The following is a 407,365-nucleotide window of genomic DNA, read 5'->3' as shown; positions in this document are numbered from 1 at the left end:
TGGCTACTTTCCTCGGTTCTGAGATCTTCCCTCAGGTCTACATGTACTAATGGTCCTCTACTATTGCTGCCCCGGGATGCTTCACTAGACTCTGCTGATTCCCCTGAACCCTGCCCATACCTTTGTAAGGGTCCCTCCATTAACAGGCTCCAGGTTCCATCTGCATGTACCATTAGCTTCTTGCTGGAAACCTTGACTGATACAATTGTCTTCTATGCAAATGAACTAAACTCTGACAAGATGATCCTGGAAAATCCCAAGGAGATAGGGTAACAATTTTCACTGACATTTTTCTTTGGCCTTGGTAGTGAAAAACTGAATGGATGTTTAAAATGTAATCTGTAGTTAATTATTGACGGGATAATGCTCCCTTGGGGCTCACTCTCCTCTGGTAGGCCCAGCTCCCCAATAACTGTAAACAAAACTATGAAACTACTTTATGAATTAAGTTGTGAACATCTTAAGTTTGAGATGCCTGAGGGGATAGCCTAGTGGCAATACTTACTGGAAACAGTGAGTTCCACATAGTAGGAGGTATTCAAGCAGAAGCTGGAAAACCAATGGATTGGTGGTTGAACTTTATGATTTTAAGGTCTTTTCCAATGTGTACTTTTATGATTCTTGGATTTATGCTATAATGGTCTGTCACCACAAATTTATTATGAAAATGTTGACTACTAAGATGGGTACTTTAATATAATGATACATGAACAGTATATACAAAGATAGATTTTTAAGCACAAAAAGCTTAAAGAGAATTCATCTTCAGCATGACATGGTGAAAATCCTAGTATCTGGAGACCGATAAACCTCTATTTCAATCCTTGTCTCAGTGAAAAGCCATGTGTCCTATGGAAGCTACCTAACATCTTTGTATTTCAGTTTTCTCACATCTTTCTCAATAGAGCAATGATAGGAATTCACTGAGATAACGCCTAGGACAAATTTAGGTACTCAATAAGTGTTAGTTCTCTTTGCTTCACTATCACCATTAAACTGTTCTCCCTATTACATCTATTTATGGTGCTAAGGTAAATAAGAATGCATTTAAGATTTCTTTTTTTAAGGAATGAAATAATGCCATTTGCAGCAACATGAGGGACCAAGAGATTATCATACTAAGTAAGTCAGATAGAGAAAGACAAATATCACTTATATGTGGAATCTAAAAAAAATGATACAAATGAATTTATTTACAAAACAGAAGCAGACTCACAGACGTAAACAAACTTATGGTTACTAAAGGGGAAAGGGTGGGGGAGGGATAAATTAGGAGTTTGGGATTAGCAGGTACAAACTATGATACATAAAATAAACATCAAGGTCCTACTGCATAGCACAGGGAACTATATTCAATATCTTATAATAACTTATGATGGAAAAGAATCTGAAAAAAGTGTATATACATATATATATATATATATATATATATATAAAACACTGAATCACTTTGCTTTATACCTGAAACAACACAACATTGTAAATCAACTATACTTCCATTAAAAAATGTTTTAAAAGTAAGCATGCAACCTAACAAAAAATAAAGTTGAAAATAAAAGAAAAAATTTTTAATTAAAAAAAAAGAATTTGGTTTTTAGTTGAAAACCACAATCAAAGTAATGATCAAGACCTCCACTTTAGCATCTCCCAACTTTGAGGGCACAGTGTTCCATGCTACAGAGAACACATCGTATAAGAAAGTCTTCCCCAAAAGAGCTGGTATTTAAATATACTAGTAAACAAATTCTATTCATACACTGCTTTCCACCTCTAGCCATTTTGCTTGGAGCCTCACAACAACCTTATAAGCGAGGCATTATTATTTTCACTTATAAAGAGACTAATTTACAAAGGGCAGAAAATCACTCATCATCCTAGAGGAAGTGGTCTTTTCACTGACTCATTCAGACATTTCACTAGGTTGGGGATTTTGATTAAAAAATCAAAAAATGTTTAAACTGTAAAAAGTAAACAACACACAGGAGCATAGATGAGCGATATGAGTGGAGCCAAGTCATCTCTAAATACAGTCAGGAATTTCTAGAGCAAGAACACCTCCCTGGCCTGGGGTAGTGAGGCCACGAGAGAAGCAGGTAGCTGAGAGGTTAAGAGCACAGGCTCAGGAAACTCAATCAAATCCTGCTACTTTCACATTTAACTTGTGTCACTTTGGACAAGCTATTCAGCCTTTCCATGCTTCAGTTTCCTTACCTGCAAAATGGAGGTAACACTAGAACCTACACATGGGGGTTTTGTGAAGTTTAAACAAGATCATCCAGTAAAAGTACGTGGCATAACCCCTACTTCAGAGAAAGTGTTTCATAGATATAGCCATTACTATTGCAAGACAAAGCAAGGGTGTCCCACTGGAGAGCTGATTTGCCTAGAGCCACAGAGCTGCTTAGTGACAAAGCAGGAACTTGAGCCCAGATCCTGTCCAGGGTCCTTTTGTTATAACTGCACCACAGCTTAATTAGCTTTTGAAACATGGGTGATAAGAATTTCAGCTAAAAGAGAGAATGAGAGCTAGACAGGCTGCTATCTGCAATCGATGTTGATTTTCCAGGAAGCAGACACATCGCAAGCATCTATGCAGAAAAACATAAATAAATCAAATTCCTTCAGAATGTTCTTGTCTTCTTGCTGTGCATGGGACTGCCTCACAGTTGAACCCCTTATAACATGGTTCTTTGGTGATTTGAGTGACCAAATCTCCTTAGGTATCCAAAGGCACAGGCTTACAACACACTTGGCTCTTCCTGTGACTAATGCTGTAGTGAGGCCCCAGCGTAGACAGTTCTGGCAGGCCAGAAATGGATGCGGAGATTAAAGAACTAAAGTAAAGCCTGCAATCATCTCTGAGACTACCTATGCCTGGTTTTATACACATGCCTTAGCTATTTTGAGTCACTAGGGACGTATCACACCCAGCCTCAATTCAGAAAGCCTTCTGTTGGTCACATGTCGTAACCAGGAGAGCAGCAGCCCTACTACCAGCTACTATAATGTCCTTGGCTAATAAGCGCAGGCTCCATCACAATGCAGTAAGGCTGAATGAATTTGGGCAATCAAGACTTAAATCATAATGAAACTTTAAACAAAATTGAGCTTAACATGATTCTTCAGGCTTTTCCCCGCTCAGATCGCTTCTTCTAGAAGCATTTGTTGTTCTTTGCTTCTTAAAGTCATTTCATGTAAACCCAGTCAATTCCAGCAAGCACAAGTTGACCCCAAATCTTTATTGGGCTCTTGCAGCACCATTTTCCTGACTTTTCTTGGAATAAAAGTAGGGCTTCCCTAGGTTTAGAAAGTGCTTTTCTGGTTAATGAGGACTGCACAGTTTTATTCCTAATTACGGTAGTCCCTTTTGTAATGTCATGGTTCTAGGAGAGATTGGAAAGTTTGCATCCTTAAATGCCAAGCCAGCTAAACAGCTGTAGTGTATATTAAAATCCGAGGAGTTACAATAATATCCTAATGAATTCTTTAAGACCAGTAGAGAGATCCCCACACAGATTGTCTGCAGATTCTCAGAGAGTAATAGATGAGGATATTTCAATCCAACGTGTCTGAGCTGGGACAGAGTGGAGAGGGCTGCAGTTGGGGAAATGTGTGTATTAGAGAACCAGGGAGATGCCTTTCTCAGGCCTACCGGTTTGAGAAATCTATTCATTCTTCTCTTAAAGAGTATGGTGACATTTCCCTGCTTCTCTGTTAAGCATGAAGAATTTAAAACTAACTCATTTAGAGGGCCTTGCTTAGATCATATGTCTGGATTTTAACCAATTTGTATGGTGTTGATAAGGATGTTTTCAAGTATATAACCCAGCAACACTACTGTGCTGATTTTTGAGTCCTTTTGGGGAAGTTCTGCGTATTTAGCTTGTATCCCTCTAGTTGGTTCCTCTCTGATTTCACCCCAGTTACTTAACTTCACCCTTAAAACCAGGAGGAATTTGGAAACGACTTTTCTCTTTTAGGAAATGTGTACCTGCCATATCATCAACAGTGACAAAAGATTGAAGGTAATGAGAGTCCCTTCCCCTACCTTAGGTCGCCTTCCATGCTAATTCAGGCAAGACTTATTTCTAGGAAGAGGTCAGCAGGTAGGACAGATTCTAGCTTGATTCCCAGGATTGCCACATGTGTCACCTTTGAGTCTCAACTTCCACATCTGTAAAATAGGGCAATATAGTCAATCCTTGGGTCTCTCTGAGAATCTTGAGATAACACATACAGGGCACTGAGCTGGGTACATCAGGAAGTGTTTGCTATGTAATAGCGGCCTTTCCCTTTTCCTCCAAGATGATCAGATGAAACGCAAGCCAGCTGAGGAAAGGAAATTTGCAATAGAAACCTCAAAAATTGTTATCCAGCGAACATGTTCTTCTTTGGTAAGGAACTGGAGAAAATTGGAGAAATTTCTAAATATGAAACTTCTTTCATGTCATTAGCCTTAGACCTCTCAGACGAGAGGCACCAAGACCGTTCTACATAAGGAATATATAATCAAGCAGGAGATTAGCATTCGCCTACTTACCACCAGGGGACAATATCAGGCTGTAATTATTGTGCAATGCTGCTATGAAATGCTGGGCTGGGTGATGGCAGACCCAAAAAGAGGTATGCGACAGTTCCTTCCAAGAGGGGGTGTAATGTAATGGAAAGAACACTGGTCCTTGACTCCACATTTGGTTACCTTCTAACTAATCAAACATCTCTAATTCCTAGTTTTCTTTGATTTATTTTGTTATCTGTAAAAATAGGCAATGATATTTTCTATTTCCTCACAGGACTATTTAGAGTAGAGCTCCTCAAACTTCCAAGTGTGTAAAAAACACCCCGGGGTCTTGTTAAAATGCATAGTCTGATTCAGTAGGCTGGGGGCAGAGCATGGGATTCTACATTTCTAGCAACTTCTGGGAGATGCTGGTGCTCCTGGGCTGTGGACCACACTTTGGGAAGCAAGGGTTTTAGAGGACTGTATGACATGTTATACCCGTAAAAGGAAATCTAAACTCTTGGGTACAGCAGGTGGAAGGCGGTGCCATTAGCAGCAGCATTATTCATATACTCTACTGAGAAATCTGACTTTCACATCTTTCCATTCTATGTTGTTCTTTTCAGTGTTTCTAGCAGCACCTATATTCAGACTTAATTTTTTTAGTGTGATTAAGATGGGACACATGGGTATGAGCCATGCCTGGTACAACATAGGTCCTAAAGGAAGAAAAGGAGAGATGAAGGGAGAAAATCTAGAAGTACATTGTGTTTTAGGGGTAGAGGTGGTTGTCTCCTTTTGTGATAGAAAGAAGGGAAGCAGCCGGCTGGCATTTTGCATCAAGTATTTAGGGAGAGCAGTAAGTGAAGACAGATTAGTCAAAGGTGTTTACATTGATGATAGAGACATTTAGGGATGCTACTGTGGATAGATGTGACTTGATAAATTTCTAGAAACTACTTCTGATGCTTCATCTGTCTATATGGCTGTATCTACTCATAGGCCTCTGGAGGAGAGACAAAAACAGAGAATTTTTTTTTGAATTTTTGAATTTTATTTTTTTATACAGCAGGTTCTTATTAGTTATCTATTTTATACATATTAATGTATATATGTCAATCCCAATCTCCCAGTTCATCCCACCACCACCCCCCACTTCCACTTTCCCCTTTGGTGTCCTTACGTTTGTTCTCTACATCTGTGCCTCTATTTCTGCCCTGCAAACTGATTCATCTGTACCATTTTTCTAGATTCCACATATATGCATTAATATACAATATTTGTTTTTATCTTTCTGACTTACTTCACTCTGTATCACAGTCTATAGATCCATCCACGTCTCTACAAATCTCCCAATTTTGTTCCTTTTTATGGCTGAGCAATATTCCATTGTATGTATGTACCACATCTTTTTTATCCATTTGTCTCCTGATGGGCATTTAGGTTACTTCCATGACCTGGCTGTTGTAAATAGTGCTGCAATGAACATTGGGGTGCATGTGTCTTTTTGAATGATGGTTTTCTCAGGTTATATGCCTAGGAGTGGGATTGCTGGGTCATATGGTAATTCTATTTTTAGTTTTTTAAGGAACCTCCATACTGTTCTCCATAGTGGCTGTATCAATTTACATTCCCACCAACAGTGCAAGAGGGTTCCCTTTTCTGCACACCCTCTCCAGCATTCGTTGTTTGTAGATTTTCTGATGATGCCCACTCTAACTGGTGTGAGGTGATACCTCATTGCAGTTTTGATTTGCATTTCTCTAATAATTAGTGATGTTGAGCAGCTTTTCATGTGCTTCTTGGCCATCTGTATGTCTTCTTTGGAGAAATGTCTATTTAGGTCCTCTGCCCATTTTTTGATTGGGCTGTCTGTTTTTTTAATATTTAGCTGCATGAGCTGTTTATATATTTTGGAGATTAATCCTTTGTCCATTGATCTGTTTGCAAATATTTTCTCCCATTCTGAGGGTTGTCTTTTCGTCTTGTTTGTAGTCTCCTTTGCTTTGCAAAAGCTTTTAAGTTTCATTAGGTCCCATTTGTTTATTTTTGTTTTTATTTCTATTACTCTAGGAGGTGGATCAAAAATATCTTGCTGTGATTTATTTCAAAGAGTGTTCTTCCTATATTTTCCTCTAAGAGGTTTATAGTGTCCGGTCTTACATTTAGGTCTCTAATCCATTTTGAGTTTATTTTTGTGTATGGTGTTAGGGAGTGTTCTAATTTCATTCTTTTACATGTAGCTGTCCAGTTTTCCCAGCACCACTTATTGAAGAGACTGTCTTTTCTCCATTGTATATCCTTGCCTCCTTTGTCATAGATTAGTTGACCATAGGTGTGTGGGTTTATCTCTGGGCTTTCTATCCTGTTCCATTGATCTATATTTCTGTTTTTGTGCCAGTACCATATTGTCTTGATTATTGTGGCTTTGTAGTATAGTCTGAAGTCAGGGAGTCTGATTCCTCCAGCTCCATTTTTTCCCTGCAAGACTGCTTTGGCTATTCAGGGCCTTTTGTGTTTCCATATAAATTTTAAGATTTTTTGTTCTAGTTCTGTAAAAAATGCCACTGGTAATTTGATAGGGATTGCATTGAATCTGTAGATTGCTTTGTGTAGTATAGTCATTTTCACAATATTGATTCTTCCAATCCAAGAACATGGTTTATCTCTCTATCAGTTTGTGTCATCTTTGATTTCTTTCATCAGTGTCTTATAGTTTTCTGAGTACAGGTCTTTTACCTCCTTAGGTAGGTTTATTCCTAGGTATTTTATTCTTTTTGTTACAATGGTGAATGGGATTGTTTCCTTAATTTTTCTTTCTGATTTCTGTTGTTAGTGTATAGGAATGCAAGAGATTTCTGTGCATTAATTTTGTATCCTGCAACTTTACCATATTCATTGATTAGCTCTAGTAGTTTTCTGGTAGCATCTTTAGGATTCGCTATGTATAGTATCATGTCATCTGCAAACAGTGACAGTTTTACTTCTTCTTTTCCAATTTGTATTCCTTTTATTTCTTTTTCTTCTCTGATTGCCATGGCTAGGACTTCCAAAGCTATGTTGAATAATAGTGGCGAGAGTGGGCATCCTTGTCTTGTTCCTGATCTTAGAGGAAATGCTTTCAGTTTTTCACCATTGGGAATGATGTTTGCTGTGGCTTTGTCGTATATGGCCCTTATTATGTTGAGGTAAGTTCCCTCTATGCCCACTTTCTGGAGAGTTTTTATCATAAATGGGTGTTGAATTTTTTCAAAAGCTTTTTCTGCATCTATTGAAATGATCATATGGTTTTTCTTCTTCAATTTGTTAATATGGTGTATCACATTGATTGATTTTGCATATATTGAAGAATCCTTGCATCCCTGGGATAAATCCCACTTGATCGTGGTGTATGATCCTTTTTATGTGTTGTTGGATTCTGTTTGCTAGTATTTTGTTGAGGATTTTTGCACCTATATTCATCAGTGATATTGGTCTGTAATTTTTTTTTGTAGTATCTTTGTCTGGTTTTGGTATCAGGGTGATGGTGGCCACATAGAATGAGTTTGGGAGTGTTCCTTCCTCTGTAATTTTTTGGAAGAGTTTGAGAAGGATGGGTGTTAGCTCTTCTCTAAATGTTTCATAGAATTCACCTGTGAAGCCATCTGGTCCTGGACTTTTTTTTGTTGGAAGATTTTTAATCACAGTTTCAATTTCATTACTTGTGATTGGTCTGTTCATACTTTCTATTTCTTCCTGGTTCAGTCTGGGAACATTATACCTTTCTAAGAATTTGTCCATTTCTTCCAGGTTATCCATTTTATTGGCATAGAGTTGCTTGTGGTAGTCTCTTATGATGCTTTATATTTCTGTGTTGTCCATTGTAACTTCTCCTTTTTCATTTCTAATTTTATTGATATGAGTCCTCTCCCTCTTTTTCTTGATGAGTCTGGCTAAAGGTTTATCAATTTTGTTTATCTTCTCAAAGAACCAGCTTTTAGTTATATTGATCTTTGCTATTGTTTTCTTTGTTTCTATTTCATTTATTTCTGCTCTGATCTTTATGGTTTCTTTCCTTCTACTAATTTTGGGTTTTGTTTATTCTTCTTTCTCTAGTTCCTTTAGGTGTAAGGTTAGATTGTTTATTTGAGATTTTTCTTGTTTCTTGAGGTAGGCTTGTATTGCTATAAACTTCCCTCTTAGAACTGCTTCTGCTGCATCCCACAGGTTTTGGATAGTCGTGTTTTTGTTGTCATTTGTCTCTAGGTATTTTTTTATTTCCTCTTTGATTTCTTCAGTGATCTCTTGGTTATTTAGTAATGTATTGTTTAGCCTCCATGTGTTTGTGTTTTTTACGTTTTTTTCCCCTGTAATTGATTTCTAATCTCATAGCGTTGTGGTCGGAAAAGATGCTTGATATGATTTCAATTTTCTTAAATTTATCGAGGGTTGATTTGTGACCCAAGATGTGATCTATCCCGGAGAATGTTCCATGTGCACTTGAGAAGAAAGTGTAATCTTCTGGTTTTGGATGGAATGTCCTATAAATATCAATTACATCTATCTGGTCTATTGTGTCATTTAAAGCTTCTGTTTCCTTGTTAATTTTCTGCCTGGATGATCTGTCCATTGGTGTAAGTGAGATGTTAAAGTCCCTCACTATTACTGTGTTACTGTCGATTTCCTCTGTTATAGCTGTTAGCAGTTACCTTATGTATTGAGGTGCTCCTATGTTGGGTGCATATATATTTATAATTGTTATATCTTCTTCTTGGACTGATCCCTTGATCATTATGTAGTGTCCTTCCTTGTCTCTTGTAACATTCTTTATTTTAAAGTCTATTTTATCTGATATGAGTATTGCTACTCCAGCCTTCTGTTGATTTCCATTTGCATGGAATATCTTTTTCCATCCCCTCACTTTCAGTCTGTATGTGTCCCTAGGTCTGAAGTGGGTCTCTTGTAGACAGCATATATATGGGTCTTGCTTTTGTATCCATTCAGCGGGCCTGTGTCTTTTGGTTGGAGCATTTAATCCATTCACGTTTAAGGTAATTATCGATATGTATGTTCCTATGACCATTTTATTAATTGTTTTGTGTTTGTTTTTGTAGGTCGTTTTCTTCTCTTGTGTTTCCCACTTAGAGAAGTTCCTTTAGCATTTATTGTAGAGCTGGTTTGGTGGTGCTGAATTCTCTTAGCTTTTGCTTGTCTGTAAAACTTTTGATTTCTCTGTCGAATGTGAATGAGATCCTTGCCAGGTAGAGTAATCTTGGTTGTAGGTTCTTCCCTTTCATCACTTTAAATATATCATGCCACCCCATTCTGGCTTGTAGAGTTTCTGCTAAGAAATCAGCTGTTAACCTTATGGGAGTTCCCTTGTATGTTATTTGTTGTTTTCCCCTTGTTGCTTTCCATAATTTTTCTTTGTCTTTAATTTTTGTCAATTTGATTATTATGTGTCTTGGCATATTTCTCCTTGGGTTTATCCTGCCTGGGACTTTCTGTGTTTCCTGGACTTGGGTGGCTATTTCCTTTCCCATGTTAGGGAAGTTTTCGACTATAATCTCTTCAAATATTTTCTCGGGTCCTTTCTCTCTCTGTCCTCCTTCTGGGACCTCTATAATGCGAGTATTGGTGCATTTAATGTTGTCCCAGAGGTCTCTTAGGCTGTCTTCATTTCTTTTCATTGTTTTTTCTTTATTCTGTTCCACGGCAGTGAATTCCACCATTCTATTTTCCAGGTCACTTATCTATTCTTCTGCCTCAGTTATTCTGCTATTGATTCCTTCTAGTGTAGTTTTCATTTCAGTTATTGTATTGTTCATCTCTGTTTGTTTTTTCTTTAATTCTTCTAGGTCTTTGTTAAACATTTCTTGCATCTTCTCAATCTTTGCCTCCATTCTTTTTCTGAGGTCCTGGATCATCTTCACTATCGTTATTCTGAATTCTTTTTCTGGAAGGTTGCCTATCTCCACTTCATTTAGTTGTTTTTCTGGGGTTTTATCTTGTTCCTTCATCTGGTACAAAGTCCTCTGCCTTTTCATTTTGTCTATCTTTCTGTGAATGTGGTTTTCGTTCCACAGGCTGCAGAATTGTAGTTCTTCTTGCTTCTGCTGTCTACCCTCGAGAAATTTTTTTTTTGTCAAACAACATTACTTTTACATCTCATCTAAAACCATAGATCTTATGTGTAAGTGAACAGCATGCAGTGTGTACAGAACATGAGCTTGAAGGTTTTCTTACTTATTTTGTTATCCTATGTGTTCACCACTCAGACACAAGCTAACTGAGGGGACTTTTGTCTGCTTTGTTCACTACTGAATTCCAGCAAATGGAATTACGTCTGCATGGAGCAGGTGTGCAGCAAGTATTGGTAGAAAGAATGACAAAATAGTGAGAATGTGAGTAGATAAATTCTTAGTAATATTTTCCTGATGAACTTTAGAGAAGAGACTGCCATTTTAAACTTATAGAGGGCATCTCTAGATTTCTAAAAACCACATCTAATGTCTCATTATTTAACTCCTTTTCTTCCAAATAAATAACTTTCTCTTCTTACTAAAGATGGCGCCCAAAGTAATACACTGTCCAAGATTTAAGGAATATTTATTGAACAGTGAACATAAAAGGACACCTTTTTTCTGTATCCTTCCAAAAACAGGGTCCTCATGGAGCCGTCCAGAAGTTCCCTGGAGAATTACCTGTATCAGAGCTTCCTGGAGTATAGAAAGTAATTTCTGAGTCACTCAGGGACCTCTTTCTCCTAGTCTTGGTGACTAGGGAGCCACAGAAACAGAATTGGGGAAGGCAGCTAGTGGTTCTGCAGGTAATCAGGAGAAAAACTTTGATGGATCCTAACCTGTCTTTCACAAACCTTCTGGACCAAGGGGGGACTTACAGCATCTCCTGAGGCAGAGAGGTGTGGCAGGAAATGCCAGTCCCTAACCTGAGGTTCCCTAGGGCTGTGCTCGTTGGGTCCCAATAAAGGCCCAATTGAAAGAATGCTTCTCTCCTATCCTATGGACCAGCTATTCTGGGATGCCTTAGAGTTGGGGCCTTTAGATTGGGAGCTACTGAGATGACCACATTTTACTGCCTTAACCCTTCAAAGGTGGCACTGACAGTATCTAACGGAGCACGGTGTCATGGTGATCTGAGCTTGGAAGTGGGCTAGTGAGAGCTGAGCTCCAGCTAGTGAATCCTATTTTCAATCTTCATACGGTTTTAAGATTTAGCCCAATTTCCAGACTATCCCCTACCCAGGCTTGAAAATGGCTTTATTTCACACTTTGCAGCAGGAGGTAAGTGGGTTTCTGTGTGAAAGGGATGGTGCCAAAGACATTTACGAACATTAAAAAATGTCTGAACATGGCTTCAAGCCACTCAGCCTGTTTCTCATCCCGCACTGTGCCTTGCAGAGCGTATGCAAGTTCAGAGCTCCCTTTGAAATCAGTGGCGGTTATGAGCTTGGAGCAACTCTGTGGGGCTCTGAGCAATATAATAAATGAGGCCCTTTGAAGACTAACCATTGTACTTGGGCTCTTTTTGTGCTTCTGACACTGCTTTCTCAGGGATGGTCTGTAATGGTGGGAGTAGCCCACCAACACATGCCCTCTGGTTTTCAGCTTTGGGCCTGAAAGAGGGAAGGGGGACAAGGAAATAGGTCCTCGTATTTCCTTAAAGAACCAGCCTAAACACTTTCGCTATCCTTTTGATATCAACACCTGGGATAAGGCATCCCACACCCACATCCCCTGAGTGAAAACAAAACAAAAGCTACTTTTCATCTGCAAGTACTTACTGGTCCATGCAACAACAAAAACAGCAACAAGAACACTAAGAAAAATAAAACAAAAACAAAACCAAAGCTATTAGCAGGCAGGAGATAAGCAGACTTATTTGTACATCGGGGGTTTCACAGATTACTTATTTAGCTGAAAGCAAAGAATTAAATCTGGGATATTTTCTACGTTTCCCTGATGACATTATAGGCTAAGTTGATATTCTGACACCAAGACGAAATTTCTTAAATATTCTTAAAAGATAAGTAAAGCTTTCTGTTTTGACTTATGACTAAATATTCCTAAAAGGCTAGTATATGTATTTCAAATGCTTAAGTTCAGTAAGAAAAATACATTCAGGTTGCCTTTAAACATATTTAAGAAGAATTATTGAATTCTTTGGTCCAATTTTTCAGGTACAAGTTTGAATGGCTATTTGAATGTCACTTCTTGTGCTAGATACAGAATCAACTAATTTTTGTTGAGCACCTTTTTGATTTCTCACAACCACACTGTGAGATCAATACTGTAAACTCTACTTAGCAGATGAAAGAACCAAGGCCAGAGTTCCAATGGCAAAAAGAGCTAGTAAGTAGCAGAGCTGTATCCAAAGTCAGTTCCTTTGACTCCCAAGTCCAGCCCTCATCCTCTCCAAAACTGTAACCGCTTCTCAAAGTATAGTAATCCACCCCCTCTGCAAATAAAATAATATGTTGTTTATTTATAATGAGAAGTATTTGAGCTAATATTGAATTAGGGTGAAGTCCCTGTAGGGGCCGATCAAGAATGGTTCTAAAAAAGTAAATATCAGGTGAAATGGACTTCAAGAAAACTTGCATTTCTGAATGCAAATGTGGGATAAGAAAGTTCCAAGTCCCTTTTCTCATCTTTGAAACTTTTCCTAAAACATGGACAAAAATAGAATTATAGTTATTGACTGGTGTAAGACCTCCTTGAATTCACTTTCTTATGTTCTGTCTCATTCTAAAACTGTGATAGGTGGATATCAGGTAAGAAATAAGTGAAGTATGGGTAAAGAAAGAAAGGGAAAAAATAATATTAAGTGGAGACCAGAGGTAAATTAATACATGCAAATGCATGCCACACTGAGAATGAAGATAAAACACAAAACCAAAACCAAAAAAGAACAGTTGGAAGATAATAATAATAACAACAACAAAGCTGGCTAATACGTAGTGAGTACTTTTATGATTTGCCAGACACAGTGTTAAACACTTTTACATTGACTGTTTCACTTAATTCTCACTGCAGCCTTATGAAGTAGGTATGAATATTTCGTTATTTTACAGACGAGGAAATTGAGGCACAGAGAAGTTAAAAGGCTCAAGGTCAACCAGCTAATAGATGATGGATTCTAGATGTGAACCCAAGCATTCTGATGTCAAGACCAGGCTCTTGACCATTCCTAGCTTTATACCAAGTGAACACACTGTTGTTACTCGTGAAAACCCAATTGCTCCTGGCATCTGGGTTTAGAGGAAATGACTCTTTGTGCCCTCCTGAGTGGAACATGAATGGGTTTGAGACTGCTCTTTCTCAACATCCCCTGTGGTGCTAACAACGCAGGTAGGCCTATGGCTGTTTGTCATTGAGTCCCTCCCAGGAAGCTGAGGCCTGAAGTCAAAATGCAATTCAGTAAAAGCAAATAAGAGGGGCCAGAGCAATACAGTTCAACTATTTAATTTGGATGGTTTACCTTTATCTTGAGGTATAATTCCAAACCACCTGGAGAGATGGATGGACTTCATGTCCTTCAGGCAAACCCCTCGGAGCCTCCTCAGCTGTAAACATTTCTTGAGCACTGCTCTGCTGGAGGAAGAAGAAAAATCACAACCATATAGAACGGAGGCCATAAATCTGGAGTAAAACTAATCTCAGTTGTTCCCGCAATGTTCGTCAGCAGTCCTATTACATGTGCTTCTCCCGTTTCCCTGGGCTGCGATTCCAAACCTTCACCACTCTTCAAAGCTTTCAATCTTCTCTCTTTGGGATGACCTTGTTTCTAAGCTAGGGACTAGCACCTACCAAGAGTGGCTTTTTTTCATTTTTCCACCCATTTTCCCATAAGCCAACCTGCATCTGCATCCATCCCCTCCTTGTCCTCATCTCTAGCAAAAAACAGTTTTCTTATCAAAGGCAACTCCATCCACTGGTGCAGTGGATATTATTCCACCCTGCCTTCCTAGGAAATTTGCTTTATCGATAATGTCTTTTTCTTACCTTCAATGCTCTATTGGTTGTTCCCTTAAGCATAAAAATACAGTCATCCCTCTCATTTAGAAAACAAACAAATTTAAAAAAAACCCATTTAATGGCCATTTTTTAAAGCATCCTCATGCTTCTCTCTTTGATGGCTATTCTTTTACGAAGTGCAACCTAGATTTTTTTTCTCTGAATTCACAGCACTCTGTATCTTTGGTCCACTCTAACCTGGCTCTCCCCCATAACCCTGCGCTGAGACTGTCCTGTGCACTTACTCGCCCAATGGAATAAGCATGGTTACTTCTCATCTTACATGGCTTGTCCTGCTGACTATTCTCATGTTCTTGGAAGTTCTGGCTTTGCCTCCCATGACATTTCTCTCTCTCTCTCTCTCTTTCTCCTCGTTTACCTCTGCACTGTTGGCTCCTTTTTTTGGGTGCCTTGATTGGTTTCTACTTCTCCACCCCTTCTTAAAAATAAGTATTTTCTTTTCTCACTTTAGTCATTTTTGGGGGGATCTTGTCCCTACCACTGTTGATTCTGAGCCCTAGTCCCATGTCTCCAAACTGTTTTCAAAATCATTCCACCTGGACATTCCACAGGCACTGCAAACTCAGTACGTCCAGAACTGAACATGCTTCTCTCTGCTTTCATGCTCATCCCCAGTCACTCCACAAAACCTGTGCTCTGCCCTATATGTTGTATATTAATGAATTATAGACCCTTTCTCCAGTTTCCCAAGCCAATAGTCTGGAAGCCTTTGACTTCTTTCTCACATTCCAAACAATGTATTTTATTTATTCTTCTCTTTGCATATCCCTCATCTCTAATGGGACCACCAGTCTATTTGAGTAGGTCCATCAACTCCCTTAACCACTGCAATACAACTCTTGACATTTGCTCAGTTTCCAGAAATTCCCATTTCCAATCCTCCTTCTGTAGTAGCCCCAGAGTTCAAATACAAAAATTTGATTATGTTACTCCCTTGCTTACAATTGATCATCGCTCTCTCATGACTCACAACACACGCTTTAAAATCGTCTGTCTACCTGGAAAATACCTATTCATGTTTCTTCTTCCTCTGGGAGGTTTTCCAGGACAGATTTAAATGCATTATCTTAATCTGCCATTCAACTTTGTGGATCACCCAGTTTAGCAAATCTCATTGTATTTGCTTGTTTGCAAGTCTGATTCTTCATTTGTTTAAATGCCTTGAGAGCAGGACCTTGCTTTCTCAACTTTGTATGCATAGCATGTAGTATACTAGTAGGCACTCAATAAACATTTAGTGAATGAAGGAAATGTATGTATTTTTGAAAGGTATATCATTCAAAGAGCGGGAAAAAATTTGCCTACGGAATCTCAAAGCATGCCCTGCCAAAATTAAAATTAGGAATACTCACTTGGTTGCACATACAACTTGAGACAGACTGGAATGTATTCTGACCACAATTTATGCTATAATAAGAATGTGTTTGCCAAACACTACTAGAACATGTATACATTTTTCAGAACTCTAGATCATGGTTGTGAATATCCTTGACCAGGAGGGTCTAACTACTTCAATGAATTAGCTGAAGTAGGTGTTGGGAAAGGGATTGGATGAGGTCTGTGCATACGCTCTGCTGAGACACTCTCCTTCAAGAAGATGGGTTTCAATGGATACAACCTAAATGTCCATGGACAGAGGAATGGATAAAGAAGATGTGGTACATATATACAATGGAATACTACTCAGCCATAAAAAAAGAACAAAATAATGCCATTTGCAGCAACATGGATACAACTAGAGATTATCATACTAAGTGAAGTCAGTCAGAAAGAGAAAGACAAATACCATATGATATCACTTATATGTGGAATCTAAAATATGGCACAAATGAACCTATCTACAAAACAGAAACAGACTCACAGACATAGAGATCAGACTTGTGGTTGCCAAGGGGGAGGGGGGGAGGGAGAGGGATGGACTGGGAATTTGGGGTTGGTAGATGCAAACTATTACATTTAGAATGAATAAACAACAGGTCCTACTGTATAGCACAGGGAACTATATCTAATCTCTGGGGATAAACCGTAATGGAAAAGAATATTTAAAAGAGAATGTCTATATGTATAAAACTGAGTCACTTTGCTGTACAACAGAGATTGGCATAACACTGTAAATCAACTATACCTCAATAAAAAAAAAAAAAGAAGAAGAAGATAGGTTTCAGTATTTCTGATAATAGACCCCTCAGCTCTCATGTACTCTTCAGACACTCATCTGAGATTCATCATATGACAAGGCCAAGGATACATGGGCCCCTTTAAACTATTACAGTCTTCTCCCCCTGCCCTCAGCGTATATGAACAAGGAATATTTTGTGGAGTATTGTTTTTCAAGGTGATTTGTCACACTTCTTCTATGAACTTTCTTTTTCATTTCTCTCACCCCAATAAGAGACCAATAGTCAGTCACTTCCATATAATAATTGTCTCTTCTTCTCATGGGGAATATATATACAGAAAATATTATATATTGAGCAATCAAAAATTGTTAAGATTTTGTTATATTTATTTGTTTTCTTTTTTAGATTACACATATAAGTGAAAACAAACAGTATTTGTCTTTCTCTGTATGGCTTATTTCACTAAGAATAAGTGAAATAAGCATAAGCATAGCCTCCAGGTCCATCCATGTTGTTGCAATTGGCAAATTTTATTCTTTTTTTTCGCTGACTGAGTAATGTTCCATTGCATATATTTACCATGTCTTCTTTATCCATTCATCTGTTAATGGACAGTCAGGTTGCTTCCATACCCTGACTGTAACAAAACGGAAACAGACTCATGGCTACAGAGAGCCAACGAGTAACCAGTAGGGAGAGGGGTGAGGGGAAGGACAAGATAGCGGTGGGGGATTAAAAGGTACAGACTACTAGGTATAAAATAAATAAGATGCAAGGATGTAATGTACAGCACAGGGAATATAGCCAATATTTTATAATAACCTTAAATGGAGTATAATCTATAAAAATATCAAATCATCATGTTGTATACCTGAAACTAACATAACATTGTAAGTCAACTATACTTAAACAAGCAAACAAACAAACTGTGGTTTTGAACCCGCACACTGAATGCAGACGTCTGGGCACTGACACCCATTTACAAACTGGGAAACCGGAGGCCAATCTCCTCCCTGTCTCTCATCCTTTGTATCCTATTTGACTCTGAGGTTTCTATTCCAGGAGAAAAGAACCTCTGACCTAATCTGGCTATGCAGGGTCTTTTAGCCTAATCCCATGGAAACACAGCTCTCACATAGTTTGTCACTTCAGTCAATATACAATTAACACACTATTAGAGGATTATTGGCTGATCTCTTCATCTTTGCCACATTCTTTTAAATTGATTTAATGGTGGATTAAGCTAGGCCTAGAGCATGATTTATTTATTTGACCTTTGTTCTGGCCTACATTAAAATTTATATTTTCATGGCCAGCCTGTATTTTAATCATTAAACTAATTTCCTCTCTTTTTAACCCTTGAAAGAAAATACAATTATTCATTTTGAATCAAAAGAGAATCATAAAAAAAAGAGAGAGAGAGAGAGAGAGTCATGGGATAAAAGGATGTAAGCAGCAGGAAAAGAGGAAAGAAAGCAGATTGTCAATGGCTCTAAGTGAGACTTGCGCATTATGGCAACTAGTGCTCATGCGTTGAGACTAAAATTTCTTTTTTTAAGTTTTATAAAGATGCTCACCTTTCTGGCTAATTAGTGCTATGAAGAATCAGTACTACAACTGGCAAGACCAAATAAGGTATGCCTTTTTACCTGCTTTACAAGGTTGTTGTAAAAATTAAATGTGGTAACATATATGAAAGCAATTTGCCAATTATAAAGTTCTCCATGAACATGTAGCATTACCTGAGCAGCCATTTCTTAGGGACCATCAATCTTTGGGTCACTAATTTCCATTGTGGCTACATGGGCTTTCAGCCAATGACTTTCGGGGAGCACTGGCCTTGATGGCACGGCAGAGTTTGCTCCCCTAAGAATACCAAATATACCACCTGCAGAGTATTTTATTTGCTTTAAAGGCCAAGGATCTTTTTCTTATTTAAAAAAATGCAAAAGACGTTCTGTTTTTGAAACAATAAGTGGCACTGACATCTCTCAAGATTGAAAGCTCTATTGTCTCATTTTAAGCACCCCCTTATTATTAGGAAAGGATGTTGTTGGCAAGAATGAATAATTAGGTAACTCTTTGTGGGCACATTTTATTCAGGTCCCAAGGGGAACGTGCAATTGTAACATCTCCTTGGATTATTTCACAAACATATGGCAAATGCAGCACCTGAGCCAGATGTACGAGCATATTATACTAGGTCTGTTTTAACTTAAAACTGTGAAATACATCAGATGGTGAAGTTATTTTGGTCATGAACATCCATCATGGAAATAGTATAGAGGCATCTTTTTTTTATTGTCCATTTTACTTGGACTGGAAATAATCAAGAACAAAATAGCTTGGAAATCATCTCCTGCAGTGGAAGATTCCAGGTAAAGTTCAAGACCTAATGAAGTATATGGTCTGGATTTAAATGGGTCTCAGACATCTCCATATAGTTTAGTAATGCCTATTACAAATAGTCACTGCTGGCCGATCTGGAATCTCAACTCAACAATGATTTTCAATTCTCTTTTTCTCATCTTGTGTTTTCACTCCTCTGGAGATGCATATGGGAAGATTAATATGGAATTTTTAAAAATAACGAGAATACATTCTCTACCGATTCAGTAGGGAGTTTTTGTGTTTTTCTTTTAGCCTATTTTATTATAACAACACTGGTTGTTTATTTTACTAAAGAGTCATCATCTGGTATTGGCTTCTTGGAATCATAGTTATCTAAGCAGAAATGCCCATCCCATTTGCTGGTGGGAACACCATATTTCAGAATGAATAATTTTTAATCTGAGTTACTTATGTTTCAGAATTAAAAGATATAGATGCCATTGGACTCCCAATGTACAGTGTTTGCTTGGTCTGATGGGAAAATAAAGACTATATAGGCGTGGGCAACTATATTTTCCCTTCAGTACATACATGCAAATTCCATTAACATTAATGAGGGCTCTGCATGTGTACTGAAGAGGATGTGAACCAAGTCACAATGGAATCTATTACTTTGTTTTTTTTTTTTAAGACTTGCATCATATTCCTGAGCTTTTCCTGAGAAAGAGAAATACACAGTGCTGAGACAATGTAAACAGTATGGTGACAGTGGCACCAGGGAAAAAGTACTTACTTTTTATAGCCAGTACGGAATAGAGCAGAGATTCTGAGGTTGAATTACCACAGCTGGCAAATGTTGAAGCTGACAATAGAGGTCCACAGAGTCTTGGATATTCTGCCTTTGTGTTGCATCAAAATAAGGAAACAAAATATTTATGAACTTAATTCTGCCTCTCAATTCTTTCCCCCTTTGAAATGGCAATTCTCTGCGTGATAATATGTAGAGAGATGCAGTTCAGATGTGTTCCTAGCCAATGTGATGTTCCATAAATGTGGTGCACCTGTGTTTTCTTGGTCACCCTGCTGCCACTGGGGTACCTTAAAGCATTCTCTCTCAAATAAGTAAGAGGTGGGGGGTGGAAGTGTGGGGAGAGGGGTTATGGTCTCCCCTCTCCTCTTTTTTTCTAATTTCTTCTCATTTCGAAAGCCTTGGAACATATGTTTAATTTCAGGTTAAGATGTCAGGTTTATCCCAGTCCAGAGATGTTGACAAATCCCCATACGGGCCTGCGGTGGCTCTGTATGCCCTCATATTCTACCTATCTCACAGGGATGCAGCTATATTTATAATACACACTTCTAATATTGCAGAACTGCTAGGGTCAAGGCATTCTAAGCCTCACGTATCAGCCAAACAACCCCACAAAACTGAGCTTCACGCAGAGGCCCCCTTCGTAAAGTTGCTAACCCAACATCCTCTCTCCAGGACCAAGAGGGACACTAGTGTATGAATGACCCTCCGCCTAGCAAGCCCAACACTCTGATTAGTCTGAGAAATGGACTTTTAGTGCTGGGAGAAACCACAACAAGCAAAACAAGATGACTGGCCATGAAGACAGACAACCAACCAGAAATACCGATTCTGTGCCCTTACCTTCCTTTCCCCCCTGAAGATTTAGACTTGTGACAGTAAAAGCAATAATGTTCTGACCTTAAAGGGCTGAGGTTGTGTTGCCACGGGCTGTTGAAAGAATCATTCCTCAGCAGCAGCAGGACCACTGGCCCCAGCGGCAGCCGCAGTGGCGGCAACCAGAAAAACTGGAGTTCAGTCATACTGGCATCGGATTCTGGAAAGGGGAGGGCAGGGGAGGAGGGAGTCTATTGGCCTAAAAAGCTGAAACATCTGCTGGAGTTATTAACAGCTTTTTGGCTGAGTTCAGCAGCAGGGCACCTTGTGGTTGATAGATTCTTCTCTCAGCAATTCAAAACAATGCAGTTAAAGCAAATTTCTCATTTTCAGAGCGCAGCTTAATGAGGCATACAGTATTTTAAAAATAGTCACACTTAAAATGGTCAGTAGTGGTGACTGCAATCAGTGGTTACCATCGGTCCTCCGTGGCATTGTTAACTTTGCCAGGGTGATGGCATAACACGGATTTTTCCAAAGACCATGTAGCTCATGGTTAACTCACTTTGGAGGAATTTACATTATTTATGAAGTTTATGCAGATTATCCTACAGTGTAAACATTGGCAAACTGGATCAAAATCACTTAGAGGGCTTGTGGCTCTCCCTTCCCAAAAGTGTGCATTAAACCTTTTTAGGCTCAGAAGTCCAATTCCAGGAAAGGTTCTGAGGGGCCAGACTTTGAAGCTGAAGTAAAACTGAAGATGTGGAAACAGCTTGGGCTGGAAGAGCCCTGGGTTGGAAGGCAGGGGCCGAGGGTTCTAGCCCTAGTCCTTGTTCTAAGTGGCCGTGTGAGTCATTGGGGGTCATTTCATCTTTCTGCCCCCATTTCTTCCTGAACAAAATGATGGAGTCTATTAAGCCTATTTGTATGTCTCCAAATGTTTCCATCCAGTTCTGCCATCCCGGGAACGGTGGCATTCAAATCCCATTTGAAAGTGTTCCTCTTATGAAATTCCTGAATTGTGACGAAGTTGAGACTGTTTGCCAATGCCTTTTTGCATTAGCACATGACACTCTGTGCAGTATTTGGGTGAGGGCATCAGACAAACAAACTGTAACATTAAATAGCTCTGTCAGTCACTTCAAGTGAATGCACCATACGTTGTAACAGATGCGGGCAAAGTACAACCAGGCCCAGCTGGATTTCCTAGCCTGTTAGCTTATCTGGCCAGATGACAGTGTCCAGCCCAAGAAAGGGTCACGCACAACTTTGGGTCCCACTCACCCAGCCTGCTAACTTTGGCAGAAGGAAGGGGGCGATGAGGGAGAGACAAGGCTGACCACGGGTGGGCCAACATCTGTGATGATGCTGAAGTCTGCCCTAGCCCTCTTTCATCATTTGCCCCTGTGCCCAGCACAGGATAGGAGAGAGGCCAAGTCACTGTTTCCTTCAGCTTACTGATGATCTGACCCTTCATTGCAGAGGGGAGTGAAGAAAGGACTGCACCCGCCCCACCCCCACCCCCTTCCTGCATTCTGATCCAGGAATCTCTAGGGACAGAGACAGTATTTTTATCCATTCAAGAATTATCCTGGTTGGTTCTAAGATACATATATACCCTGACAGGCAAGGGTCTCATGAATGTACGGGTGCTTCTAGCCACTGTAACCAGCTTCTGTCATTGAGGCTGAGGGCACATGGTCCAACTCTAATAGGTTTGTCTGGTCCACAACCTCAGGTTTCATCCAAGCCTCCTGAGAGCATGGTCCAAGTAAAGTGAGTGAAAACAAACAGAAGCCTTTCCACACTGCCCAGCAGGGTTCACACGGCGAGGTCCTTGGTTCCTGACTAAACTTAAAGGAAAACCTTCCCAGTGTCCAGGGCCCTGTGTCCTGCAGATGAAGGAGAAGAGTACCCTCAAATTCTCTGCTGCAGAACCCACTTGGGCAGTACCAGCCTTGACTTTTAGGTGGAACAGTGTACCTATAAAAGGAAACCTCATACCTCTGCAGAGAGAAAGGATAGCTGGGAGATGTTTCTGATGGCAACTTGGGGCCTTTGTTGCCATTGAAAACCCAGCTGATGTCATGCCTCATTCCCGGGAGGACCAGCCGACGTGCTTTTCTGAGGCTGGCTGTTACCGGAGGAGGCTTGCCCATTGATAACCAACAGCACCTAGAACCTTGTGTGGCCAGCTCCAAGCACCTTGCTGAGAGCCTCTGTTTTGGGGGATAGCAATCCCAGGTCAGACCCCTAGACTCTCACAGGGGCATCTTACGTGCCCCGTGGCTCTGTGGCACAGGTGCCCCGCAGTGTTCCTGTGTCACATGGACCCTGTCACCTTGTGCAATACTAAGGGGGCTGCCTGTGGGTCTGATGCAGGGGATGCTGGCCCAGGCAGTTCTGTGTGAGCAGAGCATATGTCCCCCAAGCTCCTGTGTGAAGCTTGGAGAGTTCATACCTGAACTCTTCTATCGAGAGACAGATGAGATGGGGAAGGAAGATCCAGCCGCTGCTGAAAAGACAGTGACCAAGGTTTCGGGGTAAATGGGATGCCCAGCTCCTGAATCCAGTGCTAGTGAACTTGGGGGTTACAGACTCTCTGAAGGCCCACACATCCCATGCGGCTTGTTCAGTAGTTCCCTACTGAAGCCTGGGGACTTGGGTTGGGACAGGAGACTGTCTGCAGCTCCCACCCAACGGGCTGTCAAATGGTTTCCCACAGCTACAGGGTGGCCTTACGCTGGCCTTCCACAGACTCTTAAAGAGAACAATGAAATAAGGTTGATGGGAAATAAATATCAATGGATTACTCCCCTCCCACACATACCAACAGATCTATGCAAAGGCAAGTGTAGACATGCCCTCATATCTCGTATCACCTAGAGCATGGTTGTTGATTGGCTGGAAAATATGTGTGTGTGTGAGTTTTAAGCACAGTATCACCTGTCATGTCAGGGCATGCGTAAGACCCAATAGCAAATATTTTTTGTATTGCTGAATAAAAAGTGGTAGTATCCTACTTGAACCCTGCCATACTTGACAACTGTCATATTAAAACAATTCTAATTCAGACTCAAAGGGCATGTGTATTGTTTAGTAAAATTAAGAAATAGAAATTAGGAAATCCATGGGCTGTCTTTATTTTGGCCTCTAAGCTAATAGTTAATTTTGAGTAAGTTGCACAACCTGTACATAATAATTTGCCTTTTCCCAAAATAAAGTCAGACTAAGTATTGTTATCACTTATTGGTAAAATATAAGGCATCATACTTTTACAGAATGACTGTGGAAATTTAGGGGTTTAATAATAATTGAATTACAACCTAATATCTTACAATTGGTAGAATTGTTCTTCTATAATCTGAAATAAATCTTGTAATGATTTGTTACTTAAATGAAGGGTGTTTCTTTTAGTGGTGCGACACAGATGAAAGAGAAAGGAGATAATGCAATCTCAGTATTCCACAGCAAAGCAACTATATCCTCATAGCATCCAAAGGACAATAGGGGTCATCAGGTCTAATCTCAGTGTTAAGTGAAGAGAGAGGCTTAGAGAGGTTGAGCACTTGTCCATGGCTACACAGGGAAGTTTCTTTACAGCATACTCCATTTCTCAGTATAGCTGTAATGACAAAACCAAGCTCCCTTACAAGATACATTATCAAAGATAGAGTAAGTAATCTAAGATAGGACTCTAATCACATTCTCTTTCTCTTTCACATATTCCCAATACCTTTCTTTTACAGAAGAGTATCTACTCTATGGTCCAAAAGGAGTGAAAAATTTTGCTCCTAAAATCCTCCAGTGGAAAGTCTGTATTGATATCTAAGACTGACCTTTATCAATTCACCAGTGAATAAATAAGTATTTTGATTTACTGAAATACATAAGAATATAAGTTAGCACCAACTGTGAGGAAGGGATTCTGGGGAAGAGATACCAATATTGTTGAGTACTCTTTATGTTCCAGACACCTTGCTATGAGGATTCTAAAGTATTTGATTTATTTTAATATCTTCACCCTGTAAAGTAGGTACTCTTACAGATAAAGACACTGGGGCCCAGAGAGGGGAAGAACATTCCCTAATGTTACATACGTGGTAAAGGCAGGCTTTAATTTCAGGCTACCCTAACTTGACCTCTTTATTTACCCATATGTGCAACATATATGCAGACAGATATACGTTCAAAGGAACACACACAGTAAGGGATGGGCATTACAGATAATACCCATCATGACACTTCAGAGGAGAGATCATTGATACCTCCCAGAATGAATCAATGATGAATCCCATCAATTAGAGTGGTCAGGAAACAGGCTACACTGAGAGTGGGATGAAATATGTCTTGAGGAATGGGCAGGTTTTGATAGGTAGATATGATAGGGAAAGACATTTTATTTTGGGAAAATAGACCCCAGCAGGGGATGCATAGTAAAGAGGCATGAGTAGATCATCTTGGCTAAAAAGGAAGGTTCCTTTTGGGAAGTCATGAAACAAGATCAGAAGAAGCTTGGGTTTGGACTCTTAAAAAATTCAATGCCAGGGTAAAGGGTTTGCATTTAATACTTTTGGTAAGGGTAGACTGAAAAAAAAAAAAAAGTTACTTGAAGATAGATTAGAGAACCAGAGGAAGGAGACAAGGAGAGTTTTTCGGATTTCACTATGATCGTCCAGGCGGTGGTAATGCTGATGGTAGTGATATAATGAAAATAGACGAAAAGGAACTTACAAGATAAAGTAAGCACTGTTCCAAGGAGATGTGGTGACATTGTAAATCATTTCAGATATTATTCCAGGTGGAAGGACCTGGAATAATAAAGGTTGTCCAATTTGTTTTGCTTAGATTCACTTGTTGACTGCTCAGTTGTCAAACGCTTGCTGTACACTTGCTTCTGTTCTGTTCTCTGGAGATATAACAAGTGAACCAGATAGCTATACACTGTGCTGCTAGGGGACTTACCTTCTAGTGGATGATCCGGGGGCTGTGGCTTAGGTTGATAGGAGTCAGAGGCGGGGGGAACCTCACGAGGGAGAATAGGTTTTGTTAAGAAGATAATTAGTTGGAGGTGAGATTAAGGTAGCCCAGGTTAAAATGTAGATGAGGCAGGTGATAATAAAGAAATATCTTAGTAGGGAGATCAGAGTTAGAAAGAGAAATGAGAAAGCCCTATAGGAGAAGTAATCAGGTATCAAATCATTTCCAAATTATGAACTGCTCTTCACAATGACCATATACATGCCCTCTGAGTCTGCTGTTATCATTAGTTTTATCCCATTTTCTGAACCCACATTTCTTTCGTGTGCTTTTTGGTGTCACTAAATTTTTGCCTATCAAGGAAATTTAAGATTTGAATAATTCTATTCGTTTGTAGCACAGGAAGATATCCAACTATGTTTGACTGCTTTAGGAGAGTTATGAAATACTTTTATTCCATGAAATTCTTTAGGGCAGTGATTCTCAAAATTTAATGTGCACATAAATGACCTTTGGATCATGTTAAAATGCAGCTTCAGATTCTGTATATCTGGGATGGGGCCTGCAGTTCTGCAGTTCTAAATTCCTAGGTGCGGCTGCTACTGGTGGTGCTCAGATCTAACCTTGAAGGCCTGGCATCATTGTTTTATTAAATCTCACATTGCCCTCTGCCATTGATGATATTGAAGACTACAGTTTGCATCTTGTAGGTATAAACATATTAGGACAAAGATGATAAAAACATAGGAACTTAAACTTTGTGGGAGAAAAGGCATGTACAAATTTTGCTATATAGCCAAGAATAAGAGATCAATGACCAAAAAGAAGGGCAGACATGTTATAGGAAGTGACTTCCAAATTGGGTGGTCCAAGAAAGTTTCACAGAAGAGAATGCTTTTGAGCAGTTCAGGATTATGGAGGAATAGAAGGAGAGGAAAAAAATAATCAGAGTTAGAAGATAACATCAGTGCCATATTATTTTGATTATTATAGATTTGTAACACATTTCGATACCTTAATGCAAAGCCACCCCTCATTATTCTGATCTCTCAAAATATTTTGTTTGTTGTTTTGTTTTGATTTTATGTGAGCCTTAGATGGTCATTAAGTTTCAAGAAAAAATGTATTGAGAACGATCGAATTTCATTAAGTTTAAGGATTATTTGAGGAGGTATTGCCATTTCTCTAATGTTAAGTCTTTCTGTTGTTACGTTTCTCCATTTATTATAGTCATTATGCTCTTCAGTAGAAGTTTACAGTTTTCTGGAAATAGTTTCTTTTTTGAGCAGATTTTTTCTTAGCTATTATATGTATTTTTTGCTTACTGTTATTAATGATTTGGAGACTCTTACTTTTGCATGCCTAATATTACCTTTGCTTTTGGGAAAAATACCCTCTAGTTAGGAACTATCTTTTCTTCAACTTGTATCTCCAAGCATTATAACTACTACAGTTTATTTCCCTATTACAGGGAATCAGTGATTTCTGATACATAGGAAAAACTCCTGGAGTTTGTATACTTAACATGTACATTTATTTCATATATAATAAGCTTACTAAGCTTTATTACTTTCAAAAGATTCTTTTTGAGTTTTTCACATAAATAATGACATCTTAAGATTGCCATAATAAATTTCTCATTCATACTTCATTTATTTCTCTTACCTAACTGCATTGGCTAGAACTACATATAATGCTTAATCAAAATATTAATGTGAATACATTTGTCTTCTGTTTTGTTTTGTCTTCTGTGGTTTTATATCTAGATCAATGTTAATAAGTCATTATTTTATCTTCTCTATCAAGTTAGTTTGATATTTGTGTTCAATTTTGATTAAAAAAACAATAATTCTGGATCACAATTGGTCCTTGATGACTCAACTTTTTGAGTCCTGAGTTCTAGTTTCACTTCTTCTCTTGAATTTTTCAGGACGAACATATGGGTGGCATTTTAATTTTAGCCCTCAGATTTCCGAGATTTTTATACACACATTAAAAAATGTGTTAAGGTATAAAATTATTGGGTCACAACTTTTTCTTATAAAAAATCTTTAAATAGTTGCTCCACTGATGCTGCCCTTTACAGCAGTATGAGGTTGGGATGAGTTTGTTTTTTTGTAGAATAATGATTTTCCCCCTACCTGAATGGCAGAGAGATTTAGTGCAATCTCTCTCTGGTCTCAAATCAAAAGATGTCCAGAAAAGGACACATTAGCTAAGCTGCAGTTAGGTCCTCGGGCCTGGGCACTTCCATGGAACTTGGTGTGATGATACATTGCATTATCCAGGTAGCTCCTGCTTTCCCCAAGCATGCTTGGGTGTTGGTATGTTTATAGAAACAGATAGGGACCTAAAAGTCTGCCTGGTGGTGGGTAAGATAAAGGGAAGAGGCACAATCTGAGCTATACCTTGAGATATGATAAGTTTGCCAGGCCAAGGAATGGTAGATGGAAACAATTCACTCAAAGAAACAGCATGAGTGCATAGCACAGAGATGGAAAAGCAGGCCGTTTCACATAAATAATCCAGAGGGTACATGGAGGGAATAGCTGGAGCTGAGGCTGGCAAGTAGGATGGGCCAGTTGCAGCAATACCTTAAGAAAAATGGGTGTTATTCTGACGAAACCAAACCAAATGAGGAATCATTCAAACTGAAAAAGTATCATCAGACCTGTGCTTCAGATTTATTACACTGGTGGTCCACACAGAATTTGAGGGCAGGCCATTTGGAAGCCTAGATGAGAAATGAAGATCTGGAGTTGGGCAATGGAAATGGATCAGGGACAAATGAAGAACATGTTTTGGTGTTTGAATTGACAAGAGATGTAAGAAATGTGGAGGCCGAGTGAGACAGAGGAACCAAGATGACTCCTGTTTTTCAGGAGTATACAGAAGCTGTCCAGGAGACAGTTGTAAATAGGAAGTCTCCAGGTTACGAGAAAACTCTGCGCTGGTGAAATAGAACTGGGCACGTGTAAATGGGAGACAGTGAGGTTATTCAGAGAGATTATGAAAGGTGGAGCAAGAAGTGAAAGTTGAGGCCAAACGCCACAAAGAAATTGGATGAGTCAATGGCTGAGAACATGCTTAGGATGTGCAAGATAAGAAATTATTAGCGACCACTGTTTGCGGACTTCCAGTTCAGTTGGAGTAGAAGCCAAGTAACAAGGATTTTGGGAGAAATTAGGAAAGAGACCTTGTGTTCTTCTAGAAGCCAGAGGCAAAGGGAAAAGAGAGTGTGTAGGTAGCTGATGTAGAGTTAGGAATTTTGTTTGCTTGATTTTTAAGGATGGAACTGAGGAAGCAAGTCCTCAAATTAAGTTGGGCTTATCCTGAATCTCCAAGTTATTTTTTATTGTATTTCCTTAACTGAACCATAGGATCTGCCTACATTACTACTAATTTATCTTTTATCTTCTAAATCTTTACATTTTTTCCAGAAAGTTGTTCAATTGTAAGCAACACTTTCCATCTTACTGATCCTACTTGATAGGGAAAACCAGAATTTCACTGAAATCAGTAACCTAGACTTGGAAGACATCTTGGATCAATTTGTCTAAACTACTCTCCCAAAGTTGTAATTCCCTTTCAGCATCCTTAACATATTTCTAGTGATAGTAAACTGCTACTTCAAAGGGAAGCCAATCACTTTGGTTGGACATACCATATCGAACAGCATGTCTGTGTAAATTCAGCTGGGATATGTTTAGCTGCAAGCAATAGATGATTCCAGTTCAAAACTGTTTCAACAAAGATGAAAATATATTATTTCATCTAATAAGAAGTTCTCAAGTAGGCAAGTTTCAGAGTTTGTAACATCAGTGTTTCAACACAATATCAAAACCCCAGATTCTTCCATCTTTTTATTCTTGTATCCTTAGTGTATCAGCTTAGCCCCCCTCATCGTCACAAGATAGCTGCCAGTACTCTGGGCATCACATGCAATCATTAGACGTCTAGCAGAATGAAACAGCACATACCCTGTTTAATATTTTTTTGTTGTTATTGAGGATACCTTTTTCAAAAGCCCTCAGGAGACTTCCACCTCAGCATCACATAATAGCAAAGAATGTGGACAAGGAGCTACATGGCCTGGGTTTGTATTCTAGTTCTCATCTCATACTTCCTTAGGCAAGTACTTTTAGCCTCTCTAGCTCTCAGTTTTCTGAGCTGCAAAAGTTACTCACAAAACCTACCTCGTAGGGTTGTTGTTGGAATTAGCATTAATATATATAAAGTACTTGGAAAAGTGCCTGGCGTGCAATAAGTGCTCAGTAAGTGTTCATTATTATGCATTCAACAATCCTAATTGAGCTGCATGCCCATCCCTTAATTAGTCACTGGAAAAGGAATGGGGTTACTATGATTTGAAAGCTTAATATTTATCCTTGAAATGTGGGCTAAACATGTGCATCTATATACAGATATATGAATAAAACTTGGGCTCTACTGACAGGGAAAGGAGAAGATGGCTCTTGGGGAGGCAACCAGTAGTGTTGACCACACAATGCACAACTTGCTATTTGCTTTCATTCCATTCATTATCAGTTTGCAGACTTTGGTAATGTTGGGAAAAGGAATTGGAGGGAAAGACAATATCATGCTGAATATATATTAGTGATATACTGAAATACACACATTCTAAGTAGATTCATGCTTGAATCCTACTAAGTGAAACCTGAAAATATATATTTAAAATACATAACGATTAGTTACAGCATCATCCCAAACAGCAGTTTAAAAGAACTTACATTTTTACATCAATTTGCAAAGCTGTATTTACCTACCTTTTCTCATTTAATTCTCACAGCAACCAGGTGATGTATGAAGGATCGGTACTATTACCATATTGTGGACGATGAACTTGAGGCTCTTTGAAATCTACTGGGGGACTTCCCTGGTGGCACAGTGGTTAAGACTCCCTGCTCCCAATGCAGGGGGCCTGGGTTCTGTCCCTGGTCAGGGAGGTAGATCCCACATGTATGCTGCAACTAAAAGTTCGCATGCCACAACTAAGGAGCCCGCGTGCTGCAGCTAAGGAGCTTGTGAGCCACAATTAAGGAGCCAGCAAGCTGCAACTAAAGAACCCATGAGCCATAACTAAGAGCCCGCCTGCCGCAACTAAGACCTGGTGCAACCAAATAAATAAATAAATAAATATTAAAAGAAATAAAAACTTTTTAAAAAAGTAAGAATTTAGAAATCTAGTGGGAGGTTTTTTTTTTAATAAATTTATTTATTTATTTAATTTTGGCTGCATTGGGTCTTCATTGCTGCGCGCGGGCTTTCTCTAGTGTGGCGAGTGGGGGCTACTCTTCGTTGCGGTGCGCGGGCTTCTCATTGTGGTGGCTTCTCTTGTTGTGGAGCACGGGCCTCTAGGCGTGCGGGCTTCAGTAGTTGTGGCTCGCGGGCTCTAGAGCACAGGCTCAGTAGTTGTGGAGCACGGGCGTAGTCGTGCGGCATGTGGGATCTTCCCGGACAAGGGCTTGAACCCGGGTCCCCTGCATTGGCAGGCGGATTCTTAACCACTGTGCCATCAGTGAAGTCCTAGTGGGAACTTTGGATACAGAGGTAAGAAGTAGCAGAATTCACACTTAAATTCCGATCACCCATGTCCTAGTAAGAAGTCTTTCTCCTCTATCAGTGCCTTTCTTATACAATAAAGACATTGTGAAATGCTTTCTTCAGTCACAGTTAGCAGTGGCTCACTCCAATCTTACAGCCAAAAATTAAATATAATGTGCCAAGTATATGCCAGAATATGTGAGCATGGAGCTGGCCATGACACATTTAGCACCATTTATTCTCAGAGACGTGAACACACACATTTACGTGTCACTATTCTATGGAGGGTTATCTGGAATCTTTTATTATTATGAACATTCTTTCTTCAAGTGCTCAGTGTTCATTGCTAACTTCAAATTTTTTAAAAATCCAAAATTGGCACTGGGCTGTTTGGAAATCTGACTGCAGAGAATATGATCTATGAGAAAGCTTTTCACAAAAAGAACTGATCACCTAAGAAAACAGTTTCATCCCAGAAAGGTAAAATTTGGATAAACCTTCATTTAAAGCCATGTAAAATTGCCAGTCAATTACATCTCTTCTTTAAAAAAAAAATCTTCATAATCAATGGAATGGGGTGGTTACTGACCTTTCAAAAACTTTAATTACGATTTTATTAGAAAGTGTTTGGTATGTTTTATAAGACTGCCGTAATCATTGTTACTTACATCACGATATGCTCAATGTTTCTGCCAGAGACTCCAGCTGGGGTCCCTGCCCTCCAGACACCTGGTTAAATGCTTCTGCACCCCATTTCCATGGTTTGTGACAGTCCAGAGGGCTCCTTGTGATTTCTAGATATTTCTAGAACTCACCCTTTTATGATTTTCTTTGCCTCTATGCTCCAAGATCCAACATTATTGAGGGTCTGCTCCAAATGAATCAGGTATGAGGGCCCAGTCTCTTCACTGGTTTCTAAAACAACAAAAAGAAAAATAAAACCCAAATCATTCACTCTTAACATTTCATGAGTTAAATAACCCTATTGAGGATTTGGGGATTCACAGGGTCAGGCTACACTGAGAATCATGCAGACTCCCACTGTCAATTCCTGTCTGGAATAAATGGAATATTATTCCTCCCTTCCCAGACACACCAGATCTCCTCACCCCCAAGGTCCCACATTCTCACTTTTTATTTCTGGGCACTGGTCAGGGTATTTTCTCTTACTCCTCTCTTTCTAGGAGGAAATCAGGTATCAACGGCTAGTATCAAACAGTATTTTCCCTTTCTTTACATTTGTAATTCACCTTGTCTAGTATCTGAACCATAGGTTAAAGTATAAACATATTATTAAAAGTTTACTTGGCCCAAATTTTCTCCCATTCTTTTCCCAGGTGAAACCGTACGTTAGACCAGAGGTCGGCAAACTTTGGCCTGAGGGTCAAATCTGGCCACACCCATTTGTTACCTTTTTTTTTTGGCTTCCTTTTTTAAAAAATTCTATTTTATATTGGAGTATAGTTGATTAACAGTGTTGTGTTAGCTTCAAGTGTACAGCAAAGTGATTCAGTTATACATGTATCTATTCCTTTTCAAATTCTTTCCCCATATAGATTATTACAAAATATTGAGTAGAGTTCCCTGTGCTATATAGGAGGTCCTTGCTGATTATTTTATATACAGTAGTGTGTACATGTTAATCCCAACCTCCTAATTTATCCCTCCCCCCCACCTTTCCCCTTTGGTAACCATAAGTTTGTTTTCTATGTCTGTGCATCTGTTTCTGTTTTGTAAATAAGTTCATTTATATCATTTTTCTAAATTCCACACATATGAGATATCATATGATATTTGCCTTTGTCTGTCTGACTTACTTCACTTAGTATGATAATCTCTAGGTCCATCTAAGGCTGGTTTCACACTCATTAAAACTGTCGAGTTGGATAGTTGCGACAGAGACCATGAAGTCCACTAAGCTGAAAATATTTATGATCTGGCCCTTTACAGAAGAAGTTTGCCTTAGTTGATTTAGGCAAGTCTGTTAGCGGTACTTTACCTGTACCTAAGGCTTTACTGTTCACAAAATTTTCATACACGATTTATCTTGATCCTCTAGCACCTCTGGAGGCGATGCTATTCTCCTCATTTTACAATGAGAAGACTGGAAAGTGCCTAGCCCATGATCACACGGGTAGTATGTGAAAGAGTTGGGATTAGTACAAATTGATCTGTTCATACCCTCCAGAGGTTGCCCTGTGGCGAGCAGGGGAACCAATCCACCATCGAAAGAGGAGAGACCCACTTATCTTTCAGCTCCCGTGGTTGAAGAGGGGTCATTTTTTTTGGCCCTACTCCATTTGCTCCTGAATTCTTCAGGTAAACTTGCTGGCTCAGTTCCCCTCCCCTAATCTATTAGTGGGTAGGAGAATCTAAAATGGAGATGAAACAACTGCAGATTGTTTCTTTTTAACTCTGCACTCATCTGGAGCAGGATTAGAAGGCATGGAAATGCCCCAGAGTCCAAGAGCTAGATGTGGATGCAGAGGTACCTCAGAGCCCAGCTGCTGCTTTGGCTCGGTTCTGCCCCTGGTTGAGACTGTTGGCTTGGCCTTCTCACTCCGAATTCAGTGCTCTTTCCACTATATTAAGTACACTGCTGAGTAATGATGGCACAAATGAATGATTATAATTTCATCAGGAAAACACAAAAGAAGAGTTGAAATTTTGGTTTCCAAAAGTGGCCATTACCAATTCCTTCCCTCTTTGTGGTTGCGTGATGCTCCTCACATCAAGTGCGTGGCACAGTCTGATACTTTTCTGCTTGAATATGGGGCCAGGTTTGAAGTGGAAGTGCCACGCTGGGACTTCTGACACTAGGGTATAAGAAGTTGGCAGCCTCTGCTTGGGTCTCTTGGAAGGCTCACCCTGAGATACTCTCTCTCAGAAACTAGCGGTCATGCTGTGAGAAATGAAAGCCACATAAGAGAGGCTGTGGACAGGTGTTCCAGTCCAAGTCCGCAGCTCATCTCTCAACCAACAGCCAGCATCAATGTCCAGCCGTGTGAGAGCTCCATCGTGGATAGTCAATCCAGTAGAGGCTTCGGATGACTGCATGAGACATCTCGAGCAGGAGGTACCCAGACAACCCATAAAACTGTGGAAGTTAACACATTATTGTTTCAAGCCACCACATTTTTCATAGTCCTTTGCAGCTATAGATAACCAAAAAATGTTTAGGAATAAAAAGATAATTTAGTTATATATAAGAAAAATGAACATATTTTATGAAACCAGTCAAATCAACCAAGGAATCCATTGTCCAACTACAATCAGAAAAAAGAATCCCCTAAAGTTAATGTGACAAAACAAGGTTTCAGATTCCTTTTGCCTCTTTTACTCCTTTGGGGGAAGAGGTGGGGATGTGAGTACAGGTGAGGAGTGAGAGGTGTGCAGGCGAGAAGAGGTTCTTTTAGAATAATAATGCTTCAAGGTTATGTTCATTGTTAGCAAGAGAAAGTTTCCTCTTGTAGAGACTTCAGGCATAAGAATCTTATCTTACTCCTCAGGAAAATTAAAGAGGTATAGAACAAAAATTTCAAAACACCTCCCCAGGACAGAACCAAGAATGACATCTCTAAAACTTGGACTTAGAGAAGTAGGTCCTTGCTTGGGGGAAGGACTAAGGGGTAGAGGAGAGAGGAGGAATGTTGGAGAGACTCCAGGAACTCGAACTCATGGGTTTCCATCTGAGGCTGGCTGTGTATGTCCTGAAAGGCAGTCTTACAGGAAGAGAGAAGAAATATTTTGTTCTATCTGCTGTTCTTCATGTATACTCCCAACTGGCTAATAAAAATAAGACTGTCTATGCACCTCACAGTGAATTGCGTCCACACTATGATCTCATTAGTGTCTGGATTTGAATGAACTTGTTTTCCTCACAGAAAGAAGGGTGTCCATCTTGTGGAATGAGGGGCGACTGAAAAATGTCTTCCTTCGACTTTAGAAGAAACAAGGAAGTCCCAACACTGTTTATTGAGTTTTGAAAAGGATGTGTGTGTTTGTTTGTGTGTGTGTGTGTGTGTGCGTGCACGCGTGCAAGAACAAGGTCAATTCTCTGGAACAATAAGTTTCAGCCTTTCCTTCTTCAACATTTCCACCCTCACCGCAAGCTTGTTGCTTTTACTTTCTCTTTCTCCCTCCCTCTTCATGCTCGGTATGCCATTCACCCATCCAAATGTATTCTGCACTTTCTACCCAACTCTGCACAGGAAAGCTGACTTATAAGAACTTTATCAATGGACTCCCCTGCCCTCCAGCTCTGGTTGAGATCAGCCAATGGGGAGCCCTGGAAACAGATTGAAGGGAGGGGGAAAAGTGAGGGGTATTTATTCCCTTGACTTTCTCTCTGCAGAGTCACCTTGGGCCAGTGATGTCCCTTGTCTAAAGCTCTGAGCTTCGCTCATGACAGCCCTCTCTGTATGACTCTCTCATTTTGGGTCCCAGGAAGCGCTCCCTACCCTCCTTTCTTGGGTCTAAGTCTGATAACAGCTGTGCTTTCATCATCCCAGAGTGCTGCACTAACCCTTGTGGCTTCCCCACAACTCTGTAAATAGTCTCTTCATTAAATTTCATGAAATGATCCTAATTTGAGCACGCCATCTATTCCCTACTTAGAACCTGACAGATTTCTACACTATTGGTTATTTACATTTTAATATAAATTTGCTCAAGGTTTTTCTCTACATTGTTTTTGATTTTAAGTCCAACCATAGCACACCAGAAGAGCTTTGGTCCCTAGGAATTTCAAGGATAAACAGTCAGATGGAGTTTGCTTTGGTTGGAGAGGAAAGCACAAGAAAATTTAAATCTGACCCTCATGAATCACACCCAAAAGGAGTCTTCCACTTATTCGAACATTAATTTTATATAGTACCCTGCCCCTTACTTCCGTTAAAGCATTAGGTTAGGTGAGGGTGGAGAGCTAGTTCCCTTCTTCCTGTTGCACTTGAGATGGAAGATGAATACATGGAGATGCAGGGGCTGGAGGAGGGATGGAGGTGGATTGGGTAGGGGAGACACCAAGACAAACCTTTTCTCTTCTGTGATTGTGCTAAGATCAGCCATTACTCTAACACACAGCATCTAGAGGTGGAAAATACAGGTTTCCAATGTGATTTTTGCCTTCTCTGTCATAATTCTTTTAAACAATTTTTAAAATTTAAGTATAGTTAATTTACAATGTTGTGTTAGTGTCAGGTGTACAGCATAGTGATTCAATATACATGTATAGATATATACAGATATATCTATTCTTCTGTTGTAACTCTGTTAGTTTTAAAACCACTGTGTTCTCACAAAATTTGGGTGATGTTGGTGATGCTGTTAAAGCTTATCCTGAATAATTTCTTAGTTTTTCAGTTGAAGACCTCCTCAGCAATTAACAGGAAAGACAGAGATTTGATAACATTGGTCACTGTTCTTCCAAAGTCTCCAGTGGCCCTCTATTGCTTCAGGTGCAACGCCGAACCTTAGCCTGGCATTCAAATTCCCATCATCTGGATCTAGGCTTTCTTGTCAGCCTTATTCCTATTCCTAGCCCCTCTTCCATCTCTTGTCCTATTATTCTTTCATGGAGATTAATCTTCAGCCAAATCAAGCAACTCCATCGTTTCCAAGCGTGCTGCAAAGTTCCCACCTTGGACGTGGTCCACCTCAGGGCTTTTGCTGAGCTTTTCTGCCAGCTCAGAGTCCGTTCCTTTACACACCCAGCCCTCCCACTGGCTAGTGAGCTCTTGGAGGAAAGGGCGCTTGATTTTTTCATTTTATGCCTCTCTCCTGCACAGCACGTGTACCTTGAACATTCTAAGTATCCTGAAAAGAGCTTGTGGAGTACATTAAAGTAGCTGATCCAAATGGCAACTTTTCAGGAACTGTTTCTGATTTTCTTTGTTTGAGAAGAACAGGCAAAGTGAAGGCTCAGAAATGAGAGACATAAGCAGCAAGGGTTCTGTATTGTAGGACAATCCTTAACTCTTCTCTCTCAAAGCAACATCTATTTGTCTATCAAGAGATTCATCTCCATCTCTCTGGGAGACCACATTCATGCACACCTCTAAGGATAGGGATTCAGTCTAGATGAAAAAGAAATCTTCAGTATTGCCATTTGCCGGTGGTAAGTGCTCATTAAATGCAGACTCCACTGAAGATTGATAATGTGTAAGCTTTCAAGGTGTTGTCAGGGAGGGGACACTTTCTTTCATAGTTTCTCCACATTTACTTAGGTAAAGAAGTAAGACAGTTGGATCCAGGAGAAAGCCAGAAAATGGAGAGACAGAATTGAAAGTTTAAACCATTTTCTTTTTCTGATTGGGAAAATGTACTCTTCTGGTGTTTGATGTTCCAAAGAGATTCCTTGAGCAAGGAGTTAAGGTTAGATGTGGCCCAGTGCCTAGCGAGGTCCAGTGGGAGGCCAAAGGAAGGCAGTGGATGAAGCAGTGTGGAAAATGTTAGTTCCAAACTTTAGTTGTTCCCCCAGGATGGGCCCCAGCTCTAACATTTACCCTGTGCCTTATAATAGCATTTGGGGAATCATTAAAAGCTTTTGGTATCACTGTTTTAATTAAGAGTGAAAGTCCTACGTGGGCCAGACACACTGAGACTCTGTTACGAGTGGTCACTGGGGAGAAATGGAATGCCAAGTAAATGCAGGCTCTTGGCTACAGAGTCCTAGAACCCCTTATTTAAAGCATGTTTGGAAAGATTACTTCATCTAGCCAGGACAGTGAACTTGGTACACTAAAATGAGAGGTGGGATGTTCTCTGGAAATCTGTATCTGTAGCCATATCTGTAACATTTCTGTCCATTGAAATACTGGAAAACATAGTCAAATGATAAAAGAGTTTACATTTCTTGATAAAGATTACAAAAGTGTGCTGACATTGGATATGTGAAAAGCTAGACTTAAATCTTAGAATATGACTTATGACAGCCTCTGCCACATTTGGAGTCTTAATTTTTAAGCTTCATCCTCAGATCCCTTGCTTATGTAATATACGTGAAATGCCGATATCTTCTTTCAAGATTGTGCAACTGATTGCTTTATTGACAAACAGTACTTTGAAAGTATACTTTCTTCAGGTTATTCTACCTCTCCTCACCTTTTATGATAAACAAAACAACGCTTTTTTCAAATCCCTCCCGTCATTCATTATAATACACAATTGCTGAATGAGCAGGTTCTGTAGCCCAACTCCACTCTTTCAGCTTTGGAGGGGATCCAGGGATGTTTACTTTAAGTACAGTACAATCTTACTATAATAAAATACTGTATGTGAAACATTTCCCAATAACTGCTTACATTAGGATGCTACGTACTTAGCCATTACCAATCTACCCAGGGTACACTATATCAGAGAAAACACTAAACTTTAACTGTTTCCTCCTTTGGGAATCTGAGAGATCACTTTGCACAGATTAATGTGTTATATATTCTATGCTCTGTAAAAATGGCACTTGAATACAGATTTTAGTATGCTTGCCCGTTGTCGATAGCTATGCCACAAAGACAGGGATACAAACACAAACATGTGATTGTTCTACATATAGTAAGAGAACACATCAGCATGCTAAAAAAAAAAAAAAGTAATTTACGTACAACTTTGCACGGCCCAGCAGTACCACGTTCAGGAAATACCTCCAGAGCTGCAGACACTAGTGTGTTAATGCCTTTGATTACTTTCATATGGTACACTTGGAACTGTTAAAACACAGCTGCCACACATCAGAAGGTACTAGAAACAATCTGTTGGACAATACAACAAAATGGCAGTAAATGAATTTCAGAAATACCCCATGCTAGTTACTAGGGGGTGATTTACATAAAAAAGGAAAAAAAGCAAAAATTTTATAAGTGCCAAACACATCAGGAAATGTCCCCAAAAGCCAGTGGTCTTTTTGGTCTTAAATATCCCTTCAAAATATCCCTCTGCTATATGCTTAGTGGAAAAAAAATATGTATAGACAACCCCCAATATTGGTTAATATAGTCTTTTTCCCCCTCAAGATTATTTTGTTTGTTAATAGCAAAACTTGACAGTTTTGGAGGACCAATTATTATCCAAAGGTAGAAAAATCACCTTGCTGGGACAAATCTCAGGGGCTGCATTGGTTTCTATCCCCAACTTCTAAGTGCTGTGACAGCTAATCTAATGTAGGCAGTTACCTATTCTATTCTTAAAATTTTCCAATGAAGATGATTCAGCAGCGTGTCTTAGAAGCTCATCTGGTGTCAAACTAGCCACCTAAAAGGACTTGGAAAATAATAGATGCAACCCCAGTGGGTATGCAAAATTGCTAAAACACAAGACAGGAACTTGAATTCTGCCTGAAACGGAGTCTCCTGTTACAAATATCTTTAAAGCAGGCACAGTTTTGATGATCAGAGTTTCCTCAAAGTATACAGATGGCTTTAGTGTTCCTATAGAGTAGAAGGTTATCCTACGCACTGCTGATAGATCACAAATTGTCATTAGTGATGTGTCGTTTTAACAGCACTGGGTTAGCAGAGGCAAATTCCAAACAGTAGAGATATCTGATGCTCTAGCAAAATGAATGTTAAAGTATTGATGTGTGGAAAGTGTTAGTGTACAAAGATGTTAGAGACATGAATTTGAAAATGATCTGTCAATGTATATAAGCAAATTATATGCTAAGTTTGAAGCAGAAGTTTTCCTGGTTCTCATTTACCTAGAAAATGAGTAAGATAAAGAGTCTAGAGATACTGTTTTTCATGTTGACGTGTAGTGAGTAATTCCGCCCCCCACCCCACTGCAGAGAAATTGCCAATGAATGTTTAAAATTAATTGATTCAACAATTCTTAAGGAGTACTTACTATATGCTAGGGAATGCACCTGGGAATAAGACAGACAAATGTCTTGAATTTTTGGGTACCTACACTTTGTTGGAGAGAGACAGGCAATAGACAAGTAACTAAAAAAAAAAAAAATCAAACAAGATAATTTCAGCTAATGATAAGTGTCATTAAAAACATAAAACTACGTAATGTGAGAGAGTGTCTGTGGGTGGAGAGAAAGCCTCTCTGAGGAAGAGGAATTTAAGCTGAGATCTGAATGACAAGAAGAAGCCAACTTTGCAAAGCCTTGAGGGAGAACATTCCAGAGAGAGGAAACAGCAAATGCAAAAACCCTCAGGTAGAGCAAGCTTGGCATGTTCAGGGGACAAATAAGGCCAGAGAGGAGTGAGGCCTGTTCATGACGGGAATGATGCATCTTTATTTAAGCGGTCTGCATATTTTTGGATTTTAGAGTTTGAGCTCAAAAAGGTAATAAGCCCTTTTTAGATACTGGAAACCATTTCTGATGATGGATATAATAGTTTTTGCCTGATCTCCCAATTGTCAGAGAATAAATGTGTTTTCTCAGAAGTAAGATCTATGATCCCCTGGGTTTTGCTGGCTCTTGCTGTGGCTTGTGAATGCTGGATGCCAGGCTTCTACGAAGTCTCCACCTTCCTGTGCAGTCATCTCTGGAGGTCCAAGGTCACATATGCTCACAAATAAACCCATCCCTTACCATGAGACTCTGTGATCACCTTCTCCTACAGTCGTGGCTGCTTCTATGGGTACTGCCCCATCTGCTGGCCCTACTGAGCCCCTAGGCCTGAGGTCACCTCTGCTGGGTATGGCTCCTTCACTGCCTTGGGACAGCACCAGCACCTTCAAAAGGCACCAAAGACCTGCACCTCCACAACCCCCTGGAATGCCTTAAATGCCAGGGATTTCTACAAAGTAGGGAGGAATGCCCCTTTTTGTGACACTGCCCTGGTTAGGGGCTCACAAACACGGCTGCTTGTGACCACTGTCTTACAGTTCAGTGACAGTCCTTTCAAGTCCTACTGACAATGCCGCCAGTTTCCTGTCCCCCTACTACCAGCTTCAGACTCCTACACCTGTGCGTGGGGTTCCAGCCAGGAGAGCAAATGCAACGGCGATCAGCCCTCTGCTCTCAGAACTGTTCCTCCCCCCTAACTGTAGATGCGTGGTGTCCAGCTCTCTGTTCCCCTATATTCAGCTCTATCTTTGGAGTCATTCAAATATGAGTTTGATAAGCCCATTCTTTCCAATTTCCCCATATGCCAGACATGCCAGATCCCCAGCAGTGGACATGACTTTGTCTCAGTTTGCTACCCTCCGCCCCTCCCTGTGTATCCATGTTATCTCCGTCCAAGTCTCCATCTCCTCTGGGTTCAACTGCCAGGGTCACTCTCACAGTGGAGCCCAGCAGTGCATGAGCTTGCCCTTTGCTTAGGTCCCTGGAGCAGCTTATGGCAGCCAGGATACCTGAGGACCTTTTAGCCTCTCCTGTGAGGAGATGACCTCCATCAATTTCAGGATCTTTTCCGGGCCTGCAATAATTTTTTTCAGTCATGCATATGACATTTTCTGGTTCTAAAAGTTATTTTCTGGGCCTTTTGTGTCCTTTACGGCTGGCAGCTGTTTGGGGCTGCTAAACAGTGCTATGCATATACTGTCGGGCCAGATGGAAGGGCTAATTCCCCAGGCTATTGCTCCAGCCACACATTCTTTATGCTTCAGTTCAAGCGAAGCCTCTGGCTCAGACCTCCAAAAGCACATCCTTCCAGATTTACTCCTGGTTCTTAACACGAGGTACATTCCATGGACTCCTCCTCACAGCGTGTCAGGTCCTGGTGGGCTGGGCCATAGGGTGGTGCATTTTGTGCAATGTACAAATGCATGGAGGGATGGGCAGCTGTTCCCTGCCTGGCAAGCTGTGCCCCAGTGAGGGGCTGTCAGCCCGAAAAGGGTGTGTCTCCTTGCAAATCAGCTACTCAGAGAGGCTGCCGTTTTTTGTAATTTGCACAAAGACACTGGGTTGCCCTGACAGGTGTTGGTAGGAGTGGTTTATTTCTGCATCCTAATTGTATCATCTGGGAGCTGGCCTAGAGTTTCCATTGTCTTTGTTCTCCCAACAGTTCTCGCTAATTCCCAGAGATAACACAGACCATCCCCATGTCTCTTAAAAGAGCTTATCATTCAAGAAGCCGGGGTGGCTCCTACTTCAAGTACCCAAGGTGGTATCCGAATTCTCCAGTGGAAGAGATCTTCATGCTGGCACCTCAGCCCAAGAAGTGGGCACTCTTGTGGTCCCACGACTAGAATGGGGAGCATTTTCACATGCCCTTCAGAAACCCTATTGAAATGATCACAGTGACTTTTCTTTGAGGAAGTAACCCAATGACCAGCACAATCCATGAACATTGATATGCACCTCCACGGCATCAACCGCCTAGCGGCTTGCTGAGACAGTGCTCTTGGCTTGGTGCGAGTTATATCTGCATCAGGAATATTCTAACAAGACAGGAAAAGATGCAACTCTTTTTGATAAGCTCATCACCACCCACTAAGGCAAAATTCTAGCAAGTTCTTTCCCTTCCCCCCAAAGTTTTCAGAATCTTAGGTAGTATATCCAATGAATTCAGAAGTAAGTCAAGTTAGTTACCATGCTTCACCTTTGTTTTTGTTCTTCTGATACAACTCTCTAGGTCCTGCGCTTGTTGTGTGGACCACGTCTGATCTCTACCTCTACCTCTTCCACTAGATATGGATACATTTCTGCCCATCCCAATTGCCTTACCCAGGGGACCGTGGCCTCTGATGGGCCCAGCTGCTGCTGCTTTGGCAGGCTACCACCTCCATGGCTCCTCCTCCACCAATGCTCAAGTACCCATGAGATGCCACAGCTGTTCAGAATCCCCTTGTGAAATGTGGGGGAATTGGTGTTTTTCTTTTTCTTAGACTTCTGTTACACTAGAGGGTTCCCAAAGCAATAATGCATGTGCTCTAACATCTTAGAATGGATATCCTGAGCAGCCCTATCATTTTCACTTATATTATCCCAACTCGCCTCAGGACTCAGATATAGGGTAGGGGACTAGGCCAGGAGCTAATCCAAGTGACAGACGCTCTGATGTATTCATCATCACCCCTCCCTGGCTCTGTTCCTGACTGAGCTTGTGTTTGGTTCTCTGTTCCATTCGGATGAGGTCTGCCTAGGCAGCTCCTTAGCTCGTCATACAAATCGACTTATGGCAGCCCCACTTTGCCTGTTTGCCAGACTCACAAACCTCCCCCCCCAACCTCAGACCCAAGTACATATATTTTCCAATAGTGATTAGGTCACATATGTGTATATATATATATATATATTTTTTTTTTTTCTTTTGCTATCACTCTGTCCAGTTGTTTTGTAAGAGAATTTGAAACATTAAACCACTTTGGCAATTTCTTAAGTGGCAAAATATATTAACGAAATATTCCATCAGTAAGCCTCTTCCACATCCTATTAATGCAGTAATGTCTCAAAAGGTTACAATTAGGATTAATTTACTTGACGGTTAATGAGGTCATCATGAATCAAAAATGTGGAGTAAAACGTTAGTATACTTCTTCATTTGTATTCAAGAATATGTATAGTGGATGAGAGTAAAACATCTGAATTTAAACGTAAGTTGTAATTGTTTCAAGAAACTTAAACTCTATTATAGTTTATTCATAGTGGTGAATGTACCACCGTTCTCACTTGGGCATTTTGTACAGGTGCACATGTGTGGGTTTCTGTGTCTAAGCTTCAGAGAACTTTAACGACACCCTTCAAAAAAATAAAGCATGCTGAGATTTTCTAGGTTATAGAAGGGCTGTTAAATGAGAGAGGTGATCTAGAAAGGCTTCAGTGCTTGTGTTATTGGAGAACAAGTTTGATGGATTGATAGATAGGCGACTCAGGGTTAGAGCAATGGTTCCCAACATTTTTTAAAAGTATTCTTCATCCGACTCCAAGATTGCTGCCAATCTGAGCACATATAAAAGTTTTCCTTTCAATGTGTAAAACAGATACCCAGTGATGTTGTGGAAAATGTTTAACAACTGGCTCTCCAGGAAGGAGGCACGGTGGAGAAGGGCAGATTTGTAGCGTGTGTGTGTGTGTCTGTCTATTTCCATGGTGTAAATATTCCTATCATCTGGGATTTCAAGCTGCCAGCATGATGTCTTTGCACATGGAGCTGAAAGAGATTTGCAGGAGGACACAATTATACAGTCTTTTAACCGCACAGGTACAAGAGGCGTCACAAACCTCAAAAGCAGAGGTAAGAGATAATGTAATAAACTAATAAGAAAGTGATAAGTTTTGAATATTAACTACCTATGCTTTTAATATAAGTGATTTAATTATGAGTTGATTTAACAGGATTTGAACAATGGCTGTGTTTAACAAGCAGCTCACAAAATGCTTGAACGTTTAACAACCAACTCTTAAGAACTGGTCCTAGATGACTTCGGCACACCACCACGTATACCCAATCACTCAGGACTTGTAAGACCCGACTTTAGAAATAGGAAGGGCACAGACAATGCACCGTGCCACTTTGTACCACTAACACTGGCAAATAGAGGTACTCCATCATTTGTGGAATGTGCCAGAGTGGCCTTTTGTTAATAAAATCTCAATTAATTAGAGTCCTTTAAGAAACCTCTCAGTTAACTAGGTTTTCCTTTTATTTTTTAGAAAGAGAAATGAGTTGTAATGTTGATTTAGTGCCTGCTCAAAAAGGTTTCTAAGTCAATATATCAATTAATTTTTAAAAAATATTTATCTCAAAGAAGGCTTAGACGTTGACGTTCCTATGTACCAGGAAAAAATAAACAAACAAACAAAATAAAACAAAAGATAAAAGCGCAAACCTCAGTCAGGGAAGTTGTCTGGACAGCATGTTCTGGATCAGCAGTTCTGCCCTGTCCGGGCTGGACTGAGAATGGTCCCCTGTTCCAGGTGGCCTGTCTCCAGTTTGCCAGGACGAGTTGGGCCTGCCACGAAGGGCTCTTCCCAAACAGATGTGCAAGCGCTCGGCTGAGGCAATCACATCCCTTCCCTCAGGGATTTGAACTGCAGGAAAGAAAGAATTTGTCCAGTTAGTGATGAGAGGTGAAGTTAAAAAGAGGTCATGAGGCAACACCTGGGCCAGGTAAGTTATAAGTAGAAATCATGAGTAAGCAGAGGACAAGGGTGCTGTGCTAAGTAACGAAGGAGATATTCTGTAAAAGGGAAAAATGATCAGCTTGTCCCCAATTGACTGAAATCCTCGTCAGCTGGCCAGTTCCAGACCATGTGCAATCCCTTCAATAAACCAAGATAAAAATTAGGATACACAGTGCTCACTGTATCATAGGTAGAATCATAAATGTACGTAAAAAGGCACTGAATTCAGTCCTAGTATTAAGTTTTTGCTGGTATTTATTGTGTAGATCCTTATAAACGCTGAGCAGAAGAATGGACAAATGTTTTCAATGGGAACTTCATAAATGAGGCAGAACATGCTTCACACGGCCATTTCTTAGATTAATTCTTAACTGTAATAGCCTTGTATTATTAAATAATTCAGAGAAGACATTTTACTGGGAACTACGTATTCATGGTTCAGGTATGCAGCTTTTCGAGAATTCAACCTCAAATAAAAGTCAGAGAATCTTTGAGTCTCCTTCACGTATGTTATCAAAGGCAGCCGTGTGACAAAATTATAAATCAGATTTCCTATTTCTCACATCTTCTATAGCCTGAGCTAGGATTCAACACAATTATTGTCGTTTTTCTGGTGATAACACCTAAGCAAGGTACTACCTTAAAAGAAAATGTCAAAAACGTAATATTTCCGTAGATTCCTGTAACATGCAAGGTAATTTTGTTTACGGTCTCCCACCGGAGCCTCTTAACTTTAGGAGATAGGCAGGCATTATAATCCCCATTTGTCAAATGAGAACACTGAGGCTCAGAGAGAAGGTACCTTACTTTATATTACACAGAATATGGGAGTTGGGACTTCAACCCTAGTAATGATAAGAATGACAGCTAAGATTTACTGAGCCATAACCATGTGTCAGGTACAGTGGTAAGCGTATATTATTCCCATTTTATGGATGAGAAAACTGAGAGCTCTCTTAGCCCAAGTTGCTATCGAATGAAGAGGTAAAGTTTTAAAAATGCTGATCTTAAAATTTATACGTGTCTTGGGGAGCTTCGAGTGAGTTAGTAGTTGAAAGTTAGAGAGTTAGAGAGTAAAGAAAGCTAGTTGCATAGGGCCTGGAGGCAGAACACCAAGGTGAGTTAGTTCAGGTGGGGACAGGGAGTCCCAGAGACACATTATCTACCGGAGTCAGGCCACTTAGGAGTGACTGGAGAATGGGAACCTGCCATTTCTCCAGACTGAGAAAATACTTCCGAAAAAGGAGAATTGCTAATGAGGTACTGGATGGAACCTGGGGAAGAGAGATGCACCAACCTGGACTTTAGGAAGCTATGTGTATGGTGCCTTTACCCCCAGATGGAGAGAATATCTCCTGGTTTTCTGGAATGCATAGGCTCTCCCCTAGGGCTGTTGAAAAGACTGAGTGAACCAGATATTCAGCCAAATAGAGGACAAGTAGGAAGAGCCAGTTACTGAATTAGACTGAGATACTGGGGTGTCAATGAATATTCTGTCTTTGCTATAAAACTATCCATCTGATTACAGCTGGGACCTTCAAGACTTGCTTACACTTCAAGAATTTAACCTCAGGCCCTACGTGACTACATGTTGCAGAAAAGTCCCTTGACTAGTGGCAGTTAGCGTCACTAGCAGTGAATTCTGCTAGTAACTAGCAGTGTCTTCTGTTTTGGGATACCTGAACTGGCTTCATCATTCCCTAAAAAGAAAACACAACAAGATGACTTTCTAAGGCATCTGGGTCAACCAAGCATTTGTTGTAATCAAAGACATCCTGGGGCTTCACAACCGTTAAGTTTGGAATCACCTCTATATCATTTCCAGAAACCTACCTATATCCTTTTGCTCCCACGGCTACGATCTTTTAGACTGCGAGACCAGCATAATCTTATACCTGAATTACAGCAATCGTTTTGTGACACGTGGAGTTCCTCAGGCTTCCTGCCACCCCCTCTTCTCATTGTCTCTCGTGGATTTCCCCCTGTCTCAAGGCTTCAGTTACACGAAGGAACTACATCCCCATCTGCAGGCCCAGGTCTCTCATGGGATCTGACTTCACATCTGCCAACTGACCACGCTCCCTTGCATAGCCCACTAGCATCTCAAACTCAATATGCTCAAGACGGGACTATTATCTTCCTATCCCCTTTGCCTAAACCGACTGCTCAAACGTGCAAGATTTGGGTCACTGCCTTTCTCTTGCACAAGCCAGAAGTCTTGGGTGTTATCTTCCAGTCTTCTCTCTCCCTCACTGGTATAATGACTTAGTATGACCGGACTTGATATGTCCATGCCCACCTCTTCAGGCTAATGTACTCTCTAAATGGCAACAAGAAGGAGCTTTCTAAAAATGCAGATCTGATCCCATCCTTCCTCCAGTATAAAAACGTCTTCACTGCTTCCTATGCTTTCAGGATAAAACGACAACTCCTTAGAGTGATAAGAGGTCCTTGCACATGTAGTGCCTGCTATTGCTTTCCTCCCAGCCTAACTTTCCATCACCTCCATACCTTTAACGCCTTCGTGTGTGCTGCTCCTTTGTGTGCCTGAGCCTTTGCTCTTGCTGTTTCCTTTGCTAGCACCTATCGGTATCACCTGCCACTTCTTTGACTCATATTATCTCTCAAGTCCCAGCTTAGAAGTTGCCTCATCCAGAAACCCTTCCTTGATTCTAGAGACGGGGGCAGGCGTTCCTTCTGTGAGCGTACACTGTCAGTACTTACTACAGTCCGCTGAGATTGAATCTTTTTCCTCCTTCACTGGGCTGTAAATACCTTAAGGCAGGTACTTGTTTATTCCCAATTGCAAAGCAGTGCTTAGCACAGTGTCTGACACAGGGTTGATATTCTCGTTGTTTATACTATGCACACTGTATCCAAAATACCTACCTATTGATTGAATAATAACGACATCAATATAAATTCAGTGAGTAAATGAAGACTTATTTTAGGTTTCCCAAATGCATTCTACTAATATGAAGGGAGTTGAGAACTGTTGCATATCTTCTTGTAATCTTTTGTCCCAGAGGCATTTTAATGGAAATTTGAGTCATTCTTTTCAAATTCACTTCCATTTACTTTACAAAATGACTTCAGCACCTGTCTCATTCTCTCTTTCTATATCATTTTTAGAGGCTTTAACATTTCTGTTAATAACTTGGTTCAGACTCGGCCTCAGGCCTCAACCACACCAGCTGCCCATACCAGAGACAACACAATTATGCAAAACTGTTGCACATTTGAGATCTGAAATTCTGACCTTTTCCCTCGGAAACACCACCTCCATTTCTTCCATTCTCTCACCACCAGAGTCAGCATGTCAAATGCCTTCTGGCTCCTTGAAGCTTTCCAGGTTGCGGAATCCAGATCACCTGTTGAGTCACCTTGCTTCTCTGGGATGGACCTTGCAGCCAGCCATTTCAATGATATGTTTGCTATCAAATCCAAATCCCTCATTCTCCTTATACTGTATCATTCATCCATTATGAATGACTTCCAAGAGGACTTTCTCTTCTCACATCCTTAGACTGCTGCAAGCTGCTGCAGAAAATAATGAAAACATGCTGATTAGGTCAGTAAACGTTTTGTGTAATCTCATCAGCTGGACCTTAACAGAACAAAGCACAATAAAAAAGAATCTCTTTGATTCATCTTGTTGTTTGCACCCTATCGAACCCATCACAGCGGCTCCAAACCCTCTCCCCTCTTTAAGTCCCCAGCAGAGGACTTTCCTTACTTTGTTAGAGAACTTTGTCCATAAAGCCATTAGAATCATTGGGCTAGATTTCTACTTATCACCCTTCCTGTTCTAAAATCCTACCAATGGAAGAAGCCAAGCCGTTGGGAAGAGAGGTTCCAGGAAAGAGATGGAAGCTGAACCTGACTGAGAGTAAGAGGACTCCTTTCCTGAAAATGAGAGAAAAGGACAGAGATAAAAAGGGAAAACATGGGGAAATATGGAGACAATTTGATGTAGAAAAAAGTTGAGTTTAGATAGTAGACATCCAATGTCCTCACTTTCTCCAAAGAGATTTATTTGATAGAAAGATTCTTGGAGTGGCCATTGGAAGACTTGCTACTTCATTTCATTTTGCCTCAATATCTCCCTCACCCAAACAAAAGAGTTGAACCTGGCCTCTAAGATGTCCTCTAGCACTAACGTCCTAGGATTCAAGCGGACCTTCTGAGCATCACAAAGGTTCTCCATAGAGGTGTGTAGGTAGGTGGTACAAAAGATGTTGGGAATGTGTAAGGGCATTTTGTGGTTATGCAATGACAGAGATGCCTCCTTGGCAATTAGTGAAAGGGAATTGACAATGTGCAGGATCTACTTCCACAAGAAAGCATAGTCCCCTCCCCTCAGAAATGCTGATGGAACCTCTTCACACTACTGCAATCACATTGTAGAAATTCTGAAGACAGGGATCATTCATTCCACTTTTTGAGATCTCTTGGCAGTGACTCTTTGGGACCAGCTGAGTTTGTACTAGGTGATCAATAAAGGCTTGTGAAAAAAATTCCGTGTCCTTGCAAAGTTGTACATAATGTGAATTTTTGTAACTCTACTGATGATTTCCCGTTGACATACATTTTAATTTCAGAGGCGCTTTATCTTTGCTTCTGATTGACTTTTAATTGGCAGTGAGTCCTAACGCAGAGAGAGCTCAGTTATTAAAATGGAACCCTGCAGGGAATCCATTTGTAAAGCAATAAATCCTTTTATAGTGTGAATAATCACCTATTAATTGATCTGGCTTGTAAATTTGAATTTTCAGATGCTACTTTTTTTTTTTTCCTTAAATGTGGGCACAACTATGGGCTCCTCATTATAACCTTAGAGTTCAAGAAGGGTCCAACATGTATGACAGTTTTTCTATTTTACAACTCAGTCCTTTTTAGTGACTTCCAGGTTTTCCCTTCAGTTAATTCCTTTTATAGGAAATCTTGAACAATTCTATCTAAATAATGATTTGTTGCTTGTGAAACTATTGGTCTGCTCACTTTTTTTTTTTTAAATACATTAGAGAAACTATTTGTCTCCAGGGATCTCTAGGCAACTTGCAGATTTTAAAATCCTCTTCATTCCTAGAGGGTTTCCCTTAATATAGAAAGGTTCTATTCCACCTTTTACCATTTATGAAATGGAGTCACAGAATGGCCAGCAGAACACAACTACACAAGTGTCTGTGGCTGAGATGACAACAGAATTCAGATCACCTCACCTCTTGTTAAAGAATGCATCGTGACTACAGAATATTTTCTGAGTTCTGAGGAACTGTATTGAGGATGGCTTTCTGGGACTGACAGGATACTGTTCTGAGAAATGGTCACATCAGTGAGTCACCTCGGAGAATGGTCCAGGTGTCTGTCTGTATGGCTGATTCTAACAAATTCCATCCCTAGCCTATTTTCCAGAAATGAACTCCATTACATTATGTTTTCCATCGGTAAACCCAAGCTTGATAATATTCCGTCCTGCTGCTTTGGGTATTATAACAGTTCATGCAGAAAGTGCTGGATTAGCCTCATCACAGATGATGATGGGGGATATAAATGTGCACAGAATATTATTACCAATAATTATAGAGGGAATATTTATCCTAGTGTTCAATCCATGATGCTCACAGTGTAGGTTATAACGAAAAGAATCTCAGATGGTTTGAAGATACCTGTTTCTGAAGTAATTGTACCATAGGGGTCTTGGGTAACATTAATTAACATTTAGCATAACTACAGGAGGGTTTTTTATTTAAGGTTGCTATGGTACACTTTTTTTCCCCGTTTCTATTTCAGCTTTTTTTCCGCCCCTTTCAGATTGACACGGGCATCATTCTCTATATTTTCCTTCTATTATTCTGTCCTTGACTTATTAATCCATCATTTTACTTGGATGGATTAAAGTTTCTCTAATGTATTTTAAAAAATGTTTTCAAATGTTAGATATGAGCTGTGATATTTGTCTTGGCTAGCAAAATAAATGGGATGTGAATATTCACTCAGAATGCATCTTTCTTATGTTCTTTTATGTCTCCAAGAGAAACCTGGGAGACACGCCTGCTTCTGACTTCATTCTCCTCTGACTAACCCCCTCCCTATAGATAACATAGCATGATCCTGAAAGCTGGTTAATTATTTCCCCATCCAGATGGGAGGGGGAAGCAAGGAGGGAACATAGAGGTTTATCAGAAAAACAGAAGTGATGCTACATCAGCACAGAAGCTTCTCCACCCAAAGAGAGTGGATTACAAGCTAGAAAGAGACAATAACATTAAAAGCAATATTTCTGTCATGAGGCCTTCTCAGAGCTGTGAAACTAACCTGCTTGTATTTTTTTTTTCCCTACAGCCCATAAAAGGGATCGCAGCCAGAAAATACAAATCCCATAGGCTGCTATTATGCTGATGACAGTGAAGAAAGGGGGAAAATTGTTTCATTGCTGAATCGCAGATAATAATTATGATATTTTATATATTTTGCAGCCTGTACCAAAGAGTTGTATTAATATCTACTATGCCCTATAGCGGGAGAGAAGTTAGCACCTTAATTCATGGCATTCAGGCTCTGATTTTGCTAAGATTGAATCCCCCTGGCTATTTACTAGTATGAATTTTGTAGTTAAAGGAAAATTCAGAAGCAGGTGATAATGGTTGCATCTCTTGCAGGACCAGCTGATTCATACAAATCATTTGTACTAGCACAGGGAATGAAGCTAATTGCACTTGGACAATGTGTCTTTCACTGCCAAGATCTGCAGCCTAAGTCTAACTGCTTACTTCAGCCAAAGATGGATACAATGGGGCGTTGAGAAAAATTTAAATACGTAGCCGTAGTTCACAGGAGATATGTGTGCGAGTCCATTTGTGGGGCTTGCAAATCAATGCAATTATGATGAAGCAGTTGAAACTCCTGTTAGTGAGGTCATCTGACAGTCAAGTATTTGTGTGTTGGAAAAAGATGTAAAAAGGAAAACAAAAACAAAAACCATCTATCATTACTTTCAAATGTAGCTCAGACCACATGGCTGGGGTTGGTGATCCAGTCCATACCTTATATTAAGAATTAAGTATTCCTGGTGAGCAGTGAGCCAATAAATAAACAAACACCATTTTGGGAGATGCAGAATAGACAGGGAAATAAAATGTATAGTAATGAAATATTCATAACCTTGCATTTTATGGACCTCAAACACTAGTTCCATGATTTACACTATTTCTGTATGCATTAGTATGGTATCTGCTGAACAATAGTAAAGATGGCATTAGAATGTTACTGCCTCAGTGTCATGGAGAAGGGAGGATTAATCAGTATTGTACAGAAGCTGTAAACTTGAGTAAATAGAAGCACATACAGGCAGTTGTGCTACACTACACACTTTATGGCTGGCCCATGGAAATGGAGGAGATGAGAAACACAGTCATTATGAAAATGATGAGTGTCAGCACTCAGCTTCATGGAAATACTCACATTACTCTCCCAGTCTGTGGTTGCTCAGGGGCGCTGGTACAGACCAGCTGCTCCCAAGAAAATGTCATGGTTATGATTGCACATTAAGAGTCACCTGTCCAAAAGATCTCGGCCCACCTGACTCCTAAACTCAAAACGCTGCAGTATTCTGAACTTGGTAGTCTCCTTACGTAGGAGACAGGAGGGTCTGTCTGCTTTTGGCCTTTGGCCCTTTTTGCCCTTTGCCTACTTGTCCTCCAGCTCCAGGCAGGAGGGACATGGAACTGCAGATTAAAACCTGGGGGCAACAGACAAACAGCCAGACCATCTTGCTTCAAAGACTATTTTGAATATTCCTGCTACATACCTGTCTCTCCATTTGAGAGCTGACCTCAAACCCCCGGTATTTATCTTGTCCCAGATTTCAGAGGCACAATTGTGCAGTCAACCCGGTCAGATCTTCTGCTCCTGAGTCCTCCTCAGCAGAGCCATTTGCTTCCATTTTTACTGAGGGATTAAATAACACACCTCACTGGATGCTGAGTATGCCCTTTGCTGAGATGAAATTATAGTAACAGAACATGGCAATGCTCCCTGAAAACTACCAGGTTATCTTTGCATTTTTCTCATGTCTTTCACACTTGGAAGAACCCTATCGGTCACTGGGACCCTGTTCTCTAGCCTCTTCCTTCTTGAAATGAACAAAATTAATTAGCCTCAACATGCCTCTAAAGCATGAGCCTGATACTCAGAATATATCCACTAAATTTCCTACGGTGCAAACTCTTAACAATTTTCATTAAAATTTTAGCATCTATCTTTTGATATTTACCTTGTTATGGTAAGTCACCGTTTCTTTCATTTGCCTTTATGAGACAACACCGGAAGCCAAATTTCCTTCAGTTATATATTGGGATTTTGATGAAAATGACTTAGCATGCCTGTATTTCTTTTTAGACTTATGGGATATACTTACTGTTTCGGGCCTGAAGGCGCACTTACAAAATTTTTTGAGTGAAGAAGTGATCTATTCCAGAGAGAGGCAGAAGCTATATTCATATTGGTGATAAATATGCATAATTAACAAATTAACTAGGAACGTTGGGGACTAAATTGTTTTTACCCTTTGCTCAATCCTCTATTTTCATCGCTTAGAACTGGGGAGATAGTGATGAGCAAAGAGTAACGACAGTAGGTTCTCAGGAAAAGTTGAAGAAATGAATCAATGAATTCCACAGTCCTGGTGAATTTTTCTTGCCCTTACATGTGATGAAGTTGGCTGTCATCTTGTCACAGAGAAATTAGTTCAAGATGGGATATACTGTTGTCATGAGTGACTTAGTAGGAATATTGAACTTAATTTAAATGCAGTGTTTTATTGGATCTCCTGGAAGAATACTTTCTTCCAGGACATCCCTCTTTTTCATCATCCTTGTGTCTGCCTCTTCTGTGTGCTGGAAGATTCTTTTTTTTTTTTTATTTTATTTTATTTTTAAACATCTTTATTGAAGTATAATTGCTTTACAATGGTGTGTTAGCTTCTGCTTTATAACAAAGTGAATCAGTTATACATATACATATGTTGCCATATCTCTTCCCTCTTGCATCTCCCTCCCTCCCACCCTCCCTATCCCACCCCTCTAGGTGGTCACAAAGCACCGAGCTGATCTCCCTGTGCTATGCGGCTGCTTCCCACTAGCTATCTATTGTACATTTGGTAGTGTATATATGTCCATGACACTCTCTCACCCTGTCACATCTCACCCCTCCCCCTCCCCATATCCTCAAGTCCATTCTCTAGTAGGTCTGTGTCTTTATTCCCATCTTGCCACTAGGTTCTTCATGACCTTTTTTTTCCCCCTTAGATTCCATATATATGTGTTAGCATACTGTATTTCTTTTTCTCTTTCTGACGTACTTCACTCTGTATGACAGACTCTAACTCCATCCACCTCATTACAAACACCTCCATTTCATTTCTTTTTATGGCTGAGTAATATTCCATTGTATATATGTGCCACATCTTCTTTATCCATTCATCTGATGATGGACACCTAGGTTGCTTCCATGTCCTGGCTATTGTAAACAGAGCTGCAATGAATATTTTGGTACATGACTCTTTCTGAATTATGGTTTTCTCAGGGTATATGCCCAGTAGTGGGATTGCTGGGTCATATGGTAGTTCTATTTTTAGTTTTTTAAGGAACCTCCATACTGTTCTCCATAGTGGCTGTATCAATTTACATTCCCACCAACAGTGCAAGAGTGTTCCCTTTTCTCCACACCCTCTCCAGCATTTATTGTTTGTAGATTTTTTGATGATGGCCATTCTGACCGGTGTGAGGTGATACCTCATTGTAGTTTTGATTTGCATTTCTCTAATGATTAATGATGTTGAGCATTCTTTCATGTGTCTGTTGGCAATCTGTATATCTTCTTTGGAGAAATGTCTATTTAGGTCTTCTGCCCACTTTTGGATTGGGTTGTTTGTTTTTTTGTTATTGAGCTGCATGAGCTGCTTGTAAATCTTGGAGATTAATCCTTTGTCCGTTGCTTCATTTGCAAATATTTTCTCCCATTCTGAGGGTTGTCTTTTGGTCTTGTTTATGGTTTCCTTTGCTGTGCAAAAGCTTTTAAGTTTCATTAGGTCCCATTTGTTTATTTGTGTTTTTATTTCCATTTCTCTAGGACCTGGGTCAAAAAGGATCTTGCTGTGATTTATGTCATAGAGTGTTCTGCCTATGTTTTCCTCTAAGAGTTTGATAGTGTCTGGCCTTACACTTAGGTCTTTAATCCATTTTGAGTTTATTTTTGTGTATGGTGTCGGGGAGTGTTCTAATTTCATACTTTTACATGTACCTGTCCAATTTTCCCAGCACCACTTATTGAAGAGGCTGTCTTTTCTCCACTGTATATGCTTGCCTCCTTTATCAAAGATAAGGTGACCATATGTGCGTGGGCTTATCTCTGGGCTTTCTATCCTGTTCCATTGATCTATATTTCTGTTTTTGTGCCAGTACCAAACTGTCTTGATTACTGTAGCTTTGTAATATAGTCTGAAGTCAGGGAGCCTGATTCCTCCAGCTCCATTTTTCATTCTCAAGATTGCTTTGGCTATTCGGGGTCTTTTGTGTTTCCATACAAATTGTGAAATTTTTTGTTCTAGTTCTGTGAAAAATGCCAGTGGTAGTTTGATAGGGATTGCATTGAATCTGTAGATTGCTTTGGGTAGCAGAGTCATTTTCACAATGTTGATTCTTCCAATCCAAGAACATGGTATATCTCTCCATCTATTTGTATCATCTTTAATTTCTTTCATCAGTGTCCTATAATTTTCTGCATACAGGTCTTTTGTCTCCTTAGGTAGGTTTATTCCTAGATATTTTATTCTTTTTGTTGCAATGGTAAACGGGAGTGTTTTCTTAATTTCACTTTCAGATTTTTCATCATTAGTATACAGGAATGCAAGAGATTTCTGTGCATTAATTTTGTATCCTGCTACTTTACCAAATTCATTGATTAGCTCTAGTAGTTTTCTGGTAGCATCTTTTGGATTCTCTATGTATAGTATCATGTCATCTGCAAACAGTGACAGCTTTACTTCTTCTTTTCCGATTTGGATTCCTTTTATTTCTTTTTCTTCTCTGATTGCTGTGGCTAACACTTCCAAAACTATGTTGAATAATAGTGGTGAGAGTGGGCAACCTTGTCTTGTTCCTGATCTTAGTGGAAATGGTTTCAGTTTTTCACCATTGAGGACAATGTTGGCTGTGGGTTTGTCATATACGGCCTTTATTATGTTGAGGAAAGTTCCCTCTACGCCTACTTTCTGCAGGACTTTTATCATAAATGGGTGTTGAATTTTGTCGAAAGCTTTCTCTGCATCTATTGAGATGATCATATGGTTTTTCTCCTTCAATTTGTTAATATGATGTATCACGTTGATTGATTTGCGTATATTGAAGAATCCTTGCATTCCTGGAATAAACCCCACTTGATCATGGTGTATAATCCTTTTAATGTGCTGTTGGATTCTGTTTGCTAGTATTTTGTTGAGGACTTTTGCATCTATGTTCATCAGTGATATTGACCTGTAGTTTTCTTTCTTTGTGACATCTTTGTCTGGTTTTGGTATCAGGGTGATGGTGGCCTCGTAGAATGAGTTGGGGAGTGTTCCTCCCTCTGCAATATTTTGGAAGAGTTTGAGAAGGATAGGTGTTAGCTCTTCTCTAAAGGTTTGATAGAATTCGCCTGTGAAGCTGTCTGGTCCTGGGCTTTTGTGTGTTGGAAGATTTTTAATCACAGTTTCAATTTCAGTGCTTGTGATTGGTCTGTTCATATTTTCTATTTCTTCCTGGTTCAGTCTTGGCAGGTTGTGCATTTCTAAGAATCTGTCCATTTCTTCCAGGTTGTCCATTTTATTGGCATAGAGTTGCTTGTAGTAATCTCTCATGATTGTTTGTATTTCTGCAGTGTCAGTGGTTACTTCTCCTTTTTCATTTCTAATTCTATTAATTTGAGTCTTCTCCCTTTTTCTCTTGATGAGTCTGGCTAATGGTTTATCAATTTTGTTTATCTTCTCAAAGAACCAGCTTTTAGTTTCATTGATTTTTGCTATTGTTTCCTTCATTTCTTTTTCATTTATTTCTGATCTGATCTTTATGATTTCTTTCCTTCTGCTAGCTTTGGGGTTTTTTTGTTCTTCTTTCTCTAATTGCTTTAGGTGCAAGGTTAGGTTGTTTATTTGAGATGTTTCCTGTTTCTTGATGTAGGCTTGTATTGCTATAAACTTCCCTCTTAGAACTGCTTTTGCTGCATCCCATAGGTTTTGGGTCGTCGTGTCTCCATTGTCATTTGTTTCTAGGTATTTTTTGATTTCCCCTTTGATTTCTTCAGTGATCACTTCGTTATTAAGTAGTGTATTGTGTAGCCTCCATGTGTTTGTATTTTTTACAGATCTTTTCCTGTAATTGATATCTAGTCTCATAGCGTTGTGGTCGGAAAAGATACTTGACACGATTTCAATTTTTTAAAATTTACCAAGGCTTGATTTGTGACCCAAGATATGATCTATCCTGGAGAATGTTCCATGAGCACTTGAGAAAAATGTGTATTCTGTTGTTTTTGGGTGGAATGTCCTATAAATATCAATTAAGTCCATCTTGTTTAATGTATCATTTAAAGCTTGTGTTTCCTTATTTATTTTCATTTTGGATGACCTGTCCATTGGTGAAAGTGGGGTGTTAAAGTCCCCTACTATGATTGTGTTGCTGTCGATTTCCCCTTTTATGTCTGTTAGTATTTGCCTTATGTATTGAGGTGCTCCTATGTTGGGTGCATAAATATTTACAATTGTTATACCTTCCTCTTGGATCGATCCCTTGATCATTATATAGTGTCCTTCTTTGTCTCTTGTAATAGTCTTTATTTTAAAGTCTATTTTGTCTGATATGAGAATTGCTACTCCAGCTTTCTTTTGATTTCCATTTGCATGGAATATCTTTTTCCATCCCCTCACTTTCAGTCTGTATGTGTCTCTAGGTCTGAAGTGGGTCTCTTGTAGACAGCATATATATGGGTCTTGTTTTTGTATCCATTCAGCCAGTCTGTGTCTTTTGGTGGGAGCATTTAATCCATTTACATTTAAGGTAATTATCGATATGTATGTTCCTATTCCCATTTTCTTAAATGTTTTGGGTTTGTTATTGTAGGTGTTTTCCTTCTCTTGTGTTTCTTGCCTAGAGAAGTTCCTTTAGCATTTGTTGTAAAGCTGGTTTGGTGGTGCTGAACTCTCTCAGCTTTTGCTTGTCTGTAAAGGTTTTAATTTCTCCATCAAATCTGAATGAGATCCTTGCTGGGTAGAGTAATCTTGGTTGTAGGTTTTTCTCCTTCATCACTTTAAGTATATCCTGCCACTCCCTTCTGGCTTGCAGAGTTTCTGCTGAAAGATCAGCTGTTAACCTTATGGGGATGCCCTTGTGTGTTATTTGTTGTTTTTCCCTTGCTGCTTTTAATATGTTTTCTTTATATTTAATTTTTGATAGTTTGATTAATATGTGTCTTGGTGTGTTTCTCTTTGGATTTATCCTGTATGGGACTCTCTGTGCTTCCAGGACTTGCTAACTATTTCCTTTCCCATATTAGGGAAGTTTTCAACTATAATCTCTTCCAATATTTTCTCAGTCCCTTTCTTTTTCTCTTCTTCTTCTGGGACCCCTATAATTCGAATGTTGGTGCGTTTAATGTTGTCCCAGAGGTCTCTGAGACTGTCCTCAGTTCTTTTCATTCTTTTTTCTTTATTCTGCTCTGCAGTAGTTATTTCCACCATTTTATCTTCCAGGTCACTTATCCGTTCTTCTGCCTCAGTTATTCTGCTATTGATCCCATCTAGAGTATTTTTAATTTCATTTATTGTGCTTTTCATCGTTGCTTGGTTCCTCTTTAGTTCTTCTACGTCCTTGTTAAATGTTTCTTGCATTTTGTCTATTCTATTTCCAAGATTTTGGATCATCCTTACTATCATTATTCTGAATTGTTTTTCAGGTAGACTACCTATTTCCTCTTCATTTGTTAGGTCTGGTGTGTTTTGACCCTGCTCCTTCATCTGCTGTGTGTTTTTCTGTCTTCTCATTTTGCTTATCTTACTGTGTTTGGGGTCTCCTTTTCACAGGCTGCAGGTTCATAGTTCCCGTTGTTTTTGGTATCTGTCCCCAGTGGCTAAGGTTGGTTCAGTGGGTTGTGTAGGTTTCCTGGTGGAGGGAACTAGTGCCTGTGTTCTGGTGGATGAGGCTGGATGTTGTCTTTCTGGTGGGCTCGTCCACGTCTGGTGGTGTGTTTTGGGGTGTCTGTGGCCTTATGATTTTAGGCAGCCTCTCTGTTAATGGATGGGGCTGTGTTCCTGTCTTGCTAGTTGTTTGGCATAGGGTGTCCAGCACTGTAGCTTGCTGGTCGTTGAGTGAAGCTGGGTCTTGATGGTGAGATGGAGATCCCTGAGAGATTTTCGCCGTTTGGTATTACGTGGAGCTGGGAGGTCTCTTGTGGACCAGTGTCCTGAAGTTGGCTCTCCTACCTCAGAGGCACAGCCCTGATGCCTGGCTGGAGCACCAAGAGCCCGGCCCACCGTCCCCACGACTGTCGCGGCTTCGGCCGCTGGGGCCCCTCTGGAGCCGGCAGCCTCAGTGAGACCGCCCTCCCCTCGGGCTCCGGGGCAGTTCCGTGATGGCGGAGGGAAGAGACCCCGAGCCGGGAGTTCCAGCTCTGCGGAAACGCGGGCTCCGTTCTGGGCGAGGAGGTGGGACCTGAAAGATTCTTTCACTTGGAATCTTCAAGCATATTCTCCTCTGTCACCTACTGAGGAGCACAGATGGAACTGAGGAAGCCTTTGCTCAATTCCAGTGGTATTTTTTTAGAATTTTCGTATCTTGTGTGTGTTTATCACATATATTTTATACACACGCGTCTCATACAAAAGATTAAAAAGGGAATACAAAAGAATAACAAGGTAATAAACTAAAGTTCTGTGATGCTGTTGCCTGATTCAGAGCCTTTTAAAAGAAGAAAAGCTTAGGATATTCTGCACTTTTAGAATCACCTGGGTCAGATGATTCTAAAGTGCTTTGTAGATATTCACAATGCTCAAAGATTAAAAATGATGGAGGGTAAATACATCATTGAAAGTAATGACAGAATCCATCGCCTACCTTGGGAAACGAATTAGATGAGTTATCTCATTACTTATGAAAAGCAACCATTGGTGAATCATGAGTATCGCCTGAAACATGGACTCTTCCTTTGGGCTGTAGACTTGGTTCTGAACCCATCAAGCTGGACAGATGGTCCTAGCCACACAATCCTGCTAACCTGTTCATTCAGGCCTTTATACTCCCTGCAAATATTCCCTAAAACAGTCCTCAAAAGGGGCGTACTGTATTCTAAAACCTAATAACAGTAGCTTCCCAAGTGAAATTTTAAAGATAGTAAGTTGCAAACTCTACCTATCCCTTTTCTTTCCCCTCCTGCAGGCATCCTTGTAAATGTCTCACTCTATAAAATTTTGGTCTAAGTTGGATAAAACGTTCCTTCCCAGGGTTCTCTATTTGTTAATAGAAAAAGAGCTGAATTGTTGCCACTGAACTTGCTGTGAAGTGCTTTGACTTCAGGTGAGCTCACATTCAGCTTAGCACGGCAGTGCCGTGATTTGGGTCATAATTAAAAGATTTTACTACAGAAAATGACTGTGCTGTTTGTACATTCATTTCATGTCCTTGAGGAAGAACAACATCAATCATTTATTTGCCTTTTATATGATTTTTTTAAAGGCAGCATAGTGAAATAGAAAAAAAACCAAAGCCAGAAAAGATAGACCTAGTTTCGAATCCTGGCTCTGGCAACTGGGAACCCTGTGACTTGGGCAGATGACTTAACATTGTTGAGCCTTAGTTTCTTCAATGGTGCAATGGGCCAAGCAGGGTTCCTATTGATTAAATTCAATAATATATGTGAAGCATCTGATATCTTGTAGGCATTTATTTAATGCTGTATATCGTTATTATGCCCTCTATTCCTCCCTTCTACATTTCTATTTCCTTCAATATTGCATTCCTCTGTGAAATGGTGTGATTCTGCCAGGCTCTAAACTACCTGATAAGAAGTTATGAGAATTAATGACACCAAGTGAGCTCATTTCCTTTTCAGTCATGGAATACTGAAAGGATTCCCCAACCATGAAGCATTTTCCATTTGTCCACGAAAATGTCTCCTCTCTATGACTGATTCCAACACTTTACTCCTATTCCTATTTGAGCCACAGTTTAAGTAAATACTGTATTGCAGTCTGTGGATGAGATGACCCTGTCCAGCAGATTTGAAGCTCCTTGAGGGAGGCTCAGCTTTGTTTTTTTCCACAGATAATACCAGATATATTTATTGACTTTGATAGAGAATGCAATAAGGTGCTCTTATGGACTTGGAAGAGGAAAGAAAATGCATCCTAATTCACCCTCCAATTCTGCTTGGCAGGGGTACATTGTTCCATCCAAAGATATAATGTTCATTGTGCCACGTTAAGAAAGAGAAAATGGTCCCCATCCTTCTGTTCACATTAGGAGGCACCTCGAGGAAATTCCCTGGGGTTCCCTACTTACCCACCTCCCTAAGGATGCTGGAGGGGATGTGTTTTCCAATTCCTTTCTTCCCACCTGAAATACTACCTTCAGTAAAACCAGGAAAAAAAGAAAGGCAACTAGGGCTTCTATGTCTAATTATAGGTTTTATAAGATTTATACATGGCCTTTGAAGGGATGGTAAAGAAAAACAATTGCCATCACAAACTGTGGTGAAGATATGATACAAGCAGACTGTGTTCTTTCAAAGACCTTTGTAAAGAGATCGTGGGGATGTGATCGTGCAGCCATGCTCTTTCTGTAGAGGAAGAGAATGATTGCAGTTTTTGCTTTTGGTGAAACTGGGAAATCAGGCTCTTGCTAGTGAGCTTCCCCAATCTCCCTCCTTTTAGGTATAGTTTTACAGTTTCCTCATTTGTAGGGTAAGGAAAATGATAGAACCCACCTCATGGGTTGTTGTGAGGACTGAATGTGTTATTATAGGCAAAGCATTTTGATAAATGTCCTGGCACAGAGCAGAAACTCAAATACAGTTAGCTAAAAAGCAATAACAAAACCCTCTAAACCCATGTGTAGGTACCTCTGTGTGCTGGGTACATTTAGTTGGGTGGTGGGCATTAAAATGAATGGGAGGTTACTGGTCTTGAAACTCTCATTCTAGTAGGAAGAAAGATGTGTAAGCAAATAATTATGGTGGAGCATTTGCAAAGTGGTGCACAATCATTTTTGGTGGGATAGGAATTTGGGAGCAGTTTTCTAGAGAGGGTAATAACTGTGTGGGGCTTTGAAAGAGTAGTTGGTGTGTTCTAGGCAGAGAATGGACAGGGGACAAGAGTGGTTCCTTGAAGAAGGAAGAGCAGAGCAAACCTGGATAGATGAAGGGGCGCTGTATTCTGCAACAGCAGCTCTCTGACATCACTTGAGTAGAGGCAGTGTCCTAACTGAGTAGGACCCTACGGGGCCTTCTCAGAACAGGACGCCTCCCACCTCTGCTGAATGTCCTCTGCCTGCTTCTTGCCTGTAGAAAAACTTTAGCTTCCTAGGCCTTCCCCAAGTTCCAAAGGGTAAATTTAATCAGAGAAGTGAGAAAATGCAGAAAGAAAGGAAAACAGTCAAGCAAGACAAAATAATAATAGTTTAGCCATTAACAAAGTCAAGGACTTTTAGTTCCTCCTCAAGGGCTATAGATAATACTCCGAGCCATGTCCTTTGAGCTGTTTTGCAGATACTGAAACCCCCACCAAGTGGAAGAAGTTAACTGTATGCTGATCACAAGCATGTGGACCCCAGACTGGTTGGAACCAGAAGGTTGATGATGTTGGCTCCTGATTTCCTCATCACCAACCAATCAGAAGAATGTCCGTGACCTGATCACACACCCCATAACCCCCCTCCCTCATCCTGTCTTTAAAAACCTTTCCCTGAAGGCCTTTGGGCCCTTTAAGCACTAGCTACCTGGACTCCTTGCATGGTGCCCTGCAATAAACACTGCATTTTCCTTTACCACTACTGAGTGTCAGTAGATTGGCTTTACTGCACTCGGGCAAGTGGACCCAAGTTTGGTTCAGTAACAGTGTGGCTAGGGCAGGGGTGAAGGATGCAGAAAGTTTAGACTGGGGATAGATAGGTGGCAATACCTGCATCTGTCATGCTAGACCTCATCAGTGATGGGCTTCCCTAAGAGGCTTCCAAGCCAGGAGGTGTCATGGTCACATAATTAAGCACTCACTTCTTATTGTATTCATGTTTCATTTAAACACTCAGGGAGAAACCATCATAGCTAAGAATTGTAACTAACATAGACGTGAGGGGTTTGTGGTCAAATTCCCCTCGTGCTACTAATAATTACCCTGTTGACTTGAGCCTACTGCTTAGAATCTCTGAACCTCATTTTCGTCAGGGTTTTTGGGAGATTTGAATGAGATAATATACGCTAGCACTTTGTGAAAGATAAAGGAACAGGGAAACATGCCATATTAATTGATAAGTCTACTTTAAATCCTTTAGGGACAAGGAAGGCATGAATTAAATTGAGCATCATGGTCCCTCTTACCATCCCAACGACAGAGGGCTGCATCCTTCACAGAACTGATGGGGCCAATGTTTCTTGCCCTCCTGCAAGAAAGGAAGTACGGCCAGGACAGGGAAAAGGCTGAAGGACTATAGAGCTGAATGGTCTTGCCTTCTGAGGATGTGGGATTTTCTCTAACCTCTATTTCTTCATCTTCCTTTAGAGATGACACCTACTGTGCAGGTGCTATTGATATTACTAGGCCTGGAGCTGATCTACATGCCAGGCAGTGTGGGACCATGGCTAAGAGGGTTGTCTTAGAGTCAGACACATAGGTTTGACTTCTAGCTTATTTGGTGAATATCCTTAATTTAGCTAATCCAAGTCTCACCTTGCTCATCTGTAAAATGGAGAAAATAGTAATACCTATTTCATCGGACTGTTGTCCAGATTAACTGTGGTCACATAGCACAGTGCCTGGTTCACAGTGAGCACCCAGTAAATTTGTCATTGAATATACAAATTACAACAACTGAAATCTGAATTGCTCTTTAATGATATAACCCCAGTCCCCAACTAGTAAAAGGCACACTAGACTTGTAAACTTAAATATATGCAGCGCCAAAGCTCCCATTGTTTTCTCCTATACGATGCTGCCTCTCCTGATATGTCATAGACCTCAACACAAAAGTACAGCACTGGGATAAAAATGAGGAATTGAAAGTGAGCAGAGATGATATTTCTAGATTGTCTGTCAAGTTTAGCAAAATGTGTAAAAGTAAACAAGCAGTACTAAGACCTGAAGCTGAGTTGCATGTTTAAAATTCTTCCTTTTTTAATAATCTAAGCTGTTATTAGCAGCGGATAAGAAAACACTCATTTAAAAAACTGTATAAGATTTTTTTTACCCTGATGCATTTTTTTTACCTCTGCTGCAATGTACATAGTATAAATAAGTAATGTAATCAAGTTTATCTTTGGAAGAAAAAGTTAATAATCTTACTGGAGAGTTGGAAATAAATGGTGCTCTTATTGCATTTATTTCAAATCACACAAATCAAACCACCTCAAACTGAAACTACGTATCAGCTGAATATTTTGAATTCCTCTGTGACCCTTCTTACCTTCCCAGTTGCCCTGGACATGCAGAAGCACCCGGGAAGAGAAGCTGCATGGGATGGGTTCAAGAGCGAGTAGGAACCCTCACATCTGCTTTGGGACTTCAGAAGGCACCAGCATCCATGGACTTGCAGTTGTGGGGGAGGCGCTGGGGACCCCAGGTGGTTGGCTTCAGCATCCAGGGGCCCAGAATGGATTATACCACTCAGGGCAGTGGTGACAAATGGTTGACAAACCACAACAACTGGATGATAAAAGGAAACTCACTGGGTTTGTGAGTCTGCAAAAAAGTGAGTGAATTGTGTATAAGAGAGGAGAGAGGAGACAGTCAGAAACCAAGCAGAGAGGGGAAAGGGAGACATAATGGGCAAGAATAGAGAGGAAACAGAGGCAATGTGGGTCCCCGTGGGCCTCTGCTGGGTCCTACCACTGGGAGAGTTTCCAGAGGTCATGATCAGGTGCCTGCGACTCTGATGACACATCCACAGTCTTTATCCCCTAGATGAGTTTTTTTTTTCCCCCCATATCCCAGATTCTGTGCCTCCTTTTCCACACTGGGAATCTAGGATTGCTAAACCAGAGGAAGCTGGAGGGGCCCCTTCAGCTCTGAGCTCTGTGTGCCTCATCATTTCTCATTCTGAATGAGGGCTCAGCTCTTCCCACGAGCTCTGAATCTCTTCTCCTCCTGCCTTCTCTTTCACCCACTGTCCCTCCCTCTAATACTTTCAGTGTCTCTCTCTCTATCAGAACTTTCTTCCCAGTCTTTAAAAACATGCAAGTCTCTCCAACAAAACAAACAAACTCGAAAACACGTTCCTTCAAGTCTACCTTACGTACCCCACATGCCTCCACCCTTCCTTTGGGAAGTCTTCTGAGACACACGTTCCCTGTTCCCTAAAGACCCCCCTCCCCTTCAGCTGAGTTAAGGGTCCCTCCCTGTGTTCCCACAGCACTCTGTGCATCCCTGCATCATAGCACTTTCACATGGTATCATCATGGGCTGTCTTCTCTCCTCTCTCCCACGAGTGGTCCATAAGTTAATTCAGGAACAGGGATGTATCTTTCAGCTCTGTATTCCTGTGCTTATCACTATGCCTAAGGCTTAGAAGATGCTCAGTGTACTAAAAGTTTTGTTGCATACTTGTTGTAATAGTCAGGATTCTTTGAGGAATGCAATTATGAAGACTGAGAATTTTCAAGATCTACAGTCAGCAAGCTGGAGACTCAGAAGAGCTGATGGGATAGTTCCAATCCAAGTCCAGGGGTTCTGAGAACCAGGAGAGCCAACAGTGTAAGTTCCAGTCTGAGTCTGAGTCCGAAGGGTAGGAGAGGCCTGATGTTCCAGCTTGAAGACAGGCAGAGAGAGAGAATTCTCTCTTACTTGGCCTTTTTGTTCTATCCAGGCCTTCTAAGGATTGGATGAGGCCTGCCCACACTGGGGAGGACAATCTCCTTTACTCGGTCTACTGATTCAAATGCTGAATCAGTAGAACCCGTCCCATAGACAAACCCAGAATAGTGTTTAACCTTGGCGTCCAGCCAAGTTGACATCACGTGTGTCCACCATATTTTTCAATTCCCATTGCAGGTTCTATCTTCTTCAGGAAAACATTAGCATCACAGAATTCAGAAGTTCCTCCCTTCTCCAATTTCCTCCAGTGCATATTATCTACACTATATACTATAAGACCTGATGACAGCTCTCTGCTACTGTTCTGCGTTTCATGAGCAAGCAGAGTGCTTTATAAAATGGTAAGCTCCTTGAAGGGAATTAATTACCATGTGACATACTTTTACCACACTCTTCATAGTACTTGATTTGGAGCTGGAACAGAGGAGGCAATCCAAAAATAGTTATTCAACTGTATAAAATTGAAATGTAATATATATGATGAATGAGGTATCATGTATTGATGATATTGTATCAGACTGCTGGTTACCAATCCAAAATCCATCTCCTCCTTTAATGAGAAATAGAACGTGTACAATTTTGGGGTGTAGCAATATGTCGGAGCCTCATACCAGGAACTGTAAAGGATGCAGTAAAAGAGATGTGGCAATTACCGCAAGGAGCTTACAATTCTAGTAAAGAACTCTGCTTGCTCCTGGAACCAGAACAATAGAAGAAGGCTATAGTTGGGTATTAGATCGTGTAGAGTAGACAAAAGCATTAGAGGAGCTTGGAGAAGGGAGAGACCGCTGCATGCTGGGGTGCTAATGTTTTCCCAGCTTCCTTTGAAGCTACAGGTGATCATGTGATTACATTCTGGCCATTGAGATGCAAGCAGACTACTGTATGAAATTGCCAGGGATGCCTCTTAAAGGGAGGTGACTCAGCTGGGTGTTGTATGGGTTTTCCTTTCCCTTTACCTCCTTTGATTTCCGGGATCCCAGACAAGATGCTGGTGCACCTGCAGCTTGAGGATGGAAACTATGTGCTAAGAATGATAACGCAGAAAGAGAAGAAGTCTTGAGTCCTGATATCTTTGTAGTGCTGTTCTACCAGCCCTGGACTGCTCAGTTCTGGCTGCCTTTTACATGAAAGGACAGGATTGTGGTTTCAAACCTCTTTTATTTTGGTTCTCTATTTTATGCAGTAGAACATAATCCTAGCTGAAGCAGATACAAATTAACACTTACAAAAGAAGTGAAGTACTGTCTGAAATAAAGGCGAATATTCTTTCAGCTTAAAAAAAAAGGCATTTTTACTAATATCCAAGGTATAAGTGAACTATTACCATCAAATATATTTGGTGTTACTAATATAAAATATTATTCTATTTATTCCTTCCCCCTCCCCATCATGATGAATCCCTCTGTGATGTGGGCTGTAGCCTGTCATCCATGCAAGGACAATTTTCCTATAAATTAGAGCAAAAGGAAAAAAGCCTTGTAAATCATCTCTCTCACTTAACTTGCCCATTGTCCTCTCTCTGCAGGAAACCCATAGGTTGCCAAAGAAAATAGCTGGTAGAAATGCAGCAGGAAGAATAACGTGGTTTTGAAATGAGGTGAGAATAAGTGAAATTAGTGTAACAGCAGACCTTACTTTTTTTTTTTGTCCTATTTCACAAACTTAAAATTGGGGAAATTGATGAGAGGAGTCTCTGTTTTAAATAAGAGCAAGACAGCGACATAGCTTTCTGAGGATCACATTAAATGTGGTGGAAAGAGAAGGGGATGTGGATGATAAATAAAAAATCCCCCCTTCTGGAAAACCACAGTGGGGTGGGGATGGTGGTGTGCTGAATTGGGCGATTGGGATTGACATGTATACACTGATGTGTATAAAATTGATGACTGATTAAAAAAAAACAAAAAAAACCACACACACAAAAAAAACAAACTCAAGATAATCTAACTTTCTAAGAATGAACCTCTTATATCTTGTTTAAAACTTTGTCTGATCTATGCAAGGGGGAGGAGATATGGGGATATATGTATATGTATAGCTGATTCACTTTGTTATAAAGCAGAAACTAACACACCATTGTAAAGCAATTATACTCCAATAAAGATGTTAAAAAAAAAAATCCCCCCCTTCTGTCTATCTCCCCCAATATAACACATCAGGTCAACTTAAGGGGTCATTTTCTAGTCCTAGGGTGTGGTACTTTTAGAGAAAAGCCCAACTCTTTAGGTCTCTGATAATTCTAAAAAGGTGTTCAGAATACGGGCATTGAAGTAATGTCTTGTAATTCTCAAGTTCTGCAATTTTCCCTCAAGAAGGGCTGGGCTTAATTAACCAAACTGAATCTTTGGTGATGAGACAAATTCTAAAGCAAAAACCAGTAGGATTCAGAAAGCAAATAAACCTATTTTATAATTAAACAAAATAGCTCAGACCAAAGGTGGAGCTTATCATGAGCAGCCCGGATGGAGCTAACAATAGTACGTTCGCAACGTGAAGAAAGGATGACAACAAAATCTGAAGGATCCACTTTCCGGGTTCCTCACTCACATGGCTGGCTAATCAGTGCTGGCCATTGTCTGGAGGCTGAGCTCGACTGCGGGCTGGGAGGCTTGGTTCTCTCCACAGGAGTCTCTCCACAGCCTGCTTGGGATTCTTCAGAACAGAGGGGCTGGGTTCCAGGAGTGGTGTTCCAAGAGAGCTGGGCGGAAGTGCATGGCGGTTTGATGCTCTAACCTCAGAAGTCACATAGCTCCACTTCTACCGTACTCTCTACTTAAGACAGTGACAAAGGTTCACCCAGACTCAAGGGGAGGGGACAGAGACCCTGCCACTCCATGGGAGAAATGTCAAGTCACCCTGTAAGAAGAGCATGTGGATGGGAGATGTTGTTGTAGCCATCTTGGGAAAACACAGACTACCACGGTAGGAAAAGCAAGTTCACGGTAGGAAAAGGGGAACTGTTCCAATCACCTAATCAGCCTGAGACCAATCTACCAACTATTAGCTCTTATAATACCTGGGAAGGCCCCAGGAGGTGAACTTCCACCCTCCTGCCCATTAACATTATGAGCTGTCCAGAAGTCACTGGGTTCATAAAACTTTATGAAACCAAGAGTCAAGTACTAATTTCCAGGCACCACCACTTTCAATAAACAACTCATAGTCATTTCACTTTTACTAAGAATGAGGTGGTCTTGGGAAAATTGCTTTCTCCTCTACCCCGCTCACCGAGAGGAAGAGCAATCCCAAACCCAGGTTGTCATGGCAGCGGGCTTCCATCTCAATACCTTCCTCTCACAGTACCTGGGGCCTGGGGAGGCAGGCAGTGCATGCCGGGAGCTGGCCTTTGGACAGACATCACCTCTTCTATTGTCAGGGAGACATACGTTATTACTGTGGTAAATAACCGTAAGCCAAGTTGTCCTAGCCTTTGGGTACAAATGAGGTCACGTGAACAACAATAAATCAGATTTCATTGATTAACGCCCTCATTTGGTGTCGGATCTGGTGGGTTTGTGGGGGTTATCGCATCTGTGTTTACCAGTCATCAATTGCCTGGTTATCTTTTGCTCCAGGCCCTCCTGGTTGATGTTTCCTGCCTGTGAAAGCATCTAAAAGTAGGCATCTCCTCACTGTTACTGGTGCCAGCAAGGGTCCTGGCATCTGTACTCAGGGCCAAGGCAGAACTGGGGACTCAGCAGCCCTCATGGAGCAAGGACGTGCTGGGTGTGGGGCAGAGATGGAGAGAGGGTTTCCTGCCCCACCTCCACCCCACCAGCTCCCAGCTCCAGGCCTCACTTTGTTATCTGGGTACCTGAGTAGCATCACTTGAGCCCTGGTGTCTCACAGAGCCCCTTGTGACAACAGTCTCTCCAAGCTCTGCAAACAACCTGTCTCTCCACAGGGCTCAGACGAAAATTCAGGGAAACCAACTCCTTAAAAAATAAATGCCAGTAGGCTGCCTGCCCCACCAAGTCATTTGACGTTTCCAGACATGCCTGATTCCCAGCTGAGAAGACAAATAAGGTTCAAATTCGAATCCCTGCTATATTCCTAATGTGCACAGAGCACCACAGTGCGTTCTCCTGAATCGACTCTGAGAGGTAGGTAGGACAGACCTTATTATGGTTTCCATCTTTCATAGGAAGAAATTAATTCTTTGTGGAAATAAACAAGGAGCCTGAAGTGAAACAATAATTAAGATTCAGATGGAGCCTAGGAATGGGGGTCCTTGAACAGCAAATCTGGAACTCTCCTTGGAGTCACTTCATGGTGACAGGTCACTAAGCTTGGCCTGGGTGCTTGAGGCAGTTAGATGCATTTTCCTCTCTGTGCTCACAGCACACTGGTCTGTTGTCGCATTTGTCATGTTTTATGGCAGCACTTTAAATGTCATTCTTCCCGGGCTTCCCTGGTGGTGCAGTGGCTGAGAATCTGCCTGCCAATGCAGGGGACACGGGTTCGAGCCCTGGTCCGGGAAGATCCCACATGCCGCGGAGCAACTAAGCCCGTGTGCCACAACTACTGAGCCTGAGCTCTAGAGCCCGTACTCCGCAATGAGAGAAGCCGCTGCTCGCGGCAACCAGAGAAAAGCCCACACGCAGAGAGGAAGACCCAATGCAGCCAAAAATAAAATAAATAAATTTATAAATGTCATTCTTCCCCACCAAATGCCTCTCTGCCAGCAGAGTGCCTGGCACGGAAAAGGCGCTTGATAAACATATAAGGTGGAATGCATACCAATTGCTTAATATTTCTGAAGTGGAGGTGGCCCCCTCCCACCCCAGAGAGGGTTTGGAAGTGTGGGACAGTTTTGGTTGTCACAATATTGGGGAGTGATGCTTCTAGCCTTGATCGACCAGGGCCAGGGCATATGGCACATTCTACCTTCTGTCAGAGAGTCCTACACCCGCAATGCTCTGCCCTGCATGCCATTAGCTCCTCCTTTGAAAATAAGAACAAGGAAGTTCAAATGCAGGGATGTCCTGAGGCCTCTCATGGCTTCGGGCTTCGCCGAGGAACACCTTGCGACCTTCTCTTTGAGTTTCAGAGTTGAATAGGGGCTGTGCTATATACCCATCTCATGTTATGATTTAATGAGATAACATATGTCAAGAGCCTAATAGAGTGCTTGGCCTGTGGCAGGCAGACAAGTGATTTGAGCTCCTTTCCAGTGTGCTTTTGGGTAATGAGAACACTTACTTACATGTACTTCAATGTATTGGTCTGGCCTATGGTTTGACTCAACAGAAAGGGGTTTTGTAGGCAGGTCTTGTGTCCCAGAATCTGGTCTTGTGACATACAGAAAACACGGTGGGAAGCACATCGCTGAATTGGAATGGGGATTCATTGAAATAAATACGTAAAGTTTTGAAAGATCAGTGCCTGGCACTTAGCAGTGTCTTGAGAAATGGTTGACTTGATGAGCAGACAGCAGAGGTCCAAGAATCAGTGCTCTTGCTTAGATATTAAGGCAGCATTGATCAAACCATATTCTCTCTCCTTAGCAAAATCGAGTGAGATTTCTTCCCCTCATCCTCTATTTCCTGCAAACTGAACAGATTTCCTACAGAGGACACACTTCTTGACTTCCCTTTCCATTCCCACCACAGCAGGTAAGGGATGCTTGGGGCAAAAACACATATGATTCACTTGCTTCATTGAGTCCCTTTGTATTCTTCCAATTCCCACTGGTGAGTGTACTTACTTTCCACCTGCTTCTTATTAGAAAAAAATATATCATAGCAACATTAAAAAATGTTGATAAAAATAGAAAAACCATAATCCTACCCTATCACAACTCTTGTAAAAATTGCCTTCCAATGCTTTTCTGTAAGAATATTTTATAAAATTGCTATTCTAATGCACATACTATTTTGATTTCTACTATGTCAATTTGTATTATATATTTTCCATGTGTATATGTAAGCTGCATAACTATAATGTTTAATGACAGCAAAATTTTCCATAGCTTAATACACCATCCCATCCTATTGGATACTGAGGTTGTTCTCACCAGGCAGTGTCGCACTAAGTACTTACAGCTTTTCAGTGTTGCTAAAATATTTCATAGAATAAATTCCTGGTATTTTAGATAGAGTCAAAACAGTGTCAACATTATGACTCTTGTTCTGTATTTCCGTATTACATTCCAAAAAGGTTGTACCAATTTACGATGCCTTTAGAAGTATATAAGAATCTAATTTCATTGCGGCCTTGGACTGTATCATTTAAAAAAAAATTTAGTAGGTGTAAAATGATACTAATGATACTTGATTTGCTTTATTTGATTATTATCAAGTATGATTAATTTTCCATACATTTTATTTTCTCTTTATATTTCCTCTTTTGTGACTATTCACATGACCAACCTTCCCCCAAACACAGTCAAGTATAGCAGAATAAAAAGTATACTGGGTTAGCTGTGGAACTGCTAACTCCATGGTTTTTTAACTTAACTTCTTTCTGCCCAATACATCTCATCTTTCTCTGAAGGGGACTGGCTTATCTCTGATTCTTTCCAGCTCCAAATTTAAATGACTCTAAGCATTCTAAATGAAACAGACCAAACCCAACTCTGTGTAACATCATAAAGTGCTGTATCTGTAATTAGAATAGGTAAATACCTGGAATTTAACACTGGGTGTCTGGAATTCTTAAAAGATTCCAGGGAGGGACTTCCCTGGTGGCACAGTGGTTAAGAATCCACCTGCCAATGCAGGGGACACGGGTTTGAGCCCTGGTCCGGGAAGATCCCACATGCCAGAGCAACTAAGCCTGTGCGCCACAACTACTGAGCCCTGTGCTCTAGAGCCCACGAGCCACAACTATTGAGCCCGTGTGCCGCAACTACTGAAGCCCATGCACCTAGAGCCCGTGCTCTACAACAAGAGAAGCCACCGCAATGAGAAGCCCGTGCACCGCAATGAAGAGTAGCCCCCGCTCGCCGCAACTAGAGAAAGCCCACGCGCAGCAACGAAGACCCAATGCAGCCATAAATAAATAAATAAAAGATTCCATGGAATTTCATAATTTCTGAGCAGCATGTGAAGATAAATAGGGGATTCTTCATTTATTCATTTACTCATTTATTCAACAGATGTTTAGAGAGGACCTAGAATACGCTAGGCTCGTTAATAGATGCTTGGCATATAAAGATGAAGAAGATGTAGTCCCAGGGGACCTATGATCAAGCGGAGGAGGGAATTACAATGATAAGGGCTGAAGAGGGCAGCATGGGGAGTGTCCATTTAAGAAGGCTTCACAGAAGACAGGACATTTGAGCCTGGACTTGAAAGGTGAACAGGATTTTACCAAAAGAGGGATGGAGAAATTGGGGTGGAGAGGAAACCCTAGGCATAGAGGGAATAGGATGTAAAAGGCTTGAAGTTGAGCAATGATAACTTGATACTGAGAAGCTAAGCTTCTGGAATATATGGTGTGTTAGGCAGAAACAGAGCTGGGCAGATAAATTGGGGTTAGATTTTATGCCAAGCCAAGGAGTCTGGTTTTTATCTTCTGGGAAGCTTGCGTACAGAAGGGAGACAGGGGAAGTTTATAAGCAAGGGAGTGACATGACCAGAGCTGTTCTTCTTAATTTTTAAGATCACTTCTAGGAAATTCCCAAGAACCGTTAATGTTTACTCATCTCAAAGTCAGGGTTAATTGTATGAACTTGGGGAGTCTATGTTTTGAGGTTTTGCAGTTAACACACAGTTGACCGCTCTCCCTCTATTTGCCTATGACTATCTGATGTCTGAAACGTTGGGAAGCATAGAATAAACTTATTTTTAAACAGTATGTTAGCTGTATTTTTAAGGAATATGCACAATGTTTTCCTTCAAACTCCAGACATCTTTTCAGGTGGAGCACCTCTACATTTAAAGCAATAGGGTTCAACTGTGGATTTGAAAAAACTATAATAAATACAGTGTCCCAACTTGGATAATAAATGATATGGTCCCCTTACCTAGTCTGCAGCATCACAGGTCTGTGGCAGAGGGAAAGAAAACATGGTGGAGCTGGAGGATGGCTCTTACAGCTTCTGCCCAGATGCAGCACGTGTTACTTCTGTTCATATTTCATCAGTCAAAGCCAGCCACAAGCTTGCTGAGTCCTGACTTCAATATGCTTCCTCCTGAGAAAGACACTGAAAGTCACTCGGACAGCCACCTAAATACGGATAGACTGTACGCTGATGCAATGCATACATCGGTATCAACATCTAGATGTAGATCTCAATTATTAAGAAAGGTCGTAATTAGTTTTCGAACAATGAAATCAGGACCAGTCATTTTCCATTTGCTCTTGGCTACATCGCATCAATTTGCTGGCCCTGCTCTGTATTTCAGAGTGCTGATCCTTGTAAAATATGTCCCTCGGGCTTCCTTGGTTTTGCTTAGGTTTGTTCAGTAGTAGGGTCTGGCTGGAGACTGGAGGATGTGAGGAGGGGAGAAGCGAGGGTATTTCTCCCGTCTCTTTCTCTGCTTCTGGCAGCATCCCTGGCCACTGCTGTGTCCCCTCCAGAGCTCCAGCAACCACCAGGCCACTCTTCCTGTTGGTCCCAGATGCCTATGGGCAGCCGCCACTTGTGGGCTCCCGTCTTTGTCCATCCAACCCCCGGGATGAGAGTGGCTTCTTACCGTTCCCAATTTCCAGTTGCCTCACTCTTTGCTCCTTTGTCTTTTTAAACACCTTCTGTTATATTAAATCCCCTCTATTGAATGAACCCTCCACTGGCGTGGGTTCTATTTGCCCGATTGTACGCTGTATAGTACAGGCTCCCTTTGGTTCTGCATATTATTTACCCTTCTCAAGCTTGTCTAGTAGGTAGAAACTTAAGTAATGTTTACTTTAAAAGTAAATTTAACAGGGCTAGCTGTAGATGTAGTTAATATGGTTAAACTCCTTTAAACCTCATATCCCAAGGCTAGACCCACAGTGGTTTTCTTTGGTTGTTGTTCTAGGCTCAACATATTTGCAACGATATAGGTGTGTGGCACCAATGAATATCTTAATATTTAAAAAATAAATAAATAGTTTAAAATACTTACAGGTTATTATCCCCTTTAAAAATATAGTAGGGCATAACAAGGGCAGGGAATTCATCTGAGAGCAAACAAGCAAATGATTGGCCCAGGTTCCATCCCTCAAAAAACAAGATAAACGTGTGTGTGTGTGTGTGTGTGTGTGTGTGTGATATTAAGCTATATATTTGCATGTAGATATTGGCGCTTACCTTACCATGCAGATATATATACATGCATACACATGGCATTTATAAATTCATATACATAGATATACATACAAGTGCAGACGATTTAACTATTTTTAAAGGACTATGGTCCTTTAGTAGTCTTTAAAGTGTTTATTTAAATGTAATGATCAAAGCCAAAGGATGATTCATTTAAAAGATCCTATGTTGTGTATCGAATTTCTATTGATAGTTTTGATACAATAATGGAAGCAAATTTTAAATTTGGAATGGAGTAGATAGAGACACTGAAGGAAAAAGACTCGATGGCATCCAGACAGAAGAATTTTTTGCCAATAAGAAGGGAGTGAATGGGCAAGTGACAGCCTTGGAGACAGTGGAGTCACATGACGTTTCCCCTGAATTAACTAAGGGATTTGGCTTCAAGGTCTATGGGGGAGAGGAGCGGGAAGGGTTGGTTTCTAGGGAACAGTTTGCTCCTGCTGCCTCAGTCTGCTCCTGGTCTAAGTCACCAGCAGGCACGGCTGCTGCTGGGGAGGTGTGGGTGATGGTCCAAAGGGACACCTGAGGGGCTTCTCTCCAGGGATTGCCAGCACTGGGCAGGCCAGGATCACATGAAGGAGAGCGGCAGCCGTTAGGGTTTTCTGAGTCAAAATGATGGCAGGTTCCTTTGAGGGACATGTGCTAAGGCAGAATCTAGTGGCATCGGGTCCCTGATGTGTCTTCCTGTGGACTTCAGAGATAGACTGGCCTGAATTCAAATCCCAGCTCAGCAACTTACCAGCTACATGAGCTTGAGCACATTATGCAATTTCTTGAGCCACAATCTCTGCCTTCATAAAAATGGACAGGAATATGTATATAAAATGTCTGGTTCATAAAAAGCACTCAGTGATGCATTATTTTTTATTATTGATAATAATAACTGTTATTCATATTGCCGTGTTTGTAAAATGCTTGCAACCACTTGGGAATATAATTATACACCCCTGCTTTTCTGCAGTGGTAGAGGAATACTTTAATCCCATTTTCTCACGATACCGACTAAGAAATGGAAGCCCAAAGAAGGTCAATAACTTGCCCCAATTTACTCCTTACTTGCTCAGCTAGAGAAAAGTAAACACAGAACTGTAGCCCATTCCATGGCCCTTTCTTCTAAACCAAGACCAACAAACATTCCAACTGGGTGTACCTCTCCCTGCTCACCCCCTTTACAGTGACTTTCCCAACAATGGTGGCAAAATCCATGAAGAATGGCGTCACATCAGCACCAAATCTTTTTCCTTTCCCTCATTAGAGTCTAACTCCCTGCCTCTTTTCATCTCTTGTTTTCATACCAGTGCTTAATTCTTTTTCTCCCCTGAATCTTATTCTCCACTCACTGTTCATTAAATTCTCTGATATACTGTGCCTATTAGTTTATTTTTTAAGTCACTCAACAAACATGTACTGAGCACTTCTGACACTGGAGAATAATTGCTTAAGGAAATACCAGGGGCTCAAAATGTACGAAGGAAATGAATTTGTAAACAGAAATTGCAGTACCCGTGCTCAAGAAGGGGACAGAAGACCATGGGGGCCCCACGAACCTCCCATCAGCAGGAGGCAGTATAGCAAGGTGGTCGATGGCAGAGGCTCTGGAGTCCGAGGCACTGGATTTGAATCTCAGCTCCCTCCATCCATGTGTGCCCTTAGGGTAACTGTCTAGACTCAGAGGAGGAAGTGTATTTTCCTCCTTTGTAAAGTAGGCATAATCATAGTATCTGCCTCAGAGGGAGTGCGGGGAGGAACAAAAACTTTTAAGAATTAAATACTTAAAAATATTTACAAGCTGTCATCTCCCTTTAAATATAGAGCTGATCAGAATAAGGACAGGGAGAGTACATAGTAAGCATTCCATCAAAGTGCTTTCTTGTTTCCGTAAGAAGGAGAGTAAACAGAGATTTGAATCGTCATTGAATAGCCAGGGTTTAGGTTATTTACGAAAAAGGATCAGGATCTCTCCTCTTTCTGCAGCCAGAGCAAAAATTTCATAGTTCTGCTCCAAACCCAAATGATTATTGCGATCAAGAGAGGCTGAAGAACTGACCCTGAGGGTGGTTGATGATCGACTCTGTATGGAGGGTGGCCTGCCAGAGCTGATGGGCGAAGCTTGTGCAAATCCTGCATCTTACAACCTGTGTGGTCCAGCTGTGGGCTGAACAAAGAGCGGCATGTGTGATGTGAGAGCTTTGAATAGAGCCCGAGACTGCATGTTTCTCTGTGTGGGAAAATGGTTTACTCAGTGAATACTTGATTTCTTTCTAGCATCCTTTCCTACTAAGGAGCATACGGCTGAAACCATGAGGATATTTCCCTGCCTTCCTGGCTCTATTTCTTGGGCAAGATGAGCTTATCATTTTCTATTCAGCTCCCAGCTAATAGAGAAGTTCCACAGGCAAAAGCAAAAACACACTGACAAAAAAAATCATGATAGCCGGAAAAAAACACGAATGTCCTCTGCCCTGCTCCAGTGTTTGAAAAAACGAACTTTCTGGAAAAGGGACATTGGATTAATTCTTCAACAGGCTGGCACACTTGCGGGTTTCAGCTAAGGGGAATCTGTAAACTCTGTTAATCTGTATGTATTCTATGGTCGTGTGTGTGTGTGTGTGTGTGTGTGTGTGTGTGTGTGTGTGTGTCGGTGGGGGACTGGTTTAAAGGCAATTGCTGTAGCTTAGACAGGGTGGGAACTCATTTTTGTTTGGAATCAAATGTATTCAGAGCTGGATCAAATGAAAAACTTTATTCAGCATTTTCTGAAAGAAGCCATGCAAGGTCTCCTGTCTCAGCATCTAGGACCACAAATGCCACTGAAGTCACATAGGCTGTGTACACGCACACATATATGTAATTTTTCATATTCCCCCCATGACCAGAATGGATTTGTTCCATTCAGTGGGAAGCCACATTTATTACATCTCTTTCTCAAATAAACCTCAAAGCTAGCATTTCATCTTTCCTCATGTAATCATCATAAGGTAGAAAATGAAATTTTCCAAACCTAAAAGCATGTTGCTAAGAGCTCCAGGGCACTGCATGTCACTTCTTACTTTGATGTGTTCGTGGAAGGGGGTGGAGGATGGCAAAAAAACATGAGAAAGGAAAGAAAAGAGAAAGATGCCCTGCATCTTCCTTGGGATTTCCAGAAAGCTTTTTTTTTTTTTTTTTTAACTCTTTATGTAGTGACAAGATGGAGCTGATTAAAAGAAGACAAGGAAAGTCTTGGTGCCAGACCACTTCATTCCAGAAAGGCATGTAAGAACTCCTGTCAGAATCAGGGATGATTTCACAGCCCCTCTTGCATATTAATGAACTACAAGTAACCTCAGTTTAGTGGTGCAGATGCAACATTTCAGGAACCGTGCCAGGATTCAGTGATAAATGCCAGCTCCAGGGGAAATACATTTCATGATAGAATTAGGAGATCAGCCATCTGAGACGTCCACAGAAATCACCCCCCACCCTTCGAAATGCAAGGCGGTTTCTGGGGAGCAGGGCGCTGGTGGCGTGCTGGATGTGGGGTAGACGGGGTTATTTATCTGCATCTGGTTCCTGTACATTCGTTCCATCTTCAACTCTTCTGATGCTGCCTATGTCCTCAAACAACAAATCAATCCACCAGCCTCAAGGTCAAGTTCAGGTGAACTGATTAATTTTGCTGCCTATTTTTCTGGTGTGATTTTTAAAAAACTGCTTAAACCTCGAATCCTCTTGCTTTAGAAGCAAAGCATCTCTTTTCACCAAGCTCATCCTCCTGCCACTGCCTGTCAGGCGCTTTTCTTTCCCGACTTCCTACAACCTGTGGTTTGCAGACAGAAGACACGCTCCCAGCAATTCTCTTCTCTCCCAGCGTTCCTCCAGAATTTGCTGGATTCTCAACCCCTTGCTCACTCATTCCCCTTTGCCCCGTACTCAGAGTACAACCGTCACTTCGTCTGTGCTCACCATCTGTTTCTAAAATTCCTCTGATACAGAAATCACATGACAGTTTGAGGTGCAGCCATCTCAATATTGCAAGGTTTCACTTGGCAGGGTTCGGAAGCGATGGCTGCTGCATGGCTCTGCCTTATGAAACTGACCAGCTAACATGGTGTGATAGCTAGCTAGCCCTCTAGAAGGACCTTCAAAAGCAGCCGCCGACTCTCTCAGATGTTTTTGTGAGACTGAAAATAGAGAATAAAGCTGCAGCCTTCATTTTCAGCTGAGACCCAGGCTCGACTGCAGCCAAGAAGAGAAAACACGGATGGAGCTGTGCTCTGTGCTGTTGCGTAAGGAAAGAGCATCGCCAGGTTTGACTCAGTTGCTCTCTCGGTCAATCCTTGCCACCACAATGCCGCATATGAAAACACTGAGACTCAGCAGCTTAACACAATTATTCTTTCTTGCCCAGAGGCCCAGATCAGCTGGGGGTCGGCTGACCTTGCCTGGGCCTCCTCCCTGGGTTGGCCTCCAAGCTGCGGATTATGTCCAGGTCTGCTCCACGTGTCTGTCTTCCTCTTGGACCAGGGGACTACCTCTACCAGGTTTATGTTCGTATGGTGATGGCAGAGTGCAAGAGGATAGATCCAACTGTGCTTGGGTCATATCTGCTAACATTCCACTGGGCAAAGCAAGTCATGTGACCAAACTCGAAATCAAGGGCAAGGAAGGATAGTCACATGCTTAAGCCCAGGTTCAATGGGGTTCAGAAAGTAGGCTTCTCCCATGGAGATAGGGAAGGGGTAAAAATAATTAAGTAATAACATATGATCTACCACACTTACTGTGGTGGACAGATGGGTGCCCTTCCAAGTACCCATTTCTTCTTCTGGTAATGACTTTGATTTTCATACTGATATCTAATTTCTTAGTGGTTATACCTTTTGGAGAAACTGAGGCTCAGTCAGGTTCTACAGATTAGGTCTGTAGATCAGGCTTATGTTACCAGCATAATCTTGCCCCTGTCCACAATTATAGGTTTAACAATAAACTCATGATCCAATATGGACCAATTAGAATGGAGGATATATTTGCTAGGAGCTCCTGGAAAACAGGCTTTCTTCTTATGCTGTGGGAACTACTAGAAGATATGCTGTCGGCAGCGTGGTTACAGGTGGGCTTCTTGCAACTGCTGGGCTGTGATGATGAAGCTGGCACACAGAGGAGGATGTACGTGAGATAATTGCAGGAAAATCAATCCATCCCCTAATCAATCCTAACCTGAAGCTCACACAATTTCAGGGTTTTTTAGTTAAGTCAGCTAATACATTACCTGATTATTTATTGAGTTTTCAAATCACTTGCAATTACACTACTTCAGTGAATTCACTCTCTGGGTGACTTTGGGATACTGGGTGTGTGTGTGTGTGTGTGTGTGCATGTGGGTGCACATGCATGTGCGTCTGGTCTGTATGGTGTGATGTTAATTCCTCTGGGCCTCGGATTCCTGATCCACAATATGGAAATAATTGTTGTATACAATAATGTGATAGTGTATGTCAAAGCCCTCGTACACAGCAGGTAGAGCCATCCTGCACATTTCTGCAGGTTGTTCCCCAGATAAGAGAACGAGGAGGCACTGAAGACAGAATCAACTCACCAAGCCCTGTGCCTATGGAGCTACCTCCAGCAAGAGAGGATGTCTTTTTTCTAACTTTCCCCAAATCCATGGGTTAGCAGAGGCCCTGACAGAAGACATTTAACAAACATCAGTTCCTTATTTCCCCGTCTGTAGTCATTACTTCTTTTGATAGTTAGAAAATAACAACTGAATTTTCTGTTGTTCAGCAATAGGATTCTTAAGGAATGTTGTAAAATTTTTATTGTTACTGTCTTGAAAAGCAGTTGATTTCACCCCTATTCTGTGGTCACTTTTCCCTGTTCCTTTCCTGAAGCTCATTTCTTTCCCCCCTCTGTTCTTTATTTCCTATCTTCTCCTGCTTTTCCACTAGCCTCCCCCTTCTGGCCCCTTCCTTTCTTTCTTCTCCCCAGCCTCTGCCTGTTTTTGCCTCCCTCTCTTACTCTAGGAAATGACTTCTGAGGACATGGCCTCTGCAACCTCAGGGTCTCTTCATGTCAGAGCTGATAGGCATTCTCTAAGAGCAATGCCTGGAGTGAGACATATCTGAACACTAATCCTGTTTCTATGACTTTGGACATACTAAGCTCTCTGGGCCTTGCTTTTCCCCTCGGTAGAATTGGTCTAATTCAGGGCCGGTGTGGAGGACTCAATGAAATAATGTGTGTCAAACTTCTGAGCCTACATAATCAATCAATAAGCTGTAGCTTCTTCTCCTTCTAGCTTCGCCAATTAAGGTCATAGCTGTACATGCCAAGCCTGGAGTAGCCACCAAACATTCAGCATACAGCAGTCGCTTCTGACTTAAATAGAACAGCTGCTGATGCCACTATTTTCCTGCCTTAGCTTTCTTCCCTATAAACAAGTCTTCACCTAATTGTTTGAAGAGCTGAAACATCTCTTGTCCAAACATGGACAGAGAACATAGGGGTGAACACTCCAGTTCATGGCTACTGAGAGAATTCTGGGAACGCTTCCCGCATGCCCTCAGGCAGATGGTTGGCCCACATATATTTCAACAACACAAATTAATGTAAAACATATTCATGTATGTATTAATTAATGCTAATGTATTCACAAGAGATTTGGATAACGGGCAGTCCATTTTGACACCTCCCTCCTAATCCATTCGCCCTAAAGAGACTAAATCTTGCTTAATTTTTGGCTCAAACAAGTAGATCTCCTGTGATTTGGGGCGCTTGTTCTCTTCACACTCCCTATGGCCACCTGCTGGCTATCTAAGAATTACTCTAATTGGTAAAAAAAAGCCTTCCATACTGTAATTAGATGAGAGGAGAGATGGGGTCTGTGCAAATACTAGACTAAATTAGCACCTGAGTATGAATGAATATGTGTCTCAGAGAAATATGATAAAAATAGGTGTAAGAGTATATTGTAGTATTTGACGAAGAAGCTGAAAATGAAGGAGTAGTCACTTGGGATGGGAGGGGGGCCCAGAAAGGGAAGGGGAATCCAGGGGTGAAAAAGGCAAGCACGAAGACGTTAGAAAATTGCCCGGAGTCAGATCTTTGTATCTTGAAACAGAAGCTGTGTTCGGAGGAATTTTTTTTTCATGGAGTAGCATGACACAATTTAGGCAAGGTTGAATTTTAAGGGTGATTTTGTCACCGCCGTTTTTTAAAACTGAGTTGCCTTCAGTAGAGGAGGATTTTCCTTAGGGAATTATTTAATGGTAAAGCTTGAATATAGAGTTTAGAGACTAATAAAGTCTCTGCCTTCCAAAAGTTTACAGTCAAATTTGGATAACTATGGAACGAGATAAGACAAATATCAAAGGCATATGTATCTAACATCCTGCTTTCTTTTGGCCCTCCCCTTCTGCTGGCCTCATCTCTGAGGGATACGCAGGTCTTTGGGAACTGGGTTGTCACAGCTTCTGTTACTGGGAGGTATACAGTTAAATAGGAAGCCCATCCTGAACCTGGAGGAGTTAACACTCTGCTTTCTTCCTCCCTACTGTCATTTTGTCATTTCTCTGTTCAAACTGGAAGATTTTCACCCTAGAAACAAAATGCATAACCCACGATGAAAGACAAATCATTAATACAGGGGATGAAGAAGAATATAGGCCAAATCTGGAATGGATAGCAATGAGAAAAGCAAAATAATCCCTTCCATTTTCCTGTGCTGGGCAGTTTTCAAAGCCCTTTCAGAAGCATCATCACAACCACCCCGTGGAGGCTTCAAGGTGAGTGGTGGAGTCCAGGTTGACATTCAGATGGGTTTCTGCTTCTGTAAAGTAAGGAGCTTTGAGAAAGTGGTTATTGTGACAGCACCTCCACGATGGTCTCCGTATCACCCACCTCCCAGTATTCATGCCCTTGGGTAATTCCTCCCCTTGAGTATGGGCAGGATCTAGTGACTCTTAAAGACTAGACCATGGCAGAAGTGATGGGATATAACTTATGAGATTAGGTCATAAAAAGACTATGGCTTCTGTCTTAGGAACTCTCTCTCTCATCCTCTCTCCCTCTTGGATATTTTCACTCTGGGGAAAGAAAGCAGCCCTTTTAGTGAAGAACTGATGTCTCTGGTCAAGAGCCAGAGAGGAAGGGAAGCTGGGCAATATCCATGTGAGAGAGCTTGGAGGCAGATCTCCTCCCAGGTAAGCCTGAGGTGACTGCATCCCTGGCCATCCACGTGATTGCATCCTGTGATACCCTGAGCCAGAGGCGTGAGCCAGAGGCATTCACCTGAGCTACTCCAGGATTCTTGACCCACAGAAACTGTGAGATAATAAACATTTGTGGTTCTCAGTTGCTGAGCCTTGTGGTAATTTGTTATGCAGCTATGTATAACTAATATAATTGCCTTTTGTCTTTATAAACTATGCTTTATTTTTTTTTGCTTGTAAAACTGAGATATGCTTATTATTAAAACAGAAAAATAAAGAAAACCAAAAATACCCAGGAGTGGTAACCAAGAGTTTATCAATACTCTCCACAGAGTAGCCAGAGTGAACCATTTAAAATGTGAATCATATCAATCAATCCCCTGTCCAAAACCATCCAATGGCATCCCATTCCACTGGAATATAATCTAAGGTTCCTACAGTGGCCTCCAAGGCCAATATGACGCCCCTGCCGTCCCTCTGATCACATCGTGTTGCTCTTTCCCTCATTCACTGAGCTCTAGCAAGCCTGGCCTCTTGATACTTATCAAGTCTGGCCTGCATACTCTTGCTTTGTTTTCTTGGGGTTTTTTTTTGACAACTAGAAATTGTATATATTTAAGGTATACAATGTGATTTTTTGATATACATAAACATTGTGAAATGCTTACCAAATCAAACTAATTAACATATACATCACCTCCCATAGTTACCGTGTGTGTGTGTGTGTGTGTGTGTGTGTGTGTGTGTGTGTGTGTGGTGAGAACACCTGAGATCTACTGTCTTAGCAAATTTCAAGTATACAATATATTATTATTAACCGTAGTTACCATGCTCTATATTAGATCTCCAGAACTGATTCACCTTGTAACTAAAACTTTATGCCCTCTGGTCAATATCTCTCCTTTTCCCCCATTCCCCCCAGCCCCTGACAACTACCATTCTACTCTCTGTTACTATGAGTTTGTTTTAGATTTCACATATAAGTAAGATCATATGATATTTGTCTTTCTGTGGCTTATTTCACTTAGCATAATGTCCTCCAGGTTCAAATATTCATGTTGTTGCAAATATCTGATAAGGGGTTAATATCACAAATATATAAGAAATTCATACAACTCAATAGCAAAAAAAAAAAAAACGCAAAAAACAAATAACTCAAATAACTAGATTAAAAAAATGGGCAAAGGACTTGTATAGACATTTTTTCAAAGAGGACATACAAATGGCTAACAGTATATGAAAAGATGCTCAACATCACTAATTATCAGGGAAACACAAATCAAGATCATAATGAGATAATAATTGTTGGTGAGGATGTAGAGAAAAGGGAACCCTTGTGCACTATTGGTGGAAATGTAAATTGGTGCAGCCACTATGAAAAACAGTATGGAGGTTCCTCAAAAAATTAAAAGTAGAACTACAATATGATCCAGCGATTCCAGTTCTAGGTATATATCCAAGGGAAATAAAATCACTGTCTCAAAGAGATATCTGCGCTCTCATTGTTTATTGTAGCATTATTCACAGTAGCCGAGATGTGGAAGCAACCATATATGTAATGAATAGACAAAATGTGATATATACTGTATTGTGTATTGTATTTGTGTTTTTTAGAAAAGTGAAGAATCAATCAGTGGCTTAAGTTTTGCAATAATAGCATTTGATACTCTTATTTTCTATTCATGTGCTTACTGTTTTCTTTGCTGAACTGTTCTTCTCCCAGATGGTCGCATGGCCTACCTCCTCATCACATTCATCTCTCACATGTGGCCTCCTTAGGTCCCTGTTTAAATCTTACTTCACAGAGACACTTTCCCTGGATACCCCGTCTAAAATAGCTCCCTTCACCTACTCTCTCCATGCTTTACCCCTCCTCATAGCATTCTGTCATGTTATTTCCTGTTACTTTTTGTGTTATTGTCTCTCTCCCACTAGAGTGTTGGTTCTCTAGATGCAGGGATTTTGTTTCGTTCACTGCTGTTTCCTCAGTCCAATAAATATTTGTTGAATGAAAATTATGAATGCTATGATTATTGATTGTATTTCCTTTCATTCTTTACTCTCTCTTTTTCTCCCCCTACAAAGGTTTTCAGATTTCTAGATAGTTTAGTTCTACAAGCAGAAAATAAAACATACTTTAGAAAGATAAAACTACAGTTTTCAGATTTTTAGAATTCTTAGAACACAATTTCTATATAGTATTTTATCACAGGGACAGAAATTCCTGAACACATAGGGATGGCATAAAAAACCCAGCTAAGCTTTCTGAGCTTCAGTTTCCTCATCTTGAATACGGAGATGCCTCACACACATGAAATAAGACAGGGAACTCACTTTGCACAGGGGCACACAGTGAGAAATCAATAAATGGGAAAGAAACAGGGATCTCATATCAGGAGTTTCAGGGAGTATTGTAAATAACAAAGATATTTATTGTAGGTTTCTTTGGAAGAGTGTTTACAAAAAGAAACACACATGGCAAAGTTCTTCTTTGCCCATTCATCTCCTCATATCTTCTGTCCCCCCTTTTGGTCCCATATAGTCCCCTCACTGGTATAATATTTTTTCTCCTTCCTTTCTTTCAATGTAAATCAAGCTATTTCCTCCACAACTTTAGATGTAGGGCTCCCACCCTCAACTCACTAATTCATTCTGGTGAAAAATATTTGAGGACTGGGGAGGGAGAACAGGAAGGAAAGATTTTAGCAGAATTTTCCTGGGATTCAGGCAGGGTTTTGAAGTAGGAGACAGAAAAAGACACTGAAAACTCACGTTAGTATATATATATTTTTTTCTATCATACATTCATTATAATGTATGTAACTATTCCTAATTATTAGACACTCAGTTTCAGAGCTTTTGCTATTCTAAATATTGCTGTGCTGAACATCTTTGTATGTTCCTTACTTGCAATTCTGATTATTTTTCTAGGATGGTGTATTAGTTGGGGTTCAGAAAGGAAAAAGAAGGCACACTTAAATGGGGCAACTGTGGACGATTTAAAAATGTGTGAGCAGCATTAAAGCATCAAGAGCTGGTGAACAGCTGGGAGCTGTCACCACCCCAGGTCCAAAGGGGCAAAAAGAGGGAGCAGTAACTGGAACTGAGAGACAGAAGTGGAGCTGAAGCTGTGGAGGTGGCTGGAGTTGTAGGAGACGGCCTCCCAAGAGGAGCTGTGGCCTGCACTAGAGGAATTCAGCCACTCCTAACATGTGCCCTTGCCATGGAACTATATGCTCCCACTTTTCTCTCCTCCCATTCTCTGATATCCTACTGGAGATTTCCATTGGCTGAATCCACGTAGAAGTCAGAACACTAGGGAGCCCATGATGCAGAAAGGAAGAAGGGTGGAGAATAGATCTGGAGGACCTAGTGGAGAATATCCATGAGAGAAGGACCTCTAGAAGTGCAATTTCTAGGTCAAAGGGTAAATTAGGTTTAACATATATTGCCTTAGATTTTTAAAAAAATACAATCTTACTTTCTATTACAGAGGCTTCTGTATGTTTACCAAAATCTATTTCCTAGCCCCTCTGGAACAAAAAATAGCCTGTGTTTCCCAGCCTGCCTTGCAGGTAGGTGTAGCCATGTGACTGACTTCTGGTCGAGAGGTTATAGATGGACGTGATAGATGCCCCTTCCAGATCTAAATCATAAAAACTTCCTATGGGCAATCCTTCAGCCTCCTTTTCCTTCTTGTCCATTTAAATAAAAAGATAACCATGGTGACCTTGGCTATCATCTGTTGAAGATGGTAGAGCTACAATATGGCAGATGCCTGGGTCTTGCTGTTTAGAGGAGGGCTACTGGTGACACATGCACTGAGACGTTAGTGAGCCTAAACTTTTATGTTGCTATGTCACTGTAGCAGACACTTCTGCTACCATATGCCACAGTCTTGCATCTCCTCGGCCCACCTGTGATTTCTACTGCTGCTGCGGTAGGGAGTTCTATAAAAACTCGGACAGGCTTTCTGTTGATTGTATCCCACCTCAAATATACACTGAGCATCTTTCTACATTTTGTCCAGGGGACTTCTCTGCCCCTGCAGGAATCTACTTGGCCTGCATGCAAGAAAATGCATCATGGATAAGCAAGAGTATTAACATCCCCAGGAGCAACCCTCAAACAATGCAGACAGGAGTGGGTCAATAAATGCTCCAGTTTCCACCCTTCAGAAAGACAGTTCTAGGAGGCATTCAGTACACAATTCCTGCAGAACTGAGCCCACAGCAATGGCCTTGATAACACATTTCATAGTGTGCTTTCCTTCTTCCCTGTCTCTCCTTATTCCTTCATTTTTGTCTCCTGGGATCACTTTCCAAATAAACTACCAGGACTCAGGTCCTTGATGCCTTCTGCTTTTGAAAGAACCCAAATTAAGACAGACATTGATAGTTCTGTGTTTATCTATTATAACTCCTAGAATTATTGTAAGAAATAACGTTAAGTAGTATCATTAAGCAGGATGCTGTCATAATAACATTTAAAACATGGGCATTGATATAGAGGTCAGGGAAGACCAGTGAGGAAACTGATATTGGAGGCTGGGAAAAAAAGACATATTATGCAGTGACAAAACACTTGGTAAAACTGTTGTCTGTGATGACTTGGAAGAACACACTATGTGTTACTGAGACTGTAGCTTGAAGGGAAGTGGTTGTCAGAAATCAGTGTAATGGAATACGTTGGCTTTTATTTTCTACTTTTAGCAAATTATTACAAAAAAACATAACCATGGGTGAATGGATAAACAAAATATGGTATATATATACACAATGGAATATTATTCAGCCTTAAAAAGGAAGGAAATTCTGGTACATGCTACAACATGGATGGACCTTGAAGACATTATGCTAAGTGAAATAAGCCAGTTACAAAAAGACCAAATATGTAAGAAAGGATTCTACATAGATGAGATACCTAAAGTTGTCAAATTCATAGAGACAGAAAGTAAATGGTGGTTGTCAAGGGCTGGGCCAAGGGAGAATGGGGAGTTAGTGTTTAATAGGTACAGAGCTTTAGCTGGGGAGGATTAAAAGAGTTCTGTGGATGGATGACGATGATGTTTGTACAACAATGTAAATGAAGTTCATGCCACTGAATGGTACATTTACAAATGGATAAGACGGTAACTTTTGTTGTGAATATCTTTACTACAATAAAAAAGGAGATAACCTCAGGATGGAATTGACCAGTTTTCACACAGGATAAAAGGGATTAGAGAGTCCAGACATTTGGGACACCAAAGGTTGGAAAAGCTGTTGCTTCTAGACCCCATATAGTAAGAGATAAGCATGGAAAAGGATTTATGCAACAAAGGTCCAATAAAACTCAGCCCTGTGGCAAAGATCAGTTTGAGGGCTTGGTCTTCTCACCTGTACCATAATTCTAGACAGCTTTAAGAAAGTCATCACTGAAATCAGAGAGGAAGAGGGGGGTGGTGATAAAGCAAAGAAATAAATCAGGTCTGAAAATCATGATTAGGAGAGAATTTTGGGTGTGGTTACTGGTACATGAAACTGAATGGAAGCAAATAGATCAGAAGCTGACTATGTGTCTTAGGGTACGGTGATTGCCAACGAAACCACAAACCTGGACTGAAAATCCCTTTAACTATGTGAGGCTTAAAACAACCTTCAGGCATCCACATTTATACCAGCTTGAAGTGTGCAGTGAAAACTGTACAGCCCTGAAGGAGCGTTTTTTCCTCAATAGCGACTCTGAAAATGGACAATAAAGAATTCTCAGAAGGCAGAACCAGAAGCCAGGAGCAACGTGTAAGAGAGCTGCTCCCAGAGAGCAGAATCAGTGGTATTTGTTCCCATTCCTCCATTGTCTCCATGGGGGTACTGATTGTTTTCATCCTCTCCCTGTCCCACCATTGAGTGGGTGTGTTGGGATGAGATGAAGGAGAAAATGATTTGTCTTTTTAATTCAAAGCCTGCTGGACCACAAGGAGTCACATCTAGACGGATGGCATGGACTGTGTGTATTCTGGAGACGCAGAGCTTTGAAATGGGTACAGCGGCTGGTTGGGACTTTTGAGTTGTTTCTCAAAGTTGTTGCTGGGGAGGAACAATTGTGTTCTTTGTGTGAGAATGAGAGTCAAATGGAAGAGCTGACTGTGGCCAAGACTTTGATGTGTTCACCATCACTTGTTTTCCTTCATACTGGGTACACAACTAGACTACATTTCTCAGCTTCCCTTGAATCTAGATGTGGCTAAGTGACAGAGATCTGACCAATGAGGATGTAGGAAAAGCTGATGTATGTGACTTCCAGGCATGGCCTATACTATCCTCCCAGGGGGTCATCTTTTCTCTTTCTGGAATGCAGGAATGGGTACATCTCCTAGGAAAAACTTGGGATTCACTTGTTGAAGATGGCAGAGCCACAAAATGGAGAGGGTCTGGGTCTCTGAACCACACTTGAAAAAAATGTACCCCATCAGGAACAACCTTACTAGACTGTGATAAGAGCAAGAAATAACTTTTTTTGTGACAGCCACTGATTTTACTTTTTCCTGTACCAGGGACTAGATTTACCTCTACTGACATACTACTATAAAGATAATATATGCTTGAATATAGATGATCTGGTGAAGTCAGAAAGTAAAAGAAAATAAAAACTCTGTTTTTCCACTCCCCAGAGTTAACCACTTTTAATATTTTAGTGTGTTTTCTTACTGACATTTTTTTCTATGCATTTATTTTTGCATAAAAACATTCATACGTCTTAGGTGGAAATATTATGAAGAGTTTTGGTGATAGAAAGTATTTCCCAATCTGGATCTCTAATTGCTCAGGTTATTCAACATATGTTTTAAAAATGTAAACTCCATAGTTGATTAAAATCATTACCAATAAAAATGAACTTGAAGAGATTTTTCTTATCTTACTGATATTCATACATGCTATGAAGCAAAGAATTGTCTATTATTTTCACCATTTCATGCTCAGCGAGTAACACAGTGACAGGCAAACAGAGGCACTAAATAACTATCTGTTGAGTAAACTGACATATGAATGAATGGATGAATGAATGAATGAGCACAATTCTGCTTTAGTACAACAGGAAAAAAGTTGTTCATTAATCATCCTGGCAGTGTCTAAAGTATGTAAATAACTTAACCATTTTAGATGGGTTGTACCAGTTGTTTTAAACATACATCAAAGATGCTAAGATATGCCCTTTGAAGGGTGGAAGGAAGAATATGGCTAATGAAAATATTTCTTCTCCCTTACCACACCATCCTCGGGCTGACCGTGGTGGACGTCTTGAGCGCAGTCGATCCGCAGCCTGTGCGCCCCGCACAGCCTCCTGTGGAAGCTTGAGCCGGCTGTGTAGCTTTCTCCCTTTGTCTCATAACCATGTCCACCAATGAGAATGCTAATTCACCAGCTGCCCGCCTTAACAGATTCAAGAACAAGGGGAAAGACAGGACAGAAATGAGGCGGCGCCGAACAGAAGTTAATGTGGAGCTCAGGAAAGCTAAGAAGGGTGACCAGATGCTGAAAAGGAGAAATGTCAGCTCTTTTCCAGATGATGCTGCTTTTCCACTGCAGGAAAACCCCAACAACCAGGGCACTGTAAATTGGTCTGTTGATGACATTGTCAAAGGCACAAATAGCAACAATTTGGAAATCCAGCTCCAAGCTACTCAAGCTGCTAGGAAACTGCTTTCCAGGGAAAAATAGCCCCCTATAGACAGCATAATCCGGGCTGGTTTGATTCCAAAATTTGTGTCCTTCTTGGGCAGAACTGATTGTAGTCCCATTCAGTTTGAATCTGCTTGGGCCCTCACTTACATTGCTTCCGGGACATCAGAACAGACCAAGGCTGTGGTAGATGGAGGTGCTATCCCAGCATTCATTTCTCTGTTGGCATCTCCCCACACTCACATCAGTGAACAAGCTGTATGGGCTCTAGGAAACATTGCAGATGATGGCTCAGTTTTCCGAGACTTGGTTATCAAGTATGGTGCAGTTGACCCGCTGTTGGCACTTTTGGTGGTTCCTGATTTGTCATCTTTAGCATGTGGTTACTTACATAATCTTACCTGGACACTTTCAAATCTTTGTCGCAACAAGAATCCTGCACCCCACTTAGATGCTGTTGAGCAAATTCTTCCTACTTTAGTTCGCCTCCTGCATCACGATGATCCAGAAGTTTTAGCTGATACCTGCTGGGCTATTTCCTACCTTACCGATGGTCCAAATGAATGGATTGAAATGGTTGTGAAAACTGGGGTTGTACCCCAACTTGTGAAGCTTTTAGGAGCTACTGAATTGCCAATTGTGACTCCCGCGCTAAGAGCCATAGGGAATATTGTCACTGGGACAGATGAACAGACTCAGGTTGTAATAGATGCAGGAGCACTTGCCATCTTTCCCAGCCTGCTAGCAAACTCCAAAACTAACATTCGGAAGGAAGCTATGTGGACAATGTCAAACATCACGGCTGGCCGCCAGGACCAGGTACAGCAAGTTGTAAATCATGGATTAATCCCATTCCTTGTTGATGTTCTCTCTAAGGCCGACTTTAAGACACAAAAGGAAGCTGTATGGGCTGTGACCAACTACACAAGTGGCGGAACAGTTGAGCAGATAGTATACCTTGTTCATTGTGGCATAATAGAACCGTTGATGAACCTCCTAACTGCGAAAGACACTAAAATTATTCTGGTTATTCTGGATGCCATCTCAAATATCTTTCAGGCTGCTGAGAAACTAGGTGAAACTGAGAAACTTAGTATAATGATTGAAGAATGTGGAGGTTTGGACAAAATTGAAGCTCTACAAAACCATGAAAATGAGTCTGTGTACAAAGCTTCATTAAGCTTGATTAAGAAGTATTTCTCTGTGGAGGAAGAGGAAGATCAAAATGTTGTGCCAGAAACTACCTCTGAAGGGTTTACATTCCAAGTTCAGGATGGAACTGCTGGGACCTTCAACTTTTAGATTGTACATCTGAGGCATAAAGTTGTTTGTTGTGTACTATGTTTGGTAGAAGTTTGTCTTACTGTTTCTCTACTAAGAACTCTTTACACGTGGTTTGTTATTGTAGCACTTTTTACAAAGAAACTATACTTGAACAGTTCCAAACTGTACATACTGTATGAAGCGTCTCCTCTCAATGGGTTTCTTATTTCTATGTGGAATTTCATATCTTGCAGTGTCCTGTAAATAAAGATTAAATTCCAAAAAAAAAAAAAATTTCTTCTTCCTTAAGAAAAGAGCGGAAGTAGAAATAAAGAACAGCAGAATACAGGCCACATCCTTGCCCCAGACTGTAGTATCCACCTGACAATATATCAATATAACTTAAATGGATCTTGAGTTTATAGGCTAAACAGAAAGGTATGACCTTCAAGTATTTTTATAACTTGAATTCTCCATTCTAGAATTCCTAATATGACTTCATTTCTCCATTAAGTAGCATGCATACTAAAGTAATTTTTTTTTAAAGGAAGGCCCATTTAAATCTGAGAACTTTTTCTCTTTAAAGACAGACTATTTGGGAAAAATTCTTAGGTCACAACTTTCCAAAACCGTAGATACTGCTCCCATGAATTATTGCATATAACATTTCAGAGAAATTTTAGGTCAACCGGATATCTTTCTCCTTTGATGATTCTTTTTGTTAATTTTCCTTATACTTAAAGGGTTTTTCTTCCCTATATGGTTAAAATTCAAAATTTTTGCCAGAGTTTGTCTAAGTGTGTTTGCCAGTTTTCATCAAATGTGACATGGTGACTCTTTCAGTTTGTTCATTTGTCTTTTTCAATTCAGGCAGGTTCTTTAATTATCTTAATCACAGACTGCTTGTGTGTGGCTGCCTCACTCCAGGGGCCTCCTAAAACCAGAGACTATGTCTTAGCTATATGTATATCTTCAGCCTTTGGCACAGCAGTGATGGGTGATTGAAGTAATGAAGATTAGAGTTACCTGGGAAAATCTCTAGTAAAGGAAGTATCCATGCATTGATAGAATGACATTTTACTGCGTTTGACTTCCACATGATTTCTTGGATCTACATGGACCAACAATGATTGTGAAACTTTGGCCAGGTGATTTGCTTTAGGTGATGGGATATTAGTAACTGTGATGCCAGCAAAAACCTGAAGAGCATTTGTACATTGATGCTTGCTCTCTTCAGATGCCTAGGGAACCCTGAGACTGCCCTGTGAAGATGGTAAGCTAGAAGCCCATTAGAAGATGCAGTGCCACATGGTGCCACCCCTCCCCCTCTAGACCACCTAGTTTACCCACAGCCAGACATCTGAGTGAGATCACTTTTGACCATCCAGCTTCAAACAAACTCAACCAGGCCAGAAATACTTCTCACTGACCCACAAAACTGCAAGAGAAATACAAATATTTGTTGTTTCAGGCCACTGACTTCCAGGGTAATTTGTTATGCAGCAAAAGCTAATTGATACAGGAAACCACTGAATTATTCTAATTAGAAGGATGACATTAACTGATTTATATTTTAAAAGGATAACTCTGGATAATATATTCTTGGGAAGTGGGTCCAAGAATGGAAACAGCAGTTAGGAGGCTATTGCAATAATCCAGTTGAGTGATTTAGTGGGTCTGTTCCAGGGTGACAGCAGATCTCTCTCAGGGGAGAGAACTGAATACACTTAAAACATAGTTTGAGGAAGAATTGGTTTTGAGGAATTGTTTTGTTCAGAGAGAAAAATGGTAAAAAAACACCCTGAAATAAGAACTAGACTCATACTTCTCAAGAGGTGTACATGATTCTAGAAGACAATAGAGCAATGCCTACCAATTTTAAATGAAAACAATTTTGAACCTAGAATTTTGTACTTAACCAAACTGTCAATCAAATGTGAAGACAAAATCCAAGCATTTTCTGACACGCAGAGACTCAGAATGTTTGCATTTCACGCATACTTTCTGAGGAATTCATTGAGAAATTAGAAGTTTTTACACCAAAGCATGGAAGATGTAAGCCATAAACTAATCCAAAGTCTGCTCCAGATATTGTTTGTTGGCTCTCAGCTACACACTGATTTTCTGTACTCTCCTGTGTATTTCTGGGCCTGAGAGCCTGAAAACTACCTTTTTGAGACTCCATTGTTAGCTGGGTTCTAATTTATTTTATCCTGTGGGAGAATTTTGAATGCAATTAGAAGATAGGAGGAAGGTAGAAGACCTTGTGATTCTGGCAGTGGCTTCAGTAGCTTTAACACAACTGCACCAGCCATATTGGTAGAACTTCCAACAGCATCTGCAGAGCATATGTTCCTAGAGCATCAAGGTATTGGAGGCTATGGGCTTCTTCTCAGTGGTAGAGGAAAGTGTGGGCTCGGGTGTTTCTGCAAGGGTGGTGGTGTTTACTGCAGTTACTGTCTCTGGGTAATACCACCTTCTTCCTCTTACTCCTTCTGTCCTTCCAACACTTTAGTAATGAATTACCTCAAGAGGAAATTCATTCCTCCTTGATTTAATTATCTAGAGTGGTTTCTGGTTTTCTTGGCCTGGGAACTGAATGATAGAGTCCAGTGAAATGAAATCATAGTCTGAAAGACATTTTAATAGGCCCTGAAAGCAATCGATCTGTTTTATATAGGAAGTCAACAAGCTCTGAGTACCTTCAAGAAAAAGAATGGAGTCATTTCTAAGCATTAGAAATGAAAGTTTAAGGAATATGATAAAGAAACCATGTATTACTTCTCTGAAAAAGAAAATATGATTACTAACTTCAGAAAAAACAAAAGTCTAATAGGAAAGTCATGATGAAAATATAAAGCAAACTAAAATGTAACATGATTTTGAGATTTTGAGGCAGTATAAGAGATTTCATTTGACCTAGATTCTAGGATCATTCTTCTTTGTGTGGTACAGTGGGCATTTCCTTAGACTCACACAGAAAGGAAATGTAATCGTAGAATATACCTGGCTCTACGTGAGCAAATAATAAACAACATTGTTTGTTCATTTCCTCTCTAAAACTCCACTAAAAACATGAAAGACATATATAATTATGGTTATAGAACATAATATAAATGTAAGGATCTGAGGACAGAAATTAGTGTTTGGAAGGATAGAGATTTGGGCAGGGACATTCTCATTTTATATGTAGAGGGTCAAGAAAAACTGTAGAACATTGATGAAATAAGATATGAGATATCCTAATATATCATTTAATGCTACAAAATACTAGTAGAATAATAGTAAAAATACTATAAAATTTTGAAATATAAAAAGGGTAGTTGAAGTGAGCTAAATCCTTATCTTTCTTACTAAGAAGTCAATGAATAATTCCTAAAGTCAAGGAATCAAGGAATCCAGTTACTAGTATGATATTTAGAGTTAAGTATTTTGGAAAATGATCTTCTATGTATCAGAATTGGGATTGGGCTGGGTCAAAATGGGGGTTATATTGTCGTTTATTAGAAACTCTTCTATACTATTTTAATGATCAGGTATCACTTTGAAACAAGACATTATTTTAAAGAACACTGTATCAGGGAATGAGGGTAGCCTCATGACATTACTGTTTATATGTCTCATAATTGAGATATCTTCATCTATAGAATGAAGGAGTTAGATTAGGTAATTTACAGTCTCAAGCTATAAAATACTAGGTATCTTTGAAGAATGGAATGCATCCCTCCTAGAAAGAGACTTCTGAAAGTGTCTTTACATTCCTATCTTTTTTCTAGTTGAGGATCACACTTAGAGACAGCCATCCAAAATACTGAGTTTTAATCATGACAAAAAGAGTATAGTCAATGCAGGAGATATTTATGATAGACCTCTGAGAGTACTAAGTTCCAGAGCTGTCATTTGTTAAATTAGAAAAAAATCTAAATAAGGATCACTAATAATTCATACTATGTAATTAGAGATAGGCAAAGCCCACGTATGTACTTTAAAAAGAGCAAGTCTATACATTGACACAGCATATTAAAATGGGGGGAGGGATAAATTAGGAGGTTGGGGTTAACAGATACACACTGCTATATATAAGACAGATAACCACAGGACCTACTGTATAGCACAGGGAACTATACTCAGTATTTTGTAATAACCTATAAGGGAAAAGAATCTGAAAAGGAATACATATCTATCTATCTATCTATCTATCTATCTATCTATATTTATATATATTTTTTTTTATATACATATATATATATAAATATTCCTGTGTGGTACACCTGAATCACTGTGCTATACACCTGAAACTAACATGATATTGTAAATAACTATACTCCAATTCCAAAGTAAAATAAAATAAAAAATAAACTAACAAAAAAACTAAAGTTTCCTGAGTGGAGCTTTCTTTCCTGAAGTTCAGGGTGACAGAAGCAAATATTTTCTCCCCTAAAATGCCGCATAGGAAGCACTGATAATGTTTAATTGTATATTTTATTAAAAAGTGATGCATATATAAAATACTAAAAAGGGCTGATAGCCACAGCTTAATCACTTATTATTTTTTCAGATTCATTAGATATAAAATTTCCCCCCAAAATTAAAATCTTCACTCTACTATTTTTTTCTTGCCCTCTTAGTGATTATTCTGGCAGAGGCCTGCCAAGTTATCTGGAGCCATTCAGCTCATTGGCAAGGCAGCTCTGTCCATTCATTGAACCCCACAGGCAAGGAACCTATTCCCTTTTCTTCCATCTGCCACATCCACTTTGAATCTGGTGGGTAGTAACCATCCCTTCCAAAATGAAAGCCACCCCCCTTCAATCTGTAGGTTGTCATTATATCCCATTCCATAATACTATGCTCTTGTCATCAGGGGCCCTTATTTGATATAACATGAAACAGTAACAAAATCTATAAAAGGACTTGCCATTAACTTAGGTACAGTCAGCTTGGACCAGAAAGCATCCACTGACCAGATGGCTCCTTGAATGTGTGCTTGCATCATCCCAGAAAACTCCAATCTCCAATCATCTTAATCATTTTTTACTTAAAATATAGTAGGTAATTGTACTTATTGTCCAATCCTTACAAGAATAAGTATAGCAGCTTTGTCTCTGCAAGGGACTCTTGCCATCGTGGTGTCTGCTTTTTCTGTTGAGAAATTATTTCTTTCCGTGCTGGGGAATGGCTTTTTCTTTAAGCATGTGTTATCCTTTTTATGTACATACACATATGTTTGTGCATCTATACATGTGATGTTGTTCTGCAAATTCAGGGCAACATTTGCCTCAGTCAAGTTCATTGTATCTCAGGGTCATGCATGTCTCATGCAAGGCCTCCTTTTCAATACCGTCTTTTATTTTCTAAGTGCTGAGAGGAAAATGAATGCCTAATGTATGGCTTTGCTGAAAGATTATCTGATCCCTGGACTTGGCTTAATTTTTCATTTGCTCAGAGCAAGACAAATTAGTAAATGGTAGGTATTTCTCTGCTGACAAACCTTCTCAGATGTCATATCTGCTGTTTGGTGCTGGCGTGTTTCTTATAACATGATTGCTATAGAAAATGTTGCTATTAACTTTGCTGGTAAACCCTGTAGCAGCGACTTGGGGAGTAGGTACTTTACTCCCTAGGTTCTGTCAGTGAGGCATCTCTGCTCAAGATCCCTGTTGAAGCTTCTTGGTCCATCCTAACCTCCCACATTCACTATATGTCTCAATTTGCTGTCCCTTTCATAGCATCTCTGCCATTGCTTCAGGTCCTTACGCAGCTGCCATCAGCATCAATAGATCTGTGCTGTTTAGTGATCGCGCAGTCAGTTGAAGTCTCTGCATCCTTAGTGGGTGACCAGCAGAAATAGCAACATCTGAGAATGACAACCCTGCAGACATCTTTAGCTAGAGGTGAGACTCCCTCAGCTTAAGGCAAGTATCAAGTGACAACATTTGCAGTCTCCAAATGATACAAATTAGTCATCACCTTCCCTCCCACAAATGTGAGTGGGTTTTACTTTGGCATGAAGGAATGGCTGGGGTATGAATTAGGGAGGCCTGGTTCAATCAGATGCTCGACCATCTCCCGACTCACTTGCAAACGTCCTGAGAAGTTTGAGGAATTATGTTGCAGTAGGGTCCAAAGTCAAATGCTCCCTCTAGGCAGCATCTTCCTCTCTTGTTAGCCCTGGAGGGGACTTCCAATCTCATATAGTTCTGTGCTATGCTTCAACAAAGGGGGGAGTAAGGTGAAAAGACAGGATGGAAGTCGTGCCCTGCTGGAGCCATTGAGCCAAAACTCAAGCTCAGGCATTCGAACTCGTAGACCATAGTCCTATCTCTGCGCCATCTTGCCTCCTTCATTGCTCTTTCCCATCCCTCAGTGCACAGAGCGATAAAGAACCCATTTTCAAATGTCTACCAGTCCTTATCTGCATTTGACAATTAAGGGTGGAGTAGGTGGTTTCAGCGAAAGACCCTCAAACTGCTGTCTTTTGTACTTTCATAGAACTCTTCTGATCTGGCCACTTGGAATTGAAATGAAAAAATGGCATTTGCCTTCAGGGAATTCTTGATGGACATCTTCATTTTCGGTGCCTACTGGGTGAAAACCTGTTGATTGCTTAACTGAAGGCAAGAGGATGAAATAGATGCTCATTCAAGCTCTAGCCTAATCATAACATTTGCAAATGTATCATTCTGATAGAGGAATGTTAGTCCTGCAAGACTTGAACAGGAAATATAAGAGCCCCAGGATTCACCTCCATGAATTTGGTTCACCCTCGACTTAAAAGCCAGCCGACGAGGGGTAGGCATAGCCACGTGGAGATGCCTTATAGGGTGATGTTACCATGTTGAGTCTGCCACAGTCTTCAGCCTCACAGGTCTATAAAACTGGGTTTTCTTCCACTGAAAGTAGGTGCATTTTCAGGGGGAAGACTAACCGTAACTACACTAGCAGATATCAATATACAAACCCAGAAAATTAGAATCCTTATTTATTAACTTATATTTGGAAATATCCTGTCTTGTGGACTATAGTATTTATGTTGGCATATTTTCCCCCTGTTTGAAGATCTCTATGGGCAGCCATATTATCAAGAAGTTGGCCGTTGAGGACTCACAGATATAGAGAACACACTTGTGGTTGCCAAAGGGGGGGTGGGGGTGGGGGAGGGATGGAGTGTGAGTTTGGGATTAGCAGGTGCAAACTATTATATATAGAATGGATAAAAAACAAGGTCCTACTGTATAGCACAGGGAACTATATTCAACATCCTGTGATAAACCATAATGGAAAAGAATATAAAAAAAGAATGTATATATTTATATAACTGAATCATTTTGCTGTATAGCAGAAATTAACACAGTATTGTAAATCAACAATAGTTCAATTTAAAAAATTAGAAATTGGCTGTTGAGGATCAAATCAGAAAAAGGGAAGGTAGTTAACATAAATGGCATAGGGTAAATTAGCTTGATGTTTTCATCTCTATTCAGGCATTTGCAGTGAAATCCTAATATTGAAGGCCCACTGGTTAAGACTCCTCGCCCTTTGTCAAATTAGGTTAGGCAATTTGACACTTATTGTTATTCTTTGGGTCTATGCTTCCATTTCAGACCATCCCCTCTCTTGATTGACATCATTTCTAAGGATTTGTTAATATATTTATCCTCCTAATAGTTCAGTCTTACTGGCTTGGAACCATTCCCTTTTTAAGGTATATTTGCATATATTGACTCTAATCCATTAGTGTAGACTTTTGAGGCATAACATATTGCCAACTCCACTCCCAGTGCAGGTACCAACAAGTGTCCACGTGTAGAAATTTGTTCTTTGTGTTATACTGAATAGTTGCGCTTAGCAAACCATTGTTTCATTAGAAACAATATCTCAAAGCAGTAATCCAAACCTTAATGCTTGCATTATCAGAACTATTAATGATTTCCATCACTTTTGCTGTGGCAATTTAGTAGCATAAAGTCTTCTCCAGCACTTTGAAGACTGAGTTAAGAGACAACAGAATGCAGCTTTGTTGAGGCCACTGAATGGGAACTTAATTAGAAAAACAGGCAGGTATGGTCTAGGCAGAGAGCGATGATACTTTTTGCCTCCCATTAACAAAGCTGAGCATTCCAGATTTATCCCTTTAGTGATTAGATCATTTTTTTATCCAGTGCCATTTCTTGGTCATCTTTCTCAGCAGATTATTTTCCAAGAACACACGCACCAGAATAGTGTAAGCTTGCTTGTGGGGTGAAGGACATTTGTAATATAAAAGGAAAAGAAAAGGATAGAACAGGGAGTCAGATCTCATACATAGCATCTAGCCATCATCAGCAGTTATAATTTTCTTCAAATACCTGAGAAGCACTTAATTGAAACAGCTGTTTCACAGAGTTCTCGTCCAAGAATGTCACTATTGCTTCATGACAGGAAAGAGTAATGAAGGTGATCTATAACTTTTGGTTGTAATTTGTTATGCAGCAGTGGAAAACTAATACAAATCCTAAAACTGAAAAAAAGAGCTGTGCAGAGTAAAACACACAAATTAGAGTTACATTCTAGACTAGACATTGGTAAAGTTAGCTTAGTCTTTGCTCTGGTTCACCTGGAGAATAACTGTCTAACTTCAGCAAAGGTTGTCTTCTTTGTGATTGTGATACTCTGTAGTAAAGTATTTGTGCTTTATTTATCTCTCTATTGCTTGCTCCATCACAGTACCTGACCTGACGAAGGGACTTGATGAATTCTGGTTGAATGACTAACTGAAGAAATAATGAATGCTTCTGTTTCCTCAATTAGATAAAGGTGAGGGCTCATTGCTGCTTCATACCCTTCTTCAAGATTCGATCAAATTAAGTTAATTGGATATAAGAAAAGAAGGGCTGGAGCATTTTGACCTAGAAGACAAGAATTCTCAGAGATGCCATCATGTTCAGGAAGACATGGAGTGGTAGATTATCAGCATCATTATGCTTCAATAATGGGAAACTTGTTAAATAAACTTTGGTAAAATGAAATAATGGAATATCATGCAGTATCATATCATGCAGCTGTTTGAAGCAATATTGCAGAACTGCCTTTTGTCACTTGGAGAGATGCTTATGATATTTACAACAGAGCCTGACACATTAAGTAAGGTCTTAATATTTGTTGAATAAGTGGGTGAACAAAGATTTAAAAGAGTATATTCTAGTTTTAATATAAAATATTAATATATCTGTATATGTAATGAGATAGAGAAAACCATATTTGGCATAATATTTCTGATTTGAATACTCTGTGTTTTGGGAATCTGTTGGGGTAGTGGGTAGTGTAAGGGTTGGAGATGAGGTCCCTAATGGTATGCCTGAGTAAAAATTTGTGATCAGTAAGTTGTTATCTACAGAGACTGGTTAAATGGATTTTGTTTGTTTGTTTGCCTGAGCAATGAAATAATGGGCATAAGCAAACTTCAGAAAGAGCTGAACTGCTCCATGAAACTGAGTTGGCTTTGTATGGAAATAGATAAAATATGTTTAAGTTATTTTAATGTTCCCTCCTGTAAGAAATTGTATATAAGGAAGATCCCTGGACCAGGAGTTGAACCCTTGCATTATAGACTATCCACAGTCTAATTAATGGAGCGACTTCATCTTCATCTTCTTATGGAACTAAGGAACTAAGAAGAACTCTCTGGCCCTCATTTCCTCATTTGTAGAATGAGAGCATATCATTTTAAATATCCTCAAATTTACTGTTCAAAGTGCATATTGATATTGTGGAAAAGACCAAGAGAATGACTGGTGAGCATAAAATACCCTGCATATAATTTTTAAAGCTGTTATTATATTCCACTTCAAATTTTAGAGTATTTTGGGGGTTTCTGGTAGATTATCTCTGTTAAAATTTGTTTTGGCAAAGGTAATAACCTGTCATCTGGAGTCTCCAATTCAAGCTATTCTCCATTTTAGAAGAAGAGTATAAAGTTGCTTATACACTTTTTGAGAAAGGAGAAGAAATCTCTTTTATTTCTATCATCATTCTTAAGTGAGAAAAATGTCAGCATTCTTAGGATTGTCATAGCTTCCTGATACGTCCTAGAATAAGAGGGAAGATTACAAAGAAAGAAACTTAGCACTTACCTTGCCCTCTCTTCCAAAGTAGTGCTTCTCACATTAAAAAGAGGTTAAGTCTCAGAAACTATAAGCAAACACTACTTTTTAAAATGCACATACTCCGTTTAATAATTTTTGCATTTTCTAGATGAGTCTACTTCCAAATCCTACAAAGAACCCATCACATTTTTTTATACTGGCGTCTCTGTTTTGACTAATATCTTTACAACTCAAGTTGACTTCCCACCATTTCTTGATCTGAATATTTTTGCTCCTGGTAATTCACAAGAAGTCAAATAGATACACAAAAAGCAAGATTTTAAATGATTAAAGATATTAAAAGAATTCAATGTTGACCTTTAAGGTAATTTTAGAAGTTTCACAAATATTTTTTCTAACAGTATCGTCCTTGAACAAGAGCTTTACTTGTTTTGTTCACTGCTAGAGTGGAAACCCAACAAATAGAAATGAATGAATGATGGACCTAAAGATTATCATACTAAATGAAGTAAGGCAGACAGAGAAAGACAAATATCATGTGATATCTCTTATATGTGGAATGTAAAAAAATGATACAAATGAACTTATTTACAAAACAGAAACAGACTAACAGACATAGGAAACAAACTTATGGTTTCCAAAGGGGAAAGGGGGTGGGGGAGGGATAAATTAGGAGTTTGGGATTAGCAAATACAAACTACTATATATAAAGCAGATAATCAACAAGGACCTACTGTACAGCACAGGGAACTATATTCAATATCTTGTAATAAACTATAATGGAAAAGAATTTGAAAAAGAATATATACACACATACACATTTATATGTGTATATATATATATATCCATACATATGCGACTGAATCACTTTGCTCTACACCTGAAACTAACACAACATTGTAAATCAACTATACTTCAATTAAAAAAACAACAAAAACAAATCCAAATGAATGAATGAATAAATTTAAAAATGGCAACTTTGATAGAGACAATGCTAATTTAGATTTAGAAAGTAATATATAATAAATATATTGTTTATATATTGCATATCATTATATACTATATTTATTATATTTTTGGATTTATTCTAAATATATAATTTTATATATTTATACATTATATTATTTATATATTATTTATGCATACTATATATTGTGTTTATAATATATTAAAAAAGTATGTATTTTATAAAGCTATCCTCTTATGTTTGTTAAAACTCACAGTTTCGATAGCGCACCATCATACATTACTATATCTCACACTTTCAGCACTCCCTCAGATGGTCTTAGCCTCATCTGTTTCAGGTTCCAGATATCTCTGAGGTGACCAGAGTTTGTGGGTTCCAACAAACTCCACACAGGTGTCACCTGAGAGTCTCTTGACTCCAGCCCCAGGGCTTCTCCACTGATGTCCAGGCATGGAGCCTGCAGTCCCGTGCTTGTCACCCAGGCATGCACAGCTGGCACTGTGGAGGACTTACACCTCATGGGGTGAGTTTTGGTCAGTGGGGAGTGGTGGATACCCTTCTCCTTTTCTCCCCTCCAAGATGGATGGTGCCAAAATGAAGTTTATCCGGTCTCTTTGGGGATGATCCAGCGAGACTGACAGTCAGTCACACTCGGGTGGGCAGCTCAATAGTGGCTCCTACTGGCCCTCCCTCTGCCCCGCGCCACTCCCCTTGCCTGGCACTCTAGCTTCCTGGGAGTGCCCTTTTTAGTAGCTGTCTTCACAAGCCTTTGCTTGGGCTCTGCTTTCTGGAAAACCCAGGCTAATGCAATTTCTAACATTACATTTAGGAGGCAGGTTCTATATCCAGTTTTTCTTTTCTACTTCCATATGTCCACAGCTCAGACACCCACTCTAGTCTTTCCTTTAAGGAATCAAATGTTCTAGATAAAATAATCAACCTATGGCAGGATAATATTCTGAGAAGTTGATTTGTGTTCTTCTTCCCCTACTCTCAATCCAACCTGCACATAGAATTTTCTACCAAGAGTAGAAGATTCTTGCAGGACTTTTCCTTTCCTGTCATTTATTTTTTAAAAGTAAAACATGTTGGAGAGATGTTAAATGCTCTTAGAGCAGCTGGAGGAGAGAGGCAGTCTTTGAGGATAATTGGAAGGAGAGAGGTCAAACTTTGCTGAGGTCAGAGGTCAGACTGAGTCAGAGGCAACAGTGGGAGTGACATGGGAGGAGCCCAGGACTCATGCCCTCTTTGTGGCCAACCCTAGAGCCAGCTCTACAAGGCCTCTGAGGAGGTAGCCAGGTGATGTGTTTTGAAAGGCTAGGACCGGGGCACTGGGGTTCCAGCCCTCGGCAAAAAACTCTGAGACATCATGTACATGTAGCAGCTGAGACCAAGAGCTTCAGCGGAATGCACGCTGGCACAAGAGGCATCTGGGTGGTACCTAGTGTGGACCCATCTTGATATCTTGGCCTTTGGTGAGTCCTTAAGACCTCAGCCTAATCCTGGGGTGAATTCCAATAATGACTGGACTAAATTTCTTGCCATGCTATGTGGGTTTAAGAAAAAAAAGAAATGGATAATCATCACACGTCCTGTTTCTGTGTACGGGAATTCATACCTGCAAGAAGCTTTTTTTTTTTTCTATAGTTGATTAATTTTTCCATAGACTGGCTGCCCCAGATCTATACAAAGGCCTTAGTCAAACTTTCTCTTCTAGCTTTACCTGAAAAGGTGGGGGTGTTTTGGAAGGTGTTATCCAGCTCATCACTACAGCCTAAAAGAAAGCTCCTTGAGCTGTTGAACTGTTTGCGTTCTGATTACAAGGATTAAAGGTCAGCTTCAGAAAGTAATGGTGTAAAAAGGATTAGCCAAAGAGAGTGACAGCCTGGCGATGCAATAAGCATTGTTGGAGTTAATGTTGTGTTACCTCCACTGAATGCTGCAGGTGAGTCTTCGGGGTCTATCCTGTTGAAGGTCGTTCTGGGCAGAAGAACTGGCGTTTGGATGATTTGTTTGTAATGAATTATTTCTCAGAGAATGGCTTTATGGCACTACTTCCTATTATTTTGATGAACAAAAGCCTGAGCTGATGAAGGGCAGCATGCACGGCGTAGTGTGCGCACGTGTGCATGCGTTCTGGCTCATCATAAACAAAAACCAGTTATTTCTCAAGGGACATAGGGTAACCTAAGTGCACTGCTGAAATAGGCTTATATTTCTAAAGGTAGTGGGTCCCATGAAGAAACAATGGAACTAGATTTGTTGGCTCTTTTGGGTCTAGTTGTTTATCAGGGAACCTAAGAAATTACATTGCTATAGCTTGTGTTAAAATTCTAAATGATGAAGACAATTGACAAATCAACTTGGATATCCACCCCTTCCCTTTGGCTGGGGTGACTCTTTTTTGACAAAAATCTTACTACTCTTGGAACTGATGCTAGTATGCAAAAGTCATTGTTGACCATCAACTTTGGAGCTCATGGAGAGTACAGGACAAAGTCATTACAATGACCTGTAATATGCCTTCTCCCCCCATTTCTCTTTGACCTCATTTCCCACTAGGGTCTACTTCTCCACTCTTTTCAGGTATATTTGCTTTCCGGTTATTTTCTAACATCTAGGCTTGCTCTCACCGCAGGGTCTTTGCACCTGTTACTCTACCTGCAGAGCCTTTTCTCCAATATCTAAATGGCTTTGCTCAAATGTCACCTTCTTAGTGAGGCCTTCCCTGATTACTCTGTTCACTATTAAAATACTCACCCTCCCCCAAATGTTGGCATTCCCTATTTTCCATCTCTGTTTTACTTTTTTCATAGCATTTATCAACCTCTGCTCCATTTTTTACTTTTCTAATTGTCTCTCTCTAGAATGAAAGCTCAGTGAAGGCAGGGTCTTTCTGTCTGGTTTACGTACTGCTGAATTCTCTATACTTAGAATAATGCCTAGCATGCAGTAGCTGCTCTACAAATACTCACTGAATGGATAGATGAATGTGATGGTGGCAGTACTGTTGCTCACTTCACCTGTAGTTGAGCAGTGGAGGTTGTTATTAGATGGATTTCAGGGCAGAGGGACACTTCCAGAGTTCAGCGAATTGAGGCATGCATGCCTTGTGCTGCGGGTTAAAGGGAAATGTAGCAGACACTGCAGTGCATTGTTTTCATTCCTCTCTAAGACCACAGCTCTCATTCTTTCTGCTGCTGGGAGGGTTAATGCTGAGGACTCACAACTGAGTCCTTTTTCAGGAATTGCCCTTGTCCAAAGTGAGATGAATCACCCGAGGTGACACTTCCTCCTTGAAGGCAGCTTAGCTTTTGATAACTAGTAGATCCAGGGGTACAAAGATCTGGTCCTTGTGCCTTTAGTAGGGAAAACTCTGAAGGACTGTTTCCGCTTCAGAGCTCCTTATTGGATCCACACTATAGTTCAACATCTCCTGTAAAGCCCTACTTCAGCTACTCCTCAATAAACCTCTTGCATGAAAATCTTCATCTCAGAATACGTTTCCAAGGAACCCAACTCAAGACAAGCAATGATGCCCTTATGTTTTTAGTTATTCATTCAAGCAATGTTCATGAAATATTTACTACTTTCTTGGCACTTAGATAGGCTCTGAGGGATACAATGATGAATACGGTAGAACTAGCCCATGTCTGCATGGCGCTTATTATCTGGTAGGTGAATATCTTGGGAAAAGGCAATTACAGTGCAATGCGATAAAGACATGAATGGGGTGAGCTCAGGATATAGAAGTTACCCATTTCTCCAAATGATTAAGTAGGATTGAAGCAGAGAATATGCTGGCAATGATGAGTGATACGATATGTGGCTAGAGAGATAGGAGGGAGTCTACTAAAAAATGAACTTCTGAGTCATGTTAAAGCATTTGGACATAATCAAAGGACAAGGAGAAATCTCAAAAGCAGTGAGATATTTTAAATGAGACATGATCATATTATTTTTTAGAAATTATCTTGGTGATAGTCATTGTAGAGACAAGATCAGAGAGATCTACTGATAACATAAAATTCCTAAGGGTCCTTGGTTATTCTCACAAGGCTATCAGTCAGATGGTTCTTTCTTTTGCAAACGTTCTTAGTTTTCCCTTTTAGTGCATTCTTTTCCTTCAAGTCTGGACTTAAGTCCATTTTGATCTAACTTCATTTTCCTTTAAGATGATATCACTGGAAAAATATGTTTAGAATGTATGAAGAGAAAAGGAACAAGACGATTGCATGTGTATCTTGGGGACAGAAGTAGGAATAAGCAGTAACTATACTGTGTGGTTGGTTTTAGTTAATCTTCCAGAATATCTTGGATCTTAATCCACATTTTATGGACCAATCACTTAATACATTTTACTGTAGTAATTTGGGGGGGTGTTCTACCATTCCTATTTAATTCTAGGTTCTTTGATAGCAGGGCTTATGTCTTATAAATCTCTCACTTCACTGGGAACTGTGCAAAATCAAGACTTTACTAGATGTTCAGTTGATTGAATGAATGAGTGTGTTTATTTGGTGGCAGTGGAGGGAGACACTTTGAAAGCAAAATGGAACAGAGTAAAGCCAGGTGATTAAACAATAGCCAGCAGTTCTCCTAGTGCTGGTTGGCTTTCTGTTCACAATTCACCCAGGACTTCTGTGATGGGGACAAAATATTAAATGGTGCCTATTGTTTACAGCTTTCCCTTTTCTGCCATCCACTGTGGGTGGGGATTTTTTGGGGAGGAAGGGAGAAGAAATATTTGGAAGGAGGTAAGCTGCAACAGTAATGAGTAGGACTTTGAGGAGAAAGAGAGTTGAAGATCTTCAGGATCTTTGTGCCATAAAGTTTAATATAAAGTTTAATATACTTTAAAGTTTAATATACTTCTTTGGTGCTTTCGAGAGATTTCAGTAAATATTTAAATTACTTTTCAGTGCTTATTTGAATGTCAGTTTTTGTAGGATACTATGTTAAGATGGGCATTAAGAAGGTTCAGTTTAACTTATGTGTTATACCAAGAAGCAGAGCGTTCTCGGAAGCTCTTTGGAAAGCCCGCTTTAATGCATAGAATGAAACATAGCTCTCATTTCTTGGGATTATTAAGGCACAATGAATGGCATCAAAGCTCATCTCTCAAATCCTCTGAAGACACACCAGGTCTGATCACCAAAACTTCTAGTGACCCAGAACTGGATTCTTTTGGAATATTTCTCTCTTCTTAGTAGGGAACCTTTTACCTCCTCTTACTTCTCTCATCCTTTTGTTGATTCAGCTCCATGCTAGGTTCTAGGAGATATCACTGCCAGAATATGAGGAGCTTCTGCCCAATACATTGGATCATTGACTCATTCAGGCTGCTTATTTGCCTCAGACTTTTTATCTTAAGTCTTACAATAAAGTCCTTTCTTGTCCCTAGATTCTTTCTTTGCCCTGTTGTGGAGTTGGGAATGCTACCTTGTTCTTGGGGGTCTGAGATCCTGCCTTAGTAATCTGTCAGGGGACACTACTTGTTTTTCGCCTGGTCCTCATCCAACTCTAGAATTTGGTCTTGACGCTAGATTAGTGCCTTGATCACCCAGTACCACATGAGCAATATCCCTAATGCAAGTCTTCAGTTCTAAAGACTGCTTGCTCCTGGATTGTCCAGCACTGAAGTAGAGCATACAAGGACTTTGGAGAAAAGGAGTCTAACATTCAAATCCAGGATCTACTGTTCACTAACTCTATGACCTTGAACAAGATACTTAACCTCTTATAGCAAGCAACAAGTCCTTTCTCAGAAAAGTGGGAATATCAATACCACTTTGAAGAGTTGTGATGATAAAATGAATAACTTATAAATACTCAAGGACTTAATAATGATTATGTTGCTGCTGATCATACCTTGCTACCTGCCCCTTTGAACACAGTTGGACTTCCAATATTACTGATAATCACCTGGACTGTCTTTTCTAGGTCTTAGCCTTTCCCAGGCCATCCTGCATCACTGTGGTTCACCAGGTCCTACCAAAAATATATTCAAACATGAGAGCTGGAGTTTAAGTTCATGGCAGTCCTGAGTACGTGTGCTTAGGCAAACATATACATATATATCTTGTGTTGTAGTGGAGAGGGAAGACAGCTTCATTGCTACCTTATTGGCACATCTTAGTCCCCTTGGTCTGCATTTGCATTAGGTTATTACCAGAGTGGCGCCTCCAGGCTACTTTCACAACCTGTCAAATATTTACTGCACATCAACCAAGCCAGGCACCAAGGGGATTACCAGGGTTAATAAGAAAAGAACTAACACTTACTCAGCCTCTGCTGTGCAGCAGCCATTGTCTCATTTACATCCTTTATTTAATTTCATCCTCAGAAAACCTAGCGAGACAAATATTATCCCCATTTCATAGATGAGTAATCACGAGTTTCATCAGAATATGAGACTTTAGTACATATAAGTTAACAGACATCTAACCATAAATGTGCAACAGTAACTAAGCTTCGCCCTGTTAATTATTTGGATCAGTTCTTGTTTTGTCAACATACATTTGCTGAAGAAAATATCCTAGCGGGATCTCAGAGAACGTGCTTTCCAACCCCTTTAAGCTAAGGATCAGAAACCACGCTCACAGAGGTTACATGACCAGTTCATTGACATGGCAATAGAGCAGGAAGATTGAAACCCAGGTCTCCTGTTTTTAGATCAGGGATCCAAAGAAAAGAAGAAGAGAAAAAAAAGCCTGTAATATTAAAACACCAAATTAAAGTAAAATCCTTTTCCAGCATTACATATTCATACTTTTCCAATTCTGTCCCTGGATCTGCTTTGCTTTATATTTCTATTTTTGTTCATGACAAAGTACTCTCACGCCTATCATGTTGTACGAAGGGCCAGGCTGAGTAAAGAAGAGGCATGTGGCCTGTTAAGAGTGTAGGTTGCTGCTCTTGGCCCTTTGAAATTTAGCTTGGGAGGTCTGGGGGCTTTCTTCCATTGCTGCCTTGTTTTAAAGGCTTTGCCAGCAAGCTTGTCTCATCCTAGAGTTTCTGTTTTCAGATCTCACACTTAGAACCACACTGCCTCTGGGAAGGCAGGGGTTCTGATGCAAAGGCAGAGAGTGCAGGAGAAGCATGAGTCCCTGGGTCCTCTGAGGCCACCATCCTATCCACCTAGCCACTAGCTGGTCAGCACAGAAGATCGATGGGGCGGTGCAGCCAACTGCAGAGTCAGTTACATTCACCCTCAACCTCCTGCCCTCTCTTTATGAAAACAGGGAAGGACATTCACAAGCTGCCAGGGATTCTTTCTCACCCAGAGGGCTCACTTTCCCAACTATTTACATCTGTTTTTAAATTGTGATATTTATTTTATTTGTAATTTTTTAATTTTTAAAATTGAAGTATAGTTGATTTATAATATTATGTTAGTTTCAGGCATATAGCAAAGTGATTCAGTTTTATATATATTTATGTATATTGTATATATATATATACACACACACACACATATATTTTTAAGATTATTTTCCATTATAGGTTATTATAAGATATTGAATATATTCCCTGTGCTATACAGTAAAGCCTGTTGCTTATCTATTTTATGTATAGTAGCTTGTATCTGTTAATTCTATACCCCTAATTTATTCCTCCTCCTCCTCCTCTTTCCCCTTTGGTAACCGTTAAGTTTGTTTTCTATGTCTGTGAGTCTGTTTTGTATATAAACTCATTTGTATTATTTTTTCGATCCTTTAAGACTTTCATTCTTGCTTGTGGAAACGGAGATTTTGTGCAAGGTGAATTAGGCTCTAGTCATCAGCTGGTGACATGGCCTTTGCAGTTGAGGAGTCTTAGAAAGGAAGTTCTGTAAATTACCAGACCTGGTGGAAAGACTGCATCCCTGGTTTTTGTATATTTGAAGAGTTAGTTCTTCCTCACAGTTTCCCTTCTGTTATTGCTGAATTGTGTCCCCCCCCCAACTCCCGATTCATAAACTGATGTCCTAACCCCGGGTACCTCAGAATGTCACAGTATTTGGAAAAAAACGTATTTAAAAAGTTAAGTTAAAACGAGGTCTCTAGAGTAGGCCCTCAATCAAGCTGACTGGTGTCCTTATAAGAAGAGGAATTTGTACAAAGAGAGAAACACCAGAAACACGCACGTATGGAGGAAAGACCACATGAGGACACAGAGAAAAGGTGGTGCCACGTGCAAGCTGAGAGGGGCCTCAGAAGAAATCAAACCTGCCGACACCTTGATCTTGGACCTCCAGCCTCCAGAACTGTGAGAAAATACATTTCTGTTGTTTAAACCACCTAGTCTGTGATATTTTGTTGTGGCAGCCCAAGCAAACTCATACACTTTCCCTGATACTCCCAGAATCTCAGAAGATAAAGATTTGGGTCCATCTTCATGTACTGTCTCCCCTGTTGGTTTTCCTATCCCTTCCAAAAAATTCCGATGGTCTAAATTTTTTGTGGTTTCTTCTGGTCCCTAGTCCTTCTAGCACCCAAGACAGCAGATGAAAGAGCCAAGAGCAGGCATTATCTGAAAAGCTCCTTGATGATGGAAAGGAAAGCAGTAATACAGCACTCTCAGAATTGAAATATTATCTCAAGAGAGAATAAACTACACTCTGATATTTTAAAGTGTCAATATCACTATGTGGGTATGTGAGAGAAAAGGACATGGATTCTTATGGAATGATACATAGTATGGAAGAACAGAGGACCCTGATACTAATTACAGAAGAACAAAGTGAGAAGAGAGAAAAACCAAAAACTTGTCACTTATGTGAACTGCTTACTATTGATAGCTAATTATCATTTTAGTCACTTATGTGAACTGCTTACTATTGATAGCTAATTATCATGCAGCACAATAACAGTTATGTATATCATTAAATACGTATCAGATTAGCTTTATTTGATTACAAGAATAAACTCCAGAAACATAGACTGTCAGGCCTAGAAGCATCCTTAGAGAGCAACATCTAGATCTACCCCCTCATTTTACAGATGAGGATACTGAGGCTAGTCTGTGGCAGCTGCTTATGACAAGGCTGAGACTGGAACATATGTCTGTGGCTTTCCAACTATGCTCCCCACAAGAAAACTGCCTGAGGTTAGAGCCAGACATCAACGAAGACCGCATCCTTCCTGACTGTTCTATGTAGGTAGCACATGGTCCAGGCACTGTCATGTCACGCTGTTGTATTTCCTTCACATCATCCATCAGTGGTTGAATGTATCTTGTTTATTTGTTTGTCTTGTTTTCACTGCTGTAGCCCTAGCACAGAGTAGGTGCTCAATGAATATTTCTCAAATGGAATTGAGGAGCAAGTGATTCATTAACAGAAACACTCTGGTAGGAGGATCACATGGGATCCAGGGAACAGGATGTGACCAGACCTGAAGGCTGGTACTGAGGTTGCACAACGCCAGGTTTTCTGTCTTTCTGCTTTCCATGCTTAGTCATAAGAATTATCTGAGACACTTGTGAAATATACAGATTTCCAGGCCATTTTCCTAGAATTTCAGATTTGGTGGGTCTGGATAGGGTTCTAGGAACTTATATATATTTTTAACAAGCACTCCAGGAATTTGTTATGCTTAGTGTATTTAGAAAGCACTGCTTAATAGATCTGTCTCATATCGAGAGCCTGGCTATTAATTCACAACCCAAAGGAAATAGAGAAAACTTTAACTCTGAGTATTTCTATGGAGAAAATGCCATGTTTAGAGACTACTGGATTGTTTAAAGAATCTATTCGTGGTCATATGACAGGTAGCATCTGAGAAGAAAGAACAGGACACATTCTTTTATCAAATTATACCACAGCAGACCCAATGCTGGGTGCTGGGGGCTGGGAGCAATGGCATGGGAGACACAAAGCACCTGTGTGTAGAGAGCTCACTGTCTAGTGGAGGGACAGGGGAGAGCCTAGGAGATTCTTTCCAGCCTTTGATTAAGGTATAATTTACGTAGAGTAAAATTTACCTGTAAGTGCATAGTTCTGGAAGTTTTAAAAACTGTAGTTCCACCTCCCCCAATTTCCCTCATGCCTCTTCGTCAAGATCCGGGGTGACCAACTGTTCTGATTTGCCTGGGACTGAGTGGTTACCAGGGATGAAGACTTTCTGGGCTAAAACTGGGACAGTCCCAAGCAAACTGGGATGGCTAGTCAAGCTGTTAGGTCAACCTCTCCCTCTACACCTAGTGCTGGAAACTCGACTCGGTTTTGGTGCCTAGAGTTTTCCTGTATGGGATCATACAGCACGTACCTTATGTGTTTGACTTTCTTCGCTTAGAATAATGAATTAGAGATTCTTTAATGTTGCTGTGTATATCAGTAGTTTATTCCCTTATGCTGCTGAGTCGTGTTCCATCATATAGATGTACCATGGATGCGAAGGCATTCCCCAGGCAATCGTAATTTATTGTGAAACTGTTATTAGGAGTTGAGTGACTCCACCCCGCCGCAGGGCTGTGCTGCCTCTGTCATTCGCCTCTGTCTTCTAAGACTACACTCTCTGGTCCTTGTCCATATGAACTTTCACTGCCATCTTTCAATCTGCATCTCAACATGCAAGTTCATCATAAAGGAGGAAGAAGGTGGGTGAGGGGAGGCTGGAGGTGACATAGGTGTTGGCAGTGGTTTGCTCGGAAGGATCCCAAAGTACTGCGTGCACTAGCGCAGGGTTCCCTTCAGCCTGGAAGCACAGCTCTGAAAGAGCACATGGGCCTCAGAAGGAGGAAGTTAGTTAGCACCTTGCAGGAGCACAGCAAGTGAAAGACGAGGAGAAGAAAATTTAGATCCAAGGCATCCGAGAAATGCCTCCTCTCATTAAAAAGTGCCTAGGTTAAGCAGATCAGATCTCGGTTTTATAAAACATCCAGGGAAAGCACCATTCACTGTGGACTATATAAAACTCATTTCATCTCCTTGAGAAGGTAAGAGCCAGAGTCACTTCCAGTTAATGAAAAACTTAAGGTGGGCAAAGTAAAATGGTCTCACTTTGACTCAGGAGGATATCTTTAAACAGCGACAGCAAATCCAAACTCTTTCCCCCTTTTCTTTGCCTTTTCCAAGAATAGACTGCAAAACCCGGCCATGTTTCAAAAGAATATGCATCTACAGCTCTCTCTGTAGTCTCTCAAGCTCCTGACATTTTCTCCAGGTCAGAGACACTGCATGTAAATACCTGTCTATCTATTCATGGCCTGCCACTCAGGCAGCGAGGCAAAAAATCTGGACTCAATCCCTGCCTTTGGATAATTGCTTAGCAAACAGGATGCACATAATCCATTTTCATTATTAATACTCCAGTTAGAAGCCAGGCTCTGTGTTTGGTTTCTCATAATGAGAAGTGCCTTACAAGGAAGGTGATGAAATCTGCCATTCAGCACACAGCATTGTGAGGAGAAAAGAAACCCCTCCTGCGGCAGATTCAGATTCCAGACATTTCTGCCCCCCATAAAGCAGTGGGCTAGATGGGCTCTCTCTCGAAGAGCAGGACATGCTGATTCTCCCGCCTGCGTGATTTTGGAAAAACGTCTTGCCTGTTCATTTGCTTATTATATGTTACACGTTCTTAATCTGGGTTCGATAGCTCCTTCGAAGGCATCCGCCCCATACAACTGCACACCCAGGGAGCAGATCCGCTGGCATGAGGTAGAACAGAGTTTGAAAGTGACTGTCAAGCAGGGCTAATTCAGATGTAACCAGCACAGCCCTGGTGGTTGGCTCAGCCACACAGCAGAAACCTGGTTAGTTTTTAAAGGTTATTTTTTTTAAATGCTTGAACTAGAAGTGTTTCCTAAAGAGTGTTAAAGGACTTCTTGGTGAAATCTGTTCTCATTCTCCTGTAACTTTCATTCCATTTCAGCAGAAGGTGGCTTGCTATTAAAAGAAAAGATAATCCATTATCACTATGAGTCTTGAACTGCCAGGGGGGAGCCTGCAGCTGACTGGAAGGAAAGGCTGATAACTTGCATTTAAAGAAAAAAAAGAATCAATTGCCAGTTGGTGTCTTGCCATCAGTCAGAAATACACCATAAATTTGTCCATAGGCAGAGGGACTGGGGCCCTTGGAGGATTTGCAATGGGATTTGAAGGCTTCCTATTTACCTCTAGGTGATTAGTTTGAGCCCAGTTTGGATCCACAGTGACTAAGTTGGTTATTTTTGTCAAGCTTTTTGGTGACAGGTGTCCGTGTTATAGGAAACAAATTGGCACTAATTGGGCACTCTTGTTGGCATCTAGGCAGGAAAGAGCAACAACGGCTTGATTTTGGAAACTGCACATTAACAGGAAGGGGACACCTGTGCTGGACATACCCAGTCTGTCTTGTTGTTGATTTGGTTTTTGTTTGTTTCAGGAATTTGAGACATGGTAATTTTGAATGTGGCAATTTTCACCAGCATTCCCTCTCCCACCTACTCCAACTCACACAGGCACACACACAACCATGGGGGAATTCTTCAAAAAATAGTATGCTGATGATGGACCCATCACTCTGTTTACCCAAGATCATCAGTAAGAGATGTTGGCCAGTGAACACACTAAGATCAAAACATAAATTATCAGTGGGCAGGGGGGTTGTAGTTTTTGTTTCCCTGCATACCCGGCATCTGGTCAGGTACATAGTAGATGCTGAATATCTGTTAAATGAATGTATATATACGTGGAATGAATGGATGAATCTCTCTCTCTCTCTCTCTCTGAACTGTTGATGCATGAGAATCCTTTCAAGTAGAATCCTAGACATTTAGAGTTGGACAGGGACCTAAGCCATCATCTGAAGAAACTGCCATCCTTGTTCAGGGGTCTTGAGGAGGTAGTGACTAAGCTGCGAGCAGAATCTCTTGTCTTCTGAGCCCTGGTGTACCACTCTCTCAATGCTTCTTCTGAGAAAGAACTATTTCAGAACACAAAACAGTGCTGCTAATGAACAGCACGGTGGACCATGAACAGAGAAGCCTGATTTCTATATTGGGGTTCTTTCCTAATTATGGGGCCTCAAGAAAATCACTTAGCACTATTGGGTTTCTGCTGTTTATAGTCTGTTTGGGGAGAGAGACAAGTAACCAAGCAATAACAAGAAAGAATTCCACGTTTGAATAACAGGAAAATAAGTTGGAACACAAGGGCAAAAAATACTAGCACCATTTGGGGGTAAATTATTTTTCAGCTCTAGATAATCAGTACATTGAATGAGAATGTGGAAGGCTTGTGAGAGGTGACCCTTGATTCTGTAAGTCTTTAGGGCCCACATGGCGATTTCAGAAGTGACTCACCCGGCATACTCCATGATCCACCAGGGGGCGGTAGAGGTCAAGTTGTTCTGTACCAAAGGAGGTAGAGTGATTTGTGTTTTGTAATTAGGAGGTAGGACAGAGGAGGGTAGACTTAGGTCAATGCAAATTTATCCTCCCTTTGGTGGTGCCTACATAGAATGACCCAAAGTTTGGGATCTCACCGTCAACCTGAAGCAACTCCTTGTAACCTTAGGCCTTTGTGGTAATTTCCTAGAAATAGAAGTCTAGAGAGAAAGGAAGATAAGGGATGGCTTCTGTACCGAAGATAAATTATTCAGTTATCTATAGTAAGGGACACAGAAAAAGATGAAGCTCTTTAGCCATCCAGAAACTGTTCCATTCAGACTTTTGCTATAGCAAGTAGCCAAACCACTGAAGTTGATTGCATTTCCCTTTTTTCTAAGGCAGGTGCTCACAAATGTCCATAAAATGGACAGGATGGAAAAGGAAGATGTAGTCTAACCAGAAAAGTGTGTAATAATGACCTCATAGCACTCTCCTTGAGAAGCTTCAAAGAAAGGTTCTAGTTTGGGCTACCTGGAGCCAAGGAGGATACAGCTATGTTCAAGGATGAGTATTTCTGTCTATGGCAAGTATAGTCCTGTGTCTGGCAAGTGTCTACTTTCCAATTTAAGGGTGTTAGAAAAGGCCAGAAAAGATTCTGCTAGACTTGGCCAAATTCACACATGTTAAAGAAGGAGATGGAACCCTAGCAACTCACCCCAGCTTAGGTAATGATCTTGCCATTAGAAAGATCTTCTTATTACTATGTATGTAGTACTAATTTTTGTTGCAGATGTGGCTAGTGAATAGTTGTTGCTTTATAGAGTGGCTCTGAAATGGAAGGTCACTACATTATGCTAATTCCCTGTATCTAATCTCTAGTCTAATAATAATCATCATCATCAATATTTATACAGTGCTTTTATGTGCTAGTCATTGTCTCATATTAACTCATTAAATCCTCACAAGCTTATGGATTGGGCCCTTATTATCTCTGTTTTATAGATGAAGAAACTGAGGTTTGCAATTAAGCAACTCACCCAAGGTCACACAACATGTCAAGAGCCAGGATTCAAACTCAAGGGGTCCAGTGCTGGAGATCATGGTGCTAATGACTTACACTCTTACAAACTCTTGTAGGAAAACTATGCACAACTTATTCTCCGACAAGAAAACCAACCAAGGAAGGAAGCTGCTATGGTCCTTTTGACCTAGACAATACAGCTGCCAAGAACCTGAGAGAACATTCCCAGGTGGCAGGAGGCAGGGTGTGTTTACTGCAGGGACAGACTCTGGTGCTTGGAGGGCAGTGGGCCGTTTGTCAAGGCTCTGTAGAAATGTGCCATCTGTGGAGCTAGTGCACAGTTACCAGGGCTCAGCAGCCTGTCTTTCAAGACCTCATCTGGTATGTTTCTTTGTATTATCTGTTTTTATATTTCCTTTCTTTCTTATTAACTCTTAGTATTTGGAAGGGTTAGGTTTTTAAATAGTAGCCCCTTTCATCTGGGCTAATGAAAAGCCCTACACTTGGGCTCCTGGGGTGTTACAGCAGACAGCATGAATGCTCCACCTGTATCCTCTAGACCTGCTACTGGAGCAGGCGGTGTCTAGCATGCTGACAGCCTCCTGCATCTTCCTTTCTCTCTCCTGAGGCCTTTCTCTAACATCAAGGGAGCTCGTTCCACCCAACTAGGTACAACCTGGAAGGTCAGGAAATGTACCTCCTCAAGGGGGTAGCCCTGCGTTGATGGGGGATGGGAGTCAGTGAATAAATGTCCCAGCCTCCTGAGACTGGTGGGTGAATTCAGAGGTGTGTTGCCCAGTTCTCTAGAGGGTATTCTGTATGGTTGAGCCTAAGGTGTCCTTAGAGGTAACTCACTCGTTAACACACTCTCTGTTGGCTCTTCTCACCTCCCCCATCCCTCACATACTCTCCCCCGGATCACTTCCCAAATGAACCAACTGCACCCAAGTCCTTGGCCTGGGCTCTGCTTTGGTAGGACATCAAACTAGGACAATGTTGTAAAGGGGGCACGCTCTGGAGCTGACTGCAGTGGCAGCAGGGAGGCCCGATGTGAAAGACTTCCCAGGAGCAGGGGCAACGTAGGAAGGAACCTCTAAGTCAGGTGAGAGACCCCTCTGCCCATGAGGGCTCTCCACCTACAGCTTGGGGATTTTAGGAGTTTTCCCTTTTTTTTTTTTTTTAATAAATAAATACATAATTGTATTTATTTATTTATTTTTGGCTGCGTTGGGTCTTCATTGCTGTGCACAGGCTTTCTCTAGTTGCGACGAGCGGGGGGCTACTCTTCGTCGCGGTGCATGGGCTTCTCATTGCAGTGGCTTCTCTCGTTGAGGAGCACAGGCTCTAGGTGTGTGGGCTTCAGTAGTGTGGTTCACGGGCTCTAGAGCGCAGGCTCAGTAGTTGTGGCACGTGGGCTCAGTAGTTGTGGCACGTGGGCTTCAGTAGTTGTGGCTCGCAGGCTGTAGAGTGCAGGTTCAGTAGTTGTGGTGGACGGGCTTATTTGCTCCACGGCATGTGGGAGCTTCCTGGACCAGGGCTCGAACACGTGTCCCGTGCATTGGCAGGCGGATTCTTAACCACTGAGTCACGAGGGGAAGTCCCTAGGAGTTTTCCTTGATCAAAGGGAGCCATTTCTTCCCTTTGACCTCACACACACTTTTTTTTTTTTGTCTCATTAAAGGAATCCATTCTCTGGCTGAGGGATTCCACAACATATGTTTTAATCAAGCAAGTAACTGAAAGGACCAGCTTCCTGAAAACAGATGACTGCCTTTGGTACAGTGAGCCCAAAAACCGTCCTTGAAGCACCAGTTCCCTGCAGTTTGAAAACTAAATGAAACTCCTTTCCTCCAATCATCTGGAACTGGGAGGAACTCTAGGCCCAGCCTCTGAGAAATGGAGGTAAGAGAACGTCAGGGTCTGCTCCTTCCCTTGCATAGTTTTTTATGAGCAGATGATCTTATTCATGGCCCTCCTGTGTGCAGGTCTCTACGTGGGGAACCAAAACCCCTGCTGATGCCTGGCTTTTGTGATTGAAAGGGGGCCCATTTGAAAGTGATGGGGTAGAGGGGAGGCTGGGGGTAACTCATTGGGTTTCCAGAGAAGCAATTTTCTCAGTTTTCTGGGGGAGACTCTAGTCAAGTAAAATATGATATCTCTATAAAATATTCAGGCTCTGTGTAGTTAAGGTGTCTATGGCTCAATTATTTACCAAGCTTCAGTGTCTAAGTCACAGAGATCTTTCTATGCTGTGAGTCCACACTTGATTATATTCTGTTCAGTTCTACAAATCATACTATGATAAGACTTTGACAAACTGGAGAATGTTCAAAAGACTAAAAACCATGATATATGCAGTATAAAGTAATATGTTGGAGTTTTTTCCTCTGTAAGTGAATTGCATCCTTTCTCCTTTCAAGTTTGGAAGCAATTGAAAAATACACACAGAGGAGCTCGAACCATTGTTTTTATTGTTGGCAAAACTGCATTCATGGAGATGGGTTGGACCTGCAGTGTCAGATGTTGGGAGCTATGTTTGCAAGGATTGAACTGATGGAACAGACACTGAACCAGCCCACGTCAAGGAGCATCTGTGGACCTCCCTGTACCTGCTGAACACAGGGAGAAAGGACAGAGAAAGTCCTCCAGCCATGCCTCTATAAGGCAGCATTGGGTTCTGACCCACGTCTTCTTATCACATGGAAGCAGGAATGGGGTGAACACCATCTCTCTAGCAGGTCTGCAAAAAAGATGGTCAACCAGGGGCTCAGCCTCCCAAGTTCAGGACTTGTATCAGTCTCCCCTATTAGATAAGGTTCTCTTCAACCCTTTGGGAAGAAGATGGTGAGGACAGGGAACAAGTGAAACAATTCTTCTTAATACTTCTAGAAGAGCAAGAATTCCTATTTTAGGGGCCAGGACAGAATCATGGCAGAGGGAGAAATCAGTTTCCCCAAAAGGATACTGGGAAATGGATATGTTTATCTAGGGAAAAAGAAGATTTATAAGAAGACATGACATTTATCTAAAAGTCCATCACTTTTAGATAAAGTGGCAGAGTGGGCCCAATTACTAAAGTACAAAAGCAAACAATACTAAAAAAATTTTGTTAGTTCTCATTACTAAGGTAATTCTGTCCTTCCCCCCAAAAGGCTACCTTAGTCACTGAAAGTTTTCAAGCAAAGATTGGAGGTATTTGGAGAAGATACCTAGGTATTTATTTGGAATCTGGGAGATTTCCTATGATCCTTCTAAGCTCTGAGATTCTTTGATTCTGTGAAGGGCAGTGCAGGTCAATACAGATCTGTCTTTTAAGTAGAAGACAGATCTGTCTTTTTTTTTTTTTTTTACCAATTCATAGCATTTATTGACATATCCATTTAAAATGCTAGGAAAGCTGTATAAATTGTAAACATGGAAACCAAACACTTGCATAAATTATCTCAAAAACTCTATAGCACATTAGAAAACAGTGCAGCTAATTGAAGGGTAGAAACATAACCAGCAAAGAGAAGGGAGGGTTCGATTACTAAATCATATACCCATATTGAAATTTAAGGGCCCGTTTGAGACCAGCAAACCATGATTGTCAAGTTCAAATTGCAGTATTGAGGCCACGAGTTGTCTGTCTAAGTACAGACAACTCTTGAACATATATATGATGGAAACACAGAAAAAGAATAAGAGAAGAGCTTAGATAATAGAAATGGCTTCTTCTATCTTCCTACCAAATCTTTATTTCTAAACATATGACAGTCGATTCAAATCCCAACCATGTTTTTCTCTTAGTACAAATGCTCTCAGGCAAGAAAAGGAGGACAGCTAAGAATCCTGGGTGATTCACATTCTGAAATCAGCCTAAAAGTAGATATAAAATAAATGTAAACAGTTATACCACTTGCATTTCACGCATCCACTCTCTCTAGAAAAATACCAGAACGGTTCACTATATTATTTAATACATTTGCTCTCCTAGGATAAAGGAATAGATGGCATACACTTAGGAATAAATTGGGAGACACCAGGAAAGACACTTGCCTGAGTAGTTCATCTTCTCTACGGCTTACAAATTTTTTCATAAGAATTTGTTCCAATCAAAATAAAAACAACATTGGAGGAAAAAGAATTAGAACCCCAAGGGAGGTTTCTGCTTGCAGGGCTTATTGTAAATGGCCCTTTGAAAAGGGATCCATAAGAGAATCAATGACATTTATATATTATTTGCTAAAATTAAGCTCTAATAATGAATTAGGCCATAAGAGCTGAAATGCAGAAGCATCTGCCCAGGGACAAAACATATGTTTTTCTATTATCACCTATGCTTACCTTCTCCTTGTGGTATCTAGTTTCTTTAACTTCTAGCAGGGCTAAGCAATACCTATCACTTGTTCATTTCTCTTTCTTTTCCCCATTTTTTTTCCAGATTGCATAGGTTTTTGGCTATGAGCTCGCAGAAGGAGAGACCGAGTCAGATATTTCTATGTTTCTTAGAAGCTGAGTAGCCAAGTGGAAAGATCATGAACTTTCAAGTTGGACCAAACTTGCTTTGAATCCCACTTAGCAATTTTGAAGCTCAATTTCCTCTTCTGCAGGAGCTTCTGGAAAACCATTTTATCTAGATATCTGACCCAGTGTTTAGCGCAGTTAGAGGAGTCTACTAGTTTCTCCATAGGAGTTTGTTCAATGATCGTCAACTTACTTGACAGTAAACAGAATTGGTGAGGTATTGGGAGAGGGACAAGGAGAATGAAGTAAAAAGCAGTTGTGTGGTGACAGACAAGATGTGCCGTGCATTTGCCTTGTTTGCTGAATTACTTAATGTGGCCTCAAGTCCACATTAAGTAATTCCCACAGTTGGAAATTGTGTTTTATTTTCTACACTGAGACATCCAGGTAAAACAACTACAATGCGCTTATAAATGGGAAGAAACTTTTCTTGCCCTTCTCCAACGATCTTCTATTTTGCAGGGTTAACAGCTCTAAATGTGTCTCCTGTCCATACAATTGCCTGGTATCAGTACTTAAGTGTGACATTCACCCCAGAAAACACTTCCGTCTGTCCATACCTCACTTAATTAAATTCTAAACTTCTTGATGGAAAATACCTTACTTTGTCCCATGGCTAGCTCAGCGTCTTTTATTTCAAGTAACAAGAAAAACACTCCAAATGGCTTAAACAATGAGGGAAACTTATTGTCTCATATAACAAGAGCCCTATAAGGAAGGTGGGGTATCAAGGAGGGGGATGTGGTGACCATGATCCGCCCCGTAGCATTGTTGAGAATTGGTGATGCTTGGTGATAACGGAAAGCAGACTAACTTTTAGTCAGTGTTATTATTGTTCTAAAATTCTCCAAAGACAATGCATCCCCTAGCTGCCTGTTCCTGTTGGCTGTTCCCACTGCCCCTCTTTTGGTTCACTACTGGGAAAGAGGTGTGCTTACCATCCTCCCTACTTGCTAATCAGGGGAATAGGTTACAAAGGAGTAGTAGAGGCTCAGAAAAGGTCTTACATCTATTTATCTGTTTAATTATGTATCTATAATTTGTATTTATTTCTTAGGGTTATTTAAATCTAACTTGCCTGTAATACTTCTGTGGGCTCATAGGACATTCCCATCAATGGGGCAATCCTCCTGCTGTTTCCTTGGGTGGTTGCCTCTCTTTTATGGATAATCAGTCACGAATCCTTCCTCAACCCCCAGTAGACTAAGGTTCACCTCTGGGTTGTTGTTATTGGGGTCCCTCTGCCCCTAAATGTGGTCCTTTTTTCGTTTTTTAGATGTGATAATGGCATCATGTTCATTTTTTTTTTAAACAGAAACTTTATTTTATTTTTTAAATTCATTATTTATCTATTTATTTATTTTTGGCTGCATTGGGTCTTTGTTGCTGCATGCGGGCTTTCTCTAGTTGCGGCGAGCAGGGACTACTCTTCGTTGTGGTGCGTGGGCTTCTCATTGCGGTGGCTTCCTTTGTTGTGGAGCATGGGCTCTAGGATCATGGGCTTCAGTAGTTGTGGCACGTGGGCTCAGTAGTTGTGGCATGCAGGCTTAGTTGCTCTGTGGCATGTGGGATCTTCCTGGAGCAGGGCTCGAACCCGTGTCCCCTGCATTGGCAGGCGGATTCTTAACCACTGTGCCACCAGGGAAGCGCCAGTGTGGCCCTATGTTGATGTGCTGTTGCCTCTCCTCTGCACGGCCCATGGCCAGGTCTTAAGAATCACGTATCTCTCACCCTGACAAACTGTGCAAGTACAGGCCAATCTCAAAGTACCAGTCTGCTCCTGGCTGTTAGTCCTTTTCATGTCCTCTCGAGGCAAGAGGCAAAGCTGACTCCATGGCTACTCCCAAATGCAGGGGTGGTGGAGGAAGCCCAGCCTCTCCAGGTATAAGTCAAGCCGTTGATAACTTTCCCTGTTTCCTCTGGAGGGCAGGGGAATGCAGCACGGAAACAACTCTCTTTAAAAATATTGTTTCCAAAATACTCCTTTTCCTTCACACTCTTAGCCCAATCGTTGTAGAGCTGGTTTTTCATAGGTCTTTTGGAAGTGCTGCATGAAGGGTCTTCAGATCACCTTCAGTGCATATGTGGTCTTTATTCTACAGGTGTCTTGGTCACAAATGAGGCAGGGTCATCTTATCTTAACATCCATGTTACATACACATGACAACATCCAACAGAAGAATGAGAGACACTCCTCATTCATGTGTGTCTGTCTGGGAACCCCTTTCTAGTTAGTCATTCCCAGAAGACTTCCTCTCACATCCTCCTGCTCGGGACTGGGGCCCACATCCTCCCCCAAACAAAGAGCTGGCCAGGAGAACAGTAATAACAAGAGTGGCTCGGACTAGTCAGTGTTTACTCTTGAGCTAGGGCTATGGCTACCTCCCAGAGCACATGGTCATGGTGGAGAATGATGATGTATGACCAAATTGAAGGGACAGGTACCCAAAGGCATCTGCTAATTGGGCATGCAGTATCTGTCAAATGGTAATGACTTTGGAAAGCTCAGAGTCAAGGATGCCTGCCAATAAATTCAATCTACCCTAAAAATCACTAGGCTTTTGGAGGAGAATGACAGGGTTAGGGGAAGTATGGATGGGGCTGCACGGATGGCCCAAATCAGAATGAAGATGGGCTGGTGGTGAAAGACTCTTTGGGGCATCAGAAAGCTCATGGTTTCCTGCATGTGAAGAGACAGCAGGTGAAGGTCCATCTGTCTGTGGGCCTTTCCTCCCTGGGGGATTCTCCCTCTGCTTGAGTTTGGTCAGCCTGAAAGACCTCACTTTGACCTGCTGGAGTGTACGCTTTACCTTATTTCTATGGACAACTCAAGGCCTCTCAGATTAGCTTATTGGACTCTTGCTGTTTTATATGAAGGAAGAACTCGGTGGAGTGCAGGCTGCTACCCAGCATGCTCTGGGGCCCTTGTGCCAAGCCCCTTTTCTGTTCTGACCTGTGAGATCCTGCAGGCTGTTTCTCGCTGTCAACCAGGCCCCAACCCTGTCAAATTATGCAGCACTAAACTCAGTCACAAGAGCCAGGTTGAGACCTACAAATTCATTTTCACACGCAACTTAAGCCAAGATCTTTTTCTCAGGTCTGCAGTGGTGCTGAAAAGAAATGTGATGCAAAGGGCCAAACACATGGGATAGGAGGTTAAAACTATGCCCTTTTCCTCAAACCAGCCCATTGTGCTGCCCTGTCGAGCTCTGATTTCCTTTGCTCCTAAGAAAATAGTTTCTAAAGTACTCCCACCCCATTCTCAGGATTTGAAAAATAAAGTTTTATTTTTCATGGGCTTCTATTTGCATGTTTTGAACATGGTGTACATTATCTCAACATCTTTTTTCCAGAGCTTGATTTAAGATCTAGGTGAACAGTAATTCTAGACTTTGTTAAGCTCTCTGCAGAATTAATTATAGTTTGTTGTTGTTCCTTTTTTAAGCACCGTTTAGGAGGGTAAGAGATGCAGTCTGGACGAATAATAGTGGTGTTAAGGAACACACCCAACATAGTATACACATGTCTGCACATGTGGTAGTATACTTTTATATGTGTAAATAGAATATATGCAGAGATATTTGCATATATTTTATATCTATAGCAAATATTTTATATCTATAGATCTGTGCTGTATGTAAGGGTGAAGGTAATGCTCAGGTGTTGAAAGTGAAACAGCTGCATTCCTTGAGCCTATTTGCTATGAGCCCTTATGAGTTTACTTGTTTTCCTTTTTTTAGAAGAGGTCCGGGTGGTCTCAGAGGCAGAAGGAAGGAAGAAAGAGACTTGATGACTGGAGAAGCTGACTGCTCACTGATTTACCCCGGAAGCTTAAAGTTAGGGTCCTTATCTTGGTTGTCCCCCTGACAAGTCCTAGATTCTGTTCTTTAATGGAGAGCAGGGCAGATACCATTCCATCTTTATGGCCTCCCAAAGTGGATTCCTTTGAGAAAGTTAAGTGAGAAGCTGATTACCACACATTCTTAGTCCTGGTTTCCTGCATGGTCAGAGGCTCCTCTCCCTACAAGGTTCTCAGATTCTTGAGATTTTCAGACTTGCACTAAGTGGTATGTAGTTTGCACATTCCTGCAGCCAATGTTAATGAGAGCTACTATTTACATAGTGCTTCTTACGTGCTTCCACGCTGTTAGAGATTTCCATCTGTTAATTCACCAGGTACATATAATCGTTGTCTCCATTGTACAGATGTGGAAACAGAGGCATAGAGGGTCCCACCATTGGCAAGAAGTGAAGTGGACCCAGAATTTGACAGTCTGGTTTGGGGTCTGAGCTCATAACCACTCTGCCATGCTATTCTCATTTTACGTTCAGAGACAATAGCAGGGAAGGTGTTCCCTAGAGACTGACAGTCGATGCTTCCATGAATGACAAGCCATGGCACTAGAGAAAAAGCAGCATTCAGCTCACTTTCATTCTGCTCTATATCAGACTGGTGTGTCAGTTGCAAAAGAGATGGGGAAGTCTAATTTTGGCGTTCTGTTACCTAGACATCACAACATCTAAAAGAAGAACAGGGGATGCTCTTCCTATGTTTCTGGAAGCCCCTTCCCAATCACCCAGAGGTACGTGGTGAGTCACGTGCAGAGTAGTTATTCTCAAATGGCCTCATCACTTGGCTTGAGCCTCAGTGATGGCTCTTGTTACTAAGATCGATCATACACAAAGTATGTCTCCCTAGCTGCTGTTGTGGGGTGTATGTGGGGAGCGGGTGGAGTGGGTGGGACACTGAGGCAGAGAATGAGTGTAGAGACATCAAAGGAGGGTAAGATCAGATTTCACCCTCTAGGAGTCAGGCAGACCCTTCCAAACTTACCCCTCACTCTGCTCCCAAACAAAGCCTTCCCGTCAGTCAGCTAAATACATTTTCCCATGTCTCCTGCATATGGACCACCCCCTCCAACTGGGGCCCTCTTTCCCATCCTCTGTTTCCGAGGGAATCTTCTACAATCTTTAGTATTCACTTCGAATTGCATCTCATCTGCACAGTCTTGCCTGAGCACTCCTGTTTCTAGACTGTTCACAAATGGCTGGGAACAGGGTCGAGGTCCACATCGAGGAGATGTGTGATTAGGTGTAGAGACTTAATTGTCCGGGAGGCAGTGTCTGGGTCAGACTGTGGGCCCAGTAACTGCAGTTTGTAAGAAGGCTCTGAGAGTTGTCCCAGGGCTGAGCCTGAGTTCAGGGGAAGTCAAGCGAGGCCCATGGTAGAGCCCGAGGGGCAAACAGCCAGGTGTGGTCGAGAAGAGCAGGCACCAGAAGCATTCTGCTTGAGCCTACTTGTACCCGTGTGATAGATCTCAGCCAGGGCATCAGATACAGGCTCCCTCTCTCCTCCAGATTTCACCAGCATTCCCACTGTATCATTCACATGGCATTTGATTATTTATACCTTCCTAATACTGGTAAATGTCTTCTAGGTGCTGTCTCTCCAAACTCCGTGAGAACAAAAGATAATCTTTTATTATATACATTTTAGCATCTCTTTAGTGCAGTAGGATTGTGCTGTGTATGTCTGATAGCCATACTAGAAACATCAATTGCATGAATGAACCACAGCAACCCTGTCTACTATAGGTTGAATTGTGTCCCTCAAAAAAAGATATGTTGGAGTCCTAACTCCCAGTACCTCAGAATGTGACCTTATTTGGTGACAGGATCTTTCCAGAGGTAATCAAGTTGAAATGAAGTAATTAGGGTGGGCCCTAATCCAATATGACTAATGTCTTAATGAAAATGGGAAATTTGGACACAGGGACAGACACACATAGAGGAGGGATGGTGTGGAGAGACAAAAGGAAGAAACAGACATCGATAAGCCAAAGGGAGAGGCTTGGAACAGAACCTTCCCTCACAGCCCTCAGAAGAAACCAACCTGGCTGACACCTTGATCTTGGACTTCTAGCCTCCAGAACTGTGAGACGATACATATCTCTTGTTTGAGCCACCTAGTTTGTTGTACTTTGTTATGGCAGCCCTAGCAAATTTGCAAATACACTATTACTTACTGAGCACTTATCCTGTGTGAGGCTCTGTTCTAATCACTTTACAAATATTAACTCCTTTAGTCTAACAAAATCTCCCTGAGATAGGTACAGTACTACTGTTACCAGAGACAAAGAAACTAAGATGCTGAGAAGTTAACTGAACTTCCCAAGATGGCTCAGATAGTAAGTGACAGGGCTAGGATTTTAATCCAGGCAGTCTGGCTGCAGAATACTCACTCTTAGTCATGATCACATAGTGCCCCAGTAAGTTCTCTTTATCTGAAAGACTACAGACTGGTGGGCTTCAGGCCACATTCACTTCACATGTGTCTTGATCTTGAGGCAGAATGTGTTTTCAAAAGAGGCATGAAACCACTTCTCTTATCCCACATGCTCTCATGCGGTATGACTTTGCCACCTCCTTTCAAGAGATGGAGTCCAGGGGACTTCTCTGGTGGCACAGTGGATAAGACTCTGTGCTCCCAATGCAGAGGGCCCGGGTTCGATCCCTGGTCAGGGGACTAGATCCCACATGCATGCTGCAACTAAGAGTTCACATGCCACAACTAAGGAGTCAGTGAGCCACAACTAAGGAGCCCGCCTGCCACAACTAAGATCCAGCGCAACCAGATAAATAAATAAATAAAATTAAAAAAAAAAAAAGAGATGGAGTCCATTTCTCTGCCTCTGTTTCCATGAGACTAAGTAGATACTGTGACTACTTTGACAAACAGCAAAGGATGACAGTGATGCTGTGAAAGGCCCAAGCATGGTTCTTAACTGGTCTGGCAGTTTCTATTTTCTGCCTCTTGGAAGCCAGTTGCCATATAAATGCATAACTTCTTGAGGCCACCATGCTGTGAGAAGGCCAAGCACATGGAGAAGCCCTGAAGGATGAGACACCATTCAAAGAGAGAGAGAGACAGAGAAAACCAAGGAGCACAGATAGAGAGGCACTAGATATGGGGGGTAAGAATCCATCATTTGGGACATGGACCCATAGCCCCAGCTGCCTCAGCTACCACCACATGGATCAGAAGTGAATCACTCAGTGGAGTTCTCCTCAAGTTCCTGAACCACACGTCATGAGCAGCACAACTCATTTGGGGGTTGTTTGTTACTCAGCGTAGATAGCTAATACAAATCTAGACAATATTTTAAATAATTTAAGTTGATTGCCAACAGTTACAAATTGAGACAGGTCTCTGTCACACACACCCACCTCTCCCCACACAAGGATTTTCAGTATTTCCTGAAGAATTAGAAGAGTCAGCTCTTCCTGCTTGGCAACAATTGCTTGAGATTCAGTAGAGCTACCCTTTGGAGGGGGCACATGCATTCTGTAGAGACCACCAGAGTCCCCATCAGACTTACTCTTCTCCTTCATGCTACTTGCCTGTCCCATCCAGGCATTTGAAATTTGCAGTGTAGCTTCAGCTGTTTCATTAAAGCCTCCCACTCAGTTCCCAACAAGTTAGCAACATTCCCCGGCTCCTCCAGATATTCACACAGCTGCACCAGGCTCTGGAGCTCCAGAGCCACTGGCCCTATTCTCCATTCCTCCAGTCTCCTCCAAGTACCATCTCCACACTCAGGAGGGTTGGGGCGTGCAGTGCTGCCAGGCCATCGTGCCTTCTGAGACTTTCCTTGTTTGCTTGTTTGCTACTGCAGGAGGGGTGCTTCTCCAAAATTGAAATTTCATACTGTGCCATTCCTTCATCTCATTTCCAAGCCCCCTGCTGCGTGACCGTGTGACACATAGTCATTCTGTGAGAACTGAGAAGGATATTGGCAGTTTGGGAGCTGTTGTTCCTGCTTATGTATGCAAAGAACATAATTGCTAAGTGCATCATCTGCTGTAATTTACACATCCACATATAGCACTGAGCAGGGCATTCTCTTCTTCCACGGACACCCAGGGTTGAAGTCTCATGCACACTCTAGCCTAGAGAGAAGCTGGCTGTTTTCCAAGGCCCGAGGCGGCCCCGTGGAAGACTCGAACAGCATGGTTTCTAAGACCTCCAAAATGGAACCGGCAGAATTTCTTGTTAGATTACTTAGAATTTTTGCAGGGAGGATGCAAAGGATATATCTGCAGCATCTCACCTCTTTTGGCACTCTTTTCAAATGAGTTTCAGGCTCCTCATAAGAGTTAGTTGTAATGATAGATCTAGGATTCACAGCTATACACAAGCGGTGGTATTCAATAAGGGCTGATTCCTGCCCTCCAGACACAGCCCTTGGAGCAGAGCAGCTAGGTGTCCCTTGAGGATTTCCCTGAAGAGAAAGCACTTCCTGGTGGCAGATTGGTTCCAACCGTCAAGTTTGACCAGATCATAAGGGGGCACTGCTCTTTGACTTTATTCCACTCTTGAGTTTGCATGCATTTCTAAGGCCTGTAGAAAGTTTCACTGATGGTTTGCAAAGTGGGAAGGGCACTCAGCTGAGGCCCCAGGATTCAGCTTAATTCATTTTAACGGCACTGCTGAGATGGCCCCAGGTTGTATCCCAGAGCTCAGGGTCTTTGAGAAGCTACAGATATGACCAGGAACGTGTCCAAAGTTGTGAAGGGCACACAATAGTGTAAGGTATCTGCTCTCCCCTAGGTTATATTTTAAGCTTACATTTTAAAAGAGGAGACAAAAGGAATAATGTGGAACAATGATTTTAGAGGACTGGAAAAAGAGAATGTTGGGACACTCCAATCCAGGCAGACTCTGCTATCAGACTTCCTGGGTTGGAATCCTGGCTCTGCAGCTCAGCGATATGACTTGGGGCAGTTTACATAACCACTCTGCCTCGGTTTCCTCATTTATAAAATGGGTACAAGAGTGCCTCTGTCAGTGGCACTGTGGAAGCTAAAGGACTTAGTACATGTAAAGGGCTGAGAATGGTGCCTGGCGCTTGGTAAGGACTCAAGGAATGTTACCACTTAGCATTTCACCTGTAACTCTGCATCATGTGAATGTTTTTATAGCCCTTGTGATTTCCTTTATCGGTTGCTCATTAAATGTCAGAATAGCACCCCTAAGCACCAGGCCCCTGAGAGCTGTCAGTATCCTTCTGTTCTCAGCTGCAAAGGGCAAAGGAATAGAGCTGGTCTTTGGATCCAACAGCACCACCACTTGTTGGCTGTTTGACCTTGGGTCACAGGGTTAACTTTTCCATACCTTGATTTCTCCATCTGAAGTGGGGACAACAGTCCCTACCTCAAAGGATTGTTATGAGTTGAATTGTATCCCCCAAGATATGTTAAAGTCCCAACTACCAGTACCTGTGAATGTGAAACAGGGTCTGTGTAGATGTAATCAAGTTAAGACGAGGTCATTAGGGTGGGCCTTAATCCAATAGGACTGGTATTCTTGTAGAAAAAGGACATTTGGACACGGACACACGAAGAGAGAAGACCATGTGAAGACACAGACACAGACACAGAGGGAGGACAGCTATGGGAAGATAGAGGCAGAGATTGGCATTATGCTGCCACCAAAAACTGGAAGAGGCAAGGAAGGATCTTCCCCTGGGCCTTCGGAGAGAGCATGGCCCTGCCAACACCTTGACTGTGGACTTCTAGCCTCTGCAGCTGCTAGAGATGAAATTTCTGCTGTTCTTAAGCTACTGAGTTTGTGGTACTTTGTTATGCAATCCTAGGAAACTAATTCAGAGATTATGTAGACAATGGACTTGTAACAGTATGTGGTATAGCGTGGGTGCTCAAAAGTAGTTCTTCTGAAGGCTACAGAGCAGTGAATACATGCCCGGTATTTGCTGTTGAGAAGATAGCTTAATTGCCCAGAGGAACAAAAGGGATGGTTAAGTTCTTTAGGATGCACCTGGGATCCTTCAGATGCACGTTTTCAAAGAATAGGTCTTCTATTTATTCAGAGCCTTTGGTGTTTCACAGGAGGGAGAGTGGAGCCCATGTGGGCCTTCAACCACTAGAGGGCATTTGCAGGACATCAGATCAATAGGAACCAACCTCCTGTGGTCAACCAAAGGCCAAACATTCTGTATGACCCACTGTGCGAAAGTAGGAAATAAATGACTCAACAATGAATTTATTTCTTGGTTTCTTTTGGTCAGTAGCTAGTCAAGTGTTTCAGTTAGGAATTCTGAGCAGGTAAGAGTGTAAACATCTCAGCATGTGTCCTGTCTGACTTTGTAGTGGTAGCTACTTCCCCATCTGTGTAGGAAGAGGCAGGACAAAGAACTCCAGGAGTATGAAAATAAATTTAAAACCAAAGTGAACAATAAGTGACAGATTTAAGCCCAGTTATACACTCAGGTAATAAAAACCAAGCAACACTATTAAAACAGGAAGCCCCAAGATTGGACGCTTACCCACATGCCCTTCGGAAAGGTTCAAAGTAGAGTCTTGGACTAGAATCCCACTTCATGGCGATCTCTGTAATTCAAAATCTGGCAAGTGGCTAGGGGCTGAACGGGAAAGGCAAAGCCACAGAGGGGAGGTGGGGAATGGAGATTTAATTCTGTCTCTTTCTCAGTGATTGACATTCCAGCCGACCCTAGACAATTCACTGAACCTGTCTGGGTCATTGTTCCTCAATGTATGAAACAAGGATAATACCAGCCATCAGATCAATTTTCTAGAGTTCATTCAGGTCCCCTAATGAAAGGCACATTATAAACACAAATTGTAATTATACCTGAGAGTGCTTTTTCCTCTGAGGGAAACAGAGGGCTTTTCTGTCTTTGAAACTTCAATTATGAAAGTTAGAATATTACGCATTTGGCAGTGGTGGATAAAAATTGATTCATGGTATGAATCACATAAGAGCAGGTTAATGATGCTCAGAATCTAAAAGTGGGGCATTATTGACGTGAACAAATTACCTGGAACCTGGAGGCTTAGGGTCTAGTCCTCATTTTTCTACTAATTAACCCTGGGGCCTTAGGCAACTCATTTCACCTCCCTGTACCTTGGCCATAAAATGATGCGGTTGGATTTACAAGGTATTTTCCAAATTTCAGTCATTCTCTTCATGATTTTTGCCAGATCTAAGAACCATCTGTATTATTATTAACTTGATATCATTTCTTTATTTTTTTCATTATTTCTTTAAATCCGTTAATGTTTTAAACTTATCTTGAAGGAGTCTTCCAAAGCTATGAGCCTAGGAAAGAAATTAAAGTAAGTATAAAACAAATAGAAGAGCAGCTGATGGTGTTGATAAAATCTGGATCTATGGCGTAGCAGAGAAGCTATAAATTTTTTAGACTAACAGTGTTTTCTCTACCAGATAGACGTGTTAACGCCTGATACTGTTAAGTCAGAAAAAGATTGGCGAAAGCAGTATCAAATGGATATTGATGGGAGAATGTTGGGAGAAAACATCCTTTAAAAAATATTAACTGAAAAGATAGATCCTCAAGGCAGCAGAGAAACGCATCACACAAAGCCAGGATTTGTGTTGACTGTTGCCCAGAATGTTGTATAAAATAAGGGTGAATTTAGAAAGAAAGTTCACATCAAAATATTCCATTAATTTCGTAGGTGGATGGGTACCAGCAACTCTACAGTTGTTGGTTTATTCAAGTAGTTGTGTTCTTTGAGTGCTGATAATGTTCTAGTAACTGGTGATACATTCATGAACTAAGTTCATATTCTCCAAGAGCTTGCTCTGCCCTAGGCTGTGACATCAAAGGGGACTTGGGATGACACCATGCTGTAGCTGTAGGGCCTCCAGACCTGGAGATAAAGGAAGGGTCTGTGTTCAAGAATCGCCTCTGTGCATACATAGCTCTGAGCTCTATACCAAGTCCTTTTACATTTCTGAGCCTTCATTGCCTCACCTTTAAGCAGGGCTAATGATATTTCCCGGAAAAGGTGAAATTGACAGAGGATATGTGAAATGACCTGGCATGGCACAAATAGCAAATGCTACATAAATGTTCCTTGAATCAGAGAATCGTAACATTAGAAAGGAATTTAGAGATAACCTAGCCTGTTCTTTCCCAGAAATAGAGCTGGAAGCCGCAAGACATTTAAGCTGAAGGGCACAATATGGAGGCTTGGCCTATCGCCCTGTTGCTTCAGCGTGAGATTTTTGTTGTTTGGCTACGCGATTTAATTTCAAATAAGGTGATTCTACACTCAGAGCTACAATCAAATGTAACACCATATAGTCATCTACACATATCCCCAAACCAACCGACAATGGTTTGATGATAACTATTTACTCTGGCTAATCCAGCCCACCATTCTTTTGCTTTAGGGTAAAAAATTCTATATTATCTGCCATTAGGCTTTTTTAGTTTGTGTTTTAGCACATGTTTGCCATCGTTGCTGTATTTCTTAATGCATGGCATAGCCAGGATAATATTTGAACAACTATATTTCTACTTTCCTGTTACAAGTGGGAGTATAGATGACTCAGCCTAAGACCTGGGCAAGAAGGCTGGCTGCCCTGGGCCCTGTGTTATGGAGGTCCCTCCTCCAGCCCTCCACCAGTGGTACTGCTCACTAGGAGAACAGGGGCAAAGAAGAAACACCTCTCCCTAGCCTCTCCTTTCAGATTCCACTCCTGGTAATTGGGACTTTGCAATTCCTTGTCTAGATGATTCTAGTACTTTTGCTAGGCCTTCTCCACCAGGTCCCTCTTCCTTAGGATAGACAATGCTTTCAGCACACACAATCCTAGGCATGAGGGGTAACCCAGGAGAGGGACAGGTAGAGGAAATGATGGTAGAGCTTGGAAGTGCAGCTTAAGGTGTCCACACACACATGCAAAAGGCTGTTCACAGCAGAGCAGAAGTGGATGGGGGAGAAGTAGGAAGAAAAGTGGGGTTGGGCTTTGCCGTTTTATTCTACTCTTTCCCCAGACCCTGCAAATATTTTGTTGGAGCTAATTTCTCTCTTGATAGAAATCTGCTGTGTCCCTTCTCCCTTCCACCTGATGGCTTCCCTTTGTCCATTCATGACTCTCTGGCAAGTCTACAGAGGGCTGATCTGGGCAGAGAGTAGAGGTTAAACTCAGATCAGATCATGCTCCCGTTTGGTGAGTAAAAAATGATCTTTGTAACTTGTGAGCAGCCTTGATAAAATGTTTCCTAGAATCACGACATCTTAAAATGTGAAGGGACCTCAGGGGTCATTTCTCAAGTCCATGATGGCAAGAAAAATGAAAGCTGGGAGACACAAAGACAGATAGCTAAGGAAACACACGATTAATCTAAAATCTCAAATTCGTCTATTGATACGATCTTGTTTGCCATCAAGGTATGTGATCATTAGCCAATGGTACCAAAATGTGACTTGTTCTTAGACCAATGGTACTTGCAGTTGTATGTCTTTGGAGTTGGATTTGCAGTCACTATAAAGCAAAGAAGCCTTGTGACTATTTTATACCCGGCAGACTATTCTGAAGGAGACATTATAATTCTTGGTCCATTGCAGGTGACTCTAAAGCACTTCCTACACTCTATTTATTTTGTTCATTTAACTAATAATATTTTTAGATGTATTTTTATTTTAATATTTTTAAGTGCTGACAACTATCCCTTTTCCCTTAAAAATCTTACCTGTCCTATGTCTTATTTCCTCTGTTTCCTGCTCTTTGCCCAGGCTAGTACGATACGCTCATCTAGGGTATAATGTCAGCGGCCAACGAAAACTTAAAGGTTCCTGCCTTAGACAGCACTATAAAACCAACTTTCAATACCTGAACTAAAAATGTTAGTATTTTTGAAATTTTAGACAGAAAAGCAGATCTGGAAAGGGAGGTAATAATGTACCCCTAAAGCTTTTGGAATTGCTTCATCCATAGAAGCAGCAGGAAGGAAAAACTTTTGGGTGGTAAAGAAAATCAACCCTTCAACATCCAGCATAAAACAAACAAAGCCAAGAGAGACAGAGACCTAACCATGCTGCACTGGGTCAGTTAACCACACAGGATTAAGCAGCATTGAACAGAGGGTGGTGTCCGCGAAGACCAGGAGATGCAGAAAATGCGATGAGACAAGGGGACCCTGAAAGAAGAACTTCTGCAAGGGAACAGCTGCAGTCAGGGTAGAGGCATCACAGAAATCATATCTGGTGACAAAGACAGTGCGGAGCCCACAGGCTGTCTGTGGGTGGAGAAGAAAAAAGCCGGTGATGCAGAAACATGAAAGAGTTGCGTGGTGCAGAGGGATGAGTGAGGGATCTCCATCGCAGTATGGGAGGGAGCTCTTCAATACACAGGTTGGTTCTGCTTGGTGTAGAAGGAAGAACATTTGTGTCTCAGTATGGGGACCTGGAACGCAAACTCCTAAATTTTTCTCTGTGCGATATACACAGTGACGTTCCCAGACAAGACCTGCTCTGATGGTCATGCCAGGCGTGAAGCAAGATTGCTGCGGTCCTGTCACTTCCCTCTCACCTTCTCAAAAAGCATGTTAGAATGCAGGGAAGAGGAGTGTTCATGTCCACGTGGCAGGAAGGTTCCCTGCTTCCTGCGGGACAGCAGTCACTATAGCCAGGAACAACAAAAGGCAGTGTTTGGTAAAGCAGCTCCAGGCTAGGAAGTCTCAGAGACTCTCTAAGCCTAACACAGAGGAGGCCCAGCTTGGGCGTGGAAAATGTCTGCTCTACACAAAGAGCCAATGTGCCATCCACCCAGCCTCCACCTCTCTCTCTCCCTCTGCCCCCTGCATACCCTCTCACGCACACACCTGTTGAATGTAAAAATGTAAATGTGTACAAGGACAGGACAGATGATCCACACTGATTAAAGAGGAGAGAGGAGGAATACACAAGTCTGACTGCCTTGTGGGCATCTGATCCGCAGAGAAGAGGGAGATATCCAAGGCGAGGGTTTCTTTCTACAGTGATGGTAAAAGGGACAGCTGTGGGGACGCCCCAAATGCCCAGAGTGCAGCATCTATGTCTACTGAGTAGGTGGGTGAGGACAAACCCCACTGCATTACGGACTTTCCATAAATCAGAAGATATGACTCAAACTTGAAGGCAAGAATTTTTATAAAATTCCTCTGAATTATCAAAGTGTCTTGACTTGCTAATAGTAAAGCCGCTTGCGAATACACTTTTGTCTCCCCTCCACTATGACGGGCATAGTACTGGATTACATCAGGGTGAACTTGAATCTATACTACTTTTCTATTTGATAAGTAAATCATAAACAAGCTTTTTTTTTTTGGTAATCGTGTTATCTGCGATCCAGTTCACAACTTGTGAGGACCCTTCTGTGTGTCATGCTACTGAGTTGGACGGGATCAAGATAGATCAATTTTCCCTGAGTGGCGTTAAAACTGAGAAAAGACAATAATCATAAGCTGTCAGTTTTGTGTATGTGTGTGGATTCTGTGTCATGGGAAACTGAGGGCCAGTACCTCTTAATGTGGAATTAGAACTCTGTCCATTACATGAGTGGTTCTCAGAGAGAAAAAGAGAAGTCACACGGACACTCATTTCCATGACCCAAGGCCTTTCGAAAGGGCCTAGTATTCTGATCTGATTTTGTTTTAAAGGTTGGTCCTGGCATTTCAGACTGAAACAGGACAATAGACAGCTAGATAGAATTTTAGTAAACAGTTTGAGCTGAATCTTGTTTGAGTGGAAGTGACGATGCTGCAATATCAGAGCCACCAATAAGAACCTGTGGGGAGGCATTGGTGAGAAATAGGACTTATAAGGTATTCCTTTAACCTAAGTATCTAATCACATCATTAAAATTGAAGGCATTATAACTAGAAAAACACAGAGTATGCACCAAGTGTCCAAGGAACTTTGAGGTGGGGGAACATACAGATACCCCAGACCTCTGGGAGGAGGGCAAAGGAGAGGAGGGGAAATAGGCTGGTTACATCTGAACCCAAGGAGCTGCTGTCTAGAGCATGGGTGATCATGTGACTACATCTCTGGGCAGCTTCGCCTGGGCAACAGATGTCCTGAAAAGTGGCTTAAAAAAAAATAAACAACTTTGGAATAATTCTAGATTTACAGAACTATTATGAAGATAGCACAAGAATTCCCATATACCTCACATCTAGTCTTCTCTATTATTAACATCTTATATTAGGAAGTACCTTTGTCATTGAACCAATATCAATACATTATTATTACCTAAAGTCCATACTTGATTCAGATTCCCTTAGTTTTTATATAACGTCCTTTTTCTGTTTCAGAATCCCATCCCCAGTACCACATTACACTTAATCATCATGTCGCCTTAGTTTCTCAGAGTTTCCTTTTATGGATGACCTTGACAGTCCTGAGGAGTACTAGTTAGGTACTTTGTAGAATATCCCTCAACTGGGATGTGTCTGATATTTTTCTCCTGATTAGAATGGGGTAATGAGGTAATGTGTTTTTGGCTGGAGGACCACAGAGGCCAGTTTCATCACATTATATCTATGGTACATTATATCAATATGACTTATCACCATCGATGTTGACCTTGATCATCTGGCAGAGGTTGTGTTTGTCTAGTTTCTCCATTGTGAAGTTATTCTTTCAATACAGTACTCTTTAGGAAGTAACTAAGTGCAATCCACACTTACCGCTTGCGAATACACTTTGTCTCCCCTCCACTATGACGGGCATAGTACTGGATTACATCAGGGTGAACTTGAATCTATACTACTTTTCTATTTGATAAGTAAATCATAAACAAGCTTTTTTTTTTTGGTAATCGTGTTATCTGCGATCCAGTTCACAACTTGTGAGGACCCTTCTGTGTGTCATGCTACTGAGTTGGACGGGATCAAGATAGATCAATTTTCCCTGAGTGGCGGAGTGGGGAGTTACGCCCCCTCTCCTTTAAGATGAACTAGCTTCATAATTTAATTGGAATTCTTCTGTATAGGAAATTTGTATCTTCTCTCCCATTTATTCAGTCATTTATTTACATGAGTATGGACTCATAGATATTTATTTTATACTTTGGATTATAATCTAATACTACTTTATTTATTTTGTTGCTCAGATGATTCCAGCTTTGGCCACTGGGAGCTCCTTTAGTTGGCTCCTGTGTCTCTGTGATATCCCGCCCTCACTGTGGGTTTGTTTGTTTATTTGTTTTGAACACTTTCTTACTTTCTGGCACTACAAGAGGCTTCAGGCTCATCCTGTATATTTACTTCCCCAGTCTCAGACTCAGTCATTTCTCTGAAGAACACTGGTTCCTTTTACAGAAGAATGACATTAGAAACCAAGTTCTGAGTGCTAAGCAGTATGACTTTTTTTAAAGTTCTGAGCTGTCCGCTCTGTAGCACACCTACAAATGTGACCTGGCATATTCAGGATGCTGCAATGACAGCTAATGATCTGAATTGTCCTGACACGTGGAAGGATCCACATAAAAATTGAGAAGACAATGATAGTCCCGGTACCGTGAACTCCAGCGGGGACAGCGGTGCTCCAACTTTTGAGTCACTCGTGTCTTATGCAGAACCCAGCTCCACTACACTGCCCAGAAGCTGCTGCACCTGCATAAGCTTTGTGTGACATTTATGAAAAGGAGTCAACTATCTAAACATTAGCCGACATCAAAGAATTTGTCAAGAAAGTAGACTTTAGGGTTATGGCTGGTGTTTCTCCCCTGCTGGGTTTCGCATCTTGGTCTTCCGGAGAGGCAGTAAAAGCAATCATGGCTGAGTGCATGGGCTCCGGAGCCATCTCGGCCTCATTTAAAAGCTCAGCTTCCACCTCATTACAAACACCTCCATTTCATTTCTTTTTATGGCTGAGTAATATTCCATTGTATATATGTGCCACATCTTCTTTATCCATTCATCCGATGATGGACACCTAGGTTGCTTCCATGTCCTGGCTATTGTAAACAGAGCTGCAATGAATATTTTGGTACATGACTCTTTCTGAATTATGGTTTTCTCAGGGTATATGCCCAGTAGTGGGATTGCTGGGTCATATGGTAGTTCTATTTTTAGTTTTTTAAGGAACCTCCATACTGTTCTCCATAGTGGCTGTATCAATTTACATTCCCACCAACAGTGCAAGAGTGTTCCCTTTTCTCCACACCCTCTCCAGCATTTATTGTTTCTAGATTTTTTGATGATGGCCATTCTGACTGGTGTGAGATGATACCTCATTGTAGTTTTGATTTGCATTTCTCTAATGATTAGTGATGTTGAGCATTCTTTCATGTGTCTGTTGGCAATCTGTATATCTTCTTTGGAGAAATGTCTATTTAGACAGGGTGAGAGAGTGTCATGGACATATATACACTACCAAATGTAAAATAGATAACTAGTGGGAAGCAGCCGCATAGCACAGGGAGATCAGCTCGGTGCTTTGTGACCACCTAGAGGGGTGGGATAGGGAGGGTGGGAGGGAGGGAGATGCAAGAGGGAAGAGATATGGCAACATATGTATATGTGTAACTGATTCACTTTGTTGTAAAGCAGAAGCTAGCACACCATTGTAAAGCAATTATACTTCAATAAAGATGTTTAAAAAAAAAAAAAGAGAAAAAAAAAAAAGAAAAAAAAAATAAATAAATAAACACCAAAAAAAAAAAAAAAAAAAAAAAAAAAGCTCAGCTTCTCCCTCTTACTACCCCTTAGGACCCTTCTGGGATTTCGTTTCCTGGTCTGTACAATGAGGACCATAGTAGTACCTACTTCAGACCTGTGGTTTTGAGGATTAAATGGGTGAATATATGTAAGCGGATTAAAGCAGTCACTGACATATAAGTGAGTGTTTGCTATTAAAACCTCAACATCCACCTCTGTATGTATCTATAGCTTCATTAGCAGCATTTCACAGAAATGATCCTGAGTAAACGGGAGACGGAAACACATTTCGCCTAATGTTAAGATGGCATGGAAGGATATAGCATATTTAGAAAGGTTGTGAAATTCAAAAATCCCTCAAAGGACTGGCTTAACAATGAGTCATCTGGAAAAATACAGCAATTCAGAAGAACTTTCCCCAGAGTTATGGATGGCCATGTCCTCAGTGTACTCTAGGTTTAATAGGAAAACCGTATGTATAGGATTGTTAAAGTTTACTGTAGCTGATAAAGTTTTAGGGTCATAGGCAGAGAGTCAAGGAGGCTGGGACCGGCCAATAGTAGTGGTTGACTAGAAGGTTGGGGGAGGTGAAAGCCGGCATCTTCCTCCCAGAAAATAAAGTTTTGAAAATTTTGCTTTTGTTATGTGCATGTATCAATGTGAGTGTGAGTGTACATATTTGTCTGTTAGGGGTGCCATCCCAAACTTCCACAGATTGGGTGATTTTAAAACAGAAATTAATTTCTCACATTTCTAGATGCTAGAAGTTCAAGATCAAAGTGCTGTCAGGTTGGTTTCTACTGAGTTCTCTCTTCATGGTTTCTAGGCAGCTACTTCCTTGCTGTGTTCTCACATGCCTTTTCTCTGTGTGTGAGAGAGATCCCTGGGGTCTCATCCTCTTCTTATAAGGATACCAGTCCTACTGAAGTAGGGCCCCACCCTTATTTAACCTTAGTCACCTCCTTAAAAACCCTATTTCCAAATATAGTTACACTGGGGTTGGCCTTTTAACATATGAATTTAGCGGGTGCACAATTCAGTCCATTACAGGGTGTGTGTGTGTGTGTGTGGTTTTAGGTTTGATTGCTCTTGGCATTTGGCAAAAATTTCCTGTCAGTTGATATAATGTTCATTGTATTAAAAGGCAAATTGATTCTGGATTAGCCTTTCAGAATTAGCTCTTCTGATATGGATTAGGAGAAAGCAGCATAAGAAAAGGAGAGAAAATCCTAAAAGAATAAGCTGGAAGAGAGAAATATCTTAAACTAGACTCTGACCTAAAGCCTCGTGAAGTAAGTAGCTGGTATGCTGATTTCTGGAGTGACCGAAGCCAAACCCTGAGCATTCTTTATATAATCTGGTTGGAAATATGTTTGCACAGAGTTTAACCACAGATGTATTCAAATAAGAAATGCCCCACTTGCCAATGCTTTCCTGGAAAAGAATAAATAAACACCAGGAAATTGGCCTCAAAAGAATTAATTCCACTTCATGTGGCTGGTCCATCTTTGGTAGGATTAGATGCCCATTCATTTTGGGGAAGATGGACCACATATATTTGGCAGAATCTCAGGGTATTTAGGGACCTGGAAAGAGTGATATTAGAACTACATCCAGGGAATTGTAAACCTTTTAAAGTGCTGAAAAAGGTGTTTTTATATCGCTTTATAAAGCTGTGCTATAAAAGATAAGCTAAAAATCAGAATTTTATATACAGTCCATCTGCCACCAAAGAGCACTACAGCCAGGCTAGAGGTCATGGTTACTTAAATTGCATTTGATATATTTAGAATTATTTATAAATTCTTATTAAACAATCATGTTGAACACTTACTATGTTCAAGGAACAACATTAGACACTATGAGTATAAGAGGTTTTGTAAGATTCTGTCTTTTATTCCAATGTCTTATCATCTATTTGGGGTGATGGCACATGTACACAAACAAGGATAATAATAGTAAAAATAATAAATAGCTAACATTTATCTGGCACTTCTATGTGCGAGACATTTTCCATATATTATTTCATTTAACCTAATCCTCGACAACTCTGAGAGATGGGTAATCTCATTTAACAGATGTAGAAACAAAACTCATGGAGATTCCATGACACCCCAAAGTCACATTGTAGGAAGCAGGGAAACTGGGATTTGAAGCTATTCTATCCACTGCAAAGGCCTAATCTTTCAACCACTAGGCTATAGTGAAAAGTGCCCAAGACTGGTGTAAATAAGAAATGATTTGGATTTTAGGGGAAAATGTGATCAGGTGGCAAAATAGAGAAAGACTTTGGGTTGGAAATACAGAAATGTTAAACATATTCTCAGTAGGCAGAAATGAATGCAAGGAAAGAGTATCAACAATGTACAAAGGCAGAAAATGACAAGGCAGGGTCAGGAGATGAAGTATTAGTTGACTATGGATTCATGCTAATTGGGTGGATTATGTGGGGTCAGATTATGTGGCAGCAGAAGTTAAACTAAACAGTTCAAAAATTATCACATAGGTGTTAGTGTATTTAAAGTTTTAGAGTGGGTATATATAAAGAAAGAACCCTTTAGAATCATAATCTAGTATACAAAATGGATTAAATATGGGGAGAAATGGAAGGTTAACTGATGGTTCTCAATCCTAGCTGCATATTAGAATTGCCTGGGGAGTTAAAAAAAAAAAATCATGTAGGAGTCCCACCCCAGCCCAATTTAATCAGAATCTTTGAAGTTAGAACCAGACCTAAGAACTTTTTTTTTTTAAAGCTCCCCCCAGGTGATTCTAATGTGCAACCAGGGTTGAGAATCACTGAGTTAGATTATTGCAATCATGCAGCATATAATAAGTTTTTGAGCCAGGATGACAGCAGGGGAAATGATCAAATGCAGCAGATACGATGGAGGTAGGGGAGAAGGTAATAGTTGTAATATTTGGGGAGAAATTATTATAGATAGGGAGGAGAGTGGGGAAACAAAGATGTTACGTGGGTAGCTCTGACAAAATTATAAGAGACTGAATTCATGAGAACAAACTGTCTAGGGCTGCTGAAGATTTCCATCTTAGGTATGCTAAGATTCAGTCAATACTGGAAAGTTTTAGGGAGTCAGATGTTTAGGCCCAGATCAAAGGAGAAATCACGAGAAGAGATGAGATCCCAGAGAGGGACAGGATAAAAAGAAAAGAGGGCCGACCTTGGGAGATGCCCAAAGGGAGGGGCAGCAGGGGAAAGAAGAAAACAAAAAAGAGAAACACAAAATGCAGATTCCCAGAGGAAGACTCTTAACCAGACTTGTGATGGAAATGAAGGAATTTGAAAGGAGTGGCTGCAGTGGAAAACGAAATGGGGTTGATGCAACCTACCTAGCCCTTTGTCCTCAATACGTAGGAACAATAATGCTGCTGCGACTGCTGCAGCTGTTTGCATCTTCCTATCCGGGGCTCTTGAGCACACGATTTTGCTCGCTGTGAATGCAGTCTGGTCTCTTTGCTTGATGAGAAAAGAAATGCACTTTAAGTATGTGTCTCCATGGAGGCGCTCATTAAACAGGCTGAAGGTTTCTGGGATAGGTTGGAAAGAAATAATACAGGAAGGAAGCCAAGAAAGGGAAGTTTTTGAAGAGGCAGAATGGAATCAAATTGGTATCAACAATTGGGCAAGTGAAAAACAGTGACACAGAGAAGAAGCAGAAGGAGGGACAGACAGCCTCTCTAGAGATAGACAATAGATTAGAACCTTGATGATTTTCAGCCTCCTGAAAGGGTTACTGTTTCAGTCTCCGTTCCTTCAAAAATGGAAGGAAGCTTCAGCTTCCAGCAGGTTTGAGGAATTCTGAAGAGAATATCCAAATGCATAAAAGGTGTATTGCAGAGTCTTCAGGCCAGTAAGATGGTCATCAACCTGTAATACCATCTGAGACTGGACTTTAAGTTGTCTTCATGGTCTTCAAAAAAAAAAAAAAAAAATCAATAAATAAAAGGAAAAGAGAAGCAGCTGTCCTTAGGAGGTATGATGAGTCCTTTATGATGAAAAATTAAACTTTATTTCCTTTTCTGATAAGTTACTTGTCCTGTTGATTAGAGCAGTGACATAGAGAAATATGTATCTGACAATGTCTTTCATGATGTTCTTGTGACAAATATGGGGAAATATTAGGTGATAAGACATTAGGTGGATTCATAGCTGGTTAAATGATTATAAAAATCACTGGGAACGGAATAAAATACCTGGACTCTGGTCCCAACCCCACCACTTAGTGACTTTTACCTTAAGGGAGCTTTCATATTCTTAGAGCTTTGTATTCTTCATCTCTAACATGGGTCTAATAACGGCTGCCTTTCACAGCACACAGGGAAGAGTGAGCATGAAATAAGTCAATACAGTAGATGGAAATAGGCTTTGCAATCTGAAAAATCTAATACCTTCAGGGAATTCTTATTATTGATGCCTGTGGTGGGCACAATACCAAAGACGTCCTCAACCTAATCCCCAGAACCCGTGGATATGTTATGTTACAGAGCAAGGGAGAATTAAGGTAGCTAATCAGTTGACTTTAAGAATTACGCAGGATTATCCAGCACTAGACATAATCACAAGGTTCTTTACCTGGGGAAGAAGGGAGCAGAAGAGTCAGAACCTGAGTGATTACTTGACCAGTATTATTGGCTTTGAAGCAAAAAGCCAAGGAATGCATGGGCCAGAAGCCAAGGACTGCAGGCAGCCTCTAGAAGCTGGAAAGGCGAGAAAACTGATTCTCTCAGATCCTCCAGAAAGAACGTAGCCCTGCCAATACCTTGATTTTAGCCTCAGTGAGACCTATTCTAGACTTCTGACCTCCAGAATTATAAGATAATAAATTTGTTTTGCATTAAGTCACTAAGTTTCCGGTAATTTGTTACAGCACCAATAGGAGACAGATACAATGCCTTCGTGCAAGCCTTTCTCGAATTCTGTGCTCTTGGTCCTAACCTATACAAAACTCCTATTAGAAATTTATATGAAGCCATAGAAAGCATGCTTCTATAGTTCGCATATAATACAAAACTGGGAAGGAGAGCATGTATATTACTTAAACTCCTGACAATGCTAAAAGACCTTTGTGAATCAAATCAAGATAAAATTTGAAAGGGAAATGGAAACTTTTCCTTTTAGGTTCAAAATATAAACTGTACAAGTACAGAATGAATAGACCAAAAGTTGTTTATGCAAAAACAACATATGAATTTTAATTTATTACATAGTAATGATGATTACAAAGTCATAATGAATCATCAGAGACTGATAAAAAGCTAACGCAATTCAAGTCTGCATTGATAGAATCTGGGTAAGGAAATGATATACAATTGTGTTGGACTCTAACAAGTGAGTCCATATATGAAATACAGTTACCTTTGTGGAATACCACATCATTCACTAGTTTCGTATTTTCAAAGTAGAGAGACCAATAAGGTAAAACTGTCAACAACAATGCCAGGCTTTGATCAGTGACATAAGAATCATCTGTTTAGAAATAGAGATTTATGGCTCACATCCTAGACCTACTAAATCAGAATCTCTAGAGAAGGGACCCAGAATATGTATTTTGTATTTATAACAAGTATCCCAGGTGATTCTGATGCACAGGACATGTCTGAGGTATGGGACCCATGGCAGACAAGAAAATGGTGAAGTTACTGAGATGAAGTGTAGGTATAGATTGTGGAATCTCATATTTAGGAAAGGTCTCCTAATTGTCTACAAATATTTGAAGGGTTTTCATATGACTACCCTCTGGAGTTATACAGAATAAACAATGGTGTAAGTTGGAGGCTGGCAGGTACTTCCCAGCAATTGAGCCTATGTGTATATACCCTAGGTTACCCCAGCCTGAGGGTTAAAAATGGATCCAAAGAGCTGTAACAAAATAGTATGTCTATGGATACATCCCAACCTGATGTGTGGGGACTCCAAGTCACCCTTGCCCAAATGTTTCTAGGAGTCTCCAGGGGGTATTACATGTGTCTTTGAGAACTAGCTCTAGTTCTTTAGGCTTCCATAACATAGCTATCATTTTCTGTCTCTGGTGATTACTGCTAATGTCACCAAAGTTACCACTGTACCCTCAGTAACGAAAGCACAACCCACTATAAAATCACTCAACAGATTGGGTATAGAAGGGACATACTTCAGCATAAAAAAGGCCATATATGACAAATCCACAGCTAACATTATATTCAATGGTGAAAAATTGAGTTTTCCCTCTAAGATCAGGGACAAGACAAGGATGCCCACTCCCACCACTCTTATTCAATATAGTACTGAAAGTCCTAGCTAAAGAAATTAAACAACACAAAGAAATAAAAGGCATCTAAATCAGAAAGGAAGAGGTAAAACTGTTGTTATTTGCAAATGATATGATTTTGTATATAGTAAATTTCAAAGATTCAACCAAAAAAACTGTTGGAACTAATCAATGAGTTCAGTAAAGTTGCAGGATATGAAATCAACATACAGAAATCAGTTGCATTTCTATACACTAATAGTCTGAAACATCTGAAAAAGAAATAAAGAAAACTATCCCATTCACAAGAGCATCAAAAACAATACAATACCTAGGAATAAATTTAATCAAGGAAGTGAAAGTTCTGTACAACAAAAACTATAAGACTTTGTTGAAAGAAATTGAAGAAGACACAAATGGAAAGACATCTCATATTCATGAATCAGAAGAATTAATATTGTTAAACTGTCCATATTACCCCAAGCCATCTACAGATTCAACACAATCCCTATCTAAATTCCAATGGCATTCTTCACAGGAAAAGAAAAAACAATCCTAAAATTTGTATGGAACCACAAAAGACCCTGAATAGCCAAAGCAATCGTGAGAAAGAAGAACAAAGCTAGAAATCACACTTCCTGATTTAATGCTATACTTTGAAGCTATAGTAATTAAAACAGTATGGTACTTGCATAAAGATAGACACATAGACTAATGGAACAGAATGGAGAACCCAGATAAAAACCCCTAAATGTACTGTCAACTAACATTTGATAAGGAAGCCTAGAACATCCAATGGGGAAAGGATAGCTTCTTCAACAAATGGTGCTGGGAAAACCAGATAAACACATACAGAACAACAAAATCGAACTCCTATCTTATACCACTCACAAAAATTAACGTAACATTGATCAAACACTTAAACAGAAGACCTGATATTATAAAACTCCTAGAAGAAAACATAGACAAGAAGCTCCTTGACATTGGTCTTGACAAAGTTTTTTCTGGATATGACATCAAAAGCGCAAAAATCAATGCGTAGGATTAAATCAAACTTTAAAAGCACAGCAAAAGAGCAATCAACAAAATGAAAAGGCAACATATAGAATGGGAGAACATTTTTGAAATCCCTATATTGGATAAGGGGTTAATATCCAAAATATATAAAGAACTCATACAACTCAATAACAAAAAGACAATTGATTAAAATATGGGCAGAAGAACTAAATAGACATTTTTCCAAAGAAGACATCCTAATGGCCAACAGGTACATGAACAAATGCTCAACATCACTAATCATCAGGGAAATCAAAATGAGAATGAGATATCACCTCACAATTGTTAGAATGGCTATCATCAAGAAGAAAAAAGATAACTGTTAGCAAGGATGTGGACTACTGATCCTTGTACACCACTGGTTGGAATGTAAACTGGTTTAGCCACTATGGAAAACAATATGGACTTTCCTTAAAATATTAAAAATAATACTCCCATAAGATCCAACGATTCCACTCCTGGGCAGATACCCAAAGGAAATGAAAATAGGATACTGAAGAGATGTATGCACACCTATGTTTGTGTTTATTGCAGCATTACTCTCAATAGCCAAGATACGGAAACAACCTAAGTGCCCACCAATGGAAGAACGGATAAAGAAGATGTGAGATACAAACACACGCACACACACACACACACACACACACACACTGGAATATTATTTGGCTATAAGAAACGAAGGACATCCTGCCATTTGCAACAACATGGGTAGACCTTGAGGACAGTATGCTAAGTGAGATAAGTCAGACACAGAGGGACAAATAATGTATGATATTACTTATATGTGGATCTAAAAAAACCAAACTCATAAAAACAGAAAGTAAAATGGTGGTTACCAGGAAACTGGGGCAGTGAGGGGAGAGGGAGAAGGGCAGTGAGGGGAGAGGGAGAAGGACAGATGTTGTTCAAGAACACAGACTTGCAATGAATAATATGTAAGTCCTAGAGATCTAATGCACAGTATAGTGAATATAGACAACAATATTGTATTATAATCATCAGACTTCCCAAGAGACTAGTTCTTAATTATTCCAACCACTAAAAAGAAATGATAATTATGTGACATGGTAGCGGTGCTAATTATTGCTACAATGGCAATCATATTACAATATATAAATGTATCAAATCAACAAGTTGTACACCTTAAATTTACTCAATGTTATATGTCCAATATATTCCAATTAAAAAAAGCAAGAGGAATCATCTCTAAGAAATTGTAGAAAAGATGCATTCTTGGCCTGACAAGCTAGACAAGATCATTTTTAAACTCATCAGTAACTTAAGTTTACAGGTACTGTGAGGTTGATTTACCAGCCAACTGACAGGTTAATTTCCATATTCTCATCCAAATTGACAAAAAGCTTGTGTACCTATGAAATAAACCTAATATGAGAACCTGATATATATATATATATATATATATTTTTTTTTTTTTTAATATTCCTGCCATGACTACGAATTCATTTAGTTTGCCAAGAGAAGGAAGAACCCATAGGGTTAATAGCTGTAAATTAGGAACTTAATCAAATGAAAAGGTTTTTCTTGTGTATTTTTTTAACCAAATATTATAGGGATTTTAAGAGTGATTTTCTTACTTTTTAACTACTTTCAATATTTCTTAAAGAACAAGAGTGGTAAGAAAAACTAGCTAAGATAGTGCAGTTGAGGGACTATCTATCTTGAATACAAAGCAGATGCCCAGCAATGGATTTGGGGCAGCTGCTGCTGTGTTTGTTAAGGGAGCACCATTGAGATTTCAGGCCCATTTGGCAACTTCATTTCTGTTTTTGGCAACTCAATTTTAATTGTGTTCAGTGCTGAAGATAGCAGTCTTGAGTCTAGGTTTTTTTTAAAAAATGAAAAGTGTCTTCAGTGTGTCACAGCTTTTTCCCTTTCTTGTTTCTTTCTCTAGTTTTACAGAGTGTGAACATTTATGTTATTATACACAGAAAGCAAGCAGTGCTAGTAGCCCATGAACCACTGGTCTGCCTGTCTCTCAGGCGCCTGTTCATGCTGGAGATTTCTTTTCTTTTCTTCTTCTTCTTTTTTTTAACATCTTTATTGGAGTATAATTGCTTTACAATGGTGTGTTAGTTTCTGCTTTATAACAAAGTGAATCAGGTATACATATACATATGTTCCCATATCTCTTTCCTCTTGCATCTCCCTCCCTCCCACCCTCCCTATCCCACCCCTCTAGGTGGTCACAAAGCACCGAGCTGATCTCCCTGTGCTATGCGGTTGCTTCCCACTAACTATCTATTTTACGTTTGGTAGTGTATATATGTCCATGCCACTCTCTCACTTTGTCACAGCTTACCCTTCCCCCTCCCCATATCCTCAAGTCCATTCTCTAGTAGGTCTGTGTCTTTATTCCCGTCTTGCCACTATGTTCTTCATGACCTTTTTTTTTTTCCCTTAGATTCCATATATATGTGTTAGCATACTGTATTTGTTTTTCTCTTTCTGACTTACTTCACTCTGTGTGACAGACTCTAACTCCATCCACCTCACTACAAATAACTCCATTTCATTTCTTTTTATGGCTGAGTAATATTCCATTGTATATATGTGCCACATCTTCTTTATCCATTCATCCGATGATGGACACTTTTTTATTTAAATAAATTTATTTATTTATTTTTGGCTGCGTTGGGTATTTGCTGCTTCCCGCGGGCTTCCTCTAGTTGCGGAGAGCGGGTGCTACTCTTTGTTGCGGTGCGCAGGCTTCTCATTGTGGTGGCTTCCCTTTGTTGTGGAGCACAGGCTCTAGACATGCGGGCGTCAGTAGTTGTGGCGCATGGGCTTAGTTGATCCACATCATGTGGATTTTCCTGGACCCGGTCTCGAACCCATGTCCCCTGCACTGGCAGGCGGATTCTTAACCACTGTGCCACCAGGGAAGCCCTGGAGATTTCTTTTTTGTTTGTTTGTTTCTTTTAAATTTTTATTGGAATATAGTTGATTTACAATGTTGTGTTAGTTTCAGGTGTACAGCAAAGTGAATCAATTATACATATATATATATATCCACTCTTTTTTTTTAGATTCTTTTCCCAGAAAGGCCATTATAGAGTATTGAGTAGAGTTCCTGTGCTATATAGCAGGTTCTTATTAGTTATCTATTTTATATATAGTAGTGTGCATATGTCAACATGCTGGAGATTTCTGAGTGCCCACATCAGAGCACTTTAAACCCAGGGAGCACTGGAACAATATAATGGTCACCTTTCTTGCTATACAGATCATTATGGCAAAACATAGTACTTCCCCACAAAACTTACTTCATTTTCTCCCCAAGTGGAAAAAATTAATTATCTAATAACTAAATAAACAGATAAGGATATACATACCAGAAAAAGCATGGGTCTCCCAAATAGACATAAGTTTGAGTACTAACTTGATCCCCTGCTCTTTTGACCTTGTTAAAATTGGAATAATAACATTGAACTCATGGGAGTATTGGAAAAATTAAATGATAAACATATAAACATAATACAAGCTCAAACGTTATTTGTCTTCTTCCATTACCTTGAAGGTTATGGAAAGGATTAAATGAGGGCATGCCTGTCAATAGTGCTTGTACATTTTCTAGTCAAGGAATCCTTTGAGATTTTCATAAAACTCTAGACTTTCTCCTGGGGAAGGGGAGAACCCACATAGATGTATAAAACAAATGAATTAATTAGGGTTCAATTTGAGGAAATTCATGGACCTCCTAAGCGTAACAATGGATCAGCAGAACAAGAAACTCTGTCACCAAACAGGTGATTCAGTAACGTTAACTGCCATCTCCCTGCTTGTTTCTCTGTTCTGAACTAAATATGTCATCGGGGCTGCCCTTAACATACAGGACCCAGGTGATGTTAAAGATGTCAGCAAAGAGAACTCGCTCTTTCCACACCTAAGAACTTGAATTTAAGGCTTAGATCACTTTGCAAAGACTAAAGTTTGTTAACTAAACTCTGAACCTTGTCTTGAGATCAGACTGCAGACGGGGAGACCCTGGGGGCCTGAATGGAGAAGGAAGGAATGAAAAAAGGGACCACCAAAAGTTTGGGGAATAGGTTGGAGAACAAGGGGTTAGGGGTTATTGAGTTTTTCTTTTCCCACTTTACAATTTTAATCAACTGTTTGTCTTAGCAGATGTATTTAAATTTTATTTAAATATTTTATTTAAATATTTGTTACAGCTTTAAAAATCAGAGTGAAAGATCTGCTTGATTTTAAAAAATGAAATAACATAGATAGCTTATAACAGAAAAAACAAAAACAAAACCCAAAACACTTGCCTACCATCCATCCTCTATCTAGTCAACATCTCTTTCCCAAGAGAAAAATTTCACTGGTTTCAATTCTAGTATTTTTCCGCTTTAGATATTTTATGAACTTCCTCTTATGATAAGTGAGGATTTAACTTACATCACCTATTTAGTGGAGGGAGAAAGAGAGAGTGGGGGAACAGGGAAAAAGAGAAGAGGAGAGAAGAGGAAATATAAATGTAGGGTAGGTATTTCAGTTGGAAGGTTCATGTGTCTCTCTTTAGGTCTGAACATTTTTATCCTACTGTTTCTTTGTAGGTATACTTCACTTTCTTGGCTCTCTTTCTTTCTGAAAATTCTTTTAATCAGATTCTGTATCTCCTCTTTAATTCTTCTCTTTCTCTCTTTATAATATGTTCTGGGAGAGTATTTTTCCTTTATTTTCCACTCTCTTCCTTGAATCTGTTTTTTGATAATTATATATATAATTACAATATTATATATATATATAATATATATATATTATATATATATTATATATATGTACAATATTATATGCAGGTGTACAATATAGTGATTCAAAACTTTTAAAGGTTATATTCCATTTATAGTTATTATAAAATACTGGCTATAGTCCCTGTATTGTGCAATATATCCTTGTAGCTTTATTTTATATATAGTAGTTTGTACCTCTTAACCCCCTCCCCCTATCTTGTCCCTCCCCCCCTTCCCCCCCCCCCATTGGTAACCACAGGTTTCTTCTCTATATATCTGTGAGTCTGTTTCTTTTTTGTTATATTCACTAGTTTGTTTTATTTTTTAGATTCCACGTATAAGTTGATACCACATAGTATTTGTTGTTCTCTGTCTGACTTATTTGACTTAGCATAATACCCTCCAAGTCCATCCATGTTGCTGCAAATGGCAAAATTTCATTCTTTTTTGTGGCTGAGTAGTATTCCATTGTATATGTATACTACATTTTCTCCATTCATCTGTTGGTGGATGCTTAGGTTGCTTCCATATCTTGGCAATTGTAAATAATGCTGCTATGAACACTGGAGTGTATGTATCTTTTTGAATTATTATTTTAGTTTTTTTGGATATACACCCAGGAGTGGAATTGCTAATTATATATATATGTTCTTTAATTTTTGAGAATTATTTCTTATTTTCTGGTGTTCCTTTTTCTTTTTTCAATGCCCCCTGTTCTTGGTTTACGGATGTAATATTTTCTCAAATCTCTCTTAGTAAAATAGAGGTAAAGTTCTCTTTTCTTTCCTACCTTACCTCTGTTTCCTCTCAGTCAATTTTTATTTTTGTTTAATTTGGTCTTTTCATTCATGCTGCAAGTTTTGATGAAATGCCTGGGAGTTCTTCGTTGTCAGTTTATATTATGAATGAAAGAATGCTGACAGCAAGCTCTATTCACATAGGAGTGGGGCTTGTAGACTGACAGCACTGCTAGAGTGTGAAGAGCAGGGAGCCAGCTATTAATCTTGGGAGGGGTGGGGCTGGGGTCCACCAGAAGCCTAAAAGAAGTCTCTATTTGGAATTCTAGCATCTACACTACCACTCCTAATTCTTCTCGAGATGGTTTACAATCTGTTCAATTTCTTCAGAAGGGAGACTTCTAGGGTTTTGTTGATTTTTTGTAAGGTCAAATACTTAGTTGGCTGCTGGCTCTGCCTATGGGGAGGGGGAGGGCATGTCTTGTATTCAGATCCTGACATAAGCACATAGTTTTCAGTCCCACTTAAATCCTACTTTGCCATATTTGCTATTGCCAGGTCTGCAGTTTCACGGAAGTTCTTCTGAGAAGAAAAATTTCCTCCTATGTTGTGTCCCTCAAGACTCTAACTTGAGTCTAAAGTTGAACTTTCTCTACTTTTTTCAGTCATGGCCATTTTTCCATTTGCTTTTTTTTTTTAAATAAATTTATTTATTTATTTATTTTTGGCTGCGTTGGGTCTTTGTTGCTGCACGCAGGCTTTCTCTAACTGCGGCGAGCGGGGGCTTCTCTTCGCTGTGGTGCGTGGATTTCTCATTGCGGTGGCTTCTCTTGTTGTGGAGCACAGGCTCTAGGTGCACGGGCGTCAGTAGTTGTGGCACGTGGGCTCAGTAGTTGTGGCTTGCAGGCTCTAGAGCGCAGGCTCAGTAGTTGTGGTGCACGGGCTTAATTGCTCTGCGGCACGTGGGATCTTCCCGGACCGGGGCTTGAACCCGTGTCCCCTGCATTGGCAGGTGGATTCTTAACCACTGTGCCACCAGGGAAGTCCTCCATTTGCTTTTTGGAGTTGAGAAATTTGTTGAAATATGTGGTCTGATCATGGTCCCTTATTCATTCTATTCTATGGGTTTGTCTGAAAAGGAAAGCCATCATTATAATTTACATGGAGTACCAGGAGAAAGGGGAGGCAAATGAGTCAGCAGTGTAAGCCATCATGATATGGAAGTCACAGCAATTCTTATTAAAATCCCTGCTCTCTCCTATCGTCTAGCACCCTGATATTTTTAAGGTATCTTTAAGCAGCTAATCTGAAAGAACTGTCTCTCTCTCATCCATGCTGCCCTGGTTCAACATCTTAACCATCCAGCTCCTCTTTCCTCCACACTATTACATACCTGTGCCATGTGTGTCCCATGACATGTCACATCCCTCTACCCAAAATGGCACACCGCTTGGGGAATAGTGATTTTCATCTGAGTCTACATTTTTCTCAAGAATATTTTTTTCTTCTAAAAACAGGGGAAGGAGGCAGAGTATAAGCATTTATAGCATTGCCCAAATTCCATGTTCTGGTGGATGGGGAGTGTGGAAGGCTGTTAATGATTGCTTTTAATGGTTGTTCACCCATCAAAAATGAAAAAATGAAAAAATGAATTTTCCTGGAGCAATAAAACAGTAAGGTCACATCTTTTCCTTTACAGAGAAATAAAGCCAGGTAGTTGGGCAATGAAAGACAAAGGAAGAAGACAGAGCACCTGCTTGAGGAATTGTTTTTCATATTGGAATAGGTATTCCCCGTATCCACAAAATTAAGTAACAGATAAAACTTTTAATAGAGAAGACGACTGAATAAAGTCCTTATTTACATTTCTTGAATAGCATTGCATTCTGTTAACTCAAACTGCTGAAATGACTTTTGAATTGTACTCAGAGTCACGGAGATATATGTCTACTTCGGTTGTCTCCCCCATCACAGTCATAAATACAAAGAGTGAAGGCTGCTAAATCTGTCATTTCATAGCAAAAAACAACACCATGACAATTTAACTAATGATTCCCTCACACCACTTTTATCATACAAAGAAAGGTTCCTCTTTTTGACAGAGAATGACATCCTGTGTGGATTCTTTTTTGGAAGGGCAGAAATGTGTGTCTTGGTGAGAGAGAACATTGAACAGAAATACAGAAATGAGGCAAAGAAATAAGCCTGCTCCCTCTTAATGCCTTTTACGATTACTTTCTCTCTCCCACTCTCTTACTTCTTCATATCCTTTCTAAATATAGTTTATAAGTGGATGTCTTAAACATTTGAGTTGGACTGAGTTGGTGCCAAGCATTTGATGGACCTCATACTGTGAAATTAAGATCTCTTTTATCCCTTACTCCTTTGTTCTAGTCCAACTATTCTAGTGACTGTCTCTTTAACATGTCTGAAGGCTTCTTACTGTCATGCTACCATTTGTATTGTTTTTCTTACCTGAAAAGTTGCCTCTCACTTATATATCTAAAAGTTTCATCCCTCCTTTAAGGTCCTAACCAGATCCTACCTCCTCTGTAAATCTCTTAGTGACTGACTTCCTCTCCTTGAAATATTCTCTCCTTCCTCCAAATTTCTATCACTTGTATTATCTGTTTTGTCTTATGACTCTTGTGGGTACACTGTCTCTAGTATCTCTCTGGCTGCAGCAAGATTACTCAGTCTTGGCTTTTGTGACCAATGCCCATTAGGGTGTTTCATGAACAAAGCAAGCACCAATTTTAGAATTTAAAAAACAGATTTATCCCTATTTAATATAAAAGCCTAATATTTTTAATATTAAAAATAGTTGTTATTTCATGCTTGAGAGAGGAAAAATACTGTTGAAATATTTCATCAAAATATCTACAGCCATCTAAAGGACAAACAGCTGAATTTACAGGTCAGTTTCCTTACCAGTCATCTTTTCCCTTATTCTCTGTTACTGCTAAAGTTGAAAACTCTAGTTCATAGTTTATGGTTTTCATACAGAGTTATGAACATCAGACTTGAACATAGACCAGAAATTAGGCATAGATTCCTCACTAAAGACTAATTACAGCACTGTTTTCTACTTTAAGTTATGAGCACACCCTACTGCAAAACTGGAAAGCTGAGTGATTTATATTGGGAGAGAGGAATGAAGGATTCCTAATCCACTGTATGGCTGCATTTGGCTCAGCTAAGTAATTCTTCATATTCCATGGAAGCTTGTATATATGGGTTTAAAATATATTCAATAATAGGTTATAGATTTTTTCACAGATGATTAAAGGAAATCATTAAGTGTTGGTAAAGGGTCAAAATCATGGTGACTGAGCTATTTTCACCACAATTATGACTTCCTCAGAAATTTTATATGTAGATTGAAATTCATGCTATTTCATTCCTGAAGAAATATGTTCAGGGTATCACAGCAATTATTAAAAAATCTAATATTTATTGCATGATAACTATGTATCAAGCAGCATAAGCATTTTATATGGATGATTCCTTGTAAACCTTAGTATAATTATTTGAAGTAGGTACTATTACAAACCTTATTTACTGATAATTAAATTATGTCATAGAGAGATCGAGTGACTTGTCTAAAATCAAGTAGCTTGCGAGTGGTCCAGCTGGGTTTTGAACCCAGAAAATCCGACTCCAGAACCTTAAGTCTTAACCACTGTGCTTTCATTCTGGATTGCTATTTGAGAAAGGCACTTAGAGAAACGACTGTGGACAGAAATGGCAACTTAATTAAAATGTTTTAATCTCATTCATCATTTAATAAAAATTTATGTAAGCACCACTTCCTCTAACATCAAGTGTTCTTGTGTATTGGAAAAGCAACATTTTACATGGCTGCCGTTTTCTTTGCCATAAAAGCTGAAAAGACCTACAATCAATAGCTGCAATTTATTTGTATTTAAAATGTCACTATTTTCCTCAAAACTGAAAGAATATTACAAATAATGTAGTTGACCATCACCTGTATTCTGTGAATAAAGTGCTCCGTGAATAGGTGCAAACTTTTTTCCTTGTGTAGTGATGCCCTTCCTTTCTATATACATAACTGGTGTAACATTCAGTACTTATTCCAAGACAATCTATACCACAGTGTATAAAGTGATCATTCACTAAACAAACAAAAATCTTCCGTGGCACAAATTTTCACTGATGAGAAAACAAGTCATCCACCACTTATTTCTCACATATTATTATTTGTATGCCAAATGTGGTTTGGTCAAACTTTAAAGCAAAATGTCAGTTAACAGCACACATGATATTAGTTGCTTTTAAAACAGTATGATACTGAAATCCCAAAAAGTTATATTCTAGATGAATTTTATCAATAGCTTGTTTTGTATCATGGTTTTAAAATATGTCCACCAATTTTTTGACATTCCTCCCTTCAGAAGGTCAATTTTAATTCCCCTCCCCTTGATGTGAACTGGACTTAGTAGCTCACGTCTAATAAAGAGAATATGGCAGAAATTTTGTCAGGCTTCTGAGACTACGTCATAAAGAGCAGTGAGGCTTCCTCTTTGCTCTCTCTTGGATCACTTGCTCTAGGGAAATCTAGTTGTTGTTTTGTGAGAACACTCAAATAGCTGCATGGAGAGGCCACGTGTCAAGGACCTGAGTTCATCCAACAATCATAAAAGAAGTGAGGCTCCCTGCCAAAAGTCATGTGAGTGAGCTGTCTTGGAAGCAGATTTCCCAGCCCCAGTCAAGCCTTCTAAGGACTACAGTCCTGGTTAACATGGTTGACACCTTGACTACAACTTCTTTAGAGACCCTGGGCTAGAACTACCCAGGTAAGCCACTCCTAAACTTCTGACCTACAGGAATTATGAGATAATAAATTTAAGTTGTTTTAAGCTTCTGGGTTTTCTGTTAATTTATGATGTAGCAATAGATAATTAGTATACTTTGTTTCCCTTCTGTACACACTATCATCATTAATTTTACAACTTGTTTTATATTTTCTCTGCAGTAACTTGAATTATAGCTATTTTTAACTTGGTGCAATTTAGAATATGTTTTATCTCATCTCTCTTTAGTAGCAAAATTCATCATTTCTAACTGGAAAGGTATAAATTTGCATGTGTACTAGAAAAACTCAATTATTTTATGATCACTGTGCTCTGCTGAAATTCTGATGATTTTATGCCACTATTGGAAAACATTGTATCAATGAATTAAAAGACTATGAGAAAATGGATCTCTAGTCTACTGAAAACCCATTTTCAAATAAAAATCATTATATTTACTATTTGCTCTTCATTTTTAACTGCCTTAACAAAATCATGATACATACGGATTCACTGTAGCATATTCAAATTCATCCTCCATATTTGCACAGACACTCTTTTAACTACTTAACTTTATAATTTTTCCTCAATGATAATATTTGCATTAAAATTTCCAGCAATACTTTTAAGACTATCTGAACTGTTTTTAAGTCACTATGCCATTTTGCAAAAAAATATGTAATGCAATGTAATAGTAACACAAATTTGTAATTTTACATATACAAATAAAAAGATAAATAATACATATCTGCCTGCCAAGTGTTGTTGAAAACATTAATAAAATAAAAAATCTGTAATCAGATTGATAAAAAACATACAAATAATCCATATCATGAACAGAAGAGGAAACATAACTACAAAACCAACTGATATAAAAAAGATGACAACAGAAAATTACGGACAATTTTAGGCAATAAGTTCAACAACATAGATGAAAAGATCTTCAAAAGACCCAAACTACCACGGTATACTTGAGAAGACATAAGAACCCAATTAGCCCTTTAAATCAGTAAAGAAATTGAATTTGTAGGTAAAAATTATCCCACAAAAACTCTAGGTGCAGATACTTTCAGTGATGAATTATACCAAATGTTTCATAAAGAAATACCAATTCTACACAAATTTTTCCAAACCAGAGACAAGGAGCAAAAACTTCCTAACATTTTGTGATGCCATAATTACTCTGATACCAAAATTAGACAAAGACATGACAAGAAAATAAAACTAAAGACCAATATCCCTCATGAGCATAGATATAAAATCCTTAACAGAATTTTAATAAATCCTTAATAAAATTTTAGCAAATCAAATTGAGCAACATATAAACAGATAAAACATCATAAGCAAGTGGACTTTACACCAGAAATGCGATTTTGATATAACAGTTAAATGACAATCAATGTAATCCATTATATTAATAAAGTGAAACAGAAGAAACATATGATCATCTTAATAGATCCAGGAAATACACTTACTAAAATTCAACACCCAGCATGATAAAAACTAGGAATACAAGGTAATTATATCAACTGATAAAAGGAAGGCACAAAAACTTATATGCTAAAATTATACTTAATGAAGAAGGACTAAAATGCCATCCCCAAAGATGGAAACAACCCAAGGCTATATGCTCTCATCACTTCTATTCATTAGAATAGAGGTTTCAGCTAGTTCAATAAGGCAAGAAAAAGAAACAAAAGACATACAATTTGGAAAAGAAGAAGTAAAACTGTTAACTCGGGGCTTCCCTAGTGGCGCAGTGGTTGAGAATCTGCCTGCCAATGCAGGGGACACGGGTTCGTGCCCTGGTCTGGGAAGATCCCACATGCCGCAGAGCAACTAGGCCCGTGAGCCACAATTACCGAGCCTGCACGTCTGGAACCTGTGCTCCGCAACAAGAGAGGCCGTGATAGTGAGAGGCCCGCGCACCGCGATGAAGAGTGGCCCCCACTTGCCGCAACTAGAGAAAGCCCTCGCACAGAAACGAAGACCCAACACAGCCATAAATAAATAAATAAATAAATAAATAAATAAATAAATAAATAAAATTTTTTAAAAAACTGTTAACTCAAAGACAGCATGAATGTCTGCCTAGAAAACTTTAAGGATTCTGTAATAAGCTACTAGAACTAATAAGTAAATTTTGCAACAGATATATTTCACACAGAATATAAGGTCAATACAGAAAATTCAACTGTATTTCTATATATTAAAAATGAAAAATTGGAAATGAAGACTAGTAAAATACATTTACAATAATATTTTAAAAATAAAATAGGAATCAATATAACAAAATACGTGCAAAACTTGTACATTGAAAACTACAAAACATTGCTTAGAGAATTTAAGGGAGACCTAAATAAGTGGAGAGATATACTATGTTTATCAAGTGGGAGACTAGGGACTTCCCTGGTGGCGCACTGGTTAAGAATCTGCCTGCCAATGCAGGGGACATGGGTTCGAGTCCTGGTCTGGGAAGGTCCCGCATGCTGCGGAGCAACTAAGCCCATGCACCACAACTACTGAGCCTGTGCTCTACAGCCCGCAAGCCACAACTACTGAGCCCACATGCCACAACTACTGAAGCCCGCGCGCCTAGAGCCTGTGCTCTACAACAAGAAAAGCTACCACAGTAAGAAGCCCGCACACTGCAACCAAGAATATCCCCCGCGCACCGCAACTAGAGAAAGCTGGCAGGCAGCAATGAAGACCCAACACAGCCAAAAATAAATAAATAAATAAATAAATTTATATATAGAAAAGTGGGAGACTAATATTGTTAAGATTTTAATTCTCCCTAAGATGATCTATCCATTCAATGCAATTCCAATCAAAATCTCAGTAGGATTTTTTTGTAGTAATTGACAAACTTATCCTAACATTTATATAAATGCAAAGGATCTGGAGTAGACAAAACAAAGGAGGCAAAGAACCAAGTTGGAAAACTTAAAGTACTTGATTCCACGACTTATTACAAAGCTACAGTAATCAAGGAAGCACAGTATTGGCATAAGGATCAATGTACAGAACACTGTAACAGAATAGAGTCCAGAAAGGTACTCACCCATATAAGGTCAACTTTTCTGATAAAGATACCAAGGAAAAAGGGCAGTATTTTCAATGGCACTGCAATTGGATGCCCATGTTTTTAAAAAAATGAATCTCAAACCTTACCTCACAACATATACAAACATTAACTTGAAAAAGATAATAGATTTATATGTAAGAGATAAAACTATAAAATTTCTAGATAAAACATATAAGAAAATCTTTGAGACCTTTAATTAAACAAAGAATCCTTTAAAATTTATAAAGTTGACATAAAATTTATAAAAAATAAAAATAAAAAATAGACAAATTAGATTTTATCAAAAATGAAAACCTTTTATTATCTGAGAGATACTGTTAAGAAAATTAAAAGGCAAGTCACAGACCAGGGGAAAATATATGCAAAACATATATCTGATTAAAAACTTGTATCCAAACTCTATAAAGAACATTTATTCCTCAATAGAAAGAAGAGAAACAACCAATTTAAAAATGGGCAATATATTTGAACAGAAACTTCATCAAAGAAGATACTTCAAATAGAAAATAAACACATAAAATGATGTTGAACTTCATTAATTATTAGGGAAAAGCAAATAAAAATCATAACTAGTGAGCTCTACATACCTGCTATTATGGCTAAAATTTAAATGACAGTCAAAACCATGTCTTAGTAAGTGTATGGAACAACTGGAACTCTCATGGCTGATAGGAATGCAAAATAATAGAGCCAATGTGGAAAACGGTGGGCATTTTCTAACAAAGTAAGCATATACCCACGCAGCCCAGCAAAAACACTCGCAGATATTTACCAAAGAGAAATAAAAATATCTGTCCACATGAAGATGTGTACCTGAATGTTCACAGAAACTCCATTGAGGAGACATCACCATAAAGGTTAAGAGCATGGACTTCAGAGCTAGGTCACATAGAAGCTGTATTAGTAATAGCCTCAAAATGAAAACAATCCTAATGTCCATAAACTGGTAAATAAATAAACACATTACAGTACATCCATATAATGGAATGCTACTCAGCAATGAAAAGGAACAAATTACTGATGCATGTGACTATGGATGAATCACAAAATAATTATGCTATTATTATTGATCAAGGCCCAAAAAACCTACATGACTCCATTTATATAAAGTTCTAGAAAATGTAAAGCCATAGTGATAGAGAGTCAATCAGTTGTTGTCAGATCCTGGGAGAGCAGAAAGGGAACTGACTGCAAAGGAGTACAAGGGAACTATTTGGGGTGATGCAAATGTTCAATATCTTGATAATGCTAGTGGCTACATAACTATACACAATTGTCAAAACTACTCAAACTTCACATTTAAAATTAGTGAATTTTTTAAATGTAAATTATATTTTAATAAAGCTTATTAAAAAAAATAAAGAAAATGGACAGGAAAAAATTTCTCTAGCCAAGATGAATGCCACCTGTTAAGAAAATAATGACATTTAAAAGCACAATAGGATTTTATGGAAAAATCATGACTTACCTTATGTTTCAAATTTGTAAAAAATGTGTGAATAAAATTGTTTTCTTCATTTTTTTCACTAACATACCACTTGTAGATCCCTTGATAGATGTCCAAACTTTGTGACACAATAATCTAGAACATAGCTCTTGGTGTGAATTTGCCCTGACTTAACACTAGTAAACTTTTAGTTTTCTTCACTGAATTATTTTAGTCTACTGCTCCGTAAATGTAGACATTTCTCAATATCCTGTTCTTGGTCCTTCACCTTCTTTTTCTTTTTTCCAGTTCTTCACCTTTCCCCATATCTATGTCCAGTATATTGTGACTTTGTAGTCACTCTCAGTAGAAGTGGAGTATACTTCTATACCCCCTGACTTTGAGCTTAGCCATTCTTTGGTCAATGTTATATTTAGTGTACTTGACCCAAAGAGAAGTTTAAATGTGTTTGCAGAATTAGCTTGCCTTCTAGTACAGGCAGACCTTGGACATACTGAGTGTTCAGTTCCAGACGACCACAATAAAGTGAATATCTCGATAAAGGGGGTCACACTAATTTTTTGATTTCCCAGTGCATATAAAAGTGAGCTTTACACTATACTGTAGTCTATTATGTGTGCAATAGTATTATGTTTAAAACACCAGTGTGGTACCTTAATTTAAAAATGCTAACCATCATCTGAGTTTTTAGTGAGTCAACTTTTTGCAATAGTAATATTAAAGATCACTGATCATAGATCACCATAACAAATATAAAAACAATGAAAAAATTTTAAATGCTGCGAGAATTACCAAAATGTGCAAAGAGACATAAAGTGAGCAAATGCTGTTGAAAAAATGGCAGTGATAGACTTGCTTGATGTTGGGTTGATACAAACCTTCAATTAGTAAAAAACGAAGTATTTGCAAAGGGCAATAAAACGAAGTATGCCTGTACTTCTGTAATTGCCTTGAAAAGATGTTCTCCTGGGTAGCTTCTGTCCCTTCAGCCTGAGCCTTAGAGCAAAGCCTACATGTGTTAACCTTCAGTCAAACTGAAGACCCATGAGCATGAGAAGAAATACGATATGCCATTGAGTTTTGTGATAATTTGCTACGAAACATTATTGTTGGCACCTTCTTGTTCTTTATCATTCCTTCCCTTCTCTTTTCTAGGGGCATTTAGTGGAAGAGGTTATCTCCTCCCACTGCTATAATCATCACTTGTAGGGAGAAGACCACTAAATCCTCTTCTAGCCTGGTCTTCTTCTGAGCTCCAGGCTCTCACATGATATTTAAACAATAAGTACCCACTTGATATATGATGGAAGGAAAAAAATGAAACACATCAATTAGTTGCCTAGTAGATATTTATACACTTTTATACATAATTTGCTCTCAGTAAATATTTTTGGAGTTAATAGAACTACTATTGCTATAATTTTAATTGGGAGAGGATTACTTATGATTCCTTGCTCCCAGCAAGATACAATCTGATCTTGTTTTTCTATTTTATCTTCTTGTTTAGAAAAGACCCCTTAAAGAAAAAAATGAATCTTAAGATTCTAATTAATAACCTTTAAATTATTTTTGGTATAACTCTTAAGAACTTTTAAAAAAAGTAGGTACTTATATTGCTATAATGTGGAGCCTATATTTACATAAAATATTTAGCTTCTCCCTTCACTACAGTATAGAGTTTTCATTTTTAATAGGAAGAAGCATAGATGCCTTGGTGTTGGTTTATTGAGATAACTTTTTTAAAAAATTTTTTCTCCATTGAAGTTCCTTGCTTCTTTCTTTCTTTCTTTGGCCACACCGCATGGCATGTGGGATCTTAGTTCCCCAACCAGGGATCAAACCCACATCCCCTGCATTGGAAGTGCAGTGTCTTAACCACTGGACTGCCAGAGAAGTCCCTATTGAGATAACTTTTTAAAGATTTTTGTGATTGGCTTTGAGAGTGTATTAAGGTACCAAAATTGCTATATAATCTATCATTGTAATGGATTAAATGAATAAGGAAGCAAATGACTGTAATGTCAGGTGTTTGAAAATTAAGGTGTATGAACAATTTATTTTGGAGATGTAAAAGACAAACTACTAAATATTTGATGGGGAGTTATTGAGATAAGATACTTTTCTCCATGTTTAAATTTTATTAAAATATACTATTTTTTTAAGAACTGTTATAGATTTGCAGAAAGTTTGGAGAGAGTTCCTATATATTTCTTCAGGTAGTTTCCCCTGTTATTAACATATTAGTGTGGTATATTTGTTACAGCTAATGAACCAAAACTGAAACATTACTGTTAACAAAAGTCCATAGTTTATTCAGATTTCCTTACTTTCCACCTAATTTCTTTTTCTATTCTGGGATTTCTTCCAGACAACCACATCACATTTACTTGTCATGTCTCCTTAGGCTCCTTTTGGCTGAGACAGTTTCTCAGACTTCCCTTATTTTTGATGAACTTGACAGTTTTGACCAGTACTGGTCAAGTGTTTTGTAGGATGCCCCTCTACTGGAATTTTTCTGTTGTTTGTCTCATTTCTAGACTGGAGTAATGGGTTTAGGGGAAGACAATAACAGAAGTAAAGTGACTTTTTCATCACATCATAACAAGGGTATGTGCTTTCAATGTGATTTAACACTCTAGATATTGACCCTAATCACCTGGTTGAGTAATTGTATAACAGATTTCTCCTCTGTAAAGTACTATTCTCCCCATTTCTATACTCTACTCTTTGGAAGGAAGTCACCATGTGCAGCCCACACTTAAGGAGTGCAGTGGTATGGTCTCCCTTTCTGAGGATGGAATACTTAATTATAAATTACTTTAAAATGCTTCTGCATGGGAGGTTTGTCTCTTCTTCCTCACTTATTTATTCAATCATTTATTTATATGTGGTATGGACTAAGAGATATTTATTTTATACTTTGGGGTATGGTACAATGCTAGTTTATTTATTTTTGCTGCTCAAATTGTTCCAGCTTTGGCCATTAGGAGCTCTTTAAGTTGGATTGAGTTGTCTTTTGTCCTTTTGGCAAAATTCCATCAATGTAGGTTTTTTGTTTTGTTTTGTTTTTTTAGTTCTTCCTTACTTTCTGCCACTCTAATGTGTTCCAGGCTCATCTTGTTTGTATTTCCTACTCTAGGTCCAAAATCAACGATTTCTCCAAGGATCCCTTGTTCCATTTATTGGAGAATGATATTAGAAACCAAGATATAGGTGCTAGGTTTAACTGTTTTTAGTGGGTACTCTTGTTTGTAGGGTCTCTCAACTGACAGAGTAAGGACTATATGTATAGATATTAACCCAAGTAATAAACTTATATCCATAAATATTTTCATATGTTATCTGTATCTATATTACATTAAACATGAGTACATAATAATGTCTCAAACTCTAATTCATTACCACATGGACCATTCTAGCCTCCTTCCCTTGCTTAACTGTAGATTCCTACTCTAACAGTAAAGATCCTGGGTCACACCATCTGCCATACAATGACTTAATTTTTCAATTCCAGTATACACGTATAGCATGTATACATATATATCAGATTTGTTAAGCCCTATCCCCATAGGAAACAACTTTATTAACTAGAGTGCAGTGCTTATATACATTTCCTTTTGCTTTAGTCCTACAGACTCTACTCATTCCAAAGCTACTTAGGTCACCAGCTTCACTCCGTTCCTTTCAGTGAGGTTGTTTCTTACATTTGTAATACAGTTAGATTTGCTTGTCGCAGTCTGCTTTCCTTCTTGAGATCTCTGACCTCTTAATTGATTTTTTAAAAGGTATGTAGATTAAAGTTTACTTTTTGCTGTAAAGTTCTGTGGGTTTTGACAAATGCATGGTGTCAGGTATCTGGCATTATAGTAGCATACAGAATAGGTTCACCGCCTAAAAATCCCTTGTGCTTCACCCACTCACCCCTCCTCTCTTGTCCCCAAACTCCTGACAACCACTGATCATTTTGCTGTCCATTTCCATAATGTCATATAATTGGAATCATAAAATACATAGACTTTTCAGACTGGTTTCTTCCAAATAGTAATCTGTATTTTAGGTTCAGTATGTTTTTTTCATGGCTTGATAGCTCATTTGTTTTTATTGTTAAATAATATTCCATTGAATGGATGTACCACAATTTGTTTATCAATTCACCTATTGAAGGATATCTTAGGTGCTTCCAAGTTTTGGCAATTACATCCCATAAGAATGTATGAAGGCTTGCTTCTCCACATTCTCAACAGTTGTTTCATGATGAAAATAGGAAATTAAGTGAACATATACTTACAAGATGCTGAGACTCCCAGCTATCTTCCCTACTAGGGTTCCAGAATTCTTGCACCAGGCTTTTTATCCTCCAGGTAGGATGTGGAAAGTGTTTTCTCTGGAAGATCTAAAGAAGGATACAAGAGGAATGATGCAACATTAAGAATTCCTGCATACAATGGCCCAAGCAGGTCACAGTCCAAAAACCCTACCTAAGTTTCTCCAATCCCACTGAGTTTGTACTCTTTCATTCTCATGTAAGGAGACAATCAAAAAATTACAAAAATTCAGAGGAAAGCTTCTAACAAGAAAGGTTGACACCAACAAAATAGAAAAAGGCAACTTGGAGTAAAGAGACACTGAAATGAGAAAAAAATTTAAATATTATTTTTCTTAGTAACCTCAGAGATAGAAAATATTACAACCACAAAAAGAGAACAGAATGCTATATAAAAAAGAAATATTCCGAGAATAACACTAGTTTTTAGCAAGCAATAAAAAATTATAGCAGAAATGAAAAACTCAATTGAAAGCCCGAAAAGATGATACAATTAAAAAAAAAAAACCTTGGTAGATAAAGTAAAAAAAAAAAAAAAAATAGAGGACAGAACAGGAGGTTTAATAAGTTACAGTTCCAGAAGAGAAAATAGAAAACACAGAGGAAAGAGTAACGATACTATTTGAGCAAAATTTTCAGGATTAGAACATGGCTTTCCAGATTAAAGGGGCTCACTGACTACCTAGAATAGTGAATAAAAACAGACTCATAGCAAAGTAATGGTGAAATTCAAAAACACTGGCCCTAAAATCTTCCAGACAAAGAACAGGCCCTAAAATCTTCCAGCTAAGAAAACAAGTTAGGGCTCACATAAAAGATTAGTAATCAATATGGTTTTAAATTTGTTAAGACTAGCATAGGAAAATAGAAGAAAATGAGAAACACCTTCAAAATTCTAAAGGAAAATGACTTCCAACCTAAAATTCTATACCCAGCTAAACATTAATCAAGTATTGGGATAGAATAAAAATATTTTCAGACATGCACAATCTTAAATAATTTATCTCCCATGAATGACTTCTCAGGAAGCTCTTAGAAGATGACCTCCAGCAACATGAGAGCAAATCAAGCAGTGAAAAGCATGGAGTACAGGAAACAGAAGAGTTGACACAGATGAAAGGTAAAGTTGTCTGATGATGGTGAAAGGAGATTTCCATAAAAGGGCTGTCAAGTAGTTGATTGGCAACTAGTCCAGCTGGAGCATGTCAGAAGGCTCCAGGAGAGAATTCTCCAAGAAGATGAAACTGTTGGAATGCTTCGTGTGCAAATTGGTTGACAGCATATTTAAATAGTTGGCAGAAAGTTTGGGGCTGAAATAGTGATAAATATACTCAACACTACACAAATTAAAAAGCAAAAACTTATTAACTCCAGGCAAAGGAAAAGGTATTGCAGGGGAAAAAATCCTATCATAGTTTCTTAGCTCTGAATAGCATTTGCACAGTCATAGTAAAGTAAACACTGAGTACTGACACAAATAAATTGTGATATAACTTTATTGGGAGGATAGGGGAAGGAAAAAGTGTAAGTGTTTTAGTGCTAGAGTTGAAGTGAAAACTCTTCATATTCCTAAATCAGATAGAAAGACATAATAATATCTTTTAAAAATTAACAATTATTGTTTTTTGGTTTTTTTTTAAACATCTTTATTGGAGTATAATTGCTTTACAATGATGTGTTGGTTTCTGCTTTATAACAAAATGAATCAGTTATACATATACATATGTTCCCATATCTCTTCCCTCTTGCATCTCCCTCCCTCCCACCCTCCCTATCCCACCCCTCTAGGTGGTCACAAAGCACCGAGCTGATCTCCCTGTGCTATGCGGTTGCTTCCCACTAGCTATCTATTTTATGTTTAGTAGTGTATATATGTCCATGTCACTCTCTCACTTTGTCACAGCTTACCCTTCCCCCTCCCTATATCCTCAAGTCCATTCTCTAGTAGGTCTGTGTCTTTATTCCCGTCTTGCCACTAGGTTCTTCATGACCCTTTTTTTTTTTTTCCTTAGATTCCATATATATGTTAGCATACTGTATTGATACATTTTTTAGACATATGGACATAAGCTGTGAAAGGGTTAAATGAGTAGAAATTTTAAAGATTACCTTTAAAAAAGACAAATGGTGGGGGAGGGAAGAAACTGTTACTTTTGGTAACTAACTTGAAGAATTGGCTTTTATATGTATACAAGTAAAATTTTGATAAAAATAGAAAGTAAAAATTCACACACAAAACAGACACATAGATCAACGGACCAGGATAGAAAGCCCAGAAATAAACTCATGCACTTATGATCAATTAATCCCGACAAAGGAGGCAAGAATATACAATGGAGAAAAGACAGTCTCTTCAATAAGTGGTGCTGGAAAAACTGGACAGCTACATGTAAAAAAATGAAATTAGAATATTCTCTAACACCATATACAAAAATAAACTCAAAATGGATTAAAGACCTAAATGTAAGACCAGATACCATAAACCTCCTTGAGGAAAACATAGGAACAATACTCCTTGACATAAATCACAGCAGTATTTTTTTGGGTCCATCTCCTAAAGTAAAGGAAATAAAAGCAAAAATAAACAAAAGGGGCCTAGTTAAACTTAAAAGCATTGCACAGCAAAGGAAACCATTGATAAAACAAAAAGACAACCTACTGAATGGGAGAAAATATTTGCAAATGATGTGACTGATAAAGGATTAATATTCAACATATATAAATCACTCACACAACTCAACATCAAAAAAATGAACAACTTGGGCTTCCCTGGTGGCACAGTGGTTGAGAATCTGCCTGCCAATGCAGGGGACACGGGTTCGAGCCCTGGTCTGGGAAGATCCCACATGCCGCGGAGCGACTAGGCCCGTGAGCCACAATTGCTGAGCCTGCACGTCTGGAGCCTGTGCTCCGCAACAAGAGAGGCCGCGATAGTGAGAGGCCTGCGCACCGTGATGAAGAGTGGCCCCCACTTGCCACAACTAGAGAAAGCCCTCGCACAGAAACGAAGACCCAACACAGCCATAAATAAATAAATAAATAAATAAATAAATAAATAAATAAATAAATAAATAAAATTAAAAAAAAAAACAACTCAATTAAAAAATGGGTGGAAGAACTGAATAGACATTTTTCCAAAGAGGAAATGCAGATGGTCAACAAGCACATGAAAACATGCTCAACATCTCAAATCATCAGGGAAATGTAAATCAAAACCACAGTGAGGTAGCACCTCACGCCCATCAGAATGGCTATCATCAAAAAGAACACAATTAACAAATGTTGCCGAGAATGTAGAGATAAGAAAACCCTCATACATTGTTGGTGGGAATGTAAGTTAGTGCAGCCACTATGGAAAACAGTATGGAGGTTTCTCAAAAAACTAAAAAGAGAACTAACATACGACCCAGCAATTCCACTCCTGGGTATATATCCGGAAAAACAAACAAACAAAACAAAACCACTAATTTGAAAAGATAACATGCACCCCAATGTTCATAGCAGAATTATTTACAATTGCCAAGATATGAAAGCAACCTTAGTGTCCATTAACAGATGAATGGATAAAGAAGATGTGGTATATATATATAAAATGGAATACTACTCAGCTGTAAAAAAGAGTGAAAATTTTGCCATTTGCAGCAACATGGATGAACTTGGAGGGTATTATGCTAAGTGAAGTAAGTCAGACAGAGAAAGATAAACCATGTATGATATCACTTATATATGGAATCTGAAAAATACAATAAACCAGTGAATATAACAAAAAAGAAGCAGACTCACAGACAGAGAATAAACTAGTGGTTATCAATGGGGAGGGGCGATATAGGGTTGAGGGAGTGGAAGGTCTAAAGTATTGTGTGTAAGACAGGCTCAAGGATGTATTGTACAACATGGGGAATATAGCTAATATTTTGTAATAACTGTAAATGGAAAGTAACCTTTCAAAATTGTATAAAAATTTAAAAAAATAAATAAAAATTTAAAAATTCACTAATATAGCACACGAGAGTCAGAATTTGGCTGATTCAGGGCAGAATCACAAACGACCCTCTTCCCCACCACCCTCTTAGTCCAACATACAGTTGTTTGTATGTATCGGTAACATGCAAATTTTTGCTTTGACTAAAAGAGAAGTGAAGAATTTGGTATGTTTGTTTTTGTAAGAGGGGGGCGGTGAGAGGTAGGATAATGATCGAGAGACTAGAGGAAATATTTGACATGTAGCTTTTCTGTGTATGTCCTCTTGGTCTGGGCTGCTTTCTGTGTTTAGAAAGAAATGACACCAAAAGATGGAGAAGCTATTTTCACCAGAGGCTTTTTAACATTCTTGACCAAGTTGTCTTGTTATAGGATGCAGTGACAAAGTGCAGCTCAGAGTTAGGGAGGAGATGGTTCTCCTCAGTTCTCCTGGTTTAGAACATTTCGAGGAAGTAGCTTAACACATCAACAACCTTATGTGGGATACTATTAGCAGAGGCAACAGGGAGATTCCTTCAGGAAGGTTCGTGAGTAGCATGCGTATTTTGACTAGCTGAAGTTGAGCTAAAGAGAAAGAATATGGTTGATATTACTCTGTATTTGTTGCAAAGAAGCAATGTCTTTAGCATATGTGTTTCCCCCAGAAAGTAGAGCTCAAGTCAAGGGCTTGTGTATGGTAATCCCAGGGAACAGGAGTTGGGGGCTGGAAAGATTGGATAGGGAGGGTGGAAACACCAGTACAAAAATATATTACTGAATTGATCACCACTTGGGTAATTGACATTCCATCCTACTGGAAGTCTCTGAAATGCCATGTAGAATTCTCCTCAGAATTATCCATTTGAGGGATCACGGAAGATGGAAACAGTTTTGCATGACTCTCATCCCCCACTGGCCCAGGTTTTATACACGTGGGAGTACCTTTCTCTTAGACAATACTCAGAATGGGAGAAGTCCCTGACAGAAAACAAGAGATTCCTAGTGCAGCTGAGGCTACATGCTCTCAGGTTACACTTGTAAAGGTGGTTCTTACATTAATGACTGGAGTAAAATGCTGTCTACAGGATATGAGGTGAGGCAGATGAGGTGTTTGCTGCAGTGTCTGATATAATCTTATGTGGATTCCGTGAAATACTTGGGGGAGAGGGGGTCTTTGAAGAGTGATCCTATATGAGCAAGCAGATGAGAATAACACTGGAACTTGGAGTATAACTGTTAGAGTGACGTTAATTATTTATATTTTCTGGCTGCTGAGGACTGAGTTATTCTGTTTGTATTTAGATATACATTTGTCTTTTTTTTACTTTTTATTTTATATTGGAGTGTAGGTGATTAACAATATTGTGCTAGTTTCAGGTGTACAGCAAAGTGATTCAGTTATACATATACATGCATCTATTCTTTTTCAAATTCTTTTCCCATTTAGGTTGCTATATAATATTGAGCAGAGTTCCCTGTGCTATACAGTAGGTCCTTATTGGGTCTCTATTTTAAATATAGCAGTGGGGGGAGGGATAGTTAAGGAGTTTGGGACTGACATGTATATTTGTCTTTTATAAGGGCTCAACCCCAAAAGGATGCTAGGAGAAGGAGAGTTTGGAGATGGGAGAGGTTCTCAGTCATCTTCACTGATGAACCTGCACCAGAGAGGTGAGTTTATCTTTCATAATTTTTTTTTTTTTTGCCAGCCACAGCTTATGGGATTTCAGTTCCCCCACCAGGGACTGAACCTGGGCCATGTTAGTGAAAACACCGAGTCCTAACCACTAGACCACCAGGGAACTCCCAGAGGTGAGTTTATCTTGAGCGTATGACTCTCAACCCCATAAAACATCCAGATGACTCCAAAAATCATACTGAACTTTAGTTTTGACTGGAGAACACAAACCTTGAGTTGTGAATAGAAAATGGAAATGAATTGGACAGGCTGAGTGGAGCCTCCCCAAAAGTGTTAGTTGGCAGCCAAGTACTTGGCACCTCTTGAGGAATGCTGATCTTTTCACCTAACATTCCTGGTTAGTAAAACCAACTCTGCTACCATAGCCACAGCAGATTGAATGGGGGACTACAGGAGAGGCTAGAAGCAACCAGATATGGCCACAGGAAGGCTGACCGTGCAGCTGATGAGGTAACTTTTCATACTACTCCCACATTGCCCTGGAACCTTGACATATGCCTCTAGCATCAAAGGGAGTGTCGTATGACTCCTTTGCATCCTAAGGGATCTAGCTGTGGCAGGAGTCATTTCTGAGCATGTCAAAATAAGTGTTATACTGTGCAATGCTTTCTAATAGTAGACACTTCTTACCAATGAATCAGAAACATATTTTGAGAAATTATCATCTATCATTTCTCTTTATTTTATATTCTTCCTACTCTATGTTCAAGCATGTATCACAGCTGGCTCTGTGAATATTATCTCAAGGGCAGGGTGTGTTTTCTGTGTGTGTGCGTGTGTGTACATGTATAAGAGATAGTTCTCATAGGGAATAGAAATAGTCTACAAGATTCTTTGCAGACGTATTTAGTTAAGATGAGGTCATACTGGATTCAGGTGGTCCCTACTCCAAAGACTGATGTCTTTGGACATCTTATAAAAAGAGAAATTAGAGACACATAGAGAGGGAAGACAGCCATGTAAAGACAAAGGCAGAAATTCCTAATGTAGCTGCAAGCCAAGGAACACCAAATGTTGCCAGCATCCACCAGAATCTGCAAGAGGCAATTAACTATCTTTCCCTAGAGCCTTCAGAGAGAGCCTGGCCCTGCTGACATCTGATTTCAGACCTCTAGCTTCCATAACTGTGAGGAAGTAAATTTCTGTTGTTCTAAGACACTCAGTTTGTTACTTTATTACAGTAGCCCTAGGACACTAATACAAGGAAACACTTGTACATACTCAGTTATCTTGGCCAGAAGTTTGACAGAAGTAGGAGTGCAAGCCCTGGCAAGAGAAGAGGAGAATGAGGAGAGAGATCTGTGAATGGCAGCAGCAGAGAAGAGCTATGCCTTTGTATTAGGATTTTCAGAGAAACAGAACCAATAGGAGAGATTGATTTATTATAAGGAATTGGCTCATGCAATTATGGAAGCTGACAAGTCTCCAGATCTGCAAGCTGAAGACCCAGAAGAGCTGATGTTTCAGTTTACGTCTAAAGGCATGAAAAAAACCTATGTGCCCTATCATAAGAATATGGAGAAAAAGGGGAAAATCTTCATGTACTGTTGGTGGGAATGTAAACTGGTGCAGCCACTGTTGAAAACAGTATGGAGGCTCCTCAAAAAATTAAAAACAGAACTACTATATGATCCAGCAATTCCACTCCTGGGTGTATATCCGAAAAAAAGAAAAACACTAATTCAGAAAGACATATGCACCCCAATGTTCACTGCAGAATTATTTACAATAGCCAAAATATGTAGGCCACTTAAGTGTCTATCAACAGATGAATGGGTAAAGTGTGGTATATATACACAATAGACTGTTATTCAGCCATAAAAGAAGAATGAAATTTTACCATTTGTGACAACATGGATGAACCTGGAGGGTATTATACTTAGTGAAAAGCCAGACAGAAAGACAAATACTGTATTCTTTCACTTACATGTGGAATCTAAAAAATAAAACAAATGAACAAATATAACAAAACAGAGACAGGTTCACAGATACAGAGAAAAAACTAGTGGTTACCAGAGGGGAGGGGGTGGGAGGAGGGGCAAAATTAGTGGAGGGGATTAAGAGGTACAAACTACTAAGTATAAAACAAATAAGTTACAAGGATGTAATGTACAGCATGGGGAATATAGTCAATATTTTATAATAACTTTGTATAAAGTGTTATCTAAAAATACTGAATTACTATGTCATATGCCTGAAACTAATATAATATAATAACTAATATAACTTATAATAATATAAGTCAACTATAATTCAATTTTTAAAAAAGAAAAACAAAACAAAACAAAAATGCTGTGTCCCAACTTGAAAGGCAGTCAGGCAGGAGGAGTTCCCCTCACCCCCAAGAGGGTCAGGCTTTTTGTTTTATTCAGGCCTTCAATAGACTGGATGAGGCCCACCTACATGAGGAGGGACAATCTGCTTTACTCAGTCTACTGATTCAAATGTTAATCCCATCCAGAAACACCCTCACTTACATACCGAGAATAATGTCTGACCAAGTGTCTGGGTAGCCCCTATCCCAGTGAAGTTGACACATAAGAGTAACCATCACAGACCTGCTTCCTGGCAGGACTAGCATGGAGACAGCAAGTCCTTGGCAAGCAAAGTTCAGAGGTGAATGAAGCAGAGGAGATACTTTCGAAACTTAGGGGCAAGCACTGCCAGGAAGCTACAGAGAGCTGTCATCCTGAACGGGCCACATGGATCTGGTTTGAGTGGTTTGACCATAACTAGGACCAACCAAGGACATGATACATAATGACATCCCACTTCTCTTCTGCAAAGGTTCAGCAACACATGAGCCTCCAAAACCTGACACAACACTAACTGAAGTTATTTCTCACAAGCCCAGCACATGAGAGCTGAAACTAATCCGTTAGTTTCCAGAATAGAAAGAGATGAGACAGTTCTCACACACTTGTGTCAGTTACTTAGGATTTATACTCCCTCTATAAAGCAACCTCTGGCAAAATAAAATGGAAAAGGGCAGCCCCCAAAACACCAGAGATCAATTGAAAAGCCCTGTCATATAGAACCTATTTTAGTGAATGCCAGACTACAACTAGATACTTGGCCATTTAATTCTCAAGAAATAGAAGTTTCTCTGCATGACCCACAACTCTGATTACACACTGGGCTACTGGCAGGTATCTCCAGCTCTGCTACTTGATATTAATGGAAGGATTTCCTCTGCTCTGCTGTGAAGGTTTCTGCTACCACTGCCAAGACCACCCAAGAAGTAAGGCCTTCAGACAACAGAGAGGGAAGCTCTGAGGACATGCACATCCGATGCTACAAACCCCAAGTACTAAGTGCATCAAACTCAGTATATTGTGATGAAGCCTCTCTATCATGATTTCCCAGGAAATCAACTTATCCTGAATATAAAATGTAGAAAAATGTTAAATCAGGGCCATGTAGTGCAATGACTGTAGAATGCAGGCTTATAAATGTGCTGAGGCCAGCAGGTTAGGACCTAAGACTCAGTTACTGCTGCAATGATTCAGTCATGAAGAGCGTCCCCAGGATTAAAAAGCACAAGGATGTGGTGCCTTTTGGAAACTCTGCAGGCAAGAAGGAAGCTTTTAGTGAGTGGCTGCTTTTCTGGATAATTTTCATCCCTATTGATGGTGTGGGGTTCCTGGAAAAATATAGGATTTGGCATCAGGAAGACTGGGGTTTGAATTCCAACCCTGCCACTTAGGGACCCTGGGCAAATTACTTAACCTCTTGGTTCTTCAAAGTAATAGTTTTCTTACCCACATCTTCCTCTTCAGCTCAATTCAGAACTTACATTTCTAATTATGACTTTATATTCTAGCAAGAGAAAGCCACTTTGGGAGGCCATTTTCCAAAAATGACCCAGGTCTCCAGTCTATCAGCAATTACTAAACTGACCAAGGTTTCAACAGCAAACGGCTCTTTAGAAAGAACACTAATGAAGGAATTACTTAATAAGTTAATGAGTGGATGAGTAAAGGAAAGAATATGGACAGATGAGAGAAGCACAGGAAAAAGAAAAAAGGATATAGAAGCATTTTCTGGCTCTTCTCAAGCGAGATTCTTAAATGGAGAAGGTCAATTGCCTGTGGCTTCTGAGGCCATAAATTGCGGTCCACTTCTAATCTGAAACACCCTTTAAAGGCCATTGCAAATATGATTTTCTGCCACTACAGTGGCTGGGGTAACCTGGGGAAATCACACTTTCGTAGTGCATGTGAAGGAAACTAGTGACACTGATAAGGGACTAATGAATGGCAGGCTCTTAGCCAATGAGCTGGGCCTGCAAAAGACCTGGCTTTTCAGAACAAGCTTCTCTAACCCTTAGTGGCCACCTGAGAAGGCCACCCTTAGGCCCTAAAGCACAGCTCCCAACTGCCTTGTGTTAGGAGAATCTTCTGATGCTCACCCCTCATGATTATGAAGAGAAGGTCCCCATGATATCACTGATGTCATCACTCACCTCCACACAAATATGCGAGCACTCATTTATTCTCTGACTTAGGGACTATCAGAGTTAGAAGAGCTCTCAGAGAGCATCTGACCCAGCATCTTTATGTTACAGAGGAAGAACTGGAGGTCTGAATTAACAACTTACTTTTGCTTTCTCATTCTGTCACTGATGGGCAGGATCCAGCTTTATTCTTGCCATTATACATCACCCTCACTACTCAGATGGCCATGAGGAGACAACATCGTGGATAATTAGGATGTAAATGTCAAAGTTAGGTGGAACCCAAGGTGTCTCTTGGCTTACTCATTTATTCCTATTCCTTTGAGGAAGGATATCTATTAATGCTCTTTAACGCCTGGTTTCTCATCTCCTAAACTCAGATTAAGAGGAAAATAATGAAGACCTGGCTGGTCGGTATTTACAAAGAGCTTTCACATACAGTATGGGTTTGGATCTTCATAAGGACACTGTGTGATAGGTAGGACATGTAGATTTCCATTTTACAGGCAGATACAGTTCCAGAGAGGCTACACTTAGACATGTCATTTTCAATACCATGTGAATCATCTGTTGGTGTTCCTTGCTTTCTTGTCTATCTGAGGAAACCCACTGAGTCACCAAGAAGCAATCTGAAAGTCTTCTTTTTTTACCTTTCCTTAAACTTATGTAGAGCTAGCCAGCCCCCTGCTTTCTTTCTGTTATAACAAAACCGGTAGCATCTCCCAAATAAAAAACGTACCCCGAGGTCATATTGCTTATACATCACACACACTTTTGACTGGCATTGGCTATCATAAATCCTTTCTCAGATAATATAAGATGGATAAAAGTAAAAAATAATAGGTAACTTGAATGTAAAAGCAACTGCCTTCTATGTTTGTTCCCATCACATTCACAAAGTCCACCAAAAAATATCTGTAATTAAGTGATGTTGACAAAACAAAACAAAAAGTATTGGATTGCAATTTATTACCTCTTACTTGTTATTTATATAGCACTTCAAAGGAATACTTCTTTTTTCCCCCCTCTTACTCCCATTTTATAGGTGAGGAAATAGAGCTTCAGTGAGTTTAGGTGAAATGGATTTCCTGTGTCTACCTATCAGCACTTTGCACAGGTGTTCCACAAGTATTTGCTGAATTGAAGAGCATTCACTTCTATATCCCTTTTTGTACTTAATATTCGAATTAATGGTTGAGCCAATTTTTTTTTTTCTGGGAGAAGTGCACACCATGGAAACGTGCCTCTGGGAATGCAAATAGCCCACACGCTGTATTAGGCAATGATAAACAAATGGAGATTTGCACAGATGTAATTAAGAATAGAAAATACAAACCTATGTGCAGAACCATGATTTACGGTCAAATTCACCTGCCTTGAAAGCTCATATTAGATTGCTCCTCGTTTGATTACCAAGCTGGTGTTTCAATGCAAAGCATATGCTTGCGGGCTCCCAGGTTTGCTGGGCTTATGAAGTAGCTAATAACTTTGAAACGAACCGTCTAAGGGAGGACTGGTTTATGCCTCAGCAATGCAAACATGTGCAAGTGAAAATATATGCATCTCAACTGGTTATTTTTGTAGGTAGGACAAATGTGTAAAAATATGTTTCCTAGAAAAAAATTCTGGTTTTGACTGTTTGCCAAACGTTACACAAGTAATTAGTGATGTTGTTAAGTGCTCAGCAGCTCTTCCGAGACTTCTTTTTTGGCATCAAATATATGCTCATTCTCCAATGAATAGGCACATTGGATATTTTAAAATATTCATAGAACAAAGCTGCTGGTTTGACTTATAAATGGGCAGCTGCTGTTTAGTCCCTCTCATTTATCCTTTTCAGGTTCTTGAGAACCTGAAAAGGGACAGATGAGTTTTTTTCAAAACGTTAGCTTAACTTTTCCAAATTGGAGGTGAAATATCCTAAAGCAGTTGTGTTGTCCACACTCCCATCTTTACCTTGCACTCAATTCTCTCTAGTGTATTTAGAGGGTAAAATTTCCAATGCAAAACCAGAAAGCATAAATCAAAGTTTCTGCAACTCCACTTTCCAGATTCAATGGATGTTGTTAATATGAATAAACTAGTGTCCCAACAGTAAACCTTGGGTCTTACCACCATGTAAATTTGGAATGTTTGTCAATATTATTTGCTGCCTTGACCAAAATGCAGCAGCTGTAGGATATCGGTAAAGAAAAATCCCCTCCTATGCGTAGACCTGCTGTGGTCAGTGTCATCCTAGGGCGATACATGAGCTGGTCTGTCCAGCTGGAGCTCCTCACCAAGGTCTTTCCCCCTAGAGGGGACCCTGGCCAGTAGAGGGCCTCGGAGGGGTCACCTTGAGGACCGTGTTGTGTTGGAGCCAAACAGCAGAACTGTGACTGATATCTTTCATACCAGGAAAGAAAAATTATGTCGGGGGAGGAAGAATCCTGCTCAAGGCAAAATGCCAACTTTGAGACAGTGTTGTAAGTCAAAACTGAGCACAGTTTTGATGCTGTGATGGAGGCAAAAATCCAAAATGAGGGGAAGAGTATGTCAGAGGAGCAAGAGGCGAGAATAAGGAGCCACCCAAATGGGAGGCAGCCTGGATACACCCCAGGGCACAGCACCGTGGCAGAGCAAAAATGGGAAGAGTAGATCAGACACCTTCTGAAGAGAAGTGAGATCCCCCCATTTTATACATCTAGAATCTGAGTTAGCACAACGTCCACCCAGCTGACCAAAGGTTCTAGAAAGAGCGAGTCAGGCTTCACACTTTCATTGTGCAGACTCCCATCTCCTGATTCTGGATGGAAAGACATTTCATGGACCCTGCTCAACACTGCCGACCTCTAAGAAGGCTGGGAAAATAAGAAGACACAGAGTTACCAACGGGAAGGGGTAAAAGATGTTAGCAGATGAGACCGGATAACATATAAGATGAGACATCTACCATTAGAAAATAATGCTTATATCGATGAGAATCAAAAAACGTGTGTGATCCCAAAGAAAACTCTTCACATCAGAATCTAAAAAAAAATATAGCCATGCAAATAAGAGCCCATTATTTCCCCCTCTGCACAGAATGACTGGCTTTGAGTTTTAACATGGGAGGAAAAGCCAGATGGCGGCAGACGGGCTTATTATAGAAAGTCCACTTGCATTGAAGTTTTCTCAGCACTTGCCGTCGTTGCTGAGTGAGGTTTTGTTTTGTTTCCTTCTTAAGTGAAGGGCAGGCAAGTACCAAAATTTGTATAAAGTCTGCAACCTTTTCATGAAAATGTTCTATTCAATACCTCCTATACATGATATATGATGCCACCACAGGAAAACTAGTGCTGCTACAGACGTTAATCATAATTATGAAAAATTTTAATTTAAATGTAGGTCTGAACACACAAAATACAGTGCATGGCCATCTGTTAGTTTTCCATCTGGGCTCATTTGCAAAATACATTCTGTTTCACTCCCCCCTTCCCCCTCTATTTATAATCTTCCCTGGAAAACAAATATGGCTAATCTATGGCATGCCAGAGCTGAAGTTAGCTATTTACAAGTGGCTTTTAATAGACATGGCTACACAGTTGAAAGCAGTAACAGAAACTTCTTCAAGTTCTTTTTTTTTTTTTTTTTTTGGTGGTGGGGTGAGAGACCTTCTCAGACGTTTGTCAATAGAGTTTTCCTTTGAGAGTCCCCCTTCCTTGTGTAAAAATAGTTTTTTACAGTTTATCTGTAAAGAGTAATGAAAAATGGAATATTGCTCCACTTCTCTCTTGGTATGATGATAAGAATAATGTCTAAAATTTTAGAGCTGTCATAGCAGCATTACTCCTAATTGCCAAAAAGTGGAAATACAAATGTCCATCAATGGATGCATGGATAAATAAAATGTGGTATGTCCATAAATTTAATATGATTCAGCCACAAAAATGAAGTACTGATACATGCTACAGCAGGGATAAACCTTGCAAACATTATGTTAAGTGAAAGGAGACTGACAAAAAAGTCCACATGTTGTTTGATCACGTTTATATAAAATGTCCAAAGCAGGCAAATCTATAGAGACCGAAAATATATTAGCAGTTGCCTAGGGCTGGAGAGTGGGGTTGAGGAAGATGAGGAGCGACTGCTAATAGTTCGCTTTTAGGGTCGATAAAAATATTCTAGAATTAGATGATAAAAGTTGCACAATTCTGTGAATACATTAAAAAATATTGAATTATATGCTTTAAACAAATAAACTTTATGAAGTATGTAAATTCTATCTCAATAAAGGTATTGAGAAAAACTGTAGGGCAAGACAGAGATGTAGAAATCATTTAGTCCATTTTTCACATTTTAAAGATGGTGCAGTGAGGTTCTGGAGGGTAAAGATTAGTATCCAGTTGGTCAATGTTGAGGTTTCTAGACTTCCACTCAAGGGTTCTCGCTGATGTGTAATGCTGAATGATGACACTAATAAATTCACCTAGTGGCATAAAGAGAGTAGACTGATGAAGGAGAGATTCAAATGGAAAGATGAATCAGAAAGCTACTGCGGTGATCCAAATAAGGTTCAGGAAAGCCTTTAAAGATGGCAGCGGTAGTAAGAATAGAGCAGTTTATTTGGATGCGGTAGATCTTTTGGAGGTAAGTTCTTTGTGACTTTGTATCTGACTGACTATGAGGGGAAACAGAGGGGAAAGAATCATAGATGAATACGATGGTTGTGATCAAGAAGCCTGGAAAAAGTCGAAGCTGGAAAAGAAAGAAGATGGGTTTAATTCTTAATATGAGCTGGAGTCATTCACAGAACACAGAGTGCAGACACTAAAGAGGAAGGTGGATGGCAGAACTCAAATTTTCTTGAAAAGCTTAGGGCTAGAGACAAAAAACAGGGACTTAACTGGTGGGCAGGGGCAATGAAAGCACTGAAAGGGTATAGGTGCTGCTGGGATAGTAAGGAGCAAAGCAGAGACTGAGGATGGAACACTGGGTCTCCTACATGTAAGGGTAGAGAGAAAAAAAAGAGAAAGGGGGAAGGAAAGCAAAAGAATGATTCCAAAATAAAGGTGGGACACCAGGACAGGTCAGCAAAAACAAGAGAGTGGATCTAATGTAAGCCAGCCAAAGGCTGGTGGATGGATTTTGGACTTTAACATTTGAGGCTTCATCCTTTGGTGGAGCTTTTAGTCTATGTAGGCAGCAAGTGGGAAATAAATTCAAGAACTTGAATCAAATAAAAGCTCTGACTCTGGAGATAGGCAGGATGAGGAAAAATCTACAAGAATCAAACTGATGAGATGAGAAAAAGAAGTGAATGGCATTAAAATATGAACAAAAAAAGCTGGAAATTTTGAGAACAAGGCTATCATGGAAAAATATGTTGTAAAAAGGAAAATATAGTTCCCAGAAGATCTACTATCACAATGAGAGTGAAAATATACAAGTAGGCTTTTTCTGAATTTCTGCCATAGTGGAGTGTGGGCACAGCAGTATTGCTCTGGCTTCAGTACATTAGTAGATTTCTCTCATGTTCAGGAGGTTAACCAAATTCTGTAGTTCCCAGTCCTAAGAAGTTTAGGTTGAGAATAAGGGCAAACAAAGACCTCTGAAAATAAAATCCAGCTGCACAGATTCTCACTAGGAAATCGTAAAACCAGGAGTCACTGGGGGCTGCCACCTCTAGGACACTGTTATTTTAAAAACAACATGTGTTGAGCATTTGTTTATTTACCAGACCCATGGTTAGGCCCTAGGAATTCAGAGAAAAGAAGGAAGTCCCAGCCTGCCCTTAAGGAGTTCACAGTTAAGTAGCAGACAGACAGACCAGCTGTCTCCAAATCATATGCTAAATGCTATGATGGGGCATGGGTATGAAGAGACAGGCGTGCCCAGCCCTGCGAGGAACTGGCAAAGTGGGGTGGAGGAGGGTTTGCACGGAGAAGTCTATGCCTGGACTGAATCTGGAGGGATAAATAGCAACTTCTTTAGGCAGACTAGAGGTGGAATGGGCACGCGGACTATTTCTCCTGGTGGGCAGAGAACCAGTAAAGGACCTATGGTGTGAGCAAGCATGCACATTTGGCGAATGACAAGCAGGTGGTTACGGCTGAAGCGCTGATGATACTGAAAAGCAGCAGAAACTTTCCTGGTGTCGTTTGCAGGAACCACATCATGGAACATCACCCTTCATCCCATCTGACTCTGCCTCAATATACCCCCAAACAGACACTGGGACAAGGACTTGGGTGAAGCTAGTTTATGAGGCACAAAGGAGAGAAGGGAGAAAAGTCAATAAACACTGAGTTACCAACAGGCTTATGGCTGTGGGCACCTGAGGCTCAATCCCTCTGGAATCTCCTGGGAAAGTGAAGAGGAATACGGTTCAGAATCACCACGTCAGAGGACAGGGGTGGGGCATTTACTCACCATTTCCATCTCCCCTGGGCTGAGGTTTATTCTGGGGGTTTTAGGCCCCCCACCAGACACATACACACTTTTACATTTTTAGGTTGAACCTGCTGCCTGTTTGCCCACACTCCTCTCAGGCAGAGAAGCAGAGAGAACAGGAAGCTGAAGTGGGGATTTGTCTGTGTATAAAGAAACTGTCTCCCACAGGTGTGGGTGAACGCAGAAGGGCCAAGGGCATATGGGGCAGAATATGGATGGTGTCTGCTAAACAACCCAAAGCAGGCTACTTGTCCACTCCTTCCATCTGTATCTAGGTCATATCCATCTCCACAGCATGGCTCAGGACACTCTTCCTCAAGCCTAAACGTTTAACACCCTGAAGCCAAACGTTTGAAGCCTGCCTCATGGCTCAGTCAGAGTACTTCCCTGTGTCCACAGCACACGTATAGCTCTTACCACGCACTGCCTGTTGTCTTTGCGGTCTCTGAACACTCCATCCTACTTAAATTGTTGGTTCCCAAAGGGCAAGGATTGTTCTTACTGCTTTTGTATTACCCACGGTGCCCAGAACATATCAGTACTGATTGTCGTTCAGGCAAAGAAAACTCTTCTTTGGAAAACCAAGCCCTTCTAGTAATTCAGCCAAACCAACAAGACCTCAAAAAGAATATTCCTTGTAAATTGGTGCAGCCACTATGGAAAACAGTATGCAAGTTCCTAAAAATAGAGTTGCCATATGATCCAGCAATCCCACTCCTGGGCATATATCCAGACAAAACTCTAATTCAAAAAGATACATGCACCCCTATGTTCACAGCAACACTATTCACAATAGCCAAGACATGGAAACAACCTAAATGTCCATCAACAGATGAATGGATAAAGAAGATGTGGTATGTATGTATGTGTATATATGTATATATGTATACACACACACACACACACACACACACACACACACACACATTGGAATACTACTCAGCCATAAAAAAGAATGAAATACTGCCATTTGCAGCAGCATGTATGGACCTAGAGATTATCATACTCAGTGAAGTAAGTCAGAAGGAGAAAGACAAATACCATATGATATCACTTACAAATACCATATGGAATCTAAAAATATGACACAAATGAACTTATCTATGAAACAGAAACATACAGACATAGAAAACAGACTTAGGGTTACCAAAGGGGCAAGGGGATTGCAGAGGGATAAATTAGGTGTTTGGGATTAGCAGATGCAAACTATTATATAGAATGGATAAAGAACAAGGTCCTACTGTATAGCACAGGGAACTACATTCAATATCCTGTAATAAACCATAATGGAAAATAATATGAAGAAGAATATATATATATGTGTATGAATAACTGAATCACTTTGTTGTACAGCAGAAATTAATACAACATTGTAAAACAACATACTTCAATAAAATAAATTTTAAAAATAAGAATAAAAAGCATATTCTTAATACTGAGGCAATAAACCAAGCCCTCTTTGAGGGGAAGAAATGTGTTGTACTCTAATGTAAACCACATTAGCCTAATACAGAGTTTTGACTTCTTGATAGCCTTCTGTCAAAAATTAATGAACTGGTAGGAATCAGAAAGTAGTTATATATTTGAAACCAAACTGAAGAATCAGAGCAGATGCAACACAGAAAAGGGAGACAGCACACTGGCTTTAAATGCATATAACAGAAAACACTGATGCCTGCTTCCTCACATTTATTTAAAAATTTTTTGCCCTTGCACCACCTTAATTTTGGATACTGCCCATCCCTATGGGTGTTGTGAAGACTTGCACATTTGTGAAAAAATCTTTATTTTGATACATATTTTCTGACAGTTCAACTAGCACGGAAATCCTGAGCCTTGGGAAGTCTGGGTCTCATTTTTATATTTATCCAGTGAACATGCTGTTTCTCACTAAAGTAAGTTGAACTATATAGGCCAGTTTCTTTTGTCAGCTTCTTGTAAGCTTTGAACTGGAAAAAGAAATACACAGCAGGGTAATCTAGCCCTTTGAAATTTGGGACAACAAGGAAAGATGCACTGTGGTATTGATTTATAATAGGCTTTGTTCACACGACATCTGTCTGTAATATGATGAGGATTCTTCTTGGATTAAGATGTCCAGTGGTTATAAATGAAAAGCTGTTCTCTCTTTTGGAAGGGAGGGGTGCTGAGGTGATGTATGTAATTTCCAGTTATTTCTTTTGTGGGACTTCTGGCATTTGAAAAAAGGCATGTCCTTTCATTAGTGGCACAAAAGGCAGTGTACAAGGACGTGTCAATTTAGAAGTTACACATCACAGGGTTTTTCTCTCTTAGAGTTGAAGAAACTGAAGGAGCCACTCTCGTAGGCTTTTAAAACTGATACTCACTGTCTATCGAGTTCTCACAATATGCTGGGCAAGGTCCTAGTGCTTTACGACTGTACATGCATCACCTCATTTCATCCTCACTGGGCCTCTAGAAGCTGTGCACTCACTGGTCTGTTTTAGAGACGAGCAAACTGAGGCTCAGAGAGGCAAGGCGACCTGGCCAAGGCTCAGAGCGAGTAGAGAGTGGGACTGAGATAAGGGGTGAGATCTGTTATCTCCAAAGGCCAGGTACAAAACAAAGATGCTTCATCCACAGCATCTTCAATGGCCAGACTGGGTGAGTCACCTGCTGCATATTTATAGATTTCTTATTGGTGTAAAAGAGGTGATCCAGATCATTCCTTTCAGAAGAAATTATTTAAACTATTTTGACTTTTAAACTTAACCTCTTTTCAAAGGGCTTAATTCTAAACACTCACTTATTCTGGCTCCATATAGGTGTCCCTAGAAATCACTGAGATGGCCTTTTTTTTGGTTGCCCCCAATTAGGCATGTAATCACAGTTAGGATTGCTAGAGTCTCAGTGTTATGGAATTCCAAATTATTTTTATGTATTGATAATTTTGTGGGTGTAATTAATTCTTTTCTACTATAAATCGTAAATCTAACCTATTTAAGTCTTGGTATCTGTCTATAACGAAATATATTAAATTCCACTCCTGGGTATATATCTGAAAAAAACAAAAACACGAATTCAAAAAGATACATGCACCCCAATGTTCACAGCAGCATTATTTACAACTGCCAATATATGGAAGCAACCTAAGTGTCCATCAACAGATGAATGAAGAAGATGTGGTATATATACACACACACACACATACACACAATGGAATACTACTCAGCCATTAAAAATGAAATATTGCCATTTGCAACAACATGGATGGACTTGGAGGATGCTATGCTGAGTGAAATAAGTCAGACAGAGAAAGACATAATACTGTATGATATCACATGTGGAATCTAAAAAATACAACAAACTAGTGAATATAACAAAAAGAAGCAGACTCGCAGATATAGAGAACAAACTAGTGGTTACCAGTGTGCACGGAGAGGAAAAAGGGGAGGGACAACATAGTGGTATGTGATTAAGAGGTACAAACTATTAATATTATGTATAAAATAAGTTACAAGGATATGTTGTGCAATATGGGGAATATAGCCAATATTTTATAATAACTATAAATGGCATATAACCTTTAAAAACTGTGAACACAATATTGTACCTGTAACTTATATATTATTGTACTTTGACTATACTTCAATAAAAAAAAAATTAAAACCAAACAAACAAAAAAAGAAAGCAGTCAGGCTATGTTGCTCCCCTGTTTATATTCCTTTCAGTATATCTTACTGCTTCAATTTCCATTTCCTAGGTTTCCTGTGTGGTTGAGTACATTATGTTTAGTAGTCATTTACATTTCTTCCAGAGTCAGTTAGGAGCTCAGCCGAACTACAGAGCCTGAAGGAGTTTTAGAATGGAGTGTGGGCCCTACCCCTTCCTCCCATAATTTTATAGATACCTGGATGAGGATGTCATAAAGGGATTAAGGAAGAGGGGAACAGAACAAGGATGTCTCTCAGGTCCAATTCCCTCTCTCTCCCACAGAGCGTTATGCCCTCCTTCGTTACGGCTTGAATCAGGTTCCTCCAAAACATGTGTGAGTTACCAAGTATCTATGAATGTGACCTTATTTGCAAGATGGTCAAGTAAGATGAGGTCATAAGGTTGGGTCATAGTTCAATATGATGGTTTCATTATAAAAACAGGAAATTTGGACGCAGAGACAGAGATACAGGGAGAACACCATGTGAAGATTGGAGTCTTGTTGCCACAAGCCAATGAATCACAAAGATTTCCAGCAAAACCAGAAGATAGGAGAGAAGCATGGAACAGGTTTTCCTTCGCATCCTTAGAAGCAATCAACCCTGCTAATACCTTGATTTTGGCTGTCTAGCCTCCAAAACTGTGAGACAATAAATCTCTGTGGTTTAAGCCATTTGTGGTCCTTCATTATGGCAGACCTAGCAAACTAATACATATTTTATCCCAGGGCTAGACTTGCTCCTTAGTCCCTACCCTCCTCTTTTCCTCACAGACAGATCAATTTTCTTAGTGCCTGCTTCAGTTTATTTTAACCAGAACCTTTTCCCATAGTCATTCTACCTGGACAGACTCAAGCCTGAAGCATAGAGGGACATCAGACAGGAACCAAGGCCTCTGTCTGGAATGACACCATGTGCCGAGAGTAGAAAATACGGCATCATCTCAGCCTTTTTAATGAAACACTAGTATTGGGGCTCTACAAACCAAATATCAGAAGAATGGCAATGTCATGCTTTTGCCCTGGTATTTCAATTGGTCATTCCAATTTTCTCCAGTATGCCATTTCTTCTTTTATTTAGGTATGTCATTTTAGGGAATCTAATACTTGTAGGAAGAAAGGAGCCAATTTATAGGGAATGCTGTATGTGGGAATACTCATTCAATATTTAAATACAGAAAGATATGAAAGCACGATGAAGTTTCCCCCACAGGCTCTGCGAATGTGCTTCTTACTGTATCTATTTGGATGAGAGCGCACAGATGAGCTTGCAGCTGGAGCTCTCAGAATCCCTGTGGGTGGGTGATCCTTGCTTTGTGGACCTGTGCTCCCTTTGTCCTCCCTTTGACTTTCAAAGATAACTTATTAATGTTAATTATTCAGAAGGAAAGTTTTGTTACAGTTTGTTTTAGCATTCCTCCAACTTTGAACTGTACTTTTAAAATTATCTGTAAATTAAAATAACTATAACTTTACTCTCTCCTATTAGGTTTTCTTTAACATTTGGAAATGTCTAAATGAAAAGATTCTGGGAAGAGTCATGGCTAGTGGAATGGGGAATCTTTAATGAGAAAAAGTTTCACTCTGCTGTCTCATCCCAGTCTCTAATAATTGATTTCAGAATCTTGGAGGTTTTAAGAAAGAGAGTGGGATAGATGTCAAACCTGGAAGCAGTTCATTCTTGGTGTCCAGGACACCTTGTCCATATAAGTACTGATTGCCCTTTCTTTGTTTCATACAGTGGTGAGATCTCTAGTCACCAGAAGAACTGCATATATGGTAACACTGAAATGTTCCTGCCCCAAACTGCAAAGGGCCAAGGGGAACTATTCACCAACCTGCAGTGTGAGCTAGAAATTAACAGTGGTGCAGACACTGTGTGTTTCTTTTTAATAACTTAGGTGGAAAAAAGATGCTTCCTAATATTTTAGGTAGAGGACTTGACATAAGCAAAGTAGCTAAATCTGCCTTCCTATCCTAAGGGAGAGGGTCCACGTTGTCCCAAAGATTAATCTTCCCCATGATGCTTTGTGATGTCGTCACTTTTCCTCATTTGTTACTTATTGAGGGCTTGCTATACGCCAGGCACTGTGCTAGGCTCTTAGGTATTAAAGTGAATAAAACAGAGCCCCTGCCTGCAGTGTGGGAGGCCAACATGATCTGTTTTTTTATATCAAGAGATACTAAGTGCTAAGAAAAATATAAAATAAGTTAAAGGGCATAAAGACAGCCATAGTGGGGAACAGAGTTGTTCTTTTAGTCAGGGTGGCCAGGAGAGGCCTCAGTGACAGGTTACATTGGAGCAGAGACTAGGGGACAATAAGGGAGCAGATCATGGTGATATCTGGGTATAAACATCTCACCAGAGGGAAAATGAATAGAGAAGGAGCTTGGTTTACTTGAGGAGCCACAGGAAGAGTGGCCTAAAACAAATAAGTGACCAGTAGGGGAGTATGAAGGTCCAGTTTCCTAGCTTTGTAGGGACAACTCTCAGGTAAATTTATACTCCAGGTCTCCCCTGACGGGTCAGGCTGAGGTTGGGCCACAGCCTGAAACCACATTCTCTGTTTGTCTTCCTCCTCTCCCATGTCCTGCTCTCCCTTCTCCCTTGATGTTCCCCTCTCATAGCACTTCTTTAATAAATCATCTGATCAAGAACCCTCATCTTAAAGTCTGCTTCTAAGATAGTAGCCATTGAAGAGTTCCATGCAAATGAGTCCTATGACCTGACTCACTGTTTGTAAGGATCACACTGGCTGCTGTGTGGAGAACCAAGGAGAAGAAATAACAGGGGATGGGGGGAGCAGGGAGACCCACTAGGAGGTGTCTGCAATAGTCCAGGAAATGATGGTAACTTTGACCAGACAGTAGTCATGAGCAGGTGAGAAGTGATTGGAGTCTGAAATATTTTGAAGGTAGAGTTGACAGAATTTGATGATGGTTTGGAGATGGGGGTATGAGAGAAAGAAAGAAATCAAGGATAATTCCAAAACTTTTGTCTTAAGATACTAGAAGGATGGAGTTGAGCTCATGGAGAAGGGGAAGGCAGCAGAAGGCCTTCAGTAGAAAAGTCAGGAGTTTGGCTTTGGACAGGTGGAGTTTGGCTTTGGACAAGTTGAGTTTGAGATGACAAGTGGACATGCAAGCGGAGAGGTTAAGGAGGCAGTGAATATGTCAGTCTGGGGGTCGGAGGAGAGGCCTGGGGCAGAGTGTTAAATCTGGGAGTACTCGGCAGTCATGACAATGAAATTGTATCACCAGAGGAGCGAGTCTAAATACAGAAGGAGCCTCAGGGGTAAGCCGCAGGGTATTCCAAAGTTGGAGGATGGGGAGATGAGGAGGAACCAGCTAGAAAGTCTGAGAAGGAATGGTCCATCAGACAAGAGAAGAACCAGAGAGAACGGTGCCTTGACGGTCAACTAAAGAAAGGCCGTCCTGTAGAAGGGAGTAGCCAGGTGTGCCGTGATGAGGAGACGCAGTACCAGGAGGTCTAAGAACATCCTGTTGGGTTTGGCAGCAAAGAGGCCTGGGGTTGTCTTGACAAGAGTTGTTTGTCTGAAAGTGATGGGGACAAAGACTTGATGGAAGGGGGTTCAAGAGAAAATGGGAGATGAAGAAGTAAAGATGCCGAATAGAGGTAACTCTGAGAAGCGTTGTTATAAAGGGGAGCAGAGAAATGGGTAGAATCTTGGGGGAACGTCGGGTCAAGAGGGGTTTCAGAAAGATGCAGCTATTACAGGATGTTTTAGAGTCAAGCAAATGATCTCACAGAGAGGGTGAAATAAAGATACAAAAGAGACGGGCAGTTCTGGAGCAATGTATTTGAAGGGACCATTCTCAGTGGAGGGGTGGGTCTCAGTAAGTATGTACAGAGTTCATCCTTATAGGAGGCATGTAATATAGACACAGACACAAGCAGATGGGAGGTGAGGTGGTTAGAGATGTGAACTGTCTTTTCTGATTGCTAGTATTTTCTTAGATAGCAAGGACTCATGGTCATAAGCTGTGTTCCAGATACCTGATCAGCTATCACACATGCATTTTCACACTCTTGACGATTTAGGCATTGATTTCTCTAGCCTTTGATCAATCATTGAGACATGATTGATGTCTACAAACAGTTAAATCTGCATGCAGGCTAATGCCCTTCCCCAAATCTCTGGATCCCAGGTTGAAGTGTATGCATAGGGGTTACTGATATATCAAGCAGTCAATTAATCAACTCAGTATATATGATTTTAAGAAAGACTAAACTCATCCAGAAGGGCTGACTATTTTTTATGAGCAACTTTTCACTAGCAAAATATAGTTTTTAGTTTTAAATTTCCTGATCTGAGCTTACACAAATTAAGGACGGCACACCAACCTTCCCTTTCTAGTCTACTGGTTTTTGTCACTCTGACCAACCCTTAGTATCATTTAAACATTTTTCTCTTTTTATTATAAAAATGTCAGCCTGCAGATTAATGAAAACTTACCCTTTTTGTGTAATTTATCCTTCGAGGCTGAAGGAAAACCTTCAGGGGGAATATAAAAGCAATCAGACATCCATTTAGAAGAAAAAAGCTGTGATTATTTTTTGTATGTGGTTTTATATCATTTCACCTTTCAATATGTCTGTTTCACATAATTTATTACTTGACACTTTTTATTTTCAATCATTTTTGGTTGCTTATAAATAAACATGCATTAATGTCAAGAGAATTAGCATCATATTATAAACTTTATACAAGCGGAAAAACTGGCTTCAGTGAAGTTGCCTCTTTATTTGGGACATGCATATACATTCAATGAGGCCTGTCTAGAGAATTAAACACTGGCACATTTTTATCTTTGCTAAATAGAAGCAGTTCTTAAATGGAGACAGTGATTTCCAGAGCAACATTATGCAGGTGAGAATTATGCATTTTAATGTTGTTCTGTTTGGAAGTTAATCTTAAAATAATTTAAATGGTAGTTTAAATGATAATGTTTTGTACCTCCCCAGAAAGAATCCTCATCCATAGTATGACCACATGTGTTCATATATATTCAAATATAATTTACTATTCTTAACATATTAAGAACAGTATATTTACTATTTAAGAATAGTATATTTATAAGAATAGTATATTTACTAATATTTACTATTCTTTACTATTTCTTAACATAATAGTTAAAATGCATTGTTGGAATATTCCAAAATAAAATAAAGCATTCATTCACTAATCATCAAAGCATATCAAGTTTGAGCCCCTCTATGTAAATCTAGTAGGAGACCAGGTTTTTCACTAGCTTTCAGTTGAAGGCCATTGAATTGGGGGCTGGACTGTTAGCGGGGTGGGAAAGAAGATATTATACAATTTTTAGAGTTATTTCTCAGAAAGTATAATATACAACATTTTAATACAAATTGCATAAATAATAGAAGGAAACTATAAACAAAATAAATCTATGAGCAAAATAAATCTATCTAAACAATTAGGACTGTTTTCTCTTCTCTTTGCTTTAGGTTATACAATTATTAGATAATTGACATGTTAATAAAGAATACAATGGCATAAGTGATGACACTTAGTACTAAATGGAAGTTTAGCAACTAAATATTTAACTCTTTTCAAAGTTTATAAATTTTAGTTATAGCACAGGTAAACCTTTAATATCAGTTTTGTACAAAACTAAGGCATGTTTGCCTGAGGGCACAGGATAAACAGTGCTGATTGAATGGACCTCTCTTTCCATGAATGCATTTGTGATTGTTGATCTCATTAATAGGTCACTAGGAAGAATGCTAGACTTCCCTTGCCTAAAGCCATGTGAAGGACCTCATCTGAAAAAACTGCCTTGCAAGGGGATATCAATTCTTCTTAAAACTAACCTCTACCACCTTTTTTGCTTCCAGATTCATAATCTGAGACAAATCTCTACAGATTCCAGAAGACGGTTATAACACCTGACTCTGGAAGAGGTAGCATTTCACTGAAAGAAGATTTTTGCCTATTTATATCAGCAGAACCTAGAGAATGTGTAGGGAAATAAGTTTTAACACAAGGGAGAGAGAAATGTAAACTGTATCAATATGGGTGCACTTAGCACAGACTTTGCATTCCATGTGTTATCTCAGTAAGCTAGTATTTAATAATTTACTTGGTTATCTGAATGACAATAAGACTCACTGTCCTACTTTCTGTGATGTTTGAATTGTTAGAACTTCCTTGGTAGGATGCAGAGGAAGGAATTCAGAAGTTTATGAAGGTAAGAATGATAAATTTGATTTATCATATCAATTCCTGCACACAGCCCCATGTACACTAGGTTCCTAGGAGGGCTAAGAGGGCACACTTTTCTCTAAAGTATTGAGAAATGACTTGATAAGGGTAGCACCAGCAGTCCTGAAAGGATTTGTTGTGGCTTTTCTCTGTAATCTGGGAATGAGGGTGAAAGATACAGCCACTGAAAAAGGTTCCTTGATTTCATTAGATGATGATGGCCTCCAGAAGTGGGAGATGATTAAGTGGCAAGGCTTAAGTGCCTATGATAAGATCGATGTTATTATTGTATTAGGTGTCAGGTCTATAACCCCATTCAGGATGGTTTGATTTAGCCAGTAGAAATCTTTGGCAGTGGTCATGATGTCCCTATGACTGAAGTTGGTGAACAGCCTTATCAAGATGCACTTAATCCATAGAAGTGGGGAAAAAAAGGAAACACCCTCTAGTCCTAGTGAATGGAGATCTGACTTCAGACATCAAAGGAGAAAGGCACAGCTCTTCATTCAATTCCCAAACCAGTACAGACAAAGAGTTTCTTGAATGAAGGCTAGGCACAGGCTCCTAGAAGAAGGACCCTGCAAGACTGCCACAAGTATGATCTACATTTCTCCCTCCAAGCATTTCCCCAAAGTGGTTATTTATCAGAGTGACTGTGTATTGGGAAAAGAGATCTACCGAGACTTTTCAGAGATTACAGTGTACCTCTTAAAAACGAATACAAACACTAATCTTTGTGGACCTGATATATCAGTCAGAGTAGGGGCTTAAGAAGTTCAGTTGATAAATGAAATTTAAGTCTGAGTCCATTTACAGTAAGACCAATGAGTCTACAGCCCCACTCTGTAGTTATTTCTCTAGTTCTTAGATGCAAGCAAGGGACACATATACTTGGCAACTGGCCCAATACACACATTTGATACTCTGGTTACTCCTTCATCAATGCATTGGGGGCTATTATGGTAGAAAGGGCCAATTGAAACCACCTGGAATACATTTTCTATCAAAATAGCAAATCATAAATATTACTGCTTTCCTAGGGAAAATGTAGAGATTAGTTCCACCATCAGAGATTCGGAAGATGAAATATACTGATTTCCGTTAATTCTCTTTTGTCTCCTAATTTAACTTGTGCAGAAGATAGACTGCTCTTGGAGAATGAAAGTGTAGTTTCACAGACTTAATCAAGTGGTGGCTCCATTTGCATTTACTGTTACAACTGCAGTCTCTTTGTTGGGGCATGTCCAACATAAAACTTGCAAACTGCTATGCAGATATTGACTTGGCATCTTCTTTTTTCTATCAGTCAATAGGATCACCAGAAGTAGTTTGCTTTCATTTGGAAGAGAGAGCATTATACCATGAGTGACTTTACTCAGGGGTATGTCAACTTTCTGACTCTCTTATTGAAACTAGTTTCTTTTTACTCAAAGTGTGATTACCATCACCTGGCAGACTGTTAGGAATGCAGAATCTCAGGTCCTACTCCAGACCTACCGAATCAAAATATGCATTTTAACAAGAGCCCCAGATGATTTGGAGCACATTAGGAGTTAGAAAAGAACTCATCTTGTCTAAAAGGAACTTGATCATACCACCATCTCATAGGGTACCATACTGGTCCACTATGTTGATGGCAATGCTGAGTGGACATGGAAGTAGAAAGTACTCAAGGTGAATTTATTAAATATATGCATGTTAGAGGGTGGGAATAAACCCTAAGGGAATTCAGGGACCTGCTACTCCAGTGTGATTTTTAGGAGTCCAGTGATCTAGGAAGCAATGGGATCCTATTTAAAGAGGAAGACAAGTTGATGTATCTTGTACCGTCTGCTACTAATAAAGAGTCACAATAACTGGTGAAGATGGCTGCATTTTGGAATCCAGATAGACAACATAGGAACACGTTATTCCACCCAGGTTACCAGTGGTGCCAGTATGACTAGAACCCAGAGCAAGAAGAGATTTCACAGCAGGTCCAGGCTGCAGGGCAAGCTGATTTCCCATGTTAACCATATGACTCACTAAATACAATTGTAACCTAATTATCTGTAATTCTTATGGTTTTGATATGGTACCTGTGGCAACCCCAATGAGAGAATCACAGAGTATAACTCTAAAATTTGGAGAGAAAGACATGCCCTGTTTTGCAGAGAAATATTCTCATTTTGAAAACACAATGCCTACTTGTTACTGGGCCATAGTGGAGACTGAACAACTGACCCTAGAACACCAAGTGACCATGCTACTTGTGTTATAGCTCATGGATAAGGTGTTGTGTGTGCCATGTAGACATAAATTCGGTCATGTTTGACAACACTTCATCATCAAATGGAAGGGCGACATATGAGACTGGATTCTAGCAGGTTGTTAAGGACCAAGTAAATTCATGTGCAGCTGACTGTCATGGTAACTATGATTGATACGTAGCCACTTCTCCCTCAACCCCACGGAAAGTTCATGCTACTAATTATAAGAAAAAATGACTTTAGGCCTATTTTAAAGGCTAAAAATCCCACAAAGAATGCCACCACAATGCCAACTTAGACCACTGCAGGATACTCTGAAATGACTCTGAAAGACATTTGGGAAGGGAATACTCCCAGCAGAACTATTAGTGATGCATCTAGTTGTTACCTTTACCTGGAAAGATACATATGCAGAGGTAAAGTTTATGTCAATTTGTGGGCAACGGTTAATGGTTTGGCCAGATGGTCAAAGGAAGTAAATTTGAGGAGCAAATGATAAGGAAGACAGAGGAAGAAGTACATGGCTGGAGCTATCTCAGAATAGGTGCAGGATATGAGAATATTTGTATCCATGTGAATTGTTAAAAAAAAGGTTTCCCTGAAAAGGAGTCTCTTATTGATCAGGTGGACAAGAATATCTGTTTGGTGGATCTCAGTCAGCCTCTTTCTCTAGTCATGGGTTTATGAACAAAATGGACTCCACAGGAAGGATGTGTTAAAATTACCTATAGATTTAACAACACAGATGACAGTTACTGTTGAGTGCCCAACACACCAAGAGTAGAGACAACACTGAGTGCTCAGTATGGCGTCATTCCTTGGGAATACTGGTCAACCCCTTGGTGGCAAGTAATCACATTGGAAGACTCCATCATGAAGTCTGAAATTTTTAGTCACTGTAATTGATACTTACTCTATATATTATTTGCTTATCCTCCCTGTAATCTGCAGTGATTCTACCCACAACATCATATGTAGATATTCTGACTATCTTTTTCACCATCAAGGCATCACACTCAACATTGCTTCTATCAAAGAAGCTCACTTTACAACAAAAGAATAGATGCACGACCACAATATTCATTGATCTTATCTCTCTTATAACCCCAAAGGGATTTGCCTAATAGAATAGTGGAACAGCCTACTGAAGACCCAGTTATGGTGCTAGCTGTTACGGATCTGGGAAAAACCAATATGGCGCCATATATTTTCTGAGCCAGAAATCAGTAATGGGGCTGTTTTCCTATAGCTAGAACTTACAATTTGGGGAATGAAGGGGTAAAATTGGCTTCTTTCTCTATTATCCCTTAATAGCCTACTCCAAGACTTTTTGCTTCTTGCTTTTGCAACTTTGAAGTCTCTGGTTTAAAGATATTAGTTCCCAAGGGAGGAGTGCTTCCATGGGGGCACAACAATGAATGCAGTTAACTGGAAGTTGAGGCTATTACCTGGCACTTTGGAGCTTCTTTTGCTGCTAGCTATAATGCCATAATGCCTAATGCTTCGGGCAAAGAGGCATTATGGTACTGAATGGAGATATCGGTTTTGCTATAGAAATGGGGGTAGTTTCATAATGTTATATAGTGGGACATGAAGGAGTACATCTGAAAGTAGGATATGCTCTTGTGAAACACTTAGAACTTATGTAGAGTAAAAGTTATTGGGAGACTATGGCAATGCAATACTGGGAGGACCACTGATAGCCCTGGAAATGAAGGTTTGGATCAGAGTAGCTGTAATTTTAGCTGAAATAAATGGAATATAGAATAAATCATGGAAGAAAAAAATAACCAACATGGCCTCATGACCAGTTTCAGAAATGATGACCATAGTAGATATACACAGTTTGTTCCTAGCTTTCTTATATATGTATTTTACATGTTATTTAGTAATGTCTTCTTCTTTTTAAGTTACAGAATATTAAAAGAGTACTTGCTGAGGAAAGGAATAAGAATTACTCAAAAAATAGTAAAAAACTTATAAACTAATAAAATTTCTGTTTTCCATCTTGGGGGACAAAGTGAGCACATCTTTGATTATTCAAGGTATAGTTATATATATTAGCCATAAGCATGATGTTGTTATTTGAAATTTCAAATATGGGTAGAGAGATGTGCATAACTGTTAAGTTAATAAAGGGGTGGACTGTGTCAAACTCCCTATTGCCAACTAGGCATCACCCCTGATCCCTTCTACATTTGTAGAGTAGAAGTCTGGATCTGCACTTTATAGAATCCCTTTCATTGCATGGTTTTAGGATACTGTCTTGGATAGAAGATTTGAAAGTGGGAGAGAAGAAGTCATTATTCTGGCAGCAGGTATATGTAGACAACCAAGATGATCTACAGCAGCTTCCCTTGGCTTCTGGGGATTCTCCTGAAATCAAGAATTCATGGGGTTTTCCATGAATTCCAGTGAGTCTTCTGAGAATCACCCTTGAAGTGCTGTAGACAGCTAAAAGCACTAGAACTGGCTTCTGTTGGCTTCCTGAGTCATAAGAACTACACATTAGTGTTGCAAGCAGTTGGGATCATTGTTGGCAGCTTCCCTGTGATTCTTACACTTCCTGATTTTCCCCAAAGAAATATTCCTGATTTGTACTCCCCCAGCCATTCCTACCACAATTCCTATTATTGTGTAAGCCTCTCTTTCAGTTTGAAATCCTCAGAGTGATATAGTCATTTAGAGGCAAGAAAGACTCCTGATCAATCTAAATAGATATAATAAAGACCAAATATATTTTATTCATAGGAAGACTTCTCACGTTCTTACTTAGAATCTACTTTATTTTTGGCAGATAATCCTAATAATCTCAGTCATTGATTCCCGGGGAACAAAGAGAAGCAGCAATTGGAAAGAAGGGAGAGTCTATCTGAATTTGGGATTCTGATAGCACTAATAAGTAAAAGCCATTAGCAGTGTAGTTTTACTGACTCTGTTACATAATAGTAAATATAAGAACTTTAAAAGTTTGAGATAATTTAGTATGGGATACAACACTTCATATAATAAAAAAAACCCAAACCTATTGTGATATTACACCCTAGTAATAACAATTATAACCTGTAAAATCAAGAAAAACATATACCATACTGAGAATACTTTAGTTAAAAAACTAAAGAGATGTGTAATCCATTTAAGGGAGTTTCTTTTCCCATCAAACACATTTAAAATTAAATAAATATGCATTTTCTGATTCTGTCTCTTAGTTGTTGGTATTGGGTTGGCCAAAAAGTTCCTTCAGTATTTAAGTAAAAATAAGACACATTTTTCATTTTCACCAAGAACTTTATTGAACAACGTATTCACCCTTTTGTTCCACTACCTTCTGCCATATTTCAGGCAACTTCATAATTCCATCTTCCTAAAACTTTTTATCTTTTTGAGCAAAGAACTGTTCCAAGTGCTTTTTACAGCCTTCCAGGGAATTAAAATTTTTTCCATTAAGAGAATTTTGTACAGACCGAAATACATGGAAATCCGAAGGTGCAATGTCTGGTGAATGTGGCACATGAATAAGAACTCCCTAGCCAAGTTGTAACAGTTTTTGCCAGGCCATCAAAGAAACATGCGGTCTTGTGTTATCCTGATGGAAGATTATGCATTTTCTGTTGACTAATTCTGGATGCTTTTCATCAAGTGCTGCTTTCAGTTGGTCTAATTGGGAGCAGTACTTGTTGGAATTAATCGTTTGGTTTTCTGGAAGGAGCTCATAATAGAGGACTCCCTTCCAATCCCACCATATACACAACTTCATCTTCTTTGGATAAAGAATGGCATTTGACGTGGTTGGTGGTGGTTCATTTAGCTTGCCCCATGATCTCTTCCATTCCACATTACTGTACAGTGTCCACTTTTCATCACCCACCACAATTTGTTTTAAAAACGGAACATTTTCGTTACGTTTAAGTAGAGAATCGCATGCGGAAATACGGTCAAGAAGGTATTTATTCGCTTAACTTATGTGGAACCCAAACATCAAAGCGATTAACCTAACCAAGCTGGTACAAATGATTTTCAGCTCTTGATTTGGATATTTTGAGTATGTCGGCTATCTCCCGCGTGGTATAACATTGATTGTTCTCAGTTAATGTCTCAATTTGATCACTATCAACTTCAACTGGTCTACCCGATTGTGGAGCATCATCCAGGGAGAAATTTCCAGCATGAAACTTCGCAAACCACTTCTGACATGTTTGATTAGTCACAGCACCTTCTCCATACACTGCACAAATCTTTTTTTTCGTTTCAGTTGCATTTTTACCTTTCTTGAAACAATAAAGCATAATATACCAAAAATGTTGATTTTTTTCTTCCATCTTCAATATTAAAATAGCTACCCAAAAATTCACCAATTTTGATAGGTTTTTAAAAATGCACACTGATATGACAACTGTTACAATACAATCTAACAAAATTATTCTGAATAAAGTTAACGACAACTAAGGGCTACTAGAGCCATCTTATGGAAAAAAACAAACAAATTTTTTGTCCAACCCAGTATTATCCAGTATTTTGCCTGACTTCATCTTTCTTTCCTCTCAGTACACTGTCCCAATGTTTTCGTATCAATTATGTTGAGTAGACACTTGATCTAAGCTACCTAGGTTTGTAAATATTCTCCCCCTAGATTTAGGAAATGAGGCTCTGATTATCGAAGGATGGTAGCTATCACTTATATGGTGCTTATTATGTACCAGGGACTGCTCTAAGTGCCTTGCATATACTAAATGAATTAAACTAATTTTCAAAATATACCTGTGAGACTTTATATTTCTCTATATATTTATTTATTTATATATTTGTATTTATTTGATTTTATATTAGATAGTAGTATTTTATGTTACTATTATTTCTATTTTACAGATGAGGGAACCAAGTCAAAATCACCACCTGTTGTCAACCATCATCTAAACTCAACTGTAGGCAGTCACAGTGGCCTTTCCCTCAGGCAGCTGCTATCTTATCCCTCTTCTCACTTGGATTCAGGGACTCTTCCAACTTGACACCAACTCCTGGAAAAAGCAACTGTTGGGCAATCGGGACATATTCTTTAGTAATTGTACTATGCCTCAACTCTCCAATTTCTGCATTCTTGTCTCTTTGCCACTTTGTACACACATTCCCAGGCATCTCTAAGACTCTTCTGATGGTTCCCTATCCATTACTACACTTCCTGGCTGGTTCCCCAACCCTCTATTTAACCACCTAGACCTCTGATTCCTGATTTCTCCAATGTATCAGATTTATCTCTAAATCCCCCAATACCAGCACAGACTCTGGCACATACTCTGTTCTCTATAAATGTTTGCTGAATAGAGTGTTGGAATCTGAGTCACAGTTACCTGCAGACTCCCAATTCTAATTTCTATTCTCTGCCTCCCAGACCCCTGGCATATGGTACTACAAATTGCCAGCTGGTGAAGCCAATAGTTAAATACAAAGGAAGTTCAATTCATCAACACTAGAGGGCCAGGAGTGCAGGAATTAGCTGATAAATCTCAGCCTGAAGACAATTTTGGACAGAAAAGCAGGGTTTTCCTGTGAGTCGAGTTGGTGATGAGGGAGGATGGAAAAGAGGAATAAACGCTGAAGGTAAGGAGCTAGAAGAAAGGGCACCAGATTTATGGTATAAACCTGAGTAAAAGTGAACAGCCAATATCTGGCCCATTTTGATGTTTCTAAAGCTATAATAGCCAGTCTCCAAGATGGCTCCCAATGACTCCCAACTCATGCTATTACACCTTTGTGAAGTCCAATTCCACATCATACCAAGGCTGATCTGTGTGACTGACAGAATTAGGCGGAGCTGATGATAGATGACCTGAGACTAAGTCATGAGGGGCATTGTGGCTTCTGCCTTGCTCTCTGTTTTAGCTCACTCTCTCTAAGGGAAGCCAACTGCTATGTGGTGAGGATGCTCAGATGGCCAAAGGCGAGGCCCACATGGAGAATAATGGAGGCCTCCAGCCAACAGTCATGTAAGTGAGTAAACTCCAGTCAAGCTCTGAGGTGACTGCAGTCCCAACAGACAGCTTGACTGCATGTAACCTGTAAGAAACCTTGATACAGAACCATCCAGCTAAGCCAACTCTGGATTTGTGGACTCTAGAAACTGTGGGAGATAAATGTTTGCTGTTTTAAGCTGCTAAATTCTGGGGTAATTTGTTTCATAGCAATAGCAAACTAATACAAAAGCCTAAATTACAGGTTGCAAACCGAGGGCTGTGGGATCATTTCTGGCCTGCTGACATGGTTTTGTTTTGTGGAGGAGGGACAGACAATGGTTTTTAAAATTCAATTGTCAACATTTACATTTGGGAGATTTTTTTTTTAAGTCTCAGGTTTTTACTTTCTTTAAAAAATGAAAAGATCTTGTAACACAGCCCTGTCCTCATGACTCTGTTGCCTTAGACTTGATCTCTCCATTCATTTAAATATAAGTAGGCACGCGATTTTGCTACCATTGGCTCAGGCTTCGCTCTATCAGGAAATGATTTCATTCATTTTATACTGTCCCTGTCTTAGCAGGAATTGTCTTTTTATTAATTAGGTGCTTTTTGTTTTTGTCATTATTGTTGTTTTTAAAGATTTCACTAGATGAAAGAGTTTTGCTGCTAAAACAAAGCAAACAAACTGCCACGATTCCCAAATCTGTTTATCAGAAACATCTGAGAAACTCTAAAATGTAAAGATTTCCAATCATGGATTATTGTACACATGGTTATTTTAAGATCATGTATTTATATATCAAAATAGGGGCAAAATTCTCTTTCCACCTTCTGGAGGTGGGGCAGGACTATCGAGGCAACAGTGTGGAATGGGGGTTTAGTCCAAAGACATGAGGTTGTATGTCCCTAAAAGGTGATTCACAGTGGGATGACCCAGCAGAGCAGATTTGAACCAGGTCCTTTGTTTGCAGGGAGCACATGAAGAACATTAAACTGGGAAGACCAAATAGCAATAGCAAGTCAAGAGAGGCAGTAGTGGGATAAAGAATAAGAAATGGAGCCAAGAGGGCAAAGGATCGAAAGCAAGAGTTCAGGACAAAGCGGGAAGGTCTAGGATGATTACCATAAAAAACATTGGTGTTTCCTCAGTTCTCCTTTCTTAATCCAGGGATACATGAGATATGATAATGAAGTGGCAATAAATCTTCAGGAACTCTGCCAAATAAAGGACTGCTCTGAAAATTTATCACAAAGACTATCCACATGATATGGTTGGTTTCAGGCAATCTAGTCGTTCTAGGTACAGAAAATCCCATTGATTACTTCCAATTATTTTGTTCCCTCTTTTGAAATGGCCTAGTACTTAAATGCATTAGGGAAGTGGTGAGCAGGCTTAGTTGGGAGAAATGGAAAATTATTGAGGCCAGGTGATATGATGATTTCTTCTTTCATCAACCTGATAGATTTAAGTGAAAGATGATACTTTAACATTCATGCACATCTAGTTGAAGTGAATTATGTTCACATGCAGATCATATATTTGGCTCATTTCATAAACACACGTTTTGTGCCATACATTCGAGAAATGTGAAATCAAGCCAAGTTTTATATAGCCCACATCATTTTACACATTTGGGAAGGTTAATAGTAAAGATTCTAGGCAACTGATTTAGGTGCTTTTTAAAATTTGGATATTGTACAGCTGATTATAGATTTAGAGGAAGTTGGAAAGCCTCAACAAATTTCTTCTTTTCTTTAGTTGCCAGAGAAGGGTAGAGAAAAGATTTGCTAAGCAGGAAAGAATGGTTTCGCTAGTTCCCACAATTCCTTTTCACCACCATCTTCCTTCAGGCAAAAGTTAGCCTGTATTTTTAAGTGTCTTTGTAACACATGCCTGTATTAAAACATTCTCCTTGTTTATAATTTTATGATTTATCTATATATCTTTATTTCTGGCTACCATGACTTTTTACAGCTTTCTAATTTATATAGCCATTTGTTTAGGCTGTCAAAACATTTTTAATTTTAATTATTGTGTATCATGCCTGAGGGTGTAAAACTGTCAGATAAATCTGAGACTCTGCATAAACATGTGGAGAACTGCATGTGTTATCACTCAACAATTGCTAGTGGGCAGTTAGCAAATGCCTTTCTAGGGGGTTGGTTGGTTGGTTTCTTTTTTCCCCTCCATGGAGGCACAAGATGATGTTGTCAGGCTGGGTACTGGATGCCTTGTTACATACCACATGTTGATGACCTTGGCATAGAAAGGGCAAGACTGTGTGATGGACCAGTCACAGACTAGGCAACCTGCAGATGGCTAATGGGAGAGCACTTAATGTTTAAGTTTGTCAGATTGGGCAACTGGACAGTTAATCTGGCACTCATTTTTAAAAAGAAAAATAATTGGGGCAGAGGAGTCAGATGTCTTAAAAAGTAGGATTGTATATTTGGTAAAATGTGATCAGGGATTTGGCTCTTTTTCTTTTTTATAAAGCCTCAGTAGTATAGATGTATATGTATGAATATAATATGTATCCATCCATCCCATCCATCCACCCATCCAACCACCTACCTATTATAAATCTAAACTTCTTGCATTTGGGATCAGGAGACATGAACTTGAACTTGAGTGATGTCACTTACCAGCTACGGTAATCTTGGACAAATTCTTTAATTGTAGATTTACATTACAGTGAGATGGAGATAATCTAGCCATTTATTCAACACAACATCTAGATATATGATGAGAAATACATCTGGAATATGTCTGTATTTATCCTATGGCAATGTACTATAATTACAGTTCAGTTATGATTTTTTTATGTCAATGTCCAGGGAAGGTTGCCTCCACCCTCTGCCCACTTTCTACAGCCTCAGCCCTTGAGTTCAAGAGGCAGAGAGTGGACAGGGCAGGGGGAACGATGATAGAGATTCTCCTGCAATCTCCTTTCCTGGTCTCTTCTACCTTTTACCCTTGACATGCCCAAGGTACATTAATAAGGCAATATGCCTCAGAATGCATGCCAACTAATCTAGCTGTTGCTATTTGTGGTATTGAATTTTCCAAAGGAGTTTGTGTTTCTAGTCTATGATCTCAACCAGGTAGAGGCATTTGTAATATGGAGATAAATTGATTATTAGTGTGGAATCTTTCAGACAAGAAGCCATAGTTGAAAAATAATCTTGTACTTCTAAGTATTAAAGGTTGGTATCTTATAAAGTATGTATGGATTGCATAAGTCACAAGAATTCAAAAACTATCCCTCATGTACATTTAGTTCTTTGATGGAAAAGTGCTTAACTGAAGAAAGATTTTTAAAAACAAGCTTATCACCTTTGATATAGGAAAGCACTGCTGAACTAGCCCTTCAGGACTCTGATCTTTTTCCTTGAAAAAGTAATGCTTTCCCCTCCTAATTTTCCAAAATAAAACATTTCTCTTTTCCACCCTGAGATTTAATAGTTCCCTGTTGGAATGATTTACTTCCTTATGAAAACTTCATTCATTCCAGGTTTATTAAGAGTATTTGGTAAGTGCCTATGATGTGCTAGGCACTGTACAAGGGGCAGGAGTTTTAAGGGGGAGTAAAAACAGATACTAAACAAGAAGTCAGAATTGGGCTGTATTTCTGATAGGATGGTTGTTGACAGTTATTCATCTCTAGTAACTATGTAAACTGAAGTGTAGATTATATTTCATTTACAGAAAGTCTGTTTTTCTTCTTTTCTCAGTAACAAGCACATAGTAAGTTAAGTGAGCTCATAGTAAGACTCTGAGTTAATAGATAAATGCAGAATGAGTATTCTTTATCTTTTTCTTTCTATCTTTTGATTCTGTTAAGTTTGAAGTCTATATTAAGAAATTAACTTAAGAAAAGTATAGCACTCATAACGCTATTGTTATTCAATTATAATTTGCCTTAACTATGAAGAGGCAAAAATGAAAACAAAGTATATATGCTTGTTATTTGATTATCTGCATCAGCACAAGAGATAAAAGGGACTATACACCCACATTTATAGCAGTACTATTCACAGTAGCCAAGAGGTGGAAGCAACCTAAATGTCCACTGATGGATGAATGGATAAACAAAATGTAGTATATACACACAATGGAATATTATTTAACCTTAAAAATGAAGGGAATCCTGTCACATGCTACAATATGGATAGACTTTGAGGACATTATGCTAAGTGAAATAAGTCAGTCACAAAAAGACAAATATTGTGTGATTCCACTTACATGTTGTAGTATCTGCAGTAGTCAAATTCATGGGAAAAGAAAATAGAATGGAGGTACCAGGGACTTGGAGAATGGGGGAAAGGGGAGTTGTTTCATGAGTTTCAGATATGCCACATGAAAAAGTTCTGGAAATCTGTTTCAAAACAATGAGAATATACTTAATACTACTACTGAACTGTACACATAAAATAGTTAAGACAGTAAATTTTATGTTATGTATTTTTTTACCACAGTAAAAAAAAAAAAAAGGGAGTGGGGAAAGTAACTAATATTGAATAAGTTCTGACTGTCTTCCAGGTACTTTACCTAGTTTATCTCACTCAGTCCTGTCCACACCATCACTGGGCAGGTAAAGAAACACAGGTAAGTTACATAGTTTTCTAGGCTATAGGATTCAGAAGCTAAGGACCTGAAATATGAATTCAAATATTTTTCTATTTTACTCTCAGTAATCTCTGCAACAAAGCATAAATAGAAATGCCACAGATACAAGTAGAGATTAATAGTACTTAAAATAACAACAAAATAATAATGCATTAACATTAATTTTGTGCTAATATTCCATGTGCTTTTTCTGATGGCTTTACACACAACCTATTTAATCCTCAAAACTTACAGGAATTTTTATTAACCCTGTTTTACAGATGAGGAAAGTTAAGTAAATTGCTCAAGGTCAAGCAGTTATTAAGAGGCAGAGACCTGAATTCAGGTTGTCTGATTCTAGTGCCCATGGTCTCATATTACTTGACAAGAATGAGTGTCTAAGGGAGTGGCTAAGACGGTAGAGTAGGAAGACCCAGAGCTTACCTCCTCCCACAGATACACCAAAATTACAACTATTTACAGAGCAACTGCTGATGAGAAAAGCCAGAAGACTAGCAGAAAAGATATTCTACAACTAAAGCTATCAAGAAGGAACCACAAAAAGATGGGTAAGAGGGATGGAGATGTTGTACAGTCAAGTCCCATACCCCCAGGTAGGTAATCCACAAATGGGAGGATAATTACAACTGCAGAGGAATGGTCAGAGCTCCATATCAGGCTCCCCAGCCCAGGAGTCTTGCACCAGGAAGATGAGCCCCCAGAACATTTGGCTTTGAAGGCCAGTGAGGCTTACTTTTAGGAGAGCCAGAGGGCTGTGGGAAATAGAGATTCTACTCTCACATGCTATGAGACCCAGGGCAGAAGCTGTAATTTGAAAGGAACCTAGGTCGGACCCACCTGCTGATCTTGGAGAGCATCCTAGAGAGGCGGGAGACAACTGGAGCTCACGCTGGGGACGCAGACACAGGCAGCAGCTATTTTTGGTAGCTTGTTCTACCATGAGGACACTGGTATTGGCAAGCGTCAATTTGGAATCCTCCCTCTAGCTTATTAGCCCCAGTATCTAGCACCATCCACCAGCCTCTCTGCACCAGTACTGGGATGCCTCGGGCCAAGCAACTAGCTAGGCAGAGACACAGCCCCACCCACCAGTGGGCCAACACCAGCTTCAGGACACCCCAGATTCCACAGCCAGAGTGTCATGAGCAGCAGGCCTTGCTCACCAGTGGGCTGACATCAGTCCTGGGACCCCCAGGGCCCTGTAACCAGAGACCCCAGGACCTGGCTCTGCCTACCAGTGAGTCACCAATAGCCCTGGGAAACCCAACAGCAGACTTGCACCAGCTCTGAGACACTTTGGATCCCTTAGTCAGCCACCCTGGAATCCAGCCCCACTAACCAGTGGGCCAGTACCGGTTTTGGGACATCCTTGACCCTGCATCCAGCCATGTCAAGAACTGACCTCGCCTACCATGAGGCCGACACTAGATCCAAGATCCTAGCCAGTCAAACACCCAGTCCAGAACTTGGCTCTGCCCACCAGTGGGCCAGAACTAACCCTGAGACCCCCCTGGGGCTCCACAGCCAGCCACCTCATGACCTGGCCCCACCTACCAGTGGCTGGCAGCCTCCCCATAACATAAGGCCTAGCAACCAACCAAACCAGGAGCCAGCCACACCTACCAGATCACTCAAAGTAGTGAGCCCACCAAAACAGAAGGACCCACACAGCTCATAGAGGGAGCTTCTCTAGAGTGTACAGCTTGGGTGACCAGAGGGCGTGCAATGCTGGGACACATAGGGCATCTCCTACAAAAGGCCACTTCTCAAAGGTCAGGAAACACAACCAACCTACCAAATACATAGGAATAAAAGCAGCAAATTAGGCAAAATAAGGCAACAGAGGAATATGTTCCAAAGGAAAAGAAAATATAAATTCTAGAAGAAGAACTAAGTGAAGTGCAGACAGGCAATCTACCCAATAAAGAATTCAAGGTAATGATCAAAAAGATGTTCAAAGAACTCAGGAGAAGAATGAATGAACAGAGTGAGAAGTTAGAAGTTTTTAGCAAAGAAAATATATAAAGAAGAACCAAGCAGAGATCAAGAACACAATAAATGAGATAAAAATACATTAGAAAGAATCAACAGTATATGATATGAGAGGAACAGTTAGGCAAGCTGGAAGACAGAGTAGTGGAAATCACTGATACTGAGCAGAAAAAAGAAAAAAGAGTGAAAAGAAATGAGGACAGTTTAAGAGACCTCTGGGACAACATCAAGCATACTAACATTCGCATTACAGGGGGCCCAGAAGAAGAAGAAGAGAGAGAAACGGGCTGAGAACATATTTGAAGACATAATAGTTGACAACTTCCCTAAGCTGGGAAGGGGAAAAGACATCTAGGTCCAGAAATCACAGAGAATCTCAAACAGGATCAACCCAAAGAGGACCATAACAGGACATGTTATAATTAAAATAACAAAAATTAAAGCTAAAGACAGATTAAAAGCAGAAAGGGAAAAGTAACAAGTTACATACAAGGGAACTCCCATAAGGTTATCAGCTGACTTTTCAACAGAAACCCTGCAGACCAGAAGGGAGTGGCATAATATATTTAAAGTGATGAAAGGGAAAAACCTAAAACCAAGAATACTCTATCTGGCAAGGCCTTCATTCAGATTTGACAGAGAGATCAAAAGTGTTACAAACAAAAGCTAAGAGTTCAGCACCACAAAAACATTTTTAAAAGAAATGTTAAAGGAACTTCTCTAAGCAAGAAACAAAGGGCTACAACTAGAAACATGAAAATTATGAAAGGGAAAACTCATTGGTAAAGGCAAATATACAATAAAGGTGGCAAATCAACTATGTGTAAAGTTAGTAGGAAGGTTAAAAGATAGAAATAGTAAAATCATCTATATCTGCAATAAATAGTTAAGGGATACAGAAAACAAAAAGATGTAAAATATGATGTCAAAAATAGTAAACAAGGGGGATGAGTAAAAATGCAGAGGTGTTAATGCTTCTGAACTTAAGAGATCAGCAACTTAAAATAATCACTGTATATATATACACATATATATATAATTCTATGTATAAACCTCAGAGTAACCACATACCAAAAATCTATAACAGATACACACAGAGAAAAGAGAGAGGAATTCAAACATAACACTAAAGATAGTTATCAAACCACAAGGGAAGAGAACAAAAGAAGGAACAAAAATAATTACAAAACCATTAACAGAAGGGCAATAGGTACATACCTATCAATAATTATTTTCAATGTAAATAGCCTAAATACTCTAATCAAAAGACATGGAGTGGCTGAATGGATACAAAAACAGACCCATAAACACGGTGTCTTCAAGAGATTCACTTCACATCTAAAGACACACAAACAGACTGAAAGTGAGAGGATGGAAAAAGGTATTCCACGCAAATGGACATCAGAAGAAAGCCAGTGTAGCAACACTAATATGAGACAAAATAGACTTTAAAACAAAGACTGTAACAAGAGACCAAAAAGGACACTACATAAGGATCAAGGGATCAATCCAACATGAAGATATAACAAATGTAAATATATATGCACCCAAAACAGGAGCTCCTAAATACATAAAACAACTATTAAGACATAAATGGAGAAATACAATATGATAATACAATAATAGCAGGGGACTTTAACACCATACTTACATCAATGGACACATCATACAGACAGAAAATCAGTAAGAAAACACTGGCCTTAAACAACACATTAGACCAAATGGACTTGGTAGATATTTACAGAACATTCCATCCAAGAGTACTCAGTCTTTTCAAGTGCACATGGAAGATTCTCCAGGATAGATCACATGCTAGGCCATAAAACAAGCCTTGTTAAGTTTAAGAAAACTGAAATCCCATCAAACATCTTTTCCAACCACAACACTACAAAACTAGAAATCAACTACAAGAAATAGCTGCAAAAAACACAAACACTTGGAGGCTAAACGATATGCTAATAAACAAACAATGTACCAGTGAAGAAATCAAAGAAGAAATTTAAAAATACACGGAGACAAATGAAAATGGAAACCCAAATTTCCAACACCTATGGGATGCAGCAAAAGCAGTTCAAAAGAGGGAAGTTTATAGAGATACAAGACTACCTAAGGAAACAAGAAAAATCTCAATTAAACAAAAAAACTTACACCTAAGGAAATAGAAAAAGATGGACTAACAAAATGCAAAGTTAGTAGAAGGAAAGAAATCATAAAGATCAGAGTAGAAATAAAAGAAATAGAGACTAGGCAGAGGAGTAAGACATGGAGATCACCTTCCTCCCCACAAATACATCAGAAATACATCTACATGTGGAACAATTCCTACAGAACACCAACTGAATGCTGGCAGAAGACCTCAGACCTCCCAGAAGGCAAGAAACTCCCCACGTACCTGGGTAGGGCAAAAGATAAAAGAAAAAACAGAGACAAAAGAATAGGGACGGGACCTGCACCACTGGGAGGGAGCTGTGAAAGAGGAAAAGTTCCACACACTAGGAAGCCCCTTCACTGGTGAAGACAGTGGGTGGCTGGGGGAAAGCTTTGGAGCCATGGAGGAGAGTGCAGCAACAGGGGTGCGGAGGGCAAAGCGGAGAGATTCCCGCACAGAGGATCTGTGCCAACCAGCACTCAACAGCTTGAGAGGCTTGTCTGCTCACCCACTGGGATGGGTGGGGGCTGGGAGATGAGGCTTGGGCTTCGCGGGTCAGATCCCAGGAAGAGGACTGGGGTTGGCTGTGTGAAGACAGCCTGAAGGGGGCTAGTGCGCCTTAGCTAGCCGGGAGGGAGTCCGGAAAAAAGTCTGGAACTGCCTAAGAGGCAAGAGACCATTGTTTCAGGGTGTGCGAGGAGAGGGGATTCAGAGCACCGCCTAAATAAGCTCCAGAGATGGGCGTGAGCCATGGCTATGAGCGCAGACACCAGAGGCAGGCATGAGACGCTAACGCTGCTGCTGCAGCCACCAAGAAGCCTGTGTGCAAGCACAGGTCACTACCCACACCTCCCTGCCCAAGAGCCTGTGCAGCCCACCACTGCTGGGGTCCCATGATCCAGGGACAACTTCCCCAGGAGAACAAACGGTGTGCCTCAGGCTGCTGCAACGTCATGCTGGCCTCTGCCGCCGCAGGCTCGCCCCACATTCCATACCCCTCCCTCCCCCTGGCCTGAGTGAGCCAGAGCCCCTGAAGCAGCTACTACTTTAACACGTCCTGTCTGAGCAAAGAACAGATACCCTCAGGTGACCTACACGCAGAGGCGGGGCCAAATCCAAAGCTGAACCCCAGGAGCTGTGCGAACAAACAAGAGAAAGGGAAATTTCTCCCAGCAGCCTCAGGAGCAGCAGATTAAATCTCCACAATCAACCTGATGTACCAGGAATCTGTGGAATACCTGAATAGACAACGAATCATCCCAAAATTGAGACAGTGGACTTTGGGAACAATGGTATATATATATTTTTCCTTTTTCTGTTTTTGTGAGTGTGTATGTTTATGCTTCTTTGTGTGATTTTGTCTGTACAGCTTTGCTTTTACCATTTGTCCTAGGGTTCTGCCTGTCCGTTTTTTTGTTTTTTTCTTTTTTAGTATAGCTTTTAGCGCTTGTGATCATTGGTGGATTTGTTTTTTGGTTTCGTTGCTCTCTTCTTTCTTTCTTTTTTTTTTCCTTTTAAATTATTTTTTATTTTTAATAATTATTTTTTATTTTAATAAATTTTTGTTTTATTTTATATTTTTCTTTTTTTCCTTTTTTCTCCCTTTTCTTCTTAGCCATGTGGCTGACATGGTCTTGGTGCTCCAGCCAGGGGTCAGCCCTGTACCTCTGAGGTGGGAGAGCCGACTTCAGGACACTGGTCCACCAGAGACCGCCCAGCTCCATGTGATATCAAACAGCAAAAGCTCTCCCAGAGATCTCCATCTCAACGCTAAGACCTAGCTCCACTCAACGACCTGCAAGCTACAGGGCTGGACACCCTATACCAAACAACTAGCAAGACAGGAACACAACCCCACCCATTAGCAGGAGGCTGCCTAAAATCATAACAAGGTCACAGACACCCCAAAACACACCACTGGGTGCGGTCCTGCCCACTAGAAAGACAAGATCCAGCCTCATCCACCAAAACACAGGCACTAGTCCCCTCTACCAGGAAGCCTACACAACCCACTGAACCAACCTTAGCCACTGGGGGCAGACACCAAAAACAACAGGAACTACGAATCTGGAGCCTGTGAAAAGGAGACCCCACACAGTAAGTTAAGCAAAATGAGAAGACAAAGAAACACACAGCAGGTGAAGGAGCAAGGTAAACACCCACCAGACCAAACAAATGAAGAGGAAATAGGCAGTCTACCCAAAAAAGAATTCAGAGTAATGATTGGAAAGATGATCCAAAATCTTGGAAATAGAATGGAGAAAATACAAGAAATGTTTAACAAGGGCGTATAAGAGCTATATAGCAAACAAACAATGATGAACAACAAAATAAATGAAATTAAAAATTCTCTAAAGGAATCAATAGCAGAATAACTGAGGCAGAAGAACAATAAGTGACCTGGAAGATAAAATAGTGGAAATAACTACCGTAAAGCAGAATAAAGTAAAAAGAATGAAAAGAATTGAGGACAGTCTCAGAGACCTCTGGGATAACATTAAACGCACCAACATTCGAATTATAGATGTCCCAGAAGAAGAAGAGAAAAAGAGAGGGACTGAGAAAATATTTGAAGAGATTATACTTGAAAACTTCGCTAATATGGGAATGGAAATAGTTAATCAAGTCCAGGAAGCACAGAGTGTCCCATACAGGATAAATCCAAGGAGAAACACTCCAAGACGCATATTAATCAAACTTTCAGAAATCAAATACAAAGAAAAAATATTAAAAGCAGCAATGGAAAAACAACAGATAACATACAAGGGAATCCCCATAAGGTTAACAGCTGATCTTTCAGCAGAAACTCTGCAAGCCAGTAGGGAGTGGCAGGATATATTTAAAGTGATGAAAGGGAAAAACTTATCAAGATTTCTCTACCCAGCAAGGATCTCATTCAGATTTGATGGAGAAATTAAAACCTTTACAGACAAGCAAAAGCTAAGAGAATTCAGCACCACCAAATCAGCTTTACAACAAACAATAAAGGAACTTCTCTAGGCAGGAAACACAAGAGAAGGAAAAGACCTACAATAACAAACCCAAAACAATTAAGAAAATGGTAATAGGAACATACATATTTATAATTATCTAAAATGAAAATGGATTAAATGCTCCAACCAAAAGACATAGGCTGAATTGATACAAAAACAAGACCAATATATATGTTGTCTACAAGAGACCCACTTCAGACCTAGGGACACATACAGACTGAAAGCGAGGGGATGGAAAAAGATATTCCATGCAAATGGAAATCAAAAGAAAGCTGGAGTAGCAATTCTCATATTAGACAAAATAGACTTTAACATAAGACTATTACAAGGGACAAAGAAGGAGACTACATAATGATCATGGGATCAATCAATGAAGAAGATATTACAATTGTAAATATTTAGGCACCCAACATAGGAGTACCTCACTACATAAGGCAAATGCTAACAGCCATATAAGGGGATATCGCAGTAACACAGTAATAGTAGGGGACTTTATCACCCCACTCTCATCAATGGACAGGTCATCCAAAATGAAAATAAACCAGAAAACACAAGCTTTAAATGATACATTAAACATGATGGACTTAATTGATATTTATAGGACATTCCATCCAAAAACAACAGAATACATTTTATTCTCAAGTGCTCATGGAACATTCTCCAGAATAGATCATATCGTGGGTCACAAATCAAGCCTTGGTAAATTTAAGAAACCTGAAATCGTATCAAGTATCTTTTCCAACCACAATGCTATGAGACTAGATATCAATTACAAGAAAAAATCTGTAAAAAATACAAACACATGGAGGCTAAACAATACACTACTTAATAACCAAGAGATCACTGAAGAAATCAAAGAGGAAATAAAAAAATACCTAGAAACAAATGACAATGAAAACACAACGACCCAAAACCTATGGGATGCAGAAAAAGCAGTTCTAAGCAGGAAGTTTATTGCCATACAATCCTACCTCAGGAAACAAGAAACATCTCAAATAAACAACCTAATCTTACACCTAAAGCAATCAGAGAAAGAAGAACAAGAAAAACTCCAAAGTTAGCAGAAGGAAAGAAATCATAAAGATCAGATCAGAAATAAATGAAAAAGAAATGAAGGAAACAATAGCAAAAATCAATGAAACTAAAAGCTGGTTCTTTGAGCAGATAAACAAAATTGATAAACCATTAGCCAGACTCATCAAGAAAAAAGGGAGAAGACTCAAATCAATAGAATCAGAAATGAAAAAGGAGAAGTAACAACTGACACTGCAGAAATACAAAGGATCATGAGAGATTACTACAAGCAACTATATGCCAATAAAATGGTAAACCTGTAAGAAATGGACAAATTCTTAGAAAGGTATAACCTTCCAAGACTGAACCAGGAAGAAGCAGAAAATATGAACAGACCAATCACAAGTAATGAAATTGAAACTGTGATTAAAAATCTTCCAACACACAAAAGCCCAGGACCAGATGGCTTCACAGGCGAATTCTATCAAACATTTAGAGAAGAGCTAACACCTATCCTTCTCAAACTCTTCCAAAATATTGCAGAGGGAGGAACACTCCCCAACTCATTCTACGAGGCCACCATCACCCTGATACCAAAACCAGGCAAAGATGTCACAAAGAAAGAAAACTACAGGCCAATATCACTGATGAACATAGATGCAAAAATCCTCAACAAAATACTAGCAAACAGAATCCAACAGCACATTAAAAGGATCATACACCATGATCAAGTGGGGTTTATTCCAGGAATGCAAGGATTCTTCAATATACGCAAATCAATCAACGTGATACATCATATTAACAAATTGAAGGAGAAAAACCATATGATCATCTCAATAGATGCAGAGAAAGCTTTCGACAAAATTCAACACCCATTTATGATAAAAGTCCTGTAGAAAGTAGGCATAGAGGGAACTTTCCTCAACATAATAAAGGCCGTATATGACAAACCCACAGCCAACATTGTCCTCAATGGTGAAAAACTGAAACCATTTCCACTAAGATCAGGAACAAGACAAGGTTGCCCACTCTCACCACTATTATTCAACATAGTTTTGGAAGTGTTAGCCACAGCAATCAGAGAAGAAAAAGAAATAAAAGGAATCCAAATCGGAAAAGAAGAAGTAAAGCTGTCACTGTTTGCAGATGACATGATACTATACATAGAGAATCCAAAAGATGCTACCAGAAAACTACTAGAGCTAATCAATGAATTTGGTAAAGTAGCAGGATACAAAATTAATGCACAGAAATCTCTTGCATTCCTGTATACTAATGATGAAAAATCTGAAAGTGAAATTAAGAAAACACTCCCGTTTACCATTGCAACAAAAAGAATAAAATATCTAGGAATAAACCTACCTAAGGAGACAAAAGACCTGTATGCAGAAAATTATAGGACACTGATGAAAGAAATTAAAGATGATACAAATAGATGGAGAGATATACCATGTTCTTGGATTGGAAGAATCAACATTGTGAAAATGACTCTGCTACCCAAAGCAATCTACAGATTCAATGCAATCCCTATCAAACTACCACTGGCATTTTTCACAGAACTAGAACAAAAAATTTCACAATTTGTATGGAAACACAAAAGACCCCGAATAGCCAAAGCAATCTTGAGAATGAAAAATGGAGCTGGAGGAATCAGGCTCCCTGACTTCAGACTATATTACAAAGCTACAGTAACCAAGACAGTTTGGTACTGGCACAAAAACAGAAATATAGATCAATGGAACAGGATAGAAAGCCCAGAGATAAGCCCACGCACATATGGTCACCTTATCTTTGATAAAGGAGGCAAGCATATACAGTGGAGAAAAGACAGCCTCTTCAATAAGTGGTGCTGGGAAAATTGGACAGGTACATGTAAAAGTATGAAATTAGAACACTCCCTAACACCATACACAAAAATAAACTCAAAATGGATTAAAGACCTAAGTGTAAGGCCAGACACTATCAAACTCTTAGAGGAAAACATAGGCAGAACACTGTATGACATAAGTCACAGCAAGATCCTTTTTGACCCAGGTCCTAGAGAAATGGAAATAAAAACACAAATAAACAAATGGGACCTAATGAAACTTAAAAGCTTTTGCACAGCAAAGGAAACCATAAACAAGACCAAAAGACAACCCTCAGAATGGGAGAAAATATTTGCAAATGAAGCAACGGACAAAGGATTAATCTCCAAGATTTACAAGCAGCTCATGCAGCTCAATAACAAAAAAACAAACAACCCAATCCAAAAATGGGCAGAAGACCTAAATAGACATTTCTCCAAAGAAGAGATACAGATTGCCAACAGACACATGAAAGAATGCTCAACATCATTAATCATTAGAGAAATGCAAATCAAAACTACAATGAGGTATCATCTCACACCGGTCAGAATGGCCATCATCAAAAAATCTAGAAACAATAAATGCTGGAGAAGGTGTGGAGAAAAGGGAACACTCTTGCACTGTTGGTGGGAATGTAAATTGATACAGCCACTATGGAGAACAGTATGGAGGTTCCTTAAAAAACTACAAATAGAACTACCATACGACCCAGCAATCCCACTACTGGGCATATACCCTGAGAAAACCATAATTCAGAAAGAGTCATGTACCAAAATATTCATTGCAGCTCTGTTTACAATAGCCAGGACATGGAAGCAACCTAGGTGTCCATCATCGGATGAATGGATAAAGAAGATGTGGCACATATATACAATGGAATATTACTCAGCCATAAAAAGAAATGAAATGGAGGTGTTTGTAATGAGGTGGATGGAGTTAGAGTCTGTCATACAGAGTGAAGTAAGTCAGAAAGAGAAAAACAAATACAGTATGCTAACACATATATATGGAATCTAAGGGAAAAAAAAAAAAAAAAAAAAAAAGAGGTCATGAAGAACCTAGTGGCAAGATGGGAATAAAGACACAGACCTACTAGAGAATGGACTTGAGGATATGGGGAGGGGGAGGGGTGAGATGTGACAGGGTGAGAGAGTGTCATGGACATATATACACTACCAAATGTAAAATAGATAACTAGTGGGAAGCAGCCGCATAGCACAGGGAGATCAGCTCGGTGCTTTGTGACCACCTAGAGGGGTGGGATAGGGAGGGTGGGAGGGAGGGAGATGCAAGAGGGAAGAGATATGGCAACATATGTATATGTGTAACTGATTCACTTTGTTGTAAAGCAGAAGCTAGCACACCATTGTAAAGCAATTATACTTCAATAAAGATGTTTAAAAAAAAAAAAAAAATCTTCCAACAAACAAAAGTCCAGGACCAGATGGCTTCACAGGTGAATTCTATCAAACATTTAGAGAAGAGCTAACACCTATCCTTCTCAAACTCTTCCAAAAAATTGCAGAGGAAGGAACACTCCCAAACTCATTCTATGAGGCCACCATCACCCTGATACCAAAACCAGACAAAGACACTACAAAAAAAGAAAATTACAGACCAATATCACTGATGAATATAGATGCAAAAATCCTCAACAAAATACTAGCAAACAGAATCCAACAACACATTAAAAGGATCATACACCACGATCAAGTGGGATTTATCCCAGGGATGCAAGGATTCTTCAATATACGCAAATCAATCAATGTGATACACCATATTAACAAATTGAAGAATAAAAACCATATGATCATCTCAATAGATGCAGAAAAAGCTTTTGACAAAATTCAACACCCATTTATGATAAAAACTCTCCAGAAAGTGGGCATAGAGGGAACCTACCTCAACATAATAAAGGCCATATATGACAAACCCACAGCAAACATCATTCTCAACGGTGAAAAACTGAAAGCATTTCCTCTAAGATCAGGAACGAGACAAGGATGTCCACTCTCACCACTATTATTCAACATAGTTCTGGAAGTCCTAGCCACGGCCATCAGAGAAGAAAAAGAAATAAAAGGAATACAAATTGGAAAAGAAGAAGTAAAACTGTCACTGTTTGCAGATGACATGATACTATACATAGAGAATCCTAAAACTGCCACCAGAAAACTGCTAGAGCTAATTAATGAATATGGTAAAGTTGCAGGATACAAAATTAATGCCCAGAAATCTCTTGCATTCCAATACACAAATGATGAAAACTCTGAAAGAGAAATTATGGAAACACTCCCATTTACCATTGCAACAAAAAGAATAAAATACCTAGGAATAAACCTACCTAGGGAGACAAAAGACCTGTATGCAGAAAACTATAAGACACTGATGAAAGAAATTAAAGATGATACCAACAGATGGAGAGATATACCATGTTCTTGGATTGGAAGAATCAACATTGTGAAAATGACTCTGCTACCCAAAGCAATCTACAGATTCAATGCAATCCCTATCAAATTACCAATGGCATTTTTTACGGAGCTAGAAAAAATCATCTTAAAATTTGTATGGAGACACAAAAGACCCCGAATAGCCAAAGCAGTCTTGAGGGAAAAAAACGGAGCTGGAGGAATCAGACTCCCTGACTTCAGACTATATTACAAAGCTACAGTAATCAAGACAATATGGTACTGGCACAAAAACAGAAACATAGATCAATGGAACAAGATAGAAAGCCCAGAGATAAACCCACGCACCTATGGTCAACTAATCTATGACAAAGGAGGCAAAGATATACGATGGAGAAAAGACAGTCTCTTCAATAAGTGGTGCTGGGAAAACTGGACAGCTACATGTAAAAGAATGAAATTAGAATACTCCCTAACACCATACACAAAAATAAACTCAAAATGGATTACAGACCTAAATGTAAGACTGGACACTATAAAACTCTTAGAGGAAAACATAGGAAGAACACTCTTTGACATAAATCACAGCAAGATCTTTTTTGATCCACCTCCTAGAGTAATGGAAATAAAAACAAAAATAAACAAATGGGACCTAATGAAACTTCAAAGCTTTTGCACAGCAAAGGAAACCATAAACAAGACCAAAAGACAACCCTCAGAATGGGAGAAAATATTTGCAAACGAATCAACGGACAAAGGATTAATCTCCAAAATATATAAACAGCTCATTCAGCTCAATATTAAAGAAACAAACACCCCAATCCAAAAATGGGCAGAAGACCTAAATAGACATTTCTCCAAAGAAGACATACAGACGGCCACGAAGCACATGAAAAGATGCTCAACATCACTAATTATTAGAGAAATGCAAATCAAAACTACAATGAGGTATCACCTCACACCAGTTAGAATGGGCATCATCAGAAAATCTACAAACAACAAATGCTGGAGAGGGTGTGGAGAAAAGGGAACCCTCTTGCACTGTTGGTGGGAATGTAAATTGATACAGCCACTATGGAGAACAATATGGAGGTTCCTTAAAAAACTAAAAATAGAATTACCATATGACCCAGCAATCCCACTACTGGGCATATACCCAGAGAAAACCGTAATTCAAAAAGACACATGCACCCCAATGTTCATTGCAGCACTATTTACAATAGCCAGGTCATGGAAGCAACCTAAATGCCCATCGACAGACGAATGGATAAAGAAGATGTGGTACATATATACAATGGAATATTACTCAGCCATAAAAAGGAACGAAATTGAGTCATTTGTTGAGACGTGGATGGATCTGGAGACTGTCATACAGAGTGAAGTAAGTCAGAAAGAGAAAAACAAATATCGTATATTAACGCATGTATGTGGAACCTAGAAAAATGGTACAGATGAGCCGGTTTGCAGGGCAGAAGTTGAGACACAGATGTAGAGAACAGACATATGGACACCAAGGGGGGAAAACAGCGGTGGGGTGGGGATAGTGGTGTGCTGAATTGGGTGATTGGGATTGACATGTATACACTGATGTGTATAAAATTGATGACTAATAAGAACCTGCAGTATAAACAAACAAACAAAACAACTAATACTAAACTTTCATTGGGTTATTTGTAAGAAAATATGTTAATATAAATGTTTCAGACATTACATGAAATTTCTAAAAATCTTATATGTTCTGGTATAATGTTATAAGTCATAATCCTAGTTATTACTTTAAAATGTATATCTCAGAAATAACTAATTTTCTTGTCAATGGCATTATTATGAACTTTCATCAAATCTTTAACCGTGGTCATTTTTAAGTCTTTTGTCATTTACAGACAGTTCTGGGTGTACTCTGATGCTTTTGTAAATATGTTCCTATAAAAGGGTTTCATCTTCAGGAAATTCATGGAAAAGACTCTGACAAGTACAGGTTTCTGGTACCTGACTGTACTGCTGAACTGAATGAATAAGCATTTTCAGAACTCTAATGAAAAACTGATGAGCTCATAAAAGTGCTAACAAAAGATCAAGATGAAAAAAAAAAATTAATTACATGGGACTGAGTGAACTGATGAGGATGAGTATAATTTTTGTGACTTTCTGGTTGAATTTAAAAAAAGAAAAAATCCCACAAGGACTCAGAGGCAAAGAATATACAAATCAATTTTCACTGCAAAGTAAAGGAGCTGTTACAGTGGAGGATTACTGGACTGAATGTCAATATTATGACATAGTATGAGTGTGTTTCATGTTTGGTAATTGCAATCATTGTTGCTTTTGTTGTGGTCATCCATGTACAGTGCTTGGTGTCAGTCTATTTATCTCTTGTAAAAATAAAATACAGTGTGTGTGAAAAAAAAAAAAAAAAAAAGAATAGGGACGGGACCTGCACCAGTGGGAGGGAGCTGTGAAGGAGGAAAGGTTTCCACACACTAGGAAGCCCCTTCGTGGGCAGAGACTGCGGGTAGCAGAGGGGGGAAGCTTCAGAGCCACGGAGGAGAGCGCAGCCACATTGGTGCGGAGGGCAAAGCGGAGAGATTCCCGCGCAGAGGAGCGGTGCCGACCAGCACTCACCAGCCCGAGAGGCTTGTCTGCTCAGCCGCCGGGGCGGGCGGGGGCTGGGAGCTGGGGCTCCGGCTTCGGTGCTAGCCGGGAGGGAGTCCGGGAAAAAGACTGCAGCTGCCGAAGAGGCAAGAGACTTTTTCTTGCCTCTTTGTTTCACGGCGCGCAAGGAGAGGGGATTCAGAGCGCAGCCTAAACGAGCTCCAGAGACGGGCGCGAGCCGCGGCTATCAGCGCGGATCCCACAGCAACAGGGACGCAGAGGGGAAAATGGAGAGATTCCCGCACAGAGGCTCGGCGCCGAGCAGCACTCACCAGCTCGAGAGGCTTGTCTGCTCACCCGCCGGGGCGGGCGGGGGCTGGGAGCTGAGGCGCGGGCTTCGGTCGGATCCCAGGGAGAGGACTGGGGTTGGCTGCGTGAACACAGCCTGAAGGGGCTAGCGCACCACAGCTAGCTGGGAGGGAGCCCGAGAAAAAGTCTGCAGCTGCCGAAGAGGCAAGAGACTTTTTCTTGCCTCTTTGTTTCGCGGCGTGCAAGGAGAGGGGATTCAGAGCGCCACTTAAACGAACTCCAGAGACGGGCGCGAGCCGCGGCTATCAGCGCGGACCCCAGAGACGGGCATGAGACGCTAAGGCTGCTGCTGCCGCCACCAAAAAGCCTGTGGGCGAGCACAGGTCATTCTCCACACCGCCCCTCCCGGGAGCCTGTGCAGCCCGCCACGGCCAGGCTCCCGTAATCTGGGGACAACTTCCCCGGGAGAGCGCACGGCGTGCCTCAGGCTGCTGCAACGTCACGCCGGCTTCTGCCGCCGCAGGCTCGCCCCGCCTCCTCCGTACCGCCCCCTCCCCCCGGCCTGACTGAGCCAGAGCCCCCGCATCAGCTGGTCCTTTAACCCCGTTCTGTCTGGGCGGGGAACAGACGCCCTCAGGCGACCTACATGCAGAGGCGGGTCCAAATCCAAAGCTGAACCCCGGGAGCTGTACGAACAAAGAAGAGAAAGGGAAATCTCTCCCAGCAGCCTCAGAAGCAGCGGATTAAAGCTCCACAAACAACTTGATGTGCCTGCATCTGTTGAATACCTGAATAGACAACGAATCATCCCAAATTTAGGAGGTGGACTTTGGGAGCAGGATATATTAACTTTTCCCCTTTTCCTTTTTTTGTGAGTGTATATGTGTATGCTTCTGGGTGAGATTTTGTCTGTATAGCTTTGCTCTCACCGTTAGTCCTAGGGTTAGGTCCGTCCGTTTTTTTTTTTTTTTTACTTAAAAAAATTTTTTTTTCCCTAATAAATGTTTTCTTAATAATTTTTTCCTTATTTTCTATTTTTAAAAAAATTAAAAAAAATTTTTTAAATAAGTTTTTGCATATTTTTTACTTTAAAAAATTAAAAAAAATTTTTTTTTCTTAATAAATTTTTTCTTAATAATTTTTTTCTTATTTTTAGTATAAAAAATTAATAAATCTATTTTTAAAAATTAAAAAAAATTTTTTTCTTAATAAATTTATTCTTAATAATTTTTTTCTTATTTTTTATTATAATTGCTTTATTTTATTTTATTTTATCCTCTTTCTTTCTTTCTTTCCATTTTTTCTCCCTTTTATTCTGAGCCGTGTGGATGAAAGGCTCTTGGTGCTCCAGCCAGGCATCAGGGCTGTGCCTCTGAGGTGGGAGAGCCAACTTCAGGACACTGGTCCACAAGGGACCTCCCAGCTCCACGTAATACCAAATGGCGAAAATCTCTCAGAGATCTCCATCTCAACATCAAGACCCAGCTTCACTCAACGACCAGCAAGCTACAGTGCTGGACACCCTATGCCAAACAACTAGCAAGACAGGAACACAGCCCCATCCATTAACAGAGAGGCTGCCTAAAATCATAATAAGGCCACAGACACCCCAAAACACACCACCAGACGTGGACGAGCCCACCAGAAAGACAACATCCAGCCTCATCCACCAGAACACAGGCACTAGTTCCCTCCACCAGGAAACCTACACAACCCACTGAACCAACCTTAGCCACTGGGGACAGATACCAAAAACAACGGGAACTACGAACCTGCAGCCTGTGAAAAGGAGACCCCAAACACAGTAAGATAAGCAAAATGAGAAGACAGAAAAACACACAGCAGATGAAGGAGCAGGGTCAAAACACACCAGACCTAACAAATGAAGAGGAAATAGGTAGTCTACCTGAAAAACAATTCAGAATAATGATAGTAAGGATGATCCAAAATCTTGGAAATAGAATAGACAAAATGCAAGAAACATTTAACAAGGATGTAGAAGAACTAAAGAGGAACCAAGCAACGATGAAAAGCACAATAAATGAAATTAAAAATACTCTAGATGGGATCAATAGCAGAATAACTGAGGCAGAAGAACGGATAAGTGACCTGGAAGATAAAATGGTGGAAATAACTACTGCAGAGCAGAATAAAGAAAAAAGAATGAAAAGAACTGAGGACAGTCTCAGAGACCTCTGGGACAACATTAAACGCACCAACATTCGAATTATAGGGGTCCCAGAAGAAGAAGAGAAAAAGAAAGGGACTGAGAAAATATTGGAAGAGATTATAGTTGAAAACTTCCCTAATATGGGAAAGGAAATAGTTAATCAAGTCCTGGAAGCACAGAGAGTCCCATACAGGATAAATCCAAGGAGAAACACACCAAGACACATATTAATCAAACTATCAAAAATTAAATATAAAGAAAACATATTAAAAGCAGCAAGGGAAAAACAACAAATAACACACAAGGGCATCCCCATAAGGTTAACAGCTGATCTTTCAGCAGAAACTCTGCAAGCCAGAAGGGAGTGGCAGGATATACTTAAAGTGATGAAGGAGAAAAACCTACAACCAAGATTACTCTACCCAGCAAGGATCTCATTCAGATTTGATGGAGAAATTAAAACCTTTACAGACAAGCAAAAGCTGAGAGAGTTCAGCACCACCAAACCAGCTTTACAACAAATGCTAAAGGAACTTCTCTAGGCAAGAAACACAAGAGAAGGAAAACACCTACAATAACAAACCCAAAACATTTAAGAAAATGGGAATAGGAACATACATATCGATAATTACCTTAAATGTGAATGGATTAAATGCTCCCACCAAAAGACACAGACTGGCTGAATGGATACAAAAACAAGACCCATCTATATGCTGTCTACAAGAGACCCACTTCAGACCTAGAGACACATACAAACTGAAAGTGAGGGGATGGAAAAAGATATTCCATGCAAATGGAAATCAAAAGAAAGCTGGAGTAGCAATTCTCATATCAGACAAAATAGACTTTAAAATAAAGACTATTACAAGAGACAAAGAAGGACACTATATAATGATCAAGGGATCGATCCAAGAGGAAGGTATAACAATTGTAAATATTTATGCACCCAACATAGGAGCACCTCAATACATAAGGCAAATACTAACAGACATAAAAGGGGAAATCGACAGTAACACAATCATAGTAGGGGACTTTAACACCACACTTTCACCAATGGACAGATCATCCAAAATGAAAATAAATAAGGAAACACAAGCTTTAAATGATACATTAAACAAGATGGACTTAATTGATATTTATAGGACGTTCCACCCAAAAACAACAGAATACACATTTTTCTCAAGTGCTCATGGAACATTCTCCAGGATAGATCATATCTTGGGTCACAAATCAAGCCTTGGTAAATTTAAGAATATTAAAATCATATCAAGTATCTTTTCCGACCACAACGCTATGAGACTAGATATCAATTACAGGAAAAGATCTGTAAAAAATACAAACACATGGAGGCTACACAATACACTACTTAATAACGAAGTGATCACTGAAGAAATCAAAGGGGAAATCAAAAAAATACCTAGAAACAAATGACAATGGAGACACGACGATCCAAAACCTATGGGATGCAGCAAAAGCAGTTCTAAGAGGGAAGTTTATAGCAATACAAGCCTACATCAAGAAACAGGAAACATCTCGAATAAACAACCTAACCTTGCACCTAAAGCAATTAGAGAAAGAAGAACAAAAAAACCCCAAAGTTAGCAGAAGGAAAGAAATCATAAAGATCAGGTCAGAAATAAATGAAAAAGAAATGAAGGAAACAATAGCAAAAATCAATGAAACTAAAAGCTGGTTCTTTGAGAAGATAAACAAAATTGATAAACCATTAGCCAGACTCATCAAGAGAAAAAGGGAGAAGACTCAAATTAACAGAATTAGAAATGAAAAAGGAGAAGTAACCACTGACACTGCAGAAATACAAACGATCATGAGAGATTACTACAAGCAACTCTATGCCAATAAAATGGACAACCTGGAAGAAATGGACAGATTCTTAGAAATGCACAACCTGCCAAGACTGAACCAGGAAGAAATAGAAAATATGAACAGACCAATCACAAGCACTGAAATTGAAACTGTGATTAAAAATCTTCCAACAAACAAAAGCCCAGGACCAGATGGCTTCACAGGCGAATTCTATCAAACATTTAGAGAAGAGCTAACACCTATCCTTCTCAAACTCTTCTAAAATATTGCAGAGGGAGGAACACTCCCCAACTCATTCTACGAGGCCACCATCACCCTGATACCAAAACCAGACAAAGATGTCACAAAGAAAGAAAACTACAGGACAATATCACTGATGAACATAGATGCAAAAATCCTCAACAAAATACTAGCAAACAGAATCCAACAGCACATTAAAAGGATCATACACCATGATCAAGTGGGGTTTATTCCAGGAATGCAAGGATTCTTCAATATACGCAAATCAATCAACGTGATACATCATATTAACAAATTGAAGGAGAAAAACCATATGATCATCTCAATAGATGCAGAGAAAGCTTTCGACAAAATTCAACACCCATTTATGATAAAAGTCCTGCAGAAAGTAGGCATAGAGGGAACTTTCCTCAACATAATAAAGGCCATATATGACAAACCCACGGCTAACATCATCCTCAATGGTGAAAAACTGAAATCATTTCCACTAAGATCAGGAACAAGACAAGGTTGCCCACTCTCACCACTATTATTCAACATAGTTTTGGAAGTGTTAGCCACAGCAATCAGAGAAGAAAAAGAAATAAAAGGAATCCAAATCGGAAAAGAAGAAGTAAAGCTGTCACTGTTTGCAGATGACATGATACTACACATAGAGAATCCAAAAGATGCTACCAGAAAACTACTAGAGCTAATCAATGAATTTGGTAAAGTAGCAGGATATAAAATTAATGCACAGAAATCTCTTGCATTCCTGTATACTAATGATGAAAAATCTGAAAGTGAAATTAAGAAAACACTCCCGTTTACCATTGCAACAAAAAGAATAAAATATCTAGGAATAAACCTACCTAAGGAGACAAAAGACCTGTATGCAGAAAATTATAGGACACTGATGAAAGAAATTAAAGATGATACAAACAGATGGAGAGATATACCATGTTCTTGGATTGGAAGAATCAACATTGTGAAAATGACTCTGCTACCCAAAGCAATCTACAGATTCAATGCAATCCCTATCAAACTACCACTGGCATTTTTCACAGAACTAGAACAAAAAATTTCACAATTTGTATGGAAACACAAAAGACCCCGAATAGCCAAAGCAATCTTGAGAACAAAAAATGGAGCTGGAAGAATCAGGCTCCCTGACTTCAGATTATATTACAAAGCTACAGTAATCAAGACAGTTTGGTACGGGCACAAAAACAGAAATATAGATCAATGGAACAGGATAGAAAGCCCAGAGATAAGCCCACGCACATATGGTCACCTTATCTTTGATAAAGGAGGCAAGCATATACAGTGGAGAAAAGACAGCCTCTTCAATAAGTGGTGCTGGGAAAATTGGACAGGTACATGTAAAAGTATGAAATTAGAACACTCCCCGACACCATACACAAAAATAAACTCAAAATGGATTAAAGACCTAAGTGTAAGGCCAGACACTATCAAACTCTTAGAGGAAAACATAGGCAGAACACTCTATGACATAAATCACAGCAAGATCCTTTTTGACCCAGGTCCTAGAGAAATGGAAATAAAAACACAAATAAACAAATGGGACCTAATGAAACTTAAAAGCTTTTGCACAGCAAAGGAAACCATAAACAAGACCAAAAGACAACCCTCAGAATGGGAGAAAATATTTGCAAATGAAGCAACTGACAAAGGATTAATCTCCAAGATTTACAAGCAGCTCATGCAGCTCAATAACAAAAAAACAAACAACCCAATCCAAAAATGGGCAGAAGACCTAAATAGACATTTCTCCAAAGAAGAGATACAGATTGCCAACAGACACATGAAAGAATGCTCAACATCATTAATCATTAGAGAAATGCAAATCAAAACTACAATGAGGTATCATCTCACACTGGTCAGAATGGCCATCATCAAAAAATCTACAAACAATAAATGCTGGAGAGGGTGAGGAGAAAAGGGAACACTCTTGCACTGTTGGTGGGAATGTAAATTGATACAGCCACTATGGAGAACAGTATGGAGGTTCCTTAAAAAACTACAAATAGAACTACCATACGACCCAGCAATCCCACTACTGGGCATATACCCCGAGAAAACCATAATTCAGAAAGAGTCATGTACCAAAATATTCATTGCAGCTCTGTTTACAATAGCCAGGACATGGAAGCAACCTAGGTGTCCATCATCGGATGAATGGATAAAGAAGATGTGGCACATATATACAATGGAATATTACTCAGCCATAAAAAGAAATGAAATGGAGGTGTTTGTAATGAGGTGGATGGAGTTAGAGTCTGTCATACAGAGTGAAGTAAGTCAGAAAGAGAAAAAGAAATACAGTATGCTAACACATATATATGGAATCTAAGAAAGAAAAAAAAAAGGTCATGAAGAACCTAGTGGCAAGATGGGAATAAAGACACAGACCTACTAGAGAATGGACTTGAGGATATGGGGAGGGGGAGGGGTGAGATGTGACAGGGTGAGAGAGTGTCATGGACATATATACACTACCAAATGTAAAATAGCTAGTGGGAAGCAGCCGCATAGCACAGGGAGATCAGCTCGGTGCTTTGTGACCACCTAGAGGGGTGGGATAGGGAGGGTGGGAGGGAGGGAGATGCAAGAAGGAAGAGATATGGGAACATATGTATATGTATAACTGATTCACTTTGTTATAAAGCAGAAGCTAACACACCATTGTAAAGCAATTATACTTCAATAAAGATGCTTAAAAAATAAATAAATAAAATTAAATTAAAAATAAAAAAGAAACCCAATAACCCAATTAAAAGATAGGCATAGGATTTGAATAGACATTTTTCCAAAGAAGACATACAGATGGCCAACAGGCGCATGAAAAGATGCTCAACATCACTAATCAACAGGGAAGTACAATTCAAAACCATAACAAGTTATCACCCCACACCTGTCAGAATGGCTATTATCAAAATGACAGCAAATAACAAGTGTTGGCAAGGATGTGGAGAAAAGGGAACCCACGTCCACTACTGAAGGGAATGTAAATGGGTGCAGCCACTATGGAAAATAGTATTAAGTTTCCTCAAAAACTTAAAAATAGAAATAGCATATCATCCATAAATTCCACTCCTGGGTGTTTACCTGAATAAAAGAAAAACACTAATTGGAAAAGATTTATGCACACTATGTTCATTGTAACATTATTTACAATAGCCAAGATATGGGAGCAACCTAAGTGTCCCTTAGTAGATGAATGGATAAAGAAAATGTGTACACACACACACACACACACACACACACACACACAATGGAATACTACTCAGCCATAAAAAAGAATGAAATCTTGCCATTTATGACTATATGGATAGACCTAGAGGGTATCATGCTAAGTGAAATAAGTCAGACAGAGAAATACAAATACTGTATGATTTCATTTATATGGGGAATCTAAAAAACCAAACAAATGAACAAACATAACAAAACAGAAACAGAGTTATAGATACAGAGAACAAACATGTGGTTGCCAGAGCAGAGGTAGATGGAGGGAGGAAAGAAATAGGTGAGGGAGATTATGAGATACAAACTTCCAGTTGCAAAAAAAATGAGTCCCAGGTATGAAATATACAGTGTGGGGAATATAGTCAACAACCATATAACATCTTTGTATGGTGACATATTGTAACTAGACTTACTGTGGTGATCATTTTTAAATGTATAGAAATACCAAATCACTATGCTGTGTAACAGGAACTAACATAGTGTTGTAGGTCAATTATGCTTCAAAAAGAACAAACCAAAAAACTCAGAAAAAGAGATCAGATTTGTGGTTACCAGAGTGGGGTGGGCGGCTGGAGAGGGAATTGGATGAAGGCAGTTAAAAGGTACAAACTTCCAGGCATAAGATAAATAAGTACTAGGTATGTAATGTACATGATAAACATAATTAACACAGCTGTATGTTATACATGAAAGTTATTAAGAGTAAATATTAGGAGTTTTAATCATAAGACAATTTTTTTCTATTTAATTTTTTTTATCTATACGAGATGACAGATGTTCACTGAATTTATTGTGATAACCATTTCATGATGTATATAAGTCAAATCATTATACTGTACACCTTATTCAGTGCTATACATCACTTACATCTCATTAAAACTGGAACAATAACAAAAAAAAGAATGAGTGTCTAGTTGCAGTGTTTCTTATCATTTCAAGCCCCTTTTCTTAGGCATTATCCAACGTAAAAAAGTAAGTTGAATTATGAGGTTGACCAACAGCCATCAAGATCCTTATTTTATGGAAGATAATACAAAAGATATGTCCAGGAAGTTAGGAATTTTGTTCAAGGACACACAATTAAATGACAAAAGGAAGATTTAATTCTGCGTTTCCTGACTTCTAACCCCCTGTTGGTCCTCCCCCACTACTCAGGTGAGGTCTACCCCAGAAATTCCCTAGACCACCTTGGAGATGGAGGGACTTGAATGTGTCACAGACACTCCCTTACTTTTACACTGGTTTCCCTGAGCTCTGTATGATTGCCAGTGGCCACAGATCGTTGAGGAACTCTGATGGCTCAGCCTTGGGGTCAGGCCATAGGGACAGCCTTGTCTGGGGCTCTCCTGGACTGGTGAGGGAGGGTTGGGCAAGTCTGTGCCCTGCTCTTTCCTGACATGCCCTCAGAGAACAGAATTTTTATTGGACACTTGGTGACAGGCACAGAATGTGAGCAAAAGCGACCTTGGTTTAATATCTCACGAGATGGACAGCACATACGATACAGCTAATAACTTACCACTGATTTACTGCCCTATAAGACTGGTGTTTTTTGAAAGAGGGGGAGGAGGCAACAGCAGAAACTGCTTTTGGTCCCAAGACTTCTTTCATTGCAGATGTTTGCAGCTGGCAATCTCTGCTTTTCTTCCTCTGTGGGTGCATAAGAATAACCCACATAATCATGTTTCTGTCTTAATTACCTTTCTATTACTTAGTTAAAAGACCTGATGCTGATGCCAGAAGAAGCTGGCAAAATTGTTAAAATCTGAACAGAGGGAGAGCTGGGCTATACTTGAAGCAGTCAAGGCTTCTTTACTGTTGAAACCTCTCAAATGAATAAGGCCAAAAATCATAGGCAACTTATCTTCCCCTCTCTCCAAATAGTTGGGTGCTCTGTGGATCTGGGTGGGGCTTGTGCCTGCATCGTGTTGGGTTGACTTGTTGGGTTGGCAGGGATCTGGCAGGTCCAGGACGGGCAGGGCTAGATGGGCTCTGCTCTGCCCCACATGGTCTCTCTTCCTTCTGAAGGCTGCCTGGGCTTATAGTCACCATGGTTGTAGGGTTCTAAGAGAGGAAGCAAAATGTGCTGCTGCTTTTTCAAGCCTCTGCTTATGTTAAGTCTGCTGGCATCCTATTGGCAAGTCACATGGTTGAGCCAAATGTCAGCCAAGTGTGGCCTCTCCGACTCCACAGAAATAACAAGAGCCTAAGAGCGTGGATACAGGAAGGGCATGATGGGGGGCTATCATTCGAATCAATCTTCCACACTCGCAAAAACACAGTGATGGTTCCCTGCAACTTTAGGGTGATAGCTTCCCGTAAGAAGTGGAGACACTGTTTTCCCTTCTCTCCTAGGGCTTGCTTAGGATGGCGCTGGACATAGAAGATGCTAAATGTCCTTGAAATGAATGGCTGGAAGTAAGGGTGTCACTAGTAAGCTCCCTAGTCTCTTAACCACATCTCTTTTCATTGCAAGTAATGAGCTTCTTCTCAAAGTGCCTTCAACAAAAGAGAAACTAACTTATTTTACTTAACTCAACGGCAGAAAATACAAATGGTTTTTTGAGAGACCAGGACTAGGAAGTGAAATGTATAAGGGGCTGAGTCTACTGCATGGGTCAGAGGCTATCCTTACTCCAATAAGCTATGGCCCCAGTGTCACATGGTACAATACTTGACTGCCTGGGGAGCTGTGGATGAAACAGTGCCCACTGCAGGTGGCCAGAGGTATGGTGGAGAACTTTCTTGAAGAATTCAGAAAATTCTTTAGTTCAGGGTGTGGTAGATGGTCCCAAGAATTCTGTCCCCTGGTCAATTGAACACTAGTCTAGATACTGCTGTGAAGAACTTTTGTAGATCAAATTAAAGTCCTAAATCAGTTAACCTTAAGATATGGAAATTAAGTGGGTGGGCCCGGCCTGAGCAGTGTTTTCTCTGGCTGGTAAGCTGGTAGCAGAAAAGGAATTCAGAGATTCTAAGCATGAGGAGTTTCAACATGTTGTCCCTGGCTTTGAAGATGGAGGGGACCATGTGCCAAGGAATGCTCATGGCCTCTAGAAGCTGAGAGGAGCCCCTGGGTGACAGGCAGCAAGGAAATGGAGACTTCAGTTCTACAACTGCAAGAACCGAATTCTGCAACATCCTGAATGAGTTTGGAGCATATTCCTTCCCAGAGTCTCCATATGAGAGGCCAGCAGGCCACCACCTTGATTTTGGCCTATGACACTCTAAGCAGAGAATCCAGCTGAGCCATGCTGGACTGCCGACCTACAGAAACTGTGAAAGAATAAATGGATGTTGTTTTAAGCTGCTAAATTTGTGGTAATTTGTTAAGAAGCACAAGAAAACTAATACACAGGGTGATTACCATGTCCATTGTATCTCTTTAAAAATGTGAATACCTTTTGAGAAATGGTATAAATGGAATTATCACTCCTATTTTGGTCTAAATTTGTTGGCCTGAAGGACTTTATGATCTGAGGAAGCAAAAATGTTCTGAGGACAAAGAAACATAATTTGACAAGGGTAAGCTGTGTGTGTGTGTGAGAGAGAGAGAGAGAGAGATTAAGTTTTGAACTGAGCTGGCTGTTTTGGATTGCAATCTTGCATGCTACGCCTTCAAGGAGATATGGGGTGTGTGTGTGTGTGTGTGTGTAGAGAAAGAAAGAAAGAGAGGAAAGAAAAGAAAGAGAAAGAAAGAAAGAGAAAGAAAGAAAGAGAAAGAAAGAAAGAAAGAAAGAAAGAAAGAAAGAAAGAAAGAAAGAAAGAAAGAAAGAAAGAAAGAAAGAAAGAAAGAAAGAAAGAAAGAAAGAAGGAAAGAAAGGAAGGAAGGAAGGGAGGGAGGGAGGAAGGAAGGAAGGAAGAAAGGAAGAAAAGGAAAAAGAGAGAGAGGAGGGAGGGAGGGAGGGAGGGAGGGAAGGAAGGAAGGAAGGAAGGGAGAGAGAGGAGAGAGAAAAAGACAGAGAGGGAAGGGATTAGTAAAAAGCTACTGAAAATAAATGAAAAAGCCTTCAGTTAACCTCTCTGTTTGCATATACCATCTCCTTCTCAATTATATTAATATCATCAGCATTCAAACTTGCTCTAGCAAATCTGATCTCAAAGAAAATTCCCTCTCCTGAACTAGCATGTCCCTCTAACTACCACATTGTTTTTCTGTTCTCCAAGTTGTCTACACATGGTATTCTCCAGTCTTCACCTCCTATTCATCCTTCAACCCATCTCTAGTCGGCTTCCTCCTCAATTACTCCAATGAAACTGTTCTTCCCAGATCATCAGTGCTCCCCATTTTGTTATGTCCAATGGACTCTGCTCTGATATCTTCCAAATGGATCTTTCATAATGCATAAACCCACTTGACCACACTTCTTATTTTGGAATATTCTCTTCTGTTGGTTCCTATTTCAACACCCTCTTCTGGTTTTTCTCTTACTTTTCAGGCCACTCTATTTCAGCATCCACTGCAGAATTCTCTTCTAAATGCCAGCATTTCTCAGGGTTGCACTTTGGATCCCTTCCTTTTCTTACACACCCAAACTCTTTCCTTAGGTGATCTCATTTGCTCCAATTACTCTAAATACCCTAGCTTCATAGGGGAGATGACTTGAGAACTTATTGTCAAAGTAGAAAGAACACTGAACTCAGAATAAGGAGTCCAAGTTTCAAATGTTGACTTTCTATGAGAATATCGTAACTGACTTGGGATGTGTTATAGATTCTGTTTCCTCACCTATAAAATGGAGACTTGCCTTGTACTTGCCTTGTCTGTCTTATAGGAGTGCCATAGGAACAAAGGATGAACATATGTGGGAGGGGGAGGCTGCTGCCATTATTATTTTTATTGCTTTAGTTACAGTCAGAACATTGCAATAATAACTGTTTGGGCTTTCCAAGTGTAAGAGTGGATGAGAAGACCCGCACTAGAAAGAGGGATGGAGAGACAGAAAGAGAGAGAGAGAGAAATATATATATATATGAGAGTATGAGAATATGAATGAGAGAAAGAGAATGAAAAAAAGTGTGTGTGTGTGTGTGTGTGTGTGTGAGAGAGAGAGAGAGAGAGAGAGAGAGAATGAATATTAAAGAAAATGAAAACCAGGGAGTGGCCAGCAGCTATGTGGATTGGGATTTGATACCACTCCCTACATCTCTCAATTCTTCAGAAAAGTTAACAACTCAAGAAATGCTGACAGTGACTGGATTTCTTATGGGAAACAGTGAAGGTACAGGAGCTGTGAAGAGTCAGAATCAAGTTGTGATGCAGTGCACCAGGAAATGCCTTCTAAAGGGCAGATGCAAGACAGCAAGTGAGATTTAACCTTCTTTTTACCTGTCTGAATTTCCAGTGGATGTTGGGAGTTACACAGACTTAGAAAACATTTCTGTTCACTCAATAAGCATTTCTTGAGTATTTATTACCCACAGATGTTTGTATTGGTGTTACAGGGAATACAAAGGTACATGTAATAATGGTAATGACAATGATGATTGTGCTCTAGAGTTTATAAAGAACCAGTTCTTTCCTCATATAATCATCCCATCCAGCTGGGAAGATAAAAAGGACAAGGATATTTTGACCCATTTTACAAAAGAGCAAACAGAGCTCTGGTGATTAGCCCAAAAGGTCGTGAGTGACAAAGCTAGCATGTGACCCCATCTCTAAGTCAGTGTTTTTTGTTTTTTCCACTACCCAGTATTTCCTGATTGTGGTGCTATTTCTTTTGGCGGTGGGCCCCCTAATTTAGTAAGCATACAAGCAAATATAGAAAAAGCAGTTATTTAGCTTAACATGGGCTAGAAAAATAAATAAAACCAGCACTGCAAGACATAGTTTCAGTGATATTATTTCTTAGGATGAGACCAAAGCAGGTTAAAATTAAACTAAATATTATAATAATAATAGTACAGATAGAGAAGCTGAAATATAAAAGAGTAACATTTATAAACAATGCATTATGCCATGCTATAGATGTTTACAATACAGTAAAGTGGTTAGGATGAGTATAACACTTATGATACCAGATACCAGTTAAGATATGCTAACTATGATATGGGATGCACTCATTGAGCGATGTAATGGAGTAGCCAGGACATTTGGGTTTAATTTCATTTTTATCTCTGACAGTGTGACTTTGGGCAAATCACTCTGGTCATGGTTTCCTTACCATGAAAAGAGAGAACTTAAATTGTCCTTTCCAGGGCAAATAGTTGGTGTTGGAGTATATCATCAAAAGGAGAGGTTAAAAGCTAGAGCACAGTGGATTCTAGGGCTTCATTGTCTGCACTGGAATTCTGGCTTTCCTACTTATCAGCTGTGTAACTTTGGACAAGTTACTTAACCTCGCTGTTACTCTTCACTCACAAAATGGAGATAATACTATTCCCACAGAGTTGTTGTGAGGATTAAATGAGTTGGAGGAAGAGTGCCTATCATAATAAGCATTATAGATGTGTTTGCTAATATTATTACCTTGCAGCTTCAGAGGTGGGGTCTATTACACTAATTAGAAAGGACCAGAAGTAGCTTCATGGAAAAGCGGCATCTAAGATGGACCAAATATGTCTGTCTAATTCCTTCAAGACTAAGCAGAAACCACCACTGCACTAGGGTGCCTGGGTCTTCCTTACTCTGAGTTCTGCCCACAATTTGGGGCATCTACCATGTCTGAGGGCCAGCAGGCAAGACAGGCTGATTCTTTGGGCAGGTCACACACCCATGGAGCAGTGGGGCAAAGCAGTGTCTAGCTACCTTTATGTGATTCCACCTCACCAAGAGCAGCAGACCTGGGAAAGGTCACAGCAAGACCCCCAAAAAGAACCTGCCAGTGTAACTGAGGCTCAGACTCCCATTTCAGACTCTCTGTTCTCATGCTCTGAGACCAACCCGCAACTCTCTGTTTCATGATGGTGGCTGTTGAACAGACCAGGTGCTACCCTGTTAAACAAAACTGAACACAGTTACTCTCTCCACATGCAATGAAACACAGCTACATTAAAATAATGTGCAGGTTGAGACAAATGCATACTGCCACAAGGTAATTGGGAGTTAAGTCACTGTGACAAGCTGAAAAACTAAATTAACCCTATTAAAACCTGTTTTCATGGGGTCAAAGGCTTTTTGGTGGAAGAAATCAGATGTAAAAGAAAACACTCAGTTTTGAACACCTTGCAACACTTGCTGAAACAGAAACCAGTTACTTGAAGAAACAAGCAAACAATGTGACTTAAGTTCAAGGAAAACATGAAATGAGGTTATAGGTATTTTCTACCTTTGATTGAACTTGTTAGTTTATGAAAGGATACTTTATTTTTTCGTTTATTCCAGTAAAAGTATTTTATGAGGAATACTCCAATCTGATGAATATGGCTTGTTTTAACAGTAAATCAGCAGGAATTAAAGAAATTCCAGTTAAAGCAACAATGATTTAATAGTCAACCTAAATTTGGAAGAATTAACAAAATGATAAAAATTCAGTGCTGGTAAGTGTATAAGGAAACAGGTTCAAAAATAGAGGGTATTTTCCTGGATGGCTACTTCGTAGCCAAAGAATGATCCAATGTATAATGTGCATTTTTTCTGGTCCAGCTACTTACTTCTAGGGAAGTAAAATTACCTATTACCTAAGGCAATAAGATGACTATAAATTAAGCTACAGGACTATAAGCTCCTTGAGAGCAGGGATCATTTTGGAATTGTTTTACCCTCTGTTACCCAGCACCTAGTACAATTGCTAGCACAGAATAAGCAGCCAATAGATAATCATATATATATTAATAAATACTAATTGTAGTACTTTTATATCAGAAGACATTTAAATGCTTGGAGCAGGAATGAAGTAAATAAAATATGGTCTAACAATACCAAAAAATATGATGCAACCATTAAAAATAATGCTGTAGAAGAAATATATGACAAAACATGTTTTTGATAACTTATTATCTGAAAATAGCTGGTTTTAAACAAAATATAACTCTAACCTTAATTTTTCTATAAAGAGTACGTACATAAAGATATAAAAACTGGAAGATATGTACTAAAATATTAACGTACTGGTTATATCTCGTTGAATTTTACTGATGATATTTTTCTCTTTATTTTCTAAAATAAGGATAAAAATTGTTATGAGGGTAATAGAAGGTTGGGAATAGGGCTGAAATGATGAGTAAACTGTCTCTGAGTGAGAAAAAATAGAGTTTTTTCTGAATGACTCTAGAGAGAAGACCAAGACCAATGGGAGAACAGTGCTGAGGAGCAGACTTGGATTTGACATAAGCAGCAGAGCTGTTCAACAACGGAACATGCTGCAACTGGAAGAGGTGAATCCCTTGTCCCTGTAGATATGCAAGCAGAGGCTAAATGACCATCCAAGAAGGGTTAACATGTTAGAAGAAAATCTTAGACTAAATGAACTCTAAGCTCTATAAACTCGAGGCTCAAAGATTCTATGAGCTGACTGGCAGACAGCCCTCTATAGGCTCAATTTAATATGATACAGTATTTAAAGGTTAGGTTCCTATTTATCCCTCTGTTTTCTACGGTATCTTCCCCTTCTTGATGCTTCTTTTCTTAGCAAGGTCTCAGTAAACTGTCTCCTTTACTTGATCAGAGTTTCTTTCTTTTCTCTCTTGATGGCTTCAAGAAAAACTCTACAGAGTGCCAGGTAATATTTACTGTTATCATGAAGTTTCTTAAAGTGAACTGGTTTGCAACCAGTGGAGAACCTTCCCTTTATTAATGTCATAGGACAACTTCTAGAAAAGGGAACAGCTAGAAGGATGTCAAAAAAGCTGTGGAGTAGTGAGGAGAGAGGGTTCTATATCTCCACTTGATGGTCTTCAAGAGGGTTGTTCCTGGCCAATTAAAGTGCCTATGGAAAAGCCGTTGGCTATCTTGAGCATTGGCCAATATCCATTTATAGATTTAAACTTTTGTTTGACAGGAAATTACAGAATAATTTTGATTTCGAGTTTAGAGCCAATTTTAAGTACTTCAAAGGAGCACTGATTAGATTCACCATATGGACAAACTCTACACAAAACCAGTTAAGCAGTATTGCAGTTAGTGTACACTGGCGATGCCTTTTGAAGTTATTCAATCTTGAGGATAGCCCAGGGGGTAAGGACCTACCCTATACAAAGAGACTATCTTATCATTGGTTTGCAGTAACTTGATATTGGATAATATTTGACTCAATTCTCTTCTGGGTTTGGTCCACCATGGTAGGAAAGAGTGGGAGGCTTAGTTGGTATATATCTAAGTGCTACATAAGGACTAGCTTGAAGCAGATCCCAGAGCCTGCCATGGAATGAATCTGGACCCAGTTGTTTTCGTAAAAATTTATTTGCTCAAGTTTCAGAGCAGTGAAAGTGTTGAGAACAAGTATTTATTTTGCAATAAAACTATAAAACTTCCTAAGCCATACTTGTTCACTTTATGAAAGAACACAAAATGCCACTACCTATCATTCATTTGTGTGATCAGTTTCTTGGAAGACTTTGGAATCGCCATGTTGGTTCTCTGGCAAAGGGTGAAAAAGAGGATGATAAAGATTACAAAACCATCTTAAGCTGTATCTGCCATGGTAAGTGAAGCAATGTTTTCAGGAAAGACTGCTAAAACATCACACTTCTCCCACTGCCAAGAACTCCTGGAAAACCATGAGGTAAGCAGATTATAGAAGAGGCATTTGGATGCTTTGTCAAGTCTGCTAAAGCTCCTTCAAGCAATATCCCATTCCATTAGCTATTCAATGGAACGGGAACAAGAGAGTGGGGGAGCAATGCTGACCAACAAAACAGAAGGTCATTCTAAGGAGATTTTCTCTCCTGCTGCCCTTCGCAAAGGACTGCAGTTAACACATTTCCAGCTGGAAAAGGCCCAACAGCAAGTCTCTAGGACAGGGAACTAGAATATACTCTTCTCAGTTGCCCTCCAAAATGTGTGGTCTCAGAACAGTATGGCGGCTAATTGGAAGACATGGCACAATGCCTGAAGTCCTTCAAACTTCTCTTAGACTCACCAAATCAATCCATGTGCTTCCTGCCATGCCTTCAGCTGCAGATATTCTGAAGATGTAGACAATAAGGGGCATGAAGAGGGGGAGTATATGCAGAATACAGTAGGACAATGTGACCTATGCTTTGTTAAGAAAGAAAGAAAGCAAGCAAGCTGTAGGCTTTTGAGAAGAAAAGAAACTCAAAGAGGTGGTCTTACAGCACCATCACCACAGATACCCAGAGACAGGATGATGAAAACAGTAATGAGCATGATAAAGGCTGAAAAGCCACAGGGATATCAGACTGATCTATTCCATGGCACAGATATCTATATAAAGACTTTTAGCTAATAATATTTTAATGCCAAGTTCTTTTCATTACTTTGGCTGAAACCCAGGAGTGGACGTTAACACATATTTGGCATGTGGGCCACCTCTGGGGTACTAATTTCCTTTTGCTTAGTCATGTAGCCAGCAGTAGAGATGATCTCAACTGAGGTGGCTGGTACTAATTGTTAGTTTCCAATTACTAGTTGTTCAAGGTTTCTCAAGTACTGTGACTTTAATTAGGGCCCTAAGATGTAAACTGCAATATCTTTAACAGATACATTCTGATGGGGATAATCTGACGAGCCAGTTGCTGTTGTACAGTAATTGAGAACCAAAGAGAGATTCACATATGAATAGTAAATTAAGATGTGCAGTAGTAGCTGGGATTTATACCTGGGCCGTTAGAGGCCTTAATGACCCCATAAAAGGGAATAAGGTCATTTGTTATTTAAAGGATGGTAAGATATTGCATTTCATAAGGATATTGAGCATGTACAAGGTTAAAGAGTTCATGGGTGAGCCAGATTCCCCCTTTATTCCATTTATAAGCAGAACCAGAAGAGTTAGCACTTCTTTGTAATAAAGCTCTAAATTCCAGAGTGACTTGCTGTTCTACCTCCCAAATCCCAAAGGGCAGCTGCTGCTGGGCTGGGCTTTGTAAAATGTTAGTTTCATCCTCAAACTCAGCACAGGCACTGAACCCTCCATTTTAGAACCAATTAAGTGAACGGTTTTCCAATTTTCTGGGACAGATTGTCACAAGTGGCTGAATGGGGAGACCCAGAGGTCTGAAAAGGTGGCAGGGAAAAAGCTTAATTCTTGGGTAGAGCAGGTTCCATTGTAGGTTGAATAAAAAATTAAAAGGGCTTAGCTATACATAGATGATGGAGTTAATTGTGGATACAGAAAACTCTCAATTAACCCAGAGAAACAAAGGGATAATCCAAAATAGCAGACTACCCAACATAATATGTGTTGGCATTTGGGATGTCTGGTCGACACCATGTTTGCATCTTTAATTATGCTTTCTTAGGCTGCTATTAGAATCAGCCTATGTTATCCTTACATACAACCTAACAGCAGGAAAGGAAAGCTGAGAAATACATTGGAGGATTCTACCCCGACATTAAAATTCAGATGTGGATAAACCTCTCCATAGATAATGGCGAAGTGACAGCAATATCTTTCGTATCTATTAAACATTTTGTTTCATTCCTTTTGTAGCAGTAGGCATATCAGTGGACACATGCACAAAACTTCACAGAGAGCCATGCAATAATTTCTGCTATCATTATCCTGCAGTCTACAGATGTTTTCCTTAGCCAGGGTCTAACCCAGCACAGAAGAGGCCTGTGGTAGGATGGGTTAGGAAATGAGGAAACAGTTTCTCCAGGTAAGTAATTAGAACAACAGGAACAAATCAGAAGACTGAATGTTGCTATTTAAATGAAAATTCAGCTAGGTCCCCAGCAAGGTGCGAATTTTATCTATACAGTGTTAAAAGACCCAGGTGATGAGAATCTTAGGTGTGTAACTGTGGGTCATTGGCATTGATTTGATGGGATTCCAGGAAATATTTCTGGTGTCAAAAGATGACCATATAATCATGTTTTCAATGTTATTAAAATGATCAATTACAAACTATTTCAAACATGCAGAAAAGTACAAAAATAACAGGTGCCCATATATCTACCTCTTCGAATTTTAGGATTTTGACAATTCTTTTTTTAATTAAAAAAATAAAGCTATAGATGTGGCAGTGGTCAATTATGAAAATACATAGGGATCCAATTTTCCACACTTCCCTGTAGGCATGCCCCCTCCAATGAAGCTTTGCACTTCCTTGTTCTGTACTCCTTGAACCTGACTGGACTTGTGACTTGATTTAGCCAACAGAATGTGACTTTGTGACTTGATTTGGTCAATGTGTACCAGTTCTGAGCCTAGGCTTAAAAGAAGTCCTGCCACCTACTATATGACTAGGACTGGGGCTGGGTGATGAGAGACATGAGCCCCAGTCACTCCCATCTCCCCAGCACCAACCAGCCCCCAGGTGACCTGCCAGTTGACTACAAATGTATGAGTGAGCCCAGCTAAGACCAGAAGAAATACCAACCCAATTGCAGTCCCAATAGCTAATCCACATAATCATGAGCTATAATTTGCTGTTTTCAAGCCACTAAGTTTTGAGGTGGTTTGTCACACAGCACTAGATAACTGATACAATGCTTAAAGTTATATTCTCCTCAAATCTTACTCCCTCTCTACCTCCCTCCCTTCCCAGAAGTTTCCACTATTCTGAAATTGGTGTCTGTCCTTCAGGACATATAAGTATACCCTTGTAATTTATGTGTGTATGCAAAATTAGTATTAAATATCACTCATAAAATGTTGTATACAGTGTTGTTTAAAAGAAATGTAAATCATATTATACCTTACATATCCTTTGCCCCTCACCTTTTCCACTCTAACTTGTTTTTATAAGTATCCATGTTGATACACATAAAAGTCAATTCATTTTAACAGCGGTATATTTCCATTCCCTTACTGATGAAGGGATGAGTTAGACTAAAAGATCTCCAGCCTTCCCAGGCTCTGATTCAAATAAATGTGGAGTGGTAAAACATTCTGTAAAGAGTTGATTAGGATAAGAGAGTGAAACAGAGCTACAGAAATAAAGCTGTATGATATTTGCTATACTATTCTTATAACATATACATGCACATTTGTTTGCAGAATTTTGATTTTGTAATACATTTCATAGAATAAATTAGAAATAGAATAGAGAGAACACAAAGAGATCCACTTATATATGAACCCATAATCAATGAGATTAGTGGCAATTGAGATCAATGGGCAATTGAGACCAATTGGGAAAGATCGTCCAGTCAATAATAGCTACCTATGCAATAATAGCTGTCCATATGAAAAAAATTAAATTCTCTCTCCCTCTTACACCATACACAAAAATAAGTACCACCTGGATTAAGTCCTGAGTATAAAAAGCAGTGGTTTAAAATATATGGAACATTCATCTTAGTTGTAACTTATCCTCCTTTCCACTTTCATCAATTTGCATTTACTCTAGGTATGAACAATAGCTTTTGTCAAGCTTTACAGACAAGCAAAAGCTAAGAGAATTCAGCACCACCAAACCAGCTCTACAACAAATGTTAAAGGAACTTCTCTAAGTGGGAAACACAAGAGAAGAAAAGGACCTACAAGAACAAACCCATAACAATTAAGAAAATAGTAATAGGAACATACATATCGATAATTACCTTAAATGTGAATGGATTAAATGCTCCAACCAAAAGACACAGGCTCGCTCAATGGATACAAAAACAAGACCCATATATATGCTGTCTACAAGAGACCCACTTCAGACCTAGGGACACATACAGACTGAAAGTAAGGGGATGGAAAAAGATATTCCATGCAAATGGAAATCAAAAGAAAGCTGGAGTAGCAATTCTCATATCAGATAAAATAGACTTTAAAATAAAGAATGTTACAAGAGACAAGGAAGGACACTACATAATGATCAAGGGATCAACCCAAGAGGAAGATATAACAATTATAAATATATATGCACCCAACATAGGAGCACTTCAATACATAAGGCAACTGCTAACAGCTATAAAAGAGGAAATCGACAATAACACAATAATAATAGTGGGGCACTTTAACACCTCACTTACACCAATCAACAGATTATCCAAACAAAAAAGTCATAAGGAAACACAAGCTTTAAATGACACAACAGACCAGATAGATTTAATTGATATTTACAGGACATTCCATCCAAAAACAGCAGATTACACTTTCTTCTCAAGTGTACATGGAACATTCTACAGGATAGATCACATCTTGGGTCACAAATCAAGCCTCAGTAAATTTAACAAAATTGAAATCATATCAAGCATCTTTCCTACCACAACACTATGAGATTAGAAATCAGTTACAGGGGAAAAACATAAAAAACAAAAACACATGGAGCCTAAACAATACGTTACTAAAGAACCAAGAGATCACTGAAATACTCAAAGAGGAAATTTAAAAATACCTAGAGACAAATTACAATGAAAACACAATGATCCAAAACCTATGGGATGCAGCAAAAGCAGTTCTAAGAGGGAAGTTTACAGCAATACAAGCCTACCTCAAGAAACAAGAAAAATCTCAAATAAACAATCTAACCTTATACCTAAAGGAACTAGAGAAAGAAGAACAAACAAAACCCAAAGTTAGTAGAGGGAAAGATATCATAAAGATCAGAGCAGAAATAAATGAAATAGAAACAAAGAAAACAATAGCAAAGATCAATAGAACTAAAAGCTAGTTCTTTGAGAAGATAAACAAAATTGATAAACCATTAGCCAGAATTATCAACAAAAAGAGGGAGAGGACTCAAATCAATAAAATTAGAAATGAAAAAGAAGTCACAACAAACACCGCAGAAATACAAAGCATCCTAAGAGACTACTACAAGCAACTCTATGCCAATAAAATGGACAACCTGGAAGAAATGGACAAATTCTTAGAAAGGTATAACCTTCCAAGACTGAACCAGGAAGAACAGAAAATATGAACAGACCAATCACAAGTAATGAAACTGAAACTGTGATTAAAAATCTTCCAACAAACAAAAGTCGAGGACCAGATGGCTTCACAGGTGAATTCTATCAAACATTTAGAGAAGAGCTAACACCCATCCTTCTCAAACTCTTCCAAAAAACTGCAGAGGAAGGAACACTCCCAAACTCATTCTATGAGGCCACCATCACTCTGATACCAAAACCAGACAAGATACTACAAAAAAAGAAAATTACAGACCAATATCACTGATGAATATAGATGCGAAAATCCTCAACAAAATACTAGCAAACAGAATCCAACAACACATTAAAAGGATCATACACCATGATCAAGTGGGATTTATCCCAGGGATGCAAGGATTCTTCAATATATGCAAATCAATCAATGTGATACACCATATTAACAAATTGAAGAAGAAAAACCATATGATCATCTCAATAGATGCAGAAAAAGCTTTTGACAAAATTCAACACCCAATTATGATAAAAACTCTCCAGAAAATGGGTATAGAGGGAATCTACCTCAACATAATAAAGGCCATATACGACAAACCCAAAGCAAACATCATTCTCAATGGTGAAAAACTGAAAGCATTTCCTCTAAGATCAGGAACAACACAAGGATGTCCACTCTCGCACTATTATTCAACATAGTTGACTACACTACCCAAAGCAATCTACAGATTCAATGCAATCCCTATCAATTTACTAGAGGCATTTTTTACAGAACTAGAACAAAAACTCTTAAAATTTGTATGGTGACACAAAAGACCCCGAATAGCCAAAGCAGTCCTGAGGGAAAAAAATGGATCTGGAGGAATCAGACCCCCTGACTTCAGACTATACCACAAAGTCACAGTAATCAAGACAATATGGTACTGGCACAAAAACAGGAATATAGATCAATGGAATGCATAGAAAGCCCAGAGATAAACCCATGCACCTATGGTCAACTAATCTATGACAAAGGAGGCAAGGATATACAATGGAGAAAAGACAGTCTCTTCAATAAGTGGGGCTGGGAAAACTGGACAGCTATATGTAAAAGAATGAAATTAGAACACTCCCTAACACCATACACAAAAATAAACTCAAAATGGATTACAGACCTAAATGTAAGACCGGACTCTATAGAATTCTTAGAGGAAAACATAGGAAGAACACTCTTTGACGTAAATCACAGCAAGATCTTTTTTGATCCACCTCCTAGAGTAATGGAAATAAAAACAAAAATAAACAAAGGGGACCTTATGAAACATAAAAGCTTTTGCAAAGCAAAGGAAACTACAAACAAGACGAAAAGACAACCCTCAGAATGGGAGAAAATATTTGCAAATGAATCAACGGACAAAGGATTAATCTCCAAAATATATAAACAGCTCATGCAGCTCAATATTAAAAAAACAAACAACCCAATCCAAAAATGGGCAGAAGACCTAAATAGACATTTCTCCAAAGAAGACATACAGATGGCCAAGAAGCACATGAAAAGATGCTCAACATCACTAATCATTAGAGAAATGCAAATCAAAACTACAATGATGTATCACCTCACACCAGTTAGAATGGGCATCATCAGGAAATCTACAAACAACAAATGCTGGAGAGGGTGTGGAGAAAAGGGAACCCTCTTGCACTACTGGTGGGAATGTAAATTGATACAGCCACTATGGGGAACAGTATGGAGGGTCCTTATAAAACTAAAAATAGAATTACCATATGACCCAGCAATCCCACTACTGGGCATATATCCAGAGAAACCATAATTCAAAAAGATACATGCACCCCAATATTCATTGCAGCACTATTTACAATAGCCAGGTCATGGAAGCAACCTAAATGCCCATCAACAGATGAATGGATAAAGAAGATGTGGTACATATACACGATGGAATATTACTCAGCCATAAAAAGGTACAAAATTGGGTCATTTGTTGAGACGTGGATGGATCTAGAGACTGTCATACAGAGTGAAGTAAGTCAGAAAGAGAAAAACAAATATCATGTATTAATGCATATATGTGGAACCTAGAAAAATGGTACAGATGAACCAGGGCAGAAATAGAGACACAGATGTAGAGAACAAACATGTGGACGCCAAGGAGGGAAAGCAGGGGTGGTGGTGGTGATGTGATAAATTGGGAGATTGGGATTGACATGTATACACTAATATGTATAAAATGGATAACTAATAAGAACCTGCTATATAAAGAAATAAATAAAATTAAATTAAAAAAAAATAGCTTTTGTCATTTGGTTCAAAGTCCCACTGGCCCCTACACATGGATGGAGAAGACAAAGACTCGTGGCTGCTTTCTGATGAATTGTCTTTATTCTTATATCTGTCCACCTAAAATCATTAGCTAGTTATCCTAAACCCAACAAAGCCTAGATTATTAAAAGTAATAGTTAGAATAAATGCAAACAGAGTCCAGTTGTGCTTCGTAAATTAGCCTTACCTAGAAATTCCTTGTTTCTGCATGGGTGTATTCTGCCACTCAATTCCAGGCCCTTGCTAGCACAGTTCCCTCTCCACCTAGTTCCCTTAAGAATTCTGTCTACTTTCTCTTCAACACGACTTCTCTCACCACCACTGCCATGTACAGGAGCTTGTGTAGTAGATCTCATTAGAACTCTCAGTTCTTTAACCTTTCCATTCAGTTAATATTTATTGAGCACCTATTAAGTGCCAGACACTCTGCTAGTGCTAAGATAAAGCAATGACCAAAAAAAAGGTGCCTTCCCAGAGTCTAGATGGCTTTATTGTTTTCCCACTATGATTCTCTCAGTTCAGGGCAAGATCAGTTTCCAGCAGTCATGATAGAAAACTGTTTGTTCTAAAACTTCACTGACTGTTGACCACCTTAGGGCAATTCATATAATATTCCTAAACCTCAGTTTCATTATTTATCAAATGTTGATATTATTAATATCTATTCTCATCTATTTCAGGATCTTGCTGTAACTCTCAAATGAATTCTCATTTGTGAATGCCAAGGGCTACAGAAATGAGACCACTATACTCCTATTCCACAAGGACTATATTCCTTATGATTTAGAGATTATTTCTTTGATGCTTCTCAGAGGAAGAAAGAATATCCCAAGTCCAGGCTATCATATTTGTGGCCTTAAGCCTTCAATTTGTCCTTTTAGTCCAGCTCACCTATTAATCTTGACAGTCACAGAAGCAGTAACTTTCTCCTGATACCCAAATTTTCCTTACTTCTCTCTAATATCTCTCTCCTAGTAGAAGAAAATCAACCAGAGAACCATTAGTATAAACCCTTATTCTTAAATATTGGTCAGGAGAGGTTCTGAAGGGGCCCTTTAATCTGGAGGAAAAGGGGAGATTCTTTTATAGGACTTTAGCAAGAGAGATGTGCTAAAGTTTAGCTAGTTTTTTGAGTAGTTGGTTAGGGATGGTTCTGGGAAGGGGGGCTTGTTCTTGTGCATTAGCATCAATTGTTTGGACAAGGTGAATTTTATCAAGATGGGATGGGGAAGAATAATTAGGGGCTAGGGTTATGTGCCAATGGGGTGGGAAGGAAAGGACAGATGAAGGTCCCAGTGGAACATTCTCAATCCTTCAATATCTCTCACATTCTCTTTCATTTTTCACCCTCCATTTCTCTTATGATCAAGATTCCTTAAGCCACCCTGTACCAAACACCTCTTAATAATTGATGGTACAAGGTAAAGGACTTTTTTGAGATACAAAAAAATTCTACATTGCTAGGTCATGATTTAGAGAAATAAGCCTGAGAATATTTAATTTAATGGCACTGACCTATCCTTAAGGGCTTTACACAAAAACACATAGTTTTGCCTTGAGAAAATCTTCATTATAGTGTTTCTTACAGTCAGCAAACTCATGGAGAGGAGGCGTCATACTGTATCCTTGTTAATATCCCTCAAAGAACTGATCCCTCCCAATAGTCGATAAGTAGAAGTTCAAAGAGCAATGGAGGAATGAACACTTTTCCACATCAGCACATCACGGGGTGCTGCTGTAATTTGTCAATGTCTGTTTGGGGTGTCATCAGATGTTATCACAGCCAGAGTGACTAGATGTCTGCCTGAGACAGACAGTCCTGGTTTATGCCTGTTGTTATCGCAGCATTACTAGGAGTGCCCCCACTCATTCACAAAAAGGGTCCTGATTCAAGTGATAATGGTTACTGTGGTGGACACGGGGTGTGCTGCTCAGATCCCTCTCACGAACGACTTGTCACTGCTTGTTGTGTGCAGATGACCTTCAGCTTTCTGCCCCTTCACGGAATGCCCTCAGCTGCAGAGACCCACCACACTCAAAGTCACACTCCCTTCCAGGAGTAGCCCACATCCAGTGACTTTCAGGAATCATAACGGCTTGGCTGTCTCAGCCCATCTGAAAGACAACAGAGTTCTGGCTCTAGAATCCCCTGTGGGATTCTGTGGGGTCCTCTGAGAGCCTCTATTGCCCCTCACCTTCTCCCTCATCCCACTCCTGAGTCCCTCCATTCCCTTTCTCAGATACTGATCCCCAGTGCATTCCCAAGTAAACACCCAAACTGCATTTTAGAATCTGCTTCCTAGGGAACCTAACCCACAACAACTGGTACGAGAAGCGGGCTTTGGGAGCTGGGCCAATTTGTAGCAGTAAAAGAAATCAAGGATGGATGATCAAGAAGCTGATGGGAATCACTCCAATTAAAAGCTATGATCCACTGTCTGGTCTCCAAACCTGAGTCTCCTTTCTCACCAGGAAGCCCCCTACTGAAGAAGAGACTGGGTCCCCTAGAAGAAGGACACTGCAACAACTGGCAAGTGTGAAAGGCAGCAATTTCCCAGTCTTTCTCCAAAGGGACTGATGGCCATTTGCTTGGATAACTATGAACTAGGGAGAAGGGAATGAATGCATCAACATCCAGAGAACTGTTGGACACAGAATCCAAATTGACAGTGATACCCAGAAATTCAAAGCATCATCTTAACACCCCCGTTACTTCAGGTGCATACAGAGGCCAGGTTAATGCATTCCTGGTGGAGCTCCAGGTCACAGTTGGTCCATTAAGTCTATGAAACCACCCAGTAGTCATCTCATTGATCTGTGCTTGTATACCTTAAATACACAGAAGTGGTAGCTTGTACAACCTTCTCATTTAGTTCTTGGACTGTGGAGTAAGAGCTGTCATGGAGGGAGGCCATGTGGAGGCTTCTAAAACAGCAGGCAACACAGAAGGGGTTGGGCATTGATGCCGAGAGCGCCAATACCCCAAATCTAGCACAATATTGCAGTAAGATGTCAAAATATTCCCTCCTCCATTCTGTCTTTTGCCACCAAACCCAGCAAAATGGAATTGGAAGAAACACACAGGCTGAGCAGGTCAGCATGGCCGAGGGGATCTGCTTTGGGAAATGACTGATGTGCTCTTCCGGATATCGACTTATTGCTGAGAAACAACTATTTACTTTAGCAGAGCTACTTTTTATTAGAGTAAAACATCCTAGTCAGCTTCTTGGCCTCTACTTTTCATAGCTGTCCTCGAGGTAATCAATGACTTTTAACAGCCAGGCTCAGTTATCAAGGTACAAGAGTAAGTTTATTGATTTGACAGATACTTTTCTTCACTGGGCACCAATTACTGCAATCTGAATTGTGCCACGTTAGGCTAGAAACACCATGTAATCTTGCTAGTTACTTAATCCATTCCGGTGATTGGCTTCAAGAAGCTTTATAATCACACTGTTGATTTGTGAGTTAACAATACTTTAAATTCCACTGACAGCTAAGAAGCAGAGTCTCCTTATAAAAGGTTAATAGAATAAGACATTCAATCTATCTCATTTTTGTGAGGGTAAATGAATGGAAATTGTACAAGGGTATGCAAATCTTACACACATTTGGTGTTCTACTGAAAACTAGTGTATTTCTAAAATTTTTAAAAAATCACCCAGTTTTGATACCTGTAGCTCCATTTAAAATTCAGACTGATTTCATAAACACTCCTAAAATTAGAAATGATTAAAACTATTAAAAAGACATGTCTCCATTTCTGATTAAAAATGGAGAAAAATCAAGACTCAGAATGTCATTAATATTATTAACCCAGGAACTAACCTAGCTGCTTAAATAAAAAACAGCAATATAAAAAAATGCAGTGAGGGCTCCAGCCAGCCAGAGCAGCCTCAGGCTGGGCAGAGTTTATAGGAGGTCTGTGTAATGACATGTTCTTACGTCCCAGAATTTAGCCCCTGGAGACATTTGACATTCCCTTGTTCTGCTGTTTGTATGACAGACTCAGTATGAGTGCTACAATTAAGACCCACATTCCTTTAAGTCTGAATCTTTCCTCCTACCCCATTCATTAATTCTTTCTATCACTTATTCAACAAATAATTACTGTGTTCCTACAATGTGCCTTTCCACAAATCAGGCCCCAGTGATTCAGTGCTGGATAATATAATGATGGAAAAGAAATTATTTCCTTCTTTTATCCAGTTCTATCATTCACAGTGTTTTACAAACAAAATAACTTGATTGCTGTTACAGGGAAATGATTATGAATTTCAAGTGTACCTTGAATATCAATAACAATGGATATTGGGGGCCAAATTCTTACAAGTCTGTTATTTTTTTTTAACATCTTTATTGGAGCATAATTGCTTTACCATGGTGTGTTAGTTTCTGCTGTACAACAAAGTGAATTAGCTATACATATACATACATCCCCATATCTCCTCCCTCTTGCGTCTCCCTCCCACCCTCCCAATCCCACCCCTCTAGGTGGACACAAAGCACCGAGCTGACCTCCCTGTGCTATGCGGCTGCTTCCCACTAGCTATCTCTTTTACATTTGGTAGTGGATATATGTCCATACCACTCTCTCTTTGTCCCAGCTTACCCTTCCCCCTCCCAGGGTCCTCAAGTCCATTCTCTACATCTGCGTCTTTATTCCTGTTCTGTCCCTAGGTTCTTCAAAACCATTTTTTTTTTTTTAGATTCCATATATATGTGTTAGCATACAGTATATGTTTTTCTCTTTCTGAGTTACTTCACTCTGTATGACAGGCTCTAGGTCCATCCACCTCACTACAAATAACTCAGTTTCGTTTCTTTTCATGGCTGAGTAATATTCCATTGTATATATGTACCACATCTTCTTTATCCATTCATCTGTCGATGGACACTTAGGTTGCTTCCATGTCCTGGCTATTGTAAATAGTGCTGCAATGAACATTGTGGTACATGACTCTTTTTGAATTATGGTTTTCTCAGGGTAAATGCCCAGTAGTGGGACTGGTGGGTCATATGGTACTTCTATTTTTAATTTTTTAAGGAAGCTCCATACTGTTCTCCATAGCAGCTGTATCAATTTACATTCCCACTGACAGTGCAAGAGGGTTCCCTTTTCTCCACATCCTCTCCAGCGTTTATTGTTTCTAGATTTTTTGATGATGGCCATTCTGACTGGTGTGAGGTGATACCTCATTGTAGTTTTGATTTGCATTTCTCTAATGATTAGTGATGTTGAGCATCTTTTTATGTGCTTCTTGGCCATCTGTATGTCTTCTTTGGAGAAATGTCTATTTAGGTCTTCTGCCCATTTTTGGATTGGGTTGTTTGTTTTTTTGATATTGAGCTGCATGAGCTACTTGTAAATTTTGGAGATTAATCCTTTGTCACTTGCTTCATTTGCAAATATTTTCTCCCATTCTAAGGGTTGCCTTTTCGTCTTGTTTATGGTTTCCTTTGCTGTGCAAAAGCTTTTATGTTTCATAAGGTCCCATTTGTTTATTTTTGTTTGTATTTCCATTTTACTCTACGAGGTGGGTCAAAAAAGATTTTGTTGTGATTTATGTCATAGAGTGTTCTGCCTATGCTTTCCTCTAAGAGTTTTATAGTGTCTGGAATTACATATAGGTCTTTAAACCATTTTGAGTTTATTTTTCTGTATGGTGTTAGGGAGTGTTTTAATTTCATTCCTTTACATGTAGCTGTCCAGTTTTCCCAGCCCCACTTATTGAAGAGGCTGTCTTTTCTCCATTGTATATCTTGCCTCCTTTATCAAAGATAAGGTGACCATATGTGTGTGGGTTTATCTCTGGGCTTTCTATCCTGTTGCATTGATCTATATTTATGTTTTTGTGCCATTACCATACTGTCTTGATTACTGTAGCTATGTACTATAGTCTGAAGTCTGGGAGCATGATTCCTCCAGCTCCGTTTTTCTTTCTCAAGATTGCTTTGGCTATTTGGGGTCTTTTGTGTTTCCATACAAATTGTGAAATTTTTTGATCTAGTTCTCTGAAAAATGCCATTGGTGGTTTCATAAGGATTGCACTGAATCTGTAGATTGCTTTGGGTAGTATAGTCATTTTCACAATGTTGATTCTTCCAATCCAAGAACATAGTATATCTCGCCATCTGTTTGTATCATCTTCAATTTCTTTCATCAGTGTCTTATAGTTTTCTGCATACAGGTCTTTTGTCTCCTTAGGTAGGTTTATTCCTAGGTATTTTATTCTTTTTGTTGCAATGGAAAATGGGAGTGTTTCCTTAATTTCTCTTTCAGATTTTTCATCATTAGTGTATAGGAATGCAAGAGATTTCTGTGCATTAATTTTGCATCCTGCTACTTTACCAAATCCATTGATTAGCTCTAGTAGTTTTCTGGTAGCATCTTTAGGGTTCTCGATGTATAGTGTCATGTCATCTGCAAACAGTGAGAACTTTACTTCTTCATTTCCGATTTGGATTCCTTTTATTTCTTTTTCTTCTCTGATTGCTGTGGCTAAAACTTTCAGAACTATGTTGAATAATAGTTGTGAGAGTGGGTAACCTTGTCTTGTTCCTGATCTTAGTGGAAATGGTCTCAGTTTTTCACCATTGAGGATGATGTTAGCTGTGGGTTTGTCATATATGGCCTTTATTATGTTGAGGTAAGTTCCCTCTATCCCTACTTTCTGAAAGGTTTTTATCATAAATGGGTGCTGAATTTTGTCAAAAGCTTTTTCTGCATCTTTGAGATGATCATATGGTTTTTCTCCTTCAATTTGTTAATATGGTTTATCACATTGATTGATTTGCATATATTGAAGAATCCTTGCTTTCCTGGGATAAACCCCACTTGATCATGGTGTATGATTTTTTTAATGTGCTGTTGGATTCTGTTTGCTAGTATTTTGTTGAGGATTTTTGCATCTATGTTCATCAGTGATATTGGCCTGTAGTTTTCTTTTTTTGTGACATCTTTGTCTGGTTTTGGTATCAGGGTGATGATGGCCTTGTAGAATGAGTTTGGGAGTGTTCCTTCTTCTGCTATATTTTGGAAGAGTTTGAGAAAGATAGGTGTTAGCTCTTCTCTAAATGTGATAGAATTTGCCTGTGAAGCCATCTGGTCCTGGGCTTTTGTTTGTTGGAAGATTTTTAATCACAGTTTCAATTTCAATGCTTGTGATTGGTCTGTTTATATTTTCTATTTCTTCCTGGTTCAGTCTCAGAAGGTTGTGCTTTTCTAAGAATTTGTCCATTTCTTCCAGGTTGTCCATTTTAGTGGCATATAGGTGCTTGTAGTAATGTCTCATGATCCTTTGTATTTCTGCAGTGTCAGTTGTTACTTCTCCTTTTTCATTTCTAATTCTACTGATTTGAGTCTTCTCCCTTTTTTTCTTGATGAGTCTGGCTAATGGTTTATCAATTTTGTTTATCTTCTCAAAGAACCAGCTTTTAGTTTTATTGGTCTTTGCTACTGTTTCCTTCATTTCTTTTTCATTTATTTCTGATCTGATCTTTATGATTTCTTTCCTTCTGCTAACTTTGGAGTTTTTCTTGTTCTTCTTTCTCTAATTGCTTTAGCTGTAAGGTTAGGTTGTTTATTTGAGATGTTTCTTGTTTCTGGCGGTAGGACTGTATTGCTATAAACTTCCCTCTTAGAACTGCTTTTGCTGCATCCCATGGGTTTTGGGTTTTCGTGTTTTCATTGTCATTTGTTTCTAGGTATTTTTTGATTTCCTCTTTGATTTCTTCAGTGATCTCTTGGTTATTTAGTAATGTACTGTTTAGCTTCCATGTGTTTGTATTTTTTACAGATTTTTTCTTGTAATTGATATCTAGTCTCATAGCATTGTGGTCAGAAAAGATACTTGATATGATTTCAATTTTCTTAAATTTATCAAGGCTTGATTTGTGACCCAAGATATGATCTATCCTGGAGAATGTTCCATGGGCACTTGAGAAGAGAGTGTATTCTGTTGTTTTTGGATGGAATGTCCTATAAATATCAATTAAGTACATCTTGTTTAATATATCATTTAAAGCTTGTGTTTCCTTATTTATTTTCATTTTGGATGACCTGTCCATTGGTGAAAGTGGGGTGTGAAATTCCCCTACTATGATTGTGTTACTGTTGATTTCCCCTTTTATGGCTGTTAGCATTTGCCTTATGTATTGAGGTGCTCCTATGCTGGGTGCATAAATATCTACAATTTTTATATCTTCTTCATGGATTGATCCCTTGATCATTATGTAGTGTCCTTTTTTGTCTCTTGTAATAGTCTTTATTTTAAAGTCTATTTTGTCTGATATGGGAATTGCTACTCCAGGTTTCTTTTGATTTCCATTTGCTTGGAATAACTTCTTCCATCCCCTCACTTTCAGTCTTTATGTGGCCTTAGGTCTGAAGTGGCTCTCTTGTAGACAGCATATATATGGGTCTTGTTTTTGTAACCATTCAGTCAGTCTATGTCTTTTGGTTGGAGCATTTCATCCATTTACATTTAAGGTAGTTATCGATATGTATGTTCCTATTACCATTTTCTTAATTATTTTGGGTTTATTATTGTAGGTCTTTTCCTTCTCTTGTGTTTCCTGCCTAGAGAAGTTCTTTTAGCATTTGTTGTAAAGCTGGTTTGGTGGTGAATTGTCTTAGTTTTTAATTGTCTGTAAAGTTTTTAATTTCCCCATCTAATCTGAATGAGATCCTTGCTGGGTAGAGTAATCTTGGTTGTAGGTTTTTCCCTTTCATCACTTTAAATATGTCCTGCCACTCCCTTCTGGCTTTCAGAGTTTCTGCTGAAAGATCAGCTGTTAACCTTATGGGGATTCCCTTGGATGTTATTTGTTGCTTTTCCCTTGCTTTTAATACTTTTTCTTTGTATTTGATTTTTGATAGTTTGATTAATATGTGTCTTGGCATGTTTCTCCTTGGATTTATCCTGTATGGGACTCTCTGCCCTTCCTGGACTTGATTAACTATTTCCATTCCCATATTTGGGAAGTTCTCAAGGATAATATCTTCAAATTTTTTCTTAGTCCCTTTTTTTTTCTCTTCTTCTTCTGGGACCCCTATAATTTGAATGTTGGTGCATTGAATGTTGTCCCAGAGGTCTCTGAGACTATTCTCAATTCTTCTGATTCTTTTTTTTTATTCTGCTCTGTGGTAGTTATTTCCACTATTTTATCTTCCAGGTCACTTACCCATTCTTCTGCCTCAGTTATTCTGCTATTGATTCCTCTAGAGAATTTTAAATTTCATTTATTGTGTTGTTCATCATTGTTTGTTTGCTATTTAGCTCTTATACATCCTTGTTAAACATTTCTTGTATTTTCTCCATTCTATTTCCAAGATTTGGGATCATTGTTACTATCATTATTCTGAATTCTTTTTCTGGTAGACTGCCTATTTCCTCTTCATTTGTTTGGTTTGGTGGGTTTTTACCTTGCCCCTTCATCTGCTGAATATTTCTCTGTCTTCATTTTGCTTAACTTATTGTGTTTGGGGTCTACTTTTCACAGGCTGCAGGTTCGTAGTTCCTGTTGTTTTTTGTGTCTGCCTCCACTGGGTAAGGTTGATTCAGTGGGTTGTGTAGGCTTTCTGGTGGAGGGGACTGGTGCCTGTGTTCTGGTGGATGAGACTGGATCTTGTCTTTGTGGTGGGCAGGACCATGTCTGGTGGTGTGTTTTGGGGTGTCTGTGAACTTATTATGATTTTAGGCAGCCTCTCTGCTAATAGGTGTGGTTGTGTTCTTGTCTTTCTAGTTGTTTGGCATAGGGTGTCCAACACTGTAGCTTGCTGGTCATTGAGTGGAGCTGGGTCTTAGCATTGTGATAGAGATCTCTGGGAGAGCTTTAGCCGTTTGATATTATGTGGGGCCAGGAGGTCTCTGGTGGACCTATGTCCTGAACTTGGCTCTCCCACCACAGAGGCTTAGGCCTGATGCCCAGCTGGAGCCCCAATACCCTGTCAGCCACCCTGCTCAGAAGAAAAGGGAAAGAATGAAAGGAAGAAAGAAAGAAAGAAAGAAAGAAAGAAAGAAAGAAAGAAAGAAAGAAAGAAAGAAAGAAAGGAAGGAAGGAAGGAAGGAAGGAAGGAAGGAAGGAAGGAAGGAAGGAAGGAAGGAAGGGAGAAAGAGGGAAAGAAAGAAAGAAAGAAAGAAAGAAAGAAAGAAAGAAAGAAAGAAAGAAAGAAAGAAAGAAAGAAAGAAAGAAAGAAAGAAAGAAAGAAAGAAAGAAAGGAAGGAAGGAAGGAAGAAAGGAAGGAAGGAAGAAAGAAAGAAAGAAAGAAAGAAAGAAAGAAAGAAAGAAAGAAAGAAAGAAAAGAAAAGAAAGATAAAATAAAGTTATTAGAATAAAAAATTTTAAAAAATATTATTAAAAATAAAAAAATAATAAAGTAATAAAAAAAGAAAGAAAGAAGAGAGCAACCAAACCAAAACACAAGTCCACCAAAGATCACAAGCACTAAAAACTATACTAAAAAACAAAAAATCAAAAAAACGGACAGAGAGAACCCTAGGAGAAATGGTAAAAGCAAAGGTATACAGACAAAATCACGCAAAGAAGCACATACACACACACTCACAGGAAGAGAAAAAGGAAAAATATATATATCTATATATATATTAAAAAAAAGAAGAGAGCAACCAAATCAATAAATAAATCTAACAATGATAATAAGCTCTAAATACTAAACTAAGATAAACATAAAACCAGAAACAAATTAGATGCAGAAAGCAAACCCCAAGTCTACAGTTGTTCCCTGTCCACTGCCTCAATTTTGGGCTGATTCATTGTCTATTCAGGTATTCCAGAGATGCAGGGTACATCAAGTTGATTGTAGAGATTTAATCCACTGCTCCTGAGGCTGCTGGGAGAGATTTCCCTTTCTCTTCTTTGTTCGCACAGCTCCTGGGGTTCAGCTTTTGATCTGGCCCTGCCTCTGCGTGTAGGTCGCCTGAGGGCGTCTGTTCTTCGCCCAGACAGGAGGGGGTTAAAGCAGCAGCTGATTACGGGGCTCTGGCTCACTCAGGCTGTGGGGAGGGAGCGGTATGGAATGTGGGGCAAACCTGTGGCGGCAGAGGCTGGCATGATGTTGCAACAGCCTGAGGCGTGACGTGTGTTCTCCTGGGGAAGTTGTCCCTGGATCACAGGACCCTGGCAGTGGTGGGCTGCACAAGCTCCCGGGAGGGGAGGTGTGGATAGTGACCTGTGCTTGCCTTAGCATTTCATGCCCATCTCTGGGGTCCACGCTGATAGCCACAGCTCATGCCCGTCCAGGAGCTCATTTAGGTGGTGCTCTGAATCCCCTCTCCTCATGCACCCCAAAACAATGGTCTCTTGCCTCTTGGGCAGGTCCAGACTTTTCCCCAGACTCCCTCCCGGCTAGCTGTGGCACACTAGCCCCCTTCAGGCTGTGTTCATGCAGCCAACACCAGTCCTCTCCCTGGGATCTGACCTCTGAGGCCTGAGCCTCAGCTCCCAGCCCCCGCCCGCCCCAGCGGGTGAGCAGACAAGCCTCTCGGGCTGGTGAGTGCTGGTCGGCACCGGTCCTCTGTGCGGGAATCTCTCCACTTTGCCCTCTGCACCCCTGTTGCTGCGCTCTCCTCCTTGGCTCTGAAGCTTCCCGCCTCCGCAACCCCCCTTCTCCACCCACAAAGAGGCTTCCTAGTGTGTGGAAACTTTTCCTCCTTCACAGCTCCCTCCCAGAGGTGCAGGCCCCGTCCTTATTCTTTTGTCTCTGTTTTTCCTTTTTTCTTTTGCCCTACCCAGGTACGTGGGGAGTTTCTTCTTGCCTTTTGGGAAGTCTGAGGTCTTCTGCCAGCGTTCAGTAGGTGTTCTGTAGGAGTTGTTCCACATGTATATGTATTTCTGATGTATTTGTGGGGAGGAAGGTGATCTCCATGTCTTAGTCTTCTGCCATCTTGAAGGTCCTTTCTCTATTATTTTTTAAATCTTATTTGTCCAACTACTGAATATTCGAATTTCACACCTGAATTAATAGTTAAACGACACTGTAAAGTTTAGGATGCTTGGAAAGAGAAATATTTAGTTAATATAACATTTTATCAGGAGAATATGCTTAGTTTTAGGGCACTAGGGTCTTCATTAAAATGGTAAGTAGCATATTGCCAGTCCGAAATCCACATGCAACAATATCTAGGTGACTTAATGAACTTGGGACTTTATGGGAATGAGAGAAGTATGGACTGTAAGTTACTGTTGCCAAACTATGGAATGTGGACTATACACATTTTATTATATTTCGTTTAGGTAAAAATCTATAAAAAACCCCTTAAATAGACAGTGGGATTCTAATCCAAGTTCTGGTTTCTTTTTATGAAGAAATCAAAAAAAGCATTTTTTGCTGATCTGTTCTGTGCAATAATCTCTGCTCTGGTTCCATCTGGATTCTTCTTCCAGGTTCTGTTGATGAAATATAGCTCATATTTCATCACATAACATCCCCACTGGGATAGGTCACCTCTTGCTATCAGAGCCCTTATTTATTTCTGTTTGCAGAAAAATCTCAGTCTTTGCTTCTTCAAATGTTCAAAGTACACGGTAAATATCTTATCTTTGTTCATGGCTTTCTAAGGAGATCTACAAAGGGCTACCTGTCCACTCCACTTGCTAATCCTGAAAAGAGTTCTGTGGGTCTGCTGGCTTCTGAACACTTAATCCTGAATCTTTATTCTTTATTATAGTCACCATCTATGTTTGTGGCTCTGGTAATACACCTGGAATTATTTTTAACAACTTTTACCTAGTGATTAGCTTTATGGAATATAGATGCATTACCAGATTCCCCACTTTTTCTCCTGGAAATATTTGTCATATAGGACAGAACTTGAACCACACAGTAGTGTAAGAAAGTCTGTGTTAGTTAGGTTAGACTAAGCTATTTTAACAGTGACAACAAGACAAATTTAAGAATATGTGATGGCTCAAGTACAATGAAAATCTATTCCTTGTAACCTAAAGGTCCAAAGCAGGTATTCCTAGTTGTTGATGGTGTTTGTCCCGTGGTTGTTCCACATGGTCCCGAAGGAGATGCAGAGTCACCACCCACAAAAGGAACACACAGGTCTGAACAAGGAGCACAAAGAGCAGCTTCCACATGACTAAGGACCTCTGACTTGTTCTAGTTACACGGAAAGTGTGGCCCTTAAGGCTCCAGTACAACCCCAGCTCCTAAAACGTGACTGATACTGGACATTTTGCTAATCTTGGTGTGTGACGCCCAGAGCCCGATTTTGTTTGATTTAGAAAAACAAAGAAAACTTTGAGTTTTGAGGGCCAATCCCTGCTACATTTATATAAACCCTGGTTTATTCCATTGCTACAATATGAAGCTACCAATTCAGATTTTCTTAGTTTCTGTGAGCTCCCTTTTTGTCTCTAATGATGCGTGTGTCTTTCTAAAGGATATTGGTGGTCTTGTAACACCTGCACGCTCTCAGGGATACTCAAGAGTGGTCCTCTCCATTTTCCCTTTCCCTGTTACAGGTGCAGTCACATGTCTCATCACGGGCCACTTCTACTATGGCCAACCCTGCACTAGCTTCTCCCTCCCCACTCACTGCTCTCCTCTTTGGTTCTGCCAAAATTCTCTCTTAGTTACTATGTCATTACCTATTGCCCTTTACCTACAGGGGGGAACTCCAACTTAACCATTCACAGGCAACAGTGTGCAGGCTTTCATAATATTATTGAACATTAGGGAGCTTCGTGGTAAAGACTCATGAGGAAGACTTCAGGTCACAGAAACCAACAGCTCAAGACTTTTTTTCCTTCATGTATGGTGTGCTTTGGAGATGAGCATACCATACATAAGCACTTTTATGTCTGTAATGGTCATTTGGAAAAGTCATTTCTTTGAACTAAATCCAAGAAGTCTTTGTTCTATTATATTTTCCAGAAATAGTTTAATTTTACTATGTTCAGGCCCAAAGATACATCACAGGCAACAAGGCACATTTCATGATAAGTATTTTTGATTTATCTTTGAACTTTATACGAATTTCTGATTTTTCAGTCATAATCATTTAGTGTCTCACAAACAAAGGAACAAACTCCAACCCTGGGCAGGGGGACATAATAAATGTTCATAAAACTACCAGAACAATTCTATAAGAATACTGTTTTAAAATAATCAGAGCTAGTATAAATGGTTGCTAGTAAAAACAGAGTATTTGTGATTTAATAGCAGCAGCTACTATTAATCGAGCATTTATGTATCAAGCCCTATATTCTACACATTATATGCATTATTTTATTCAAATCCCCACAAAAATTCTGTACAAATTAGCTCCAGTCTACAGATGGAGAAATTGTGGTTCTAGAGGTGAAATGACTTTCCCACCATCCCACACCTAGGGAAGGCCAAGCTGGGATTCAACCCAAGGTGTTTTATTCAAAATGCTAGTGCTCCATCACTTCACCATTCCATGAACTTCATGTGACTACTGGTGATAGTCTACTCTTTTGCAGTTGCATGTTGGATATCTGTTAATGAGTAGTCTAATTTTTTTAACTGCTTGGCTATTGTCTTCTCCCTCTGTACTATCTTTTCTAATTATTCATAGTGAGTGATTGGGGGATGGTTTAAAATGTTTAAATTTTGTTTTTTAATTTAAAGAAATTAAAAGTAATTTTGAGGGTTTGTTTATCAAGATGTTTATCAAGATGGTAGAATAGGAGGACGTGGATCTCCTCATGAACACATCAAGAATATATCTACACGTGGAACAATTCTCACTGAAAACTAAAGAGACTGGCAAAAAGACCCCGTACAAACAAGGCTGAAAGAAAGATCCACACAGAATCAGGTAGGAAGGGTAGAGAAGCAATCAGGTCAGGACCTGTGCCCCTGGGAGGGGACTCAGAGGAAAATGGAGATTACACCATTGGAGATCTTCCATGATGAGTGAGCGGTCCGAGCCACATACTGGGTGCCTCAGCTCTGTGGTCCAAAACAGGGGAAATCAGCCCTCTTGGCTGGTTGGAGGGCTGGTGGGAGGGCTGGTGGGACTAACAGGAGTGTTGTGGGAAGCCTAGAGTCCACTTGTGAGGAGCATGTGCACTCTTGCTTGCTCCTGAAGCAGAGTGGAGAGGGTGGAATGAAAACTGCACAAGTGGCTGGTCAGTTTTCTACAACCACCACCACTGTGTGCACCCCAGCCTGAGCCAAGCAAATGCTCCAGCTCCACTTGGGAGCTTGGCTGTAAGACACAGATGTGGCTTAGACCCAAAGTGGTGAAGTGGTGTCTGAGCAGGGTGGGGATAGCCAATATTGGCGCTTATACAGGCAGCTTATCAGAAGCAACCCCACCTCTCTGGAGCCAGACTGCCACAGTCTGCATCCCAACACACACCAAGAGCCCGCACAGGCCTCACCTGCTCTATGATGCAGCTCCATATGAGGCTGAGGGTGGCAGAGACCAACGGGACAGCCCAGCTGTGAGGGACAAATGAGGCTCAAACTTCAAGCAGCATGTGAGCAGGGTGGGGGCAGCCATTACTGGTGCTTACACAGACAGTGCATCAGAAGCAGTCCAGATCTCTGACCTTGGGCAGACAGCCAAAGCCCATGCCCTGACACATGCCGAGTGCCCACATCAGCCCCTATTTCTCCAGCACTGCTCCCCTCTGGGGCAAGGGTGCCAGTGCTAGGAAGGGGGAGCGCACACACTTAAAGGGAACACAGTCAGCTCAGAATGGAACCTCAGGGCTTCCGCTTCAGCAACTTGAGCCCCAACCCTGCATGTGATAGGGCAGTGACAGTCACTGAGAAGAGGGGAAGGCCTGGCTTTCACCTGACTCTGGCCCTAGCCCCTCCATCTCCTACCAAGGTGAGAGCTGTCAGCACACCCTGGGGAAAGACATGAGTCGTGTTCATGTCAGAACCATCTCTCCCACTAAAGCCACTGGGCAAATGCTGACTATATCGGGATGCTCCCACACAAGGGCACCACTTGAAGACTGAAATAGGTAACTGTTTTACTTAAAATTCATAGAGACAGTTAAAGTTAAGCAAAATGAGAAGACATAAGATTTTGTCTTAATTGAAAGAACAAGAGAAAATACCTGAAAAAACAACTAAGGAGACAAACAATTGACCAGATAAAGAATTCAAAGCACTAGCTGAACACCACAGAAATACAAAGGATCATAAGAGACTACTATAAGCAACTATACGCCAATAAAATGGACAACCTAGAAGAAATGGACAAATTCTTAGAAAGGCACAATCACCCAAGACTGAACCAGGAAGAAATAGAAAATATGAACAGACCAATTATCAGTACTGAAATTAAATCAGTAATTTAAAAACTCCTGAAAAGCAAAAGTCCAGGACCAGATAGCTTCACAGATGAATTCTACCAAACATTTAGAGAAGAATTAACACCTATCCTTCTGAAACTATTCCAAAAAGTTGTGGAGGAAGGGACACTTCCAAACTCATTGTATAAGGCCACCATCACTCCAATACCAAAATCAGACAAAGATACTATAAAACAAGAAAATTACAGGCCAATATCACAGAACACAGACACAAAAATCCTCAACAAAATACTAGCAAATTGAATCCAACAATACATTAAAAGGATCACACATCATGATCAAGTGGGATTTATCTTATGGATGCAAGGATTTTTCAGTATCTGCAAATCAATCAATGTGATACACCACATTAACAGACTGAAGAATTAAAAACCATATGATCATCTCAATAGATGCAGAAAAAGCTTTGATAAAATTCAACATCCATTTATGACAAAAACTCTTCAGAAAGTAGGCATAGAGGGAATGTACCTCAACATAATAAAGACCATATATGACAAACCAACAGCTAACATCACACTCAATGTTGAAAAGCTAAAAGCATTTCCTCTAAGATCAGGAACAAGACAAGGATGCCCACTCTTTGACACTTTTATTCAACATAGTTTTGGAAGTCTTAGCCATGCAATCAGAGAAGAAAAAGAAATAAAAGGAATCCAAATTGGAAAAGAAGTAAGACTGTCACTGTTTGCAGATGACGTGATTCTATACATAGAAAATCCTAAAGATGCTACCAGAAAACTACTAGAGCTCATTGATGAATTTGGTAAACTTGCTGGATACAGAATTAATATACAGAAATTTGTTCCATTTCTACACACTAACAACAAAATATCAGAAAGTGAAATTAAGGAAATGATACCATTTACCATAGCATCAAAAAGAATAGAATACCTAGGAATAAATCTACCTAAGGAGGCAAAAGACCTGTACTCTGAAACCTATAAGATGCTGATGAAAGAAATTGAAGATGATACAAACAGATGGAAAGATATAGTGTGTTCCTGGATTGTAAGAATCAATATTGTTAAAATGATCATACTACCCAAGGCAATACACAGACTCATTGCAATCCCTATCAAATTACCAAAGGCATTTTCCACAGAACAAGAACAATAACTTTTAAAATTTGTATGGAAATGCAAAAGACCCTGAATAGCTAAAACAATCTTGAGAAAGGAGAACAGAGCTAGAGGAATCAGGCTCCCTGACCTCAGACTATAGTACAAAGCTATAGTCATCAAAACAGTATGGTACTGGCACAAAAACAGAAATATAGATCAATGGAACCGGATAGAAAGCCCAGAAACCAAACCCACGCCCCTATGGTCAATTAATCTACAACCAAGAAAGGCAGAATATACAACAAAGAAAAGACAGCCTCTTCAATAAGTGGTGCTGGGAAAACTGGACAGCTACATGTAAAGAAATGAAATTAGAAAATTTCATCACACATATACAAAAATAAACTCAAAATGGATCAAAGACCTAAATGTAAGACCTGAAATTATAAAACTCCTAGAAGAGAACATAGGCAGAACACTCTTTAACATAAATCACAGCAACAGTTTTTTGAATCTGTCTCCTAAGTCAAAAGAAATAAAAGCAAAAATAAACAAATGGGATCTAATTTAACTTAAAAGTATCAATGAAAAGAAAAGATAACCTGAATGGGAGAAAATATTTGCAAATTATACGACTGATAAGGGGTTAATATTTAAAATATATAAGCAGCTCATACATTTCAATATTAAAAAAAAAAAAAACAGTTAAAAAATGAGCAGAAGACCTGAATAGACATGTCTCCAAAGAAGACATACAGATGGCCAACAGGCATGTGAAAAGTTGCTCAACATCACTAATAATCTGAGAAAGGAAAATCAACACCATAGTGAGATATAACCTCATACCTGTCAGAATGGCTAACATCAAAAAGTCTAAAAATAACAAATGTTGGGGAGGATGTGGAGAAAAGGGAACTCTTGCACACCATGCATGGAAATGTAAACTGGTGCAGCCACTATGGAAAACAGTATGGAGGTTCCTCAAAAAATTAAAAATAGAACCACCATATGACCCAGCAATTCTACTCCTGGGTATATGTCCAAAGAAACTGAAAACACTAATTCTAAAAGATATGTGTACTCCAATATTCATAGCAGCATTATTTACAATAGCCAAGATATGGAAGCAACCTAAGTGTCCATCAACAGATGAATGGATAAAGAAGATGTGGTATACATGGAATATTACTCAGCCATAAAAAAAAGAATGAAATTCTGCCATTTGCAATGTGGTTGTACCTAGAAGTTGTTATTCTTAGTGAAATATGTCAGAGAGAGAAAGACAAAATACTTTATATTATCACTTATATGTGGGATCTCAAAATAAAACAAGTGAATGTACATAACAAAACAGAAACAGACTCACAAATATAGAGAACAAATTAGTGGTTACCAGGGGGGAGAGGGAAGGGGGAACGAGCAAGATAGGGGTATGGGATTAAGAGATATGAAACATAATATATAAAATAAATAAGCAACAAGGATATATTGTACAACACAGAGAAATGTAGCCATTATTTTGTAATAACTTTAAATGGAGTATAATCTATGAAAATATTGAATTACTTTGTTGTACACCTGAAACTAATATATGTTGTTAATCAACTATACTTCAATAAAAAAATAAATAAATGCATATTACCAAAGTTAAAAAAAAGTAATTTTGAAAATTTGGAGCATTTCCTAAAAAAACATAGACTATATTATTATGTTGGATTTTCACTGGTAAACTTTCTTGTTGTGTACGAAGTTCTAAAGAGATGATAGCAGTCCCTGGCAGGAGTTAATGGTTAATGATTATGGGCATTTACTTAATGCTAAATGAATCAACTCCAGTGGAATTTGGTTGCATTTTAATAGGGCTTTGGGTGGTCCATCAGTAGAGAAGTGGTACTCTCTCATTTACCCAGAAGTAACCCAAATTACGCCTACTGTCCCTGCTTAAATATTAACAGTGCCTCTTTCTCTCTCAAAATATTTTGTTTGAATGATAATTTTACCAACATCCTTTCCAGGAACAATCCCTCCCTGGATAAACAAAGATCATCATTCTTTGGAGTCTGGCACCCAAATGTGACACGTGAACTTTGCATTTCATTGGAAATCAAAGTCTGGTGCAGACACCAGGAGGAATCTGCGGAGTTGTCAGCTGCTTGCACCTCTGATGAGTTTGGGAAAACAGATCAGTTCAAAATCACTAGCCTTTCAGCGAAAACTGCAGGATGATCAATTCCAAATTCCACATATCTCAATGAGCAGACGTTATCTACACATTTGTTTCTTCACTTCCTCTTCTCCACATGTTCCCGTCTCCTCACTCAAATAGCTATTAACAATAACTCCAAGAAGCAGTGGGAACTAATGACAAGTTTCATCCTCTCAGTTTAATAATGCAGTCCTAATTCTCATGTATTCATTATCCCCTGGCACCAAACCATTTCCATTTGCACACCAAAGCAATCCTCCATATCTTTAGTGTTGATGTCAGCTTGATCTGCACTGATCACCTTCATTAAGAATACACATTTACTGAGTAATGTGATCCAAAAACAGATGCTTCCCAAATAAAGCACTCATTGTATTGATGAAAAGACAACAGCGTGAAGGTCAAAAGCCCTTGAGTTTTCCCATTCACCAAAGGAAAATGTAGATAAAGAATGACTAGCTCATTAGTTTTGTTATTCATTCAACAAACACCCCAGCTATGTTTTAGGCACTCTGATCACTGGTAGGACACAAAGATGAAGAACAAAACATGGAACAGATTCTTAAAGAGGCAGATGTCCAATGAGGAAGAGTGTCAGAATCCCATATCTGGAAAGGAGGGGATCCAGGACATTGTGCCCTGATTGGGGTCCCAGGAGACTTGGTTTATACTACACTGGCTACAGAGCACAGAAGAGAAAGAAGCAGATCTGAGAGACAAAGAAGGCAGAGTTAAGAGCTAAGTGCACAGTACAATGAAGCAATAATCGCAAGAGGCTTGTATTAGTTTGCTAGGGCTGCTATAACCAAGTACCACAAACTGAGAGGCTTAATAACAGAGACCTATTGTCTCATAGTTCTGGAGTCTAGAAGTCTAAAATCAAGGTGTTGGTAGGATTGGTTCCTTCTGAGAGCTGTGAGGAAGAATCTGTTTCGTGCCTCTCGTCTAGCTTTTGGTGGTTTGCTAGCTACCTCTGGCATAGAAGCTTGACCCCAATCTCTGCCATCATCTTCACATGCTGTTCTCCCTATATGCACGTCTCTGTGTCTAAATTTCCCTTTTTCATAAGGATACCGGTCATATTAGATTAGGACCCAACCTAATGACCTCATCTTAATTGAACTGATTGCATCTGCAATGACCTCATTATTTTCAAATAAGGCCACATTCTGAGGCATTGCGGCTAGGACAGAGGGCAGTTATAACTTCAATATATGAATTCTTGGGGGACACAGTTCAGCTTATAACAGGGCTGGGCAAAGAGGCAGAAATAAAGTAGCTAATAGGGCAGGAATTGGATATACCAAGATGAAGCAGGAGACTGACAGAATCTGGGCAGAGTCCCTGAAGCACTGGCATGTAGGGTTTTTGCTTGTTTTTTAACTGCACTACTCAAGCTCATGTGTGAGGAGAGAGCTGCCAAGCTGAGGAGTCCATGCTAGGAGACAGAGAGACACATCATGGGATGCTTGAGGAGAAGAACTAAATCGGGTGGGGGAGTAGCTGGTTTTCTGAGAACCCTGAAAGGAATTACACTAGGTCACACCCAAGGCCTGTATACCCTGTTCCCCTTTTTCATCTGATACCCCAAGAGTCTGATGATGAAAAAGCACAGATACCTTCCCTTGCTCAGTGTTAACTACTCACAGACTGTAAACCTTTAGGAGCTGCCTTGGTCCTATAATACACGATTTCTTCAAACACTTTGGGAAAACATTTGCTTTTACCTGTGTGTGTGTGTGTGTGTGAGTGTGTGTGCATGTGTGTGTGTGTGTGTGTGTGTGTGTGGCAGGGAGGGGGGTGTAAATGATGTCTATACATCTATTGCCTATTGTATGAAAGGTGCTCCTTTTGTTTGCTGCTTTGTTTTAAACCTCATTTAAGTTTCATATGATCAAAATTCCTTTTCCTAATATTTCCCTTATTCAGGTTTCATAGGGATACTCCTTGTCCTGATATTTTCTAGTATTGGCACATGAGCATGTCTTCCTAATCTTATCTCCAAATTATACTGCAAATCAGTATGCTTTGTTCCAACTTCATTACCACCTCTACTCCATAGGAGAAGTCACTGGTTTTCAGAGTGTGGTCTCCATAGCAGCATCAGCATCACAGGGAACTTGTTAGAAATGCACATTTCTGACCCCACAGTAGCTGCATCACTACCGGACCTACAGAATCAGAAGTTCTAGGGGTGCAGATCAGGAGGGAACTTGTTAGAAATGCAAATTTCTGACCCCACCTGCATCACTACTGGACCTACAGAATCAGAAGTTCGAGGGGTGCAGACCAGGAGTCTGTTTAACAGCCCTCCGGATGATTCTGGTCGCTAGGCCGATATCATTTCTCGCCTGGTTCATGCACAGCCTCCTAACTGGTATCCCCACTTATACACTGTCCACTCTCTGCAGAGCAGCCAGTGTGACCTCCTCAAAACGTCAATCAGATGATTTAATTCCCCTGATTAAAACTTTTACAGCAAAGCACTCATAATAAAGCATTGCACTCGTAATAAAAGTGAAGTTCTCACCCTAACTTGCAAAGCCTTGGGTGATTTGTCCCCTGTCTGCTCTTCTACTTCTTACTGTGCCCCCTTCCCCCTTGCTCACCACACTCTAGGAATACTGGCATTTTAGTTGACAGGACATGATAAGTCAGCCTCGTTCACTCTTATAACCTTGGTACCTGGTGCATAGGAGACATTTACTAAGTAATTATTGAATCAATTGTTTAATTGGGAAAATGTACCTTGTTTATGATTTCATTGAATCTAAATTTGTTCCTTGTTAGGTTTTGTCTGTTTATATTCTCAAGAGCCCTGTTCTTTTATCTGTTCTCTCCTGATGCCTCCATTCTTTAGGTCATTTTGTTAACCATTATTAAGCTCTACAAAATATTAATTAATGAAGCACCTACTAGCACAGTAAAACATGGGCTCATCTCCACAAGTTCATATGCCAGTAGAAAAGCAGATATGTAAACACCTTCTTAAAAAAATAACTTTATTGCAGTTGCCACAATACATGGTAATGAAGGTAGTATTTGAACCAGGCCTGAAAGGAAAAGAAAGAATTCTCCAAGCAGAGAGGATATTCCTGGCAGAGGAACAGCACATGCAAAGGCACTGAGCTATGAAGAAAAGATGATAAGTTCAGAGTGGTTTGCTCTTGGGTAAGAGAAACTGCACATGAGGCTGAGGAGTTAGAGTAGATCCTGCTTATAATAAAGGATCCTATAAGCAAGGGAGTTTAGATTTCACCTTGTGGAAAATGAGATGCTGCATATTGTTTTCCACAGTGGCCACACCATCTTGCATTCCCATCAATAGCGTAGAAGGACTATTTTTCTCCACATCCTTGCCAACACTTGTTGTCTTTTGTTTTTAATAGCCATCCTAACAGATATGAGGTAAGATCTCATTGTACTTTTGGTTTGCATTTCCTGATGATCAGTGACACTGAGCATCTTTTCTTGAAACAAATCAGAGATTTTAAATCTGGACAGGGGGAAGACCATATATGAGTTTAGGGTCCCTCTGGTGGTAATATGGGGGATGGACTAGAGAAGGAGACAGGAGCCAAGAAGCCCATTCAGAGGCTGTAATTCCTGAACCTTCTCTGCCTCTCTCCCTTCTTACTTATGTTGAGGATACCTGGGTCAGTCCTCATCACTTTAGACAAGGCAATGGTGAACAATATTCCCTCCAGTTGCTCTGGGTTTAATTCAAAGTCTTGCCAGTTTTGGAACTATGTGGGCTCTCTGTGAAGTAACATTCCCTTGAGCCCAATGTGTTCTGTTACCCAGTGAATCTCCTTGGGGTCCCTTTCCCCGTGCTCCCACTCTTTTGGTGGCCCCATTGACTACAGCATCACATACTCACTTCTCCTGCTCTCTAAGACTCTGGCCACCCTGCCTATCAATACCTATTTCCTGTACTCATGAAACCCCAATCTTTTATGCCTGGAAGGGGAATTGACAAGTATCTAATTTATTCTGCAGATATGGAAATTAGTACTTAAATAAATGAATGATTTGTCCCAAGTTACACACCTGGTTGGTGTCAGACTCTTGACTCTTACCACCACAAATTATTTGTTCCCAAAATGGAATCCTTGTGATACATGCACACATGGGGTGAACAATGATAATTATAATAATAACCCTGTAGCAGTATGCATGGTGATTTTGTTTATAAAGTATTATATCCACTATGTTATTTACATTAAACTACATGAGGTAAGTACCCTAATCATTCCCATTTTATTGACCAATACCCCTGAATTTAGAGAGATTGCGGAGATGCCCATGGTCTGGGTTGGCTGAGAGGACCCCCAAAGCCAGGCACTCTGATTCCTTATCTATACCCTTTCTGTCACACTCTGTGGCCTGGAGTACATACCAGGCTATAAATGAGCCTTCCCATCTCTCTGACATGGCCTTTAGGTATCCTGGGTTTTGTGTATCTCGACACTGTCTATGGGACAAGGATTTGAAACTCCTTCCACTGGTTTACTTAAGTTAGGTAGATGAACAACATCTTGATTAAAAAGAATTTGAAATCAGAGGCTTTAGATAAGTAAGATTTTGATAAATTATAATGAACCCATACACTAAACAGAAAGGAAATCAGACGAGAATAAGAAAAAGAAAAATACAGTTAAGATGAAATTCCAAAATATTAGGTAAAGGGAAGTTGCACAAATACAGTGGAAATTCCAGGGAATATCCCCACTGCCCCCAGTGCAACAAGAAAACAGCCAACAAGAAAACTAAAGCTGATGGCTCTGGTGTTTACACAGAGCCAAAACAGAGACATTCACATCAATACCATCTCCTGAGCCCAGGCAAGGGAAAGTGTCTCTCAGAATTTCAACACTGCCCTATATTTCAAATTACATTACACCTCTACAAAGTTTGCTAACTCCCTGAACAAAGGGCTCTATTTTTTCTAATGATAAATTTATTAATAATAAGAATACCTATTTAACGAATGCTTAACTATCAATGTGCGGGAACTGCAACGTGTCCTTTATGTGCATTATCTCACTTGTACCCACAGTCATTATTAATGCTTCCATTTTTTAGGTGAAGAAATTTGAAGCTGAGAGAGGTTAAGTAACTTGCTTGCGGTCACAGTTAATGGGTGATAAAGCCAAGGATTTGAACCCAGAACTGTCTGGTTCCAAAATCTAGACTTTTAGTCACTAAAATTTGGGGGCAGAAGTAGGTTTGCATAAGAACTGGTATATGCATTTTACTTGTAAATCAATCTTCTTTCAGTCATTTTCTCTGAAATGGCAGCAGCTACATGACAGAGTCTGGTTCCCTCTTATATTTAACCAACAGGTGTGTGGAAAACTAAGGGTCGAATTCCTTAAGTAAAGTGCTGTGTTCTAATTGACTTAAAAAATATTATTGTTACTTGTATTTGCTTACATCAAACTACTGACTGTATTTTTCTGTGTATATTTTTGTGTAGCAAAATTATCATCAAAGGGAGGTATTTTATAGTAAACATCAACAATATATTAAAAATCTAAACATCAATTTTTAAAGTATAGAAGCAGATGTATTTGTTTCTCATGCATGTCTCACAATAGTACCAGAATTTTGGATGCATATTCTGCTTGACCCATGCATATAGTCTGGCATATATTTCATATTATCAGGAATTCTTGCTTTGTGAAATGAATGAATGTCACAGGAATAAATGAGAATGATGATATGGGTTATTGATTCTTAGAAGTATCTAAGATGATTCACCATAAATCATGAATTATATTTTATTCTTCCATTTTAATATTTTAATCATAACTCTCTAGTCCTAAGGTGGTGTATCTTGTCCAAGAATTCTATAATGTTAATTCATTAAAGTGTCCTTGCAGACAGAAGGCAGATAAGACAGTAATCCACCTCTTAGGAATTGGACCAACTAAAGCACTTGTGAGTTGGCTAAGGAAATGGAGTTGAAGGTTCCAAAAAGCTGCTTCAACTCCTTAGTAAGTCCCACCACCAAAACTGGCACCAGTAACCCCACAATCTGTTGTGAGAGTCCACAAACTGTGGCCCCCGGGCCACATGACCTGCCACCTGATTTTGTATGTCCTATGAGCCAAGGATGGTATTTATATTTTTAAACGGTTGAAAAAAATCAAAAGAACAGCAACATTGTTTAAAATATGAAAATTATATGAAATTCAAATTTCAGTGTCCATAAAGAAAGTTCTTTTGGAATACAGCTATGATCATTTTTTTCACATATTGTCTGTGGTTGTTTTTGTACTACAGTGGCAGTTTCCACAAAGACTGTATGGCCTACGAACCCTGAAATAGTCACTATTTGGTCCCTTATAGAAAAAGTGTCCTGCCTCCTAATCAGGAGCATGACCTTCACTTCTTCAAAGTGGTACTGGACACAAAAATGTACATATGCCAAGACACGGCTCTCATCCTCAAACTGGAAAACCGCAATCACTCATTCTCAAACATTTACTAAGTGTGTACCATGACGTGGTCTCTGGGAAAAGCACGTGAGATGAAGAGCTCAGTGAGATACAGTGGCTGCTCTTAAGGTGCCTGCTGTCTAGAAAATGCAAAAGCCGTAAGCCAAGACAAGAGAGGTATCAGGGAAGCCGGGTGCTTACGAAGAGCATGGGTTAAAAGCCTTAGTGAGAAAGTCTTTGACATGATAATTCTTAAAAGAAATAAAAGGTAGGAGTCAAGTTCATGATCACTTCTGTGTAGCTTGGGACTTCTTTATTGAGGAAGGAGCCATTTGAGTGTTCTTCATTCCTTGAATGAAAAAGTTGGAGAATCTTGAGACTTCCTACACACAAATAAATAGAAAAATAATTCTTCACAAAGAAAAAAAAATAGTAGGGCGTAAAGGTGTAGACATTTGTCGAGAGTTGAGGGGACTCTCAGAGATGAGGTCATAGTGGCCAGTGAACTGCATTTTTTGGAATCCGTCATATTGATCTCATCGTCATAAATTGTTAGTGGTTTATTGTAATGCCATAAATCTTGTTGAACTCATTTCATATGTATAGGGCTGTCTTCAACCCTTGCTCTGGTGCTGCTCTGCATTTTCCATCATTGCCACCTCATTTCCAGAAGCAGCAATCTGAAGATGAGCCCTTCTGAAGGAAGGACTAATAACGACCTATTGGAACCAGTCAGGTTGCCCTCCATATACATGCCTCATTAACCTGCCTCCAGTAAAAATTTATTACTGGGTCTTTTATTTTCGATCATTTTGGATCTCCACTTGCTCTATTACCATTTGCCTAATAGCCCAGAGAGGTATTAGATAGCAGCTGGTATCCCTCTTTTACAGATAACAGAAGAAGGTAAACTAGAAGCAGTAAACATGCCTTGTATTAGACAGAGTCAGCCATTAAAGAAACTTGAGTTCAAGCTATAGGTATCAGCTGAGATTCCAGCAAAAACTGTCTGTTTCCCTCTCCACCATATCCCGAGCTCTCAGAACTATGCTTGACATATGTTAGATCCTCATAAGTATTTGATGACTACACAGAATCACTGCCTACCCTTTTATCAGAAAGTTATTGGTCTTTCTCTTACTGTTTTTCAATAGATGCCTTTTTAAGACTCAGTATGACCATGCTCAGAAACAAATATTTATTAAGCAATGACCACGTGCCCTATACTATTAGCTATTACAAACGATCAAAGAGAATATCATCCTGCCCTCATTCTTGGTGAATGTGTCATCTTTTGCAGAAGTCAAAGAACCATTTAAGAAATAATCTGAAAAAAACTCAAATTAAGTCAATCAATTTTTAAATTCTCTCTAAGCATATTCTGTGATAAGTATATAAAAGGTTGACATTGGATTCTAAGGAGAGAATCTTCTTTGTGGCTAGGGATTGTCCTTCAGAAACCCTAAGTCCTGCTGTACTTCTTCAAAGAGCCTAAGAGACAATGGGAAATAAAGGAAAAAAAGATGGAGTGAGGAGACATGAGTTCTAGTCCCACCTATGCCATGGATTCATTCTGAACACATCAGACAGCTCACTGAGCCTCACTTTCCTCATCTGGAAAACAGAGGGTGTAGCAGAAATAATGCTCTGGGTTCCTCCTGCATCTTTACTGGAAGATTACAGCACCAGCACCCTGCACCCCCCCCCCCCCCGCCTTGCATCTAGATGACACCATGTGACTGAGTTCTGGCCAATGGAACGTGGGCCACTTTTGGTCATGGCCATAAAATGTCCCATGTGTGATCTCCCACCTTCTACAAAGTATTCTGAAGACTCTGAGATGGTAAAGCCTCACATTGGAAGGAACCTGGATCCCTAAGTTCACTGTATAAAGGAGATTTGCCAACTGGGCACATACAGATCAGACTTTGGATGAGAACAAATCCTTATTTTGTTGAGCCACTGAGATTTTGAAATTGTTAGGGCAATTAGTCTATCCTGATGAGAACGGATATGTTGGTCTAAAGTTATCTTTAAGGAAATTTCTAACACGAGAATTTACATTCTTTTGTAACTCTCCTACATTCTTTTCTTTTGTAAAATATGAGTGGGCAATATTTGGACTACAGTTTCCATTGTCTCCTCTTAAATGAAATACAAGCAAAACATCGCTCTTCCTGTGAGCTTTAGGGATCAGACTCACCTCTGCTTTGTGGAACCAACCACAAATGTGTTTGGTTCGGTATCTGTTACGGACTGAATATGTCCCCTCAAAATTCACATGTTGAAGCCCTAACCTCTAATGTGATAGTGTCTGGAGGTAGGGCCTTTGGGAGGTAATTAGGTTTAGATGAGGTCATGGGTCATGAGGGTGGAGCCCGCCATGATGGGATTAGTGCCCTTTAAGAAGAGGAAGAGACATCAGATCTGCCTCTTTTTGTCATGTGAGGATACAGCAAGAAGACAGCCATCTGCAAGACAGAAGAGGCTTCTCAAAGGACATCAAAACTGCCAGGACCATGATCTCAGACTTCCTAGCTTCCAGACTGTGAGAAATAAATGTCTGTTATTTAAGCCACCCATCTATGACATTTTGGTACAGCAGCCCGAGCTGACTAAAAGAGTATTTAACTCAAGGAGTGATTCTTTTTCAATTACAATATCACTACAAAACAACTGAATAGAATTCTCAGGTTGTTTTTATTTTATTTTTTCCATTTCTGCAAGGAAATTTCAAAAAATACGAGGCTGTGAAAATTCTACCAGGCCTGCAAAATTTGAATCAGTGCCAATCTCAAAGCCCAACCCACTCTCCTAAGTTCTTCCCTTGCTCCCTTTATCAGAAGAACCCTGGACTCTCAAGATGGGTATGGGCTTATTTACAGGCCCACAGAGTCTGAGGGTCCTGAGAGCCAGAGAGGTTAGACATCTTGGTATAAACTCAATCTAATTTTCTGGAACTCCAAAGGAGAGGCCACACATTTGCAATGCTTCATTCCATTGATGATTCCCTTCCTCCCTCCTTCTTTCCCTTTATTTTTTCCCCCTTCCTCTCTTTCTTTCAGATCTTGATCCTCTGGGCCAGTGCTTACTTATGTGGTTGTATTTTATAGACCCAAAATGAAAATCATAATAAAGGAAAAGGGAAAGTGAGACTTGATAAGATGCAGCAATTGTCTGCCTTCCTGACAGATGACGCTTGCAGTCCACGATCATTAACTGTACACAGAAATAGCTGTGTTTTCCTAAATAAGTCATCCTCAATGTGCAAGTCGGTGGCTGTTTGATTTATCATGACACAATATTGTGTGGCACACCTGTGTGAGTACACACTTCTGGATATCGCTGTGCATAAATACAGCTAGCTGGATCCCAGTCTGTGTAGACCTGGCAGTAGTCCAGAAAGGAAATTTTCATTGATCTTCCAGTTTAATTATATCTGTGGTGATATCTACTACCTTGTATCATCATGCAGGCTCGTTAGGCACCTGTTCTCTCTCCACTTGCAATGAAAATGTTTCAATTAGAATAAAAAAATGATTAAAGATCTTTCCTCTTCATTTCTTGCCCTAGGTAACTGGGAGGAAATTGACATGAATATGCAGCTAATCAGGCGGAGAGTGGTCAAATCACAGACGGGAATTTATTAGCTCTGTTCCATTTCCCCCAATGCACTCTCTCCTTTCTAACCCACGCACGCAAATCAAGCCTTCATTGTATGGGTGTCACGTATGTATGTATATATTTTTTACTCAAATGAAGCCTCCACAAAGCATCATGTCAAATTGTTGCACTATTTCTTTTGTCCTGAAAAGTCTGACACAGGGTGGCTCTAAAATCTGTTGCTTTAGAACTTCAGATGTAGCTGCTGATGGTCAAATTTCCTCGGACGTAAGGAGAGAGGGAAACCTATAAATACTGTGCCAGGCTCTGTATTAGGTAACTTTACTTAGCGTATCCCAGCTAATCTTCACACAAACACTGCAGGATAGGTGTTACTAGTTTCACTTCTCTGATGAGAAAATTGAGGCCAACCAATATGCACAGTTGGGTTGGTCTGGATTCAATGTCTAACCCCAACACACAAGCATAAATGCTGATTGTTCTGAGCCTCTGAGACTTTGTGGTTGTTATGCAACAAACTAACATAGGCAGTAGATAGATGCCATTAATCCTACTCTTTCATATTGGCTTCTTAGATGGAGAAAGTTGATGATAGCCAGGAAACAGACAGAAGGTATCAGCACACTTTATCCTCAGTAAGAAGTCTCTTAGTTCCAGTTTGGATAAGGAATAAATATGATAACTAAGTCATTATGATGGGCGGTCTGCTATACATCTGCTGTTTTTTAGTCCTTTAAGAGTCATATCAGGACTATGGTGGGTAATGAGTTAGAGAGATAGAGAGTTCTGGCAACTAAGGCTTGGATGCTTAAGAATATATGAAATCAGGACTTTTACTTAAAGTGGACAATCAGTAATTCAGAGAGCAGTAAGCTCTGTGAGGGTGGGTGGACTAGTCTACTTCTTCATCTTTGTACCCTCTTAAGACAACTAAAAGAGTACCTGCATGGTACTCACCCACTGTGAGTACCAGTTTCTTCACTAAAGCGAAGGATAACTACTTAACCCACCTGGATAGAGATGACTGACTGTAATAACAAGTGCCCAGGATGTAACCCAGGGTCAGACCCACATTGAGAGCTCAGAAAATGTGAGTTCACCTTCTCTGCCCCTCATGATACTGAATAAATAAATATCTGTTTTAGTGACTGGAATTGAAACCAGAAGCCAGGGTCAGGGCAGACCACTAGGTTGGAATCAGGTGAAAACCAGAACCTGACAACTCTCTGGTGATCACATGTTGGGACCAATCATTGCTTAGGAATGAAGTAGAGGTTACCCTCCTGCATTTTCCACCTCCATGGGCAGAGGATGCTTCCCTGCACCTTGACTTTGAGGCGCCCCTGTGGCTCGTTTTTGCCAACTGAATGTTAGAGGGTGGAATGTAATTGAAGGCTAGACAAGTACTTGCACAATTGGGCTTGCTCTCCAGTGCTCTACAAGTTCCAGAAGAAAAACATGCCCAGGTGAGCCTTCTGGCCAAGGAGGACGATGAGAGGCATGTGAGGCAGAGTCATTTCAGTTGGGCTACCCCAGCCAGGCCCAGGCAGAATCAGCCAACACACACCAAACCCTAGATGTAAGCTAAATAAATGTTGGATACTGTGTGCCCTGAAGCCTAGTAGTTGTCTGTTATGCAGAAAATAAATACAGACAGTAAACGGATGTCATTAATTTCATCCTCTCCTGTTGGTGGCCGAGATGGAGAAAGCTGACAATAGCCAGCAAACAGAGAGACAGCATCAGCACACTGCAGCCTCAGTAAGAAGCCTCTTAGCTCCTTACAGGTCAGGTAAGAGCCCATGAATAAAAAGAGTAAACATAGCATTGTAGCCTGGAAGAACAACTAGCAATGATTACATTTGACAAATGAGAAATCTAAAGTCACATGGCTGGTCCAATGACACCCAGATGGTGGGTTTGTAGTTTTGTTTGTAGTTCCTGGATGTTCAGAGTATGACCGTTATTAAGAAAGTGAACAAGCCCAGCAGAAATGGGAAGTGTTGGATCAGAGATATCAGATGAAGAAAGATGAAGTTCCGCTCGGGTGAAACCACTGACAGAATGAGGTCCATGTCTCTGTTTCCTAGGATGTGCTCAGTGCTCTTGTGGGCCTAACTACCTACCGGGCTGGGAAGTGGTGCTGTAACATCTTAATTGTATACTTTATCCGGAGCCCATCAGAGTGGCAGGTTTGTGCCTCATGACCTTCATATTGTGATTTTTCTCCTCCACTGAGTTTTTTTTTATGCCTTTGGACTAGATGCCCTCTCTCTAACTCAGGAGAGGAGATGGCTAAGCTACTTGGTGTCTATTTAGTAGCAGCTGTTTCTGTGGTGTTGCCCCCTACACTGTTGTTAGTGGCCTTCCCCCAGCAGTGAGCCTCAGAAACAAAGCCACCCCCATGTACCTAGGGAGTCTAAATGTTCAGAAATGAGCTTGTTGTACATTCATCACTGGCATTTCCCATATCCCTTCACTAAGTTCTGGAGCTAAACTGTATATGTACTAACTGGGAAAGGAATATTAAGTCACAGATAGCTTCCTGGGCTAAGATGCAACCTATTCCTATTTTGTAGATTCTGCAGTGCCATCTATTGTAGGGTGCACCATAATTTAATCATAGATTTTCAGAGGTAGAGGGGAGCAACCCTACGTTATGTGTACAATTGGCAGTAAGACGCATACCAATTTCACTGCTATTAAAATGTGAAAAAATAATGCAACTCAGAACTGAGAAAATACACATTCCCTAATGGACACAGACACCTCATCTCTGGCAGCCCCTTTTTTTGTCTCACCGTCACGGTAGTTTGATTCTGTTCCATTATCTCAACTCGGGAGCTGTGACATTTTACCCAGGTGTCTTAACCGGGTTTCTTTTGTCCTTCCTTTTTCTAACACAAAAGGATCCTTTCCAAAGGAAGCCTTTTGTACTCCCATTTTTATCTCAAGTCTGTGATTCTATCCACTTGTCCTTAGGAACGTACTTCAATGCCATTTCTTCTGGGCAAGGCAGCTGGCAGCATGTCATAGAAGTTAAAAATCTCATATGCCACCTCGAACAAGAGCTATAGGTGAGAGAAGGGACAGAGATTTTCTCTTAACTTCAGAGACATCAGTTCCCTGGGGATCAGGAACTCACTGTTTATAGCAGTTACAGTTAGTAGTTAACCACTTCTGGCTGACAGAAGAATAGGAATTTACTGCAAGGATTTTAGAGCACCCAGAGTCACTAGGAAGGCTGGAGAACCAAGTTCATAAAACGGGCAGGAAAAAGGGAGACCAGGCAGCAGCTGGAATGAGAGCCCACATCACGTCACAGAACCACCTGGTGAGGACACCACTGCCGAAGCTGCCACTTGCTGTGGCTTGCTGCCATCGGGGCAGGACATGGCCCCTGGCACCAGGATTGCTGGTGCCCCTGGATACTGCTGCTATAATCACCATCTAATGTTTCCTCTGCTTGGAACATTCCCTTCAGATATCCACTTGGTTTTCTTCCCACCTGCTTTAGGTCTTCGCTCAAATGTTACCCTTTCAGTGAGGCCTTCAACAATCACACTCTTTAAAATTGTACCTTCCATATCTGCCCTTCCTCCAGCATGTTCTATTCCATGACACTTGCTTTCCTTTTTTTTTTAATATCAGTTATCAGCATCTGGCAAACCATACAGCACTCATTTACTTGCTTATTTTCTTCCTCTATAGAATGTAAGCTCTCTGGGGGTGGGGATTTTTGTCTGCCTTGTTCTCTGCTATATGTCTAGTATCTTGAAAAGTGGCACAGAGTAAATGTTCAATATATGTTTTTTGAATGAATGAATGAACAAACTGCTTCTCAATTGCTCCTGCTTCTTTGGGTCATTAGTTCTCAATTCAAAGTCTGGCGGGGGGTGGGGGAGGGGCAGGTAGTTGATTGGTTGAGTCCAGGTCACATGCTTAGACCCCAGCTACAAGGAAGGCTGGGGAAAACATTGTTTTCTATAATGACATTTATTCTTGCTTCATTTCTTACCTGGGCTGGTATCAGAATTTCTTACCCATCCTATCTGTCTCAATTCTTTACCCTCCCCATCTTTTGTAAAGCTTTCACGGAGTTGTCTCTGCAGCACAGATTTAATTATGACAGAATTAATTACATCTTCTCCAGATTTAAAACCACTCAGTACCCCCTCCCCTCTTCACCTACAGGCTAAAGATCAAAGTATTTCCCATGGCATAAAGGACCCTCAACACTTACTTGCTGCCCACCTCTCCTCCTGCTGTCTGGAATGCTCCCTCTTTCACGTCTGCCTGGTGAGTACCTGCTCATTCTCCAATACCCTACCCAGACCCAGGTCCACTGTGATTCACAGCATCTGACCTCCCACCCGCACCTGTCCCCAGCCACAGGAAACTCTGACTGTTGGCTCTCGCTGTAGCTTTATAAACCACTGGAACAGTCCTTGTCACCAGCTCAGTTTCTTTTTCCATCATTATTGGCAATATACACCAAGAGCCATCTGTATATGACATCCAGAGCCATGTGCCAGTGGTTCAATGATGGATGAGGCAGACCTGGCCTCCTCCCTAATGGAGCTTACACTAAGCAAACAACTATGTAAATGATTCATTACTAAGTGCCCTGAAAGCAAAATACAGAGTGCTTTGATAGCATCTAACAGGGAATGGAAACCTACGTGGATAGCTTAAATCTCAGCTGAGACCTGAAGGGTGAACTGAGGCAGAGGTTTGGGAGTAGCTAATGGGAAGTGAGTCGGTGAGCAGTGAGGGAGAGAATGAGAAAATGTTTCAGGCAGGAGCTATAAATGTCAGGTCTGAAGTCCCTAAGTCAGGAAGACATCTTACATACTGGAAGCCAAAAGAAGGCCAGAGTGGAGGAAGTATGGTGATGGAGGGGGAGCCTGGTGGATGATAAAAATGCTACAGAGACAGAAGAGAGCTGGATCATCCTGGGCTTTACAGCACATACTGAGAATTTTCGTTGTTATCCTAAGAACAACAGGAAGCTACCTAAGAATTTTAAGCTAGAGAGGCCCAAGACCTGAGGTGCACGTTAAATATATCACTCTGTCTGCAGTGTTAAATACGGTTGGAGAGAGACAAGAGTGGAGATGAGAAAGCCATTAGGAGGTGACTACTGTAGTCTGGGGGACAAGTGATTGTGATGCAGATGGACCAGGCTAGTGGCAGTGAGGATGGAGAGGGAAGGTGAACTTGGGAGGTATTTAAGAAGTGATTATTCTGATTAATGATTGGGCGTGGGTATGAAGCTGAGGGAAGTGCCCAGAAGGACTCACAAATATCTCATGTAAAACTATGTCTAATTTCCCTGCCTCTTTGCTACTCATAGTGTGGCCCACGGAGTGGCAACACAGAAATGCAGACTACTGGATGAGAATCTGTATTTAGACAATCTCCTAAGGTGATTCATAGGCACATTCAAGTTAGAAAAGCAATGTCTTAGCAGACCTTGCCCTTGTAACATTAGCATAATGCATGTACATAGAGCACTGCAAAAATTTGGCAAATGAATATGTGTGTTTATGTATAGGTGTATGTATATGTACGTGTACACACACACACACATTAAGTCCCATGCAAATAAAATAAGCAATAGGCAAATATTCCTAAAGACTGAAGCATTGTAAATTGCCATAGAAGAAAATTTGCAATTTTCCTGTTTTGAAAAAAATACTGTCCACAAGATCTACAGGGAAGGTACTGTTTTTCCAGACAACCATAACCAGAATAACACAGAAATAGCAAAAATAAAATAATAAATCAGGTGATTTTGTGGGTAGGAATATTTACATGTGACAGTTATGAGTTTGTCTGTGGACCTATGGCCACATGAAGCTTCTGAGTTGACCAATAAAGAAAACTGGATTCACTTTGCTGGTACCCTTAGAATATTCCTGCCTTGCCGGATAAAGGACTGTTTGAGAGAAATGAAGTACAGAAACAGGGTGGCCACATGTAATTTATTAATAGCAGCATAGTCTGCTGACTGGCCTTTCCTGCCATTCAGGTTTTTTTTTTTTTTTACTGGAAAATGAGTTAACTAGCAGGTTAATTGAATGCTATCTGGTAAACATGCACATATCCACAAACGTACGTGTGTGTGTGTGTGTTTGAGTGTGCTGTGTATTTTAAGCTGATCATACCTCAGGAGCTCTTGTGTTCTGGGGAAGGAGAGCTGGTGGGGGGCTGTTGAAACCACTCTCCCACTGGTTTCTGGGTCCCCCCTGGACACGCTGGAACTCTGCCCATCCTAACTTGCCGAGATGTGTCTGTCATTTTTGACTGGGTGTGATTATATCAGCCCAGTGACTTGTCAGGTCCCAAAGAAATTAAAAAAGGAAAAGTCCAGATGGTGACATTTGTGGTGAAAAAGAAAAGTGTCTTTTTCAGTCAAGCTGCCTTCCAATTATTTAAATTTATACAGATTTTATTTATTTATTTGCCATTTTCTCCTCTAAGAGGAGAAAGTTCTAGGCCTGGAAGGGGGGTTGCCTCTTGCCCGTGGCATAGTTGCCCTTCAGGTGCTCATGGCTGGTTTAACGTGGAGTAAGAGGAAGGCATGGACCTCAGCCAGGAAGCAGCCCCTTGGCACTGGGGAATGACTGTGTCCTGTTCTACTTTGATTTAGGAGAGCTTCCAAGTCCTCCTTGTAAAGGTTTAATTCTTTAATGGAATAAAATTCAATGTTATGAATGCTTTGAGAATTTAAGGGGAAATGTATACTTCTCTGCTTCTTTATTGAGTTTGGTCCCATGAGAAGCCCATATATGCTATGATTAATATCAAGTAACATTTAATGAAAGCTTAAATATATCACTTATAAATTACTTATAAATGTTCTAAGCACTGTTTTAAATGCTTTACATACATTATTTCATTTAACCCTCCTAACAACCTGATGAGATATGTACACATTAAGCTTTTTTGTTTTGTTTTGTTTTTAGATTTTTTTTTTTTTTTGATGTGGACCATTTTTAAAGTCTTTAGTGAATTTGTTACAATATTGCTTCTGTTTTATGTTTTGGCTTTTTGGCCACAAGGCATGTGGAATCTTAGCTCCCTGACCAGAGATCAAACCCACACCCCCTGCATTGGAAGGCAAAGTCTTAACCCCTGGACCACCAAGGAAGTCCCTCATTCCTTTTTTTTTTTTTTTTTCCCCAGATAATAAGATGAGGAAATGAAGCTTCAGGAGGTTACATAAATAGCTCGGGGTAACATACTAGCAGGCGGCACAGTCAGAGTAAGAACCAGTTCTGATTCCACGGTAACCACCAAACTTTATGGTACAACAAATTCCACAACATATGAAATAGGACTGAAAAATTAAAGCTGGGTGCTCCGGGGTATAGAGGAGAGTGGAGGTGGTCATGCTGACGATATTAGGGGAGATGAGTTTGAAGGTATGTGTAGACATTAACCAAATGAAGAAAGGATGTAAGGGCAGGAAGTACACATAAATAAAGACAAGAGGCCTGAATATTCTGTAATTTGGGAAGTACTTATGATTGGAGCATAGGATACACATGAAAGATAAGTTTAAAGAGGTCAGAAGGCAATGCCATGTTGTGAAGGCCTTTTTCAAAGCCATATTATTTATGTGTTCCCAGTCTATTATTCACAGTTTAAATGATGAACAAGATATTTAGGAGGGAGGGGCAAGATGGCGGAAGAGTAAGACGCGGAGATCACCTTCCTCCCCACAGATACATGAGAAATACATCTACACGTGGAACTGCTCCTACAGAACACCCACTGAACGCTGGCAGAAGACGTCAGACCTCCCAAAAGGCAAGAAAATCCCCACGTACTTGGGTAGGGCAAAAGAAAAAAGAAATAACAGAGACAAAAGAATAGGGACGGGACCTGCACCAGTGGGAGGGAGCTGTGAAGGAGGAAAGGTTTCCACACACTAGGAAGCCCCTTCGTGGGCAGAGACTGCGGGTAGCAGAGGGGGGAAGCTTCAGAGCCACGGAGGAGAGCGCAGCCACATTGGTGCGGAGGGCAAAGCGGAGATTCCCGCACAGAGGAGCGGTGCCGACCAGCACTCACCAGCCCGAGAGGCTTGTCTGCTCAGCCGCCGGGGCGGGCGGGGCCTGGGAGCTGAGGCTCGGGCTTCGGTGCTAGCCGGGAGGGAGTCCGGGAAAAAGACTGCAGCTGCCAAAGAGGCAAGAGAATTTTTCTTGCCTCTTTGTTTCGCGGCGCGCAAGGAGAGGGGATTCAGAGCGCCGCCTAAACGAGCTCCAGAGACGGGCGCGAGCCGCGGCTATCAGCGCGGATCCCACAGCAACAGGGACGCAGAGGGAAAAACGGAGAGATTCCCGCACAGAGGCTCGGCGCCGAGCAGCACTCACCAGCCCGAGAGGCTTGTCTGCTCACCCGCCGGGGCGGGCGGGGGCTGGGAGCTGAGGCGCGGGCTTCGGTCGGATCCCAGGGAGAGGACTGGGGTTGGCTGCGTGAACACAGCCTGAAGGGTCTAGCGCACCACAACTAGCCGGGAGGGTGCACGAGAAAAAGTCTGCAGCTGCCGAAGAGGCAGGAGACTTTTTCTTGCCTCTTTGTTTCGCGGCGTGCAAGGAGAGGGGATTCAGAGCGCCACTTAAACGAACTCCAGAGACGGGCGCGAGCCGCGGCTATCAGCGCGGACCCCAGAGACGGGCATGAGACGCTAAGGCTGCTGCTGCCGCCACCAAACAGCCTGTGGGCGAGCACAGGTCATTCTCCACACCGCCCCTCCCGGGAGCCTGTGCAGCCCGCCACGGCCAGGCTCCCGTAATCCGGGGACAACTTCCCCGGGAGAGCGCACGGCGCGCCTCAGGCTGCTGCAACGTCACGCCGGCTTCTGCCGCCGCAGGCTCGCCCCGCCTCCTCCGTACCGCTCCCTCCCCCCGGCCTGACTGAGCCAGAGCCCCCGAATCAGCTGCTCCTTTAACCCCGTTCTGTCTGGGCGGGGAACAGACGCCCTCAGGGGACCTACATGCAGAGGCGGGTCCAAATCCAAAGCTGAACCCCGGGAGCTGTACGAACAAAGACGAGAAAGGGAAATCTCTCCCAGCAGCCTCAGAAGCAGCGGATTAAAGCTCCACAAACAACTTGATGTGCCTGCATCTGTTGAATACCTGAATAGACAACGAATCAACCCAAATTTAGGAGATGGACTTTGGGAGCAGGATATATTAACTTTTCCCCTTTTCCTTTTTTTTGTGAGTGTAGAAGTGTATGCTTCTGGGTGAGATTTTGTCTGTATAGCTTTGCTCTCACCGTTAGTCCTAGGGTTAGGTCCGTCCGTTTTTTTTTTTTTTTTTTTTTTTTTTTTTTTTTTGGCTTAAAAATTTTTTTTTCTTCCCTAATAAATGTTTTCTTAATAATTTTTTCCTTATTTTCTATTTTTAAAAAAAATTTTTAATAAGTTTTTTCATATTTTTTATTTTAAAAAATTAAAAAATTTTTTTTCTTAATAAATTTTTTCTAAATAATTTTTTTCTTATTTTTAGTATAAAAAATTAATAAATCTATTTTTAAAAATTAAAAAAATTTTTTTTCTTAATAAATTTACTCTTAATTTTTTTTCTTATTTTTTATTATAATTGCTTTATTTTATTTTATTTTATCCTCTTTTTTTCTTTCTTTCCATTTTTTCTCCCTTTTATTCTGAGCCGTGTGGATGAAAGGCTCTTGGTGCTCCAGCCAGGCATCAGGGCTGTGCCTCTGAGGTGGGAGAGCCAACTTCAGGACACTGGTCCACAAGAGACCTCCCAGCTCCACGTAATACCAAACGGCGAAAATCTCTCACAGATCTCCATCTCAACATCAAGACCCAGCTTCACTCAACGACCAGCAAGCTACACTGCTGGACACCCTATGCCAAACAACTAGCAAGAGAGGAACACAGCCCCATCCATTAACAGAGAGGCTGCCTAAAATCATAATAAGGCCACAGACACCCCAAAACACACCACCAGACGTGGACGAACCCACCAGAAAGACAACATCCAGCCTCATCCACCAGAACACAGGCACTAGTTCCCTCCACCAGGAAACCTACACAACCCACTGAACCAACCTTAGCCACTGGGGACAGATACCAAAAACAACGGGAACTACGAACCTGCAGCCTGTGAAAAGGAGACCCCAAACACAGTAAGATAAGCAAAATGAGAAGACAGAAAAACACACAGCAGATGAAGGAGCAGGGTCAAAACACACCAGACCTAACAAATGAAGAGGAAATAGGTAGTCTACCTGAAAAAGAATTCAGAATAATGATAGTAAGGATGATCCAAAGTCTTGGAAATAGAATAGACAAAATGCAAGAAACATTTAACAAGGACGTAGAAGAACTAAAGAGGAACCAAGAAACGATGACAAGCACAATAAATGAAATTAAAAATACTCTAGATGGGATCAATAGCAGAATAACTGAGGCAGAAGAACGGATAAGTGACCTGGAAGATAAAATGGTGGAAATAACTACTGCAGAGCAGAATAAAGAAAAAAGAATGAAAAGAACTGAGGACAGTCTCAGAGACCTCTGGGACAACATTAAACGCACCAACATTCGAATTATAGGGGTCCCAGAAGAAGAAGAGAAAAAGAAAGGGACTGAGAAAATATTGGAAGAGATTATAGTTGAAAACTTCCCTAATATGGGAAAGGAAATAGTTAATCAAGTCCTGGAAGCACAGAGAGTCCCATACAGGATAAATCCAAGGAGAAACACACCAAGACACATATTAATCAAACTATCAAAAATTAAATATAAAGAAAACATATTAAAAGCAGCAAGGGAAAAACAACAGATAACACACAAGGGCATCCCCATAAGGTTAACAGCTGATCTTTCAGCAGAAACGCTGCAAGCCAGAAGGGAGTGGCAGGATATACTTAAAGTGATGAAGGAGAAAAACCTACAACCAAGATTACTCTACCCAGCAAGGATCTCATTCAGATTTGATGGAGAAATTAAAACCTTTACAGACAAGCAAAAGCTGAGAGAGTTCAGCACCACCAAACCAGCTTTACAACAAATGCTAAAGGAACTTCTCTAGGCAAGAAACACAAGAGAAGGAAAACACCTACAATAACAAACCCAAAACATTTAAGAAAATGGGAATAGGAACATACATATCGATAATTACCTTAAATGTAAATGGATTAAATGCTCCCACCAAAAGACACAGACTGGCTGAATGGATACAAAAACAAGACCCATATATATGCTGTCTACAAGAGACCCACCTCAGACCTAGAGACACATACAGACTGAAAGTGAGGGGATGGAAAAAGATATTCCATGCAAATGGAAATCAAAAGAAAGCTGGAGTAGCAATTCTCATATCAGACAAAATAGACTTTAAAATAAAGACAATTACAAGAGACAAAGACGGACACTATATAATGATCAAGGGATCGATCCAAGAGGAAGGTATAACAATTGTAAATATTTATGCACCCAACATAGGAGCACCTCAATACATAAGGCAAATACTAACAGCCATAAAAGGGGAAATCGACAGTAACACAATCATAGTAGGGGACTTTAACACCCCACTTTCACCAATGGACAGATCATCCAAAATGAAAATAAATAAGGAAACACAAGCTTTAAATGATACATTAAACAAGATGGACTTAATTGATATTTATAGGACATTCCACCCAAAAACAACAGAATACACATTTTTCTCAAGTGCTCATGGAACATTCTCCAGGATAGATCATATCTTGGGTCACAAATCAAGCCTTGGTAAATTTAAAAAAATTGAAATCATATCAAGTATCTTTTCCGACCACAACGCTATGAGACTAGATATCAATTACAGGAAAAGATCTGTAAAAAATACAAACACATGGAGGCTACACAATACACTACTTAATAACGAAGTGATCACTGAAGAAATCAAAGGGGAAATCAAAAAATACCTAGAAACAAATGACAATGGAGACACGACGATCCAAAACCTATGGGATGCAGCAAAAGCAGTTCTAAGAGGGAAGTTTATAGCAATACAAGCCTACATCAAGAAACAGGAAACATCTCGAATAAACAACCTAACCTTGCACCTAAAGCAATTAGAGAAAGACGAACAAAAAAACCCCAAAGCTAGCAGAAGGAAAGAAATCATAAAGATCAGATCAGAAATAAATGAAAAAGAAATGAAGGAAACAATAGCAAAAATCAATGAAACTAAAAGCTGGTTCTTTGAGAAGATAAACAAAATTGATAAACCATTAGCCAGACTCATCAAGAGAAAAAGGGAGAAGACTCAAATTAATAGAATTAGAAATGAAAAAGGAGAAGTAACCACTGACACTGCAGAAATACAAACGATCATAAGAGATTACTACAAGCAACTCTATGCTAATAAAATGGACAACCTGGAAGAAATGGACAGATTCTTAGAAATGCACAACCTGCCGAGACTGAACCAGGAAGAAATAGAAAATATGAACAGACCAATCACAAGCACTGAAATTGAAACTGTGATTAAAAATCTTCCAACACACAAAAGTCCAGGACCAGATGGCTTCACAGGCGAATTCTATCAAACATTTAGAGAAGAGCTAACACCTATCCTTCTCAAACTCTTCCAAAATATTGCAGAGGGAGGAACACTCCCCAACTCATTCTACGAGGCCACCATTACCCTGATACCAAAACCAGGCAAAGATGTCACAAAGAAAGAAAACTACAGGCCAATATCACTGATGAACATAGATGCAAAAATCCTCAACAAAATACTAGCAAACAGAATCCAACAGCACATTAAAAGGATCATACACCATGATCAAGTGGGGTTTATTCCAGGAATGCAAGGATTCTTCAATATACGCAAATCAATCAACGTGATACATCATATTAACAAATTGAAGGAGAAAAACCATATGATCATCTCAATAGATGCAGAGAAAGCTTTCGACAAAATTCAACACCCATTTATGATAAAAGTCCTGCAGAAAGTAGGCGTAGAGGGAACTTTCCTCAACATAATAAAGGCCGTATATGACAAACCCACAAGCCAACATTGTCCTCAATGGTGAAAAACTGAAACCATTTCCACTAAGATCAGGAACAAGACAAGGTTGCCCACTCTCACCACTATTATTCAACATAGTTTTGGAAGTGTTAGCCACAGCAATCAGAGAAGAAAAAGAAATAAAAGGAATCCAAATCGGAAAAGAAGAAGTAAAGCTGTCACTGTTTGCAGATGACATGATACTATACATAGAGAATCCAAAAGATGCTACCAGAAAACTACTACAGCTAATCAATGAATTTGGTAAAGTAGCAGGATACAAAATTAATGCACAGAAATCTCTTGCATTCCTGTATACTAATGATGAAAAATCTGAAAGTGAAATTAAGAAAACACTCCCGTTTACCATTGCAACAAAAAGAATAAAATACCTAGGAATAAACCTACCTAAGGAGACAAAAGACCTGTATGCAGAAAATTATAGGACACTGATGAAAGAAATTAAAGATGATACAAATAGATGGAGAGATATACCATGTTCTTGGATTGGAAGAATAAACATTGTGAAAATGACTCTGCTACCCAAAGCAATCTACAGATTCAATGCAATCCCTATCAAACTACCACTGGCATTTTTCACAGAACTAGAACAAAAAATTTCACAATTTGTATGGAAACACAAAAGACCCCGAATAGCCAAAGCAATCTTGAGAACGAAAAATGGAGCTGGAGGAATCAGGCTCCCTGACTTCAGACTATATTACAAAGCTACAGTAATCAAGACAGTTTGGTACTGGCACAAAAACAGAAATATAGATCAATGGAACAGGATAGAAAGCCCAGAAATAAGCCCATGCACATATGGTCACCTTATCTTTGATAAAGGAGGCAAGCATATACAGTGGAGAAAAGACAGCCTCTTCAATAAGTGGTGCTGGGAAAATTGGACAGGTACATGTAAAAGTATGAAATTAGAACACTCCCTAACACCATACACAAAAATAAACTCAAAATGGATTAAAGACCTAAGTGTAAGGCCAGACACTATCAAACTCTTAGAGGAAAACATAGGCAGAACACTCCATGACATAAGTCACAGCAAGATCCTTTTTGACCCAGGTCCTAGAGAAATGGAAATAAAAACACAAATAAACAAATGGGACCTAATGAAACTTAAAAGCTTTTGCACAGCAAAGGAAACCATAAACAAGACCAAAAGACAACCCTCAGAATGGGAGAAAATATTTGCAAATGAAGCAACGGACAAAGGATTAATCTCCAAGATTTACAAGCAGCTCATGCAGCTCAATAACAAAAAAACAAACAACCCAATCCAAAAATGGGCAGAAGACCTAAATAGACATTTCTCCAAAGAAGAGATACAGATTGCCAACAGACACATGAAAGAATGCTCAACATCATTAATCATTAGAGAAATGCAAATCAAAACTACAATGAGGTATCATCTCCCACCGGTCAGAATGGCCATCATCAAAAAATCTAGAAACAATAAATGCTGGAGAGGGTGTGGAGAAAAGGGAACACTCTTGCACTGTTGGTGGGAATGTAAATTGATACAGCCACTATGGAGAACAGTATGGAGGTTCCTTAAAAAACTAAAAATAGAACTACCATATGACCCAGCAATCCCACTACTGGGCATATACCCTGAGAAAACCATAATTCAGAAAGAGTCATGTACCAAAATATTCATTGCAGCTCTGTTTACAATAGCCAGGACATGGAAGCAACCTAGGTGTCCATCATCGGATGAATGGATAAAGAAGATGTGGCACATATATACAATGGAATATTACTCAGCCATAAAAAGAAATGAAATGGAGGTGTTTGTAATGAGGTGGATGGAGTTAGAGTCTGTCATACAGAGTGAAGTAAGTCAGAAAGAGAAAAACAAATACAGTATGCTAACACATATATATGGAATCTAAGGGAAAAAAAAAAAAAAGAGGTCATGAAGAACCTAGTGGCAAGATGGGAATAAAGACACAGACCTACTAGAGAATGGACTTGAGGATATGGGGAGGGGGAGGGGTGAGATGTGACAGGGTGAGAGAGTGTCATGGACATATATACAATACCAAATGTAAAATAGATAACTAGTGGGAAGCAGCCGCATAGCACAGGGAGATCAGCTCGGTGCTTTGTGACCACCTAGAGGGGTGGGATAGGGAGGGTGGGAGGGAGGGAGATGCAAGAGGGAAGAGATATGGCAACATATGTATATGTGTAACTGATTCACTTTGTTGTAAAGCAGAAGCTAGCACACCATTGTAAAGCAATTATACTTCAATAAAGATGTTTAAAAAAAAAAAAAAGATATTTAAAAACTAGGAGGTTTATTTAAAGCAATACCTTTCACCATAACATCCCCTATGCTAGGGCATGGGGCTTGGCCCACATTCCAGAGACTTTGGGAGTACAAAGCATAAGGATTTTCCCTGGAGCACATGGGTGTCATGTGGAAGAAATAGAACTGTTCTACAGCTGTTTGAAATCCTGCCCAAGTGGGTCAATTGCAGGGACAATTGAACCTTCAAAAGAGAACATCTGGGACTTCCCTGGTGGGCCAGTGGTAAAGAATCCGCCTTCCAATTCAGGGGACGCCGGTCCCGTCCCTGGTCAGGGAACTAAGATCCCACATGCCGCGGGACAACTAAGCCCGTGCACCACAACTACTGAGCTCGTGGGCCTCAACTAGAGAGCCTGCGTGCAGCTAACTACAGAGCCCATGCGCTCTGGAACCCACGCGCCACAACTACAGAGCCCACGTACCCTGGAGCCTGCGCACAACTAGAGAGAAGCCCGTGTGCCGCAATGAAGAGCCCACGCACCGCAATGAAAAATCTCACATGCCTCAACGAAGATCTCGCATGTGCAACTAAGACCTGACTCAGCCAAAAAAATAAAGAAAATAAATTAAAAAAATTATTATCGAAAGAGAACATCTGAGTGTGGTGTGGCTGCCTAAAAAAACCAAGGGATGGGGGGAGACAAAAGGAAGATACATCACCTGGAAAGTGCAACTGACATTTCCAGTAGGGCCTGTTAAGAATCTCAAAAATATCCGTAAGAGAAAGTGTCAATTTTATACGTTTGTCAGGACAGAGAGCATAAAGCAGTCTTAGCTGGCTAACCACCAACTAAAAATATTATGCCTTTGTTCTCTCCCTTCTCTTGTTTTAGCTCTGATGGTGTTAGAACGATGATACTAGATGAGGGAGAAGAGAGGAATTCATAAAGTACAAAAAAAGAGAAGAAGGAAGGACCATGTCCCTCCTCCCTGTCTTGTGGCTTGCCAAAACCCCTAGCCTTGGAAGAGAAAATACTTGCTATTTGAGTGAAATTTAATGTTAATTAATATATGGAATTGGACACCTCCCTAAACTTAATCCTAAAGATCCTAGCATCACAGATTGAGGAAAGACTAGCAAGTCCAAAATGGATCCAGTGAATTTAGACCATTGTACCTATATAAATAAAAGTTACAGTTGTAGTTACAAAGAGTTCTATAGGTTAGTGGAAGCTGGTTGGTTTGTTTCTAAAGGTGTGAAACACTTGAGCAGTTCACTTGCTCATAGGAAAAAATCAGTAGAGAGGGATATATCTCAGACTCAAAAGTGGAGATAACTGATAATACAAGTCCTTAAAGAGGCTGGAAGGGAGGAGATCTTTAGGTGAAGAAATTAGTTTTGGAAATGAGGAAGATATTGTCCTCTGAAACTGGAGATAAACAGCTAAGGATACATGAGAAAATAATGTAGTTAAGTCCAGAGTTTGATTATAAAAATTGAAAGACTTACATAGTAAGACAGCATTCTCATCTAGTTTTGTTGGAGAATTCTCAGTGTCAGCAGTTAGGGAATGGGTCTGGAACTGTGGTATCTAAGGAAAGAATCAGGACGATTCATGGAGACATCTTTTTCGGCATTCCTGATTCATCTTTCCTATCTCACATATACCAGGTCCCCTGGTGGCATCTTTCTCCACACTTTTTATCATAGCCATTAGACTAAGTGAATGGGGATCCAAGAAAGTTTACTAAGGTGAAAGTGTCCAAAGAAGCACAACAGCAAGAACTGAGTTCTGTGGTATCATGCTCATGTGTTGAGAAGCTTGAGGTTCACCTTGTTTAACGGGTGCCATGGGGGAGAGTCAGGATCACAAACTACACTAGTGGCCAAGTATACACTAAGGTTGAGAAATTGCCCAGTTTGAGACAGATTAATCTGCCTTTTCTATGTCACTCCAGGTTTTCAAAGGCCACCTTACAGACAGTGGCAGGAACAGGGAGACCAGTTGTTCGACTGGATCTAGCAAATCACCTACTGATTTTTCCATCATATACCTGGGGTCATGGTTGTTAAGTCAACCATTCTTGCCAAATGGCATGGCTCCCCAGTACCAACTAACTTATGTACTTCAACCTATTCCTCTATGACCGAATGTAGTCATAGCTGGTAGCCTCCACAGGAGCAATATGGCAAAATGTGTTGTTGCAATTAGGATGGTCATATTTAATATTTTATTAGTCTTTCTTTCTCTGCCTCTTTTGTCTATATTTGGTGTCTACTTTTTTGAGTTAATTAGAGGGCTCACTCTGTAGGCACATGGATTTAAGTTGTAGTTTCTCGATTTTCAAGTCATGAGGAATATTCATAAATAGGTTTTACAGGTTAAGTCTTCTGGAGCTGACTTAAATTAATCCAACCTTTTTTGAGTTCCTGCTGTATGAAAAACTGAGTGTTAGGTACTGAGAGACAGAAGATGGAATGGACTAATGTCTGCTCCCCAGGAACTCACAATATCTCACTGGGGAGGCCAGCACAAACGCAGCTGATGGAGGTAGATAAGAAGTGCTATATTAGAGGGAGAGTCCTCCCTCATGGATTCAAGCCCATCTGTTTAATTTTTCATATTTGTTTTCCTAAAAGCAGGAGACATATTTAAAAGTCTTAGAATACCATTTTTAAAATCATAAACTTTGAAGATAAGAGGGATAATTCTTACAGTAATCTGACTCTTTTGCATTACTAGTGTTCTTTTCAAATGGAAGAGTCATATCCTTCATTACTAACAAACTACCTTCTTAGAGATGAAAATTTGAATAAAGCAGGGCTTTACCAGAGGTTCTTTCGGTAAATGAATATGACCATTTAGTAGATTCCTGGATAGTTGAGGGACCCCAATCTCTATGAGTCCTTGGTTTGTTCCTGGTTTAAAATCTGGCTTATGATCACCAAATCATCCCCTTTGCAAGAAAAGTTGCTAATATGTAGGGCCCCATGCAAATTGCTTTTCGTTGAGCTCCTGGTAAAATTTCCTCTATGCTTTTTGACGGTTGTCATGTTACATTCCACGTTCAAAGAACTATGGCAAGCTGAGACATGTTTATTTAAATGGATTTTGTGGAAATGTAACACTAGCTTTCTAACACCTGTTTGCATTTCCATACAGACTCAGTAGAAAGGAAGTTTTATTCTCATGCTGAACGTGCAGAATAATATCTCAAATTTTCTGTTTCTGACTGAGGTAGGAGAGGCAAATTATCTGCATCTTCTTTTTTCATTTATTCCTTTACTTAACCGTTCATTCATCCATCATGTATCGGATACTTGCATTGTACCAGGCCCTGTGGGTAGTCACTGCTTATATAATATAACTAATCATGAGTGGGGGGGCGCAAAAGCACATGTTAGTGAAAGTCTTTATTTCTTCCAAAACTACCAGCCATTATGTTCATTGCAGGATTCCAGCCATTTTTTTCCAAGTGACTTCTTTTGTATTGATCATTTATAGAGAAGTTGCCGTATTCTCATCATTAAGAGTATAAACTCTGGAGTAGACCATTTAATTCAAAGCAGAATAATGTAAGTCATTACTTGCACCACCTTAGTAAAGAGGCTAAGTTTTCTTATCTATAAAATGGGGACAATAATAATTATACCTCCTGAAAGGATTTTTGAGAAGACCATGCCTGGCAGATAGCAAGCAATGAAGAAACATGAGCTGGCTTTTTTTTTTCCTTGCAGAAGTGACATAGATTTTTTGTGTGTATTTGTCATATCTTGTGTATTCCTTGGAGATGGTCAGAATGAGACAGTTAATCCACTCTTCTTGCCACCCTCATTTTGAGTGACTCTAGGCAGATTCTAGGAAGAATCTTAAACTGGAGGTGAAGAGAGGGGACCCAGGGTAGTTGTAAGAAGTCCTAGGTGGGAGCTAGCAAGGCAACTGGAATCACAGGACATAAGGTGTTGGTATATGTCAAAATATCCCATAAGATCCTCTAGCATAAAACCCTCCTTTTTCAGATGATGAAACATAACTGGAGAGAATGAGACTTGCACATAACTCCCCATATAATGAGTGATAGAGGTGGGACTCCTAGTTCATTCCACAAATTGAAGATTCAGAGTTGCATAATGATGTGGTAGAGACATGGTACTAGAGAAAAGGATTAGAAGCTGATCTTTTTCCTTTTCTTAGGGCTGGCCTGCTTGCTTTGTCTTTCTCTACTCTTCCTTCATCTGTGGCTCATGTAACACCTCTGAAGGCCCCTATCTGGACTCACATTTTGGTTTTAGTCAATGTGCAGCTGTCTAGTTGATATGACCCCTGGTTTACCTTTCTGAGTAACTGACAAATCCTGCTCAGGGCAGTCAAATCACTTTGGCTAAAATATAAACATTAGATAAAAAAGAAAACTAATAGTGCCAGAAACTTAACTTATACATTTTCATTTAATCCTTACAAAAACCCTATGAAGTAGGTGTTATTATTACTATTAGGAAGCTGTGGGCACCAAGGCATAGAAAAGTCAAGTAACCTGTTCAATGTTCCCATGGCTCAGTAAATCAGTTCTAAAATTTAAAATTAAATCTTACCCTGAGAAAATGTTTTTGGTAAGTGAAAAAAAAAAAAAATCAAATTACCAAACAGAATAATCTCAACTTTACTTAAATAAACTATCTTATATGTAAAAGAATAGGGAAAAAATCTACCAAGTGTTTATCTGGAGGCAGCAGAAATACAAGTGATTCTTATCTTTCTCTTTTGTAAAAATTTTTTCTAAATTTTCTGCAATGAAATACTTGCTTTTATAATAAAATGGCACAACAAATGTTATCTTGAAAAAGAAATTCGATCTGTGAAAGTGGCAATGAACTAGGAGTTCAATAGCAGGAATATAGAGGTTAACTAGTCTTAATTCTGCTTGGGATCAAAGTGCCCCCATTTACAATTAGAGAATTTTAATGGAGTCTAAGAGCCCTTTTATCTTTCAGTTAGCTTCAAAAATAAAAGAAAAAAAGTTCTCAACTAAATAATAATTCAATCCATGTGTCCCTAAAATTTTATCTGCCCCATATTTATACTATATCCAGTCACTAAACCCCATTCAATCTAAGTGGAAACATTTAATATCAGTATAAAGGAACTTGTTCTCAGCTTGATCTCCCCACCCTAATTTTCACAAATGACTCTTCCTTGATTATAATGAAACATAATTTAATGTAAATGGAAAGGTTATGCTGATCATTCAACAATAACTATAAACTTACTACATTTAAAAAAATCACTTATGAGTTCTGTTTCTAATTCTTCCAGATACCAGTCATGTGACCTTGACATAGCAATATAACCTCTCTGAGCTTCAAGTACCTGACTGGAAAAATCAGGAAGTTAGACTAGACTTGCACTGTCTAAATTGGTTACTGAAATTGAAATTAATTAAAAGTATATACAATTAAAATTCAGTTCCACAGTCACACAAGTCACATTTCAAGTGCCCAATATCCACATGTAGCTAGTGGTTAGTGGTTACCATATTGGATGGCACAGATATACAACATTTCCATCATCACAGGACACACTTTTAGACAGTATAAGAACGACAACTTAATTTATGGAGCATTTTAGGTGCATATGTAAATCTCCTTTGATTCCCTTTAGCATCTGAAGGAAAGCAGAAGCTGATAATCCTATTATACAGATGGGAACTAAAGCCCAGCGAGGTAAAAACAACTTCCCAAGATGACACAGAGCTCAAACCAAGGTCTTCTTTCAATTCCAAATCTTTCCTGTATTTTCCACTCCATCATCCTGCCTTCTAAAATTAAATATCCCCAGCTGTTTAGAGAGGCCACCGATACTCACTGACACTTATGAATTCTGAGAAGCCCCAGGAAAGGTTGCCAAATTTGATCAGTAGCAAACAATAGCTATCTTGTTTGTGCCTGGCATGGTACTATAAACACCATGAGAGAGAAGTCACCACCTAAGATCCTTGTACCCCAGGAGCTTGCAATGTGGTTGAGAGCATGTTTCATGAATTAAAAAATAGTTTTTAATCTAGACTTGAACATGACATGCTACTAAATATCAAAAGAAACGGAGAAATTAAACAAAAGTGGATTCTTTTGGTGATCAGGTATCAAGACGCCGGGAGGTTGGGCAGGGAACTGCTGTTTTTCAGTAATTATTATTTGCCTTTTTAAACTAAGTACACATATTGCTTTAAGAGAAAAAAATATATGAAAGAAGAAAATCATTGGGGCTTTTATGAATTATGTGTTAGACTTCCCCTCTTTAAATCAAATAATTACAGTTCTAAAACCTTTCCTTTTGAATCAGTGACTTTCCAATTTTTATTCTTCGTTGTGATTGATACTTCCTTGTACATTCCCTAAGAAAATCTCAATCTAAAATATTTCCCACCAGGACCCTCAAATATATATTATATGTACGTTTTAATTTTTATCTTTATCACATCTTTCTCGGTATTTACCACTAATGTCTAATTTAGATGCATAAAGTCAGGGGCTATACATAATACAGAGTAGGCACTTGAACATTATTTGTTAAAGATATGTAAATATGTACTCACACTAACAAAGTACCTAGGCAATGAAGAGGTATTTTGAATACTGAAGAGAATGAATGAAACCCAGAAAAAAAGGTAAGGAAAAAGATTGATGGAACTAGGTAGGAGAGCTTGCAATCTTGCTGACAAAACAAGTTTTGTAAATAAAAAATAGACAGCCAAAACAATTTTTAATTCAAACTTGAATATGATACAATAGGAACCTATGGATTTTTTGCCCTATCACATGCTTATTTCTCTCATCTGTACTTCTTTCTGTAGTCTAATCCTCTGATTTTACAAAAGTTGAAGTAGCTTGCCTCAGATCCCCTTTCCTTTAAGCCAAAGATTTTCTTCCCTATGTCAGGATATTTCCTATTAGAATGTAAGATACTATGCTACTTTCATTGGGGGAAACAAAGAAGCAAATACCTGGTCCCTGATTTTAAGGGGCTTGCAATCTACTTGCAGTGATAGGACATGAAAACACTAAACAGTAGTACTAGAAGCACCAAATAAATCATGTAGCTGCTGCCTTCTCCAGTCTTACAATCTTATACTTGACCAACAAAATCTAAGCATTGTGTCTCTGTGTTTATGCATATGGAAGAAGCCTTCTTTTCATTGACTGCATCCTCAAATTTCAATGCTTATTACATGATCAATCAAAATCTCTTCTTTCCTCACTTAAGAGTAAAGAAACTTGAGATAGGGTCAAGTTGCCTTTTCCCACTAAGAAGATAAGTACAAGTGGCCCCAATCCTTGAATAAATGTGATATGATCCTGTTCAAAGCTGAATCCAGCCTGTCTTATAACAGATTTGAAATATTATTTTCTCCAAGAATCTCCATCACAAATTTTCCCCATCCTGTCACAGGGCTGGGTGAAATGTAAACCCATGTTGGTCAAAATGCCTATTTCAAATAAAAAAGGCACAGAGCTCAAAATATGGAAAGCTAGCACTGGGATAACTACATTTCTAGAAGTTGCTTTTCCATGGCAATCTTAAGAAAAGAATTTTTCTTAGTAACTAGCATTCTGAAATACCTTGGGTTCCAAATAACTGTTTGGCCTCAGAACCTCCATTTGCCTGATGTCAAGTCTCTGTGATTTAAGCCTCTAAACTCCCTGGAATCTATAGCTAAGGCAGTTGCTTTTCAATCTTTCTACATGCCCATATGTCCTGGCATGTGCGTATTAGTAATGATGAACCAACAGTATTTCTGTACATCTCTGTAATCCTTCAGTGTAATGGGAAAACCAATCTGAGCCCTGCACTCTAAATCATATTCTGAATATTAACATTTACTTGGTCAATCTTGTTTCTTCCATCTTTTCCTTGTGGAGAAAAGTAAGCTACCTAACTCAATAATAAATCACTGCATTGTGTAAATACTTTGGAAGTATTATGAACTAGCTAATATTGACTGGTTCTACCAGAAAAGCAAGTAAATTTTACAACAATAATAACAAAACAACTGAATCCATCAGAGGTCTGTTTAAAAAATATTCTTTAAGACCAAAACTTTATAGATTTTACTAACGGTGAAAACTTTCTTGATTTCATACCACTTCACCCAACAACATATTTTTTTGCCATTTTTAGGGTGGGTGAGGCATCTGCACTAGAGAACTTGGTGACAGCTGATGGGTATAACTCTTAGAGAATGGCTATATATTCTAATACCTGAAAACACAGCCAGCCCTTTAAAAAACACACATCACTTGATCAAGAATGATTTTGTTTTGTTTTATATGACTCTAAACATGGAAGGTCAACAAAATCCCAATCTGCAGAAACTCAAGGCATTGATCTAGGTGAAGGTTGTGAAGATCTAAATTACTTTGCTGACTTGCTATGTGCTTAGGGACTGGTTATAAAATATAAAACCAAACAACTAGTAGTGTTCTAAAACCACAGAAATAATCAAATGTTATAGTTGGCAGGGCCACTCAGAGATCATCAGGTTAATTCTCTTTTCAGACAAGAAAAAAACAAACAAACAAAAAAACCAAATCTTTTTAATTTAAGATGACATTGAACTAAAAAAATTTAAAAACTTGATAAATGTTAGTGATTTAGGCCAATGAATGGGATCCTTTAATTTTGCAGTAACAAAGCATTCCAGTAATTGCAAATTTCTAAGAAATTTTTATATTCATTCATTCACTCAGAATTCTTAAGGACCTACTATGTGCCCAGCATTGATATAGGTACTATTTAATTATTTGACCCTTGTTTTATCCATAGTAGAAAATTTTAAAAAGCTTGTCATTTTCTTTGAACGAGTTTCTCACTTAAAGTATACTCTATTTAAGTATAAAGTATACTCTAATGAACTCTGAATAGCTGAATTAGAAATCGAAGAGAGCTGAAAACTACACCTGTAGTGATGGAGACCCAGAAGCCAGCAACTGCACTGAAGAATCTGGAAAGACCCAGGAAGTGGAAACACCAGGGAACTATGAAGTGTTTCCCTGGTGTGGAAATGTGAATGGGCTTGAAAATAGAAAGATTAATTTAAAGTCTACATAAGAATCAATTCTGCCCCCAAGTTCTTCTCTCCAACCCACAAAGCTAGGGAACTGCCCCTCGCAACCCCTGAAGAAGACTCCAGATTAAGGCTTTGAATGGGTTGGAACCCAGGGGATTCTTGATTTGTAAATGACTGGCATAGCAAAATGTAGGAGTAAGGCAAGAAGTTAAAAAAGGAGTATTAAACAAAACTTGATACCACTAGCCCTCTTCCCTTCTTTACTGCCCACTGCACTGGCAGCCGAGCAGGAAAATACAGTATACTTTTCTAGAGAAATGGACTGGAGTAAGAGATTATAACTTTCAGTGGTCACCCAACAAAACAGCAAGGTTCCTGCCTGATAACTCTAAAGTTAAGCTCATTAATCCATATGTCCATATATGAAGACAGAGCTTCCAGTCAGGTATTTAGTGCCTTACTCTTGAATATGAATGGCCAGTCAAAGATCACTAGTCATCTGAGGAAAGCATCTGACATAAAAGAGAGAAAACAAAATAGGTAAACATAACAGAAAAAACTTGAAGGAAACAGACAATATGAGAAAAATAAAAGTACAAAAAAATGTAATTACTACTTTTGATTGTTAAAAGAAGACGGAACAAGGAAGGCACAAAAGGAGAAATCAACAAAAATTTTAAAAATAAATTTTAGAATTTTATCATAAAATATGTAGCAGAAGGGAAAAAAATCCAATAAATGTTTAGAATATAAACTTGAGGGAATCTCTCAGAAATCAGAGGGGAAAAGTCAAAGAGATAGTGAAGAGAAGAGAAAGTATAAGAAAACAAGAGGATTAGTGTAATGTGTGAATCATAAAATTCCCAGAAAGTGAAAATATAGGAAATGAAGAAAATAAATTGATTACAGAAACAAATAAGGAATTTTTTCTAGAATTGAAGAATATGAGATCCCAGAATCAAAGGGCACACTGAATGAACATCACATCACAATGGACACTTACCAAGGTAGAAGATTGAAATTTCAATAATGGGGCCAGCATACTGAGAACAAGGGAAAATTTCTTTAAATCTCACTGGAGAAATAAGCAATTAGAATGGCAGTGGACTTTTCAACCACTGCACTGAAGAAAAGAAAAAAGTAACATTTCCTAAATTCCAGCTTCCAACAAAGATTTCCATAATCAGACAAATGATTGATTAAGTATGAGGACTGAAAAAAGATTTTCAGATATGCTAAGTCTCAGAAATATTACATCTCATGCACGCCTTCTCAGGAGCTACTGGAGAAGGTGTTGGACCAAAGAGTGCAGTGAACTAAAAGATGGAAAGCCACAGGATCCAGAAACCAGAGGATTTAACAAAAGACCAAAGTTAAATCCTAAGAATAATGGTAAAGGAGAGTTGACAAGAGCTATAGAACAAGGCTAAAGAGAGACTAGTCTATGGATGTAAAAGGAATATCTCAAAAACAAACAAGAGTCACGTTTAAGAGAAAATTTATCTTGTTTTTAAATTGTGGTAAATACACACAACATAAAATTTACCATCACAACTATTTTTAAATGTACAGTGCAGTAGTATATACTCACATTATTGTTCAACCAATCTCCAGAACATTTTTATCTTGTAAAACTGAAACGCTAAACCCATTAAGCAATAATTTCCCATTTGCCCCTCTCCACCAGCCTCTGGCAACTACCATTCTACTTTCTGTTTCTATGAATTTGACTACTCTAGACACTTGATATAAAAGGAACAATACCGTATTTGCCTTTTTGTGACTGGCTTATTTCACTTAGCAAAGTGTCTTCAAAACTGTGGCATGTGTCAAAATTTTCTTCCTTTCTAAGGCTAATATTCCCTTCCTTGTATATACCACATTCTGTTTACCTATTCGTTAGTTGACGGATATTTTGTTGCTTTCACCTTTTGCTATTTCGAGTAATGCTGCTACGAACATGGTGTACAAATACCTGTCTGAGACTCTGCTTTCAATTCTTTGATATAAATTCAGAAGTACCATTGATGGATCATATGGCAATTCCATTTTAATATTTTGAGGAACCACCATACAGTTTTCTAATATGGCTGCACTTTTTACATTCCCACTAACAGTGCACAGATTCCAATTTCTCCACATCCTCACCAAAACTTACTTTCTGTTTTTATGATAGTCACTCCAATGAGTGTGAGGTGATATCTTGTGGTTTTGATTTGCATTACCCTAATGATTAGTGATGTTGATTATCTTTCTCTATGCTTGTTGGCCAATTGTATATCTTCTTTAGAAAAAATGTCTATTCAAGTCATTTGCCCATTTTTAATTAGGTTTTTTTTGGGGGGGTGTTGTTGTAGAAGTTGTTAAGTTGTAAAAGTTCTTTATATATTCTGGATATTAATCAGAAATATGATTTGCAAATATTTTCTTCTATTCCATGGATTGCTTTTTCACTCTGCTGATTGAGTGCTTTGATGCACAGAAGTTTTCAACTTTGATAGAGTCCAATTTATCTATTTTGTCTTTTGTTACCTGTTTTTGGTATCATATCCAATCAATCATTGAAAAATCTAATGTCATGAAGATTTTACCCTATGTTTTCTTCTAAGAGTTTTATAGTTTTTGCTCTTATGTTTAGGTTTTTGATCCATTTTGAGGTAACTTTTGCATATGGTGTAAGGAAAGGGACAAACTTCATTCTTTTGCATGTGGATTTCAGTTTCTCCCATACCATTTGTTGAAAGAATGTTCTTTTTCATTGAATGGCCTTGGCACCCTTGTCAAAATCACTTGCCTGCAAATGCAAATTTGGTTTTTGTTCCGGGCTTCCAATGCTATTCCATTGCTCTATATGTCTGTTTTTATGCAGTACAACACTGTTTTAATTACTGTAGCTTTGTAAAAAGTTTTAAGATCTGTCAATGTGAGACTTCCAACTTTGTTCCTTTTTTTTTAAGATTCTTTGGCTATTCAGAGGCCCCTTGAAATTCCACATGAATTTTAAGATAGATTTTTCTAGTTTTGCAAAAAATTGCTCTTAGGATTTTGAAAGTGATTGCATGAAATCTGTAGATCACTTTGGTAGTACTGACATCTTAACAATATTAAGGATTCCGACTCATGAATATGAGATCTCTTTCCAGTCATTTGTGTCTTCTTTAATTTTCCTCAGCAATGTTTTATAGTTTTCAGTGTACAAGTCTTGCACCACATGGATAAGTTTATTCATAATTATTTTTTAATGCTATCATAAGAGGAATTGTGTTTAATTCCCTTTTAGGATTGTTCATTTGGATTTAGTTTGTTCTTTTTTTCTAGTTCCTTAAGGAATAAAGTTAGGCTGCTGATTCAAGATCTTTCTTCGTTTATAATGTAAACATTTATAGCTGTAAATTTCCCTTTTAACACTGTATTCTCTTCATCCCACAAGTTTTGGTATGTTGTGTTTTCATTTTCATTTGTCTCAAGAAAATTTATAATTTCCATTGTGACTTCTTTGATCCATTGGTTGTTTAAGTGTACACTGCTTAATTTCCACATATCTACAGATTTTCTAGTTTGCTTCTGCTTTAATTACTAGTTTCATTCCGTTGTGATCAGAAAAGATACTTTGTATGACTGCAATCTTTTAAATTTCATTAAGACTTGTTTTCTACCTTACATATGGTCTATGCTAGAGAATGTTCCATGTGTACGTGGGAAAAATGTTTATTTTTATTTTTGGGGGCTAGAGTATTCTGTATATGTCTATTAGGAACCAAATGGTCTACAGTGTTGTTGATGTCCTCTATATTCTTATTGATCTTCTCTCTGGATGTTGTATTCTTTATGGAAATTGAGTACTGAAGTCTCTTACTATTATTGTATAACTGTCTAGTTCCCCCTTCAGTTTTGTCAATGTTTGCTTTATATATTTAGAAGCTCTGAAGCTTGGTGCATATGTATATTAATTATTGTAAAATCTTCTTTCTAAGTTTACCCTTGTGTCATTCTATAATGTCCTTTTTTTACTTCTTGTAGCAGTTTTAACTTAAAGTCTATTTTGTCTGATACCAGTATAACCACCCCTTCTTTCTTTTGGTTACTGTTTGCACAGAATATCTGTTTTGACCTTTTAACACATGTGTGTCCTTAGCTCTAAAGTGAGCAAGTTGTTGGATCCTGTTTTGTTTTGTTTTTTAGTTTTTATCCATTCAGCCCACCTGTATCTTTTGAATTAGGGAGTTAAATCCATTTACATTTAAAGTAATCACTGATAGGGAAGGACTTAATATTACCATTTTTTCATTGTTTTTTGGATGTCTTATAGATTTTTGTCTCTCATTTCCTCCCTTACTACCTTTTTTGCATCTAGTTGAGTTTTATAGTGACATGCTTTGATTATTTTTTCATTTCTTTTTGTGTATATTCTGTAGATGTTTTCTTTGTGGTTACCATGGGAATTACACACAACATCTTAAAGTTATAACAATCTATTTTAAGCTAACAACTTCATTTCAATCACACACAAAAAACCTCTACCCTTTTACTTCTCCACTCCCTCCCCATTTATGTTACTGATGTCACAAATTACATCTCTCTATATGTAGTATGTGCCTGTTAACAGAGATATATCATTTTTAATGCTTTTGTTTTTTGAATTCTATAAAAGATTAAAACTTAATGTAACACATGCAGGATATACAGTGATGTTGGCATGAAGAAGTTGACCTCCAGCAAACAATTTTTGAAACTGGATAAAATTATAAATAAAGTTATCACCTGAAATCACTGGGAAATGACCAGTGGCAGGCAGAGACTGGAGGGGAGTATATTCTTGATAGAGTGATGTTGCTTTGGGTGAGAATTGTGATTATGCGGCTTTTTAACCTAATTATACCCCAAACTCCCACCCCTGAAAGAAAATTGCAGCCTTGTCAGCTCAAGGTGGCAAACAACAGAGTTCAGATTATCAGAGCAGTTGGAAATTTAAGGGGACAATTTTTGGAAGAGAGAGAGGATCAGAAAGGCTGATATCTAAAATCTGAGTATAAACTCTACCCAAATCCCTGGCTGACTGCTAAACTACACATGCACACAAGAGACCCAGGGGGCTCATCAAAAAGGCAGGCAGAAACTAGAGGATAGTCTACACTTGAAAAACTCTACGGCTCTTAATGAGATTTGTGAATTTTATACACCTTTGGCTGAGTGTACTACCTACCACATATAGTTTAAGTGGCAAAAAGTGGAAGACTTACTGACTTAAGATGTCAGAGCAAGAACTTGGAGCTGAAGAAGTAACCAGAAATTTATTTGGAACCACAGAGCAAAGGGACCATGGAGAGAATGGACCCTGTAATCTTAGTATAAATTTGCTCAAATTCTCGACTGACTACTCAGTTATGCAGGCACAAGGGAGATACACGGAGGTCCATATTTAAAAAGCAGCAGCTGGAAGCTGAACAAAGTAAGGTGTTGAACCACCTGAGAAGTCAGATTTTGTGGTTTCAGTTCAGACAAGATAACTGTATGTTAGAGCAAAAACAAACAAACAAACAAAACCAATAAATTTCAGAAGAACCATTCAGAATCCAGAGTCACTATAGCATAATATCCAGTTTTCAACCAAAAATTCCTAGAAATGCAAAGAAACAGGAAAGAGTGATACACTCAATGAAAAAAAGTAATCAAAAGAAACATACATCAAGTGTACCTAGGCATTGTATTTAGCTGAAAAGTCATTAAAGATTATAAATGTATAAGTAGTATAAATATGTCAAAAGATGAAAAGAAAATATGCTCAAAGGATTAAAAGAAAATATAGCATTAATGAGTGCAAAGATAGGAAATATCAAGAGAGAAATGGAAAATATAAGAAAGAACCAAGTAGAAATTCTAGAGCCAAAATATACAACTGAAATTAAAAATTCACTATGGTGAGTGAAATGTTGTCAACAGCAGATCTGTGATTTTAAAAAGTATCAATGAACTTGAAGATACATCAATAAAATTATTCAATCTGAAGAACAGAGAAGATAAAAAAAATTGAAGAAAAATGAACAAGGCATTAGAGAACCGTGGGGAAGTAAAAAGCTGTCCAGCATGCATGTAATTAGAATTCTAAATGGAGAGGAATGGAATATAAGGCAGAGAAATATTTAAAAAAATAATGTCTGAAAATATAAAACCTACACATAAATGTTTATAGCAGTTTTATTCATAAATACCCAAAACTGGAAGCAACCAAGATAACCTCAGTAGGCAAATGGATAAACAAACCCTAGGACATCTGTACAGTAGAATATTATTCAGCAACTTTAAAAATGAGCTATCAATCCACAAAAAGATATGGAGGAGGGTTAAATGCACATTGCTAAGTTAAAGAAGGCAGTGTGGAAAGGCTACATATTGTATGGTTCCAACTATCAGACATTGTGGAAAAGGTAAAACTCTAGAGACAATAAAAAGATCACTGGTTGCCAGGGATTTGAGGGTAGGTCGAGGGATAAATAGGTGAAGCACAGGAGATTTTTAGGGCAGTGAAACTATTTTGTTTGATACTGTAATGATGAATATATGACATTATGCACTTTTTAAACTCATAGAACTGTACAACACAAAAACTGAAACAATGTAAATTATGGACTTTAGTTAATAATAGATCAATATTGGTTCATTAATTATAACAAATAAACCACACTAAGATAAGATATTAATAATATGAGAAATTGTGTAAGGGAGAGAGGCTTATATGGAATTCTCTATACGATCTGCTCAATTTTTCTGTAAATCTAAAACTGCTCTAAAAAGTAAAATCTACTAATTTAAAAAGCTTCCTAAATTTGATAAAGAGGAACATAAATTATTTAATGATGTAAAATGTTCCTCAGTTGCCAAGTGCAATTGTTGTGAATATTGTGCAAATTTGTGATTACTTATGGTGTATGAATTAGAAACTAGAAAATGGACATTAGAAATTCCTGGGAGATGAATCTTTATTCAAAGAAGATTCATTCAAATCCTTCCTGAGAGGAAGGATTTGACAAGTTAATTAATTTGTTCTCTTTCTCTCCTAAAAGCTTTTGCCACTCAAATCATTGCCACGCTATGAAATAATTTCTGTGTATCCACAGCATCACAACCACCAAATGTCAGGTTTTTTGATTTTAGGACACAGGGAAAGAAATGGAGAAAAGTGCTTCCCTAGGGCCTGAGTAGTTTGGGTCACAAGTGCCAACGTTTAGGACAGTAGTTTGTGCTGTGTGGGTCCTGAGCAACAGGTCCTGAGTAATAGAGGTGTCTGAGTGTTTTATAATAGATTATTTTTGTGTCTCTGTGACATGTGGGGCACTCTATAGTATAAGGCTCCTCCTGCTAGGGTTTAAAGGAAAAAACAAGGAATCACATAAGAGTGTTATTTAGAAATATCACACTAAATATCAAAAGAAACAGGTAAAATAAGCAAAAGTCAATGCTTTGGAGATCAGATGTCAAGACACAAAGCACAGTGGGCAGGGAATTGCTATTTATTGATAATTAATATTTCATGTCAAAACTGAGCACATGTACTGTTATGATTAGAAGATAAATTTTTAAAAAGAAGAAAATTATTGGGGCTTTTATAACTTTATGACACTATACTTTGGCTTTGCCTTCTATAGGTTGAACAGTCCCAGTTCTAAAACCATTCCTTTTAAATAGGTCACTGTCCAATTTTATTCTTTAATGTAACCCTCCCTGTTTATTCCCCCAAGAAAATCTCAGTCCAAATAAAATGATTTCTAATAAGACCTCAAATACATGTGACCCGGTATATATATCTGTTTTCTTAACTTTTATCTTTATCACATCTTTCTTGATATTGACCACTAATATCCCATTAAGATCCATGAAGTAAGGGACCATACATAGCATACAATAGGCACTTGAAAAGTATATGTTAAATGAATGTGTAAATATGTAATTAAACTGACAATGCTCCTAGGCAATGAGGGGGCATTTTGGTAAGTAATGAAGACAACAAATAAAGTCCAGAAAAAGTGGGAGAACAAGATGATGGAGCTAGATAGAATTACATATATTTGTAAAAGATGGGCAATAGGATGGAGACTCAGAAGATCTACAGCACACTGTTTCTGTGCTCCATCATCCCCATACCTGTCCCCACAGCCTCGGAGAATACACCTCAAGTACACAGAGTGTCAACGCTACAGGGGTCTAGGACACAGAATAGTGTTTTGCAACTTTGGTACTATTGGTGTTACTGGCCAAATATTTCTTTGTTGGTGGGAAGCTGTCCTGTGCATTTTGGATGTTTAGTGAGTAGAGGCCAAGAATCCTTGGCCTCTACTCACTAGACACCAGATGCATCCTTCCTTCAAAGGTCGTCCTTTGATTGTGACAACCAAAATGTTGCCAAATGTCCTCTGGGTAGCAAAATCTCCCTTGGTTGAAAGCCATAGACCTAGAGTGAAATACATGTGTTACACTCACTCCACTGGCTTTAATGTAATAATGTGGAAAATACTCACAGCATATCATAATACCTATTAATATATTATCTATCAGGGTACCTATTATAGGTATCATAGTAATTTGTAGATTACTTATATTTATTTTAAAATTGTTCAACACAATGAAAAATTCTCTTGCATATAAACTATCTGATCTATCTAAATTTTTGTTTAAAACCTTCTTATTAACTCACCTCCCCTCCATTTTATTGAGGTAGGGGTAGAAGGCAACAGTACCTTAGCAGCTAGGAGGGTGTCTGTGATGGTCCATTAATCACCATGTAAATATGTATTGTCCCTCTCTGCTGCCTAGGTGGTCACTGTGGACTGGATGTAGTATAAGTGGTCTTGTCAGAGTGAAGTCCAGTGTCTCTAACCACAGACTTTACCTTGTAGTTATTAGGATAACAGTAGGACAGCTTGTACCTCTGTAGCAAGAGCATGTGTCATATACCTGTGAAAGCTCAAGGGGTTCAAAGTTAGTAAAGCCATATATGTTGCTCCTATATGTCATTAGTTCATATACTGGCTTCTTGACCTCCACCCATCTGGTTGCAGGTTTCCTGTATATACAAATCAGGCAACACAAATATGTTTATACTGATAAGATATGGTATCTTTCACTGGGCAAAGGCAGGTCTTATGATATGGTGCTGTGGTCAGAATTTGGATTTGAGTCATCATTAACCAAAACAAACATTCTACATAGAGAAATGGAATAAATTGTCAAGGAATTCTAATCCTCTAAACTGTTAATTCCTTTACTTTTGGTGCGCTGGGGCAAAGTTGTGGGACAAGTTGATAACTTAAAACTTTTAAAATTTATTGTGATCTGTGTGCTGCTGAGAAATGCATAATTTGGGGATTTAACTCATGATTAGCTATTAAATGGCTGTCAGGAGAGAATTCTGCAGTAATCGGTTTAGCTTTTAGCCCCTAATTATCACTTCACAGTGGATTTGGGGTGAGATAATTGAGAACTGCAACACTTAAAGGACTCCAGTTGGGCATTTTTAACACAATGAAGTGAATTATTTCTCTATGAGGATTGTATTTAACAGGTATTGGTAACAAGGAAGGAGATGTGATAGTGTATGGGGTTTTGTAAAGTGATTTAAAGTAGTTGATTCATTCATTATGCAATTAGGTGGAGCTCAGCTGTGTATAACTTGTCTGGTGTCTAGGTCAAAGAATGTCTTTCAAAACTCCCTAAAATTCATTGTAAGGATTTCATTTTAATGGAGGGTTAGAGAGTTGGGGTTGCTGTCTAGACTATTTAATAGATTCTATCTTAGAACCTGTGACCTTGGGCTGGTTCCTTTCTTATTTCTTTTGTTTTCTTTTCTGCCAAGTGAAATGCTTTTCATTCCATACCTTATTCGTATAAAAACTCTTAAATGCTCAGCCCTGGCAGGTAGTTCCTCATTTGTTATTAACATGGACTTGCCATCAGAGCGAGGTTGTTGCCTACTGTCCAGCCCTCACACACCCTACACTCGCAATCGTTCACTCCTAGCATGCACACACACACACACACACACACACACCATCATGATATTAATTAACAGTTATACACTTCTCAAGAACTATCCAAATCCTCTTCAATCTTTAAAGTTCTCTTCAAATCAACAAATGGCAGCTGAATGCCTTCTGTATGACAACACATTAACTACAATGAGGATAGGACACAATCTCTACCCTATTGAAGCTTGTAGCACACACAGGTAGACATGTTACTCAGGAAGGGAAATGGAAAGACCAATTTCATAAACTTACCTTTTGCTCTCCACCCAACCAGTGCAAAATGACTATCTTGTCATTAATTCATTACTTATTCATTCAAGGAGCAGGGCATTGACTACCTACTATATTCCTTTTCCTGTATTCCCATCTCTTTGAACCATAGTGAAATAGGATGTGAGTTTCCATCTAAAGGCCATTCCACACCTTGATAATAGAACACTGATTTGGAATGGGGTGGCAAACTGCCCAGTCCCAGAAAATAAACCATAATGACTATAAACCAATAATGGAAATTTCACTTCCTTTTGCAAGATACTTTTCTAGACTCCCTCATAACCAGAAGTGAACATGTGACCTAGTTGTTGTATCTGATGTATACAAAAAAGCATGCTTGGAGGTTTCTGAGTATGATTTTTCTTAAAGTAGAAGGAGGAGTCTTTTCTATCCATCTCATCTTTGAGTGCTAGGATACTGGTATAAGTAGTGTCTCAGGTTGCAACCAGGAGACAAAAAGCACAAAGGTAAAGAGTCCTCATCCTGAGACTGGCAGAGAAGTATGTAAAGGGCCTGGAAGAACTTCCACTTCTGAATGGTTGGAATCACTCGTGTCAGACCAATGTTCCTACTGATGAAGCTAAAAATGGCAGAGAAAATACAGCAATCATCTGGCTAAAAGCACTGGAAAGCTGTTGAGGCTATGAGAACTGTATGGGCTAAAACTCTGGGGAGGCGAATTCCTCGGGGAGGTGAGAGGAGTTCTACAGCCATTTTTACTCTGGGAGCATTTAGTGATAGTGGGCTTGTGCAAGAGGTTTAGATTCTGGAATTTGTTCCAACTGCTGCTAAGGAATAGAGAAACTGGCAGAGTTTTTGGCTGAGACTGGGAGAGGATTAGCATGTAGCTAGTTTTCCTTTAAGGACATTTGCTGAACTCTAGGGCTGAGTGGGAAGGAAGGCTGGAAACCTAAGCAGAACATTTCTGGGAAGCAGAGCAGAGCATTCAAGAGTTTCATGAGACAAATACTGGAATTCAGTGCCCACAGAAAGGAGGGGTCTTGAAGAACACACTGGGCTCTTAGTGGAAAATCTTGGGGAACCAGGGTGAGCTAGAGATAGACTGGGACTTACTAGGGATGCTAACCTTGATTCAGTCCTGTCCCTGAATAGACTGAGGTAAGTGATCAGTTACCGCCCTTTCTGCCTGGCAATGGGAAGAGTAAATCCCTTCTAGAGGAGGATAAAACGATTTGGAACTTATATATATTATAATACACAATGCTTGGCATTCAACCTAAGATCACCTGGCCTGACAAAAGACAGAACCACATGATTGAATATCAGGAGCAAAACTCCCACACGCGCATGCATGCACACACACTAAAAATAAAACCACAGATAATTTAAACATTATAGTTAGCGGAAAAGAACCTTAACATAATTGTGGTTAATATATTAAATATACAACATGAAAAGATGCAGAAGATACATAAAAGGCTGGCAATTTCACCAGAGAACAGTCTATAAAAAAGAAACAAATGGAAATTTCAGAACTAAATATACAGAGTCTGAAATTAAGAATCCATTACATGGGTTAGATGAGACATAGCAAAGCCTAAGAGGAGACAGGATTAGTGACCTGAAAGACAGGTCAACAAAAGTATAAACCTAAACCACACCTACATCATAGAAAGAAATAAAATAAAGAGAAATATCATAGAAGCATTCAGGAAACAAGACACACTACCTTCAAAAAAGCAACGATAAAACTTAAAGATTACGTCTCAACCGAAACAGTGAAAGCCAGGAAACAAGGCAAAGACATCTCTAAAATGCTGAAAGAAAATATTGACAATCTAGAATTCTATCCTTCAAAACTGAAAGTGAAATACAGACAGTTTAAGACAAACATAAACTAAGATAATTCACCACCAGCAAATCTCCTCTACAAAGAAACAGTAAAATGGAAAAAAAAAAAAAATAGTAAAATGAGTTTTGTAGGGAGAAGGAAAACGATCCCAGAAGGAAATGGGAATTGTAGGAAGGAATGAAGAACAACAGAAAAGATACAATGTGGTAAATATAAATAAATACTGACTGTATAAAACAATGAGAGTAATATCTCAGAGGGTTTAAAATATATGTAGAATTAAAATATATGACAATAATAACACAAAAGGCAGAAGGGGCAAGTCCTAAATGTTAAATACCAAAAGGCAGAAGAGGTAATGTTTTTGATTATGATTAGTCAATGATAAATATTGCAATCTCTAGTGTCACTACTAAAAGAACTATAAAAGAATATATAACCAACCAATTTGAATATTAAAATATTTGATTATTGTAAAAGAACCAAGGAAAGAGAGGAACAGAAACATAAAACAGATGGATCAAAAGGAAAAAATAATAGTAAGATGGAAGACAAATTTTAAACATATCAGTAATTATATTGCATTTAAATTAACTAAATACTCTATGTAAAAGATTAACATGCCAGCCAGATATAATACCAAAGCCCAGTTATGTACTGCAAAACCCAGTCATATATGCCTTAAATATAAATACCCAAAAAGATTTAGAATAAAAAGATATACCATACAAACTCTAGCAAAAGAAAAAAAAAGCCACCATAACTACTAATATCAGAGCAATTATTCTCTAAGGCAAGGATAGATATAGAACTAGATACACATATAAGGCAAAAACAAGAGGGGAATTTCATAATAATACAGGGATCAATCCACCAGGTAGATACCACCCAAAACATAGCTTCACATATGAAGATAATGCTTTGAATCATGATGATAAAGTTGATTCAAAAAACAAACCTTACCTTCCAAAACCACCTCACGTCATGTTTTATCACAGCTTCAATTTCATCACGGCTGACATCACTGTTAGTTTGGTTTCCATCACCTGCAACTGGAAATACTTATACTGTTCACCTGGTCACCAGGCTAGAAATCAGCAGTCATCATTATTGAGACAAAAGTTTGCAGTTGAATAAACGATATCTACAAAATGATGCCGATCAGAATCTGCTATGGTGGAAAGCGATCTTGCAGACCTTCTTGTCTCTTAAAGATCTTGCAGTCTGTTCATCTTGCCAATGAAGAAACAGGGAACCAAGGGGGACAATGGCTCGGCTAACATCACACATTGGTGTGGTGGTTGAATGAGGAGGAACCCTTAGGACCTGACCTCCAGCCCACGGCCACCCAACATGCCAGGTGCTGCTAAGCCTCTGTCTGATCTGTTTTACTATGTTACTACAGTATAACTTAGCTTTACCTTCCACAGTGCCATTCATCCCTGTACCAAGCCAAAATGCTTTACCAGAAAACAGTACAATTTCACAGTTAAATAAGAGAGGAGAAAAATTAAATATTGTAGATACAGACAGAAAAACATGAAACCAAACTCAGTTTGGAAGGGCTACTTTAGACTCATTACCCACAGACACACACATACCCCACAGCTCTGTGTACCACACTACTTGCATTGTTTCCAGGCAGGATTAATTTGTCTCTATGTTAAGAGAGCCAGAACTGGGAACAGTGTACAGTGTAGTAGAGGGCCTTGGCTGGGGCAAAAATCCTCCCTTTTCCGTGCATCTGGGTCTAATTGAAATCATGATAGCAAAACCTCACTTCCACGTGGCTCCTTATTGATAGCTGATAACTTGTGTTGAAATTGAGTTTCTTGTTCTGCTGTTTCCCATACGAATACTGGCAAGAGGAATTGAGGCCACAGCACACCAGAGTACCCCAGGGTCCCCGCTGAGGACATATGAGTATCTAGACACCCTCAGTTTCAGGCTGTGTGCTTGCAGCAGCCAAATCCCCAGATGAGGGATTTTTAAACAAGTTGGTGATTTTCAGATGAAGGATACCAGCCACAGAAATTTAAAGTGCTTCTGTGCATCTTGGGCTGCCAGTGAAATTCCAATTTCTCTTTTTTTTAGAACAATTATTTCTTTTATTTTTCCCCAGACAAACCCTCAGACATTCTTCTCCTCCCTTCTGAGGCTTCTCTTTGAAAGAGCCAGCGCAGTAGATCATGCCGGGTTACTCCCCAGATAGAACTGCCAAACACAGGTGCATTCTGGGGCTTTGGAGTCTGGCTTAGCCTCTGATTTGTTGCAGGAAAAATACTTGCTGTAGTTTCCCAATTCCCAAATGTGGATACTTTGAAGATGGATATGATGTATTAATTTTGTGTTTTTACAGATTTATGCTCTGCAGACATAACTACATTTTTCCAAGAAAGGAAGCGAGAACTGACTTCAGGTTCTGTACCTTAGGAATGGTGTGACAGTATTTGTGGGTCTTCTTGTCTCTTAAAGGAGGCAGCAGAGATTCGTGAAATGGAAATAAAGAGCCTGCTGTTTGACCTGGAGCTTAGAAGACCTCACTTTCAAATTTCATGTGGCTGATGTATAAAAGCAACATGTAAATCACCATACCTAGTATTCAGCAAATAGAAATAACTCAGTAAATAATAATCCTTTCCTTCTCTCCATATTTGGTCCCTCATCTTCCTCACCAAATGTCAGATTTTTGTTACTGAAAGTTTGGTAATAATAGTGAAATCTAGAGAGAGTTTTCTGATCTTCAAGATAGCTTTAAAAAGATCTGGTATCTTTGATTAGCGTGATTATGAAGAGCAGAATACCCCACGGGTCAACCTAAGAAACTAGGCAGCTTTGTAACAGAAGATTATCAGGAGAAATTTGTTTTCACCAAATATTTCTTGATGTTAAATAACCTTGCAAGTTAGAAATGATAATACTTCCTAGTATTTGTAAAGCGGTTTAGAGTTCACAAAGCCTTATCCTTTATCCATTATCCCTTTTGACCCCTTTAACAATCATGGGAAGTAGGTAAGGGAGGGAATGTCACTCCCATTTAATATATGAGAAACCAAGATGGCAAAGCCTCAATGTGGCAAGAGAGAATAAGTTAGCAATAAGCCTGGGAAGTGAGACGAGAGATGTGGGAGAAGTAGGGGTAATAATATTTTCTGTGGTGAATGCTGGGGTGTGCTCCCCGGACCCCTCTCCCTTCACTAAAAAATTTGTTGCCCTAGCTGTGGAGACTGGTATCAGCAGAAAGCCTCCAGCCATCAGCCCCTTCAGAGACTGCTTCGGCTGCAAGGCTTCCTCACCCCAAATCCTGTCCCTTGCTAGGGCAGCAACCCACATCCAATAACTGATTGATGTGGTTGTAAGAGGCCAGTCTTTCAGTCAAACTCGACTTAGCTCTAATAAGTCTTTTTAGCTCCAGAGTGTCTTACAGCTTTGGTGACATCACAACTTGTCTTTCTACCTAATTATATTCTCTTCCCTTCTCTTCCAGGGATATGAGTCTGAGGACACCCCTAATAAATACTTTGTACATTAAACTTTGACTCAGAGATGCTTCCTGGAGAATGCAGCATGGGTCCATCGGTTCCAGGACTGGCTGGAGAAAGAAGATGGCAAGATGAGGTTTTGGAGATGGATCACACCCTCAACTCCAGGCTGTCAGTGAAGACCCAATTACTGTTAGTAAAGTACTGAGTCTTTGGCACAAGGTGACTGTCCAATTGTTAAATGGACACCTGAAGGTGAGCTGATATGGTATACAGGTATACAGGAAAGGAGTGCATCAACTGGTACTCTATATCAGGCTTCTGAAAAATATGGGAGGAAAGAAACTAAGTACTATAGATTCTAATGGTTAATGCTATACTTGAATGACATTCTAGAAAAAGATAATAAAAGTCTGAGAGCAATTAACAGGTAACTGAAAGCCAATTATGAAAATGAGAGATGGCACAGAAAGGCAACTCATTTCCTGAAATGGAAGGGCAGAGAAAGCTTAGGACGAGGGTCAGAGTTTCATCATAAGAGTAGCCAAACTGTCTTAGTTTGTAGGGGCTGTTTTAATAATAATACCATAGACTGGGTGGTTTATAAACAACAAACACTTATTTCTCATATTTTGGAATCTGAGAAGTCCAAGGTCAAGGCACAGGCATATTCTGTGCCTGGTGAGGCCCACTTCCTCGTTTAAAGACAGCCATCTTATCCTTGTGTCCTCACATGGCAGAAGGGACAAGGGAACTCTCTCTGGGACCTCTTTTAAAAGGGCACTAGTCCCATTTATGAGGGTTTCATCCTCATGACCTAATAACCTCCCAAAGATGTCCACCTCCAAATACCATCACACTGGAGATTAGGTGTCAACATGTGAATTTTGAGGGGACACAAATATTCTGTCTATACCACCATTCTCCAAAGAAGGTTAAATTCTGAGCCAAGGAAGTTCTGCTATTTCAAGGACAGGGCTCTGGCAAAATCTGGGGCCCTGACATATGGGATGGAAACGTCTGGGTTGGTAACCCAAAAGCCTTGGATCCTTAGGCTTCCCTGAACTTCCTGAGTCTGAATAAGTAGACTACTACTCGCCAGTAAGAGCTAACACTACATCCTCGCTTGAAGACCGTGAAGAGGCCTCTCGCCTGCAAGATGGCACGTCCCCTCTCCCAGGACCTGCCTCTACCTTCCCTTTTGGACTCTGGAGTTAACTCACAGCAAAACTTAGCTGGGGACATTCTGAGCCTTATAAGGGATAAAAGTGACTATATCCTAAAGGAGCTGTAAAACCTAGCCTCCAGGTATGGCGGGAGTTAAAAGATATATTTGATCAAGAGGGTAAGAACATCAAATCAGATAAAGAAGAGTTTAACAAAATGAGAATAGGATTTGATACCTTGGCAAAGACCCCAGGAGATAATGTGGACTTGCTGTAAGGATGACTCCTAGAAACCTGAAAAAAGTGACGGTCCACACTGAATGAGGTTCAAATATCACAATTCTCATGGCAGTTGATGAAGGAAGGGAATAAAAGAATTAGGGAAGTGGGCATGCTGAAGTGGATATACTATGTAAGGCCAGAAAACCCACCAGGTAATCATGTTCCAGGGGAAAGCCAGAAGGATGCACCAATTGTTAAGGCCATAAAGAATGATCTCGTGAAAGGGCACCAGCACCACGAAAATGTTCAGTGGTGCTCTTGTCTACAGACCAGAGCTGTTTGTAGGTACAGTCATTACAGAACTAGGCTCACTGATAGCAGTGGGGATGATGGGACTTCAGAACAATGGAAACCAGGTAGCAGTGCTTGGTGAATGTGATTACTCTAATGAGCAGCAAGGTCAGTGTGGTAACTGAGGGGGCCTGACCTTCAGACAGTTATTGAGATGGTTTAAAGAATGCAGCACCCCCAGGGGCAAAATTGCTGGGCAACCAACAGGGCACTGTTTAGCTTGTTCCACCAGAGGAAATTGGGAAGGATGATCAGAAGTTTGAATGCAGTTACCTCAACAAAATATCGCAATCCCTTGCCCAATTTCTGGACCTGATCCAGTTTTTGGATCTAGAATCCATTGATTGAAGAGATAACTAAGTTCCCAGGAGTAAGGACCCTGCTACATGATGACAAAGATACATATTAATTATTGTCTCAGTCTTTCCCAAGAGAAACCTCAGTCATTTACTCAGGAAACTGAACACTGAAGGCAGGGAGATATCCAAATATTTTAATTAATTAATTTTTCAGCTTTGTTGAGGTAAAATTGAAAAATAAAATTATAATATATTTAAAGTGTATATGGTGATTTGATATATGTATACATTGTGAAAGGATTTCCACCATTAAGTTAATTAACACATCTATCACCCTACATATATACCTTTTTGTGTGTGTGAGAGCACTTAAGTTCTACTCTCTTAGCAAAGTCAATTACACAGTACAGTTTCTTCAACTATAATCACCATATTATTCATTAAATCCTCAGATCTTATTCATTTCATAACTGAAAATTTGTGCCTTTTTACCAGCCTCTCCCTACTGTTTCCCCCACCCTATAGTCCCAGGCAACCACCACTCTATTCTCTGCTTCTGTGAATTCAACTTTGTTTTGTTTTGTTTTAGATTCTACATATAGGTGATACCATACAGTATTTGTCTTTCTTTGTCTGGCTTATTTCATTTAGCATAATGCGCTACAGCTTCATCCATGTTGTAGCAAATGAAAGGATTTTCTTCTTTTTTAGGCTGAATAAATATTCAGTACATACACACACACATATATACATGTTCATTTTCTTTATCCATTCATCTGTCAATGGACACTTATGTTGTTTCCATACCTTGGCTATTGTGAATAATGTTGCAATGAATATGAGAGTACAGGTATCTCTTCAAGAGAGCAATTTCATTTCCTTTGGATATATACCCAGTCATGGTGGGATTTATGGATCATATGGTAGTTCTTATAAAAAATTTCTTGAGGAATCCCCATACTGTTTTCCATAATGGCTGTACCAGTTTACATACCCACTAACAGTGCACGAGGGTTATCTTTTTTCCATATCCTTGTCAGCATTTTTTATGTCTTGTCTTTTTGGTAACAGACATCCTAACAGGTGTGAGGTAATAGCTCACTGTGGTCTGTGATTTGCATTTCTCTGATGATTAGTGAGGTTGAGCACCACTTCATGTACCTTTGGGCCATTTGTATTTCTTCTTTGGATAATGTCTCTTCAGGTCTCTTGCCCATTTTTAATTAGATTTTTTTGTGTCTTATTTTGTTTTCTTCTAGTTTCAGTTCCTTGTATATTTTGGAAAAGTCTTTATCTCTCATTCACTTCTGAAGGACAACTTTACCAAATAAATTTTTTTCTTTCAGCACTTTGAATATGTCTTCCTACTCCCTCCTGGCCTGCAAGGTTTCTGATGAAAACTCTTGTAATCTTATGAAAGTTTCCTTGTACATAACCAGTTGCTTTTCACTTATTGCTTTAAAATTTTTCTCTTTGTCTTTAACTTAACTGTACTATATATAATACTGTATCATGGTGTATGTCTCTTTATCATCTTATTTGGAACTCATTGGGATTCTGGATCTGGACATCTCTTTCTTTCCTAAGTTAGGGAAGTTTTTAGGTGTTATTTCTTTGAATAAGCTTTCTGCCCCTTTCTCTCTCTCTCTTCTCCTTCTGGGACCCCTATAATACTTATGGTGGTCCTGTTGATGATATCCCATAAGTCCCTTAAGCTACCTTTGCTCTTTTTCATTCTCTTTTCTTTATGCTCCTCTGACTGGTTAAATTTCAGTGCCCTGTCTTCGAGTTCTCCAATCCTTTTTTCCACTTGATCTAGCCTCCTGTTGTACCCCTCTATTGAAATTTTCAGCTCAATTACTGTATTCTTCAGCTTTTTCATTTCTGTTTGGTTCTTTTTATATTTTCTACCTCTATTGAAATACTCACTTTGTTCATACATTGCTCCCCTGACCTCAGTGAGCTACTTTATGACTGATACTTTGAACTCTCTAGCGGTAAACCACTTATCTCTATTTCATTAAGATCAGTTTCTGGAGATTTATCTTGTTCTTTCATGTGTAATATAGTCCCTTGGTTTTTTATTTTGCTAGAGTCTCTATGTTGGTGGGAACCTTAAAATTTTGGACCCTAGATGTTCAATCCAAACCCTTCCCTCCTCATGGAGAAGCTGGGAGTTGGGATTCCCTCCTTATTGTATGCTGATGTGTCAGGGAGTGGGGTTTATGTTGAGAGTGTGTCTCAGCCTTTCCTATCAATTTCAATGTGGGTGTTTTCTCAGTAGCCAGATGTGTAGGAGTCACTCAGCTAGTTTTTGGATTTCTCTCAGAAGGAATTGTTCCATGTGCAACTGTACCTTCAGTATGTCTGTAGGAGGAGGGAAATTCAGGAACTCTATGACACCATCTTGGTCCTAAGTCTCTTATCCAAACATTTTTAGAACTGCTAGAGTGGCTAGAGACATAAAATACCGAAATGTTCATAAACATAAAATATTCCCTTTGTTAGAGGGGCCACTTAATAAATTGAATACTGGCCAAAGTTCAACTCACAGTGGGTCCATTAGGTTCTCAAACCTACCAGTTTAGTCTTTTTACCACTCTCCAAGTATATATTTAGGATACATATAGCTTATGGTCAGGATAACACCCAGAGTGGGTCCTTTGACTTGTGGGGCAAGGGCTATTTTAGTGCAAAGGCTAAAACTGCTCCCTTCTCCCTTCTCCTAGAGAAGATAAAATTTTAAAGATTGCATACTCGGGATACCAGAAATTAGACCATCCATGAGATCTAAAGGATGCAGGAATGTTGGTACCCATCATATCCTCATTTAATTTACCAGTTTGGTCCCTGAAAACAAACAAACAAACAAACAAAACAGATGCATTCTATAGGATGGCAAGAGACTTTTGCAAATACAACTAAATAGGATCTCCAATTGCAACTGCTGAACCAGATGTGGTATCTTTTCTAGGGCAGATTAATATGGCCCCAGGAACATAGTATACAGACACTGATTTCACAAGTGCATTCTTTTCTTTCCCTATTAAATAAGGAACCAGTAACAGTTTGAATTCATATGGAATGAACATCAATATACATTCATACTTTTGCCTCAGGGCTATGTTAACTTTTCCTGTCCTCTGTCATAATATAGTTTGAAAAGATCCTAACTATCTGGATATTCCACAGAATATTGCATTATTCCATACTTTGATAATGTCATGTTTATTGGTATAGATGAACAAGAAGCAGCTAGCAGAGTGGAGGCCTTGGTAAGATGCGTGTACTTTGGCATTTAGATACATCTTACAAAGATCAAGCCTGCCACTTGAGTAAAATTTCGAGAGGTCCAAGTGCTTAGAGGCATGCTGGGAGACCCCATCCAAAGTAAAAATCAAATTATTTCATCACGTTTCTCCTACCACAAAGAATGAATCACAGTGCCTGTTAGGCCTCTTCATGTTTTGAAGGCAGCATATTCTATACCTGGGAATGTTGCTTCAGCCCATATAAAGAAGGCTGCCAGGTATTAGAGAGCCCAAAGTAGAATAGGGACTTGCACATCAGATTCATGATGCAGTGCAACTACCCTGAAAATGTTATGGCATTAGAGATACCATTTACAGGAAAGATGTCTTATGCAGTTTATGGTAAGTCCCAATGGGAGAATAACAATATCGATCCCTGAGCTTCTGGAGCAAGACCATATCACTTGCACTGGAGAATCACATACTTTTCGAAAAACCACATTTGACATGGCTATTGATATCTGATAGATACAGAGCGTTTGCCCATGGGACATCAAGTGAACAAGCATCCAGAATGACCTATCATGAACTGGGTCCTGTCAGATTCACTAAGTCATAAGATCAAGCAGGCCCAGCAGCAATATGTTGCAAGATTAAAGTGGTATATCTAGAATAAATCACAAAAGGGAACAAAGGGGAAAAGCAAGCCAGTTGCATGGAGCCCAGATTCCAATGTCATCTCCCACTGTTGTACCAGCACTCCTCTCTCAGATCACACCCACAGTTGCATGGGGTAGGGAGGAGAGGTTCCTTATGACCAACTGACTGAGGAGAAAAGAATCTATGCAATACAGATGAATGGGTTGGCTCATTCTGTGTGTCAAAGCTGAAAATATATGGTTATACTACACCCTCTACCAGGGTTGGCCTTGAAAAACAGTTATAAGTGAAACTATTCCTAATGGGCATAGCTTTTGGAAATGCACCTGATCATCTACTCTTCTCTGGCCTGAGAAGAGCTCCAAGACCAGGTGTTTAGACCATTCATGCTTAAGTGTCTGGGTCACCAAAGCAGGGAAGCGACCAAGGCCAGCTGAGGAGCCGGCTGAGGTGAGGGAAATATGAAATGGATATCAAAGGAAGGAGAGGAAGAACGTGGAAAGATAAATGGCCTGAGATCTGAATATATACAGACTCACAGAGAGTGATGAATGACTTGGGTGGCTGGCCATGGACTTGGAAGGAGAAAGATTAGAAGATCACCAACAAGGTATTTGCAGGGCAGGGAGTGGTGGCAGTAGAACACACATGTGCAAGGGAGGAGATTCAGTGTGTGAAAATCTTTGTATTGTATGTTAATACCCACCAGAGAGTTTCTGTGGCAACAGAGAGAGCAAACACCAATCAGACAAAATGACTTGGCCAGTTGATGTCAGCCAGCCTCTGTTATTAGCTACCTTAGTTTTAGCATTACGGGCAGTTGAACAAAGTGGCCACCATCACAGGGATGGAGATTGCTCATGTTCCAAAAGCACAGACTCTCACTCACTAAAGGTAACCTAGAAACTGTTGCCCCTTAATGTCCAGTCTATCAGAAACAGAGACCAATGCTGAGTTCCCAATATGGTATCACTCCCTCAGGAAACCAGTTGGCCACTTGGTGGCAAGTTGACTGCACTAGACCTTTTCAATCCAGAAAATGGCACATATTCATTCTGACAAAAATAGGCATATTTTTCAGGTATGCGTTGTGCCTTTCTTGCCCATGGAAAAGCAGCAAAAGCACTGTCCAAGGACCCATAGAGTGTCTGATTCACCACCATAGAGTTCTACATATCTTAGGATCAGCCTATGGGACCCTACAAAGCAAAGGCTATGAGAGAGTGTAAACTGTGAGATTCACTGGTCATACAACATATCTCACCATCCAGACACTGCTGGCATGAGAGTATGTTGGAATGGCTTGCAGAAGTCATGGCTGAAATACCAACTCAGAAGCAATACTTTATTTTAAGGACGGTGTGCCAACCTCTAGGACACAGTATAAACCCTGAACCAAAGATCTGCGTAAGGGGCTCTGTCTCCAATAGTTAGAACATGTGAGCCTGTGAATCAAGGTGTAGAGGCAGAAGCGGTCCAGTTACTATGGCCTAACACTCTCAATGGCCCAATTAGGAAATTTATGCTTTCCATCCTCACAACTTTTTCCTCTGTGGGTTTAGTAGTCCTGGTCACCCAAGGAGGAGCATTTCAGCCAAGGAACACAGCTAGAGTAATTAAATTGTAAGTTAGGCCTGTTATCTGCTGTTTCTTGGATTCTTGTGTCTGAGGACCAGCAGATAGGAAGAGGAGATGCCATCTTTGCAGAGATAACTGGTCCTCATCAGAGGGCTACTTTGGCACCATGGGGGCAGGCAAAACTATGTCTGGCACCCAGAAAGTCTTTCTGGATGTCTCTTGGTATTCCATTACCTAATGATGAATGTAAAAAGACAAGTAAAGCAAGCCTGGCCTGAGAAGGGTACCAGGATCAGGTGTCCAAACTCATCAAGCTCAAGGGTCTGGATCACTGTACCAGATCAGCAACCAAGATGAGCAGGAGTACCAGCAGAGGTGAGGGGAATCTGAAATGGGGAGGGGAGGAAAAGTATCTGTTATGGTCCCGAGACCAGCTGCAGCAGTAGGGATTATGTTTTGTCCCACTTAAATTCCCTTTTCAAGTTTCCCCCAAGGGAAAAAATGTTCATTGGAATCTTGGAAGGGCTAATTCCTGAATGTATATGAGGAAGTGGATATGGGATGGAAACTGTGTTGTGCTAACAAGATTCCTTCTTTAAAGAAAGAATTTTCACACAGGCAGAACATTCTCTGACATAAATCGTACCAGTGTTTTCTTAGGTCAGTCTCCCAAGGCAATAGAAATAAAACAAAAATAAACAAATGGGACCTAGTCAAACTTACAAGCTTTTGCACAGCAAAGGAATCCATAAACAAAATGAAAAGACAACCTACAGACTGGGAGAAAATATTTGCAAATGATGCGACCGACAAGGGCTTAATTTCCGAAACATACAAACAGCTCATACAACTCGACAACAACAAACAACAACAACAAATCAAAAAATGGGCAGAAGATCTAAATAGACATTCCTCCAACAAAGACATACAGATGGCCAATAGGCACATGAAAAGATTCTCCACATCGCTAATTATTAGAGAAATGCAAACCAAAACTACAACGAGGTACCACCTCACACCAGTCAGAATGGCCATGATTAAAAAGTCTACAAATAACAAATGTTGGAGAGGGTGTGGAGAAAAGGGAGCCCTCCTACACTGTTGGTGGGAATGTAAGTTGGTGCAGCTACTGTGGAAAACAGTTTGAAGTTTCCTCAGAAAACTAAAAATAGAACTACCATATGATCCAGCAACCCCACTCCTGGGCATATACCTGGATAAAACTATAATTCAAAAAGATACATGCACTCCTATGTTCATAGCAGCACTATTCACAGTAGCCAAGACATGGAAATAACCTAAATGTCCATCGACAGATGAATGGATAAAGAAGATGTGGCACAAATATACAATGGAATACTACTGAGCCATAAAAAAGAACTAAATAATGTCATTTGCAGCAATGTAAATGCAACTAGAGATTATCATACTAAGTGAAGTAAGTCAGAAAGAGAAAGACAAATACCATATGATATCACTTATATGTGGAATCTAAAATATGACACAAAGGAACCTACCTATGAAAAAGAAACAGAATCATGGACATAGAGAACAGACTGGTGGTTGCCAAGGGGGAGGGGGTTGGGGGAGGGGGAGGGATGGAGTGGGAGGTTGTGGTTAGCAGAGGTAAGCTATTATATATAGAATGGATAAACAACAAGGTCCTACTGTGTAGCACAGGGAACTATATTCAATATCCTATGACAAACCATAATGGAAAAGAATATTAAAATAAAAAGGAAAGAATTTTCACCCTAGCTACTAGGAATGCTATCAGCAGACAGCCTTCATCTGTCACATCTCAGCTGCAGAGAGCCACCAAGCCTAGGCTCATACTACTTCTTGAGGCAACTGACATTTAATGACTAATTGATGCCAGCTATAAAGCCTGGAGATTTCAGACAAGATGAGACCCTGCTGACAGGTCATATTAGCTCTAGGTCTTCTCATGGGTGTGGCTGAGGCTGTTATTGGGCCTGATAAACTACTGGTTTTCTTCCTCTGTCCAACAATGCTTCCTTCTCCCATCTTCCAGAGGTGTGATCCCAAGGGCACTCTCCAATAAACATCCTGCATGCTAAAATCTATCTCAGACTCTGCTTTCTGGGCAACGCCAACCGGTTCTTCAAAATGCTTTCATATACATTATCTTGTTTGCTCTTCACAGCAACCCTAAGAAAAGGAAAGGTTTTATTTTATAGATAAGGGAAGATAGATAGAAAAGGAAGGTTTTATTTTATAGATAAAGAAGAGGCCCAGAGAGGTTAAGTGGCTTTTCTAAAGTCTAACAGCTTATCAGTGACAGACCCATCAATGGCTCCCTGGATGGTTGTCTGTCTCCTTTTCTTACCCTACCATATGCCTTTTCCATGAGGAGGGGATCCAGGCTGGGCTGCAATGTCATCCTGCTGTGACAATGACATGCCTGGATCTTAAGACATTCTGTCAAAGGTGCTCTGGAAGATGTCGTCATAGCACCATCAAGGCAATTTATAACCAGTAGAGAGGAATGTTTTAACGATACTGTTATGATATACTGGCCTTATAGGCTTATTAAAAAGTAGACCATGCTAATAAAATGCAAAGGTTGTCACTTACAATGAAAAACCTGGTGATTTAGAAGTAGCGCCCAACTTCTGGATCATCTTTTAGACAATGGATAAATCAAAACAAGCAAGGTGTCACATGCTAGGAACTGCACTGTTAACTCTGATCTCAGCACTGGATGTATTCTGTCATTGGGGTTGAATGGCCTGTGAATATCTAGGGTTTTTATCTGAATGACTTGATATCTTGAAACAGTGCTGTGTGTGGAATTGTTCTTTCTCAGCACATCCCTGCAGGCAACGTTCAGACCCTACCCTAAGGCTCAGGGGTGGAAGATTGTTGAGCCATGTGGGTGAAGAAATACTGTGTGATGAAAGGGATGTGCTTTGAAGCACTAGGTTTGGAAGGTCTGGATTCTAAACTGAGCTTAATTCCTTGTATGACCCTGTACACATCAAAGTCTCTTTCTGGGCCTCGGGGCTCCTGATCCCAAAGCAGGAAGAGAACACGATGATCATCAGGTCCCTCCCAGTACTGTGATTCTGTGTTGCTGCACACCTTCTTCAGTGTTTCCCACTGGCCTCAGCTGCACTGTAGCTTGGAGAGAGAATCTACAATGGTTTCCAGAGTTAGAAGCAATAAATCTGCTACCCAAGGTGATTGTGGTGGAACTTAAGAACTTTCCAGTTTCTTCATGTTAGGTAGATAACAACGAGAGTTTAGAACTATGACTGTGATTGTCAGGGGCAATGGTACAGGGAGGCGGTATGGTAGGGTGGCTCATATCACTGGGCCTGCAAAACTATGGGACCTTGGGCAAGTTCAGTACAATGTATGGGACTTGGTATACCCAACTGTTTAATGGTAATCATAAGATCTACATTAGAGTATTTTTATGAGAGATTTAATAAAGGAACTTATACAAAAGGCCAACTATATAATACATGCTCAATGGATATTACTTCTGTCCCTCTCTTTTCCAAGCTCTTTCAAAACTTTCAAGAGAGTGGTTTGAAACAAAATGAAAACTTCTATTTCCAAGAAGAATATAGCAAATAGGAACCCGAGGGCAGGCATGCATCATCCCTGTGAAGATAATTTAAGTAAGTGGCAATGGTACCCCCTGGTTAAGGGAGAAATTATTATTGAAAATCTAAGCAAGAATAGCCTCAAGGTTAAGGGAGTAGTTGACTGCTTGCTACTGTGATTTTAGGGCATGAGGAGATACCATGAGCTACCAACTCCCTTACCCTCTTTAACAACTTCCTGAAGCTATATTTTTCTTGTTTTTGCTAAAAGCAGAGGTGTCCAATATTCTTGTAAGGGACAACTATTTTATTTATTTATTTTTATTTCTGCAATTGTAAGATAAGTTGGCAGTGGGTCATGAATAAAAAGAAAGGACTGAGTGTGAGTTGATTAGGAAAAGTTGGGGGGGGGCGGTGGGCAACCTAGTAATGGTTTCTCTCCTTCCTGCTGGGGATCTCAACGAACCATAGACACAACGCATGATGATGAATAGGGAAAGTGGTCTCATTTAAGTGGACATGGAAGCACCTGCTCTTCCTCTTTTCATCTTTCTCCATCGTGAGCAGTGCTTTTAACCTTATGTTTAGGCCCCAAGAGAGCATCAAAATGTAAAGGTTCAGAAGAGGAAAATCTGCTGACAGATTCAGAAACTTGCCTGTGGTGACAACAGACTACAGCAACCTTCCCTGGTGACAATATGAATCCATGAGCCTGTATTCCAGCAGTAGCCACAAATGGAGATACCATGCTAATAGCATGCCCCTAAAGCTGCCTGGCAGGAGAACTCTCCCAGGTAAGATTCTAAGGTTTCCAGACAGATGCCAATGACTGCTTAGGGATCTTAGTTCAATGCTTAGTTCCCTGTTAAAATACAGATGCTCTTGAAAGAGTTGACACCAAAAAAGATTCTTGGGAATTTTACACCCTGATGTAAAGGTAGGACTTGATAGCAGGTTTTTGAAAGGAGGGAGAGGAGAATTTGAAAAGTCTCATGCCTTGAAGAGTAAACCTTTTAAGGAGAAAAAGAAAGGTTGAGGCAAGCCCTGACCACGTCAGCATTTTGCTTAGGCCAGCAAAGCAGATGGACTGTTTCCTTAGTTGTTCCCATTGAAGCCATTCTTACTGCAATGGTTGATGCCTGGCATTCCTATGGAATAGTGGGAAGAGGGGACTTCCAGATGCAGTGAGGTAGTAACTTTCAAAGGTAACACAGCTACACACTACTATATATAAAATAGATAACTAATAAGGACCTACTGTATAGCATAGGGAACTCTATTCAATACTCTGTAATGGCCTATATGGGAAAAGAATCTAAAAAAGAGTGAATATATGTACATGCATAACTGATCCACTTTGCTGTACACCTGAAACTAACCCAACATTGTAAATCAACTCCAACAAAAATTAAAAAAAAAAAAAAGGTAACACAGCTAGTGCACTGTGAAAGCAGAGTTGAGACCCAGGTCTGTTACCTGTTTCTTCATCTGTGAAAATAACATCTCCTTCAATGAGTTGTCACAAGAATTAAATGAGGTAACATAAACAAAATGGCGTCTAGGCTGAAACACTACAAAACTCAACATAGAATACGATGTAAATGCAAGTGTTAATTTATTCGCCCAGAAGGCTTCTCTCAGTGTTTGGCACATGGTAGGTGCTCAATAAATGTTAATTTTTCGTTCTTTTTTAAAAGGAAGGCTTTGGTTCCTCTATTTTGGTCAGAATCTGAAAGAGCAATTTATCTTCTAACCATGATAGGAACAAAATGTGTTAGAACTTATTTTTTTCTGAAGAAATTTTTTATGAGTTCAGCATGATCTTACTCTTCCTCTACTGGATAAACTATTTGAAGTCCATTTTATTTTCTGCTGTCTGCACTCTGACAACATGTCTGATACTCTTTAATTAATTAGTTCCCTTCCAGCCCCTGCATGCTGGGACCTGCTGGCCAACTTTGGCACGTCTTCCAAGTTGGTGACCCTTGGGTGCCGCATGTCTGTTTTGTGACTGGTGTAACCTGTCAGCACTTCCCTTTCAGGAGCTTTTTTTTTCAGCTTTTGCGTCTGTTTTCTTCTTCCACGACAGGATCTGGCAGAACCTCATTCTTTTGCAATGGAATTCCAAAGAGCATACTAACTTTCCAATTGCTTTTCTGATTACTGCAAGAATAAAAGAGGTTTAATCCCATATTGAAAGCAAGCTATATAATGACTGTTGACACTGGAACAGCAAACATTGGCAAAGCTATTAAGAGAATAGCAGATTGTGGATAATATTTTATCTTTGCCTAAAGGAGTCTTTAAAGGATATTAAGAGAGGGTGTGTCTATAATAATGCATCAGAAGATATCGACTTTAAGAAAAAATGCTATTTATAGAAGCCATCCTGCAATGGATATGATCACCTTTCCTGAATTCTTCTCATACCCCAGCTGCCATGTTGGGGCAACATGAACACAGGGGGTAGATGAAGACAGAGGAATATCAGTTCTCTCACTCAGCTCCTGCTTCATGAACTTCTCATTCAAGACTAGTTCAGAATTAACCTTCTCTGTGATGTTTTACTCCTCATAGGCAATAATAAGTGATTCTTTACAAATCCCATAGTTCTTTGTAAATATCTGCTTTGGTTTTTTAATGCAAAATCCTTTTAAGTATTTGTTGATATGTTGGTATCTCCCACTATACTGTGAATGCTCTGGACCGCACATGTCTTACTGATCATCTATAGCCCTGACACTTAGTAGACTCTCTGAAATATGGCAAATATTTAATAAATGCTGAATGAATTAATGGTTAATCAAATCCTGAAGAGACATTTTGTTCCATTGGTGATATATCATGGACACAAAGGAAATATCACATTCCAGTCAATTACCACTAGGAGCATTCTGCTGAAGCTTAGCTGTCCCCCAATAGTCTGCAGGAGAAAAGTTGTGAAAGTTCTCCAGTGTCAAGGTGTGTTGAATCTTCTGCAGCCTGGTCACTGACATGGACCCTTAACCAAATAGAACTAAATCTTCCAGTAGGTAACAAGATCATTCTATAGCTAGAAGAGACTGTCAAGCCTTTACTTCAGATGTCTCATTATATGGGTAAGGAAACTGAGCCCTAGGAAAGTAGAGTATCAAGTTCAATTTTATATTGCTATGTGATGGAAGATGTGAGAATAGAACTCATGTATCCTGAACAGAACCGTGCTTTCTTTTTTTATTGTGGTAAAATATACATAACATAAAATTTACCATATTACTCATTTCAAGTATTCAGTTCAGTGGCATTAAGAATATTTACATTGTAGTGAAATATAATCACCACTGTTCATCTCCAGAGCATTTTATCATCCCAAATTGAAATTGTATATCCATTAAATAATAACTTCTCATTCCCCTATCCCCCCAGACCCTGGTACCCACTATTCTACTTTCTGTCTCTATGAATTTGACTACTCTAAGTACCTTGTATAAGTGGAGTCATACAATATTTATCCTTTTGTGTCTGGCTTACTTCACTTAGCAAGTGTCTTCAAGGTTCACCCATGTTATAGCATGTATCAGAATTTTCTTCCTTTTCAAGGCTGAATAATGATCCATTATGTGAAAGTACTGCATTTTTGTTTATCTATTCATCTGTCAATGGGCATCTGGGTCGTTTCCACCTTTTGGCTATTGTGAATGGTACCGTTATGAACACTGGTGTAAAATATCTGTTCAGATACCCACTTTCAATATTTTGGGTAAATATCTACAAATGGAATTTCTGGAGAAGAGTGGTTTCTTGATTATACCATGGTATCTCAAATCCTATACACACTGGAGCCCATACTGATATTAAAATTTGATTTAGCCACCTTTTATTCTAAACATTTACTGGAAAGATGATTGGATCTGGGAAGGGGTTCCAGTTCAATTAAGTTTTTCAAATACATTCTGAGTATCTGCTGTGTGTCAGGCTCTGTGCTAGGTGCTTGGGGTGCACAGGTAGTAAGACACAGTACCAGACTAGTGGACAAGCACAACACATGAGATATAGGCAATATAGGATATACCAAGTAGAAGGGAGGAAAAGAGGAGGGAGTGGTTGATTACAGTGAGTTGTGCACGGGGCATTTAGGGAAGTTGGGCAGTAAAGCCTTCACTTTATTGCCCAAAGGTGAAAGAGATGACACCTAAGTTGGATTTTTGAAGGATAAATAAGAATTCAACAGTAAAATTAAGGTTGAGAAACTGCATACTCAAAAATAAGTGTGTTAAAAGCCATAGTGTATAGTTTAATATGACTCAAGTATAAAATGTGAGAAAAGAAAAAACAGCAGAAAATGAGTCTAGAAAGCTAGACAGAGGCCAGTCATGAAGGTCCTTGAACACTGTGGGGAGGAATTAAATTTTACATTTTACTTTTTAGGCAAGAGGAGCTACTGAAGGATTTTAAGAAAGAACATGACGTGATGAGGATGGTCTCCATGTAGGCTGATCTGAGAGTGTGAAGGGGTCCAGTTAGGAGTAAGGACTGTAACTCTTTGTAACAATCTGAGCAAGAGAGTAAGAAGGTCTAAGCAGAGATGATAAAGAACCTCCAGATGTAGGATTTGATTACTGATTTAACTGATTGTAGGGGAGGAGAGGGAAGTTGGGAGGAAACGTAGTTAAGGATGACTCCAAGGTTACTGACCTGGTAACTGAGCTGTTGGATAGAGCTGTTCATTGGGGTAAGAGACTCAGGATGATCTGGCTTGTGAGTGAGGATAATCAGTTCAGTTTTTGGGAAGGTTGACCAGGAGGTACCCTAAAGGTAGAGAAGATTAGTAAAAGTTGAAAGTTAAAGATATAAAAATTCGGCTCAAAGTGGTCCATATGTAAGAAACAAATTACTCTTGTTACTTTTTCAGCCAGGAATTAATACAGGGAATTAAGTGTTCATAAAATCATCGGAAAGCCCGGAGGAACAGACTCTAAATTGGATTTCCAGGAATAATGCCCAGAAGATGGCTGCAGAAATAATGTGCTGGGAAAGCTACAATCACCATCATAATTAGGAAGCTCAATCAAGTAATCAGGAAGCCACTACTGCCACTGCTGCAACTGCCTCTTGACATATAGGAAGCCAATGACTGGATACTATAAAACTGCTGCAGAGAAACCAAATGCCTCCATGATTGTGCTCGCCAGCAATAATCATCAAAAGCAGCAAATAGATGGCTTTGGCCTCACTTTTGCCTTTCGAAAAGTACACATTTTCTTGATTATGGTGGTGGTTGCACAACTCTGTGAATGTGCTAAAAGCCATCAAATTATACACTTCAAATGGCTGAATTGTATGGCATGTGAATCATATCTCATTAAAGATGTTAAAATATCTTACATGTTTTCTAACTGGCAGAACTTATTCTGTACCCTGAAACCTAGCTGCAAGGGAGTCTGGGAAATGTAATTTTTAGCTTTCCAGCTTTTACTATATGGGAAGATAAAATAGTAAGAGGTTGAAGCGAATGTGGAACAAACAGATCTTTGGTTTCCTTCCAATGGGGGTGGATGAGTTTTCCTAATGAGAGTTTACCAAAAAAGGGAGAAAAGGGAAAGGGCAAATGAAGATCTGGAATGTCAGTACCTCAAGGAATACAGAAAAAAACATCCAAGAAATAAAACTGAAAAAGAATGATCAAGATGGTAAATGAAGAACCAGGGATACACTGTCCTAGAAGCCAAAAGTTGATATTCAAGGAGGGAGGTCAGAGAGGTAATGAATGCAACATCACTTCTTAGGTAAGTAGGCTGGGCAAGTCGCTTAACCTCTTTGATCTCAGTTTCCCCATCTTTAAAATGGGGATGATAACAGTAACATTTGTCCCTCCCACTTAACTTTTCTGAAAGATCAACTGGGACAATACATGTAAAATTGAATTGCAAACTATATATCATTCTATTAACGTTAGTTGTGATTGTTCTTAAAAGTTTATGAATCCTTAACTGCTAATATGTCCCTTAATATTGGGGCATTGTCCTAATATCTAACTAAACAAAAAGTCTTCCTTCCCTAATTTGGTCATTTTATCTCAGAAGAAATGAAGAATGACTGCTCACAGCTACCCATATGCCATCCATGCTTGTCCATGAAGACTGTCATAAAGCATTGTCCTCAGCCAACATCTTACCGTGAAGATCTGAGAACTGATTTACCAATATAAACTAACTACTTCCCACAACAGTTCTCCACAGTCATGGTTACGTGAAAGACAGGTTCACAAAGCCAGCAGACACATGGAGCTTGGCTCTCTCCCACTCAACCCCCTCTGGTCCCCATTCCACCCCTTCCTGCCATTTACCAGCTCTCAAATATCGACAGCCTCTGTGCTTAGGAGTGGGATTCCAATCATTTCACTTCCTAAGGCACTCAGTTGCATTTGTAACACACCAGCTGTTTCTGAGAACACATTCTTAATATAGGAACAGCAAGAAATTCTGCTGTAGCTGTCCCAAGCCATGCTAGAGTGCTACCATGGCAGTAACGTCTTGTGGAAAAATGAAAATCAAAGCTGAATCTTTAAGGAACTTGGCCAGCTTCTCTCTCTGAATGCCTTTTTCACCCTAGGTTTGCTCTCATCACAGGAAGCAGGCCTGGGTGCTCCTTGGAGAACAGGGTCAGGTAAGGTGGATCAGGCCACACTAGAACATAGTGCAGAAAAATCACATAAATCCCAAGCAACATGTCCATGGGGAAGGAAAATCAACAGTGAGAATTCAGAACTGATTAGGCAGCCTACTAGTCAGAAGTCCTAAACAGAGTGGCCATAATGCACCTGCCATTTCAAAGGCCTTTGTTATGAAAAGCAAATTAAAGTGGATTTTTTGGTCTAGAAATATGGATCTGTTTTTTCACTATAGATGGTCAGAACGCACCACTCATCTTAAGGATGACTTGACATTTCTTGTTCTTTTATTAGAGAAAGTATGGTATTTAAGAGCATGGACTTTGGAGTCAGGCTGTCTTGGGTTACTGGATTCCTAGATTTGCTGTTTCCTAGCTATGTAAACTTAAGCAAATTATGTGACTTCCCAGGACTCAGTTTCTTCGTCTTAAGGAAATAATTCACATAAAGTGCTTAGCACAATGATTGGCCCATATTAAGCCAACTACAAATGTAAGCTATTATTAGTATGCCCTAATATCTTTCAAGTCATTAAATTAAATTAATTAATTAATTAATTTATAGTACATAAGACGAGAGGAGCTGCTCTCCTTAAGATTATTAATGTTCTAAACTGGATGGAATGGAAGCAAAATCCTGTCTAATATAATCTTACTTCCAACACTTTCTTTGTGTTACTGTTTGCAAATTGGCATGTCCTTCTGGGGTATTTATCCAAATTGGCAATCTTTCCTGTCTTCTTTGGCAAGGCGAACTTGCTCAATCAAAGAGAATATTGGTAATAGAGAAAGAGAAAATTCATTAGCAACAAGGGATGGGGGAGGTATGACCAACCAACCAACAAGGGATGGTTGACGTTTATCAAGAGATGAAGATCCTCTGTTGTTTTTAACCGTATGAAAAACCAGTGATTTCATCGTATAAAACATATAGACCCCCAAATCTCAGTTGTTTGACATGATAAGACTTTCTTTCTCACCCATGTCAAAGTCCAACACGGGATGGAATGGGAGTATATGTTAAGGGGTGGGGTGGGGAAAAGCACACATTGAGGTCTCTGCTCCACGCTGTCATTTAGGAACCAGGTTCCTTGTGTCCTGTGAGACTCCACATGCTTTAGGACCTCATTCTCCTCTGCACCCATCCAGCGGAAGGGGAAAGAGAGTCTGTTCAGGTCATGGGACCAGATCTGGAATTTGGCCAGAATATAATCATACGGCTCTACTTAACTGCAAGGGAAGCCAGGAAATGTGTTTCCAGAAGGCAAAGGAAACAGGTTTTGCTGAGTCCACTAGAGTGCTAGACCCTCTCCGTTGCTCACGCAGACATTTAGTCTTTGGCTTCTCCTTAAGATCAAATTTCCCTTTGAGATCCCCAAGCTTTTGGTCAGTCCTTCCCAATGGCTCCACATCTTAAACACATCTAACAACCTTGACTGAAATGTTAAAATTTCAAGAAAACTTGATTTTTTTCTTTCAGTATCCCAGATCATGTCTAACAATAAATCTAGTAACAATTTAAACATTATGTATGGAGCTTAAAACTGTAGGCACCGCCTAAACATTAGCGTCAGCTGAGGGAGCGAGGAAAACATTAACGTTAGAGCCCATCATGCTCTTTCAGGATTTGAGATGATCTTTGGGTTCTGAGTAACAGTCTCCCAATGGTACATAAATTTTTATTATTAATAACCACATGTAACTATATACACCTTTAGCCACCTGGTCCTCATAAACGCTGCCAGGAACAGCTCATTGCAGCTCAGGGGCCCCTCCCACACTCGAGGAGGTGCAGAAGCAAATGAGCGTCTCCATGTATCTTCCACCCTTAGGGAAGCCAGAGCAACACAGACACAAGAGGAATAGTGAACTGAACTCAGACAGGATCTTCAAGTTCAAGGACAGGGCACTGTGAGGAAGGACAATGAAGCCTGTGGATCTCCACGTCCCAGAGCCGGTGCTAGAGGCAAACTGGACAACCAACCTGGCTCAACATTTCAAATGCCCATCACCTCCTTTCCACTTCAGAAAGTGACTTTCTTGTGGTTTTGCTACCTAAGTGGGTACCCAGCTGAGTGGCAAATATCCAGATCCTCAAGGGAGCTGAATTCCTATCTGAGAACAACCAGGGCAGGGGATAGTCACCTAGCCCTCCCCTACTGTGCCCCCATTTGACAGCCCCCCTCAGGACTCACCTAATGCCAGTTCTACTTTTCTTAGCCAAGATGCACCCAATTTTAAGTGAAAGGAATCAACAAGAGAGACAAGCCTTTGTAGGGAGCTTCTGTTTTTGCTAACAGCAATCCCCTCTCCGGATCCCAACCAGATTGTCTTATGGTTTCTTCCCCTGCAAATCCAGTCGTTTCTGGGCCTAATATCTGAACTCTCTCTGTCCTGTCCACTGTCTGGGGAGTGGCTATGCAGACTCTTTTAATGACACATTGAAGTTACCGCCCCTCCCCCATCACCATCGCCAAGTCTCTAAGAGCCTGAGTGTGTTGTGTGCTTATGTGCAGACAGAAAATGAGAGAGGCTGAGGCCGTTCAGCCCAGCCTGCCTTTGTCGGTGCTGCAGTGCAGAGAGAGCCTGCAGTTACTGGGGTAGCCAGCCTCCGCAGCCCCTGACATGCTCTGCTCCTCTACGAGACAGTAATACATTACAGGTGTTATAACTTTTCCTCAGAATCAGACTGCCTGGGGAACTGTAAATCTAAATCATGGCTGCCCTCAGGAAACCTGTCGGCCTGTAAACACAGTGAAATGAGTGAGATAAAAGCATCTGAGGGAGAAAATGAATTTCTGGCATCCCACTGAAGTCTATTTCATTTTTACAGTCTGGTCACCCCCCTGTGGCAGAGGCAGTGCCTGGGAGGGACAGGTTGCCTCCTGACTGACAGCTGACAAGCGTGGCTCCTCCTGGGAGCCTTGGCTCCGGGCTCTCATCAAGAGACAAGAGCTGCTGTAGATTCTGAGTGTCCCCGGCACAGCTCAGAGTGCCACCTAAGACGCCGCCAAGGCCATGGCAGGTTTTCTTTTTGGGAGGCTGGGCCTGTCTGAGCAGGTATTCGAAATCAAGGCCATTAGCATGTGAGGTGGGATGTGTGAAAGGGAAGAGAGGGGACAAGAAAGGAAGGTAAGGGGGAGAATGATGGAAAGAGGAAGAGAAGTGACTCCCCACAGAATGCACAGATGCTGGAATTTCAGGGTGCACAGTCCCAGGCACCTGCAGAAAGGCGGCAGCCGGCCGAACACTGCTCAGGGCAGTAAGCGCCTCCCCCGGGCTGCAGCAAGCATAAAGCCAGAGCCAGGAAGTCATATCATCATCATCATCATCATCATCATCATCATCATCATTATAATTTTAGCGTGACAACCTGAATGTCACAACAGCCAAACCAGAATCTTCAGCTCTCAATGGAGAAGAGAGTCCAAAAGCTCTCACCAGAGAGAACAATGGGTCACTCTGAATGGAGGAAATTATTTCCCTCTGATTTTCAAAATAAACTTCCCTCTGATTTCATTAATGTGAATTTTTACTATAAATTCAACCATATTGCCTTTTGTGACATGGACCATTGATTGATTGATTGATTGATTAAATGGCTAACTGAGGTCAGGGTAGAGGAGTTAGTTCAGTATCCTCCCTATTTTGTATGGACGCAATGCCAAAGACAATAATGAACCAGAATTACTTCTCCTATTCCCATGGAATTCTACATAGAAATCTGAAAACTATTTTCAAATTCTTAGTAAATCCCCCAAACTCACATTTTACATGCTTTGGCAATGACTGCAAAACTGCAAAGTCCTGTTTTTAGAAAATCACCTCAACTGGTTTGTAGTGTAAATAGTATTTTAAAGAGTCGGAAATAATGTCTTGATATTTCAACTTCCAGATTGTTGCTATAGAAGCAGTAAGAGTGCAGTGGATTCCAGCCTAGAATCCAGAGCCAGACTGTCTTGGAGCAAATGCCCAATTTTCTACTTACTAAATGTGTAATCTTTGGCAAGTATCTTAACATCTCTGTGCTTCAGTTTTCTCATCTGTCAAATGGGCATAATAATTGTTGTGTCCTCAAGACTGTGTGAGGTTTGAGTTGAAACATATAAAATAGATAGGACAGAATCTGGTATATAGCAGGCAATAAATACTATCATTTGTATTGGAAGTGAAGTGTCTAGTTAATTATGATACATGGCTTTTCATCTAAACAAATGTTTTTTGCCTAATAATACTGTTAAGAAATAGGTGTGTGTGGGTCTGAAATTTATGCGATATCCATAATGCCTTTAGCCAGCAATGATCTTCCCCTGCAGACACCTTCAAAGCTGGGAGAAATTTTATTCATTCCTGGTGGTCCTGCTCCAGTGGAACCCCCTCCCTGCTGCCTTCCTGGACTGCTCCAGGCAGCCTCAGCGACTTCCTCCCTTATCCTCCAATGTCTCTTTGCACATTCCCAGAACAGAATGTTCCAGAATGGGACCAGATTCTCTAGCACCCAGCAGAGCAGGAATTCCATCCGGTGCATGTGTATATTCCCAGGGCCTTCCATGGAGGAGGAAAGAGGAGAGAAGCTATAGAGGGAAGACCCTTCTCAGGGAAAGGTCAACCAATGGATCAAAGACCTTATTGATGATTCTAGAGAGAGCTAGAATGATAAGTCAAGGTCTTGATAGCTACTTTCCTAGATGATTCAATAATTTTTTTTGTATCCCTCAGAAGACAACATGCTTATATCATAACAGATTAAAACTGAATACATCTTAAAAACATACCCAGTTTTCACATTTGGTTTCATGCTATCTTGCCCCAAACTGCAAGGACAATTTTTCCCACTACAGAGATGATGCTACTGAGGATTACACCTAAAATAATTATTCCGGTCACAAAGAACATGGCAGTCTGACTCCAGATCCTATACCCTTCTCACCATACCTCTAAGTTAATATTTATTTTTCTGAGTATGGATTAGAAATAAAATTAGAGCATATGCAAACTTCCATTTCTAATATGGGGAAGACAAAACTCATTTTTGTCTCCCGGGACCATTTGACCATTCAAATTCCTTTTAAATTCAACTTGTTTCTCCAATTTCTTCTAATACTTATAAACATGCAGTTTCTAAAGCAAAAGAGCGTTTTCAGCCAGAAGAGAAAGCCTAGGTAATAATAATGAGAGCTAATATTATGAAACACTTATAGGTGCCAGAGTCTGTTCTAAGTGTTTCCCATGGATGAATCATTTAAACCTCAGGTATTCTTTTATATGGGACCATCAAACTTGTATTAAGGTAATTATAATTTGTCTTTATTTCCATGATCATGTTCCATGTCACATATTTTCAAATGCTTCAGTGCACCAACACAGCAATGGAAGTGTCCTTCAGTTATCATCTCAAGGTTCCTTGCTGACAAGAGTAGTGTTTCTCAGAGTGGTGAGTAGGATTAGATTTACAGACATCACAGAATTGTCACCTCCAACACATTGCTTGGTCTGAAAGTTATTTTCTATTTATTCTACAAGTGAAACCATGGGAAAGGTGAAATAAATGACTGAAACCATCCAGGGATCTTTCCCTTGGTCTTCAGGAACTAATATTAATTCCAGGTACATGTTCAAATGAATGAGCAAATATGTCATTGGGACAGAAGCTGAGAACACACAGTGTCTGGGCAATGTTTTTCTTTCTCTCCTTTTCTCTCTTGTTCATTTCCTGTCCACTCTCTATGGCTTTCTCCCTTTCCCCATTCTTGGTGCCATGAATCAAAATCCTTCCTATATTTCAACTATAAAATTGATGGTGGGGAGTCTTCTGAGAAATTTCTTTCTTCGCATTCTTCTCACAGAAAAGACAGAGCGGGGTGGGGAGAGAGATGTTACGTCATATCAGGCAAGTGTCTGAAACTTCAGATCAGACCAGTTCCCACAATCTGCAGAAATATCGTTCCAGCAAGTGTTCTCTTCCCTCCAAATCCATTTTCCCATCCACGATTAGAATCAATTGCCAACAGATTGTAATTTCTGAGAACATGCAAAGAGCAAATCTTGTAAAGCTGGTAAAAGTAGTTCCCAGTAAGTCTTCATAGGGCAAGGCGTTGGTCCAGAACTGCTATCGACTTTCTCTGAAATATATGGGAAGGGAAGCACCAGGAGATGATGGAATTCTGTGCAAACTGCTGGAAATAAAATGCAAATGGAGTTACCATGATTGTCTTTTTTTTTTTTCCAAGTAAGCACTGCTTTTATTTTATTTTTAACCTTTTTTTGAATTTTATTTTATTTATTTTTTTATATACAGCAGGTTCTTATTAGTCATCCATTTTATACACATCAGTGTATACATGTCAATCCCAGTCTCCCAATTCATCACACCACCACCACCCCCATCCCTGCTTTCCCCCCTTGATGTCCATACGTTTGTTCTCTACATCTGTGTCTCTATTTCTGCCCTGCAAACCAGTTGATCTGTACCATTTTTCTAGGTTCCACATATATGTGTTAATATACGATATTTGTTTTTCTCTTTCTGACTTACTTCACTCTGTATCACAGTCTCTAGATTCATCCATGTCTCAACAAATGACCCAATTTCGTTCCTTTTTATGGCTGAGTAATATTCCATTGTATATATGTACCACATCTTCTTTATCCATTTGTCTGTCGATGGGCATTTAGGTTGGTTCTATGACCTCGCTATTGTAAATAGTGCTGCAATGAACATTGGGGTGCATGTGTCTTTTTGAATTATGGTTTTCTCTGGGTATATGCCCAGTAGTGGGATTGCTGGGTCATTTGGTAATTCTATTTTAGTTTTTTAAGGAACCTCCATACTGCTCTCCATAGTGGCTGTATCAATTTACATTCCCACCAACAGTGCAAGAGGGTTCCCTTTTCTCCATACCCTCTCCAGCATTTGTTGTTTGTAGATTTTCTGATGATGCCCATTCTAACTGGTGTGAGGCGATACGTCATTGTAGTTTTGATTTGCATTTCTCTAATAATTAGTGATGTTGAGCAACTTTTCATGTGCTTCTTGGCCATCTGTATGTCTTCTTTGGAGAAATGCCTATTTAGGTCTTCTGCCCATTTTTTGATTGGGTTGTTTGTTTTTTTAATATTGAGCTGCATGAGCTGTTTACATATTTTGGAGATTAATCCTTTGTCCGTTGATTCGTTTGCAAATATTTTCTCCCATTCTGAGGGTTGTCTTTTCATCTTGTTTGTAGTTTCCTTTGCTTTGCAAAAGCTTTTAAGTTTCATTAGGTCCCATTTGTTTATTTTTGTTTTTATTTCCATTACTCTAGGAGGTGGATCAAAAAAGATCTTGCTGTGATTTATGTCATAGAGTGTTCTGCCTATGTTTTCCTCTAAGAGTTTGATAGTGTCTGGCCTTACATTTAGGTCTTTAATCCATTTTGAGTTTATTTTTGTGTATGGTGTTAGGGAGTGTTCTAATTTCATTCTTTTACATGTAGCTGTCCAGTTTTCCCAGCACCACTTATTGAAGAGACTGTCTTTTCTCCATTGTATATCCTTGCTTCCTTTGTCATAAATTAGTTGACCATAGGTGCGTGGTTTATCTCCGGGCTTTCTATCCTGTTCCATTGATCTATATTTCTGTTTTTGTGCCAGTACCATATTGGCTTGATTACTGTAGCTTTGTAGTATAGTCTGAAGTTAGGGAATCTGATTCCTCCAGCTCCGTTTTTTTTCCGTCATGACTGCTTTGGCTCTTTGGGGTCTTTTGCGTCTCCATACAAATTTTAAGATTTTTTGTTCTAGTTCTGTAAAAATGTCACTGGTAATTTGATAGGGATTGCATTGAATCTGTAGATTGTTTTGGGTAGTATAGTCATTTTCACAATATTGATTCTTCCAATCCAAGAACATGGTATATCTCTCCATCTGTTTGTGTCATCTTTGATTTATTTCATCAGTGTCTTATAGTTTTCTGAGTACAGGTCTTTTACCTCCTTAGGCAGGTTTATTCCTAGGTATTTTATTCTTTTTGTTGCAATGGTGAATGGGATTATTTCCTTAATTTCTCTTTCTGATCTTTCGTTGTTAGTGTGCAGGAATGCAAGAGATTTCTGTGCATTAATTTTGCATCCTGCAACTTTACCAAATTCATTGATCAGCTCTAGTAGTTTTCCAGTGGCATCTTTAGGATTCTCTATGTATAGTATCATGTCATCTGCAAACAGTGACAGTTTTACTTCTTCTTTTCCAATTTGGATTCCTTTTATTTCTTTTTCTTCTCTGATTGCTGTGGCTAGGACTTCCAAAACTACGTTGAATAATAGTTGTGAGAGTGGGAAATCTTGTCTTGTTCCTGACCTTAGTGGAAATGGTTTCAGTTTTTCACCATTGAGAACAATGTTGGCTGTGGGTTTGTCATATGTGGCCTTTATTATGTTGAGGTAGGTTCCCTCTATGCCCACTTTCTGGAGAGTTTTTATCATAAATGGGTGTTGAATTTTGTCAAAAGCTTTTTCTGCATCTATTGAGATGATCATATGGTTTTTATTCTTCAATTTGTTAATATGGTGTATCACATTGATTGCTTTGCGTATATTGAAGAATCCTTGCATCCCTGGGATAAATCCCACTTGATCATCGTGATGATTATCTTTCTTATTTTAAATTATTCATTTGTAAAGACAAGTTTGCTCTTAAAGGCTGGCAGATTTTCATGATTCGCTTAAAAGCTTTGACACTGGACACTTCATTTAATATCTTATCCTTGTTTTATGTCTTCCACAGTGCTTTATGGGGAGCACTGCAGTGCACAGATGCTTGACACACAATTCGAGGATGGGTGGAAGAAAGAAAGAAGAAAAGATCACTTTTTTGACTCTGGTTCCAAGGATGGCAAAAGGAACATAAAAGAAACATGTCAAAATCTGCAATAATCTGAAGTCAAACAATAAATGCTGTTCAAGGGTCAACTTAGCCCTAAATATAGAACGTACAGTATTCAAGTCAACATCACAAGTTTTTCCTTGGAATTTTTAATCAGAATAAATCTACAGCTGAACACCTCAAGATGTGGTGTTTGAGATCCTGATGAAAAGCTTATAGGCAGATGTTACGGTTTTTCAGGTCAAAAGCAATATTTTTTTGTTTCTTCATTGTTGAAAAAAGAATCTGCCTTTAATATTTTTGAAGTCTGATAGGAAAAGTGTGTTTTTAAAACGTGTCTCTACCTTTAGAGAAACCAGACACTAATGGCTTTAAAGTAATTCTTACACACTTTAGAATAAATGACATTCTTAAAAAATGTCTGACTTGGTATTTACACGTATTCATATTCCCCAGGCTTCCTGTCTAGTTTGTCAATGCTTGCATACGTCCATAAGAAGAATGCTTTAAAAGGAGAAAAATTGCAGTGCCGGACAATGTAGAAATGGCACAATGAGGCCCCTCCTTCTCTCTTACCTAGGCACCCGCACCAAAGTTAATGGAATCTATCTTTATACCAGTGGCTTTTTCTGAGTTTGAATTGACGAACTCCATGAAATTGAAGCTGGGGCTAGCCCTTAGTCTGTCGATTTCTGTCTCAGTCTCATAAATGCCAAGGGACGTCCTAATTAACAGAGTGGCACACAATCAGCGTGTGCTGGAACTGGCAGAAGGCAGACGTGCCCTCTGACCGGCGGCGGTCCAGGCTGCTGGGACCTATGGGGGCTGTCTCACACACATTTGGCAGCATTTCCAGGGTTTGATATCACTTGCAGGGGTCTGCTCCGTCAATCCTGAACGGCAGATTCAGAGTGTAGGCCGAGAGACCAGGCAGCGCCAACCTGCACACCTTCCAGCTGGAGGAGCAGGGATTCGGGAATATAGAGTGTGCCCCCCACCCCCAGGCTTTAAATGCACAGGGGCAAGAGGGGGAAGATAGGGGGCATCCTCTGCTCCTGCTCAGCCTGCAGTACAGAAGCTTCCCAGATCCTTCATCTAAGTAGCTTGTTCTTGGCAGATCAGGAGTCCCAGAGCGCCCGTGTTCTTCTAATCTGTTGCTCATCACTGTGGTCCCTCTTTATTGCAATGCTTCTTTAATTCTCTTTCTCTCTCTAAGCACCATAAAGGCAAGGTATTATATCCATGTTATTGACTATTTCAAGTTTCTTGCGGCTGTTATAACCAATTACCACAAACTGGGGGACTTAAAACAACAAAAATTTACTCTCTCACAGCTCTGGAGGCCAGACATTTGAAACCAAGGTGTGGGCAGAGCTGAGTCCCCTCCAAATATCCCAGGAGGGGAGAATCGGTTCCCTGCCGATTCCAGCTTCTGTCGGCTCCAGGTGTTCCTTGATTTGGGGCTGTGTTCCTCTGATCTCTGCTTCCGGGGTCACGTTGCCTCCTCCTCTTCATGTGCTTGTGTTTCCTCTTCTGTCACTCATGAGGACCCTTGTCCTTGGATTTAGCCACCATCCCCCCCCATCCCCAGATAATCCAGGATAGTCTCATCTCAACATCCTTAACTTAATTACTTAATTACCATTTTCTTTAACTTATTTAGTCTTTTTTCATATAAAATAATATTCATAGGTTCCAGGCATTAGGACATACATATTTTTTGGGAGGGTGTCACCATTCACCCCAGTGCACTGAGCATTTTTACATCCAGTGCCTTGCATGACACCTGAGCTGTCGTAAGTGATCAATAAATATTTGTTAAAAGAAAGAACAAATGCTTCTGGCCCCATGTCTTAGTCCGCTGGGGCTGCTGTAACAGAATACCATAGACTGGTTGCCTTTTGGTGAGGCCCCTTGTCCTTGTTCATAGCTCACACCTTCTTGCTGTGTCCTCATATGTTAGAAGGAGTAAGGGAGCTCTGTGGGGTCTCTTACAGAAACACTAATCCCATGCATGAAAGCTCCATCCTCATGATGTAAGCATCTCTCAAAGGTCCCACCTCCTAATACTATCATATTTGGGGGTTAGGATTTCAACATAAGAATTCTGGGGGGACACATTCAGACCACAGCATTCCACCCCTGGCCCCCAATACTCATATCCTTTTCACATGCAGAACATATTCATTCCCTCTCAACAATCCCCAAAGACTGAACTCATTCCAGCATCAACTCAAAAGTCTAAATCCTAAGTCTCATCTATCTAAAGTATCATCTAAATCAGACATGAGTGAGACTCATCCGTTCCAAGGCAAATTTCTCTCTAGCTGTGAACCTGTGAAATCAAACGAGCTATGTACTTCCAAGATCCAATGGTGAGACAGGCATAGCATAGATATGCCCAGGCCGAAAGGGACAGATGGGAAAGAAGAAAGGGGTAACAGGTACCTACTAAGCCCCAAACCTTAAGGCCCACAGCAGTGGGGGGTTCTGCCTTCTATGGCTTTGTGAGGCCCGTCCGAAGGCTCTGCTGGCCACGGCCTGTGCTGCAGCTCTCCTGGGCTGTGGTCCTGGGACAGCCCATTCCCATGGCTCTACTCAGCCTTGTTCTAGTCGTGGGTTCTCTGCCTGGCGCCACCTCCACAGCTCTTGTGCCCTACGTGCCTGCAGAGGAGGCACCACGCTGATTCCACCAGGGCTTAGCACCTGTGCCTTTGGAAGAGCTAGTCACCACACCAGCACTGCACAGGGCCCACAGGAGCAGGAGCTGATGCAGCCAAGGAGTGCGAAACTAGAAAGTGAGGAGGAGCCCAGTGGCGAGGTAAGGCAGCACCGAGCAGCTGCGGCCCCTCCTCGGGGGCCCTGGCTTCTGTTCAGATGGCTGACAGATATAGTCAAAAAGCTGTTTAGTCACACCTTTGTTCTCTCTTGAACATGTTTTCTTGTTTTTTCCAATATGGATAGGCTGAGAATGTTCCAACTTTTCAACTTCTGTTTCCCTTTTGACAAACCTACCTTCAAATGATTTCTCCCTTCTCTCGTTTTTACTCTAAGGATTCAAGAAAAGCCAGGGTGCTCCTTTAACACTTTGCTTAGAAATTTCTTCAGCCAGATAGCTAATTTCATTGCTCGCAGTGGTATCTTCCACACAACACTAGGACATGAGTACAGTTCAGCCAAGCTCTTTGCCACCTTTTCTTCAGTTTCCAATAACACGTTCCTCATTGCCATCTGAGACATCATCAGAATGTCCTTGACCATTCATATTTTTACCAGCTTTCTATCAGGATTATTTGGGTATTCCCTATGAAGACTAAGGCTTTCTCTATAGCTCTCCTCTTCTGAGCCCTCAGGAGAATCACCCCTAACAGTGCACTCCCGGCATTGTAGGCTTTTTCTATAGCCTCCGTCCTATACCTAGAGGCAAAGCCCCTTCTGCATTTTAGGTATTTATTGTAGCAGCCCCCGACCCTTGGTACGAACTTTCTCAGTTCCAGGCACGGCCATATTCTTGGGGGCCACCATTCAACCTATTACACTGACCATTTCACATCCAGGATCTTGCATGGTGTCTGGGCAATAGTGATCTCTAAACATTTACTGAAGGAAAGAACAAGTGTTTCTGGCCCCCTTTTCAGAGCTTTCTTCCTCTTCTGTTTCCGTCTGAGGCTCTTATCATGGGCCTGACACCGCAGGCTGAATCTCTTCTCCATCACCTATTTCTGTACTTCACCATCAGCAAGTTTCTCCAAGGTCTCTGCTCTAAGTGGATAGTGTTGGGAAGTATCTTAGAGGTCATCGTGGCAGGGATAATTCCCCAAATTCTCTATTTCAAAGAGTAGTAAAATTAAAATGTATTTTTAAAAAGAAAGGAGGTAGATATTCATATGGTCTCCAACATAGTATTTTGCCAAATACCAATTTTTTTAAAGGCTACAATCTACCATCATCAGTTCATGAAATAAATTAGTAACAGTAAAAATGTAGGAAAGAACTTGATCTCAGAGTAAAGGAGAGTTAGCCGCTTTACAGAGCCAGTTCCAACATGGCCCAGAGAAAACTGTGTTCTGACCTAGCACAGATCTATCTGTCCATGTTCAGGAACCACTAATTTAGTCCAACTATTCCATCTCACATATGGGGAAAGCAAGGCTCAAAGTGGTGAAATGACTTTTCTAAGGTCACAGGGTTGAATGGGGAATAGAATCCAAATACCGTGACTAGTTAATGATAATTACAGTCCTAATAACAATGATGTTGCTAATAATAACAAGTGGGTAATGGGCACCTGCTATGTGCCATCGCACACAGACAAGGTGCTATTTTTATTACACAGAGTCCTTATTCCATCCACTATAATGATAATCGTAATATGAGCTAATATTTATTCAGTTCTTAGTTAGCCACAGTGCTAAGTGCTTTGCATGCAATATTCCCTTTAATCTTCACAACAGACCTAAGAGGTAGAAGCAACTATTATACCCACTGACAGATGAATAAACAACAGCTCAGAGAGTGTAAATGTGATGTGAGTGGTAGAGCTGGAGACAGACTCTAAGCCTGTTTGAATCCAAAGCCCTTCTTCTTGTGTCTTCAACAACCTTCCCTCCATGGGCTCTTGCCTCTCAGCATCGAAACACATTTAAGGATTTCTCTTTGCCTTCGCTACTAGTGCAAGGCTTTCTTCTGCTATGCAGTCCTGTTTACAATGGCAATTCCATGTCAGAGAAGATATTTTTGCTGAATGGCTAGAATTTGGACTCCAGTTGCTGAAGCCCTGGAATGGAGCAGCAAGATGCATTCAACGAAGTCTTCGAGTCTCCTCCTCTGAAACCCATAGTGGCCCCGAGTTCCCCCGCCACTGCCACCTCAGGATGCATCTTTCCGCTTCTTCTCTTCACCCAGCTTATCCTGCCTCCTCTTTCACTCTGTGCTGTGAAGAATTGAATTCAAAACATACTGTGCATATATTGAGAAGCTGGTCTGTGTCACATAAGTTCCTATACAAGTCTCATTTATCTTTGCTATATAGCTCTGCAAGGTGGTTTTTAATAACCCATTTTACAGAAATTAGCTATGATAAGAACTCCTTTTGCACTGTGCACCATTAAGAGCTAAAACCCAACCAGAGATTTCCCGTGAAATAAAATATATCACAGTGGCCCCGTCGCTAAACCAAACTGTCTGAGTTTGAATCTTGCCTTTGTTATTAACTGTGCAACTCTGGGCAAGTTATCCAATCCACTCTGTGCCTTGGTCTCCTCATCTGTAACCTGGGGATAATGCTGATAACAATAGTACTTACAGAAAGGCAATGTTGTGACAATTAAATAAAACAATTCACCTAAAGAACTTAGAACAGCACGAGACCTAGTAAATTTTCAATAAATAAGAGCTGGTATCATTATGTGAATTTCTTGTTTGATCCCACAACAGATTTATAACCATTATTATCCCTATTTTCTAGGTAAGAGACAGGTCCAGGGTGGCTGAGTGACTTATTCAAAATCATACAATTAGTAGGTTGGGGCACAGAATCCTTGTTAGTCCCACTAAGTCACCTGAATCCTACTCCACTTCCTTTATCCCTATGCCACAGCTGCCCTAACAACTGACTGATTTCTCCCTTTGGGTGGCAGTTAATATAAACACAGAGCTATCAGTACATTTATTATTATTAGAAGAGGAGGTGTATTAGTATTATTTCAAAATGGAAGTTCAGAGTATAAATAAAATGTACCAAGGATGATTACTGTATTAACTAAATGCATTAACAGAAGTTAATACGATCACATTTCAGACCAAATTCTATAAATGGGCTGCATGATTTCAACCCTGCCAGAGGTTTTCTTTTTCTCTTAGAAGTTTGCTTTTTAATGACACATAGCACTTGCTTTTCTTAAAGCAGAGCTAGGGCATTTTAACCATAGACAAGGAAAATTAAAAGTAGACAAGGAATGTTGCACAACACAACTAAGAAAATAGAACTTCATACTAATACCCATAAAATGGCACAGATATTAAAAGTAAATATCAAATAGAAATTAAAACAATAACTAAATTCAATGGTTCTAATTCAAATTTCTAAGATTGCCCTGCAGAGGGTTCTAACTACCATTTCCGGACTCCTTATTGCAGTCAAGGAACAGTGCCGTGAGGGCACATTTTACATTTTCCTATGAGGAGCATTTTGCATTTTCATCTATGAAGCTACAATAACCTGTTGAGCGCCATAGATCCTCCTCTCCCATTACTGGTGCAAAGGAAGATGTTTTAACTTTGTACAGTGTTCAAAATTAAAGGAAGTTCTTGAAATTAGAGAACCTAGCCACTCAAGACTCTGGCGAGATATAAAATGCAGCTATGGAAATCACTACGTGAATGGCACAACAGGCTTCGTCAATGAGGGAAAAATACAAGCATTTCTGCGTGGATATTATAAAAAATGTTCTGTGCCAGCATCTATTTACAAAACTATCTGTTAGGAGAGATGGGTACCTGGAGGTCTTAAGATTAACTTCTCAAGGATAGAGAGATGTTCTGTTTACCTCTCTGCTCCCTGCACTTAGCAGAGCGCCACACACGGAAGAGGTGCGTACAAATGTACCTAAGAACAGTACAAGCTATAGCTTGCTAATATTCTCCTCTACATATACATGTATTTGAACATTATACGTAATAAAAATGAATCATACAATATACACTATTTTGCTTACTAACTATGTTTGGGTACACAGAAGTGAGGTAGGCAGCCTTTAAAATGGTTCCAAATGATTACACTTGTGTCGTCACCTCCCCCTTGAGAACGGGCTGGAAATAGTGACTCACTTCTCATGAACAGAAGATGACAAAAGTCATGGGATGTCCCTTCTGAGATTAGGGTACAAGAAGACTGTACCTTCCCTGTTGTTCACCTTCTCTTACTTTCTCTCCCTTTCCCTCTCTCAGAGCCCTTACTATGGAAGAAGCAAGTGGTTATGTTGTGAGTAGCCCTGTGGAAAGAACCACTTGACAAGAAACTAATATCTCCAACCACCAGCTGGCAAGGATATAAGTCTTGCCAACAGTTACATGAGTGAACTTAGAATCAGATCCTTCCCAAGTTGAGCCTTGAAATGAGTGAAGCACCTGCCGACACCTTGACTGCAGCCTTGTGAGAGAGAAGCTGCATACAGATTCCTGACCGGCAGAACCTATAAGATAATAGCTGTTGCTTGAAGACACTGAGCATTGGGATAATTTGTTACACAGAAGTAGCTAATTCAAGGAGCTTTACAAAAACATGGCATACTAGATTTTTAGAGACCTCATACCTAAAGATGCTGCATACAATATTAATGACATATTTCTTAATGTATACGTGAGCTGCCAGGAAAATAAAGGAATCTCATAGGCTAGAAATGACAAGAAGTGAAAACCCAGTAACTGATAAGCAAATAATAGAGTCTGTTTTGCCCTGAAGTTATCTGCCAGCCCCTGGTGGCTTAGGTCCTGGCTTTTAACAGATTGACAGGACAGAGGCAAAGCCCTGGGCCTGGAGGTGTGGGAGATCTGACTGGAATTCCCTCACATACATCATCAGAAGTGTGACATGCCCAGTAGGTGACCTAGAAAGAATCTATCATGCAGAAGGAGATAGTGGTGATCTGTCTCTGGCTTGACCTTGGATAGAGCAGAGAGAGGAGTAAGAAAACAAAAAAGAAAGTCTCCCATTAAAATCCCGAACCATGGGCTTCCCTGGTGGCGCAGTGGTTAAGAATCCGCCTGCCAATGCAGGGGACAAGGGTTCGAGCCCTGGTCCGGGAAGATCCCACATGCTGCGGAGCAACTAAGCCTGTGCACCACAACTACTGAGCCTGCGCTCTAGACCCCGTGAGCCACAACTACTGAGTCCGTGTGCCACAACTACTGAAGCCCACGCGCCTAGAGCCCGTGCTCCACAACAAGAGAAGCCACCGCAATGAGAAGCCCGCGCACTGCAATGAAGAGTAGCCCCCACGCGTCGCAACCAGAGAAAGCCCGCACGCAGCAATGAAGACCCAACGCAGCCAAAAATAAAAATTTAAAAATTAAAAAAAAAAATCACGAACCATAAACCCACAAAACAGAGGTTTGGAACTTGAGTTGATATGAACTATGTAACATACAAAATCCTAACCTCAAATTTAGTTTAAAGTATTTTCTGGTTGATAACTCTCCAAATGCCTAGCAGAAGCAATTTTCTTTTTTTCTGAAGGACTACACTGTACAAATGCCTTAAAGAATATTCCCAGATAAAAGCTACAAGACACAGCAGCTAACAAACTCACTAGACACATGAAGGAAGGAAAAAACCATGAACAAGAGTCAGGAGAAACAACAAAGCACATTATTAGAGCTGTAAAAACTGTAGATAATGGAATGATCAAACACAATATAAAATCAGTATGTTTTATATGTTTACAGAAATAAATCAGAGTGTTGAATGTTTGATGAAAGAACATGAGACTATCAAAACTGACCATATACAATTGAAAAAGGACCAAATGGAACTTGCAGAACTGTGAAATATATCAATTTTCATTGAAAAGTCAATGGGTAGATGGACCTAGAGATTATCATACTAAGTGAAGTAAGCCAGACAAAGACAAATATCGTATGATATCACTCATACGTGGAATCTAATTTAAAAATAAAGATACAAATAAACTTATTTACAAAACAGAAACAGACTTATAGATACCGAGAACAAACTTAAGGTTACCAAAGGGGAAACGTGGGGGGGAGGGATAAATCAGGAGCTTTGGATGAACATACACACACTACTATGTATAAGATAGATAACCAACAAGGACCTACTGTATAGCACAGGGAACTCTACTCAATATTCTGTGATAACCTATATGAGAAAAGAATCCAAAAAATAATGAATATATGTATATGTATATGTATAAATGAATCACTATGCTGTACACCTGAAACTGACATGCCATTGTAAATCAACTATACTCTGATAAAATTTTTTTAAAAAGTCAATGGGTAGAATAAGAAGACTGAATATAGCTGAACAGGGAATATGGAAAATAGGTGTGAGAAATTACTGTGGATCCAGCACACAGAAACATAGATGTGAAATATAAAGAGAAATTAAGAGGCATGGAGGAAAAAGTGAAAAAGACCTACAAACATTAAAGGAGTTCCAGGAGAAGAAAATAGAGAGATTGGAGGAGAGATGATACTAGGAGAGGCAAAAAATGAGAATTTCCCAGCAGTGATCAAAGATTCCAGATAGGAAACTCAAGCAGGATAAATAAAAAGATACACACACTTAGATATTAAGATAAACTTTCAGAATACTAAAGAAAAATTGAAAACTTTAAAAGTTGAGCAGCTATAAAGAAAAAGCAAATTATCAATGATAGAACTATAACTAGTCTGACAGCAGATTTCTCAGAAGCAACTGCTTTAGTTTCCTATTGCTGCTGTAACAAATTACCGCAGATTTAGTGGCTAAAAAAAACCCCATTTACCACACATTTATTTTCTTATAATTCTGGAGGTCAGAAGTCCAAAATGAGTCTTACAGGGCTCAAGATGTCAGCCAAGCTGGTTCCCTCTGGAGACACCAGGGGAGAATCTGTTTCTTGCCCTTTTCAGCTTCTAGAGGCTGCCACCATGTGGCTCCTGTTCTGCTCCTGTTGTCGTATGTCCTACTGTTGACTTTAACCCTCCTGCCTGTCTCTTATATGACCCTTGTGATTACACTGGGCTCATGTGAATAAACTAGGATAATTTCCCCATCTTGAGATCCTTAACTTAATCACGTCTGTAGAGTACCTTTTACAATGTAAGGTAACATATTCATAGGTTCCAGGGATTAGAATGTAGACATCTTTGGGGCACAGTTCAATCTACCACAGCAACATTGGAAGAGAAAGGTAGTGGCATAATGTCTTTAAAATGCTGAGATCTGAAATTTTATATCTGGTAAAACTATCTTTTAAGAAATGAAATGAAGATATTTTCAGAGCAACTAAAATAGAGAGGGTTTGACATCTAATCACTGTAGGAATTTCTAAAGGATGAACTTCAGGAGAAGGAAAATGAAACCAGAAGAAAGATCTAAAATACAGAAAGAATGACAAGATATCAGTAAATACAGGGGAGAATTTAAACAAAGATTGTCCGAATAAAACAGTAACAAATCACAAGGGAAATTAGAAAATATCTTTAGAAAAATTAAAATAAAAACACAACATTCTAAAATTTATAGAATGCAGTGAAAGCTAAAAGGAAAATGTATAGCTATAAATGTTTACATTAAAAGAAGAAAGATCTGAAATCAATAACCTAATCTTATACCTTAAGGAATTAGAAAAATAAGAACAAACTAAACCCAAAGATAGCAGAAGGAAAAAAATAATAAATATAAGAGCAGAGATCAACAAAATGCAGACTAGAAAAACAATAAGGGAAATTTTAAAAACCATCAGTTTTTCTTCAAAAAGATCAAAAAAATTGACAAACCTTTAGATACACTAGTAAGAAAAAAGAGAGAAGATTCAAATAACTAAAATCAGAAAGGAAAAGAGGGAACATTACAACTAATTTTACATAAATTGAAAAAAATATTATAAGAGAATACTATGAACAATTATGTGCCAACAAATTAGTAACCTAGATAAAATGGATAAAGTCCTAGAAATACACAACCTAGCAACATGGAATCACCAAGAAATAGAAAATCTGAACAGATCTATAAGTAGTAAGGAGACTGAACCATAAATAAAACCTCCCAAAAGAGAAAAGCCCAGGACCAAATAGCTTCACTGGTGAATTCTACCAAACATTTAAAGGAAAATTAACACCAATTCTCTTCAAACTCTTCCAGAAAACTGAAGAGGAGGCAACACGTCCAAACTCATTCCATGAGGTCAGTATTATTCTGACATCAAAGCCAAAGATACTACAAGAAAAGAAAACTGCAGACCAATATCCTTGATGAATATTGATGTAAAAACCCTCAACAAAACACCAACAAACAGAATTCAACAAAACATTAAAAGGATTATACACCATGACCAAGTGGGATTTATTCCTGAAATGCAAGAATGATTCAACATATGAAAATCAATCAGTGTAACACACTACATTAACATAATGATGAAGAAAAAGCCACATGATAATCTCAATTGATGTAGAAAAACATTTGACAAAATTCAGTACTCTTTCATGTTAAAAACACTTAAACTAGGAATAGAAGGAAACTACCTAAACATGATAAAGACCACATATGACAAGTCCACAGCTAATATAATCAATGATGAAAGACTGAAAGTATGCTCTAAGTCCTGAAATGAGACAAGGATGCTCATTTTCATTACTTTTATTCAACATAGTATTGGAAGTCCTAGTCAGAACAATTAGTCAAGAGAAAGAAATAAAAGGCATACAAATTGGAAAGATCAACGGGAAAGTATTTCTGTTCACAGATGACATGATATTACATGTAGAAAACCCTAAAGATTCAACAAAAGAAAAAAAACTTTTGGAGGTAATAAAAAATTCAGCAAAGTTTCAGGATATAAAATGAAGACATAAAAATTAGTTGCGTTTCTTTACACTAGCAATGAACAATCCTAAAAAGAAAAAATTTAAAACTCTATTTGTAACAGCACCAAAAAGAATAAAACACTTTCAAATAAATTTAACTGTGGGGGTGAAAAATTTGTACTCTGAAAACTACACAAGGATGTTGAAAGAAATTAAAGAAGACACAAATGGAAAGACATCCCATCTCCATGTACATGGATTGGATGACTCAGTATTATTAAGTTGTCAATACCATCCAAAGTGATCGACAACTTCAATGTAATCCCTGTCTAAAGCTCAATGGTGTTTTTGCAGAAATAGAAAAATCCATCTTAAATTCATATGGAATTTAAAGGGATCCCAAATAGCCTAATCACTTTGAAAAAGAAGGACAAAGTTGGAGGTCTCACACTTCCAGATCTTAATACGTATTACGAAGCTACAGTAATCAAAACAGTGTTGTACTGCATAAAGAGAGACATACAGACCAATGGAATAGAATAGAAAGCCCAGGAAAAAACTCTTGCATATATGGTCAAATGATTTTCAACAAGGGTGCCAAGACCATTCAATGGGGAAAGGACAGTCTTTTCAACAATTGGTGCTGTGAAAGCTAGATACCCACATGCAAAAGAATGAATTTGGTCCCTTACCTCACACCGTATGTAAAAATTAGCTCAAAATGGATCAAAGTCCTAAATGTAAGAGCTAAATCTATAAAACTCTTAGCAGAAAACATAAGAGAAAAGCTTTATAACATTGGATTTATTTCTTGTATATGACACCAAAGCACAGGAAACAAAAGAAAAAAAATGGACTATATCAAAATTTAAAACTTTTTTACCTCAAAAGGCACAATTAACAGAGTGAAAAGACAACCTATGGAATGGGTGAAAATATTTGCACATATTGTATTTGATAAAATGTTAATATCAAGAATATATAAAGAACACTTATAACTGAACAACAACAAAACAAACAGCTATATGAAAAACTGGGTGAAGAACATCAACAGACATTTTTTCCAAAGAAATTGGCAAATGACCAATAAGCACAAAAAAATATGCTCAACTTCACTTATCACTAGGGATATGCAAATCAAAACCACAATGGGATATCACTTCTCACCCATAAGGATGGCTACTATCAAAAGAAAGAAAATAATTGTTGGCAAAGATGTTAAGAAATTGGAACCCCTGTGCACTGTTGATTGGAATGTAAAATGCTAGTCACTATGGAAAATTGTATGGTTCCCCAAAAGGTTAAAAATAGAATTGCCATATGTTCCAGCAATCCCACATCTGGGCATATAACCAAACAGATTGAGAGCAGGTTGATTCTTGAAGAAACATCTTCATACCCATGTTCATAGTAGTATTATTCATAATAGCCAAAACATGGGAGCAACTTTAGTATTCATCAACAGATGAATGGGTAAACAAAATGTGGTATCTACATACAATAGAATATTATCCAGTCTTAAAGAAGAAGAAGATTCTGACACAAGCTACACAACATGGATAAACTATGAGGTCATTAGGCTAAGCAAAATAATCCAGTCATGAAAAGAAAAAATACTCTATAATTCCAATTAAATAAGGTACTTAGAGTAGCCAAATTTGTGGAGACCAAAAGTAAAATGGTGGTTGCCAGGTGTTGGTGGGAGCGGGGAATGGCGAGTTGTTTAATGAGTATAGAGTTTTAGTTTTAAGAAGAAAAGAGTTCTGGAGATAGGTTGCACAACAATGTGAATATAGTTAAACTACTGAAATATATACTTTAAAAATCAGTTAAAATGATAAATTTTATGCTGTATTTTACCACAAACAATTCTTTTAAATAAATTTATATATTTTAGTAATCAGAATCAGGTGAATGTATTCGCCTTGTCAGTTCAAAAACAAAGACTGTTAGATTGTAAAAAATGAAATCCAGTTAAAGGTCAATGAAATTAAGTTGAAAGCTCTTTAAAAGAGACATAACCAAAACAGGAAGACTCAGTAAGCGTGACTGTAAAAGAATGGGAGATGATATACTGGCAAAGTTCCAATGAAAAGAGAGGTGGGTTAGCTGTTTTAATAATATATAATAGTCTTCAAGGAAGATAGTGCTATTAGAATTAAAGAAGGCAAATAAATACTGATAAAATGAAATTTCAGTAAATTTTCAATTTACCAGGAAATTAAAACATACAAAATTTATAGACCCCTAATAACAGTATCAACATAGCTTCTGATATAAATTAACAAAAATGGCTAAGATAAAAACCTACACATTTGGAAACGTAAAACTACACTAAATAATACATGGTTTTAAAAAGAAAGCACAATGGGAAAAAATACAACTGAAATTGTAGTATATCAAAACTTATGGGCTGCAGGTAAATGTTATTTAGAGGAAATGTGATAGCCTTAAATGCTTATACTAAAAAGAAGAAAGTCTAAAATGTAATGAGAAATGCTCATTAATTTGAAAAGTTAGGGGGGAAAACCCTGAAACAACACAAAGTATATATAGAAGGAAGAAAATAAATATAAGAGAAAAAATAACAAAATACAAAATAAAAATATAATAGAAGAGAATCTAGAGAAAATCGATAAATCAAGAGTTGACTTTTTGAAAAGATTAATGAAATGGGAAACCCTTTGGCAAGATTGATCAATTCAAATAAAGAAAAGTGTAAATAATGAGATTAGGAATAATAAAGCCTCACAAACACAAATGTAGCAGATATTTAAAATAAGAATATTTTATGAACAATTTTATTCCAAATAATTAGAAAACTAAGGTGAAATGTACAAATTCCCAGAAAAATACAAATTACCAAAACTGACTAGAAGAACTAGAAAACCTGAATGGTTCTATAAACACTAAATAAATTAACTTAATAATGAAAAATCCTCCCACAAAGAAAACAGCATTGGATCATTTTATAAACAAATTCCATTTACAGTCTAAGAATAAATAGTTAAAATCTTATACAACCTCTTTCAGAAAATAGAAAACACTTTCCAACTAATTTAGGGCAGCTTGTAAAACCTTAATACTAAAATCTGAGAAGACTAAAAAGATAAGGATGGCCAACTTAACTCACAAACATATATGTAAAAAATCTATAATGAATATTAGCAAAATAGATTCCAAAATATTACTTGTTTGGATTTTTTTTTTCACACAAAAGCAAGACTGGTGCAACATTAGAAAATTAATGGGGTAATCTGCCAATTTAACATAGTAAAGGAGAGAAAACTCATAATTATCTCAAAAGATACAGAAGGAGCATTTATAAAATTTCACAATCAGGAAAAGAAGATAATTTTCCTAACCTAATAAAACCTGAATATATATACAAAATTTAAAGCAGATATCATATCCAATGGGGAAATGAAATAAGAGAAAAAAAGTAAAACCATATAAACCAGGAACGAGATGAGAATTTTCACCATCACTACTTCTATTCAAAAATATACTGAACATCCTAAACAACCTATAAAGGAACAGAAGCTATAAAGATTGAAAATAAACACAATTCTTGTTATTCAAAGTTAATATAACTTTTTAGATAGAAACACAAAAGTATCTACAGGCATTATTAAAATTAATAAGAGAGTTTAGGAAGGTAATTAGATATCAAAAGACACCATCAGAGTGAAAAGTCATGCCACACACTGGTAGGAGATACACGCAACACATTAACTGTCAAAGAATTTGTCTCAAAATACATAAAGAACTTCCACAAAGCAATAAAAAAGAAACAATTCACTCTATAGAAAACTTGCAAGAGATATGAAAAAACATTTCAGAGAACAGGATATATGAAAAGATTCTCAACTACATCTTTAGTTAGAAAACACAAATTAAAACCATAATGCAATAGCATTGCATACCTAATAGATTAGCTAATATTTTAATTTTAAGTATATAATAACAAATTTGATAAGGACTAGAGCAGAACTTCCATTCACTCTTACAGCATAATTATCAAAAGTTAATTATAAACAAGCATGTTGGAAAATAACACCATTATTTTATGAAGTTAACTGTATGCCTGTATATGCCCTAGAAAAATTCTTGCACACATGAACAAAGAGACAGACACACAAATATTCACAGCAGCACTATATGTAACTGCAAAAAAATGAAAACAAACTATATGTGTATTTACAGAAGAATAAAAATTTATTGTATGTTCACACAATGGGATACTTAAAAAGTTAAAATGAATGCATTATATAGCTCTACTCACCAACCTAGGAGTCTCAAAAGTACAATATAAAGTAAGAAAAGCAAGTCACAAAGAATTTGTACAGTATAATCCTATTTATATAATGTTAAAAGATAGGAAAATAAAGCAATATATTATTTCAGGATATGTACATGTATAGAAAAATATAAAGGACAATGCTGAAAACTAGTGGTCATGGTACCTACTCTTGTTATTCTTCTGACTTTTTTAGGTCTATTGTTAGTGCTTGCTATTGTTTCAGTTGTATAATCTTACACAGTATAGAAGTTTCCTGAAGCACTGTTGCCATTTTTGGTGTTGTTTTGTAATTAATAATGGATGAATGGATGTTGACTTTTATCAGAATACTTTTCACATCTATCTAGATGATGATACATTTTTCTCCTCTAGCTTACTAATGTGATGGGTTATATTCTTAGATTTCTTTATGTTGAACTGTTTTTATGTTCTTCAGCTAAGGCATCACACTATCTTGTATTTATCCTTTTTAATATACTGATGGATTCTATTTGCTAACATTTAATTTTGGAGATTGCTTATATGATTTACACCTATAATCACAGGTACAGCTGGTATGTTTTTGTTGTTGTTGCCATTTCTTTGTCTGGCTTTGGTTTCTAGGGTATGTTCACATTGTAAAGTCAGTTGGGAAGTCTTCTCTTTCCCCATATTCTGGAATGATTTATATAGAAATATTTTATTCCTTGAAGGCTTAAAACTCTCTACTATAATTCTGCCTGGGCTTGAAGCCTTTTTGAGCAGTTCTCTGAGAACTTTTAGTATTTTTTCGTGGAGATTGGTCTCTTCAGTTTTTTTTTTTTTTTACCACGTCTTACATTTTCCCACCTATACAAATGAAAGACCATTGCTTCTTCACCCTCCGAGTGATGGAGAGTAGAAGCAGGCTCAGAGGCAGAGGGAAGACAATTCATGGAGGCAAGATATTCATGAGCTTGTGTGTGTGTGTGTGTGTGTGTGTGTATGTGTGTGTGTAGAGAGAGAAAGAGTGAGAGGGGGTATGTTGTGTGGTGCATGTGTGGTAAGAGGGGTAGGGGAGATGTGTGGGAGATGTGGTTCAGGGAAAAGTATGTGGAGGGTGGTTTGTGGCGTGTGTGTGTTGGGGGTGTGTGTAGTATGTGTGGGTGTGTACGTGGTATGATAGAATTCTCTAGCCCAAAGGCCTAGTGTTCTCTTTGGGTCCTCAGGGAATTCTGTGCGTCACTTAAACACTGGGATTGACATCAAAAGAATTCTCTTTAGCCCCTCCAGATTGAAAACCTCATGTAAGAATATTTGTCTAGTCTCCCAAATACTAGGGTTCATATTGCATAAACTGAAACATTCATGTCAGAGGATTCTGTGTTTTCTTAAACTAATAGCCAAAAGTCTTCATCTTACCAGAGAGAAACTGTTTACTTTTTACCATACACACAAATCACTTTATGTAAGTTACCTCATTTAACTCCTATAGGATTTATGGAAATATTAGATAAGATATTTCTGTTTAGGTTTTCAAAAGTATACATAAATAGACTTAAAATCACACAAGAATTACCAGGATATAGAATTATATTAAAGCCATTTGATGAATAGTAACATTTTCTAAAGAAAACACTGTTTGTTTTCTAAACAAAATCTAAAAAGCTTTATAAATTCATACAACAGTGGGAAAACATTGTTGAATGTCACATGATAAATCAATCTGACAACCTGCAGAAATACTTGGGGTAGAATTTTCAGATGGATAAGGTCCTGCATTAACAAGTAGAAGCAAAATCCAGACTCAAAAACTTGAGTTGCATATAACTATAGGCCAGTGTTTCTCAAACTCTAGCATGCATCAGAATCACCTGGAGGGTTGTTAAAACACAGATTGCTGTGACCACTGCCAGAAGATTAATTCAGTAGGCTTGGGGTAGGACCTGAGAAGTTGCATTTTTTTTGATTGAAGTATAGTTGATGTACAATATTATATAAGCTACAGGTATACAATATAGATATTCACAATTTTAAAAGTTATATTCCATTTATAGTTATTATAAAATATTGGCTATATTCTGTGTTGTACAACATATCTTTGTAGCTTATTTTATACATAATAGTTTGTACCTCTTAATCTCCTACCCTTACGTTGCCCCTTCCCCCTTCCCTCTCCCCACTAGTAACCATTAGTTTGTTCTCTATATCTGTGAGTCTGTTTCTTTTTTGTTATATTCACTAGTTTGTTGTATTGTTTAGAGTCCACATAAGTGATATCATAAAGTATTTGTCTTTCCCTTTTTTCACTTAGCATAATACCCTCCAAGTCCATCCATGTTGTTGCAAATGGCGAAATTCATCTTTTCCAACCAGAATGCTATGAGACCAGAAATCAACTACAAGAAAAAAACTGCAAAAACACAAACACATGAAGGCTAAACAATATGCTACTAAACAAACAATGAATCACTGAAGAAATCAAAGAGAAGCTAAAAAAATACCTAGAGACAAATGAAAACAAAAACATTATGCTCCAAAACCTATGGGATGCAGTAAAAACAATTCTAAGAAAGAAGTTTAGGGTGATACAATCTTACCTCAGGAAACAAGAAAAACCTCAAATAAACAACTTAACCTTACACCTAAAGTAACTGGAGAAAGAAGAACAAACAAAATCCAAAGTTAGAAGGAAAGGAATCATAAAGATCAGAGAAGAAATAAAATAGAGACTAAAAAACAATAGAAAAGATCAATGAAACTAAAAGCTAGTTCTTTGAAAAGATAAACAAAGATAAACCTTTAGTCAGACTCAACAAGAGAAAAAGGGAGAAGTCCCAAATCAATAAAATGAGAAATGAAAAAGGAGAAGTTACAACCGACACAACAGAAATACGAAAGATCATAAGAGACTACTATGAACAACTATATGATAATAAAATGGACAACCTAGAGGAAATGGACAAATTCTTAGAAATGTACAATCTCCTAAGACTGAACCAGGCAGAAGAAGCAAATATGAACAGACCAATTACCAGTAATGAAATTGAATCAGTAATTTAAAAAACTCCCAACAAACAGAAGTCCAGAACCAGATGGCTGCACAGGTGAATTCTACCAAACATTTAGAGAAGAGTTAACACCCATCCTCTGAAACTATCCTAAAAATTTGCAAAGGAAGGAATACTTCCAAACTCATTCTATGAGGCCAGCATAACCCTGAAACCAAAGCCAGACAAAGGTATCACAAAAAAAGAAAATTACAGGCCAATATCAATGATGAACATAGATGTAAAAATCCTCAACAAAATATTAGCAAACCAAAACCAACAATCCCTTAAAAGGATTACACACCATGATCAAGTGGGATTTATCCCAGGGATGAAAGGATTTTTCAATATCCACAAATCAATGTGATACACCACATTAACAAACTGAAGAATAAAACCCACATGATCATCTCAATAGATGCAGAGGTTGCATTTCTAATATATTCCCAGATGATGTTGATGCCGTTGGTCCAGGAGCTCTACTTTGAGAACTGCAGATTTTGATAATCAGATTATTCTCAGTGCTATTACTTAACTATGGTATCCAGAGTCAATACTTGGTCCTGGCCATGGCCATTAGCTTAGTAGCATTTTAAGGACTCTGGCTTCTTAAGAAATGAAGATCCTCAAACTCTAGATCATGGAATCGTTTCAGGAGGCAATGAATATTAGGTCCATTTGTGCATTTCAAACTCTTTTACTACAACCCACAATAAGCAATATAGTCTACATTACCATGTAATTATATATAGATGCATATCACTGAAATAAATATTTCACAAAACAATACTTATCCTTTCTGCTGTGAGGCACTCTGATCTATTTAATTTTTTTTTAATGCTGTATAAAACTCACTGTATAAATTGTTTTCATGGCTCACTAAAGGATTGAAACTGGCAGTTTGAAAAATACTGTATTCGGGGCTAGATGAAGAAGGATCTGTCCAGTTGGTAATGTGTGAGTGTTAATGCAGTGGGGGAAGGAATGATTAGGACAAGAGTAGTTAATTCATCAGACAGAATGGGTCAAGTGAACACAGCACATCAGCTGAACCTCTAAATGTACAGAGGTCACAGACCATCTCTTCCTGAGTTTGTCAGTCTCATAGACTATTATTTTTTCTAGTCAAATTTCTCCTGAAATGGACTTTGTGGAATATAAAATATTATTCAAAACCCAAAATAATATCAGTAAGAGTATATTTAAATTCAATTAAAATTATATATTAATAGAACTTAGCCAATTAAAAGCTATATCTTTGCATTCAGAGCTTCCTCAATTTAGTAGCCTCTAAAATAAATCCCAAACATGAACTGAGCTAGCCTACATGCATAAATGATACATGCCCCCAAATGTGAGATTGTGGGAACTACACATCATCTGGGCACACCTTAGAAATGCTGAAGAAATGCTGACACCTTTTCCAGACTGCTTTGAAGGTACGTGGGTGGGTGAGAGCTGACACCAGCTTAATAACCCACAGGCATCTTGCAGTAAAATGAAAATAAGTGGTGAAATTGCTATTGTGGAGAAAATTTAATTATCAGGGAAGTCAATTTTGCTTGTGAAATGATAGGGATAAAAAAATATAATTTAAAATGCCAAACAATATGCATTAAATAAACCAAAACACCATATCTACAGGAAAACAAGCAAGGGCAGCTTGGTGGGTTCTCTTTAGCTATTGCTGTGTGAATGATCTGTCAATTTGCATGCCAGATGCAGCTTTTATTGAGTTTCATTCCCAGCATAATTGTGGTTTGCAAAGCAGAGAGTGTCTTTCAGTTAGCGAATTTGGTTGAGATGAAAATAGAGATAGGGAGAAAGGCCAGAACTTGCAGGCCATTTCAAAATGGAAGTTTCTAAAGAGAAGATGGAGATGGTGTTAGCCACCGTCAGTGTTCTCTTTGCCAAGCTAGGTGTACTCTATAACAGCTCACAGGCTCCTTCTCCTACGCTACACCTTCTCTAAAAAAAGTTGCTACAGAGAGTCATGCATCACTGAAGAGCCTGAATGAAGGTCAGTGGGCTCTCCGAAGGGTCCAAGCCGCCTTCAAAGACTCACTGGAATCTGCCTCCTTGGTCAGATTTCCTTTCATAGTGGCCAGGAGAGTTCCAGAGCTCTCGGCTGTTGGGCGAGCCTGGGTAAGGGTGTTTTCCGGAGTGAGAAGAAGAAAACATGAGAAGGGACAGAGAGGAAAATCCAAGGATCAGAAATAAAAGGTCACCATTTGTCAGATCCTGGAAGGAAGTACAAGGATTTTTACAGAGCTACTTTACAGAGTGAGGCAATGAGTCAGAAGGCAAGGAGGTCAGGATCAGATCTGGAAATCTGGGGATGGGCAAAGGGTGATGAATTCAAGGCACAGCTCATGAATATGACAAGGGTTCTTGGTATTCACAGTAATGGGACTAGATGCATGGCATGGGTTTAGAGCTGCTTCAGACTCAGAGCTGGGCCAGACAATGCCACAATATGGTCCTAGCAACTGACTTGGCAAACTGAGCCTAAGACCACAGGAGTGGTAGTGAGGAAACCTCTATTTTCTAGCTTCATGGGTACTTTAAGTTGTCAACCATCATTTCATCATCTTACAAGAGTACTTCTCACACTTGAATGTGCATGTGAATCACCTGGGCATCTTGTTAAAATGCAGATTCTGATTTTGTAATTCTGGGGTGGGGCCTGGGATTATGCTTTTCTATCAGGTTCCCAGGTGATACTGATGCTGCTGGTCTGAGGACCACACTTAGAGTAACAGGTCCTATAGAAGTATTTTTAATTCCTCTGAGGTGCCTGACATTACCCAAAGCTTCAACCCCAAGGTTGCAGGTTCTGTCCCCTCAAGGTTTCTCTTCAGAAGTTAGAAGCAGAATAACTTCTTAACTATATCTATAACTATACTCCTAATCTTACAAGCACACACACCATATCCTCATTGTTTCACCATAATTAAATAAGGGACAGAACTCAAATCTGGATTTAGACATCATGGTCTGCTTCAGAGAGATTTGGGTATTAGACATCTAAGGCTCAGCTTATAAAGACAGAGATAAGGATAGAGTACAGCAACAGATGGAAGGGACAGAGAAGAAGGGATTAACATTGATTTAGGGTCCACCATGGGGCAAGTACTGTGCCAGGCAGCACACACACTGGCTAAAGCTTGCTGTACTCATATTCCAAACACTAGACTGAGTACTTCTCACACATTTTCTCATTTAATCCTCACAACAAACTTATGCATTGATACTTATTAAAAATCCCCATTTTACAAAAGAGAGATCTAATTCTTAGAGAGGTTAAGCAGTTGCCTAAGCTGACAGCGTTCGAAACGGGGAAGATGTGATCCATCCAAGCAGTAACAATCCAGGGAAGTAGTCATTGTTAGTCCTGTTTTTTTTTAAAGATGAGGAAACAATTTGTAGAAGTGATATAACACGCTTCCAGACCTGCCCAAACCAAGTAGTTTTAACCCTGGCTGCAAATAGAAAGCACTTGGAGACCTTTACTAATACTGTCTCTACCAGAGCTCCACCCTCAACGAATTAATTCCCAATCCCTGGAGATGGGGTCTAGGCACTGACATTTTCTAAAAGTTCCCTTGGTGATCTTAATGGGCAGCCAGAGTCAATGACCATTGCTCCATCTATACTATATCCCATATGTAGTCCTAGAGAATCCTAAGTTTTATATACATATAAAACTTATAAGTATATACTTATATTTGTATTTAAATTTAATTTTAACATGGGCCCTCCATCAGAGAATACTGCAAAATGGGAAGATGAGAAGATAAGGCAGGTAAGCCCCCTTCATCATTAACAAACTGTAGATTACATACCCGTATAATGCAATATTATTGCACTTCACTGCCAGGGCTCAAGAAAACTGCTGTTTCTAAGTGGGCTGGCAATAATGGGGGAAGACTGCCTACAGGAGATGACTATTGAGTTGTACTCTGAAAGTAAAAAAGAATACAGCATGAAACAGACGACAAGGTGGAGTTTGATGACCTCTCTTTGTGCTGCCGTCTCTATTGCAGAAGAATCTACTGAACCCAGTTTTAAAAGTCAGGCCTTGTCAAGGTCAATGGTATACTAGTTTCTTAGCACTTCTCCTTCTCCAGGAGCGAGTAGGCTTTGCTAATACCAAACTTGTTGGAAGAAAATTGTTTTCTCTTCCAGGACTTCATTTAAGATGTTAGATTGGGTACTACACTTCAAGATCCAGGGTGGGTTTTGTTTGGACTCCCACAAGTACATCACAGTGTTTCACAGGAAGAGCATGACTTCTATTGGGTATAGATGTGAACAAGTGTGAACAACACTTGTGCAAGCAACTGCTTGCAAATGGAAATTAGCTGGAGTGAGTGAGTGTATACTGTGAAGGGGTGTGTGTGTGTGTGTGTGTGTGTGTGTGTGAAGGTGGGGAGGGGTGGATTGTGAAAAACAGCCTATCAGGGCAGTGTTAAAGGACAAAAAAGTTGATGCATCCAAATCAAGAGACTCGTTGATGATTTAACAGAGACAACCAGTTGACCTGTCCGTGGGCATTCCCACTATTCTCTATGGAGAAATGGCCACAGGATGAGAAGTGGATTGGAAGAAAGAGTTTTTTAAAAACAACTTCTTTTAATTCAAGAAATAGTAGTATTTGACTTATAAAATAATTGTCCTCTGAAAGAGAACAAAGGATCTATCTTACTTATCTATACACATATGTATATTTACATTGTTTTCATAAAAATGCTTCATCATGGGGTTAAATAAGCCATTGACATAATACTAGAGACAGGACAGGGTGTATATCAGACACATCTACTTTTTGTCCCTGACATCCAACCCTCAGCCATCTATTTCAATCCCAAAACAGTTTGGCTGGTGACTTCTGTTTGGGTATCTGTATCCTTGTTCCTCACAAGGAATAAATGGATGTGGCCAGTATCCCACTTTACCTCCAAGAAGGCTCTTCTCAGACCACTGCACCTCAGAGTGAAAGTATGTCCCTTTTAACCAGGGGCTCCTATTGCTGATGTACTGCTGCACAGTTTCGGCCTCAATTTATATTTCTACATTACAAATTATTTAACTTTTTCTTGCATGTTGTCTCAACTATCCCATCATTTCTTACCACCTGTACAGCTTGCATCCTTGTCTCTGTAATTTTCTGCAATAGCATCCTAACTGTTCCCTTTTTTTCTACTCCTGACTCTCTATAGTCTCCTCAGAGCAGCCAGAGAAAGCATTTCAAAATATAAATCAAATCATAGCATTCCCTTGGACAAAATCCTTGAGTGATTTCTTGTCACATAGTGAATAAAAACCAAAGTCCTTACTGTAGCCACAAGGCCCACACGATGTGACCCTTGTCCTTCTCCCATGATTCCTCTCCTATCACCCTCCCAGAGCTGACTGTTCCAGCCGCCTTGGCCTCCCTGCTGTCCTCATTCACACCAAGCATGCTCCTCCACAGATCTTTGCACCTGCTTTTCCTTCTGTGTGGACTGCGCTTCCCCCTGGGGAATTCATAGCCCCTTTCCCTCACTTCTTCACATCTCTGCTCTAGGGTCACTGGCTTGGAGAGGCCATTCCTGGCCTCCCAACTAAAATAATAAACCTTGTCACCACCCATTTCTCACACTCCCAGGACCCAGCGGAGAGCAGGGAATTGAGGAATTACACTTCGGTAAACCTTACTTTGGGGTCAGAAGAGAGAGGTGAGATTGGCAGGTATTACAGACTCAATGTTTGTGTTAAAATGCGTATATTGAAGCCTTAATCCCCAATGTGATGGTATCTGGAGATGGGCCTTTTGAAGATCATTAGGTCATGAGGGTGGAGCCATCATGAATGAGATTAGTGCCTTTATAAGAAGAGACAGGAAAGAGTTTGCTTCCAGTCTCTCTCTCCACCATATGAGGACATAATCAAGAAGAGGTTTCTCCCCAGGAACCAAATCAGCCAGCACTTTGATCCCTGGACTTCCCAGCCTGCAGAACTGTGAGAAATAAATTTCTCTTGTGTAAGCCACCCAGTTCGTGGTATCTTGTTAGAGCAGCCCAAACTGACTGAGACAGCAGGGAATGGAAAATCCATCCGTAGACCAGCCGGGGGCCTGTCTGCAACAGCACGCATCACAAGAGTTTGTAGTGTGAGAGGTGAGTGTGGCAAATGTCTTCCTGGTTCTTCTGAGTTTTGCTTCTGAACTGTTGTTACATGATGGAGTCAGGCCAAAGTCTGCTGTGGGAAATGAACACATTTTGCTTAAAAGTTGGGCATTTTCTTTTTCTTTCATGCTTTCATAGATCTCAGGCACCAAACCTGGTGAAAAGAAGGAACTGTCAGCCTAACAGCAGGCAAATAACAGATGTAACAGTGAACTAAAATGAAACATCCTACTACCCTGTACCAAAAGTGCATGCTTTGTAATTCTTCTCGACCTTGGATCTTCATCTTGGGAGAACACAGGCCTTATTTGCCCTGATAGTACAATGACCTCACTCTCAGAGCACAGGAAGTCAAGAGCCTGGAGTTAATTGCTTTTCAGACTCACCTCTACATATGTTCAGAAAAACTGGGAAACTGATTTTGCTTCCCACCAAGCAATATGTTTTCCTTCCTTTAAAACTATTTGTTCTCAGTGAAATTGCAGTTTAAACAGCTACTTGCGAAGGCCCTAAGCTATAGTTCTTCCTTCTGTTAGTTTCCCCCTTATTTTAATGGGATCTTCTTGGAGACATGAATGCATTTAGTAAAAATTCATTCATTTAGCAGATATTTACTGAGCACCTACTAAGAATCAGGTACCGAGCTGGGCACTGGGGCACAGCAGAAAACAAGACAGACAAACATCTTTGCACTCATGAAAATGCATTCTGCAGAAGTAGGCATGTGCAGGGGTGGGGATGAAGGGCAAATAAAGTTAAAGAGAGTTTCTAATTATGATTAGCATAAATAAGATAATAAAGGTAATATGATAGTGCCTTGGCAGGCCATTTTAAATAGAATGATCAGGGACATACCCTCTAAAATATTGACATTTGAACTGATGGATAAGCCTGAGGCAGTCATACAAGTGACTTGGAGAAGTGTCCAGGCAGAAGGTAAATTATCAATGTAAAGCCTTGGAGGGAGAAGCATCCTGACATATCCAAGGAATGGAAGGGAAGCCATTGTGGCTGAAGGCTACTGAAAGAGAGAGAGAGAGAGAGAGAGAGAGACAGTTAGAAAGGCTGACAAAGGATATATCTTACAAGATCATATACAATATAGAGAGAAGCTCTGCTTTTATTCTATGGAGAATAGAACTTGTATGATTTTAAGCAGGATGGAGAATGGATCTAGTTTACATTTTTTAAATTAAACTTTTTTTTAAAATTTTGAGATCATGGTAGATTCCCAAGCACTTGTAAGAAATAAACCAGGCAGATCCCATGCACCCTTTACCTGGTTTTCCCCAATGGTGATATCTTGAAGAACCATAGTCTAATATCACTACTCAGAATATGGATGCTGATACAATCCACCAATTTTATTCCATTTTCCCAAGTTTTATATGTCTTTGTTTTTTAGAATAGTTTTAGGTAAAAAGAAAAATTGAGCAGAAAGTATACAAAGTTACCATATGCACCCTGCCTCCACACACGCACAGACTCCAGGATTATGAATGTCGTGCACAAGAGCTGTACATTTGTTACAATCCATGAACCTACATTTACACATCATGATTACCTAAAGTCCACAGATTATATTAGGGTTCATTCTTGGTGTTGTATATTCTATGGGTTTTGACAAATGTCTAATGACATGTCTCCATCATTAAAGTATCATACAAAGTAGTTTCACTGCCCTAAAAATACTCCATGTTCTGCCTATTCATCCCTCCCCCAATTCCTGGCAGCCACTGATCTTTTTACTGTCTCTACCTTTTCTAGAATATCACAGAGTTGGAATCATACAGGATATAGCATTTTCAGATCGGCTTTTTTCACTTGCTAATATACATTTAAGTTCCCTCCATGTCCTTTTATGGCTTGATAGATCTTTTCTTTTTAGCATTGAATAATATTCCATTGTCTGGATACAACACAGTCTATTTATCTATTCACCTACTGAAGGGACATCTTGGTTGCTTCCAAGTTTTGGAAATTGTGAATAAAGCTGCTATAGACATCTCTTTGTGGGTTTTTGTGTGCACAGTTTTCAACTCCTTTGGGTAAATACCAAGGAACATGACTGCTAGATCATAAGAGTAACTTTAGTTTTGTAAGAAACATTTTCCAAAGTGGCTGTACATTTTGCATTCCCACCAGCAATGAATTAGAGTTCCTGTTGCTCCACATCCTCAGCAGCATTTGGTGTTGTCAGTGTTCTGGATTTCAACCATTCTAACAGGTATATGGTGGTACCTCATTGTTCTTTTAATTTGCATTGCACTGATGACATATGATGTGGAGCAGCTCTTCATATGCTTATCTGCCATCTGTATATCTTATTAGATGAGATATCTGTTAAGGTCTTTGGCCTATTTTTTAAATCAGGTTGATTTTTTTTCATTATTATTATTGTGTCTTAAGAATTCTTTGTACATTTTGGATAACAATTCTTTATTAGACATTTCTTTTTCAAATATTTTTCCCAGTCTGTGTGTTGTCTTCTTTTTCTCTTGATGCTGTCTTTTGCAGAAGAGAGGATTTTAATTTTAATGAAGTCCAGCTTATCAATTATTTCTTTTATGGATTGCGACTTTCATGTTGTATCTAAAAAGTCATCACCACACTCAAAGTCATTTAGGTTTTGTCCTATGTTATCTTCTAGAAGTTTTATGGTTTTGCATTTTACATTTAGGTCTGTGATCCATTTTGACTTAATTTTTGTGAAGTGTATAAGGTATGTGTCTAAGATCTTTTTTTTTTTTTTGCATGTGGCTGTCCAGTTGTTCCAGCACCATTTGCTGAAAACATTATTTTTGCTCTATTGTATTGTTTTTGCTCCTTTGTTAAAGTTCAGTTGACTACAGTTATGTGGGCCTATTTCTGGATTCTCTATTCTAATCCACTGATCTATTTGTCTGTTCTTTCACCAGTACCACATTGTCTTGATTACTGTAGCTTTATAGTAACTCAAAGTTGAATAGTGTCAGTCCTCTAATTTTGTTCTTTTCCTTCAACACTGTGTTGGCTATTCTGGGTCTTTTGCCCCTGCCAAAAAACTTTAGAATATGTTTACCAATATCCACAGAATAACTTTGTTGAGATTTCATTGGATCTATAAATCAAGTTAGGAAGAACTGACATTTTGATAATATTTAGTCTTCCCATCCATGAACATAAAAATATCTCTCCATTTATTTAGTTCTTCTTTGATTTCTTTCATCAGAGTTTTGTAGTTTTCCTCACATAGATCTTGTACGTATTTTATAATATTTATACCTACGTACTTCATTTTTCTCAGGTGCTAATGTAAATGGTATTATTATTTTTTTAAATTTTAGATTCCACTTGTTCATTGCTGGTATATAGGAAAGCAACTGACTTTTGTATATTAACCTTGTACCCTACAATCTTACTATAATTGCTTATTAGTTCCAGGAAGTTTTTTGTCACTTCTTTCAGGTTTTCTATATGAACGATCATGTCATCTGTGAACAAAGACAGTTTTATTTCTCCATTCTCAATCTGTATACCTTTTTTTTTTCTTGTTTTATTCAATTAGCAAGGACTTCCAGTATGATGTTGAAAAGGTGTGGTGAGAGGGGACATCCTTGCCTTGTACCTGATCTTAGTGGGAAAGCTTCAAGTTTCTATTAGGTATGTCAACTGTAGGTTTTTTTGTAGTTATTTCTTTATCAAGCTGAAATTTCCTTCTCTATTACTAGTTTTCTGAGAGTTTTTAAATCATGAATGGGTGTTGGATTTGTCAAATGCTTTTTCCGCATCTATTGATATGATTTTGTGATTTTTGTTTTTTAGCTTGCTGATGTGATAGATCACATTAATTGATTTTTGAATGTTGACGCAGCCTTACATACCTGGGGTAAATCCTACTTGGTTGTGGTGTATAATTCTTTTCATACATTTTGGATCCAATTTGTGACTTTTGTATCTATGTTCAGGAGATACACAGTATTCTTGTAATATCTTTGTCTGGTTTTGGTATTAGAATAATGCTGCCCTAAGAAGTATTCCTTCTGCTTCTATTCTCTGAAAGAGATTGTAGAGAATTAGTATAATTTCTTCCTTAAATAGTTGGTAGAAATCACCAGTGAACCTCTCTGGGGCTGGTGCTTTCTATTTTGGGGAGATTATTATTGATTCAATAAATCTCTTTAATAGATATAGACTTTTTTGGCACATTTTAAAAATCAGGTTATTCATCTTCTTATTGTTGAGTTTTAACAATTCTTTGTATATTTTGGATACCAGTCTTTTATCAGTATGTCTTTTGCAAATATTTTCTCCTAGTTTGTGGCTCGAGTTCTATGCAATTTTGTCACATATGTAGGTTCATGTATCTACCAACATTGCCAAGATACCGGACAGTTCAGTCGCCATGGGATCCTTTGTGGTTGCCCTTTTTTTAATAGAGAAGTATAGTTGATTTACAATGTTGTTGTTGTGCTACTTTCAGGTGACCAATAAAGTGATTCAGAAGAATAGATAGATAGGTAGATAGATAGATAGACAGACATTTTTTTCTGATTCTTTTCCATTATAGATTATTATAAGATAATGAATATAGTTTCCTGTGCCATACAGTAGGTTCTTGTTTTTTATCTATTTTATCTATAGTAGCATGTTATCTGTATCCGGTTGCCCTTTTACAATCACACCCATCCTGCTCTTGTTCCCTTCCCCATTCCTCTCCCATGGCCATCACTAAACTGTTCTCTATTTCTATAATTTTGTAATTTAAAGAATGATTTATAAATGGAATCATAGAGTATATAATCTTTGAGGATTGGGTTGTTACACTCAGTGTAAATCTCTGGAGATTCATCCAGGTTGTTATGTGTATCAATAGTTCATTTTTTTATTGCTGAGTAGTATTATATAGTATGAATGTACCACAGTTTATTGAACATTTACATATTGAAGGACTTCTGAGTTGTTTCTGGTCTTTGGCTGTTACAAATAAAGCTGCTGTAAACATTCATGTGCAGGTGTTTGCATGAATCTAAGTTTTCATTTCTCTGGGATAAATGCCCAGGAGTGAAATTGCTGAGTCATATAGTAATGGTAGGTTTAGTTTTAAAAGAAATGGACAAATCCTTTAGTAGAGTAGCTGTACCATTCTACATTTCCACCAGCTATGTATGCGTGATCCAGTTTTTCCAAATCCTTGCAGGTATTTAGTGTTGTCGTTATTTTTTTAAATTTTAGCTATTTTTGTAGGTTGTAATGATATCTCATTGTCTTACTTTGAATTTCCATAATAGCTAATGATTGATAATAATGAGATACTGACCATGTTTTCATGTGTTTATTGGCCATCTGTAAATCCTCTTCAGTGAAATATCTGTTTATGTATTTTGCCCATTTTCCAATTGTACTGTTTGGAGCTTTTTAAACTGTTGAGTTTTGAAGAGTTCTTTATATATCCTAGCACAAAATCTTTGTCAGATATGTGGTTTGTAAAATATTTTCTTTCACTCTATACCTTATCTTTTTACCTCCTTAACTAGATCTTTAGTAGAACAAAGCTTTTAATTTTTATGAGTTCAAATTTATACATTTTCTTTTTATATACCATGCTTTTGATTTTAAAGCTAAGAAGAGTTTATCCACTTTGCCAATCTCTGACTTTGTGTTTTTAGACCATTTACATTTAACTAATTGTTCATATGTTAGAGCCTAAGTTTTCCATTTTATTAGTTTTTTAAATTTGTTTCCTCTGTTTCTTATTCTTGTATTTCTATTTTCTTGCCTTTCTGTGGGTTACTTGAACAATTTTTAGAATTTTAATTTTTTAATAGTGTTTCTGAGTATATCTCTTGGTACAGTTTTCTTAGCTGTTGTTGTGTAGTTTACATTTTTTAAAGGGTCACAGGCTGTTATGTCCAGAGTGGGTTTGAAGGTGGGAATATTAAAAGAAGAGAGATCAGTAGAAATGCTATTGAGGTTATTACACCATTGTGAGATAGTAATTTTAAGTGTTGTCATTGGTGAAAGTCTCCAAGGAAGCACATTCTCTTCTCTCTGGGTGAAATATTATTTCTCACTCCTTTCACCTCAACACTTACTCATGTTTTATTTTGTCATTTTCATCTAAAAGCCTATGATTTTTCTTAAAACATCTTTATTGGAGTATAATTGCTTTACAATGGTGTGTTAGTTTTTGCTTTATAACAAAGTGAATCAGCTATACATATACATATATCCCTATATCTCCTCCCTCTTGCGTCTCTCTCCCACCCTCTCTATCCCACCCCTCTAGGTGGTCACAAAGCACTGAGCTGATCTCCCTGTGCTATGCGGCTGCTTCCCACTAGCTATTTTACATTTGGTAGTGTATATATGTCCATGCCATCTCTCACTTCCTCCCAGCTTACCCTTCCCCCTCCCTGTGTCCTCAAGTCCATTCTCTATGTCTGCATCTTTATTCCTGTCCTGCCCCTAGTTTCTTCAGAACCTTTTTTTTTTTTTTTTAGATTTCATATATATGTGTTAGCATACGGTATTTGTTTTTCTCTTTCTGACTTAGATTGGATTTCTGCATTGCTCCAATGTTTGCCCATATAACCCCTAACTTTCCTATTACAGAACTAACCACATGAATTTGTAATTTATTGTTTGTTTGTTTGTTCTTCCATTACACCGTGAACTCCTTGAGTGTAGGAATCATATCTTATTACTCCATTCTGGGTACTAACCCCTCATAGAGTGGCTTGAGAACTAGTAGGCACTCAAAAAGTATCTATTGACTGAAAGAATAAATTTTATGAGATTCATTTAAATTGCCTTCCAAAACACTGACAGTTTATTCCCATAGATGTTATCAAAGTGTTTTAATACCAGTGTATGACATTTTAAAATTTAAATATTAATAATTTAAAACAACATTTTCAATTTAAGTTTGCTTTAGTATAGTCCAGTGGAATTGGGCTATAAACAAGAAAAGAAACCTTAATCGGTATGCTTATTATATATAAGAGTACTCTGTGTGTTACTGTGGGATTTTTTTTAATGTTGTTTTGGTCACTTCTGAATGGACCAGACATATAATATTGCTGCAGAAACTATTCCAGTGCACCAAGTCACTATTTCAACTCAGAGAATATGATGGATTAATCACTTAGGCATCCAAAATGAGTTCTGGTTTTGATTTCCCTGAGGTTTCAAAGGTAACACACCAAAACCTCCTATTTTTATGTTCCAAGGAAATATAACTAAACCCACAACATTCACATAACACCAAAAAGTGGCCCAAACAGCTGCTGTTGCTGAAACCTTTATGTGCAGATTGTAACCTAGAGGAAATATTTTTGGACAAGTGTGGATGAGAGCTTTCTGTACAGGATTCAATACTCAAAGTGCTGACACACAGGATGACAGTGTGGCATGGGAATCAGTATTCGGCATGGGAATCAGTATTCCAGGCTATGTTATTTTAAAAAGAAATGTGTGACTGCTTCCCAAGGAAACCAAACCACGGAGCCAGACTGCCTCTATCTTTCTGTCAAATGCCTAATTGTACTAAGATTCTCTAAAGATAGGGTAGTGGGATTTTCCCATATTAGAGTGACCTGCTGCTTTATCAATAATTTGGCTCACATTTTTGTTTGGTGAAGTCTCAGTGGATGATGACTTAATCTATAAAAATGTGATAGGAAGGAGCACTAGTAGTGAGATTTAAACAGTGACCTTCTTGAATTTTTTAAGGAATGATTTTCACAAGAACCACAAGATGGCATTGTCTACTATAGGACTGTGCTCTGACACTCAGAACTGACAGCACCGAATGGAGACAGAGTTGCTTCACATCCCTCATTTTCTTTGGAAGATTTTGTCCCTACAACCCACATTAGCTTTATTCACTGTGTGCTGTGTGGTTGTGGTGAGCGTTGGGTTGTAAAGGGGGAAAAGTAGTTGGAAATGCATCTTGGACAGCCTCAAGAAGGGCACTGACGGACTAGAATGAAATAAAGACCGAAGGAAGTCTGGGTGAGAACACAGGTGCTCCCACCTGCCACTATGCCAGATTCAAAGACTCAGCTAGTGTTTACACACCAACAAAGAGGAGATTTAGATCTGATCCAGTTATTGTAGTTTAAGCAATTCATATTTGTTTGGATTAACCATTCCCAAAAGATTTTACCCTTTCCCTTTGGTACCATTCATATAGACCTACACTGGCAACTCCATAACGACATGTCCAGTATAACGTATGTAGGATGGAATACAGTCTCTCATCTCCAGTCTCTGAGCATGATGTTGTAATGTAAAGCAAAAGGAAGGAATTCATAGCAAGTGAATTCCTACACTGAGCATATACTTTACAAAACTTTCTCATTTTAGGCCTCACAACAACCCCATATGTAGGTATTACAGATGAGGAAACTGAGACTCAGAAAGGTTGAGAAACTAGTCCAAGCTCATAAAGTAGTGCCGTACGATTTCTTCTTAATCTCAAAATAGTCTAATTCTAACATCCATGGGCTTTGCACTATAACACACTGTTTTCAAATAGAAAGACACTGTGTATCTAAGTAAACCTGAAACAAACGTCACAGTTCTCTCTTTAGTCTCAGTGCACCTCTGTGTATCGGGGCGGGGGGCAGGGGATGCGTGATCATAGACCATAAGTGCCCCTATGGCAGAGACTAAGCCTGCCCAACACTGCTTTCTTCAATGTTCTGGTTGAGATGTCTGGTTAATATAATACATAAAGCAATTGGATAATTTTACTTTTTCCCTCAATGGACTGGAAATTCAATTGCATAGACCATGTCAACTTCATATTATGTGTTATGAACCATTGTTTTTTAGTTTTCTGTGAGTCACATGCAACAGAGAGTTTGCAACTGAGGACTTAGCACTTGGTGTAAAGTGTATGTTTTTGTGTAAAAATCTGTGGGTCAAAGTGAGCAATCCTAGATGCCAGACGCTTTCCAGAAGCTAAAGTTTCAAAGATGCATAAGATGCAGTCCCTACCCCCCAAGGAGCTGAGAGTTTAGTAAGGAAGACTGACACAGAAAGAGATATAATTTCAGCCTCATTTGGGAAGTGTTGTGAAAGAGGCAGGCACTGGAAGGTAGGTGAACATAGAGAAGGGCATTTATCCATCCTGAGGCTTCAGGGAAGGCTTCCTACAGGATATAATATATCAGCTAGGCTCTGGAGGATGATTTAGAGGCTAGAGTCAAAATAAACCCTTTGTCTTGCCTCCTACTCTTCACTAGAAACCCACTTGGAAGAAAAACCTTCACCAAGTCTCAGTTGAGTATCAGATACTGATTTGAAGGTCCATGCTGATTATTCTTCATTCTACTCCTCAAATGATTTGCCCCATCTTCCCTGAGAGTCTAACCTCAGAGACTGCATCACTTGGGCTCCATTGCCCCTGTGCTTCAGTTGGTTTGGCCAGCATGGAAGCACTAGCAGAAGATCCCATGGAAGGATAAGAGAGAGGTTGGTGTATTTATAACTCGTACTCCTTCCAAATTTGTTGCAATTATGCTAATCACTGTATCCTCCTATGACTACGTTATAGACCTTCGTTCTTAGTTGCAGCTTTCAAAGAGACTCTAGGAACACCATTTCCACCCTTGCCCTGATGCTAGTGCCTGGGAGCCTCAACACCCCTTGTTGGTTCCCTTAACCCTTCCCACACCACTATTAATCATTCTTTCATTTAAAAAAAATATTTATAATTCCCTTCCAAAGATGCCATCTCTTTCCTGTGGGACCCTGACTGATAAAAGTGAGAGAAAAAGAAGAGCTTTAACTAACTCAAGATTCATCTTGAGTAGTCTCACCAACCACAAAGGCTGAGCAGAAACATGTCTGACATTTAGTGGATTGAGTGACTTTAGGCAGAGTCGCCTTACACTCTAGATCCCTACAAAAAATGGATATTATTGTGGCTGCTGTGCCCATGCTTAGGACAGATAAGATACAGTGCAATTCAGCAAGTAATTCTTGAGTTCCTATTATTTGCTAGCGCTGTGTTGGAGTGGATGCCACAGAGGTAAAAAGGAATCTCTTCCCTTAATGATCTCATAATCCAGAAAAGAAGAAAGAGAAGTAAGTCAACAATTCCAGTGAAGACACGTTGAAGAGGCAAAAACGAAGTGTCCTTCATTCAGTTTGGGGGAGGTGGTCCTATTCAGGATAGCGTGGCTTTGCTGTGGTAGCAAATCAACCCTGAAACCTAAGAGGTTTTATTTTATTAGTTTATTTTTCTCTCATGTGAAGGCTGATATATTTTGGGCATATATCTTAAAACTATACCATTTTTAATGTGTGGCCTCCAATATTCTATGGCAGAGAAAGAAAGGGATGGAAGCAGCACATTGCTTTTAATAGTTTTGGCTCATAAGTAACAGAGTCCCTTTTTTTCACAATTTATTAGTCAGAACTAATTTATGATTAATGAACACAAGAGTTCATGGAAAGGTTTTTGGAAGAGGTGACAATTGAGCTTGGTCTTAAAGAATAAGGGGAAATTATAGATGATAAAGAGATCTGATGATAAAGAGAAGGGAGGGCATTTTAGATGAAGAGAAGGACATGTTTAAAGGTAAGGTAACAAGGACAAGTGTGGAGTCTTCAGGGAAGTACATATATTCTGGCATAAGTGGAACCCCAGGAGGTCACGAGAGGGTGATGAGAGGTAAGGCAGGAGAGGAAGGCAGTGGTCCGATGATAAAGTGCTTTATTTGCCGTGGTTAGGGTTTGGGAATTTACCCCAAAGTTTACGAGAAGACATAGGATTTCAAAGGTGGGGGAAGTAACATTAGCAACATTAGATTTTAAAACAATCATTCTCTTAGAATGAGGAGAACAGACATCAGAAGGAAGTGAACTAGAAAGCAACGGGGCTCTGGCATTAATCCAGGCACAAATGGGAAGGGCCAGCATAAAGTCAGCAGTGCTGGAGGCGAAGAGTATGATGGACTTGGTGCTACTTCAAGTTGGACTTCAATGGGCTTTGTGACCTGGAGAGGAAGCAGGAGGAGTCTAGTATGACTTTTAGGGCTTCAGACTACTGTCCCTACATGGAACTTGGTACTTTCCCTGAGCCAGGGAGCATAGAATGAGAGGCAGAAGATGGACGGGATGGAGAGACACGTACTTTGAGACATGATGAAGTTGAGGTTTCTGCAGGATCCACAGGTGGAGGTGTCCAATAAACAATTGGAACAGGATCAAGACCTTGGCTGGAGGTATGGAACTGGGAGTTCTAGATCACTGGAAGCCATAAGAATGAGCAAAAGTATCTACAAAGGATGGATAAGAAAGCTCGGGATGCACATCCATGAGACATGGGAGAGAGGGGCACTTCTACATAATTCAGAGCAGACCTTGATAAATGGTGATCCATGAATGCAAAGGCAATGCTCAGAGGTGAACCATAGGTCAGTATGATGGAAAGCGTGAGGATGAAGGAAAAGGAAACACTATCAAGCAATGAGTCTATGAGTAGAAGAGAGAAAGAGGAAAACCATGAACTACCCATTGCAAAAGAGGTCATCATAAGTCAGAAAGATACAGGTAAGTAAGACAGCAGAGCTGAGAATTTCTGAGTCAGCAAGTTAGAGAAGGGCTGAGTGTGCGACTTTGACAACACCTTGGTTTATATACCGAAAAACAAATCAGTTCGTCAATGTTCTCCCTTCTCAATGCCTACTTCTGTGAATTGGGGTTCAGACATTTTTCTAACCTACAGTATATTTAGAGCAAATTTGGAAACTGTTAATTTGATAACTTTGGGAACTGCTCAGGTAGCAAATATTAAAATCTCCAAGTAATATTTTTAAATTGAAAACTTAAGATACACCAGGCACAGCCTTAGCAGTTTATGTTTGCTACCTCCTTTAATTCTGTGCAGAGGGTGTTATTATCCCCATTTACAGATATAAGGATTAAGGCCTCAGATAGATAATGTGGTACATCTAAAATTGAATAGCTGGCAAAGGACAAAGTTAAAGTTGACAGCCTGGTCTTTATTACACCAGAGCATTAGCCACCAGCCATCCTGTCTCCTGTAAGTTGTCAAAAAGGAAATACCTCTAGTCAATAGATCTCTGAAAATTAATAGTTGAGTAAATTTGGAAATCACTGAGTCTCTACACCTTAAAACTATTATCTATGATTTTCTCACATCCTCTTCATTGGCCATTAATGTTTGGTGGCTCCTCCTATTATTAATTCTTTAAAACAACATTAAGATTAGTTATTAAGCAGCTCCTCATTCCAACCACGGATCCTTATTTGATTTACTCTAAGTTGCAAGGGGAATAAAGACCAGAAAAACCAGTGCTTACCCAAGTAAGCACTACATAGGGAAAACCATCCAAGCTATGTAAACTCCCATCCTCCCGATGGCTCTCCTGTTCATACATCTGTGGTGACCAGAGGAATGAGGAAACTGCCGTTAAAGGTTTTAGAGTGTTCAGGAAAATTAACTAAACAGAGTCAAGTGACAACAAACTTTGTTTTAGAAGAAGACTAGTAACGTCTTAATATACTTAATATAATTATATAATTAATATAATATAATAATTAAAGGTGTCCTTGACCTCTGATGAAATTGACAGAAAGTTGAGGAGTAGGAAGGGCAGGGGCCCTGAAGTCATGCTCAATTGTTCTTTGGGCTTGGACAGACCAAATATTGTTCTTTTTTATTTTCTTTGATAAAGAAATGCACATTTAATTATGCATTTTGTAAATGTGAAATCAATCTCTAATACATTGAGAATTAGAATATTTTGTACCCTGATCACTACTGTAGAAAATTAAACCAAACATGAAAGAATGTAATCCTATAATTAGAGTAAAATGCATGCAAAAAAAACGAGAGAGCACCAAAATAAGAAAATGTAAAACAAGGTATGCAATATAAGTTAAACATCATTTGTTTAAATTTCCTTACTAAAACACAAAGATGGTAAATATAAAATTGTTATGTTCTTTATGTATTTATCTTTATGAAAAGATAAATCCCCCAAATAAAAAAATGTATCATATATGAGAGACATATAAAACAAAATGACACTAAAAATCATTTTTAAAAGGTATAAGCAAAAATCCATCAGGTAAATGCAAAGGAGAAGAAAGAAAAATGGATATTATTAATATTGCAGAAGATAGAATTTGAGGAAAAATATTGCATCAGGTAAATAAAGCCATTTTGAATTGTCAACATATATAAGGAAGAGACTAACATCGTATAACAAATCAAATACTTTATAAAAAGCAAAAACTGAGTGAAGCACAGGGAGAAAGAGACAGAAACACAACTGCTGTGTGAGATTAAACATAGCATCATTTGTCTGTGTCGTAAATAGAGATCGTCAGTACTCCTGAACACCACGGGTCCTCCACAGTGTTCAGGACCTAGTACTCCCGAACACCATGGGTCCTCCACAGTGTTCAGGACCTAGTACTCCCGGGTTGATTGAAGGACCCTCTCTCTGTGCCTTACCGGTTAGGCTGCTGCATCTTCTAACCTTCTGCTCTGCCCCTGAACATATCCCCTCTGTCAGAAATGCTTGCCCTGTCACATCTGTAGATAGGATGTCAGCCCAAGCTCCCCCAGACAAGCTCCCCCATATTCCTCTACGTGAAGCATGGCCGACTTGAAGATTCATGAGGCCCAAACATATATTGGGTTGGCCAAAACGTTCATTCGGTTTTAAGTAAAAAAAGACATTTTTCATTTTCACGAAGAACTTTATTGAACAAGGTATTCACTAACCGAACAAACTTTTTGGCCAACCCAATACTATAAATGAGAGAAGCAGTCCAAGTAGAGAAAGTATGTCTCATCTAAAGGGCACAGCCAACAACCAGCTTCAGTCAGTTTTCAACAAAGAAGTGTACAGGCTGTGTTGCAGTTCTTCAGTTTTTCAAGAGAAGCCAGAACCTTTGATTTATATGCAGTTTCTCCATTTTCAAATGTTAGCTTAATTATCAATAAAAACAAAACAAGACTCCTCTTTGTGCTCAATCTAGCCCATGCATCTCCAGCGCAGTTCACGATTCCTACTCTAGGTTATATCTGTCTATTCTGGAACTGTTCAGTTTTCACCTTTCAAAATACATACAGCAGACTCCTTGGAATATAATTGTTAATGTTAAATGTTTCCTGAATGAATGACTGCATGAATGAATTGAAACTGTCTCTGCTGTGCAGGAAGAGAGATAATCAAGGATGAAAAGACAGTATGATAAATGCTACGAAATGGCCACACTTAGGGTATAACAGAAGCACAGAGAAAAAGTCCTTCAATCAACCCTGGATTCTCCTTCCCAGAGTATTTTTATAAAAATACCCTCCAATAGAGGAATGAATAAATAAAAGAAGAGGCCTTATTCGTACAGTAGAATGCTATACGGGAGTGATGTTGAGAGAATTGGATTTACAAGTATTGGCATGGACAAATATCAAAAAATAGTGCCAGGTGAAAAAAAAATAAGTCACAAACAGATTCATAGAGAAAGACACTGATTATGTAACATTTTTAAGTGCACAATATAACACTACACATATACATTTTTAAGAAAATATACATGTGTTGCAGAAGTAAAAAAAAATATGTGCAGGAATGATACATGTGAACTTCAAGATAGTTTTACCCTTGGGAAGGGAGGGTATGGAGTGGGGGGAGCACTGAGGCTTTAGTTATATTTTAGGAATAATAATATTAGTAATATTATATTTCTTAGGAAAAACATTTGAAACAAATATATAGATATATGTTGATACTCATTAAGTTTGGGTGGTAGGTTCACTAGTGTCTGTATGTTGTTCTCTATACTTCTGAGTATTTTTTAAATATTTCATGATTAAAAATAATAATTATGATGCCCTGTGTCATACTGGAAGAAGGAAGTTATGAGTTAATTCTAAGAACCTGGGAATTATTCTTCCAGGGCTGAAGATACTAAGCATGTGGAGAAGTGCTGTTTCACTACATAGCTCTGATATGTTTTTTGTTTCCCATTCAGATTGTCACACTGACATACAGCAGTCTCTACCTTCCCCAGCCCCAATCTGCTTCGCTTTATCCTCAGTTCCTTCCAGTCAATGGAATTAACCACTGGCCACCCCCAAGCTCAGGCAAAGCCAGTTCCCAAGTCTAGACACGACCACTGGACAACATGCAAGAAAAGAAAGGAAATTGTTCTCTCACAAAGAATGTAGAACATACTCAAGGAAAGAAAGAAGATGTTATTATAAAATGCAAGATCCACAAAGAACCTTAAGAATTTCATAGAACAGCTCCCAGTTTTACAAAAAAGGAAATCTTCAGGGAGAAGACAGACCTTCCTCAGTCGTGAAGGCTAATTAATAGTGAGGCCTGGACACAGGAGAGGTCCCAGGCTCCCACTGCAGGAATCTTTTTACTGCTGCACCTATGACACTAATAGAATTCTGGAGGTAACAAGAGCCTTAAGATGACCTATGTCTTTTATACAATAAACACAAGAACCAAGACTTCCAATAATCCTCTCACTGAAGAATTTTAAAGTTTCCAAGTCAGTTTCATGCATTCTTTAAAAATATGGTATTAATGAATCTGAGAATCTCACTCTTGAATATAAAAATTGCCAAGCCACTTAATCCATGAATCGAGTGTAATGAATTCTGAGAACCACTGAGTCATCTAATGTGAGATTCTTGAGTCATCTCTTAGTACACATTGTGCACTCTGTTTAACAGCTTTCTCCATCTTCTTTGTCTAGGGGAATACTGTTCATCCATTCACCTGTCACTTCCTTTGAAGTCTTCCCTATCATGCTGACATTGTTTGGTTTCCCCTTCTCTTTATCACCACGTGTGAATTTACAAGAGAATAAAAATAGAATAGTATGTGATAAGTGTTATGCTATTACAATTTTACCTTCTTTCTCCCCCAAACTGCAAGTTCCTTGGGATCTTGTGACATGATTAATCTCTAAAAAATAGTGCATGGTCAACAAATATTTATTGAATGAATTAAAGGCAGTGATGATTCATTATCAATGTTACATGTTTCCCAGAAACAACTGGATTTAGTCAGTATTATTACTGACTCTAAAATTCTTAGAATTAATTTTGTCCTATGATAAGACTCTCCGTAGACTGTATAATGAAATGGATTTTTAAGAGCTCTGACAAAACATTCTTCATTCAATCGTGAGTTGGAGAAAGATGAAACAGTCTACCTCTGAAAGCATAAGTTCCCCATTTGCTGGAAAAGTTTAAAGAAAAAGTAGACAACAGTCTGGAGGGGGTGTCTTAGAGGAAATGTGTACAGTGGGTGAGGGGTTGGACTAGGTATCCTTCAATATTCTTAGTGACTAGGACATCTCCCAAGACCCAGATTGTTGGTAGAGGGACCAGGCATCAGTCCATGATGCATTCACTCCATTAGAAGGAACTGGGGAAACATAAGGGGGAGAGATACAATATCAACCTTGAGGAGTTCAGCCTAATGGAGAAACCACTCAATCCTTTGCACAGTCATACCAAGAAGAGGCAGCCCACTTATTCCGGGTGGCCCCAATAGGCAGCAAGAAGTTAAGGGAATGTTAGGCAAATAACATGCCAATGGTAGAAAGAAAATTCTAATAATTAAGCCAACCTAACTAAAAGTATCTAACAGTGGATTAAGCGCCCTGTGTAGGAATGAGCATCTTCCCTCAGAGATGTTCAGCAAGGAGGTCAAATGACCAACAGTTTGGGATGGGATTGGGTGGATTTTTATCCTCATTCGAAGGTGGGGTTATATTTAGGGTGTCCACACATCCCACTTTCCCCTACACAGTTCTAGTTTACACCTGTTGTTCTAGCATAATTATTAGTTCTTCTCCATTTCACTTTCAAAAGTGTCCCAGTTTGGAAGATAAATCATATGGTCACCCTACTTACATTAGATGACTCCAAAATCCCTTTCAAAGTTAATAATCTTACTCAATGTTCTACCTAGGGGTAGGAGCTTTATAAAAGAAGGGGTATATCAGCTGGGTTAGAAGTGGGGATCTGAGACTGAAGGAGACGTTTGTCAAGATCCCACTGGATTATCTCTTCCATCCCATGACTTCAAGTATCACTATTTGTGAAAATTCTCAAACCCATGTATTTATCTCTAACTTCCCTACTAAGTCATGAATTTTCATTGACTTTATGGAGACCAACACTTTGATGTCCTATAGAGGCACCTCTAAGGAAACATAGTTCGTATGTTTTGAGAACAAATACCATATGAGTTTGTTATAGGACCATTTTCTAATACATATCTTTGATAGTAAAAATTCATATGGACACAGTAATAAAATTAAAAATTAAATACATGTATTAATATTATATATTGATTTATAACAATTCATGTAAAGCTTCTTGATCTTATCACAGAACCTGAGGAATTGTGTAAAGTGAGAATATTCTGTGCTAAATTTCACACTGTAGTGAAAATTAAAGTTCTTAGCCTAGTGTTATATACTTTTTGTCTTCTCAGTAAATATTTAAATAATAATGGGATCTTCAAATGGGAAAGTGTGTGGGTATTTGAAACCTACATTTTCTTGTCTCTAAGTAATATTTTGTGAATATCAGAACTGGAGAAGGGTCACAGAGTTTCACACATATCCAAAGCTTTGTCATAGCTCTCTCCAGGGTGTCCATGAGTAAATTTGAAAATGTCTACAGTGGAAATGAAAACAATGCTTATGGCTGCAGCCCAATAATTCTTTGGAGAAACCCTAGTGAGTCACAAAGTAAAGGTGTCAGAAACTAGGCCAACTTGCCTTTGCATGGATGCATTCAGCATCACTGGGTGCCACCTGACATAATTCATCTCTTGTCCCAGAGAGTTCAAAATTTCAACAGAGTTCAAGGTTGTAAAGTCCCCAAACTGTCAAAATACCTGGGATTTGGAACTCAGCACTGGGAGTATGGTCTGAGGAGCTAGAGCATCTGGCATCACCTGGGTGCTCATTAGAAATGCAGAATCTGGCGCCCTACCCTAGACCTGCTAAATCAGCATCTGCAATGGGTAAGATCCTAGGTAAATTCATATGCATGTTAAAAGTATAAGAACTTAGGACTTCCCTGGTGGTCCCGTGGTTAGGACTTCGCCTTCCAGTGCAGGGGGTGCAGGTTCGATCCCTGGTCGCGGAGCTAAGATCCCACATGCCTCGTGGCCAAAAGACCAAAACATAGAACAGAAGCAATGTTGTAACAAATTCAATAAAGACTTTAAAAATGGTCCTCATCAAAAAATCTTTAAAAAACCAAAAGTATAAGAACTTAAAACTTCTCATCACAAGAAAAAATTGTTAACTATGTGAGGTGATGGATGTGAACTAAACTTACTGTGGTGATCATTCATATATATGTGTGTATATATATGTATATAAATAAAATCATTATGCTGCACACCTTAAACATATGCAATGTTATATGTCAATAATATCTCAATAAAACTGGGGGGAAAAGTGTGAGAAACACTAGCCTAGGACACTTACTCACCCAAAGCCTACAGGCCTGGATTCAGATTGGACTGTTCCAATCACTGTAATAATACTTAAGTTGTAGGATTAAACCAGACATCATGACTGACACAGAGAAGGGGCCCCTATATGTTAATTCCCTTGCTCATCCTATACAAAATCTGTCCCTGTCCTGGTCAGCCCAGGAAGGGGCTCCTCTATCACTTGTAACTCTTTGTTGCTTGAATGGGTATCTTCCATTCTTAGAAAACATCCACAGATTTTGGTCCAGAAAAAGACCTACTTGGTTCATGACGCATGGTCATCTTCTCACCCACTACCTTCCTTCTGAAGATGTGGAAAGGGCTTTCTCCTGGGAGCGGGGACGTGGGGGAATCAGAAAAACAGAACCTGGTTCTGTATTTTTCACAGAGCCTTTCTGAGGCTTTCGAAGAGCATGAAATGCAATTACTACCAATGTGAAATCCGCAGTTGTTCATTATGAGGTTATTCAGTGCTATTGTTACCTGACCTATAAGCAACTGTTGTCAACTAATGTAAATTGTCACTGGGACCTGGAATTATTATATACAAGTGTAATAAATCTGGTTCTCAGATTGGCACAGAATTCTTCCCTCCCCTGCTCTCAATCTTCACCATAGTTGTGTCATGTATAGCTATGGTCACACTTCTCACTTTTCTTTATGCAATTCCTCTTTGTTTATATTTTTCCCCAGAGGTTCTGCTCTATTAAACATTTTTATTCCTGCAACCCAGGACTTTTGGCCATTGAAGACCCAGTAAAGAGGTTAATCTGAGCTGAAATAGATCAGACCTGTTACACTCACTCTGATTTATCTGACTCCTTTGCTGGTTCACCAGCTTGAAATCTTTGGCACTGGTTCAGGCCATGTCTCTGGCAGAGAGGTTTTTGGTTTTCTTAAAATTTATTTTAAAGGTTGCTCTGTTTTCGTTACAGATGATATGGTTGAATCTCAAAGTGCCACAAAGTAAAATGCATATACTAAATTTGATAGATATTTTCCCCCTGGGGCCATAAAAATGGAAACAAAGCAATTTAAGGAGATCTTTTCAAACTTCTGGGATGCACAGTGGAAAATATATTAGGTTGGTTGGACTTTTTTTTTTTAATTTTAATTTTTTGTTAACATCTTTATTGGAGTATAAATGCTTTACAATGGTGTGTTAGTTTCTGTTGTATAACAAAGTGAATCAGCTATACATATATGTATATTCCCATATCCCCTCTCTCTTGCATCTCCCTCCCACCCTCCCTAGGTGGCACTTATTTTTGTTCTTGGGTGCTGGCGACCTGAAGACAGCAGCTGTTTTTTGCACATGCTGATATCATTTCTACCGTGGTAAATACAGATGTGCTGCCTGCTGGACAGAGAGATGCACTGGTATTCTGCCTGGGCTCTCTGGCATCAATGCAAGGATGTTTGAGCTGGCTAGCAGAGGAAGAACTCAGTGACCAAAAATACCAAGAGATGGTAGAAATCTTTCCTTGCAGGCAAAGAAGAAAGAAGGCAAAAAGAGACCCACACTGGAAAAATCCCTTGCTATTGGAAGGAGAGTTTGTCATGCTTCCCAGGTTCCCATGTTTCCCCAGGATTTCGGAAGTCATTTTGGACTTTTTGTTTCTCATAAACAACTGATTTGAAGAAGATGTTTCAAACTAGGTAGTGGTGGGAATTTACTACACAAGTATAATGAGTCTAATACATTATAAGAAAGTTCTTCCTGATAAGATGATGCAATCTTTGCCACTGATGAGTTTGGCTTTGAATTTCAAGCAGGGATAATGGTGGATAATTTAAATATGAATTGTATTGATTACAACTTGATTGGCATCCTCTGTGGTACTCAGTGCAGCATTTGTCCATCAGAGACAAGTCTTTAGTTACCTGACAGGAGCCTACAGAGAGAACATTCTGTCCAAGGGCTGGGGCAGCCCAGCACCTGGTCCTGAGGCTCAGTCAGTCACATAGTCTCCCAATAATCTCACTCCCAACCAGAGACTAAGAATCCAAGATCTTTGGAGCCCTTTATCCTACATCCAGAACGGAGATATTTGGAAGGTAATGGGGTATTGACTCCCAAGTTTCCTTCAAGGTCTTGTGTCCCTGGGGTCAAGAGTGCCTGCAATACCTTTATGTCCTTGAATATCTATTTTCCATAAACTCATACCTTATCATGCCTTGTGCTGTGGAAGCTGGATCTCAGGGTTTAATGCAGAGCAGAATCATGGCCTGTCTTTTCTCAAGAAGAAACCCTGAAACAGACATAGGAAGCAACGACACCTCAGTGTGTTGAATGATTTTCCTTATTTCTCTGAGGTCCAGAGATCTAAGACTGCTGGTCCCAAAGGTCCTACTAAATAAATGCCCCACACTTGCAGCTCTGCTGTGTCAAAAGTCCTGGCTGTTTCCAGAAGAAAAAGCATGCCCAGTTTTGCTTACACATACAATTGTTTTGAATCCACTTGTCTGCCTAACTTCAAAGAAAGCCTTTGCTTACAAATTAGTCCCCAGTATTTTTTCACTTGGCCTTTAAAGTCACTCTGGCTGTGGGGACACTGACAAAGGTGGGTCAGGGTGTCCTCCACACATCTTTCATCTCCACCCAGAGCTCCCACTAAAGGGACACTCAAGCTTCTCATGGCAGCATCTGGGAGACACAATTGCAAGGGGGAGTGACTGATGGATTGCCATGCTGGCTCTGAGGGACCTGCACATGCATCAAAGTCTCAGGAAGTTTGTGTTTGTTTTTTTTCCTTTTGAAAAGATGAAATCAACTGGGGTGGGGGGAGAACAGCTGTTGGTTTGGTTTTATTTTCAAAATGCTCCTGAGGTAAAAGAAAAAGATAAGGTCTTTAAGAATACCATCATGGCGACTCTGAAGTTTATGGGGTAACCCAGATTCACAACCCCCTGGGTTGTGAGTAAAAATATTAAGCACCAAGATCTCCTTAATGTTTCTCTGCCACTTGTGGGTTTTTTATTACAAAGGGAGTTCTCTTTGTGATTTCTATAGGTGCACACATCTTAATTGTCAAAGTCTTCTATGAGCGTTGGTGGCCCTAAACTTATAAATAAGTAATTTCCAGAAGTTCATTCATAAGTTGATTTTTTTGGAAGGTAGGACCCATTCCACAAAGAAATATGATTAGGAATCATGCTTATGGCTCCTCAAAATCTCCTTAACTCATTATGTATTAAACACTATTCTATGCTTTCAACAAAATATAGTTAATAACAACAAAAATATAAAATAACCTTCCTTACTCTGAATATTATTTTTTGATGAGAGCACATTTTTAATTAGAGGAAGATGTGGAGGCCAGTGGAAACTTTAGTGGAGGTATAAATGATCTGACACTTTCTAAGGCTTCAGGATATAATGGCAATTGGCAAATTTCAAACTTGTACTGTTAGTTACTTAATCAGATGTGTTAACTAGTCATGCTTTTTAGACCATGTCAGGCTCTTTTTTCCTTTTTTAATTTTAATTACATCTGAAAAAAAGAAAGAAAATGAGAGGAAAAGAAAAGTAGAAAAAAAAGTTTTTCTGTGACATCTTAGGTGAAAGGTGGACATGTTACAAAAATGCAGTTACAAGAGAAAGTGTGTGTTCATATGAAAAAGAGACTGACCTGAAGTGTGAAATTAACTGATCGTTGGTCAGTGAGGTTGTTGAAAACCACAGAATACAACCTGTACATATATCTCCCTTAAAAGAAATAACATTATGGTAAAGCAGTGGTTCTCAAAATGTGATCCCCAGACCAGCAGCTCCGCTTTACTGCATCGCCTGGGAACTTGCTAGAAATCCAAATTATTGGGCCCAACTTTATACCTACTGACTCAGAATCTCTGGGAATGGGGTGCAGCAACCTGTGCTTTAACATGCTGTCGGGGAGATCCTGCAGGCTGTAATTTGGGAAGCCCTGCGTTAAAGGAACTCTGGATTGTAGAGTTTCCTATAATGACCACTAGGTGGCTCTGTTGGTCAGGGCAGATTGGTTAATGAAGGAAGTTGTGGAGTCAGAACACAAAATTAATACTATTCTTAAGTAGCTATGTGGAGGAGGAGGACGTTTTACCTGTGGTCTCAAAATTTTTTTTTAAGTCATCAGGAAGAAAGTGTAAATAAATCCACTATCCTAACTGGCCAACTGAAATTATGGAACATTTCTACATTTGGTTTTAATGACGAGTTTGTTTACAAACATGAAAATTTTTATTAATATGTAGAAAACATAAATATCTGTTTCCTGTTCTGTAACATAAGATATTATCGCTATTACCTAAATATAATATTTAATTCTCTCTTGACTTAAACATTTAAAATTATATCAGAGGCATACCATGACATAGCTAACAAAATTAGAAATTAACCCTTAACACTATCTTGGACTCTACTTCATTTTTTTCATCTACCCTTGCTCTAGAGTCACACTGATGAGTGGCTAGACTCCTTGGGTCTAATCTTAACTGTGTCTCTCTGTTCACTCCAGCCTTTCTAGTTTTCACCTAGTCTCATACTCAACCTCTGGCACTTCTCATTCCCTACTTTCACAATAGTAACTCTGCCTTCAGCCCCTGGGGCCTTACTCAATGGTCAGGTACTCAAGATATAGGATGGCCTTGGTACATTTCTTTGGACAGGAGAGCAGAGCGGGGAGAAGGCTAGAGTTGAAGCCCTCCACTGTAGCAAACTTTGGGCTGGGTACATTTTTGTGTCTGTACTGAGGATATACTATTATAGTTCAAATGTATAGTTCTAATAACTCTATAAACTCTTCAAAGGAAAATCACTATAAAGCTCAATATAAATATTTTGAATCTCTTTTTGTTGTTATTGTACCATTATTCTTTATCAGAAAGAATTCTTCAGAAAGGTTCTTAACCTGAAGTCTTCTGACATAAAAGTCTATTTCAATATAATTGTTTTCCTTTGTAACTTAGTACATTTTAGGATTTAAAAATATTATTGGCCAAAGGAGACCATGCCCAATAAAAATGAAGAAACCCTGAACAGTACTGGGGAACACTGCCTCTACCTCAGAGGAAGTAATGTTCATCTCTCTGGGCCACACCAAGGGACAGAAAAGCAATCACCCAGGGGCAGAAAGTAAACTCAGTCCCTGGCTAAGCTGACCAAGGGTTTTCAGGCTCCCAAATTCAGCATATACCTCAAGCCAGCAAGGGAGAAGTATTCCTGCTTATTCATCAAAAATACATCCACAATAGTCCATCCTAAAATGTTTCCCCAGAATCCTAGAACGTGTAAGGCTCATGGTAGGCACTTACTGCAGTTAACATACTGTTTGATTGAAGTAGAGTGGACTTAACTATGACAAATGAAAAATGCATGCCAGAGTATGTCTAAGACTTTAGTTCTTATTATGCAGTATAAGTTAACAAAATGCTTCCCCAGTTTCATAAAGGCCAAGTAAGCACCTTAGTCTTACCACAAATGTTAGGGGCAACTGTGGCATTGCTAATGTATGAAATACATCTTTCAGTGGTAAAAACAGTCATTTCCTATTTCAGGAGATGTTTAGTTTATAGCTATAAACTAATCTTAAGCATCTGGCTATTGAGGAGGAAAGTCCATATCTCACTCTTGCCAAAGCCAGGTCCTGACGTTCCACTAATCTTTGCTGAGAACAACAGGCTAAGAATTTCTGGGCAGAGTTAATACTGGAAAGGAATCAGATCTTACCTACCCAACAGAAAATTAAAATTTGATACCTTTGGAAGACTCAGGAAGAACTCATTTAACAAGTGTTGTTATGGCAGGAATGATTTTAAAACCGATGCTCCTCCTTAAGAATCAGTCTCAATAATTATCACTCTTTATGATAACAAAATAGCATTTTCCCCATATGATATTATTTTGTTCTCTCTAAACCCTTTTTAGGTGAGTAGGGCAGTATTCGTCCCTACTTTGCAGTTGAGGAAAAAAACAATTCTTTTGTTCATGTTTACATGACTAATTAGTCCTAGAATTACAAAAGATCCTTCACACATAGTTCATGGTTTTTAGTAAGAGCTGAGGACCTACAAGGGCATCTCACACAGTCCACTTACTTTTCAACTCTCTTTTCTTTCTCATTCATTATTAATAGGAGCTCTCATCTCTGGCAGGGAAAACACTCGGCCTTTAACTGGGATGGCTGTGACAACAGAAAAGACAATTGCTCATCCCTAAAGAAATAAATTGTTTTATGTTTTGTTTGTTTGTTTGCTTTTGGTGCCACTGATTTAGCCACCAGCCAACCAGCCAAGGGGTTGGGGAAATTTGTGGTTGTGGGACTGTGACCTCTTACTGAAGTTTTCCACTCTTTTTGCCATAGACTGAAGTCTGACTACAAACTTTTACTATAGTGAAAAAAATCATAGGATATATGGTTTAAATCAATAGGGAATTTAGAGATATATAGCACAATTTTGTACTGCTTTTGTCTGGTTTAACAGATAAGGCAAAAGTGAGAAGATGGATTGTTTCTTTTAGAAGGAAAGATTCTGCTTCACTTCTTAGTACTTGGGGAGATAGAACTCTTCTCACCAGTACAAGGCATACCCTGTAAATTTAAGCTAAAATATGGATCCGTGTCAGAAGCCTTGTAAATATTAAAGATGGAGCGGCAATGCTGGCCAACAGCTGGCCCCTTAAGAGTGAAAGAGGGGTCACAGGATGGAGGATGGAACTGGATACAAGTTACCCTTAGAGTCAGGGGAGAACTAAATGCTTAGAACCTGATGAACATAACTGATGGGACATTATTAAGATTTAGAAGGCAGAATACTTGCTGCAATTAAATAAATGAGAACCAGAAGTAACAAGCTGGAGTTGAAAGAGGATTAGACAATAAGACAGCTCACCTACTCAACTTGGCTAAGGTAGGTCACCTCTTGGAACAACAGCAGTCCTAATTCATGAGTTTAGGAGTTAGATCAGATTGTATAAAATACTGGGAGAAAAGGGAAGCTGGAACTGTACGTTGCAGACTGAATTTGGAAGTTAGAGCTAGGTATTGAGAAATAAGATAAGTTGTAGAAAAAAACTTACTGAGTACCTGTTATGTGTAGGGCATAGTGCTAGCCATCAAGGAATGGGAGAAAATAGGAAAGCTAGAGAAGGGCAAGAATACCTACAAAGGAAAATGCTTCTTATTTTAGCTGCATTTAAAAGTGATATTTTTAACAATATTAACTCTTCCAATCCAAGAGCATGGGATATCTTTCCATTTCTCTGAATTATCTTCAATTTCCTTTAGCAATGTTTTATAGTTTTCAATGTATAGGTCTTTTACCTCCTTGGTTAAGTTTATTTTTAGGTATTTTTTGTGACGCAGTTTTAAACGGGATTGTTTTTTACTTTCTGTTCCTGATATTTCATTATTAGTGTAAATAAACGCAAAGATTTCTGTATATTAATCTTGTATCCTGCTACCTTGCTGAGTTCATTAATTAGTTCTAATGGTTTTTGTGTGGAGACTTTAGGGTTCTCTATTAGAGTATCATGTCATATGCAAACAGTGAGTTTTCCCTCTTCCCTTCCAATTTGGATACGATTTATTTCTTTTTCTTGTCTGACTGCTGTGACTAAGACTTACAATACTATGTGAAATAGAAGTGATCAGAGTGGGCATCCTTGTCTTATTCCTGAATTTAGTGGGAAGGCTTTCAGCTTTTCACCATTGAGTATTACGTTGGCTGTGGGTTTGTAGTAAATGGTTTTTATTACGTGGATACATGTTCCCTCTATACCCACTTTGGTGAGAGTTTTTGTCGTGAATGGATATTAAATTTTGTCAAATGCTTTTTCTGTGTCTATTGAGATGATCATGTGGGTTTTGTCTTTCCTTTTGTTAATGTGGTGTATCACACTGATTGATTTGCATATATTGAGCCATCCTTGCAACCCTGGAATGAATCCAACATGATCACTGTGTGTGATCCTTTTCAATGGCCATACTACACAAAGCATTAAATTACTACACAAAGCATTAAATCTACAGATTTAATGCAATTCCTATTAAAATACTCATGATACTTTTCACAGAACTAGAACAAATAATCCTAGAATTTATATGGAACCATAAAAGATCCAGAATTGCTAAAGCAATCTTGAGAAAAAAAAGAACAAAGCTGGAGCCATAATCCTCCCAGATTCAGACTATACTACAAAGCTATAGTAATCAAAACAGCATGGTATTGGCACGAAAACAGACATATAGATCAATGAAACAGAATAGAGAGCCAAAAATAAACTTACATACCTATGGTCAATTAATCTACAGTGAAGGAGGCAAGAATATACAATGGAGAAAAGAGAGTCTCTTCAGCAAGTGGTGTTGGAATAGATGGAAAGTTACATGTAAATCAATGAAATTAGAAAACACACCATATACAAAAATAAATTAAAAATGGTTTAAAGATCTAACTATAAGACATGACACCATAAAACTCCTAGAAGTAGTTTCAGACATAAATCATAGCAATATTTCCCTAGATCAATCTCCCAAGGCAAAAGAAATAAAAGCAAAAATAAACAAATAGAACCTAATGAAACTGAAAAGCTTTTGTACAGCAAAGGAACCCATCAACAAAACAAAAACAAAACCTATGGAATGGGACAAAATATTTGCAAACAACGTGACTGACAAGACTTTAATATTCAAAATATACAAACAGCTCATACAACCCAATACCAAAAAAAGACACAACCCGATCATAAAATAGGCAGAAGACCTAAATAGACATTTCTCCAAAGAAGACATATAGATGGCCATGAGTTACATGAAAAGATGCTCCACATCACTAATTATTAGAGAAATGCAAATCAAAACCACAATGAGGTATCACCTCACACCAGTCAGAGTGGCTATCATCAAAAAGTCTACAAACAATAAATGCTGGAGAGTGTGTAGAGAAAAGGGAAGCCTCTTGCACTGTTGGTGGGAATGTAAATTGATACAGCCACTGTGGAGAACAGTATGGAGGTTCCTTAAAAAACTAAAAATAGAACTACCATATGATCCAGCAATCTCACTCTTGGGTATTTATCCAGAAATAACTAATTGGAAAAGATACATGCACCCCAATGTTCACAGCAGCACTATTTATAATAGCCCAGACATGGTAACTACCCAAGTGCCCATCAACAGACGATTGGCTTAAGAATATGGAATATTATTCAGCCATAGAAAGAAGGAAATATTGTTATTTGTAGCACCATGAATGGACGTAGAGAATATTATACTTAGTGAAATAAGTCAGGTAGCAAAAGACAAATATTGTATGATATCACTTATGTATGGAATCTAAAAAATAATACAAATGAATCCATATACAAGACAGAAACAGACTCACAGACATAGAAAACAAACTTATGGTTACCAAAGGGAAAAGTGAGGGAGGGAGGAACAAATTAGGAATATAGGATTAACAGATACAAACTACTATACATAAAATAGATAAGCAACAAGGATTTACTGTATAGCACAGGAAATTATTTTCAATATCTTGTAATAACCTATAATGAAAAATAATCTGAAAAAAAAGGTATAACTGAATCTCTTTGTTGTACACCTGAAACCAACACAATATTATAAATCAACTATACTTCAATTTTTTTAAGTGATATTTTAACTCCTACAGCATTGTGTAAATGATTGTGCCATGAAAATTCAGTGGGGTGTGGAGCCCTGTCCATTTTGTTGGAGCATTTATCTCACCTCACAACTCACAGCTACTCCTCATTTCCATTCCAACTTCCTTTTTCCAAAGCACTAGATGGAATTATGTAGCAGGTGTTTCTAGTGCTCTGTATTTGGCCATTTGGCACTCACCCTTCTAGGACCTCAGGGTGACATCTTATTGTGAGCACCTGCAACTCTGCTTGAGTGAACGTGCTAAGCAGCCACAGGGCAGGCTGGAAGTGTCGGTTTCATGCTCTGCGGGAGGGAGACCCTCAACCAAAGGGCAGGTAGAATAGGTGCATAACTACTCCACCTTCTCCACTCCTTTATGGCACAACTTGAACTGCCCTACGTGAGTCCTACCGAGGCAGCCAGTTGTCCCAATGCTACTCCACTCACCAGAATGCTCTGTACACACACACACACACACACACACACACACACACACACGTAAATTAAAATAATTTACTAAGATTTGATGTTTATTGGTCAAGACTGTCCTGATGTTTTGCAATTGCAAAGCCACAGTGTTTTGGGAGGAGGGCAGTAGGCATGAGTTGCTGGCTGAGAGCCAGGGGCAGCTTTGAAAGGAGGGCTTTCACATGCCATTTTCCTGGCCTCAGAGTCTGCTCTGAAAGAGGAAGCGGATACCCCTTCATCAATAGAGAAAACTGGATTTCTTTAGGGTCTACTCACTAAGGGTTTGAGATCATCAAATGAATCAAATATGCACAACATGCACCGCATGTAATAAGCACAAATAACAGGATATTTTAAATGTCCGTCAAAAACATAAAACATTCTGTGGTCATACATTAAAAAAAGCCAATAAATCAACTTCTGGAGGGACTGAAACATTGTTATGTCTGAATATGACTAAAAAGAGAGACAAATACATTTAGTATATTATAAAACCTTCTTTCCTCTTCCCAGAAACCTGTAGAAACAAGGAGGTGGGGGAAGAGGAGGAAGAGAGTAATTTTTATACTCATTTTACATTTCAGTTTAAACATTCCTCCCAGAAAACATTTTGGCAAGCAATGTACCTTTCCCAGCTGCCCTCAGGATAGGACGTTCCAATCTATTTTATATTATCTGTCTTTCAATTAAATATTTCCTTGGGAAATTGACTGGAAGCTTATAACAACCAAGGAAAAATAACTTTTTGGTAAAACAGCCGTGCTTATGTGCTGAGGCAGGATACTGTGTGAGAGCCAAAATAAAATTGTGAGGTAGAGTCTGTCAGTGCGTTACTCAGCCCCTCAAATTTAGCAGGTAAATGAATAATTTGTGAAATAGATTATCTCCTGCCAGAGAAGCGGTTGCATGAATTTGAGGATGGAGAATCTCCCTTGTCTCTCTCTCCTCCCCAGATGCCTGTGATTCTGTGAATGAGGCTAGATAACTTAAATGCAAGGTGATGGTTGAGGCATCCTAGTGCTGTGAGCTTGTTATTGAGCAAAAGACCTCCAAGCAGTACAGGAAGTAATCCTATGTCACCAGGAGACTAAGGAATCCTGTGGCCAAGGCTATAAAGCACATTCTGCTTGGTCAGAGTGAGAACTGCTTCAAAAAGCTTCTTGGAAGCAGAAGTCCAACAGAATTGCCTATAGGGCAGGATGGAGAATGCATCAAAAATGAGGAAACAGAAAGAGGAAAGGGAAGAAGACCCATTTCTTATGTAAATGCCTCAATACACTACAGTGAAGAGGTTCCACAGAGACATTTGCAAACTGCTAGTTTCTCCCCAGTACCTGCCTTCTGGGAATTAAAGGGAAAAGTGAGGGAGGTGCTTTCACATCCAAAGCACCTTCCACTCAGTTGGCCTGTTTGTTGTGTCCAACTTGATATAATCACGAAATAATGTCAGGAGTGAGCATCCCTTGATTACAAAACACAGGATTGCCAGAGAAACTGTCCCAAGTCTGATTTCAGCTCAGCTGTCTGCAAGCCAGGGAAGCTGACTCAAGGGATGGGTCACCAGGGGAGCCCAAGACGAAAGCACTAGAAGCTCCAGATCCTTTCAAGAACAGTGTAGACTGGCAGCTGCCACCTATTCACCTGGAATCCCTACTGCGGGGCAAAAACAGCAAGAGAAGGACGAGCAGTTAGCATTTAGTAAGCACCTACTATATGCCAGGGATTGTGCTAGGTGCTTTATATATATATAATATATATATTATATATATATAAAATATTTGCATATATATGTATATGTGTACATATGTGTGTATATATGTATATATACTTAAACTTAATAAATGTAAGTATAACTCACTATGCTAAGAACATTATGTATTGACTCTATAATTAAGTTACAGCCACATAGAATATTACTGGCAGAGATAAGATTTAAATCTTGACCTGTTTCTTTTTCCTATACCATGAAATCTCCTATTAGAGAACAGACACCGATCTTGAATCTTCCTTCCTCCCCCTTCTGTGCGACACAGGGGGAGATGGCACAAATGCCAGCCATAGAAACATAGGATTATCACAAAGCTTGGAGAGACATTTTCTGAGGGCTGTTTAAAAGCATGAGGGGGTGGATTTAGACACCTGAAACATTAACATTGGAAGAGATCTTAGAAACCAAAGACTTCTATTACTCAGATGAGAAAACTGATGATCAGAAAGGTTAAGCTACTTGCCTGAGGCCACATAGCCTGTTAGTTAGAGTGGGAACTAAAGAGACTTCATTAAGAAATCAGGGTTCTTTGGACTACATGAGACTCCTTCTATCAAATGTTTCAGAAGTGTCCATTCAATATTAAACAACAAAATAAAAAGAGCCCCTTGCTTAAAAATATAGGGAAGATTAAAATGTAAAGGAAATTAGGTATTCCAGAAGCTCTCCAGATTCTCATCTTTGGGTCACAAACTCTGTCTCCGTCTCTGATTCTGATGAGTCCAGACAAATCCCAGAGTCTCGGTACATATGTGTGAAATGCATATGTTCACGTTCTGTTGATAATAACTCAGTTGAATGACTGTCAGGGACACACAAAAAACCACACGTCAGTCCAGTCTGGTGTAGTGATTTATGGGGCCACAGAAGGGAGGTGGTCTGGGGTGAGATTTGGCACCCAGAAGGGGCTTCCTGGTGGTTCCATGCAGCCCCTGCTGTTGCAGCAGATGCCCTGGCAGCATCGTCCCACAGAAATCCTGCTCCAGGCAGAGTTTAACCTTATCTATATTTGACCAGAGAAAGAGCAGCTCTTTCTTGCTGTCACTTAATCACTGCAACAGGTTTCACGGAGTTTTGCCAGGGAAGAGAAAAATGAGTCCCTGAATTTGTGAGCACACAAGGTTGCACGAGAAAGAACGGAGAGAATTCTTCAGGTGTCAGAGACCTGGCCCCCTCATCAGTTAATTGGGGTCCTCGGACAAGTTCCTTCTTTCTGGGCTGCAGTGCATCCATCTGTGAAATGAGAGAGTTGGAGGATGATCTGGAAGGATCCTTCCAGGTGGATGGGTGAATCAATGTTTATTGAGCACATAGCTGGGTGCTATGTCCTAGGGATGCAAAGTCCCTGCTTCGAGGAGCATATTATTAACATATCGTGTTAATTAATAGTAACAGCACTCTCAATGGGCTGTAGGTACTCCACGTGCTCTCACCTGTTTGATCCTCACAAAAGCCCGAGGAGATGGAAAATATCTTGTTGTTATTTTTATTCCCATCCTACAGAGAGGAAACTGGGATTTATGCAGAATAAGGAACTTGCCCAGGTCACATAGTTAATGGATAAGTACATAAAGTGCCTTGGGGACCCTGAAGGGAGAGTCAGGGAAGACTCTAGAAGAGGTGAAATTCACGTTTGCCCAGAAGTGTGAACAGGATTTTACCAGGTGGAAGAGGAATGGCAGAGAGGGCAAGGACACTCCAAACAAAAGGAACTGTATGTGCAAATGTACGGAGGCATTAAGTACGCGAGCCCTTTAGAAAACCACAGCGAGGGCTTCCCTGGTGGTGCAGTGGTTGAGAATCTGCCTGCCAATGCAGGGGACACGGGTTCGACCCCTGGTCTGGGAAGATCCCACATGCCGCGGAGCAACTAGGCCCGTGAGCCACAACTACTGAGCCTGCGCGTCTGGAGCCTGTGCTCCGCAACAAGAGAGGCCGCGACAGTGAGAGGCCCGCGCACCGCGATGAAGAGTGGCCCCCGCTCGCCGCAACTAGAGAAAGCCCTCGCACAGAAACGAAGACCCAACACAGCCAAAAATAAATAAATAAATTAATTAATTTAAAAAAACAACAACCCAGCGAGTCTGCTGTGCCTGGTGTTTAGGTGAATGAGAAGGGCTGGTGGGAGGCTGAAGAGATCGTGGCCTGGCAATTTGCAGCTTGCATGCTGTGTCCCCCTCCCTCCCAAATTCATACTTTGAAACCCTAACACCCAGTAGGTACATTTTTGGAGATGAGAACTTTAAAAAAGTAATTCAGGTTAAAGAGGTCGTAAGACTGGAGCTCTGACCTGATAGGATTGGTGTCATTATAGGAAGGGACACCAAGATACCAGAAGGCTGGCTCACTCTCTCCTCCTGTGTGCATGCTCCGAGGGCAGGCCATGGGGGCACACAGCGAGAGCTCTCACCAGAAGCCGGCCATGCTGGCACCTTGATTTCAGACCTCCCGCCTCCAGAACTGTAAGAAAGTACATTTCTGATGTTGAAGTCATCCGGTCTATGGTATTATGTTTTGGCAGCCCAAGATACTACAAATGCTAAGATTTTTTTTTTTTTTTCTTTTATCTTTAGGCAGTAAGGATCCAGAGGTCTGTTAAGTCAAGGGCAGTAATGTTTACTCCCCAGAAAGAGTGTGGAGGATTACTAGAAGAACAGGACCTATTAGGAAGCCTTCCCAACAAAATAGCTAAGGGACAGTGAGAACCTGACCGAGGCAGACTCATCAGTTCCTACTTAAGACACAGCTTGGAAGTCAACTCCTCCAGTTATGTCTGACTCTGTTCAGTTGCTCTAAGGCCCTTGGTGTCCATGCCTCTTAGATTGTGCTCATTACCTAACATGTCATTAATTACAGGGAAAATGTCTCTCCTCACCTCCCCACCAGTTCAGCAGCAAATATTCGCCCTTCACACATCGCTTAACACAGAGTAGTAGGCAATTGAAAATGCTCAGTGATGAGAAGGGTGAAACAAGTAAGAGTGCCAAGTTGTGCTGGTTTGTGTCTCTGTGGCCCAAAGATGGCAAACCCAGGGCAGGAATAGATAAGACCTAGGTTAGTATTTTACACAGCTCTTCTCCTCTGTGTTAGGATTTTCCTAAATCTTCCCACAAAAGAAAAAACATAAATGGAGGAAAAATCCAACAGTTGGGCAACGTTACAGCCAACTTATTTTCCTGTCTTCTAAGGGAAGAGAAATTCCTTTGGAGAGAAGTAGATGAATTTTGTTTATATATATATATATATATATATATGTATATGTATATGTATGTATATATGCATGTGTGTATATATATGTGTGTGTATATGTATGTGTGTGTATATATGTATGTATGTGTGTGTGTATATATATATATATGTGTATATAAATATATATATATATATATATATATATATATATATATTCTTTCCCCCATGTATATGTCTTGATACCCTTTGTCAAAAATCAATTGACCATAAACATGAGGGTTTTATTTCTGGACTCTCAGTTCTATTCCATTGGTCTATTCTTATGTCACTACCACCCTGTGTTGATTATGGCAGCCGTGTAGTAAGTTTTAAATTGGGAGGTATGAGTCATCTTCTTTTTTGTCAAGATCATTTTGGCTATTTAGTGTCCCTTGGATTTCCACAAGATTTTTACATCAGGTTGATAATTTGTGCAAAAAATTCTAGCTGAGATTTTGATAGGTATTGCATTGAGTCTGTTGATCAATTTGAGGAGTATTGCCATTTAACAATATTATGACTCTGATCCATGAACATGGAATGCCTTTCCATTTATTTAAATCTTCGTTAAATTCTTTCAATGATGTTTCATAGTATATAGTATACAAATCTTGGACTCATTTTGTTAAATTCATTCCTATGGTATTTTTTGTTGATATTATAAATGGAATTGTTTCATAATTTCATTTTCATATTGTTTATTGCTAATGTATAGAAATACAATTGATTTTTGTATATTGATCTTGTATCCTGCAACCTTGCTGACCTCACTTACTCGTTCTAACAGCTTTTGTGGGAATTTCTTAGAGTTTTCTATATAGAAATCATGTCATCTGCAAATAAAGATAGTTTTACTTCTTCCTTTCCAATCTGAATGTCTTTAATGTCTTTTTCCTACCTAGTTACCCTGACTAGAACATCCAATACAATGTCGAATAGAGGTGGAAAGAGTGGACATCTTTGTTTTATGCCTGATTTTAGGAAGAGAGCATTTAGTCTTTAACTGTTAAGTATATAAGCTGTGAGTCGATGATATATTTTAAAAATCTCTTTCAATCTATAGGTTCTCTCTTTTTGTCTCTGTCTGTCTATCTGTCTGTCTCTCTCTCTCTCTCTCTCTCTGTCTCCCTGCTCTCTCTTGCCTTCTCTTCCTCTCTTTCTCCTTCTCTCTACATGTTTTTTCTCTCCCTGGGGGTAAGCTCTTGCCTAAGGTAGTCTATGGACACAGAGTGAGAGCTGCAGGAAGCTAGCTCCTACAGCTCTTCTACAGATTTCAATTAATTCTTTTCCCTCTAGACTTCATCCTAATTCATGTCTAGCTGCCCTTGGGAGTTCAATTCTAATCTTTCTCATGTGGGATTAGGGGACATATCTTTTTTTTTTTAATAACATCTTTATTGGAGTATAATTGCTTTACAATGGTGCTTTATAACAAAGTGAATCAGTTATACATATACATATGTTCCCATATCTCTTCCCTCTTGCGTCTCCCTCCCTCCCACCCTCCCTATCCCACCCCTCTAGGTGGTCACAAAGCACCGAGCTGATCTCCCTGTGCTATGCAGCTGCTTTAGGGGACATATCTTTATTTTTAGCCATCTAGATGCCTACAAAAATCCTTTGGTTGCTTTTGTTTTCTGTTGTTACTTTTGTTGTTGTTAGCAGAGGGGTGAGTGGTTAGGTCTTTGCTTTGGTAGTATGACTGCCATTGTCTTCCATGTACTCTGCACAAAAATAGTTTACTGCTACTTAGGTTCTTTGCACCGGGGAAATCCTAAGAAGAGACAAGGAGTATTGACTAGTTTATGAACTGTATTTTAACAGGTAGACTTTGGATAGATGCATAGCACATGGAGCAAAATATCATGTATTTCTGCTCGATTATGCTTATGCTCCAGAATCCACTCTTATTAAAAACGATGATTATTGTTTTGTTCATATCGAAATGTCTATTCATATCATTAAAAGAAGAAATATGAATTTAGAGTATAACTGTTTATTTGGGGGCTAATTCTTAGCTATTACACTTTTACTTCCTTCTTTTACGCCATTTTGTGAATCAGTGAGAGACTGTTGACTTTTTCTTTCACATTCTTGGTTTGGTGTATAAACCCAGCACGTTCAAGCTTGTGACCTGTGATGTTTCTATTAGATTTAAATTTCCTTTCTTTAGAAATTTTATATTTCTTACTTCTTCCTGTGCCTTACTTTCTTACCTATTAAAGGAAACCTGCAACAGGATGGCAGAGACAGAATTGTGGATCCTGGGTGTCTAGAATGGTGCCAATTAAACATCGGCAGGCATGAAGATCATCTGGGAAGTCTGGGAACTAGCAGATTCCCGAGTTCCTTCCCACAGATTTTACTGCTGTAGTGAACAGAGACAGCTGGCTACTCAGCAGAAGTCCATTTCCTCTTTTTCCTGGGCACACAGCTAGACCATATATCCCAGCCTACGTTGCAGTGAGTGAGGTGTAGCCATATAAATGTGCTCTAGCTAATGGAGTATAAACTGAAACCTTGTGCCTGCTCTAGGCTGGGTTCACAAATTTTCCCATGCACTCCTGCATGTTTTTTTCCTTTCCACTTGCCTGAGATGGTGAATACTAGAGCAACCATTTCTTTTATACTTCCTTTCTTTTTATTTAAAAAATTTTTTTCCATCTAAATCCGAAGTATTTTTATTTTATTTTATTTATTAATTTTTATTGCAGTATGGTTGCTTTACAATGTTGTGTTAGCCTCCACTGCACGACAAAATGAACCAGCCATACACAAACAGATATCCCCTTCCTCTTGGACTTCCCTCCCATTTAGGTTACCACAGTGCATTAGGTAGAGTTCCCTGTGCTATACAGTATGTTCCCATCAGTTGTCCATTTTATACGTAGTATCAATAATGTATATGTGTCAATCCCAGTCTCCCAATTCCTCCCTCCCCACCCCTTTCCCCCTTGGTATCCATACATTTGTTCTCTACATCTGTGTCTCTATTTCTGCTTTGCAAATAAGATCATCTATACCATTTTTCTAGATTCCACATATTTAACTGATGTAAAGTTCACATACCATAAAATTCAGCATTTTAACCATTTAAAGTAAGCAATGAGTGACTTTTGGTTCATTCACAATGTTGTGCAGGGATCACCACAGTCTAATTCCAGAACATTTTCATTACCCCCAAAGAAATCCCATACCCATTAAGCAGTCACCCTTGCTCCTCTCTACCACCCACTCCTCTGGCAACCACTAATCTACTTTCTGTCTCTATGGATTTGTCTATGCTGGACATTTCATATAAATGGAATCAAACAATATGTGGTCTTTTGTGACGAGATTCTTTCACTTAGTATGATGTTTTCAAAGTTTATCTATGTTGCGGCTTGTACTGGTACTTCTTTCTTTTTATGGTTGATTAATATTCCATTGCATAGATATACCACATTTTTTTCCATTCATCAGTTAATGGATATTTGACCTGTTCCCATTTTTTGGCTACTATGGATAATACTGCTATGAACATTCATTTAAAATTTTCTCTGAACACATATTTTCAATTTTTCTAGGTATATATGTAGGAGTGGAATTGCTGGGTCACATGGTAACTCTAAATTTTCAAGGAAATAACAAACTATTTTTCACAGTCACTGAATCATTTTACATTCTCACCAGGAATATTTGCAGGTTCCAATTTGTCTATATTCTTTCTAACACATGTTAATACCTATCATTTTTAAAATTATAGCCATCATACTGAGAGTAAAGTGGTATCTCCTAGTAATTTTGATTCACATTTCCCTGATGGCCAGTAATATTGAACATCTTTTCATGTGCTTATTGACCATTTTTATATCTTTTTGGAAAGATGTCTATACAAGTACTTCTATTTTTATATTGGATTTTGTCTTTTTATTATTAAGATTTTTATTGAGGTATAGTTGATTTATAATTAATTTCATGTTTACAACATATGAAATATGTTGTAAATGTAATGTAAACATATGTTTACAACAATATGAAATTAATTTCATGTTTACCACATAGTGATTCAATATTTGTATAGACTATACTCTATTTAAAGTGATTACAAAATAAAGTTATAGCACGTTTTCCTGTGCCATACAATATATCCTTGATACTTACCTATTTTATACATAGTAGTGTGCACCTCTTAATCCCATACACCAATTTTGTCCCCTCCCCTGTCCCCTTTCCCTACTGGTAACCACTAATTTGCTCTCTGTATCTGTGAGTCTTTTTCTGTTTTGTTATATATATTCATTTATTTTTCAGATTCCATATATAAGTGATAACATAGAGTATCTGTTTTTCTCTGACTTATTTCACTAAGCATAATACTCTCTAGGTCCATCCAAGTTGTTGCAAATGGCAGAATATCATTCTTTCTTATGAATGAGTAATATTCCATTGTATATATACCAAATCTTTAAAAAAATTTTTTGATTTTTAATTGAAGCATAGTTGATTTACATTGTTGTGTTAGTTTCTGGTATACAGAAAAGTGATTCAGTACTTTTTCATATTATTTTCCATTACAGGGTTTATATCAGGGTATTGAATATAGTTCCCTGTGCTATACAGTAGGACTTTGTTGTTTATCTATTTTATGTATAGTAGTTTGTATCTGTTTTAATCCCAAATTCCTAATTTATCCCTCCCCCACCACATTTTCCCTTTGGTAACCATAAGTTTGTTTTCTCTGTCTATGAGTCTGTTTCTGTTTTGTAAATAAGTTCATTTGTATCATTTTTTTAGATTCCACATATAGGTGATATCATATGATATTTGTCTTTCTCTGTCTGGCTTACTTCACTTAGTATGATAATCTCTAGGTCCATCCATGTTGCTGCAAAGGCATTATTTCATTCTTTTTTATGGCTGAGTAGTATTCCCTTGCATATATATACCACATCTTCTTTATCCATTCATCTGTCAATGGACATTTAGGTTGCTTCCATGTCTTGGCTATTGTAAATAGTGCTGCTATGAACACTGGGGTGCATGTATCTTTCTGAATTAGAGTTTTCTTCAGATATACGCCCAGGAGTGGGATTGCTGGATCATATGGCCACATCTTCTTAATCCATTCATCTGCTGATGGTCACTTAGGTTGCTTCCATATCTTGGCTACTGTACATAATGCTGTGATGAACACTGGATGGATATAACTTTTTGCATTAGTGTTTTCATTTTCTTCAGATATATATCCAGGAGTGGAATTGCTGGGTCATATGGTAGTTCTATTTTTAGTTTTTTAAGGCATCTCCATACTGTTGTCCATAGTTGCTGCACCAATTTACATTCCCAACAGTGTACAAGTGTCCCCTTTTCTCTGCATCCTCACTAACATTTGTTATTTGTGCTCTTTTTGATGACAGTCCTTCTGACAGGTGTGAGGTGATATCTCACTGTGGTTTTGATTTGCATTTCTGTGATGATTAATGATGTTGAGCATCTTTTCATATGCCTGCTGGCCATTTACGTGGCTTTGGAAAAGTGTCTATTCAGGTTTTCTGTCCATTTTTCAATCGTGTTGATTTTTCAATATTGAGTTGTATATATTTTGGATATTAACCCCTTAGCAGTCATATTATTTTCAAATACTTGCTCCCACTCAGTAGGATACCTTTTCATTTTGTCCATGGTGTCCTTTGCTGTGCAAAAGCTTTTAAGTTTAATTAGGTCCCATTTGTTT

The 407,365-nt window shown here is 39.4% G+C and overlaps 1 long non-coding RNA gene and 1 pseudogene across 4 annotated transcripts; one reads left to right on the top strand and one right to left on the bottom strand.

The window, feature by feature from the left end:
* Positions 1-14,019: 14,019 nt before the first annotated feature.
* LOC133098417 (uncharacterized) lies at positions 14,020-388,784 on the bottom strand. Of its 4 annotated transcripts, XR_009702138.1 has the most exons (8): positions 332,178-332,273; positions 313,883-313,971; positions 167,470-167,574; positions 74,260-74,427; positions 48,441-48,721; positions 44,887-45,088; positions 31,980-32,079; positions 14,020-14,094 (listed from the first exon to the last, which is right to left on the bottom strand). It is a non-coding gene; the product is annotated as an uncharacterized LOC133098417 (long non-coding RNA). The 4 variants fall into 4 exon arrangements; XR_009702139.1 differs by lacking the exons at positions 313,883-313,971; positions 332,178-332,273 and adding an exon at positions 388,709-388,784; XR_009702137.1 differs by lacking the exons at positions 313,883-313,971; positions 332,178-332,273 and adding an exon at positions 293,259-293,337.
* On the top strand, positions 91,112-92,769 carry LOC133098416 (importin subunit alpha-1-like; annotated as a pseudogene).
* Positions 388,785-407,365: the final 18,581 nt, after the last annotated feature.

Source organism: Eubalaena glacialis, chromosome 9 (genome assembly GCF_028564815.1).
Source record: "Eubalaena glacialis isolate mEubGla1 chromosome 9, mEubGla1.1.hap2.+ XY, whole genome shotgun sequence".
In the NCBI taxonomy this organism is placed as follows: Eukaryota; Metazoa; Chordata; class Mammalia; order Artiodactyla; family Balaenidae; genus Eubalaena; species Eubalaena glacialis.
Note: the sequence above shows the minus strand (reverse complement) of the source record. Positions and strands in the feature narration are given on the sequence as shown.